A 427,178-nucleotide genomic window follows, 5' to 3' on the forward strand; every position below is an offset into this window, starting at 1 on the left:
AGAACCTTTCCAGAGATTTTTTTTCTTTGCTATCATACTACAAATAAAAAATAGACTTTTATTAGAATAAAAACACCTCTAAATTAAAGTTTGTGAATCACGTGGAGACATACACTTTACATGCCTTGTTAAATCCACCAAGACCTAAAAATTAATTTGGTAATGAGCACGGCCAAGTCAGTTCTCATCTGACAAGTGAGTGACTGGCAGCAATGTTCACATCTGCTCTTCATTTGTGGGATGAGAGACACATGGGAAAAGCTAATGGAACATTGACCAGCCTCCAATTTTCTACTACTAATAATATTTGCCTTCCCTCACCAAACACAGTGTTGTCCTTGTCATTTGTTCTGCCATGCCAGAGTCACCAATATAGAACATATGAGGAGAGGGCTCTGGGGTCAGACACAGAGAACAAACCTCAGCTCCTCTATTTACCCAGCGATGTCACCTTGAATCAACTGCTTCATCTCTCTAAGCTTCGGCTTTTGCACCTGTTAAATAATAAGTGCTAATAGTAACCATCTTCTACAGTAGCTGGAATGGTGGATGATGTAGTAGGGTGTGCTATGGAAGGGTAACAATTGTTACCATTTGCTGAGTGCAAGCATGTACCAGGAACTGCTTTAAGTGCTTTTATGTATCCCCTTAATTACTCCTCATAATTCTATTATTAGCTCCATTTTATAGCTGAAGAAACTGAAGCATAGTATTATTAAAACTGAAGCAAGTTTTATTAAAACTTGTCCAAGATTTAATAAAAATGACGATTCTAGGACTTTAACCCAGGTATCTATCTGGCTTAAGGTCCATACTCTGAGCTACTACATCATATTGCTTCAAGGGGGGAGGTAAAAGTTCTGAGCTTTCTAAGAAGCAAACAACTTTCAGAATATTAGCATGCCTCAAAAGAAATCAATGACCAATTTGTCAGTTATTTCTTTAATGTCCTTACCAGAGACAACAGAAATAGCCAGCTACCAGAAGACATGGTGACAGATGTAATGGTGACATTACTATCCATTAGGAAATATGAGGTGTGTGTGTGTGTGTGTATTAAAGATGTGTGTGTGTGTGTGTGTGTGTGTGTGTGTGTGTATAATGGGCCACCTCACACCCATTAGGGTGGCTACTATTTAAGGAAAAAAAATCCAGAAAATAAATGTTAACAAGGATGTGGACAAATTGAGACCCTTGTGCACTGCTGGTGGGAATATAAAATTGGGCAGCTGCTATGAAAACAGTATGTGGTTCCTCAAAAAATTAAAAATAGAATTACCAAATAATCCAGCATTTCCACTTCTAAGTATATACCCAAAAGATTTGAAAGCAAGGACTGAAACAGATACTTGTCTATCAATGACCATAGCAACATTATTCACAATATCTAAAGGGTAGAAGCAACCCAGATGTTCATCAATAGATTAATGTATAAACAAAATGTGGAGTATATATACAATGGAATATTATTCAGCCTTAAAAAAGCTAAGGAAATTCTGACACATGTAAAGCATGGGTGAACCTGGAAGGCATTATGCTAAAAAAAAGCTGATCACAAAAGGACAAATATTGTATGATTCCACTTATTGAGGTATCCATGGTAGTTGAAGTCGTAGGCAAAAAGTAGAAGAGTGTTTGCCAGGAGCTGGAGGAGATAGGAATGGGCATGGAGTTTCATGGGTATAGAGTTTCAATTTTGCAAGATAAAAATAATTCTGGATATTTAATGCCACTGCACTGTACAGTTATAAAATGGTTAAGATGGTAAATTTTATGTGTTTTACCACAATTAATAAAGAACACTAAAGGGAAAAACCACCTGTTAATAGGAATAACCAAGGATGCAGGAGGCTAATGGAAATGACCTCAGGCAGTCTCCCTCACCTCCAAATTCATCACAGTGTTTACCAAATGGATAAAGAGACTAAGAAACACCACTGTGATGGGTCAGACACCACAAATCCCAGCCTCTCCCAGGGAAGCTCTGCAGACCCCTCAGGGGACTGCCACTTACCCCACCTCCTCCACTTCAGCGGATGTTACCTTCTAGGGACCTTAAGACCTGCCTGCCAGTCACTCCCCACCACTACCCCCAAACCCCAAATTGTAAAATAGAATGAGTTTTCTTTCTTGAAGCATAAGCATGCAATCTGCATGCCAATTTTCTGGTGCTAAAAGTGAAGTTAAAGATCAGGTTTTTCTTTCCCTAAATGAAGGAATCATAACAAAGTCCACACACACTCAACATATAAGATAAACAAAAGTTTAATTTCAGTCACCTGGCCTTACCAGGCCCTGTCGGGAAAGAAAAAAAATGTATGCGCCACTCTGGGCAGGGTATCCCGGCTTGGTGAGGAGAAGAGAAGGGAGCACGGTTTCAGCATCTGGCAGGTCCCAAAGGAACAACTGCTCCCTCTCACGACCAAAGAAGAAACAGCAGTTTCACAAGCAGATTTTGTCTTAACTTGAATTCAGTGGGTCAGGGATTTGGAGAGGACCAAGTGAAGATAGTTTCTCTCTACTCTGTGATATCTGGGACCACAGCCCAGGGTGAATCAACAACTGCGGCCTAGAGCAATCTGGAGGCATCGTCACTTACAGACCCAGCTGTTGATGCTGGTTGTCAGCAGAGACCTCGGCCGGTCTATGGGCTTGAATACCTACATACATTCTTTCCATGTCATTGCTCTATGTTGGTTATTTTGGGCTTTCTCACAGCATGATTCCTGGGTTCTGAGTATAACAAGGTGGAAATGCATTGAATTTTAAAGATATAGCCTCAAAATTCACAGAACATCCTGTCTACCATATTCTACTAGTTGAGGCAATAAAGCTTTGTCCAGGTTCAAGGAGAGGAAATGCAGACCTCACTGTTCAATGAGAGGAATGACAAGGTCACATTGTAAGAAAAGTATGCAGGTTAGTATATATTGCTGGGCACCTTTGGAAAATACAATCCGCCAGATATCTACCTGGTTGTTCAGTGTCTGATCTGTGACAAATACTAGACACGGTAGACCTAGACATGGGACACAAGATCCACACACTTTTGCCACTCCCCAGATTTCTTGCTGTTGAAGTTCAAATATTATCCTCCAGGTCCTCGGCCCACTGAAACATACCATTCACTATTGCTCAAGACTATGTTTATCCTTGCCTCAGATAATTTCTCTCTCTGTTAAAAGGTGATGACTAAACGAGCACCCTGCCGGTCTTCCCACCAGGATTCTCCTCACCACCGTCCTTTAGGGCCCTTCCCTGAGGGGGGCTGCCATGCAGTAATGGCCCATTTTCATCTCCACTGACACACCAATCCTGAACCCATCTAGAACATTTTCCTCCATCATCATCTGCGCCCATAGGTGGGCGCTGAGGAACACAAGAGACGTGGAGATCTGGGCCATCTGTTCACATAACTTACTACTTCTGGACCTGCTTCAATGTGATCTCATGAATACCATTTCTATGTTTCGGTGGATTTTTGCAGTGCACACCCAACCTTACAAAATCCAGGTCCTGAAGGGCAGCTCTGGTCACATAACCATTTGATGTTCCATAGTCAAATGCTCAGTTTCTACTGGAGCTCGGTATCATGACAATAGGTGTTTTCGGAATGGTTCAGCTGCAGAAGGCATGATCTTACTCTACAACCCTAGAAGTTTGTGCAGCAACTCTCCTTTTAGGTCTGTTAGATTCCACACAGCATCATTATCACCGAGTACCTTGCGGTCTATTACATCATCATGAACTGAGTGTAAGAGCAGCTTGTGTCACAGGCTGAGCATGCTGCCAAGCCCTCTCTTCTCTTGACCCTATTCAAAACTGGTAGCCTTTTAACTCACTTGCTAAATGGGTTAGAAAAGTATTTCCAGGTGTGGCCTAGGCTATCTGTCTAATCCAAAGAGGTGCAACAAATACTGCTGCTTTTTTTTAGTGGTAGGAAATGAAAGATTCAGTAATTTTTCCTTTACTTTGAAGGGGACACCAAGGCATGCCTCAGATACCCAGATTCCTAAAAATGTGATCAACATTGCAGGTCCCTGAACATTTGTAATTTTTCACTCCTTTTGAACTATATAATGACAAAAAGCAGGAGAGTTAACCAGCATTAGAAGGTTCATAGGAAAGTATTCACAGCTTTGAGCAAATGTGAACTCAGTATTCCCAAGTGAATGCAAAATGCTCTTGATCTTGTTTCCTGAAAGGAGTTGAGCATGCATAACATACATCTGCCAGATGAAAATCACATAGCAAAGTGCTAGAGGCTGTGTTGATGGGTTCAACCAAAGATACAACACCTACTACAGCCTCCATGATTGAAGATATCATTTAGGTTTACAGTAGCCCACCATCATTTGCCATGTTCCATCTGATTTAGGAAGGACCATACTGGCAAACCAAAACCCCTGCAGCCTCTAAGTCCTTTAGGTTGTCATTAATGCCTGCAGTTCCACTGCAGTGAGATAGTGCTTCTGATTAACCATCTTTGCAATGCAGTGGGGTGGAAGAGGTAGCTTTACAGGCTTCCACTTCGCTCTTCCTACCCTAACGGTCTTTTCTTCATAGGTCAACGGGTCAATGTGATGGTTCTACCAACTGCAAAGCATAGCCATCTCAATTATGCACTCAGCAACTGAAGAGATGACCATATATTGATGGAATCATTGGTGCCGTGAAACAGACTTGGGCCAGGACTCTATCACCTGGCCCCTGTATTCCCTACTCTAACAGGAAGTTATGGTAGCAGCTTAGAGTCCCTGCATCAATGTAGTTCACCCTGTATCCAACATCCCTTGAAAGAACTGGACCTTTTCCCCAGTGTACAATTACTCTGAAAAAATGGTCATAGATTCTGTTGGAAAAGATTTGAGTACATATTGTATATCGGGTGGGGCAAAAGTAGGTATACAGTTGGGAGTATGCAAAACATATTTTATTTGTGTATTATTGTTTACTAATTATTGTTTTTTTCCCATATGAATGACTTTAAACCTACTTTTGCCCCACCCTGTATACAGTGGTGTTGCAGAGAACAGCCTCAGGGGAATTCATATTCCCTTTAAATCCATGGGCTCTGGGTTTGAGAACTGGTTCATTTCTGCAAACAGGTCCACAGGTCATGCTTTTCCATCTGGCAGTTGACATCTGCCTTCTGCCTACCGGTCCATTTCTGATGTTATGGACATAAATCAACCAATGCCCTCATTAGCGTCTGATCTATCTTGTCCCTAGGAACTTCATGGTCTGTGGAACACCACAGACCCTCTACATTTCAAAGATCCCTGACTGGTAATTACATTAACTTTGTGATTAAGTGATGCAAGCTGCCTTTGCTATTCTGGAATCCCAACATACTTATTGACCCTAGGGCATCTCCTACTGTCATCTCCGGCCTGCATAGAACAATCACCACTGAGCCCCCCAACTAAGTCAATACCTACTCATTACTGCAATCTTCTTGCTTTAGTGAAAGGATTGTCCTCTGGGCCCTCCCACAGAACACAGTCAGCTGGCAAATACTCTGGTTTTGCATAACAAATCCATTCTAGGAAGTTCACTACCCTGAGCCTCCTGACCCTTTCCTTAATTATCTGCCAAGATAGTGCTGATGTCTCCACCTCATTTACTGTAGATTACCACTGTGTCCAAGCTTCAAGTTGCTATCCTCAAAGGGTGCTAGGACTTGCTGGGACATCAACTCATCAGCTACTAGAGAGTGTTCCAGTATCAACTTCTTTCCTACTCAGCTCTATACACTGCTGGTCCAATACTCTCAAGATCCATTACCTTCTGAAATTCTTGGTTCCCGTTGACATATCTATTAACTTGTGGTTTTTCTTGTGAATGAAGTATTCTCTCCTGTAGTAAAAACTGTCCTTTCCATTCTGTCTATACTGAGATCTAAGGCTAGCTAATGGTGAAGAAGCAATGAAGGAAGGTAAGGGCATAGACATCCTCTTGTGAGGCAACTGACTGAGGCGAGGTCTTGACCCATCTCCAGGTAATGGGAGTCTGCTTTTTCCCAGCAAGAGGGAAGTGGCCCTTCTGTCAGGCCAGAAGGCTAAGGAATCTGGGGGATCAAGGACCTCAGACATATCTACTTAAATGTCCCCATCTCAGTCCCAGAGTTAGACTTGGATTTAGCATAGAAAACATGTCAGCCTGTGCATTCAATCTCTTTATAGCCCTTCCACCCTTCTGATTAATTTCTGGGCTAAACTGAAAGTACAGTATGGCCTCTGGTTGCAGAAGATAAGGGTTTCTGAATAATGCTATGTTGGTGTGGGTCATTTTTGAGTCAAAGGCTTCTTTCGGAATGTTGTAAAAACCATAGGCAGATGGGAAGCCACCTAGTAGATAGGTGACGAGAGCGATTTACTTCTCTGTGCCTTCGTTTCATCATTTATAAAATGGACAGAGTAATAGTACAAACCTGGAGCAGATGCTTTTTGTACCCCGCCCCCAGGCGGCCTTGGAAGCAGTCCAGCCACAGAGGAAAGTCCTGGCAGCTGCTAGCATCCCACCTCAAGCAGGCAGAGATGTCTGCTCTTCTGACTCAGGGATTTCTCCAACTGCTGCATAACCTTGGAGTAGCTGGAAATTCAAATCCCCTGTGACAATCCTCACCCAATGGCAGATTGCAGTCAGTTGAGTAAATGCCCTAGCCTCCTTCCTCCAGAGGGCAATTCTGAGGCACAGTCTACATTACTTCTCAGAGTCCCCAAGAGGATATAAAAGCCAGTTACTGACCATATCAATAACCAGTTTAATATTCCCTCCACCTTCCTGGCCCCACTCTCCCTGCCTTTATCCCTGTTCCATCACCTCCTCCATCACCTCCCAAATAAACTACATGCATTCATGCCTTGCTACAGGTTCTACTTCTAGGGGGACCCAAACTAAGGCAGGGAAAAAAATGACCACCTTAAACTGGATAATTGAAAATAATGTAGTAAAGGGACTATGAAGATGAGGTTAAGTTAGGGAAACAAGGGATGGTGCAAAACCCCAGGGCTAGTAATAGAACTAATGAAGTAAGTAGGAGCCCTGGCTTTCAGTATTGGCAAGGGCCAGGACTAAGGTAAAGAAAGCAGGTACCTCCAGCACAACATTTAAGGAGGAATGGACTCTCAGATTTGTGGAAGTGCCCCCTGGAGAGTGAGCACTTCCTTAAATTTTGCACCCAAGGTCTTTGCTTGCCTCACCTTGGTCTCAGCCTTGAAGAGAACTCATCATCGGTGCTGTTTCTCTCTCACCCTTTAATTTCTTAGTGATGCCTCCAATCTGCTGAACTCAAATCTGAAACCAAAGTTCCAGGGACATTTACACTAGCCTTCTAGAGCAGTGGTTCCCAACGTTTTCAGCAAGAGGTACCAGTTTCATGAAGACAATTTTTCCACAGATGTGGGGTGGGGGGTGTGGAGCTCAAGCAAGGGGGTGGGAGGTAATTCAAGCGATGGGGAGTGGCATGAAGCTTCCCTATGGAGGTGGGAGGTTGGAGACCCCTGTTATAGAGCATAGAAAGTTAAAGAATGTTAAACAGAAACTATCCGATTCAGCACAGTGCCTCAATGGAGTTACGATGATATATGAATTAAGATATAAAATGCTTAGAGAGGAACCTGAAACATGTTGTTCTTGTTGTTATTATTGTTATTGTCCATATGATGCAAAAATTTGAATATTGGGTTTATGGAGTCCCTGAAGTATATTTATAGACTGGGTTCAAGAACTAAGAATCCCTGCCTTAGATTCTTCTCATTGTATGGTGTGCCTTCACAAACTGGCCTTCAAACATTTTTTTCCCTCCCACCAGTCCAGTCCTTCCTAACCTTTTTACATCATAGTGCCCATAGGAAATGGCAATATTTGTACAACACTGGAATGAAGAGATGAGGTGGCCCTCAACCCGGAGCAAATGGCTCGGGGACTCTGCCTGCCCCAAAGACTGAGGAGGTATCTTAGCACACCCTTGCCAGATGGAAAGCTCTGCTTAAATCTATTTTTTGCCCTGCACAGCAACACCAATTCAGCTTTCCTAAAATAGTACTTCCACACATCCTTTGTATGTAATGAAAATAATACCCAGAATTCTTGGCCTGATGTTCAAGATCTAGGCATGGGGTTGAAAGAGACAGCAGGAGTTACCCAATTTATTATCTTTATTTTACAGATGACAAAGTGAAGCCCAACAAGGTTAAATGACTTGTCCAAAACAACATGCCAATCAAGATCCATTATCATTGTCAAGTTCAAGTACCACTACCTTTAAGAAGGCTTCTCAGTTCACATTAGGAAATGAATGCTTCCTCCTCTAAACTCTCAGAATATGCAATCAGATACTGTTCAGGAAGAGGAAGCAGATCAAGACTTGTTTCAGCCTGAGTTGCTCTGTGTTAGAAAAGGTGATCATTTACTAAGGTGCAGGATTGTTTTATAAATTAGGATGCCAATTCATTGATAAATAGAAGTTAAATGAATGTACAACTTAAATTGACTAGTGACTATAAACTGGGGTCAGCAAACATTTTTCAGTAAAGCAACTGATAGTAAATATATGATGGTCACAATTTTCATTACATATTTTTTTCATATTGTTGTTGGTTGTTTTTTTTTTTTACAATGCTTTGAAAATGTAAAAGTCATTCTTAGTTCACCATAACAAAAGAGGCCATGGGATGCATTTGGCCACCTGCCTTAGTTTGCTGACCCTTAATATCTATTGCCAGAAAGAGAGCTGGCTTCGAAGCACTGAATTATCAGGAAACTTTTTGGTGAGTAAAACAATCAGAATAAAGGGAGTTCAAATTCAGTCAGGCAGTAAATATATTTTGAGAGTCTCCTTTATGCTAGGTACTATCCTGAGTCCTGGGGCCAGAGTAGTGAGTAAGGAAGATGCAATTCCATTCCCTAAGATGATGAGCAGGATGAGAGACGACTGAAGCATTTTAAACAGGGGAGTAACATCATCATTGTCAGTGCTGTTTGGAAGCAAGACGTAGGTGGGACAAGAAAACAACTGGAGCTGGATTAGAAGGCTATTACAGTGGCCCAATAAAGAAATGACTGCCTCAGAGCAAGGTTGTAGTGGTGGAAGTGATAAAAAGGATGGTTGAACAGTTAGATTTAGGATATATTTTGGTGATAGATCCAACCAGACTTACCAATGAATCAAATGAGAATGCAACCAGAAAGATGGTGCTGCTCTCACTGAAACTGAGGTTAGCAGAAGGTGAAAAGGATTTGGACCCTAGGCACAAAGGAAGACTGATCCTGGGATAAGATTAGGGACAGGTGAAAAGCAAACTCACGTGGGGAAGGTAGTAGGGCTGTCTGGCACCTTTGAGTGTCACTTTAGATGTAGGGCCATTAATTGGAAATTTTATTGGGTTCTTAACAAATAGTACCTAATTTAAATCTACTGAAAATAAATTTTTATAAATAGGTCTTTCCCCTATCTTTTAAATTATATAGATTGTTTTTTGATATGACAAATATATATAACTTCTGAGTTAGAAAATTAATAATTATTAAGTGTATATAATTAAATTCATTCTCCCCTTAAATCTTTGTCAAAAATTTATATTTACCTTTGTTCTCCTTCCTAATCCCATCTCCCTGACCACGCCCTTCCCCAGCCCCCACGAATCCATATCCTGAATTTTGGGCTTCCCATTCTCTTATCTTAAAACCACGTATGTTGTTTTTTGTTTTTGGTTTTTTTTTTTGCCTAAACAATTTTTAGTTTTCCTTGTATTTGAGCTTTACAGAATAGCATGCAGAACTTAGTTTTTTAAAACTTATCATTGTTTCCAAAATATATCCATATAACATGTATATTCGTTAACTTATTCTCTTAATCTTATGGCAGTATAATTTAATTATCCATTTTCTATGCAAACATATTTGAGTTTTTCCATTTTTTTTGCTGTTATTAATGGCGTTGCTCTGAATATTCTTTTATAGTTTCCTGGTACATAGATGCAAGAGTTTCCCAAGTGCATATATTGGCTTGGCAAAAAGTATATATAGTTTTTCCATAAAATGAAAGACACATTTTTCATTTTCACCAATAACTTTATTGATTTGGATATTTTGAGTATGTCGGCTGTCTCCTGCTGTTGGCTTCTAGTGGGTAGAGACCAGGGATGCTGCTAAACATCTTAAAATGCAAAAGACAGCCCCACAGCAATGATTATTTGGCCAGAATGTCAATAGTACCAAGAAACTTCACAAACCACTTTTGACATGTTCAATCAGTCACAGCACCTTCTCCATACACTGCAGAAATCTTTTTTTGCATTTCAGTTGCATTTTTACCTTTCTTGAAATAATAAAACATAATACACGGAAAGTGTTATGTATTTTCTTCCATCTTCAATATTAAAATGGCTGCACAAAAATTCACCAATTTTAAAAAAATGCACGCAGATATGACAGCTGTCATAATACAATCTAACAAAATTGTTTCAAATGAAATTAAAGACAACTAAGCACTACTACAGCCATCATTCGGAAAAAAAAATGAACTTTTTGGCCAACCCAATATGCAGGTTCCAGCACATATAATGCCCCCTTTTTATTACAAAATCATAAGCATGTAATTCTGTAATATAACAATACCACACTCAAGCACACCATATGACATTTTAAGTGAAATGTTCAAAACTAAAACTAAAATGTTCAAATTTATAAAACTATAAATTATTACACCCATATTATTACCCTACTAACAAATACTCAAGCAGGCCTTACTTCTGCTGGACCCTGTATATGGGTGGAAATTGCTGGATCATAAGGTGTGTATGTTGACCTTTACAATATTTTGCTAAATTGCTTGTCCAAGTGCTTATATCAAATTATACTCACGACAATAATGTGTAAGAATTCCTACTGATGTACATATGCGCCAGAATTTGGTACCCCTAAGACTAAATTTTGTCAATTTACTGAATTTAAAAAAGCAGTATCTCAATGTAGTCTTTTTTGCATTTCTTGGATTAATGATGAGACAGAGCATTTATTCATATATTTACTAGTCATGGTATTACCTCTTCCACATTGGTATTTCTTATCCAATTTCCCTTTTCAATCATCTATCAACCATAATTTTCTGCCACTTATATTTCCTCATGAAAGACCTCATTAATTTTGGTAATTACAAATTATTTTACATTTGCCACTTCTATAGTTCCTATTTCCCTTTTTAGGGCACTTAGGGCACACCGATAAAGTCTAATCTGTAATGCATTCATAAGCCACCTATTAGTGGGTTTTGGGTAACTGTTCACATAAAACTAATCCTGTTCTCATCGGATTAAGGCCCTCCTCGGTCTTTATTATTTACAAGAATGTATCCTATCGTTAGTTTAGACCTTTATTCTTACAAGTTCTATCTCGTCTACTCGGTGACATTGGAAAGGCAACATCATATCATACACATTTTTAAACCACTATTCCAAGCATAGTGCTAGCACATTGCATGTATTTAATACCTTCTTCTATGATTTTTTACCGATGTGTGCGAAGACCGTCCTGAAAACATCGTCCACGCTTATTTTACAGCCAGCACCAACACTCGGTGCCCATTGGGTTTTCCTTGCCCATCTCTGCCACTTCACGTTGAAAATGAGACAAGAATCACCTGCACGTCTCTTACTTATAATTAGGCGGCAATGGGCTGCCTTCTTGTTTTGTTTTACAAAACCAAGAGGCGGGGCACAACGGAAGGGTCTTTGAGGGAGTAGATTCTCAACTCTCCCTACAACCTTGTCTTTCCGTGCAGGAGCCCTTCCGGACCAATCATTTTCTTTACACATACAGTATAAAGAGAGCAATATCCACATCTACAACAAAGGTCCAAAATTCATGTCCTCAGTTCCTGCGCACGTTTAATAAGAGCAAGCTGCACAAACGCAAGGACGCCCAAACACTAATCCACAAACGAAAACACACCCACGTGCTCTGGTCTGGTCCCGCGGCTCCACAGCTTTGAAAGTGTACAGAGAAAAATTATCTTAGCATCCTATTTCACACTTTCGACAATAACTTTTCAAAAAAAGAAAAATAAAACCTAAAGTTTCAAAATAATGATTAAAAGTATACTCTTTTGTTGTTGTTTATGTGTCTTCTTGTTTTTGTGTTTTTATGAGAATTCGAGACTCCATGCTGAGGCCGCCCCAGGAGCACAGGCTTGGAAACTGCGACGGATTAGGAGCGGCTGAAGGGGAGGCGGAACAGAGGTTGTGACGCTATCGCTGCGGGGCGGAGGCGACACTGTGAGGAGAGGCTCTGAGTGCCGCTACCGCCCGCACCCCCGGCCAAGCGTGGGCGAGGGTTTCTGCCCACGTAAGCTTTTCCCTGGTCGTCAGCCCACGTCGAGTCCCGCGTGAAGATGGCAGACGATCTTGGAGACAATTGGTGGGAGAACCAGCCGGCAGGAGCAGCCAGCAGCGCAGGTACCCACCCTGCCCGCGTTCCTGCGGGGCCTCCCACGAGCACCCCCTCCCCGAGCCCTTCCTTGTGCCTCATCTGGGGCCCGCCTGTGGCAGTCCCGGGCTCAGTCCAGCTGTGGTGCGCACAGCTGTGGGAGCGCGCGAGCATTGCCGAGGAGGTGCGTGCGTGAGACTTAATAACACGTGGGACAGACAAGTATGACATTAACTAAGATCTGCCCGCCAGTCAGGAAGGACCCTTGTCCAACATTTGTTTTTCTTTTCCTTATTTCTTAATGGATAAGACAGATTTCGTGAAGACACACAGTTTGGGGTAGTGATTAAGAATAACTTCTGGATCAGGTTCAGACTGCTTCTGTTCAAACCGCGACTCCATCCCTCTTACACTCTTTACTTTTTTCCTCCTCATCTGTAAAATAAGGGTGATAATAATGCCATTTCATACTGATGTGGTGAGAATTAAATGAAGATAATATGAATGATGCACTTTAGCACAGTGCTTGGCACAGAATATGTGCGTGGTAAAATAAACTATTGTTTTTCTTATCTTGTTGTAATTTGGACTATTAGAGTTTAAAGGAGGCTTAGATGGAGATCGTCCGTTTGAACTCACTCATTTTACAAATGAGGAACATGAGACCCAAAGATGTTAAATAGCTTGACAAGTGCACGTAACTAGTTGGTGTCAGAAACAAGCCTAGAATTGAGTTAACACAATTCAGACAATGTTTACTATGCTATGTGTACCCACTGCCAGTGCAGTGGACATTTTATTCTAGAGTAGATAGCATTAAGTAACTCCTCGCTATAGGTCTGGCTTTGAACTTTTCTTTTCAAGCCCCTTTAGGCTTAGTACACACTTAAGTTCTTTATCTTTCTTCAGAGTCTGCCTGTTCTTTACTAGCTTCTGAGATTTTTTTTTAGGACAAAGCCAAAGTCTGATCCACAGGCCTTGCACATGATTGACGCTTGAAACATACCTGTTAAAAACAACAAAATTCTACCAAAGCATGTTTCCACAAGGGCAGCTTTCAGATACAAACTGAGCAGATGTCATTTTTAAAAAGATAGCCTAGGTAATACTTCCTCCATTAAACTTCTTGATTCTTTTGCAGCTTTGTTTTTAGGAAATTTATCTCAGTGCTTCAAGGCACAAATATTTTTCTTTGTAGGTTGTGGTGTCCCATATTTACTCTAATAACCCTTCTCCCCTTTACTCAGGTGCTAAAAGCTGTATTTTATGGTATGATTTAAGGATAGAGACCATTTAAGAAATCATTGAATTCTTCTCTAGTGGTGAAGTGGATCCTAATTCTTGATTCTAGTCCTTCTTCTTGGCTCCTCACCAGCTATGTTCCTCTGAAGTTAGTTATCCTTTGGAAGGAGGGAAATGAACTTGTATTGAGCATCAGTTATGTTCTAGATGTTTTCATAAATATGAATTTATTTCAGCTTTATAACATCTTTAAAAGGTGTTTTTTTTAATAGATGAAAAACTGAGAAAAGTAGTGTTCTTAGGAACATACAGCAAAGAGAAGGTCTGGGAAGGGTTTAGTCAGGTGTGCCTGACTTTCTAAGTCACAGTTTTCCCACTATTATTACATGGCTTCTGTGGGCCTCAGTACCATGGTCTGTAAAATGAGGGGGTCCCTAGGGATAATCTTTTTAGGGGTTTTACCCACCAACAGTTCTAAACATTAAATCTAGTAGAACTTTAAAGTTCTATATCCTCCTTCATCTAAGTTGCCAGGATCCCCATCAAGATAATATGTTGGAGTCCCCTGGATCACCTTACTTCTTAGATTCCTTCTAGCTGTAAGACTAAGCTTTGAAAATCAGTAGCATTAAATGTTTCAGAGGCCTTTGCTTTGTTAACTACTTCTAAGTAAAGTGAGCATGTAAATTTTCTTGAGATCTGCTTGAGAGATTATTTACTGGTAATTTGCCCAACTAATCTGTATAGTATTTCTAATTCAGAAGAAATCACAGCTGAACCAGGTTAGACTTCCTGATTCTTCCTGCACTAATAGGGAAAGATCAGCCTAAAATGTATAAATTATGTTTTGTTTTGAAGATCAAAGGGGAAATTGGGCCTTAAGTTAGAGAAAAGGAAGATAGTTGTAATGATGCTTTTATTCCTGTTGTGTATTATGCTACTTGCCTATAAAAGTAAACATCTTTTTTGTCACATGTTTACAGTTCACACCTATGGTGACAATACAATGGAGCATTTTAGTTACTTATTCAACAGATATTTGTTGGCTTTACACTGTGTAAAACACCTGTCTAATGTATCCAGCTGTTTATTGTGTGTCTAAGAAAATGTACTACGTTTTTGCTGTCCTCACGACTTCTTAGATGTGGGATATATTTCAGAGACTCTTACTGTAGCTCTTGACCTAAAGATGACCCTTTTTGTATGCATTTTATCGCTCTTCAAGACCTGTCATTTTTATGTTAGAATCTGTATCGCACTGGAGCCCAACATGGAGTCCAACATGGTGTTCAGTAGATATAGCCGAATGAATGCATGAATACACACATACAAGATGCTACAGAGCTCTTGGTGATCATATACATAAGAAGACATGTAATTTCTCATCCAGTCGAGACACTTTTGAGAGTGGAAGGCCATGCTATTAGAGTTTTGCTGGGACTGTCCTGGTCTAACTGGGATAGGTGACAGCATTGGTGGCCTTTGGAGTCACGGCCCAGGATGAGACAGCTAAGAGTCACTTCTGTTGAGGAGCGTGTAATGTAAATCTGCCTCAGGCAGCAGAGCCCAGGAGTCATCTAATGGCATCTAATATTTCATTTTATTTCACTTATTTTCTTATTCCCTGCCTACCTTAAGAAATTATTTGAATTGATTTATAGTAAATAATACATGCAATAGAATGATGATTGCAAAACATTAATGATAAGGTGAGCAGATGTATCTGCCTGAGATTCCATGTAGTTGATTCTTTCAGTGTGAAGCGGAGAACTGAGGAATGTTATAATACTGTGTGAATTTTGTGATTTATGGAGTTGGAGGCAGTCACTTAACCGTCACTAACTGAAGAGAACAGTTTCCCCTCTTTATTCCAGTGATATGCTTATTAAATTACCAAGTCAAGTGTCCAGTAGGAAGCTGGGTTTGGAGTTCCAGGGTCGGGTCAGTGCTGTAGATAGAAATTTAGGAATGACTGGCAAACATGTAGCTTATTTTTAAAGAGAATGGTGTTGACAATCTGCAAAACTCTTAGCCTCCACTTCTTTTAGGAGGGTTTTTCATATGCTTGCTTCCCTAGCTCATTCCGAGTCTCTGATGCCATCTCTTACCAAGCACCTAACTAGAAAACTGAAGTGTGAGGACACTTCTATGTGTAGCGTGGGAGACTGCAGATAATAATACAAACTTAGAATTGTTGAGTGCTTGCCCGTGACAGATTCTGTTTTCATTGCTTTACGTGCATTAGCTCATTTACTCTTCATAAGTACACCATGAGGTAGTTAACTATTGTTGTCCCCATTTTATAGATGAGGAAATTGAGGTACTAAGTGGTTACGTCATTTTCCCAGGGGTTTTTTTTTTGGTAAATGAGGAGACCGTCATTCTTAGGCAGGCAATCTGAAACCAGTCTGTGCATTTATATTTCTCATAGATAAGTATTCTAATTATCAATGGTAAGAGTCTCATTGCTAAAATAACAATCCTTTATCAATTTAAAGAGGCCCATACCTTATAAACCCTTCTGTTTATATGCATCATTCTGATCAAATTGTGTCTATTAACCCCTTATCTGCTTAACTTTACTCTTCTAAAGTACATTGATTACTTGGATACAAATAAGTAGGTTATATTATTGGACTCTGAGAACCATCTCTTTGCCAGGAACTCAAACTTGATGCTGGAGCTCAAGGCTTAAATGCCTGGCTGTCTTCATGAAGTCTTTACTTATTTCATAGGAATGTCAAATGCAGATGAGACCCAGTTATTCCCAAACCTGCTTTTTCTTCAGACTTCCCTATCTCAGTAAATTAAATCACCAACTACCCAATTTCACACAGACCTGGGAAATTCTGACTTATTTATTTCCTTCTCCCCTGACATCTGATCTATCAACTCTTGTGTCTACCTCCAAAATATATTCTAAAACTTTTTTTTTTTCCATTTCCCCTTTCCCCTTTTTTGGTAAATCCATCAGAGCACGTTATCATCCTTCCTTTCCTTAACTGTTGCAGTAAACTAACAGTGTTTCCAGTTTCCAGCTTGCCCCTCTATGGACTGCTCTTCACTCAGCATCCAGAGTAACCCTTTTAAAACAGAAATCAGATCATGTTCCCTCCATTGGCTTCCCCCAACACACAGAATAAAACCTAGACTGCTTATCACGGCCGGCCTCTGCCAGGTCTCCTACTCCTTACTCCCCTCCACTTTACGCTGTCTCAACACACCGGCCTTCGTGCTGTCTTGTCAGCAGGCTGGCCTCATTCTGTTTTATGCTTTTGCAGTAGCTGTTCCTTCTCCTTTCTGGGCTGTCCTTCTGAATTTCAAATGACAAGCCTTTTAATATTAAGATCTCAGTTCAAGTATCACCAAACAATCAGCCAGTCTGGATTAATTCTATTAATTATCACTCTATGGTAATTATCAGCAGAGCACTTATCACCATCTTTTTTCCTTGTTAAATTATTACCGTCTCCTCATACTAGAATGCAAGCTCCATGTGAGCAGGGATTTGTTTATCTTGTTCTTTCCTATATCCTCAGGGCCTAAAGTAGTATCTGGGCACACCAGCACACGTATTTAGTATTTGTTCATTAAATAATTAATTTGTTGATTGAGTAATTAATTGCATAGCTACATCTTGGAGACCTCAACATAGGAATTGCACATCTAAAGAAATTTGGTCCATGAGAAGAGTTGTCAAAATCCTGCCTAGGCTTTTGACAGAATTGGCAGATGCTGTTTTTCTCTTTTAAAAACATGTTAGAAATCCTTGTTGTACAACTGTACAACATTTTATTCTAACCATATTTGGATTTAGTTTTATAAATTATCTCTTGCAAGGGGACAGCAGACATTTGCTTTGTAAATGAGCCAGTAATCCCTACATGTGACAGCTTTTGACACCTAGAATCAATATCATTTTGTTTGCAATTGCTGAAATGATCATTGTAAATTTTTTTGTAATATTTTATAGTGTCTCCTTCAAATCATGTTGCTTTATCTATGCTGAATTCCTTTTCGAAATGATGAAGTAGGGGGATTGTCTACTTCAAACCTGAATCTTTCCTTCTAACCTGAATAACTCAGGTTTTTGGTTTTTTCCCCTTTTTCACACCCAAGTTAGGCCTTTACAATATCAGTTTTGCCTGTAGGCAGATATGCATAGTAGATGTTGTAAAGCAGTGCCTCTGCATATAAAACTCAGACTTGGAATATTTACAGTAGATTTTGATAACATAGAACAGAGAATCAACTCAGGGCATGCATGTCATTTTCAAAATAATTTATTGAGTTCTCACACTTGGCCCTATTTTAGACACTTGTAATCAAATTAGAGGGGAAAAATAATCTTCTTACATTAAGGGATTTATACATTGATATGGTTCAATCAAAATTCAAATAACATTATTTTAAGACACATGTTCAGGGGCAAAAAAAATGGGCAGGATACATTTTAAAAGGAAGATGGTGAATAGAGAGGGGCTGCCACATTATTAGTCATTGTTCTGAACTTGAAGACTATAACATATGGGTCTACAGATAACCTTCATTGTCTAATTTTACTTTACTGTATATGTTAGATAGGACAAGGGTCTCAAGGTCTGGGCCATTCTTACTAAATGCTGTTCTTGCTAACTGTTAAAATGTAGCACAGTATTTTGCAAACCAGCTATAAATAGGATAAGCTTAATAGGAGCCCACCCTGATAAGTATAGCCAACTGCCAAGAAGAAAGCAACATGTAAAATTGACAAAATAGTGTATATATACAACGGCTAAGCCTCACTTCGGGGAGGCAAACGTTTGGATACGAACACCCTGTCTCTTTGTCTCACTGGAAGTAGATAAAACTACCTTGCAACATCCATGTCTCGTTTTTGAATAGAGAGCACCCCCAGTGGCGAACCCCTTGAGTTTGGTAACATAAACAATTTCTATGATTCTTGAAAATGATTAAACAAGTCCTTGACAACAATTATGAATGCTTAAAGGTACAATTTACACAAATTTCTGCAAATCACATGTACAGTGTAGTTGTTATAATTTTGCTAAATGTCTAGGAATCTCTTCAAAAATACCAGGAATTTGGAAGGCCTAGAAATATTTCCATTTCCTTCCTCAGATTCAACAATAACACATTATTTTGTGGCACAAATTTTTTGATCTGTTCTGATGTTTTTTAGTTGAATACTTTAATGTGTTCATAGAATTACATATACATTTGCTAACTATATCACAAACAGCTTGAAATACAGTTTCCCCATTTTCATCAGCTTTCATAGAATTCTTAATTGAATTATTGCTATTTACTAGTATTATTAGCAATTGCTAGGGTTGCTTTTAAAAATTAATTGATTAAATGTTTCTTAAGATCTTGTTCCTGAGTAACTTGTTAGTCTAGGTCACACTAGAGCAGAGGTCAGCAAACATTTTTTTCAAAAGGCCAGATAGTATATATTTTAGGCTTTGCTGGCCAGATGTTTAGTGCTGCATCTACTTGACTCTGCCATTCTAACAAAAATGTAATCACAAACAATAAATATGTTAACAAACAAGTGTGACTATGTTCCCATAGAAATTTATCTATGGGCAATGAAATTTGAATTTCATGTAATTTTCACATTTCAGAAAATTTTCTTCTTTTGAGGATCAGATAGTAGGCCAAATTTGTGCCCTCGACCCAGAGTCTGATGCCAAGTTGCATGGCACATTGTCCTCTGGAAAAGGAGAAATTTAAACATACCACAGAAAGAATTGTGTTGTATGTCAGTTACGCCATTGCTCAGTCCATAATTATCAGTGATATATTGGAACAGTCACATTCCTGTTAAAATCAGATACAGGAACACTTTGGAGATATTGCAGGTTCAGTTGCAGACCATCACAATAAAGCAAGTATTCCAATAAGGTGCGTCTGTTGGAGGAGCTTGCCTTCAATTTGGAAAAATACCCGTCTGTATACCTGTGCTTTATTTCAAACAGTGACCAAGGAAAATAGTTCAGAAATCACTGAACCTAAATATTGAGTTGGCCAAAAAGTCCATTTTGTATTATACATTGCTTCAAATAAGTATGGTTTTGGTTGGTAATCCTTTTGTTAAAATAGACTTTGTGAGTTCAAAGACTTTAAACAAAAAAAAGACTTTTAATGGGATCAGAACTGTATTATCATTTAAAGGTGGATTTCTACTGCTTACTATAGAAGTGTTGCTATTTTCCTACCTTTTTTTAGTACTTTGTACAATATCTTGTCCCTCCTTTCTTTCTTGAGCTTGAACTTGCACCAGCTTGCCGTGAAAATATATTTTAGGGAGTCTCCTGACACAGGAGAAAACAATTTTGGAATCTCCAACATAAAATATATCTTGTGCTCCTCTTCAAGGTAAAATGTCCCCAGGGTATTTGTATTTGCTGATACTGTTATTGGTGCTTGGCTTTTCCTGTTTTATGCTTCTTTTCAGTCTCTTGCTTTCTACTAGCAACCAGCAGGTCCGGCGTTTTTGTTTTTGTTTTTTCTTTCCATTAGTATAACTATCAGTGCTGAATGTTACCCAGCTTTTCCTGACCCCATCATACAACATCGCCATCTCTTAGGACATCTTCTCACTTATGTCTTGACTGAATAGCTCTTCTCTCCTTCTTTACGCATCCTCTGTTCACTTAACATTACCTGATTATGTCAAGCACAGTCCTAAGTTCCCTACACAGTGTTTTCCCACCGCACTGCCCACCTGTTACTGCCCTGCACTTCCCTCTGAATTGTCTTTTGTATTATTTTTGATGTCACAGGTTCATCGCCTTCTTTTGTAGCCCATCTCTTTCCACTATTCTCTTACTGATTTCCTTTATCTTAGACTTCCCACTCTGACTTTTAATTCACCTGGCCTTTCACCCTTTCCCTCTGCCATTTGCCTTCTGGGACTACTGCCCATTATCCCTCTCTCTTGCTTGCATAGCTGAATGCTGCCAATGCTTCCAGTCCTTTTCCTCCTCTAAATAAGAGGCAGGAGAGGCATTAATGCATTGGAGTTGGCTTGACTGGATGAGTGTGGGGAATTGCAGTTTCTTTGCTCCCTGCCCTATTCGCTCCATCTTGTGACAGCGGTGAATTTAGCCATGAGGATTTCTTCCAAGATCATGCCTCCAGTTTTCCATGCAGGATCACAGAGAACATTAGATCATGCTCTTTATATTTTTTTTTTCTGACTGAAGCTTTATAAGATATAACTATCTCTCATATCAAAAATGCTTTGTCTTAAAACATCATTGTATTTCTCTGTACACACTGAATTGCAGACACATCTTTTTTTTTTATTCAATGAGAGAGTTTCCAGTGTGATGAAAAGAATTACTTTAGCTTACTGCCAGGGAACTGAGTTCTACCTTGCAGATGACTGGTTGAATTCAGCATTTGGTACTTGGACATGCTCATGGGTAATCAAAACTGGAAGAAACGTGAAGAATTGTTCAGCTCTTCTGTTTTACATATGAGAAACTCCAAGCCTCAACTAATGAATGCCAAGCTCAGTGTCAAATGAGTGAAAAACTAAGGCTGGAATTTGAGTCTCCTGATGCCAAGTTTTGGTTTAATCAGTTGATTTTTCTATAGCATTGATTCAGAGAAGAGCTGTTGATTAAAGAGTGCCCTATGAAATAATAATTTTTTTTAACACTCAGGACAATGATTCACATCTCCCTAAAATATCTCAATATTATTGAACTTTGACTCTCAAATGTCCTAACTGCTTATACAATAGAAAGGACGAATACCAGTTTAAAATGGTTTGCCTTACAAGCATATGATTGCCTTACAGTATGATTCCATGGCCTGGTATATACAGGGGGAGCAACTTAATGGAAAAACGGGATTAAGTATCAGAAGTCAAGTGTGCACAGTGCACCAGCGATTATCAGGTAGACCACACAAAGGATGTATTCAGCTATTACTTACTTTTGTTGTTCTTTTCCTCCTTGTAACTAAGAATTACCACTTACTTTTTTTCCCCTAAGGCTCGTAAAAAAAATCATTGTTTTAGACCTTACATGTGATTTTAATTGCCCCCTCATTTTGATGGAAATAATATTACTTTCTTGAAGCAGATTAGGAATTCTCACCAGCACATCTTCTTAACAGAATATGATTCAACAAAGTTCTGTGAAAAGAAGGATTACTTCTGGGTTCACCAAAGAACTTTTGAACTATTCTAGTGAATTCAGTCCTATCCCAGTGTAATGTAGATAGTCCCAACTTTGGGTTGGATTACAGTAGGATGAGGATTTGAGGGGCATGTGTAGGCCAGTGATTGTGTGTATATGCACTCGCACATATACATATAAAAATAATTGTAGATGGGCCGCTCTTTCAGTGTGGTGTTCACCAGGTCCAGCCACCTAGGTATAAACTCTCTGTCATTTTGCTGCTTCACCATTTCCTGGAGAGATGGCTTTTCCTCTTTGGCCTTCCATAGTGGTAATTTCAGCTTTCCAGGTGTTTCTGTAGATGAATTTATCCAGGCAGTGCACTGGCACAACTTACCTTTTGCCTCCCATGTGGAGGAAAGTGTTGGAGGTTACCGTCCTTATGATGTGTAGCTTTCCATAACCAGTGTGGTGAACAGGCTTATCCATTGGCCCTGGAGGAGGTTTAGGGGAAAGCTTACTGATGCCTGTAGATCTTGGTTTAGGGATCCGTGTTGGGATTCTCTGCTTGCTTACCTCCTTGATCTTAAATTAAACAGAAGAACAAAAGGTAGTTAATGGTACAGTTGGTGGAGAAGCAGACATTTTCAGGACATGAAGTCAGCTTGGGGGATTTGGCTTCTTTGAAAGCACTGGGTTCTAGGGACACATCAGATTAAAGATTGTCAGGTTGGGGAAAAAAACAGAAAACTTCAGTGAAGCAATTCTGCCAACATGTGTTGAGTGTGTACTATGTGCAAAACACTCAACAGTCTATCTAGTACTAAATACAGAGATAAATAGGTTATTTTTCTTGCTTTTTGGCAACCACTGTATTGTGGGAGGAGACAAACAAGAATAGTGTCCCAAAGGGTCATGAGGTTGCCAGAGGAAGGTTCATTTAACTGAGGGTTCTAAGAGAGCTTCATGAAGAAAATAGCACTACGTGACATGGGCCTCCGAAGGCTTTTGGATTTTTAACAGCAGGAATGGGAGGGCATTTCAGAATAAGGAAATACTTTTGACCATAGGATAAAGGAATGCTCTTGGCAATATCCCTGGGGTAGGAAATTGGACACAGTTGAGAAATGAGGTGACTTCACCTTATGTTTTATCTGAGAAGAGGAATGGGAATGTAGATGGGGGCCAGGTGGGAAAGATTGTACTGACTCTATAGATAGTGGGTAAGTGGTGCCGGGGAGCTGCTGGGCGGTTAATAAGGGCAAAGGTTGGAGGAAGACACATTGTAGAGATAGACTAGTATTAATATTTGTTCACTATTCATGTAATGAGTGAGAGAGGACTCATAGCTAAATGGTCTGGGCTGGAAAAGTAGGTTATGAAGTGTGAAGAGTGAAGACTTGGTGGAGTTCATATTCACTTAGAAATATACTTATTTATTAAGGAAAACTACTCTTGGATAAAAGCACTTATTGTTAAAGAGATAGGAAAAGCTAACTGTAGTTCTTCCATTATAATCCACAGTTGATTGTTATCATTATTTCCCCCTTTGGTTGCATTGTCCTTTCCTTGCTGTGAGCTCAAAAATATAAATCTTTTAAAAATGCATTTTAGTTTTCCTCACAGATTTCTACTACTGTTTTTATGGGAGCCCTTCTTATATTGTTTTTCGTTTTCACATTTTATTGTACTGATAAAGTACAGTAGTGAAGTCCCTTTATCTCTTTATGTAAGCATTCACTTATTTAAAGTGCGACCTAATTTTTATAGGAACCATATTTAGATTTTCCAACAAACTACACAGACTTGGTTAAAAATATGAATCTTGCAATTAAGGATAAACTGTACGGGTACTATGATTTCTGTCAGTACATTAATTAGCATAGCCAATGAGACGTTGATACCCTGATTCAGTCTCCTTATATAAGTAGTATTTGGTATTCCTACCTTTCATCCTGACCTCATGGTCTCATCTTCAGTGCCGAAAAGCTCATTCAGTGTTTTTACCTCTTACAGGCAATGTTTTTTGGGTTTTTTCTTAAAGAATCAAACTCAAAGCCTAGTAATGGTTTGGTGAGATGGGTAGTGTCTTGATGATTAGGCGAGTAGGTTAGTTGCATGTATCAAGATCCCTAAAACTCACATCCACCTTGTGACTCATTTATTTTGTTCCTAGGAATTTTCCCTAGGAAATAATCAGAGATACTCACAAGGCTCATTTTAACATTATAACAATGAAAGATGGATACAGTTTAAGACTCCAACAATCAGGCTGGAATAAATGAATTATGCCATGATCATATGAAAATATTATGCTGTTTTTGAATAAATGATGCTTTTGAAGAAAAACAAAGTATTTTTTCAGAAATGTTAAAAGCAGGATTAAAAACCATATACATGCTTCAAATATGTATGTGTGAAGAAGAAATACTGGGGAACGTCCACCAGCGCCATCAGTGGTTAACTCTGGTTAGTAGTTATAGATTTTTATTTCTCTTACATTTTTTGTATTGTCTATATTTGATATAATAAGTATGTAATTAGAAAAGGCACCACTAAGTTATATTAATAGATAACGAAGGAAGGAAACACTTCAGAGATCAGAACATTTCTGAGAACATCAATCATATTGTTGAAACCATGTGCAGTAGCAGCTGCAGTTGAAATTAGCGGTGGACTAATCAAGTCAGCTGACTTTGTGAGCATAGCATTAAGGATAGCCCTTCTAAGATAGGCTTCTGTGATTTTTTAAATTTTGTCAAGATTATATTAGTTCTGCCTATTTAATATACAAAAATCTATGTTGGGATTCTACTTAAATTGTAAATTGCTGGGTCTTCCTCTTAGAAATTATAATTCGCTTGTCTATGGATATGACTAGTAATCCGCATTTTAATAAACTTCCAGGGTGATTCATCTGATACAGGTGGTCAGCCTGCCACACTTTGAGAAACACTTGCATGGAACCTCCTTTAGACATAAGCTTTAAGTTTTCTTTCACCTAGACCTCTGGCCTACCTGGGATGTGGGATGTGGGAGACTTAACACTGTGAAAGGCCAAGGCTTGCTGGCCCCATGGTTTCCTAGATGCTTATCAGAACCACACATGGGGCCTTCAGAAGACTGCAGATACGCAGACCACATATCAGAACCTACTGACTTGCATTGTCTAGGGGATATGGGCATGTGAACTTGTAATGAGCACCATAGGTTATTCAGGACTGAAATCGGTCTGATAAACCAATTGGCAGGGAACACAGTATCGATGGGATTTGTTTTTTTAAAGCTATACTAACACATGTTAGTGAACACTGCAGCTTACTTGATATAGTGGTCATTGTTAGGGTCAGCTGTCCAAAAGTTATTGGTTTCCCATTGTTTATACACCATTGAAGCTGCAAGTTCATTTTTTTTTTTTGATAACTGATTTCACTACATAGTTTTTACCGTTAGATGGCAGCAGAGGCTGGTTATTTTATTAGAATAACCCTAAATGTCATTCCCAAATCTTAAAAAAAAATGATGCTGGGATTTTTCTGTTTGTTTGTTTTTGTTTTCTTGTTTGAATTTTATACTTGGAAATGTTTCAGTAAATGAGGTATGGACCTTTAAAATATGTCATCTCCTGGACCATTTGTATGGAACATTATGTCAAATAGCTCCAAAAAAGTTTTATCTCAGTTCTTTCAATATGTAGAGAGCATATTGAAAGAGGAATCCATCCATGCGGCTCTTTTAAGACCACACAGTGAATGTTCTACTCAGAGTTGGAGACTCCTGGGTTTCATTAGAAAGCAGATGTCTTGGAGGGGATTAAGGAAGTTGGAAAGCTCATTCACAGAAGAAAAAAAAAATTTTTTTTTAATGTTTAACTCAGTTCAACATGGAAATTGGGATTTGGACTGAATTACATGTCTGAAGGATGCTTAGTTCAATGAGACAGAGGCATTGGTTCTATCCGGAGAGCAGTAGAAAGAAAAGTAGTATATTTGTGGAATGTATTTCTTAAATGCTTAAAATGTTGGCTTATTTGGTCCATAGGTTCTAAAAAGAACTGAGCAACCTACAAGACTTCCTAGTTATAGTAAGTCATTAGATGGCAGTTTTAGTGACCAAAAGAAGTACAGAAAGGTGAAGATATTTTCAGTTTTATTCGAAGTCTTCTCTATCTTGTTTTCTACTTGATCCTTGTACTCTTTCACATTATTATGGAGGGCAAACATCTGAAAATATACTAGAACAAAATCAGCATTTATGAGGAAGGTATCAGATCCTAGTTAAACAGCTGCAGTCAGGATGTTTCCTTTTTTTTCCCTAAATGAAATTAATTTTGTAAGCTCTTTGAACTTTTGGAGATGTATTGGCAACATATTGCGTAAGAAGGCAGCATTCCCTCAGGAGTGTTCCTGACTCCAGGGGCGGCAGGGCCCTCATTACAACTTTAGCTCTAGAGATTGAAAGACTCAAAGACTCCTACAAAGATCAGATAATTTTGATTTGCGGTCATTGGGGTGGTGCAGAGGAGGGGGCAGATTCAGAGCCTCCTGACTCCCTCAGGGACCCTGCTGTGGGACGCTTGGTCGAAGCTGAGTGTTATCAGAATGACAGTCTTTTGTATTTTTGTTTTTGTAAATCTCTGCTTAATGGGGAAGTGCCTAAATAATGATGATGGATATGGTAATGAAAGGAGGAAATGTAAACTAGAAAAAAAAGATCTTTGAAATATTATTTCTTCTTTTGTCTTTTGTATTGTTTAATAAATCACTGCTAATTTGTAAAAAAAAAAAAAAAGGGGTGGGGGGGTGGAATAACAAATAATGAATCTGGCAGATAGCCCAGAATATTATATGCTTTGGCTTTTTTCTCTTGATTTTCTCAGAATTTCTTCATTATACAGTCAAACTTTATCACTAAATACTTTATAGCTTTGTATGGCAAGAGGCCCTTCAAAAGGAAACTGTAGTTTGATTAGCTCAGTCCCATTAACCTCCTGTGAGAGCGCATTTGGTTTTAAATATTGTTACAGTGCTATGATTTATATTTAAGAGTTGTCTGGTTTCTGAGGTGAAGGTTAGAGGAAATTGATTGCTCTGAAAAATAATGTAACATAGTTTGTTATTGTATCTATTCACCTCTCTGTGGTAATTACATCGTGGGCACAGAGAGCAATCCAAGAATAAACATTGAAATACAGTGTTGAGAAATCCTTTCTAACCGCAGTTGTTCCATTTTGTGCCCAGACACATAGCATCACATGTAGAAATAGTATGTTAAAATAAAGTATACTAACCTTGAAATGTCTTCCTTGTTTTCTGCCCTTTTTATCTGTCAGGTTTTTCATCTTAACTTTCTTATTGTATCCTCCCCCTTATTTTTTTTATACCTTCATTTGTACCCATTTACCTTGTAAAAATCATTTGCAGGCTTACCTTTTACAACATCCTCGGGTTAGTGACTAGAGCACAGGCTGCAGAGCCAAATAGACTTCGACCTTCATTCTGGTTCTGGCACCAACTAGCTGTGTGTCCTTGAACAAGTCAGTTAGCCTATGCAGACCTCTGTTTCCTGTCTGTAGTCTGTATCTGGGGATTACAGTACCTATTGGCAAGTTCTTTGGGAAGTAGAGATATTGTTTAGGAAAGTCCCTGGCACATCCAAAGTGCCAGATAAGTGCTAGTCATTAATAATGTTAACATTATCATCTTTGTCTTTTTTCCTTAAATCTCTTTTTAAGTTGCCTGTTTCTTGACCATAATCATAACTTATCTTCTTTAATTATTTTTCCTTTCTTGTTTTCCTGCCTTATCCCTTGTTCTCCTTCTCTTAGATTATTGGAGATACTCTACTAAGCCTAGTAGTTGAGGCTGCTAAACAAGCAGGCTGTGTTTTTAATCACTTCTCGCCCAGAAAAGGATCCCCTCACACACTTTTTTCTCTCCTTACTGTACTTGGTCTGGTCATTGTGACTCTTTCTTCTTAAGAGTTCCCCTGCAGACATTATTTCTTACTCTATTCTGTCTTTTCCTATCCTTTAATTGTTTGAAAAATGAAGCAGTTATACCACATTTAAAGTCCTTTGGCCCTGACATTCTGTCATTATATGAAAAGAACAAATGCTAGTCTGCTGTGGCCACCACGTGTGTTGTTAGCCATGTGCGTCTTTGTAGAGCTGGGTAATGTACGAATGGCTCTAAAATGTTATATGCCCACGAATGACCCAGGCAGCTTGTTCAGATGCAGATTTCCTGCATTGGAAATCAGCGGATTCCTAGGTGATTCTGATAAAGGTGACCAATGGCTGCATTTAGAGAAATATTGATATGAGTTTTAAAAATAAATGATAGCTGATTCTTGCTCTCAAGAAGATAGGATGGAAAGAGTAACAAAGAATTCTAACAGAAGGCAGAATGGAGTGCTTTAATAGAGGCACAGAGAGAAGCATTTTGGAAACTCAGAGGAAGATTGTAAAAAAATAAGGAGTGTTTTCCAGAGTAAATGGCACTTGAGTTAGGAGTAGGATTTCAACATGAGGAACAAAGAGAGAAGAGCATCCCAGCCCTTGGAACAGCATAAGCAAAGGTACTGGGAAAGAAAGCATGATGGCATTTGTGAGGATGGTCAGTACCATGTGCTAGTAAGGGTGTAAGGTATGTGGAGAATTTCAAAGGGAGATGAGGTCGAGATGGAGGCCTGGTAGGTTTGAACTTTGGGCACTTAATAATGTAAGTGCTAAGTAAGTGATGTTTTGGGGGGACTGGAGAATTGCCACAATCAGAACAGTGTTGTAGAAAGATCGCTAACAGCACTACTGAAGGTTGGATTAGAGAAGTGAGGGGTTAAGTGTAGTATATTAACCCTCTTACGGTACTGTGTGTTCTGAGAGCTAGACTTGGGGAGTGGTAGCACAAATAAAAAGGCGAGGACAGAGAAAGAGCGACAGAGCACTGCAGTGCTGGGCACTAGTTCGCTTGAATGTAGCTGGAGCTTCTTTGTGAAACTGTTTGGTAGGCTTTGAAAATTGAATATGTTGCTTTGAAAATCATCGTAGAGAAATTGTTTATACCACTTACTTGTCTGAGACAGCCCATGGAGAAAATGTAATTCCTCCTAATTTACCACTCTTCTCCCACCATGGGTACTTTTCCATCCCTTTCCCAGAGTCTGAGAGTTGAATTTTGTCTGGCCTTCTTCTGTGCCCTCATCCTTTACACAAAGCCATTGATCTTATTATCTGATAAGAGCATAATGAGTTCTGAGAGCAACCCCCAAAGGAGGCATTTCTTTCCAGTATATGAACAATGCACTGCGCTTGAACCATTATCCAGGCACTGATTGGCTCGCTGAGGGAAAGGAAATCCTGACCCTCTCCTCCAGTGACCGGGCTCGCCCCTTGGCCACTGTATCTGCTCTGAGCAGACAGATCACATAAACTTGTACCCTGGGCGGGGGCGGGGGTGGGGGGGACTGCCTCTTCTTGGTTCAGAAGTGTTCAGTTAAGGACAGGATGGCCCTCTCAAAGCACATTTCCTTCCTCATTGGCAGTCTGAGAAAACCTGGAATAGGGCCATAGTTGATAGGTTGGCCTAAAAAAATAGTAATAATTGTCCATTGTTCTCCCTAGTCCTCTCATTACCTTTTTTAGAAGCTAAAAGCAGCAGTCCTGGCAGCATTTATATTTTCCAAAATTTTTGTAACAAATATGTATTATTCTTATAATCAGAAAAAAATGTTTTTTATCAAAAATATTGTGCTGCTTCTGTTATCCTTCTCAGTATGTCCCCTACCCACTGACCCCGTCCTTGTTGCCATGTGGGAATGTCAGGTGTTTACATGTTCCTTATATTATAGACCCTTTAGGAATCTGTTGAAATTGTTAACTCCTTTCTATAACATTGCACTTTCCTGAGGCTTCAAAACTGACCAATACCAATGAATTCAGGCAAAAACACCATTGTAAGGCAAAGAACAGAAAAGGAATAGCTCTATGTTTTTTTAAGAGAAGGGAAAAACCAACCAACTCACTAATTGTGAAGGATAGTAATTCATTCTTATGGAATTTTTTTGAGTTGTTTGAAAAGTGGTAGCATTGAATCAGATTTTTATATGCATTTGATTGTTATGAGAGATACACTGGGGAACAACTTGGAAGATTTGATTCTAAAACAGCAATTTCATTTGGGATGCATCCTTGGTACATAGTTATTTTAGTCCTGAATCAGAAGCAAAATTTGGAGACTGATGAGATTAAACCCTAGCACTTCTCTCCCTGAGCTGGGAAAATACACAATGCTTATTTTTTAAAGTGATTTTTGGATTATTAGTCCTTTTTTAAAAAATAAGTTATGATATTGCTTGAGAAATGGACACTCTAAATTAGGGGTATACCATCTGGGAAAATTTTCTGGGCTTGTACAAAAGCAGCAGTTCTAACATCTCTGGGCTACGCTGATGGTACGTATCTTTATGGTGACTGAACCTGGATCCCTTGATCGCCTTTTCTCGTGGTCTTGGGTCTGTATGAGGACTATAAGGTGGCCACCTACTTACAAACTTTGATATGCCTGGTTGTGATGCTCCTTCTATGCATCATCATTACTCATTTCTATTGCTTTTCTTTCTAGTCAACCTCTGAGGTCCATTAAGTACCTCCTGCCCTGCACATGTTGATAGACTGTCCAAGCTCATTCTTCAGGCCTGACCTTTGTGCCTCGGCTTATAGAATCTTGCTTTAGAATGGAGTGGACTCTGGCTGCCGCACTAGCACTCTGAGCCCCTGACGAGGACGGCTTGCGCTTCTCCTTGGTCATGCTTTCTCCCGTCTCCTACCCACAGCACCATCCCCAGGTCACTCTTCCCCATACCTGCTCATTTGCGTGGAGCTTGGCCTTTCCCGCTGATTGATTATCTCTCGTTACCCTAACCGTGGCCTCCGGGAGATGGGAGGAGTTGGAAGGGTGGCAGATCAGTCTTGACTATGGTAATCATGGAAGGTTTCAGAAGAGGTAAGGCATGAGCCAGGCTTTTCAGTGTGCGTGACTTCATGACAGAAGGGAATTCTATTCATACAGAGCAGTGGGCAGCAGGAAAGGGAAAACGCTGCTTATGTTTAGGGGCATTCCGAGTGTTCTGGTTAACATATTGGACTTGTGAGGCCGAGTGCACAGAGGAAACTTAGGCAGCCTGTCTGCACCCATCAGTGAGAGGATTAAATGCAATTTGTTGTGCTCTTCCCCTCTGCATTAAGGCAGCTTCTCAGTATTTTGCCGTGGAAGGAGAATGGGACAATGAAATTAGACCTGTGTTTATACCTCACTTTTGTCACAGTCTAACAGAATAACTTGGTACAGTTTTCCTTCTCAGAATTTTAATTTCTTCATGTTTAAAAATTGGATAATACTTATTTTATAGAATTGTTGCAGAATGAACTAATGTTGTATGAAGCAGAGGTCTCCCACCTCCAGGCCTTGGACCAGTAATGGTCAGTGGCCTGTTAGGAACCCAGCTGCACAGCAGGAGGTGAGCTTGAATGTAATGCACTTGAATCATCCTGAAACCATCCCCATCCCCTACCCCAGTCTGTGGAAAAATTGTCTTCCATGAAACTGGTCCCTGGTATCAAAAAGGTTGGGGGCCGCTGGTATAAAGGATTAGTTTTCTCCCCTTTGTTATGCGGTCACTGTATCAAGGCCTTCACAGTCTGACAGAACTATGCCCTTCGGGCCTTACCCCAACCCCAGCCACTTCAACTTCAGCCATACCACGCTGCTCATTGTTCTTTGAATGCTGATTTTCCGCTCTCCTGCTTAGCCCTCACACTTCTGTTCTTGTGGGCATCTCCCAGGAATACCTTTATCCTGTCCCAGTCTTCTTCATTCCCTAGCCCCTGATCAAATATCATCTGTTCCTGAAATCTAACCCCCAAACCTTGCCCCCAGAGCAACCTGCTCCAGATTCCTGTAGTATAATATGTAGTAGCTATAGAATTCCTTTTCTGTGTTGTGCTCTAAATTACCTTTTAAGGTTGTCCTCAACTCTCACCTTTGATTCTAAATCTCATACCTGCAAAGCTGCCTAGCATAGCAATGGGTATTATCAGGTACATCATAAATATTTGTCAGCTTAATCTTGTAGGGGACTTGTTGAGGAATGAATAAAACTTGTATCCTAACAGAAGACATTCCTGCCTGTGGTAGTTACAATCTAATACAGAGGGAATTAAAACTCCTCAAAGAGGACTCTTTAGAGAGGTTTAAACAGTAAAGAGAGTTATTTAAGTTCTTGGTAATCCTCCTGAAAATCATTCTTTTTCCTCCAACTCTTTTTTTTTTGCCTCCTTTAAGGCAAATGTGGTTGGTTGTCAAGACTTCTCTGTATTTCACTAAAAGACACGTGAGAATGGAAAGCTCATCTGCAAAGTCCAGTTTACAATATGGTATCTTTGAAAGAGACAAAGGTACAGGGTATTAATACAAATATAAATGTTGAAATATTCATATGCTCTACAGGGTATTAATACAAATATAAATGTTTAAATATTCACATGCTCTGGGCCAGTCTGTCCAATGAATGGAAACAATCTTTATGCAATACACTCTTCAGTACTGATTTTTAAATTTGCTTTGAGGCTTATGTTTTTTGTCAGATCAAGATTCTCATCTCTAAACACCAGACATAAGAGTTTTCAAGAGAGCTGTCAAATTTTTTTCACAGCAAGTAATGTAAAGGAGAAACTGGCTTATAGAGTCAGTTTGTCCATCTCTCTTATGCAGTGGTTCTCAACCAGGGGCAATTTTGCCCCCCAGACATTTGGCTCTGTCAGGAGACATCTTTGTTTGTCGCAGTTGGGGGATGTTATTTGGCATTTAGTGGGTGGAGGCCAAAAATACTTCTAAACATCCTACAATGTACATGACATCCCCTCCACAACAATGAATTGTCAGGACCAAACTGTTAACAGTCCTGAGGTTGAGAAAGTTTGCTCAAATGAAAAAAAGAAGCTAATCTGGTGAAGATTAAAGGATATTAATTTATAGGCTTTTAGAGAAAAAACCATACCTTTAGAGACCATCTAGTAGTGTTAAAACGCTACAATTTGGAAAATAAGGAAGGAGAAATTTAATTTCTGAAAGTAAAGAGGCTCATGCAGGTAATTGGTTTGTTTATTTATGCCCCAACTTTATTTCCCAAAGGAATTTTAAAACTGTTCAAGGAGAGTGGCAAGACTTGGAGACAGTTTAGAAAGCATTGGAAGTTAGAACTAGGTGTGATCTTAGAGATCACCAAGTCCAGTTCTCTTTATTTCACAAAAATTAAACGGTTTGTCCAGGGCCCTGCAGCTGACTGGAAAAGGCACAGACTGGAACTCGTGTTGTGTTTGCTTGCCTCAAACGCTCCCCCACCCTTCCCCGTCACTCCACTTGCCTAAATCTTTCCTTGCCCAGCTTCAAGTCTTAATTGCTCTATGGAGCCTTGTTAATCTACTGTAGTCCCTCTTAATCTCTAGATTTATTGTAGGAAATGTAGTTTGCCACTTGATTAAATATTATCTGATACTCTTATTTCATGTTCCCTTTCCTTGCCCAGATTCTTAAGCTCTTCAAAGATAGTGAATCTTTGTCTCCATAATAATCTGCCCCAGTGTTAGGTAGGAGGTAGGCAATTCAGTATGTCATGCCCAGTGGATTGATCAGTTGTGTCCATGTGATGCTTTGAAGAGAAGATACTGAGTGCCGAGACACTGTGATATCACTGAGACACAAGTGGTCCATCAGTTAGTAAACCCACTCCACCCTTCCAGAGGCCTACGGAATGGCAGGGACTGAGGCAGCCTTGGTAGGACTATAGGGTCTATAATACGTTGTTAGTTATTCAAAGATGAAAACAGAAATAAAACTGAGATTAAAAAAAGAAAATGGTTATCTTGGTAACCTTAAAAAAATGTACAGGAAAAGTACAGATTGGTGGTTACAAAAGAATCACAGGGATGTGAAGTACAGCATAGGAAATATAGTCAGTAATATTGTAATAACTGTATGGTGCCAGGTAGGTACTGAAAATATCAGGGGAACGCTTTGTAAAGCATATGATCCTCTAACCACTATGCTGCACACCTGAAACTAGTACAAAATAATACTGAATATACACTGTAATTGAAAAAAATTTTAAATTTTAAAAATATCATACAGGACCATTTGGTTATAGGGGGAAGGGAACTTACTAACATAAAACTAATTTAAGGCTTTCAAAAAATTGTCTCAAATAATCAGATAAGATTTATTTCTCTTGCCCAATAATTTTGTGGGAAAAAATAAGTGAAATTTTAAAACGAAGACACAAGTAAAGACGATTATCCCCAGGAGAGCTGATTGCAATGCCAAAGTATATTTTTATGGTACCATTCTAAATATAAAACCGTATGTCCTGATGGAATGTTGACAGATTTGTATGTGCTGCCATATAAACAGTGTTAATTCATTATCAAATTATAAAGTACTTAGCAGTGTTGGCCAGTTAACTTGTTGCACTCCCTAAGGATTCCTTATCCTACAGCGGTGCCTTTGGGGGATGCTGTTCTCATATATTTGACTGCACAAAAGCTTTCACCCTTCTTGACTGGGCTTGAAGAAGAGTGGAAGGGTCCATCAGTTGGAAAGGAAAGGACTTGGTGTTCAACCTAAATGAAAATGAATTTTAAAGGGGTTTAAGGTTTGTAGACTTTACTGAACTACTTTATTTTCTTTGCTCTTTCTTGCATTTGCTACACTGTGGCCTGAGGTGAATGGAGTCCTTTGTTTTGGTTCATCCAAACTGCTCTCTTTAATGTGTGTTCTGGACCATTACCAAGAAATGCTGTAGGCTTACTAAGTTGAAGGCCGGGGACCTGAGAAAGAAACAGAGCTTGAAGGTGTCAGACAGCCTGCTACTGCTCTGTTAGGGATTCAGGCAGCTATGCTTTGCTACAGTTACAAAATTGGGAAACTTCCCTCCCAATAAAATGGTAGTTTTTTTTCTTTTTTAATTGAGCTTTTCTTTTGAATAAAAAGCAAACCAAAGACACAAGCCTTCTGTTTGTCATACCCACCACCAGAGGGCAGAGTAGTCACACTTCCTGGGACAGGTATAATTCATTCTGCGTGAGATTACAGTAAGAACACACTTACTAATGTTTATCAGTATAAGGATTTGTAAAAACAGTGGAGTTCCTACGTTAGGGTGCATACTAATCAGCAGAGGACCTTATTAAAAATGTGGTTTCGGCCCTGGCTGGTGTGGCTCAGTGGATTGAGTGCTGGTCTACAAACGAAAAGGTCGCCGGTTTGATTCCCAGTCAGGGCACATCCCTGGGTTGTGGCCAGGTCCCCAGATGGGGGTGTGTGAGATGCAACCAACTGCTTCTGTCACACAACGATGTTCCTCTCCCTCTCTTTCTCCCTCCCTTCCCCCTGTCTGAAAATAAATAAAATCTTAAAAAAAAAAAAAAAAAGGATTCTAGTATCTTTTTTTAAAAATGCATCTTTATGGGCCTCTGCCCTCAGATTCTAATTTGATAGCTTTGGGTGGAGTCCAGGGTTCTCTTACAAGTGTCTTGGGTTTTATTTTCAGAAATACTGATCTTAATATTTTGGGCATGCATTGTTGCCTGATTTTTTTTTCCTCTTAGGTTTCCAAAGCAAAATGATTATTTTGGAGGAAAAACTTAATAGAAAGCGAAGTATAGGGAAACTAGAATGTTAATTTAAAGGTCTTTGTTTAACAAGTTTCGAAGGAGACTGCCTTTGTAAAGATTCAGGATCAAAACAGCTACTAAAAACTTGCTTTTGTGTGGAGTTTTACTTCAATTAATAAAGATCATAGAATCCTTAGACTACAAGTCTGAAAAAATTGAATTAACTATCTCTTTTATAGCCTTCTCACAGTACACCCTAAGGATAAAATTAACCTTTGGGTGTCATGAAGACCTCACATAAAATGTCTTGGTATTGTGAACTGTAGTTGCAGAAACCTTCAGAGTAGAGTTTATGGAATACAGTCATCATCTTGAACAAGTATAGAGACGCTCCTTTATATGTAAAGATCCAACTATAATAATGCACATTGTCTTTCTAGTGAGGGTGATGACTTTATTTTCTCCAGTGCCCCCAGAGAGCAATGCATCCTTGAGGGGAAAGTTTTGCCATTGCTTATAAATGGAAAGAAGAATGTGGTAAAATCATTCAAATCTGTGATAGGATGCCACAGATCAAAAAGTTAAAGAGACAGGGAGACGAGTAAAATGAAACTTGGTTCTGAAGCTGGGCTTTGACCAGTGAAAGGGAAGATATTATTTTTTCAGATGTACATAAAAGTAATCTATCTTCTATGGCCCTCTCCTGGGCCTTCTCTTCTCCAGGAATGGAACCCTCCACCTCTCACATATCTCATACAAAGATTGTTTAGTGTCACTTCCTCTCTCCTTCCTAGTTTTCAAGGTTCTTCTGTGATTATATGTGAGTGAAAAAGAAAGCTCTGTAACCACACACACACACACAGATGTAAAAAAATTATTTTTGAAATTAAAGGCTAAAAATCTAGAATGTCATTTTAGGTATGATGTTATAGAAAAAGGAATGATTTCACTTAGAAATAAGCACTGTCTTTACAACAAGCTTTAATTAGTAGCACTTTGAATAATCTGTGTATGTTATTAATCTGACAGTTGCTCCTAAATTTTGATGCTCATATGAATTACTATACTGAAGTAATCCTCCCAGTAGAGGAATCTCTAAAAGGTTTAGTTCCTTGAAAGTTCGGTAAATCCAATAATGTTAATCACTTGAGAAGCCTGTTTGTAGTTAATATCTGGAACAGATGATAAAATGAGAATCTTAACATTATAATCATGGAGCACAGGACTTTTGGTATTAAGTTTATTGGAGAGAATTGCCCTGGCTCAAATATTATTAAAAAAATTGAATCCTTATAAAACAGACAGACTACTAATAGCCCAGAGCTCCTCAAACTCTCTCAGTTACAGGTATGCCAAGAGTGAATCATACCCTCAGCACTCAGGGCAGCCAGGAGGAACCTGGGGGGGTGACAGGAGTCCTTGGCTGATCATCTCTGCCTCTTCATCCATTTCCCCCCAGTGCCATGGAAACATATTTTCTGTTTGTGCCATTATGTGACAAAGGTTGGGAAGCACTGGAAAGACCTTACCCTTTAATTCTTTTTGGTCTCTGTTAAAAATTGTATGATCAGTCGATCAGTACTCTTCAAAATGTTACTAGTGCCCTCTCTTGATTATTATCTAGAAAAACATCTTACCCAGCAGCATTATCAATGTCTACTTTGTAATTTGTAAAATGAAGTATGCAGTTCCTTTTAAAGTTCTAGCCCAAGGTGACTTAAAAATAAAAATAGTTTTGAAAAACACTTAGGCCATCATGTATTTTGTAATACAGTTGGGTCACGGCCGATTCCCAAGATAAATGTGTTTAAACAGAAGCTTTCTCATTCATCACCAGCCTAAACTTTCATCCAGATTTATTTAATGATGATGCAAGCCCACAGCTTTGGTGTTGTAGTTCATCACCATGGAAGTGTTTCTGTCAACAAATCCTTGCTTTGCTAATATGAAACTGATTTTACAGGGAAATGGAGGATAACTGTGAAAGATTTCTTTTACTTCTAAAGATCTTTATAGTTTGTCTGGGTGTCTAAATGAATTGTGTTTAAAATCAATAACTGGCAATAACATTAACCATATTAAATTAACAGGAGGTTGGAAAAGGGAAAATGGCAATGAGCTACTTTGTCTGAAATCATCTTTTTGGAATGTGACTCGGGGACTAGATTTGTAATTTAAAATGTTCCTCTGAAAGCTGTTCTTTGCTACAGAAGTATGGATTATGCTTGGAGAGTCCCATGAGCTGGGTATGATTTTTTTAGGCTGCCTTGGTTCAGATTTTATCACCTACCTTTTAATTGGCAATAACAATAATCATAGAAGAAACATCCTTCAACATACTTGAAGATCTTTTAAAAACATTCCTTTCCTATAACTTGTGTTTGTAACTTTCTTTGGCTTTTATTTGCTTGCAGTAAAAAAAACAAACACAATTAAGTTGTAAGCTTCTAAAGGCAGCCCACTTACAAGCAAGGTGGGGAGCACCTACCTTAAGTAATCCAAATGATTTGGGGAACCAAATAGGAAAAAGGAACAAAAATTACATTTTTGCTTTGAAACATAATGTTCAAGATGACATATCATAGTGGGTGATTCCAGGTTTGGATGTATGCATATATGTTTTATGGGGATTTTCATCTATGGTAGAAATACAGTCAACTCTTGATTGTCAAGGTAACTTGTATTTCCAAATGTTTTTCTGGCTTCCTAGCACATTTCAAAGCTTTTTACTTTCACCATCAGCTCATGTGCTCACAAAAGCGAAGTATTTAATATTTTATTTCATTGTTATCTGTACATTAAGTTCTTAACACATGTGGAGCACTATGCTGGGCCGCAAAGATACTGAGACACATCTCAAGCATGAAGTTAAGTTTGCTCATGAGAGATCTTATAGTTCATGTCAAAATCAAAGAGACATAAATTTTTATTTATTTAAACCATTTTCTCTTCCTCTGATATATGATCAAAAGTTGACTGTAAATGGGAAGTAGGTTCTGTTTGTTCATTTTTTTTAAAGGAAGAATTAATAGACATTATGAACAGGAAAAAAAATTCTACTGTACATGCAAAAATATAACACAAAATGACCAAAGAAAATTCAGCAAGCAATGGTAAAAACAACAAATTATTTACTGCTTTATAATGTTAGAGTATTTCACCAAAACAAGTTGCAGTCAAATTAATGTGAGTTATGGAAAATGAAATACATAAAGATGTATTTATACAAGTGCAGACTAAATATTTTCCATACAGGTATGTAAATGAAAAGATATACAGTAAGTGCACACTTGATATGACTACACAGGCAACAGTTAGTTTCAGATACTCTTGAACAGTTCATGCACAAACCTTCCCAAAGTACAAGTTCAGTCAGTCTTTGGGGGATGTGGAGGGATAATTAAAAAGGATTGAGTTCCTTGCAATAATATCAGTATAGACTGGATGAGGGTCAGTTATATATATTACTTACTGTAATTTGTGATTGTCGAGGAAGAGGTGTGGCTGTTGGTGTGATAGTAATACTGCTGGTGACTTTATTGGTTGTTTTGTTTAGTGCCCCATTAGTTAGACATTGAGTTCGGTTATCCTGCGGTGGTGTTGAAGGGCTGGCTGGTCTCACGGGGCTGGCTACAGCTTGCATGTAAGGACTTCCTAAGTGAATGTGGATTTTATTATCCTCAGTAGTTATCACACTTGAACTATTACTGTTTGAACGTTGAAACTGCCATGATGACTGCCGGTCTGGGGAGACTCGGAAAATTGCGTGCTTGGCACTGATTTCTATTGGCTCTGGGGAGCGTCCCTGTTCAGGAGAGCTGGCTGAACCAGTCACAGCCAAAACCTGAATAGGTGACATTGTCCTTTCTGGAGTTACGGAACCACTAGACTCTGGGGTCTGTGCTCTGGCAAAGGCTGCCATGGTAATTGGGGACATGCCTTGCTCTAAATTCATGAGGCCTTCAGCAGAGGTTTTGGATTTCACTGGTGTTATGGAGGCATTTTGAAGGATGGTAATCCTTTGCTTTGGGGTGCCACAGTTTGGTATCACTGCAGTGCTTGTGTAAGAGTGAGGACTCTCTGTGGTCGGACTTGTAATTTCAAGAGTGGCTGTGTTTTGGACATGGTCTGGAGTAACTTTTATATGAAGTGGCTGCCCAGGTGTATGGCTTAGGACTAGATCTCCAGGCTGCACGAAATTACCATTGGCTTTAGTTTGTATTTTTCCATTCTGAGGATGGCCCTCCTTAGATTTCATCCAAGGAATCCATAGCTTCCTGTTAACAGGACAAGGAATAGATGAATTGCATTTGAAGGACAACACAGATTCCTCCTCATTAGGATCCTCATCCTGGTCCTCACTCTCCTCATAAAACTGACCATTGATGACTGCTCGCTCCAGAGGAATGAGACTCTTATAATCAGGTGGTTCGTTGTCTACTGCTTCTGTTTGCACTTCTTTAGAAAACACTTGAGGGTCAGAGATTTTTCTTCCATTCAGACTAGGTCGTAGGCTCTTACTGAAATGCCGGTACCTCTCTAACTCTTTAGTGAGGTTTTCAATCTCTCTTCCTAAGTCTCTGTTCCTGTTTTCTTGTTGATTGAGTTTCTTTTGCAGAACTGAATGGTCTCCCTGGAGGTGACATATCAGGTCCTCAGTTGCCATGTATTCATGAATTTTCTCTTTCAGTGCTTCTACTTCTCTTGAGAGATGCCCTGATTTAGCTTCTTCTTCTTGTAGCCTTTTGAAAAGCCATTGTTCGTGGCTGGACTCAGTCTTTTCCGCTAATTGGTACTTGGCAAGTTCCATTTTAACATGTTCCAGCTCTTCAGATAAAAACTGAGCTTTGTCTCGTTCATTAGCATACCTTCGTTCTAGAGTCTCATACTCATCTTCTGTTTTCATGAGGTCATCCTCAATGGCTTTCATATCCTTTAACCTCAGTCTCAGTCTTTCTACTTCCTGAGAGAGCTCTTTAATCTTATTGTTTTCTTGGTGTAATGCTGTTGTGGACTTAGTAGAATCCTGACTTAATTTGTTTTTAAGGAAATCTTTCTCAATTGCTTCCAATGATTGAAGCCTATTCTTCAACGTATTAACTTTAGACAGGAGATCATTTCCTTTCTCTTCTTCTGCTTTCAGTTTGTTTTTTAGATCATCTCTCTCCTTGGTTACACTGTACATTTTTTCTTCCACCTCGGTTTTTGACTTCAGTGCCCTTTTAGTTTCCTCAATTAACTTCTCAGTAACTGTTGTCACTTTATTTTGCTCCACTTGAAGCTGAGAAGCAGCAGCTTGTAACTTATCTTCAGTTTGCTTTAATTTTTCACTCATTGTTTTCCGTTCATCTACCAGCATCACAGTTAATGTTTTCAGTTTAGTTAAATCTTCTTTTAGGGTGAATTCTGTCTTTTCCAGCCGACTTTCAATGGCTTCTAGCTCTTTGATCCTTATTTTTAAACTCTCCAGTTCTTGAGATAACTGCTTTGTGATCATCCTTTCTTTTTCCAAGTTGCATTTTAGAGAGTAACACTCTTGTTTACTTTTGTTGAAAGCATCTTCTAATTTTTCCAGAGCCATAATCCTTTTATTGAGTTTTTCAACTTCAAGTTTAAAGTCTTTACTCTGTGATGTTTCCTTTTCAAGCCTCTTATTGAGATCTCTGCACTGCTCCTCCATTTTTATGAGCTCTTCATCTTTTCCTTCCATTTCTAGCACACGTTTCCTGAGCTCTTCCACCTCAGCCATGATGCCAGAGTTTCCATATTCTCCCTTGTTTATTTTTTCTTTTATATCTTGGAGCTCCTCTTCTGCTTTTCGTAAAGATCTGTTTGTCTCTTCTAACTCATCAATTTGCCGGCTGAGTGCTGCCAGCTTTTGTCGAAGCTGGCGATTTTGGCTGTCCTCATTGGTGAGCTTCGCCATAACTATTTCTTGGTTCTGGTGAAACTTTGTGGTCTGTGTTTGCAGTTCTTTCTCTAATCTGCTTGCCTTCTGCTCTTCTTCGTGAACTCTGGCTTCAGCAAGGGCTAGTTTAGCATGTGTTTCCTTCGTACTTGTGGTTAGGTCTAGGATTTTTTGTCTTTGAAGGGCAAGCTGTGCTGTCAGCCTTTGTTGTTCGTCCACCACCATCAAAGCAAAAGACTTCAGTTTGGTCAACTCCTCTTTCAGGGCGGTGACCCTCTTCTCTTTTTCTTGTTCTTTCTTCTCCTGGAATTCAGTTTCTTGGTCAATCAGCTTCTTTAATCTGAAAAATACAAGAGTGCATTCTGTTTTGTGATAGGTGCTTTAGTAGTTTATCAGCTGAGATTAAACCCTTATGTAATTTTAACTTAGATTGTATCAGCTTTCACAGAATACAGAAAGAAATTCTTGAATTTAATGGGAAAGGAGAATTTTGATAAATAGTTATCTTGCTTTTCTGCTTTCACTACCATCAATCCCTCTACCCCACATTGAATGGTTAACAGTTGCAGTTCACCAGGAGCCTTGTATAGAGGTAAGGGCAAGATCTGGCTGGTGTGGCTCAGTGGATTGAGTGCCAGCCTGCAAACCAAAGTGTCACCAATTGGATTCCCAGTCAGGGCACATGCCTGGGTTGTGGGCCAGGTTCCCAGTAGGGAGTGCGCAAGAGACAACCACACATTGATCTTTCTCTCTCTCTCTCTCTTTCTTTTTCCCTCCTTTTTCTCTAAAAAATAAATAAATACAAAGAAAAGAGCAAGAATATTTGGGTTAAATTGCTTGTGTAGTTTATAATCCATAGGCAGTCTAGCCTGAAATCTGTAAACACAGCACTAGCTTGAGACTCAGTTGGACCTGGCTTCAAGACTGGCCCAGCTCTTACCAGCTAATTCATCTGGACAGTCATTTTAACATTTCTGAGCTTCAATTTCCTCATGAAAAATGAAGTCAATAATTGTATTATCTCAGGGATCATTTGTGAAAATTAAATGAGATAGTTTGTCTAAGATTGTCACAGTACTGGCACATGGTAAGCATATGGTGTTAGTTATTATTACTCTTTTTTATTAATGTGGCTGTTATTATATTTATCAAATGGTTTGTTTGAACCATTACAATATGTGTACATTAATGTTTGGCGCTCAACTTCCTGATTCATTGTTAAGGTAAAATTTTATTCACATTGCTTAGAAGTTAATGTACTTCACTGATGGACTTCTCTGCCAATTAAAATTTGGTTTATACTAGCATGATGTTGTTCCAGGCAGCACTTCCCATACATCTTTATCACCATAGTGGATGGTAGTTGAATGAGGGAGAATTGAGAGGCATCTGAAGGAGTTTACATATGGAAAGAGCACAGTGTTTGATAGGAAAGCTTGCTTGTTTGCTTGCTTATTTATTTATTTATTTATTTATTTTAATCCTCACTTGAGGATATATTTCTTGATTTTAGAGAGAGAGGAAAGGAGACAGAGAAACATTGATCCATTGCCACCTGTAAGCATCTTGACCAGGGACCGAACCTACAACTTTTTGGTGTATGGGATGATTGCTTCAACCAACTGAGCCACCTGGCTAGGGCAGGAAAGAGTTTACTGATGAGAGTCAGATGCTAGAAAAGATGGAGGAAAAACAATTTTATTATCAAGAACATAATGATAGCCTCTTAAAAATGATTCTATTGTGGAAGGGTTTTTTTTGTTTCTTTTGGGGTTTTTTTTTACATTTTAAATTTGTCGGCATAATAGGAGGGCATTTTACATGAAATGTAAACTCTCTCTCTTACACACACTTTTTTTCCTTAGTAGTAAGGTCATAGTTTTAAATTTGTGGTACTCTTAATTACACTGGGAATGGGCTGATTACAGAGAGTATAATTATAGCTTTCAAGTATTGTTATACAGAAGCCAAAATAGAATGGAACCCTTAAAGAATTGAACTGAAAATACTTGTCATGGATGAAAGTTATATTTGTTTTCTGGTCAAGCATGACGAGTGCATAATATTTTAATATATCTTTTCTCTTAGGAATGAGCTAATTATCCAGTGCATGTCTTCAATCTTTGCCATTGCCAAAGAACATTTCTTTTTGAAAGCTGTTTAAGGATCTGAGAGGACATTTTAAAAGGAAACTAATATGGGACAGGCTTTTTGGAAATAAAAGAGTATTTTTTGAGATCCTAATCTGCTCTTCTGTAATTATACTACACAAGAGGAACATGTTTAAAATAATTGTATAATATAAGAATCCCAAAATTTTCTGTGGGGAGCAACCACTTTTAGTTTTGCCTGTTTTGAGAACTTGGCAGGAGGCCAGGCCAAGGGCTGTGGCCTATGAAATTCTGAAGAAGCTGGGCTGGATGCTGGGGTGGGGTTAATGATGATCTCATCCACGGTCTTGGCAAGAGGCTTGCCCATGCTTTTCAGCCCTGTCCCATTCCCTACTTGAGACACCTGGGAGCCTGAGAAGAGAAATACGGCAGCTCCTTCTTGAAGTCCTATGCCTATGAGAAGGTCATAGGACTTCTCAACCCAGGGGCAGAGTCCATGTGTAAACTGCTTTAGTGGTAAAACAGTTACAGAGACTTTGGCAAAGCGCTTTCCTTCTCCAACCTTAGCATTAGAATTGTATGTGTTAAACAATAGGCTGAGCATAACTGCAGCAAAATATTTCTTCCTCTTCTATATCACTGTTCTTAGAGTTTTATTAGAGCACAGCTTCACAAAAGCTTTTCAAGATTTCTTTTCAACTTATTAAAATAATACCATATGTTATTTCATTTTCATGAGAAGGAGGTGTGTTTTCTTAGGAAAAGGCGGGAGAGATTGTTTCACAGTGTAATGAAAAGACCATTAAAATTGAATGGTGATTAGTGAATCTTGGCAGTGCCATGACAAGCAGAAAGGATTTTTTAAAAGTTTAAAATGTTTCCATTGTGTTCAGTGTTTTCAGCAACAAGCATGATGCATGTTTCTCAGCATGGTGCAAACTCACGGATCTCTATGGCTTCTGGAAATTGGCTGGCATCCCCATCTATTCCTAAGCCTTATCTTACAAGGTAGGCACATACAAATGTTGATTTGAATACATTTGCTCTCAGCATTTTCTTACTACTTTCTTCCTAACAACCTGCTATTTCCCTGAACTAGTCTCTTGAGCACACCATTTAACAGTCAACAAACAAGTCTGGTAGAGCCTATCAGGGACGGAAACAGGAGTTTTGTGGAGAAAGAGTTATGCCCCCAGGCATCTTTCAGGGCTGACAACTAGTGATGTAACCCTTTCAGAGCCAGCTGGGTACTTGTAGAGCTATTACACATTGCAGGGTTGTGTACATGTATGAAAGTGAGAAGACAGATAGATGGAAAGGGAGAAAACAAACTAATTATGTTACTGTACTGGAATTAGTACTTCTGGTATGGTGAATGAACTTACCCTAAATTGTTCTCTATTCCTTACTTTATATCCAGAAGCATATGAGGGTTTAAGTTTGAGGTTATAGTCTTGGAAAAAAGTTTCTTTGCAAAATTAGTTGATCTTTATAGAATTTGAAGCTGCAAGCCTGGCCTACTGTGTGCAGTACCCTAATGTAGGGATGTCTATGTGCATGCATATATGTGTCTCTCTGTGTGTGTATATACAAGTATACACACATATTTGACTAGGTGTTTTTTCAAATGTATATATACATATGAATGCTGTCAGCAAATATTTTCTGAGTGTTAACTATATTTTAGTCATTTGAGGTCCACAATCTTTGTCCAAAACTTTTTAATTTACATGTTTTCAAAAATCCTAAAGTTTTCAAATTTTATTTTAATTTATTGGAATAACATTGGGTAATAAAATTATTTAGGTTTCAGGGGCACAGTTCTATAAGACATCATCTGTATATTGTATAGTGTGTTCATGACCCCAAGTCAAGTTTCCTTCCATCATCATTTATCACCCTCTTTATCCTCTCCTGCCTCCCCCTAGCTTTCAAATTTTAGAAAGGCAATAAGGAGCATCCACCATATATTATGTAACAGCTCCAGCAAAGCCTGTGGCACCCCCTTCTAAGCAAACCTCTGAGTATTTTTGTAGTGAACCATGTGAACGTTTACAGTAAGTGGGATAATTAAGATAATAAATAGCCTCATATCTATTCAGGTTTTCCTGCTAAATGAGTTCAGGTAAGAAGCTTTGCTGCCACAATTTAGCAAAAAACTTTGTGTAGTCTTTCGATTTTTGATATTGCAGACAAGGGATTGTATACAATGAAGGTATAGACTATTGGAGTCTTTTGGGTAAGGAGGTTCTAGATGTGAGGTCTAAGTCCACTTCCTTCTTCAGTAGGATTGGGTTTTAAACCAAACAGTAACTTAGTTTTCTGTCTCCGTTATTGTTTCTTCACTTAACAGGTTTTAGGAACCTGTTATATGCTTATACAGGTTATCATTGACTTCGGGTTTGCTAGCAAAAGCAGGTAAGTGGTTTTGTAAGCTTTTAACCAGGGTACCCAAAATATTGAAAGCAGCACAGACCCAGACCTTGAGATGCAGAATGTCCACATATGAAATTCATTCCTGCAGATCTGTGTAGTCAAATTATTGCACTCTTTTCCATGAATATTTTCCCCTATTGACATTTTGGGCCAAATGATTCTTTGTTGTGGGGACTGCCCTGTGCAAACATCAAAGATGTTTGAGCAGCATCCCTAGCCTCTACTCACTATATACCATTAGCAACCCAGTGTGACAACCAAAAATGTCTCCAAACATTGCCCACTGTCTTCTAGGGGATGGGGGTAGAAGAGAGGGCAACTGTCCCCAACTGAGAACCACTGATCTATGTGTATGTGTGTTTGTTTATATGTCAATCTATTATGAGAAATTAGACTCTCTGTGGTTCTGCCTTACTCAGCTTTAATTAAACACAAGTAACAGAAAGTTCCCACCTGAGCTACATATGCACCTGTTGTTTGTATCTTCCCTGGGAAGGGCCTCTTCTTTACCAGTCCTTATCACAGTTTTAGGTGCATTTAAATCACCTGGGAATCTTGTTAAATTTCAGATTCCAGTTCAGTAGGATGGGCCTCAAATTTTGCAGTATATCAAGCTTTTCTTTTGCGGAACAGTGTCCAACCTAGTGAGCCCTACTGGTCAGAGCAAAGTTTTTTTTTTTTAGGTTCCACATATAAGTGGTACTATGCAGTACATACCTGTCTTTCTCTGCCTGGCTGATTTCATTTAGCATAATGTCCTCCAATTATATCCATATTGTCGCAAATGTCAGGATTTCCTTTTTTTTAGTGGGTGAATACTACTACTTTTTATATACAGGGTCCAGCATAAATAATGTCCCTTTTTTGTTACAAAATCCTTTATTACAAAATCATAAGCATGTAATTCTGTAACATAACAATATCACACTCAAGCAGGCCTTATTTCTGCCGGACCCTGTATATACACACATATGGATTCAGGGGTGGGCAAAGTAGGTTTATAGTTGTTCATATAAAAAAGTACAATAATTAATAAGTAATACAAGAATAAATTGTTTTCTGTACTTAAAACTATAAACCTACTTTTTCCCACCTCTGTATGTGTGTGTGTAATATTTTCCTTTATCCATTCATCTGTTGTTGGACATTTGTTTCTATACCTTGACTATTGTGAATAATGGAGCAGTGAACATGGAAGTACAGATATCTCTTCAATACAGCGATTTTACTTCCTTTGGATATATACCCAAAAGTGGGATTGCTGGATCTAATTCTACTATTAATTTCTTGAGGAACTTCCATACTTTTTTCCATATTGACTATACCAGTTTACAGTCCCATCAACCGTGAACAAGAGTGCCCTTGTCCTGGCTAGCATTTGTTGTCTCCTTTTGAGAATAGACATTTCAGCAGGTGGGATTGATATCTCATTGTGGTTTTGATTTGCATTTCCCTGATGATTAATGATGTTGAGCACCTTTTCATGTACCTGTTGGCTATTTGTATGCCTTTGGAAAAATGTCTGTTTAGGTCCTTTGCCATTTTTCATTGGGTTATTTGGTTTTTGCTATTCAGTTGTGTGAGTTCCTTGTATATTTTGGATATTAATTCCTTATCAGATATGTGGTTTGCAAATATTTTCTCCCATTCCATAGGTTACCTTTTTGTTGTTGTTGATAGTTTCCTTTGCTATGTAGAAGCTTTTTTACTTCGGTGTAATCCTAGTTGTTTAATTTGCTTTTGGTATGAGTGCCAAAAAATCACTTCCAAGATCAGTGTCAGGGAGTTTGCCCCTTATGTTTTCTTCTAGGAGTTTTACAGTTTCAGGTCTTAGTTTCAATTCTTTAATCCACTTTGAGTTCATTTTTTATGTAACTTAAGATAGCTTCATCATTTACGATGTAAAGCCCAGTTTCATTCTTTTGCATGTGTGAATATCTAGTTTTCCAGCACCATTCCTTTAAAACACTGTTCTTTCTGCATTATATATCCTTGGCTCCTTTGTTGACACTTAATTGACGATATATGGATAGGTTTATTTCTGGGCTTTCCATTCTGTTCCATTGGTCCATGTGTCTGTTTTTATGCCAATTCTATACTGTTTTTGATTACTATAGCTTTGCACTATGGTTTAAAATCAGGACTATCAGGACATGTGATGCCTCCAGTTTTGTTCTACTTTCTCAAGATTGCTTTGGCTATTAGGGGTCTTTTGTGGTTCCAAATACATTTTAGGATATTTTTAAAAATTTGTGAAAAATGCCAGTGGGCTTTTGATAGGGATTGCACTGAATCTGTAGATCATTTTGGATAGGATGGACATTTTAACAATATTAATTCTTTTGATTCATGAACACTGAATATCTCTCCATTTATTTGTGTCTTCAGTTTATTTCACCAATGTCTTACAGTTTTTATTGTACAGATCATTTACCTCCTTGATTAAATTTATCCCTATGAATTTTATTCTTTTTTATGCTATTGTAAATGGGATTGTTTTTTAAAATTTCTCTTCAATACTTTGTTCTAAAAGAATTTTTAGAAGCCAAGTACCCCTTTCACACATTTTAAAATTGGCATTATGGCATTTTTTATTCAAGGTTACTTTCAAAAGATATATATTAACCTCTGCTATATAATCTGGAGTCATCATTCGCACACCAGTCGCCCAAATACGATATTCAGAAAAAGCTTGACTTTATTTTTTTTAACTTAAGTTAATGTGTAAATACCACTTGACTTCTAAAAAAGATGAGGTATGGGGCTTGCCTGAATTATGCCCAGAAGAAAAATAGACACTCCTCCATCCAGTGGTTGGTTCTGAAACTGCAGCTGTTCTCTCAATGGACCCTCTCAGGAGTCTTTCTATACTTTTCCCTTTGTGCCCCACAGGGGTTTCCAACCCATGAAGATGCATTTGGTAAGATTTTTAAGAAGTAAGATTATTTTAAAAGGGTTGGAAAGGGAGAACTCAGAGCACAAGCACTTTTTCTGGCAGATCAGTTTTGGAAAGCGTATGTGTGTGAACTGCAGATGTAGACATTGATTCCCTTAAAGCTCTCCAATGCTTATACCCCTGGAAAGTCTTTGCTGCCCTCAGGGGTATGTGTACTCCAGTTTGAAGACTACTGTCTTGGAGTACTCATGTTCATGTTGAAGTACTGACACCACAGGATTATAGGAACACTCACTGAATTCTGTCCAATAAAAACAGGTTGTGGAAGCTGGTTTTATGGACACAAATGTGAGGCAGTTAAATCCAAACTGGCTTAAAGCAGTATCTTGTTACAGCTTTTCTTTAGAGTTTCTATTATAGCTTAGAACTGTTATAACTTACTGTGGTTTATCACTATTAATATGCAATACCATTTCCTTGTTTTTTTCAAAATATCACATCATCTTGAATGTTCTTTGGTACTAAATAATACTCATTCTTAATTACAAATTATACATTCTGAGGCTGTTTTCAGTTTCTATTTATACACACGTGTCAGCATGTGTGTGACACGGTGTTAGTAATGTGCATCATATAACACATATGAAACATATGGTGTGCTCAAATGCTATAATGTCAGCCATACACATAATTTATATTATTGAATATAATCCTCACCATTTTTAATTTGGTCTTATTTTTGTGCATTACTATCAACTCTACTAATATATAAGCCTGTTAAAAATAGGACACATGTCTGATTCATTTTTGTCTTCTATGGTGTCTACCACAAAGCCCTTACCTGTAGAGGGCACTAAATGAGTATTTTTTGAATGAATCAAAGAATGAGCAAATATACCTTCCTGTGGAAAATACTGTAACATTGTTTTAAGCAATTTTATTCATCTTTTAAATAAGATGCTCAACTTTTTACCATATGCATGGTTTTAGATATTTAAGAAAATGAGGTGTAAATAGTTTTCTCATTGGTGTTCTCCAAGTACAGTGGCCTCTAGAAAGAACTGAGACTTGGAGCGTCTCTATCTCTTCCTTCTTCAGATGCCTGTGTTAGACCTGTATGTGCTTGCTTGCTGAAGAGAGATGGGCAGTAAAAGTCTATATCCTGGCCCCTCACTCTCCTTTGGTTATTTCATCTCTACAAACAAAGGAGTGGTTCTTTTATTTGTTTTTCTCAAAGTCCAGAACTCTACTGACAAATATGCGTGTTTATTACACAAGCAACATTACATAAACAGTGAATGAAACTGAAATGGAAATATGCATCTATAATCTGACCATCCCAACACATTAATTAAGTTTCTACTTTTCCAGATTCTTTTCCAGTTTTTCAGACAACTGGCCCATATAAACTTAGGATGATTATCTAGCAGTAAAATCAGTTCCATAAGCCATTAATGACATTGTGTTTTTTCTGTTAGCTACAGAAATCAACATGTAAGTAGTGACTAACTTCAGAGTCAGCTTAGCTTCCCAAATAGTCTACTGTATTCATTATGTGGATCGTGAATTTCAAGTTTTGATATTATGAATATGGCAAAACTTTTGTTTATATAATTTGCAAACATTAAATGACTTTAGTTAGTACCGAGGGTGTACTGAGATGAAAAAGGGAGGGTTTCCTGTTCTTAGAGTTTGTAGGCTGTTTGGGAAAGAACGAGTAGATCGTTCCAGTGCAATTCAGTACCAGGTCCAGAGTAGTAGTTCTCAAATTTTTGGTCGCATGACTCTTTCACACTCTTAAAAATTTTGAGGGCTCTAAAGAGCTTTTGATTATGTGGGTCATGTCCACCAATATTTACAGTATTAGAAATTCAAACTAAGGTATTTTTAAAATATGCATGTATTCATTAATAAACCTATTACATGTTAACATAGATAGCATGTTTTTATAAAAAAACCTTTTTAAACTAAAACAGTGGGAAAAGTTGTATTGTTTTATATTTCTGCACACTCTAATGTCTGGCTTAACTGAACACAGCTGGATTCTCAAATCTGTTTCATATATTCCATTAGCTGTCAGAGTCCCGATGTCACCACACGTCATGTAGCCTCTGGAACACTCCTTGTACACTTGTGAGAGAATGAGAGTGAAAAAGATAGCATTATTATGAAAATAGCTTTGACCTTACAGACTTATTGAAAGGGGCCACACTTTGAGAACCATTACTCTCTAGGATAGACAGTTGAAGCCTAAATGGTAAATGTACCTTTCTCGGGAAAAGCCTCTAGTTTAAGCAGTCACCTTCTTCAAGCTGTTACTAAGCAAGCTTTTGCTTTATCCTGATAAAGTCCCCAGATTTACTGGCCTAGTGACTGTTTCAATGTTTCCATCATTAGTAAAACTAGTTGTTTGCTATCTACCATAGATGGAGGACTCTGCTTTCAAATCCCTCTCTCCCAGTTCTTAGAAAAATTTTAAATGACAAAACTGTCTCCATAAGACACTGGGTTTTGTTTGAAACCACTCTTTGAAATACTGGCATGGAAACCATTGAGTTACCTGGCTTTTAAATGGGTCCATCTGCAGTGGTGTGCATGTGGGTCAGGTGACATTTCATTCATTTCAGATTTTTATGAGGCAAATATATTGAGCACCTGCTATGTGCAAGGTACTCATAGTGCTTTTACTTGTCAGTTTACCTTTTTCAGTCTAAACCTGCTTGTATACTTGCATAGATCACTCTGGTCATAAAACTTACAATAGTATATACAACCAAAACAAAACATACAACCAAATAGCATGACATCAAATCTTGTTTGGCCTTTTCTTAAGGTATATGAAATATTATCTCTCTCATTTTAGTCCAAAATTTGTAACTTCCCTTTAACAGAGCTCAATTCCTATATTTGCTTTCATTCTCCCAGAGCTAGTTTAATACATTACTTTTTCTTCCTGATTTACATGTTAATTACTAAGCAGAAAACTATATATATCATTGCTTTATCCAATTTTATATCTGCTCTCACAACTAGACTTTGATAGTCTGGTTATGATTCTATCCCACTATATATCTTAGAGGAATTCTTACCTAATATGTGAATTTAGTTGTTGCACTGCATTGATAGCAGCTATGTTCATGGTTAAATAACCACAGAGTTCTAAGCAGTTTGCAGAGTAATTACATGGAATTTATTGGAAAGCTTCCTTAGGCTGAGATAGGTTCTTGGTAATCCGGCCTATAATTTGTTTCCTTGCACTATTCCCTGCTTTTTCAATGGGACTTTTCACTATTTAGTCTAATTTTTAGGAGCACTCATAAAAATAGATATGACTAGTCTTTGTTTTGTTCTATGTATGTTGCTTCCTTTTATTTCTCTCACAAGTCAAAGGTTTTTTAAAAAATTACAGCTACAGCATACCATAGTCATAATGTAATGCTCAATTCATTTGACTTGGTCAGCAAGATATAGAAGAACAGTAACACTTTTTTTTTGGCATCAGCAAGCTGAATGTGAGTGTATATCTGTGTCTGTTTTATGTCCTCGTTACTGAAAATCCTGTCATCATTATTGAGATCATTTAGAGCGACACCAAAAATGGGTCCAGATCCAGCAAGCCGGACTGCTATTTTCCTGCATTGTGAAATAAGAATTAGGGCACAAAGTGATGGAGGAGTCTTTCGGTGGTATCAGAGGAATAGATGGTAAAAATGGGGCATCATGAGTCAGGACTTTTCATCTTCTAAATAATCTTATTTAGCTTCCCAGAGAATGGGAAAGTGAAATAGTAAGATACAAATAATCAGATGACCTATTAATTATAAGTTACTTGGGAGCTTTTAACAGAGAAATAGGATCTTGAGAGGAGTTCATGAAATCCTCAAATTGAGCAGAGGGACCCCAGACTGGGGCAAATCTCATTCTTTTTTAAAAGCAGAAAAAAGGAACAAAGTATAACTAACTGAGACAAAGACTCTCCTAGAAAGAAAAACTGAAACATGAGGTTTCAGAACCAGAAAAAGACCAGTCTGAGAGCTAATAGGCACAGAGCTTGGGGAGTAAGGCTACAAGGAGACTATTTTCAGTTTGAGACCATGGAATCTGGGTTGGAAAAGACTCTCCACAGCTCAATCAAAGGGCCAAGTAGACTTGAAAAGCTGCTCAGTCTAGGACTGGGAGAGAAAATGGGAAATAACACAGAAGTGACAACAAAGGACAACATGTATAAATATGTACTGGGATGATTACTTCAAGCCTGAATCATGTGTTGTTGCCTCCTCAGTGCTGTTTTGTCACTTACGGAGGTAGGTTTTTAGAAAGAACCTTTGGATGATGGATGTTCATTTAGTACCACTAAGCTGTGCCTCCCTATCCCACATTTTAATTTTTCATGTTAAAAAAATACCTTCTCAGATGGATTTTTTTCATTTTTGCAATTTACTCAGGTAGATTTTTTTTTTTTTGCCTTGTTTTGAGTACAGTATAGTATAGCTATCAAGAGGGAACTTTTTAAAAACTAATTACTGTGAATACACTATTATTCTGAAGAGCCTATTCACTTTTCTTTTTGCATTCTTAAGTATTTGAAAAAGTCCTTAGTCCTGGTTGGGTGGCTCAGTTGGTTGGAGCATCATCCCGTGCACCGAAGTTGCAGATTCAATTCCCAGTAGGAGCACATACCTAGGTTGTGGGTGCAATCCCCTGCTGGGACATGTACAGGCGGCAAACAACCAACTGATGTTTCTCTCTCTCCCTCCCCACCTTCCTCTTTCTCTTCCTAAAATCATAAGTATATCCTTGGGTGAGGATTTAGAGTCCTCAGACAACATAACATTCTTTTCCAGACTTTCCATTTTGATTACTCCTACCACGTCTACCACCACCACCACCACCACCACACACACACACACACACACACACACACACACACACACACGGACACACAACCGAGCCTGTCTCACTAGACTGAGACTCCAGGTCCTTGGCAGACTGAAAGTTTCAGGTCAGTGTCTTCCTGATCTTTCAAGGCCTGGTTAGACCTAATGTAACCATGATGCCTTCCCCGGCTGCCTTGTCTCTCCCTAAGGAGAAGCATTCAAAAAACTACCCAGCATGTGATGCTTTGGTTGTCACAGGGGTGTGTGTGTGGGGGGGGGGGGTGTGCGTGCGCACATTCCTGAACTCCTGAGAGTACCCTGCCTGGTAAATAGTATGCAGAGCTGCCTTTAAGTTTCAGTTGGTGATGTGACGGTGATATAGGGCTTATCCCCAGATTCCTAATACTTGCATTGTTGATCATTGTCCCCATTCCTTCCTGTCGCTTTCTGTGGTTGATTTTGTACTCCTTGTGATCTGTGTTCTTCTGTGTCTTACCTGCTTGCCCAAGGTAGCCTTCTTCTGCCTACTCCCTATTGCCACAGTAAGAAACAATAAACAGTGCAGGTGGCTCAGTAACAAGAGGCGGCCAGGAAGACTGACAGGGAGCAAGTATGCTCACCAACACCGAAGCACCAGTAGGAAAGAGGCAGTGGAATACTATGGGCGGCAGGGTAGTTGCTGGGGGAGATACTCAAATTTTGGAGTTTAGTTTTCAGAGGTGAATCTTGGCTTCTCTACTTCTACCTAGTATGACCGTGCAAGCCATTTGAATGCATTTCTTTTATCTGTAGAATGGGGATAATATTGGATCCTCCCTGATAATAGTGTTGTCCTAAGGATTAAATAAAAGAATCCATACAGAAAAGCTCCTAGCCTACTGCCTGTTACAATACATATCAGTTACCATTAGAAGTAGAAAATTGTGCTAGTGGTGAGAAAACACAGAAGAGCACCTCGGCCACAATGGGGCTGGCCGAAGGAAGAGGCCACCTGGGGGAGAGAGTCAGAATTCACACAAAATGAAAGATATCATTACACAATCTGTTTACTTTTCTCTACCTTCAGGTCATTCATGCATCTTTTCAGCCATGCATATGGTTAGCCACACTGCTTGTCATTTTAGGTCAGGGTTTCTCAGCCTTAGTATGGTAGACATTTTAAAATAATTCTTCGTTATGGGGGTTGTCCTATGAGTTTAGCAGCATCCCTGGCCTCTACCTACTATTGTTGCCAGAAGTAACCCAGCACTCCCAGCTCAGTTGTGGCAACCAAGAAAGGTGTCCCAACACTGTTAAAAACCTGGGACCAAAAGTCACCTCTGGTGGAGGTGACTTTTTAAGGCATGGTTAATAAAATTTTGGAAAATTTCTGCTTGATATTTTTGTGTGAGTTGTCTCTGACATTCATAACTGTTCTTCATTATAACTGCTCAAGTGTATTTGGGACCAGCCAGTATTTTCCATTTTTCATTTGTTTACAGATCTATACCATAGCTCTTCTCCCTTCCTGGAAGTAAATGATGCTTTGAATGTGCATTATCCTTTGAAATGTCAGCAAATCACAGTGGATGCTAATAGCTGACTTTCCAAAGCCTCTCTGATGTTCTGCTCATCTTACCCCATACTTCGTCCCTTGAGTGTGAATATGCACTTTCTTTGCTGGGATCAGATTCTCCTAGACATGTCTACTTGGGAAGTCAAATGGGGTGGGCTGACTGTTTTGGCACAGACCTGAAGAGAACAGTCTTTTTCTGTATGTGCTACTTCTGGGCTTCGTTTCCGCAGTGCAAAATGTGTAGAAAACTATTGAAGACATTTTAAAGTGTTTGAGGGTTTCAGAAAAGATACAAAATAGTAAGATGAGGGGTGCCCAAACTGTCCAAGAAATTGGTCATTTGCAGTTTTCATACTTTGTATAATTAACTTTGTAATTATACGAAGTTTATTTGCTCAGTTTTAACCCTTCAAGCAAGTCTGAATTTTACTCTTAGATTTTTAGATTAGCATTCCTAAATATATTATGTATTTCAAAATACGTATATTAAAAGGTATACTGTAAAGTATCTTCCTCCCATGTCGCTCTTCTATCTGCCCCTTCCCTCCCAACCTATAACCACTGATTAGTTTCTTATGTGTACTTTCAGAATGTCTTTATGAGTAAACAAGCAAATATAAATAAGGATTCTTATTCTCTCCTTTTTTTATACAAAAAAATAGCTTACTATAAACACAGTTCACTTTGATTTTTGCAGTTAAACATTTTCTTGGAAATCTTTCCATTAGATCAGTGTTCTTAAGCAGGGGCAGGAAAGGGGAGTGAAACATGACTGCTAAAGAAATCTTTACTACTTGACGCTAAAAAATTTAATTTATAGGATATTTTATGAAATAATGTAGAGGAATGGGTATCATATACCTTTGTTGTCTTAAAACTTTAAACATTAAGGTAAACTATAAAAGTAATATTATTTTATTATAATTTTAAAGTAGCACTTTGACTATTGTTATATACCTTTCTTTATAAGGTTTGAGTGTAGCATCTGTATTTTCTTAGTTGAGAAACTGAGGCCCAAGAAGACTAAATATAAGGATTTACTTAATCCTTATCTAATTATTATTTTTCCCATTTTACAGAGGAGGCTAGGGAACCAAAACACTAAAATTTAGAGTGGTTAAATAATCACCAAACTGCATAAATAACCAAACCAGAATAAAAACTCACTGACTGCAAAACATGTGTTCTTTCCACTTAACCAGGCTACATGCCAGAAAGCCCAGAGTACTGACTTCAAGAGGGTTTCCTCGTTCTCCCATCCTATGTTTTTAGTGTTCATTTGTTCATGCCTACATTTTGTTCTCACCTTCTTGGCTCCCTGACCCCTCCTACCTTTGCTCACTCTGCTTCAATCACACCAGCTTCCAAATTATTTCTTGAACACAACAGAGCCTGCGGCTTTTGTACTGCCTGCTTCGCCACGGAGCTTCTGAACTCCCTCCCTCATCTCATCCAGTACCATCTGGCATACTACTGTTTTACTTAGTTGATCATTGGCTATCTCTCCTACTATAATGTAAATTTCATGCAAATAGGGGAATTAAGAGTGTGTGTGTTTTATTCAATAACTGGTCAATCATTTGTTTTATTCAATGCTGTGTTTCTAGCTTAAGTATGGTGCTTGGCACTTAATTGGTATTCAATAAATATTGGTTAAATTTTTAACTACACCTATTCTAGTTTTGGATTAGGTACCATTTTAGGCAGTAACTGTAAGCAACAGTCACATAGTAAGTAGTTTCTTCTCTTTACAGTCTGTGAATAATACAATTACCATTTACTGAGCAATTATTATGTGTCATGTAGCATGTTAGTCCTGGAAACAGTCACAGCAGGCAAGTGTTAACTGTCTTTATTTTACAAATAAGCAACTGAGGCTCAGAGATGTTCAATAATATTCCAAAGGTACTGCTAGTATTTGGCAGAACCGCAACGCCAACTCCAAATCCTTTTTCTCTCCACCGTGACACACCTCCGCACCGCCCTATCTCATGTATGTACCATCCTCTGCAGTGAATGTGTGTGTTGCGATATTCTGCCTGTCAAAAGCACAGAAAATCACCACCACTTGGAACCCACTTGTTTTGTCACAGTATTTTCTGTAGGTTCATGGCTACTTTGAGCCTTGATCATGAGACATTAGCAAATATTCTCTTAATCATTGTAATAATAAAGCAAATTTAGTCATTTGGCATAAATACATAATTATTTTTGGATGGTTTAAAAATTTGTGACTTTGCCAGTAATAACATCTCATGTTCCCCAGAGGAGGTGGGTTTGTCATAAATACCATTTCCGTAGAACATTTCAAGGAACTTAAAGTTCTTGGAAAATATTTTTAACAGGCAGCCTTTTCTCAGACAGGCTTCAAGGGCATAGCACTATAAACCCTTAAAAGTGTACTACAAACCCTTAAAAGTGTATGTGTATGTGTTTTATCTTGCTAAGAAAATTCATATGTATTTCTCTTATTCCTCAAAATCCATTTTGTGTCTTTTATCTTAGTAGACTGAGAAAAACAGAAGTTAATTCTTCAGAAGAGTATTCTGATGTACCTGCAGAATTTTGTTTATAATTTCCATTAGTCCTTTTTTTTCTCTCCCCAAATTACAGATTGTTTTCAAACAGATATTGCAAATAGGTATTTTAGAGGATTAGTATAATTCTTTTCTCTTAACACTTATTTATTCTTTGGTAGGTTGCTTTTCTTTCTTCTCTCTTAAAAAGTTTCCAAATCTTATTCTGAGTAAAAAAAAAAAATTTTTTTTTAAGCCTCTAGTTCCTATAAGGTCTTTAAGAAAAAGGGTTTCCTCCTTTATTTGGCTTTCATTCATTAATTCACTGGTGTTCAGTTTGTCAGATTTAACATAAAAGGCCAAAGCAGGGGTCAGTCATGTGCTGAAGTGGATGAGTTCACTGATTTTCTTTCTCCTCCTTGTAGTGTGGCTGCCTGCACAGAGGCAGCGGCTAATGTGGTATGCTTGGGAAACCAAAAGTTTCCTAACTTGTTAGTGGGAAATTCAAACTTCAGAAATTTAGAAACCACAACAACAGAGGCTTAGGTTTTATTGTGACTACTGAAGTCATACAGTTTGCCATGAGAAATGGTAGATAGGAGCCGAAAGAGTGTAAAATATGAAACATTCTGATACCCAGAGAGCTTTCTTTTTATCCCCCAGTTTATTTTAGCTATGGTAAATCAGTAAATAAGGGACAACAGAACCAGGAACATTTAATAGCACTGGATAGTACTTAGAGGTCAGGGCAGTTGCAGGATTAAGGCTGATGCCTGGTTTGGCTTCCTGCTGAGCAATTAGATCATGAACCACAGAGAGTACCCTCCATATACCCTTACCCACCTTTCCTAGTTCTTAAGGGTGACTGGTTTCTGTTCCCTCCGTGATGTTTTAGAGGGCTAGAGTTTGGGCCATATGTAAAATTTAGTTACAGGTAGGTTTTATTCTAGAATCTGTTGAAATGTAAGATCGTTTTTCTTGTGGTCTCTGTTCTACATGTCCTCTTGTGTACACTATAAAATTAAAATTATTTTAGTCATCTGAGCCTTAAGTTTCCCATGACTGACAGTTCAGAGTATTTGCATTACATTTTCCTTTTCTGTCACTTCCAGTCATAGAGAAGACAGAATTCATGAACACAGAGTTTGATCCTATCATCTCTTCTCTAAGTGGGTCCTTTTAAGATGACGGTATTCTAGAGGATAGTAAGCATGTGTAGTGAGGGGCAGTTCGATCGGGATGTTACAGTGGTTAGCAACAGACATACTGGAGAAGAGAGCAATGACTCGATACTTCACTTCCCTTGGCCCTGGGTCTGTTGCTGGTTTTGTACTTGAGCAAGAGAATCACCCATTTAGTTGTATGTCTGTGAGAAACTCTGTTTACAGCAGAATTAAAGAAAAGGCTATAGTGTCTCTCATGTATGTGTTACATGAATACTCATCCATTTTTCCCTGACCATATCTTGTGATTTGAATTCTAAGGGAGGGCAAACTGTTCAGGTTTGCACTACATGTAGTTGGAAAAAAAGTGTTTTTGAAAAAAGTACTGACTTCATTATACTTCTTTTAAAGTTCACTCATTCACAGCTAAAAACAAAGAAAAAAGCAAAACCCCAATTCTTAATAGGAAAGCCACTTTCAGAAGAGCCATGTATTCCAATAGACAGGGAGTATTAGACCAAAATCTGCTCTTAATTCTGTGACCTTGCCTCATTTACCTGTCACCTCAGCTGCAACATGGGGAGAGCAACACAATTTCATCTCTAAGGTTTAAAAAGATATTGACGATACTCAAATATTAGTTCCACAGAACAAAACCCCCCATGAAACTTCTAAAGCCCTTTCCCTTCTTTCCCTTAGCATTGTATACAAATTTGCATGTCAAAAATGTATGTTTCATTCCATAAGAAGAGATTTCATGACTTGTCAGATCTCATGGTTCATAACTATATGAAAACCTTAACTGGAATTTCACAGAATTCAGATTTATTTTTGGTTCTTGATATGTCCAACATTTGTTGTAGTTCAAGGTTATAAGTGTGCTGTAAAAGTAAAAAAGAAAATCTTTCAGTGTCTGACACTAAAGATGTTACGCTAAATTGAAAGTACAATTAATACCTGGGAAGCAGTAGTTAGACTATTAGTTTCTGAACAGGGAATCTTTGTTATCTGTGTCTAGGATATGATATATAGTATCGGGTTGGCCAAAAAGTCCGTTTAGTTTTTTTCTGTAAGATAAAAGACACATTTTTCATTTTCGCCAATAACTTTATTGATTTGGATATTTTGAGTGTGTCAGCTATCTCACGTGTAGTATAATACTGATTGTTCTCAGTTAATGTCTCAGTTTGATCACTGTCAACTTCAACTGGTCTACCCGACCCTGGAGCATCAACCAGTGAGAAATCTCCAGCATGAAACTTCGCAGACCACTTTTGACATATTCGCTCTGTCACAGCACCTTTTTCATACACTACACAAATCTTTTTTGTGTGTTTCAGTTGCATTCCTACCTTTCTTGAAATAATAAAGCATAATATGCTGAACATGTTGTGTATTTTCTTCCATTTTCAATATTAAAATGGCTACACAAAAAATCACTGATTGATTTTTTTTAAATGTATGTTGATGTGACAGCTGTCACAATACAATCTAACAAAATTGTTTCAAATAAAGTTCAAACTAAGCACTACTAGAGCCATTGTACAGAAAAAAACCAAATGAACTTTTGGGCCAACTCAATATTTAGCCCAAGTTGTAAGATTTGCCTTACCCATTTGTTCCTATGTGTGTGCCTCTCAGGCATGGGAGGGCTTTTAAGGTAAAACAGGGAAATTCCAGGCTAGCTTTTAAAACTTTGCTCTCTTTGGTCCTTTAACTAGTCAGTAACTTATTTCTTATCTCAGATGAGTAAGGCATATTTAGGAACACTCATGGCAGTTTCTCATAGGAGGAATTCTTTTCTATCTGAGAAGTCGGGATAAAGGATAACCTTGGTTTTCAGAGCGGTTAGGCGCTAAAGACATGGATTTATTCCAACAAGCATAACCTTTTACTTCACTTTATGTCTGGGTGTAAGAAAACATGAGCTCTTCAGGACTGCATCCTATAAGGCACTTCTTCTTTGGCCCTGAGGCAATGCCTCTTGCAGAAGCCTGTAGCCCCAGATGACGATGGAACCATCTTTGTGGGAGACTGACATAAACTAGAGGGTAATAGGGCACTATTTACTGAATGGCTGCTATGGTTCTACCACTGTGCCAACCGCTTTATCACATTTAGCTGTCACTTTAAGCAGTGAAGTAATTTAAGATGACTTCCTTTCTATGGAAGTCCAGGTTGTTTTAAACATCAGAGTTTGGGTGTTCTGTTCCTGGTTCAAGCTGCCTTTTTCTTTTTATCTCATATTCTCTTTTCACAGTAGACTTCCAAGGAATAAATCTGCCATCCTTTTTGGAATGCTCTGGTCAGTCACCTCCATTTACATTTCAGTTCCCATTTTTTCTGTGAATGTTACCTAACTTGTCTAACTGATTCCCCCTTTCTGATTCCCAACAGCCATTACAGTTTTGTGATGCAAATACTCTATATTGTTTTATAGCGCTTTCTAATTTGTTTTGCTCTTAAACTAACTGTAAGCTCCTTGAAGATTTGATACTCTCTACCCACCTCCATGGGTTTGAGCTCAGTACATATTTGATGACCAAATGATTGTGGGGTAAGAACCATATCAGAGGGGAACATAGCCCCTTCTTAGGCTGAATGTAAACTTCTCAGAATTCCCTTATTATTATTAGAGAAGTAGGGTGATGTTCCCTTTGTTACTGCCAGTGCTCAGAAAGAAGAACCACTCACTGAAATGAGGAAATCACTTGGAAACAAATTTAAATAAAGTTCTGATGAAGGAAATCCAGCCCGAGAATCTTAACTGCAGCCTGTGATTCTTCGTATCTTTGCTCAACCCAATGAATTTTATGGGACTATAAGAAGAATCTTGGGAAGCATAATTTTAGGAGAAATGAATGGAACCCCATCTAGCCTGACATTATTCTCAACTTTATCTGAAATATCTCAGTGTGCCGTAGATAGCCAGTTGCATGAAAGCCTGAAGGATAATATGTAACCTCAAATATAATGTATTTCATTATGAGTTTTTAACCATCTTGATAATAAATTGATTTTTTTTTAAAGAATGGATGATCTTCCCTTGATCAGCAAAGGATTAATTTTCAAAAACTCCACATGAATTACCTCCTCTGCCATTCCCAATTAATAGACTTAACAGGTTAACACCAAGGGACTTGCACAGCATCTCACTGCATAGCCCTTTGTCTTAAGCAAAAAACTGGGAACTTTCTCATGCTCTCCCCAGTCTCCTAAGCCAAGCAGCTCCTTCCTTTTCTTCAACTATAATAGCAGCAGTCACTTAAGTCTTGTCAACTCAAATGTGATAAATGTTTTACATTCCTCTTAGAATTTCTTCTCAGAGGTTTATTTTTGTTTTGATTCACTTTTTTTAAAAAAAGAATTTTAAAGAGAGAGAGAGAGAGAGAAACTTAGTTCACCTTTAAACTTTTGTTCCAAGACTGGTGGGCCATGAGATAAGATAAATCTGGCAGATTTGCTCCTGTCTGAGTGGCCAGTCCTGGAGGGCTGACCTCATCCTTGAGGCTGCTTTTGGATAATAGTTCGCAGTTCTCACAGGCTCATGTACTACAGTTTTATGTTAATGTTTCTTCTGTGCTTAAGTATGGACTTTTCCCCTCACATTCCTCCCATTTTCTTTAGCTGAGTTGTCTTGGTAATGATATGATTAGTAGCTTATATTTTTGTCCTCAGTTACTGCCCACTATTCTGTCTTTCCCAGTACTGAGAGCTAACTTCTGGTGGATGACATTGTTCCCCTTTTATAGGTTTGTGAAAGCCAAGGCTACAGGAAGCTTACCCAGTGAATGGAATGGCAAAGCCAGGAAGAGTAGAGTTTGGATTTATGAACCGTTATTCCTACTCTTTAGTCTTACCATTGAGATGACACTATTTTTCCATGTCAGTTTAGTGTCACTAGTAAGCAAGCTTGGAGACTGACTGTATTCTGTTGAATTTTTTTAAACAGTCCCACACTGTTTATCCTTACTTAATTTTTATGTACAACTGACATGTCTACATCGCTTTATCAGTGCATTAAGAAAGAACAGAAAAGTACTCTAGCTGTAGTCAGAGGTGTGTCAAAAGATCCTGGGCCATGACTGAAGCCTTTGTGCAAGAGCAGCTGGTGATCTTATTAGTCCCCGTCATCAATACAGCGCTAGCCAGTGCAGCCAGTAGGTAAAGCTGTGTTAGTGACATGGTATGGTGTGTAGAGATCTCAGTTGCTGGGTCCATTGTCCTGCCTCGTGCTTAGCACAGGGCTGCTTCTGAGTTACGAACTCTAGGTTGACTTTTTGACATTGGACTTATCTAACTTTGAAAAATTACAGGAAAATCACTTTTTTTCCCCTTGTACAACCTGCTGGATGTACTGGACTACCCACAGGAACTTTGGAAATCCATTGTATGATTGGGAAACGGCAATCTGAAGGTTTCTAGTTCTTGTAAGGACAAACTGTTCGGACGCAGGGACTGCACCTTCCAGGCCTTCAGCTGAGGCAGAGACAATAGGGAAAAACAGAGGACTCTACCCTTCATTAAAGACCAAACCACTATAATCTGCTCCTTCATATGTTGCGTTAAGAGTCCATTCCATGCCCCAGGGTGATTCACCTGGAACTTTTTGACCACCTTTATTCTCATTATTTTGAGAGGAAGTTAGAGTAAGGTAGGTGGAGGTGGGCAGCAGCAGAGAAGCATCTGACTTAGTCTGCCTACACAACAGGCACTGTACAGATTTCCCTTTCTTGACTTTATATAAGCCTAATATGTTTTTGTGTTTATAAGTCAACTCTATGTGGTTATTTCAAATAGTGGCAGAGATTTGTTTTGGGCTTCTGAACAAAATCTAGAAGATGGGGCCCTTCTTAGCCCAATGTTTCCAGAAATACTCTTTTCTTACCAAATAAGAAGCTTCTGGTTGTAATTTATTTGTCTATACCTTTCTATGTGCTAGGGATAAACTGGTTACAAAATTGACCCTCAAGGAATTTATAATCCAGGAGATAGACAATAATCGGATAAGCAATTAATGTGTAATTTGATGTCATCTAGCAGTGCATGGTGTGCAAGCAGGGTAAGCTTCCTCTGCTGTTTTGAGAGGATTGTTTTTAAGGTATTAAGTCACTTTTAAGTTTGAAAGGGAACCTGCTAGTTGGGGAGGTCTTGGGAAAGCAAAATGCTTAATTGGAAGATACAAAAAAGTCATTTTTCAAATCAGTGGTTCAGACATAAATGCCTTTGACTATATAGAGCATAGACTCTTTCCAGGGCACCTCTCAGGTTCAAAGCAGAGAGTGAGCTTTGCCACCCAGAGAACCTCTGTGTACATTCATCATTTGTTTTCCCTGTCCTCTCTTTATCATCCCCCTTCCATTGCTGCAGCCTGGTTGAACTGCATGGACTTCAGCTCCCTCCTTTCCCTCTGTCTTCTTGCTGCCTATACTTATTAACAAGAACTTTGATCCTTTTATTTTCTTTTTTAAATGTTTTTTTTAATATCCAAATTAACACTTACAATGTCAAGCTTTCTGGGGCTTCTGTAATCTTCTCTTCCTACAACTAATTTATGGAGAAACCAAAGGCTGTAACCCCAAAATTCAAGGAGCCCTGGCTCTGCCTCTAAGTAGCTCTGTGTTTGAACTAAGTCACACTGTGGGTATCAGCTGCTTCTGTAAGGTGAAGCACTTGAATCAGATGGCCTCCGAGTCCTCTTAGAACTATACAATTTTCCTGCCAGGTGTGAGTGCGAGTATACATATGTGGAGTTGAGTGTTTGGTATCCTGATGTAATATATGCTCTCTTTTACTGATAGCAACTGTCCTTTAGGCTAGAATCAGTATTATCATAAACAGAAACAAGGAGTTGGGTGTACATTTCTCTGTACTCTTCCCTGCCCCAATAATACACTTACCACTTATTCCTCTACACACCTTACTAGTCCCTGCCAACACAAAAATACCATTCCCCAAGCTTGTTAAAAAAAAAAAAAAAAAGATATCTTTAAGATTTAATCTTATTTTGAAACCAGTGGGGCATAGGAATGTGAGGGATGGTCAGATTGGAGAAAGACTACCAATGTGTTATTCTCTGTTCTTGGACTCAATTAAAAGTGCTGCTGTCCTGTCTTAATCTGCCAAATCATTTGAGAGAACAGCCGTGAAAGAGGAGTGCTTCCCCCATTTCTGAAAAAGAACCAAGGGACTTTCCTTGGCGAGCCTTCCCACTTTTGTTTGCCCAGCTTTCTTTCCCAGTCAGAGATAATGTGAGTGCAGAAGTCCAGGGAGAGATAATACCAACTGTTTTTTAAGAAAAAGAGGGATGTACGAGTGCTTACAACAGTGTTGGTGACCATCGCTAAGAATCTAACATTCGAAGTAGAAACTGACCAGCCAAAGGAGGTTCGAAAAGTCTTTGAAGCACACATCATACTTAAGGATTGGGTTGGTGGCCCAGAAATGCTGTAATGATGGCAGAAGCAGTCATAGAAATATTTCTTTGAAAGTTTGTGATGCTGGCTGTATATGCAGTGTCTCTTCATCTCTAAATCTTTATTTAAACATAATTTACAAAAACTAAATAGTTTAAATTAAAGTTCAGTTCATAGTCAAATACAAATTAAACTCTAAAGACATTTAAAATAAATGATAGGCTCGAGAGGATAGGTAAGATGTTTTAGGTTTTTTTAAGATAATGACTTGCTTTGTGAATAGCAGATTTCAGTTTCTAAAATAGGTTGAAGCCAGTATTTCTTTAAATCCTCTGATTATTATTCCACAATATCCAGTCTTTTGTAAAACAGTTCTCTTCCTGCTCCCCTTCCCTTTTTCCCTTAAATAGGAGGCTATGTTTTTTCCCCCTCTCTTTACCTTATAAAAGCATTCACTTTGCCCTGAAGCATTAGATATAGACAGAACATGACCTAAGAAGAATTAATGGAATTTTATTCTTCCACATTTTATTTTACCTCAAAATACACTTACTACCAAAGGCACTTTGTAGGAGTGGGGGGGAAAGAGTAGCAGAGAGCCCTAAAGCAAAATTTACAGCCTTTTGAGAAAATAAGTTAACGGTAATTGCAAGTGGACTTGAGAATTAGGAAGCTCAAAGCTTAATTTGTGTTTTTATATTGGCTGTTACTAAAGACTCCATCACAGCATTAGGAAAATATCACAAAAATACCAGTGGCTTAACAGTTACTCATAATCACCATAAAAGAGCAAATGAATTTAATTAAGCATAAAATTAATATATGCTTTATTTGAAACTGTAAAAATTCACATTCATTCTGTCACATTTTTCCATCATGTAGATTGTCCCAAGGACTAAGAAATGCTCACTTAGAGAGCTATTGTGGCATTATGTATCCATGATAAATCTTGTTTAACTTTGAGTTTCAAAAGGAGTCTTAACGGGTGATTTTCCTTGAACATGCTTTTAAGTTAATAAAAGGGAAACAAGTATGGAATATTGAAGTGTGTCATTTAAAGGTTTTTTTTTTTCAAAATTGATGCTTGCCTGTTTTAAAAAAATAAAAATGCAGGCTCTGGGAAACACAGCTGTTAGAGCTTTGATAGAGGTTATGATTTTCAACAGTTGAGCTATAGTTTATGGTACAGATGGTACTTTGGGTATAGCTGAAACAATAATTGATGGTTTCTGTTTCCCTGCTCCTCTGTTAGATTCAAAAGAGTGGAATACCTTTTTCCCAAGGCAGAAATTTTTCAGTTTCCAATTACAGCCTATATCAAATAAACAACTTTTCTATTGCATATTCCATACTTCACAGTGACCTGGGCGTTGGTCCCTCTCTCTTCTCATTATGGTAGCCTTCCCTAGATTTGAAAAAATAGTTTTAGGGAAATCCTACTTCTTGGTACTAACCTACAGTTTATACAGCCTGTCTTCAGGACAATAACATATAATTTTTCTTTTAGAATACTAAAACCAAAGTCTTGTATTGCTCTAAACAAAATTAGCAACAAAAACAAAATCCTATGAAGTAAAAATGGTAGGCACCAATGTCCTATACTTTAAAAACTCACACAGGAATTACTAGAAACACAGATACATCCCAAATTTTAAGAATATAAAAATGCGATGTTTCAAATGATAAACAGGCTATTTAAAAAGGGAAATAATTCTTTCACAATTTCTTAAAAGTTTTCTTTTACAATATATGTTCAAACCAAATAAAGTTTGAGTGATAAATCAATTTCCACCTCCTATTCCAGTGGTTTTAACTTGACATAGCATATTTTATATTAATTTCTCTGTTGATTTTTATTCTGAAAAGTAAAGTAAAATATGTAGATTTTCAGCATATACCAAGTGTTCAGTTATCAGACTGCAAGGGTTCATTTTTAGAATAACGTGTTCAGGGTTTAAATGTAACTAATTATGGTTTGAAATGCCACTGATTAGCAAAATTCTCCTATAAGCTTTGTCTTTTAAATTAGTTTTGTACATAACAAACTACTGCCCAAAATATATGCTAGAGAAACTAGTTTATCTTTAATTTTCAGTGCAGTACGTCATTTATCCACTGACTGGAGTGGAAGTAAAAAGTTATAACTCAAAACTGATAGTTGTTACTTCCTTGTGCAAATTGACATTATGCTTTTAAGACAGAATAGCGTTTGTAAGATTTTTTTTTTTTTGTAACTTAAAGACTTACATTTCTCATAATTACAAGATGTATTCCCAACAGGAGTTTTTGAGTCTTTTATATAAAGATCTACAAAAGGCGTGAAGGTGGGTGGGGGGTGTTTCACTAACAAATCCACTACCATGTGGCAGTGTTTCGCACTCTGCTCTCGTAAAGCTTAAGGGAGTTTTAGTCTGAGGGGAGAGATCAGGAGATAGAGTTGTATTACAATATACTCCCCTCCGCCCTTTCCCCAAAGATTTCTTAATACAGGTAGGATTCATTGTGTAGCTCACTTGGAAAGCCTGTGTAATACATAATTATCCCCCACCTCTCAACATTTAAAGTTAAATCCCAATCCGTTTTCTCCATGGAAGAAAACTTCTACTTTCAAATTTTGTGGTAGTTGGAAAAGGTTTTGAACCTAGAGTTCATGGGACGCGCTTTTCGAAACCTGTCTGCAGTTCATGATGGTGATACCTTTAAAATCCACCTACTGACTACCTGGCTCTCTGATAGTTGTGCCCCTTGCTGGAGCGGAGCGGCTCTCCCGGGCTTACCTGAGCTCCCTGCGCCGGGGCCGGGCTGGGGCCGCAGTCGCGCCGCGCTGCAAGCGGGCTGTGCGCGCTCCGGGAGTCGCCCGAACAATGCGAGCTGGGCGCCGAGCGCGCCCGGCCTTTGGGCGTTACGTCACTGTGCTGCCTTATAAGGCGCTCCGCGTGTGCGGCGCGGACGGCAGGGGCGCCGGTGACAGCCAGCCCCGCGGCGGCGGCGGCACAGCTAGCGCCTGGGGCCACGCTCAGACCGTGTGAAAGGACCGTAGGTCCAAGGCTCCCCGCAGAGAATGGGCGGCGGGCCGGGGACGCCGGATCCCTCCTGCAGGACAAACGAAGTGTTTGGGAGTCTTGGTCGATCCGCTTGTAACTTTTCTCCCTCTGCTCTAGGGCTCTAAAGCTTCTGTTACTGCTTCGGATTCTTAAGTACACGTCCTGTTATTATTATTATTTTTTTAATTTTATTTTTCAATTACAGTTTATATTCAGTATTATTTTGAATTAGCTTCAGGTGTACAGCATAGTGGTTACACAATCAAATACTTCACACACACGTCCTGTTATTCTATTTAAACTTTTGTAAATGCATTTTTTTACATTTGTTTTTTGGTTGCTGGGGGGAAGCAAGAAAGGAAAGCCAGAAGCTTTTTTTTTTTTTTTTTTTTTGAGACGTCTCTAGGGGTGATTTAGACTTCAAACCCTCTCTTTCCTCTTTGTAAAGAGTAGGGGTCCTCAGAGGATAGTATTTTATTTCCTGATGATGTAACTACCAAACAATTCTTCAAGTGATGATGGGAAGGCCAGATGAGATCTTATTTTTTCAGTGTTTTTCCTGAAAGAACCTCTTCGTTCCTCATTTATGCTTGCCTGTGTTTTAATGAAAGTAGTTAGAACTAATCTGTTTGGGAGGGAAAATATTTATTAAAGAAATTGTTTCTAAGACAAAGTATAAAAATAACTTTAGAACCAGTTTTAATCCAGTTATTCTTTTCCACCAGCAACAACAAAAAAATAATAATAAAATAAAGACAAGCCGAAAAAGGAAACTGACCAAATATTACTGAATTAAGCCTGTTACCCTCTAGTATGGGCAGATTTATTTATATAAATCCTTTTTCTGATAAATGAAATTTAGCCTCCTAATTACTTTGTACATTAATAAGAGAAGTGATCTCTGAAGTCTTAGCCAAATATATGAATCTGCTAAATAAATTAGATATGTGGCTTCCCTGTGTGAAAGTTTCAAATGAATTGAGTAGTTTTTATTACTTGAGTCTACTTACCTCTTTTTAAATTACATTAAGATAGGATTGCTTCCTATTAGGATATGCATATGTTTATAATACTAGTGTTTCCCTATGTTTTGTCATACAAGAATAATAAAAATAATGCATTTGTTTCTTAGTATGCAGTGGGGAAAGATTGGTTGCAGAGAATGTAAAGTTAGTGAAAATGGTGTGGGAAAAGATGCAGGGCATAAAAGTAAATGTGCGTCGTCATTGCTAAACTGTGGGCTCACATAGACAATTCTAGATCACTCTACCTGTCTACTGAAGAGCCTAAATTAAACTAACCTTTGCTTTTCATGTATACTATTTTAAGAGAGGTGAATTACCATACCCTTCAACTGAATTTAATATTTAATTTGCAGTTTTGTATTAACCTTTTAGATGTTGGTTTGTTAGTCTTACTATTCTACCTATACTTGTAAAGTGCTTTTGAACCATTTTTAGTTTCCTGTGCTTGCCTTGTGCTTACTAAACATCCTTTTTGAGACTTTTATGCTAGATTTGTTTTATTACAAATACCGTCATGAAAGTTGTATGAAGCATAAGCACCTGAATCTCAGCTCCAAACTGGTAACATAAAGTACCTTTACTTCAAGCTAGTATTTGTAACTTGTTTTGCCTCATTTTCCCCATTGATGGGTACAGAAGTTTAACATTTGACACTGTCTTTCTTTCTCACATTTTTGCACTCATGCTTTGCATTTATGTTCATTCTTTTAACTTCCCAGTTCTCCTGTAAAATTTGTCAGTATCATTTCCTCCTTTTTTCAGCCAGGGTAACTGAAAAATGGAGAAGGTAAGTGAAAACAAGAGTTTTCTATGGCTTTTGTAGCAAGAGAAAAATGGATCAGGACTCCTACTCCTTGTGTGCCTTGCTTGGTGCCCTGTAGTACTGGTCTCTGACCCAATTATGACTCAGTATTCCATCTGAGGTTGCCATGTGTGAACATTCTCTTCAGGAGCCAATATTAACTCTCATTTGTTGAGCTTTTAATTCAGATTCATGCCAATCACTGTACTTAGTGATCTACATGTACTCTGTCATTTAATCTGCACAACACATTTTAAGGTGGTATTAATTATACTGTTCAGATGAAGAAACATATTTGGAAAGGTAAAATGATTTGACCAAAGTCACGCCGCTACTAAAGTAACGAACATAGGGATTCGAAACAGACTTAGTCTTGTCTTCTTTTAATGGTTTGTTAAGACTCCTCAAAGGTATTGTTGGTAAAGAATTGTTCTGATTTAAAGGAGAAGTTTGCATCTCTATTTTACAGACTGAATGTTGATCTAGGAAAACCAAGACTCACTCTCTTCCCAGGCCTTACACCAGAGCTTCCCCGATTGTGCGCTGAATAACTCTAGGGAGTGAGTTGTTCACGTTGTATTTGTACATTTACTAAGACAGTCTTCTTGAGGACATTAGCAACATGTCTTGTTCTGATGGAATGTTAAGACAATTTCCCAACTGATGAAAGTCAAGGATCTTAGGGAAGGGGACTCTTTGACACAAAAACACCCGGGGCCTTGGATCACAAACTCTGGCCAGCCATTGGTATTGTGCTCCATTGGCCATATGAATTGATGAGTAGACTTTTATTTTGTTTTCACTTTCTACCACCACTCTCTTTGAGATATAATTTTTATTCTCTTGGCTTCTGACATATGTTTATTATGAAAAGAATAAATAGAGTTATGACCACTGTGCCTCAGCTGTGGCTAAGAAAATTTTACTTCCTTTTACTGAAAAATTTCCTCAACAATTGTTATATAACTCTTATTATTTTATAATCAGGAATTTCTTACAATTAAGCATATGTACAAGTCAAAGTCATTTCTTCAATTAACAATCTGGATTTATGATCTGAACCAGCAATAGGTTTAAGTTGTCATTTGGAAATAGTACAAAGGAATTTTCCTACCTAGCTAATTGCCTTCTAATGTGGAAGAAGGGTTTGTAGGCCACCAAGCTGGAAACTCAGATGCATTGATTCAATTGAACTGTATAAAGTCACTTTTGTTAGATAGTCAAAAACATTGGAACATCAGCAATTTCCCATGGTTCAAACTAACACCAACTTACTACAATGACCACAGCAACTAGTATTAGTAACATCCATGATATTCATGTTATTTAATTGTTTTAAAATACCATTAACATGTTACTAAGCATGTCAAAGTCAGTTCCTCTTTGTGAAGTAACTGTTCTTATTTTCTCATGCCCTGTCTCCCAGCTTTTCTTTCTTCTTTGGACTGGTAAAGTCTTCTAGTCATTCCAAGTAAATGCCAGAGAGGTAGTATTCATAAGCAACTGAACCATTCTTGCAGTTGCCCACAATTTTTATTACTGGTTCTGTCATCACTTAAGGGGTGATATGTGCTGCTCCCTGAAAGCTGTGCTTCAGGATATGGGATGATAATGCTAACTTCAAATGTGACACATTTGCTCTTTTACCTCTGTAAAATAGTTTATGTGGAAACACTACAACATGCAAAGAAAAACGACAGTTCTTAGTATGGGCACAGTCCTGTGTGAGAAACGGAACAGAGTGCGGACAGATCAGGACAGCGTGGGAAGAAGCAGAATTATGTGATCCTTCATTGCCTTAGGCAGCAGTTGATTGGCCAGAGTGTACACTCTTAGTACTAAGGTACCCCATCACTGGGAAGATTCGGACACCTCACTTGCATCTTCTTGCAAAGCAGCTTTGCCTCTGCGCATTGGGCAAACCTGCCATGGATCCAGTGCTGGTTTCTCCTCCACTGCCCCACAATTTAGGAGGAAGCCTGAAGGGACTGAGCGCACAGGTGGGCAATTTTAGAACAGGGAGCCAAAAGGGAAGACTGAGAGGTAAAAAGCATGTTCTTTCAGTGCCAGGTGCAGTTTTCTAACTAACCTCTTCCTTTCACGATTCCTCTATTCTCCAGGTGTAATCTGCTTAGCTCTGTACACATAAATGCCCACGCAAAATATATCCTTAGGCAGCACAGCACTTACACTGAGCGCTGAGAGCCTTTCATCAGCAGTTAATGGCCTGCAGAGAACTTGGATTTACCTATAGACCCTCTCACTTATCTACAGCCCAAGTCTCCTGTCCAAGAGCTGCATAGTTCTTGAAGTTTCTAGAGCTCTTCAGCTCTTCCTATTCATACTCCATCTAACTTTGATTTCAGAACAGGGACTAATACCCTTGAGAGCTAACTTGGGCTGATTATAGCAACAATGTCAGTGGTGATAATAGAGAATGGAAAACCCTTTATTAACATTAAAATGAATGCTATTTTGTGGCTTTAAAAATTAATTTTTTAATTTATTGATTGAGTTTAGAGAGAGAGAGGAAGGGGGTAGAGAGAGAAAAACATTGATTTGTTGCTCTATTTATTTATGCATTCATTGGTTGATTCTTGTAACTGCCCTGGCCAGGATTGAAACCGCAACCTTGGCTTATCAGGACAACGCTCTCACTAACTGAGCTTCCAGGCCAGACTAAAAGTAATTTCAGACTAGCTCAATATCCATGATAATTTGCAAAATGTAAAACACTAGAAGACATTTCACACTTAGTCCTACTTATGAGTACTACCAACCAGTAACAGTTTGTTTTACTGTATTTCTTTTTAGTCTTTCTCTAAACATTTGTAAAACATAATTGTTTTTAGTAATGGGTACACATGTACCCATAAACTCTGGGTACATGTGTGTTTTGTGTCTTACCTTTTACCTTTATTAAATATATTTTAATCATGTTTATGGCTTTTTCTGTAGACATTGGATTATTTAAAAGCACATATTTGTATATTTTCCCTAGAAATGGTAGTCACAAAGCCATTCACTGCCTCCTATCCCCCTGGTATTGCTGGGTTTTTTTTTTTCACCAAGTAAAGCAGGGAAGTCTGTGTTTAATAGAGAATCCTCTGTTGATCATAGATTTTCTGGTCTTGGTTTTACACAGGATGCTATGAGTTGGCTATGGGACCTCTAGTGAGCTGCAAGTAGGTGAGCAAAAATGGCTTGGAGAGAATGAAGAATTGATAATATGATGCCACCATAGATTATTAAATGGGAAGCAGGAAAAGCCTGCTATTTAGGTCCAGTCCATTTGCTTATTTATCCCTGCAAACATTTTGGGTTTCCTTGGTAACTAATAATAGTTTTGAGAAATTGTTGAACTCACAAGTATTACTGCAGAAGTAAAAAAAAAAAAAAAAAAATCCTCAAATCACAGAAATTAGAGACGGAAAAGACCTATTAGATCATCTTTGTCCCTTGCCAGTACAGATTGTTCTCAGTGCTTTGTCCAGTCCATTTTTTAAAGAGACCTTGTCAAATAGTTTGTACACCTTATCTGTCTTAAGTAATGTATTTTTAAAGAAACCACTCTGACAAATTTTCTGTGTAGTTGTGGAGCTTGATTTCAGGGTATTTGTGAAAAAATACCTTTGGGTTTAAAGTACAATTTAATAGGTTTTATTAGTTGGAAGTCATTGGAACTGTTAAGGATATCATTGGAATGGTCTGCCAACTAAGGGTTTAATAAATGGGTAAGTTACATTTAGTATATGTTTTCTTTTGTCATTGGAAACTCAAATATAGGAAAGCATGAGAATTAACTCTTAATCATATAAACTAATTAAAATGGGTCTAGGAGGCCTGAGGAAATAAAGCACCTAAGAAGTAAAGAAAAGTAGGAGTAAAATGGTTCATTCTAACATTAGGTTTATGAAAGAGACATTTTAAAATCTCTTTTCCTGTCCCCAAAATGTTTTGTCCATTATTTTATAATAATTATTGCTTGATATGAAGGTGGCTTTTAACTGTAAGATCCTTTCTTTCAGTTAGGCAACTTCTTCCAAACCCCCACAAGGATAGAATTAAATTGTCTTGTAGAGCAGTCAGTAGTGGTGTTACAGACTGAGCGCTTCAATTCCCTGTACGATGGCTAAAGATGTGTCCACTAGAAAAAATAATAAACAAACTAAAACTAAGAAATTTGCTTTAAGTTTTATTATGTAGAATGACTGTTTCATAAAGTAACATTCTGGAATCAAAAAGTCCTTAGAAAACATCTACTCTATTTATTGCCTCCTGTTGTTCCCCTTTTTAAATAGATGAAATCATTGGAGCTCAAAGAGGCTAAAGGACTAGCCCCAAGGTCAACAGTAAATTGGTGACTCAGCCACTATGTGTTCTGGGTTTGCATGTCTCTGTTGGGAAATGTGAAAAATAAAAAAATGGCTTAATTAAACAATGGGATTAGACTGTCAAAAAGAGTATGTCTGAAATCCTAATTAATATTAGAGTAATTTACCTAGGTTTATACTAACTACAGAACTAATTTGGAGCATTAATGAACTAGTTTTTCACTTTATTGATTAACACTGCAGTCGTTTATTGCATTTCTTTTATATTGGAAATTTATATATTGCTGTAATCAACTCAGGCTATTAAGATTGGACATTTGTTGAAAACTCTTGCCAAAAATTTAATGAAGAGGTCTAAACTTTTAATATTAATTCTGTTTTATTATTTAACACCATTGTCTTGCATGCTTGAAAATTGTTCATTCTCTATGTGAGAAATCCTATTACAATTTATGTCATTATGCATGCTGTCTACATCATAAAATACAGAATTGGAAGGATTTTCGAAAGTCATGTATCCACCCTTATGATACTGGATTTTCTCAAGTGGGAACTTCAACTTTCTTTCCAGGAGTTGGTACATACACATTAATTGTCATTAGTTTCATTAGTTAGTGCTGAACAACATCAGGGAATTTGTTACTTCCACAACAAGTCCATTTTATTCCAAACATAAAACTGGCTATTTCATAAAGTAAATTGTCAAAGTTTAAAACTTTTCAGAATTTTAATCCTCCTCTAAAAAATGTAAGGACTTTAGAATACTTTAACTCTGAGCATACCCTCCCAATTTATATATTGTTACATATTCTAGTTCTTTTTTTAACTCCATGGATGCTATCATCATCTATTATTATTCTTTTAGTCAATGTTGCTTTAGATATACCAATATGTTTACCACTTTCTTTGCTCACCATTCCTTCTTTTGTTACAGACTTCCATCTGGGATCACTTTCCTTCAATCTAAATGCATCCTTTGAAGTTCCTTTACTGGAAGTCGGCTCTTTGCAGATGCTCTCTTTTTATTTATTTGATCATGCTTTTATTTTATACCATTGTTCTTGGGAAGATTTTAATTTTGAGTGTAGGCTTCTAGGTTGACACTTGTTTTCTATCAGCCCATTGAAGATATTATTCAGCTGACTTCTGGCTTCCCAATAGTCATTCCTTTTCTCTCTGGCTGCTTTTATAATTTTCCCTTTGTCTTTGATATTCTGAAGCTTCATTATTAGCCACTTAAGTATAGATTTATTTTATCCTTTCTGGGTTTCATTGAATATGCGGATCAGTGTCTTTTTTTCAGTTCTAGAAAATTCTCAGCCAGTACTGACTCATCAACTATGACTTCTCCAAAATTTTTCCTCTCCTTACTTTTTAAAACAGACACATGTTAGAACTTCTTACTCTGTTCTTCATATCCCTTAACTACTGTTCTAATTGTTCCATCTCATCAGCTCTTCACACTGTATTTTATCATTTATTTCTTCAGCCTTTTCTTCCAATTCGCTAATTCTCATTGCTGATCTGCAATTATATTTTTCATTTTCAAAAGTTCCTTTTTCCCCCTAATTTGTTTGGTCTTTAATAGTCTATTACTCTTTTAACAAGAAATCTTGACCCCCTTTTTATTTTTAATATATTAAGTATGTTTTGCATCCTGTCTGATCATTTAAGTGTCTGAGGTCTTTAAATATCAGCAGCCCTGATTCTATTGCCATTTCTCTGACTTTCAATCATTGTGCATTATTTCCTACTGTGTTTTTGAAATTTTTAATGTGAAGTCATACATCTTAGAACTTTATATGTGGGGATACTTTGAACCCTGGGTTGACAGTATCTTTCTCTAGAGAAGATTCACATTTGTTTTTTGCCAGATGCCAGAATCTCTAGGCCTAGGATTTTTATTTTGTTTTGTTTCATTTGTTTTTGGACCACCTAGTTTGTATGAATTTGTGCTGCAAATTCTCATGTGGCCTATCTTGTTATTATAAATTCTCAGTGGAGTTTATTTCTCCCCTTATTCTCAATGCCATACATAGTTCAAGGAAAGCAGTTTTCCTTAACAGTTCATAGAGCTCTGTTTTGTTGCTAAGTCACCTACCTTTAATTTACACTGAGGGTTTAGCTCTTTGCAATCCCAGCTTTATGTGGGACTCGGAGGACAGTAGGCTTTGTCCTCTGTCCTCCGTGCCCTATTATGCCATAAAAACAAAAGTTTAAGTTCTCAGTTTAAAACGTGTTCTCAAAGCAAAAGCCAGGTTTGGTGCTTTACTTACCTCACTGGGTTTTCACTTTTATTCATTCTTTGACCTTTGAATATTTCTTAATAACTTGCCATCTGAGAGATGTATATTTTATAATATTTTAGGTATTTTATTTAGCTCTTAATTGGGGTTTTTGTTCAATTTGTTTTTAAGACAATAGCTTAGAGTAGCTAATCAATTTAACCATCAGAAATGGACATTAGCACAATATAATCTAATACTAAAAATCAATCTGAAAAATGTAGGAAATATCTAAAAGAAAATATTTCAAATTAATATGTTAGAGCCAATTGGTCTTTGCTAGGTCCACATGTTAATAGAAATATAGAGGTCTGCCACCTAGAATTGCTGTGATCTCCTTCCACTTAGTAGTTACATTTATATTAAATGTAATTATTTTTCTGATTCTTCACTGTTGTTACTCCTTAGTTTAGGCAAACACAAAAAAAGGGAGATGATCTAAAAGAGTTAGAGAAAGCCTCCTCTATACTTTTAATGAACCACTATGAGAAACCAAATATCATTGGAATCTCATTCCAGGTGTTTCAGAGGGAAATTATTCTCATGGGAAGCATGCCACTTTCAGTTAGGCAGCCGCATCTTAAATCCAAGAGCTGTTGACAGAGCTTTATGCACATCTCTAATTTTGTATAGAATATTATGTAATGTAAGATGGCTCCACATTTTGAAAGAGCTCTCAGCATATGGTGTCTCTAACTTGTTTGTCTCCATTGAGAACTGTCCTCCAAGCAGTCTAGAATGTGAGTAACCAGAGGGAAATGACACATTAGCTAGGATGCTTCCAGCTGCAGTCAACAAAAAAGCTGGACTCCCTTTGGCTTGAACAGTGGAGAAATATATCATCTCACAACAAAAAATCCAAACCTGGGCTTCAGGCATAACATGTTGCTTCTGCTTCTCTGGTTTGTTATGGCTCTGGCCTCTTAGCCTGGATGGCTTTATTATTACTTTGGTAGCAGTATGGCCTCAGCAGTTCTAGGCATCACATCCAGACCCAGAGGTAAAAACAAGGACCATCTCTTCTGGAGTCTCCTAAAGAGACAGTAGATCTTTCCCATAATTCTCTGCCTCCCTGCCTCCTGCCCCTCAAAGGTGTTTGCCCATATGCCTTATTGTCTGGAACCGTAGGTGGGAATGAGAGTGACATGATAGGTTTATAGACCAATGAGATTTTATTCCTCACCTGGACATAGGTTCAAACTCAAGTAAATCATATGGGCTCAGTCGATTTTTAGTCTTGTTTCTCTTTTGTATAAATTCTATAAATTCTGAGCATGATATTGGCCTGTAATTTTCTCCAAAATGAGTTTAGAGACCCCCATCGATGCTGATCCCCACAAAGAAACCTGTAGAGATGCTATGCTCAGCGCACTGTAGCAGTGCTCACAGACTGAGTGAACTGAATTATACAAACAAGCTAATTCAGCTGGACTGGACCTTCATATTGATGTCTTTAAATTACCAGATGACTTGTACATAGTTCTGAGTGAGTGACCTGTTGTTTTATGAAGTAAATTTTAAGGCCAAAATAGGAAGTTAGGAAGTAGTCTTATTTGAAATTCTGTTTTGTCCCCACAAATGCATGATTTCCATTTTTTGCCTCTCCTCACCCCAAATTAGATGTGATCAGGGTAAAGCTTTGTGGTATTTAAATCCGTCCATCTTCAAACAAAAACATCACTACAATTTTGGGGAGGAAAAATCCCCACTGATACCTAACTCCCGTCATTGTTTTGGAGACTCTTTCTTGCCCTTAGCCTTTAGTAGCTATGGAATAGAAGCAACGGATGTAATGCTTTATTGGTAAAATCAGAAGTTTGTTTTTTCTTTGAAAAGTGAAATGTTAATATCGCGTCACTTGTTGACCTTTTTCTTTAGACAATATAGCATTTTTCTAAATGAGATTCTGCTTATTCTCGTAGAATATTAAATGCTTGACAAAGTGAATTTAGACCTCTTTACCTCTACTGACACTATAAACACCATGTGTGGAAAATTATGTAGCTCCTGTGAAGAATATCCCATCTCTAACTTTAGGGTTAATCTAATGTGTTACGACGTTTGTGTGGAAATATAGTGTTAGTGCTGCTTAAAGAGTATCAGCTGTAAATAATAATGAAATTGATCCTTGTGCTGACATACTGGCTCATGTTTCTATGTGCTGTACTTCTGACATAGAAAAATCTCAGGTAATAAATTTACTTCCTTTCTCCCCAGATTGTACCCTTTCTCTTAATTCACTGTCATTCTTTTGCCCTTAAAAAAAATGGACACTAGTTTGGAGTAGAAGCAGAGTAGTAACAAAATCAAAGAGGTTCAGTGGATGGAAGTGTATTTGAGGGTTCTGCTGGCAATGTTTTCTGATTTTGCTAAATCCTAAACTTCCTGGTTAGAAGAAACAAGTCACCTGCTAAGGCTGTTTATTGGGATGTTGCTATATATTATTGCCAGATCATTGCTTTATTCGTATGATTTGGTGACTAAATTTGTTTTAAATACCATAGAAACCATTATATCTGTTTGCATATTTTTATTCATTCAGTAGCTTTCTTAAGTAGCTGAATGTGAGTCCATGCACATCTGTGCAAGTGTTTGTTACAGTACCTGCTTGTGTGTGTTTGTATGTTTTCATTATCACTGTATTGTAGTCGCTTTATCCTCAGCTAGGAGTTGGGGGGGATAAGATTCTGAAGGTGATTTTCAGGAGGGAATGACTTGAAGTCCTTACCATTATATTGTAACAATCAAGTGAATAGGTCTGCAGTCCTCACCTCAAGTCAGATCTTCACGTTTGATGGCCCTGGTCAGCCTTCAAAGAACAAAGCCTATGGCTGTTGCCAAAGAAGGGGTGTGGGGCGCCAGTGACGCGTGCGGACCAGGAGCGGCAATGCCTAGCTTAGATGAATGCAGGATGCTCTGTGTGTCTGTTCTTTTAAAGTGTTCCCATGAGGAAATCTGGGAAATCTTTGGACACTTCCTTCTGCATTCAGGTATCTCCATTTCCAGTAACAGCATGTTTAGAATCTAGGTATTTTTGAATGGTAAGCTCAAAAATATTGTTGACTAGTTTGTGGACTTTAAAGTCTTCTCTCCAATCTGAGACTAAATAACAGCTGTTTAAGGTATGAGGTTTATGGATTTTTTTCTATCATTGTGGACATCTAAGAATTATGTAGTTTGTTTGAAAGCAGCAGATAGCTCATTCTTTAAATGTAAGGTATCAGAATTGGCTGTCTTGAATATGGAAGAGGAGATAGGCTAGTTAAAAACTAAGTGAATTATACAGGTACATAAATAAAGTGCCCTTTCCAAGCAGAGGAAGAAGTTCTGCACGTGGGGAGGTATGAGAGAAAGTGGCACTTAGTTCAGGTAGAAAGTTCTGACCCATTTACTTCTTTATTGTGGGTACAGAAGATGAATAGTCACTAAGGAGGAGCTGGTCTGGTGACAGATCTGGCTAGACAGTGGGGATTCACTGACCATGTTACTCCGGTGTGCTAGTCTGCTGGTGTGCTGTTCTCTTTTTTCCATGAACAAACATTTCTTGTTGGTGGGGGTAGGGATGGGGGTGGGTTATGCTTTTAAAGTCTGTGCTGCTTATGGTTTCTTTTGCTTATGGTTTAATACTTAATTTACATAGATCTTAGAGCAATTTGTATTCTCACAGCAAGAAGGAAAGTGAATAATCTTCAAAACATAGGAAGTTACCCATCTTGCAAAAAAGACTCTCAAAGGTTTATTTGTAAGATATTTCCCACTAAATAAACAGTTGATTCTCATACTATGACAAAGAGGCTTACTAAACCCATAATAAGGCTGAAAACCTATAAGGTAGCTGCAATAGAACGGTAATATTCTAGCACACTAACATAGCTCACAAGATTTATACATAATGTGATTATTACATTATGTATATAATGTAATATATACATTACACTGGAGAACACTATTCTTGCAAATGTATAAAATTTAAACTATATTTGGGGTCAGCTAGCTTTTGAGGGGCTAGATGGGAGCCTGTGTTTTACATAAAACATGATATTTATTAGCAAATGTGTTTCATGTTCACACTTTGTATTCCACCTGACTACCTCTCTGCTATAGCCATGAACGCCCCTGGCCAACTAGCCTGAAGAAAAGTAAGTATCTCTGGAAATACATTTCTCCTTCCAGGTGTCATCCTTTCAAGTAGAATGAGGCTGGCTTTTTATATAGAGAGAACATGCAATAGTTAGGTGTTCATAGCCCAGAGAATGCCTGTATGTCTTTTATGTAGCCAGAATCATTAAACTTAATATATTTTATTCCTAGCTCTCCAAGGTTCAAACATGACAGCATGTTCTTTTAGGCAACTTGCAGTCATCCATGATCATGACTGGAAAAGCTGAAACCATGCCCCTTTAAAGGATGAATCACACATAGTTCAACTAGCTTTGCAGTTGGCTTCATATATTTAGTGGACTGTCACTCAGCAGGACTTTTTTTGTTTGTTACCATACCCATTATATATGAATGGTAATATTGGTGGATTTTTCAGGGTACTGTATTTCCTTTCTACTCATGAACAAGAGCTTATTTTTTTGGCCTATCTCCTTTACCAGAAAAGACCAAATTCCTGGTAGTAACAGCCAAACACAGTTTAAGGAACTTAGTTCAACAGTAACCTAACTATTAATTCATGGCAATACTTTTGACCTATAGATTAGTTTCAGTAAACCAAAATAGGACAATCAATAAAGACTAAAATAAATATTCATTTCTTGTTACTGTACATATTATACCAGACTTCCACATTTTTGTCTCCATAAATCCCCTTTACCTTTGGCAGAAAACCCATTCTTCTTTACTAATCTCTATAGTGTTTTCTCCTCTTGACTCAGGGTAATCAATCCCCTAGCAACCTAAACCCATGGAGCAGGTGCCTTATTAAAAGACTGTGGGTAAATGTTGGGTAAACTCTAGCAGAGATTGCTAGAAAAGAAAAGAATGTTGATATTTGGTGATGGTTTGACAAAGGAGCCCTTCACCTATGTTTGATCAAGTGCTGAGCTGTAAAGATAGGCTTTTTGTAGAGGAGGCATGCAGCTCAGTGGAAGAAAGAACCATTTGCTCTACAGGGAATTACTGTGGTTCCATATTCTAAAGCATGAGTCATGGATGTCTTTATGATTACATATCCCTCCAAGCATATGAGGAATAAACTTTAGAGAAAAGGAAGTTAAGAGAAAACAGAGTGTGAATAACTGCTAATGGGGCTCTCTCTGGCTCCGTTCCGTCTGCCATTTCATCATACATAAAGAGGGTAGTTCAGAGATTCCTTTCCTGGCAAATAAGTGGCAACATATGTTTGAAACAGTGAATGGAAACTATAAGGAGAAAATGACAGGCATATGGCAATAGGAAGGCAAGGGAAAATTTGTTGCCCTCATGTTAGCCACATAATTGGTATGCTCCTCCATAGAGGGGCTGTTTGACTTAAAAAGTCTGCATGCCCCATTAGTAGAGCATTTCTGTGTGTGGAATGTATATACTTTCTAGGGTTTTTGTTTTTGTTTTGTTTTCTTTTTTGACAGAACAGTTCTCAAAGGGAGAAAGACAGAACCTAGTTGGGAAATTTGGTTCTTTCTTTTTTTAAATTCTTTTTTAAAGTAGTAAAAACAAAAAATGGGGAAGCACTTAAGAACAGTCACTTTGAAGGGCTGAAAAACAGAGAAATGGGCCCCAAGTTATTGTCTTTAGGCTCTTATTTTAAATGATAATTCTACAGTAACAATATTTATGATATATTTGTTGTCATAGCAACTAAATCTTTGCTCAATAGTTTAAGATTCCACAAGTTACCTTAAGGGGCAGGGTTTGATGTATTTTTGTTCCACAAACTATGCATTAGCCAATATTTACCCTCTATCAAATTGAAAGCACATGATTTACTTTGGAAAAAAATAATTTTCTTAACCAAAAAGAAAAATCAATGTATACTAAGAGAACTGAAGCCCATTTTTAATTGCATGCATGTCATGGATGGCTAATAAATAGGAAATATGTTTCAAGTCTCTAAAATTTAATGACAGCCTATTGTTACATCAGTGAAAAATACTAGAGAGAAACATAATTATTTTCTCAGAGCAAATTATTTTTACGCAGAAATGATTATGACATAGAATGGTATCAGCCTTTAAATTTTTAATATTCAATTAACTGCTTGATAAAACTTTAGTTGTTCAGGTTGTGGGGGAAAAATCAGTTGGTGTTAATTTTTGATTTGGACCTTGATAATGAATAATATTAGCATGAACAAAGGACTTTTAAATATGTATATATCTGTAAATATGGTTTAAATACTTGTCAGTGCTCTAAAATCTAGATATTCTGTAACTTTTTTCCCCACTATCCTGCTTTATTATGATTGGCATGATTTTTTAAATATCTGGTCTTATGCTTTAAAAATAGGTACCTAAGAAGGTAGTCTAAATAAAATGTTTTGTTTGTGGTCAGAAATTTTTATCTGTATTTACATGTATAGCAGAATATGGTAGAGAGAAGACATGATTAAGTTTTACATTCTGCCCACTACCAATTTTTGTACCACCCACAAGCTAAGAATGATTTTTACATTTTAAAATAGTTGGAACCCTGGCCGGTGTGGCTCAGTTAGCTAGGCATTGTCCTGAAAACCAAAAGGTCATAGGTTCGATTCCTAGTCATGGCACATGCCTGTGTTGTGGGTTCGGTCCCCAGTTAGGGCATATGTGCAAGAGACAACCGAACAATGTTTGTCTCTCACATCGATGTCTCTCTCCATCTTTTTCTCCCTCCCTTCCCCTCTCTCTAGAATCAATAAAGGAAAAGAATTTTTTTTTAAATATAGTTGGAAAATATCAAAATAACATTTCATAGTATGTTAACATTACATGAAATTCAAATTGTAGTACCCCTAAAGTTATTTTTGTGGTTGTAACAGCCACACCCATTTGTTTACATATTATCTGTAGCTATTTTCCTGCTGCAACAGCAGAATTGAGTAGTTGCAATAAGATCACCTGTCCTGCAAAGCGTAAAATACTTATCACCTGGTCCTTTACAGAAAAAGTTTGCTGACCCCTGTTCTGTAACTGTAGCAACAAAATATAGTTCAAAACAAAGCAAAAAAAAAAGTGTGGGGTAGGGAGCGGGCTATTCAAAGTTTGGCTTTATGTATATCATCTAATTTGTGTTTATTTGCCTGATACTGATGTTTAAATTTTTGGTGCTGGTTCTTTTTAAAATTTCAAATAGTTTATATTCTCTGAAGGTTAAAATTATTGCCAAGACAATTGATACCTTTTGATGAAGGACTTGGGTGATATGGTGCATTTGAGGGGAAATGTAGAATAGTGAAAGTAGAAAACCAATATTTTGGTTTTGAGACTAATAGAAAGCAATGAGCTTCTGAACTGGTATATTTAGTTTCCTATTTTTCTAAGTCACATCATTTCCTTTCATTTTACGTTGTCCAGAAAGTGGGCATTCAGAATGGGTGATGATTTATAGGGCAATTCTCTAAGAGACCCCACGCCCATAATGTGTCAAAGCTTTCTGCTCAAGTACATATGGCAAACCAACCACCATGAGAGGGTCCAGTGCTCCTGACTAAGTGAAGTTTTTCTTGTCTGTAATCACAATGAACTGAGGACTGACAATGTTAAGAAAAAGATATCTTACCTCCAATTTGGATTCCTCATAAGTATTACATTTAATATTCTAACATTGGTATTTTTATTCTCAAATAAGCCATAAAAATGTATTTCTAAAACATGTATATGTAAAAATAAAAAATGTATTTCTAAATAGACATAATCTAATTTGTCAGACTTTCAAAAAAGAAGAAAATAGTGAAATGAAGCCCTGTATAAAATGTTTATTTGAGAGTTTAGATGTGATACATCATTTTTCCTTTTTGCATATTTTGTTAGGGAAATAAAAGCTGTATTTCCATATTATAGATAGCATTATTATTTGAGGTGTGTTGTGGGTGTGTGGAATAAAAGATATTTTAAATAAATTGGTCTACATGGAATTGCGCAATACCCGGGACCTATGTTTGCTGTGATTCTTTATACTCAATCTCATCCTTTTCAAATCTCGTTAAAAATAAATACCTAAGAAGACTGACTTAACAAAGTTATTTTTGTAAAGACAAATTTCTAACAGATGGGGGTTTTTTTGTTTTTTTTTTTTTACAATTCTATAATACATTATCTATATATTGTATTGTGTGTTCACCACCCCAAGTCAGGTCTCCTTTCATCGCCATTTATCCCATTTATAACCTCTTCTATCTCCCCCATCCCCTTTTCCCTCTGGTTATCACCATACTGGTGTCTGTGTCTGTGAGGTTTTTTTGTTTAATCCCTTTATCTTTTTTTACCCAGCCCTGAAATCCTCTTCCCCTCTGACAGCTGTCAGTCTATTCTTTATGTATGATGCTCTTTCTATTTTGTTAGTCCATTTTGTTCAGTAGATTCCATACACAAGTGAAATCATGTGGTACTTGTCTTTCTCTGACGGGCTTATTTCACTTAGCATAATGCTCTCCAGGTCCATCCATGCTGTCACAAAGGGTAAGATTTCTGTATTTTTTTTATGGCTGAGTAGTATTCCATTGTGTAAATGTACCACAGGGTTTTTTTTTTCACCCACTCATCTACTGATGGACACTTGGGCTGTTTCCAAATCTTGACTGTTGTAAATAACTGCAGGGAACATAGAAATGTGCATATTCTTTTGAATTGGTGTTTCAGGTTTCTTCAGATATATTCTCAGAAGTGGGAGCACTGGGTCATAAGACTGTTTCATTTTTAATTTGTTGAGGTAACTCCATACTGCTTTCCACGATGGTTGCATCATTCTGCATTCTCACCAACAGTACGAGTGTTCCCTTTTCTCCATCCTTGTCAGCACTTGTTATTTTTTGATTTATTGATGGTAGCCACTCTGACAAGTGTGAGGTGATATCTCATCGTGGTTTTAATTTGCATTTCTCTGATAATTAGTGACATTGAGCAACTTTTCATATGTCTATTTGTCATCTGTATGTCCTCTTTGGAGAATTGTCTATTCAGGTCCTTTGCCAGATGGACTTTTGACATATATGTACTCACACATAAAAATGTATAGGTATTTTTCATATCATCCTAGTAGGTTTGTTTTGTTTTGTTGTAATGTGACTGGGCCTATCATACAAGAATATCAGAAGAAGGTGCAATTAAATGAGATACATTCCATGAATACTGAGTCTGAAGCTCTCATAGAAGTTTAAGTAAATTTTAAGTTCCTCTATTATTAGGTGATTACTAATATTAGCACAAATCAGATTTCTGTTGATATTTTAAATCACTGGAAAAATGATGTGGCTAAACACACAAAGAGAAAAAAATGTAATCACTCCATTTTATTTAGAACTTTAGAGACAGCTACAATAGATGTGCTTTGATTGTATTAGGTGGAGATTTTTATGTGTGCATTTATTTAGAGTTTTAAACTAGAAACTCATTCCTTTTCATCTAAAAATATCTTTTTAGAGAAAGTAATTTTTGATTTTTATTGATCTTCATTTTACATCATATAAAAAATCTGTTTAATTTAATTTTGAACAAACATTTGGTTATAGTTTTTAATGTTAGATTGTCAGTTTCCAATGTCAAGCTATATACTTTGCAAGTGTTTTGGCCATTTCTTAACATGATACATTTTTGTAGCCTTAATAAGAATTACTAATGCACCAAGTGAGAAATGGAAATTGCACAGTTTAAAATCATATGGGAAATATTTCACCTAATTCTTTCTACAGAGAAGTTCTCCATGAATTATATTGACTACATAATTGAAATAATCAGAAGTTATTGTATATAAAGGGTTTGGGGTTTTGTGACATCTGTGATTACTACTATTTGTTTTTTCTAGCAGTTTCCTAGCCCCCACTGCATCCTCAACAAAACATATCGAAGACAAAACATGAGGAATAGCATACAAGGTATACTGTCCCCTGAAATTGCGATGACAGATGTTTGGGACTCCCACCTCCGTCTTGATTGTGACTGCACCATGGTCCACCTTCAAGGCATCTTTCTTCAGTGCCCATTAACATGACAGGCATGGACCTGGAAGCAGACTCTCTGCATTTAATCTTGAGTTTTTCATTTATCAGTTATATAACCTCTCTGTACCTTCGTTTCCTCATCTATAAAATGGAGATAATGAGAGTACCTTCCTCATAGGTTTGTTGTATTAAATGAGTCATGGCCTGTAAGTGCTTAGAGTAACACCTACGCGTAGTAAGCAGTCAACTACTTAGTTCTAATTATACATGTCTAAGATGCCGTCTGTGATGTTCTGGTTGTATTGGGTCTTGGAAACCCTATAATTCTAAGGCCAGAAGCAGTGTGGCAGTACTTCAGAATGAAGTAAATATAAATGTACATGCATGCTTTCTGAAAAGTTAGAATGTAACATACATCTAGAATAGTGTTAGGAACATAGTACTTAGTCAGTATTTATAGAATAAATCAATTAAAAATTAAAAATATACACACGTAACTGTGATGTCATTTTTAAAAGTCGTAATGACTAAATTTCGGAAATCAATGCCATTCAAGTCTCTTATGTTTAGGAGAGATCATTCAACTCTTATGGATATTAATGAGATATGAATAGCAATGATAGTGATGGAGGATATTAGTAACACATATGGGGTGCTTACTCTGTATAAAATACTATTCTAAACACTTTTATATAGATTAGTTCCTTTAATCTTTACAGCAACCTGTAAGGTAGATACCGTCATTGTCCTTTTGAATAGATGAAGAAACTGTCTGAGAGGTTATAAATTTCCAGGATTTAGATCCAGGAAGTTTGGCTTCAGAATCCATGCTCTTAACTCTATGTGATAAATAAGCAATAATTTAACAACAGCTATCAACATTTAGTACACCCATTTTTTCCCTCTACTTAATGTTCATCAGAACAACCATATAGTACCAAAGGTGCTTGATCATTGCCTAGCCCTGCCTCTTTCTGCTCACCCATGCAAATCTAAAGCACTGATACTCAAACTGTGCTGCACATACAATTACAGGTGCTTTGAGCACTACTGATGCTTTGATCTCAGAGATTGTGGCTTAATTGGCAGATTTTTAAAAGCTCCTCTGGTGATTGTAGCATCTAGCAAAATTTTAGGTCCACTGGACTAAAGGAGAAAGAAACTGGTGTAGGCCCTAGGCAGGGGTGTCCAAACTGTGGCCCACAGGCCGCATGTGGCTCAGGATGGCTATGAATGGGGCCCCACACAAAATCGTAAATTTACTTAAAACATTATGAGATTATTTTTGTGATTACATGTTGCAGTGTATTTAATCTGTGGCCCAAGACAACTCTTCTTCAGGTGTGGCCCAGAGATGCTAAAAGGTTGGACACCCCTGCTAGAGCATGCCTGAGGAGGACATGGAGGTATTCGGTTGGCCAAAAAGTTTGTTTTTTCCATAAAATGGCTCTAGTAGCACTTAGTTGTTTTGAACTTCATTTGAAACAATTTTGTTAGATTGTATTGTAACAGCTGTCATTTCAGCATGCATTTAAAAAAAGACATCAAAATTGGTGAATTTTTGTGTAACCATTTTAATATTGAATGTGGAAGAAAATATGCAACATTTTCAGCATATTATGCTTTATTATTTCAAGGTAAAAATGCAACTGAAACACACAAAAAAAGGTTTGTGCAGCATATGGAGAAGGTGCTGTGACTGATCGAACATGTCAAAAGTGGTTTGCAAAGTTTCGTGCTAGAGATTTCTCACTGGGCGATGCCCCAGGGTTTGGTAGACCAGTTGAAGTTGATAGCAATCAAATTGAGACATTAATTGCGAACAATCAATGTTATAACATATGGGAGATAGCTGACATACTCAAGATATCTTAATCAGTAACGTTATTGGTGAAAATGAAAAATGTCTTTTATTTTATGGAAAAAACCATATGGACTTTTTGGCCAACCCAGTAGTAAGACCTGGTAGTAGGGCCTTTGCACACAAAGACGGCTGAATGGAAATGCTAGGTGAAAAATGGGTTTGGATTTTACTCAGGGATTAAGTTATATATACTGTTCTTTTTATTTCTTATAAAAGAAGCACGTAAGCTTTAGCATTCCTTTTATCATAGGGCCTTACGTGGCCACTGAAAATGTTCAGGAAACTTATTTGAAAAAAACAAAATGACTATAAATGGGAACAAGATAGTGCCTTCCTTTAGGGTTACTGCTTATTGCTCTAATGAGAAGAGTAGCTTGACTTTACTAAACTGTTTAGGAAAATTGATATTTATTTCAATTGTTTATGGTTTATCGTCTCAGAAGATTAATGCCAAATCCTCAAAAATGTTGTGACGAGCAATGACTCATTTTAGCTCATGTCAAAACAATGCGCTTTTGTAATTTTCCTGTCCCTGGGGAAGCTATTAAACACTAAACAAAATGCCTCAGAGTGAAACTGATTGAGTGTTTTAAATTATGTACTTTTGCTTGGCTATTAGCCAGACATTCTTTGTGAAAGCTCATTGCACATCAGGACTTGTGATTTATGCTGACAATGATACTACACAGTTTATGCTGCTTAAATATCAGTGGTGTGTATTCTAAAGCTAAATAGTCAAACACAGCACAGTCTTTTTGTATAAACAATTTGTGTAACTCTACTCTTAGCCAAACTCTTTGTTAAACTCTGGACAGGATATACCTAATGGATAAGGTATTTTTCTTTGCATTATCTTGTTGATAAATAACATAGACTCCAATAAGCTTAAGAAGTTATATATATATATATATCTTTTTCTTTAAGATTTATATATTTGTTTCTGTGTAAGAAGTACCACATAACTCATCCCCACAAGAGCTCAATATACTGTTTTGCATGTAATAGGTACATAAAATACATGTGTTCCTGAAAATAATACCAATAAAAGAGTGGCTTTTTCACTTATTTCCTATGGTCTGTCTGCCAGTACTATATGAAGCCTTTTAAGAATCAGTGTTAAGCTAACCACATTTTATATTCTAAGAGCAAAATATTTAAATGATTGACTTGCTTTCACCAACCTCCTAAGTAATGAGGATATTTACAGTATCAAATGAGTCATTTTTTAAAAAACCACTTCATAATTGGCTCTTAATATTAGTAATCAAAACATTTGAGTAGCTATTTGGGGGCATTGTTTCCTGACAACCAAAAGTGTGGGGTAACTCAGACGATTTCTGTTATACCCAGTACCTAGGAAAGAGTAAGTGCTTAACAGATATTTGTTGAATTGAACAGATGTTCTACTCATACCGATTTCTTATTCAGTAAGAATTAATTTCTCAAATGCAGTTCCATGAGAGGGCATGGAAAAGGTAGTGAAAATTAAATACCTTTGGGGTGATTCTATAACATGGTAATAAACTATCATTCCTAAGGTGGTTATTCTGATGCATAAGAGTACCTAGCTATCAGCCCATTCTAAGTTGACACATGATATGAAGAGGGATGATTCAAGCTGCATCTGAAACTATAGTTTTGATCTAGGGAAGAAGAAACCTTGGATTACAGTCAGTTGTTACCAATAGACTCTGGTCAGCCAGAAGGGTTAACAAGTCAATAAAATACTTATTAGGAGGGATTCACATTAAATCAATAGCATGATGTTTTTCATTTAAAATGTAGCATATTCACAAGTTATACTTCCTGCCATTTTAGTTACCTGTCCTGGAAAAGGTATAGCCAGAGTTGGAGGTTTCACTGAAGTGCAAACAATTTGGTAATGAGGTAACATCCACTTGAAGGTAGTGAAAAATTTAGATTGTATCACCTGACTGGTGTTGCTCAGTGGATTGAGCACCGGCCTACAAACTTAAAGGTCACTGGTTCAGTTCCTGGTCAGGCTATAGTGGGGTGTAGAGCGAGGCGGGATATGAAAATAGCAAAGCATATTCCCCACAGTGCATGGTTGGAGGATGGGGGAAGGGAATGATACAGCAGTTAAGATACTTTTCATAAAAATGATAAGTTGATAGCTGGGCTTCCACTCTGGGACTCAGACTCATGGCACAACCGGGGGAACTTATACCCTACCTACATGAGAGGCTGGGAGGCAGAGACTCCCATGTCACAGGGTACTCTTGCCCTGATTAAAAATGGTAGCCAAAAGAAGGTAAAAGATACAGGGGAGCTGGTAAAAGTAGCACATTGTAGGTTGGCCGGATATGAGGTCACATAGGAAGCTCCAAGTCAGCGTTAAAATAAGGGTGGGCAGAGAGAGAGCAAGAGGGATTCTGCCATGCTATGTGTAGTGAAAGAGAAGCTACTTCTGCTTCTCTGGAAATTCTGCCATGAGGGCCAAAAAAGTAGGGTAGCAGCCCTGCGGTTTGAAAGGGTGTAGAAGGGCCGCCCTTTCAGCCGTGGGGTCAGTAGTAGGTGGCAGCCATGAGGAAGGAATCATGAAGTAGGGGAATTTGTCCATAACGTTTGTAATAGGTAAATGCTATGCGGTTTTGAATTAAAAGCTGGAGTAAGAAAGAGAAGACCTGCTGGGAAACCTGCCCGAAGAACATGGTAGCAGAGCTAATGGAGCTGGGAATTGCAGGAACCTGCCTAACCAAGCATGGATTCATTGGAAATGCCTAGAATGGTGAACTGTGAGTGGAGAATGCTGACATCTGCTTCTCTGAAGAACATACGGAGAGGCCACTCTCTATGTGTGCCTTCCTGGACTCCACCATGATCCAGCGTAACATGGCGCATGTTTTCCTGGACTACTACATAAAGGCTGAGGACAGTGTACCCCAGGTCCTGAAGGAGAGAGCTGCTGCAAAAGAATAGCAGTTCTGAAACCCACAAATGTGCCTGCCAGAGGGGATGGAGAACTGTAGGAACAGCTGGCTTAAGAACAGATAAGGATATGGGGAACTTCTGGGCGTGGTGGAGGCACACAGCCTGGTGGGGAGCAAGAGAACTGCTGCGTCTCATGGATGAACAGGGCTCTGAGCAGAAGTGTTGCCAGCTCCCTCAAGGTTGGGATCCTGTAAGTAAAAACCTGTTTCTCTCAACACTAGTTGTTGGGTCATGCATCTAGGCACAACATGCACAAGCCACGGTTTGCTCGGTCACAAGACCACATGCCTGTGTTGCAAGCCAGGTCCCAAGTTGGGGACGTGCAAGAGCCAACTGATCAATGTTTCTCTCACACATTGATGTTTCTCTCCCTCTCTTGCCTCTCTCTAAAAAATAAAATTAAAAAATCTTTTTAAAAATTTAGATTACAAATTGCAAAGATTAAAGTGAAAAGAGGAGGTAATTAAAATCTATAAAATCATAAGCATGGTGGCAAGGCAAACATACCCTTGTTCACCCAAAGCTAGAACTGTTAGAATCAGTCTGGAAGAAGGTGTCTTTACTCAAAGAGCAGTGCGCTAAAGGCAATACAGACAAATGACCTAAGAGTAGGGTTCAGTTGACATCCCTGCCCATTTCTAGCTCTGTGTCCTTAGGCACCTTATTTATTTTCTCAGGCGTCAGTTTCTTCATCTGTAAAATGCTGCTAATGATAGTACTTATCTTGAATGGTGGTTATGAGTATTAAGGGTTAAGTGAGAAGTACTTAAAAACAATGGCTGGCATAGAGTAAGTTGTGTGTACACATGTGCTTGTTTTAAAGCATTTGCCATATTGGTTGGGTGGGCTAAAAAAGAAGTTAGTTTAAAGGAATTTGATAGGATTATGGATGAAATTAAAAATTGGCTATTAGGAGTAATTCATCTATTAAGGTTGCATCTTCACTAGCCCCTACATGGCTTCTGTGGCAGACACTATCGGACACCAGGACCCTGGGCTAGTTGATTCAGTGACATGATCCAAACAAGTATTTGTTTCTGTTTTTACTAAGATGCTTCACACAGGAAACTATGCAGTGCTTCTCTTTTATTTCCTAAGCTCAAATGATAAAGTTGTTGTCCCCTGCTGCTTCATTTATTTGTACTAATTTGTCCTAAATGAAAAACTCGTCATTTGGTATGGTTTCAACTAATAGAAACAAGCCCAAGCTAATTGAGTTAAGCAAAATCTTTGGCCTGGAAAAGTAACTATTGAGATATGCATCTTGTTTTTCCAAGAAAATACTCCTACTTCAGATTCTGAGTGGGCCTTAATCCGTTTACCTGGCGGAGTTGCCCAGTTTTCAGACAACACTTTACATTTCTGACAGCAACGAGTGTGATGAATGCTTTTGTTATTGTTGCTAATAATGATAATTGTGTGGTTTTTATTCTCACTGTAAACAAAGGTTTGTAAGGACCATGGGTCAAGTTGTTTCTCTGTTAGAATGTGCTTATTTTGTTATTTCCATCATTTGCTAGTATTTTGGTCCCTAATCTTGGAATAGATCTTTCAGTAGCGAGAGAATAACATTGCTTTCCTATCAAGTATTTATAATCATTTTAACTAGTAGAACCTGCCTGGTAAAAATTTATCAGTTTCTATCAAGGCAGTTTTCTTGGCACTGGTTTTTTTAATAACCAAATTAAAATAAGACCTTTTATACTCCTTTAAAATAGAATAGTCCATTAAAATGAGGCCAGAGCCTTCTAAACATTAATTTTTGTTAGTTTGACATCTTCCCATTCCAAACTTACGAAGCATAGAGGTTTTCTTACATTTCTTTGCCCCCCCGCCTTTTTTTAATGACTGCTAGTTGCTTCTCAGTCAGCCTGAGATTCATGCTTATTTCATCTTCCTGTCACTGTTCGAAGTGACTCATCTGCCCACATGTCTTCTTTGGTACTTGACTCTGTTTGTCCTCTTATTCCAGGATGTTCAGCCTCAGTTGGCTCTTTTCCCTAACCTTATTGTTCATACAGGTAACTAGCCCCTCTTTTCCCTTCTAGTCTCTGACTAGATTTCTTGAAAGAAATCAAATTTCTTGAAAGAATATTACCACACTCAATGTGTCTACATCCTTACTGCCCTCTTTGGATCCCTGAAATCTGGTTTCAGCACCTGCCATTTTGATTAAATTGTTCTCCTAGAGGTCATTGATGACTTCATCATCAGATGCAGCAGGCTTCATTCTTTGGCTTCATGCTTTGCTACTTCTCCATGCCAGTTACCACAGTTGACTTTCTATCCACTCCTTGAAACTCTCCCTTTGGCTTCCAAGGCTCTAAGCTCTCCAAATTCTCTTTCTGTATCTTTTCTATCTTCGTTTGTAGCTTATCCCCCTCTGAATATAACCATTTGCTTGGACAGTCCAGTCCTAGGTTTCCCCTGCTTCCCCTTGGTAATTTCATCTACTCCTACTGCTTCAGCATTTCCCTCTATGCTACAATTCCCACATCTTTATCTTTAGCCACTGTTTGCCTAGTTCTTTCAAGTCCCATTCGTGCAGTTACTCCTAAATGTCTCACCAGTTTCTCAAGCACAACAGTCCAAAGCCAAAAACTCATCTGCCTCTCCCAGTCTTCCATTTGCTGTCATTAGGACCAATCTTCCTGTCAACAAGTCTCACTAACAGTTGCTGCAAGTCCAGTCATTTCTATCTTTTGCATCTTCAGAATGTGTAACATACCCCATCCCGCAATCTATGATCTAAGCATTATTTTTCCATTTTTCTCTTTTTTTGAGGTATAGTTTATATTTAGTAATGTGTACAAATTTAAACATACAGAATGATGATTTTTTACATATGTATGTACCTGTGCAAATCCTATCCAGTTCAAAATATGGAATGTTTCCAACTCTGTGGCAGACATCTTTTATGCCACTTTCCAGGTTATATCTACTGTTTTTTTCCCCAGGAGGTAACCACCATTTTGACATCTCTTACCATAGATTAATTTTGTCTGTTTTGAACTTCATGTAAACGGACTCTCATATTAATGGCAATTCAACATCATATAAATGGAACTTGCATTACCACCAGAAATGCATGCAAGTTGCAGTTGTCCCACTTACTCATCTATACTTGATGTTGTCTTTTTAATTTTAGCCTTTCTGGCAGATATCTCATTATAGTTTAATTCACATTTCTCTATTGATTAATAATGTTAAAATTCTTTTTTACATGCTTATTGGATAACCTCTTTCATGAAGTATTTCTTAAGTCTTTACCTTTTTTATATTGGGTTGTCTTTTATTGATTTGTAGAAGTTCTTTATATATTCTGGATATTTGTTGGTTATACATATACAGATATCTTAATGTAGCTTGCCTTTTCATTCAGTTGTATTTCAGTTAACAAGTTATTAATTTTATTAATTGTAATAAAGTCCAACTTACTAATCTTTTATGATTGGTGCTTTTTGTGTTTTTTTTCAAGATCATAAAGATAAATTGAAGCACAGAGAAGTTAATTCACTTGCACTAAGATTGTGTCAGGCTATTAGTTTTCTTTAAAATATAATCATCTGTTTCCTCTTGGTCATACAGCTACCCAGCCAGACCTTTTTTTTCTTTTTTTTCTTTAATTGATTTGAGAGAGAGAGAGAGAGAGAGGAACTTTGATCTTGTTGTTTCACTTATTCTTTTATGTGCCCTGGCCTGGGATTGAACATGCAACTTTGCATAGCGGGATAGTGCTCTCAACAACTGAGCTACCAAGCCAGGGCCCAACCAGGTATTTCTAGCTTTTCCTGTATTGAGAAGTATCTCTGTGAGTTCGAATTGGATCAGTGGGATGTGTACAGAAGAGATGGTCATCTCCAACTTGAAAGCAAGATCCTTGTATTTTACCCTTCTCACCTACCCCTTCTACTCCCCATGCACTGTGATATAGACATAGTAGGGTTCAGCTTTGATCGTCTAGATGAAGGCAACACTCTGACTGATCTCAATGAGCAGAGTTCATTTATTTAAATAATAGTTGAAATTATTTAAATAATAAAGGTAGCTCAAATGCTGCCTTTTTCATGAAGGTGTTCCTGATCCCCTAATTAGTATTTACCTTTTTTCCTACTGCCTAATGCTTTTCTGCTCCTGAAGACAGGGATCATGAGTTTGGACAAGTGCCTTGCACATGCTAGGCATTCAGTAACTATTTTCAAATGAATGAATTAATGAACTAGAGATAAGTGAATTTTTCCAGGAGTTAGCACTGTATATTTAATACTAAGAAATGTTAATCAGTCATGCAATGACTGTAACCTAGCTGGGAACTTAGGCTCTCTTCGCATTGGTTCTGTGCCTTCTGTGTGGTGAGGTTTTGACTCAGCAGCTCTGAATCAGCAGATTTGCTATGCTGTATCACTTTCATCTTCCATAACACAGCCCGTCCAGCTGGGTGTCTTGATACTAATTGCTGACATAGTGTGACCATAACCTCATTTGGCCTTTCAGCAAATAAGACCTTTCTGACTGCTGTATATAGTGAGAAAAGGTTCGTGTGGACAAAGAGATGCTGTTTTCTATTTGAGGCAAATGACTTGAGTGAGACAACTATGTGACAACTAGCTTCACTTGGGTTCTCTTGGCATCTTAAAAGAACATTTAAACCATATTGAGATGCCATTGTGTTCCTACCTCCAGATACCACAGTTGGAGATTCTGATTCAGTATTTTGGGACTGGGCCCAGAAATCTACACTTTTACATAGTTCCCCTGGCAACTCTGATGACTACTTACTTAGCTTGGGGAATCACTGGCAGAGAAGGGTTAGAAGCCCAAAATCAGGACTCAGAGAGACCTACATCCTAATTCTTCTATACAATTACTATTAGTGTAACTTGAGAAAAGTTCAGTGTCTTAAAGTTTAAGTTTGATTATCTGAATATTATGCAGCCAATAGCAATGCCTACTTTAAAAGATTATTGTGAGGGTTAAATGAGATAATCCATCTCAGATGCTTATCACAATTCCTGACAGTAAACATTTATTCAGTAAACTGTTAACTATTACCATTACTGTAATTAATTATCAACTTATTTTAAGGGATCTTTCTTTGTATTGTTTTAGAATATAATGTATAAAATAGAACCTACTGTCTACAAAAAAAGGATTTATGTTGTGGGTAGATGTGTGTGGTCTTTCTCTAAATTGGGTTCTTAGTTTAATTAAAGCTTTATGTGGGATTATTCTGACCTGAGTTCCTCTTCATGAAAAGTTTACCAATTAGCCACTCTTTAAAAAAAAATTATTGAGGAATTACTTCTCTCCCTCCTTCTCTCTCTCTCTCTCCGCGCCCCCCCCATGTGTGTGTGTGTGTGTGTGTGTGTGTGTGTGAGAGAGAGAGAGAGAGAGAGAGAGAGAGAGAGAGAATAAATTACAAAGTGCTACCTGGAAAATTTAAGAGCTGAATGTTCTGCAACATTTCTCAAATAAGTAGATAGTTAACATGTCATAATTTGGGGGCTGGAAGTTGAGGCTGTGAGTAAAAAAAAATAATTAGAGAGCCAGCTCTCTCAATTTGTGGTCTCTGGTCTCTCTTTATGTAATTCTCTATCTGGTGCAACATCAGAGAATGGAGCAGAGGTATTCTGAGCTAGGGTTTCGTGGTACTATCTACAAAATAAACTTGAAGTTTTGATCTGCGTATATGAGGTTCGTGTATACAGGGAGAAGTGATATGGAATCCTTGGGGCAGGAGGGAGGAACACAGAGTAGGGAGATTTGCATTATCAAAAGGTTTTAGAGCCACGCCCTTGCACCTTAGTTTATTTGTTGTGAATGTACTCCCAGCCTTAACAACAAATAATGAAAAGTTAAATTTTGGAACAGAAACACTCTTTCGTGGCAGGGACAAGATTTCTGTTAGATTAAAGCAGAAGCTCCAGGGCAAAAAAGTGAGTGGATTCTTGTGAAGTGTCTTTACAGAAAGAAGTAATACTGTCTCTAAGAATAGGGTGTCAGAAGAGGAATATATAATCTTTGGGTCTATGTGTTATATGCCTTTCAACTACATGGAATAAAAAGTCTATCACATTGCATACTTTAATTACTCTTATAATAACTTAAAGTTGCTATCAGTTCTACTTAATTTAGGTAACTTGGGACAGGTTTTGCCACGTTTGATTCCATTTGCACTCTGCTGCATATTGAATTCTCAGATTTCCTGAAGAATAGGTGATGAGAGTCATAGTCTACAACTCTTTCACTTTAGTGAACACTTCACAGAGTTAATTTAGCATCAACAAAAAGATGTCATCATTAACTAGAATAGAGAGAAATTTCAGTTTTGGGGGCAAGAAGTATATTGAGAACTGAAATTTTAATTAAAAATAAGGTAGATTAATTAACAGTTAAGGAATTCATTTTGAGGTCAGATTACCCTCATTGCTCTTTAAACTATTAGACATTCTTAGTTATTCAGAACCCATGGAATTCATAATAGTTGGCTTACATATAATTTCTACTCTTTGACTCATATGAACTTAAATCTTGTCTAAAAACCTGTATGGATTTCAGAGACTTAGTGAGGATTAAAAGCCTGTAAAATTTTAAATAACTTCATCTAGGGAGCATGTTTACCTAAATGTGTCATCAAAGTTCTCAGTTTTCTGGTTAGAAAACCGGTTTGGGACAGGCTGACTCACGCTGTTGACTGATAGAATGCAAACACATTCAGAATTCTCCTGGCAAGACAAATTCCACAAAAACAGAGTTCTGTGAGATTTTAGAGGTAAAGTGTTCCATTTTTCTAATAAATCTTCCTATCACTAAGAGCTTTCAAAATAAACAAGTCTTCACGGTTGTTAGGTGCTGGGTTAGGTGGCATAGGCATGCTAATGTATTTAATGCCTCCCCCAACCCTTGCCACTCTTACAGGAAATAATTTTTAAAGGTAATCTGGGAAATAGTAGTAGTTAGCCCTTGGATTGATAAAGCTAATACTTTGTAATTCTAGATATTACCTTTATATGTAAATAAACATTTCACAGGGTTTATATTTCACTTTTGATGCATAGATCAAAGTCTTTGCCCAAATAATTACCCATATTCTTCTCTATAGCCTTTGTGCAAGGAAAGTACATAGCAAAAATATTTCTGCCCATTTTGCAGATGGAAACCTCAGCACAGAACTAATTATTTTTTATATTCTCTAAGTAAGGTTAGCTGAGTAGCTCTTTTTAAGGACGGAGGGATAGAGGTTGGTATGTTGTCTTGGCAGAGGTCAGGATACAGTGAAAACAGATAGACGTTCCTGTTCCTTTCTCCTTTCCATGTAGTTATATCTCATTGCCATGTGTTCACACACTTACAGTAATCAGTCAGTTTAAGGCCAGACAAAATGACTTTGGTAGCGCGTTACACACCCACACCTCCCTTTTCGAGATTTAGAATGGAATGAGATTTTCTTTTCTATTTGCTTTAGCCAAGTGGACAAATTCTTCAATCCCATTTTGTCCTAAAGTAATTCTTTTATCAAGAAGTTGTACAGTAATACATAACATGGAAGCCATTCCCAAAGAGCCTTGACCTGTTCGGTGTTTTGCTTATATTAATTATTTTCTGGATATTGTTGTTAATAATATTGTTATTGATATGCTCTTTCCCAATTTGACTCTGGAACACCTAACATGTATACTGTGGGTTCTCTGACAAATTAACAATGGTGGGTTGAGATTTTCTGCATGACAAATTTCTCTTGGGCTGAGGATAAAGGGGAAACCTGGGCTAATAGCACACAGGGTTTGTACAACATGGTCCTCAGCCACTCACACTTAACAGACTTAATTCCACATAGTCATCTTTTCTTATTACTTTGTACCTGTGGGTGTTTTTTTCTGTCTGGAATACCTCTTCCCTCTTTCCTGCCAGAAAAGAATATACTCAGTCTTCAACTTATTTGCTCCTTGCTGTGATGTCTTCCCAGTCTTTCCATGCAGAACTAATCCACCCCCAAATGGGATCCTCGAGCACTCTGTACATGCCTTCATTAATTACCTTATACTAATGTATGTTCTGGGTCCTCAAAGAGAGGATCCATATCTTATTCTTCACTTTTTTCCTGGATCCTACTTTCGTGCATAGTGTTAGGTTGAATGTCAAATGGGTGAATGAATAGATGAGAGATATCCTCATTTTCCATGTCTTCAATACAGTGAATAAAAATGCTCTTTTTTCTTTTTTTCCCAGCAAATATGGTAGTCCCCCATTATCTGGATCATACGGTAATTATATTTAGCTGTTTGAGGAACTTTCAAACTGTTTTCCAGAGAAGCTGCATCATTTTACATTCCTTCACAGCAGTGTATAAGGATTCCAATTTCCCCACATCCTCACCAACTCTTATGATCAGTCTTTTTGTTGTAGTCATCCTCGTGGGTTTGAAGTAATAATAGCTCATTGTGGTTTTGATTTGCATTTTCCTGATGGCTAATAATATTGAGAGCTTTTTCATGTACTTATTGCCCATTTATATTATATGCATAATTTTTGAGAACTGTCTATATAGATTCTTTTCCAATTTTTAATTGTATTTTTGTCTTTTTTATTATCAAGTTGTAAGAGACCTTCACTACGCCCCCATAGAAATGCCTTATCAGATAAAAGATTAGCAAAGATTTTCAATCATTCTATGGCCTGACTTTCAACTTTCTTGATGTTTGTCTTCTGAAGCACAAATGTTTTTATTTTGAAGATGTTCATCCAGTTTATTTATTTTTGTTGCTTGTGTTTTTGGTGTTATATCTAAATATCTTTGCCTAATTAAGGTCATGAAAATTTATGCCTATGTTTTCTCCTAAGAATTTTATAATTTAGGCCTTTGATATATTTTGAATTAAATTTTGGCTGTGGTATGAGGTATAGGGGTCCAGCTTTATTCTTTTGCCCATGAATATCAAGTTGTCCCAGCAACATTTATTTAAAAAACTGTTCTTTTCCTCCACTGAACTGTCTTGGCCCACATTTAAAATCAATTGACCATCAACATGACAGTTTATTTCTGGACTCTGAGTTCTGTTCCATTGTTTGATTTGTGTGTCCTTTTGCCAGTACCATACCACCTTGATTACTGTAGCTTGGTAGTAAGTTTTGGAATTGGGAAGGGTCAATCATCTAGCATGGATTTTCTTTTTCAAGGCTTTTGGTTATTCCTGGGTTCCTTTAATTTCCATATGAATTAGGGTCAGCAGATCAGTTCCTGCAAAGAATTCATCTGGGATTTTGAAAGGTCAGGTCTCATGTTAAATCTCTAGATCATCTAATTTGGGGAGTATGACTATATTAAAAATATTAAGACTTCTGATCCATGAACATGTGATGCCTTGCCATTTATTTAGGCCTTTAATTCTATCAACATTGTTTTGTAGTTTTTTTAGTATAAATCTTATACTCTTGTTTAATTTATTCCCAGGTGTTTTATTTCTTATTGATGCTGTTATAAGTAGAATTTTCTTATTTTTATATTTTGGTTTGCTCATTGCTACTGTATAGAAATATAATTGATTTTTGTATAATGATCTTGCAACCTTGCTGATAGCTTTAGTTTTTTAGTGGATTTCTTCGGATCTAATTATTATCACTATTATCATCATCATTTTAGTTAACTTCCAAAGTAAAAATGTTCTGAGACTGCTCATCTTTCATAAAAGGGAAAACATTAGTTTTATTCATTTTGTAGAATTGTACATTATATACTTTATCTCTGTCTAGATCTAAATTTTTATGATGAATATCACTTCTTATTTTTTTATTTTGAAGAGAAACTTTATTTCACCTATAAGCAGTGTTTGCATATATTTGAAACTATTCTCTGTGGAGATTTTTAATCTTATTGTAAAACCTAGAGTAGTTTAGAAAAAAATTATTATCTTGTATATCATTTTCTCTGAAAGAGGAAAGTGGTCATACATGGCAGTGAATCACAGATTCATAATAGTTTTACCTTCTTATTTGGCTTAATTTCTGATTCTCCAGGAAAACCTAGGACAATTTCTTCATGAATTACCTTGTATTTACCTCAGTGGCAGTATTCTGGCCACATAAGCAGCATCCTTTGTATTTGAAAACATAAAGAAAACTTTGGAGGAGGACAAACTTTCCTTTACCCCCTAGGTTCTTCTGGCTAGTCTAATTAAATAGGAGACAGATTAGCAAGGGAGTGTAATCAAATTTAATACAAAACGTATGTGTGGGGATGCCACTTACAGAGGAGAGAGAACTCACACAAGAGGTTCAGAGATTCAAAGGGAACATGGGTACGTAACACATCATGAGCGAGGAATGAGGTAAGGTGCCTTGGGGGCTTCAAAGGGTCATTGCAGGATGATGAGAAGACCAGACCTGTAGTATACAAACGTTTGCACTGTCCTATAGATAGGTCAAGAGAAGTTATCTCCCATAGTAGCTTATTATGGGAAAGACCTCTGATTCGAGTTCTTCTAGGTAGGTAGAGGGAGGAGCGGTAGTTTCTCTTGTGCCTGAGGCTAAAGTTGCCTTTAGCTCAGAGTAATCTGCATGCCAGTGAGTCATATCTTGGGGTAGCTCCTTCTAAAGCTCCACAAAGCTTTTGTGGGCTTTGCTTTTATAAGTCTTTGTTTCTTCTGTACTACCCGACTGGCAAGTAGCAGAGTATGCCACCCCAAAATATGCCTCTTTGGCATAAGGGCTATTTTGGGTTGATCATTTTGAGAAACAGCAGATGCAGAAGTTCTAAAAACAAAAGTAGAATTACCCTTTTTGCGAAGGAAATTTACATTTTTGAAGGAAATATTTGTGAGAGTGTCTCACTTTCAGTACCTGGAAGAGAAAAATGACTAAATCACAAGAGAATCTTTATCAGCAGAAAAGGCAGCAATTTCTCTATAATGCCCTGGTTGGAATATCATCCTGATAGCCAGGGTTTTGTGTTCACTCCCTCTCAGGGCACATACAGAAAGCAATCAATGAGTGCATGATATAGATGGTACAACAAATTGATGTTTTTCCCTCTCTCTCTCTTTCTCTCAAAATTAATAAATAGGATTTTTTGAAAGTTACTAAATCTGCATAATAAACTTTTGTTTTCCTGATATCTTCCTATAACTAGCTGCCTCTGCCCCCTACTGCATCTTTTCTTTTGTCTTTAGCTGAAGATGGTATTTAAGATGGTGGCTTAGGTCATCTTTGCAGTTACTTATTTTCCCTGGGTATATCCTATGTATGTATATATGAGGTATTATGCATGTTAATAAACCTCAGGTTTTTTTCAGATATATTTCAGATGAAAATAATTATTAATACAGTATCTGTGAGAAAGTTTTGAATAGGGTATTACATTTGATAAAACCAGAACTTGAACCCCGTGAAACGTTTTGGAATGTGGTTTCATCCGAATTGTCTGTGTGGGCAAAAAAGGGTTCTAAAGAAAGTAACCTCAAAGGGTAACCTGATCACAAATTCCTAACTGGGCAGATCATGGTTGATAGTCACTCCCCAGGCATGTAACTTCTTTAGTTAAAGGCTTATCTTTGTCTTCAGCCAGCCCTGTCCATTGTTTGAGTATATAGGTTAACACATCTTTGAAATGCCTCTTTCTAGACCCTTCCTTCTAAAGTCTGACCACCCTCAAGAGCACCCAATCTTAACTACCCTGTAATCCAATCTGCCTTGATTTCTCCAACCTCCTTCTAATCTTCCCTCATTAATTCCAAATGCATAAAAGCTACAAACTGTCATTTTTTGGAAGCATTTATCTCAGTCTGTTGAGGTCTTTTTTCCAGAAGTATCCTCTATGTATAGCTCAAATAACTTTTGATAAAAATTCTCTATATGATTGGATCTTTTTATGTCAACATTTGTATGTTTGTACTATTTTTCTCCCCTAACCTCTAACCTTGTATGGTATATCTGAAGTCTAAAGAAATGAACCAACTTTCTTTGGGTCCTTTGTATGATTTGGGCAGTTGTGAGGGCCCAGCCATGGTGCAAGAAAAATCTGTTTTGAAATCACAAATCTCCGTGGATCCTTAAGGTTTCTGTCTGGAGCTGGAACTGAGAGCTAAGTGACTGCCCCCCCCCCCCCCACCACCATATGTTTCCCTAACTAACAAAGGAGGAGTATAATCAGTCTAAAATTAGAGTACAACCTATTCAGAGGAGACAGGAAGGCATGTTTCAAGATTAAACTTTCAGTCTAGAAGAGAATTCTCTTCTTGCCATCCAGAGGTTATTTGGGGTGAAGTTTTATCTGATTTGCTCTGTTTTGTTATTATTGAGACATGCCTCACTTAGACTTGAACACAGATGAAGATTAAGGAGTGATTTTTTTCCCCTTCCAACATTTTTGTTATTCTGTGCCTCTTACTTTGTTTATTGATAAAAAGCTTAGCCATCAAAGAAATGGTGAGAATAAGCCACTGAATTCTTCTGCATGAAGAGACCAGGAGAATTCTCTATCTGAATCTCCACAAATAAACACATAAAATGACCATCCATTTAATCTAAATGCTGTCCTAATGGCTTAATGTTATCATGTTTGAAAGTATGGCTTGTAGAACAGCTGGAGTATTCTTGTGTAGATTATTTGCTGGAGTTTTGATTAATCAACAAATCTGTGTAGAGTAATAAGTAAATTGACATAAAGCAAATGACAGATGTGCCCCACAGGGAAATGTCTTGTCCCTTCCTTCCTTCCTTCCTTCCTCTTTATTTCTTCCTTTCCAGCTTCTAAATAATAGGAAATTATATTTAATAATTTATCTTTTAAAACATGCAGGCATTTATATATATTTTCTTTTTTCATATTTGTTTTTCAATTACTGTTGATGTACAATATTATAATAGTTTCAGGTATACAACCTAGTGGTTAGACATTTATGTATATAAGTTATAAAGTGATCGCCCTGATAAATCTAGTACCCACCTGACACCATACACAGTTATTACAATATTAGCTATGTTCCCTATGCTATACTTTACATCCCCATGAGTAATCTGTAACTACCAATTTGTGCTTCTTAAGGGATTAACCTTCTCCTTTTTCACCAATTCCCCCAGACCCCTCTCATCTGACAACCATCAAAATGTTCTCTCTATATATGAGTCTGTTTCTGTTCTGCTTGTTTGTTTATCTTGCTGTTTAGATTCATATTTAAGTGAAATCATCTGGCATCTATCCTTCTCTGTCTGACTTACTTCACTCAGCACAATACCCTCTAAGTCACTACATGTTGTTGCCGATGGCAAGATTTCATTCTCTTTCTATGGCTAAGTCATATTCCATTGTATATATGCATTTCTTTATTCATTCATCTGTTGATAGACACTTAGATTGCTTCCATATTTTGGCTATTGTAGATAATGCTGCAATGAACATATGGAAGATATATTTATTGTCATTTTATTATTTATATTTTTATCTTTTTTTTCTTTTTTATCTTCACCCAAGGACATTTTTTTTCCATTGCTTTTAGAGAGAGAGAAAGGGAAAGAGGAAGGGAGAGAGAGAAACATTAAAAAACATATGGTTGAGATATTTATTATTCATATTTTTTATCTTTTTTTTCTTTTTCTTTTACTTTTTAAAATTCTCACCTGAGGACATTTTTTCATTGCTTTTAGAGAGAGAGAAAGGAAGAGAAGGAAGCATCGATTGGTTTCCTCCCATATGCAGCCTGACCAGGGGTCGTACATGCCTGGATCAGAGATCAAACCCGCAACCCAGGCATGTGCTTTGGCCAGGAATCAAACCTGCAGACCTTTCAGTTACGGGAGATGCTCCAACCAGTTGACCCATACCCAGCCAACTTAAAGAACCTTCTTCTTTAAGAAGACCCTTAGCATTTCTTATAATACTGGTTTGGGGGTGACTAACTCCTTTACCTTTTTCTTCCTTGAGAAGCTGTTTATGTCTCCTTTGATTCTAAATGATAGGTTGGCTGGGGAGAGTAATCCTGGTTGAAGGTCTTTGCTCTTCATCACTTTGAATATTCCTTACCAATCCCTTCTATCCTGCTGTTTCTATTTAGACTGTCATTTAGAAATCTGCTGACAGTCTTATAGGAGCTCCCTTGTAGGTAATTAATTGCTTTTCTCTTGCTGCTTTTAAGATTCTCTATTTATCTTTAACCTTTTGCATTTTAAGTATGATGTGCCTCAGTGTGGGTCTCTTTGTGTTCGTGTTGTTTGGGTCACTCTGCACTTCCTGGACTTGTGTGTCTGTTTCCTTCACCAGGTTAAAAAAGTTTTCAGTCATTATTTTTTCCAAATAGGTTTTCAATTTCTTGCTCTCACTCTGCTTGTCTGGATATCCCCATGATGTTAATGTTGGTACACCTGAAATTGTCCCAGAGGCTCCTTAACCTGTCCTCATTTTTTTAAATTCATTTTCTTTTTGATGTTCTGATTGGGTGTTTTCTGCTTCTCTATCTGCCAAATTGCGGACTTGATCCTCTGCTTCATCTCCTCTACTGTTGATTTCCTGTAATGTATTCTTCATTTTTAACTTGTTCTTTTTAATGTTTTCTAGCTTCATTTTTATGTTTCATATCCCTTTGTTGAAGTTCTCAGTATGATCACTGAGCATCATATAACCAGAGGTTCATTGCTTGCTTAGTTCTCTTCCTGGAGTTTTGTTATGTTCTGTCATTTGGGACATGTTTCTTGGTCACCTCATGTCGGCAGCCTCTTTGTGTTTGTTTCTGTGTATTAGGTAGAGCTGCTATGTCTCCCAGTCTTGGTAAAGTTCCCTTATGTCATAACTGTCCAGTAGGGCTCAGAAGCACATCCTCCCTGATCACCCAAGCTGGGCACTCCAGGTGCACTCCTTATGTCGACTATGTGTGCCCTCTTGTTGTAGTTCAGCCTTGATCGCCATCAATGGAAAAGATTTACCTACAGGCTAACTGGCTGAAAGGACTGGCAGTGACCACAGCAGCGGTTCTGCTGTGCAGGAGTCAATTACAGAGTAGGATTTGCTTCAGCAGGGCTCTGGTGCCCACTGAGTCCAGCCCTTGAATGTGTCGCTTGTGGCAGTGGTTGGGTGTTGCCTCGTCACAAGTTGAAGCTGTCCACTGGGTATATTGGCTCTGGAGACTCCCAGGAGGTGCAGGCAAAGGTTAGTCGCCACCTGTGCCCTACCTGGGGCCCCCTGGCATGAGCTACAATGTGATCTGCAGATGGCTGCTACCTGTGCTGGGCTTGGAGGTGTCCAAGTGAGGCCAAGCTATGAACCAACACTTGCTGCCAGGCCTGGGGCCACTTAGCAGGAGGTAGGAGGCACGTCGAGACCACATTCTGCTTGTTCGAGAAATTTTAGGAAAGTTAGCAGCATGAGCCAAGACAGGATATTTGTATGGAGAAAACACTGGAAAGGGCTTGGGTGGGCCCAGATGTTGGATGGGGCAGGGTTTCAGGGTATCACAGGGGAGCGAGCGGTTGGGGGTGAGGGGGGATAGTGTTAGCCAGGTTGATGGAGACTCAAATGTGGCATCCTACCTGAAGGATCTGGGGGTGGGGGATGATGGCACAGCAAAAGAGCAAATGGCCTCTGCCAGTACCTTCTGTCTGGGGGAAAATAACCCCACCATCCCTCATCCTGTAGCCCGAAAATTCAGTTTCTTCCCACATGTCCCTGAAGCTCAGAGCAAGTAAGTTCTGAGTCCAAGTAAGTTCGTGTGCAAGCCCTTTAAATAGAGTGGACTCCAGAGTCCTTCATTCTCACTCAGCCCACAATCCCCACTGGTTTTCACAACCATAAGTTTTGGGGACCTCTCTTCCTGGCACCCTAGGCTAGGGGTTCATTCGGGTGTGGGGCTCGGAAACTTTAGTCCTCAGCAGGTACCTCTGCAGCCAGTATCTCTCTCCAGATTTTTAAACACCACTCGTAGGTGTGGAACCAACCTGTTGGTGTCTCCACCCCTCCTATCAGTCTCAGTGTGGTGGCTTCTTTATATCCTTCGTTATAGGACTTCTGTTCAGCTAGATTCAGAGATTTTCAATGATGGCTCTTCTTTAGCTTACTGTAATTGTCATTTCAATGTGGGTGTTAGAGGTTTTGAGCACCGTGTTTACCTATGCTCTCATCTCGACTGGAAGCCTGACTTGTTTTTCTTTTTAATTGCACACATATTTGGTCCTTGCTGTTGACACAGATGGTAAATATTCCATTTTGAGTTCTCTGTGCTATCTTTGAAGGAAATGTTTACTAAACAGTGTTTTGATGGCCACGTGAGATACTCTTTTTTCTACATTTTCCTTTTATATATATTCCAGTTTTTATTATGGCATGAAATGTCTTTAATGTCATACTTACTCAGAAAAAAAGAGTCATGATATGAAGTGACAAAGCTGTGAGTTAGAAATTACTTATTTTTAAGAAAACATGTACTCAGCCTCATAAATCCTGCTAATATGTTTCTTCTGAAACATCTTCTTAAGGTATAAATTACTTGTTCTCAAGGCACCTCAGATATTCCATGCTGTTACTAGAAAATAAATGGAAAATGCTATGGGCATAAATCTATGTCCATGATAAATAGGGAGGAAATGAGAGTTGGTGAGTATAAATTGAGTTAAATGGGAGAAATTGGTATGGAATTCTTACACACTTCAAACCAACTGAATTATTAGAGAGGGAATTTGACAAAGTGAAGATTGGATTCTGCAATGTTAAACAAACTTAAACTTGTCAGTACCATGTAAGACCAGTGCTGTAAGAATTGAGAACTATTGCCGAATCCCTCCTGTGGTGGGAAAGGTGGGCCAGGATCCTGAACTGGAATTCTGAGGCTTGGCATGGGATCGTACTGAGGGAGGAGGTTTCAGACCATTTAGAGGAGTTACAGAAGCAATGTTTGTAAGCCTAGTGATGCTAGACTCTCAAAACCTGACTTTGATGGGGAAAAGGAAATATATTGAAATTATATTGATAATGGCATAATACTCTTTCAAGAAAATGTTGTGTTTAAGAACAAACTGACATGACCGGAGGGGAGGGGGCAGGGGGATGACAGGGGAAAGAAGGGGAAGGGGCGAGCCAAGGAACAAGAACAGGACTCCTGGGCACGGACAGTGAGGGGGGCAGGCTGTGGGAGTGGGGGCAGACGGGGCAGGGGAGAGCAGTGGGGGAAAAGTTGGGACCGCTGTAACTGAACAACAGTTTTTAAAAAAAGAGGCAATAAAAAAATGTATTTATGTATGGTTTTGATGCTGTGTGTTAGAATTTTTTTCCAGAAGTAACACATCTCTAAAATCAAAGTCCAAGTCAGGTGAAAGTCTGATACATGTAAGTAACATTCACTTTACATACTTTTAAACATCATATCATGTAAAAAATTTGGTCATATTCAAGATTAGTCCCAAAGTTATAAAGTAAGACATGGGTACTCTCCTTTATTGCTAGTGATAATACAAAGTCTATTTAATGAGCACTGTTTAGCTACAGTTTTCAAATCCTTCAAAGGTTCATAACTTTGACCCAGCAATTCCACATCTAAGAATTTATTCTAAGGCAACGATCAGGAAGGTGTAAAAATTAATTGGAGTCTGAGGCTTTTCATCATAGTGTTCTTTAAAGAAGTAAAAAAGTGGAAGGAATCTAAATACCCACAATAGGGAATCTGTTGAATAAATTACATCTGTATGAAGCAGTGTTATTCATGTACTTAAAAATTATATATAAGTGATGGTATAGATAAGTTGGTGGTGGTTTAGGAAAATGTCATGGTGTCTTCGTTAGTGAAAAAAAATAGGATACCAAAACCGTGCAAGGTACAAATGGAAAGAGTTGTTTTTAGCCTTTTGTAGTTAATGCTTCTGATGTTGTTTAACTTTAAAACCCTTTATAGAATTATTTTTTTCTGCCTGCCTGCCCCCTTTGGGACAGTCACAAAGATCTCAAGCTTGTTTGGCTTCTCCTATCAAAATTGATTTGTTTTTTATACTACTATTCTCCAAAGCTGAATTAACGGAGAGAGCTAATCCATAAGCTAATTTATGATATGATATTAATGAAAATAGTAGATTAAAATGTAACAACTTTTTCTACATTTCTGTCACTTATTCAACAAATTGTGTTTCCATGCTCTTGGCCCTGCAGAAAAAACTGTGAAATTAAGCCCACTTGCCATAGAGAAGGAATATTTGATTTTTCACAATCGCTTTAGGCAAGTCAGTGTGATTAGTGTAGAGATCAGTGGCAGGCCAGAGAGCAAGCGGAGTCTTTCTGTGCACAAAAATCCACCCCGTGGACTTCTCCCTCCTGGTAGCAAGCCCCTGCCTTTCTCTTCCTCCTCTTCCCCCAGGCACTTTATTGTTTCCTTTCTCTCCCCTTAGCTCCGCCCTTCTTTTGCTTCTGTAACTGGTTTCCTGAGTCTACCCAGCTCAGTTGGCTCACTTCTACTATCTTTGTAACTTTCTAAATCAACTTTCACTTATAATTTGAAAAGAAAACAAAAACAAAAACCAACAATCTACCATATTGGGTGAGTTTTAATTTTGTATATATTGTAGATTATGCTCTTCATAATACTATCATATTAACATTTCTCTTTATTTAGGTAGAATGATTTCCAAATTTCCAATTTCATTACCAATGAAATTTTTAAAACATTTTGTTGAGCACTATAGTGCCCAGCTCAATGTTATAGTGTTAGATCATTTGAACATTCAGTAATAGCCCTACTCTAAAGGAAATAAGATACAACCATGCCTGAAGAATGATCTCTCACTTTTGCCTTCTCTGGATTTTCTGTTATTATCATTCCTGTAACATGACATTTCATTTGCTTTTGTGTATGCACCATACTGAAGGGTATGCCCCTTGAAAACTCTTACTCATCATCACATCCTTAGCACCTTGCACAGGGTCTAGTTAAACGCCACCTTGGCAATCCTAAAAATGCCCAGTGGTATGACACAGAATATATAAATAACCTACTTTGAAAAAAGGCAAATTTGTGCCGTGGCTGGCGTGGCTCAGAGGGTTAGCCTGAGAACCAAAGGGTCATCTGTTAAATTCCCAGTCTAGGGCACATGCCTGGGTTGCGGGCCAAGTCCCCAGTAGGGGGTGCATGAGAGGCAGCGACACCTTGGTGTTCTTCCTCCCTTCTCCTCTCTCTAAAAATAAATAAAAAAATCTTTTTTTAAAAAAAGCAAATTTGAAGAAAGTTGCAAATGTTTACTGAGTACTTCCTATGTTGCAGACACCATATTTAGCACTTCCTGTACATTATTTAATTTAGTTTAGTAGGACCAGGAGCCTGACATTCATATTTTTTTTTTAACAGATAGGGAAACTGAGACTTACAGAGATAAAATTCAAGGTTAGATAGGTAGTGGAACCAGATGAGAAGGTGGAAACATAGTTCAAGCTCTTGTTTTATGAGTCTGTGCCTTTAACTCCAATATCCTACACTCTTCCAAGGAAAGTCCTTTCTGGTAGGTGGTATTCCTTCTTTATGCCAGGCATCTCCATCCTCATAGCTGGCTGAGGCTGTTTGGCTTCAACTTCTCATGAGGGGAAAAATATGCTTGCCAGGAAAGTTTACCTGCAAGTTGCAAATTCAGGATACAGTCTAATTGTGTTCCACCTTGATTTCCATTTATGAGGCAAAAATTTCCTCTTTGATATGGTTTAATGACTTTTTTCCTCTTTATATTTTATAATCAGATAGGACAGAAGTTTGAGGTTGCCTTTCCACATTCAGTTTTTGCTTTCCGTTTTAAAGGGCTGGTAAATTAGTAGCTTTGAGCTGGTTAGATGTACTTACCCAATGTTTAATGTACAATATGTCCTGCATTCTCTTAGGACTGTGCTGGTTGGGATAATTACAGTTGTTAATATTCTTTTTGCCCAACCTCCCATAGTGTTGAATCAGTGGTATCAGTACCATAGAATGAATACCTGAATCCTCATTGAATCATCTACAGATTATTTTATAAGGGTCTTGTCTCTTTGACTATATAATATCAATAATTATGTCTTACATTGCTTTTGGACCTCCCAACAGCAAGAACAAAGCTTGAACCTGTTAATGTTTCTAGGGAGAATAGCACCAAGTATGTTATCAGGAAGACTCTATTACTATTTAGTAGCAAGATTTGGGGATTTCTTAGCTGAGACTTGATGGCCCTTGTTTTTTGTAATCAAAAATGAAAGGATTGGTCTAGATTGCCTGATCTTTTCCAGTTTACATTTGGGATACAGAAATCTCCGTAGTTTTTTATGATTAGCTGATAGTCCGATTCATTGTGGTGGCATTAACAGGAATAGAAACATTGTAAATTGACCTAGGTTTGCGAAGATGATATTAAGTTCAGTTTGAATATGTGGCATTTGAGAATGCCTTTTGGTGTACCTAAATCTAGATATCCTTTAAAAGTGAAAATACAGATTGAATTTTAAGTTGATGATAGAGGTGCTGTCATTCTTACTGTGACCTCTTTAAAAAAAAAAATTAACCATTGTCACCCCACTGAATTCAAGAGAAAGAAAAAAATATTTGAGAAAAGCTAAGGATATATTAGTAAAGAAAAACTGAGGAAACCAAATCTCAAAGAATTTGTTACTTGCCCCATATCAGACCAGACAGTAAGATTAAACATGAAATTAAAGCCAGGTCTGTCTGACACCATTAAGAAATTCTGGCTACTCTGATAGCTTGTAATGTGAAATCATATTTTGATTATATTAATACCAAGTTTGTCTTAGTAAGAAATTTGGCAATGCTGGATATTCCTTATTCGTTCCTTCCTGAAATCTCAATTTCCCCTGTTGTGTTTTTTTTTTCTTTGTTTTGATAGGTGGGTGTTTGTCTTCCCTTCTTTCTGTCAGTACCTTTCTCTCTTATATATTGGTATTTCACCACTTACCCTCTTTGAGGTCTTTTTATGCATCTGGGCAGGGATTTCTTTGGATTTATCCTATATGAGGTTTCTGATCTTCTTAAGCATATAGGAGCGTCTTATCAAATTTGGAAAATATTAAGACGTAATATCTTTAAAAAATTTTTTGCACTACCTTTTTTTCTATTCTTCTGTTACTCTGATGACATAAATGTTAGATCTTTTAGTATTATTTCATAGATGTCTGAGTCTTTGTTCATTTTTTGAAAACAAGTTTTGTCCCTGTTGTCCAGACTTCACTGACTTCTTTTGATAGTGTGGATTAGAATTATAGGCTTGAAGTAAAAGGTACTTATCCATAACAATCATATAATCAAAGCACAGATTTTTAGATCTGAAAGAGATGTACAAATAATATAACCTATCTCATTTGTCGTAATATAAGATTGGAGAAATGGAATTTGCCCAAAGTTACGCACTAGGCTAGCTACAGATGTTCTGCTGACCTCAGTCCCCTATCTCTAAGTTCCTGGTTCATACCTCACTGTGCTTATGTTTCCTTTAGGCCATTTTTTAACATTTGTAGTATTCTTTGAAAGCAATAAATTCACTAATCATTGTGTATCCAAATACACACCCAAAATTATTTGTAAAATTTAGCTCAGCTTTCTGGGAAGGAAAAGCAGTCAAATAGCATCATCACTGTATCTGAATTTTGATCTCTATAATTAAATGGTGTTGTAAGGAAATGGCTGAATTATGCAGTTACAAGGGTATGGTTTTATGACATTTGTTGAAAGTTAAGTCATGGTGCACAGTCCTAAATGGATTTTTGGTATTCTCACGAGATATTAATCTCTCTGCATCTCTGCCCAGATCCTGTATTAGGTCTGGGGTATATGAAGTATAGGCTGATCATGTTGTGATTCTTTATAGAATTATGATACCAAAATATGTGTTTGTGGTGGGTCTCCATTTTTTTTCTGACAAAGAAGTATATATCCATGACAAAGGTCAAATGGAGATCTGGCATCCATTTCTCTACTTGCAAGACATAATCTCAGGAATATGTAATACACATAACTCTTTGCCAGAAAACTGACAGGAAATGATTGCATTTAAGTACAATGTATTCTACAACAATAGTTTAGTGTGCATGAAATTTAAAACTGCTCATTTTCCAAGTATGATTTTTAGAAAGTAGGCTTATTTATTTTTTAAAATATTACATCCACTGTGTTATGTTTTGTGGAATGTTCTTAAAAGCTGAGATTTAAGACTAAAGAAACTAAAAATCCTAATGGTGGTAATAGTTTGCAAGATATTGAATTCTCTAGTACTCTAGTTTAATGTGTTTACCGATTTCTCCTGAATGTTCTTTGTCCATGAGCATTGCATGTTATTATGTTATAATACCATAATACTGCCTTTTTTTAAATGCTACCCATCATGATCACAAAGAGCTTTGGAAGAATTAGTATTAAGTCTTAAAGTCTGCAGTTGTGTCTCTGTTTCACATATACAAAAACTAGTTGGGATTTTATGTTGGTAGAGACCAAATCTACCTCCTTCATCTAGTTATCTAGCACAGCACCTGACATACAGCAGGCATTTAATTAATTGGGTTTTGGGTTTCGGTTTGGAGTTTTTTTGTTTTGTTTTGTTTTTTGAGAAACTGAATGAATGAATGGCAAGCTGCACTAACTAGCTAAATAGTCATTCAAACTAACTTAAAAAAATAAATAATACACTCATTCACAAGTATATAGTTCAAGTGAGTATATGGAGCTATGTCTTTGAAAGTAATCCAATATACATCGACTCCTGAACAATACAGGTTTGAAATGCTCAGGTCTACTTTTATGCGAATTCTTTCAATATATCCCTGGTTTTGCAACTACAAATTCAACCATGGATTGAAAACAGTATTTTCGTCTGTGGTTGGGAAGCCAATTGTATGCATTTTTCTATGCCATTTTTAAAATTCATATTGTATTTATTATTTATGCTATTACAGTTGTGCCAATTTTTCCCCCTTTGCCCCTTCCACCCAGACCCCACCACTCCCTTAGGTAATCCCCACACCATTTTTCCAAGTCCATGGGTCATGCATATGATTATTCAGCTACTATATTCCCTATGCTGTTTTTTTACATCCCCAGGACTATTCCATAATAACTAACTCATACTTCTTAATCCCTCACCTTTTCTGCCCATCCCCTCGACCCCCTTCTTATCTGGCAACCATCAATACATTCTCTGCATCCATGATCCTGTTTCTGTTCTGCTTGTTTATTTTTTTGTGTGTGTGTTCAATTATTGATAAATATGTATTTATTGCCATTTTATTGTTCATATTTTTGATTTCTTCGTCTTCTTAAAGACCCTGTAACATTTCATATAATGCTGGTTTGGTGGTGATGAACCCTTTTAGCTTTTTCTTGTCTGGGTAACTCTTTATCTGTCCTCTAATTCTAAATGATAGCTTTGCTGGAGAGAGTAATCTTGGTTGTAGGTCATAGCTTTTCATCACTTAGAATATTACTTGCCATTCCCTTCTAGCCTGCAGAGGTTCTTTTGAGAAATCAGCTGACAGTCTTAGGGGATCTCCCCTGTACGTAACTAACTGCTTTCCCTTGCTTCTTTTAAGATTCTCTGTGTCTTTAACCTCTGGCATTTTAATATGATGTGTCTTGATGTGGACCTTTTTGGGTTCATCTTATTTGGGACTCTCTGTGTTTCCTAGACTTCTGTGTCTATTTCCTTCACCACGTTAGGGAAGTTTTCAGTCATTATTTTTTCCAAATAGCTTTTCAGTTTCTCTTTCTCTTCTTCTTCCAGCACCCCCATGATGTTAATGTTGATATGCTTGAAGTTGTCCCAAAAGCTCCTTACAATATCCTCTTTTTTAAAAATACTTTTTAAAATATACTTTTTTTTTCTTGCTCTTCTGTTTAGGTATTTTTGCTTCCTTACATTTCAAATCAGTGATTTGATTCTCAACTTCATCCACTCTACTGTTGATTACCTGCAAATTTTCCTTCATTTAAGTTAGTGTATCCTTCTTCTCTGACTGTTTTCTTTTTGTAGTTTATATGTCCTTTTCTGTATGTTGAACCTCTCTGTGCTCTGGTTCATCTACTCTTTCCATAATTTTATCAAACATCCTTACAACCAGTGTTTTGAACTCAGCATCTAGTAGATTGCTTGGCTCCATTTTGTTTAGTTCTTTTTCTGGAGTTTTGATCTTTTCTTTCATTTGGGCCATGTTTCTTTGTCTCCTCATAATGGCAGCCTCCTTGTGTTTGTTTCTATGTATTAGAGCTGCTGTGACTCCATTTCTTGGTAGAGTGGCCTAATGTAGGAGGTGTCCTGTAGGGTCCAGTGGGACAGCCTCCCCTGTCACCCAAGCTGAGTACTTGAGATATGCCCATGATGTGGCTGTGTATACCCTTCTCTTGTAGTTGAGCCTGAATTGCTGTTGATATGTCTATGGGAAGGATTTACCCAGGCCAACCAGCTGCAGGGACTGGCTGTAACCTCTAATCATCATGGAGGAGCAGCTATCTATTCCACAGAGCAGAACTTACTTCAGCAGGTCTCTGGTGCTTGCTGAGTCCTCCCCTTGAGGGTGTTGCTTATGGAGGTTGTTGGGTAATGGTGCTCTGATGTGGTCTGTAGCTGTCCACTGGGTGGGCAGGCTCTGGGACCTTCTGGGAGGTGCAGGCCAAGGTAGCCACTGCCTGTTTTCTGTCCAGGTCACATAGCATAAGCTACAAAGTGATCTGTAGGTGGCTGCAACTTGGGCTGGGCTAGGAAGTGCCCAAGTGAGGCCAAGCTATGAACCAATGCTGGCTGCTGCTAATGACAGTCCTTGGGACATTTTGCAAGAGGTGCCGGGCTTATTGAGACCATGCTGCCTATTTGAGAGAATTTAGAACAACCTGAAGCATAAGCCAAGACAAGCCTTTGGTACAGAAAAGTCAGTGGAAACAGTTTGGGTGGGCCCAAAAGTTGGGTGAGGCAGAACTTCAAGGAATCACCAGGGTGAGACAAAGAGTGTGAGCTAGGTTGATGGAGTCTCAAATGTTGCCCGCCTGCCAGATCTGTGAGTAGAGGGCTCAGAAAAGGAACAATGGCCTCTGCCAGTACTTCTTCTGGGAGAAAACTGCCCCCCAAAACTCATCCTGATGCCAGACACTTCAGTTCCTCCCAGTATGTCCCTGGTACCTTTCTAGCTGCTGCCCCAGTACTGGAGCTCAGAGGGAGTGAGTCCAAGTAAGGCTATGTGCAGGCCCTTTAAGAGGAACACCCTGGGGCTCCAGTAGTTTCTGAGGTTCTGTGAACCTCAATCCCCACTGTTTTTTACCCCTAAAAGTTATGGGGGCTTATCTCCTGGCACAGGAGACCTAGACTGGGGGGATGGGTGTGAGGCAGGGAACCTTTGCTCCTGAGATATCCCTCCCTATATGGGACCACCCCATTCCAGCTGTCTGCCCTCCACCATTGGTCTCAATGTGGTTTCTTCTTTAATTCCATAGTTGTAGGACTTCCATTCAGCTCAATTTCTGGTGATTCTGAATAATGGGTTGTTTAGTAGTTGTAATTTTGATGTGGTTGTACAAGGAGGTGAGCTGTGTTCACCTATGCTGCCATCGTGCTGGAAGTCCTCTGTGCCATTTTATATAAAGGATTTGACCATCTGCAGATTTTGGTATCTGTCAGGCAAGGTGGGGGGTGGGGTTTCCTGGAACCAATCCCCCATGGATACCAAGGGACAACTGTTTCTTAAGTTTTGAGGAAATCAAAAGTTATGTACAGATTTTTGACTGCACAGGGGTGGGTGCCCCTAACCCCTTCATTATTCAAGGCTCAACTGTACTCATCAACAGCGGGGTCAAATATGGTTCAGTGTTTCAGTCACTTGTCTGAAATCAGTCTGGAAAACAGGCTTGTCATAGCAGAGAAGGGTTGATAATGGAAATCTTTTTTACCAAGCTGTTTCAGCTCATGGAAAAGATAGAAGTGCTTGTTTTGTTTGTTTTTTGGGTTTTTTAAAAAGTTTTTATTGATTTTGAGAGAGAGAAAGAGAGAAACATCAATTTATTGTTCCACTTATATATGCATTCATTGGTTGCTTCCTGTATGTGCCCTGACTGGGGATCAAATCTGCAACCTGTTGTATTGGGACAGTGCTCTAACCAAATGAGCTCCCCAGCCAGGGCAGAAGTGCTTTGTTCCTTACTCAAACCTGAATAGCATAGGACTTAGCCTAAGGTGTGGTAAAGCCAACAACCCTTGAAGCTAGGTCCCTGGTGACTTTCCTCTAAAGACCCCCCTGCCCCCTGAGCCAGTGCTCTCTCTAGTCACACCTAGGCAGGAGAGGAACAAGCAATTAATTCTGCCTGTGATTCCTACCTCATTATGTGGCTTTTGAAAAGCTACCATTTGAACTCCTGCTTTGTAAAATAGTGCTATCAGTACTAACCTACTTGGCCAAGATGTTATGAAAAGTAATTTAAGGCCTTAAAAGAATCCATGTTTGAAGCCACATTTTTATACAGAGTTGCCATAACAATACTTGTTTCTCACTTTAGTGAATACTTCAAGACCAGAAATGCAGTAATATACTTGGTTAGTATACATGGTTTTAGTATTTTTTTTTAAAGAATGGTTTCAAAAAAAGGGAAAAAAAATTTTTTTTTGGTCTTCACAGCCTTTTACACCATTGAACTGAAAAAGGAAAAAAAATTTGCAAACTTTATGAAAGTACAGAAAAATTGGCATTTCACTTATGGGAAAATTTTGCAAAATTGCACTGACTAAAAGTGATTTCTGTTTTGGCTTTCCTGTGAAGCCATCCAGAAAGGCCAAAAATTACTGGCATTGCTTTTGTATAAAACCTTTCACATAGACTCCACTTGTAATTCAGCCAAGTACATAATTCAAGTCATTGGTGACACACATATCCACACATTGGGGCTGGTCAGTGAACAGAAAGCTGTCATGAAATGTGGATATAATATTATCTTATGGACAGACCAAACCACATAGATTACAGTGAAGGAAACCGCATTAACATGCTTAAGAACAGGGTTTCCTGAGCTGATCCCTGTCCTGCAGTCCCTCAGTGGGAAAGCCAATTGTTTACTGATTACAACAAAGACATCACTTGGCAAACATTTTGGCTTAAACTCAATGTGTGACATCAGTCTCCTTTAGGATTTTCCACATAAAACAAATCCTCCAAAGAAAATACAGAAATTGAGCTTTAATTTGAATCTAAGATTTCAAATTAACTATCTCAATCATATATTTCTTAATTTTTATTTTATTTCCAAGTAAATATTATCTGACACTTAAAATATGAGCACTAAACTTTCACAGTGTTTTGCAGAGCTTCCATCAGGTAATTCTTTATAGCTATTGTCACCCAACCCCCCTTTACGGGGGTGGTATCTTTCTTTGTTTCTCAGCACAGGTCACTGATTTGGGAGTGGTTTTCCATCACTTTGAGGAAGGAAGCAAACCTTACTCTTTGACCCCTTAGGACAAATTAGTCTTGCTTTTGTGAGGGGTGGCTATGTGTTTTACAAGTGCTTTCACTAAAGTTAGAGGGACTCAGTAATGATGCATGTTCTGTCATCTGTTGTTCAAAAATGAGACATGTGAATGGTATTTTGCTCTATTGTGTAAACACCTCTTCTGTGTATATTTACCTGAAATTATTAGTTTGCCCGACTTCCTGTTTTATTAGGTGGTGTTCACTTAATACCTTGATCCACATGGCCTTAATGCAGGTAGAAGTGAGTTGTGCTTTATAGGCTCATAGTTTCCTATTAAAGGTAGAGAAGCTGGAAGGACCAATTCACCAGTGGTGCCAAGGTAAGGGAATTATGATGTTATACAGATGGGGAAGGGAAATAATTATCTCTGTATTAATAGGTTTAATGTAATCATGCCCAAAGAGTTTGTCTGTAAGCTGTTCCTTAGCAAACAGAAATAGATGAATATTCTCCCATCTTATGGAATGGCTAAACAGAGAATGAGAGTCACTCCAGCCATTTTTTCCTATTTTTTTGTAATAGTATGTTCACTTTCATTATTCTTCAAGACAAAGTCACTTTGTGTCCTTTAAGAAATAAGATCTTTTATATTTTTCCTCTTAAACCCCTTAGATGCATGTCGTAATACCATTCTTAACATATTGATTTCACGGTGTGCAATTTACTTTCACCTCACTATTTTTCTTTTCTTTTAATCTGTGGCCTTTATTCCCACGGATATTTTGTTCCCATTTCTCAGTGTTCTTCTCTGCTCTCTCTCTTGGTTTAAATAATCATCATCTGCCTCCCATGGTTACAATTTTACTTCTGTATAGCACTTTTCAGCCTTTCTCCAGAAGATAGCAGAGATACAACGGCAAATATTAGAACTATACCACCAGCCGCCCTCCACATTCCTACCCTAAATATGTATATTTGGAGTCTCCATTAATGTAGTAAGCCCTCTGGTTAGGGACAACCAGTACCTCTCTGTTCTATGTTAGGCAGCACTCTGAGCATGGTCAGTAAATGTCCATAATAATGAGAGATGAACAGAAGTGTTGGCATTCAGCAAGTTAGTACCAAATAAGTGTGGAGGCCAAACAAGGCCACAGGTGCCAGACCACAGGGGTTTGAAATAATATTTAATATGACATTGTCTCATTGAATAACAAATCTTATATTGTAATGTTTGGGCCGAATCTTCCTTTGGCGGCAGACTTATGCTCCTTTAATCCTCCCCTGAAGATACTGCAAGTTCATATGGGGAAAAGTACAATAACAAGGTCCCATTCTGTGTAGTCAGTAGACAACAAGGCGTCTGATGAATGTGTGAAATGAAACCGGGTATGAGGACCATGGATTCTTTAGCACTCTTACCAAGTGTCTACCGTGAAATACATTGAAAAGAAATATAGTATGCCTTTAACCTAGCTTTATGTAACATCGGTTACCTATCTAAAATATGAATTGTAAGTAGTTAAATAAAGCAATTAAGACTACTGGTATTTTTGTTAAAGGGGCTCACAAGTATTTTTCCCCCCATTTTTCTATAACTGTTAGAAATGAGTGTCATTAGCTCTGTAACTCATAAAAGAAGCATACATGGAATAATAAGTGAAATGACGCTCCAGTAAAAATTTGTCATTGCAAAGATAGGTTATTTTCTATCTTTGTAGTATCAACAGAGGGTCAATTGTCCTTTCAATTAATATGCATGCTTATACTTTCTACATTGTTTCAAAACAGGGAAGTCAAAGTGAAGCAAAATAACCTGCCCTTCATATGGTTATAAAATGTTTTCCAACCAATCTCCCCATTTTTGCACAAAGCTTCTCAAAATATTAGTTTATATTTTAAGCTTCTTATCCCTTTCTGTATTATTTGCTGTTATTTGACCACTTAGTTTTTCTTGAAAGTCCTTCCTTGCTTGATTTCTTTACTTTATTTCTCTTCTGGTTCTTCTAACCCATCACCATCTCTCTTAGCTTCTTTTCTTGACCTATCTACCTTCAGAAAGCCACCAAACAGCAATGTTTTCTAGAGTTCTTTTCTCGGAATTCTCTTCACCACACCAAAACTCATAGCTTTGGATGTCTCTAGTCACAAATTCACATCACCAAGCCCATCTTTTTCCAGATGTATATTTTCAACTGTGGATTGTCTTTAGACATGCTTTTCTCTCCTCTCTCTGGTCTTTGGCATACACTAAGTACCTCACACTCAACAATTCTAAAACAGAACTCTTCTGCTACTCCCCGCCTCCACCTTTTAAACCATCCTCCCCCCGCAAAATACTTCAGCAACAAAAAGCTCTGTCCCATTCTATATTCTCTACTTAGGTGAATAGCTAGTACTTCTCAATAACTTCCCGTTTTCCTTGTTCTGCTTTCCACTCTCATTAGCCATTAATTCAAATTAACTATACATTGTAAATACTTCTTGTTTATATTTCACCCTCTCTAACCCCATTGCCATTGAAAAACATATGCTCCTCCTGTCTTTCCTCCATGTTGCTTTAGTGGTTCTTTAAGAAAACATACCTGATCAATTCATTCCCCTTCTCACAGTGTGTCATTTGCTCCTTGCTAACAGTGTAAAACCCAATAGCTTGTAGCTGGCCTTTCCTTTTCTCATCTTCCAGTAACACCCTGTGCTGTAGCTATGTGGAAAGCTTGAGTTCCCTCAGGATCCATACTGTTTTCTAACCTCTGATGTGACACTTATTTCTGCCCGTGCTTTGTATATTGTTTCTGTTCTTGTTTGTATAAAGACTAAACCCATCACCTCCTCGGTGCAGCTTTTGCAGGGCAATCCTTTGAAGAATTGGGTGCCCAACATTCATACTTCCACAGTCCTTATTATACCTGGTTATTCTTGTATTGTACTGATATGTCTTTTAACATGTCTTTTTCATCACTCTTGACCATGAGATCTTTTAGAGCAGAAGCTGTGTCATATTCATCTTTGTATCACTGTATCCCTCATACAGTACCTAGCCTATACTGAGAGGTTAGTAAGAGTTCAATATGGTTCATTGTCTTGTACAAAGTAGACTTACCTTTCACATTCCTGTTCTAGTAAGTTTATGAATTCATCACTCTTCTCCATGTATTCTTTATGTTTTCTCTTTTCTTCCTCCAACTCCAGTATGGTTTGCCTATGAGATTTTTCTACCATTAAAAGCTGTTCCAGGATTCTTTTGTGAGATTCTCTGTGTTTCTCCACAACTTTGTCCAGCTACAAGAGAAAATAAATTTAAAGTCTGTTAACTACAAATCATTCATAATACTGCCATCTGTCACTCTTAGAAATGTCCAGGTTTTGACTAATTAATTCAGCAATGGGTTCTGATCTCCTCGGTTAGTTTTTGACATTCCTCTTGTTCATTGGTACTTTTTGATGCTTTTCAACATAAATGTAATCTTTTTACTGTCATTTTTTTTCCAGAGAGAGTAATTGGTGCCTCTGTAGATATCAAAACAGTTCCCTTATGCCCTCTTTCTGACACTTCCTTCTCTCTCTAGAGAAACTGTATCAGAGGAATGATATGCTCAGTGTTCGATTCTGCAGCTGCCCTAGTAGCCTCTCCTGCCCAGCCCTCCCTATAGTACTCTACCAGTGTATGCCTCTTGGATTCCATGGTCTGACCTTCTTTGTATTATGTATCAAGGTTTTTGAGTATTTAAACATTTGTTAATTCTGTGTTGTTAGTAGTGTGAATGTGTAATATATAATATAAACATCAAATTATTTCTTGCTTTCATGGCCTCCTTATCTGTCCATTATAAAACTATCACTCTGTGCCTGATTTATGTATTTGTCTCCCCTAACTTGACTGTGGACTCCTGAAGGCAGGGCCTACATTCTATATTTCTTAGGCTCTTAGTCTCTTACAGAGTGACTCACATGTATATGTGCCCAGTATGTGTTCACAGATTGAAAACAAAATAAGCAATGAATCAAGAAAGGAAAGCGGGAAAGAGATTGATTGAAACAGATGTAGCTCAGAATCTTTGGCCAGTGATAAATTGATACTCAATTAAGAACATAGTTTTGAAAGACTGTAACTTCCTAGTTTGTTAAGTATTACTTCAGCGCTCTGATACTATTGGTTGATTTTACCCTTTGTCTTTATCATAAAAGATAAAAAAATTGTGACTCTGAATTAGAAGACAGTTTAAATTGTACAGACTTAAAAAGCACGTACTTGACAAGGAATCCAAGGCACAAAATAGCCAAGCCATTTCAGAAAAAGAATAGAACAAAAAAGTGTGCCAGCGTATAGAGCCTAATGACTTCTCACAGACCTCTAAAGCCTAGGCTGATTGTCTAGATTTCTACTATTGGTTTATAATCGTGCTTTAACACACAGAAAATGTTTCATTATACCATGTGGGTGTTGGTAATTTTTAATAAATATAACCAATCCTTTTGTGGAAGCTGAAATTGCTAAACTGTATTTGCCTGCTGGCAAGGTCACTGTTAACTAATGACCATATTCTGAGAGGAAGGTTGTAGTGTTAAATTGTCCTGGGTCTCAAACCTAAACCTTAGAGTGAAGTGTAAAGGAAATTCAAACAAACTGGTTTTGGAATTTGAGAGTGAAATAGTGACAGGATCAGCCATCATTTAGGAAAGTTGTTAGTTGACTTAGGAAAATATTTAGTTTAATTTGCATAAGATCAACCCTAGAATTAATGAGTAAATGAATGACTAAGGGAAGTTTCCTAAGTACAAGAAAAATGTCTTTCTTTAGATAGCTTCTTGTATGAACATGTGTATTAAATTTTATTTGGCTTAGAGAAAGTAGAAGACTTATTTAATACACTGTTGTTTTTCTGTTGCAATTTTTGCTCCTTACATTGTTTGTTTGTTTGTTTGTATAAAGGGACAAGGAAAGAAGGTCGGAAAAATCATTGCCCTTCATTTACTTCGTGATCTGTTAACTGGTCTCCCTTCCTTCAGCCCCATCCCCTTCCTGCCTGTCCTCATCAGTGACAGCACGTTCTTTTCACCAATGGGATTACACCACTCTCCAGTCCAGAGCCAAGAGGTGTTGCACCACTGGTCTCCCGACACTTCTTCCCCATTCTTACTGCATATCTTCACATTTTCTCACCCACTGAACTTCGGGAAGTTCTGAGAACATACCATGGTGATTCAAGACTGCTTTTTCCAGTGCTGAAACCTAGACACATTTTTACCCTTCTACCCAAGACTTTCCTGTTCTTTTTTTGTAGCTTTCTCTGATTATTCCTGGGTAGAATTGTTTGTTCCTTCATATCAGTAAAATGCCTGATTCTCTGAGTTTCCCTTCTTTCACATTCCATGACGCTTTAGAGGATGACTTTAACTTACTTCATGCTGTTTGGTGCATGCAACAACAGTAATTGCAAAGCTGTCAAATAGTTCCTGGCAGAGGGAAAGCACCCAAAGAATTACTGATTCTGGAGATGTTTTAGCATATACCTGAAGTTTTCATCTGTGCCTTCATTTCTCCATGCCTAGAATGCCTTTTAGAAAATATGTCAGTGGTTCTCAGTTTGGTCTCCTCATTCTGACAGATCGAATGATGGACTGGAGCCTCCCTGAACTCATTTCAATTCTCACCACCTGTAGGTGTGTGAGCTTGACCAAGCCACCTAACCACTCTGTATTTCAGGTTTCTCATTTATAAATTAAGTGGTTGGACTTGATTTTTAAGATCACTTCGAACATCACAGTTCTCCCAAGACAACAAGTATTTATTGTGTCTGTTATGCCCTATGGACTTAGTGCTGTGATAGTTGCCATGGGGAATAGAAGAGAAGTTTGAAGTCTCAGTGCTTATACTTTCATTAGGAAGATAAGACACACAATTAGGAACAGTGTAAGGCGGTATATCATTAAGCACTATGGGACTATCAGAGAACCACTGTCCTCCTTTTATCTCTCCCCATGTACAGACTGAATGAAGCCTGGGAAAGAAAACAGGAAGAATGATCAGTCATTTCAGGGGATGTCAGGGGCAGAAAGATTGAAAAGATGGCTCCTTAATATTTGCTATTCAGTGACAAGCTTCTGAATTATCATTTTAACCTCTCTGGTATTCTGTCTTATTCCCAGCCCCTAATACAAGTTACCTCCGTGCCTAGGAAGAAAGAAGCACAATGTGTTTCATTAGGTTGGATTTCTGGTGATTCTTCTATGGTTGGACATAATGAAGGACAGAGAGGTTTTCTATCTTTTTGCTTTAAGTTACTTATATATGTTTTAAAATGAATAATGACCTTTGTTTTAATACCTCCAGAGTCACAGACCACCCTGATTTTAGGTTTGAAGTTTGTCTGTGCTATGGCGTTGGTTCTATTTGTTCTTTTTCATCAGCTCTTTGAAGATTGTCCTTTTCCATAAAGCTAATTCACAGAGCAGAGAAATTGTCTGGCCATTTTAGTAGATCATAGGTAACCAAATATAGTGTTTATAAAATATCCTTTTTTCCTTGTCTTTATTGAAACCTGCTTTTCATGGATAACACTGGAATCTTTATTTTATAGAGGCAGCTCAGTCTCTCATTGTCTCAATATCTCAGAATCTGGAAATGGCATCTTGATTCTCATGGCTCTCCTCTGCCACTGCCAGATCTTTCTGAAAGCTCTTCCTTGTTTTCATTGTCACTCTTAACGGTGATAGTCTTCTCTCAGTCTTATCTTGGTCATCTACTGAGCCGCAGGTCACTCCCTCTACAATTTACCTTTCCACCTTCGATCTTGGTAGCATTGTGGGCAATTTTCGGATTTAGCTGGACCTTCCCTGTGACTCTGTCCCTATGCCTGGTCAACAACAGCCTTTCTCTTTCTTCAAGGCACCTCTGAAGCCCATGTTATTTTCTCTAAATACTAGAGTTGAGCACATCATTACCTTCTTAATTTTATCTCCTACTTGACTGAATAGAGTCTATCAAGCCTGATGTCCTTTTTTCTTCTAGTTCTGCTTCTCTTAACTTACCTATGTTCTTCTATATTCTTAATCACCTCACTTGTATGAACTTCTTTGCCACATCCCTTTTTCATCTTCTTCCAGCACTTTTGTTTTTGACCTGTTATGTCTTTGACCCCAATTCTGTCTCTTCAAAGCATGTCTACAAACATAGTCAAGTCTTTGTTTCTAAAAATGTACACATATGCTCACACATAAAGAGAGAGGAGGAGAATTTACCATGCAGCTTAAATTTTAATGTCCCTCACTTGCACAGGGATTTTCCAAGGCCCTGCCAGGGCCCCAGCAGAGTGTTCACCTAATCTTATATTTAGTAAAATTTCAAAAGTAATACATTTTAATTGTAATCAGTTAAGACATCTGTATTTTTTTTTATTATTATTTTGACTTACCCATCATCATATTTACTCTCATTTCAGGTAGTTTTGGAGAGGCTATGAACATTTGTGGGGTCCTGCTAAGGGAAGCTCAGTCAGTCTCACGGTAACTTCTATGTATAGGCAAGTTATTGCTAACAATCTCAGTGTACAAAAGGCTTCCAGAAATGCTTTAACTGGCCACTGTGCCAGCTCACTCAGCCATTGTTAAATAAAGGTGGAAGGACAGAGATTATATCCCAGAATGAATGTGTCCTTTGATTCCCAGCAATGGAAGTGTGGGGATTGAGAGGAGAGGGATTCAAAATATATGGAGCCAGAAGCTAGTCTATATAAATTTCCCTTTTAGTCCCTAGCTTCAGAACTTCTCTTGCTTCTGTGTAAGCTCATACATACATTCAAGAGTATGTTAGGTAGTTTATCTGTTGTTTTTGTTTTTATGTATATTTTTAGCAATATAATTTCACTGGATATTCAGTCCACAATGTTGCTGCAAATGGAATTCCTTTATATGTTCTACCTGATTAACGCCTATTCATTCTCTGGGTCTTGGCTTTCCTGATTCTTCTATCAAACTTGGATCCCCCATTATACTCTTTCATAGCGCTTCATGGTTTTGACCATAGAAATTAATGGATGTGTAATTGTTCAATTGTGTGATCATGTTGTTTGTCACTCTTGCAGGCATTAAACACCCTGAGTACAGGAACCACAGCTATTTATATACATCAGCTCTTTAAGAAATATTAAATAAATGAATAAAATGACATTTAAAAATCTGAATTATTTTTTGTTTAAAATAAGTATTCTCAAGATTGCCATAGGTAATGCTAATAAGGTATACAGTTACCTTTATGTTCTGATATTTTTCTTAATATCTTTTCTTGAGAACTAAGACTATGTTAGGCCATTAACTCAAGTATTTTTTTAAAGGTAAGTTCTCGTATAGAACCTAAGGTTGGAAAGCTATAGGAGGTTAAAGCTGCTGTGAACTCTGAGTTCTTGCGTCTCCCTCCCTCTTGACAACCCAGCTACCCCCTTCCCCATTCTCATCCTTTGTTCTAGCTCCCCCGCCTCCATCAGTTTTTTTAGCTTAAGTCAGTGTTTCTATCAAGTGATGTAACTGAGAACAGTTTGTTCTTTTTTTTTTTTTACCTTAAGAATAGATAAATTCATTTTAGTTTACCCTAGACATGTTTGAGATTTTCCAAAAGAACATTATGAAGAAAATAAAAGGTGGGAGAAATTTATACCCCATAATGAAAGAAAGAAAAAGATTTTTTTTTTTTTTTTTTTTTTTTAGCATGTAGATCCTTATTCTGATGTAACTAGGGTATAGTCTTAGTGGAAACACTGCCTGTTTTCTTCAGCCCTGTCTAGGGAATTTCCCTTAGCTGTTTATTCTTTGGATATCTTCCTCTCACCTGTTACTTCCCATTAGATACAGGAAGAGGGTAGACAACTGGGTGGTTGGGTTGTTGGGTAGATAGAGTTATATGGGCATCTAAGAATTGGATAAACTGACAGCTGAGGAGAGATAAATTTATAAGGGGAAAGAACAAGGCAAGAGAAGAAAGTGGTCAAATCATGGAGGCAGGAATGTGAGGGGGGTGTGTGTGTGTGTATGCGTGTGTGTGTGTGTGTGTGTGTGTGTGTTTGTTTGTGTGTAGGGGTATCTGTTGAGGGAGTAATCAAAGAGGGTTAGATTTGTAAAGTAGGGCTAAATTATGGATAACTTTCAGGGAAAAGCATTTGTAGAGGGTCAGGCTGTTTCCAATTTTGCATGTGTGCAGAATTATTGTGTAACAACTTTTTCCTACCGATTTCAGCATAAGTTTGGAAACATTTTGTTTCATTTCACATTGAAGTGTTGAGGGGTTGTGTCATTCGTGGAGTTTTGTCAGGATGTGTTCAGTATCATTAATTTGCATTTGTGCTCATACGAGTTGGGGAATTTGTGCCTAATGCTGCTTCACAGTCACTATGTTGGGAGCCAGGATAGAGTTTCAACACTATTGACTTGCAGCTTCAATTCCTCTTGTTTAAAATTTGGATTAAAGCACAAGTTAACAGACTTTGGGTGGTCTCATGCTCACAACTCAGAAGCAGATCCATATGACCAAACTCCTTCACAATTTGGCAAGACAGTAGTCTTCTCTCATGAGACACCCAAGACGAGAATAGCAAGGACATTGGAGGTCAGTCCTGAGGTGGGTTGCCAGAGCTTATGTGGGGGAACTTTGTCCAAAACTTGCTTTCATTCTCTCCAGCCTTAACTCATGCTCCTGGTTGTTTCCTTTTTATAAAAATGAAAAATTATGAAATTTTCCATTGAGGTCTCAGAGGAAAATAGAATAAAAGAAGGATGCCAAAGAGTTTTAGAAATGTCAGCAAATAAAAGAGCAAGCAGTACAGCAACTTTGTGCAGTGGTGGCCATTTTGAGGCTGCTCATCTTTGCCATTGTCATTGCTGAACACATGTGGTAGTGGAGAGGTCTTTGTTGTCGTTAAACTTTTGAAGGAAAAGGAAGATACGCACTCATCTAAAATACATGCTTTCTGAAACTCTATTTCTTGGACAGATCCTCATATCATTTCCATTCATGCTCAGAATTTGTATGACATAATACTTCAGTGTTTTTAAAGAAATTAACCTTTATGGTTGAACTTTATCTGTTTTTTACTGTAAGCTGAATAGCATTCAAGTCGCCCAAAACAAGTTCAGAAGTTCAGGCGTGTGTGTGTGTGTGTGTGTGTGTGTGTGTGTGTGTGTAGAGAGAGAGAGAGGTGACAGAGACAGAGACAGAAGGAGAGAGATTCTCTTGCATCTGTTAGGTTTTAGTCTGATGTCAAGAAGCAGACCTAGGGAAAACACCCTGTTTGTGATTTATTCTCTTTTTCTTTTCTGTAGAACATGATATTTATCTACCTTGGGTAGATTTTAAATGTCTTAAAATGTAAAACTTTAATCAAAAAGGAGTTATATGTCATGTTCAACTGCCAGGCCTAGTGCTTGGCTAGCTGGTGAACTTCTACCTCCCAGGTGTACAGCCCTGACGTGGTACATACCTCGTTCATTGGTTTCTCATAGATGTCCTCCTGCCAAGGTGCAGATTTAGCTTGAAAGGCATCTCGCTGAAGAGCCTCTAACACCTTTTTTGGAGTGACAAATCCATACTGAGCTTCCAGCAGAGCCAAGTCCATTTTTTCAGCCTTTAAAATGCCTATGACTTCATCTCGAGCCTGTAGCAACAAAAGGCATTTCAGAAAGCCGCTTTATCTACCAGCAGTCTCTGAAAGTGATTTCTTATTAGAGTTTGTTGTTTTTTAAAATTTCAAATATAAACAAATTATGTTTAGTTATAGCACCTTTTAGAAAAGGTAGCAAAAATCATGTCCCTTCATCCCCTTCTTACAATATAATTGCACATTAATAATGTTTTAAAAATTGATCACTATACAACATTGAGAAACTCTACATTTTTTATTGTATTTGACAAGCAGATAACATGATACCCCTCAATGGACTGGCATTTGTGTTTTTAAGGGATAGGAAATAAGAGTCTCCTGTATGTGTAGCAGCTGTTTTTAGTGTTTTATGTAGGTTAACAATGCCAGGGCAAGTCCTAAGAGCCAGTTCACCTGGGGTGCAAATGCACCTATTGTTATTTAAACCAGTCCAGAAGTCATCTGGTATTATTGTTACACGTACATGCCTCCGCACTGAAGCTTGTGAGCGGCATCGGCAGAGGATATGACCTTTCACAACATGCATGCCAATTGCATGTCATACAACAACCCTTTTAGATGTGATTAATTGCCCTTCAAGTTGGCAGAAAAGAATTCTGTGTATGTGTACTTACACTTTCTTTCATGTATAGACAAGTATGAACCATAGATATATATTTCTGTGGCAACATACACACCAAATTCACAAGCAGCCTTCCCCTTGTAGCATGACGGGGATAATTTGAACTCAGCTGACCTGCAGTTCTCCCTCCAAAATGCTTAGAAGAAATAATAGGTCATCTCTTGAGAGGTCTTCTCCTTGGTGGCCATTACCACTGTGTGACGTGGGATGTAGAATTGCATCCGCATCACTGGTGGGGTCTTTGTCTTGCTGCCTCTGCTTCATGTCTTCAGGCCCTTGGAAACTGTGCTCTTTACTATGTCTTGGAAATTGCTTTAGGGCTGAGCCCTCTGTGTCACTGCTTCTGGAACGCATTCTTTAAGGACTGGAAAGAAGGAAGACAATCTGTGACTTTTAATGAAAGTGGAATTTTTAATAAGGGCACCTATTACTGCTTTAATACAAGTCTGCACTCTTGTATTTACAGCAGAGAACAGTATTGTCAGACCCATACATCACAGTCTCATTTACACCTTTGTTTTTAAAGTCAACATTTAAAAAAATGTGTTCTGCTTTGATTAAGTCCACCATGTCCATGGGTAAACAGTATTTGAAGTTCATCTGCCAAACATTCAACCTCAGGGTTCCGTTAAGATAGAAGTATCAGAATTACTGCTACCAAATACCTTGGGTTATTTTCTTGTGACGACAAAGTATAATATTAAAGGAATGAAGGCTTGATCCCTGGCTATATCTCTGAACTTCTGCTACAATTTCACATCTATCCTTGGACAAGCCAAAAAGCTATATTTAGGACCCTCATCTCCAAAATATGGACACTGCTGCCTGTAGTAGTTGATCATTAAAGAAACAATATGAAATAAGTTACTATTTGAGGAACACATTAGCCCCAGATCTGATTGTATAATTATCCAAATTAATTTATAACAGCAAGGAAAATTGGCCTACTTTGAGGTATCTAATGAAAAGAGATATCAATTGAGCTTATAGTCTGCTTCAATAATGTACTGACTATTTATTTTACTAATCCCTACAAATCATGAAACTAACCATCATTAATGCTTTGCCTTTAGTTTTTAATAATATTTCTTTAAAAGTCTGAAAAAACTCAAGCATACAGAAAAGTATGGAAAATATAATGAACCAATACATGCCACCATACAAATTTATAAAATCTTCCTTTACTATATATACTGGAAAACATTTTTAAGTAAAATATTAGAGATACAGTGAAGCCCTTTATGTATCTCTTCCTTAACCCACTCTTTACCCTTCCCACCCCAGAAATAACCATCTTTATTTGGCATGTATCAACCCTATGCATGTTTTATACTTTTTAAAATATTTATATATGTTACTGAACAATATATAGTATTGCTTTGCATATTTCTACACCTTGTATAAATAACATATTGAACATATCTTTCTAAAGCATTCTTTTACATCCTATATTCTTCCTTGTTCCACTTTATTTGATAGCTGTATAGTATTTCATTATATGACTAGTCCACCATTTACTTATTCATTTTACTGTTGATGGAAATTTAAGTAGTTTACAGTTTTTCAGTATTAGAAAAACTGTTGCTATGAACATTCTTGTACATATTTTTTCTTGTGTACATTCATTTCTCTAGGGAATACTTTTTGGACATAGGAGTAGAATTTCTGGAATGTGGAGTGTGTGTGTTCTCCATATTACTATGGATTTATTGCTCTCCTAAATGGAGTGCCCATTTATAGCAGAGTAAGAGAGTTCTCATTGCTCCATATCTTCATAAACACCTTCTATTAATGAATTTATATTTTTTCCAGTCTAATAAGTGAAATTTTTAATATTTACCCTGTAATTATTAGTAAGATGGACATCCTTTTCTGTGTTGAGAGGCCATTTGGGTTTCTTTATAAATTGCTTGTTTTCATGGTGTTTGCCCCTTTTTCTTTTGTATTGATTGTCTTTTTCTTATGGAGTTGTAAGAATTAATTACATATTCTATAAATTACTGTTTCGTTGATTAAATGTTTTGCTATTATCTTTTCTAGTCTGCGTCTTGCATTTTCACTTCACTGTGTCTTTTATGGTATAGAAGTTTTCATTTATTTTTTTAAATCCTCACTGAGGATATATATATATTGCTTCCAGAGGGAGAGAGACATTGGTGTGAGAGAAACATCGATTGGTTGCCTTCTGTATGTGCCTGGACCAGGAACCACGCCTGCAACCTGGGCATGTGCCCTGACCGGGAATCTCACCTGCAATCTTTCGGTTTATGGAGCAACACTCCAGCCAACTGAGCCACATTGACTGGGGCAGTATAGAAGTTTTAAATTTTAATTGAGTCAAATGTATCAATTTTTAATATTTTTTAATTATAATTTGTACTGGAAACCAAAACTTGAAGAGCAACACTATAAAAGAGTGGTTAAAACCATGCACTTGGGAACCATACTGCCTGAGTTCAAATACTTACCCCATTAGTTACTGGCCATAAAACTTCAGGCAAGTTAGTTAGTCTTATGTGCTTCAGTTTTCTCATGTGAAAAATGAAGATGATAACAGTGTAGTACATTTGTAAATTAAAGTTGCTGTGAGAATTAAATGTCAACACGTGTCAAAAGTTTGCAGCATGGCTGGTACACAAAATTGGCACTCAACAAACAGTATCAATTATGAATATTATTAATTTATTCTTAAAAAATTTAGCGTGAATCTATATTACCTTATAGTTCAAGGAAAAATTCAAGAAGAGAAGCCAGTTTATTTGATTATCTCTTTTATTAAGTGAGATATGAGGCATGATTACAGGGGGAAATGATTTTGTGTTTTTGCTCGGTTCTCTCTTTAAGAAGCGGCCCTTCTCACCAGCCTCGGCTTGCTGGCACCACTTGAGAGACCTGAGTTCAGGCCTTGAGGCCTTCACAGCCAGCCAGCTAGGCCTCTGTTCATCCCTCTACTCATCCTTCAACAAGCATTTGTGGAACCCACTGTGCGTCATGCACTAAGATGGTTATTTATGGTATGGCTTTCTTATTTCTCTTAAACACACTTTTACTCTAAAGGTTTATGGAAATAGTTTCTAAAACTGGGATCATGAGAAGAGCACTGAACTTGACAGTAGTCAAAGGAAAATTATCAGCTGTGGGACTTAGTTAAGACACTGACCCTCTCTGGTCCCAGCATCCTAATCTGTGAAGTGAGGGGGAAGGGGATATCTGTGACCCCTTTCCCTATGATATATAACAATTTTTGCCACTGTGCCTTTCTTCTAGCATAGGTTATCGGTAGTATATTTAGAAGAGATGGATTTGTGAGTCTGCATCTTGTAAGAAATCCACAAAAATCAAAATACTACATGTAGATATGCTGTAAACCTGTGTCTGATGATTTCCACTAGCGGAGAGATTACAGTTAAAAAAAAAAAAATGCTTAAGGAAAAAATCCCAATAATAATTTTCAGCTGAGAATTTCTTTATAGCCTCACCTTATCAAGGCTGTAAAAGCAGAACTCAAAGGTTTTTATTGTTTCATATTCTAATTATTTACGTTTTATTTGTCAGTAACTCACCAACTGTCAGCTGATGCTAGTGAGCCACTTTGCCTTCAAGTTATATTATCCTGCTATGAAATTATGAAAGAATTATGAAATTTGAAACAGTCACTTTCAAAATTTTAACACATCACATAATGTATTTGTTCTACAACACATGCCCTTCTCACTTCCCTCCACCTAACATTTACTCTGTTAGACATTGGAGTAAATGTCTAATAGAAAAATGGTGGTAGTAGTGATGCTGGCAGGGGGTGGTAATGTTCATGATAGCTAATGCTTATGAGTACTTACTATGGTGCTGGGCATTCTTCTAAGCATTTGACATGTATTAACTCATTCTAGTCTCACAACAGCTCTGTGAGATAGGGAATATTATCTCCATTTATAGCAAAGAAGTGGAAGCACAGATAACTTACTAGCTGCACAGCTAATAAGTGGTAAAACTGGGATTTGGATCCAGGCAACCTGGCTGCAGAACCTGCTCTCTTAAAAATCATGCCATAATGCCATTATGCTATACTGCCGAAGACAAATGGTTGCAGATAACCTTGTCTGAAAAGAGTATATAGCCTGTTGAAGTGGCTATTCATCGATAACAATATAGATGAACAATGATCTGTGACAGTAGCTATCACTGATCCTTCCCTAGGTAGCTATGGAAGGATTCATCTGTCTGAGAAAAGTGAAGGCATAGGAGAGGTATAGGTCTGTGATGGGTGGAGAGTCGAGGATGTGTGTGAGATGCACAGTGCCTGTCCAGTAAGTGTCCAGCCATGCCCTATGGAAAAGATAGATGTTTATTAAAGAAGATACAAGAATCAAGAAACATTGTTCATAGGACAATGATGCCTCCGTCCCCTTCACAGTAGGCACCCTGGGACCTCACACAGTTCTCCCAATTGCCATCAGCTGCCCCATCGTATTTTCCTGAATCTCACCAGTGGTCTGAAATGTCTTCCCTTTCAAAGGTGATTTTGGTCTTGGGAAAAGCCCAGAGGCACAGGGCACCAAATCTGGGCTGTCGTGGGGCTGAGTCACCTGGGTGATTTGATGTTTTGCCAAAAAACTGCTGCACAAGACATGATGCATGCGTGGGCACATTGTCATGATGAAGCAGCCAGTCACCAATTGCCCATAGCTGTGGCCTTCTGAATCATCCAAATGGTTTTGCAGAGAAATGTTCATGCTTAACACAAAATTTGATGAAGATTCATGGCTCTACTCGTTCAGTCATTTTGAATGTGATGACCACACATTACACAAGCTCGTTTTGATATCTACCGCCTCCACTGACTAGTACAGTGAAGTTGTCATTGTTCACACATGCACATTCCCATCCACTCTCCTTGGCTGCCAGGTTACATCGAAGTGGTGCAAACCATTCTTGTTATACAACAATGGTTGGACTTTTTCCAGACAGACCTTGTAAGTAAAAAACCCTATAATGTATATATTTATGTATTTATGAATAATGTTCATATACTATCATATGTAGTATATGCTGTGTACTATATGAAACCATATATATAATGTACCTTATGAAAACATTTGAAGAATCAAAGGGAAAAATATTAGTTAAAAATAATGTTATTTGATTATTTTTCTCTAACCTCACTGGATTGTTTCTGAACACTCCAGAAAGCCCCTTGCTTTGGCCTGTAGGAATAACGGAAGGTTGTTAACTTAGATTAGATTTATTTAAAACAAATGAGTATTGCATGCCATTCTAGTTGTAGATGTGTTTGCATATGAAGGACAGGTTTACTGATGTCTTCTAGTCAATATTGATCTTCATTTATGTCTCTTACAAGGTATCTGACCTGGTGCTTCTTATATCATGGGTATTCAGCAAGGTGAATGGTTACCCCAGAACTTAGGTAGAGCCTAAACAACAGTGACTCAAAATTCTGAGTCACTCTGCAGCTTCAGTCATCTGGCGGCTCAGCCGGACCGGTTGGTCTAAGACGGGCTCTCTCACATATCTGTCAGCTTCTTGGACTAGAAGACTTCAGCTGGATCACCTTATCTCTGCTCTGCAAGGGTTCTGAACCTCCAGTAGGCTAGACCAGGCTTCCCCACCTGGTGATCTCAGGGCAGCATTCCAAAAATGTGAAAGCCAAAACTCCAGGGTCTCATTTTTATTGGTGAAAGAATATTTCAAGGTCAGCCCCGATTCAAGAAGTGGGAAAATAAATTTTACCTCTTGATGGAAGAAGCTGCAAAGTCACATTGCAGAAGAATGGGAAGGTTACCTGCAGCCATTTTTGGGAAAACTGTAGTTTTACCACACCTACAGTTTCATGTTTCTATAAAAATCCAATAAAAATCTAGTTTAAAAGAGATAAAGTATTTACTTCTTTCAGTATCCTAGGATTACATGTTTATTTTTGTTACTGATATTGTGCATTCCTGTATTTTCTTCTTGCCTACATATTCATTTTCCAAATGTGCAAGAACCATCTTGTGTTCTGCTGCTAATCAATTAGTATTTCCCTGCCATCATCAATTTTAACCATGGTATTCCTTCCAGAATTTCAAGGTAATGTTTACTCTATTTAGCGGGGTTTGCTAAGCTTTGCTCATGCATCATGCCCTTTGAGTTCAAGACAACCTTGAACTGCTGCAGAAAACTGAATAGAATTCCAAAAATCCTAGCTTCCCTTGCCCATTCTTAAAGGGGGTTAGGTGAAATCTGCTTGGACAGCACAAGTCATTTGCCAATAATGATACGTATAAGTAATTTAAAAAGTAATGACCTGAAACATTTTTATACTGTGCTTATTCTTTTTAAGCCAATTAGAGTTCTGAGACCACCAGTCCTTTTGGGGAGCTAAGATACTAATATGAACACTCTTGCTGGCATGCATGTTGGATTTGTGAACAGACCTATCATGTGCAGACCTCTGAGCTACTGAGTAGTGTGTGTCTCTGCATGTTTACAGTGGTGGAGTTTCCTGGCCCTTCTGCCAACAACCACAAAATGATCAGTGATGAGAAGTAATTATGTATCTAGAGGAAGAAAACAAAGACATGAATTTCATGATACTCTTATACCTTGTATTATCAGTTACTTCATTGTTTCTCTTGGCAAATTTTTAATGCATCTGCGGTTGGCCCAGAGGTGCATACTGAGGAAAAGAAAAATTTTGTAATAGCAACAGTGGTTTGAGATTTTCAGGTTATCCTCCACCCCCCCAAAAAAAGGAATGGAAAGTTGCTTTTGTTTAAACCAAATATTAATGCCTTACTCTTTTCATAAAGTGCCGGCAGTGACATAATGCCTGATGGTTTTGCAAGGAGAAAAACTGCTTATTAGCTTTACACAACCTAATGTTTTTTTTTTGTTTGTTTGTTTTTTTACCAATGTCTAGCATAGCCATAGAATGACAGCCTTCACGAGTGTAAAAGAGTGATAAACTGAGAATCAGGAAACCTGGCTTCTGATCCCCGCTCTTCATTTAATTAGCCAGGCTCCAGGTTGTCACTTACAAAATGAGGATATTAGGTAGGTTAACCCCACGAGGTCATTTATAATTGAACAAAGATCAGGGTTCTTTCCACTGACCTCTACCCTCTTCCTCATCCCTTAACAGATCCCCTGACTGCAGGATTTGGACCTGGGACTGGATGATCTCTGAGGTCCTGGTACTTGCCACTTTAGAATTCTGTGATTCTCTGTTGTCTAGTCTCTATGGATACAAATACAGGGCAGTTGGCCCTGAGAAGCAGATTCTGCTTTGTTTTTCTGTGTGGTGACCTCAGTCAGTTTTTCTTGAGTTTAAGCTGATTGAAATTGTGGTGGATATTGGTAAGGATGTGTCGATGCTGGAGAAGGACTAGTAGAGAAATTGCAATTATTTGCCTAATTTCGTTAACAGGAATTTGCCAAATGTAAATAGCAGCCTATTCTACCTACTGCCTTTCCCCAACACCCCATCCCCCACAGCCAACTCCTTACTATAAAAGTTTTCTTAGTCATTTTTTTATCAGTCTCACGTATCAAACATTGCTTATTCTACATAATTGGGTGCTGTTCAGACATCATTTAGTCTCCTTGTACCTGTTTATTTTCCTGTTTGAATGGTGGAAAGGATACTTTGTTTATATAAAGGAACTTCAAAAGACCCCAAAGAAAAAAACTGTCTTTGGTCTTAATCATTTACTATATGATATTGAGGTAGCCCATCAAAATTACTCGGATTCAAGAAGAAAATAATAATAATAATAGTAATAATAGTAATACTAACAATAGCAGCAGCAGCAGCTTTCATTTATTCAGTACTTACTTAGTTCTTCCAAATGCTTTCCTTTGATTGACTCATTTAGTCTTCAGAACCACTGTTATTTATCCCCATTTTGCAAAGAAGGAAGCTGAGCCTTATAGCTATTAAGTAACTCGATGAAGGTCATACTGCTAGAAAATGGCAAAGCCAGGTCCTTACTTGTGCTGTCTGCCTCCAGAGTCCAGCAAATCATTATGCCATATCTACTTAGGGTCTTACAAGAAGGTAAACATAGTAAAGGAAAAGTCCTGATTCACTGTCATTAACAAACACATATGAATCACCATCTATGTCAAGTATAGTGCTAGATAATTTATACTAGCTCATTTTCATATCTGGACTAATGTCCCATGTATTGATATGGGTACAGTTAATTCTGAGTCCCCAGAATTACGCAGAAATCTGAACAACATGAATTCACAACTCACTGGCTCTTTCAGCAATTGGTCCATTCAATGAAGATGTTTTGTTTTTATATATTATTTATGTAGAGAAACTTATTTGAATGGATTGTCATTCCCTAATATGATTTTCTCCACTACTTTGCTGGCATCTTGGGAGTGCCAAGAGGTATAGCATAATGGAAAGAGTATGAGATTTTGAAATCAGATGGAACTGCATATAAATAGGGGTTCCAGTATGTTAGCTCTGTGGCCTTGGACAAGTTCCTAAACCTCCCTGAGCCTTCGAATGTAAAAGGGAGATAATAGTACCTGGTAATAGATTTTGTGTTCACTCTCCATGAGCACAGGGCCCTGTTGTTCATATTTATATCCACAGCATCTGTCAGAGTTGGACCTCAGCAGGAATTCATTGAATGACTGAATCATGCAGTCCTTAGCAGAGCTGGTTGGCTCTGAGTAGGAACTGCCTCATGGTCAAAATGATTCATCTGTGAACCACTGACTAGAAATTTAGAAAAACGGTGCTAAGAATCTAATAATAAAAGTAGCTACTTCTCTTACCATATGCCAGACACTGTTTGAAGTGCTTTGTGTGTATTATCTTAATTAATATTAAAAGTTTAGACTAAAAGAGCTTACCAAAGGTAAATTAAGGGTGGTGACTCTGATAAGGAGATATCAAAGGCAAAGGAATTAATATCAACATCAGGGTGGTAGTGCTGGTGCCTACACCAAATTCAAAGAGAGCAGGAGTGAGAGAGAGCCCATATACATCTGCCAGTGGGAAGTGAGACTAGATCTCCAAAACTTAATATAAATCTCCAGTTATTGTCGCTGAATTTTGAAAACCTTTGATCATATGCCCTGACCTTCTGTTCTTCCTCATCACAACCTCCCCACACATACCCTCACATGCATAACATGCATGAACACCCACTACACTTCTCCTTTTTATTTGACAACACCTTTAACAATCATTAGTCCTGTTTTTTAATCGGTGTGAGATTTTATAAAGCAGTGTTGTTTAAACTTGGTTTGGTAGGAGATTTAGGGGTGAATTGTTTTAACGGGAAGATGGCTACATTATGCAGAACCAGTCTGTGCTAACTGTAGGTCACTCATCACCGAGGAACAGAACTGGGAGGGACTCAAGGCCTTAAGTTGAATGTGTTTAACATCCCATACTCTGCTCAATTTAGGGAGCAGGCTGTCTGCTAGCACTACATTTCCATTTGGATTTCCCTGTCTCTCTTTGTGGAACCATTAAGCTATAACCTAGTTCCCTAGAAGGGGAATGGAAAGAGATGTAGTAAGATCATTGGGTTCTCAGCAGAGCTCGTTGAGCCCTTAATATTAACTGTCTCATGGTAAATGTGATTCATCTATGAAAATACTGACTATAAATAGATGTTAACAGTGCTCAGTTGCAAACCAGCCAGGTTGTGCTTGCATGGCCACATTTGGGAAAAAATCCTGTGGAGTATTTTATTTGGTTCCACTTAAAATAAAAAAAAGTCAAAAATTTGTTTCCTTTTATTGCCCTAGTCACCCAAATTTGAAGACACTAAATTCAGCCAGTTGCAGTAAAGCTATCTAGTGGCTAAAAAAAGATGCACGGACAACCAGATAACCTAATTTAGCAATGGCAACCTTTATCTTCTTCCATTTTCAGTAAAAATCATTGAAATGTTCTTTTAATGGTGTTTTTCCTTGTAGGGAAGGCATGGATAGGTCTTCATAGAAGGTAATGAAACTTGAGAATGTGTGATTTGGAATTGTATTCCGAAGTACTCTGAGTCCTAAGAGAATGTCAAAGTTACAGAAAGAGAAAAATCAAATAATGAGGTGTAGAGGACAGTGTAGTAGTCATCTCCTCCATCCCCCACCTACCAGACATTCAGCATTTTCTGTGATCACCTGCTCAATTGTGACACAGCTCTAAGTGTCTGAAAGTACTTCCTTATAAACCAAATCCAGCCCCCAGGAACTTCATTCATTTATCCTGCTTCTGCTTCCAGAACTTAATCAACCAAGTCGACTCCTCTTGCCACACTGTAGTCTTTCAATGGGAAGGGCTCTATTTTTTACTTTTCCAGATGAAACTCAGCTTCTCCAACCACTCCTCACACTGTCTAGTTTAGACTGTCTCACCCAACACACAGTGTCACACACACATTTGATTATACCCCATTAGACCTATTCTTCATTAGGCCTGGTGTTTCTTAAAGAATACATGGAGTTAGACAAAATTTTCCAGATATTAAACACAAGAAAAGGAGTAAAGTGGTCACAGTATTTTCTTCAGGAGATCAGAGTAGCTCTTCTGATGTTCGATCACAGTTGGAATTTTAAGTACAAATCTAGAAATTTGAAAGTAAGCATTTAATGACGATTTATTCCAGCTTATCAGGTGAGTGCTTACAATACCTTTCATGTGTATTTTGCTTGATACGTCAGTAGGTAGGTAATTATTTGTCCTGTGTTCAAGATAAACTTGAGGTTCAGAAAGCTTAAATAACTTTGGCTAATAAACCTTGAGGCAGAGATGAAAAATTAGGTAGTCTGATGCCTGTTGCTTTCTAGGTCCATGCTAATCAAAAACGTGTGTGTGTGTGTGTGTGTGTGTGTGTGTGTGTGTGTGGCTTGAATGTTTTCTTTGGTTATTTATCCACTAAGTGCTGTACTGTAGGTCAAAGAAGCTGGTAGGCTTGTAGATACAGAATAAACAGCCTGCTGATGAGGTCTAATAGAGCACACTTACATCATGGCTTTTCTTAGCTGTGTGTTCTGAAGAAAGGACAAAAAGAAATGTAAAAATCTCAGAATATAAATAGTTGATTTATCCAAGTTTTCCATTACAAATCAGTGGCTCTTTAAAGATTCTTTTCTCATCTAAGGTTGACACAGGGCTGGGAATGTTTTCCAGATCTTTGTGGAATACAACAGAAAAAGAAAATTATTTTCATATAGTCCAAGTTAGCTTTAAATTCATTTTTAAATGCCGTATTCCCAGCACTAGATCAGAGCTCTCGAAAATCATGTGATTCTTTTAACAGTTTTCAAACTACATCACTTTTCATATTTCTTCCAATTCTGCTCTCTGGTTTTTCTTAGAAGTATGGTGATACTGAGCCAGTCACTTAACCTTCCTATTCTCTTTGAATTTTTGTCCCTTCAGCTCTTGGAACCAGTTTTGTTCAGTCTCCTTATTCTGCAACTGAGGCCCAGCACAATTAACTGATGTGCCCACGGTCATACCCTGAACCAGCTCCAGAACTCAGATCTCTTGCCTACAACTCTGTTGCTATTTTCCAGAGCAACACTGCCTGTTCATAGACCAACCCATTTCTTCCAGCTCTAGGAAGATGTGAATCCTGAAAGACAGAATGCACCTTTCAGAGTACCCAAAGTCTTCCACAAAATTTTCTTAGCTTTCTCGATCTCTTCCTCACCCACTAGTCACCCTGAGCATTTTTAGGACTTCTGTAGACCCAACATAATAAAGAGCTCAGAGGTGAATAAGAGATTCAGAGATCAAGAGTTTCCATCTATAAATTACAACATGACATCTTTCCTTTCTCTTTTACCTAAGGACCTGAGAGGAGAATAAAGAGATGTGTGTTACAGAGAAAACATTGCAACTGGTGAAGTCCCTGGGCTGTGCTAGACCTTGTAGCCGTTTCAGTCCTTTCCCAGTGTCTCTGGTGTACTTCATTTATACTCAGTTTAACTTGGGAAAATTTAACTCCTTGCCTCCAGACATGTAAGCCTAGTCTGACACATTTATACTTTCTCATATTATGGGAAAAGAAGGAAACTAACTTTAGGAAAGCTTCCATTATCTTTCAGATAATATGATCCATAATTTCTGTTCTTTATATCTTTTTTTAAACTCAGACATATGGAGTTGGTATTATTATCCTTATTTTGCAGGTGAAATACTGAGGTGTTGAGAAACTCACAACTTAGTGTGGTAGATATACCAGTTCATGAATAAATACAAAGTACCAGTAAATACTGTAAAAAATGTCCAGTGAACAAAGTGTTTCGGGAACATATGAAGTGAAATGACTAACTTCACCAAAGAGATTAGTGTAAGCACTTGAGGAATAAGTTGGGCTTTGGAGGATAAGAAAAAGTACAGGTAGTACAGTTTTTTTTTTTAGCTGTTCATCACAGAGTTGTTTATACTAGTGAAGATGAAACAACCAAGTGTCCAATAATGGAAAATAGTTAAAGAAATTATGGAATATCTCTAAGTTAGCCAATTGGGCAGCAAGTAAGAGTCAAGTATTTAAAGAATATTTAATAATATAAGGAAATATCCTCAATATATAAATAAAAAAAGAAAAGATTAAGCTAATTTATTCAGTGATACTGCTTTCATGTTTTGGGGCCCTTTGCAGTGGAGAGAAAATGAAAAGTGAGATAAAGCCTTTAAAGTCTTCAACAAGGCAGTCGAAAGTTGCCTTGGTGTTAGCTGTTGATTGTTTATGGAGTGTGAGAAAAGAAGACCAACAAAATTTGAATGTAGATTATATATTAGATGATAGCAAGAAATTATTGTTAATTTTGTTAAATGTGTTAATAGCATTGTATTTATGTTAGAGAAAGTCCTTTTTATTTTTCTAGGTATATAAAAAAGTGTCTAAGTTTAAAATGACGTGATGTCTCGAGATTTACTTTAAATATTCCAGAAAAAATAAAGGCAGAGGGTAGAAGAGAAACAAGTATTAAGGATTGTTGAAGATGGGTGATGGGCACATGAGCTTTGTTATATTATTTTTTCTACTTTCTGTATAGTTAGAAATGGTGATCATAAAAGATTTAAAATGGAAGTACCAGGGACATAATATTGGTTTGTAAACATAGTTCTCTTTATTTAAAAAAAAGGAGGGGGGTGGTGGGAGGTAGAGAAAAGGAGGAAGGCCACCAATGCTTGAGTGTCTGGCAGAGACATAGAAGCAGAAGACGGAGCTATGCCCCAGGAGCCAAGGAGGAGAAGGATTGCAAGGAGCAGAGAGCTGCTTTGACCTCATTTTAACAACATTGCCACTAAGAACAACTTTGGAATTCCACTTTTGGGGTTTTCTGTTTTGGAATATCCCTCAGCCATGGCAAAAATCTGGTCCATTGAAGGTGAATTGGACTCCTCGCAACAAGGAAAAGTTCCTTGGAACCAAGTCTAGTGAATCAAATTAGATTGGGTCAGCTAATATGGTTTTGGTCAAAGAACCAATTGTGACCTTAAAATAATGGCAGTGGCTTTTGTATGTGGCCTTGAAGGGGTTTTGAAGACATTTACAAAATCTGTCAGCCAGGACACATTTTCAAAATAAGCTTCATAAGAGAAAACTTTCGATAAAACGACACATTTGGATTTATAACTTAGGGTTTTTGTTTCGTTTTTAATATTTCATTTACATTAATTACATGACAAAATTCTGGTATCCTGAAGCTTCTGATTGTTTTCTAGAATCCCAACGTGAACAAAATTAAGAGGAAACAGCATGGTATATGGCAGGGTTGAAAGAGCTTAGGCTCCAGAGCTGGCCAGACCAAGTTACAGCCCTGCCTCCATCACTACATGCTTGTCCAATTTGGGACAAGTTACTTCATTTCTTCAGGACTCAACGTCTTTCCGGGTTGTTGGGAAGCTTCAAGATCTTATGTATAAATGCTATGCTCAGTGCCTGGCAAATGACAGGAATGCGTAACTTACCTGGTAGAGATATAATGATAATATTTTATCTCTTGGTTCATCAGACATGCCATCCCTCTTGCGGCATCAAATGAGATAAGAAAATAACTAATGCATTTTCCCTTTCAGCATGATGAGGAGAGCGTACCACTCAGCCTTACACCGCTGAAGTGGGGAGCTCTTTTAGTCAGTGCTAAACCTGTATTTTCAGAGTGTAATTTTTGTGCCTTGCCAAGATGGAGACTGGCAAGCTGAAAACATTGGAATTTAGCCAGGAGTTGGTGCCTGTTGTTTAGCAGAGAGGTGATAGGGAACTATGATCTTGCCAGTTTGGAGGGACTTAACATGAAGTGACTGACCTCTTGGTCCAAACTGGCCATAACTGTTCTGAACAAGATGACTAAGTCTGGTGGTTCAAATGGCTTTACTCACACAGGCTGTAGCTGGCGTGCCTCTCCCACCAACCAACACTTTTAAAGTCTTCTCTAACACAACAGTGGCACACAGCTTACTGTCTTCCTGGCCAGACACCGTGTGCTAAGGCACATTATGTGCACTATTCCATTTGTTACTGAAAACAGCTTTATCAGGCAAATATTATTAATTTGCACTTTATGGAAAATCGGTATCAGAAGAGTTTCGGCCCATCTGGCATAAGCCACAGAACCAGTAAGTGACAGAGCAGGAGTTCCTGCTGGCTCCAGAGCCCACCCAGACTTCACAAGCCTACATTCTGTTGCCTGAGTTCTTCTCATTAGGAATAATGATTTGTTTAAAGATGGGAGAGACATATTCTTGACACTCATGGTACAGCTTTGACTACATCAGAATTGAAAAAGCCAGTGTCCTTTCACCAAAGGCCTGCATTCTGGAGTGGTAAGAGAAGAGAGCATAGAGAGCACCAGGGAGGAGGAAAGAATATGTAGGCTTGATCAAATCTGAAATTAGGGCACAGTGTAAATTAAAGTCAAGCTTTCACTGCTCTCCACTGTTCAACTCATTCTAGGAGGTAGGGAGGGGGTTATTGTAAAGCAGGAGATCTGCTTAATTCAAAGTGCATCAAGAAGCATCATAAAGCATCAAGAAAACCACATGCAGCAGGGTAAATGCTTGTCCTAGGTAGTGTGACTCTGGCTAGACCCTTCGAGTTTGGGCCAAACTGTATCACAGTTCTTCAAACTGATTATCAGGGCTCTCCTTGTAACCTCCTCTGAGAAGGGTGTACCAAGCCCTTTCCAAAGCCCTTACCCCATTGAGCTCTGTGAAGGAGTGTAATTCCAGACTTTTCAATTAGGGGAGACCCCTTCCCAGTCCTGTTGAACAGATCTGGACCTCCAGAGTCCATGGGACTGGGGTAGATTGAACTAGGGTGTTCTACCCACTGTGTGTGGTTCCACATAGCCCTTTGTTAGAAAGCGCCCAAGGCAGCCAAGAGTGTGTGTTGACCAAGGAGGGTGGTGACTGCTGCTAGGAGCTATAAGTAAATAAATGGATGTCAGAAGCTTACAATTAAGGGAGTTGGGGGAAGGGAACAAAGAATCATTACCCTCCCTTGAGCATGTTGCTTTGGATGTTTTGTTAATGATTGTGAAGCATTTACACACAGACTAAACTAAGCTCTTTGTGTTCTTTGCAAGGTGGAGAGCTTGCCAAGTCAATTTTAGCATGCAAAGCTCAGAAAATTATTCTTTTGGCATTTAGGGGCCACCCTTGTTTTTGCTGGTTGGGAACGGGCAGCCTGTTGACACAGGAAGGTTTTATAAGGGAAAAAAAGGGGGCAACTTTACCCCTTACTTTATAGGGGAAAAAAAACTCATCAGATTTCCCATGTCCCTACCTCCCATGCTAAACCTCTGTTACAGAGCCAGCAGAAGAAAGCCCCAGGCTCACAAGTGCCTCACACACTTTAGTGTCCACAGCATGTGACTACTTCATGGATGTTTTCATTTCCTCTGTCTAGCACTTCACCGTGAAATTGTGTATTTCTTTCAGGAGTGTGTGCACGCAGATGGTTGATAGCTATATTTCTATTGATAACCATTAGAGAGAAAACATTCTTGAAATTGTGACCTTTGCCCTTTACATAAGACACGCTTTGCAGTCATTGTTCTCAACCTGTGAATGGGAACACCTGGTAGCTATCATCGTTGTCAGTGGGCCTTCCCATCCTTATTCCAAAAGCAGTATAAGAAACTGCCCTGGCTGGCTTGGCTCAGTGGGTTGCGCATCATCCTGCAAAGCCAAAGCTCACTGGTTCAATTCTCAGTCAGGACACATGCCTGGATGTCAGGTCTCATTCCCTGCTGGGGTGCTTGCAAGAGGCAACCAATTGATGTTTCTCTCACACATCGATGTTTCTCTCCCTCTCTTTTCCCCTCACTTCCCCTCTCTCTAAAATAAATAAAATCTTTTTTTCTTTTTTTAAAGAAACTAAGGATGTAAGATGTCTCCAGAATAGTTATGGATAGTATTGTGATTGATAACATACAAGGCATTTACATGATTTCTCCGATCCACGTACTAACCAGGCCTGACCCTACTTAGCTTCTGAGATCAGACGAGATACTGGGTGCATTCAGGGTGGTATGGCAGTAGACCATTTACATGATTTCTGAGTTTGTTTTAGGCTTTTGTGGTTATCTTTTTTCAAGTCCGGCTGGATAGGAAAATCTACAACTACCATCAGTGGGGAATTAGGAAACTTTTTGTTATGGAAAAGGAGTTCTCATCCTGGAAAGGATGGATAAACAGTGTCTGAAGGTCTTTGTTGTAGTAGCTAAACACAAGACTCCTGTTCCCTTGTTATTGAACTTTTCAGTGCTGTTTCCTGATCCACATGGTTTCATGTCTGGATCAAAATTCCCTAATGGTTGCAGTTGCAGCTGAGGAGTGGGCTGAAGACATTTGGCCTTGCAGACTGTTCATTTTAAAAACTAAGGATGCATTTTTTTTTAACTAATATCATAAAAGACCTCATGTATCCATCCTACCCTCTTCAATACAAGTTATCATACACTCCCTAATTAAAGGTGAAAAATGGTTGCAGTTTTACTTGGTAGTGGCTACATGTTGAAGTCTGGATCCAGAATATTCTTATTTTTAGCCCTTAGTAAAGTCCGCTTCTTCCAGCACGTTGGCTATAATTTTTAAAATAGAAGTTGGCTGGCTCTATAACATAAAGCACCAAATTGCCAAGCATATACACTTTCTCCATCAGAGGGGAGCAAGCGCGTTCATTGCACAGGTGCTAACACTTGCCTGCCTTCTGCTCTGAGTGTTGTGTTGTTACTGGGCTGTTTTCTTTCCACATTTCCCTTTTTAAAGAAGAAAAATTCCTAATTAAGGAATAATGTGTTAAGCACTAAAAAATGAGAAAGCAAGCATAAAGAATTTAAAAAATTATTTTTAATCCAACCATGCTGAGATTTCTATTCTTTTATCTTTTTTGTATAGTTTCTTCCAGACTTTCTTCTCTTCTGTGTCTATTATAATGTGTATTCTGTTTTGGAAACATATCCATTGTCATTATTCCTCTATACCACAATTTTTCAATGGCTGCATATTTCATTGTATAACATTATAACCATTATTAATATAATTATTTTCTTACTTCTGGGTGTTTACCATCTTCTTTTGCATCCATTTTTTACCCCTCCCTTCATTTTCACTCTAGAGGCCTGTACATTGTGGATTCAGAAGTGATACGGACCTAATAAGGAACTTTGATCACTTATCTGGACTTTATGAAACTAGCTGGAGTCCTTGAGAACTGTCTTGGCTCAGAAAAATACCTATTTGTTGTTTTAAAGTCATGATTTTGGCCTTTGCATGATTTCATCATAACTCAGAATCATTATTCTACCTCCCTTCTAAATTCTTTCCCCTTTACCAAATTAAAAATACGAAATATTTTGAATACTTTTAAGAAGTCAAAAATATAAATATAGCTGCAATCACTTTAGACCACTGTTACACCTTTACACTGTTTACACTGTTACACTGTTAGACCAGTGTAGCACCTTTTTTAGGCCCTGAAAGTTGAGAATTTGGAAATGAAATAAGAATTGGAATATGTGTCCAAGTAATCCATCTTGAACAGTGGAAGGATGTTTATTTTCACAAATGTTTTCCTTTCGTGGAAGAGGCTGCTATTATATTTACAGATTACTTCATTATGTAGACTTGAATTCAAAAGATGAGAATCAGACCTGGGGAGGATATTTTTAAAAAAGTAAAAGCAAAGCTGTATCGAAGTTGCTGGTGGTAAGATAAATACTTTTTCTTTTAAAGCAACAACATTGTTTCTTATCTCTAGAGTGAGTGTGTCACCATTATAATAGTCCTTTGTTACCAAAAGACAGTACTTTGTGTATAAAACATGGTTACTAAGCAACATACCAAATATTAAATTGTTATGTGACTTAGGACGTGCAGAAAAGGACTAAATTGGCTTAGAAAAGAGTTTCAGCATCATAAAACATCATCAGAGTTGGAAGAGCTTGGAGATGGGTTTGCCCAGCTCCTTCTGGGCAAATGCTGGGAAGGGGGCTGGGGAGCACCCTCTCTGTACAGCCTCTCTCTAAGTGCTCATTTTTAATAACCGCATGCTTTTTAAAAGTGTGGCCAATTCTTTCAAGGTGAGTTCAGAATTCTTTGGCCATTTTATTTCCCACAACACTGTTGTTAGTTGAACGCTACCTGATAATACAAGTTACGGTGAGTAAATTTCAAAGAATTAGAAGAAAGATTTTCTAAATGTGAAAGCAGGGAAGAAGTTATCTCAAACTGAGCAAATGACCAGAGTGATTTATCATTAAGGATATAATGTAAGAAAATTTTGTCATTGTAAGCTCCTGGTTCTAAAAATGTTGAGGCTAGCCTTGATTGGTGTGACTCAGTAGGTTGGGTGTCGTCCCACAAACCAAAATGTCGCCAGTTCAGTTCCTGGTCAGGGCACATGTGTGGGTTGCTAGCCAGGTCCCCAGGTTGGAGGCGTGTGAGAGGCAACCAGTCAATGTTTCTCGTGCACATGGATGTTTCTCTCCCTCTCTTTCTCCCTCTCTTCCCCTCTCTCTAAAAATAAAAAAATAAAATCTTTAATAAATAAATACATAAAAATATTGACGCTAAGGCCTATGAAGAAACCTTAGGCTGTTTCCTCATATTCTATTTTGATGTATCAGTACTACTCAAGTGTGTTTGTTTTTAATAAAATGACTTTAAATAAAACTTTCCATAATCGGCAACTGTCTTCTGGCTTATATATTTAAAATGCTTTAGATTGTTGTCCTTCAACTTTATCTAAATGCCCAGTTGTATAGCGTGGTTCAGTTCTTCATTTCGGGAAACCAGGAATCGATGACTGTGTATGCTTCCATCTATAATACCACCTTAACAAGCTCACTTCACTCTCAGTGCCTTTTATCAGTTGAAAGAAGCAAAAGCAAATAATCCAACTGCAACCTTGGGCTCCTTCTCAGAACATTAACCTGGCTTCATTTCAAAGTACTTAATGTTTTCCTAAAAGATATAAAGAAGAATATAGTGTTTACTTTAGCATTTCCTAATCAAAAAGGTATAACATACTTAAAAGATGATTAGAGTTGCACAATAAAATATTTGTAGTGCTTCTTTAAGTCATCTATGTCTAAGTATAACTTTTATTTTTTAGTTCTGTGTTTTGAGAGTCAGAGTAAGGCTGCTTTCATATGTAAAAATAATTATTTCCATTGATATTGCTAATCTTTACATTAAAGCCAATCACAGTGATTCCCAAGGGCATTTTTAGCGGCCAGATGTGCAGCACATGCAGGCATGTTGAGAAGAATGGGAACTTAGAAATATTCTTGAATATATCATTAAATATTATCCAAATGCCTTTCAATTCCATAATCAAAAGTACATCTCCACCTTTGAATTTATGTATCTTTGTTACCTGCTTACAAGAACTGGAGACAAGGTCATTTGAAGGTGTTAGTCATTTTGAGTCATTAGGTTAGAGAACAAAAGTCTGTAAATTTTACTATAACCACCATAATCCAACAAGGATCCACCTACTATAATTGCAGATAAGACTTTTCCACCTTTACTTCCTTATCTGTACCTTCTATTGCTACTTGCGGGAGTCTGTATACATCAGAAATGGAAGAAAACAATGATCAGATCTCCTACTAGATGTTAGAAACTTTTTACGTTATCTTACTTAATCCCCTTAAGGATCCTGGGATGGACACCTGATTATACTCATTTTTACAAATGAGAAAACCATTGTGAGGGAATTTAACGCTAAGTCAATCTAAAGAAGAGTGATTCTCCACCCCTTTAGATGAAATTTGTTCACAAAGTTATTATTTATTCCAGTGGGATACGTGTAACTGTGTAAGACCTAGGGCCAACTTTGAAGCTGTTAAATAGAAGATACAAATGTGACACAGGCACCACTGTAGACTATGAGAACCATGATGTTACACAGACCACAGTCTCCTGTAGATGTGATGTCTTCATTGATTTAATAAGGGGAGTAAGGGGCCGTTGCTATTGAAGATCTGATATAGTCTCTGATCACAAAGTTTGTGTCCTTAAATCTAACTAGGGCAATTTCAGTGGAATTATTTTTGGCTTTAGCTAGATGTCTGAAGTATTTTTGCAAAGAGCAAATTACAGTTTTGCACTGCAGTATTCAAACATTTTCCTCACCTGTTCTTCACAGTCATTTTCTCTGTTCAAATCCGACTCCCTTTCGCCCCTGCCCCCACAAAAAAAATAATAAAGAACTTTCTGGCTGATCCTACCCTAGCCAAGAAAGTCCCAAGTCTTAGAACCCATGTAAAAGAATTCAGGATCTGTGTGAAGTTCATTCATGGTTGGTTTAGTCATTGTGGAAGAGAAGTCACATGGAACAGATCATTTATATCCTCAGTTTATTAAGCTTTCCATTCTATGAAACACTGCGCTACAATCCTTGTAGAAATAACACAGCTTTTAAACATCTATACATGCCTAGAGAGAGCTATAGAGGAAGCACAAATTTTCTTTTCCCACCCCAGATTTTCAGGGTTTTTTTAAACTTTATTTTCACTGTTAACACTGTTACAGATGTCCCTATTTTTCCTCTCAGCTCCTCCCCTCCCTCCCCTCTGGTCATCACCTGGATCTCCTTATAACGTCTTATTTACTACTTTGAGTGAAGAAGGAAGAAAACAAACACTTAGCTTCTTTAATTAAATTGCTCGTTAATTAAGTTGCTCATTCCTAAGGGGATATTTAAGAAATGTTTTCTCGTGTATTTAATTTGAATCAGTTGAGGTGGTTAAGGATGTTAATCTTTATATTTTGAGTTGTTTTTCTGCTGCATGGTGACAAAGTGAACACTATAAAAGTGTATCCCTAAAATGGGCAATAGAATTGTAGGTATGTTTGGAAAGAATACAGAGTAACATGTTATTGAGTTTGTTTTTGGTATTGAACTAGGTTGTCTGTGAAGGCAAATTTTCCAACAACTGTTTCCCTATGAAGAGCCAGAACTTTTTTTTAAGAAATAAGGTTTAATGTTTGGATATTTTTAAAGGTAAATTCATATTTCCCTGCTTAAAGGTTAGTGTTATTTCTATGGACAACATTTGGAGTACTAAATAATATCTTTTTATATTTTGTTTTCTCCCTCCTCTGTGCCAAATTATAGCCAACCATTTGTTTGCTCTTCATCTGCTTTACCTTCTACCTTGTTTCTAGTTTTTGCTTCAAGATCTTCTGTGGGCTGAGAGAGCAGGTAACCAACAAGGTTCTAAGGTATGAAATAGTGTTTTTGCTGCAGAGATTTTGAGAGAGTTATTTGAGGTACAGATGCCTTACATCCTTTTGTCTGGATTGGAGTAATATGAAAATTATGTCCCAGTCTCCTATCTCTATTTCATGATACAATGGACCATTTTACCTTTGAACAGAGTCCTAAATCTCTACATTTAAAATGAATAAATCACATCTAACCAGTCTCTTCTAAGGTGACTTTATTAGTATCTTTTTAAGACCTGTCCCCATTCTTCTGCATATAGGAAGAAGCTATAAATATCTTTGAAACACTTTTTACTCATCATTCCTACTGGAAGGAGCTTTTCCTAGATATGAAACTACAGAGATAGGCTTCCTAGGAATTCAGTTAATAGTGATAGAGAACGTCATCAAGCAATCAGTATGAGCAGTTAGCTAGCTTGTTGATTTATACCCTTTTATGGTAACTCCTTTCTTTTCCTAGGAAGCAACAAGGCATATCTGCCACACTGACCTGCTCTGTGATTAACCAGTGCCTCCTTTTTTCATATAGCAGTTCTCTTAAACCTCCCCTGCAATCTTTTAAGAAGTGACTTTCCTTATTTTTGTTGTTCTCTTCAGAGAGCTACCATGTGGTCCTCAAAGAAGAAAAAGAGATGGTGCCTTGGTTTGTAGCAGCCTTAGTCTTTCTAAGGAATCCTCTCATTTAATCCTTCAATAACTCTGAGAGCTGTAGGTATTGGTCTTATTTTATAGGTGAGGAAATTGAAGCTCAGAGTGGTGAAGTACATGCCCAGTGTCACAACTAACAAGTAGCAGAGCTGGGCTTTGAGCCCAGGTCATTTGATTCCACAACCCAAGTTCTTTCTTGTACCTGCTGTACCTCGAAGAAGGAAAAGCAGATTTATGGCAGGTGAGCTTTGGGCCAGTATCTCACATAGTCTTTCCACTGACTTCGTGAGGTAGATACTGTAATTGTTCCCAGTTTACACAAAGGCATGTGGGTCTATGTAACCTAATGATAGTTACTCATCAGTAAATGTTAAAATCAGAACAGGAACTCAAGCTCTACTTGGCTCTCAGCTTCTCTAAGCCTCGATTTTCTCATTGTAAAATAATAATAATGTCACCAGTCTCTTAGGATTATTGTAAATCGAAAAGGAGATAATCCTTGTAAAGTACTTAGCACAATGCTTGGCATGTAATAAGCCCTCAATAAATATTAACTATAGCTAGTATAGAACAGAAAAGGCAAAGTTGTTTTGAGTAGCAAAATCCTGCTCTTCCACTGTCTTTCACTATTATAAAGATTCTGTGATATCAATAGTAAAAAGGAAAGAGTGTCTGCTCTTACTTAAAACAAAAAGTTAAATCAAATATGCCCTCCATCACCTAAATGATTACACAAGTGGTTTCAAGATCCCTTCCAAGTCTCTGACTGTACTTTCTAGTGATGGAGTGTTTTTCCCATTAAAAAATCTTAGTACAGAGGACAGAACAGGGCCCATTAGCAAGCTTAAGGCAGACTTCAGTTTTCAAAGTTGTAAATGGCAAGGAGTATACACAGTGAGGCCTTTGAAATATTTGTTTCTTGTGGAAAGATAAGCTACCTATAGCATTTTTAAGATGGGAACAAAGCCCATAAAATTAATTTTTTTTTTTAAGTAAAAGCATTTAAGAAAATACTTGTTTTGTACTTGGTGCTGGATGATATTAAAATACAAGTAATAATTAAACTGGAATTTAGAGGCCCAAGGTGAATCAGGAAACTGGTTCCCCAGAAGATTTCACACCAATGCCAGAGGACTTGAACAAGATATTTACCACAGCCAGACACTTTGTTGCCTGTGAAAAGATCATGGAATTTTTTCGTATCGTATTCCTGTGGAACTCTGTCTTGCCTAACTCATTGGTGATCATGAGAACTACACCCTCATGCATTGATGGTCAAGATCCCTCAGTACTGATATGTAGAATTACTTGATTTCACATGGAATGTGGTTAAATACCTTTCTCATTAGTGCATCCTAGAGGGTAATAGGATGGAGTTCCAATGGCCTATTCTCTATTCTCACAGTTTACAGACAGGACTATGTTAATAATTTAAGCAACTCCTCCTGTAGGAAATGATATCCTTCCTCACCCCTGGATTAAATGCATCTTATCTCTTTTCCCATGTGCCCTATGTATACCTCTAACATAGAGTTGGCTACTTGGCCTTATGGTCCTTCACTTTCCTGACATCCTGATGGAATCCAGTGTTCACTGAGCAACTGACTGACCTACTTAAAGAACATGTTTTTAAACTTCCAACTTCAAATGGGCCCTTACTGTCGGTAATAGTTTTATTCATTCCATGTTGCTGGAATTCATTCCTCATTGCTGGAATGAGACATTCCTTGTCTCATTCCTAAACCATGATTTAAACCTTTTCCATTCATCTCACTCCCTCTCTTAACCACTCTGGCCCTTAACAGATAACCATTCTTTCCTCTTCCCTTGCTCCAACCCCAAACTTTTCCTCTTCTTCACAAATTTTTTTTTCTCTTACTATCTTAAACGAATGTTCCTCTTGGTTTCCAAGTCTGTCCCCTCATCTGATGTATCAGAGGCATCTCTGGAATGTTGCCCCATCAGAAACCTCCTTTTCTTTGTATACCTATAGGGTTTTTTTCCTCTCACTGCCGATTTTTTTGTTTAACTGCATAACATGTCCAGTCGTTCTTTTTTTTCTAATAAAATCTCCTCTCCCGCATTCATACCTTTCATTGTCAATTTCTCTCCCATCTTCTGTTAGTCTGTACCTTCCCACCCTCACACACACACTTGTAGTCCAGCTTCTGCCTTCACCAGTGGCTTCATAATACCCAAATCCACAAACCTCTTCTTAGTCTTCGTATTTCTGCGTGCGCTTCTAGCTGAATGTAATAATCCTGTCTTTTCTCCAGATAGCCAGGCTAGAAATCTTGGTGTTGCTTTCCACTCCCCTCTCCCTCCCTTAACATATTTCCTTCTATAAGAATAAAAGTACTTGTGTTTCTGTGTATAATTTTACTGGTTATGTCATATGCAACAAAAGATATTATGTAAAGTAGAAGAATGACTTGAAAACATTCATCAGGGTGTTCTGATTTGGCAGTACAATATTGGTACAAGCAAAAGACCAGGCCAGTAAGAAAGTATGGAAAACAATAAAAGTAGCGAATGAACCACATGCATTGTGTGCATAGAAGACTATTCTTAAAAATATTCTAAGCACTAACAAAAAGTATCTAGTTGAAGAAAGGCCAACCCAACTAAGACTTGGAGCCAGAATGTTCTGGTTTTTCACAAATACGACATTTTTAAAAAAATACTAACACAAATTTTATGTATTTACATATATACACAAGTTCCTCATTATGTTTTTATATGATAATATCAAAAGTCTCTTAAAGAACAAAACAGTGCTTTTAGTCACTTTATATGTAATTGGAATTTCTTACCTTTTGGGCCTTCTGGAACATCTGTAGAGCAGTTCAGTCCTCAGACTGGAAGTTAAGCTACTACAGTAGTCAGCATGCCTCTCACTCTTCCTTTTTCACAGCACTGAGCCATCTGCCCCTTAATCTGCTGTGCTCCTATACTCTGAGTTTGGCTTTTCTATTGTTTGTTTGTTTGTTTTAAGTAGAATGAAGAAGGTTTAATTTGAATTTAAGAGAATAGAAACAGAAGGGGGAAATAATCAACTATCCAGTGCCTGTTTTTACTGCCCCCATATGGTCAGAGCCAAGAAGGTACAGACTAGGGCTTGTCACTCGCCCATGAAGCAGTGTGTTCCTGAGGCCCAGCAGGAAAGGTGTTTACATAGAACTCGGTCCCACCTTTTAAGAACTCATAGAGAAGAAAGACATTTGCGAACCAAGAAAGAACTGTGCTATATTGTTTGTGCCACCAAAGGCTAGAAGGGTCTGCAGGAGGTATTGGTCACAGGGGGTCCACAATTAGCAGACTAAGGTAATATTTCAGAATATACTTGAAGTGAAGCTAGGTTTAAATCTCAGTGTTCATGCAGGGGAAGAAGATAGCTGAGGGCAGAAAGGGCATGGTGAGGCATAGAGGCATGAACCAGCAGAGCTTGTTCAGGGAACTGCAGAGCAGATCACCAAGCTAGAACTTGAAGTGGGGAGGCTTGTGATATGGTGGTGGGAGGGAGGAGAGACCTGGGAGATGTCAGAATGAATTGGGGAGGGAGCCATATTGGCACTCATCCAGCACCTTAAGTTATTTTTACTTTATGCTTAAGGCATTGGAGAGCCATCAGCTGTTTCTAAGCAAGTCTTTTTTTATCTGTAAAGGCAGGGATAATGAGCTCTGCAACACTGAGGTCTTATGAGTAATAGCATACTAAATGGTCATGGCTTGATAAACATTTGCTCTTTTACTTTTTTTCATCAGATAAATTGTTGAAGTATGTTGTAAATCTAATAAAATTTAAAAAGCATGTTAGGATATAATCATAATTTTTAAAAAATATTATTGTATAAATGTTCAGGCCATTGCCATTTTCTCCACTTTAAATATTCTAGTTTCTGTATAAATATAAAAAAGATGAAGACAAATTGGGTTATTTAATTTTTGTCTGGTTCTAATTCATTTTATGTCTTGCATCAATTCTCTGGACTTCCTTGAGCCTTCATTTTCTATGTGTAAAATTTCTTTTGCAAACTGAATTGAATTAGTAATCCATAGAACAAAATGCTACAGCCCATAAAGAGGCTTTAGTGATGTAAAAACATTAGTCACAATAAGCACACTTTATTTCTGACAGACTCCAAAGATAGAGCAATAGCGAGTCTCCAGTGAACTATCAAGTTAGCTCCCAGAGGATATGGGATAATTGTGTAAAGAACAATTAAAGGAAAGAATTTTATTAGTATGGGTTTTTTTAAATTACCTAACAGTGAGATTATGAGCATGGCTCTCTGGCTGAGACGCCCAGCTCATTCGTGTGGTTGGACTAAGACTCAGACTCCCCGCAGGAGGTGCAGGGGAATGGCGTTGAGGGAGCATGTCTGTCTCTCTCACAAAAACAAAGGTCAGGATTTTACCTACTACTTTCACACTTCATCTTTTCCTGCTTTCCTCCTTCCTTCATACATTAATTGTCGACAGTGTATATAGCATCAGACCTCTTAACATCATACTGATAGACTGCACCATAATCTGGGCTAAGTTCAGCATTGGAAAAATAGTGGCAGCTCAACCAGCTGAGCACCAGAGAGGGCAGCAGTTCTTTTCTCTCTGAACAGACAGAATCTTTGAGAGATTCTGTGTGTTTTTCCAGCTATTTTAGTCACCTTTGTACACATGGTTTTAACAATGCTATGAAGGTGGTTTTAGGATCCCCATTTTACAGATGAGGAAACCAGGGCTTAGAAAAGTTTAAGTAGCAGAAAGCAGATGACAATAATAATAATGTTAATCCAAAGACTGTTCATCCCAGCACAGCCCCCTTCCCACAGCTGCTCCTCAGTTACACAGCCCAAATATTTAAGATCTTGAACACTTGTTGATACAGCATTTCTGGTGAAGAATACAGGGCGGGGGGGAAAATAACTTCATAGTTGTGAGTACATAAAATACAGAGTTTATTCTTGTATTATTATTTATTAATTATTATACTGTTTTCCATGCAAACAACAATAAACCGACATTTGCCCCGCCCTCTATAAAAGCCCACAGGGCTTCCTGAGGTTGCAGCGTGAGAGGAGATTGCCTCCCTCCGACTCCCTCTCTCCTGCAGGTCTTGCCCAAGTCATTCTTAGGGCTTCTTCCTCAATCCCTTCCTCTTTCAACCATTTGCCTCCCTCCTGGTCTGATCATTACCTTGCCTTCTGGCAGCGGTGTTGGTGTATTGGGATAGGGGTGGAGAAGATCACTTTCAGAGTTATATCGTTCATGCTTACTTTTGTATGATGTAGTAGTTTCTCTTACTCATTTTATATTTACTTACTGTCTGAATCTGTGTCAATTTATGTGCCCTTGGCTCTGAACCACATTTATATAATTTTGTGTTGTTAATATTTTTAATTGGTGTTTTTAAAGTAGATGTACTCTGCGTGTTTGGCAGACCAACAAAGTGGAATGTAAAAAAGGTCGATTTTTTTTTTTAACCATATAAGGTGAAAAGTCCCTTTCTGTGTGGGTTCATATGTGCACATTTCAGGTTTTATCAGCACAATATTCGTTAATGTTTATTGTAACATTTACAGTGTGTCCCCTTGAGTCCCTCTGGATTCTATGTGTAGTCCAAATGACGTAACTTTGGAAAATGCAATAAATTTAAAGTTGAAACCGCTTCTAATGGGAAGTTTCTTGAAAGTTGTAAAGCTAAATTGCCTCCTCCTGGATGGAGGAGGTGGTGTGAAGAATGTCCCAGGAGGCCCAGGTTTGTCTCTGACCAGCCTTCTCCCCTGGGTTGGAATGCTCGGTTTGGGTTTGGATTCCTTTGTTGGTTTGATTTAAAATCCTCTGACTGTTTTTTTGTCCCACGTACTCCAAGGTATGGCAGACCCATGGTGACGTTAATACATAACCTTTGATCTTCTCTTTTATGTATTCAGGGCGATTCTTATCTTACATATGCACACCCAGGTGCCCAGAAGTAGAATTTTATGAGTCATAGAATCTAACTTTGTAAGGAGACTAGGCATCACTAAGCTCATTTTTGCCAGCCCCTATGTGAACTCCAGTTATATGTAGCTGAATACTGGCCAAAGTATCCTATGCTCTACATTTTAGAAAGTTCTTTGCTGTATCATTTTGGAATATGGCTCCCCAGAGCCTACCTGCATCGTTGGTCCTGGTGTCTCTTTCTGAAACCATATAGAATACATCTTCTTCTGTGATATTTGTAGAGGTTTAAAGACATTGACAATGACCTTGCCTTTTCCCCTTTTTAGGTGTCAAACATCTCTAGGTCTGTCAAACTATTTTGTTATGTTATAGTGCATTTGTTCATTTGTAGAGTATAAACTGTGTTAGACACAGCTAGAAACTAGGTAAGCAGAGGGACAAAGTAGGCTGTGATCCCTGCCCTTCGGGAATTCTAGTCTGATTAATAAAAGAGTGTGGTAAGAGCTATAGAAGGTGTGCCAGATTCTTGGTGATTGGAGGTTGAGGGTGTCCAGGAAAGTTTTCTGGAGGGTGTATGATGTAATGGAAGTCCAGAAGAATACAACGATTGACCCAAAGGAGCAGGATAAGTGAGGAGGGAAAAATTGTTCAGGTACAAGGGTTGGTTTGTTGGAAAAGCTGAAGGTGAGACAGTGCGTGAGGAGTTCAGGGAAGTGAGGATGGTTCAGTCTGAATGAGCATTAAGTGAGGAGGTGGTGGGTGGGGAAAAAGATGCAGAAGTGCTGGAACAGAAAGCAGGGCTGACCGGTGGTGGTAGGGTGGGAAGATGGGGTCAGACACAGGAAGATAAAGAATGATGGATAGATAGTGCTGATGGATAATTCTGAGGAAGGATATTTGTTATTCTCTAAGTTACACAATATCTCTGGGAAACATAACAGGTTCTGTATGAGGTCATACAGGTTTGGAAATATTTTGCATATTCTGTTTTGTTGTTAGAGAAAATGTATTCAGTCATTAGAGTTAGTCATTTACGGCTCATTCAGTGTCAAAGACCACTTCTCCATCAACAGTGTATTTGGACAAATAACAGAAAGAAAGAGATAATACAGTTTTAATGTTTATGATTGTGAGAAAATTTGGGTGTGTTCTATACATAGGACAACAACGACAATAATAATAGCAAACACATATATCACTATGGTTTTGGCCCTGTTATACTAACAGATTTAATGCCCACAGTAACTCTGTGAGTAGATATTGTCCCCAGAGTTTAAATAACTTACTACAGGTTAGAGAGCTAAATGGCAGAGCTAGGATTTGATTCTGGGCCCTAAGAACTCTGTTTTAAGGCCCAAATTTAAGTTTTAGATGAAGGAACTGAACTGAACCTGCAAAGTTAAGGACATCTTTGTACATGGCTCCTGTCTGCTCTTGATGGTCACAGCAACACCCTCATTGTCCTGGTCATGACCAGCATAAATAAAGCAAGTATTGACAAATCCGCGTTTCATACCTTATTCACAGGCATTACTACATGGATGGAGCGGATCACTCTCCGGATGGCTTTTGGGAATTGGCCTAGGTTTTGCTAGCAGTTGTGGCCACCTGCAGCTTCAATTGATCTCCCTGCTTCCTCCCACTATCAGAGAGGGTCCAGCCTGCTTAGAGAGCATAAGATAATTAGGGTAACAGTCAACTAAGGAAGGTTTGGAATACCCTGCTTTCTATGGAAACATAATTACCTAGCAGCTTTTCTAGGCCAGGCCAGTTAATGCTGGCAACCATGATGAATATACAGTTGCCCCAGTATCAAACGTGTTTTTTCTCTAAGGTTAATTGCCTCTGTGTTGTGTGTGTACAGACAAGTGCTTCTTGGGGACAGAAAAGATGAAGATGAGGGAGAGGTTGCGGTGATGATCTTTGGAGCCTATATGTTGGATAGGAAAAGAAGTGAAAATAGAAGCAGGCTGATGAGTAAGGATTTAGAAGAGAAGTAAAGGGATTAGGTTCTCTCTGGGTCCAAAAAACAAGGTGGGAACAATTGCTTGAAAGGATTAGAAAAATAGCAAAGAATGTTGACTGAGTGGTATATTTGAATTCTTTTTTAGGAGAGGACTCTTAGCACTCCTTGCCTTAGTCAGTGTTATCTGAACATACATCAGTTTGGCAATGACTTAATTAAAATGTATCATAATGAAAATGTTAAATTTGCCAGGCCTGAGCTCCTAGGTACAATCAAGGTGCAGCTTATCTCTTCAGATCACATGACTTTATCATCTTCGAGCACATGTTTGAATATCTGAATATGATAGTTATTCTGTTGCATGGTTAATAAAAGTGGAGGTCATTAAGTAGTTCTGTGATGCACATTTACACTATAAATATATAGGTCCTGTAGGAAGTGCCATTGAGGTACCATAAGCAATGATAATTTTCAGTCCTCCAAACTCACTGTAATTCAATTAGATTTTATATTTATTCACTGTTTGTCTTTATTCATGATCTTTCCTCTAGCTGGATTACAGGTTCTTTGAGCATAGGGGCAGTGTCTGCATCAACTCCAGTGTCCCCTACAGCCTGTAGAAGTAGGGGTGTCTATTAGATGAGCCCTTAGAGAAGATCAAAGCCAATCAGTGTGTTACATCTAAGGCAGTTGAGGTCCTGACACATTAAGTGATCAGATCAGGGTTCAGGGCTAGGTAGTGGAAAAGCCTGAGCCATGACCCAAATCTTATTCCCACTTCTGCTTTTTGCACCATATAAAACCAACTCAGCTCAATCAGTCAAGTTTTTACAGTGATGTGTGTGTCTGTGTAGTCAAAAGAAAGTTGGTATTCCCTAAACTAGTGCTTCCCAGCCAGTGTTTTCCAATATGGCTCACTGAGAAAATAGTGATGTTTGTTTAGGACATTCGGGCAAATAGAGGAAGCTTTTGGAGGGAAACTGAAGCAAGTTGCTGGTTTTTTGTTTTGCTTTTTAACAAAGAAAATTGTTGTTTCCTTATTTTCTTCCTCTCTTCTTTATTTTCTTCACTTTCTTATTCTCTTTCCCCTTCTTTTCAGCCTAAGGCTTGCATCCCTCCAGATAACTGTAATTTTTTGGGGGGGGGATATGTAAAGTTTTAAAATATAGAGCTAGATATAATTCAGTCTAGCAGATTTCTACTTCTCTATAAATGATTGCTGTTGTGCAGGGTTTATCAAAATAGTTTGGAGACTTAGTCAGTATCATCCTAATAAATGTAGTGTATCAGACTTGAAAAACTATATGGAGAGTAGGATTTCTGTTATGTGGGCCACCTGTATGAGATGTAACCAAAGAGAATGAATTCAGTGGAGCATGCCATACTTGGATAACAGAGATTTACTCAAACTGAATGAACTCAAGCTGGCAGAGATTGGAGCTACCTTGATTGAGAGCTCCGGATAAAAGTTAGATGGAGTATGACTGAACTGCTGTACCCCAGATGCTGCACAGATGGGGCAATGCATGGCTCCTAGGTGACCATTGCATTCTCTTTTTGTTCCCTTTGGAGAACAAAAAGTTGATAAGAGGGAAAGAGGAATGGGGCACCAAAAAGAAAAGGATAAAATTCTTAGAGTCTCTTCTCACCCTAAGACTTTTTGAAAAGCTTGTATTAGGTCTGGCAATGGATTCAAGTACAGGACTCTTGGAGTGTGTTCTTGGCTCTTATCACTACCTCTGACTTTGAGCAAATCAGCTGACTTCTCTGCCTGTAAAATAATATTCCCTCTGACATTAATACTTACCTCATGAGGTTAACTAGAGGATAATGTTAGTAATAATGTCTTGTGTTTACATCAGTCCTTTCACAGAGAGCTCAAAGCATTTTATATACATTGAGAGTGAAGCTTCTTGTGAGAAATGAATATAAGTACTCAAATTTTGGAAATGAGCTTAGACTATAAGGGCCTGATTTTAACACACTGCAGGAGGACATATGGTACATAGTGATCCAGTGAGTCAATTGAATTTTTTATACCACTAATAGTCCCATCTCTCCTGCTTGTTCTATGAATTGAGAGAACACAGCGAGCCCATATACATACATAGGAGATCCCACATACGCAATCAGAGTGGTCTCTCATGATACATCTAGATCTTGAAGAACAGTCAGAACATCTTTGATACCACTCTTTGGAACCTAGGTTGTGGCAGAAAGACACTTGGAAAATCTTAGCCCTGAATTATACAACACCACTAAATGACCAATGATAGAACATCTAAAGACAGGAGTATTTTCTCTGTTCATATCAACTCAATTCAACCAATATATCTTGAGTGCCTATTGTATACATGATGTTGAGGAATGTGGAGAATGAAAGAAGCACAGCGTGCTCAAGAAAATTAAACTGGCATTAGAGAGAGGAATGAGATTTACAAGTATATATATACAGCAGCACTAAGGAGAATAAGAAAACCACCACAACATTTTGAGTGTTTAAAGAGGGGAAAGATTACATCTCGCTGAGTAATCCCAACCATTTACTACCAAGCTACCTGCTGCTTTTGGTGAGACATAATTACTGCCCTAGAGATTCAGTGGGGAAGATATGTGGAAATAGTTAGTTTTAGCACATCCTAGGCAATGCAGTGATCGAGGCCACTTAGCCTAACATGGGAATTTAAGAGAACCCTTCTCGGAAGGCAAGACTTCTCCTAAAGTCTTAAAAACTGGAAAGAACACAGAAAGGAATTCCATACTGAAAGATTGTCATGTACAAAGCTCCCCTGCCCTAGTGCTTAGTCTTCTTTCAACAGAAAATGGCAAACTACATAAAATTTGGTATTATTGTAGCCTAAAGTTTAACTTGAGATAGTAGTAAGAAACAATGCTTACGATAAAGGGGCCTATCTTGCTGTCTTGTTTACCGCTGAGTACCAGTAATTCTATAGGAATTCTGTAAGATCAGTCCCACTTGATCATCAATACCAGGGTATGACCTTGATGTGTGTGACTCTGAAGGTGAAGAAGTTGAGTAATTAGATGGGTTGTCTAGGTAGCATATGGAAGTCATCCAGGATGGTGAGAGGGCAGGGGATATGTTAAAGAATGTAGCCAAATGCCCTAGTGTTGTAAAGGAACCAGATTAGTAAGAGGACATCAATGAGAAAAGACCATTGGGTGATATGAACCTTAACAAATAACTGTTACATCAGAGGCATTCGGGACTAATGGCTTAGAAGCATCTATGAGAAGAAATAATAACACTTTTTGAGTGTGCTATTCGGTAGACATTGTTTTAAATGTTCAGTTGAATCCCTTTGACCCATAGAAATGGTAATTTCATATACTTTAGCCTCCTACTTCGTATGTGCTAACTCATTCATTCTCACAACTATCTTCTGAAGTAGATTACCATGTAGCAGCTAAGGAAGCAGAAACACAGAAATAATAAGTAACTGGCCCAAGGCCACCTGCTAAGCAGTGGAGCCTGCTTTCAGACCTTGGCAGCTTGGCTCCGGAGCCTGCAGTCTTGTTCTGAGAAGGGAATGCCCACCCCAGCCATACTGCCCTTTCAGCCTTATGGTGTGCAAGGTGTGTGAGACTGAATTCCTCTCGACTGTATAATAAACAGATAAATGCCATAAAGGAAATGAACATGGTTCTCTCAGTATTCCTGAAGCCTCATACCTCTGGGTATTAGGTTCTCCTTCACTCCCAAACTTTCTATGGCAAAATATAGGCATATCTCAGAGATATTGTGGGTTAGGTTCCAGAGCACCACAGTAAAGCTAGTATTGCAGTAAAGCAAGTTGTAATCTTTTTGCTGGTAGAGGATATTGCCTTCAGCTTGTGAAAAACACATCTATGAAGCACAATAAAACAAGGTATGCCTCTACCTTTCTTTTCCTCTTTGTCCAACTTAAACCTACTGTGTTCCTGGTTTCCTTATAGGAGTTCACTAGCAGAGAAGCAGGAAAAGGAATTACCAGCATTGCACATACATGGCTCTAGGAGTTCAAAACAGCAAGAACACAGTTCGTTCAGAAGATAACAAGACATTCTATGTATGGGACATGAATCAGCATAGTGGGAGATGTATAGTTTGTAAAAGAGAGTGATAGAGGCTTTTTAAGTCAGAAGCTGGGGTTGATCTTGAAGGACTTTTTACCATTTTAAAGAACTTAAACATTATCCTCATGTTACAGCCAGCCAATGAAAGATTCTAAGGAGCAAACTGCCATGAACAAAGCATGTTCAAGTGTCTGTATGGATGCAATTAAGAGGGGAAAGACTAGAGGCAAGAAGATGAGTTAGGAAGCTTTTGCAATCAGTCATCCATATGAAAGGATGGGGCTTGGCAAAGATCCTATCTATGTGACTGAAGAGTAATTTCCTAGCATAAATGAATGAAAGAATAATCACTTGGGGCCTCTGGATTTAGATCATCCTAAAAAGCCACCTGTACACTTTTGGTGGGACTTGTACAGGTAGAATTATATAGACCTAGTTCCTGACCTAAATGTATTTAATGTAGATAGAAAATGTGGACTAGGCATATAATTAGCACACTGACAAGGAGAATAGTCAATAAATGGATAAATTGGTTAGACCTGGCTAAGCAGTAAGTGAATCAGTGTGAATATCATCATTGAGAGAGACCTGGTTCTGATAGGAACAGGATAATATTGCAGGACTAAAAAAAGTATTGACAAATATGCAAAAATGGGAAAAGAACATGGAAAAGGATGTTATTCAAATGATCCTTTTCATGAGCTTAATAAATTTCATAAAAAAGACAACCAGTTTTGCCTTCCTGTAGGTTGAAATAAACATGAGTGACCCACTGGAATAACCTACTCCTGTTCATTTGCCAAATTGACGTAGAATCCAGGGATTTGCATGTGGAAAACTAATGCCATGGCAGGATTACCAGACTGTAAATTCATCAAGAAGTCTGATGATACCATAGACGGTGAGAACCCAGCATCCTACAGCAGTGTCAGAAACTTCCCCATTTGCTCAGCGCTAGTAATCCATTTTATTCCTCTCCATTAGTTATTACAGTAATAACAGATTGGCCACACAGCCCCATTTTCTGCTGCTAGAGTCGTCTACTGCTGGGCACAGCTGCTCCCAGTCATTCTTTCCAGTGTAAATAATGGTTCGTGTTTCCAGGGCTGTAAGGCTGTTGTGAGATGTTTCTGTGCTTGTGAAAAGAGCCCATGTCACCACCCTGTTGGGGGAGATTGAAGATATGGGTGAAGCCAAAGAACTGAATAAGAAAGCCCGAACAGTCCCCGTCCCTAGGAGAAGGTTTTTTGCTCTTAAGGACTTTTAGGTTGACTGGATGTTGATGATGTGAATTTTCACGAGTGTGGGGCAAGAAAATTCAAATGCATATGTCTGATGCAGGCCTTTTACTTGGGAACTTTTTCTTTAATGTTAGATGTAAATAATGAAATCCTTCTTTGTGAGATGGTAAGTTACCGGCAGTAAACACTTGAGCAAAGAGCGTCTTTTGATCTTCACGCCTTTGGCAATAAAAGCTGAGAGCCAGAAACAGGCCAGAGGACTTGGGGCAGAGACCACTAAAAGCTTCCCTTTTATCTATTCACAAAATTAGGTACAGAACTATAGGAGTAATGGATGGAATGACAATTATTAAGAAAGATGAAGGGTAAAAGACCACCTGAATGATAAAAGCTTAAGTTTGGATTTTAAGATCTGTTTTAGAACTCAGTGAATTCTGTGAGAAATTAGGGCGTTATGTAGACACAGCATAAAGGAAATGAGTAAAAATGTTTCTCTCTCTTCCTGTGGTCTCTAAAAGGACTTAGTGGGTGTGTTAAAAAATTTTAAATATGCATTTGAGAATTTGTCAATAGGTAAACACTCAATTTTGGTTTTTTGCATGTGTGGGCAAACTTATAAATTTTAAAAACTGGTCTGTTTTAATGTCCTAGTTCTGCAAATCCTATTTCAATATGATTATTAATTCAATCTCCTTCTAAATATTAAACTACATATTCAAATAAAAGAGAAATTTAAACTATACAGATGCAACTTTTTTTTATCTTATTTTGACATTTTAAATTGTATTGCCAGATGTTATTGGTACAGACCTAATGTCTGCTTTGTTATATGAAACTTACCAGTATTTCCACCTAAGATCTTACAGAATTCATACTTGCATCCTGCAGGTAAATAATGGACTGAAAATTAAAACCCCCACCATAGTAAGGGAAATAACAAATACCGTACACACTTGATGACAGATAAACAGACTTGCACTTCAACTCCTATTTGAGTAGACATCTTTCCCCAATTTCTGTAGCAGTAAGGAAGACCGAGATTTGAGATGCAAGTATCCTGTCAGATGTTCAGTACCTCTTTTCCTAGGCCTGACGTTTGTGATCTGGGTGGGGAGGTAGGGTATGGGGCAGATTGGCTATAAAGTTTCACTATCCTTGACTGATAGTATATAATTGATAAATAACTTTTAAAAGATCCTGCCTAATTTTCCATTTTATTTTTATTCCACATTTTCCTATAGTCTACAGTTTCAAATAGCCGGCGGAGCTGCTCTGTGATAAAAGGAAATCTGAGACTATGTACCCTATTTCTTCCAAGTTTTAAGACCGAGAAGGTTCTCTGAATATTTTTCAGAGACAAATTGGGGGAACTGTACTCCATTTTAATGGCCTTTTAATTTGAAAGTTAAACTCAATCCTTCTAATTGCTTGTAGGTATTGGACAATATGAATATTTCCATTGGATAATATGGAGGGGACAATTTTTCATTAAAGGACTTGTCATTTTTATCTTAGCTGAATTGGGTGCCAGTATATACAGTTTGTGCTTTCAAGCACAGGTTGATTTATTATGGTGTGGAACTGCAGTTTTTAGAGGACTTTATAAAACTGGATTTTTTTGTAACTTAGTAAAGCCCACATTTTGCCTTGTTGACTTGAAAGCTATCATTATGGGGTCACACAAGTCAGAAAGCAAGAATAAAAATCCAAATATGGAGGGAAGCGCCTGTCATTTTATGGCATATAATAAAAATTCATTCAATTGTATTCAATTAAAGATAATAATTTAGTCAAGATGAAGTAATGATGAGGGCATGGAAAAAGCTTCCAGGACATAGGCAGTGAGCATTTCAGCGTTCTGTTTCGTACCTCTGGGCACAGGCTCCTGTGTCTCCCGTACCTGGGTAGATTCACCTTCACCATGTCCTAACTCTGTAATCATGGGTGTATTGTTTGACCTTTTTGAATTTGCACAACTGAAAGTGGTAGCATCCTCACAGGTTTATTAAGATGAGTTTAACAACAATGAATAATTACAAATAATAATATTGAGTGTCTGCTAATGTTCTAGGGACATTGCTGAACACCTCAGATGGTCACAGTTAAACCAGTTAAGCACCTTTCACACAGGCATTTAACTTCTACGTGCTTCTGTTCTTTCCCGCCCCAAGTTTACCAAATTCCTTAGGTGAAATGGATTTCTCTTATTTGTTCATATATTGACCCATTCATTTGTGCATTTATTCACTAAATATCTAATGAACGCCTTCTAGTTCCAATAACTATTCTAAGTGCTAGAAATATAACAATTAGTGACCAAGAGAGAAAAAGTCCCTATCGTCATACATTCTCATGCAAGAGACTAACAATGGATAGACGGATAAATTAAAAATATGACACTTTATGTAGTAACAAGTGCTATAAAAAAATTAACTAGGCAAGTAAATAGAAAGAGACCACAGTACCAGGAGACATGGAAAGAGAGTGCTATTTTATATAGAACAGCCGAGGGCAGTGATTTTCAACCTGTGAGCTGCAAGAATTTTTAAAATATGCAATACCTGACTATTTAGTCAGGGACACTGACCTCTTTTCTCTTAGATTGTCAAAAAAAATTAATAATAATAATAACAAGAGCCAATACAATAATAGCCGTCCGGTGTGAATGAATCAAAATTATACCTACTTCATCAGATTGGCAAAAAATATATCTTTGGTGTCACAAAATTTTAGTATTACTTTATATGTGCCATGAGATAAAAAAGGTTGAAAATCACTGGTCTAGGGAAAGAGAGATTTCAATAGTCCTGAGTATACTCATGTTAAGGTCTTTCCAAAAGTAATATTCTTACTCAGATGTAGAAGTCAAACATGCAATGAGTTGTAGATAGAAAGTGTAGGAAAATCAGCAGCATACATCATTGATATTTTCCTTGGGGTAGCAAGCAAACAGTAACATAGTGTTTCTTTTAATACATATAAAGCACTTAGAAAGTATAGTATAACAAGACTATATAGATATGTGAGATTATTCGTCTATTTGAGGAGAATAAAAAGATACTGTGACCTTCATACACTGCTCATTCCTGCTTGTAACTAAACAGCATATAGAAATCACACATATAGAATAGAATTGATGGTAAATGCACTGATGTCTGTTTATTGGATGTTTTAGGTAAATTATTAAGCCATGACCAAAACAGATACAATATATAAGCACCGTGAGCTTGGGAATAGGCATTCCACCAGGAAACAGCAGCCAGATTAGTATTAGTAGGACTCTTGGTGGGTCTAGGCTTTACTCCAAGAATTAAGTCTTAAGTCCAGCAGTTTTCTTTCAGCTCTTAAAGATGTCACTTCATTGTCTTCTGGCTTGCATAGTTAATGGCAAGAAGTTTGCTACAATTCTTTGTTCCTCTCTACATAATGTCTTTTCTTTTTCCGGCTGCCTTATTTTTAATTTTCAAGTAGTTTGAGTATGATAGAATTTGTTGTTGTTAATGATGACCCTACTTAGGATTCTCTGTATTTCTCAGACCTATGGTTTGATGTCTTCAGTTATTTTTTGGAAAATTTTTGACTGTTGTCCCTTCCAGCATTTCTTCTGTCTTGTTATCTCTGGTGGAAAGGTTTTCTCTGGTTTCCCACCCAGCTTCCATATTTCTCATGAGCATCCAGTGGACGCCCTGGGATAGTCTGGGAGTGGATTTGAACATCCCTGTGATTACAGTTCCCAGGAGTCCTGTACTCTTACTGTAGCCTATAATTGCCCTTTAGGGATTCCTTAAATATTTAGCTGAATTCTTTTAAACTACTTACAGTGCCACATGTCTCTTGCTCTATGTTCTGCCACAGGTGAGCCAGTCTACAGGTTCCAAATTTCCTTGGAGGAGCCTGTCCATTCTTGGATGTTAGGATATTTGCCCTGTGACTTCAGTTCTCTGGGCTCAAGTAATGTTTTTATATTTTATTCAGCTTTTCTTTTTAGGGTGAATCTGATACTCTTTTCAGCTTTCTGTACACTAGGTGGAATCAAAATTCAAGTTCAGTGGTTTTTAAATAGTTCTACAGACATACTTCAAGAGTTCCACAGACATGTAATTTAAATTTTATTTTAACTGTGTAAAAATTGTAATAAAATAAATCACACTAAAATGTTTTATATACTACAGTCATCACATTGGAGAACTACCAGTTTAAATAATTGTGTTGCTCTGTTAACTTGTTTGGTTTAGTTTTTTTTTGTTTGTTTGTTTTCTTTTCTTTAGACCTTATGAGTCTCCTGCCACCCCTTCACATAATCTTTAAACTTCTGTCACGTATGGCATTGATTAGGATGGGTGTGTCTCTGCATCCCAAATTCAGCCTTGTGTGCGTCCACACATGTCAAATTGCAAAAGCAGGGCATACTGCAAGCACATACACACAGCAGTCAGTTAAAGGCCAGACAGTGTCAGTGATGCCAACCGTCACTGCACACAGTTAGTTATGCAGCAACAAGTAAATGGAGAGCATGCTGCATCATGACATTATGTTCTTAGCATGTATTGTTCTTTTCCTGATTTAAATTATCATTAAGGATGTAAACAGTTCTTAAATATTTCTAATAATTCTTTCAAAAGCCCTAGCTGATGTGGCTCAGTGGATTGAGCGCCAGCCTACAAACCAAAGGGTCGCCAGTTTGATTCCTGTGTAGAGCACATGCGTGGGTTGCGGGCTAGGTCTCCAGGAGGGGGCACATGAGAGGCAACCACATATTGATGTTCCTCTCCCTCTCTTTCTCCTTCCTTTTCCCTCTCTAAAAATAAATAAATAAAATCTTTAAAACAATAATAATTCTTTTAAACAAATCTTGCTCTTCTTATTTCAACTCTTTGAATCAATTTCATTGAAGGCCTTTTTTTTTAAGCTTTTGACACTCTGTAAATCAAAATTTTCTTGAAACTGCAAAAAAAATGAAATCCAGGAATAAGGAAGATAGAGGTTAAGGGTAATTGAAGCATATGACTATCATCTCCCAAATTATATTTTTTTATGTGAAAACATCCTGTTAACTGATTAACTTAAAACTACATCATATATTTAAATGTATGATATAATTTTTTTTTTAGATAAAACTTCTTTTATCTGTTTATTTATTAGGGTCCTGCATAATGTTTTGTTTGTTTTTAAATATTTTATTGATTTATCTCTAGAGGGTAGGGAAGGGAGGGAGAGAAACATCAGTATGCGGGAGACACATCAATCGGATGCCTCTCACACTCCCCCAAATGGGGTCCTGGCCCGCAACCCAGGCATGTGTCCTGACTGGGAATCGAACCAGCAATCTTTTGGTTCACAGGCCAGCACTCAATCCACCAGCCAAGGCATGTTTGGTTTTCAAGAAAGAATTCCACTGCCAAAATATGCTTGCCCTCATTCTAGCTCTCAAAATTAACTTATTGTATTTTGCCATGTATAATGTGCACTTTTTGCCCAAGTTTTTGCGGAAAAAGTAAGGATATGCATCATACATGGGTAGTCCTAATTCCATATCTATATAAATGTTTTGAATTATTTATGCTTATGCATTAAAGGTGTAATTCTAGAAAGCAATAACAATATCTGTATGCAAAACAATACCATGGAATATGATAACCGGCTTGTTTCTAAATATAAATAAATAAATAATTGGATTTAAAAATAGAAATGGAAGATTTTTTTTTTCCTGAAAGTTTGGGCCAAAAACATGGGAGCGCATTATACATGGTGAAATATGGTAATTTTCACTGGTGTTTTGGAAAGAGTAATAATCATGGTGACCACTTAAATAGAACTTATAATAAGTTAGAGTTTTCTATGCATTTTACGTATATTATTTAATACGTATATCAACCCTGTGAAGTAGGTACATATCATCCCCATTAATCAGGTAAGGGGCATAGACATATGGTGTATGTGAGATCACACAGGTAATAAATAACAGACCCAGGATTCAAACCTAGGCAGTCTGGTTCCAGAGTGTGAATTTCTAACCATGGACTGAGAACTATACTGGTAGGTAGATTGTTAAAATGGATATCCAAGTTCATTGTGAAATTTTGTTACTCTTTCCTATACAAAGCATCTCTCTCTCTCTCTCTCTCTCTCTCTCTCTCTCTGTTTCTCTCTCCCCCTTTACTTTCATGTTTCCACTTGTGGATCATGGGGCAGATGTGTTATTTTTCCTTTGGGAGGCAATGAGACAATAAGTTAAATGCTTTTAAAAGTACTATAAGACCCCTGGCTTGTGTGGCTCAGGAGATTGAGGGCCAGCCTGTGAACCAAAAGATTGCCGGTTCAATTCCCAGTTAGGGCACATGCCAGGTTGCAGGCCAGGTCCTTAGTAGGGGGTGCATGAGAAGCAGCCACACATTGACATTTCTCTCCCTCTCTTTCTCTCTCCCTTCCCCTCTCTCTAAAAATAAATAAATAAAATCTTTCTTTTTTTTAAAGAAAAGTTACTATACATATCCAAAAGTAAAGAGCAAACAAATGCCACATAATTGTTGAAGGTAGCTAGGTTTTGGTCTGTTCCTCTTTTCTTTTTTGAGTGAATTTAAGATCCTGTATATAGCAACAGAATTGTGTTCATTCCACTACCTTCACTTGCTATGGTGGACATTTTTATTCATTCTTCATTAAACAGATTCTCATTGAATACTCACTAGGTGCCAGAAGCACTGAGTAGCAAGGACTGGAAAAATTAAGTAGCTTAAGACATGGCCTATTGCTTGGAAGCATTCCCTCCTTAGGTCACAGGTCCTGGTGCTCACAGTTAAGGCACTAGGTGTGCTTATTAAGTGATATTCAAAATCTTTGCTATGGAATAAAGGTCCCTAAGGAATAGTATTTAATTTTAATGGTTATAGTTTTGGGGTGGGGCTTTTTTTAATGGAAAAATATTTCTAGGGTGAAGAAATTAAGCAAAATTTTATTTATTTATTTGTTTGTTTATTTATTTAAAGCAGCCTTTCAGCAAAAGTCATTAAAAATCATATTAAATCAAGTCCTAGATGGCCGGATTTGAAAGGACTTTTATTTTTGCTAAACATGGTGGAATGGAAAGGAGGGAAAACCACATTGCTTCTCATGCTGCCATGTATTCTCTCTGTACTTCCAGATATCTTCATTCTGAAATTCAACTGCAGCATATTCTGGGTATAAAACATCACAAAGTAGTCAAAATAGATACTTTGCTAGGAAGCTATATTTTGCATAGACACATTTGAAATTTTCACATCTTAGGAGACTGGATTGATATGCTTGAAATTCATAAGGATTAATGGTAATATTAAACATGAATATATACTTAAAGAAATCATATTTCTTTCAGAGACAGACTCATTATTTGGTATATACAGCATGTATATTTTGGTATATACAGAAGACATTCTCTACACATTTTAAAGAAACTTCCTTTCATTCATAATTTGACAATTTCTTTCCTCTGTAGAGTATGCCTTCATTGGCTAACATTTTTTGTAGTAAATTTTTGCTGAAATTGTTTTTTCCAAATAATGATAAACATAGCTACATTCTGCAACCTTGTTAAATGAATGAAAAAATTAATATTTTTATGATGTGATTTGTTACTGGGGAGCAATTCAGACTTACTTAGTGCTAAATACTAAAACCTGAGTAGTTTTAGGTAAGAGCAGTGCATATAGGATCTATAATTTCTGGTGCACTTCTCCTAAAAGTTATTTTCTAATTAAATATCTGGCTTGAGAGCACTAATAAAGATGATCCTGATGAATTTGCAGATGCAGTTGGGACCAATAGAAGTTGCCATGAAAACCTGAGTCCAGGGAAGCCAGAGATTTTAGTTGAAATTGAATGTTTATTGGAGGCCCAACACCTTATCCCAACCAACAGATGTCAAGAGAGACAGTTATATTTGAGATTTGCTGCTATTTCTTGTCTTCTGGATGGAGAGAACAGCATGGGCACCAGCATGGAGGAATGAAGCAACCTGGCATGAACTGTACACAGTTCCACTGTAAAGAGCATAGAGCCAGACGACCAGGCAAGCAGTGTAGCATGGAAAGAGAGTCAGCCACACTATGCAGCTGATCATTCCAGAAATATGGAAGTCAGGAGAGAGATTTAAACCAGAAAATCATATTTATGGTTTTACATTTTAGGAAATTCATTCTGGTAGCCGAGTTGAGGGCAAATTTGGAGGCTAGAGGAATCTGAGGCAGGGGAAGCAAATTAAAGGTATGTTGCAGTGGATCAGCATGATATGATGAGGGCCTATAGGCAACAGAAGTGGATTCAAAGAGGAGCTGGATGAATTGTGAGATGTTAAAGAAGACGGGAAATATACCTAAATGATTTTTTTCATGCGTTTTTGCCTTTAAAAGAAATAAAATTCTTCTTTGGTGTTTCCATAAAATACATTCCAACAGCAACAACCACCACCACAACAAAATACTTTATTTTAGCATAGAAACCTGGAAATGTGTAGTACAAATAATATAATATCTTCAGCAATCTTTTATAACTTCCAGAAAATAATAGAATGAAGTCTTTTGAATAGCACATGATACTGCTAAGATAAGGCTGTTGGGTGGGTTTATGGACCAATTAATTTACTTTGTTTGATGGCCTAATTCTAGCCAGTTATTTACAAAAGTGGGTGCAGTTGGCGAATCCATTACCATTACTGGAAAGCCAATTCAAAACACATAATATGTATATATCCATCATTAATCCAAAATAAAAAGCTGTAAGAAAAACAGAAATAGGCCAGAATTTCCATTTCCAAATTATTATATTAGCTGGTCCTCCTTTATATTAATATTCTTTTTAAAAGTCCCTCATAATTCCACCGCAAATCATCCTTTACATGAAATAAAAATGGACATTTCAAAAGAAAGCACCTTTTTAAGCCCAACTGCTGGAAAATATTAGAAATGAATTCTTAATAGTAAAACACTTAGGATTTTTATATCCTGAATAGTACATAAATATAAAATGTTATCTTCAGTAATTCCCTCATGGAAACAAAATTCAAATTCTCAAACCCAATTATTTCCTAGAAACTATATAATACTAAAAAAATGAGAAATACTACCTAAAATTTCACAGTGTTCTCTCTTTATCACCAACTTTTGGGGCAACACTAAAAAATAGAAAAAGCTTATCTGGATATATGGTTCGATTAAAATATGCTAACCAAATTTGTGCTAATGGAAAATTTCTAAAGATGTTATATTCACTTTTCTAAGGATAATTTTGGGGTAGGAACTAAAAGTCAAGGTGATGAGCCAGCACTGGAGTCTAGATGTTTGTGAGTAAAAATGGTTTATTTTTCTTTCCCTGTGTTTTAAGGCTCTGTTTCATGAGAAATAGGGAAAAACATCTTTTTTTAATGAAAATTCCCCTTGAAAATGCTAATGTTTTAAAAAGGAAAAGACTAAACCTGTCATTGTGTAAGTGTTAAATATCACCTATATATATATTAATACAAAATGATTCATTAAAGTTAGCTTTTTATTCTTGTAACCAACATGTATAGAACAATGAAGATAAGCATGGCTCTGGTCTAGCACTGTGGGGATATAAAGATGAATGGTACATGGTCCCTTGCAGCCCTGAAAGGTGTCACAATTTAGTTGGGAGACAAATTACAACTATCTATCACATGAGGCTGAATTTCTCTAGTCCCCTTAAAAAAAAAAAAAAAAAAAAAAAAAAAAGAGAGCTACAAGGTACTTTAAAGAGTGTGGTGGAAAACTCATTTGTGGTTGAGGGAATCCAGAACATTATCTGGAAATTCTTGACATTTAAGTTGAGCCTGAAAGGACAGGTAGAAATTGTTAAAGAAGTGTTGAAGAAACTCTGAGCAAAGATAACTTAGGGGTTTGGAAAGCAGAGGATATGTCTCACAAGTGATGAGAAGCCTTCTTCAATGGAAGCAATAAGGATAATAAAGTGGGACTCACAGTACCTTAGAGCTAGCTGTCTTTGGTGGTCTTTGGGGTTTATTGGACAGTCAGAGCAAGTTTAGTTTAATTCTTAAGAGTCTAGGAGCTAAAGCCAGAATGCTTAGGTTTGAGATCTGGGTCTACAAAATCTTAGCTGTTGGAGTTGAACAAGTTACTCAACCTTTGTGTCTCAGCTTGCTCATATCTGAAACTCTTGCATCAGATGTTCTGAAATTCAGAATTTTTCAGTTTTTAGCAAGATTATATTATATAGTAATCAGATGTGTTAGATAACCTCTCCATCAATATTGAGGCAGTACCTCATAACCAACACATTTGTATTACCACAGCAGGCAATATTAGGAGTTTATAATAGGTGAAATAAAAATGACTCATGCCCTTTTATACATTCAGTTCAGATCTTATTCAAATGAGTTTGTTAGAAACTTAGAAAAAGCTACTGGGTTTCATTACTTTTTAGATCTTGGAATTGTGGATAAGGAATTGGGGACCTATATTAGTACCATTCTTACGTTGCGAGAATCAAATGGGACCGTAGATCTGCAGGGCTTGCACCCTGTCTGGCACTTGGTAAGTGTTCATTGTTAATTCTTCTGCATTATTAGTAACGTGAGAGAGTGAGCGGCGTTTCTGAAATCTCTAGCCACTCAGCAGTAGACTAGAGCAGGAGCTGCCCAGGCCAGTGCTTCTTCCAGCCAAGCCAGGCTGGAGCCAAATCATTGAAAGCATTCACTGCTTGTGGAGTATGATGTTTGCTGAACAGTTGGAACCCTTCCAACAAAATGAGGTATAATGAAGGCATGAACTTTAGTAGAATAGTGAGACCAAGACATAATGGCCTTGCTAATGAGATATAGAGGTGATGAGGTGGCAAAGATGACCTCCAGGTTTTGGGAACAAATGACCTTGCATTTGTGTGAGTACATACTCCCCGCTCTGTGGGAGAATTGTCTCTTGCATGGCTTCAGCGAGCCTCACACTTTCACACCTCCCTACAGGTATGTAACCTTGCTGCCTCCACTGCCCAGACCCAACTCTGCCCCAGCCCCTGGCACACTCCTATTTAATCCCCAGAACTAAGCTTGAATGTTACCTTGTCAGTGAAGCCTTTCTCAAGTGACTTACGAAGAGTCAAACCCTCCATCCTCCAGGCTTCCGTGGCACCCACACCCTCACAGCGTTTGGCATGTTGCTGCAGTTCCTCATCTCTCTGTTCTCTCAGTCATTCTCCTTACTCTTCCCAGCACCCTCAGTGGTACATAATCAGCATTTAATACAATGTATGAACCCACACTTTATGTAAACTCTACAAGTGGAAAATTTATAGAGTGTTTCAATAACTTTTCCAGCATTGGGCAGTTCCGTTGGAAATGGGGTGTAAACCAAGGGTTGCCTGTTTCTAAAGTCTATGTTATTTTTTCATCTTTATCCAAAGGAGGAAAATATGTGTATAGATGTTTATTCACACATGTACAGGTGTAAATACTAGTGCATGAGAGGTGATTATAAAAGCCAAGCATAATGATTTTTGTATTGTAATTTTCTGGCAAATACCATATGCTCTTTTAGTCATTTTTACATAAATAGAAACTTACACTTTTGTGATAGTTGTTTAAAAGTCTTAACTGTTTCTACAAATCTAGTATGATCTTTAGTTTAAAAGAGGAAAACAATATAGTAAAATGGAAAGAAGTTGGTAAACTCCCAAGATCCACTGCCTGGAAATAACCTTCATAAGATGTTAATGAGCATCATTCTAGACATTTCTCCATACACTATAGACCTGTTTGGGATTTACATAAATGGAAATATGATGGTATATAGAAATAGAGATAAATTTTTACGTTCAATATATTTTTAGTGTAATACTCTTAGCTTAAAAAACCTTCGATTTGCCCTGGCTGGTGTGGCTCAGTGGATTGAGTGCCGGCCTGCAAATCAAAACATAGCGGGTTTAATTCATAGTGAGGGCACACGCCTGGGTTGTGGGCCAGGCCCTGGGTTAGGGGCATGTGAGAGGCAACCAATGGATGTATGTCTTGCACATCTCCCCCTCTTTCTCCCTCCTTACCCCTATAAACAAACAAACAAGCAAACAAATAAATAAAATCTTCAAATCTAAAAAAAAGAAAAGAAAAGTTGTTTAAAAAACAAAACAAAAAAAACCTCCGCCATGCCAGGTCTAGCCCCACTTTCAAGTCTCTTGACCAACTGCTCGCCACTCTGCTTAGAATACTGTTCCCTAGAACTACTTGGCTAATATTTTGGACTCCTTCCAGCTTTGCTCAGAGCTGGGCTTTTCAGCGATGTCCACCTGGCCACTTCATCCCCGCATTTTCAGTCCTTTCTCATACTGTTCTTTTTATACAACACTCAACACCTTCTAACCTGTAATATCATTAGTTGCTTATTATCGAGTTTGCCAAAAATGTCTGTATGGGTTTTTCCATAAAATAAAAGACACATTTTTTATTTTCACCAGTTACTTTGTTGATTTGGATATTTTCTGTATGTCAGCTATTACCCACGTGCTATAATGTTGTTTGTTCTCAGTTTGTCTCGATTTGATTGCTATCAACTTTAACTGGCCTACCCATCTGTTAAGCATTGTCCAGTGAGAAATCTCCAGCACAGAACTTCACAGACTACTTTTGACACGTTCAATCAGTCACAGCACCTTCTCCATACACTGCATAAATCTTTTTTGTGTGTTTCAGTTGCATTTTACCTTTCTTGAAATGATAAAGGATAATATGCCAAAAATGTTATGTATTTTCTTCTTTCTTCAATATTAAAATGGCTATGCAAAAAGTCGCCAATTTTGATAATTTAAAAATTCAAGTTGATATGACAGCTGTCACAATACAATCTAACGAAATAGTTTTGAATGAAGTTAAAGACAACTGAGCACTACTAGAGCCATCTTACGGAAAAAAAAAACAAAAAAAAACCTTTTTGGCCAACCCAGTATTTATTGTGTTTCTCCCTAGACTGTCAATTCCACAGAGGTTTTATCTTTTGTGTTCACTGAAATAGCTCTTTTGTTTCTTGTACATGTTATTCATGATGCACATGAAGATGTATATGAAGTACTTAGAGAAGCACCCAGCACATAGGCATTCAGTCAGTACCAGGGTGGACAAAAGTAGGTTTCCAGTTGTTTGTATGGCAAGTAGTACAACAATTAATAAATAATAATCCATGAATAAACTATATTTCTTGTACTCACAACTGTAAATCTACTTTTTCCCACCTATATTTGTCAAATGAATGAAAATGTTACAGAACAGAGTTCTGAATACAGTTTCATAGCTGGTTAGTTGAGGCTCTGTCATCCCCCTATTTAGTAAATTTATATGAGTTAATGAATTTTTTAGTACTTAGTGAACTCAACAGTAAATTAGAGATGCAAATATCTTCCATTTTTACTGGAGACAAGTGACTAGTTCTAGCTATTCAGGTAAGTTCTTGAACCCAATACTATTAGGAAATTCTTACTTATAAACTAAAGAGTTTTGGCTGAGAATGTATGAACTGCATTTCATATCTTGAACATATACTATTCTATACTAAAGTGCCTCATAGATAATTAAGGCTTTTATTCTGTGGACACTTCATTCTTTGTAGAATCTAGAACACTTCATACTTTATGAGATTTCAGAGATGTGCTCAGGCTGATGGTATTTAAGAGCAATTCATTCTCTGTTTTATTCTAGTTCTACTTAATAATACTTGTTGTGTAGTTGGACAGATTAGTTCCTATGTAGAAATTTAGGGTAGAATTCCATAGAAGTATTTTGATATATGTCCTTTATTGTATGTCCTTTAATAATATTATGTATGGTTCCATTTTTCAATTTCTTTGTTGCATCATGGTCTCTTATGACAGTCATGCATATTATATATTTCCACCAATTTAATCTGAGGCTGTGTGTTTATGAGCAAATGCAAATATTCTTTCAGGTAATTGTGAAATTGTTGTTTCAATCATTGAATTGTTTGTTCATGGAAGTAACCAGACCAGCATTCATTTACATGCATCTGTTAATGCCTTATGTAGTATTTCATAGAATGATCTTTTCTCATTTTTCAAAAATGTGCTTATAAAATGTGTGATGACAATTGAACAGCCCAGCCCTATGAAATTGTAATTTATGTAGCAATAAAAAATAAATAAATCCATGTAATGTGGGCTTACAGCTGAAGGCAGCTGTGTTAAGCCTGTTTTTAAGTCTCTTACATCAAAGTAATACATACACTGCTGTATGAGAATGTATAGGGCAGACATCTTTGAAGTACCCCCTATTATTCATCCTCTTGTGCCCACTCCATGAATATGAGAGAAGCTATTGTCCTATGTCTGTCAGGAATGATATACACAATAATGAACAGATCAGAAATGCTTTTCATTCAGAGGGTTCAAAGCATTTCAGCCATTCTCCCATTTGTCTTCGGTGCCTTTTGAAAACAATTTCTCAAAGACATTGTTCTTTAACTTATCTGAATTATCGAAGTAGCCAAGAAAGAGACCTTCAGCATTGATGCAGAGAAATTAAAGTGTCATATTGTTCACCTAGAATCTTCATTCCCATCTGTTCAAACTAATATTCCATATGACTATGCAGTAGTTACTGAGGAAAGTAAAATCAGAGGACAAAAGCAAAGGAGGATAGATCATCGGATGGAATAAGTTCAGAATGTAGAATAACTTGCCAAAAGTAGCAGGAACATAGGTTTGGTCTGAAAACAGGCTGAAGAACAGCCAAGAGGGGAAAAAATCTTATATTACATGATAAAAATCAGTTACTTAATAGATTTTCTTTTATTGTTTTCTTGGTCTTAACTTCTGTGATATGTTAATTAGCATGAAAAAGAGGTGTGTGTGTGTGCATGAGTGTAAAACAGAGGGTAAAATACAACTGAGTTCTACCAAATGTTCAGGTGTGAAATAATTGATCCATATTTCCGGAAGTACATCACAATTGGCTTAAGCAGACTTTTTTAAAAGTAAAATTGGAATGTGATTGTTGGGAGCCACAAAATGCATTATTTGAGTACAATTTTACCAGTAGAAGTTCCTTTTTTATAATGCAGGATGTCTTGTCAAAACAAACGAAAGGTTATATTTTGTTTTCTCCGTAAGTAATCTAGAGCCTAGAATGAAAACCCCACAGTATATTTTTAGGATTTAACCATTTATTATGACAGATAATGGCAGAACAGAAACAGAAGGTACCAGTTAGTCTGCATTAGCTCATGAGCCCTGGATAGCTTTCTTATGACCTCTGAAGGTTTGTGAAATTCTATCACTTGCATTAGCTTTCTGATGTGGTCTGTTTTCCTCTATCCCTGGTCATTACAAGTCATTCTGCACACCACCATGGAGCTTCTATCCTCAGTAAATTTTGCCAAGAATTTCCTCTTCAGATGCTTTTTAGAAAAAATGAGCACCCTTGCCAAACAAACTAAGCCTCCTCTCTGGCCAAACACTTTAAGCTCTATGGGAGAAGGATCCCAGCATGTAGAAGGGAAAGAGTTGTGTAGTAGTAATAGGAAAACCTATTTTTTATTTAGAATCCTCCCTGATTGAGAAGCTAAATATATGATAAAAATCAAGAAACATATGTACAACTAATATTTACTGAGGACATTCTTTGTTGCCAAATACCAGCCACAAACAATGTATATACAGTAAAACCTGAAGTGGTCCTATAATTCTGGCATGTATGAAATAATGCATTCAGATCTGTGTGCCATACTTTTAAAGTATTAACAAATAGATGACCATAGTGATAAGGAATTTGGGCAACTGGAATTCCAGATTTAAATAAACTGAGGATATTGCTCTTGGAAGAAAAGACTTAGTGGGAACAAGATAAATCTTGTTAAATATAATTATGTAAAGGGTGTACCATGAGAAAAATATAGCAGTGGGGGTGCAGGACATACAGAGGTCTGTCCAGAGATAGTCCAACCATCATTAATATAACAAGAATGGTTTGCATAACATGGATGAAACCTGGCAGCCAAAGAGAGTGGACTGAAATGCACAAGCATGAACAATGGCCACTTGGCTGTACTAGTCAGTGGAGGCAGTAGACGCCAGTGAGTGAGCATGTGTATGGTGCAGCCGTCATATTTAAAATGGCTGAGCAAGTAGAACAACAGATATGCACCAAATTTTGCATTAAGCTTGAACATTCCTCCATGGAAACCATTTGGATGATTCAGAAGGCTGCAGCTATGGGCAACTGGTGATCGGCAACTTCATCATGACAACACACCATGCATGTGTCATGTCTCATGCAGAGTTTTTTGACGAAACATCACATCACCCAGGTGACTCAGCCCCTCAACATCCTGATTTAGTGCCCTGCAACATCTGGCTTTTTCCAAAACTAAAATCACCTTTGAAAGTGAAGAGAATTCAGACCATCGATGAGATTCAGGAAAATACAACGGGGCAGCTGCTGGTGATTGGGAGACCAGTGTGAGGTCCCAAGGTGCCTGCTTTGAAGGGGACTGAGGCGTCATTGTCCTATGCACAATGTTTCTTGTACCATCTTCAATAAATGTCTCCATATTTCTATTACATGGTTGGATACTTTCTGGACAGACCTCATATGTAGTTAGAGCATATTTAATATGTCTTTTTCCTTATAAAATATATACTACCAGAAGTAAAGCTTAGAAGAACTTGGATTAATTGGAGTAGAGAGAGGATTGAATGACAAATCATCCTGGGGGAGGTCATAGTTTGTTTGTTTTTTTTAAATGTTGGGGAACACAGCTTTAGAACGTTTAGAGTTCCAGAAATGGAATGGTTGTCTGGGAAGATAATAATTCTCAAGAAAGTGAGCTAACCAAACTCTACTTGTTAAAATAAATCTGAAATTTCTCTTCAACCTACTGAATTTCTCATATAATCATAAGAACATCTTGGTGTCAAAGGTCATTTCTAAAGTCCTATTGCATATATCCTTAAAGCACAAGGAAGGCTAAAGCTACTGTGACCATAGAACACATTTATATTTCAGTGCTTTCATACTAATATGACCTCATGAGATACAATTTTCACCTTTACCTAAGTCAATAACAAGAAATGTATTCACAGATGCATCAGTTGCTATGAGATAATAAAATTTATTTCGTATGTGTTTTTACATTTATAAGAAGACACGAGGTAGACTATTTAATCATTTTTATTTTAATAAGAACTAAATATCCCAAATGTACTAAAACTATAAGACATGATCATAGCTTACATCAACAGGGTCGTTGATGGATGGTGCTGTACATCAATGTGTAATTTGATTGTGATATATCTTTGAATCAGAGGGTCTTTCATGAAGCTTGCTTCATTAAATATATGGCCCTCCATTCCATGGCTATAAAGACAAACCATTTTATAAAATAAAGAGAGTAATGATATGTGATCTTTTTGAGTTTTATACCTTTAAAAAATAAAATTATCTCACCGCATAGATTATTTTTAACAACACAATTTGGGAAGTACAGGTAAAGGTTAGTCTTTGTAAAAGTTTCTAGTGAAAGAAAACAGAGGACTATAACTACATAGTTGCAGAACTTGAGGTTGGTTGATTAATATGTCTGTATTATTTGGGGAAGAATCGAGATCTTAGTTTGTTAAAGGGAGGAATCACAGATTGCAAATGGGGGAGGGAAGAAAGAGAGAGATTGACTGACTGAGATAAAATGAAGTGGTGATGAGTATGGGCCAAAGAACTTAAGTAGAGGGAAGAGAATGTTCCTTTTTCTAATTAAGTGGTTGTCAGTGAAGGACAGCTCAGCCTTCTAGAGCACTTTTGACAATGTCTGGTGACAGTTTTGGTTATCACAGCTGGGGTTGTGTGGTGCTGTGGCATCTAGTAAGTACAGGCCAGGGATGCTGCTAAACACCCTACAATGTACAGGGCAGCCCCCATGACAAAGCATCATCCAGTCCAAAATGTCTGTAGTGCCAAAATTGAGAAACTCGGCTAGTTGGGAGATTAAGAACATATTGGGGGACTGTACAAAGAAATATTGCTGTGCTAGAGATTTAAACTAAAAAAGCTTGAACCCTATGTCCTTAATCTTATTAAAATAGAAAGCCACATGTCTGACAAGACTTAAGAGTTCTGTTATTAACATGAACCAAGAGTCAGAATTAGTTTAGGATAGTCTTAAGACCTCAGTTATTTTCTTCATGAGTGTATGTAATAAAAAGTATTTTGAAATTCCATTTTAAATTGTATACATATGTTCCAATGAGCAAGTCAGCAAAAAATGCTTTTGTTAACTTAAAATAACACTCTAGCAGTAAACATTTCTTTAACTTTATCTGGAAATCAATAATATACCTAGTTTTAAAACAGAGCCGGAGATCTCTTATCCTGTTGGATTCCTAAAAGATTCCTAGGGTAGCATTCTTCTAGGCCATTACTCTGTTTCCGAGGAATAGCTATATTTTGCCAATCAAACCAAAGTTTTAAAAAACCTAATATACCAGATTGCAAAGATGAGCTTTATTTTCATTGTTTCTCAATGCATGCTTCATAAAATTCTTGTTTTTACCTTTGTTCTATTTCAAAAACTTTTAAATTTTATCATAAATTAATAAAAACTGAAAGAATTGTTAAGAAGTCTTTTATTTCATTCCAAACCATTTCTTTAGAAAGTCTGAAATTTTAATTTTCTGAGTTTCTCTTAATAAGAAAATCTTTGTTTTAAAAGTCATTTCTAAAGTCCTGTTTCATAATTTTTAGTTGAGTCCTGACCGACAGCTAGATGGTACAAACAAACAAACAAAAAATGAATCCCTTCTATTTGCTTCCTCCAAACTTGCAAAAGTGAGAATTGTCAGGATTGCCTCTCTACATTTTACAGAAACACTTCCTAGGGTAACACTTTAACTCCCACCATTGGCCAGTTCTTGGGATCAGTTCTTCCATTTTTCAGCCTGTGCCTTGATCCTGAATCTGGCAGGTGCCTTTACTGTGCTGGCTTCTGTCTTGGTTTCTGTTGAAACCTGTTTCGAGTAGCAAGTGACTGGGGACTTTCTGAGTTTCCAAGTTTTTGTATGCAGTTGTTAGGAATGTGGTATAGCTGTTTATACCTTTAGGGCCAGGTATGTTTTCTTATGGATGTCAAAGGAGAAATTAGGGGTGATTTTGTTTTCTCAACAAATTCTTCCATCTAAAATAACATTTATCTAGTGATTCACAGTTCATAGAGCACTTTCTTATATATTATCTTGTTTGGATCTAGCAACAACTGTATGAAGTGAATATTATCCTCTCCTTGGAGCTAAATCAACTGTCAATTTAAGTGAGGCTTTTGACTCACAAAGTCCAAAATGAGCCTCTGGAAATTAACAGCCCAGTGTTCTGATTCCTGCTTTATGCGCTCCAGTCCTGAGTTCTGCTGTGCTTTCTCAGGGATTCCTGGCCACATTTCTAGGACTCTAGGTAATAAAATGGGATGGGAGAAGGGCCAGGGGAGGAAATGGGGAAATTCCCTAGAGAAGTCCATCTCTTCCTATCTAAAACCCATTTATCGCGTCCGCCAACCCCCATCCCATTCTTCTGGAGCCCCACTACCGCAGAAATCTGTTTTGGCCAGTTTCTCCAGTTTCCTCCAGCTCTCGGACTCACTCCTCGGTCTAAGCTGGGACCCTGTTCTTTTAGTCCTCCGCTTGCTGCATTTCACTGCTCCTGCAAGCTACTCTGTCTTTATAATGATACATGTTTAAATTGCGGAAGCACTTTTTAAAAATTACTCATCAGTTCGGTCTCCTTAATAACTTCTGCAGAAAAGCACTAAGGTGTAAGGAGTAAGGTAATCATGTTTTAATATGCTAGTATGTTATCAGTATGTTAATATTAAAAGTTAGACATTAATGTGATTGGAAGGAAAGTGGAAGTAACAATCCTTTACTTACTCAAACTGATTTCAACAAAACTTATTACTATATATAGTCAATATTAAGATCTCAGGTGGATAAAGAAAGTGAAGTAGTCCTTCAGTTCTAAAGTACTTTGTACCTTCGTACTTGTGAATTATACCCAGCAAGATTAATAATGCGCTTTCTGAATGTAAATTAAGAAAGCTGAGTCTTAAAATCCCATAAATGGATTATTTTTGCAATTCTCTATTTGTGTTTGTGTGTGAAAGAGAAAAATAAACATATTAAACTCATATTTACTGAGTAGTTATTATATGCCAGATATTGTTTAAAGCCTGAAACTACTGTCCTGAACAAAATAGAAAGTGCCAGCCCTAACAGCATTTTCACTGGGCGGTAGGGAAGGTGGTCAGGAGAGGAAAGACAAAGACATAAATATACAACAGATATATATATATATATATATATGTATATATATATCGTCCATTGTGTTTCCATATCAGGACCTGAACTAGCAACCACAGCTGAATGACGCACATCAGAGAACTTCTACTTACCCACCTGCTCACTGTCCCCCCAGACTTAACACTGAGAGCCTTGCACAAGGTTAACATTGAGGGTTCAAACCCCTGATCCCAGCCACAACTCCTCTCAAGTTAAAATCAAATTAACAGATATTTATCAAATACCTATTATGTGCTCCAACAGGTTTCAGTCCTAACTACAATTAGAATTAATGGACAGACAGCCTTTTTAAAATGCCCATGTTTATGCTCCACTTAAAACCAATTGAATCAGAATCTCAAGGATGATGTCCTGACATCAATATTTTTCCAAAGCTCCCCAGTGTGATTCTGATAAACAGCCAGAGTTGGAAACACATTTCCCATCAGTGTCCAAAGGGAGAAAAAAAAAGAAAAAAGTAAGGAGAAAAATCCACCCATGTTTGTCAAAAAGACAATATCTTTCTGGAATTCCATAAAGAAGCCAGGGGTAAGGGGTAGAAGAGCAAGCACTTAATTTCCCTTCATATTTTTATCTAACAAATATTTGTTGACTTCTGTGAGCAAGGAGGAGTTGGAAAAAGTACAAAGCATGTCCTTCCCTCAAGGCACTTAAATTATTGTTAGATATAAAAGTCAGACAGTCTAGAGAATTAAAAATACAAGAGTGCTCAAGTAACCCCAAATGACTGAAGACATACATAATCTGGTCTCTGAATTTCCTTAATGGCAAAGGACACTTGTGGGTCAGGATCTTTTCTGATGCAAAACCAATAAAGTACACACCACATGAACTGTAAAATAATTAATTTACTCAGTTTTGCAGCAGAAAATTCCTGCTCATTTACAAATAGGCAACCCATGTCTTATTTAAAGAGAGATGTTTTCATTAGGAATGTGTAGGCATTTCAAATGGCTGATCCAGCTATTTGTGAATGTGATACCTACTTGCAGAGGCATACACCTTCCAAAAGCTTTAGAGCAGTCAATGTCCACAGTGAGGTTTTTAGGAATAAATAAGATTTTTCAGGAATATAATAATATACAGGAATAAATTCAGGAAATAATTGTTCAAGAACTATTCCCATTGCTAAAAATATATGAAGTGATTTCTTTTTTTAAGTTTTATTTATTCTTAGAGAGAAGGGAGGGGAGGGGAGGGGAAAAAGAGAGGGACAGAAACATCAATTGGTTCTCACATATGCCCCAACCTGTGTCCAGCCCAGCAACCCAGGCCTGTGCCCTGACCAGGAATCAAACCAGTGGCCTTTCACTTTGTGGGCCCGACACCCAACCAACTGAGCTGCACGGGTCCATGCTGAAGTAATTTCATTTATCTTATGTAATCCTCACAAGTGTGTTATTGAGAAAACAAATAACATGTCACTATTAAGTGATAAATCCAGATTTTGAGTTTCAACCTTTCTAGTTCATTGTCTTATACCCCAGTGGTTCTCATCCTTAACTACACATCTGAATACATAGGGAAGTTTTTCGAAATTGTCAGGCCCCAATTCACCAGTAGTTCTTACAATAGGTGGATGATGAAAAGATAAAATAAGAAAAGCATGAGGTAGGAGAGTTTTGATACACAATAAACACCAAATATCTGGCAACCTAACTTCTCAATTGCTCAAACTTTTTAAAATGTAAATTAAATATAATGTCTTCTAAATAAAATTGCTTTGAAAAAGTGGTCAGGTTTTCCATGTCAAGAATCAAGATCAAATTGAATAAAATTTTTCGAAAGAGTTATTTCAGTCTCTTGCTAGACCATAGAGTTGAAACCAGCTAGTCTTGTATAGAAATTCACAGTCATACTGCATTACTGAATGAGTATTTAATCTAAGCAAGATCTGTTGCTATCTGAAAATTTACATAGTTCCATAAAACGGTACATACTTGTTAAGGATAAATCTACCCTAGATATCCCTATTTTAGATCTAAAAGTATTTTCTTATAATGTTTCAGTGGTAGCCCATTGAAAACACTTTTAAATAGGATGAGTTTTAATCCATTTTGCCCATGTTTAAATGTTTGTGTATCAGCACATTCTATGAATGGAGAGAAGGAGATTATATATACCATATTCAAAGAATGCATTTTGGAATTAGGCACTTACTGAACACACTTTGCAAGGGAAGTAGGATTTTGGGGTGATAATACTTTTCTAGGAGAGCAATGCACCCTATTCACAATTTTATAGAGCACAGTTATCTTGTAGCTTGTGTAGACTTTTGATCATCCCCTTGTTCCTTTTATCTCCTGGATACCTTTTGATCACATAATGTTGGGAAATGCCCAACCTGGTTCAGGGACTGTAGCCTCAGCCAACAGGCAAGAGGGCCCCAAGGCTGGAGCTAATCAAGGAGGCCTTGGGAAAGCAGGCCACTGAGGAGACGAAACCTGTCCCCCTGGCAGGGGCGCAACCTCTGCCTCCCTCACATCACCCTGCTTGGCCCTGTGATGGTTGCTTATTGATGATGGATAAGTTCTCTCAAGAGGAGAGACAACCTAAGCCAGACATCAGCCGGTATGGGCAGCAAGACAAGGACTTGGGGGACACAGAGAAAGGGCAAAAAGGCCCACGCTCCTCGGCTCCGCTTGGACACGGCCAGAGTCCTCATTCTATCTGAAAGAAGTCTCCTTATCTCTTGATGGCTCTGCCCCACCCTGCCTGGCTCAGGCTTGAAACAATACTAAAGGCAGGTACAGCCCTAAACTGGATCAGGCAGTTCCCAGGGACAATTAGGCCTAGAAGTAAGTTCCTCTAAACATGCTTGTTCCCTCAAAGGCTAGATAATCGGCTCATACTGGGAAGGAAATTTACATTATTCATAGACCATGACCTGAGTCAGGTCTCTGGTGTTCCTTCAGTTGTTGTCCATGATCTCTGTCTGTTTTCTGTAAACATAGTCTTTTGACATTGATTGATGAGCTTTGTTGCATACCTCTGAGCATATGGTTCTTAATAAAAGCCTTTGGACATGGGGGTTCGGGGCCTTCTCTTCCCTAGAGGAAAGAGCCATAACCTGTCTCCTTGCAAACAGAGAAGTGTTTGCAACGACTTGTATTTATTCCCCCCATCCGTGACAACCCCGGGACGGGCTCTTCAGGAATCAGAGCCCCGCTCCCTCCTCAGCTGGCTCCAGCTGCTAACCCTCGGATCCAGGAGCACCCGTGCCCCGCATTCCCTGCAATACGTCGCCCCCTGCGACAACATAACTTACTAAGATTTCTTCAGGCTAATTAAAGAAAGATGAAACTCAAAGTTTTACTCTTCCTACTAATCACTTGGTATCCATTTCCAGGGAAAGAAGAGTTCCTTCTCTTATCCAAGGTAAATTCACTTTATAATCTATGTTCTTAATTCCATTATCGCTGATTTACTCTACAATGGGAACCTTCCCGTTGTACATAAGAGAGTTGGCCCCCTCTCTTATGTATCTTCAGCCTCCCTTTTTTTTCCCACCATCTTCTTCCCCTCAACCTAAAAACATGCTCAGACTTTTTCATTCTAACTGTGGGGGTGAAGAGAAAGCTTCCTTGACCTCCTTTATCTCCTCGTACCCAATTTCTCCTACAGCTCCTTCCCTTCCTCCAATTCAATTTGCTCCCTCTCTACCTCCCCTTCATTCCTCAGTCCACACTTGGGCTTTCACCTCCAAGGTCACTCAAACATCCCTGTAGTCACACCCAGTGGATTTTTCTACCCTCATGTATCTTATCTTATATCAACAACATTTAACACTGTAGACCACTCTGTCTTATTTCTTCCCTTACCATCTGTGACCTCTTTTGCTCTGTTTTTTCCCTGCTCGTATGACTGCTATTTCACAAGCCCCCTTTGCTGGCTCATCTTCTGTTCATCTCTTAAATACCCATACTTCTCAGGATTTTATTCTTGCTCTTCATTTTGTCCCTGGATAAATTTGTTCATCCTTGGCTTCTGCCAATGCTATGTTGCAGCCACCTTCTAAGAACCAGTTGTGCACATCTTTCTCACCTCGTTGTTCTATCACTGTCATGTTGGAAGCTTTAAATTGGCCAAGGGGGCAGTACTTGTGCCATGGAAATGGACAAATGCTACAAATGGGGGTGGGGTCTATGAGAGCTATTTCAACAGCACACCAATGGCTTCAACAATGACATATATGCTGCCAATTCCCAAACCTGTGGCTCACACTTTCTGAGCTCTAGTCATTATTTCCAGCTGATTTTTATCCAGCTCCACTTGAATGACCAAATGGAACTCATTTCAGTAGTCTTTCCTTATCCATGGTTTCACTTTCCATGGTTTAAGTTACCTGCAATTAACCGTGGTCTGGAAATATTAAATGGAAAATTACAGAAATAAACAATTTATAAGTTTAAAGTTGTGCACAGTTGTGAGTAGTATGATGAAATCTCACACCACCCCACTCCATCCCATGAATCATCCCTTTGTCCAGCACGTACGCCCTGTATATGCGTTCTTCCTGTTAGTTACTTAGTCGTCATCTCAGTTACCAGATCAGCTGTCACAGTATCACGGTGCTGTGTTCAAGTTGGCCTTGCTTTGCTTAACAATGGCCCCAAAGTGCAAGAGCAGTGATGCTGGCCATTTGTGTATGCCAAAGAAAAGCTGTAAAGTGCTTCTTTTAAGTGAAAAGGTGAACATGATACAATGAGATAATTTAAGAGAGAGGCCTAATTCACATAACTTTTATTGCAGTATATTGTTATAACTGTTCTATATATTATTTATTGTTGTTACTCTCTTACTGTGTCTAATTTATAAATTAAACTTTACATAGGTATGTACAGGAAGAAAACAGTAAATGTAGGTTTCAATACTATATGAAATTTCAGGCATCGACTGGGGCCTTGGGACATATTTCCCGCAGATAAAGAGGTACAACTACTGTGTCTCCCTCCAAGTAGCCCTCTCCTACACTAGTCCATATTTTGGCTAATGCCCCCCCCCAATTAATTCTCCTGTTATCCTCGTAGAAAACCTGCATTTCTCTTTTCCTTGACCATTGTATCTAATTGATTGCTATATATGTATCTCCACCTTGTTTCACAAAAGACTTAAGTTAGCTTACATATATATATATTCGGACAGGACAGAATAATTTCTCTCACAGTGATAGTAAAGGAAGGAATCTGGGCAAAAGAGAAATAAGCACACAAAAAAAAAGAGCAACTGAGATGGGTACCCAAAACACGTGCCATGAAGTCCAGATAGCTATATCCTGCCAATTAATTGAACATCCTGAATTGCACTGGATCCATCTTTGCTAACAACTGTTAACAGCCTGATTATTCACTACCCCTGCCCCCAGACCTATTGCTTTCCCACCCTCCCATTCACTTTCCCCAATGCTTCCGGAGAATGATTCTTAAACACTAATCTCATTCTATCATACCACCTTATCTTCAGCTTAGAAACTTTTAATAGCTCCCCACTGCTTTGGGGTCAAAGTCCAAACAAACACCCAGAGGAAACATCCTCCAGAAGACTTTTGGATCATCCTTTAAGAGTCATCTCAGATATCACCCTTCTATGAAGACTTCCCTGGCTCCCATTGGCACGTCTTCCACTGTTCATCTATATCTCTCATATATATCTGTTATCTGACTCAATTTACAGTTGTGGAATGCCTGCTCTATGCCATGAATTGTATTTGGCATTAAAGATACAGAGTAAGACAGTCTTTGTTTTTTAAGGACCTCTAGTTGAGAAAACATTTAAGCAAATTGTGGAAAGTGTGATAAGTGTAGAAGAGGGTGCAAGGTACAGAGATAACAAGGAAGAAGAGGAGCACTGTCTCAATGCACATATCACATTCTGTTGTGACCATTACTTGTGTTTCTCTCCCATTGAAATGGGAGGGGTATATATATTCCATACACCACAGTGCAAAGTACAGAGTAGGTGTGCAATGGTAGGTTATATGTTAAATGGATGGGTGAATGAAAGGACATCACAAGAATTGTCTGAAATTATTTAGAATAGTATCAACAAATTCCAGTGATACCTTCTTTCCTTGTCACCTCTTACCACCTTTATTTAGAGTTGGGTGAGTGAGGATGTATAGATATGAGAACATTTATATTCTTATACTGTATAGGCTAAATCCTCGCCTTTTGAACTTCTCTTTGTGGTTCAGCAAGTTTTGAATCTGTTAGCCTTCAAGGAGGAGGAGCTCAGGGCCTTTTCAGTCAGCCCTTTGCTGAACACATCAAAGAAATCTGTCCCTTGATGGTTCATTTGCTTTACAGCTTGCCAGAGGCTCAGGCAAAAGGTCCCAATTAAAAGATCTGTGTGTTTCTGTGGTCTCTTACTCAATAGTAAGGGAAGAATTCCCAGGGCTTCAACACATCATCAAACAATGCATCCACTTAATCTTACTGGATTAAAACAAAAAAAGCCCCACACCATTCTAAAACTTTATAGTTCAGTTTCACCCATAGTCCAATTCCCTCTAATCTCTGAAGGCTTCTGTTCATGCTGATATAAAAATGTCTAGACTCTAGAACATTGTTTCTCAGTCCTTGTCTTTAAAAAAAAAAAAAAGAAGAAGAAGAGGAAGAAGAAGAAGAGGAAGAGGAAGAAGAAGAAGAGAGAGGGAGGGAGGGAGGGAGGGAGGGAGGAAGAACAGGAGGGAAGGAGGGAAAAGAAAAAAATAAGAAAAGCAATATCAGACTCCACCTCCAGAGAGTTGCTGGCCTGAATTAAGGGCCCAGGCATCAGAATTTTTAAGGGTACCCGAGTTGACTTTAATGTGTAACCAGATTTGAAGACACTGGCTTAGAGTCAAGACCAGAACACTTAGCCTGGATCTTACTTCAAAAGACTGCCACCTTCTTACCCTCAGGCCTCTACCTGAATGTCAACTTCTCAGTAGGGCCTCCTCCATGACCTAATCACTCAGAATATTTACCACAGTCTGAAAATAATTTGTATATTAATTTTTTTTCTTGTTTCTTCCTTATCCCTCCTTCTAGCTTACAAACTTTCTAACATATTTATTGTCATCTCCTGTTCAGCAAATGTGAGCTATAGATTTAGGAATATGTGACTGCTGCTAGACTGAATCAGTAGAGCGGAAAAGTTGCTGGAAGAAAGTATGAAAGTTTAAAGGCAAGAAACTCTGTACTTACAAGAGAGTCACAGAATGCCTTCAGTGTTTGATTCAAGTTAAGAAATAGTACTAAATTGCAGTGCTAAGATTGCCTCCCCTACCACGTCTTTACAAATAAAAATAAAACACCTTTTTATTCACAAAGTAATATATATTTGTAAAAAATTCAAATAATACTGTTAAAAGTGAAACTTCTGACCCCCATTCTCTAGGAGTAGCCATTGTTTATAGTTTGGTGTTTATCATTTAAAGTAATTTATAATGTATACACAAGTAATATACACTCTGGTTAATATAGAATTGAACACTTTCAAAGTTTATTACTCAGTAAGTGTGTTGTATGTAAACATATAATTAAAGCGTAGAGTTGTCCTGTGGTAAGTCACCTGTAAGGATAACTTGATGGATTAGTACAAACTACATTTTTATAAGATAACCTAGTTACTGAGTGATAGATTCTTGAAAGTGTTCAATTTCTTTTGAATTACCCTGTATTTTACACACAGACACACTTCCCAAAGATGGGTTCTTAACATACCCATTATTAATGAAGTTTAGTTATTTTAGAAGTTAGTTCTGCCAGCTCCTGCTAGTGTGGCTTAGTGGACTGAGTGCCAGCCTGAAATCTAGAGGATCACCAGTTCAATTCCCGGTCAGGGTACATGCCTGGGTTGCAGGCCAGGTCTCCACTAGAGGGAGCGTGAGAGGCAACCACACATTGATGTTTCTCTCCCTCTCTTTCCTGCTCCCTTCCCCTCTCTCTAAAGATAAATAAATAAAATCTTTTTTCTAAAAAAAGGGAAGAAGTTAGTTCTACTCCCCAAATTTAAATCTAAATGAAAAATTAAATTGTTTTAAACAATTTAATTTTTTAAATTGAATAATTTGGTTGTACCTTCTCACTTTATCACAGTTCAGCTATTTGGAAACACATTAACTAGTTCAGGGATCAGCAAACCATGCCTATCAAATCCAACCCTTACCTCATTTTTATAAATAAAGTTTTAATGCAAAAAAGCTATGCTCATGCACTTACATATTGTGTGTTGTAATGGTAGAGATGAGTAGTTGTGACAGAGACCATATTGCCTATAAAATCTTAAATTATTACTATCTGGTTCTTTAGGGAAAAATTTGGCTGACTTCTGCCATAGTTAATCAAAAAGATTATACCATCAGTAAACTATCAGAACAAACCAACTGAGCCCAGTATATGAGCATATGGACATGTGTTGGTGGTTCTGAGTTTTTATATTCTAGCTCTAGAAAGAGTGGACTGTACACATATGATTGTTTTTCATAGGAACAAGTCTGCCAGGGCATTGGTAAGTGATGGGGTGGGGAAGGAGCAAGAAGTCATGCTCCATCTAACTGGGTCCTGTCTTGTAAGGCAGGTCACATCTTTTTTATTCTCTTCCCTCCCAAGGGAAGCAGTGCTCGTAGACGTGGCCACAGTTTTCAGAACACCTGTAGGTTGGATCCTTTAAATTTAGACCAGTCTGTCCTGTCTTTGCTGCCAAGCTTCATAAATCATTTGGTTGAACAATTAAAGAGCTAGGTACCTTTTTGAATCCTGCTCCAGGTGCAGTGGGATCGCCCCTTCCCCCTCCACAGCTGCTCAGCATGCAAGGTAGGAGACCCCACACAGTGTTAGCTGTGAGGAAAACACTACAAGACATTTAGTTTTCATCTCCACTGGGCTTATCTATTTCCCCTCAATCCCAAATTTGCTGGAAATGCCCCTCTAGAGATTACACTGCAAATCTTCCAGTGATGGGTCTTTAAGTCTTTGCATTGACCAGCTTAGGAAAGGTGTTAGTTCCATGACTGGTGGGGAAGCATTATGGCAGTACAGGCTTGCCAGGCTGACCACTTCCTCTTTGCTCTGTGTTGGTCCCTAATGAGTGTTTCCTTCCTGTGGAGCTTGTGGTGTGTGAGCTCACAAGCTGCTATCTCTTGGGTAAATCCTGTACAGACAGGCCCTGAATTTGATTTAGGGGGCCAACATCTGTCTTAAGTTATGAATTATTTGGAGGTTGGTCTAGCCTCTTCCTTCTCCCTTTTCCCCTCCTTTTCTTTTTTATTTTTTTTCTTTTTTTGTATCCCTTGCAACTCTTTGTTCAAACATTGCCCCTACAGAACATGCATGTTAATACATTATGTTCCCTGAAGAGTATTTGCTTTTAAGGTTCTGTGATTTAGAGTATCCCTATAATTTTTGGTGTGAACATTCACATTTTCTAGAACTATCAATTCCTACCTTCCATTTTTTCCCTTGCTTTCACAAACTTCATACACAGATACACACTCCTAGTAATTCAAAGAAGGGATAAAATAGCCAAAAATTTGATGATCTATATAGCTGAGAATAAATAAAGCTGATTTTGTGCATGGCTTGTATAACTAAATGTTTATATCCATTGTATAGGTGTGATTGGCCTGCGTTTTTAGTGGTGAAATTGCAGAACTCAAGGGGACCTTGAATATCATGTAAATTGTACCTATGTGGAAAGGGCCTATGGACCTGAAGCGACTTGTCCAAAATGATGAATCCTCATCCTTTAGGCCTTTAGACCAGATGGCTTAATCTATAGTTACACATTCCATCCATAAAGCTTCCCCTCTAAAGCATGATTTAAACAAAAGCAAATACCAGAAACCTCGCTTTGGGTTTATATTGCTTTCTCTGATGAGTATGTGTGTGATCTGAGACTCTCTCTGCTGTCTGCAAATCAGACATTCTTGCTGGATTGCATCAGAGTCCAGGCGACATGATTGATGAAGAAAGGGCAGAGGAGGGATGACGTAATGGCTCATGCAACGTTTACCTGCGAATTATCTCTAGCTGTGTACTGTTCGGTGTCTGTGTGACTCATGCACTGAGGCACTGCCATCCCTGTTATTCAGCACTGTAGTCTCACACTTACCTCACCCTATGCTTCTCTCCTTTTCTTGCCAAATCTGATTAGAAGCACTTTTGTTTTAAGCCATGTTTATGAAGCCATAAGAGGACTTTGTACCAATGACCATGTGGAGAAAATAAAAGACTGTTAGAACAAGCAAATTTACCTACTGACTTGGTCAAATCAGTTTGATGTCTCCCTCAGTTTAGTTCAGTAAATACTTACATAGCACCTAGTGTGTGCCTTGTAGTATTAATGTTGATAGTTTTTTTTTTCTTACATGGCTGTTTTGTCTCTCAGCTTCGGTTTCATAAATTGACAGCAAACAAATCAGTACCATCTCAGTGATGGGGTACATGACTTCACGTATACTTTTTCTTGTAAATCTCAAAGCAAAGCAGTTCAATTTGTACCCATTTTAGAAGTGAGGCCACTGACTCAATTCACATAGCAAATATATATCATAATTTGAATTGGAATCCTAGTCTCTTGACACCAAGTTCCACTGCATCACAAGTGTCTTTGCTTTATACACCCAAGGAATTTTTGCAAGAAAAATGCTCATTTCTCTCAAGTTGATCTTCATACTTGAAATAGTCTCTGCCTCTGTTCTTTGTTTAAACTTCGTATACTACAAGTCAAGAGAATAGGGGCACACACACACACACACAGTCTCTCTAGAAAGTATCCAGCCATGTAATAGGAAAAATAGAGACATTTATTGAAAAAGATACAAGAGACAGGAAACATTGTACATAGGACAATGATGCCTCAGTCCCCTTCAAAGTAGGCACCTTGGGACCTCACACAGTTCTTCCAATTGCCATCAGCTGCCCTGTCTTATTTTCCTGAATCTCATTGACAGTCTGAAATCTCCTCCCTTTCAAAGGTGATTTTAGTTTTGGGGAAAAGCAAGAAGTCACAGGGCACCAAATCTGGGCTGTAGAGGGGCTGAGTGATTTGATCACCTGGGTGATTTTATGTTTTGCCAAAAAACTCTGCACAAGACATGATGCATGAGCAGGCATGTTGTTGTGATGAAGCTGCCAGTCTCCAGTTGCCCATAGCTGAGGCCTTCTGAATCATCCAAATAGTTTCCACGGAGGAATGTTCAAGCTGAATACAAAATTTAATGCAGATTCATCGCTTTACTCGTTCAGTGATTTTGAATGGGATAACCACACAGTACACATGCTCACTCACTGGCGTCTATCGCTCCCACCGTCTAGTACAGTAAAGTTGTCATTGTTCATGCATGTGCATTCCAGTCCACTCCTTGGCTGCCAGGTTACATCAGTGTCATGCAAACCTTTCTCATTATATTAACAATGGCTTGGCTTTTCCTGGACAGACCTACTCTATATGTATATCTAAATACACACACACACACCCATACATATATGCATATATATTATATATTCTGTGGTGGATTTGTATTATATGAACACTAAGTTCATTGTATATATTGATGGCTAAATATATCTTCCATTTTCTGTTTGTTGGCCCAGGTTGGAAGGATTAATACCAAGCAGATAAAATATTCATTGTGTTCATAAAAGACTTGTGTTATCACTGAAACCAAGGAAGGAGAGCCAACAGAAGAAAAGTGTGATGCAGTCACCCAACAGAGCAGTGGAGAGGGCAGAGGAAAGGGCATTAAGTTTTCTTAAGAAAATGCCAATGAATTTAGCCACTGTTGATCTTTGAGAAAATAGTTGTGATTCATTGTAAGGTCAGAAACAAAATACAAGATATTTAGCATCATCTAATCTCAGATTGGGGTAGTCAGGAGGATATCATGAATCCATAAAAGAGGCAACAGGAAGAGAGGGCACAGGATTGGGAATTAAGGTCTGGGAACCAGGGCTGGGTGATGTTAGTACCTAAAAGGTAAAATTTGGAGGTTAAAAGCAGAAGCAAATGGTGTCATCAAGAAGAATTCTGGCTTCTGAGTTTGCCCCTATGGTTCTAGTGAGCCATGGCTCTGAGGGAGTAGAGCCAGGAAAATCATTAGTGTCTATTGGCAAGCAGCATCTCACAGCCTTACACCCCTTGCATAGTGGATTTCTTGTGGTTATTACTTTTCTAAGTACTTAGGTATTTTGCTTGCAATTTGGGAAATCAAGGCTGGCTGTGCAAAGATGTCATTGGGTTGGAGAAGAGAGTGCCAAAATTCAGCATAAGTAAGTGGGGGGCCAGTAAAGGTTCAACTCTCATAAATAGAAAAACCAACTCGTTCATAATATCAAACCCTCACCATATTCAAGGAAGTGGGGTTAAAGGGGCACCTCCCTTTCTTTCCTGTATTTGTGTAGCTAATCGCACTTTGCATTCTTAAAAGTCAAATCCTGTTCATGATCATTTTCTTTCTCTCAGATTGCTTACTTTGTATTTTTGACTCACTATTCAGTGTTTACTATAGGAGATTGCCCCTTGGGTGCTTATTAAAAATGTAGATTTCATGTCCTGACTGGTTTGGCTCAGTTGGTTGGGCATTGTCCCGCAAAGCAAAGGGTTGCTGGTTGGATTCCCAATCAGGGCATAGGCCTAGGTCGTGGGTTTGGTCCCCATTGGGGAAGCATGTGAGAGGCAACCACTCGATGTTCCCTTCTTGCATTGATGTTTCTCTCCATCTCTCTCTCTCTCTCTCCCCCTTCTCCTCACTCTAAAAAAATAAATAAATAATTCTTTTAAAATGTAGATTCCAGATCCCCACTCTAGGCCAACTAGATATAAATCCACAATCAGATGTGGCTCAAGAATATGCATATTAATAAGCTCCCCTCAGAAGCATCATGAAGCCTAAAATTTAAGAACCACTAGTTTAGGAAATGTGTATGGGCTGTAATAAGCCATATTCTAGGAAAGTAACCTCTTTTACAAACCAAATTCTTATTCTAAAGTTAAACTTATTAATATATAATATGGTCAGGCATATTTGCTTTAATGAAAATTTATAGTCCTCTTTGAAACTCTTAGGAGAAAAGTTTAAATGCAAAATACATGCAAAATGTTAGCAGTAATAATAAATAAAATGAACACTTGGGTATGAGAAAAAGACATTTTTATGAATTCTGAAAGGCTGTATGTTTTGTGAAATTTCTATCATTTCCCATGAAGAGGTAAAAGGAGGAAAGAACACAGGGGAAAGCTTTCCTCGGCTTTGAAGATCCAAATCCTTTCTTCCGCTTACTTCCAAAATGCAGCTGCTTCCTACTCACAGTCCTTTTGCCACAGGCCAGCTGTGTCTCATTTATTCCCATATCCACCACTGCTACTCAACCCTTATACACCCAAACTAGAATGTAGAATAGCAGAAATGAGAAGCAGTTTGATAGAAAATGGAATTGAAGTTTTTATGGAAAAGAGGGAGTCAGTGATCCTGGGTTCTGAAAAGACCTAAGCCTTAGACCAGAAAGCCCTTAGCCGTAGACCTCTGGGTAAAACCGTTGGTTGTAGTTACAAACTGTAGGGGGTATAGTCATATTTGGGGAGTGCTAGTGGTAGGGGCAGGAGAGACTGGTTCCAGTTCCACTGTCCCAGCTGAGATAACCTCAGAAACGAACTCAGACTAAATCTATTCCCAGCCCTCATCTGATCTTTGGCTCTTAATTAAATTTTGCTTTTGTTGTCTTTAAATTGTTAATTTTGTATAACTCATTTCCCTAAATAATCTCTAAATTTCTTTATGATAAGAACTGTTAGGTACTTCTTTTGAGTATATTCACCAACACACCTCTTTCTTCTTTTCCCGTAACGATCATTACTACTACCCACAGATGGGTAAATTTGAGTTTCATCTTTTACTTCTTTTCATCAAATTATGATCTGTAATTTTCTGCTGTAAAGGCCCCTTTAAGAAAAAAATCTTCTACATAGTGATTGAAGCCATCATTCAAATCCTGGAAGTTTTAGTCTTCCTCTTCTTATTTTATATTATTAAAACTCAGCTTTGGAATGATAAGAATCTAGCTTGTTTATCTTACATCTTCTCTTCTCGTAAGAAAGTTCCAATTTGGGATGCACTCAACCCTAAGCATAGTGACTTCTAGAATTTGCTACTTACTTAAGAGGTTAATGCTAAGAGCAAATGTTTCTGGCATCATTTTAAATCAGATAACCAAATTAATAATTGCAGTATGTCAGCCAAAGCAAGCACTCTTGATAGGTAGAAAACCATGATGCATTGTCTTCAGTTGTTTGATTACTAAACCACTGCAAGCTCTTAAAATTGAGCTTTTTTTTTTTTAGAAAAAAATTTATTTATTTATTTTTAGAGAGAGAGGAAGGAAGGGAGAAAGAGGGGCAGAGAAACATCAATGTATGGCTGCCTCTCACATGCCCCAACTAGGGACCTTGCCTACAACCCAGGCATGTGCCCTGACTGGGAATCAAACCAGTGACCCTTTGGTTCGCAGGCTGGCACTCAATACACTGAGCCACACTGTCCAGGGCAAAATTGACCTATTATTAATATGCATTGTGAGGGATTTAAAATTTGCTTTTCAAGTATTTTTGAACGGTCTCATTTTATGTACTCTTTGTTCAAAATTTGACCATATTCATCTTCATAACTCTTCCAGTATTGCTGACCTTCTTAGTGTTTTATTTACCTGGTACTTTTTGGATGAAATCTATCCCATCTCCTGGCCTCTAATATTTCCTGATTTGCTGTTTATTGTATTCTTGGCATTCACTAGCCTATTGACAGATGTTTGAAATGGGAAGAAAAGCAGAAATCACCTGTTTTAAAGGCCTTTATTACTTTTCCTATTTTCTCTTCATGAGCATGAAAATCAACGATTTGAGTGTCTTAGATTTAGTATTTTTATCTTTTATTTATTGAGATCAACATATCTTCTTGCATAAAATGTTTATTTGACTAGAAAACCATGTAGAGCAGAACCTTAGTAACATGTTCATAAAACTGATATTTTAATATTCACTGATCCATTTTGTATGAAATACCAAATTCTAAAAATCCGTGCTTGTACATCTCCCACCACAAAAAGGTGGTGCAGTAAGAGGAACCAAATCATGAAGGATGCGAAAGTCCAGTCAGGGGAATCCATAAGAGATACATCACACAATGAAGAACAGAGGCAGAGACAGAGGGGAGGCCTAGAAGTGGCCCAGAATGTATAGAGACTTTGCTCTGGTTGCAATTAAGGCCATCCTACAAAATGCTTTAAGTTAAACAAGTGCTTCACTAATGGAAATTAGAGTGTTGTATAAGCAAAATTGGCCTTGCTGCTTTCAGTACCATCGTTATTAATTGTAATATGGGACTGACAGGAATCATTGGGAAAGATATATTAGTAATCTGGTGGCAAGAGGGAGTTGGCAAGAGCTGGCCACTGAGGGAGTAGAGGCAGGTGTCTGTTGGTATTTGTTGGCGAGCAGATTATCATGGCCTCCCACTCATCGATTATTGCAGAGCATGGGGCCATTAGTTTTCTAAGTAGTTAGGTTCTAATTTTCTTGCAGTCTGAGAAACTGAAGCCTCCCTTGGGATTAGGGGTAGGGTCTCCCCAGCACAACCTTACCATGAGATCTGTGTATAGGGTGTTGCCCTTCTCATCTATCAAGTTGTTACAGTATTTTCCACCTTCCTGATCTTTGTACTATCATAATTACAATAAATCACCACTGCCCTTGGAGATAATCTCTTTTCTCACATTTGGGTTTCAGTCTTTCAGTAAAGCTGCTTAAAGCAGTGGGGAGGAAAGAGCCTTTCCCTAAAGTTGAAGTTTTTCCTGATAAAGGTAACTCCTCCACCCCTCCTTCCCAATTAGTTAGTTCCCTGCCAGCAATAGCATAGACTTGAGCCAGTGCCATATGTTTTAATACCATAAGGACTCACTTGATAAAGACTGTGCATGGCAAAGGGGAAAAACAGCCAAAGTTTCTAAGCTAAAATTTTCCAAGATTTCCACATGAGATGCAGCCAGGGCACCCTTCATCTAAGTGTTACCATGTGTTTGCTGTAGTCATTGGTACCCTGCAATTCTCATTCTCCAGCACTTCTAAAGATTAGACATTACAGGAAGTGCAAGCCATGTCACGATGGAAATCTACTCTAGCTACAGAGAATTTGGTCTTTGACAGAATGAAGCACAGTGGCAAAGACAGGGAACAACTGTGGGATTAATTCTGTAATCTTTCCAAATAATTACTAAGTAATTATTGGTCTGTTAGGAGCATTCAGTATTGTATTTCATTGTTCTATTAATATTTTGCATGTGTTTGTTAGCTTTATTTTGCTTTTTTTTAATATACTCTAAATAGGAAAAAGATTATTGTTTTGCTTTGGCCCTTGTATTTTGCATGGAGCACTACACAGCACAGGGAGTGCCAACACTGAGGAGTTGTGAGTAGTTGAAGCAAAATTATTTCTTAGATTGGACATGGGAAAGCTTAATTAAGGATAATAATTGCAAAATACTCAGACAATTCAGAAACCTGTATACCTATAAGAAAGAACTTTTTCTCTTTGTGTCTAATAGTGACTTTCAGATCTCACATAATGATAATTTTAGCCTCAGCATCTACCAAACTTTATCAAAGTTGCTAATTAATAATAAAATTGACTGACTTGTGGTAGACTCAAACAGAAAAATAAAAGATCGATGACCATTAAATAGTAGAATGTCCCTGAATGAGCATTCAATTTGCCCATTCAATTATTTGCCTCCTGTTTGAAGAAATTAATGGATTTTAACCAAGCCTGCAATACTACTAAAGAACATAAGATTCACTTTCAGTTCTGTTTATTTTCCTATTGTTCTGAAACAAAGTAATGGCTAATATAAATTTCCACGTAATTTCTCCGAGCAACTTAGAGCTCACACTAGTGGTAGTAATAATGGTAGCTTTACCAGCAAGAACAAGATTGCCTGCCCCTGTTAGCAACCGAAGCAGTCAAAAGGCATTAATGGACCATGAAAACTGGAGAGCTGGGGTGACCGTGGGTCAGAGCTAAGGTACATAGGCAAGCACAGTATAGGGGAAACTTTCATCACCTCCACTACACTGAGTCTTTTCTCTTGATAGAGTAAGCTCTTAATTTCCCCAGGTTGTTAATCTGGCACCTTTCATGAACATCAGTGTTCACTTTGGAAAATAAAAAAGGAAACAGCCAAAACATCTAAGTGTTAAGGTGGAAAGAAAATCAACAGAGGAAATTACAGTAGCACTTGATACAGTGGCACCTTTTTCTTGAGTCATATGAGGTGAAGATATTTGAAAGTTTGCAGCTTTGACAGTCTCTCTTTAAGACAGTAACCAAAGGTCTTGGGAGGGAATGTGGCATGCATATACTGCCACAGTTTAGCTATGGCCTTTAATGCACATGTGCCCACGTTTTCAAAATTGGCCTCTTAAAATATATGTGAGAATCAAGTGATTTGAAAGTAAATACCACTTCCTTTCCCCTTTGCTTTTGCTCCCTGTTTGCCATTTCCTCTCTAAGGTTAATTACCGTTTCTAAAGGAATTGGTGTTTCCTGGCCTGGTATAGTTTCTGTTTGTTTTGGATAGTTGGTATACCTGCCATGTCTTACGGAATCTAGTATACCGAGGGTTTGATTATGATACCAAGTTTTTACTTTATTCTCTTTTGTTTTCAGGTAAGTCATCGGATCAGAACAACATTTCATTTAATGGAATTTTCCATTTGGTAATGTATTACTATTTTTGTCAAATGATGTAAACTTTCAGTTTTGTGATTTCTCAATCTGTATTTTCCCACACAGATGACCTCTGTAGTATACTCTGTATGGAAGGTAAAGAGGGTGGGAGGTGGCTGAGAAACAAGGGAAAAGGCGTAGAACTAAACAAGTCAAACAAACACTGTGGAAAGAAACCTACCTCTTCATAGCTATTTCCATCAAATTTGGCTTTTAGAAAATGGAAATACAAGGGTTGTTATATTTAATTATATTTAGAAAAAAAAATGGGCTTGCTTTAGACTTCACCAAGTTTAGAACAGTGGCTTTCCGTTTGTTTTGGTGAAGATCTGGCATTCCTCAAAATGTTGCTCTGCATCTTGGGAAAAGTATTTTATATTATCAAAGAGCTTTTCTTCTGAATCATAGTTTTGAGTCTTCAGATATTTTGTTTATTTTAAAACACAGTTATTGAATAGAAGAAACAAAACACATGCTTTGAGAAGTATAAAACCAGGATTCTGTGGCACACAGATGGCACCAGTGCTCATGGTCCATAATAATAGAAAGTTAAAGTCTCCAAGAGTGAAGATTGGTAGTGAGTGTAATGAGAGGGACAAGGGGACACAGCATAACATCAGATGGCTTCTCCCTGATGTTCTAATCTTTTCACTAGCAAGAAGGATGTATATATATGGTACACTTTCTGCACAAGTACTTGGGTAACTCATGAATCCTAACAATTCTTTTCCCTCAGGGAAATGTTTCTCTTTCTATAGAATTAGGCACATATAATCTATTGAGTAATAAGCAGCCAAAGCCTAAAAATCCTACTCCCAACATCACGCCTTTCCCAGTATTTTTTGACTGGGAATTTTTTGCATGTTTTATTTTAGAGATTAACCTTATAAAAAGATAAAACTTAAAATACCCTGAGAATCAGTCGGATGCCATATTCCTTCAGTTCTACTATTCTGTTAGCTCTTCCCTTTCACTATTCTGTTAGCTTTAATTTTTTTAACTAAATATCTGGTAATTAGTAGTTATAAATCCTATTGAGACCATGAAGTATTGGCATTATCGATGCTGATTGAGAAGAGTCACAGTTCTTGTACATTGGATGAAACAGTGATAGGATGACATTGACATTTTATTTTAAAATTATAGTGGTTGAAGCAAACTTCCTACTACATCAGTAGGCTTCCCCTTCTTTACTCAGATAGAGGCCTCATCCCGCAGGTTCAAGAGCATATTGGGTGGGGACCATTTCTACTCTGCAAAGCACTCTGCTTTTAATTGAATGAATAAATAGGCAGATGAGTGAATGAATGGATGAATATATGTACATTCATACTAGACTTTTGAGTTTTAATTTTTAATATTAGAAACTTTAAAAAAGATAACTTCCCATTTTAGTCACAGTTGCCTTGTGTTTGGCAACGTGATATTGTGTGGATGATTTTTCATACTGATAATTCCCATATCAATAGTCATGTACCTATTTTAAATTTCTTTTGAATATCTTTGTGAGGAGAATGATAGGTGGCAAAAAAGGCTTAAATAGTATCCTTTAACTCAAAATATTCAAAATCAATTTAGAAAAAACAAATGTTGACTGATTCTATATTTGAGGTGTATTTTTACACCTTCCTCTGTCTTTTATGTTCCCAAAGTATAAAATATCTAAAAATTATTTCTGGTTCTTTTATATTTTTACTTAGAAAGGATATTGGTAGAATGACTATCTTGTCAACTGTTCATAAAATCTGCTAAATTTGAGTTGTATAAAAATAAATTAATTTTAATGCTGTTACTCCTTTTTCTTTCCTGCGAATCTCTCTAGTTTTCCTACTAATATTAAAAGCCCAAAACCAAACAAAGTATTCTTTGTATTTCCTGAGAAATTGTTTATCCAGAGAAAACTCCAGCATTCTAGTATAGTATTTTAGAATTTGGGAGAAAATTAGGAGCCCTCTGAAGAATACATACCATCTAGTAAAAGGCAGGAATACCTGGGAGTAAGAATTCTTCCAAATACTGTGAGAACTGGGAGACATTTTGAGGTTTAAGGAGGAATTCAGATTCTCCCCACCCTGTGCCAAACTAAGTATTTTATGCAGTTCAGCTAAGCTGCAATCAGAAAAGGCAGAGACATGTGGGTTCCTCAGTTATAAAATGAGTTGATAACAAAACTAAGTCACCAGTAATGGATTTATTTCTAAATCTAAGCATATTCTGATAGCAGTCTTATTTCAAGGCCACAATACATTGTATTCGGTAAAATATGCAGAAACTGCTTAAAATTAAATTTAATAGAAAATGGAATGACCAAATTTTTTGTTACTTTTCTAAAATAAGCTTCTTCTAAACAGTTGAATAATTCTTTTAAATACTCTCAATTTCAAGTTCATTGTTTCTAGAATTCTGATGACTCCTGAAACTGAGTACTGAGATTATTAAAGTTGCTACAGCTGTAACTGACATTACAGAAAAGAAATTGGCTCTTAAATTCTGTATGCCTCAGTTTCCTTAATCAGTTTGCCTTCACTGGGATGAAAGCCCCAGTTAGGGACTGGGTATACTTTTGCTTCTTTTTGTTCTTGGAACTCTTGCCACACTGCCTAGTACACAGTAGGCACTCACTGAGTATCTGATAAATGAGGAGAGATATCAAATATAAAATAATCTCCACCATGTAAGAGAGCTATGAGAAATGGGGTGTGTGTGTGTGTGTGTGTGTGTGTGTGTGTCCATCCCAAAAGTAAGTGCTCAAAAATAGTTTTTTGAAAAAAATACTATGCGTGCTAATCTAATTCACACACACAAGACTCCTGATTGGAGAGCTAGACTTGCTTAGATTCTAGTTGTTTATGTAGTCTCCCTGATATAGAATAGATCTATATAAGATAATTAATTACAACTCAAATTATTTGAATATGACATGAGAATAAAGGGAATACATTAAAACAGGCTGATAGTTTCCTTTTTTATTCTAAGATTTCTATTTGAAATTCAGACCATACCTCCTTTTGAGTAGCACTAGATAAACTGACAAGGTTTTATAACCCAGTATGTTTATTTTTTTTAATCTGTGAGAGCCCCATTACTGCAGGCCAGTCAATTGATTTTTTAAACATATTTATTTTCCTCCAAACATATCACACTGATCACCTTCATTAGATTAGGAAGTACCACCTGTACTCATTTTTAATACATCGACCACTTTCTGGCTGCTATAGGTTCGATTGGTAACCTTTTTCTGATCTTGTTCCCTGTTTTGATCTTGAAATCTACCTTGCACCTTCCTTCCATGTGTCTTGTATTATGGAAAATAGTGATCAGGCAAAACCAATTATAAGAGCTAATTTTATACTTTTTGTAACATCAGAGCTTTGTAACATCAGTGATCAGAAAAAAACCAATTATAAGAGCTAATTTTATACTTTTTCAAATAATGTCTGTTTCAACAAATACATATTAAATGTCAGTAGTGTGGGCATCCTGGAATGTGATTCAACAACAGGTAGCATAAATCATTTGTGAATTGTAAAACTGAAAGCATAGGTTTTCCCTGTGTTCTAGATCTCAGTTCCCAGAATAAGAAGGATGCCATGATGTCCAGCAGTGTTTCCCAAAGGGTGTTCTATGGAACACCAGTCCTATAGCATGTACTAACAAAAGCCAAGTAAATTTAAGAAAAATAGCAATCAGTACTCTTGAAGAGTCATGGTACAAATATGATAAATTTGGTAAAAGCTCTAAAATGTTATATACAAAGAAACAAATTTAGTTTTGCCGAATTAATTTAATTGGGAATATACTTGGAAGAAAACTAAGAATAGTAATGATAGATTTAGAAACTTATAATTCACTCATTCTATTTTTATTTTGATTCTTGTAACAATGGAAAATGATTACCTGAGAAGGTGTTTTCTATATATAATTAATGGAGTTAAAATCTATATTGGAAGGACTTTTCTTTTTCACTTTAAATTTATATATATATATATATATATGTATATATATATATATACATATATATATATTACTATTGTTTCTACCATGTTTTTACCATAGATTATTAAGTTTAAAAGTTTAAATGCTACACCCAGAAAAATAAGTGATGAAGATATTTGTACTATAGAAAAACTACCACTCTAGAATCTTTGGTGATTTCTTGGATAATAAAAATTTCTATTCTTGTAGGAACCTCTCCCAACACCACCATTAACTCCAAAACTTTAAAAGTATATTTTACTTTAACTGATTTAGATGAAAATTTTTCTAAAATATTTCCACTAATTTGCCTTAAAAGGACATATATGCTGACCATAAGTTAAACTTTTTTGATGACCCAACCTAGTTCACTTTGCATTTCAGCAAATGTTTATTTAGTACCTCCTGTGTGTGATGATCCTCTCAGGCCTTTTTGTTTGCTTAAGTCTGTTTACCACCATAAGACAGCTTCTGAGTGCTGTGCTTTGAAACTGTTAGGTCAACTTTTATAGCATTTCTGATTTCCTTGCTGTGAAGACTGGAAGACACCTGTGAAGTTACCTCACTGAAGCTCACCTTCTAATGTGATGCTGCTATTTTTCTATGAGTATGAAGCTAAAATGACCAACTATATGAACATTCATATAAAATAAAAACACACTAGGAAGTTCTTCGTGTGTAAAGGCCATGAAATCTGTAGACTTTGACTGCTCGAGTCCTTTTGCTTATTCCTCGAAACTCTGAAATTGTTCAAACACTTTAAATACATGAAATATTGCTATAAATTTATGATGCAGACATTTCCTTGATCCCCTTCCTTAATAGTGTTTCTACAAACAGATTCAAATTTTATATCACCTCTATCTGTGTTATCTTATGACCAAGTGAGAATTAGTTGTGTCTAAAATATTAATCAGCATTATTTTCATCTAATTATAGTTCACAACTTTCTTATGAACCATTTCACAGTTGCCTGAAACTTAGTTTAATTTTGAACTGTAATGGAGACCTTTAAATGCATTGTTATTAGTTTTTCAAATTCACAGTTTGTGAACATATACCTACATATATAAATGTATATTTTGTTATGTTACATATACACACATATGCCATAGAATTCTTAATAAAGTCTTCTATACCTGGATCATTTTGACATTCTCCTTTGTCAAATTGATTTGTTCCAAGAACATCTATCATTAAAAATCAATATTTACAAAATATTTGTTAAATTATGTGGCTCTAATTACCAATTAAGCTGAAAGTGACTTGAGTACTGGAGTGAAGGCCAACCTTGTGTATACATTATATAGAGCTGAAAGAACTGGCTTGTTAGGTCAGGAAAGGTTTCTAGGGCTCTAATGCAGATTGGAGCAGTAATGCCAGATGAGGTTTTTAGCACCTCCCGGTGACCATCTTAATCATACCTGTTATGCAATTATCTCTTTCATTATTAGTCACTGTTAGTTAGCTTATCACATCCTTCAACATCTTTTTACCTCCTTAACCCTCTGTTTTACTTATATGTCCAAATCTACCTGGCACCCATATTACTGACTGAAAACAAACAAAAAGCACTATAATAACAGAATGAAATTCTTCTGTGTATGCTTTGTATTATGAGCAACACATATACTGAGATTTTTTTTTAAAGTCAGTTAAAGAAGAGATGTAAGAATCTTGGGTTATCTGCCATTTAAAGTTAAATTGTGGTTTTTTGGTCTACTTAAAAGTTGTAGCAGATTCTTTTTTTTTTTCCTCTAAAATTATTTCTAGACTTCTTGAGTACAGCTATTGATTATCTTTCCATTCCTTTTCTACTTAAAAGTCTTCCATTTTTAAACCATATAAATGTAAGCCAATGCTTGTTTGTATAAGAGTGTGATTTGTGTTTGTATAAAAGTGTGATTCACATTCTATAGGACTGTAATCTTCCCTTCAAGCTGTTATCACAACATTAAGAAGTAAGAGAATTTTCATCATACTTTCATCAAGCTTTATGTCTTATTTTCATTTGATTTTTTTTTTTTATTCACTTGGAATGTATGGGAGAGAATTCCAGAAAGCTACAGTTGTTCTTTTCCCCTTATTTTTCCCCCTTCAGTTAGAGGAGGTGGCTAGTGTGAGATTGAGGGCTGGGAGAGTGTGGCACAAGGAAACCGGCTTAAAACCTCTACATGTTAAATGCAATTTTATTTTCTGAGTAATATCTCTGATTGAATAATCACCCTGGGCAGTAGCCATAGAAGTTTTATTCCTTGGAAAGTCTTACTATAATTGAGAAGTTTGCTAGCATATCATGTACCATGTAATTTTATGTTCTAAAATTATGTGGCATTTAATGTCTTCATTTCTCCATGCAACCTTTTAAAACCCTTGTATCTTCATTTATTTTATTGCTCCAACACCCTTTTTCTATTTCATCTAATTTTTTGCAATTCACTTAGCTATTTTGCATATAAACCATTTGCAGATTTTCTATTTCTAAAAGCTGGATTATCTCACTATGGTCTGGTGCTGTGGTTTCATAGTAGAAGACAAGTTTACAACGGGAAGCTGTAAGTTTCCTAAGTTCAAAATCTGCACAAGTTTACATTAGAAAGCCAAAATATTTCCTCTGTAATCACTGAAATTCCAAAAGAAGGCAGATACCATTGACACAGAAACCAAGTTGATTTCTTAAGCTTCTGGGTATTTTGAAAGCCCGAGATAGAGCATATGAGACCCAGCATTGTTTTGGTCTTTTTTTTTTTTTTTTTCTGAGAGCTGCAGATGGGGTGGTATCTTTTGCCAAGACCTAAAAGACATAAAAATATAAATTGGCAGGAAAGTGGCCTCTCTTTTACCCAGTTCTTATTTTTTAAAAAACAGGTTAAAAATAAAATAATATTTTTTCAAATAATCTTAAAAGTGTTTTTATTGTTTATTTTAATGATTTATTTTAAAATTTACCAAGTCAGTATATAAGTTGCTATTTTCTAAGAGATAAATTAGAAGGTAGCAAGTAATTTTGAATTCTCTTTGTATTAGTGTGTTCTACTTTTTAAGGCCTATTGGTTGCCTAGACCTCACATCCCCATACAGAATTCCTCGGGTTACTGTTCTCACCTAGAAAGTTGGAGAACAAAGTCATGCCTATGTCCCTGCTGTTCTAGGCATTAAACAAAACTTAAAAGTACTTGGGTTTCTGTTGACACTCTCTAGAACTCTCGGCTTCTATATAATAAGTTCATTCTTCTTTGGAATTGCTAAGAAAATGAGACTAAGTTTTTGTGTCCTCAGATATACCCCTCTTAGTTTATTGTTTTCTTCCTAGTTATGCATCTTTAGCACCATTACTTCCAGAAATAAGCTAATGGTGCACAGGATTAGGCAAGAAGCTTCAGGAAAGAATGAACCTTCCCAGAATTTCAGAAATGCCTCATTGAGAGAACATTCCTATAACATTGTGTTTTCTCCAGAGAATCTAAGTTTCAGAAAGAACAAAAAAGCAAGCGAGGGGCTACCTTGAACTTTTGAATTTGAAGCAAGATCTGTATTATGACTCAATTTTAGAAAAGTACTGGTTCTGTATAAAGTGATGCTTTTAACAAATTATTGAATTATATATCGGGTGTCTTCGTTGTTCATATTTTTTAAATCTTGGAATATGCAAAAGGAAATCCAATAGAAAGAATGATTTGCTGGTTAAGGAAAGAATATCTAATACTTTATGAAACTGATTTTTTAATGGAGAAAGAAGAATAGCTTGGGTGCGAGGTCTCAGCTCACAGGTGTGCGTGTGTATGCACGTGTGCTAGTGAGAGAGAGAGGAGACAAGAGGCAGTACTAGTTACACTCATCTTTTTTCTACAAGCATTTGCAGTAGCTTGGAAACAAAACATACAATAAAATTCACATATGAATTTTAAATAAGAATTGAGAGGGAAGGCTAGGAAAAGAATGGTACTAGAATAACTCTGGGTCTCTCAGGAATCCTCTAGATCTTATGATTCAGATGCAGTCAGTAGCAGTAGCATTAGCAGGGGAGTCAAAGCACAATCCTCTTCTGAAGAAAATAGCAGACCTTCCAGTGGTCCTCCCATCCATGCTAGCCCATGTTGAACCAGTGTCAAGTCCACTATCAGCCCATAGGTTTTACCTGGCCTGTGCATTCATTCTAGCTCCTCTGGCTTTGCCTGCACACTTGTTACGGCTTGGATGTGCCAGAGTGTTCATAACATTGCTTTGGAAAGGCCTAAATTTTCAACAATCGCACATCCCATTCAGGAACAGCATTGAGCATGATTTTGGAAAAAATTGCACGTGCATTTTATATTGAGATTGGGTATTTAAGGGGCCTTCAAAACATCACTCTCAGTTTATTATTCTGTTGGCCTCACAGGTGCTTCCATAGGACTGACATAGGTAAGGGGCTCCCAGAAACTGGCCAAGAACAGGGGAAAGGAAAGTGAGATTCCATTCAGCCTGCCTCAGCTGTAATAGATAGAAAATGAAAACCTGAGGATATTTTTCTTCAGTGATCACCATTCCATCATTTGTTCCCATGGTTATTTTTTGCTACCCAGTTGTTATTTGTATTTGTTTTGCAACATCAGTGAGAAGCCTTAAGATGCAAAGAGAATTGAGATGCGACACCAGAGTCTGAGAAAACTCAGACTTTCAGATTGAGGTCCCCACCTCTGAACTCTTTTTTATTTGTATGCTTTTTTATTACACTGTTTGTCTGAAGATCTTGAGACTAGATGCACTATAACCATTGTAAAGGTAGTGCAGTCTCTTGCTTCCTAGATTTCTACCAGCATTTTTGCCTGTTGTTAGAGTAAGCACACCTTTCCATGAATTTCAGGTGTTTTAGCCATTTTGGAAAAAGAGAGAAGGGGAAAAGAAAAGAATTGGTGGTAAAGAGATGGCACCTGAAAATGGAAACGTCATGGATGAAAGCGGAGTACGTGTTACCTTCTGGCACAGGCCAGGTGGTTGGGTGTGGATGTCGTGTGTGTCCCTAGTGCAGTCACCCTTGCAGTGGTAATTCTCCCAGTTTAGCCACCACGGAGTATTGTTCCTTGTTTTTCTATAGTGCTTGTCAAAATGCTATGACAACTGGCTGGTTTTATACAAACAGAGCCTGGCTCTCAAGAGACAGTGTGTCTGAAAGTCAAACATGGATGGCAGCCATTGGCAAGCAAAGGAGTCAGAAACCAGATTGTTTTCTCGTTGGATGAACAGCTTAAAGCAACGTAAAGTTAATTGAAGAATTCCTTGAAAGTGAAGTCAGACTAAAAGAAATGTTCTGAGTCTATAATTTACTAAATGTGAAAGATCTGTAAGTGGTAGTGAGACTAAAAGAGTTTAGTGGGGGGAAAGAACATTTTTGTAAACAGATCTGGCTTGTGTTATTGCCTAAGCAGTTTTAATTATTTGCTCTAATAATGTAAATCTGCAGAAGAATCTCTAATTAGGTAAAGTTTGATTTATAGAGTTGGCCTCAAATAAACCCATGATGTCATGGTTTGCTACAAGAAATTACAGGCCTGGTCTTGCCATTGAAAACTGTTATTCCTACCTAGGACTGCTCTCGCTCTGCATGTCTTACTCTGACAAAACCAAAGCATCCTGTGTTCTCACTCTCAATGCCCATTGTCCAGGTATATTCAAAGTACATTATTACTCATTAAGTAGTTTATCAAATGTGTAATTTAAAAACTGAGGAGGCAGGGGCAGAGTTTAACTACTAACTATAGTAGTTAAAGAAATCGTCTTGGGGACTTAGTAAAGACCAGCCTAGGATCCTCTGCAGAGTAGATTCATTCTCCCTTTAAATGACAGACTCGCAAGGACATGCCATACTGTCAAATACCGTATCTGTGGACCTGTCCACCCTTCCCTGTTACAACACTAAACCCGGCCTCCACTTTTCCTCTCCCTCCCTAGTCACTTCCTAGGAAATTGTTTCAGTGCCATCATTGCCTGTTTCACCTGGTTTTAAATAAGAGCATGGGCTTCTGTAATACCTCACCGTGGTCCTTCTTTTTGTCATTACAGTAGAGCCTTGATGTGGGGCCAAGGCCTATTCTTTGATTATAGGTCTGCTGATTGTAATTTCCTAACATTTCTTGCATTAATTACACCTTAATGATTACATTTTCTGTGCCTTCCCATTTCAGTTTTGTTACAGTAGAAAAGACTTTAGAAGGAATCCTTCTAGATTTTATGCAATTTCTTTTTCATCAGAGAATTCTCTTTTAAGTGATTTTCCTTTATCAGGTATTTTCAAACTATTCCATGTGCTTTGCATAGAGAACAATTCTTGCCTTTCACTGTCATATTTCATCAGTTTACATAATATGTGATTAAATTATGTAATTGTAATAACAAGCCCAACAGGCATTAACAGGTTTGGAAACAAACACAACTCTTTAAATAGTTGAAAGAAGTGCATGGGATGTACTAGAGAATTGTCTTTTAGCCTCCAGCATTCAGTATGTGTGGGCTGAGCTCTGAGTTAAACAAAGGGATAAAATTGGGTAAATGGAGCTCAGTTATGAGAACTTCTGAATCTGCGCACTCCACATTCTCTTCATTTTACAGATGCAACCTGGTGGTACAGGAATTTCCCAAGATTGTGTAACTCGTTGGTAGCCAACCTGGTGTCTTGCCTCCCAAGCCAGGATTTTCCCATGGGACCAGAGGAGAGCTGACTGATATGCTGGCCCTTTTTTGTGCTTTTCTGGCTGCTGGCTGAATACCGGTTTACAGAGTATAGTTTGATTTATTACCAAAAATATCTGTCTTAGTGCTCCCTTTACCCATTGTTTTTGTCTTAGTGATGAACATACATTTTTCTTTCAGTTCTTCTTGATATCAAAACTGATCCTTCTTTATTATTGGGAGTTAATCCAGGTCACTTCTGTCTCTAAATGACCATAACCAGATAAGAAAGAGAGAGGCTTCATGGAAATTTCCTAGCAGGGCTTATTCTTCTCACCAATCTATATCACCATTCTGTTCACGGCTGCTTTTTGTCATCTAAAGGCAGCTTTTGAAGGCATAGGTCTCTGAGACAAAGCCACTTTGGGGGTACAGCAGAGCTCTAAGGTTTATATGTATTTGATATCTTTCACAAACCATATACATTATCTTCATGTTTCTAATATAAGCTTGGAAAGATTTTTTTTATGTCACTTTCCTTTTTCCCACTCCTTCCTTCCAGTGCTTCCCTTCTGCTCCCCTTCTTTTCATAAAATATTTGATATTGCCTAGAATCAAAATGTACATACAACCAGACAGTTAAAAATAAAGTCAAAACCATTCAGATGAATATGAAGGAAGGGGGGAAATGGTGTACTCAAATCCCTGAGGTAAAATGGTTTTGTTGTTATCAAGCTTTGCATTTAGCTCTGAGCTTCCTAGTAGACAAAGCAAAGCAAGGTATTTGGGTTCACATTATTTTTATTTGCTGAAGGAAAGCATTATCGGGTTTCCCACCGAGATATTGTTACCAAGCACTTTACTCTAAGCCAAGGGCCCTTATGTAAATGAAGCTGAATAACCATCTAGAGCAGGGTATTCTCACACACATTAGAGTTTAAGAATCCCTATGGTAGTCCATCTCCATTCTTTGCTGATGAGGAACAGGTGCCCAGAGAATATAAGTAATTTACCAGTCACCAGGCTTGTTGGTATTAGCACCAACCTGGAACCAATATTCCTCACCAACTTGGGACTCAGAACACCCTTGTTTAGAAATCACAGGTCTAGTAAGATGTGCTACTGAACCTGGTATGGTCCAGCACCATACCTCACTGCAGGGCACTGCAGACATAGACTGTCAGGTGAGTGGGATTTAGACTTTACGATATGCGGGAAAGTCATTTCTTCATGGAGCCTCTCTTTTCACTGAGAAGAGAGACAGAGAATGGACCTCTGTCCCAGGTTACTGTCAACTCACTATGGAGAGAAAAATGTATAATAATAGGTGCCCTTCTTAATACCCTCTTTTAAAATAAATACTTTGTCAAAACTACCCTTTCTTTAGTCAAAGTTATGGGCAAGGTTATGTTCTATTTTATGACAATAAGTTCATGAGGAAAACTTTGGGTAGGGGTCCCAAACTCAACTGCAGCAGTCAGACAGATACAAACAGCTGTTTACTACCCAGAAGGCCAGGTGTAAGACACCTGGGAGCAAGACTTATAGTGCAGCAGAGGGCCAGTGTCCTGTCTCCTGCTTCAAAGCTCCAGCTGATTTTTGTCTTTTGAATAATGTAGATATACCGTTGACCACATCTCCTAGAGTTTTCAGAGTAGCTGGAAGTCTGGATCATTAAATCCGGTTTTAAATGTTGGCAACTCCTTTTGCCACTTGCTCAAGCCAAAAAACTTGGAGTTGTGCTTGATTCCTCTCTTCCTTTCAAAACCCACGTGTAATCCATCCGGAAATCTTGTTGCCTCCACTGTCAAAATATATTCAGAATCTGATCACTTCTTACGGATCTCTGGTGCGCTACTGCAGCCCAGATCACCATCACCTCACTCCAGGGTTACTGCAGGGGCCTCCCAACTGGCCTCCCTTCTATGCCTTCTCCCCAGCGGTCAGAGAGATCTTACTGCTCCTCTGCTGACAACCCTTCAAAGGCTGACCTCATCATTGCAGCCACGGAGGCCTCCTACCTGTTCCCCAAATACACCAGCTCATTTTCTTATCATGACCTTTGCCCTTGCTGTCCCCTAGCCTGAATGCTCTTTCCCCAGGTATCTCTACAACCCATTCAGTCCCTCCAACGCTTTGCTCTAACATTATCTCCTATGAGGCCTTCCTTAGCCTCACTATCTAAACTTGTAGCCAAACATACACATCTTACCTCTCCCCTTCTTGGCTGTTTTCTCTTTAGAACATATCATGATCTAGGCACTACATGTTTTTCTTGTTTATTACCTATATGCCATATTAGGCTATAGTTTCCAAAACTATAGTTTGTATGTTTTTGTATATTTGTTCACTGCTATATACTTAGCATCTAGAAATGTCCCTCACATGCAGTATGTACTCGATAAGTTTTTTAAATTATATTTTATTGATTATGCTGTTACAGTTGTCCTGAATTTTCCCCCTTTGCCCCCCTCTACCTAACACCCCCTGCTCCCTCAGGCAATCCCCCTACCATTGTTTATGGCCATAGGTCACGAGTAAGTTCTTTGGCTACTCCATTTCCTATACTGTACTTTACATCCCCAAAGGCTATTCTGTATCTACCTATATGTACTTCTTAATCCCCTTTTCTCTTCACCTGTTCTCCCCCTCCCTCCTCCCATCTGGTAACTGACTTCTTTTCTCTTGCTGCTTTTTTAGAGTCTCTCTTTATCTTTAACCTTTGGCCTTTTAATTATTTTGTGTCTTGGAGTGGGCCTCTTTGCATCCATCTTGTTTGGGACTCTCTGTGCTTCCTGGACTTGCATGTCTATTTCCCTCACCAAATTAGGGGAGTTTTTTTTTTTTCACTATTTTTTCAAATAAATTTCCAACTTCTTACTCTTTCTCCTTCGCACCCCTATGATGGAAATGTTGGACCTCTTGAACTTGTCCCAGAGACTACTTATACTATCTTCATTTTTTTTGGATTTTTTTTTAAACTATGCTCATTTTGGGGGTTTTGTTTGTTTGTTTGTTTTTTGGGGTTTTTTTGCTTTCCTATGTTCCAAAATGTGGATTTGATTTTGGGCTTCATCTACTCTACTGTTGTTTTCCTGTAAATCATTCTTTATTTCAATTAGTGTATCCTATGTTTCTGACTGGGTCTTTTTTATGCTGCTGAGGTCCTTACTAAGTTCTATGACCATCCTTATCAACCGTATTTAGACTCTTCATCTGATAGATTGCCCGTCTCCATTTTGTTTGGCTCTTTTTCTGGAGTTTTGATCTCTTCCTTTATTTGGGCCATGTTTCTTTGTCTCGTCATTTTGGCAGCCTCCCTTCCTGTGTTTGTTTCTAGGTGTCAGGTAGGACTACTTTGACTCTGTGTCTTGGCAGTGTGGCCTAATGTAGTAGGTGTCCTGTAGGGCCCAGTGGCACAGCCTCCCCTATCACCCAAGCCGGGCACCCAAAATGTGCCCTTTGTGTGGGCTGAGTACACCCTCCTCTTGTAATAGAGCCTTGGTTGCTCTTGGCAAATCAGTGGGAGGAATCCACCCAGGCCAGTCAGCTGCAAGGACTGGCTAGGACCACTGATCACCAATCACCGCCATCCATGGAGGATCAGCTAGCTATGCAGGGGCTGGGTGGTGGTGCTGTGATATGGTCTGAAGCTGTCCAGTGGGTGCACTGGCCCTAGGGTTTCCAGAGTGGTGCAGGCCAAGGTCAGCACCCACCTGTATTTTGCCTGGAGCACCCTGCCTGAGCTATAGAGCTCTCTTAGATGGCTGCTCCTTATGCTAGGATTGGAGATTCCCAGGGGAAGCCAAGCTGTGAATCTAATCTGGCTGCCCACTAGGGCTCACTGAAGCCAGCAGTTGCTTGTTTGATAGGATTTAGGAGCCAAAATGAGCCATTCTTATGGAAAAGCAGCTTGGGTGGGCCTGTAAGTTGGGTGGAGCAGAGCCTCTGGGGATCTCCAAAGCAGGTCAAACAGTGTTAGCCAGGTTGATGGAGTCTCAGATATGGCACCAGCTTACTGGCTCTGAGTGGGGAAGGTTCAGCAAAGGGATAATGGCCTCTGCCTGCCTTGATGCCAGACACTTCACTTTCTCCCTGTGCACCTCTGGTGACTTTCAGGCTGCTACCCTGATGCTGGAGCTCAAAAGGATTGAGTTTGAGTAGGTGAGTCCATGTGTGGATTCTTTAAAAAGAACTGCTTGGGACTCCAGAAGTCTCCTCCACCAACTCAATCCCCACTGGTTTTTGCAACCAGAAGTTGTGGGGACTCACCTTTCTGGTGCTGGAATCCTAGGCTGTGGGCCTGGTGTAGGTGTGGGAATCCTCACTCCCAAGATACCCCTCCTGAATTTTTATCCACCGCATGTGGCTGTTGGACCAACCCATTCCGCATCTGCACCCCCTTCTACCAAGCCAGGATAGATGTGGTTTCTTTAATTCCATGTTGTCAGATTTTCATTCAGCTCATTTTCATAGTTGTCAGACTTCCATTCAGCTTGATTTCTGACATTCCTGAGAGATAGTTGTTTCATATTTTAGTTGTAATTTTGATGTGGTTGTGTGAAGAGGCAAGTCATATCTGCCTATGCCGCCATTTTGACTGGAAGTGCTCAATAAATGTTTGATGAAAAAATGAATCTTTAAAAAAAACAATTTTTTTTCTTCTTTGGGCCAAACAAAACTCTCTAGTGGATCAAACCCAGCCTACACCAACTTTGAGCTAGGGTCAAAAAGAAGAGTGACCAGTTCTCTAGCTGCACATAGTATCTTGGAGGCAGAGTTCATGACAGCTTCCTGATACTTCCCTGCTCTGGAAACCTTAGAAGAATTCTTCCACTCCACTCCTATACATTGTATCCTTCTGCTCCCACCCTTCTGAACTTTAATGCATGCTTTTTATTTTATGTCTCATTGCTATCTTTCCCAGTGCATTGCTGTGTAGAATATAGAGAATGTTCTGTGAATTAGTTCAACCTCCTGAGTGAATTTTCAAACTTCTGAAGGTAGGAAACATTTGAATAATTTGACCTGCTTTCCACAAAACGGAGTTTAGAGCTAGACAAACAATGAGGAAGAGGAAGAGCACTACAAACAGAGGGAAGAGCATATGTAAAGATAAAACTCAGGTAGAAAAAACCTTGATGCTCTGGAAGACAGCAAGTGAAACTATAGCCGGGAGTAAAGTGGAAGAGTAGGTTGGAAAGGTAGGCAGGACCAAATCCTGTAAGCCATGGTAAAAAAAATTGGATTTTATCATTAAGTCCAACTGGGAGACCAGAACTTATGAACTATTTATAGTGGTAATTGTTTTAAATACAGCTTTTTACTGAAGTATGGCATATGTACATCCTGTGATGTTTTTCAAGCAAGTCAGTCATTTCAGCACTTAGACTCCATTCCGTTGGTTTAAAAAAATTTTTGGATTTAATTGGCTGGAAAAAATATTGTTTATTTTCACATTTATAACTAAAATATTTAAATTTATTTTAAAATATATTACTAAAATAAGTAAATGTATTTGTACAGAAAATAAGCTTTATTTTAGTTACATAACACCATAGAGTTGGATTATCATGATTGTTTAATAAAGTAAGGTTCTACAGGCACATTCAGTCTTTTTAATTGTATCCACTTTAGTTACATAAATAAAATGATAGTCATTCATTTTACTGTTGTATTCCCAACCTTTTTCAAGTTACTATCTCTTTAAAACATATAACATTTTTCCTTCTAAACATATAATTTTATTGAGTTGACCAAAAAGTTTGTTCAGTTTTTTTTCCCCTAAGATGGCTCTAATAGCACTTAGTTGTCTTCAACTTCATTCAAAACAATTTTGTTAGATTTCATTGTGACAACTGTCATATCAGTGTGCATTTTAAAATAATTTATCAAAATTGGTGAATGTTTGTGTAGCCATTTTAATATTGAAGATGGAAGAAAATAAGCAACACTTTTGGCCTATTATGTTTTATTATTTCAAGAAAGATAAAAGTGCAACTGAAACAAAAAAGATTTGTGCAGTATATGGGCAAGATGCTGTGTCTGATCAAATATGTCAAAAGTGCTTTGCAAAGTTTCATGCTGGAGATTTGTCGTTGGATGATGCTCTGTGGTTAGGCAGACCAGTTGAACTTGAAAGCAGTCAAATCAAGGCATTAATTGAAAACAATCAACATTTTACCACACTGGGGGGAGGGGGTAGCCAACATACTCAAAAGGTAGAGCTTTTATAAAAGACAAAGCTCAAGGTTTATTCCATCCTACTTGTTTCAATCATAAAATAGAATCATCTATTGGGCAGTTTACTAACATTCCATAGAAGATAGAAAAAGACTTTTTTAGTTAAGTGTATGAAAACAATAGAACATTACTCATGTGTTGTTGTTGTTGTTATTGTTTTAACTTTAGAATTCTACAGGCCAAACTGAGCCACTTGGAGGGATTTTGTAGGTTAACTTTGGCTGGCTGGTTGCTAAAAGGGTAGATTCTGAGTCATGATAACATTTAAGACATCAGCAGTCAAATCAAACTATAGATAAACTGGAAGGCTGAGATGAAGACATAATATTAGGCTGAAGTTTAGAAAGTCTTACAACATTCAGAGGCAGCCCAGGTGTGATGTGAAAACTATAAAAAGAAAGCGACTTCTGGCCACGCTGGAGGTGTAGATAGATATGCTTCGTCTCCTCGCACAACCATAAGAAGGATAACAACCAATCTAAAAACAAAAAACAACCATAACTGCCAGAAAATCAAATTGCATAGAAGTCCAACAACCAAGGAGTTAAAGAAGAAACATTAATCCAGACAGGTAGGAGGGGTGGAGATGGGCAGCTGGGGTGGAGGATGTGTGGCACCAAGGCCAGCGGAACAGGTGGTCCCACATTCGAGTGTGGATAAAAGCCGGGAGGGACAACTGAGGAGCGAGCAATTCCAAACCCAGGACAGATCATGCAATCCAGGGTTCCAATGCCAGGGATAAAGCCTCACAATCTCTGGCTGTAAAAACCTGTGGGGGTTGCGGCAGTGAAAGAAAGTGCTGGTGTCTCAGGAAAGCCTGTTTGAGGGGACTATGGAGTCCTAGAGTATACACAAGCCCACCCACTCAACAAATCAGCACTAAGGCAGCAGCTGGAAGGGTGCCAGTTGCTTGCAAGAAGTGGGGGAAATGACTGAAAGAGAGGCAACAGCTAAGCAAGTGGCATTGTTCCCTCTCTGACCCCCCCCCACGTACATCACCACAACGCAATGAAGTGGATTGCCCTGCCTTAGTGAATACCTAAGGTTCTGCCCTTTACAACATAACAGGTGTGCTGACAAATTGAGGAAACAAAGAAACATGGCCTATATGAAAGAACAGATCAAAACTCCAGAAAAAAACTAAGCAACAAGGAGATAGCCAGCCTATCAGATGCAGAGTTCAAAACACTGGTAATTAGGATGCTCAGAGAAATGATGGAGTACACACACAAAATAAAGGATGAAGTGAAGACTATACAAAGTGAAATAAAGGAAAATATATAGGGAACTTACAGTGAAGGGAAGGAAGCTGGGACTCAACGATTTGGAACAAAAGGAAGAAATAAACATTCAAATGGAACAAAATGAAGAAACAAGAATTTTATAAGATAAGAAGAAGCTTAGGAACCTCTGGGACAACCAACATCCAAATTATGGGTGTGCCAGAGGAGAGGAGGAAGAGCAAGAAATTGAAAATGTATTTTAAAAATTAATGAAAGAAAACTTTCCCAATCTGGCAAAGGAAATAGACACACGAGTCCAGAAAGCTCAGAGAATCTCAAACAAGTTGGACCCAAAGAGGGCCACACCAAGACACATCATAATTGAACTGCCAAAGGTTAAGGATAAAGAGAATCTTAAAAGCAGCAAGAGAAAAGAAAGTAACCTACAAAGGACTTCCCATAAGACTATCAACTGATTCCTCAAAAAAAAAAAAAAACCTTGCAGGCAAGAAGGGGCTGGAAACAAGTATTCAAAGTCATGAATGGCATGGACCTACATCCAAAACTATTCTATGTAGCAAAGCTGTCCTTTAGAATGGAAAGACAGGTACAGTACTTCCCAGACAAGGTAAAGCTAAAGGAGTTCATTATCACCAAGCCCTTATTATATGAAATGTTAAAGGGACTTATCTAAGAAAAAGAAGATCAAAACTATGAACAATAAAGTGATTAGAAACTCATAACTATCAACAACTGAACCCAGGGGCGGAAAAATGCTAAGTAAACAACTAGAACAGGAACAAAATCATAGAAGAAAATCACATAGAGGGTAATCAGCGGGGAGGGGGTGGGGAGAGAATAGGGGGAAAGGTACAGGGAATAAGAAGTATAATTGGTAGGTACAAAATAGACAGGGACTGGTTAAGAATAGTAGCCCTAGCTGGTGTGGCTCAGGTATTGAGTGTGGCATGAAAACCAAAGGGTCACCAGTTCAATTCCCAGTCAGGGCACATGCCTGGATTCCAGGCCATGACCCCAGTAAAGGGCGCGTGAGACGCAACCACACATTGATCATTTTTTCCCTCTCTCCCTCCCTTCCCCTCTCTCTAGAAATAAGTAAATAAAATCTTCTTTTTAAAAAATTAGAGAAAATAATTTTTGTCAACAATTAACATAAAAAACAATAGACAGGGGCTGGTTAAGAATAGTATAGGAAATGGAGAAGCCAAAGAGCTTATATGTACAACTCATGGGCATGAACTCAGGGGAGGGGGGTTATTGCTGGAGGGAATGGGGGTACCAGCCAGAGGGGGATAAAGGGGAAAAAATGGGACTATAATAGCACACTCAATAAAATATACTTTAAAAAATAAAGATCAATATTTTTGAAAAGAGCTATAGGAAGAAAAAACTTCACAGATCTTCATTGCTTTCTCACAACTGATTTTTGTTTCAGTAGCATAAAATGGATATTAAAGAAGTAGAGAAATTTAAAACTGCAAAGGATCATGAGAGACTCTATTTTACAGATGAGGAAAGTGAGTCCCAGAAAGCACCAAAGACTTGCTCGGTGTTACACAACTAAAGTTAATGTAGGAACTGAACTTGGAATTTGGAACTCCTATTTTCTAGCTCCCTATTCTTTTCTCTACTTTTCTGGGGGGTTTTTTTTGTTTGTTTGTTTTTTGTTTTTTTTTTACTCTGTCATCATTCGAGTTATACCAAAATGGAATGAGCTGTCTTGTGTGAGGAAGGGAGGAGCTCTCTGCCACCAGAAGTAAGTTATTGGGCAAAAGCTGAACTATGGCTACTAGATATGCATGTTGGAAATGGATTTTTCCATGAAGGAAATGGATTTAGAATCCTTTAAAAGCTGTTCCAACTCTTATTTTAATGAGTTTAGATAATTTTCATCATATTTGTAATTAGGTAATTATTTGATCTTTCTACTTACAGCAGTTATTGTTCATTCTCATTCATGCATGTCTTACCCACTCTAGCCTTTTCACAAAACCTGTTTTCTCTTTGAGGGCACCTGTTCCAAAGTTGCTTACCAATGCAGTATGACAAAAAAAAAATTGGCCAAGACTCCAAGCTCTGTTCACCATTTGGAATAATAAGTAATCATTTTACCCATAATTAATTTAACCTCGTACATTAGATGAGTATCCAATAACTGCTGATTTTCTTTTATTACCCAAATACAAAATTAGCTATGTATTAGCAAAAGGGAGATCCATGACAATCAGCTTTCCTACTCTACAACAAGGCCTTGGAATGGTAAAAGTTTTGGTGATTTCATAACCCAATAAGGTATAAATGATTTTTAAAGTAGATCATGGTAAAATTTCTTTACTGTGCAGCCATATAGCCTTTTCTTGGCTTAGAAATGAAAATGTATAGTTTTGTATTACAATATAAAATGCAGGAGATAGGAACTCTGATTAGAAATGTATTTGCCAACTGATGTCTATGTCAATAGGAAATCTCTACATATTGGTCTAGTTTGAATAGGTTATCTTTGGCCATCGCATCGCCATCCCTTTGTCCAGCTTTGGACCCTGTTTTTTCCGCTGTAATTTAGGAAGTATTTTCCCAGACACTGACATTTCTGCACTGTGTGCTTAGCAGTCATATTCCTAATAGAGAATTTCCGGAAAACAAGTGATTCAGTCTCACATGCCCTAAGTATCCCTGTTCTCCAGTGGAGACCATAGTGAATTGTTCACTGTAGTAAATATGTGGACACATTGGGACACATCTCCATGGATTCAAAACTGTGTTTTAAAAGTTCATCCTGCAATCTTGTGGGAAGATTACTATCTTTATTCCTTTCACTTCCCCTGACCCTGAATTTGGGAAGTGGGATGAGAGAAAAGATGGTAGGGTTTCACATATTATCATGGTGATTCAGTAAAGCAGTGATAGACTGATTCTCTTTTTTCAAACACAAAGGAAACTGAGAGACCAAGAAAGGGGAAGCCATCCTAAAGGACTAGAGAAGTTGAGTACTTAGTTGTCCAGAAGGAGAATAAAAACAAAACCTGAGACCCGCATGTCCAGGCTCCTGTGTCAGTTCCTTTTTTTTCCCCCCACAATCCCTTTTCACCCCTACCAATAAGTAAAGCTAGTCTCTATTTCCTTTCCAAAGCTAAGGTCAGGCCCTGTATCTTATGTGTGTTTGCCTCACTTTCTCCCAAGAGGAAGACCCTCGAGGGCAGTGTTGACAAACTTCTGTAAACTGTCAGATATTAAATATTTTAGGCATTTAATATCTGTGTTCTCTATAGCAACTATAGCCCTATGAGAACATAGCCCTATGTTCTCTATAGCAACTACTCAACTCTGTCATAGCTCACAAGTAGCCACAGATGACAATGTGAACAAGTGAGCATGGCTGTGTGCCAGTAAAACTTTATTTATGGTCACTGAAATTTCAATTTTGTGTATTTCTCATGTGTCATGAAAAATTATTCTAATTTTGATTTTTTCCCAACCATTTAAAAATGTAAAAATTACCCTCATGGGCTATGCAAAAACAGATTGTGATTGAAATTTTGGCTCACTATCCATAGTTTGTTAAGCCCTGCACTAGAGGGAATAAATCATGAAATATGAGGAAGACTATAGGTGTTAAACACAAAGGGACAAAATATGATGCCTGAAGGACAGATGATTTAAGTATCATAGGGGAAATGACTGATGGGTGTGCGTATGCCCAGAGAAGCAGATGGGTGCCCTGACCCTTGATTCTATTTTAGATAATCTTGGTTGGTTCTCTATCAAATTCCGGATGGGTTATTTTGATTTACTCTCCTAAGATTTACAAAAGGCAGGTTTTAGCTGGCCTTAGAGGAGAAAAACAGATATGAGAAGAGGACATGTGATTGAGAGTTTGCTATAAGGTATGTAGAGCCAACAGAAAAGTTTATTAAGAATGGCAGCTGGTGGTTTTTGTTAGCAGTGAATCATTGTGAAGTCTGTCTGAGGCAAGGAGGAGGCAGTTAGCTGTATTCCTTAGGAAAAATTAGTTCGTAACATTGTAACATTCTTCTAGACTATGTCTTCTGCCACTCTGAAAGAATCCATAATAATCTCTATTTTTATGACATAAAAGCTATATTGATAAACTTTAAATTAAAAGAAACCTGTAAACTTCAAAACCATTAAGGACCATTTTCAAAAATAGCATGGTGTTTACATGCAGTTGAATATAGCTTTGTTGTTCTGCAGGTCAAATCACCTATAGCAATTGCATAAATGGTAGCTTGGTTATTTATAACAAAACACCATTAGTTATGATAATGATAATATAATTACCATTTTTTGAGCAGCTATATGCTGCTGCCTAACGTACATTATCTCATTATTCTCACAACAACCCAGTAAGGTAGGTGTGACGCCCCTGTTGAAGATGAAATAGAGGCCTGTTCACACACACTAAGTAACAAGGCCAAATCTTTATCTTCCTGACTAGAAAGTTTGTGCTGTTTCGACTCTACCAGTACTGTGATGAGAAATAGTGATTTAAAAAAAAAAAACCAATTTGGAAAAACCATCCTCAGCTACATTTCTGGCTATTATTACTTTATGCTAATCTTACTCTGCATGGTTATTATATAGTAATAAAAGAATTTCAGCCCTTTAAAACCTTGAAAAATCAAACCAGTTGTGTCTTTTAACATTTGTGGTTTGTGTGTCCATTCATTGCTGGCAGTTTCGAAGCAAGCTGCAGCCTTGAACTATTCACTGTCTGAACTTGCCCTCAAAGAATTCCTCCTCCTGCTCTGCCTCTATCAAGTGACAACCAATGAAAAACCCACAAGCTCAGCAGCTGCAGCTCTGGAAAACTTCCATCAAAACGCTTATTCACATATTCCTTTTGAAAATCACAGCTCCTAGAACTTGCTGTTATCTTCTTGAGTGTCATAACTAATGCTTTTAACTTTGTAAAACTTCCGTTACAAACACTTATCTGCAAGACCCAGATTCCTGAACTTGAGCTCTGTGTTAACTTACCTATACCAAGACATTTACTGACCCTCAACTACTCTATCCTAAAATCTTACCTAGTGACCAGGAAAACAAATATTAGGATATGAGTGTTTTAAATAGTCAACAGGAAAACTAGAAAGCTTAATGAATTTCAGAAAGTGCTTCTTTGACAGATCAGAATTGAATTAAAATCCCTGTCATATTGAGAATCTGAGGTGATTCAGCCCTGTTCTTGTTCCTCTAAATTTTTTTATTTCCATGAATTGTTTTTAGGATGCAGAGATCAAGTATCCAGTATACCTGTCTCAGAGGAAACAATTTTATTTTTCTTAAATGTGGAAATGTAGTGCAAAAGTGGCTGTTTTATGTATGTCTGAGTGATACCAAAATCCAGTTTCTAACAGCCTTTTCATATGTGAATCATGTTATTTAATCCAGATTTTTTTTAAACCACAACCAGACACGCAGCATGGATATTTGATTGAAGAAATATGGTTGCTATTATTCACTCTGCCATGCTTTAATTTGCTTACATTAATGACCTAATATACTTAAGAAAAAAGTAAGTTTGCATCATCAGCCATTGAAATTAACAAGACTGGATGCTAGTGATTACCCACACAAGACTCCATCAAGAGATAACTTCCTGATCTGTTTGTATCACAACACTGATTTTTCTAGACTGTCCCACAAATATGTCCAGAAACTTAAGGAGAAAAAAATGCTGCAGCCAGAAGACAAATATGTGCTAATACACCACTTATTGTCTGAATAAAATATATGTTCATGGCAGCAGTAAGAAATTATTTGGTCTGTATTTATTTACTCTGTGCAGGCTGCCGATTGTTAGCATTCTGAATATGCCCAGACATTTTGAAAAGATCTCTCTAGAACCCTCTCACTAGCTTTAGTATGGAATGTACCTTTTGAATCAATATTGGTTAAAAGGTTGTCATTAAGTTCTAATAATCTCAAAGGGGTTGTTGTTTTTTTTTTCTGTTGCCTAAACAATGGAGAAAATGATTTGGGGTTTTAAATCCCATCTGAATTGACTGCTCTAGGTCACTTAAGCATATTTCTTTATCAGTAAAACTGAGCAAGCATATTTTTCAAAATTCGACAGAAAAATAGATACTATTTAGGTAAGACAGTGAGCTGAGATTTATAGTGGGGAAACCCTCATAATTCAAAAGAGATGGTCTGGAAATCATTGATAGAGAATATCTATGTCAATTTTCTTTATGGAAAGGAGCCAAGATTTTCTGTTAAATAAGCAGCCTCAGGAGAATGTCCCCTCACATCAGTGAGCAGTATATACATATAGATATATTTGTTTAAGATTCTCCGCCCCACCCAGAGTAGGATGTTTCAGTGTAATTTCCTACTTTCCTGTTTAGCATTTTGACTATTGGTTAAATTTTAAGTGTCAGAGAACAATTTGAAATGTCAAAAAAAAGGCTTTGTATGTTTCTTCAGTAAAATACTGGAGTTTGTCCAGTTAGCTCTAAGTCCTATTTGTCATACTTTATTGTATTTTTAGGGGTTGATATCATAAATGCACAGGGTCCGGCGCAAATAATGCCCCTATTTTATTACAAAATCTTTTATTACAAAATCATAAGCATGTAATTCTGTGACATAAAAATATCACACTCAAGCACACCATTTTAGTGAAATGTTCAAATTAAAACTATACATTATTACACGCATATTATTACCCTACCAACCACACTCAGTCAGGCGTTACTTCTGCCAGACCCTGTGTATTCAGAATGACTATCCAAATTATTTGTGTTTCAAGTTGGTGCTTTCCAAGATGAACTGACTAGTGTTTTGACAGAGAAAATCATAGATGTTTTCAAGTCCCTTAGACAAAATATATTGAAAAGTTACATTCACAAATGAGTGAGCCTTCTATAAGTATTTTTTTTTCTTAAATGTTAAATGAAGAGGCATCCACTTTAACCTTATACTACTCTCTGGTTCCTGGTAATCCCACACCTTGGGTTTTTTTCATTTAGGTAAGGGAGTATTTATATCTTGGCTGACTTTAAATTATTTCATTACTATGCAAAATTTCTTTTCAAACGAAGAACCCCTGTGACAGCTGCAGCAGCCTCCTGGCCACCTTTGTTATTTCTCCCACATTGCATTCCTTTCCCCCACACTGCATTCTTGGGGAGCAAGTCCCAGGCATCATATAATTTCTGTGGATTGTCTATCATGTGATATGAACTTTTTTGGGCATTGATTTTTTAAAAATGAATGAGACATGGTTCTTGTTCTTAGAGATCTCATGAAATCCATCTGTAATCCAATGCAATTATAATGTCAGTCCATGGTAACATAGACAAAACACTAAAACCCTCAAGCCAGCTCTCAACCTAGCAAAACTTTATATAAGAGGAATATTTTTATGAGTTCCTGGAACCAAATTTACAAAAATCTTTTAAAGCATGCATGAAAGTTTTCCTGGTTCAATTTGCTACAAGGGCCTTGAAGTAATGGCACCCAGTAGCAATGAGCACACATAGCACCTAGATTTTTGATTCTAAATCCCCTTTCCCACTGAAAGGAACCAGTGCTCCTTGGAGAAATGGCTGACTCCAGGGTTGATGGAGAAAAAAGTCAAGATGAGCCTTGGGATATCTTTTCATGCCAGGATGTTAGGAAGTATTAAAAAAAAAAATTATGGGGACATGTCAAAAGGACCAAGGAACCAGCTTTAAAAGGCTCTCGCTGGCCAAATCTGGAACAACTTGAGCAACTCAGTAACTAATAATAATAATGGAATACAGCTCATTGAATGCAATAAGGATCCATGAGTGAGTTCTTAGTGATAATAAATAAATGGATGCTGTGTGAATAAGAAAAGCTTTCTGTACAGTGGAATACCAATTAATGAATGTGAAATGAATGATAGAATAGAAAATTATTTTGCAACCATCATATTACAAGAAGTATCAATGGATGTTAAAATTTGGAAGTAAAAGTGAGGAACAAGACACTTACATACTTCAAATAATACACAAATTACTTAATTACTAGCCATGGGAAATAGTAGCTTTAGAGTGGAGAGGTCTGACAGTGAAGTCTTAACCAAGTGATCAAAAGTATATTCACTGGTAATGGAAGAAACTGACATCATGTACCTCTTGCTGTTATGCATTGAGAAAGACATCAGTGATATTCTCACCCACAAAAAGGCATGCATGATTAATATAATATTAAGGAAATAGGCAAGTCCAAACTAAAAGATACTGTTGAAAATATCAGTGTCCTGAAATATAAAGAAAAACTCAGGAGCTCTTTCAGATTAAAGGAAACCAAAGAGATATGAAAACTAAATGTTATGTGTGATCCTGGATTGGATCCTAGACTAGGAAAAGAAATACAGGAAGAACATTATTGGGACAGTGTATAAAATTTGAATAAGGTCTGTAGATTAAATAATAATATTATTACTATGTACGTTTCCTGATTTTGACCACTATGCTATCATTAGGCAAGTGGTTATCTTTGTTCCTAGGAAATATTCATTGAAATGTTTAGGAGCAAAGGGACATGATGTCTGCAACATAATCAGATGGTTTAGAAAAACAAATAATGTGCATATATGGAAAAAATAGAATACAAAAGGAGCAAATTCTAACAATTGGTGAAAATCAGTGGAGTATAGAATTTATTGTGCTGTTCTTGCAACTTTTAAGTTTGAAGTTATTACAAAATAAAAAAAATCTAAATGCTAAAATAAAGCACATACACAGACCTGAATACATACACCATACACACACACAGCTATCTTAACTTTAAATAAAGCCAACTCAAAATGTAGAAATCTGAAAGTTACACCCAAAGAGAAACTGAGGAAGTTTATTTTCATTCTTAAAAAAAAATGGCTACAGAAATTTTTTAAATAACATCCTTTATCCAAAAATTATGAAGTCTATAAAAATTTAATAAATATAGAAACACAGTTTTCTGTTGGCAAATGCCCCGTCTGGTTTCAGGAACTATAACCCCACCGCCAGGCAAGAGGGTCCCAAGGCTAGAAATAATCAAGGAGGCCTTGGGAAAACAGGCCACTGAGTGGTAAAAACCTGTCCCCCTGGCAGGGGCTGCGCCCTCACATCACCCTGGTTGGCCCTGTGACAGTAGGTTGTTCATGATGGGTAAGTTTTCTCACGAGGAGAAACAACCTAAGACAGACATCGGCCGGTATGGGCAGCAGACATAGACTCGGGGGACAAGGAGAAAGGGCAAAAAGGCTCGGCTTGGACATGGCCAGAGTCCTCATTCTGTCTGAAAGCAGTCTCCTTGTCTCTTGGCAGCTCCCTCCTCCCACCTGGCTCAGGCTCAAAACAGAAGTGGAGACAGTCCTAAACTGGATCCAACGGTTCCCAGGGGAAATCAGGCCTAAAAGTAAATCCTTTAAAGTATGCTTTGTTTTTCCCTCAAAAGCTATAGACAGCCCATGCTGGGAAGGAAATTTACATTATTCACAGACCCTAACCCTGTACCCTTTGGTGCTCTTATGTTTACTACACTCTCATGTTTACTCATCTCTCTTGTTAACTAGTCTCCTTTCGGACCCCTGTAATTCTGTGTGTTCCTGCCATTTTTTTTCTTGAAAACATCACCCATTCTCTGTGAACATTAACATACTGATGTATGAGATAACCTGTGCATTCCTGTTACCTGGCCCCACTGATAACCCTTTCAGTAATAGCCTTTGAACAAAGAGGCTGAGGGCCTTCCCCACTAGAGGGAAGTGCCATGTCCCCTCTCCTGGCAAACAGAGAAGTGTTTGCCACAACTTGTGTTTATTCCTCGCATCCATGACAACCCCGGGATGGGCTCTGCGGGATTCAGATTCCGCGCTCCCATCTCAGCTGGCCCCGCATGGTAACCCTCGGGTCCTGGAAAGCCGCACTCATCCCGACGTGTTCCGTCCCCCATGGCAGTTGTCGCCCAGACCAGGGAAGAGCGGCAACCAGCGCATCACTCCCGCACGACAGTTTTCCAAACCCCCATCTGTTAAGTGAGACACACCTGCTTTTGTTTTTTCTTTGTCATGATACAGTAATAGTTGCTATATGCACCTGGTTTGCTTTGGAAAGCTCCTTGCATAGAGCTGTGTATGAGCGCATGCTTACATGCCTTTGAGAAAAATCATGGGGATGGTATCCTGCCCCAAAATACAGATTAAGTAGAACTGAGGCTCTACTTCAGATTTCTCTTTTCCGGTTATCTGAGAGTTTTTGAGGTAAATTGAAGACAAGTTTCAGGAGACCTCCTTCCAGAAACTATCTCTGCACATCTTGGATTTCCCCTTTTATCTCTTTTCTTCTCATTAAAATGTAACTTTTAAAGAATGAGAATAGAAATAAAATTATGAATTTGTTATTTTGAGCCTATCAAAATATGTATAGATTTACTACTCACAAAAAAAGGGTAAGATCTTCAATTTTCCAAAAACTGATTAGCCAAGAACTCGTTTTATCCTCTTTTATTATTATTATTATTATTATTTTTTGCTATTTTGCCACTCAGAGAATTAAAGTAGGAAATGGAAACAAGCAAAATTAGTCAAATGTAGTTTCTTATAAACAGCTTGTTTTAATTTTAAAATTACAAACGTTATCTGTACTAGCAAAAGATTGGAAATAATCTAAAATGTACTTTTGTAGGGACTGGTTAATACTGGTGGAATATTATGCTTCCCTAAACAAAGACTGGAAAGGTCTTTGTGTATTGATATGAAAAGGTCTCCAACATGTAATATGAACTCCAAAAAGTACAGTACAAATCAGTCTATATTGAATGCTACCTTTTGAATATAATAAAAGAAAGAATATATATACTGAATATGTATGTGTGTGTCTTTATGCTAACATGTATAAAATATCTCCAGAAAGATACACACACATAAAATTGTATGCCTAAGGAGATGAGAATTTGGCAATGGGGCAAAGGTTCATTAATTTCAGCATTAATAGATGTTGAAGAACTCCTAAATTGAATGCTTATAGGAAAAAATTGGAAATTGCACTTTTCACTGCTGTTTTATTGCTATAGAAATTACTGTGCTATAATGATAATTCAAAAGCATAGCAACACTCCAGACCTTTCACTGTAGTGATGAAAACCATTATACATTTTATTCAATCCAGTCAGTCTAGTTCACTTACTAACTTGATTTCAAAAAACTGATTAACATTTTCTTCTTATGTGTCCTTAGTCACAGGAGTACATTTGACGAATGAAGACAAGACTCGCAGGTTTCAGGACCATTAAAATCCTGAAGAGCATGAAGCCGATTTCAGTAGAGCTCTAGCAAAACATCATTACAGTTTAATATCCCATGGGAAGTAGAAGAGTTACACTTATTTTAAATTAATTCAGGTAATATTCAGTGTTCTTATAATATGTGGAATACCAGGAGTGCTCAGAAAATCCAGAAACCAAATAAGACCTAAGAAATACGTAGGAATCCAAGAGAATCTAGAAGAGCATTTTCCTGGAATTGAAACGTTAATATATCATCAATTTCTTTTCAGCCAGGTTCTTAAACAGGATATTAAATGGCTTGTAGTAATTTTTTCCCTTAATGGTTATCTTTGTAGTTTAACAGCCTTCTTTTTTAGTCCACCTGTATTTTATAAGTCGTTTAATAGAATCACTCCAGGTTGTATGAATACTCCTTTTCTTCCTGTATCTGCCAGAGTTGATCAAAAGTAGGAACCTAAAACAGTCTCTGGAACAGGGAACAGTATTGCCACTTAGCAACATAAAATTAAGCAAAGAGAAACTTTTGTGCCTTATTTGCATAGTTCTTGGTTCTTGTGTTTAACTCCTTCTTTACAAAAATGTATTATCATTCAAGTAAAGACTACTCATCCAGCCCATACATATGGTATATTGAAACTCTCTGCTGAGACTTATTTGTATAGTTCCACTGCATTTTAATAGGGAAAAGTACACAGTTGTGACAGCAGTTTTGGAAACAACTTAGGTAGCATCAAGAAACATCTGCACATTTGTTTCCATCAGCCTTAGTAACACCGTAGTGTTCTGTACATCCTTCTCTACATCTACTCTTTCCCTCCTTCCTTATTCCAGCACATCTAGATGATTAATAAACTGAATAGTTTGTATATGCATTCTAGCCACAAAGACTGTCAGGGTTGATGATACACACATCACCCAGTGTTGTTAGGAAACACCTGTTTGGGTGCCCTGTTCCAGGGGGCTGTGGCATTTTGAGAGGGTGATCCTGAGAGCTGTACAAGACTCTTTTCACCTTAGTCCAGTGCAGTTTTCTCAGGTCATGGAGTCAGTGGCTGGGCTGGTGTTCCCATGAGACTGGATTATGCATTTAAAGAAATGGTTTCTTTGCCTCAGAGAAGACAGTATAGTCTCATCATCTTAAAAAGTAAAGCCTCTTTATCTTAAAAAGTAAAAAAAAAAATTTTTTAAATAAGTATTTCATTCATTATGCAAAATCTGTTATAAAGCATGTCTCTGCTGCCACGTCCCAAGTTTAGCAGTTACCAAAGTTGACTGTACGACCTTTTTCATTTTCCATAGGTTGGATGTGATTACAGAAAAGTGATTGCCAAGGTTTTATTTCAATTCAGATATAACTAAATGCACCTTTATTCTGCCTGCCCCACCCTACATCACCATTTTGAGAAAAAGTTATAGGATCTACAAAATTGTCTGCCTGTGTTCCAAGTTAATTTTAAGAATTACTGTTTATGTCTGGTTTAGAGTTTCTTTAGAAAAGCAGAACTATGATGGAAACACTGTGACATCCTAAGCTGTAACAAATAAGCTGTTCTTGAAGATAAAGGTAACTTCATGTCTATGAAGCTATATGTTTAAGATGATTTAGTATATCTTTGTTCCTTTCCACACTAAGCTTACTCTTTTTGTGCATCCCTTCATCTCCAAGCTACTTTTTTGTAGCCCTGTTATATCAGTGTTTTGTGATGTTACAAAAAAGCAAAGAGTGTGAGGTCAAATTTTCCATTACATACCTCAACAAGAATGCTAGGGAACCTAGCCAAACTAAGTCTACAAAAAATAAAAATTACAGGAAAGATGATTCATTAATCAACAATCGCCCTAAAAAAGAAATAGAATCAGTTGCATTTGGTTTTGTGGATCAGGGAGTTAGTTTGTGCAGACAGACCAGCTATGGGGTGAAATGGGGTATTTTATGCCTACATGGCATGGATTTAATCTATTAGAGATTTTTTTTTTTTAACTGCAAAGTCCAGGAAAATAATAACTCACTTTGTGCCTTAATTTCTCTCAACTTTTTCTTCTTTCAGAGTGAAAGTATATCATATACTGACTCCAACTACAAATTTATTTTTTAAAATAATAATAGCAGCTGAAATATACAAAAGAAAGGCATAGACTGCAGCTCACGAGCTATGAGAATATGAGCTGTCCCTTCCTCTCCCTTTTCTATCCCATGGTCTTTGTCCTTCCTCTTCCTAGAGCATCCCACTTCTCTGTTTCCCTTTCTTTTGCCATAAATTCAGGATCTGGGTCTCTCCTTAAAACATTGTCCGATGAATAGAAATGCTAGACTTTTGGTTTTTGAAATTATTCCTAATTACTAAAGGAGCTGAAAAGGGTAAAAATTCTGACACCGGAGGAAAAAAATTAGTCACTGAAATTTAAAAAAAAAAAAAAACCCTAAACAAGCTCCTAAACAAACAGGTTTATCTGATCACAGAACTATCACCATAAATTTCAAGCTCAATGTGAAGCTTCATTTTTTGGTATGCTACTGAGAAAACTACCCAGTAACAAATACAGTTGCCTCTATGACCACAAGTAATAGATACTGTGAACTGTGTTACCTAATGTTTTATTAGCCAGCCCCTAAGCACTATCATGCAGTAAAATGCTCAAAATAGTCACCCAGAGTGCTACAGGATCTTTTGTGCACCTTCTGACTCATCAAACAAAGGTCATGTTAGGGTCCTGTATCATTTTATTACTAAATGTATTTCATTTTAATTCCTTGAGAATTTTTATGCAATGTGTGGTTTAGACACTATTAACTATACTATGTAATTAGAACAATTCCAAACATGTTGAATAATACTGAATTTACTGAAGAGTTTTGTTGCCTTTTATGGAGAACGTGATGGTAGAATGAAGAACAGGATTTTTTATTCTTTTGTCAAAAAGCTGATCACCCATTTATTATCATTTCATTCACACAGAGGCACAGCAATACAAGAAAGAAACTTTTTAAATGTCCTAATAATTGAGGGTTTCTGGTGAGAAGCTGGGGGACAGTTCAAGAAAAGGAGTAGAGCAAAACCAGTGTTCCCAGACTTTGATAACTAGGGCAAATGCAAAGGAACTTCACATTCCTTGTGGAAAATGTAGTCTCACATTTTTAGAACCCTTGACTGCATGAACAAACCTGGGGCTACAGGGCCTGCTGTGGCCTATGCTGGTCAGACCCTTCTGTGCTCATGTCTCCTCGCCTCCATTCAAGGGTCAATGACAGACCACCCAGCAAAGAATGTCTTTAGAATAGTACTGATGGAGGCAAACATCCTAGGTCTCGTATAGAAAAGAACAACTTCCCAGTCCTCAAAGCTCAGAGAAGCTTTTTTCAAGCATTCCCTATAGTTTTTTCTTGACTCCATTCTGCCTTATCTGCAATGCCCCCTCCATACACACACACTTAGCAAGGAGAGAAGAAAAGATACATGTAATAAGTTTTCTCCCCCCTTATAGGATTATATTTTGTCTTTCCAGAATATCTCTGCCTTCACCCTTCGGATTTATGAAAGACTTGTTTCCTTGGTGTTTGAATCTCATTTCGTTCCTCCTTATAGCAGCTCAGCAATCTGTAACGATGCCTTTCTCTCATCCATGCTCTCCTTTCTGTGTTATGACTACTCATGCAGGCCAGTATGATGCTGCTTATGTCACATATACTCTGGGAGACAGGTTTTGCCCCATCCCAGCACACTCCCAGACCCCATTCCTTTCAACCATCTAACCTTCCATCCATCTATCCCTCCATTTAATTGAGTCAGAAGGACTTGGAAACTTGGAAAATTGAAATCCCTGAAAATAAGTATGATATGTTGAATAGGTAAGGAACTGTTTTCTGTTTTGAAAAATTTTTAAAGAGAATGTACTTTACAATAAGACAGATCTGAGTTCAAATACTGTGTTACCTTGAGCAACTTTCTTGCCCCTTTCATTTAACAAATACTCATTGAGAATTTCTAAGTGCCAGGCATTGTGATAGACATGATGGATAGTTATTTACAAGACAATCATGGTCATTTACCTTAGTGAGTTTATGTCCCAGTTGGGGAAACTAAGGAGAAACAAACTTTTAAATAAATTTTTCATTTGTAGTAAATGTAATGAAGAAACATGGGGGAAGTCTCACTGAGACAGAGGAGCAGGGAAGACTATTTTCGTGAAATAATATTTAAGCTGAGGATCAAAGGATAGGTAGGAGTTAGCCCATCAAAGAGGGAGTGTAAGAGCATTACCAGCTGAAGAGCAGCTTGTTCCAAGACCCAAAGTCAGGAGGGAACTTTGGCACAAAAAAGGCATGAGAGAAGATGGGCTAGACAGAAACTTGGTGAATAAGAGGAAAGTAGAAAGAGATAGAAGCAGGGCCTTGTAGTTATTGACAAGAATTTTGGTCTTTTCTAATAGCAATGAGTAGCCATTGGAAGGGCTTTTTGAGGGGGGTCGGGGGGAAGCATAATCACATTATGTTTGGATCACTGTGTTGTATCTGATCACAAAGTGGGTTACAAGAGTATAGACTAATGTCATTTTCCAGATGAGAGATGATGGTGTCAGTCAATGGAGAAATGGATGGATTCAAGGCAGATATAGAAGGTAGAATTTACAGGGCTTTAGTTCCCTGGATTGGTGGCATTGCAGAAGAGGAGAGTGTTACTGATGACTTCCAGTTTTCTGACATGAGGTACTGTTTCCTGACATGAAAATTTTTTGGAGGAGAGCTAAGCCTAGGGGTGGAGTGAGGAAGGGGGTACGAGTAGATCCCAAGTTTAGTTTTAGAAATGTTTGATCTGAGATGCTTGTGATTCATCCAAGTGGAGATGTTGTGTAAGTAACTGTAAAATCAGGCTTGAAGCTCAGAGTCGGGAGATATAAGTTGGCCAACAGCTGATGGACGATATTTAAAGCCTTGAGTATAGACAAGATCCCTAGGAAGAGGTCCCAGGATACCTCTTTGAGCCTCAGTTGCCTCATCTAGAACATGGAAGTAGTGATTTGTCTGAGCAAGGAGGTTGCAAAGCATTCATACAGTATGTAGCCCTGTGTCCAGTTCATGGTAGGCACTTAGTAGATTGTAGTTGCTCTTATGATTATGTCTGATAAAACCTCACAGCCCCATTCACTGTAATGAGTTGGCACTAATTCACAGAGAGGAGATGGGAGAAGCGTGAATGAATGCATGAAGAAATGAACATGAATCTATAGGGATATGCCTGTAAAAATTGAGATGAAATCATTAGCTTTTCTTATGACATTGTGTTAAAAAAATTTTTTCTAACTTTTATTTTCTAGGCAGCCATCCTTTTGCAAACAAGTTCCTATAATTCTTCCCCTGAAAAAATCAGGGGTCTCCATATTTTCTAAAATAGGACTTTTGTACCCAAATGAGGCTACCACCAAGTTCACCATCTTGGTGGGCTCTCATCATTGTTACTCCAGCCACTGATGAGTTTGTTAAGAAACATCTAAATGTTCTTTTGGTAACATTATTTTTAGGAAGGCAAAACCTTCGCATTTGCAGACAGCAACTTCTTTGTGAATGTGGGGAGACCACAGAGCTATAACACGTTGCACATGTCGACACGGCCGTCTGGGCCTCTTGGCATTGCTAATGATGATAATGATCCCACTTGGTGGAGGCAGACCCTCCCTGCAGCTGGTGTCCTTTCTGCGCAAGTATGAGGTCACTTGGTGGGGAGGGGAAAAGACGGAGCTCTGGAGGATGAGAGGAGAAGGGGAAGAAGCTGTCACATCTGCATGCTTGGTGGAAAAATAGAAGCATATTTACCACATGCTTGATTTATTTATTCATTCATTTATTTTTAAGAAAAAGGAACGGAAAGGCATGTGGATAGTGAGGAATTATCGGATGGTGACAGATCAGTTTTCCCCCAAAACTGCAACAGCTATCAGTCTATCAGCATTTACAGGAACAAACTAATGAAATCTCCAGGATACTGATAACCCTATGAATCTGATCTCTAGAATTTTTGAAACTGCTTATATGGTCTAACAGTTTAGATCCTAGTAATTCTTTAGAGTTGTATAAAAGCCTAATTCTAGATAGTGCACTTTTCATTCTGCCCCAAATGTACATAAAAAAGAGAAATTTAGGTATACTTTTTGGCAATATAGTTAAAGGCATCAAATTGTTTTTCATCTACTTCTCAATGCCATCACCAAAAAGAAATAAACTGTTTTTTTAGTTTACCAGTAATTGTCTAACCGGTGAAGCATAGGTTCATTTCTAGAGCTTATATACACAACAACTGTATGTCCCCGAGGTTTGTGGTTATTATTACAGTTGGTTGTTGCTGAGGGTTTTTTAAGAAGAGCAGTTAGTGAAAGAGTGGTCACTTTGACATCCCAGGGAAGGACCCTGTCCTGGGCACAACCAGCCAGTCACAATCAACCATTTGGCCCTAGCCACCCAAGGTTGTAGCAGTGGGTCAACACTGATTGAAAAGAAGAAAATACTAAGGATGCTCTCAACATGTATCTGAACCCTTCAAAGGTAAGGCCAGGTCTGATTAGCCTCTGTGTCCTCAGTGCTTCGGCCAGGGCCTGACACAAAGTCAGTGCTCAGTGAGTAGTAAGCGTGCACGTGACCCTGTGTGCCCAACTCCCTTGGCTCAGGACTGTTGCTTTTAGCAAGTACAAATGACCATGAGTGATTATGTGGAGGGAAAAAAATAGTGCTTTGTACTAACCACTGGAGAAAGAGGCTGAATTATTTCAGTGTTAACTGTTGACTCTCAATAGTGCTTCTGACAAGTTTTCAAAATATAATGTAGAGAATACTGGACTATACGTTCGAAACCTGCTCCTGCAGAAAGCCATTAAAATTACTTAACCTAAATTTCCTTGTAAATAAAATGGGGATTATAATACTTTTTCTGCCTACCTCTTAGGGTTATTTTTAGGATTAAATCCTATCAAGGAAGTGAAACTAACAATTATAAGAGATAGGGTGCTGCTTTTGGCTTCTTTTGAGAATACTGTTTCTTTAAATATTTGTAGAAAAAAATTTCTTGAAGAAAAGATTTTTGAACAGTATGTTTATTGGTGTTATTGTTAATTGTTACTAATTTCTCTTTAAACTTTATTTACTTATTTATTTTTAAAAATGACAACTCTTCTCTCCCTCTCTGGAAATATTCTATGATTTAACTCCAAATTTTATGTGCTTAAAAATCGAAGTATTAGATTCTCCTTGAGAAATACCATTATTGTTATTAATAACCTCTGAAACCAGCAAGGGTTATCAAGCTGCTGACTGCATATGATTAAGGGGTCACAATAAAACACAGGTGTTTTCACATGTCAGTTCTTTACCTGCAGTTTTAGCCTCTACAGCAGTGATTCAACTATGGGTGTTTGTTGGGGACTAGTAGAATTTTGTCCCAGAAAGAGCATTGTGGATGATGTTAAGAACAATGCCTCAGCCACCTTCTAGCTATGGCTTTAATGAAATCACTTAACCTCTCTCAGCTTCAGCTTCCTTATTTCGTAACTGATAGAGCACCTGGAGGCTCTGCATCAGGGCTTTACTGCTTTCCCCAGAAAGCCTTTAAGAAGAGGGAGGGCATTTGGGGTTGTCGAAATGATAGGGTGGAGGCAAGCTGCTGGCATTTAATGGGCAGAAGTTAAGTCTGCTAAATTTTCTACAGTAAGCACAGCAGTCTCATGAAAGGAAGAATTCTTCCCTTCCCCTATATTATAAATGTGCCCTCCTAAGAAACATTGGACCAGAGCTTTTAAGAGGGAAAGGAGACACAATGGTTAATATAGGACTGTCTCAGGCAAACTGGAATATAGAGACCACCTAGCCACAGTTCAAGGCCACTTTTGCTTGCATTGTCCTCTTACATTCTTGCCCTGTCCTCCTCCCAAATGGCAAGATCCCAGGCAACGCCGAAGAGACCCTACGTGCAAGAGGACAGACAAGTCTGGACCACATACCTCCTATGATTTCTGTTTTACCATGAAAACTGGAAGTAGAGTTCGTCAGCTCACTTATTCATCCCTCAATTTTGTTATGCTTTAGAAATGAGTCCCTCTTAGTTCTCCTCTCCTCTCAGCCTCAGAGCCTGGGGCTGCCAGGGCTCATGTGTGGCAGCCGCCCGAAGCATTTGTTTGGGGTGGGTGGGGAAAGAGGGAGGAGAGTGGAGCCAGCTCTTCCCTGCAGCTGCAGCTAACCAAAGCAAGCTGCCGACACCGACAGCTCACTCCATTGCAGGGCCACCCTGAAGCCATATTTGTGGGTGCAAAGTTGTTGTGACACATTTCACCACGGGGTGTGAGGGGAGAAACTGCACATGGCAATAAACGTGCCAGATGATTTTTAACACTACTTTTTTGGACTGAAATGTAGAGAGGGAAAACAAAACCAGAATCAGGAATCCCACATTGTTGACACCTAAGCTGCAAGAAGCAGTCATGTCTAGGTGGGCTTTATGCTTCCCAGCTCCTGTACGTGGATAAAGACGGGGATTCCAGAATTTTCTGTGCAGCCCCAGGTTTTTCTCCTAGTTAAATTTATTTTTGGCTTTTTAAATTGTATTTTACTCTTTAAAGAAAATCTGTTGTGCAGAATCGTATAAGGCTTGACATGATGGTCCAGACTAATTGCTTAAATATGGACTTGGAAAATTACTGAGAAGTAATTTTGTGTCATTGAAAGAAAGTTACCACATACACAATAGTCTCTTTTCAAACCTAAATTAATTACCTCTTAAAGTGAATAAAAGAGCATGGCAAAAATAAATAAATAAATAAATCAGGAATAAATTTGTTAGGCCAAAAACAAAGTTGATGTTTAAATTCAGCTGGAAAGAACTGTAGAAATTTGCCTCTGACGTTGACAGACAGGTCTCGTTCCTCTTTTGTATTTGAAGTCAAGTCTTTGGGAATATGTGACTTCTCTACATTATGGAAAAGTGACAAGTATAAGCCATGGTAGCAAACAGACCAATTCTTGTTTTATTTAACACTACTTCAAAGGAATATCACCTTTTTTGAGGGACATTCCTTTGAACGAAGATCAGAGGTTAGGCCATTGCTTTCCTAACTTTCTCATGAAACTCTAGGATTTTCCAGAACTTACCAAAGGTAGAAGGGTTAATTTGGGGAGAGGTTTTTTTTTAAATCACAATGTTATACGGAAGTTAAGAGATACTAGAGTTTCATGTTTTTAAAAGGGATTCTTCTTTTTATTTATTAACCTATTGATACTTCCCATCCAAAGTACAATGCAGTACAGAAGAATAAAATAATTAGTTAAGGGAATTCAGGTAATTTGAACATAAAGCCAGAGATAAAAGTGAGAAACAGAAATAAATATTATCTGGTCCTTTTTCGTGGTTAGAAGTAAATCACAAATTTAGCTTTAAGCTTCCTAGTGGCCTCAGTAAAAAGGAACATCCTATTTTAATCGCCCAGACTCATCCTGTGGAATAAATTTATTAAGGGGATCATGTGGCATTGCTCCAGGGAAAATGGTTTCTTTATTTGTTCATTTACCAACATTTCTTGAGCACCTCTTAATGTGCTTATATTAACAGCCAGCTTGGATAATATCTGAGAAAGGCAGATCTTTATTAGATTTGTGTGAAATGCTCTCTGTGGAAGTGTAGAATCTCTAAAATTTACTTTAACCATGGTTTAACAGTAAAATAGAATGTTGGTTCATTTATGGACAAATCCAGATTAGATCAGACATTTTTGCTACTTCCTTTTTTAGAGAAACCTCTGTAAACTCCCCCCTGCCACCAGGTCATGATAAATTACCATCTTTGACCCCGAAAAATGCCACGTCTCTGTGAGACATGCTCCTTGGAGCCCATTGGGTGAAAGTCTTCAGAATCAGAATTTGGTCAAAAGGCAGCTCTGGATTGCCCTATACTAAACTCATTTTCAAATGTTTTAGGCAGTAACATTCCTTCTTGCAAACAATGGTATGCCCACTCTCAATATAGGAAACACATATATAAGTGATATTTTATTGATGTAAATTTATTTTTTAAGTTGTTACATATCTACCTATTATTAAAACACTTGCTAAGACCAGTGAAATGCTTTCCATAAATCAGAAATTTGAATCCATGATAACTGTTCTGTCAGTCCCAGCATCTTATTTTTACCCCACATCCTGTTTTGTTGCAATTTTTTAAAACTTGTTTTGATACCTCAATATGTGCTATGAATTAGACTCATCCAGAATCTTTAAGAAAGAGTAGTAATTTTATTGCAGTTAACTAACTAATAAAAACCAACTACTCACATTCCTAAAAACATATATATTATAAATGTGTAATTTAATATATTATATATTATCTTATAAGTAAATTTTATGTTAAATCATAATATGAAATATATTAAATATCTTATATATTATATAAATATAGATTATGAATATATAATATATACAAAACGTGTTAACGGGAAGAACACAAAACTTATCAGTACACCATGAAATGATCTGTAAATACATGGTGATGCAAAAGGAGGTTTACAGTTGTGAGTGCACGAAACATGTTTATTCTTGTATTATTATTAGTTATTGTATTACAATATTTTCCAAACAACTGTAAACCTACTTTTACCCCACCCTGTATTATCATGACCTATGTGCCTATCATGTTATTTAGGCTATCAATGGGCATAATTTCTCATCTGAGAATTCAACTCTCATGGAGCTGACCAGGACCCTGTGATACAGAATTATAATAAACAGATGTGTTCAAGCTTTTCTTGACATGTAATTAAGCATGACACACATTTGCTATAGTAATATATTCCGTTAGAGTTTTACATGAGCAGACATCCACAATCCATAAATCAACCAGATTGATACAGAGCAATACCCTTCCTAATGAATGGCACATTTAAAATAGATTCATTTGTGTGCACCAAAATTTCAAGGGGAGCTTTGGGTCCAAGATGTGGTGGTGGTTGTGGTGTTAGTAATGGCGGTTGGCAGTGATAAAATGGACATATGTTATTAATCCTATTAGAACTAAGTGCCTCCAATTGGAGGATGGGCTTTATGGCATTGTTTGTGTTATTGTGGCTTTGTTAACTCAACATCATAAGTAAGACTCATGAAGCCTTTACTCCCTTTTTCTGGGCTTAGATGAGAAATTCCAGGCTAGTATGGGAAAGTGGGTATGAGACCCCCATGTGGATAGAAAAAACCAAAGACGAAGTATTGACACTGAGGATCCATGGATAAATCAATATTTTTGTATCTATATTTTTAAGTGGTATATCACTTTTCAATCTTTAGGCTAAGATCAAGTGCAATTTTAAATGGTACAAAAGCAAAATGAAAGGCATCCCTCTACCAATCGTGTAAACTTGTTGTTTGAGTGTATATTGTATAAGGAAAACTTCCTGCATAGGGGACAAAGTTATAAGTAAATTAATACATACTTAATCTTGTTCTTTACATACATAAAGAAAATAAAATACCTGTAGTTATTTTCTTGGTGTGTCACAGAAACTTAAGTTGCACAAACACAGGATGACTACAGTTGTTTGTTTTTTTTTAATTTGTAATGTGTAAGTTCCCCTGAATTAATTAAATTTAGTTCAGCCCTGGAATAAATGTTATATATAACACCACTGAAGTTTGAGTTCTCCTGCTCTCCATTTGGTTACCAGTCACTATTTCTCATTTCCATTCTCTCCAAAAACAAGGGTTTTTATGCTCTGTTGACAGTATGCTTCCTGTGCCTTTATCTCTTATACCCTGCATATTGCTCCAATTTGGGGCATAATTGTAATTCATTGTACAATTCACCATAGCAAATCTTCCATCCCAGAAGTGGCTTGAAAATACATAGTTTCATAGGGCTGCCATAACAAATTACCACAAACTGGGTGGCTTAGAACAATAGAAATTTGCTCTCTCACTGTTCTGGAGGTAGAAGGCTGAAAGCAAAGAGCCAGCTGGGCTTTGCTTTCTCCAAAGGCTCCTGGGGAGCATCATTCCGTTCCTGTAGCATCTGGTTGTTGCCAGTAATCCTTGGCACTTTGGGGGGCCCAGGGACGGTGCATAACTCCAAAATGCCTCTGTCTTCACATGATTGTCTTCCTTCAATGTGTGTCTGTGTCTAAATTCCATCTTATAAGGACACCAATCATTTGATTAGAGCCCACCCTTATCCCATATGAGCTCATCTTAACTTGTTTACATCTGCAAAGACTGAATTTCAAATAGATTCACCTTCACAGGTTCCCAGTGAATATGAATTGGGGGGATTGCGGGGGGGCGGGGCGGGGGGGGGGGTGACAAATTATTCAACCTAGTACAGGTAATGAGAATCTTGTTAAATTCTCTTACTTCTCTGAGTACTTAGGGGTCTACACTTGAGCACTTTTATTTTTCTAGTATCAAACAAAGCATCTTTGAGCTTACCACCCACTGGGATGTGGATATTTGTTTTCAATATAATATCTCTTTTACTTGGGAATATACCCAAAGCCTCAGAAACTCTAACTAATCAATTCTCTAGTCACTGGCGTAGCACATGCTGAGTCTATCATTTCTATATCATTTTTAAAAATTACTCCTGGGGGCCAGGTTTTGTTCTCCAGTATTCATATGCAACTTCCTACTGGAATCAAAGTAAATTGCGTGCAAGTGTTTTCAAGCTTTAAGTCTGGTCCACACTTAACTCCTTCCCAATTCTGTACTTTGTTCTTTTTACATCTGGACATTAGGCTCCCTTAAACTTGTATAATAATCTCCCCAAGGGCATTAGCTGTGAAGAGCTACATTATCCCAGATTCTTTTACCACTTTGAGCTTTCCTAGCGTTCTAAAGGCTGGCCAAAGGTCAAATATTTGTGTGCTTTTAAGATTGCATGTAGTGTTTAAGCCCCTCCCTTAACCAGAGTTGCAATTGTACTGAGGAGCAGGGGTCCAGAGAAAAGATTACAAACTAGCTCAGACCCAACATTCCTCCCCAGATATATTTTCTTTGATCTGCGTAATGTGTTTTGTTTGGTTTTTAAGAAATTGAATCACTTACTAACAATAGTAGATTTCACAAAGAAATCCAGATATCTGTCTTCTGAAAACTTAGATTTGACAACCCTGGGCCCTTATTTCCACAGCTGTCCCTTCAGACAGCACATGGACTCTCACCTGCGCTGCGGCCACTCTGAGCTGGACCACGCATTTGTTTATGGTACCTGTCTGGCCCTTTCTGGCATCAGAGCTGTCCACCCCTGGCCCAAAACGTAGGAATTCAACCTTCATTTTCTTTTGAATGTAGTTTGAAGAAACTATATTGAACACACTGGGGCAAAAGAGGGCATATCATTGGTTTACCCTTCCCTCAGTTTTACACTGTCTTTTGGCAGATTGCCACCAATACCTCCAGGCTCAGGGTGAAATGCACACCTTCAGTCACAGTGCCTCTGGATTCCGTAGCCTTCCAACCCTTTTCCCTACCATCTCTGGTGTTACCATTGCGTTCAAGTACAAGAACTGACATTTTGAGAAGTGAGAGATAATTTCAAGTTCTGTCTCATGTTTCTTAAGCTTGGATTTCATCAATCACAGTGCAGGCCCTTCCAGAAATTTTTCAGTTCCCTTTTGTGACTTGTGGAGCCTCTTTTGGCCCTTGTGCTTCCGTCATGTCTGCTTCTCTGATCCACCCTTTACCTTTTGGTCCACAGTGTTTTGACTTCAGGTTACAGTTGTCTTTGGAAGTCTCTTTTCTCAGACTCTCCCTATGGACATTTGTCTTGCCCTATAGATCATCTCTGGGTAGCCCCTAGCCTTGGTTTAGGGTCTGCTAGTTCTCCCTGTTGTGGTTTCATACAATTTCTTCTTGTCCCCGTAGTGTACCCATAGAGGGCTGTCACTTCAAGTTCTAACCTCAGGATCCTGAATAACACCTCTTTAGCTTTCCTCAGATTCAGTACACTAAAATACCCTCTTAGTTCTTCATTATCCCCAACCCCATTGGCATGTTTGTGCCATTCAGCCTATGGAAAATCATATTCACTATACAATTCAAGAGGCCACATGCTGTTCTTGGGAATTCACAAACATGTTATCATATCATGGCACTCACCATCTGATGCTAGAAACACCCTGATTGGTCCTTCCTCAAATATTTGTAAATTCTAGAGACCTTATATTTATTTTAAAGCTTCGAAGAGTTTCTCTCTGATTTTAAGAGTAATATGTTCATTGTAGAGAATGTGGGAAATATACAAAGATGCAAAGATAAAAACAATATTATCCATAACTGCACCACCTAGAGATAACCACTGTTAGCATATTGATATGTTTATTTTCACATTTACATTTTAATCTCTTCCATTCCCAGTTCCTTAGTCCTCAAACACTCTTGCCGGAAGGGTAATCTTTGTGGTTATCCAAAAAATTTAGGAAAAAAGAGTTATGTAACTCAAGAAAATTCTAACCTTAACATTTCAGAATCTAATTAGTATTGTACACATTCTTGCGTGTTTTATGTTAAATTATTTTACCCTTTCACAACATAATGAATATTAGGTTTTTTATAACTACCTTTGAGGAGTCCAAAGAGTGTCTTTACAGTCCCTTCATTTTTCTGATAGGATGATTTATATCATGGACAACCCATGGATGCAAAAGCCGTGGCTTAGTTTTAGGCATGTGTTGCAGTTTGAATTGCGTCCTCTTTTGCCCCAGACTCTTTTGTTGGAACCCTCCCTAATGCCCGGAATGTGATGGTATTAGGAGGGGGTTCCTTTAGGAGGTAATTAGGATTAGATGAGATCATGAGGGCAGAGTTCTCATGAATGAGATTAGTGTCCTTACAAGAATCAGGAGAGACTGCTTTCCTCTTTGCTCTCCACCATGTGAGGATATGAAAAGTTGGCACCCTACAGTCCAGAAGCATGCCCTCACAAGGCTTGACCATGCTGATGCCCTGATCTCAGACTTCCAGTCTCCAGAATGTGAGAAAAAAATTTCTGTTGTTTATAAGACACTTGGTCTATGATATTGTTACAGCAGCCTGAATTAACACAGTCTGGCTGTGGACATAAGATACAGATATAAGAAAATACATACTTGCCCAAAGTAGCATGTGGGTACCAGGTTAATGGTAGTTCATGAGTGACAACTAGGGTGGATCATGATCTTAAGCTAGGGTTTGAAGAGAGTAAAAGACTGGGCAGAGAAAAGCTACTTAGGTACATTTTATAATAGAAAAATGTTAGGGTATCAATAATTATTATTGGTTGAGAGCGTGGCAAGACCCTGGCTAGGAACCAAGTCCGACTCTTGGCTCTGGGATTCCCTCACAATATTTCCAGCTGATGAACTGACAGATCTCCAATATATCATTCCATAAATACTACTAAGATTTCTAAACGTCACATCTACTTTTTAAAATTTTATGTGAGAGTTTTTAGGAAGTTTTTAGTCAATACCACAGAAATCTATTTTAAACAAAAAACTCAGTATTAAATACATCGCAATTCTGACTGCTTACTAGCTGGTGATACAAAGTTCAGGAAAGTTCATAATATATTCTAGTTGGGCTAAATAGAAATATCATTCCACCATTTTAGCATCTAGGGAGAATTGCTGCTAGCCCTTCTGGGCTTCTGTGCTAGGGATTAACAAGTATGTCATTATAATTAACATAGCTAATGTTGGGTTATAGGCAGATGTAAACAAATGTCTCATTGCTTTGGACATCCATACAACCCGCTGTCAGCTCCAGACTATAAAAACTATGAAGAAGTCATTTGTTCCACAACTTCTGGGTAGCCCTGTGAGAGAAATTGAGGATTCGGTGGCTCAGGGCAGCAGATTGCAGTGGGACGCCTGGACCTGGAGTCAGGGAGACTCTGGTGTTGGCAGAGCAACACTTAGCTCTATAATGTTTGCTTGTCACATGGTTTCTTTACTCCTCAGTGGACTAGATAAACTCGAAAGACTTTTCTAGCTCTAATATTCTGCAACTCTATATTCTTCAAGTGTCTTTCTTTAAAAAACCGAGAATGCAGTGGGATGTTGCTTTAAGGAAAGATGACGTGATCTCTAGTTCTGAGCTTCATCCAGCCTTAGGCATGTCAATTTCAGGTACTCATTACATCATCAGGGAAAGAAGCCAATAAAAAACCAATACCTCTCAGGCTGTAGAATCTGCTTATAAATTAGAGTGGACAGAGTAGCTGTGGTTTTTCCAAACTCTGAAACATTACATGTTCTTGGGTATTACTAAAATGCATTTTGTGTTCTGCATCTTGTTAAGTTTTTGTGACGTGTCCCTGTAAAGGTCTGCTGAACTCCTGCAAGCAGGAACCATGCCTTTGGTTATCTGTTACCAGTTAGCTCAGCTGGATAAAACCCAAGGCTGTGGGACCCGGCTCCAAATGGGAGAGTTGGCTTCATGGACAGCAGCCCCCTCTTGCCCGACTGATTCAGAAATGCTTGCATTTGATCACTGAGGGCAGACGTGTGAGCATGGCTGGCTCAGCCTACTGGAAAAATCACTCAGAGCCCATGTTCTTCTGACAGGGGCTATTGACCTCAACCTTGTTTAGAATTACCAACTGTGAGCAAAATGCCAAGCCAGCTTATATATGCCTCAAAGATCTTGATGACCTTTCACCCAACTGACCATCTAAATCTTTCTACATTGTGAGAAACTCCGATGAAAATAGCCTGTTATTGGAGCTCGACTCTCTGCAGGGTGCTGTGCTAAGTAGTCTGCATGCATTTTCTCACTCACACCTCAGAGTAACTCCATACAATAGGCACTATTTTTATCCTCCTTTTGTAGGTGAGAAAACTGTGGCTGCAAGAAGTTGTCTGACTTTCCTAAGGCCCCACATCCACTGCATGGCACACCCAGGACCCCGAGCTGTCTTGTCTGACCCCAGAGCCCATACTGTTACTCACTGCACTCTAATGCCTCTCTCAGGGCACTGAACAGTTTGAGATTTTAGAAATTGTGATAAGCCCCTACTTATGGAATGAAACTTTCCACAGTCAGATGCTTATCAGTGGTAATGGGTTTTAAGTTGTAATTTCTTGAAATGAAATGGGTCACCTCTGCAGGCAGACAAAAAAAGCTTGACAGATAGTCAAGCAAGGCAGCTATCTGTTCCTGGATGCTTCTGTAGGTTTTCATTAGTGACCTCCTCTCTGTCCCAGCAGCTTGAGATATATCTCAAACATAAAGCTTTACTCAACATTATTTCTTCAAACTTCTAGTTCAAAACACAAACTCTCATAGTGGACACATTGAAAAGTCTTCCCACTCTTCTGAATTCCCCAGCACTCACCACCAGCTCAACTCACCTTCTACCCTCAAACCCAGGCATCAACAGATCAGTGAGACAGATTTTTCCTGACTCCTGCTCAGCAGTAAAATTACAGCGGCTTTTCAATAGAAGGGGGAAGCTGTAAAACCTTCCATGTTAGAACATTGAATTAAGCCCTGACTTCTCTGAAGCTACAGTTTCATGATGTTTAACCTAACGTTTAGTCATTAGGTGATGTGTTCAGTATTCTGGAACGCTGTTCTTCCTGACCTTCTGAACTTCGCTCGCATTTGAGTGGCAAGGGAGAGCTTGTAGGGCACACAGAAGCATTTGGTGCAAGTTCAGGAAAAGGACCAACATGCATCTCTTACAGTATTTCTTTTGAGATTTTATAAGTAGACATGAAACAAAGACAACCTTTAGAGTAATTTCTCTTTTACCTAGTCAGCAGTACAAAGTAAGGCATAAAGCTTTGTGGTTTTCCTTTTAAAAAGAACAGGCTGACTCACTTCACTATTGACACAGTAAAGTATACTCAGAGTTGAAGAGCCTCATTAGATAATCTGAGTTGTTCCTCTTGTCTAGCTTCTAGGAAGTTATTCTAAAAATGAAATACCTTTTTTAATTTTCTAAAAGAGCATTATACATCACTGCTATTTGAAACTATAAAAAACAAGGTCTTCCATTTCACATTCTTTTTGAGGCACCGGAAAACACTTCACTCCTGTGTCCTTACCTTTGCCCTCCGTTTATCTTCATCTCCCTGGCCCTCACTTTCACCTGCTTCACTTCCTCTGGCCTTTCTTCCTTCTATTCAGGAAATCGTTTTTAGCACCTGGTATGTAAATATCAGTGGACTAGGCACTGAGGAAGTGAGGAGATGAAGACACAGGCAGTGTCCTCCAAAGACTTGAAAGTGTCAGAGGTTGCAAGTTTAAAGGGCTGCAGGGGACAGTGAGTTCTGTGAGGGAGCAGAAGGGGCCAGGCACAGGACAAAGGAGGGATTGGGACTATGCCCAAGTGGAAAGGACACATCACTTCTGAAGGGATTACCATCACGCAGCTCCAGCTGATTGAAATCCCCGAGGAATGCTGATCCAGCCTTGTCAGAGCTTTCAGTTTGTCGAGTAGAGTCAGAAATCCAGACTTTTATTATGTGCCATCTCCTGATTTTTTAAAAATGCTGGCAACTAATTCAAATTCTTCAAAAACATTGTGTGGGCCAAACAAAACATGTATGTGGGCTGAATTCAACCCATGGGCCTCCAATTTGGGGAGTTCTGGTCTGGTTAGTGAGGTAAATCACACATGTATGAAATCATTCACTTAAAATGTGGCCCATATGACTAAGAGTCCTAATGAATGACACAGACAGTTCCTACAGAGGAGTTCAGAGGAAGGAGAAGAAAGAGAAGGAGGATGGGGGAGACAAGAGAAAGACGAGCTCCGTGTGCTGTAGCCTCAGCTCTGCCAGGCACACTGAGGGGATGTAAGGAAACTGAAGCGTATCCATCAGGAATTTGAGAGACCCGCTGAGGCCATGTGGTGGAGTCTCCAACAGTAGGCTGAAGAGGTTGGGCTTTATCTTCTATGTCATGGGAAGCCACGAAATATTTGTTGATTTGCTATTTTAGAAAATAAAAGTTGTTGGTGGGTGGAGGGTTACAGTAGCATGCAAGGAAAAACCATCAGGAAACTCTTGCCGTAGTACTTTCTCATTTTCCACCCCAGCTCTCTATAGCACATCCCCAAACCTTCCACCTAATGCAGTTCTAAAAGAAGAAGCCTCCCTCTAGCAAGGTAGCTTTAAAGTATGTCAATGCCCTAAGCCAGAAAAGGAAAATGAAATCAGACCAAATTAGAATGGCACCCCTACCAAAAAAGTAAATAAGTAAAACCTAGCCACCACCTTTCGCTGAGTAAAACCCACTGTTTAAAAAAGACATAGGGCATCTCTTTGAGCTATACAGATGTATCTGATAAGCAAGGCCTGTGTGGCTCTATCTAGAATGAGGATGGAAAGGTGCAGAACCACATTCTCATTAGGTACACATTGATCAGGATTAGCTCAGCAATAGCCACAATCAGAAACCACACACTTTGGCCTAACATTGATTAGCAAAATTTTCTTACTTAGGTGACTGATAGAAGTGCACATAGAAAATACAGAAAGGTACTGTTAGGAAAAAAAAATATTTTTAAGGAAGAAAAGGCACAAATTTTTAGGTATTAGAATATATAGCAATTTTCCAGATAAACCTAAAGTAACAAAAATGAGTTATCCCTAAGAATACAGTGAGTGTGTTTGCAAGGTGGTAGGCCGCCCTTGTATATCATTGGACAGTTAGTTACCTGGGCCCCGCCTCTGGCCAATCAAAACCGGTTAATGTGAGGTAGGACCAAGCATGTGGACTTTTGAAAAATCCTCACAGGTGATTCAGGACCCTACACAGTTTTGCTTAGAGATTGGAATTTAAATGTTTGGCTGATGAAGGCAATTCTTGGTTATTCCAGTCCTGTTTGTGCAGGTTGTAAATTTTCTAGGGCCCTTGTTTTACTTACTCTTTTTACCCACATTTTCCCCCATTATATTTTTTTATGGGTACTTTAATAGAGAATGAGAAGAGAAAGAGAAAGAAGCCAGAACTTTTATCATTTTACCTCATAATAAGAGCAAAAATAATAGTTACAACACCAACAAGAACAGCTAGCATTTCTTAAGCATTTATTATGTCAGGCATTGTTCTACATGCTTCATACATATTAATTCATTTCATTCTCACCAAGTCTATGAGGTACATACCATTATCCTTCTCATTTTGAGGTCAGGAAACTGAAGCACAGAGAGATTATTACATTGACCCAAGGTTTCACAGTTAAGAAGTCTTGGAGGCAAAATTTGAATGGGACAGACTCTGTATCCTTAACTTTTTTTTATTGTGATAAAATATATGTAACAAAATCTGTCATTTTAACTGCTTTTAACTGTACAATTCAGTGGCATTAAGTCCATTCACAACATTTTCCCAAATTGAGAGCCTACACCTTTACTGCCTCCCCAGTAGTACTAAGAAATCTAGAAATGTTCACTATCTGTGGCAATCGTATCTTCTCCTAACACAAAAGGGTTAATACCTTTACATTCGTAGCATCATTATACTCCACGTGTCGTCCATGCCGTGGCGTGCATTGCAGCCAGCCCCTCACACAGCCCCACCAGCCCCTCCATGCTTCAGAATGCTACCCCCTCTTCCCAGAGATTGGTTTTCTAGCCATGACAGCTACATCACCTCATCTGCTTCTCTTTTGACATTTATTCTAAGCTGCATCCTCATATCAGAAATCTTTAATAAAAGTTTCAAAGCCACGTTTCTTAAGCTTGAGGAAATCCAGTGTTCTTCCAGGCTGAGCTGTCACTGTGAAGCAGCTTTGTCCCGGGTCCTCAACATCCACCCCACCCCCGCTGATTCAAGCCTCATCCCGTCTGGCCTAGAGAACTGTCTTAACTGGCCTCCCGGTTCTCAGTTGCTTGGATAAACGGGACAGCACGAAACCTAGTTCTAGTCCTGTAACCTTGAGCGGTGCGTTCCCTAAGCCAGTAGACATTTTGTCCTGCAGGAGTGGAGCACAGAAGTAGGTGTTTCCTTTTGATTCAGGAGACCAAGATTCCAGTTCTCAGGTATCCTCAAGAGGGGATTTGGAGGTCATTGCTGCCATCATCAAAAGAACTTCAATCTAGATTAAATGTTTCTTTGTCATTATTTTACTACATGGTACCCTGTTTTCTTTAATGCTGAGGTAGCAGTGCCCTTATCTGCTACCTTTTGGCCATCTAAAACCTTTTTACCCCAAGAATTCATCTCTTTTCTGCTTGTTCCCAAATAATCCCTGATATTTCTTCCCCTTTTTTTCCTATTTTTCCATTTAAAAAAAATGTGCCTTATCATTAATAATGATTTCAGCCAACCATTAAGGATCTGTATGCCTTATTATTATGTACTTGAATAGCTATATCATTACCATGAGTGCAGTTATTATTACTGTATCATTATTGTACAGGGTCTGGCAGAAGTCAGGCTTGCTTGAGTATGCTTGGTTAGGGTACGTGAATATCTCGCACAAGGTGGACAGCAATTTGAACATTTCACCTAAAATGTCATATGGTGTGCTTGAGTGTGATACTGTTATGTTACAGAATTACATACTTATGATTTTGTAATTAAAAAACAAGAGTATTAATTGTGCCGGACCCTGTAATATCTGAATAGCTTGTTACTGTAATTCAAAGAATAACAGTAATTATTAATTCTCTCTGGGTGAAATTTTATATATATAAAATTTTGAAGGAACTCTATAAATCAAATTTACAGGCTTTTGAACTACACCACCCTGAACAATTAGCAGCTAATGTTCAGAGATGAGTATTTCTTGTCCAGAGTTTGACAGTCTATATTTTAAGGATTATTTGAATTTGGGGACTTGACTTTTCAGTTAAAAAAAGCTTGATTTTGTTGGTTTGTTTTTCAGTTTACAAGAGTACCTGCATAACACCTCACCAAAACCCTGGACTTTAGAGCGCAGTGGATAACTAATTTTTAAAAGCATTTCATTTCTTCTCCCTGTAAAGAGGGCTCTAGCTAAAGAGATGAACTGATTCGTCCTGTTCTTTGAAGTAGGCTTCAGGCCTAGTCACATGTTAAAATCTCTTGACATGTCTCCCACCAAGACTATTACAAATAAGTACTGTCAACCATATCCGTTGCCAGTGCTGAACGCTCACCCCTGAGGTTAGAAAAGTTGCTTCTAGTCCTTCTCTCAAAGCTCAACTTTCCGGACCTTATAAAAAGCAGGTGGAAGAGCCCTTGTTTTATTCTGTTTTGGTTTTTGTTTCACTGCTTCTGATTCAGAAATCCCAGAAGAAGAGATTTTAAAAGTGAATTTGATTCTCTGTAAACCTCCAAGGGCTCTCTTTCCTTCAAGAGTTACTGGATTTTCTTCTGAGAACGTATTTGGGATGTGGTGGATTGGGAAGACAGAGGATGTATCAAAGTAAACATTATTTGAGCTTGTACTTCGTAGTTTAATTTACTAAGTAGACAAAACCTCTGAGTATTTCCTGTGTATCTTAAAGGATAAATTTGTCACCTGCTCCCTGACCCCACTGACTTTTTCCAGCTACCCTCTCCCCATTCCCAACACACATTTTTTTTTTTTTTTTAACATTAAAGCCACTTATCAGATGTGGTAGTGGTGTGTGTGTTTGCCAGAACCATGCTAGATTGTGTACTGTAACTTAATGGAATTTATGGTATAAACCAGTTTTAATTCTTTTTTTTAAAAGATTTTATTTATTTTTAGAAAGGGGAAGTGAGGGTGAAAGAGAGGGAGAGAAATATCAGTGTGTGGTTGCCTCTCATGCACCCCCCTCTAGGGACCTGGCCTACAACTCAGGCATGTGCCCTGACAGGGAATCGAACCAGTGACCCTTTGATTCGCAGGCCGGCACTCAATCCACTGAGCCACACCAGCCAGTGTTTAATTCTTTATCTTTTAAAAAATGCAGCCCAGTATTCAATGCAGAGAACTTAAAGACCCTGTAGCTCTATAGGGGACAAAAGGCCCTGGAGTGGAGGGAGAGAAGCTCTGGCAGAGGGCTTGGAAAATGTTTACAGGCCTAATGGAACTCGTGATTTTTCACTTGCTGACTTCCTTTAGCCTCAGATTCATTGAGGGCATGTTGACAAATCATACTCATATGTAGGAGCACTTTTAATAAGTTCTGCATTGCCGTCTACCATATAAAACTGATTTTGCCAAGCAGTTGATTTTTAAAGAAATTCAGCAGTTTGATTTACTCACAGTGAAGAGATGGATAGAGGACAGATTTGAGCAAAAAGAAACCTAAATAAACAAACAAATATGTATTCATGTTTTTGCCCATATATGTTGTATATATCAAGCCACCAACATATGTTATACACCCACACACACATACACACACATGTGCTAGGCATTATGTGTGATATAAGGAAAAACAAGACAGTTCTTGCTTTAGGGTTAGTCTGATAGTGATGAAAACCATGAGCTGAAGTAACATAAGATAAAATATGGAAAGTGATGTAATTGAGGTATACATTGAGAAATTTACGTGGTGTGATGTCGGTGGCAGCTGGAAGTGCTTCACAAAGTGTAGTCCGAAAACTGGCTGCATAAGCATCAGAAACGCAGATTCTCAGGCTCTATCCCAGACCTACTGATTCTGAATCCCTTGGGGATGGACCCAGCATTCTATATTTTAAAAGGTGTTTATGTTTTAACCAGAATCACAAGTAATTCTTAAGCCCAACAAAGTTTGAGAACCATTGTTCTAAACCGCAGTTTCCACGGCACTCCAGTCCTCATGGTAGGTATTATCATTCAAGTCACAGGCAAAGGAATGGAGAGTCAGAGATTCAAGTAATTTTGTCAAAAGTCATACTGCTAACATTATGGCAATCTAAATTCAATCCCAGTTCTGTTGAACCATATCATATAAGCTATACTCTTTCTCTCCCCTGTTGTCTCATCCTAGAAATTATTGTCAACCATGAAGACCATTTTCCTAAAGATTCCTTTCTTGGTTTGCTACTCTTCATGTTACTCTTTCTGCCTATCTAAAAAGGTACTCACTGTAATAATTTTCCCACTGCTGTAGTACCCCAGAGCTGTCACCGTTGTGATGCTAAGGTACAGAAGACACTTTTAGTTTGTTTTCCTTGCCTTGTCATCATCACATGGTCAGTTGACATCACCAATAACTACGTTCTTGTGCTTGGGCCCCCACCCTCCTCTGCTGGGTCAAAAGACACTCTCTATAATTCTGTCTGTCTATCCATCACCCATTTGGGTTTATGATAACATTGCAAAATTGCCTTAAAGGTAATTTACGCTCCCAACAGCAGTGTGCAAGAGCACTTACCTCCCTGCACCTTTGTCCATGCCAGGTATGATCGTTAACAGAATTTGCCAATTTGATATGTTAAAAATGGAATTTATTCAATTAAACATGCATTTCCCTGTCTGGATTTCGACAGGCTCCATGTAATCTTCCACAATTTTATGAAGCAGTTATTTCTAATTCCCATGATTGGGGTAGATCCAGGTCTGAATTCAGAGCTTATCCTCCTTCAGGACCCCCTGTGACACTTTGTCTTATGGAGGAGCTTGAAATGGTCTTTGGAAGTGTCTTGGGTCTTTGAAAAATGACCCAAGGCACAAAAGCACAGAATGAGTCATGGGGTATGGGGGCAGCTTTTACTGTATCTGTTTATTATATTATGTTTCTATACAGCGCTTCTCTATTATACTTAACCTAGAGGCCTCCAAGGTGGCCAACAAAGCCTCTTTGAAATAGTAGCCCACATAGCTTAAGGCATGAGTAGAGAGCACAGGGATTATATTTTAAATTATTATTCATCACCTACTCAGAGCACAACACACAGTTTATTACCAAAACCAGTGCAATACCGACTGGGATAGCCTAGGCCATCTGAATTCTAGGTGTTCTTCCTTCCCTATAAGGACTTACGTTGACATTAAATAAACCTTACTTGAATACATATCTGCAAAATTCAGATGACCTGACAGCATTTCAACTAAGTGACGTTAGGTCAGACTTCACCTGCAAATCACTCACTTTTCTCAGTCATAAATACCAATGGAGGAACAGGACAAATCAGACCCAGGGATTCAACAGACATTCCTAAATTCACCTTGCTTATTTATACATAAAACCTTCTGCGGAGTGTTTAGGTCCTAGTTTTCCAAGGTATGAGTGTCACATTCTTTCTATACTGTCATTGGCCAAAGGAGAGGCCCAAGTAACTCGTGAAAATGCTGAGAAAAAGCAAGAGAGAGAGAGGGTCAGTATAATTCAGTCTGAATAGGGATTCCCTAATTTTAGTCAACTGTGAGCACTAGAAATTTCCCTATTTTATAAATAAGATTTGAAAATGTAGGCAGGGCCACCAAAGTGCAAAGCTCCTGTATTTTATGTGACTGGTGTGCCAGGATTGTGAATCTCGGTGACTCTGTGGCGGGCAGCCTAATCCCAGCCCAGGCTGGCTCTGTATAAGCAAAACACACATGAGCAGGAAATCTGTGTGGCATGCACATTTTCAGATGTCTCTCTGAAGAAGGCAAACAGCTTTTTCTTGAAACAAAATATCCTGAGAGAAAAAAAAAAAAGGAAAGAATGGCTATAAATATAGTCACACAAAAATCTTTAAACTATGACCCAGGACTTCAGGAGTTCGTCTGGTCCTGGGTTGTGTAAGAAGCACAGCAGCCTGCATTATCCTTGCTTTAATCATCACCATCCATGACATCACCATGCAAACCGCTTATTTAGTCCATTTTCAAGCTCACCACATGGCAAATGACTGCCTACATAAACAAAACAATTCAGGTCCTATAAGAATTCTTTGCAATTGAGACTCCTGGAGAGAGTAAAAAGTGTAATTGCCATCTAAAACATACTGAAATTTCTGTAAGTGGTTTTACAAATGAGTGACTGACTCTCCTGAAAAGAGGAGGAAGAAACAAAACCCACCAAGAGCTGCAGGAGGCATTTCTAATTTTTGCAGACATAGTAAAGAGAAATCATTAATACCCCTATCAGCAGTTAGCCGTCAGAAACGTCCGTTTGAATTTAGCCACTGACAGGTGGGCAAGGTAAAATGATAAAATCTTTTAGAGTAATTGCGAGTAAATCCTATGTCTCTAACTTCTCATATCTCTCACAGCAGAGGCTCTCAAACTTTAGTATGCATCAGGGTCACCTGGGAGACTTAAAAACAGGCACTGGGTCCCCACCCACCTGTACTGGGGACCCAGTATAAGAAACCATAAGAGATGTAATATAAAGACCAGGCCGTTTATCACACTATTGTTTATAATATTGAAAAACTAGAAGTAATTAACACAGGGCTATAACTTTGTCTATATTGGATGATAACATCCCCTCCCACCTACTTCTTAACCCCATCCACTGTCCTGCTACCACTATTCCCACCCCAATGCAAGAAGTAAGAAAACAAGGATTAAAAATGTTAAGTATCTTCCTCAAAATCCCAAAACCAAGATAACCACCAGTGTTCCAGCCATCTAAGGAAACCTGTGCTGATCACCCACTGATTTGCCTCTTTTTCATTAAAAATCAAGACTGATTTGTTCAGGCTCATAATCAATTATCCTCAATTCTAAAACCCCAAAATGCCCCCCAAACACAAATTTGTTAAGAAGTTTCATATAGACTTCTCTGACAACAAGACCTGATCTGAACTGCCACACGTCCATTTAGATTCTTTACCCATTTAGTGTGACTATAAATTACTGCAAGAATATTAATGTTTGGATTACCGGGTACTGCTTAAGAACCCACTAGAAGTTTTATGTAATACATATACTATTTTACATTTCTAAAACCTGAAAAAATCTGAAAGACTTTCAGCCTAAGAGTTTCTGATGAAGGATTTTGGGCCTTTAACTGCTCCAATAAGGAGAAATCAACATATCTATCTATTCAAGGTTAAATGAACAATTCTTAGGATATGACCTAATTTCTTTTTAACATTCCCAGCATGGAACCGAATGCTTTATGTGACTGTGAATCTTTCTTTAGCCATACTTTTTTTTTTTTTTTTTTTTTTAGCTGCCAAGAGTTCAGGTATTTATTATGTTGGGGCTGGATATTAAATGTTTTCCTGAAGAGGGTTAATTATGGGACTAGGATTAACTTCATCTAGAAGGGACACTTACGTTGCTCTCTGCTCTCGTAAAGATAATGAGAAAACCATTCAGCTTTTAAAGGTTATGATTCAGATGACCTATCTGTTAAGATGAGCATGTAGCTGTTCAGCATGCAAGGCCCGTATTTTATGGTCTTGGTTTTAATGCTCCTATTTCCTGTTTGGACATTGCAAAGGAAATACTCATCACTGGGCTGTGGATGGCGAGAATAGTGGCAGAGATGAGTAGGGCCATCTTCTTCTTTGTGAACTTGGCCATCACAGAGAGCACTGTTTTGGGTATGGTGGGAAGAGTGAAGACATTTCTCCTGTCTTTGTATTTGTAGGTTATGTATCAAGGCAGGAAACAAAGTTCAGCTCTTTCCACTCTCCCCCAGCAGGTGGTGCTGTGAAGTAGAGGGACATGACATTGCTTCGAGCTAGCTGCCTTTCTGCTCCACAAATCCAGTCATAACCTAGCAAATATCCACATGATTTTGGCACTTAATAACATATCAGTTGAAAGTACCCTAAAGGTCCAGTGCCTCAAACAAGTTTTGTTTAATTTAGTTTCCAGTCTTCTGTAAAGCTCCGGCTTCAGGATCAGCTGTGTCAAGTGCTCACAGTGTGACTCTAGCATTAGCAGAATCACTGAGGTCCTTTAAAAAGGTGTAATTCTGCTTCTGCACCTGGACGTGAGAATAGATCCTTTCTTCCTATTTGTGGGGGAAGCCACGTTCTCCTCTTCCAGGTGTAGGCCTTTTTTACCCCTCCTCCTTAGGAAAGAATCTATTAACTACTTGAATGAATTAACTGATTTGTGGAACAGCCTCAGCTGAGCCAGCCATCAACTACCCGCTCAGCTACTCTACTCTGGGCAAGAAAGTGATCAAGCAAAAGGAAAGAAAATCTCTGTTGTGTCTCCCAGACCTTTCTTTTTGGAAATACATTTTCCTTCTCTCCGCTGATAGTGGGATTTTGGAGCTGTGATGTAGCAGCCAGTTGAATAAAGTGTCCCTGTCTAAAGACCAGTGGTTCCTTCAGGCTGCAGTCTCCTGGGGCACTGGACAGTTTATGCTCATAAGAACTTTCACTTCTTTTTCACAGACATTAATAGTTTCCTGGCACTGCCTTTCAGGAAATGTCGTCATGATCTGGAGGAACCAATAAAAATACAAGTAACCTGTTTTGACAGATCTTTTTTACTTCCAGAAATTTCAGAATTAGGGGGGTGGAGGGAGGGAGAAAGAGTGGCGAACCAGTCCATTTGTGAGAACATAAGGAGAAATGGTGGACATTAGACAGGGGGGTGATACCTGCCCTAGGTGTGGCATAGAGAGGGCTCTAAAGCTAGAAAAGAATTCCAGCTCATTTTGGCAAACTTAAAAAAAAAAACAAAACAGTCTGATTTGGCAAGGCAGTTCAAGTCTATGGTACATTAGGAGATTTATCTCATTTTTTTTTTCCTTTTCACTTCAAGCACAATTTTTAACTATTTTGATCTTCAAATAAAAAAAATGCATGCATTAAAATAACAGCATTCGATAATGGATGCACACATGGCATTGCCATAAGGTATGCAGAAAAGAGGCCATGGCTCTGGATAATTATTACCAAATGGCTAACACTAGATGCTCTTTGCTCAGCCCTGTTATGGCCAGAGCATGAATCTGAATCCCATTTGTGAGAAACATTGAATGTTGCTCTAGGACATTGATTGAAATTAGTGTGGTTTTATTTTGTAGGGGAGGCGCAGGGGTGTTCAATTGTTACTCCCTTGAAAGTTTTTGAGGAAAGTTGTCATCATAATACTAAAAGAATGTGCTAAGAGTAAAACTGATGAGACATCAGATATGATCGTGTCCTCTTTTCTACCCTCTGAATTAAAAATATATTTTCACACTAGTGCTGAATTTTTTTAATACTCTGGGTTTTTTTAGGACTAGAGTTTTAAATATTACTTTACTCTCCAAATCAGTTTAAGCTTCAACCTAAATACAATACAAGATGTATAACTTAAAGATTAACCTTGTGCCAATTTAACAGAATGTTTGGGATTGTAAGAAGATGCTGCCCCAAACCCGTCAAAAGTTGCCTATGAGTAGAGATTTAGTACCAGCAATATTGTGGTTTTCTCTGTGTGTGGCTTTCCTTATTAAACTCTCTCCTATGTAATGCCCCCCCTTTTTTTAATTAAAAGAAACTTTTGTTTTTCTATTTGATTTTAAAGAGAAGGTACTCCTCTTATTGATTGGACTAGCATTTCCAATCTTCCTTTTTGTGTCAAGTCCTTATAAATGCCCCTATTTCATACATATCACTACCAATTTATATTGGGGAGGTAAGGGAAAAATAGATTTTATATTGATTTTCTCTCCCCTACTCTGTCTTTTAATTAAAAGCCTGCATTTGCTACACAACTAGCTGGATATAATAGAGAAATTTAGAGGTCGAGAAGAAAGTCAAGAACAGTGGCTATGACCTCCCGTTCCCTGGGGTAGAATTGCCTCAGTAGATGTTTAGTCAGTGCTAAGATTGTCAGCTTCTTCCATCTTGCTGTTGCCTGGACCCTGCCTGAGAAAAACAATCAGAGTGGATAATTTTTCCTTGCCAAGCTCTCCCAGATTTCAAAGCATTCACTAAAATAGCCCTGGCTGGTGAGACTCAGTGGATTGAGCGCTGGCCTGCGAACCAAAGGGTCACCATTTCTATTCCCAGTCAGGGCACACGCCTGGGTTGCAGGCCAGGTCCACAGTAGGGGGCACGCAAGAGGCAACCACACATTGATGTTTCTCTATCTCCCTCCCTTCCGCTCTCTAAATATAAATAAATAAAATTTTTTTAAAAAACAAAGACCTTACTTTGAGGAAGTTCAGAAAAGCCCAGGTGTGTGAGTTCATACTCCTGATTCCAGCCAGAACCAAGCCCCATCTTGAATGCACTGGGGCCAGCGGCCTGGAGGCCGATGTTGGACAGATCTTCCTTGGTCTGTGCTTAGGCCTTTCACCCTGCTTCCCAACTGCCCTATCCTGTCCAAGAGTACTCCTACCCAAATGATCCACATTTAGCTTCCCCTCTTGCCTTCAACTGTTGCCATTCTCTTCCTGCCCTGGTGTCTTTTCCTCTTATTGCCACTGGCTCTTTCTTGGTTTCCACCTGAAGAGAGAGTCTCTGAGACAACTTTCAACCTGGAGAGGTGATAAAACTCTCAAGCTTCACGCTCACTGGGAGCCCAACTGCATTATTTCCCAGGTGTGAACCAATGACCTATCATTAGGTGTCTTTAGGAGGGCTTTGCCACATCAACTAATTAATTACATTTTTATAATTTAATATCTTGATCCACAGCTTGAAACTGAAATATAGAGAATTTACCTACAGAAATCCATAGGACCATTCCTCCCAAAACATGAGAAAGGTAACTAGCACTTTAGGATAAAAGTCATGGTCTTAGGACTGTCATACTCCCAGGTGAGCAGTTGGACTTACCACTCTCTTGAGTATTCCATGGACCGTATTTTAGGACAAAGCATGAGGCACTAAGCTCTGAATTAAAGGTCCACTAGTCTTAGTCATTTTAAATCCTATTTGCCACGTTCTCTCTAGCTTTTATTTCCCCAGACCCGTGGATTATTCAGTTGAGAAGGGGATGTGCCTAGAATTAATGGGAGACAATTTTATCAATGACCACCCACCCTAACTGGTTCTCTGAATGTTCAGATCTAGACTCAAACTTGAGCAAAATCCTGGGCTCCCTTTGACTTGAGCTTGGGACCCAGATATGACTTGTCTCTGACCAGTTTTCTGATATCTCCTCTAACAGCAGTCCTAACTGACTGGTTTTTACTTTTTCTTGTGACTGAATTTGTAAATTCAGTGTTGTAAAGGATGCAGAAAAAGTTTGCTCATCTCCAGCTGATAGCAAAATGAAACAAGCTTTCACATCACTAAAGTACACATTTAAATATAAATAATGTAGGCTTTATCTTCAGCTTCCTGGAAAATATTGGGATATGGGAGGAAAGAGGAGAAACTTGTAGGCCTAGGTTAAGAAAACAAATCTTGAGATTTTTTCCTTTTGACCTTTAGTCCAAAACTAAATAAGGAATTCAGGCCCAGGGTGCAAGAAAGTGAATTCTATAAGCAAATATCTTCATTTGGCACATGTTGTTAGGGCTTCTCGAAGGCCAGGAAATGTTCAGGGCCAAGCACTGACCTCAAGGGATCCTGGGAAATAGCCTACTGGTCTCACTACTAGCTTGACAGCTGGAATTCACTTTAACTTTCAAAGTGAAGAACAGGGCACATGGCGGGCAAGACCTGCCATTTGATGCCTTTATGGATTGTGGCACCATGAAGACATTATTAAGAGCCTTTCCTATTCATTTATTCTCCTGAAGCTTGTACCCTTTTTCTTTTAAAACCCTAGAGTTCAGCATTACCTTTCTCCCTTTGATTACCCACACACAGAGGAAGTAATGTTTTTCCTGTTTCCTTTCTGGCGACATTTAGCATACTGTGGTTCTACTCTCCTTTTTTCAGTCTTGCATGTGAGTCAAAGCAAGTCGTCTTCCACAATTAACTGCAGGAAAAGGTTTGTGGGAGCCTTTTTCCTTGCCTTCCCTCCTCCACAACTGGAAAATATGAGGCAGATCCTGTTTATGTATGCTCTAACCTCAAACGAACGAGCCGATATGCTGTTGTCATTAAAGTGGAATCCGGAGCTGTTTATCCTGCAGAGGAGCAGCAGAGCTCTAAATCAGAAAGCCCCCCTGGGCCCTTCAGGCAAACTATGGAGAGCTCTTTGCCACTCTCCCAAAGCTGCTTCAAAATGAAAGGCAACATTTCTGCTACTGAATCTGCTTCCTGCTCTCTGGGAATAGCCAAGATGTCAAGAGTTGTGCCTTTATAAGAAATAAGAGGCCTTCTTCCTTTGTATTAACTTGTTCTTTGAAATCTGTTTTCCAGAGGACTTTTGCACTCCAAAATGTAACCTGAATGCACAATCTTCCTTCCACTATTTTCTCTATGGATCTTTAATCATGTTCCAGAAATCATTTTGTAAGTCAATTCTATAGCCAATAAATTTGGCAAATTGTAATAAAATGAGCTTTTTCCTGAAAACTAGTAAAACTGCTTTGGGAATATATCTTTCTTTTGAAGTTTAGTTTCCAATTTCTTTTTCTGTTTTTTAATCATCTAATTTCCTATGTATGTCTAGAAACATACTCTTTTATAATAATGAATTTTATTATAAAGCTATATTTATATAAGGCTAATTTCACCTGTTAGAATTTTTAATAATTTACTTTACTGATCCATGTTAGTTCTCTTTTGTTTTGGTTTGCCTTGGGGGCAAACCCAGATTCCCATTACAAGATTAGAAATTGTCCAACCGGTAATAGCCAACCTGAGACATTCCCTGGCCAACTCTTGCTAAGAGTGCATTTTGGTGCAACATGATTGCTTTTCAAATAGCAGACCCCTAATGAGATGGGAGAGCTCTCCAGAACATGCTGATTGCTGCATCTATTCCACAGAAATAGTGACAGACATAAGCCACAATCTGGTTCCCATCCTAATGTCCTTCACCCTATAGGCTTGTGATAACAAGGCAGAGATTTTACATTTTTTAGGAAGCTAGGATGTTAGGAATGACCAAAATTTATTCTTTGAACTTCTCTTCCTTTTTCATGTTCTTTTGTGTATGGAAGCTTTATTATCCTTTTAAAAATGATTTATTTTTCTAATAGTCAAAGTAAAAGAAGACAGAAGTTAAAATCCATTATAAATGAGGGAGTCTAAAAGGTGCTAGAATTCTAAAACTGTCACACAATTATAGGAACAAGGAATATGAGAGGTTTGGTTTAATTTCTTTAAAGTCCTGGAGGGCAGTTTTGGAGTTGTTGAAACAATGAGTCTGTGAGAGTTGAGAAACTACAAGGAAAATCTTTGAGTACAGGACGTTGTGTGGCTCTGTCCTTCGCTGCTTTACATAGCACCCTGTATTTAAAAGTAATTTAGCATTTGGGAGTGGACCCTCAGAGTGCCGTCCCTGTGTGGGGGCCCAGAGGGACACTTTCATTTACCCACCGCTTCCAAGATGGCAGATTCAGGGGCCAGACCAAGGGGAGGCACAGCCATTCCTAAAATCACTTGGCCCCTCTTTCAAGACGAACTTACACAAGGCCTATGGGATTAAGCCAAACCTACTTATTAACCTCAGGGTCCTTTTAGAGCCAATTTCTCTCCATTTTTTTTCCTCTAAGTGTATGTTTGGCTGATGGCGGGGAGGGAAAAGGAGTACAGAAGGACTAAAGGCTTTCCTGTTCTCATTTTAACTTCATGCATTTAAATATTCTGTTACCTTAATCAGAGGCTAGTAAGTCATTTCTGACTAGCTGAGTTTTTTCTATTTCCCACCCCTATCTTTGTTCTTTATTTTCTTTCATCTCCCCTCCCTTATTACCCAAGTATTAAATGAAACAACATCTAGAATATGGATTAAATTCTCAGAAAATTACATAATACATAATAAATAAAGGCAATTTATAGATGTGGGGAGAGTTTCAACCCAGAGTGGTGGTAACGACCTTGGACCAGGAATCAGGCTTACAAGTTATACCTGACCCTGCACAACTTACCTCCCTGGGCCTTGGTTTACTTTCAGTAGAAAGAAGTCTTTAAACTCTGCAAGCTTCTCAGGCCAGTCCACCTTGCATATTAGGGTCCAGGATGGCTGAGTAGCAGCTGAGAAGGCTTCATTTTTAACAAGTTCTCCAGTCAAGTTCTGTTAGGTGGCCTGCAGACCTCACTTGGAGGGCACCGAACTAGATCATCTCTAAGATTCCATGGTCATGAGACTTCTTACTTTTTTTTTTTTAAGATTTTATTTATTTATTTTTAGAGAAAGGGAGAGAAACTTCGTTCAATTACCTCTCCTACATTCCCCAACTGAGGACCTGGCCCACAACCCAGGCATGTGCCCTGACCAGGAATCAAACAGGTGACATTTCAGTTCACAAGACGAAACCCAACCAGCTGAGCCACACCAGTCCGGCGAGACTTCTTTCAATTACATGGTTTTGTGGCTGATGCTTCCTGTAGATTCACTGTTTCATCTGCCATATGTATAACTAAAAAATATATTTGTTAATTGTCTTGCCTGGAAAATGCTTAAATGTAAACAGTAATTTGATGAGAGTTAAATACCTCTTTTTGTCATTGCTCAGCAGAGTTTTTTGTTTCATTCTTTTAATCTCTCATCATATGCCTATTTCTGTATAAAATGTGCCCTCAAAAGGTCTCTCAGGTGTTTTTAATCTTCCTGAAAAAGGTTTAAATCCAAAGTAGAAGTCCAGGTGTCCACACCCTTGGACCCAAGAACTGAGTTGTTTTTACTCACCTTTTTTTTTTCTTTTAACCTCCATCAGCATTTTCTGAGGCTCTCTGATGGACAGCCTGAGATAGACTTTCTGTTTTGCTGTTTCTGTTATATTGCAAAATCCTCTGTTTCATAGGTTACAATATCCATCCAGTTGCTTTTCACATGTTTTTGAGGTTTTATCCCCCTTGTCTCCCCTCCAGTGAATATCAGCCTTCTGAGTTAGTTTTTCTTGGATGTTTGTACTTCATTGCACTTTGCCACACTGAACTCATGGTGTACTTACTTTACTGCCTGTGTTTGTAATCTCCGTGGATTCATTAATATTTGGCCTCACCTGTCTTTCCCACTATCTCCATGTTTATTGCTATCTGAGGAACTGACTAATGGAATGTCCACTCAAGTTTTCATGCCATTAATAAAGTTGTTTAATGAGACCATTATGCAACCTGGACATTATGCAGACTTAATTTTTGTATAGCTCTGCTATTGTTTCCTGTCTAGCATTGTATCCTATATAGTTACAGATACAATACAGACAAAGGATACTTTTAAAATTATGGTTCAGAAAGGAGATGCCTCTTCCCAGAAGACCCTTTGCTGTTCCACATGAGAAATCAAAACTCTCATTTACTTAGGCTTTTTAGTACAAGGCTGGCCAGGGTATGCTTACATAAGCTTGTTTGCAAATTCCGGTTAGGTTTCCCAAGGTCACAGACAGCTGTGTTATGAAATTTGCATCCTTTGAAAGAAGAGTAGATGCTGGAATAGCTACTATTTGATATGTAAATACTTAGGGAATACCAGAGATTCACACATTGTTCATAGGTTTATAGGTTAATAGGAGCAAATGGCAACACACCATCACGCAGAGACTCTTTCTGTCATTATTCTTGTGATTTCCCACACAGTGATGTATTTTTAAGGAGTAGGCTCTGAGGAAACGACCATAGGAAAAAAATAAAAGGACCATGGTTGTCCCTGTTTTAGACTCTCAGAAGCAGAAGTGTTTGCACCTTGCATATGTTTCAGGGCAGCAACCAGATTCAAAATATGAAAGCAGTTAAACAACAAGTAGGTATTTAGCTACTAGACCATGGCTAGATTCAGCCTTTAGGGAGTTTATAGCATAAGAAGTTAATTCAAGTTAATGTGTATTTAAGGTTACAAAGATTTAGGCAAATGGAGAGGGGAGAAGAATATCATTCCAGGTAGAAGAATTACAAAATGACCTTCATCCCTGAAAGTTAACTTGGAATGTAAATAACCTAGAATGAAATAAGTTCATTAAGAATAATAAGAAATTGTTAAAATAGAGAATGGCCAGATAAACAATTATTAATTATTATACTAAGAGTATTGAATTATTCTATTTATAACTTAGAATGGGACTTTTTAAAAGATAATAGTACTTACTGAGATGATAACAGTTTCATCTCAGCATTTGAAATAAACATTATATTGATGGAAATATATTTAGTTCCACTTCTCAACTGGAACAGCTAAACAAAGAGAAAATAAATGAACTCCTCAAAGTCTCAAAGTATATTGAAGAGAAAATAACTTTTTATTGAAATGAAATGCCCATCAGAAATACACTCTTTAATATTAACCTATTTGTATTTTAGTCAGCAGTTGACTAATCCAGAGCAAATATAAAAACTTCATATTGTTCTCTGTTTTAATTTTAAGACTTAGACCAGTGACTAATATAATACATGGTTGTTTTGGATTCTTATTGATGCAAAGCAAACCACCCCAAGATGTAGTGATTTAAAACAACAATTTATTTATTGACTGGGCTCAACTAAGTGCCTCTTCTCTTCCGCATGGTATGGCCAAGCTCTCTTGCAGCAGCATTCATCTGAGAGTCCAGCTGAGGCTGGAACATGCAAAATTAGCCCCTCCTCTTCCAAGGCCTCTCTCCCACGGTCTTCTCAGCACCCAGCAGTCTAGAGCAGACTTCTTTACAGCATGGTGACTGGCTTGCAAAAGTGAAAGCTGCCAGGCCACTTTAAGGCTAACTTACAGTCCAGTAGTGGCAGGGGGGTCATTTTTTACACGTCCTGTTGGTCAAAGGAGTTACAAGGCCAGCCTAAATCCAAAGAGAGAGGAAGTAGCCAGCATCTCTCATTCTGGACAGGACAAATGGCAAAGAGTTAGTGACCGTCTTTACTCTACTGTCTAGTTACTTAGTATTTGTTGACTGATTGAATGGATATTGCATTTGAAGTTCCTTATGTCCTTGGTTGCATCTGAAGTGATGTTTATGTTGTCACTTTGCAGGATTATTTTGTAGTTCATGAAAAATCAAAAAATATTTTATCATGTCAGCAAAAAAAAAAAACAGATACTTTTTATTTTTGATAGGTATGGTAAATATTACTTCTGGTTATTGAAACTCTTTGTAAGGGTATACAATGAGAAGTCTCTCAAATCCTGATTTTCTCTTCATTGTGGGCTTGTATTATTGTATATGAGATTGTAAATTCCCAAAATATTAGGTATCTATATTTACATTTCAGAAGAAAAGTTAATCTTATGATAAAACCCTAGTTGGGGAAGTTACTGCCATTTCACAATCTGTATGGCTCATTACTCTTATGGTAACTGAAAAAAAATCCAATTTTGATGTCTTCATTATTTAAAAGAACTCACACAGAATAAAATAAATATGAATGTATTTTTATTTATTTTATTAAATATAATGAACTTATAAATGGTGTAATGTAATCTCTATCAAAGGTTCCTGTGGCATGTTGAGAAACAGGGTAGAAGCTTGAAGGAGATAGATCAAGCAACTCAGAATTCACCATGTGAGAAATTAAATACATCAAAAACTTAGTCTCAACCTTGGTCTTCCACAGTCTCTTTTAACATTTACTTCATCCTTCTGCTGAAATGAGCTAGCCTCTCTTCTTAAACCTCTCATAAGCTAGCTTAGAGGGGGAAATACAACTCTAGGGTTCTAATTCTCCGAGAACAAACTATCTCTCTACCAAGAGTTTCATCAAAAAATACCCAGAGAATATTTTAAAATGCAGATTTCTGGACCTATATCTGGACAATTCCAATAGTATTGTGAGAGATGGAACACAGGAATCTAAATTTAGTACCAGTGGTGATATTGATAGAGGTAATCTGTAGGCCAAATTTTGAGAATTCCAGCTTAGATCCTCTACCAACCCTAGAAAGATTAAAACCAGTAAAGTTTGAAAAGTAGATGCCTTGTCCTGTGCCTCCACTGGCAAGAAGCAGTTGAGGTGCCAGGAAGACAATATACGGGTTCAGGAATAATTAGAACTGATGTCATTTCTTGGGCAATATCAGCTAATCCTTTATTTGTGTTGGATAGGGAAGGCCTATGAAAATAGATATGGAATGTTACATTTTTCACCAGTTATTACCCAAATAAGGCATTGGACTGAATTTTCATGCTTGGTCCTATTTTGAGATACATATGTATGCTTTCCTACCATAGTTACCAAAACAGCCCATTTGAAACTGGCTCTTACTAGTGTCCTAAAGTATGAGTTCAACATACAAATTGGTTTTAGGTCTGTATTTGCAAAAGATGGAATCATGTCTGTCATTCTTCGTTTATTTATTAAAGAAGCGTCTATTGAACATGTGTCATGAGGAAGATACTGTTCAGGCACCGTCAACAGCCAGTGTTATCTCCGTTAGTCTTGCTGACACGCTAGCCCTCCAGTCGGTGCATCCTACTTTTAGAAAAAAAAGATTGTGGGACCTCAAATCCCTTCCATTGTCTATAATCCTCTCTCATGAAATGGAGCTTCACCTAAGCGACCCAAGAGTCCTTTTTCTGGTCTCAACATTTTCAAGATTCCTTAGTACAATTTATAGTCTGACATTTTTCACAATCTGCTTGTCTTCTACCTAATCTTAATCCATACTGTTGTAATTAAAGAAGACTTTTTTTTGTCAGCAACAAAGATGAAGGACAATGGATCACCTTTCATATAAAGCAGATTATATGCCACCATTTATTATTATTCAGCAGACATACTGATGGTTCATATATGTCCTTGGAAACCTAACAATATTCTTGGAAAGCCCAGTGTCATTCTCTTGGGCAGACTTTACCCTTATCTCTCAATGCCGGCCTCTTAAAAGAGTCTGATTGTGCTTGGTACCCCTTATCTTCCTTGATTATTTGTATAGAAAGATCTCTCTAAATAGCTTAGGGATTAACAAGTTATGAAGATTCTTTGGTTTGGGGCTGATATCTTCATGTAGCTTGGCCTCTGCACCTAATTTTTGCATCCTAAAGCCCCCATGCCAGTATAGTTTGATTTTATTCATGTGACTGTCTCAAAAAGTTCCCAAGAAAGTGAATTTTTTATATACAGTAACACAAGAAAATAGAATGTTTATCAGGATGGTCAAGCTGGCTATGTTACTATTTATATCATGTCTTTTCATTATTAATATGTTCTCTTAGTTGTTTTAAGAGGAGGATTTTTCAGCTGCAGCACTATGTACCTTTTGTGCTGGGGTAGATCCTAGTTTTGAGGGGTTGTCCTATGCATTGTAGGAGCTTTAGCAGCATCCTTGGCCTCTGCCCACCAGATGTGAGTAGCATCCTTCCACCATGACAATTAAAAATGTCTCCTAACATTCCCAAATGTCTCCCAGGGACAGAATTGCCTCAGTTTCAAAACCACTGTTATAGAATATGAGCCATGTCATATTTAGACCTAAGGCTATCTGTAAAAGAACTGTGCCAATATCTTGTAATATTCCCTCTCCATCTTTGAAAAACTACTACATAATGTTCTGAAAGTATCATTACACAAAGACATTTTAAGTTCCACTGAATCTTTGGAATGGAGTTGCAAAATACAAGAGCCTCTTGATTCTTCATTACGTTACTTATAACAAACCAAGAACATTATTAAACTAAGGAGTCCTATAGTGACAGAATAAAGTACGCTATGTAACATTCATAGAATAGAATCTATTCTGTTTAACATACTAAAACTGCACATGTAAAAGTAAACACTACTTAGTACTTATAACTCATAGGCACAAATTTACAATTACAACGTAGCAAAAACTTCAAAGAGCTCTTCTATACTGTTAGGGAGAAGAAATGTTATTACAGATTAGAAAGTTCATTCATAAAACTTACAGCTTAATTAGTTAATTAAATGGTAATTATTTAATAGTTTTTATCCTCTTTTATCAGTGAGATATCATTCATTTACAGAAATATCTTGGAGAAAGTGGCAGATGATATCTGGGTGGGGCATGAGCCACCCACGAAGGGCCTTGGCAGCATGGCATCTGTATTTCTGGTCAGAAGAATGCAGATCTGGAAAACAGCCTCCAGGGTAGCCACTTTTTACTTATAGTCAAACTCTAACAACTTTTCTGTAGCAAAACTTTATATGCCCCACACAAACACACCCATTTTTTATACTGTTGTCTAAATTTAGACTTATTGTTATATGTTTATGCTTCTGAGAAATCCATAAATGTCACAAAATCTGCTTCTCAGCATGATAGTCAAAGACTTGCTCTTACTGATTTACGATGCCACCTATTTTGAAGAGATATAATTCACTCTTGGGATTTATTTTGTGAGAATGGCTTATTGTACATCTTACAGTCTGTAGAATTAGCTTGCCTGTGGTTTTGAAATAAGAATAAACGGAGAACTCTTGCCCTTGTGGTTTTATTTAATATTTAGAAAAGTTCAAGTTTAATCTAGTAATTTAGAATGTGTATGTTTGACTGCCTATATTTATGAAATTATAGTTCTTTAGCAGTAGTTTAAAACTCTTAAAAACTTGTGTGGGTTTTATTGTTCAGGGTCACGCATGTTGGCAGCAGTACCTGACAGAGTCAAAGTTGTCTAGAAAATGATTCAAAGAAAGGATTTTTACCCAATCTGAAGAGTAGTTGCACCTGTAGCAGCTGCTGCTGCTACTGCTGCTGCTGCTGCTTCTCCTTCTCCTCCTGCTCCTTGTTCCTCTTCTTCATCTTTTTTTAAATCTTTACCAACTAGTTAATTGCCAAAGAGTTTTTTTTATAGGCAGTTCTCAAAGTATGTTGCCTGGGAACAGCAGCATTAGCATTACCCGGGAACTTGTTAGAAATGTGCATTTCTGTCTCTGACCGGTGTGGCTCAGTTGGTTGGGCATCATTGTGCAAAGCAAAAGGTCACTGGTTCGATCCTGGTCAGGGCACATGGCTAAATTGCCAGTTCGGCCCCTGGTTGTCTGGGGTGCATACAAGAGGCATAGATGTTTCACTCCCTCTCTTTCTCCCTCCCTTCCTCTTGCTCTAAAAATAAGTAAATAAAAGCTTTAAAAAAAATAAATGTACATTTCTGGGCCCCATCCCCAGAGCCAGTATTTCAACTATCTCTCCCGGTTATTCTGATATACAACAAAATTTGAGAACCATTGTTTTAGACTATCATACTCATTGTGATTTTTTTTTTCTGCCTGATTTGATGGTTGTTTTCTCTGATACCGTAAAAAGCAGATGATTTTTACTAAGAAGAAAATATTATTTGCTTAGAAGCATACTTCTTTACTTCCTTTATAATATAAGGTCTACATTTACTGTCACATTAAAAAAGATACTAGGATAATCAGTCTTAACTGAGTTCTGTTCAACTTTATGAAAAATTTTTAAACATCACCATTTCTTTACTTCTTACTATAGATATTCTACAGTGGCTTTTAAACTGAAGTATTAAGATTGTGAGCGTAATTATCACAATAAAAATTGTGTATCCTGAAATTGACAACTGGTTTACAAAGAACATTTCACTAAGTCACGAGTAATTTGTGTTATTTCTCCCTTTCACAAAATAATAATAATACTTTCGTTAAGATTCTAGTTACCCTGCTACCTTCATGCCAGCAGAAAAGTGCTCGGTTTTTAAGAAAAAGTGGATGGTGAGTCCCATCTCTCTTGCTGCATGTCTGGGCTTGTAGTGCATGTGTACCCCAGTTAAGTTATTAGATGAGTTAATCATACATATGTATAGTTTAATTGCCATACTTCTTTTTGTTGTTGTTTTTATTTAATTTTATTTATGTTTGTTTATTTATTTTTGTTCAAATACATTTGTCTCCATTTTCCCACCAACACTTTCCCCTGCCCCAACCTCAATCCTTCCCCACTTTAGCTCTCCATGGGTCCTTTGTACATGTTCCTTGACTTGACTCTTCCCCTTCTTTTCCCGTTACCTCCCTTTTTCTTCCCCTCTAGTTTTTTCTTTCAGTGTTGCTGGTTATGTTTTTCTTGCTTGTTTGTTTTGTTGATTAGGTTCCAATTGTAGGTGAGATCACATGGTATTCGTCTTCTACTGCCTGGCTTATTTCACTTAGCATAATGCTCTCCAGTTCGATCCATACTGTCGTGAAGGGTAGGAGCTCCTTCTTTCTTTCTGCTGAGTAGTATTTCACTGTATAAATGTACCATAGTTTTTAGATCTACTCCTTTACTGATGGGCACTAAGGTTGCTCCCAGCATTTGGCTATTGCAAATTGTGCTGCTATGAACATTGGGGTGCACAGGGTCTATGAATTGGTATTTTGGGGTTCTTAGGATATGATCCCAGCAGGGGAATTACTAGATCAAAATGCAGTTCCATTTTTAGCTTTTTGAGGAAATTCCAAACTGTTTTCCCCAGTGGTTGCATCAGTCTACATTCCCACCAACAGTGCATTAGGGTTCCCTTTTCCCTACAACCTCACCAGCACTTGTTGTTTTTTGATTTGTTTATGATGGCCATTCTGACCGGTATGAAGTGGTACCGCATTATGGTTTTAATTTGCATCTCTCTGATGGCTAGTGATGCTGAGCATCCTTTCGTATGTCTCTGGGCCCTCTGTATGTCCTCCTTGGAGAAATGTCTGTTCAGGTCTTTGCCCATTTTTTAATTGGCTTGTTTGTTTTCTTGGAGTGGAGTCATGTGAGTTTTTTATATATTTTAGAGCTCAAACCCTTGTCCAAGGTATCATTGGCAAATATATTTTCCCCTACAGTTGGTTCCCTTTTCATTTTGCTGATGTATTCTTTAGCCATGCAGAAGTTTCTTATTTTGATGGAGTCCCAATTATATATTCTTTCCTTTATGTCCCTTGCTCTTAGGGGACATATCGGTGAAAATATTGCTGTGTAGAATATCTGAGAGTTTCCTGCCTATGTTCTCCTCTAGGACTTTTATGGTGTCATGACTTATATTTAAATCTTTTATCCATCTTGAGTTTATTTTTGTGTATGGTGTAAGTTGGTGGTTGAATTTCAATTTCTTGCATGTAGCTGTTCAGATCTCCCAACACCATTTGTTGAAGAGGCTATTTTTACTCCATTTTATGCTTCTTCCTCCTTTGTCGAATATTAATTGACCATAGAGACATGGGTTTATTTCTGGGCTCTCTATTCTGTTCCATTGATCTATGTGTCTGTTCTTATGCCAATACCAAACTGATTTGATTACAGTGGCCTTGTAATACATAGTTTGATGTCAGGTACTGTGATTCCTCCTACTTTGTTCTTCTTTCTCAAAATTGCTGCAGCTATTTGGGGTTGTTTATGGTTCCAAATAAATTTTCAAAATGTTTGTTCTGTACCTGTGAAATATGTCATTGGTATTTTAATAGGGATTGCATTAAATCTGTACATTGCTTTGGGTAGTATGGACATTCTGATAACATTAATTCTTCCAATCACTGAACACAGTTAAATGCTTCCATTTATTTGCATCTTCCTTAATTTCTTCAGCGTTGTGTGAATGCCAACCTTTTGAATGGCTCATTTTATAAGGCCCTGTTACTCTCCCAAATCATAGTTTTTACTAACCCATAGGGAAGAGATTTTTTTTTTAATACCACCCTCTTAAAAGTATGCAAGTATAAGCTTGGGTCAACCTAACTGGTTAACTTGGTCCTAAATATGAATTCTGATCAAAGTTGCTTATAAATTCACATTTTGGGCTCACTTCAAGATACATAAAAATATTAAAAGAAAATTCATAAAGCTATTCAAAAATTTGTTTAAAGGAAACATCCACTAAAAACTAGAAGACAATATATTATGAGAAATAAGAACTTTGTGGTGCCTGTGTCTATTCAGGGGAGCTTTATAATCAGGAACTGCTATGGTTTTATTCTATATATCCAAGGGATTTTACCATAAAAATTATAAGTTAGAGAAATTATTACTTATATATAAGCACCAGCATATGAATATACAGGTGGACCTCACTTTTTCCACTTAGATGAGTTTTTAAAATGTCAGATGAAAAGAGAGTATTTATCAATCAAATCATAGTTTTCAGTTGACCCATATTATCTAAGAGGTTCTATATCTTCTCTTCCACTAACCTAGGTGTAATATGGCTGCCAAAGACCTACCTATCCCCGGTTAACCTGAGCTTAGCATCAAGTGAGTAAATTATAAAGTAGCCACTATTTAAAGAATGAATCAAGAAAATTAATGTAGAAATTCATTCTACATTATGGTCCATCTCTTTAGCTTCAGATTTTTCTGTAAAGTTTGTTGAATTATGGCACACTTATGTATATACATACACTTACGTATATGTATATATGTATTATATACAAATATGTATATATGATTGAAAATCTTAGCTGATCCTCCTAACCAAACCGTATCCTCAAAGCACTAGTTCACAGCCCTGGCTACTCAATAGAATCACAAGAGGAACTTTTAAAACTATTGATGCCTGGTCACAGCACTAATCAATGGAATTAGAATCACTGGGGATGGAATTATTTTAAAAGTATTTAAGGCGATTCTACTGTGCAGGCAGAGTTCATAACCATGTACCTGAAGAGAATATTGATATTTTGGGACAGGTATGTCATGTGTCATGTCAAATGAGAGTATTTCATACCAAGTCAGTTGGTGCTTTTGTGTCTTCCCTCCTTTAAACATTCATGTCTTATTATGTTTTCTCATTTATGGAAAAATAACTAGGTTTTACTATTTTATACATTCGTTGCCCATCTGGGACTATGTTTTCTTTCCCTAAGCACTTGTAATTTCTTAAAACTCAATGTCAACCCAAATTTCCTTTCCCCTTTTGTCTCAGAAGCAAAAATGTTCCTATTCCTTCCTCTCTCATCACCAAAACCCTTCTATGATCCTCTTCCATCATGCATGTCAGCAGCACGGCCTTAAGGTGTGGACACATAACACCCTCAAATACAAGCTTCCCAGCTCTAATGAGGGAAGTAAGTGCCTGTCCTCTACCTGAAATGTTTCTCAAGTATTCTTCAGCCACCTAAGTGTTCTGTCATCTTTGTTTGTCACCTGAGGTCTTCCATAGTAGCCAAATAGAAGAAATTATGTGTCTTTTATTCATTCAGTGTTCCTCTGGAGACCTCCACTAGCAGGAACAGAGGTGGTTACTTTTTTGTGAAAGTAACATACCCCCATGTTGGACTGTAATGGATAACTTAGCTCCTGGTCAGATTCTTTGGCAAAAAGGTCACTACATTTAATGTGGAACATCATGAGTTTAGTCATTGGATGAGTTAATAAAATGGTTGCAGTTCAAAAGTACCCTTCTGCACATGGATAAAATATGATTCACGTTAGAGAGCTAAACCTGACATTTGGTTTCCCCCAGGTAATAAAACAACTTTTAATGAAATAAACATGTACCTTTCTGCAGCAGACCTGCATAAAGCACGTAGCATTAGTTGCATTTCCTCACTGGCTGTGGTGGGAAATCTTTGACCTGCAGCAGGCTGCTTCATTTTATTTAGCCTCAAGTAGTTAACCTGGAGAGCTGATTAGCAGAGCCAGTGTCAGCACCAGGGATGAAAGAAAGAGAAAAGTCACAAAGTCACTTGTATCTATTTAGACATCAGAATCACTGATTATTTTAAGTGCCCCTACTGAGAAAACAGTTTCCCCATGTGCACAGCCCCGTATAGCTCTACCACTGTTCAGGGTCAAAATCAAGTACCCTTGTCTGTATTTCATCACTTATAACAGTACCTGACCCCTAATGGCACACTTAATACTTTTTTAAATTTAAATAATTAAAATTTTGTAAATTTTTTATCCACCAAGCTACAGTCCAAAATATAGTGTCTATTTCTATGGATAATTACAACCATTTAATGTAGAACCTCTTAAAATTTTTTATTGAATTTATTGGGATGACATTGGTTAATAAAATTATATGTTTCAGGTGTACAATTCTGTAATACATCATCTGTATATTGTCTTGTGTGTTTACCACCCCAAGTCAAGTCTCCTATTACCATTTACCTCTTAACATTTTTTTACAAAGATTTTATTTACTTAGAGGGGAAAGGAAGGAGAAAGCCAGGAAGAGAAACATTGATATGTGCGAGAAATACTCATGCGTTGCTCCTCACATGCCCCAACCAGGGACCTGTCCCACAACCCAGGCATGTGCCCTGACCAGGAATTGAATGGCGACCATTTGTGGGACAACACCCAACCCACTGAGCCACACCAGTCAGGGCTGTCCCCTTAAAATTTTTAATAAAATCCCTGGAGAACTGGGAACAACGACTAACATTTTCCACTTTTTAAAAATTTACATACATTAAATTTTACTTTTTGTGTATAGTTCTGTGATTTAGACAGATGCATACAGTGATGTAACTACCACCACAATCAAAACACAAAACACTTTCATCACTCCTAAAAATTCCCTCATGCTGGCTTTTTTAATCGACCCCTCACCCTACCCTCAACCACTGGCAATCACTTGGTTTTCTTTTCTAATTTCACCTTTTCCTGAAAGTCATCTAAACAGAATCATAGCATTTTAAATTTTGTTTCCTTTGCTTAACATAACATACTTGAGATTCACCCAAATTTTTGTGTATTCCAGTAGTTTGTTGCTTTTTACTGCTGTGTGATACTCCATGATACAGATGTGTCCTAGTTTAGTCACCAGTTGGAAGACAGTTGAGTTGTTACCTATTTGTTGCAGTTATGAATAAAGTGTAAGTGTTCATGGACAGGTTTTTATGTGAATGTGACTTTTTGTTTTTATGAGATGTTTCTGTGGATGTGAGATTACTATGTTTTACTCTAAAGGTATATTTAGCATTTTATAAAGAACTGCCAAACTGTTTTACACAGCGGCTGTACTACCCAGCCGCAGACAGTGTATGAGAATTCCAGTTGCTCCCAGTCTTCACTAGCACTTGGTGTTGTCAGTGCTGCCTTTTTTTTTTTTTTTTTTTTTTGGTTGATTGGTTGGTTTTTGTTTGTTTTCTTTTGTTTTTTAGCCATTACCTTTTAGCTGTTCTTATCTTTGCTCCTTATGATTTTAATTTGCATTTCTCTAATGACTAATGATGCAGAGCATCTTTTCATGTACTTATGTATCCATGCATATTCTTTAATTAAACATTTATTCACATCTTTTGCCTATTTTTTAAGTTGCTTGTTTGTCTTACTGAGTTTTGAGATTTATTTAGATATTCTGAAGTCTTTTTCAGATAAATGATTTGCCAAGATTTTTCCCCAGTCTGTATTGACTTTTCCTAAACAGTGTCTTTCACAGAAATTATTACTTTTGATGAAGTCCAGTTTATCAATGTTTTCTGTTATAGATTTTGGTATCATACCTAAGGAATCTTTATTGAACCCAAAGTCACAAAGATTTTCTTCTGTTTTCAACTGAAAAAATTTTAAAGTATTCCTATAGGTTTTTAAAGTTAAATTGGAGAGCAGATTGGGCAGGAGGAGGCAGTACAGAAAAGAGGTTCTCATTATGTGTGTTCCCTGAACATCTCTCAACTAACTCAAAAGCTTAATTTGATATGAAAAAAAAAGTTTCATATTTGAAACTAATATAGGTTTCCATATTGCCTTTAGATATTATGGAATGAATGCATCTCATTATGGAACGAGAGCTTCCCAAATTAAAAATAATTCCAAGGAGAAAATTCTTATTATCAAAGAAAATATATCAGGCATAACTCATATACAGGCAGCTTCCTTTGTGGTTTCAAAATAAGTTTCTCAAACCTAAATTATTCCCTTCTACATATCCAACATATTAACATTTGTGGAAAATATTTTATGCACAAATAATCCGTAATAAATTACTGAGAAAATGGTTACATTTTCAAAACTGTTCGAACAATGAAAAACCTTGAAGAGGAGATAGCGATATGAAGATTTTTTTTGCATTCATCTATAGGTCAAAGCCTTATGTCAAGCAAAAAGCATATGAAACAGGAAAGAGTTTTAAAATAATCGTGCTTTAGTTAAACAGAGTGGAATGAAGCATTCTTTATTATAGTTATTTGTATGGTATTCTATGACCAAATCGGTTTTTTTATCTTACCTTTGAATGATACCTCTCTACAGAAGTAATATAATATAAATAACAACTTCATTAAACATTTGTATAAAGTAAGAAATCCCTGTTCCTTAGTAATCTAGAAGAGGAGACGCCAAGTGTATAACTAAGGAAGATTTGGACAGGCTTTTTAAGTAGCACGTAAAGTAGAGACAGTTGGGTTCTAGTCTCCATTTTGCTACCTCCTAACTAGCTGGCTAGCTGACCTAGAGCAAGTTCGCTTGTCTTTGATTTTCCATTACTTCAACTGAAATGTAGGAATTAAATTAGATGATCTCTAAGGTCTCTTAGTTCTAAACAGAATTCCAGGCGGGTGAAATTCACACACTTATGTTCCATACCCTACCCCACCCCAAAGCCAGCCAGTGTTTCTCATAATAGACGTAGTGGTGCCTGTAGCCACAGAAAACCTCATTCAGATTTTCTCAAAGCTCTTTCGTTCACTGTTCCGTCCTTGTGGTTGCCCTAGTTCAGTCCAGGGCAGTTGCTCCCTGGACTCGAAAGCACTCTGTGACCACCCCTTCTAGTAAAGCCCCAGGCATCTTTGTTTGCCTAGGTCCACAGTGCAGCTGTTTGCTATTGTTTTCTTCAAGATTCAAATTTAATTGCCCTGCTCTTCTAAGTCTTTAAGATAGCCAAGGGAACATTAGCTCACTGAAAATAATTGAAAACACCTTTTGGAAAAGTGCAGCTGGGAATGCAAGCATGAGATTCAGTCATGCTGATCGTGGTTTTCAGGGAAGAGGTTATTTCTCTACCGTGTAACATTTTCTAATAAATTTCGAGAAGCAGTTTCACCTCAGATTTTCTGAGTCATAGACTTTCAGAGCAAGAAAGGCCATAGAGATGTGTGACTTAGCCGGGGCCTCCAGATGGTAGGTCATAAAGCTCTTCCAGGACCTGCTCCCTGGGCTTTCTCCGCATCACCAGCCTGCCTTTCCAAGCCAGGCAGACCATCCTGGTGTTACAGTCAGTCATATGGACTCTAGCGTTTCCCTCCCCTGACCCAGTCAGAGCATGAGTTTCATCAGAAGGAGAAACAGGATTTACATAACTAGGCCACCTGAATGCGAAGGAAAACGACTCCAAAGAACTGCACAAATTGCCTCACCATTTCTCCCTGAGGAGCAATCTGCAGGTGCGCCAGTGCTGACAGGCCAGGCTCACCCCGGGAGTGTGGCGTCTCTAGTCCTCCCCAGAGCTTGCCTGCTTCATTCCATCCCCTGTAGTCTAAAGTATATTTTAAGAACACTTGAAATTAGTGTAGAGGTTAAACTTTTGCAAAGCAACCTAGGCTTACAAGTCATTTTAACACAAGGTCATTTAGAAAATGTCATTCTTGTAACCTTACCCTACCTTTGGGGGGAAGGTGCGAGCGTGTTTGTGCGCGCGCACGCTCGTGCAAGTGTGTGGTGTGTGTGTGTGTGTGTGTGTGTGTGTGTGTGTGTGTGTGTTATGTGTGCTCTTCTCCCCAAACAAAATGCTTTCATAAATGAATTTTGTGGAATTTGATTAGGAAGACTTATTGTTATGTAAGAGAAGAAGTGCAGTGTGGGGAAAGTATGTAACATGGAAAGAGCATTCAGTTTCAAAGACACTTAGCAGTAAGAGGCTCCTACCATATTCCTAAGTAACAAGCATCATAAGTTACTTTGTCACTGAAAATAAAAACACATTCTGATGTATGTGCCCAACTTATTTTTAAAAAAATATAATGGGTCCTCGATTTTCCAGATAATCTTTGTATTTGAACCTACTGGAGCATCTCACATTCCTGTTTCTGCCATCGCTGGAAGAGAATGAAAATAATATTGGAAAGCTAACAATTTTCTACCAGAATCAAGCTAAACTTGTCTTTGTGGACAGTTTACAATATTTTCTTAAGACAGAATTTTTTTTTTCAGTATTTCCTGTCATGAATCATAGGTACATTTTTCTGATTTTGTGACAGGACTAAGTTGAAATTTGGAAGACAATATAGTATGTGTTAGGCAGTGGTTAAGAACTCAGGCTCTGGGGCTAGATTTCTCAGGTTAGAATCTTAATTCTGACCTTTAACAGCTGTGTATTTCAAGGCAAATTGCTTAACTTCTCTGAGCCTCATTTGTGCAACATCTGTAAAATGGAAATGAAGATATTAATGTCTCCCTATAGGGTTGTTAGGAACAGTGGTCTTTAAAAATGTACTTTCAAAATAATTCAGAAAAACAGTACACTTTCTCAAAAATTTTTAAGTTAAAATATAAAACTTTTCATCATAGGCTTTAGTTTATTTTTTATAATAAGAGGTAGAAAGGAATAAGTATTACATAACATGAACTAAGATGAGAATTGGTTGTGGCTAAAATAGTTGACATGACTTGAAAAAATAAGTTTTACCTGCTTTGTCGAATGACTCAAAGGGAATTGGAATGAAATCATGAATAAAGTTATCCATATGTTTTAGGTATGTGTTTTAAGTAATTTAGCATTCTCAGAAGACCTACATATAACATGTAAAAGAGTCAACATCCTTAACGTATTTCACTCAACTCTGGTTATAAAATCAGTAGTATTTCTAACCATAACATTTGTTGGATTCCAGGAAGTTTGTATACCCCAAGAAAATGAACTACAATAAGATTCATCTTTGATGAGGACTTCACCTTTTAGTAAAATGAAAGGGCTGATATGAATGGTAGGTTCTCAGGCAGTTAAAAAGTAAAGTACAAAGGAAAATTAAGAGAATTAAAAGGTCTAGAGACTAATTTCCTTAAAATACCCTTGCATGTGCATATCTTGCAACATATTTGCATACCCAGCACACATATCCCAGTTCGACGACTACTAGTGATGATGATTAAATGAGTCAAATGAGCTCTCAGAAAAATTCCTGTTATCTAATAAGCACTGAGCAAAAGTAAGTTATTATTACTATTATTATTTTTAGTCTCCACTTCAGCAAGAATTTTGCATCCTTATTTCAAGTTCTTACCTTGTCCTCAGGACTTCGCTGCCCTGCATTCAGTATTTGTTAGCATTAAGTGACTAAGTATCAGAAAAATCTGTTACCTCAGTATTTGAATCACAGTTCCATTCTTCTCATGAGACAAACTCATTCCAAGTATAAGGTATGGAACTTTCTGGTCAGGTTCCATTTAGTTTGGCTATCCATAAATGTGCTATTCTCCTGGATACATGTAACTTTCTCTATGAATGGATCTAGCCTGATGCTAAGGTCCTGTAAACTGGGAATCTGATTTTGTAAGTACCTCAAGAGATTAGAAATTATTGGGTAACTGAAGAAACAGAATACAGAGTGAGAAAAAATTGAAATGCTAAATTTAAAAAGGAAAGGACAACTCATTTTAAACATTCTATGCAAGGCACTGGACCCCTTAAAAGTCTCAAAATCAAGACAGGGACTGGCCTAACATATTAGTAATAATTCTGAGTTTGACTGCTTAGATCATTAGAACTTAGGTCTGTTGTTACAGCTGATGTCTTTCTTAACTTTTTAATTACCAAAACAATCTATGTTCATTGTAGAAGAAAATAAAAGTCACGAATTCACTTCTACCCAGGGGTAAAGATTGATCTATGTCTACATATTCTTTTTCTTACGTAAAAACCAAAACATATACTTTTGATATTTTTAATTGAACATTTTACTTTGAGATACTTGTAGTGGCATGCAGTTGTAAGAAATCATATGGAGAGAACCCATGTATTCTTTATTCAGTTTTCTCTAATGGTAATATCTTGCAAAACCGCAGTATAGTATCACAACAAAGATAGGAACATTGATGCGGTCAAGATATACAACATGCCCATCACCCCAAGGATGATAACCTTTTATGGCCACAACCATTTCCCTCACACCTCCGCCATCTCATTAAACCCCTGCAACCACTATTCTGTTCTCTGTTTCTGTAAATGGAATCATGTAAGATACAACCTTTGGGATTGATTTTTTCCACTCAGAATAGTTCTCTGGAGATTCATCTAGGTTGTTATGTGAATCAATAGTTTGTTCCTTTTATTTGTTGGGTAATAATCTACAGTATGGGTATAATCATAGCATTTATCATTAAAGAACATCTAGGTTGTTTCCAGTTTGGGAACATTAAAATAAAGCTGCCATAAACTTTTGTGTACAGGCTGCTGTGTGAACATAAGTTTTCATTTCTCTGGGATCAATGCCCAGAACTTCAATTGCTGGGTCATATTTTAGGTTTTTAAGAAACTATCAAATTGTTTTCCAGGGTGACTGTACCAATTTACATTCCCACCAGCTATGTATGAGTAATCTAGTTCTTCCAGATCCTCACCAACAGTTGGTATTGTCACTAATTTTTTAATTTTAGCCATTCTGATAAGTGTGTGGTAACATCTCATTTTGACTTCAATTTGCATTTTCCTAATGGCTAATGATGTCGAATATCTTTTCATATGCCTATTTGCCATCTCTGTATCTCTTTGGTAGAATGTCTGTTTATGTCATTTGCCCATTTTCTAATTGGATTGTTTGTCTTCTACTATTAAATCTTGAGGGTTCTTTATGTGTTCTAGATGTATGTCCTCTGTCAGATACGTGGTTTGCAAGTTGTTTCTCCCAATCTCAAGATTCTATTTTCATCCTCTTAGTAAGGGTCTTTTGCAGAGCAAAAAGTTTGACATTTGGTTAAATCTAATTTTTTTTTTTATGGATTGTACTTTTAGTGTCAAGTGAAGCAACACTTTACATAGCCTTAAATTCCAAAGATTTTTCTCTTACTTTTTTTCTCAGTGTTTTACAGTTTTATATTTTACATTTAAGTCCATGATCTATTTTCAGTTACTTTTTTGTGTAAGGTGATAGACTGAGATTGTGGTTCTTTTTCTTTTCTGTGAATGTTCAGTTGTTCTAACACCATTTGTTGAAAAGACTTAATCTTTTTTCTTTTTTTGGTTGAGTTGCATTTGCACCATTTTCAAAAATTAGTTAGGCATATTTGCATGAGTCTATTCTGAGTCCTCAGTTCTGTTCCATCAAAACACGTGTCTGTCTCTCCACCAATATGCACAGTCTTGATTAGTGTGCCCATATAAATTTTGAAGTTAGGTATATTGTTTCATCCCACTTTTTTCTTATCTTTCAACATTGTTTTAGCTATTCTAGTTCCTTTGCCTTACCATATAAATTTTAGAATTATCTTGTCTATAAATACAAAAAATTGTAATTTTTATTGGAATTTCATTAAACCCTGTATATCAATTTGGGCAAACGGACATATTTGCTATGCCGTGTTCCAATTCAAGAACATAGTGTGTCCCTCCATTCATTTTTTAAACACCTTTTTAAAGATTTTTATGTATTTATTTTTAGAGATAGGGGAAGAGAGGGAGAAAGAGAGGGAGAGAAACATCAATGTGCAGGAGAAACATCCATCAGTTGCCTCTTGCACATCCCCAGCCAGGGATCTGGCCCACAACCCAGGCTTGTGCCCTGACTGGAAATTGAGCCAGTAACCTTTTGGTTTGCAGGATGACGCCCAGCCCACTAAGCCTCACTAGTCAGGGTTAGTATGTCTCCCCATTTATATCTTTGATGACTTTCATTAGCATTTTATAGTTTTCAACATACAAGGGCTGTACATGTTTTATTGGGTTCATATGTAAAAAATGGGATCGCACTCTGTTTAAAACTCCGTTTGTTATGAGCTTGTATATCATAAACTTTTTCCACATCATTTTTCATTGACACTAATAATTAATTCTGGATTTGAATATTGGTTATTCAGCTAATGTCACAAAGATTTATTCCTTGGTTTTAAAATTTTCCTCAACCCAAGATTGGGCCTCCATTCCAACAAAATATTCAGCTAGGATATTTGCTACCCTCTTAAGTTGCAATAGCTTTATTACATTTTTTTCTGAATAGCTTTGTGATTTTTTTTTTTTTACTCAGTAAAAACCTTTATCAGTTAATTTGTTGTTTTTTTAAAAATTCTACCAACAATGGAATCCCTTATCATGGAATAATAATTTTGAGTGTTTAGCTAGGCCTAGTAATGGTACATGCTACATTGCTACTTGAAAAACCTAGTAAAATCAAAATAGCAACAGGACCGTGGTTCAGTGACTACTTTGACTCCTGGCTGTGTTGTAATTTGTTATTGCCAAACCACTGGCCTCTTCTGGGCTGACTGCAGCACAGCCAGCTGCAAGACCATCTGTGTGTCCTTCGTCAGTTAGCAGATTCACACTGACAATAGGTAAGAAAAATAAAGTAATATTTGTGTTGGTGATTAGATGCTTCAGTAGGAGATAAGGAGATGGAATGGAGTAACCACTGTGTTTTAGTCCCAGTTGTACCATTTAACCAGTTCTTTGACTTTAGGCAAGTTACTGAATCTCTCAGGCTAAGGTTCTTCATCTGGAACATGGTGATTGTAATACCTACCTCATAACATTCTTAGAATTGAATAGGTTACTGTATTAGAGTATTCAGCATAGTACTTGGCATATAGCAAGCTCTTAGATGTTAGCTATTACTGTCATTTATTTTTATTAATAATAATTTAACTTTGGCTCTTGCTGCCAATAGATATCAATACATGCCAAGGAAACTTGCTTGTAGTATGGATATGTTTGTGCATATCTTTCTTTACTACTGGAGTGTAAGTCCCTATAACCTGAAAACTTTCTTATCCCTTAGAATCTAACAGCAGTACCTTCCTAAAGAATGTTGAATTTCACAAAAATCATTGCCATATCAGGGGTGGAAATATAACGTTAAAATAAACCACTAACTATAATCCCCCCCTTTTAAAAATGGCTTCCTTTAACTAGGAAAATATGTTAAAGATCACAAATGCCTCAGATAAAAAAGAATTTTCATTCACTCCTGAAACTAGATACTTCGCAGTTTGGGACTATAAATCAGATTCCAGTTAAGAATTTAGGATTCAGCCATGTATGGGATGTTGCATAGACTGGTTCAGCGGGCAGTTTTTGCTTTGCCAATTGCAGAGCTCCTTTTTATTTATTAAAAGGGAGTTTTCAAATTATTGCCAATGATCATGTTTCATCGATAACCTGGAGTTTTGCATTGTCATTTTGTGGGCTTTTTCAGAAAGCTTAAATCCAGGATTAAATTAAATCAAAGAACACAAGATTGGATTTCTGCATTTTCCAGTTTTGCAATCTACCTAATGTGGGTAATAGACTGAACATTTATCATGTTGGTGTTCACACAGGGGGCAATGAAATATAACATTACATGATTCTTTTAAGAAGATCCTGAGAGTTTAATGTACAATCTGATGGCAGGAGACCCTTGGGAGCACAGAGATGCACAATCCTCTCAGAACTATTCATATGTACATAAGATGAATAAGCTATCATCTTTCCAATTTTTCTTTTTCATTTTCACAAAAAAAGCAAGTATACAAGGGTAAGGAAGGTAAAGGAAGGAGAGAGCTATTTTTGTATCTGGGATGGTAGGAAAAACCCCAGCTGGCACTTAGGTGGTTCTTGTAGACATACCATGTAACCTTGAGTAAGTCACTTAATTTTTCTGAGCCACAATTCCATGTTTACAGAAGGGAGTTGTAATACTGCTTCTACCTTCCTAAAGCAATAATCAGAGGAGATAATAGAGAAGCATATTGTAAACTGAAAAAGAAGTAAAAATGTACCATGTTATTCATTCCATAAATACTTATTAAACACCCACTGTGGACCAGACTCTGTCTAGGAATAAGGGTAAAAGTCAAATAATATATGGTACTAGCGGTGAGGAACTGAAGTTCACAAAGGGTACGCAGACTTGTGAACCACTTAAGTACAGTCAAGTAACATAGGTAGACAAAGGTAGAACATTCCAGGTGTAGCTGTGAAACGGGATTGCAGAGGTGGAGTGCGCACAGGGTTTTAGAGTCAAGAAACTCTAAAGATCATCCCTGTTCAAGAAGTTGAGGCTACCCACAATGGGGAGGGAATTAGGAAGGAAAAGTTTGACCCAGTTGCCGGTCCTAAGTAGGTGGAATGATGAGGAGAGGTCAGTGGGCAGAACTGGGGACTGGACAAACATGATGTGGGTTGATGGCATATGTCTTGAGAGAGGCTGTGTTTTGATGTGGAAAGGAAGGGCCTGGGAGCAGCACCGTGGGGCCTGGAGCATGGCGCTACCCTGCACTCGGTGCGTGGGCTATGGGAGCATGAAGTCTTCTCTTGAGAGACTGAGATGTTGTATATCCTGGAGGAAGGGTTGGACAAGAGATGGAATAAGAGGAGGGAAGAAAAGTCTGTGAGAAGGGTGAGCATGTGGAGATTCCAATAACAGCATTATCTGTCATTTATTAAGTACCTAGGATAAGCCAGGCACTGTGCTTAACTGTTTTATGCATTTAATTCTCACAGGACCCTACAGACTAATTACTGTCATCTGGACTTCACTGGTGAGGGCATAAGGTGCAGAGAGGCTATGTGCCTCATTTAGAGTCACACAGAAAGTCTATATTAGAATTAATGAACCCAGATCTGCCCGACTGCAAAGCTCTGCTTTTGCACTATTCCACACGTCTTGAAAGAGATTCAGTCAGCACCATGGGAAGAATTTGAAGGGAAGTCAGAGAGGAAGGGAAGAACCTGAGGGAGAAAGCAGAGTTTTATGGGAATGAAAATACAATAGAAGAAGAAGATTAGCCGACTAAAGATGCCTGCATTTTGCTGCTGTTGAGAATGCAGGCTGTGCGGCCTCCTGGAGAACCTGGGGCCTGGTGAAGCTAGCGGTTGCTTTGCTGCAGGTTCAGGTGGAGTGCCACTGTGAAGGTGTCCTAGGCAGTCAATGAAGAGGGCCTCCCTTTCCTGACTCCTCCATTCTGGTGGAGGGGTCCAAAGAGGGTTACTTAGCTTCTGAGGTGTCAGGAGTCAGTCCTTTAGCCCAGGTAATGGAGAGCAGAGAAGGAAGTTTGGGATGATGCTGGCATGTAGGGAGGCAATCATACTTTGGGGTACCTCAGCCACTTTGAACTTGGGGACCTCTGAAGCTGTGTGGTGCAAATTAGAATTCTCATAGACTATGGTGAAAAGCAGACACATGCATCAGCTTCTCCTGAGTGTCGGTTACCAATAACTGTCTGAGGCAGCTTTATACATAGACTGGGGAAGGAAATGTTTTTTCTTCCTCACCATCCAGGTACAGCTGCTGTCCTACTTTCCTTTACTGAGGTACAATCAATGCTACAGCTGAAATGGCAACTCCTCACTGTCCACAAAAAGCGGTGGTATGTTGACCGTAGGCATAAATCAAGACCAGAGACTTTTCTGGAAGCAAGCTTTGCTACTTGTGAGGGAGTGGGGGAGTGGTCCAGCTCTGCAGCTGCATAAGAATGGCCTCAGGCAGGGGGGTCAGTTTAGAAAAAGCAGAGAAAAGGTAGAGGGTGAGCAACTGAAGAAAAGTTACAACCTTGCTTTCAGTAAAGTGCCTCCATTGGAATTCCTGATTGTAGTGAAAATAAATATGCCCTTCAAAGTAACTCATGTGCCATCTGATCCACTCCATGACGGGGGGGGGGGGGGGGATTGGGGTGGTGAGAGAATAGATAAATGTCCTCAGAAAGGGGATAATAAGGAGAGCAGAAGAAGTAACCTTAAAAGCCTTCCCTCTGCATAGGGTGCTTGTGGAAGAAATTAGATCCATGTTGTAAACGTGATTTCTGTTTCTCCACAGATGGGGGTTCTCTTTTTCCTTTGAATCACCCCAGCACTTTATCTTTCTAGTGACACTTTTCATATTCTATACTGTTTTATAGTTTTGATGTTCTTCCTAGTTCTCCTACTAAACTTACGGTTCCTCAAGGGCAAGGATAGTGCTGGATTCCATCTGTCTCTCCCACAATGCTTTGCATTCAGTAGCTATTCAGTGATTGACTGAAAGAGAAAGCCCAAGGACACTGTAAGTCCTCTGAATTTGTTAGCTCTTTACTTGGCTACCAAAGACAATGCCTTGTAAAGCCAACTTCCTCCTTTTCCTGGGATCAGAGACTAAATTATATTTTTAAAGAGTTCTATAATACGGAGTATATAGGAAAGATATTTTCTGTTTAGAGAATGTTGCTAAGCCCTGTCATCAAAAATAGCCTTTCCTTCTACCTTTAGGCTTTGCCAAGGCAGAGCAGATTGGCACAGGCAGTTTAAAGGAAAAGGCAATGTAATACCTTCTGCTCTATAGCCGTGCAGGTGCCAGTGGAGGAGAAAAATGTTTGCAGTTGAGGCTTGGGATGCTAAATGCTATAAAAATGAAGACGACCAACTGAGTAGGGGGCGCATAGATCTATACTTTGTGAAAGACCTTCTCCAGCTTTTGTGTATTCCTGTGTACTCCGTGATCCTAAGCCAGGAGTCTTTAAAAGGCAACTAGTGATTAGAAGTCTCGCCACATAAACAGAGTGTCTCTTTAAGAGGAGCCCAATCAGACCATGGAGAAGACAGCAGCTCAGAATGACAACCAGAGCTGACCAGAAAGACAAGCAGGGAACCCGGAGTCCTGAGCAGGACAGCTCATTCTGAAGGCTCTTCTTGCCCCTTTAGAGATGCCACACGGGTATTGGTATGGAACCGAACAAGTGACAGGAGAAGCATTTTAATTTTTCCAAAATATACTCTAAGCATGAGCCCTTTATGTACCTAAAGATCTAGAGTCTTTAGGGGCTTGTTTCCCAAATCTTGAATCAGGTTTTTCTAGGAAAGTTGGAAGCATTGTTTTGGCAGGTGACAGCAGCCGTTCTGAGTGTTGAGCCAACGGAGGTACGGGCAGTGAAGGGCCAGAGCAGGGGTGTGGAGATGCGTGCTGGCTGCTGGCCTCGCCTGAACGAGAAGCCCTGGAATAGATACTTCCAGTGGCTACTGCAAACTGTCCTCTGGGAAATTGAAACAGGAAAACATGTGGGTGTGGCCTGACTGGCTTTACCATAAGCAGGTTTGTTCAAATAGATTGTTGCATTAAAATGGATCTGTCTCTTTGCCCTAAAGAAAAAAGTCTTTGTACCCTGAATGCTGGCGACATTATTAATGAACAGCTGATCTTTATATAAAGATAAACCCCCCATTAATCAGAACCATGAGCATGGCTGTGCCAAGATTCTTAATAGCTTGTTTAATCAGCTGCATTAATGCAGAGATTTTTCTATTATTAGAAGTGTCCATTTGTACCCCTTATTTGCTTGTAGGCCCAAAGGCCAGGCAACCAGACTGGGGCTTCTAGTCACCCTCCGAGGAGAGGTTGCCTCTTATTTCCCTAAAGTGAAGATAGCTACTGTCTGTGTGCATTTGGGTTGGGGAGGGTAGGCTGTAGTGAAGATAGCCCTGTCCAGCCACCCCCCACTCCCACAGTCATGCCAAGTTGCAGGGCGGGGGCTGCAGAGAAACTGGCTCTGGCCGAGTACCCAGACGGACTGGTTGGTGGCCCCTTCACTGAATGACGCACTCTGACCTCTGCCCAAGCAAGTAACAGAAGACCAAGGTGCCATAGCTGTGGGCACACCAAGACTGTTAACTGCATCAGTTGTCTTTATGTGTTTGTTTAAGAACTCTGACCTTCTTTCTTCTTTTTAACAAGAAATTTGAACCACATTCTGTTTGAGATACCCCAGAGAGATTTAGCAATGTGGTTACCATTCTTACAAACTTTTAAACAAAACTGTTAGCAGTTCACAACTTGTTTAAAGGACAATGGCTTGGAGCACAAGCTTGTCTTCTAAAGACAAAGAAGACAGTGACCAAGGCAGAGAAGAATCCAGTGCAGTGACCAAGGCCTGCTTTTGTAAAACCTAGGAATCCAAAGTTTAGGGTTGAGAGCCTCTTCCCATTTTGGAGGAGTGGCAGAAAGTGCTGCTTTAGTGATTTACCCCAAGTGCCCTTACCTTGTTAATTCCTCAAGTAGAAAAGAAATTCAGGAAAAGTGGGGATGAAAGCAGTCACCCCTGTTGTCTTCCCTTACCCTGGAGAATGGCTGAGAACAACTGTTTTTATTGGTGGTAGGCTCAGTGTCCTACCGTTATGATCCTTGTTTTTTTCCTTTCATATTTTTTACATCTATAGCCACTTCTGTCTGTAACAGCCAAAGCTTCACCTGTGCTTTCATTCTAATCTCTCTATTAAAATATTTACTTTTATCTAACTCTGTCCTCATGATATGATTTATATTTATAGGAAACTTGGTGTATGATTTGTTTCTTCTACTATATTTAACTATAGCTATTGTCTTGGACAGAGGGTTCACTAGAACACTTAACAAGTATCATTTAAGCCTCGTGATTATTCCTCAAGCAGCATACAAATGTTCATGCCTATATCACTTTTTCTAGCCTGTTTACAAAGCTGATTTAGTAGATAATGTATTTCCCTACCAAAAGTTAAAATTGATAGAGGCTATAATTGAACCTGATCAATAATATTGATTTGGGGATAGCAACGTGCAATGTCCAAGTACATGAAACACATACAAATTTTAGGAATTTAGACAAGTAACATCCTTTTTGACACATTTTTGAAAATTCAGTTTACATCCAAGAATTTTTCTTTTTTTGATCAATTACAGTTCCTATCTAACAACTTCATAGCCTACAAGTAAGACTGAAATCAAAATGTTAGTGAATCCTGAGGCAAAAGGGAATTCCAGGGAGACTCAGTAATCACTGAAAGGGGTAGTTAAATGGCTGTTGAGCTTAACCATTTTTAACCTAACACGCAGCATTTCTCATGTGTCCTTTAAGCAGCACCAACAAGGTATTTCCTGGATTGACAGTCTGGGTTAATGGGCTGAGGGGAGGACACTAATCCTTGCACAAAGGTAGTTTGGAAAGTAGAAATGAAAAACAACTGCTCGGTCAAAATGATGCCATCCCAGAAGGTGTTTCACAAGATTAGTCCCCTATCAGAAGCCCACACTTGCTACTGTTCTCACCTTTCCTTCTCCACATGGCATACCTTAGGCTCAGGTTTGCAACCTACTGTGGTGCAATTAAGCTTCTTGTAATCACTCCTTTTTAATCAATGAGCTACCTCATCTCACTCTTTCTTACTTAAAACCCATCTTGGAAATCATTCATTCTACATAGCTTTTCACCATCAGACTTATTTTATTTGTTTAGGCAGAATTGTGCTTGGGAATCTAGAAACCAGGTCAGTTTTGAAAAGAAAACATCTACGTGTGCTTTGCATAAGATATGCAGAAAATATGAAATTTCTGTCAGTGGTAGACTGGGACTGAGGAACAATCAGACCTGGACTCTTCAGTAAATCAGAAGAGGTTGGCTCCTCAAAGGGACACAGCAACGGTTGGAATAGTCAGGATAGCATTATAAGCAGAAGTACGACCTTCCTGACTGTGGAATACCCCAGAGACATATGTTTGTAGGTGATGATGTCAGACTTCGTGGAAGCTCAGTCCTCCTCCAGGCCAGCCTAGGCTGCACCCATTCTGCATGTTGGCTAATCCGTATCCTTTCCAGTGACCCTCCCATCTGACCAGATTTATTAATCTCAGGATTACGTAAGATACAGTATGACTTCTGGAGCAAGAAGGACTCTTGTAGAGAGAGCAGGAAATGGTGGCAAAGGATCTGGAGCCACTTGGTGAAGGACTGTCTTAAAAAGCCACACTCTATTTACCCAAAGAATGGTTGAGAGCCGAAGAATGAGTCCTTAGTTGAAAAATGAGATCTCCTTTTGTGCATGGGCAACATCCTCTGTAACTCTATTTCCCTAACAAAGGTCTTAGGATCCAGAAGCTTGCACCTATGCCTGTCCTAGGGCATGTTGCTCACCTTGTGCTGAGAATGTAAACTTCCTTTGGAATCCTTCAGATGAGTTAAATCTCATCTGATTCATTTTTGGCATGTCTGACTAGTTGTTCCACTAATCCCATGCCTATACTCTGATCCTCATAGTATATTTTCACATTTGGAAAATTTTAAACATCAGAGTCTCTTTTGCTGCTTAAAAAACCCCGCAGTTGACCCTCTGTAACCACAGGTCCCTCACCCACCAATTCAATCAACCATGGATAGAAAACATTGGAAGAAAAACAGTAAGTTACATTGTTGCTGATGTGTGCTATTATAGTTAGGTCTATGATGGTTACATCTGTGCTGAATGCGTAGACTTTTTTTTCTTGTCATTATTCCCTAAACAATACAGTATAACAACTATTTACATAGCATTTACATTTTTCAGGTATTATAAGTAATCTTGGGATGATTTAAAGTATACGAGGGTTATATACAAATACTGTGCCATTTTATATGAGGGACTTGAGCATCCACAGATTTTGGTATCTTCAGTGGTCCTGGAAACAATCCCCTGTGGATACTAAGGTATGAATTTACTGAAAATTAGTGATACAGCCAAAATATGCTAAAGGAAACTCTTTAAAAAAATATTTTCTGGTCATTGGGGCAAAGGGTAGAAATGCAAAAGCCACATTAATGCGGTGACTGGCATTTTGCCCCTAGCATGTATCTGATCTAACTCTGAACTCATTAAATACCTGTATATTTTGTAACAGCCAGGAGATGTTACAAAAACATCTCATGTGGGGCTACCAGTTCAAGCTGAACTACTGTTTTAGAGTTACAAGTACAAGTGAAAATCTTTATGTTCTTCCCTAAATTCTTTTTTTTAGACAGATTAGTTCCACTAGACCTAGATGGACCTTTCAAATTCTCTTTTCAACTGAAGTTGCCTTGTACAAATGAACTATCCAGATGTACATAGGAATATAATAATAGAATTCTCGTTGAAATAACTATATTACTTAGGTCATGATTGCAGTTTTATGATACCATCTGGGAAAATTACCAAGTGCATATGAATTTGAGGCAAACTTAAGAGGCATTATGGCCTCTTTCAACACTTTGCTCGGAGTCGAACTTCCTGGTCACTTTGCTTACTTTAAGGATATCCATCTCACCGTTGCTGAAAAGAGAGAGAGACAAGAGACTGGAGGCCAAACAGAGCAGTGGGGGAAATGATCTCGAGGGGAAGTGATCGCTAGGCGACACGATTAGAAGAGTCTTCGTTCTTAAAGATAATATAGCATGGAAAAAGAAAGTGATGGATCTACAGCTCTGTCATAGTTTGAGCTAGACCCTCCCTTCCACACACGGGGCAGGAATTAAATGCATCAGTACAGTCTTTCAGAAACCTGACCTAACCATTTAACAATAGGGTAGTAAAAATTGCTATTTTGTGTGTACAGTTGCTGTCTTTCCAAATTAGGAAAGAACAAGTAAAACCCTGAGGAAGTGCCTTGTTTTAAAAGGAGTAATTTAATGATTTCCCATTAACATTCTCCCAAGATAGTGTTATATAAATAATTACTGCTACACAGGAAGAGTCATTTCCCATTCTGAAATAATTTGCACACATTTAGGAATTCCATTGTCTCCTCAGAATCCTCTGGGCTGTGAGCCCATAAATTATCACATTGGGAGTGTGGAACTTTAATTACCTGATTTAAATTTTATGGCAGGAGAGAGCAAGATAATTGTAAAAAAATTAGTTACTTGATTATGGCTAGAGAATCTCAGGGAAAAGAAAAGAATACTTCTACTTCTTTAACATAGATCAAGAAAATTTATGGTTTGCGTTCAATAATAAGCTTCCTGGGGGTTTTTAAAATGTCAAAACCACAAAATTTGGCATTTTAAATTCATACCTATGTGTGGGTACGTGGTGTTTAGAGCACTGCTTCTTAGGGTCCCAAAGAAAACACGTCATTTAAATGCCAGGTCCCTTGGTTTCTAGATGATATTTCTAGCCCAGTCTTCTTAATTTGGTCCAAGGGATCCAAAATTTTGTATCTGTGTGTATTCTGGGCCTCATGGCATTATTTGGTTTTCAGAAGGGCCTTGCATGCTACATTTTCAAGACTGAATTTTGTTAGACCCAATCTCTACCACCATGATGGGAGTTTCCTGTCTTGACAGTAATAGTTCTCAATTGTTGAACACTAATATGCCATCAACTGTGCTTATTATTTCACATGTATTGCTCCAAACAGGCAAGTACATTATTATCACCATTTTATGATTGAGGAAAGAAGGCTTTGAGAGGTTAAGTAACTGGAAGGTCACACAGAACTGGAATTAGAACTCATGATGCCACCTGAGAAAACCCATGTTCTTAGGCATTATGTATTATAGTAAACATATTCATTTCTTGGTTTAGTTCTGACTGGGATTTTTTTCTGATAATGCTGTATTCAAACAGCCCTTACTACATTCTAGAGGTGAGCATTGCTCCTTATCTAGATGCTACTATGTTGTAATTCCAAGATCAACACTGGATTGTAGGACCCAGAAAGTGGCTGGCATTTGTTTGTTACACAAATAAGGAAACAAATGAGTAAATGTTTGCCCCTCCCAAATATGACCAGGGTCATCTTTTCTGATACCCTCCCATAGTGAGTGCAGGCTGTAGTAGTAGTGGTTGCAGGGTGGTGACTATTGTTTTTGATAGATACCATGCATATAATAATGCCTACCAACTACTAAAATCAGCTGATTTTCCCTCATAATTGTGTATTTGTCATAAGCCAGCAGTCTTTGGCCAATTTCTCAACACAACATTTGGAAGACAGCTACCTAGAGTTTTTTGCATAATTTTGCCCATTACTTTTTTCATCAGACTTACGCAGTTATGACCGCCGTTGTCACTCAAGAGTAGTTAGAGAATTGAATTTCCATAGCTTGATCATTTTTAACTATCTTTAGAAAAACCAATATCTTTAGTCCTGAGACTTTGGGAAAACTCCCACAGGTCTTAATTCTTTTTCTTTAAAATGAGGGGTAGGAGTGGACTATATCAGTTATTTGCCACAGATTGTTTTTCCTTTGTTTATTTTAATACTCTGAAAGTATGTTTTATTTTTTCCCCACTGAAAACCTCTGCAAGAACTCCATACATCAACACAAAAAGCTGGTTAACGTTTTCCGTGGAAGGCTTTTAATGTAGAGCAACAAGATAGTGATTCTTAACATCTTTTTTGCATTTATTTTATTAAGGTACAATTTACATGCAGGGAAGACCTATATAAATTTTAAAAAAATTTGCAAATACTTAGCTTACATTTTAAAAGAATGATTTTTTTTTGTATTGCATTTATTTTTGCATGAACTCTATATAGCTTCAGTGAGTGCATCTTTGTCTCTAATTGTTGAAGTTTAAGACAGAAACTGTAGCAGAATCAAAGATGGTAGAGGAGTAAATGGAAACTACACTAACCTCCTCCAGGACCAATCAGAAATTACAACTAGATTGTAGAGAAATCATCCTAAATAACCAAATGAACACTAGCTGGACAGAAGCCTAATAAACAAGGACAGACAGAAGAAACCACTTCACCACAACTAGACTGGTAGGGAATGTGGAGGAGGCCTGAGAGGGCTGGCTGGGTCCCCACGGGCAGCAGCTGAAGTGCAGGAGGGATATTTTAGGAGCTAGGGGGTTCCCCTAAGAAGTGTGGCATCCAGAACCAACCTGTGCTCCCCAGCGTACAGCACCAGAGCTGGAAAGGAACCCACATAACATCCAGCTGTGAAAAGCAGCAGGGTTTCTGTCTGACAGGGAGAGACAGAAGGAGATGCAGAGAACCTCTTAAAGGACCAATGCACAAAACTTTGTTTATAGGCACTTACCCTGGGCTCCAGCAGAGGGAGAGCAGAGTGGACCAGACATGCTTGAGAACAGTCAGGGGTTGGTGGCTCTGTGGAGAGAACTGAAGAAAGAGCCACCAGGATCCCTGTGTGAGTCATTCCCTATACCACAGAAACCATCTTTCTCAGGCAGAGCACTCCTTTTCAAGTGGCATCAGCCTGAGGGGAAGCAATAACCCCATCCACAAGAAATACTCTGCCCCACTCTGTGGTGTTTAAGCTGGGCTGCAGATTACAGCTTGAGGCTATATGACTGATACATTTAACTAATGATGGGGGAGGTGGAGGGGTAGGAGAGGAGGATACAAAGAAGCTGCCAAAATGGGAAGACAAAGAAACAGACCCCAAATAAGAAAACAAGAGAATTCTCCAGAAGAAGAGCTAGAATAAATGGAGGAAAGCAATTTATCAGATGGTTTAGAGTAATGATTATAAGGATACTCAACAGCATGAAAAATGACCTAGAAACCATAAGGAAGAAGGAGTCAGAAATATTGCAATATCTGAAACAAATAATACACTAGAAGGAATAAACAGTAGGTTAGATGAAGCAGAGGATCGAATCAGTGATTTTTAAGACAAGCCCCCCCAAAAAAACCCAGACAGAGCAGCAAAAAGAAAAAAGAATTTTTTAAAAATGAGTAGAACGTAAAAAACATTTTGGGCAACATGAAGTGAAACAACACCCTCATCATGGGAATACCACAAGGAGAGGAGAGTGAGCAAGGGATCAAGAACATATTTGAAGAAATAATGACCGAAAACTCCCCTGATCTGGTGAAGGGAAATGACACACAAGTCCAGGAAGCTCAGAGAGTCTCAAACTAGTTGGACCCAAACAGGCCTACTCCAAGAAACATCATAATTAAAATGACAATGTTAAAGACAAGGAGAGAAACCTAAAAATAGCAAGAGAAAAGCAGGTGGTTACCTATAAAGCAGCACCCATTACACTGTCCTCTGATTTCTCAAACATTTCAGGCCAGAGGGGAGTGACATGAAATATTCAAGGTGATGAAAAGCAAAGACCTACAACCAAGGCGACTTACCCACAACAAGGATACCATTTAAAATCAAAGGAGAATTAAGGAGTTTCCCAGACAAGAAAAAGGTAAATGGGTTTGTTAACACCAAACCAGTACTGCAAGAAATCTTAAAGGGTTTGCTTTAAGAAGATGATGAGAAAGAAAGAAAGAAAACAGAGGAAAATAGTCTAACAATAAAATGGCACTAGATACATATCTATCAATAATCACCTTTAAATGTAAATAGACTAAATGCTCCAATGAAGAGACATAGGGTAGCTTAATGATAAGAAAATAAGACCCATACATATGCTGCCTCCAAGAAACCTATCTCAGATTGAAAAATATACACAGAATAAAAGTAAATGGATAGGAAAATATATTTCATACAAATGGAAAGTGGGGCTAGAAATATGTGTATCCAAAAAAAATAGGTTTTTAAGACCAAGGCTATAGTAAGAGACAAAGAAGGACACTACATAATAATAAAGGGAACAATCCAACAAGAGGATATAACTATAGTAAACATATGCACATTTAACTTAGGTGTACCTAAATATGTGAAGCAAATCTTGATGGACATAAGTGGAGAGATCGACAGAATACAGTGATAGTCAGGAATTTTAACACCCCATTGACTTCAATGGATAAATCTTCCTGACAGAAAATCAACAAGGAGACAGCAGCCTTAAAGGACAACCTAGATCAAATGGATTTAATTGACACCTTCAGAGCATTTCATTCCAAAGCAGCAGAATATACATACTTTTCAAGTGCACATGGAACGTTTTCTAGGATAGACCACATGTTAGGACACAAAACAAGTCTCAATAAATTTAAGAACATTGAAATCATATCAAGCATCTTCTCTGACCACGATGCTATGAAACTAGAAATCAGTCACAAGAAGAACACTGAAAAACTTGCAAACACATGGAAGTTAAATAACATGTTATTAAACAATGAATGGGTCAACAATGAGATGAAGGAAGAAACCAAAAGATACTTTGAAACAAATGAAAATGAGGACACAGCAATCCAAAATCTGTGGGACACTGGGAAAGCAGTCCTAAAAGGGAAATTCAGAGCCTCACCAGGCCTATCTCAGAAAAACAAAAAATAAGCCATCTAACTTTACACTTAAAGGAACTTCAAAAAGAACAACAGACAAAGCCCAAAGTGTGTACAAAGAGGGAAATAATAAAGATCAGAGCAGAAATAAACAATAGAAGAGTCTTTAAAAAATGGTACAAAACATCAGTGAACCCAAGAGCTGGTTCTTTGAAAAGGTAAACAAGATTGACAAACCTTTAACCACACCCAGCAAGAAAAAAAAAAAGGATGGGAACCAAATAAATAAAGTCAGAAACGAAAGGAGAAATAACAACTGACATGAAAAAAAATACAAGGGGTTATAAGAAAATACTATAAACAATTATATGCCAACAAACTGGGCAACCTGGATGAAATGGGTAAATACCTAGAAACATACAATAGTCCAAAACTAAATCAGGAAGAATCAGAGAATCTGAATAAACAGGTTACGCCATTTGAAATTGAAACTAATCAAAAAACTCCCAACAAACAAGAGCCCTGGACCAGATGTCTTCACAGGAGAATTTTACGAAACATTTCAAGAACAAACACGTCTCCTTCTCAAACTATTTCATAAAATTCAAGAGGATAAACAGCTCCCTAACTCATCTTATGAGGCAAGTATTATCCTAATTCCAAAACCAGAAAAAGACACTACAAAAAAAGAAAACTGTAAGCCTATATCTCTGATGAACATAGATGCTAAAATCCTCAACAAAATATTGGCAAACCGAATACAGCAAGGCATCAAAAGAATCATACACCATGATCTAGTGGGATTTATTTTGGGATTGCAAAGTTGGTACAATGTTTGCAAATCAGTAAATGTGATTCACTACATCAACAAAATAAAGGATAAAAACCACATGATCGTATCAATAAATGCAGAAAAAGCATTTGATAAAATGCAGTACCATTTATGATAAAAAGTCTCAGCAAACTGGGAATATAGGGAACATAACTAAACATAATAAAGGTCATATATGAGAAACCGACAGCCAGCATCCTATTCAATGGCCAAAATCTACAAGTGTTCCCCTTAAGATCAGAAAGAAGACAGGGATGTCTGCTTTCACCTCTCTTATTAAACATAGTACTGGAAGTCTTAGCCACAGCAATCAGACAAGAAGAAGGAATAAAAGGCATTCAAAGTAGAAAGGAAGAAGTAAAACTGCCTTAATTTGCAGGTGACATGATACTGTATACATAGAGAACCCCAAAGATTCCATCAAGAAACTACTAAAACTGATAAGTGAATTCAGCAGAGTAGCAGCATACAAAATTAATATCAGAAATCAGTTGCATTTTTATATGCCAATAACAAACTAACAGTAAGGGAAATTAAGAAAACAATCCCATTCACAATTGCTACAAAAAGAACAGCAATTCTTTAGGAATACTAGGAATAAACCTAATGAAGGATGTAAAAGACCTGTAGCTGGAAAATTGTAAGACACTGAAGAAAGAAATTGAAGAAAATATAAATGAGTGGGAGCACATACTGTATTCATGGATAGGAAGAATTAACATCATTAAAATGCCTATACTACTAAATCAATCTGTAGATTCAACACAATTTCTATCGAGATTCCAGTGATGTATTTCACAAAAATAGAACAAATATTTCAAAAATGTATATGGTACGACAAAAGGCCCCAAACAGCAACAGTGATCTTGAAAAAGAAGATTAAAGTTGGAAGAATCACACTACCTAGTATCAATCCATACTATAAGGCCATAGTCATAAAAATAGCATAGTACTGGCATAAAAACAGACACATAGATCAATGGAACAGCATAGAGAACCCAGAAATAAACACACACCTTTATTATCAAGTAATATTCAACAAAGGAAGCAAACACATAAAATGGGCTAAAGATAGTTTATTCAGTAAATGGTGTTGGGAAACTTGGACAAATACATGCAGAAAAATGAAACTAGACCTCCTTCTTATACTACACATGAAGTAAATTCAAAATGTATTAAAGGCTTAAATGTTAGACCCCCAAACCATAAAAATCATAGAAGAAAGCATAAGCAGCAAAATCTGGTATATTGCTCGTGGATATATTTTATTGGCTATGTCTCCCTAGGCAAGGGAAACAAAAGAAAAAATAAACAAATGGGACCACATGGAACTACAAAGTTTTTGCACAGCCAAGGAAATCATCAACAAAGTAAACAGACAACCCACAGGATGGGAGAACATGGCTGCTGATACATCTGATAAGGGTTAATTTCCAAAATGTATAAAGTACTTACAAATGTCAACACCAAAAAAACAAACAACCCAATTTAAAAATGGGCAAATGACCTGAAAAGACAATTCTCCGAAGAGGACATCCAGATGGCCAACAGACATATGAAAAGATGCTCAATGTCACTAATCATCAGAGAAATGTAAATTAAAACCACAATGAGATATCATCTCACACCTGTCAGAATGGCTATCATTAATAAATCAACAAACAACAAGTGCTGGGGATGATGTGGAGAAAGGGAAACCCTTCAGCACTGTTGGTGGGAATGCAGACTGGTGCAGCCACTGTGGAAAGCTGTATGGAGATTCCTCAAAAAATTAAAATGGATCTGCCTTTTGATCCAGCGATCCCACTTCTGGGAATATATTCGAAGGAACCCAAAACACATTCGAAAGAGCATAGGCATCCCAATGTTCATTGCTGCATTACTTAAAATCACTAAGATATGGAAACAGCCCAAATGTTGATCAGTGGATGAATGGATAAAACAACTATGAACATTTACAGAATGGAATACTACTCAGTCTAAAAAAAAGAATAAAATTTTAGCCTTTGCAACAGTTATGGATGGACCTGGAGAACATTATGCTAAGTGACATATGTCAGTCAGAGAAAGACAAATACAACATGATTTCACTCATATGTGGAATCTAATAAACAAACTGAACTAACAAGGAAAATGAGGACAGGCTCATAGAAGGAAATCACAGTGACAGTTGGAGGTAAGGGGATAGAGGGATTGAGCAAAAAGGAAAAATGACTCATGGACATGGACAACAGTGTAGTGATTGCTGGAGTGAAGAGGTATAAGAGGACTATGGTACTGGAAAAAAATATAATAAAGATTAAATCAAAAAATAAAGTAGACATTGGCAAACAAACAAACAAAAAGATGTAAATCACAGTTTGATATTGTCAGACAATCCTAAATGTCCATAATATTCAGTGGTGTCCTTGTTAGCAGTATTTTAACCATAATAAGTAGAACATTATGGGCCTGAGCACAAATAGTTATATATTGTCCTAACTCTAGCCAAATGTTTTTCTTAAATATTTTTAACCAAAGTTCTCCAAACAAAAGTTATGATGGAAAATATCAATGATTTTTTAATTCAACTCCTAAAAACTTTTAGTTTTATTTAAGAAACAAGTGCCATCTCCATAGCGTACTTTTCCTCTCTAATATAATGTTATTTTTGCATTAGTTGGGGTGATATACAATAGTAATTTTTAAAATTCTGAACTACTAACTGCACCTGCTTAGGATCTAAAACTGAAATGGAAAACACAAGGCTTAACCCCACATGCTCCCTGATCAAATGCAAAGGTTCTTAAAATAGCTTCGTGTGAAGATGTTCAAAGCAGCTGAAAACCAAGATGTTGGTGTCCCTAGTCACAACCTGGTAGTTTAATACCATGGCTCTACGGCAGCTGCCTCTGTCTCTTTGTTTGCAGGCCAAGAGCAGCAACGCAAAGAAGCACAGAAGCAGCCTCTGCTTGGTCCACCTTGCTCTTCTCCCCTGAAGTCTACTTTTCTGGTCAAGGGATTATCCCTAGACCCATTATGAAGACCTAAGACATTCATGTTAAGCCACCAACACAAGATGAAAAAAAGCTTAAAATCTCCAATTACAGCAAACTTTAAGTAAATACTCAATAAATTCCAGGGAAAATGCAAGGAAGAAATGAAGTCTTGTGTGTTTGATTAGTCATTTCTAGTGACATAGTACTATGTCTGATATCCTACACACTGTTACTCTCACTATCTTAGTTACCAGATGATCAGTGTACTCTCTCAAAATCTATCAAAAAGGCCTCCTTCATCCACTTAAGACTGCTCTGTTCAGCTCTGCCTATCTTGATATTGCTCTTGGTTAACCATGCTTACCATTTTTCCACATAGAGAATTGTTTTTCCTATGCTCTTCTCTCTTGCCCATGATGCACTGCTCTCTGACCCAAGGACCCACTTATGCTTCCACCAGAAGCAGGATCAAAACTGGGTGACAGCTGGTCTGATCTGATGAAACAGTGTTTTATGTTGCCATGCCAGTGGTAGCACTAACCAGCAATTTAGAATTGCATTTGCATTCACATACAGGTGAATATACTAACATACTATATCATTTCTGTGCCCTCTCCCCACCAACCAAAAAAAAGGAAAAGGCAGTAGCTTTTATCTGTTTTAATGGCTAACCTGATTTTTTAAGGGCCAGTGGAATGAACTATAGGATGAGTACCTAGAAGGGAAATGGAGACAGGAAGAAGATGGGGTGTGGGGGGAGGCCTGAAACATTCCTCTTATGGCACAGTTTCCAGTATCTGCCACCTTCAAGCAGCTGGTGGGAGCCGTGAGTACTCATGTTGAAAACTCAGAATTTTTCTAGTCTTTCATTTGAGGAATTACTTAATGAGACTGTGCATCAGAAAGAAAGTAACTGGGCTAGTCTCTTAAACATGTAAAACCTAGTTTTTCCACCTGCTGAACATGGAATAATACCTGCCTTCCTTCTGTGCAGGGTCACCGTAGGATCAGGTGAGTGACTGATACTGAAATTTATAAACAATGTAAAACACTTCATAGGTATAAAATGGCATTGTTGTTGTGATTAATGCCATCATAAAGAAGTATCCTCAACCAAATACTGCCACTCTTTCAGATGTAGCCTCCAGTGACTAATTTTGTCAGACAGATTAGACAGAAACATCTTGAATTTCTGTCACATTTGAACCCCAGGTAGCTATGAGATTATAGTGCAAATTTTATTCTAATGTCTTCTTTAGGGACTTCCTGTCTGGCCCAATTCTAAAAGAACAACCAATCAGTATGTGAGCCTTTGTGTAGTTTAGATCAGCAGAAATGTCAACATCCTTCAAAGAAGGCTCAGGTACTTGCACTAAAATGTGTATTTGAACTTAATTGTTTCATTATTTGGTCTGTAACATTGTCTCCATATCTCTTGCCTTCAAGAATCTTCCCTTCAGTTTAAAAAACTGAATATACTAAATAACCTTAATAAAGTAGGAAAAATAATTTTGGGGGATGAACTTAACTTTTCTTTTAATCAGAAATGAGGGAGAAAACACTTAAATGGTAAACAATAGAAATAATATATAAGTTCAAATCACTAGTAATTTGCACCTCTGTAAAGATTCCTACACTTGGCATATAGAAACCATATTTGTCTCATTCATTGCACATGCTAGGCACTCTCAAACATTTGCTGAATGAATAAACAAATGAGAAAACAAATTAAGCCCTTTACTGTAAAAGTGCTTCCCTATATTATAATGAAACAGAAAAAAAACCTATTCTGTGCTCATCATAAAGGGTTGGTTATTAAATGCTGGATGGTCAGTAGTTCCTATCCTAAAGCAAATAGAAGCGACTTACATTTTAAAAAATGTTTTGTAATGCAGCATTTTAGAGAAGCAAGGTATGAATGTCATTGGTAATGAAAATTTTGTTTTAAGTTAAAACAAAGAATAATGTGGACTCTATTCTGAAGAGAGAATACAGGGCTCTTTACTTTTAGTCTTTTCCCATCCTTTGAACTCTTTTTAAAAATTATACTTCTTTGTTTATAATCAATACTTTGCTTTGCCCCAGAATTTTTACAAGGTATCTAATGCATTGGTTATCGTAAAAACCCAAACCCACGTTGCCTTGGGAAATTACTTGGAAAACTCTCATCAAGACTAGACCTGTCTTAGTTGCCCTACATATTTGTTTTAAAGAAGTGGGAATAACCTGTGAACATTATCTGCCTTTAGAAATTTTTAAAAGCAAACACCTCTTAAAGTATTTATGCTAATTTTTAATTAAGTATAATGAGAGTTTCCTAATAGTATCAGTTGGTACTGTAGAGGTATATTTACTTGGAATATTTGTTTTGGAGGGATAATTGATCAACTCAGAGATATTGAGTTCAAGATCAGACCACTGCATTAAAGCGAGTATCACACTAAAGTGAGTCTTAGTCTTTTTGCTGGTGGAGAATCTTGCCTTCAGTTTAAAAAACAAAACAAAACAAAAACAAAAACCATAGTATCTGTGAAGTGCAATAGAGCAGAGCACAATCAAATGAGGTATGCCTGTATACTGGAACGTGCCATCACAGGAAAAGCATTTTTTTTTTGTCGGACCTAGAGGAGCATTGCCTTAACTTAGAGAGCTCTCCAGTAGTACCATACTCTGCACGCTCCTTTATACAAACTTAATGCACACATAGAACATGATGAATGTATGGTATATGTATTGCACCTTTTGAAATCTTTGAAAACTTGCACAGATACTGAAAAAAAAAGATATGTGATCATCTGTCATTATAAAAGAAATAATAATTATGTCAAGCTTTTTAGCTGATATATTTATATTCTCTGTCAATTGGTGCTCCAGTATTCAAAACTATTCAGTAGCCCTAAACATTGACTAATACTCCCATTGAGCAAGTACAGTGAGCAGAACTTTTTCTGGTATTATTTGGCAGCAATTCAGCATCGTTTCCTATTGACCTTGAGATGTGATGTGCAATGGAGATCCAATTATGTTCTTTGAGGTGGTAGGTAACCCCCGAAGACCTTCCAAAATCCCTACCTCAAAAATGTGCTACTGTTTTCTGGCTCCAATTCATCACATCTTAGTATCAAAGAAGTATGAACAAAAGTAAAGAAAAAAGAATGCAATCTAGTTGCCATTTTAAGATGTTAGTTTCTTCTGTCTTTCCATGAAAAGAGAATTCTTCCTCTCCAATCTAGCCTATCTAGTATAATTCTCTTATTTTCATCACATCATGATGGTTTTGAAATTATATATTGATCATTCACATCAGCTTATAAAATCCAGCTATTAACAAGGAAAGATATTTGCCTGAACCATTTTTTAAATTTTTAACCGTTTGTCTTACTCTTTAAGAGGATAATAATTTAAATTTTCATTCTGTTTTACTTTCATGGCTACCATTTTAGCAAAACTTATTGTCTGAATAGTCCTATTTTGCAAGCAGCTCTTACTCATATTAGTCTAAAAGTCATCATCATTATAAGCTCTTAATTGTACCTAAGATAACCACATCCCTTTGCATAATATCCAGAATATCATGGTGTTGGCAATTCCCAGATGTTGGATTACACAGAAACATCCCCAAAGCCCCTCCTCAGCAGCAATAGGGGCACTTACCTTACCGTACAGGCACCTTTGCTTGACCACGCCTGGCAGTCCTCTCTTCTCATTCCCACCAAAATCCAGCAGTGGAATCCAAGACCAACACCAATGTTTTCTTCTCTTCTTTTTGGACACTCTCTCGGTTTTTGTCCTGTGAACTTCAAAGCCACTGAAAATTTGCAACCAGGGGCCACTGACAGTTCTATAAAGGACAGGCAGTGGGGAGCCCAACACTGTTTGGGCCCAAACTCTAAATATAACCCTCTTCACTCGCTGGGCAGCGCCCTTCATACTCTGAAGACAGGCAACCTTGCAGAGTCTCTCACCCCCCGGCTTGCCAGTCTCCACCGAAGAAAGGGTCTCACTGGACTGTGCTTCAGAATGAGGCGACCCAAAAGCCAGGAGCCATCTGTTCAGCACAGACAAGTAGAGGCAGGTATAGGCTCTGTGAGTATGTCTGTGTGTGTGTGTTTGCATGCCTGGGCCCAGCAGCTGTTCTCCAGTTTAGAAGACACCACTCTTTGGCAGGGAGCTCTGAAACACCCTCTTGGGTAATTTCAAATTCATGTGCACATCTTGGCTGAGAGCAGAAACTTCCCAGTCACAACCTGGGTCTCCTCTGCCCTGTCACTGCCCCAAATACACTGTGAGCCACAAACCCAGCATCTTAGGAACGGATGCCCTGATGGACATTAAATCGCACCTCATTTTGTACCCTGCAACCATGAACCGATGCAAGCCTTGTTTGAGATTGAAGTAACAAGGGCATGACCTCTTCTTTGACAGTCATAACCCAAGGCACTGTAGAGATTCGCTATTATTAACACTGTGTTGAACTTTCACTTGAATGCCTGCCTGTTCCATTCAGTGTCACATGAGACGTGAGTACAAAGTGCTGAGCAAACTTTGGAGCAACAGCCAAATGTGTGGTGGTATTTTTTATTATTCAAGTTTTTGTTTTATATTATTCAGTTGTTAAGAGAAATTTCACACATACATTGCTAAAATTTGAATAGTGTACTTTTTGCTAAGTGGTATTGGTCCAGTTGGAGCGGAAGGGGCAGGAATAAGGAACTTGTTCATTTTTTCAGCAAGTATGTATTGCGTCATTCATTGGATATCACGTCCTCTACCAGATAAACCTACACTGACCAGTGCTCAATCTATGCATTATCTTATTTAATCCTCACAGCATTCCTTTAAATTAGTCCTATATTGGTGATGAAATAAGGAAACCGGAGCTCAGAATAATTAAGTGATTTCCCTGGGGTCTCATGGATAATAAATATTAGACTGAGAATTCAAAATTGGATCTGAATCACACCAAAACCCATGCTCATTATTTTCAACTCTTACCACTGAAATAATTTAAAACTTACAGAAAATATATAAAAATAGCACAGAATTCCCATATACTCTTCACTCAGGTTCTCCAATTTTTAACATTTTTACCACATTTACTTTCTCCTTTTCTTCCATCCCTTCCCCTCCCTCTCTTCTCCACTTGCTCTCCCACTTACCCCTGCCCCCTTGTGAGTGTGCATGTGTATGTGTGTGTGTTTATATTTTCCTGAATCAATTTATTTATTTTAGGGTTACTATTCTAAAATATAAGTGCAGTCTTCTACATAACCACAGTCAAATTCAGTAAATTAACACTGATAGAACATTAACTTCCAATGCATGGTTCCCATCCAACTTTTTGCCAACATAATAATAATAGTATCTTTTATATTATACTGGTATATTGGTCAATAATAATATCTTTTATAGGGGAAAAATTATTTTTTCCTTTGGTCCTGGATTATATGTTACATTTAGTTGTCATGGGGCTCCTTGAATCTTAAACAGTTCTGCAGCTTTTCTGTGTCTTTTGTGACTTCACATTTTTGAAGAGTAAAATGTTCCTCAGTTTAGGGTCATGTGATGTCTCCTCATAATGAGACAGAGTTTATGCATTTTTTTTTTTGGCAGGAATACTATAGAAGCAATGCTATGTTTTTCATAGTTAATCATATCAGGAGACACATAAATGGAGATGGTCCATACCAACTCTACTTGGTTAAGGTGGTATCTGCCATATTTCTCCATTATAAAGTTAGTTTTTCCCTTTACAGTTAACGTTTTGTGGAAAGATACTTTGAGACTGTAAATATGGTTCTCCTAAATGAATTGTCTACTGCAAGGAAGAGCTTTCCCTTCTCTATTTATTTTTGGACTTATTTATATCGATGTGCACTTATGGATTCCTATTTTAATCAATGGGTTATAATCAGTTAATACCATTATTTATTTTGATGCCCAAATGAGCTCAGATTTGTTCAGTGGGAGCCCCTTCAAGCTGTATTCTTTTGACAAGTCCTCATCATTTCCTGAGTGCTTTCTTGCTTTCTAGCAAAAGAAAATATTCTATTTGCATCTTGCGCTTTCTCTACCCAGTCTTGGAATCAACTACATCTTCAAGAAGACCTGGGTCCATTATGGAAAATAGTATATGGAAATCAAGATCTGGGCATTGAATGTGCTCACTGAACTAGAATGTGCCCATTGCTTACAGGCCCTCTCAACCAAAAGAACTAGGAAATAGACACCCACATACACACACAGCCATGTATATTACTCTCTATCTGTATTAAATACAATGATTAATGCATATCGATAGCTCCAGTTCCAATCTAACACTATAGGAGCAGTCTAGCTGTTTACCCTTTCCGTGTTGGTAACTCTCCTACCCAACAGTGGTTTCTGTTATCCTCGGACTCTTACTTGCTCATTGCCCCTGTGTATAACCGGTCATCCCATCCTGCCATCTACTTTCCAGTCCTGACAATTTTCAGCTCCATTAGCCCTAATCCCTCAAGGAAAAGGAACAGATTCTCTAAAGGCTCATATTCCTGCCTACTCATGGGCAGCCAAGCAACCAAGAAGGGAAATATAAAGAAAAAAATATTCCTACTCCTTTAGTGGTCATTTTTTCATCGACTCTGAGCTTCTCCTCTGTGAAAGTTTTGCACTGAAGAAAGATCATATCTTAGTGCTGTTTGGGTACTAACATTCTGTGAGTCTTTCAACTGATTACTTGAAAATGATCCAGGAAAACCTAACCCTGTGTTTTTTGCTCGACACTTACTAACAGTTATTACTGCAGATGTCTGGAAAGAGATAAATAGTACTAGTTCTCGAAAATATTGTAAAGTTTATACTAATTTGTCCTTTTTGTTTGTTTTGATGAATTGTAAAAAGAAACGTGGGATTCTTGATAGCAGAGCTGGACCTCAGGACATCAAAGACAGTGCTGTCTAGACTTGCCTCACTTTTTCTTGACCCATATTCCAGATCCCATCCTTCCCAGTGCACTCCCCCCACCCAAGGTGGGTTATGTTCCTCCAGAGTATTCCCAAGGCACCCAGAGCTTAACCATGCCATACCCTCAGTCTCACTTTGTTGCATTTGCTTAACATACTGACCTCTCCCCTAATGGACTGGGAGCTCCCGGAGCGCAGAGTGCACTTGCCAACACTGTGGCCCCAGCCCCTAGCACAGCCAGTGCACAATAAACGTGTAATGACTAGAGGAAGCATCACTGGTCACTTTAACCAAGGAGGACAAAGGAAAGAAGCGACCCTAGAGGAAAACAGTTTTGGAACAGCATCTCAGTCTGTTCCAAAAAGGTAAAGAAATAAGAAAAACGCACATATTAAACCAATCAGTCATTTTTAAATTCCAGGCTTTTAAACTTTTTTCCTAACAGACATTTTACCAGCAGCAAAATTGACAGATTTAAATGTCACATATTATCCTCTCCTTCACATTCCCTAAGGATGGGATTAATGACCTATACATAAAAGGTCTAGATAATCCACAAAATAGAAAAGTATCTCCAAATAAACAAGTATGTTTAGGAAAACCTGGTGTGATTAGGCGTGCCGCTCTCTTCCTTCAAAACCAACCTGTACACAATTGTTTTGGAATTTTACATACTTTGGGATTTCATATTTTTCTCAAATGAAAATGACACTAACAGTTTAACTTTAAGGGAGAGAAAGAGAGATAGAGATAGATGAAGAAAACATATTTTTGACCTTGGAATCTGGTTGTTGCAAATAATTTGTACTCTTCAGTTTCCAGGGGCTATTTCTTCATATACTTCAAGAATGCCAAAATACCAGGTGACAGCTGTTTAAGCTCTGAGACAGTCCTCAAGTGTCCTATTTTGATGTCATTATGTAATGCTTTTCTCTTGGCATAGCTATCATCACTCAATAGCTTTGTTAATATATATCATTGCATGACTTTCTTCATTTTTGTGTGTATATTACTTTTCCAAATGGGCACTGGTTCTCTGAAAACTTGAGAAAAAAAAGAGAGAAGGAATGATTCCAGCAACATCTCAAAATGGACCAACATTTTCTCCTTGGCTAGATGTTCCTTTGTGAACAGGAAAATATGAGTTAGAAGTCTTTCCCCCTTCTCAGCCCTACTTCTCTTAAAAATGTTAGTCCATTCTTGTCTTTTTCTTTCTAACTGCTTATCTTACCAAGAGATATTATATTTGCCTGACCCATGTGGCTCAGTTGGTTGGAGCATCATCCTGTGGACCAAAAGGTCATGGGTTCGATTACCAGTTGGGGCACATACAAGAAGGGAACCAATCAATGTTGCTGTCTTATACTGATGTCTCTCTCTACCCCCATCTCTCCCCTCACCTCTCTCTCTGTCTCTCTAAAAAAAAAAAAGGCTATGAAAAAATATCCTCTGGTGAGAATCTTTGAAGAGATATTTTATCAGCAAAGAAACTAATTTTTCAGCTCAAGCTTGCCTTAGTAACTATTGTCTCTGAGAGCCTAAAGGACAGATATATACATCCATAGGTACACAATTTTCAGTTCACTTCAACAGATATTTACTGAGTAACCTCAATATCCCACATGCTATGCAAGGTCTTGGTGCTACACAGATAAAATGTTACATCGTCCGTGCTCCTCAAAAACAGTCTAGTAGGATATCACAATTCTGTTTGTAATGGGCTGGTGATATAACATAAGGCCAAACGTAATTCTGTCTGAGTGTACCTGAGCTGAGCAGAGCGGGGAAGCTGCACAGGGTGCACAGGGTGGGGGTGGGGTCGAAATATTTAAACTGGACACCTTGGGGGAGGAATAGTGATTTCTGCCCTGGAAAGGGTACAGAGGACATTCTGACAGAAGACCTGATGTAAGCACGTGGCAGGAGAGCACATGATGTGTTCAGCAGCGGCAAGCACTCCTGTGCCAGAAGGTCAGGGATGTGGTGTCCAGCTTTGTACTAGGTAAAGTGCAATTTTTATTTGCTCCCAGAATGTTAAAGACCTTAGGTGCTTTGATGCTAGAAGTTGTAACTATACTCCATGGACAGTCGGGAACCACCAGAGGCATCTGGGCAGGAAATTATAGTCAAGGAGGTAAAGTGGGAAACGCATAACATTGGAACCCAATGACTTTTTGTGGGACACTGGAATGTTACACCTGAAAAGACAGTCAGGGCTCATCTAATATTAGCCTCTTGTTTTACTCATGAAAACTGTGTGACCTGGCTTTAAATTTCACACCTCTGGGTGCCCTGTACTTAACATAAGCCTTGGAGAAGCCACTATGTCACAGCTTCCCCAGACTAATTGCTGGGTTTAAGCAAGGCTATCCTGTGCACTGAAGGGGCCACTAGTGTCTCCTCTATGCACTTTCGCTGACGAAGCATGCTGGGACCTCAGAGGCCAGCTGAGAAGCGGAGATGAAAAATGGGTGAGCCTGCCCCAGCATCGGGATGAGTAGCATAGATTACAAGTGGGGTATTTTAACCCTGCAGGGAGAATGTGAGCAGGTGGCTGCGGTATCATTCCAGGTGAGCTGCCTGAGTTGGAGCCAGATCCCAAGCACCGGCTAAGGAATGGGTAGCAGGTGATTGACATGGAAAAACAAGAGTTGTGCAAGGAAGCTGAACCCCATCCAAATAAACTAGGTGCTGAGCAACTGTAGTCCTAGCAGAGAAATTAAATACACTGAGGAGACCAAGGAGAAAGAGTGATCCCAAGGGCTGAGCAAACCAGGAGGTTAGTGAAGAAAGGCTGCTGTTCGCCTGGTAGACAAGCACCCAGGGCCCTGTCCAGGCTCTCCAGAGGGCATCCCTAAGCAGGGAAACAATTCTGGGCCTCCTGCTGCGGGGTAGCCAGACTCCTAGAAACCTGCCAGACTTGGTCCTTGCTGACCAAAGAACCAGGTGGGACACAGTCTGAAGACTGAAAATTTTTCTTTTTAGCTATTGGGCAGGGTTGGGGAGGCGGGGACAGGTACCCAGAGTAATTCTGAGTTTCTACAACTCCATGGTCTGTGATCCCAGACTAAGGCTAAATGGCAGGTGAACAAGGTGCTCCACTCAGACCAGTTTCACAACAGCTTCCCGGGAAAACATTGTGCTGTCTTCATTCATAAGTGTTCTGGTGCTTGACTTTGAGGTGCTTTTGTGATTTTTCTTAAGTTAAGGAACAACACGATACATACATAAGAGCAATTCTGCTTTCAACGACACGTGAAATGAGAAAGAGCTAATCCTCCCCTATTCAAAATGCATTATGTGCCAAACCTGGTGGTTTCAAGCAATTACTTTGAAACTTTCTAATTGCAGACATAAGTTAGGCCTCCGTTCTCCCAGCCTCTCAAATTCAGTCGGGGTGGTCCTGGTTAAATGAATACATGAAAAACTTCCAGAAGAATTTGAAGCTTTACTTTAGTATAATAGCATTTATGGTAGCAAAAACATAAAATAACATAAAAAGATGGCCCTCTTATATTGTTTTTTGTAATTTATTATTTGCAATATTATTCACTTCACTCATCTTTTCAAGATGATTTATTGCAACTCTGCTCTGTCAGGGGCAGTGTCCTGCACACTAGGGATATATATGGCAGTAAAAAAGTAGATATTATTGGTTCCAGCTGTTTTATAGTTTTAAAGTCTATGGGAAGAATCAAATAAAAACAAGTTAACAAATAAGTCAGATAATTACAACTTGTAGCAGCACCATGATAAAAAAAAAAAAATGTAGGAGAAATCATGGCCTACTTTTGATGACAGAGGAAACCCGAGTAATGCGAAGGAGCAAGGCCAGGATCAGTCCAGGTGTGGGAACAATAAGCATAAGGGCTCTAAGGTAAGAAAGGATTTGGCATGTTCTAGGAACCCCAGGAGATCAGTGGGGCTTGGGGTGTCGTGGGGCAAGTAGGAGAACAGGGTGAGACTGAGGGGCAAGTAGCAGCCCAGTGAGGGCAGGGCCTTGTGGTTTGTGGTAGGGAATATGGGTGTTATTCAAGTATAAAGTCAAACTGCTGTGGAGTTTTAACCGGGAAGGTTACATAATCCTATTTACATTTTTAAAAGATCTTTCTGGCTCTCACGTGGAGAATAGAAGGGGTCAGAGTGGTTACCGGGGGATCAAACGCTGCCTGAGCAGGGTGCTACCGCGTCGTGCTCTGGGGTTTTCCTGAGGTTGGTGACATTAGAATTCTTGGACTCCAGGAAACCTGTCATTAATTTTTCTTCGCACCGCTTTTCCTCTCAATGCCCAAATCATTTCTCTTTTTGCCTGATGGATAATGGAAGAAAAGATGCCCGAGGCACTGTCTTTCAGGTGAGCCGCTCAGGCAGGGTGCCGGCCCTAACACTTTTTACAGGAATCCTGCATGTCATTTTCACTTTGCAAGTCGGTTGTATTCATGCCAACTACTAACTGTTCGTCAGCTTCGCTCTTGGTACACAGAAAGTATTCAGTGCATGTTTGTTGACTTGATTTGACTTGGATTCCCAGTGGTATGAGTAGAGGGGGAGACTTAGAAAGGCTGATGGGATCCTCCTTTGTCTTCTCTGGAGACTGTATGTGTCAGTGGGTTACCGTCACTCTTAAAAGAATTAGTGTTTTCGGTCTATGGTAGATGCAGTTCGGGGGTGAATAAAATGACTCTCTGCTAGAATGAAAGGTGCTGTGTACATGTGAAAAGTTTTTAAAGAGCATCTGGTTAGAGTTTAATGTGGCCGAAAACATCTCTATTTTTTTCATGTTTCAATTACGCAAATATGGCTAAAGTGTGCTTTGGAGATTTTCCAAAATAAAAACACTTGAGGTGAGAGAAATTTCAGCCCCAACAATAACTTGAAAATTGGAAGTTGGAATAGCAACTATTTTTTCAACTGTCTTAAGTCTGTCACCAACACTCTGATGATGTGATTACATGTGACAGGTCTGGTTTCTGGCCACTAAACTGCACACTTCAGCTATGGGCATCAGTCTTTCCCTTCTTTTCTCTAACCAGGAGTCAATTTGGGGGCAGAAATAAGAAGGATGGGAGAAAGCAAGAGGTTGTGGAGCCTTCCTTGGCATCCAGGTCAAAGCTGGTGACCCGGACCTTCTCAGTAGCCTCATGTGATTCAGAGCCTGTGGCAAACCAGTCACAGGGTACCACTGTTCCCTTCCTCACAGTACTCAGCATCCCCGTTGTTACTCATGTGCCTTTAGCTTGCTTGAACTTCAGGGACATCCCAGAAAGGGAATTTCTTCCCCAGATGGCAGAGGGCCACCTGAGATCAGTGTGGGAAGGGAAGAGATGGCACTCCTCAGTGAGGTCATGGACATGAAGCTCTTGGTGCAGTGCCTGGCGCAAAGCAGTCACTCAATGTATGGTGACAGCAGCTGCTGCCAGTGTCGTTTCAATTATTAATGAATGGTTTATAAATTGGTAATGGTGTATATGCGTCGTCTCACATTGTCAAGATACCAGCTTTCAGATCCACTGTTTCCACTGTTTCTCACTCTTGCCCATCCCTTGGGCATTCCTTAATGCCCTCTTTAAGTAAGGGGGCTGTTGTCCTAATTTATTCCTTGTGTTTTTGAGTCATTCCTGTTCACAGCACTCTCATTATTCCAACATCTCCCTCTGGAAATTGGCGTTTCTTCTTATTACCACTCTGAATGTCTTTGTTGGGGGAAGATAAGGCTTCAGAAGTTCAAAGGTACTCACCTTTACCACTCTAGCCACACTGTTCATGCCCTGGCTTCTTCCTCTTTCTCATACAATGGGTTGTTTTGTTACCATCTCACCGCTGTGCCTCTCATGATAGGACATAACTCAATTAATTTCTTCAGTCATCTTTTGCACTTTGCTAAAGAACTCTGAGATCTTGTTTCTCTGGAAAAGGAGGAGCTTGATACATCTGATCCCCCACTTAAAGAGGCAGGAAGTCATTTCACTTATGGGCCTGGGAGATGTATCTATTTATAGAAGAGAGGGGTTGCTATTACTCTGGCTGTTTGCTTCCTTCTATCTGTCCCCAAGCCCACCCTTGGAAGTCATGGCTGGGCATCTCTGTCAATGAAATAAATATTGTAATGGGTCAAGTAATTAGCAAGCAGAATTATGTTTAGGCTGTAACCTGACTCTAATTGCTGACCTCAGAGAATTAATTTCATATGACATAGCACCTTAGCAGTGTGCTGGCTTAGAAGTTTCCACCCGTCTCTCCCTTTCAGCCAGATTGCTTTTTCTATTTCTGGGCTTGTGTCGATGAGTCAGATGGCCCCAGACTCTTCCTGGGGATGGAAGAGGCATACCTGACTTGGATGTGTTTTCTGCATATATAAATTATAAAGAGGAAAAACTCTGTGTCTGTTCCTTGGCATAAAAGTAAGGGAAACTAGAGGGTTGAGTGAGGAAAGTATAAAATAGCCAATGTAAATAGAGCCTGGCCATGTGGCCCGAATGCAGCAAGATGTATAGCACAGAAAATGGCATTTGGGAATAATGGCCTTCTCTACTAAACAGTCATCAGGAACATAACATGTATATGGTCCTGTTAATTTTTGCCACCACATCCTAATCATGAAGTTAAAACATGTTACAAAGTGAGATAAAACATCTCTATGAAGACCTGTTTATTTCTGCAGCACGGTGGGTAGATTTTTGTCTCTCCCCCTTCAAGGGTGGAAGCAAGTGTGGAAATAGTCACCAGTCCCATCTCCCTGGGTTCTGAAACTATTTCAACAACTAATGAGTTCATTGGGGTCTAACCTGCTTTGATTTCCGTAAATGGAATTTGCTACAGGAGCTTGGAGACTGTTGTATACTGACAAAACTGTGAAAACCAGAATCACCTTCTCCCACCTCCCCACCCTCACCCCCAGCCCCCACCCCACCCCACCCCACCCGCAGAGTTCAGCTTTTTATTGAATGTTACAAAAGATGTTTCATCAAAAAGACGGAAACCCATGTCATCATCGGACTCCTCACTTTCTTCTTAGCTTCCACTTTCTTCTCAGCTGGGGCAGCAATGGTGGAAAGTACGGGACCTCCTCCTGGAGCCACACCAGCTGCTGGGCAGGTCCGCCAGCCCCTACCTTGCAGAGGAGGCTCCCCATATTGACATTGGCCAGAGCCTTTGCAAACAAACCTGGCCAGAAAGGTTCAACATTTACACCAGCTGCTTTAATGAAAGCATTGATCTTATCCTCAGTCACCGTCACCTCATCATCAAGCAGGATAAGGGCTGAGTAGGTGCAGGCAAGCTCCGAGAATCAGACGCCATGGTGTGAGCGAGTGCCAAGGCAAGCGCTGCCACGTCCAGTGCTAGTCCCCAGATGAAGCGAGGTTTTCACCCCAACGCAGCCTTAGCTTCCTCTGAAGGACCAGCACCTGACAAGCACCTGAGAAAAGGGGCCAGAGTCACCCTTTAGGCCTAGTTCAGAGCTGTTAAATTATCAAAGGGAGTTACTGTGTATCACGACCTGTGTTGTATTTATCAAAACCTTAAACTATTGTATTTCTGAGAAATTGATTGTTTAGTTGTTGTTTAAGCCTATAGCTACTCTGAATAGTGACAAGTTTTCTTTTTCACAGTGGCCACTGGAAACTTAGAATCAAGTTTGTACCTTGTCAATTACAAATATGTGTATATATATATATGGCATTATAACATCTTCATTGGAATTCTTTGATTGGTGTCCAGTCTAATTCTTAAGTTTCTTTCATATTTGCTCCCAATTTTACTTTGTGCTCTCTTTTGTTTATTTTTTGTAACCTTGTAAGCGAACTTAAATCCTTTCTAGAATAAGATGACCCATAGTTAACTAAGAGCTAGGTATTTTTAAAAACTGGAAGAAGAAAGTTGGACAGAGAGGGAGGGAAGGAACTAAGAAAACAAAGCCGGCAGGTGGGCTAAGTAAGAAAGGGTCAGTAAGTCAACCTCCCTAAGCCTCAGGGAGTTAACCTTCCTTGTCTGTAAAATGCTTGACCTCCAGCAATTTTGTGGAGCTCAGTATTATCTTTAGGTCATGAATATGAATACATTTTATAAATATCAGCTCTGTGCAGCTTTGTTGTGATTGTTTTTCTTTTTCTGAAATTTTTTATTGTATTTTTTTTCCTTTACCACTTAGTTCCCTTATACTCCCCAACCTACCCCACCTCCTGCAATTGCCACACTGTTATCCATGGCCATGAGTGTTTTTTCCTTTTTGCTCAATCCATTCACCACCTACCCTATCCCCTCTTAGCTATCATCCTGCTCTCTGTCTATGTGTCCATCTCTATCTTGCTTGTTAGTTGAGTTTGTTCATCAGATTCCACATGTGAGTGAAATCACATGGTATTTGTGTTTCTCTACTGGCTTATGTCACTTAGCATAATTTTCTCCCTGTCCATCCATACTGTCACAAATGGTAAAACTTTTTTCTTTTTTATGGCAGAGTAGTATTCCATTGTGTAAATGTCCCATAGTAGTTTTACCCACTCATCTACTGATGGACCCTTGGGCTGCTTCCACATCTTGGTGATTGTTAGTAAGCCTGCAATGAACATAGGGGTGCTTATGTTCTTTCAGATTAGTGTTTTGGGTGCCTTCAAATATATTCCCAGAAGTATGATCACTGGGTCAAAAGGCATATCCATTTTTAATTTTTTATGGTATCTCCATACTGCTTTCCACAGTGGCTGTACCAATTTGCATTTCCACCAACAGTGCAAAAGGGTTCCCTTTTCTCCACATCATTGCCAGCAGTTGTTTGTTGATTTATTGACAATAGGCAATCTGACAGATGTGAGGTGATATATCATTGAGGTGATAATCTCATTGTGAGCTAGTTTGCATTTCTCTGATGATTATTGATGCTGAGCATTTTTTCATATGCCTAATGGCCATCTGGATGTCCTCCTTGGAGAAGTGTCTGTTTAGGTCCTTTGCCCATTTTTTAATTGGGTTGTTTGTTTTTTTGGTGTTGATTTTTGTAAGTCATTTGTAAATTTTGGGTATTAAACCCTCATCCGATACATTGACAAACATGTTCTCCCATTACATGGGTTGTCTTTTTATTTTGTTGATGATTTCCTTTGCTGTGCAAAAACTTTTTAATTCAATGTAGTCTCATTTGTTTTTCTTTTGTTTCCCTTGCCTGGGGAGATATATCCATTGAAATATTGCTACGAGCAATGTACCAGATTTTGCTCCCTATGTTTTCATCTACGATTTTTATGGTTTAGGGTCTAACATTTAAGTCTTTAATCCATTTCACATTTATTCTCATGTGTGATGTAAGAAGGTGGTCTAGTTTCATTTTTCTGCACATATCTGTCCAATTTTCCCAACACCATTTATTGAATAAACTATCTTTAGCCTGTCATTCTCACTTGTTAGCTTTGAAATAAGGACCATATCTTTCTTATTCATCTCACTTCCTCTGGGCTTAGCATAGTACCAGGTACATAGCAGGTGCTCATTAAATATTTGAAGGATGAATGAATTAACATCCATCTCACCACATAATGAGTCCTTTCATAATTCTTAGGAAGGAAGGGGAAATAGGAAACTAAAGGAAACCAACATTTTGTTCTTTTTAAGAAAATCTCAGGTCCTTTTTTCACAATAATGATTTTAGGATTTGAAAGATTCCTGTAGAGTGCTGCCTGGTAATTGCCACTTGAGAGAATATGTTGAGTCACACAAAATGAGTAATCTCCCATAAGAGGAGTTCAGCAAATGTTTAATTATACTAAATATATTACCGCTGGTTAAGTTTGAACATGGAAATTAAAAGGAAGAAGTTTAACATGGTTCTTTGTCTACTACCTATTTTTAAGTATATTTCAAAACTCTAAAATTCTCCTCCAGAGTCTTCACTGTATTTCCCAGGCATTCTTAGCTCCATAAGGATCCTCTATACTATATATTGAGAAACTCAATATTCACACTGTTACTTTTGAATGACATTTTGGTTTCCATATGTTCTCCTAAACTAGTGTCATCTTTATCTAAAATTTATTTTAATAAATCCATTATTATTGCAAGTGATACTTGGTTCTTGTCGTTAGTGCCTTCCCTGGGGCATATTGAGTTCTTTTCAGCTTCAACTTTTCTTTTTTTCCCTTCAGTGTTTATTGGTGTTTCTTTTTTCATTAATCACAATGCTGAAATGACTATGTATATATCCCTTTTATCCTCTTAATTTCACCCACCAGGACATTATCTCTTATAAACTGAGTCCTTTGTCAACTCTATGTCACATTTCTTTAAGCAAATAAATTTTCTCCATATGTTTAGCATATACCCCTGAGCCCTGTAGCCTATTTCCTTTTTTAAAACAGAAATTGGGAAACAGCTGTTTCTCAATTCCTATAAAGTGTGTCCTGTTTTATAGATCACGCTGGACAGCTCTATTTTGATGTCTGCAATATTACTTGGTCCTTGAAATTGTGAATTTCCTGGACCTGAATTTCCCTCTCACATTTGGAGAAGAAAGATTAATTCTACTAGATGTTTCAATGTGTTTCACAGGCCATGAGGTCTTCTCTGTAGTTTGTTTTGGTAGCTACTGAAGGGCTCACATGAAAGAAATTCCTTCTTCCTTGTAGCACAACAAAGTTTTTAACTGTTAAGATTGATATTTTGTGGTCATCTTATTCTGCATTTCAGGAGATGTTGTTTGACCATATCCGCCAGATGCTCTGCTACCCGCAGAGCATACAGGTAGGAAAAGACACCCTGCTCTCTGATAGCCCACAGTCCAGTAGGGAGAACTGATACAATATGATGAGTGGTCTAATTAAGTGATATCTGAGCTTTAACAACTACCTAGAGGAGGAGCTGGCAAACTGTGGCCCATGGACTGGCTGCCTATTTTGTATATAAAGTTTTGTTGTAATATAACCCTGCCCACTCAGTATATATTTTCAATGGATGGTTTTATGATTCAGTGTGTAGAGATCATGTGGCCCACAAGCCTAAAGTATTAACTATTCAGTTCTCCAGTAAAAAATTGGCCAACTTCTGGCTTAGAAGAAGGAACATCAAGAAAGAGTATGGTCATCAAAGAATAAGGTAGGGGAGGACCCCTTGGAGAATGCCAGCATTTTTAGGGATAGGTAAAAGAAGACAGTGTGAGAAGTGATATATAAGAATCAAACCATAGTATGCCAGAAAACAAAGGAATGTCAAAAAGTTGAGGGTCAACAATGTTGTCGAATATCCAGAGTAAGCAACTAAGATGATGGTCATGATGGCCGTTTCCTGAGAATTTACTTGTGTGCCAGACTGTGTGCCAAGGAATTTACATTCATATCAGGACTCTATGTAACAACTTTATAAGGTATGAACTATTAATATCCCCATTTTATAAATGAGGAAATTAAGGCACAGAATGAGCAAGTAACTTTTCCAAGGTCACACAGCTTGTAAATGGCAGAAAAGGCATTTTAATGCAGGCAGCCTGATTCTAGAGAGCCTGTAATTTTAATCCTCATGCTATGTTGATATGACATTCAGGGAATCACTGAAGTCCTTTGCAAGAGTAATTTCAGTAGGATGATGAAGGTGGAAGATAGCTTCAAATAAGTGATAATGATGTTTACCATGGGCTATGCATTGGTCTAGGAGTTATAAACTAACTCATTTTATCCTCTCAACAAGCATATTATATAAGGAAACCACAGCACAGGAAGGTAGATTTACTTATCCTAAGCCAAAGAGCTAGTGAGTGACAGAGGTATAATGTGAAATTCCGGAGCAAAACAGCTTACCCTCCACACCTACATCCTTACTGACCTTCATCCCACTTCCTGGCACTATCCCAGCTCTTTCAAAGGTCATGGCCTGAATCTGGAGCTCCCTCTGTAGCTACTTCCTGCAACCTAATATGATAGACATGTAAGAATACAAAAAAGAAGAAAGCTCAATATATTTTTATAATAATATTATAGTATAGTGCCCATAGAAGACTCAGAGGCACGTCGGTGAAACCAGATCCTAATATGTGTATGCTTTATGGTTTTGTTTGTTTATTTTAAAGAGTTTATTGAATTTTTTTTTAAGAGAGAGAAACATCAATATTTTGTTCCACTTACATGCTCATTGGTTGATTCTTTTATATGCCCTAACTGGGGATATAAAAGATGCCCTAACTTGGCATGTCAGATGACACTCCATCTGAGTTACCCACCAGGGCATGTGCTTTACGTTTTGATTAAATGAAAGTGTCATAACCAGAGAGAGAGGAAGGGAAGCATTCAGGAAGATGTTAGGACAATTGATTAAATATTTGGAAAAATAATGTTAGAGCTTTACTTCACACCATACAACAAAATAGACTCCATAGGATTGAAGTTAAATGTTTAAAAAAAAAGATTAACACATTTTTTAAAAACTAAAATTTAACCATTACTTAAGAGTTGAATCATTAATGTGGACATTGTTTACTATACTAAAATGTCATTGTCCAAACTGCTTTGCTACCTTGAGTTCTTGTATCCATTTATTTTTATAGTTTCCTCTTCTCTCCCTAGGTTTTAAGATATACTTACCACTTTTTGCTTCCCTCAAATCTCTGTCTGTCAAAACTTGTGTTCCCTCTTATAATTTACTGCCTTTAATATCAAGAGTTTCTGGTAATAAAACAATAATATTTGTGAAAATCATTGTAAAAAATCTAGATAAAAGTATCTGAGAATGGGGAGAACTTTTCTAAGCATAATTGCAATGAAAAACTAGGATATATTTAATCTCATTACAATTTAAAACATCTGTAGATCAAAAATAATTTTAAAAATTAACCTTAACATGAAAAGACTCATATAAATTGATAAGGAAAACATTAAAACCCTTTTTGATAGATGAACAAAGGTTATGTACATTCTATTCATAAAAGGAATAAACATGGCCAATAAAAACAGTAAAACATTTACCTTCAGTCATAATCAAATGAATACAAATTAAAATACAATATCATTTTAACCTCTTAGCAATGTTTAAAAATTCAGTGTTTGCTGGAGGGTGTAGTAACAGGTATTTTTTTCACATGCTGATGACTTAAAAATTGATCCAGAACCTTTTGTAAAACAGTTTATAAGTTGTTAAGACCCTTAAAAACATGCATAAAATTTCACAATGCAATTTCCCTTCTAGAGATCTATTCCAGTCAGAAATACATAAAATGTTACAAAGATACCTATTACAATACATTTGCAAAGGCAAAATTTTGGAAATAACCTAAGCAGTAATAAAAGAACAAATAAGTGTAGTGTAGGCAAACGTTTTATTATAGAGCCATTGAAAATGTTTTCAAGACTAGTGAACATGGGAAAATGCTCATGATAGAATATTAAAGTATTTGTTTATGGTATGTAATTCCAGATATGTAAAGTTGTGTGCATATGTGCATATGTACATACATATACTTATATACACACAGAGACAGAAAAATGTAGAAGTAAATTTGTCAAAATTATAATAGATTTCTTATTATAGTGGAACCATCGTTTTAAAGTAGCACCAAATTTTTGTTTCTTTTTACTTTATTTTCTCAATCTCTGCAATTAGTATGTGCTACCTTTATAGCAGGGAGAAGGGTAAAAAAAGATTTTATGATGACCCCATCAAATTGGTAGTATAATACTGACAATTCAAATCTTATTTTAGTCTCTCTTATTTATCTCATTAGACTGTTACATCTCAGCTTTATCCTACATCATCATGTAAGACCTCACAGTTGTGGTTCTTTAAGATCATTCCACATACAAATCCCTCTCTGTATATTTCCTATGTAGTGGGTAATTGGTTGGTAGGTTACTACTATCTCTAAGCCTAGTTTGCCAGTAAGAAACTCTAAGGATGAAGTAATAAGGTACCTTGTCCTAAGCCACACAAAAAGGCAGTTAAGATCATGCTTTTTCCATTGAGAAGCTAGGTAAGAAAGTTGAGTATTCTAAAGCAGGGCATGTGAACATTACCCCACTTTTAACAATTCACAAAGTGTACATTAAGGGCATACATTAAGTAATGTAATAGGTAGTTGAAGTCTCTGTGAAGGCTGTAGGGCAGACTTAATAGAAACTGTGTGGTTTTTCCATTGCAACATTTCTCTTCTTTGGGGTCACACTTTATAGTGAGGGTGAATATGTAGCAGCTCTAAATGCAGCCTCATAGGCTTTTCCCTTATGAAATTTCTGTTCAGGGGACATGATGTAACTCACCCATATAACAGGCCATGTTCACCTATATATATATTTTTAATTTTACCCTATGCCTCTGTACTTCAGCATTCCACCTCACTCTGGAAATTTTGACTTGTCCAGGGATACAACATTTTTAATAGAAGTTGGCCCGAACCAGAAGAGAATCATAAATCACAGCAGTATGACTTCAGTTCACAAATGGGAAAACACAAAAGTTGGAACTAGAATTTAAGCTTTCTAGGGCCTCCATCACTCCTCTCCACTGGTACTTCCAAAATGTGTACACAGAGTACTATTCTGGGAGTGTTAACAGTCGTGCTGCACAGAGCAGAGGTCAGGGGTCAAAAAAGGCTGAGGATGACCTCATTTGCGTTCCCATACTTGGATACTAATGCATATTAATATATTGAAGAATCTTTGAAATAAGATAGATACTAAACCAGAAATGATGTGGGAATGATAGGTATAAATCAGGACTAGTCTAGGCAAATCAGAATATATTTTCACCCCTGCTAAAATATAGGATGGACGTGGAGTAGTCTGGGGAGAATTACTAACACATATCTGGACAAATTGGGTGGGTTTGTTTGCTTTAAGGGAGCGGAGTTTAGCACTTGCAGCAGCTTCTGCCCCAGTTAGATAAGTGTTATTCAAATATAAGACATACATTATTATGGTAACCTGAGCTCTACCCACAAAGCCTCATGAATTCCAATACAATGCTTAGAGACCAGTACCACTGGTGAGCTACTTAGTTTGCTTTTCTAAAGTTAGAGAGGCAGCATTGCATAGCGATTAAGAGGAGACTCTGAATCAAGACTGCCTAGATCTAAATCCTGGCACTCCTTATTAACCTTGGGCAAGTGCCTCAGGTTTCCACCTCTGAAAAACATTAAAACAGTACCCATCTCATAAGATTGATACAAGAATTAAATGTCAGTGTATGTAGAGCATTTAGAACAGTGTCTTGCACAAAGTAAAGACTACGTAAATTATTATAATTATTATTAGTTTATTCCAGGAACAGAGAATTTACATAGCACTGCTTGCAAATGTATCAGGTGTGCTCATCCAATAAACACAACAGTTCTATTAACACCCAAAATGCCACTGCTGGCATTCATGGCTCTTTAACTCCAACTACAAAAGGTGACCAGAAAAGGTTACATTGAAATTACTCATAGTTTGAAAACTGCCCTCAAATACAGGAGTCCCCCTGCCTTATCTGAGAGGGTGTAGTCTAAGGTTCCCAATGGATGCCTGAAACCTCAAATAGTACTGAACCCTATATATACTATGTGTTCCTATACACACCTTTTCACTTAAAGGCTTCTTTTTGTCATATTCAAATTGCCAGCACTACTTTTGCGGTTTGGGGCCATTATTAAATAAAGTAAAGGTGACTTGAACACAAGCACTGCAATACCTAGACAGTGAATCTAATCATGAAGGACAACTGCTAAGTGACTATTGGGTGGATGGAAAATGCAGTGTGGATACACAGGACAAAGGGACAGTTCCTGTCCTGGGAAGGACAGAGCAAGATTTCATAGCACTACTCAGAACGGCACACAATTTAAAGCCTGAATTATTTATTTTTGGAATTTTCCATTTAATATTTTTGGACCAGAGCTGACCCTAGGTAACTGAAACTTCAGAAATGAAACCATGGACAAGGAGGGACTACTGTATGTACATGTTTCAACATTTAAAACAAACTAGAAAGGAAGAAGGGTGGAGCTCTAATACTCAAGACTAAAGTTGAGGTCCTGGTGCTTAAACTGACTTATCTAATTTCTTTCCTTAAGCTAAAATTAAATAGGATAAGCGAAAAAGTGCCTTATTGCAGGACAGACAGCATGCAGATAGCTATTCTTCCTGCAAAGTTGTCCTCTGAGAGCTGCATGATCTCTGCTGCATTATTGTATCTTAAAGATAAGACAGGTCCCGCAGCAGCCTGATATTTGGCACCAAAGGCCCCCTCCACTGCCACTGCAGCCAGGCTCCGCGGAAGCCTTCACTCAAGGGGCCGGACTCCTGTAACTCTGGGTGCTTTGTCCTGATGAGGGCTGGTGACTCCTAAGGACGCCGTCCTATGTACATTTTTAGAAATTAGTAAATGTACTATTACTAACCCAGAGGAGTCAAAATTTTGAAAAACAACACTCAAGATTTAGTTCTGCTAACGTGCAACTGATGACACAAATCTTGTAGCATTTAAGCTCCCCACAGAAAGGAGGTGAAACATTTTTCTTCAGTCATGTATTTTGGAGATGATCTTATTGGTGTTAGTATTTTATCTTCTTTCAGAGTTTTAGGAACCATAGAGTAACTCAAGTTCAGAGCTTTGCCATCTTATTCCAGATTTTCTAACTTAAAAGTTTTCTGTGGAAACTGGCAACATATTTTGTAAGCAAAGTCTGGATCCATTGCTAGGAACTTCTTCAGCTATGAAAAAAAACAAAACAAAAAAAAAACAAAAAAAAGAAAAAACCTTATTGGAAGGTAGATGAAGCTGTAGCAGTTTCCACTGGAAATGGCAAAATTAAAGGTGGAAATAGATTCCCTCATTCCCCATTCCAGTTCAGAATGACAAAATTTCTGATGGAGAGAACCAACTCAGAAGAATTTATTTTCAGAAATATTTGTTTTGTCAAATCTTCTGGAGAGAGAGAAGGCATCTTAAAGAGCCTGAGAGATAGAAGACGTAGATCATGCCCAGTTTCTTGCTGGATATGAGAGTATAAAAGCAAAAAGGACAAGATGGTAGCTAGGAAAAACAAAACCGGAGAGGTTTTGCTAGTGTAAAACCTGATGAATGACCACAGCCTGCAAAAGACTAAGTGGTCCGGTGCTCTCACACCTGGACCCGGGACTGCATGGCCAGAAAAGGCCATGAGACGGACGACTGAGACTGCCCAAGCTTCTCTGAACAGCCTCTCCAGAGTAACCAGAGGCCCTGCTTTAGGCACCACAAACTTGCCCTTGGGTTTCCACTCTTCCTGCCACCTATCCCTGAATTCTTCATTTGTACACTAGATCCTAGTCTTTTCTCCACAGTTTCCTTTCTCAGTGAAAACTGTGACTACTTGCTAGGTTATAGCTCTTAAGATAGTCTTGTTTTGAAACTTTCACGTCTTTACAAAGGAGGTGAAACTTGAGCTGAATTTGGGAGGAAAGGGTAAGATTTTGATAGGAAAGCAGAAATGACAAGGATAAAGGGAGAGGTGGCATACTGAACAGTTAGAGTAAATGAGATACATTTACAGACAGTACGACTGTTTGCAGGTTTGGACTAATTGATTATAAGCCCTTATCCTTTGGTCATGGCATAGCTGTAGTAATTATTTTGAAAAGTGTACAGAAGCAGTAAAGGATGGAACATGACCACAGTTCCTCCCATCCACTCCTTTCCCCTCTTCTCCCCTCCACTGCCCTGTGTTCTGTTTTGCTGGCTTGGCCTTAGGACCTTGACTAAAGTTCACTCTTCACAGAGCCCTGTTCTTTGGAATGTGAGAGTTGTGTTCTTTCTCAGTGATGCTGGTGGGAGTCCCTTAATGAGCTGGGAACATGGTTCTTAAAGAGTAGTTCCCAGCCCTGCCACTCCTGGCCAAATAAAACATTCTGACTCCGAGGGATGAGTAATTTTAGCAATACACTTTAGACTGTTGAAGTACAGCTGTGTCTCCAGCATTCGTTCTCAGTGAGTATAGTTAGATTTCTCAGAGAACAGCTGCCCACCTCTAGAAATATAGAATGCCCCCCCAATAAGTGAAACTGAACTAAATTAAAGAAGGATTTTTAAAAACTGGGTCATAACATAATAATAAAAGGAACAATTCAATCAACAGAAAGCTTAAACAATTCTCATTTTACATGCACCTAATATACCTTAATGCTTATTACATCAGAAAATGGAAAACTTAGTGGACTAAATACCCAACTTCAAAGATTATAAAATCAATAAAGTAAACCTAAAGAAAGTAAAAAACATGAATTAGTGTAATAGAAATCAAAGATGTAACACAAAGTATCTGTAAACAGAGAACCTGTTTTTTCTTAAAGTTTTCTCCAAGGTTGAACAAGAAAGAAAATTCAATTTTAAAAATGGGAGAAAAGAAAGGGAGACATAGCTACACGTAATGATCTGTTGGGGAACGCCCCGCCTGGCGTCAAGAACTGCAGCCTTGCCGACAGGCAAGAGGACCCAAGGCTGGAGCTAATCAAGGAGGCCTTGGGAGAGCAGGCCACTGAGGAGACAAAACCTGTCCCCCTGGCAGGGGCACAGCCCCTGCCCCCCTGGCGTCCCCCTGCTTGACCCTGTGATGGTCACTTGTTGATGACTGGCAAGTTCTCTCAAGAGGAGAGACAACCTAAGCCAGACATCAGCCATTATGGGCAACAGACAAGGACTTGGGGGGCACCAAGAAAGGGCAAAAAGGCCCGCACACCTCAGCTTGGCTTGGACACGGCCAGAGTCCTCATTCTCCCTGAAAGAAGTCTCCTTATCGCTAAAGAACTTACATGCACAACCCATGAACGTGAACTAAGGAGGGGCATTGCTGGAGGGAAGGGGCATACCAGGCAGAGGGGGGCAGAGGGAGAAGTACTAGGACAACTGTAATAACATAATAAATAAAAAATATTTTTTTGAAAATACTCTGCTTGTTTTACTGACAGATTTTACCAAATTGCACAGAACAGATTAATCTCAACTATATGTGCTATTTCAGAGGATAGAAAGCAAGGAGATATTTCCCAATTCTAATATAACCTCAAAACTTAAACTAGAAAAATAGTACTAGAAAGGAAAACTATATCATCCTCACTTTTGAACATTGATGAAAAATAGTCTAAATAAAATGTTCACCCCCCCCAAAAAAATTATTAAAAAGGAAATATGCAATGACCAATGGGATTTATCCTAGGAAAAACAACCTATTTTTATAATTCATCACATTAACAGAGTATAGGAAAAACCCTGTATGATCATCTCAATAAATGTAAAAACAAAAATCATTGCATTAAATTTAACATATAGGTATGATTTAAAGGAAAAAAATGAATATCTTAGCAAACAAGGAATAAAAGGAAACATCATTACACCTGGATAAAGAAGATGTGGTACATACAGGGTGAGGCAAAAGTAGGTTTATGGTTCTTCATATGGAAATTAATACAATAATTAATAAATAATAATACAAGAGTAAGCTGTTTTGCACACTAACAACAATAAATCTAGTTTTGCCCCATCCTGCATATACAATGGAATATTACTTGGCCATAAAAAATGAAATCTTACCATTTGCGACATGTATGGACCAAGAGGGTTTTATGTTAAGGGAAATAAGTCAGACAGAGAAAGACAAATACCACATGGTTTCACTTATTTGTGGAATCTAACACGTAAAATAAATGAACAAACAAAACAAAAACAGACTCATAGATACAGAGAAAAAAACTGATGGTTGCCAGATGGGAGGGAATTTGGGAAGGCTGGGTAAAATGTGAAGGGATTAAGTATAAATAGGCAGTTACAAAATAGTCACGGGAATGTAAAGTACAGCATAGGGAATATAGTCAATAATATTGTAATAATTATGTATGGTGCCGGGATCACTTCATAAGTTCTATAAATGTCTAACCATTGTGATGTACACGTGAATCTAATGTAATATTGAATGTCAACTATAATTGAAAAAAATCAAAATTAAAATAAAAAAGGAAATGTTGCTAAGCTGTAAGAGGTATCTTTTTCATGGAAGATTGTGGACTCTAGTATACTTGGGATTCAAATCCTACCCCTGCCAGTTATTAGTTGCATTATTTTGTGCATTACAAATTGTTTATGAAAATTAGCTCCTATTATTTTTTAAGTCAGGTTTGTTAATGAGTAATTTACATATAGTAAAATTAACCCTTTTCCGTGTACAGTTTTATAAATGTTGATTAATGCATACAGTTGTGCAGCCACCACAACAGTTCAGAGAACACTCCATCACCAACCCACCAGAGAGCTCCCACCTCCAGTGCTCAGAGGCTATCGATCTGTTTTTTGCCCTTACAGTTTTAAATAAACTAGAGTGTTAAACAAATGGAATCACACATTATGTGGCCTCGAATCAATCTTCTTTTGCCTAGCATTAGGCTTTTTAAACTTATTCATGTTGTTGTGGGTTTTAGTAATTTGTTTTGTTGAGAAACCGTGAAAACAAATAGGGAGGGTTTAGCAGGTTGCTCGCCAGGGCAGATCTAGGTCTTTGTGAATCTTGAAGCTTATACGATTAGGGGGACCCTCTCTTAGAAAAAGAATATAAAATTACTGATAGAAAATTCGGTGTGAGAGAAGCCATGTTACATAAGTAATCACAACTGTATTGTTAAAAACACAGGAATTCTGAAAATTTTTATTTTACTCACCTCATCAAATAAAAAATGAAAAATACGGCTTCTTTAAAACTATGTAAAATGCACCACTAGTCTATTTCTACAGGAAAGACCTTCCATTTTGAATAGACAAAATGGGAATGTAATTCTCTGCTTAGTTTCACATTTTCGATGACTGGAAGAATTTTTCACTGACTAGTTTCTGGTTCTCTGCATGCCAAACCTGGCTTCTCTTCCACTTCCCACATAGTTCTAGGAATGAGCGCTACAGGCACATTTCTTCATGATCCACAACATCTGGCCCCTCTCACTTTGTAGCAGGGTGTCTGGTTAGCACAGGGTAGAAGGATTACTTATTCCTTGAAGCAGTCGTACCCTACGACAGCTAGCAAGAATTTAACTATAAACTATATGATTGTGAACCACATAATATCCCATTACACTCACACTAAATGTATGTTCAACCAACTTCCTCTAATGGTATCCCCAAAAGGCTCACGCCCACTCCTACGCCACTCACTAGGAGAATTCTGACTGGAAATAGACAGTGGTCTTAACATTTTGTGGTTTAAATACCTTTCTTTTGCAAACTTTTAAAGAAAATTTGACTCTATGATCTATTGCCAGGGCTCCTCCCAGAGCCTAGAAAGGGTTCCTGCAAGCGAGTACTTGGAACCTTAAGGAAATTGGACTTCTGATATTTCTCAAAAAGAGGACAAGACATGGATTGAGGGAAAGGAACCTTTCAGACTGGTCCTTTTGCCATATATTTTGCCATATATTTTAAAAGAACAGTGTAGTTGAGTCCTCTCTTGGAAGAATTGAACAAATTTTTATCTTTTTAAATTTGTTTTGAAGTAGGCTCAGCAATTTGGAGACTAGGTGGCACCGTCTGGGTGGCCCCATTGCATGGGCTGTGTCAGCCGCTGGGACTGACTGGTACGGGTCCGGTGTAGCCTCCTCAAACGCCAGCGCTCTAGGGCACCCCTGGGGCAGGACCCAGGCCGGGCAGGTGGGGTCTCCATACTTTTCTTTCAGGATTCTCTTAATGGAAATCACAGAACTAGCAACCGTATTTCAGAAAAGCACTTTACTCTTTTGGAACTAAAAGACAACGAATATATTCAACCTATGGTGATATGAAATGATGTCATTTTATATATTAAAAGGTTTCAGATGAAATAATTTTTTGGAACAAGAAGTAACTCAGATTTAGAGCATTTGATTAGCAAGGTATTTTAAATATTTCCCATGGGTTTTCATTGTGTAAGAGTCATACACTTTTAAAAATATACTATTTTCAGCTAGATTGCTTAAATACAGACTGTGTACGATTCAGTTTTCAGACTCTGGGCAGTGGAGAAATACAGAATTCAAATTTTTTTTAAAGAACACTACTTGATTTTTAAATATTTATGGGTTTGATACGGACAGTTATCTATTTGTATTTCATCCTTTTTGTCTTAAAGTTTTTCTAAAGCTAATAAAGGTAGAGAAGCTTTAAGTAAGGGGTTTAATGTTTTACGCAGAGAATACATATTACTTTTATAATAGAAATATAAATAAAGCATTAGAGTGGAGTGCTTTTTACTTGTAATCAACACTGGGTTAAGTACCTGAGGTACTCACAGGTAACCCTCAAACTGTTTACAGTTGAGGTGGAGAAAAAGTCTATCATTTATGCAAAACCAGCACACACTGTGAGGAAGGATAAAATTATATGCTGATTTATAAGGTATGGTAATTACATACAAGTACAGAGGCAAAAGGAAAAAGGGCTATGCAGTTCTAGCAAAGGCTTACCTGAATGATTCCAGATGAAGACGGGTTGGAGGGTGTTAAGAGAAAGGGGATACCATGAACAGAAGCCAATATAAGAAATTTCACGGGACTGAAGGTGGTCATTTCTGGGGAAGGATATTCCCCAAGTAGGACTGCCAGATATAACAAGTAAAAACACGCAACAGCCCATTAAATTTGAATTTCAGATAAACAGTAATTTAGATATTCCCCATGCAATATTTGAGACTTACCTATACTAAAAAATCATTCAGTGTTTATATAAAATTCAAATGTAATGGGGAATCCTATATTTTATCTCACCCTAGCCCTCAGGGGGGTTTTTTGGTTTCTTTTGAGGGGGGTGGTTTTTTTGGTTTTTTGGGGGTTTTTTTTGAAGACTCTGCGCGGCCTTTACTGCAGTTCCCCGAACCCAGCTGCCCCCCAGTCTGAGTCAGGACGGCAGCAGGGTGGTGCTGTAGTCCGGTCCGCAGCCAACCACACACTTAGCTTTTCCAGCATAATAATTCGGGGCTTCCTGAAGAAGAAGATGGATTTCCTTTAGAGATTTTTTTTCAATTAAACTTTTTATTTTGAAATCATTGTAGATTCACATGCAGTTGTTAAAAACAATACAGAGAGGTCACATGTCCCCTTTCCGAGATTCCCTCAGTGATAACAACTTGCCAAACTGTAGGACAATATCAAAACAAGGATGTGGACATGGATACAGTTAGGATACAGAACATTTCCATTCCAGCAAGAATCTTTCTTGTTCCTCTTCTATAGTCACACCCACTTCCCTCCCTACCCCACCCCCTTAACTCATTGTAACCCCTATTCTGTTCTCCATTTCTATAATTTTGTCATTTTAGTAATGTTATATTTGAGGGGGGACCCAAAACAGAATTATCTTCTGGAGGGTGGACCCCTTGTATTACAGACTTCTGCCATTAGGTGAGTGTTCTAGGATCCCCTCTGTATTAGTGTGCCAGCTCGTGGTGTTGTGAGAGGCTGCATTTAGCTTCAGTGAATTTTTTTTGAAGACTCTTTCAACACATTTGCCCATTTCACGATGGGGGGTTTACAAGTGCATCTGCCTACACCACACTGAGTGTTCAGCCGTTTTTGACCAAAAACGGCATGAACTCCATGTCCCACCCTCCCTGTTCTCACCTCCAATCTCATCCTCAGCAACTGTTTTTTTGTTTCTCCGGGTGAAAAAAAGTCCTCAAAGGGAAACGTTTTGCTGTTGTGGAAGAGGTGAAACAAAAAACAGCAGAAGCACTAAAAGGCATCCAAATCAATGAATTCAAACACTGTTTTGAGCAGTGGTAAAAATGTCTCAATTGGTGTATTGCATCAGATGGAGAGTGCTTGGAAGGTGACTTAAGTTTAAACATGTAAGAAAAAAGTATACACCTTTTTTTAATAAATAAATTCTGGCTTTTTGGGGTTCCCCTCTCACAGATGAAATCTCACAGTATGTAACTTACTGTGATTGGGTTTTTTTTGCGCTCAGCCTAATTCTCTGGAGATTAATTTCTGTGTGTATCAGTAGTTCATTTCTTTTTATTGTTGATTCATAGTCCATGGTATGGATGTACCATAGTTTTCTTAACCATTCACCCATTGAAGGACATCTGGGTTGTTACCAGTTTTTTGGCTATTGTAAATAATAAATAAAGCTATACAGGATATTGTATAAATATGTTTTCATTTCTCTGGGATAAATGCCCAAGGAGTACAATTGCTGTGTTATATAGTAGTTGCAGGTTTAGTTTGTTTTTAAGAAACTGCTAAAATATTTTCCATTTGTGTAAACGAAGTGGCTCTGCCATTTTACATTTCCACTGCAATGTTTGAGTAATCCAGGCTCTCTGCACCAACGCTTACCAGCTTTTGGTGTTCGTGCTCTTTTTTTTTTAATGTCAGCCATTTATAGGTTTGTACTAATATCTCATAGTTTTAATTTGCATTTTCCTAGTGCTTAATGATCTGGAACATATTTTAATGTACTTATTTTCCATGGTATACCTACCTCAGTGAAATATCTGTTCATGTCTTTTGCCATTTCCTAATTTCATTGTCTGGTTTTTTAGTTTGAATCTTGAGAATTTTTTATGCTGTCTAGATACCAGCCTGTCCTTTGTTGTATATGTAGTTTGTAACTATTTTTCCCATCCTGTATCTTGTTTTTTCACCCTCTTAACAGGATCTTTGCAGAGCAAAAGTTTCCAATTTGGCAAAAATCTAACATTAATTATTCCTTTTACTGACTGTACTTTTAGTGTCAAAATTAAGAAGTCTTAATTCTAGCCCCAGCTGGTGTGGCTCAGTGGATTGAGTGCCAGCCTGCAAACCAAATAGTTGACAGTTTGATTCCCAGTCAGGACACATGCCAGGGACACATGGTTGCAGGCCAGGTCCCCAGTGGGGGGCGCACCAGAGGCAACCACACATTGATGTTTCTCTCCCTCTCTTTCTCCCTTCCTTCCCCTCTCTCTGAAAATAAATAAAATAAAAAATCTAAAATATTAAAAAGATGTCTTAACTCTAGATCCTAAAAGAATGTATATTTTTTCCCATCATTTTGCTTTCGACTTGCCTATCTAGTTATATTAGAGATAAGTTTTCACCAATATATAGTTAGGTTATTTCTTTTGACCCATTTTATCAATCTCTGTCTGTAAATTGATGTGTTTAAACCATTTACATTATAATTTTAGATATGTTGGGGGTTTAAATCTGTCATTTATTTTGTTTTTTTAATTTGTTTGCTGTGTTTTGTTTTTCTATTTTCTCTTTCCTGGTTTCCTATGGGTTACTTGAACGTAATTAGAATTCTGTTTTGTTTTATATTTATGTTTTTTTAGTATATCTCTTTGTATAGCTTTTTTAGTGGTTGCTAAAACTAGTGTGGATGTGACCTTGCTAACAATGGGCAGCATGGAAAGGCCTGGCTCTCTGATAGGACTCCTCTAATACTGTCCTAGTGGGGAGGGAGAGGTGAACTTCACTACTGCCAGGAGGAGGCAGACGTCCAGGCTCACCCTGTGCTCTCCATTTATAGTACAGTAGCAGTGGGGAATGAGAGGAGGGAACACGGGCTTGAAACCGCTCTTTAGGGTTGCACGTCCCTTCAGAGGTTCAATCCCACCAGGTGGGAGTTGTGGATGAAGAGTTGGGGTGCCTCATTACAACCTTACAAGGGTGAAAATCTAGCTCCCCACTCAGCCTTTGCTAGAGGGGAGTAGACCATAGCTTTTCCGTGGTATCAGCTGGATTCAGTGATTACCGACAAAGTTTTCAGCCTTGCTAGGCTACCCCTTTCCTGGTGATTGTTTTAAATAGAGAAGACATTTTCAGGGACCTATATTGGTCTGGTCCCAGATTGGCATTTTCAAGTTACTGCTTCCTCAGCTCCAAATCTTGAAATAATGAGACCAAAAAAGAGAACCCAAGGAGCTTGTTCATGTGTTGTTTATTGGGACCCAAAGTTCCTAGCGGGCCTGCCTTCTTCTCTCCACCTTTCAGAGACTTCCTGTTTTGTTTTATATATTGAGTTGGCCAAAAAGTTCATGTGGTTTTTTTAATGTAAGGTGGCTCTAGTAGTGCTTAGTTGTCTCTACCTTCATTCAAAACAGTTGTGTTAGATTATGTTGTGATGGCTGTCATATAAGAGTTCATTTTTTAAAAATATATCAAAATCGGTGAATTTTTGTGTAGCCATTTTAATATTGAAGGTGGACGAAAATAAGCAACATTTTCCACATATTATGCTTTATTGTTTCAAGAAAGGTAAAAACGCAATTGAAATGGAAAAAAAGATTTGTGCAGTGTATGGAGAGGTTGTTGATCAAACGTGTCAACAGTAGTTTGCAAAGTTTCGTGCTGGAGGTTTATTGCTGGATGATGCTCACAATCGGGTAGACCAGTTGAAGTTGATAGCAATCAAATCAAGATATTAATTGAGAACAATCAACATTATACCACGTGGGAGATAGTCAACATACTCAAAATATCCAAATCAATAAAATTATTGGTGAAAATGAGAAATGTGTCTAATTTTACAGGAAAAAAGATACAGATTTTTTGGCCAACCCATATAATGCCCAGAATTTTTAGCTGTACTTAGCAGGAAGAATAGGGGAAAATATGATTACTAACACTATCTCCCCAAAAGGAGAAATTCTGTAAGTACTTTTTAATGTGAACTTAAATCACTCATTGAAAACTCCCTGTTAACCCTCTACCTGCTACTACTCCACTGGGGAGAGTTCTTTCTTTTTCATGCTACACAGTTGAAAGTATATGTATTAATCAGGGTTCTCCAGAAAAACAGAACCCAGAGGAGACAGATATCTATATATCTATCTGTATCTATATATTATTATAGATATATATAGATATAAACTAAGGAATTAGTTCATGTAGTTGTGGAGGCTGACAGGTCCTAAAATCTTCAGGGTGAATTGGCAAGCTGGCGACCCAGGAGAGCGGATGGTGAAGTTCCAGTCTGAGGTCTGGTCTGACATACTCCAGATCAAGGAAGAGCCCATGTTTCAGTTCAAGTCCAAAAGCAGGAAATATTCTCTTGCTCAGAGGAAGGTCAGCCTCTTCAGGCTTTCATCTGATGCTTTATTCAGTATACCCATTTAAATGTTAATCTCATTGAGAAACACCCTCACAGAAACACCCAGAATAAAGTTTGACCAAATATGTAGGCATCCTATGACTCAATCAGGTTGACACAAAATTGATCACTATGGTATGCAGACATTTAAAAACTCAAGACTACCAAATGGGTTAATTTGGATCTAAATATGAATTTTGACCAAGGTTTACTCACCAAATAATCTTTTGGTCTGACTTTGAGATAAATAGAGAAACTCAAAGGGAATGAGTAAAGCCTTTCGAAGTTTCAAAAATGTGTTTACAGAGAGCAGTCGCTATAATCTGGAAGGCAGCGTGACATTATGGAAAGTAAGAAATTTGTGATTGCCATGTTTCTTCAAGAGAATTTTATAAACAGGAAAACCATTACAACTTTTATTTTTTGCAATTCTTTGAGTAAAAATTTATCTTTTTGTTGAAAGATTTAAAAAATTTATAATAAGAATTTCTTATGACCCATAATCCTCTATAAGCAGCAGCTTTCTTATCTGAAAAGGAGTTTTATATCTGTAAAATCGGTGTGGATGTGAGATAATTATACATTCTCTAATGTTAGACATCTGGATAATCTTCAGTTTTGCAGCTTTATAAATAAGAGGCCATGTTGATGCTGAAATCCCTATCTTCATTTTGAATCATTTCCTTAACTGCATCTTCCTAGAGGTAGAATTGCTAAGGAAAAGAACCTTCCAGACAGGTGGTATACCAAGATTGTGCTAGCAGTGATAGCAATTGTGGGGGGGAGGGGAGAGGCTTTTCTAATTTTTAAAATTTATATCTTCCAGAAGCATCAGATGGTGAAGAAGGAGGAGACATAGAAATGACACAGCCGGAGACAGCTCCAGATATCCTATCAAAGAAAACCAAACAGGTGAGTCACTGTGGGAAAGTCACAGCTGTTAGATTCTGCAGTCATTCTATTCTTCCCTCTACAGTATTTCCTGTGCCTTAGCATCTGTTGTTGGTCAGATTTCAGGGAAACTTTTGCCTTCTCTGCCTTTAAAAAAGCCATGTTTCATCCATTGTAAACAAACAAGGTCTGTTTTTTCCCCTACCACGTTTTTTCACAATATAAATGGTATTTTTACGATAATGGTATCTTAGATTTCTGTATTACATTTTCACCAAATATCCAGCCTTATTCTTTTAGGTACAGTTCCTAAAAGGTGACAGATTTCATAAAGATATTCAAGATTATCCCTCTCCCTACTACACACACACCAGTGCGTGATTGCAGCACCAGGCCCTGCTGCCAGCAGGCTCCCAGGGCCACATGCCAACCAGCATTATGGTCCATTGTATGGATTCTTAGCACAGGATTTGTCGCCTTCACAGAACCGCAAGAGACCATTTGATAAACTTTATTTCTTGGACCAATGACCTTTTATTTCCTTTTAATCTTCCTACTGCCCATTCACATCCATTTGCAACTTTTTCACATGTGTCCCTCAAACCTGATGGATTACCATGTGTGATTTTTCTTTTCTGGAAATTTCCTTTTGTTTTTAACATTTTTTATTCTTAAATTACAGTTGACGTACAATATTAGTTTGAATTGTACAATCCCATGATTAGACATTAAAGTTACATAACTTACAAAGTGATGATCACGCCAAAAAATCCAGTACTCATCTGACATCATATATAGTTATTATAATATTATTGACTATATTCCCTATGCTATATTTTACATCCCCATAATTATTCTGTAACTACCAATTTGTACTTAATCCCTTCACTGTTTTCACTCAGTCCCTTAACATCCCTCCCATCTGGCAACCATCAGAATGTTCTCTGTATCTATGAGTCTGTTTCTGTTCTGCTTGTTTGTTTATTTTGTTTTTTAGATTCCACATATAAGGGAAATCATATGGCGTTTGTTTTTCTCTGTCTGACTTGCTTCACTCAGCACAGTACCCTCTAGGTCCATCATGTTGCAGATGGCAAGATTTCATTCTCTTTTATGGCTGAATCATATTCCATTGTGTATATGCACCACTATTTTATCATTTCATCTACTGATGGACACTTAGATTGCTTTCAGGTCTTGGCTATTGTAATAATGCTGCAATAAACATATAGATGTGTATGTCTTTTTGATTTATTATTTTAGGTTTCTTTGGATAAATGCCCAGAAGTGGAATCACTGGATCCTCCTTTGTCTCTTGTTATAGCCTTTGTGTATAGCCTTTGTCTTGTATAAATATTGCTACACCAGCTTTGTTTGCTTCCATTTTCATGAAATATCTTTTTTCCATCCTGTTACTTTCAGTCTGTGTGTGTCTTTCTGTCTAAAGTGAGTCTGTTGTAGACAACATATGTACGGGTGTTGTTTTGTTACGCATTCAGCCACTGTATATCTTTTTTTTTTTTTCTTTTTAATCCTCAACCAAGGATATGTTCATTGATTTTAGAGAGAGAGGAAGGGAGAGAGATGTCAATGTGAGAGAGAAACATTGATGGGTTGCCTCCCCATACGTGTCCTGACCAAGGATGGAACCTGCAACCTTTTGAAGTACAGGATGACATTCTGTTTAATGTACAGGATGACATTCCAACCAACTGGACCACCTTGCCAGGGCACCACCATGTCTTTTGATTAGAGCATTTAATTCATTTGCATTTAAAGTAATTGTTGATAGATAGGTATTTATTGCCATTGTATTGTTCCTATTTTAAATTTATCTTTTTTCTTCTTTAAGAAGACCCTTTAACAATTGCATGTAATGCTGGTTTGGTGGTGAAGAACTCTTTTAGCTTTTTCTTGTCTGGGAAACCCTTTATCTGTCCTTCAATTCTAAATAATAACTTTGCAAGATAGAGTAATCTTGGGTGTAAGTCCTTGCTTTCCATCACTTTGAATATTTCTTTCCAATTCCTTCTTGCCTGCAAAGTTTCTGTTGAGAAATCAGCTACAATCTTACGGGAGTTCTGCTGTAGGTAACTGCTTTTCTCAATGCTGCTTATAAGATTCACTCTTTTTCTTTAACCTTTGGCATTTTAATTATGATATGTCTTGGTGTGGGTCTCTTTAGATTCGTCTTATTTGGGAGTCTGTGCCTCCTGGAGATGTGTGTCTTTTTCCTTCACTAGGTTTGGGAAGTTTTTCATCATATTGTTTCAAGTACTTTTTTAAAAATATATAATCTTTATTATATTTTTTCCATTGCCATTGTGTAGATGTCCCATAGTTGTTATATCCACTCATCTATTGATGGACACTTGAGGAAGTCCATCTATTGATGGACACTTGAGGAATACATTGTACTTCCATATCTTGGCAAATGTAGATTATGCTGCAATGAACATAGGCGTGCATATGTTCTTTCAAATTAGTGTTTTGGGTTCCTTTGGATATATTCCGAGAAGTGGGATCACTGGATCAAAAGGAAGATCCGTTTTTAATTTTTCGAGGAATCTCCATACTGCTCTCCACAGTGGCTGCACCAGTCTGCATTCCCACCAACAGTGCAAAAGTGTTCCCCTTTCTCCACATCCTCACCAGCACTTGTTTTTCAATTTATTGATGATAACCATTCTGACAGGCGTGAGATGGTATCTCATTGTGGTTTTAATTTGCATTCCTGTGATGATTAGTAACACTGAGCATCTTTTCATATGTCTATTGGCCATTTATATGTCCTCTTTGGAGAAGTGTCCGTTCAGGTCCTTTGCCCATTTTTTAATTGGGTTTTTTTTTAATATTGAGTTTTGTAAGTACTTTATAAATTTTGGGTATTAACTCCTTATCAGATGTATTGGCAAATATGTTCTGTGGGTTGTCTTTTTATTTTGTTGATGATTTCCTTTGCCGTGCAAAAACTTTTTATTTTGATGTAGTTCCATTTGTTTATTTTTTCTTTTGTTTCCCTTGCCTGGGGAGATATATCCAATAAAAAATTTCTATGAGTAATGTCCAAGATTTTGCTGCCTATATTTTCTTCTAGGGTTTTTATGGTTTGGGATCTCATATTTAAGTCTTTGATCCATTTTGAATTAATTCTATTTCTTGCTCTCTCTCTCTTCTCCTTCCAGAACCCCCATGATGCAAATGTTGGTATGCTTGAAGTTGTCCCAGAGGGTCCTTACACTAACCTCATTTTTTAAATTTTTTTTATTTTTGCTGTTCTGGTTGGGTGTTTTCTTCTTCCATATTTTCCAAATTATTAATTTGATCCTCTGCTTAATCTACACTACTGTTGATTTCCTGTAATGTATTCTTTATTTCAGTTAGTGTGTTCTTCATTTCTGACTGGTTCTTTTTTATGTTTTTTATCTCCATTTTTGTGTTTCCTATCTCTTTGTTGAAGTTCTCACTAAGTTCCTGTACTCCTTCACTAAGATCATTGAGCATTCTTATAACCAGTCTTTTGAACTCTGCATCTGTTAGATTGCTTATCTCCATTTTGTTTAGTTCTTTTTCTGGAGTTTTGTTTTGATCTTTCATTTGTCTGCTCATTTTGGCTGCCTCACTATGTTCATTTCTCAGTATTAGGTAGAGTTGCTACATCTCCCAGTCCTGGTTGAGTGGCTTATGCACTAGGTGTGCTGTAGGTTCCAGTGATGCAGCCATCTAAGATGGGCGTTCCAAATGTGTCCCCAATATGGGCTATGTGCACCCTGTTGTAGTTGAGCCTGGATTTCTGTTGGCATATCAGTGGGAGGAATTTATCCCCAGGCTGATGGGTTTCGAGGACTGGCTGAGACCACCATGGAGGATCTGCTGTGCAGGAGCTGCCCCCACAGAGCAGAACTCACTTTAATAGGGCTCCGGTACCCTGCCAAGTTCACTCCTTGGGTGTGTCACTCGTGGAGGTGGTTGCATGGTGCCTTGGCATGTTCTGAAGATGTCCACAGGGTGCACTCTCTGGGACCTCCTAGGAGTTTCAGGCCAAGGTAAGCTGCTGCCTATACCCTGCCAGGGGCCACCTGGCATGAGTTACAAAGCAATCTTCAGGTGGCTGCTACGTGTGTTGGGCTTGGAGGTACCTAGGAGAGGCCAAGCTGTGAGCCAAGGTTGGCTGCTGCTAGTGCTGGGCCTGGAGCCATTTAGGAAGAAGTACAGAGTACACAGAGGCCAGATGCTTCTTATTTGAGAAGTTTTAGAAAAGTCAGCAACATGAACCAAAACATGGAAAAGCCACTGGAAACGGCTTGGGTGGGCCCGAACACTGGGTGGGGTGGAGTCACAGGGAATCACCAGGGCAGGTCAACAGTGTTAACCAGGTTGACGGAGACTCAGATATGGCGTCCATATGCAAGCCCTGTGTAGGGAGGGCTCAGCAAAAGAACCAAGGCCTCTGCCCAGGCTTCTTTCTCCTTCAGCCCTTCAGCTGCTCCTTCAGCTCTTGTCCTGAAGGCAAACAATTCAGCTCCTTGCCATATGTCCTGGCACCTTTCAAGTTGCTGCCCTTGCACTGGAGCTCAGAACAAGTGAGTCTGAGTAAGTCCATGCTGGAATAACTTCTAGGACTTCAGAAACCTTCTGTCTCACTCAGCTACAATCCCTGTTGGTTTTCACAGCCAGAAGTTATGAGGACTTCTCTTCCCAGCACTGGAATCCTAGGCTGGGGTTTCAGGTGTGGGGCTGGAGCTTTTGGCTTCTCAGGGGACCTCTGCAGCGAAGATATCCCTCCCAATTTTTAACTGCCTCACGTAGGTGTAGGACCAGCCTGTTGGCATCTCTGCCTCTCCTATCACTCTCAGTGTCTTCTTTTTTATGTCTGTCGGACTTCTGTTTAGCTAGATTTTGAGCAGCTCTGAATGATGGTTGTTCTGTAGTTTAGTTATAATTTTGATGTGGTTGTAGAAGGAAGCCAGTACCACATTTACTTACACTGTCATCTTAACCAGAAACTCCCCATTCTTTTATTTTTAAGGGACTATCTACTGCCAATCCAAAGTTATCATCTTTGTAATAATGATTTGTGGTCTTATTTTAAGTGGCCCTAAATTCTCTCCACAAGAGTGTGACTCTACCCAAAGTTTGTGACCAGTTTGTGAAGCAGGTGGCATAGTGGTTACCTACTTATAAGGTTCAAGGCCTTAAAGAAGTTAAACTCTCTGTGCCTCAGTCTCCTTACTGGTAAAATGATGATATTAATTGTATTTCCCTCACAAAGTTCCAGTGGGTGCTAAATGATTAATACTCGTAAAGCACTTTCAATAATAGTTGGCAAAAAGAGGAAATATTGGAATATTAACAATTACAGTGCAATACTTTTATTCATTACTTTTTTCTCTGTGGGAGGAGAAAGGCAGAAGGGCATTTTATATATAGTCGTCTTGGTTTTCTCTCCAGCCATCAAATTTTTTGCTCAAAGACCCTATATCAGTTTTAGTTTAATCATTCTTTCAAAGACCTACAGGTTAACATCCTTAGCTTTCAGCAAGATGGAGTTTGATTTTTCCCTCACATCCCACTGACCCTGCCATAGTCATGACCTACCTGCAGAACTTGTTTCCAAATAATCTGCTTCACACCTCATTGGCTTTCTTTTTCCTTACTTTCTCCTTTGATATCCTTCTTGCTTGCTGGTCACATTATTTGAACTCACCACTGAAAGAAGTTTGCATTGAAAATCTTGCCCAAGGCTGCATCTTTCCCGTCTTTTCATTGGTGGGGCCATCCGTGTTTCTAAATTTCCTGTGTTTAGTTGCTTCTTTTTTAGCTCTTCTTTTCCCACATCTGTCATATTAAGATAAATGGCAGGGAACCATGGGAAAAAGAGAGCAAAATAGGAGAGTAAAAAGTTAAATATGTTCTTCATTTCTGCGAGCATTCACTTACATTTCAGCGACCCAGTTTTCAACAATAAAGGCCACTTATTAACACTTAATGTGCACAGGCAATGTGCAAGGCACTCTGACTCACATAATTGTCACAGCTACCCTATAAAGCACAGGGTATCCCATTCGACAAATTACCTGAAGCTCAGAGAGATGGATTCTGGGGGTCATGGCCCACTTGGGTAGCCATGAGCCAGGCACTGAAGATGCTGCTACTTCCACTTCCCTTTTCACCTGTCCTTCCTTTTTCAACTTTGAAACATTGGATTTATCAAGTACTCATGGGCTTCACTGATCACATGGCATTGCTATTTACTGCAAAAAAAAAAAAATTACCAAGACTTGTTTTATGGCCCATTTTATCTACCTTTCTCTTGCTTTAATTTTTTTCACTATCAAATTGCTTTAAAGAATTTAACTCCTATGTAGACAAAATGCCCTAACCCCTTCCTTAAAACCTCTTCTCATTTCCCTTGCCAGAAAATTTGCAAGGGAATCTCCTGTGTCCCTCTGCCTCATGAGTGTTAACCATTTAGCCCCCTGGCCTCCCCGACCTGGTTCCACATCTCAAGGAAGTGTAGCTCCATCTCCACAGCACCTAGCACAGACTCTCACCCCAGACTGGCGCTCATTATCTGTGAATGAAGGAATGAATGACCATAGCAGTAATCTAGTTTTCTCTCCACTCTTTCCATCTCGACCCTTTGTGTCCCAGCTTGTGAGTCATCAGCTCCCTGACACTGCGGACTGCAGAGGTCTTTCAGACCTGGGAGATCCAGTGTCCCACCTCTGTCCACCTCCTTGAAAGGTTTCCCCGCCCTTGAGCATTCAGAACTGGATGTCTCTTCCTCTACCATGACTGCCCTTTGGCTCCTCAGTGGGCTCCCTACTTTCTTCCTCTGGGTTTCATCTTACCACCCCCAAGGACAACCTTCATGCCAGATAGACTGTCCTTTCTTGAATCTTCCTTTAAATGTTTATGCACAAAGAGCTTAAGCGTCCAACTAGTTAGTAAGCACCTTGGGGTCAGGGGTTTTTTGTGCTCATTACAGTACCTAGCACAGTGCTAGGCAATTAACTTATTTGGTAGATATGACTGGATTTTTTTTATAGTAATTACATTTTTTTCCTGGATCAAAAAAAAGTATGCTCTATTTAAATTTTTATTTTCTCAAAAATGTGCTTAGTTGCTTTGCTCTTCTTTATATTTGGGGGGGTGGTTTATGCTTGCATAGGAACTGCCTGGCATATGCTGCCAGCTGTAATATACACTTAGGCTTTAATTTCGCCAGGTGCATGTCTCTCAGATTAGATAGTGTTTCCTCCTGTGCCATAGCTGGCCTCACATTTTCATTTCTGAGTCCATGCCTCTCATCTGTCCAATCTTTCAAGCCCTAGATTTATAACTTTTAAAAGTTTTTTATCCATGCAACTACATCATCTCTAGCAACTATTTCACATCTAAATAATCATCCTTGGCCTCCTTAATAATGTAAGTATAAAGATTTGCCAACGGTTCTTGTTTTTCCAGATATTGCTTCCAAAATAAATGATGAATTCTCCTACTCCTAGAGATTGCATCACCCTCTTCCTTCCTCAACATCAGCCATTTCAGAGCCAGCCCTAGTGACTTTGTAATTATGGTTCCCTTAAGGAATATAATCTCTTAGGAGGGGTTTCATGGCTTTTCATTGATGCCTCCATGATGTCAATGTCCTTTCACGGTTCCATGACCCATCCTTTCCCCATCAGAGACCACAGTGTACTTCTTTTTTCTTAAGCTAGCCTTTTATTTATCTCCCTGGGTTATAAAGGGATCTTCAGCAAGAGTACTTATCCCTTTTCCTCCTTACTCACCTTTCTCTACTGTTGTAGTTTCTTACTATTTCCTATTTCAACACTGATCATTTTGTATCTCTCCCACTCTTTAATATGACTCCTGGTGATTTCAAGTGAAAAGACTATATCCTGTCCACTCTCTTATTTACCTTTTTCCTTTCCATGCTAGTGTCTCCATTCTGTCCCTCTTTATATCAATCTATTGTTGTATAACAAATTGACCCAAAAGTTAGTAGCTTAAAACATAAAAAATTCTTTACCTCACAGTTGCTGTTATCTCACAGACATGGCTCTGCATCTCTCATCACATGCCAATCAAGTTGTGTGCGGGGACTGGGGGGCTCAACCTCATCGTAGGCAGGCCTCAGTCCCTCACCATGTGAGCCTACCCACAGGGACGCCTCACAGCATCGCCACTGGCACAACCACAAATCTCCAGATAAACTCTTCTCTACCCATCAAGGCAATTGAGGAACAATACCACTTAAGCTTCCTAGAGACATGTTTGAGAAAATCTATGTGGCAAAACTTTAATTTCTTTACTGAGCTCTTCTAAATAGCACTCTGAGGTCTTCCTGAGGTCTTAACAAATGGATTTGCAGCCGTATCCTTGACTTCTTTGATAATCCTTCTCCCAAATGAACTCTCTCTTTTTGCCTGTATACTCTAAGCTGCAAGAAGTCAGGTGACACCGTCAACAATATTTGAATCTTCCTCACTAGATAACCCATAGCATTTGAGACTTTACTACTTTTCATGCAAGTGCAGAGACCAGTATTGCTAAACTTTCTACCACTACATAACAAAGGTTCTTCTTCAGTTTTCAGTAATATTTTCCTCAGTTTCTATAAGTCATCACCCTCAGTGTCTTCAAAGTTCAGAAAATTGCAAAATCAGTACACTTCTCCCAGACACTTCACCACGTATATCATTAACACATTTCAGTAAAGATTTTTTTGTCCTTTTGAGGTAAACTTAACATACAATAAAATGCACAAACATCAAATTTACCATTCAATGAGGTTTGTCAAATTTATGCAATTCCTTAACATAAACCCCTGCAGGGTAGTGAGCATTGCCATCACCCCACAGCTCTTTCAGGCCACCGCCCAGTCAGTCACCGTTCCGAACCTCTTGTCCCAGAGGCAGCCACTGTTCTGATACCATCACCTCCCTCATCAGTCTCTCCTGTTTTAGAATTTCATGAAAGTGAAAGTATATAGGATATGGTCTTTGTTGAAGGCTTCTTTTATTCACCACAATGTTGATGTGTAGTGGCTCTTTTTTTAACTGGGTGGCTTTTTAAAAATTTTTGTTGAATTTATTAGGCAACATTGGCTAATAAAATTTTGTAGGTTTCAAATGTACAATTCTATAATACATCATCTGTATACTATATTGTATGTTCACCACCCAAAATCAAGTCTCCTTCCATCACCATTTATCTCCCCTTTACCCTCTTCTACCTCACCCTCCCTTCCTTTACTTCAGGTAATCAATATACTGTTGTCTGTGTCTATGAGGGGTTTTTGTTTTAACTTAATCCCTTCACCTTTTTCACCCAGGCCCCCCAACGCCCCTCTAACTGCTGCCGGTCTGTTCTCTGTATCAATGAGTCTGTTTCTATTTTGTTACTTTATTTTGTTCCTTAAACTCTACATCTAACTAAAATGATATATTTGTCTTTCCTTGACTGGCTTATTTCATTTAGCATAATAATCTCCAGGTCCATCCATGCTGTTGCAAAGGGCAAGATTTCCTTCTTTTTTATGGCCAAGCAATATTCCACTGTGTAAATGTACCATAGCTGTTTTATCCACTCATCTACTGATGGGCACTTCCATTGCTTCTAAATCTTAACTATGGTAATAACACTGCCATGAATATAGGGGCACATATAGTCTTTCAAATCAGTGTTTCAGGTTTCTGCTTCCTTTTTTTTTACCAAATTTAATTTTAATATTATTAAAATAACAATAAAATGAGACTATGAATATACAGTGCAAAGTCACAAGTTTGGGGTGTTGTTTTTTTTTTAAGTCCAAATAGTGATTCTGATTTAGAACTAGTGATATGGACTATTCTAAGGATAACTAGATATTATAAATTTATAATTCTATATTTAAAAAAACTCTCAGCTGCAGAATCTGGAAAATCTTAAAATTAGTTTTTCAGATACTAGCAAAGGGGAAATAGATTTTTAATTTGAGGGCAGAGTAGAGATGGGAGTACCGATGAGACAAAATGGATCCATTCACTGTCACACTCTTCGGTTACAAGTGAAGGAATTTGAGAGGATACAGTAAGAAGGTTACGGAATGACTACCCATTCTACATCATTCTACAGCTTTGGAGAACTTGATTCTTAAGTATGTTTTTTCAAAATTTACCCCCAAGCCCTAGAATTTACCAAAAGAAAAGAGTCGACTTAAATATAAAGAAGCAGCAGCAAATCAATTCACCTTTAACATCTCCTAGTCAGGGACATTAAATGGCAGTGTGCTGATGACCTCTCCAGATTTGGTGACAGTGGCATCATACACCTGCTTCCAGCTACAGTGGCACCCAGGCCCACACTGTTGGAGTTGCGCTTGGGGCAGGACTAGAAGCAGCCCAGGAAGTTCTCCAGGCAGCGGCACAGGTCAGCATCATTATAGATTACCTGCCACTTTTATCATTCTTCTTCATAAGTTTGTATTTTGTGGAAAACACTCATTTATCTTTGACATGCATGCTTTCTTTTTCTGCTGTCGTGTTTCAGGATTAAAATCTGCTACCTGTGGCCCAGGGTTTTGAAATGTCAAGCATCTTAACTGTCGTTCTATCTGTTTCAGTTGCTTTTAACCAGTTTGACAATTTTTCTCAGGAGAACTTTGACCTCTGTGTCCCTCTTCACTGGAATTGTTTTTCTCGGATTGTTCACTAATTTCTAACCACTAAAAAAAATAACTGAGTTGGTTATTAAGCCACTCTTGGTTCGAAATCCAGCTTTATGTTTTCCCTGTTTCAGGTTTCTTCTCATATTTCCCCGAAAATGGAATTGCCAGGTCATAAAGCAGTTCCATTATTTATTTTTTGAGGTGACTCCATACTGTTTTCCACAGTGGCTACACCAATCTGCATTCTTAGCAACAGTGCATAAGGGTTCCCTTTTCTCCACATCCTCACCAGCAATTGTTGTTTGCTGATTTATTGATGATAGCCATTCTGACAGGTGTGAGATAATATTTCATTGTGGTTTTAATTTGCATTTCTCTGATTATTAATAACATTGAGTACCTTTTTATATGTCTGTATTTCTTACAGTTCTAGAGGCTAGAAGTTACAAATCAAAGTGTGGACAGATTTGGTTTCTTGTGAGGGCTCTCTCCTTGGCTTGTAGATGGCCTCCTTGCTGTATCCTCACATGGTCTTTCCTCTGTGAGTGTACATACCTGGTTTCTCATCCTTCTTGTAAAAAGACATAAGTCCTATTGGATTAGGAGTCCATTCTTATGACCTCATTTAACCCTAATTACCTCTTTAAAGGCTCTGTCTACAAATAAGTCCTACAGGAGAGTTAGGACATTAACATACTAATTGGGAGTGGCAAAATTCAGTCCATGACACCAAGTAATACTCAATTATATGAATATACTACAGTTTGTTTATCCATTTTTCTATGATGGATATCTGGTGCTATTTCCTGTTTGGGACTATTATGAATAAATTTTCCATGAAGAGTCATCTACAAGTGTTTTAGTGAGCGTATAAATACACACACACACACACACACACACACACACACACACACACACAGAATGAATATATATATTTTTTTTATCCTTACCCGAGGACATTTTCTCATTGCTTTTAAAGAGAGGAATACCCTGGATGCTGTGGCTCAGTGGATTGAGTGCCGTCCTGCAAACTGAAAAATCACTGGTTTGATTCCCAGTCAGGGCACATGCCTGGGCTGCAGGCCAGGTCTCCATTTTGGGCACATATGAGAGGCATCCAATCAATGTATCTCTCACACATTGATGTTTCTCTCCCACTCTTTCTCCCTCCCTTCCCCTCTCTCTAAAAAAGTAAATAAATATAATCTTTTTTAAAAAATAGAGAGGAAGGAACAAAGACAGAAAGAGAAACATCAATATGAAAGAGAAACATTGATTGTTGCCTTCTCGTACATGTCTCAACCGGGAATCAAACCCTCAACCCTTCTTTTTATGGGTGGACACTGCAACCAACTGAGCCACACCAGCTATATCTCTTTAGAAGAAACCTAGAAATGGAATTACTGGGTCATGTTCAGGTATAAAAACTGCTAGACTTTTTTCCCAAAATAATTTTTGTTGCTTTATATCCTTATCAATAGAGTTATCAGTCTTTTAATGTTACAGGTTTTGATGGGTGTGTTTTGAATAACTTTTGACCAAACTCAAAAGAGACTAAAAAGGCACTTCTAAATTGTCTCTTTTTCCCCCAGACATTTCTTTTTACAATGAACATTCTTGTTTTTGTTATGAAATGGCAATTTAAAGTTTTGGGTTTTTTTTTTTTTTAACAAAGTAATACTCTGTTAAAGAGTATTATCAAAGTAAGACACTATTAAAGTTTTTAATCAAAAAACAGCAGTCCCTTTCCCTGTTGTTACCTTAGGTTTTTTCAGAGGCAACCACCCTCAACTTTTAGTTGTTTTTTTTTATTTGCCACCTTATACTTTTTACTGCTCTTTCTTGATTTATCAATTTCTGACATAGTATGTTAACTTCTCAAGGTAGCATATGAGGACATAGCTCTCCCATCTATCCTGTAATCCCTCTCCAACTGCTATATCCCCCACCAACACAATATCACGTTTTGGTTAAAACGGTTGTCATTATTTCATATTATGACCATGGAAATACTGTTTGATCTTGGGAAAAAAGAGAGAGAGAAGCTATAATCATCTCTCCTTTCTTATGCAACTCTTTTAATGACATTAATAATTACTTCATTTCTTCATTTGTGTAGCTTGCTATGTTCCTATTTTTAATTGTTCCCATATGTTTCAACATCTCTTCTACATGCCCATTAATAATACTTCCCACATGCCCAAATAGATTGTTGTTCTTTTCTGCAGACTCCCATGCTCCTGTTCCACTCGGAATTGGTTATTTTCTAGGCCTGCTGAGCAATTGAGACTTTTCTTCACTGCCCCTTCAACACTTTTCTCGGTTAGTCTCCCTGTCTGCTGAATCCCGTATCTTTCTTTGTATCGGTTTAAACCTTTATTTTGCTGGGCTACAAACTTCAGTATCTTTGAGTGGAAAGTAAATTTTTTGAGAACTTAATTTACTATTAACTTGATTGATAGTTTGGGTATAAAAGTATAATTTGAAAATAACTTTTCCTCATAATTCTGAAGGCGTTGTTCTAATGAGTTCTAGCATCCAGTAATGCTAGTACAAGATCTGGAACCATTCTTTTCTCTGACCCTTTTTTATTTTATATGTTATTATTTTTTTCTTTGGAAATTTTTAGGATCTCTTACGTGTCCATAATGTTTTCAAATTTTACAGTGATGCTCCTTGGTGTAGGTATTTTCTTATTTATTATATTCTATACCTAATGGGCCTTCAATTTTGAGTTTCATGTTCTAGAAAGTTTTCTTCATTCCTACATAATTTTCTTGTATTATTTCTTTCATCATTCCTTTCTCACTATTATATATGACCTCTTTTTATGTAATACCTCATATTGGAATATTGACTCTCTGAGGCTAATGTGATAATTTTCTTACCATTTTAAAAATCTTTCTGGGAGATTTCCTCTACTTTATCTTTAAAACTTCCTCCTACATTTTTATTCCAACTTTTTAATTTGCTTTAATGTTTACATGTTTTCTGATTGTATTTTTTATAGCATCTTGGTTTTTCTTTTATGGATGCAAATTCCTCCCTTATCTGTCTGAGAATATTAATTGTAATTATTTTGAAGAAATGATCCTTATCCTCAGGATTCTTTTATTTATTTGCTCTTAGGGTGGAGACTTTCCTTAGCTATCTGATAAACTGTCACTGTCTATTCATATTAAAAAGAGATACACTAAACAATTGATAGAATATTTTAGTACATAGTAAGGCTTGTTGATTAGCAATCTTTATGGTAAGGTGCTAGGATAATTAGCTAGATTTTTAGTATGGTACCCCCAAATGTCACTCTCTGTGGCATTTCTCTTAAGACATTTCATTTCTCCAGAGAAGAATTTAGTGGTCTCCTGCCTGTAATATATAAGCATGACTTGAGACATTCTACAAGAGGGACAGGAAAATGAAGTTAGCCTCAACCTCTGTCCCATCTTCCCTGTGCCGGACTTCTTGGTCCTCTGGTCCTCTTCAAAGAACAAATCTCCAGTCTACAGCCAGGAAGAGCACAGTAGCAGTAATAGCTACTACTACTGAGAGAAGCAGTAATAAGAGAGTTGCTTGGCTGCCTCAACAGTGATACAGCTCTGTGGGAGGTGTAAAGGAGGATAACCTATCTAAACAATAAACTTTCAAAAAACGTCTTTTCTAAAAAAAAAACAAAAAACTTCATTCTCTATAGCACCTTGTTCCTCCAACCACTAAGCCTTTTCAGAGTCCAACAGAACAAACAGACTCACTTATTATTAGCTTCCATCTCTCCAGAAATCCAGGTGCTAGCTTTCTCTTTCTGTTAAATCACTGTGATCCAGTCTTAATCACTTTCTGTTTTCCAAAAAGTTGTTGAAATCTCTCCACTGTTGTTAACCTCTCTCCTTGTTTCTTGGTTCTTATAGGTTTGTACCTTTCTACTTTTCTTTACTTTCAGTATATTGCTATTTGGCACTTTATTTGCCATATTTAACCAGGAGAAGTTTTTTTATTGGTTTGAGAGAGGGGGGCATCAATTTGTTGTTCCACTTATTTATGCACTCATTGGTTGATTCTTGTATGTACCCTGACTGGGGATCAAACCCACAGTCTTGCAGTATTGGGACAATGCTCTAACTAACTGAGATACACAGCCAGGACTCAGCAGAATTATTATTAAAGAATATAATTTTTCTAAAGATTTATTTGTCTGTTTATTTATAGAGAGAAAGGAAGGGAGAGAAGTAGAGAGGGAGAAACACATCTATGTGAGAGAGAAACATCAATTGATTTCCTATCATATGTGCCTCAACTGGGGACCAAACCCACAACCCATGCATGTGCCAAGACCTGGAATGGACCAATGACCCCTTGCTTTACCACTAACTGAGCCACACTGGTCATGGCAAGAATATAATTTTTGACACTTTAAGGAATCGAGTAAATGCCCTGGTCACTTCATGTAGAAGTTTAATTTTTTAAATATATTTTGGGGAAGTGTGATTTCTGTAATATTTAAACTACATAGGAGAGATCCAAGATGGCAGAGGAGTAAGTGGAGGCTACACTAACCTCCTCCAGGGCCAATCAGGAATTACAACTAAATTGTAGAGAAATCATCCTGAATAACCGACTGAACACTGGCTGGAGAGAAGCCTTACAACTAAGGACATACAGAAGAAACCACTTCACCACAATGAGACTGGTAGGGAGTGTGGAGGAGACACGAGAGGACTGGCTGGGCTTTCACAGGTGACAGCGGAAGTGCAAGAGGGATATTTCAGCAGCCAAGGGGTTCCCCTAAGAAGTGTGGCACCCAGGACCCCAAACTGGGCTCCCCAGCCTATAGCACCAGAGCCAGAAAGGAACCCAAATAACATCCCAATGTAAAAGCAACAGGGTTCCTGTCTGCCAGGGAGAGATGGCTAGAGACCCAGAGAGCTTCTTGAAATTTCTTAAAGAAGACTGCTTTTTAAACCCAAACTGGACTAGAGACCCAGACAGCTTCTTAAAGGACGAATGCACCAAATATATTTTATGGATATTTACCCTGGGTTCCAGCAGAGGGAGGGCAGAGTGGACTAGAAATGCTTGAGGAGAGTCTGGGGTTGGTGGCTCTGGAGAGAGAACTAAAGGAATAGTTGCCATGATCCCTGTGCTAAGTCATTCCCCATACTGCAGAAGCCATCTTTCTCAGTCAAAACACTCCTCCCCAAGTGACATCAGTCTGAGGGGAAGCAGTAGTCTCACTTGCAGGAATTATTCTGCCACAGTCTATGAAGCTTAAGATGGACTGCTGATTACAGCTGGATTTGCTTAATAACTGATTAGTTTTTTCATCTAAGGTGGAAAATGCAAAGAAGCATCTAAATGGGAAGACAAAGAAACAGACCGTAGGTGAAAGAACAAGAGATTCTCCAGAAGAAGAACTAGATGAAATGGAGGCAAGAAATTTATCAGACAGTTGAGAGTAATGATTATAAGGATACTCAGCAGCATGAAAAAAGACATAGAAACAATAAAAAAAGGACCAGTCAGAAATAAAAAATGCAGTATCTGAGATAAATAATATACTCAAAGGAATAAACAGTAGGTTAAATGAAGCAGAGGATCGAATCAGTGATTTTGAAGACAAGGTAAAAAATAAAAATAAAACAAGGAGAGCAGCAAAAAGAAAAAAAGAATTTTAAAAAATGAGAAGAGCTTAAGACACATTTTGGACAACATGAAGCATAACAACATCTGCATCATGGGCATACCAGAGGGAGAATATAGCAAGCAATGGATCGAGGACCTATTTGAAAAAATAATGACCAAAAACTTCCCTAATCTGCTGAAGGAAAAAGACACCCAAGTCCAGGAAGCTCAGAGACTCCCAAACAAATTGGACCCAAACAGGCCTACACTGAGACCATAATTAAAATGACAAGGCATAAAGACAAGGAGAGAGTCCTAAAAGCTGCAAGAGAGAAGCATGTAGTCACCTACAAGACACCACTCATTACACTGTCATCTGATTTCTCAACAAAACATTTCAGACCAGAAGGGAGTGTCGTGAAATATTCGAGGTGATGAAAAGCAAGGACCTACAACCAAGGCTACTTTACCCAACAAGGCTATCATTTAAAATTGAAGGAGAAATAAGGAGCTGCCCAGACAAGAAAAAACTAAAGGTTTTTCTTTAGTTTTCTGAAGTATTTTTCTGAAATACTGGTTTGGAGTTTGTTACCACCAAACCAGTACCTCAACAAATGTTAAAGGGCTTGGAGGAGGAGGAGGAGGAGGAGGAAGGAGGGGAAGAGGGATAAATAAGAAAAGAAAAGGAAAAGGAAAACAGTCTTACAATAGAATAGCACCGCATGCATATCTATCAATAACCACCTTAACTGTAAATGGCTTAAATGCTCCAACCAAAAGACATAGGGTAGCTGAATGGATAAAAAGGTGAAGGGATGAAAAAAGATATTTCATGCAAACAGAAATTTTTTAAAAACCTGGGCTAGCAGTATTTATATCCAACAAAATATACTTTAAATCCAAGGCTATAGTAAGAGGCAAAGAAGGACACTACATAATGATAAAGGGAACAATTCAACAAGAGGATATAACCCTAGTAAATATTTATGCACCCAACATAGGAGCGCATAATATGTAAAGCAAATCTTGATCAACATAAAGGGAGAGATCAACTAGAATACAGTCACAGTTGGGGATTTTAACATCCCATTGGCTTAAAGGGATAGATCTTCCAGACAGAAAATCAACAAGGATACAGCAGCTGTAAATGACACACTAGATCAAATGGACTTAATTGACATCTTCAGAGCATTTCACCCCAAAGCAGAAAAATATAAATACTTTTCAAGTGCACAGGGAACATTCTCTAGGATAGACCACATGTTAGGACACAAAACAAGTCTCAATAAATTTGAGAAGATTGAAATCATTTGCATCTTCTCTAACCACAATGCTGTGATTCCAGAAATCAATCACAAGAACACTGAAAAACATGCAAAGACATGGAAGCTAAATAACATGTTATTAAACAATGAATGGATCAACAATGAGATCAAGGAAAAAAATCAAAAGATACCTTGATACAAATGATTATGAGGACACAACATTCCAAAAACGTGGGACACGGGGAAAGCAATCCTAAAAGGGAACTTCAGAGCATCACAGGCCTATCTCCCAAAAAAAAAAAGAAGAAGAAGAAGAAAAAGAAAAAGAAAAGGCTCAAATGAATAATCTAACTTTACACTTAAAGGAACTTGAAAAAGAACAACAAACAAAGCCAAAGTGATAAGAAGGAAGAAATAATAAAGATCAGAGCAGGAAAAAAATGAAGTAGAGCTTTAAAAAAATTATACAAAAGATCAATGAACTAAGAGATGATTCTTTGAAAAGATAAACAAGATTGACAAACCTTTAACCAGACTCATCAAGGAAAAAAGAGAAAGAACCAAAATAAATAAAATCAGAAATGAAAGAGGAGAAATAACAACTGACACCAGAGAAATACAAAGGATTGTAAGGAAATACTATGTGCCAACAAACTGGACAACCTGGATGAAATGGATACTCCAGGAAATATACAATCTTCTAAAACTAAATCAGGAAGAATCAGAGAACCTGAATAGACAGATTATACTTACTGAAATTGAAGCAGTAATTTAAAAGATCACCCAACAAACCAAAGCCCTTGACCACATGGCTTCACAGGTGATTTTAATCAAGCATTCTGTGAAGAATTAACACCTCTCCTTCTCAAACTATTTCATAAAATTCAACAGGAGGGAAGGCTCCCAAACTTATTTTATGAGGCCAGCATTATCCTAATTCCAAAGCCAGATAAAGACACTACAAAGAACAAAAATGATAAGCCAATATCTCTCATGTGCTAAAATCCTCAACAAAATATTAGCAAACCGAATACAGTGATGCATCAAAAAGATCCTACACCATGATCAAGTGGGATTTATTCCAGGGATGAAATGTTGGTACAATATTTGCAAATCAATAAATGTGATTCACTACATAAAATAAAAGATAAAAAAAGATCGTATCAATAGATGCAGAAAAAGTATTTGATATCCAGTACCCATTTATGATTTAAAAAGTGGGAATAGAGGGAAAATACCTACACATGAAATAAAGGACATACATGACAATCCCACTGCCAGCGTCATACTCAATGGGCAAAAACTACAGGCGTCCCCCTAAGATCGGGAGCAAGACAGAGATGTCTGCTTTCAGCTCTCTCATTAAACGTAGTACTCATAGTCCTAGCCACAACAATCAAACAAGAAGAAGAAATAAAAAGCATTGAAATTGTAAAGAAAGAAATAAAACTGTCCTTATTTGCAGATGTCATGATACTGTACATAGAGAGCCCCAAAGATTCCACCAAGAAACTACTAGAACTGATAAATGAATTCAGCAAAGTAGCAGAAAACAAAATTGATATCCAGAAATCACTTGCACTTTCATATGCCAATAACAAACTAACAGAAAGGGGAATTAAGAAAGCAATTCCATTCACAACTGCTTCAAAAAGAATAAAATACCTAGGAATAAACCTAACCAAGGATGTCAAAGACCTGTAGCTGGAAAATTACAAGACACTGAAAGAAATTGAAGAAGAAAAAAATGAGTGGAAGCACATATGGTGGTCAGGGATAGGAAAAATTGACATCATTAAAGTGTCCATAATATCCAAAGCAATCTGTAGATTCAATGCAATTCCTATAAAGATTCCAAAGACATATTTCACAGAGCTAGAATATTTCAAAAATGTATATGGAATCACAAAAGACCCCCAAACAGCAACAGCAATTCTGAGAAAGAACAAAGTTGGAGGAATCACCCTACCTAATATCAAACTATGCTATAAGGCCACAGAAATAAAAATAGCATGATACTGGCATAAAAACAGACACAAAGACCAATGGAACAGAAGAGAACCCAGAAATAAACTCACACCTTTATGGTCAATTAATATTCAACAGAGGAAGCAAGCACAAACAATGGGCTAAAGATAGTTTATTCAGTAAATGGTGTTGGGAAAACTGGACAGTTACATACAAAAAAATGAAACTAGACCACCATCTAACACCACACACAAGAATAAATTCAAAATGGATCAAAGGCTTAAATGTTAGACCCAAAACCATAAAAATCATAGAAGAAAACACAGGCATCAATATCTTGGACATTGCTTGTAGCAAATACATATGCAATATATCTCCCCAGGCAAGGGAAACAAAAGAAAAAATAAGCAAATGGGACTATATCAAACTAAAAAGTTTTGCACAGCAAAGGAAATCATCAACAAAATAAAAAGACATCCCAAGAATGGGAAAACATATTCACCAATACATCTGCTCAAAGGGTTAATATCCAAAATTTATAAAGAATTTACAAAACTCAACACCAAAAAAAGCCCAGACAACCCAATAAAATATGGGCAAAGGATCTGAAGAGACACTTCTCCAAGGAGGACATATAAATGACCAATGGACATATGAAGAGATACTCAAAATCACTAATCATCAGAGAAATGCAAATTAAAACCACAATGAGATACCATCTCACACCTGTCAAAATGGCTATCATCAATAAATTGAAAAACAAGTGCTGGTGAAGATGTGAAGAAAAGGGAACACTTTTGCACTGTTTGTGGGAATGTGGATTGGTGCAGCCACTGTGGAAAAGAGTATGGAGATTCCTCAAAAAATTAAAAATGGACCTGCCTTTTGACCCAGTGGTCCTACTTCTAGTAATATATCCGAAGGAGCCCAAAACACTAATTTGAAAGAACATAAGCTCCCCATGTTCATTGGAGCATTATTTACAATCATCAAGATGTAGAATCAACCCAAATGTCCATCAATAGATGAGTGGCTGTAACAACTAGGGGACATTTGCACAATGGAATACTACTCAGCCATAAAAATAAAAGATAAAGAAAATTTTATCCAACAATATGGATGGACCTGAAGGAAATTATGCTAAGTGAAATAAGCCAGTCAAAGAAAGACAAATAACATATGATTCCACTCATGTGGAATCTAATGAAGAAACTGAACTAACTGGCAAAATGAGGACAGACTCATAGATGGAAAGCGGGATGATAGCTAGTAGGAGGGAGGAAGTGAGGGGGAGGAGGGACTGAGCAAAAAGGAAAACGGACTCATGGACGTGGACAACAGTGTGATGATTGCTGGGGGAAGGTGGATACCAGGGGACAGACTAGTAATGGGAAAAAACTACAATAGAGATTATTTTAAAAATTTTTAAATAACTACATATTTTGCTATATATTGAAAATACTATATTTTGTATAATGACATTACTTATCAACTATCAAAAACATATACTGTTGGAATTGGTTAACCTAAATGGTTAGTTAGCCTGGCTTGTGTCTTCCATATCTTCTAGTCTCTCTGAGGGTAAATAGCAGCATTCATAAGACAGCTAATTTAGGCATTTTCAATACTGTGGATTTGTAGTTTCTCATAAAGCCATCTCACCATTATGGAGACTGACCCAATAAACTTGGCTTCTTCATTAGCACCCTACCTCAACCAGCTGGAGTAACTGCTTCCAGAAAACATATATTATACTGCATTTTCTTTAGTATGATCTAAGAATTTGAACCTAACATGTAACCTGATCCTATATCTTGACTAGAGCAATTCATCAAATATGTTTGTTCTTTCCTATGCATGATTCAGAATTACATTTTTATTTTTCTTCCATAATCTGTATCCTTATAACTGAGTTCATTTCCAGGTTTGTGTCATGTTGAGTTGATTGGCTTTGTAAAATCTTTCATAAATGCAACCCAGCACATTGAACATACCTTAAAAAGCACCACCATTTGCTAAGTAAGAAAATGGAACAAGTTTCTACCTACATCTGCTTCCCAAACAAGTTGATACTGGTGACAAGATATTGCAGTATGCCTTGAGGGATTGCTAATCATATCCAGGCCTTTGCCTTAGGAGCATGAGTTGAATGTTGGCCTGGTGTATAATTGGACTCTTACGACCATCTGGCAGCTTCTGTGACATATTAGTGGCCTTGGCCCAGTTTCTAACTGGCATGTATCTGCTGCATCCACAAGACAGCTTAACTTTCTAAGTAAGAAAGGTCGTAATATCTTTTTATTCTTTAGCTATGATGCAATTGCTTTCTGTAGTTTGTTTGTTTGTTTTAACTGTGAAGAAGCTAAAATTTCAAGATTCCATATTACTTTCATCCTGAGCCTTTTGAATCTTCTTCTGTACTAACTGAAATAGAGTCTAGAAGCTGCGGATCCCAGCCCTGTGTCTTGAAGAAATTATGTAGCATTATGTATCTCTTCTCTGGCTTCAGGCCATAGGCGTTCTTAATCTGCAGACTGTCTGCAAACTTGGAGAGAAAGCTTTGTCTGTAATCATTTTAAACAGAACCAGTGGAGACAAAATTGCTTTAGTTAGTAGTTTACCAGCTTAAACTGAGTACTCTCTAGTTGGAATGGAAACTTAAGGAAAAATTCAGAATAAGTTTTCACTTACATTTTACATCTTACTTGGCAACTTGTTTGAAAATGTTGCATAAAATATCCAGCACAGGAAACATTTTATATTCCTGCTTATGATTAATAAATATGGAATCTGAGGCATTCTATTTTATAAATCGAAGCCTTAGTCCAGATTTCCTGTTTTTCTACATTTAAAAAAAAGACAGGGTAAAAATAGCACTGAACTGTATAGGGTGCTCACCCAGGGGTCAAGACAACAGGCAAAACGGATCAAGATGCCGTGATGCTGAGGTTTCTCAGACCATCAGTAGAAACATTCATTTTGTAGTCACTGTAGATAGCTAAGACATTGGTTGCAGGTTTTATAAAAATATAATTAAATATATTCTACTTCAGATTTTCTATGCTTATTGAGAAAAGGAAAGAATAACAAAGTAATAAACAAAATAATAAACGAGTGACTTGAAAATATAGGCTCACACATTGATAGCTCATGGAAAACGCCAGTCAAACTAGTCAAACCTGCTTGTCACATCTTCTTTTTAATCACATCTCTATCTGCCTGTATTCACAGACCTGGCTGTTGTCTTTAATCTTTAAGACCCTGCACCACCACCCCAAACACACATGCACTCACACATTCTGACCTTTGTTCAAAGATTTTCCAGGCCGTGTAATATCCTACAGTGGATCTTCCAGCATCCCTCTGTCTGTAGAATATTACCAAGATACTTTGAAAAGTGTATTTCTGGCAGTAGGTACTTTGGGATTGGTACCATTAGTTGACAACTCATCATGCTAAGAGGAAAGTTTTCTCATTTGTATTTTTTGCAGCCTAAGGAATGTTTCTTGGTACAACCAAAGGAAACAAATGAAGATTCCACCAAGACCAAGAAGAGGAAAAAGGTAATATTACTAATTCCTTACAATAGCATGGCCCTACATCGTTTTCATCACCTTTATGTATAGTGTACTTTGATGAAACAATTATTGTAATCACCACTTTAGAGATGCAAAAATTGTAAGATTCATTGAGGTTTGGTGACTTTCCAAAGATCGCTTGTAATAAGTGTTTCTATTGGAGTTAAAAATAAATCCTCCTGATTCCTGTTTCAGTTTTGTGGAGCACTAAACATCTTTCTTCCCCGCCCTGTGTTTTCACTGTGGTTAGCAGTCAGACATGGGTTTCTAATTCTAGAAGGGGCCCAGAGCTGTCCTGCCCGCTGGCCCCTCTAACTCTGTCCAAGGAAAGAAATATACTAATGTCCTTTTCTTAACCATTTCAATTTCTAAAACCTTTTATCTTAGAGTATTAACAGAGAAAATGATAAGCAGACGAAGGTAGTATAAGGCATTTCTGACTCTCATTTAGAACCATAATTTGAAGCAAAATGATCCCCTTGCATTTTAATACTTGCCTGTGAGCATATGGAAGGAAGACTCTGTTGCTCCTATACAAACTTTCTTATGGCTCAGACTTGGAGAAAGTGTGGTTAGCTTTGACCTTCCACCACAGTTGTGAAAACAGGAGTGTAATTCTCTCCCTGCCAGGAAGGGTCTACTGCTGAAGTCAGCAGAGGAAATATGATTGAGATTAGAGGAAAGAAGATGGACTCAAACCAATTACTTAACAGCAAGCTTTTAGAAAACTGTAGTGTGTGTGCATATGTTTTCTTTGCTTGCAAATGGCCAAGTAGGAAGATAGGAGATGCCAAATTGGCTGAGGTTTGGCAAGTCCTTAAAGAAGTAACTTTAACTTCTCTTTGATAGTTTGTGCATTAATGGCCTTCAGGAGTGTTAAGTTCTTGGTGGCTTAAGGTCAGAGCCTAGCTAGATAGGTTAGCCTTGGATGAGGTCATGCTAATATGTGCCCACTGATGACATCTTTTTAAAAGTTACTTCATTTGACAGGACTTTGACCATTCTTGGCAGTAGTGTAAAAATTAGGATATTGTGGAAGGAGGAAAAAAAGCTGGGGACTAGGGGTGGATGGGGAATGGCTCTTTCTAGATCTTTGGTGAAACAGTAGAAGGAAATGAGAAGAGAAGTTTGTGATGAAAGATTGTGTGTTCCTAGTACATTGCAGGCATTCAGTACGTGCTGCACAAACAAATCCAGATCAAAATAGATGTTGTACAATATTTCCTGTTCTGAGTTCCCAAGGACAACTTTAAGACTGTCTCCCAAGACTTGAGAATTGAGGGTCTAAAAGTTCCTTTTTTCAGTGTGTCTTATGCTCAAATGGCTTCTGCAGCTTTAACTTTAACCCCAGAAATCCAAAGTGAGAGTCAGTGCCTTAAAAATGTCAGTTTTCCTAGAAGTCTTTGTAACTAAGACTTACAAGGAATCTTTGAGGTCACCCATTCATTTTTCAAAGCAGTAATGTCCAAGAAGTATCTGTCCAGTTTTCTCAAATGTGTTTATTCCCATTCATCCTCAACCATGACCAAAAACTGTGTGCAGTTTAAAATGCAAGAGGAATCAATATCTCCTAAGCCAAATGCCATTCTAAAATCTTTCCTCCCTCTTTTTCTTTCCTCTTGCATCTTAGAAGAAAATTACTGACATTCTTGCAAAATCAGAGCCAAAACCAGGGACACCTGAAGACCTGCAGAAACTACTGAAGGACTATTACAGCAGCAATCGCTCAGTGATTGAATTAGAAGAACTTAAGCTACCAGGTACAGCCAGGCTTCTTGGTTGTTTTGTTTTTGTTTCCTTTTTTCCCCTTACTATTCTGAGATTAGTCATTCAGAAGGACCAATTGTTATTTGCTAGCAATTTTCCTGATGAAGAGGAGCAAAACAGATTCACCTTTATACTATGGCAAAGTATCTCAGTCAGACATCATATACAGGGTCTGGCAGAAGTTAAGGCCTGCTTGAGTGTGGCTGGTAGGGTAATAATATGGGTGTAATAATGTATAGTTTTAATTTGAACATTTAATCTAAAATGTCATATGGTGTGCTTGAGCATGATAGTGTTATGTTACAGAATTACTTGCTTATGATTTTGTAATAAATGCTTTTTTTAATAGAAAAAAGCGACATTATTTGTGCCGGGCCCTGTATATTCCCCATGTGGATACTCCTTTCCTCAGCCTCATAGTTTTAATTCTTAGATGAATTCTTTACTAAGGTGCTAAATAATGTTTGTTTGATCTAATAGAGGGATTTTAATTATATTTTTATTCAAAGGGCTAATTGTTGGGCATGCATTGTTTTAGCAGATTCTTCAAGGAGTAAGAGTCCCTAAGGAAAATAGATGTTAAATAAAAATAAAGTTAAATCACTCATTTAAAAGTACAGATATAAAACATGAAATTATTCATTCTTTATAGACAAGAATGTTAGCTTTAATTAGAAGCTTAGTTGTTGCTCTTATCATGGATTTCTAACTATGCTTTTGTTTTTAGGATAGTTTTTGGGTCCCAGTCTAGAGCTTTCCAAGCAAGCTACCTAAAGATAGGGACAGAATTCTGCATTTTTAGCAAGACCTCATACTCGGTGATTCTTCAGACTAGTATTGTTTGGAATCAACTGTGTTAGAGTATTTATAATTAAGTTAAAAGATATGGCAAAATTCTTAAAACAACTTATTTTAATTAATTTCAAATTTATGAAACATCCTGTAACTCTTGGGCAGAGATTGAGGAGCTGTTGTTATAAATTCAAACCACAGTTTGGGTACCATGCCTGAGATGAGCTATTTATAGACTATGAGGGATATCTAATACTGATTTTAGAAAACGTGAAGGGTAGTTTGATTTCCTTTTTCCATTTCAACTTTATGCTTTCTAGAGGCTTGAGAAGCTGAAAAACAGCCCATTCCCTGAATTTTTATAATTCCTTCGTGATACACTTTTTTTAAAAATGCACATTGGATTAGAGACACGAGTGCCCTGTCTGTTTCCTTTCCAAAAGGGACGCCTTTAGGGAATTGAAGGAGTGCATTTCCACATGAGCGAGATCCAGAGGTTTTGACTTGCTGAGCCCAGGCAGTCCAACGGCAGTTAGAAACCACTCTTCCCAGCACAGCAGTTCCTCTGGAGGAGAGCGAGGCCCTGACTGTTCTTTCTCAGGGAGCAAGTGTTACAACAAAGCCTCTGTGCAAGGTTTAACTGAAAAGTGTGGTTTTACTATGGCTCAGTGGTCAATTTTTCTTTCTAGTGTTTTGTTAGGGTATGTAAACCTCCTACTTCGGAAGGACTCGTGAGATAATGGGACCACTGCAGCTCTGTAACCTCATGGAACATCATCAACCTTAATTTCCTAGAACTGTAGAGAGGTGAAGGTCAGGAGATACCTTTAAGGAGTCACTTGAGTTCCATTGTGAGTTTACATTATATTATTGCTGAATTAGAGTTTAGTAATACAATAGGCAAGAATGTGTGGTCATGTGTTGGTTTAGAAAGAAAGGGAAAAAATGGTAAATATGTCTCAAATACCATTACAGTTAAAAAGGACAGGTTCTCATTTTCAGTTAAGACATTAGGCCATTCTGATTCACAGTGATCAAAAGCATCATAGGAAGGTCTTGGAGAAAAGTCCCGTCACTACACTGATGGGACCACGGACACAGAAGAAGTCTATGCTAGGTGACGGCGGGGACACACCGGGGGACACACCATACGTTACTTGGTGCAGGCTCAGGAAGGGGAATGAATATAAGGGCGCAAAAAATAATAAAGTATTTTTTCTGTTTAGTTTGCCGTGTGTGTAACTTGGTTTTGATTTGAGGTTTTTTGTGTCTGTAGGGCAGGAACATGTCTTTTCAATTAATATCGTGCACTGTACATTGTTAATGTCATGCACATGGGTACTTAATTAGAGTTTCAAGGCAGGAGTCACTTGGAGCGAATCTCGCTGTCCTCCTGAGAGCTGCACTGCGGTTTAGATCAGTGCTACATGCCCCAGGGCTAGCTGCAGCGAATCCAGCCGGCAACTTAAAAGGCAAACTCCCAGGCTCGCCCCCAAGGAATTCCAAATCACTATGAAAAAAGGGGTCCATCCCAGGGATTTGTATCTTTTGTAAAGCTCTCCAGGTGAATCTCATCATATCCAGACTTGGGAAACTATAGTTTTAAAGACCATCCAAGGCTCTTCAGCAGTACAGGAGGCAACGTCTTTGAAGTGTGTTACTCACATAATATGTTATAAATGCTAGGTTATAATGTAAATGTCATTTTATTTAGTAATAATTTACTCCCTAGCACTCTGCTGTGGTTATAGAAAAACTTTTCCTTGTGGAAAGAATTAGGACAATAACATGATGCTGCTTTTTTACCCATCTCAGTTACAGAGTTAATAACACTACATAATAGCTAGACCATGATTGTCATTGGTTGAGCAAGTCCCATGTTTTAGTGTTACATTGCCTTTTACTGTGGTGCTGTGTTGTGTTTTGATGTATTAGTTCCACTCTTCCCTAACATGCTCCAATTTCCTTTCTCTATAGGCATTCACTCTGTGTTGTTTTTAAATGTATATGTCTTTGTAAAATATGTCATGTTGCTGTATGTGTGTACATTTTACAGTTTATCTAAATGATGTTGTGGTGGACCATTCATTCTGTGTCTTCCCAACTTAACACTTTTTTGATATATGCCTATACGGCTTTATGTACATCTAGTTAAGTGCTTCTAAATACTACATAGTATTCCGCTGATTTCATCTCTCACCTATTACTCACTGATGGTCTCAGATGTGGACACCCAGGTTGCTTCCTGTTCCCCACGATCACAAATAATGCTGGAGTTACTATACTTGTGTATGTCCTTTCACAGGCCACACAAGAATTTCTTTCCATTATTTACTCAGAAATGTAATCATACGGTCATAAGGTGGTATAGATCCTATTTTTACTATTTTCCAGAATAGCTCTACCAGTTTACACCTTCCCCTACAGTTCATAAGAGTTTCCATCACCCTACATTCTAGACAATGCTTGGTATTTTACATCTAACAGTGGCCCTTCTACTGTGTGCGTAAAAGTTATCTCATCATGTATTAATTTGCATGCTTATGTTGACTAGTGAGTTGGAACACCTCTACATCGATTTGTTAGCTGACTCAGCTTTTCCTTTGTATACTGTCTGTTCTGTGGATGTCAAAAAAAGATGCTTCATTAATCCATTGAAAAATATGATAGCTTTTATTTCACGACTCTAAGAAACTAGAGATAGTTGAAGTTTACTTGTTGTTGCTGTTGCTATTGTTTTAATTACTAGACAACACTTTATATAGTGAGCCTCCAAATCACTAATGTTTTACAACCTTGTTCAAGTAAACACTATTCACATTTAATCTATTTTTATTATGTGTGTGTTTGCAAAATTCTCTACAAAGCATGTTTCTCCTGTTTTTAGACTCCTGTTTCCTCAAGGCCAATGATTTGACTCATAGTCTTTCATCATACTTAAAAGAAAGTAAGTAAACTCTCATTTAAAAAAAGTCATTCACCAAGTTGTTATTACATTAAAACAGAAGTTCAATCTCTTTAAAATAAAAACTTTCAAGACTACATTTAAAATAAAAAGATTCCACCTTTTAAAAAAAATGTTTCCACCTTAAGTGGATTTTAAATGGAGGGTTTTTTAGGTCCCTCTTGATATTAATTGTTATTTATTTAAGTTTATTCTTGTTTTGCTCTGGCTTTAGTAATTTGGAATTTGGTCTCATTTTGTTTTATAATACACTCAAAGTATCGGTCAAGGAATCAAGATACTAACTAGTGGTCTAGTCTCACTAATTTCCTGTTTGACCTGGAACAAGTCACTAAGTACTCTCTGGGACTAGATTTTCTTAACTGAAAGATAAGGAAGTAGACTGTCGGACCTCTGTCCCAGCTAGGAGATTCTGAAATTCTGTTCACATCTGACAGACTTTGGGCATTACATAGTCAATCTACTTTGATCTTTTCGGTATATATTGTGTCATAGTCAGTAATAACTAGATTATTCACACAAGCTAGTCATTTATTTGTAACCAACAATGAAATCGTTTAGAAGTAGAGACTTAGCAGTCTTCTTTCAAACTCTAAGCAATTCTGATGACACTCAACTTGAGTTCATAAACCTTTCTCAGCCTCAAATTCAGCAAATGTAAATGAAGATAATCAAGTCAACCTCACTATGTTAGAATCAAACAAGAGAATGTGTGTAAAGTGCCTAGCACAATGTCACTCTTTAACAAATGTTTGCTATGATTTTAATGTCATTTTCATTTTGTATTTTACGCCCAGTGCCCCTTTAAATGTTAACATTATTGAATCAGATTTCTTTTCCTAGTCAACCTTGCCTTCAAGCGTCAAACACATTAAAATATTGCAAATGCATCATTCCAAACTTTTCTTACTTAGTCCTGAAACTAGTCACATTTAGCTACTTGGCATAATATATATTCTGTGTTGTAAGTTAATGATATTTCATTTTAATCTAATGCCTAGACTAACCAAAGAATGGAATCTAAACAGTGTCCATTGTATTTTATTTTACTTAAACACTAACAAAAAAGTAATTGGAGAACACTCAACTTTGGGGGCCCTATTTTTCCATATTTAGAATAATATTTTTCTTATGGTCTTTTTTTCAGTCTGCCCTAAGTGGGCAAAACTTCGGAAAAACCATACTGAGAAGAAATCAGTCCTAATGCTGATCATCTGCAGCTCTGCCGTCCGCTCCCTGGAGCTCATTAGGTTGGAAGTTTCACCTATTATTTCATAAATGTTTTCTGAATAACTGACATGTGCCAGGTTGATACATTCTGTATGCTGGAGAGGGACTACGTAGCATGAACCAAACAGAGTCCGCCCTCTCTTAGAACTTTCAATCAGGAACACAGACCATAAACAAATCAATATGCATTGTAACGTCAGGTGGTGATAAGTTATACAAGAATAAATACAGCATGACAAAGGGATAGAAGTGGATGGGGGCTTCTCCTAAAAGGGTGGTCCCAGAAAGCTTCTCCAAGGAGAGGACATTTGAGCAGAGACTTGAACAAAGTAAAGAAAAAAGCCAAGCAGATATCTAGGAGCACTCTAGGCAGAAGGTACAGTTAGAATGATCTGAATAATCATTCTAAAGAATCACTTTGGCTGCTTTGTGGGGAACACACTTTGTAGAGGGCAGGGGTGAAAACAGGGAGAACATAGGAGCAATAACCAGTTAGAAGAAAAAATAGAAGAAAGATCTAATTTAAAATAAGAAAAGAAAAAACACCAAGTAGTAAACTTACCAAAGCCTGTATAAAGAAAATACTATACGGACAATGCAGAAGACCTTGCATAAACAAACAGGCATACTAGACTCTTCAATAATCAGACTCAATGTTGTAAAGATGCTGTTTTATCTAGGATAATCTATAAGTTTCACAGATTCCCAAAGAAACTCCAAAAGAATTGTTTTTATACTAAACTGGTTCTGAGTTCACATGAGAAGAAATAGATCCTCAGGAAAATTCAGCAAAAGATACTATGCCTATAATACCAGATTTTTAAGCAAACATATTACAAAGTCTCAAAATTAAAACAGTATGGGACTAGCACATGCATGACAGACAGATCAGTGGAACAGAATGAAAGTTAAGAAATAGGCCCATATCTGTGAAAATGTGGCATATGGCAAAGGTGACAAATCAGTAGGGAAAGATGGATTATTTAATAAATGGTGTTGGAACAAGTAGGTAGCCATGTGGAAAAATAGAGTTGGATTCATATCTCACTACTTATACCAAGATAAATTCCAAGTGGACCAAAATTTAAATGTAAAAATTATGTTTTAAAGATAATTTGTCAGTGCTTTCCTAAGTGCTTTCACATACTTTTTTCATTTACTGTAGTTACTGTAGACTACGCGGAAAGGCTCCTACTGGGTCTAGGGTAACAGTCAGCCTTCAGGGAAGAGCCATCAGAGTGAAAGGGGATTCACTGAGACGTGCCCTCTCCCAGAGGCAGGGTCTGTGCCAGGTTTTGACACAAGACAAAGTAAAGGAAGAATTTAAGTTATACGAGTTAAGCTATACTAAAGAAAGAGGAACTTTATCAAGTAGGTGCAAATGTAGACACTTGGTAGCTATTTAGAATCTATTTTTCTAAATGAACTAATCTGATCATAAATTTAGAAAAGTAGTTGTTATTAAGCTTTGTTAATAGTCCTTCAAACTCTCCTTTCCCCATTAGGCACACACAAAAGTGATCTTTCAACTACTTCTGTTCTAAACATAATTGATGTTCAAGACTTCATCTGCTCCTGGGAAGCTGTATTTGAAACCATAGGGTTTACATTGACTTTTCAGTGTTTTAAAATCTACAACCACATAACTTACTTCATATTCAAACGCTAATGGCAAAGAGGTTGGCCTCAAGGTGGCCTCTTAAAAACATGTTGTCAAATTGATTTGAGTGTTTTCTGTGCATAAATGCCTTTCTGAGGGGCATAAAAGCACTATGTTGTCGCACTTGACTTACCAATTCTCAGTGTTTTTCCGTGTCCCCAAGCAAATACTAGGATCCATTTCTATGTTAGGTGATTTGCAAAAGGTAATTTTTGAGCAGGCACAATGAGCCCTATTCACAGAGATTAATGGGGAATAATTCTAACCTTTGTAAGAATATCTGCTCCCTTGAAAACCATGAGTTATGTTAAATATGTCCCCTAAATTGTCTTCCTACTTAACCTTGCCATGGAGAAAGCGTATGTGTAAGTAAAAGATCAAGTGCAATGAACTCATATAATGTGATTTACTATTTACAAAATAGTAGATTCCTATTGGTCAATAATATTTCCCAAAACATAATAATGATATATAAATGAAAGTAATATTCTCCAGCAGTTTTTCCATGTTCGTTCTTGCCCCAAACATCAACTAAAAGATTTTGTTATTTTATACCCATTTATATCCAAAGCATTTCTGCATATAAAATTTTATGGAAAAAGTTCACTCTGCAAAGTAAATAAAAGTGGGGCTGCTCTAATGAAGGACATGAGCCCTCTTGCTACTCCCGGTCAGGTCACCCCCCGCCTCCCCCAAACCACAGACAACTTTTTGTCGATGCCCTTGGGCTCCACAGAGCACGGGCTGGCACCACTGCTGTAAGATACTGGGCTGGCCAAAAAGTTCATTTAGTTTTTCCCGTACAATGGCTCTAGTAGTGTTTAGTTGTCTTTAACTTCATTCAAAACAATTTTCTTAGAGTACCTTCAGCAAGCATTTTTTTAAAAAACATCAAAATTGATGAGTTTTTGTGCAGCCAATTTAACATTGAAATGGAAGAAGATACACAACAGTTTCGGCATGTATGCTTTATTATTTCAAGAAAGGTAAAAACACAACTAAAATGCAAAAAAAAAAAAAGATTTCTGCAGTGTATGGAGAAGGTGCTGTGACTGATCAAATGTGTCAAAAGTGGTTTGCGAAGTATTTTGGTACTATTGACATTCTGGCCAAGTACTTCTTTGCTGCGGGGCTGTCTTATGCACGGGAAGATGTTTAGCAGCACCCCTGGCCTCTACCCACTAGAAGCCAATAGCAGGAGACAGCCGACATGATCAAAATATCCAAATCAGTAAAGCTATTGGTGAAAATGAAAAATGTGTCTTTTATTTTACAAAAAACTGAACAGACTTTTTGGCCAACCCAGTCACTCTCACAACCAAATACTGTATGAGAAGTATACTGCAGAGCTTGAAGATAAGTTTGCTGCCAGCGACCTGAAACACAGAAATTCTGTTTTGCAAGTAGAGCGCAGATCCATGTTTCAATAATCAAGAGAACCTAATTGAAGCTGACCTTACATGTGAGAGTTATAAGCCTGATTAAAAGGCTACCCCACTTTCATTTCAGAGATGGCTAACCTGAAAACCTCAGGACTTTTATGTGTGTGTACACATAGAATACACATACACATGCACATATATACATACATAGATGCACATATCCTTTTGAATAAAGTAAGACTTAATACTTAAGTTGCCAACAAAGCCAGAATGAGTGACTTTTATATGGATTAATGTATTCCTTTTCATTAGATCGATGACATCATTCAGAGGAGACAGCAAAGTCATAAAATTATTTGCAAAGCACATAAAGGTAAGCAAAGGGCCTGTGGTAATATCTCCTGACAGGAGATATTAGTGATCCTTCAGGGCCACTCCTAGAGCTCAGCTTTTCCCTCCAGTCTCCGCTTATCTCCTTGTCAAGCATTTTTTTTGGTGCCTCCTTAAATAACAAACTTAAAACGATTCTGGTTTTCTTTGCCTTCTGCCTCTGCATCCCCCCTCTCCCCGCAGCAGTCGCTGCTCTGCTCCTCCGCGCTCCGAGATTCCTCTATAGAACCTGAGGTTTGACCCCCGGATTCTTTGAAGATTTACCGGTTTTCTTCTATCTTGATGTTAACCTTCTTTGCCCTAGAAGTTGACCCTAGACAAGGGTAGACCCTAGACAAGGGTAGACCCATTTGCTTTTTAACTTTCTTAGCTTTAAGATAAAATGCTATAAATTGGCCTATGAGTGATTGCACTTTCTAATGACTCTCTGAAACATGCGGGAAGGGTACTTCCTCACATATCCAAGAAATTGCTGTCCTACAATGCAATTCAATTCTGATGTTATCTACCTAGAGGTCCATCAGATTTCACTGGTTAAGGGTTCAGCACTTCAAGACTGCATATGCATCCCAACCCCCAACATCACACACCAGTCACAAGCTCAGGCTGTTACCTGTACTTCTGACCAACAGGTTATAAAACAGAGGTTCCCACCACCCCCTCCTCCAAATTCAAGTAATTTGCTAGAGCAGCTCACAAAACTCAGACAACATTTTCCTTTCTAGATCACGGGTTTGTTATAAAAGCATGGAATTCAGGAACATTCCGAGGGAAGGGATGCATAGGGCAGGGTACGGGGAAGGGTACGAGCTTCCGTGCCCTCTCCTGGCACAACGCTCTCCCCAGTCTCCACGTGTTCACCGACCCAGACGTTCTTCAGACCCCTTCCTCTCCAGTATTTTTTGGAGGTTTCAAGACATAGACATAATTGATTAAATCATTGGCTATTGGCAATTGATACCGCTTTCAGCCCCTCTCCTCTCTCTGGAGGTTGGAGGTGGGACTGAAAGTTCCAATTGTCAAATTATATGTTTGGTTCTCCTGGAACCAGTCCTCATCCACAGGTGCTTCCAAAAGTCACCTCATTCAAATTAACGAAAGACAGCTTTATCACTCTCAACACTTAGGAAATTGCAAGGGCTTGGGAAGTTGGGAGTTAGGAACTGTGGACGAAGGCCACATTTATATGAGAATAAATGGTAGTCTGCCTCAATATCACACTTCTCTTTATTCTCTTCCATCTTGGAATAGGTCCAGGAGCAGGTAAAGTTGCTGGAGAAGCGTGCCATGCACCTGGGTGTAGGAACTCCAGGGAGGATTAAAGAACTCGTTAAACAAGGTATGAAAAGAGCCAGTGATACTCTTCCGAGCTGGGAGTTTGCCTTACCCCCATGTGAGTTTTCGGATACCACATGTGTGACGGAGTGAAACCAGATCTCTGTGTTAACTCAGGAGTTGGAAACTCAGCCATTAGTCTCTCAAGTCGGCCAGCAGGTGTAACGGAGCAGGGAATGATAAGGACTGGGGCAAACTGCAGTGCATGTGCCCACCCAAATACCTTATTTCAATTGCTGTAGGCACATTAGTGGATCTACAATTAATCCCATCAGTTTGTACCCTCTGGAATTTGTAGAACTGGATGTGTTGAGCATTTCCCTCTCACTTAATTGAGTCTTTGTTCCCCAAGACTCCCATTCCACTTGAGAGCTGGTATAAAAAAATATGTTGAAACAAAAATTCAGTTTCTGTGGATGAAATACTGGTATTCTAGAATATTTCTCTCAAATGCATTTTTTTAGCGTTTTGCCCAGAAAGTATTCCAGACAACGTCCGCTTGCTAACCTGCTAATGATCTAATAACCTGTTATACCTGCCAGAGAGATTACAGATTTCTTGTCAATACTCATTTCCAAATTATTTATTTAATATAGTAATAGAACATTGTTTTATAACCGACAGGGGCTATTCCGGTTTGTGTTTTTTTTAAATACCTAACAGTTATGTGTTCCAGTATAGTAGTGCTTCTCTCCAGATAAAAGGTATTCAGAGTTAAATGAACTCACTGTATGCAGAACTCTGTGCAATTACAAGTAACAAACTGGAGGCCCCAGATGAGGAAGGGAAACAAATATTTTTTGGTTCCTCTTTGTACTTAGTGGTCCACTTGACATGCTTTCATTGATCCCATTTAGCACCCACATCATCCTTGCAGGCTGGCATTCTTATTTCTTGTGAGAGAAAACTAAAGTTCACAAGAGTTAAGTGGCCCTCCCTCAGTGTAAGCCTTCCTGGATCCCAAGCCTTTCCCAGCCAGGGAGCTTTTGATCCCGTTAAAGAGAGAAGTGCACGTAGAATTAGACTGACAAGACAGTAAGGGCCAAGGGCCTAATGAGCCCTTTCAAGTCTAAAGGAGTTGAAATGAGGGAGAGACTGATGTGGTACCTGAATTTACAGAGGAAAGAGTTTCTAACTGATATTTAAAGTATGAGGAGGATTAAAATAGGACTTTTGAAGTATGCAGATGTGAGAAGAGCATTCAAGGAAGGGAGAATAGCTGAATCCAGGAGGGCAGGGAGAGATCCATGTGTGTATCTGGAGGAGGTGATAAGTAAGCCATATTGTGTTGGGTTTAAGAGCTCCTATTAGGGACGCAGACGTCCAGATCTAGGTCCTAGGTCCAACAACTTAACCATATCAGCTCTGTGACCTTGGCAAGTAACTTTACCTTGCTAAACCTGTTTCTCTGTCCAAGTGACAGAAATAAAAATGGTACCTTTTTCAAAGAATTATTATGAAAATTGAATGCCAATTAAGAGCTTAGCACAGTGAGTGTTATACCTTAAGAATGCAACAAATATTAGTTGTTATTTATTTTAAAGAGACCACCTTTCTTACTTGGAGACTTCGTGGGCTATAGTAGCCAGTGATTCAACTGGAAAGAAAGTCAGATTGTGGAGGAAGGACCTGCAACAGTAAGCTAAGGAGTTTGGATTTTTTTTTAATAGGTATGAGAATTCAGTTCATATCTTTATTTATTTATTTATTTATTATTATTTTTAGAGAGACGGGAAAGGAGGGAAAAAGAGAGGGAGAGAAACATCAATGTGCAAAAGAAGCATCGGTTGCCTCTCACATGTCCCTGACTGGGGACCTGGCCCGCAAGCCAGGCATATGCCCTAACTGGGAATTGAACTGGTGAGCTTTTGGTCTGCAGGCCAGCACTCAGTCCACTGAGCCACACCCATCAGGGCAGGAGTTTGGATTTTTTGTCTTGTGAACATAAAAGTCGATGAAAGTGAAGGAACAGATGAGAGGTGCTCACAGTCCATCTGTGAGACACAGAGTTGGCAGAGCTTGGCTGGGCAGCAGGAAAGGCCAGGAATGGACACCCCGTCTCCCACAGCCCCTGTAGCCAAAGGTTCCTCTTCCTTCCCTGGAGTACACATGGTTTTCTGTGTGTCACCAGGCCCCCATGCGGCGGGGCCCCTCTTTGTATTTAAAAAAGAGGGAGAAAATAAAGGCTGCACAGATTATTGAAATTAGATTTATACAGACTTCTGAGAATTCAGTATGAAAGATTATTTCATTTGAGAAGTGGGAAAACCATTTAGAATACTAAAAAAAAATAACTTTTACTTCTGATTCTGGTTGAATGAATGGTTTAATATTTATTAACCACAGGTGATAGGCTACATACAAAGTGTTTAAAGAGAACAATTCTAGCACTCTACAAACTGAAAATCTAACAAAGCAAGACAAACAGCATATAACACACTGTATGTAGCTGTTATGACTTAAGATGTTTATATGTATTGTATATGAAGGAGAGTTTCCAGATGTCAAATATCTCATGACATTGAGATCCGTACAATTACAGACAGAATGGCATTGTTTTAATTTAATAATGAAGGGATTTTTTTACTATAAGAGCCTTTGAAAATGCAAAAAGATACAGATAAGAAAATAATTCACTTTAGAGATAATCTCTTGTTAGTTAATATTGAACATAGTTCCACTTAGTCTTTTTACTAGGCATTTTATATATTTTTATAAGTAGAGCTCATACTGTATATCATAACTTTATGACCTACCTTTGCCACATATCTCATGAGGACTTTCCTTGTCATGAAATAATTTTAATTTTTTTATTTTTAATGCCTATATAATATTCTATTGTAAAGTAATAGTTTTTTTCCAGTTTGAGCTATAATTGACATATAACATTGTATTAGTCTGAGATGTACAACATAGTGATTCAATATATGTGTATGTTGCAAAATGATTACCACAACAAGTTTAGTTAACATCAGTCACCTCACATTGTTACATTTCTTTTCTTGTGATGAGAATTGTTAAGATCTACTCTTAATAACTTCCAAATAGGCAGTTCACTATAACCACCATGCTATACATTACATCCCAAGGCTTATGTATCTTATCACTGGAAATTTTTGGTTTTTGACCACCTTCACCTATTTCTCCCAGCCTCACCTCCAGCAACCGCCAATCTGTCTCTGTATCTATAAGTTTGGTTTTTCTGGACTCCACATATAAATGAGATCATACAATATTTGTCTTTTTCTGTCTGATTTATTTCATTTAGTATAATGCCCGTAAGGTTCATCCATGTTGTTGCAAATGAGGGGATTTCCTTCTTTTTTATGGTTGAATAATATTCAATTGTCTATATGTGTCACTTTTTTTTAATATCATTCATTCATTGGATAGTTCGATGGTTTTTATGTCTTGGCAATTGTAATAATGCTGCAGTGAAAGTAAGGGTGCAGATATCTTTTTAAGATAGTGATTACATTTCCTTTGGCTATATACCCAGAAATGATATTGCCAGATCATATGGTAGTAATCTTTTCAATGTTTTGAGGAACTTCCATACTGTTTTCTATAGTGGCTGTGCCAATTTACATTCCCACTAACTGTGTACAAGGGTATCCTGTTCTCCACATCCTTGCCAACAGTTATCTTTTGTCTTTTTGATAACGGGTGGGAGGTGATGTCTCATTGTGGTACTGATTCATATTTCCCTGATTATTAGTGATGTTGAGCATCTTTTCTTATACTTGGCCATTTGGATGTCATCTTGGAAAAATATCTATTCAGTTCCTCTGCCTATTTTTAAATCAGATTTTTTTTTTTTTTTTTTTTGCTATTGAGTTATACAAGTTCTTTTTATATTTTGTATGTTAAAACCAAGTTAGATTGGTTTTTAAGTATTCTATTATGGTAGACTATTTGGATTGTTTCTGATTTTTTGCTATGATAAATAATAGTGCAGCAATCATCTTTGCAAGTAACTGTGATTAAATTTCTGATGTTTTTATTGGGATGTATCATAGAAGGAAAATTATTCTATCAAACAGGGAGCATTTTAAAGCTTCTATTCTGTAAGGCCCAGTTGCCTTTTTGAAAGGTTGTATCTGTTTCCTCTGCCACCAGCAGTGAGTTATTTTTAAGGGAAAACTGTCAACCCATTGTCATTCTTTATCATTTTCAATTTTCCAGAGAGTTTTATAGGAGGGCTTTGTAATTATAAGAAGCATGAAAAATTCTTGTGGACAGAGAGAACAATATTGAAATAATCACAGAGAAAAAGTTGAAGGGAAGTGCCGCAGCAGTGTATGGGAGGGCTTCGGTTATGTTTCCACGTGAAACGTGAACAGCTTGGGGCAGCGGGAAGGGCACGGGGAGTTAACTGTGCCCAACTCGGAGGCCTCTGGGACTCAGACAATCACTGTGGTCCCCTGGAGCCCACATTCCATTATTTTCTCTAGATAGAGAGGAAGACAGTGGGAATGGAGTCCTTAAGAGGGTTAGCAGTCTCCTCAGAGAATAGCAGCCTTTGCATAGGGCCCATTAACCTTAACATCCTTTTCTGCCTAAAAATCACCTCCCAGCCCTGTCCTCATCTTTTTGTCCACTCAGCTCCTCAGTCACGCGGACTCCAGTAGACTCAACTCCTCTGAAAGGCCTCTATCCCAAACTGCAGAACATTATCAGATACCTGTCAGGAATGAAACCTAACCCTCTGGGGCTTCCTGGAGGCTTGGGGTTGATTCTTTGCCAGAACTTGAGCATTTGACAAGCTTAGCAAGAGCAGATTCTTTGCTTCTCTCATCTTCAGTGATAAGGAGAGTAAGTCTCAGAGCCACATTTCTTTTCCATCAGGCAAGGGCAAGGTATGAGTAAAGGTTATTTACTGGGGGGAGAGGACAGCAAATGAAGCAAACAGAAACCAGGAGAACAAAAAGTCATTTTTTAATTTTATTTCATTTTTTTATTGTTCAAATACAGTTGTCTCCATTTCCCCGCTACCACTTTCCCCTGCCCCACCCACCCCCACCTCCCATCCTCATCCTTCCCCACTTTGGCTTTGTCCGTGGGTCCTTTTTACATGTTCCTTGATTTGACCCTTCCCCTTCTTTTCACCATTACCCCCCCCCTCCTTCCCTCTCGTTACTGTTGGTTTGTTTTTTCTTTCAATGTTGCTGGTTAAATTTTGCATGCTTGTTTGTTTTGTTGATTAGGTTCCACTTACAGGTGAGATCATATGGTATTTGACTTTCACACCATGACTTATTTTGCTTAGAAAAGTGCTCTCCAGTTCCATCCACACTGTCACAAAGGGTAATAGCTCTTTCTTTCTTTCTGCTGCATAGTATTCCATTGTGTAAATGTACCATAGTTTTTTGATCCACTCACTTATTGATGAGCACTTAGGTTGCTTCCAGCACTTGGCTATTGTAAATTGTGCTGCTATGAACATTGGGGTGCATAGGTTCTTTTGACTTGGTGTTTTGGGATTCTTAGGGTATAATCCCAGCAGCCGAATCACTGGGTCAGTAGGCAGTTCCCTTTTTAGCTTTTTGAGGAAATTCTGAACTGTTTTCCGCAGTGGCTACACCAGTCTTCATTCCCAAAAACAGAGTACTAGGGTTCCCTTTTCTCCACAACCTCACCAGCACTTGTTTGTTGATTTGTTTAAGGTGGCCCTTCTCACTGATGTGAAGTGGCATCTCACTGTGGTTTTAATTTGCACCCCTCTGATGGCTAGTGATGCTGAGCATCCTTTCATATGTCTCTGGGCCCTGTGTGTGTCCTCCTTGGAGAAGCGTCTGTTCAGGTCCTTTGCCCATTTTTCAATTGGATTGTTTGTCTTCCTGGAGTCTTATGAGTTCTTTATATATTTTGCAGTTCAAACCCTTGTCCAAGGTATCATTGGCAAATATATTTTCCCATAAATCCATGTCCCTATGGTCAATTAATATTTGACAAAGGGGGCAGAAGCTTAAAATGGAGTAAAAATAGCCTCTTCAATGAATGGTATTGGGAGAGCTGGACAGCTACATTCAAAAAATTGAAATTCAACCACTAACTTATACCATACACAAAAATAAACTCAAGATGGATAAAAGACTTAAATATAAGTCACGACACCATAAAAGTCCTAAGAGGAGAACATAGGCAGGAAACTCAGATATTCCACGCAGCAGTATTTTCACCGATATGTCCCCTAGAATAAGGGACATAAAGGAAAGAATAAACAAGTGGGACTTCATCAAAATAAGAAGCTTCTGCATGGCTAAAGAAAACATCAGCAAAATGAAAAGGGAGCCAAAAAGTCTTTTTAATTAGCTTGTGTCATGAGGTCTTTACTGCAGTAATTCTCTCCCTGTCTCTTTCAGGTGGCCTTAATTTGAACCCCTTAAAGTTTCTGGTGTTTGACTGGAATTGGAGAGATCAGAAGTTGAGGAGGATGATGGACATTCCCGAGGTACCTTGTAACAAGCAATTGCCTTTAATCTCTTTTTTCAATTTGAACTTTGAAATTTGAGTTCAAACACAGTAATAAAGTCTTTGACATGAGGAGCCAGCATATTCTGGCCTTTGACAGTTACTCTAAAGTAACAATTAGAGAGGCCATCTCACCCCTTACACATAATTCTCTCCCTTCCATGTGTTTTGTAGGAATCAGCTTTATTTCTTCATTAAATGACCGATGGCTTCTGCCGCCTAGGGATCATATCTGTACTGTGCCTTTCAGGGACAGGAAGATCTGGAGAACGGGCACTTTTCCCTGTGTCTTGCTTCAGCGTCACGATCACCTTTGCTTTTCACCCTTTTAAGTGTATTTGGAGATGGGGACACATATTTGCCTCATTGCCCACATCTCTACATTCCCTTAAAACCCACTTACTGAATTTAGAGGGCTGTTTGGTTTTGGAGGATAAGGGAAACATTTTCAGCAGATTAAAACTGAATGCCTTTGTGGGCACAGCGTTAACTCATATTTATGAAACTAATTCATTATCATGATAATGTGAAAAAATTGATTTGCCACCAACCATGTTATCATAGGGCTAATTTTTCAGTCTAACGGGTTGTTTACAAGTAGCCGTTGGAGAGAAAAGGATCCGTGCAGCCGTCGACGTGGCAGCCGGTCACCAGCTGGGAACGAATCACAGCAACAACCGAAGAAGAGCCTTAGAGTCACTCGTCCAGCTGAGCCAAATGAAGTCCTTCACCGCATAAAACCACAATCCCCAAATGAGCACACCTGATTCTAATTGATCAGTGAATTATACCAGATATCAGTTCAACAGACAATTTTCTCAGTTTCCTACCCACACATGCGCACGCACACACACTGTCCCCTGCACCAACTGGTTTTTTAAAACTTGTTTAATCAGCTTGATGTCCAGCACATGAGGCCATATTTGATTATTTCAGTTTTAATGTTAAATCTGAGTATTCCACCACTAGTTTTCTAATTTCAATAAAAAGGAGAAATAGTAACAAAACAAAAAAAAAGAACCCTTGTTATCCATAGCTTTTTTTATTATGTTGATGTTGTTATTATCAGTTATCCTGTATTGAGATATTGTGCATAATCTGGGCACACTGTGGCTATCACTGCATGAGATTTTCTTGTATGAGATTTTGGTTTGAGTGGCCGCAAACAAAAGGGCACTTTAATGAGACTGATGATTTCTATAATACCTCCTCCTTTATCTGTGTAAATAATCCAGCTCTGAGTAAAACATGGGTTAGGATTTTTTGCCATCCCGGACACTGGCCATAACAGCTGCATAAATACCAGGGAGTCCAGATGGTTGAATTTATCCACCAAGACCATCTTTTCTTGATCTTAACCTTTTTTTTCTTCTCTCTCATTTAGATAAAAAAGGGGGTTTTTGAACTTCTGGAAACGGGAGTCATCAGTCTGTGCAAGTCAGAATCTTTGAAGCTGGGCCTTTTCTAAATCTGCGTCCTAATGAGAATTCCAGTTTTCACTGTGGGATTTGCATCTCGTTTAATGGTTCTGGCGCACTGTGTCCACTCAGTACACATCAGCGGCTGCGTTCCTGTGTTAGCTGCCTCACCAGGTGGCTCGCTGGGAACATTTGATGGGGATCCTTTGACCAAAATGAGTGTGTCTTTTGCCAATTTCCTGTACAATAAAGTATCACCAGCATATTTTCCTCTCACCAACTGGCCTCTGATGTGACTGCACAAGAGAAGGGAAAGAGCAAAATGTTTTCCTCTCTGAGCCTCAGTTTCAGCAGCTGCAAAATGGGAATAGTATCTCGCAGGATTGTTGAGGATCCCCCATGATGGTATTTGTGGAACAGATCTGTCAGCTGTGAAGCCTGGTCCCAGCATGAAGGAGGCAGTAGTAGTGTAGTAGAAAGAGCTGTGAGTGTGTGTGGCGCTTTGTAAACATAAAAGACAACACTGAAACTACAACGGTCTTACTCATTTATTATTTAACTTGTTATTTTGAAATAATTTCAAACTTACAGAAAAGTTACAAAAATAGTATAGAGAATTTCCATATGCCCTTCCATATGCTTCTCCCAATGTTAACATTATGTCTAGCCACGGTACAGTTATCAAAACTAAGAAATCAGTGTTGGTAAAATATCGTACAATTAATAAAACTACAGAATTTATTTGATTTCACCAGTTTTTCCTCTGATGTCCATTTTCTATTTTATATTCCAAGGTCCAATCAAGGATCTCACATTGCACATAGTTGTCACATCTCCTTAGCTTCCTCAGATCGGTGACTGTTCTTCAGTCTTTTCCTTTGTTTCATGACCTTGGCACTTGAAGAGTACCGATCAGGTATTTTGTAGAATGTTCCTCAGTCTGAGCTTGTCTGTTGTTTTCTGCATTTTTTGGCCAGAATACCACAGACTTGATCTGTTCTTTCTGACGCATCACAGCCGGGGGGCAGAGTGTTGACCAGTCTTATTACTGGTGGTGTCAACCCTATCCACCTGGTTGGAGAGGTGTCTGCCAAATGTCCCCCCATGAGGTCACTGTTTGTAATATCTATCTTGGGAAAAATACTTTGAGGCTACGCAAATACCCTGTTTTCCCTCATACTTTGCCTACTGACTTTAGCAACATTGGTAGTTCTTGTCTGAAATCGTTATAACATAGTGATTTTTTCTTTCCCTCATTGCTTCAACTTTATTCATTAGAATCCTTCTGTAAAAGAAAGAGCTATCCCTTTTCTCCCATTTACTTGTTTGTTCACTTATTTATTTACATCAGTACAGGTTCATGAATGTCTAGTTTGTTCTATGGGTTATAACCCAATACTATTGGTTTTTATTTTGTTGCTCAAATTTACTTACCTTTTTATTCACTTAAATAATGTTTATTGATTACCCATCTGTGCCAAGCATTGTTTAGGGCTTTCACTTACACATAGTCTGTCGTGTTTAATCATTGACACAGTCTTGAAGAAAAAACGTTATTATTCACATTTTTTGATGTTGAAACAGACTCTCAGAAAACACACAGGAGTTTTAAGTAGTAGAGCCAGAAGTCCCCAGATCTCCCATTTTCACTTTGGGACACTATGCTTGCCTGCTTAGGGATTCAGGCATAGAAGTCAAATAAGAGATTTTTTTTTTTTTTTGAAGGCAAACAGATGCCACTAGTGGCCTATAAAATTCCACATTTGAATACTGTGAAATTTTAAGCGAGCCTGGCAGTCTAGCAAATCAGATTCCAGCAAACACACACTTCTGCACACCAGTGACTTGCTGCTGATGCACTTCTGTTGTCTGGAAGACACATGCAGGATCTCAAGAAAAGAAAAGCAAGTTCTATTCTGCAAGACCCTGACTCAGGCCTAATGAGTTAGAGGAAAAAGAAAGAAGCCACCACAATATGAAAATTTATTTAGCTATGGCTAAACTTAGCCCTATTATTTTCATCCCTTTAATCCTAACATGTGAGGTGTTCTTGGCCAATGGTAAGGAAAAAAATAGTGAACCACATGCCTTCCCAATACAGGCATTTAACTTCCTGTCAATTAACCTGTCTTAGATTAATCTGGAAGGAAATATCAAGCATGATTGTATAAGAGGAGAGATTTGCAAATTGAGGCACGTAGTCTGTGCATTTCAAAATTCAGACCAATCCACTAAGCCACTATGATATACCAAAACCAAAAAATGAGACTGTCATGATTATTATGTTTGCATATAAGTATGTGTGGGCGTGACTGTACCACACACATATATAACCACTTCCTGATTCTACAGTCATATTTAGTGCATTTGCATCGCAGCAGTTAATAGGAAAAGACAATGAAATACGAGGCAACTCCATGTATACAAAATGACTGGCAATCCCTAAAGACGCAATCTGCACAAAGGGTAAAGAGAATTGAAAGCAAGGACTTAAAAAGTCACTCTGCTCTGGCTGGTGTGGCTCAGTGAGTTGAGTGCCAGCCTGTGAACCCAAGGGTCACTGGTTCGATTCCCAGTCAGCATACGCCTCAGTTTTGGGCCAGGTCCCCATTTGGGAGTGTGTGAGAGGCAACCACACAATGATGTTTCTCTCCCCTTCCTCTCCTTCCTCCCCCCTCTCTCTAAAAATAAATAAATAAAAGGTTTTTAAAAATCCACTCTCTGGCATTTCTAATGATATAACACAACAGCTGCTAACAGATTGTCATATCCATATCAGTTTGGAGCCGTGGTTCTTTTGTCCCCCAGGTGATTTTGTCCCCCAGGTGCCATTTGCCAAGTCTGGAGACATATTTGGTTGTCACAACCGGGGGGGCACAGCTCCTGGCACCTAGTGGGGGGTCGTGACTGGCATTAGGCGGGTAGAGGCCAGGGATACTACTCAACAGTCTGCAGTGCTACCAGGCAGCCCCTCGCAACAAAGACATCCAGCCCAAAATGTCAATGTTGCTGAAACTGAGGAACCCTGTTCTAGAAATCGGAAAAGCAGAGCATGTGAAATATAATTGTATGCTTGAAATAGGTTTATTTAGAAGCAAGAAATATATAAATACAAAAATATTTATAAAAATGTGTATCTGGCTATCGCTCAAAAATGTTGCCCAGAATTATTTTTCTTACCACCTGGGATGGTTAATTTTATGTGTCAACTGGCCTGGGCCACAGGGTGCCCAGATAGTTGCTCAAATATTCTGGCTGTTTCTGTGACCATGCTTTTGGATGAGGTTAATATTTAAATGGGTGGACTTGAGTGAAGCAGACTGCCCTCCATAATGTGGGTGAGCCCCATTCTGTCAGTTGAAGGCTTAACTAGAACAAAGGTCAAGTGCTCCCTCTCCCATCCCCCCACCAAGTAGGAAAGAATTCTGCCTTCCAACTGAAACATCAGCTCTTCCTGGCTGATGGCCTTCAAACCGGGACATCGGCTCTGCAGATTTTGGACTTGCCAGCCTCTTTAACCATGTGAGCCAATTCTTAAAATTCTCTCTCTCTCTCTCCCCCCCCCCTCGCTCTCTCGCTCTCTCTCTCTCCCCCCTGCTATCTCCCCCCCCAACCTCCTTTAGTTTGGGATTTTGATTAGTATGGCTTTGTTATTTTATAAAAAGCCTAAAAGATACTGTTCTTACTGGTTTGTTACTATAGTGACCCTTTTGCTAGGCATTTAACTATGTAGTAGAATCCCAACCAATGTTGGATCAAGTACCTAGATTGCAAACATGCCTGATATTTTGTGGGCCAACCTTGTGCATATAACCTAATCTTATAGGCTGTTACAGGCTTTTAAACCCAAGCTTTTGACCATATTTATTTATTAAAACAAACAGTAGATGTAAACTAGAAGTGTTCACTGCCGTCGTCTTACGCAAGGCCGCCTGATATCAATAGCCACACCACACGTCACCACCTCCAAGCCAGATTGAAATGACATACTGAAAAATCATTTCCACAGCTGGTGTGCTCTTTCCCCCCCAGATTTGTAAGTGGGAAGCTTTGACTCTGAATTGGAAACCTCCTAGTGTAAGTATTTGCATTTATTTTGTATTCTTTTAAACTAGGTACATTTCTCAAAGTCATTACCTTCCTTAATACAAAAATTGTCCAGTGTGGCTTCCCCGCTTAATGTAAATAAAAGAGGATTAGAAATTCACCTAATCTTTTAAAAATCCTAATTCTACATCTTAAATACATCCTAAAGAAAAGGAAGTAATTAACAACCTAATGAAAATAGTGTTAGTGGATTTCTAATATGTAAGAAAAAAACAATAATACCATATTATATGTTGAACATTTAATCATTATCTTTCTTTTGCCTCATTTGGGCTACTCCAAAGCATACACTTGGGAAAATGTTAGGAGAGAGATTTTAATCTACCTTTTTTTTTTTTTTTTTCTATAGCCTTTCTTGTGGATGGAAAAAAAGGGAAGCTGTTGAGACTAGATATCTGTAGTCTACAATCCCTGTTTGCATCTCTCTTTCTTGTTATCACAAATAGAAAAGTTAGCTGTAATCTGAAGGCATTTTCCAACTTAATTTATATTCATGTTATGGAATAGCCACATTTGGAAAAAGCTGACAACACTAACTTATTTTTTGTATTAATTTCCAAGGCCTTATGCAGGTTTTTAAAGATAAATTCATTTTCCCTCTTTCAGGAAGGTCTTGCCTTGAATTAGTTACCACACCCTAGAAGCTGCTTTGGAACTACTTCCCAGTGTCACCAGATGTTGCTTTACCCAGACCCTGCTGCTGAGTATTCCTCCTCAGGATGGCACCTGGCACAAGATTTTTGAGCCTATAAGTAAAATATACCACATAGTGGCTGATTGAAGAAAGCTGCTCTCCTGCTAAATGTCAAGTCTGGTTAAGAAATAGTTCAGGAAGTCAAAAGACTGTCACTACAAAGGGGGGTTCACAACATTCTTAAGTTAATATTACCATTTTGTGGAATTACTACGAGTAGTAATGTTATAAATGACTTAAAAGTGTATCTCGGTCACCTGCAGAACCAAAATGGACAGGACATCCCAGAGTTGCCGGTCCAGATTGCCAGACAGCACTGCCTTGAAGCAGCAGCGATTACCTGCCTACCGGCTGCAGCTCTCGGCCACCAAAGTCCTCTCTGGCTTTTTTGCCACAGGAGCATTCTGCCTTGGCATTGGCATCGTCCTTATATTGTCTGCAAAGAGCATCAAGGAGATAGAGGTCTGTCTCCCCTTACATGTTTAATGCAATTTTTAAGAAGTTTCTGCTTTGGGACTACAGATGAGTGTTCCATTTGAGTGCACAGCCCCTCAACAGGGAACTAAATGAGACTAGACCATCCCTGCTTCAGCTGGCAGGTGCTGGCGGTGCCAGAGCCTCTGTGTGGGAGCTTCACTCGTCCGTGTTCCCTCTTTAGGGCAGTTCCTCTCACTGGTCAGCCCAGCCATGCTTGGATAACAGGGGTCTGCGAAGGTCAGAAGGTTTTTTTGTTGGCAGAGGACTAAGCAAGCAATTGATAGAGGTGGGAGGAGGAGAGGCAAGGCCAAATGACTGCCAGGTGCCCATGAAAAATGCTAATAAAAACAGCAAAGAGCCAAAGATAGAGGTCTTCAATTTTGCCACTTTCAAGCATAGTGACTATGTGTTTGCAAATGAACTCTCTCTGAGATCATCACTTTAATCTAGGGAAGGCAAGAAACCAAATCTTTCTGACCTCTTTAAGGACACTTAGCAAAATAAGACAAGCTCTACTCGGTGAGAAAAGCTGAAGCGAAGGGCATACACCTCAGTCACAAGCCTTTTGCCAATATGATTAACAAGCTCCTGGAGGATGAAACCCCTCTTCCCCGGAAGCTGGGCTGGGGAGGGGAAGAAGAGCTGGTCTAAGGCTAAATCGGCCATGCCCATATTCAGTCAAATGAAGTAGATGAATGTCTTATTTAAATCAGCTCTGAGCAGATTACCAGACATCCCAAACTGTGTGACCTTCACTCCAAAGGCAGTCATGGAAAGCTGACCTGTTCCATCTCCCCACGTGGCTAGCGGCAAAATTATGAAGGCCAAGCATGTCAACACTGACTTAATATTCGTGATTATGTGATGGTGCAAAGAGTGCTGTTGGGTATGCAGATGAGTCAGATAAGTAAAAGTTGATTTCTGCCCTCAGTGAGCTAATAATGATAGAGTAGGTAAGACTGTGTGGTAAGAATAGAGAGCTCAGCCACGGCTGGCTTGTACCCAGTATCCACAATCCCTCCCTCGTACATTGCCCAGCGCGTAATAGGCGCAAATGTATGAAAAGAATGAATTATTGCAAATAGTGAAGACTTCAAAAAGGAGAATATCGGTTCTGATCCTATTCCTCCTATTGCCTTTCTACTTATATTTTCTGCTGCCCTCTTTCAGCTGCCAGCATCTTATCTCTCCAGGAATCAAGTGCCCCTAAATCTTTTGAGTCCTCCAGTGTGATTTGTAAACCAGCAGGCTCCACCAGGTGGCAGAGGCAAAATGGCAGAAAGAAATTAAACTTGCCTTGTGGAAGGGGATAACAAAGTAATTGGCTTACAAGGTTAATATTCATTTCTACAAACAGCTCCTCCTGTTAACTGTTCTGTTTTCTTCTTCACCAGCCCCTTTCCTTGTTGTCATCGCCCCTCTTCCTTTACCCTCCCTGCTTCCTTCCCTCTGACGGCCCGCCCCACCCACTGTGAAGTGCAGCCTTCATGAAGAGGCAGCTGATGCCGAAAGATGTCACCTCCTGCATGTGAGGAGGACCTCACTCCATGCTTCTCGAAGGCCCCTCTGCAAAACTTTCAACAGAATGCTTTTATCATAATGTGAAGGGGGTTTTCCCACTGACTTTTTCCTTTCAGTCACTTCAGACAGAATGGTTTCTAACACTTTGCTTTTATACAAGAAAACCAGAAACCACCCAGAGAGCGGGCTCCCCTCTTGCACATGGAAGTGTTTCACTACATTGGGTGATAAGACGAAGCACATACCCCAGGCCAGCGTGATCAAGCACAGACCTAGTTGAAAAAAGTTCTGCGTGGGCTTTGCTCTTCTCACTTAGCCCTGGGGCACAACGGGAAGTGCCCTTTTTGGAGAATTTTGGCGGGGCAAGAACAACCATTTCTGCTCCTCCAAAATTCCATGTGGAACCGACTAGAATCTTTGCTGTCATATTAGAGCTATAGGCTTACAAGTCCATCTGAGCACCAAAGTAGACAATAGATAAGAGTTATGTTTTCCTCATAAAATATTTCGAGCTAGAAAGCACCTTAGGTATCGTCTACTCAAGAATCATTTGGCCATGAAACACATTTTTTTCCTAATTCTGCATTGACAGAATCCATGGAGTAGATGTGTACTACTACAATGACCTGTCAACATGAGAAACATTCAAACCTGTAGAGAATTTTTGGTTGAGCAACTGATAACAATTGCCAGGAAGCAAAATCTCAAAAGACTGAGAAATGCTCTGGAGAATGGCAGTTTAGTACCTTTTTTTACCATTACAATCAAAAGAGGAGGCAAGGGAGTTACAAGAAATCCATTGGTGATAGATTAAGGAGGTGGGGGAAAGCAAAGGTGGGGGGAACCATTGGGATTGGATAAAAAGTAAAATGATAGACACAACTTTTACATAGGTGTGTACAGGATAGTTAGCAGTTGACTATTAACATGATGACAATAACAATGGGGAGATCTATGGTCTCCCCTTGGTGCATGGCCTGTCCTTTGAGGGTATGGAAAAAGGAAATTGGACATTCCAAAGGTATGTTATCGTAGATGCAAAAAAGACAAAAGACAGGTTCAGTTAAGGTAAAGACTGGCCATTGTTAGGGAAAAATACCAGCCTAGGACATGACGACCTACCATGAATTGCTTCTATTTAAAAAGTTTTAATTTCAGACCATCCTATGTGGTCAGGTCTCTGAGTTTGTAAGGCTGCCACATAGGCCTCCCCTGAGCTTGTCAGGTTTTGCATGTGGCCCCTTTTCTTCCACAGACCTCGCAGACCAATCAATTGCTAGATGAAATGATGCTGATGAACAGAGTGTGGTCCCTAGAGTTTAAGTATTTAACTCAGGTCAGGGACTGGCTGAACTAGGATCCCAGTTTCCTTGGTCACGGTTCAGTGTGCCAGCTCTCAACTGCAATAACAGTGTTATTCTTTAAAGCTTTCTAAAAATTAGAATGCAGCTTCACCAACAGAAAAGGCATCGATATTTTACAAAATAATAGTTCAAACCCTCTGTAAAGGAACAAACTGGGTCTCATCCACGTGGTGCCTTGATGCATGACCCAACAATTAGTATTGAAGGAAATTGGTTTTTATCTACAGGATTCCATTCTTGGGGGGCTGAGAGCACGCCTCCCCCGAGCCCTGCTCTCCCATGAGACCCAGCACTTCCCCTACTCCCTGCCAGGCTATAAGCAAAAACCATGCACGGAAGTTCCCCATATCCTTATCTGTTCTTAAGCTGGCTACGCAAACCATTCTCCATTCCCTCTGGAATGTGCACACGTGGGTTTCAAAGTCCCCGTCCCCTCTCACAGCAGCTCGCTCCTTCAGGATCTGAGGCACGTTGTCCTCAGCCTCCATGTAGTGCTTCAGGGAACCGTGTGCCGTGTTACACTGGAGCAGGGTGGAGTGCAGGGAGGCACATGCCCAAGAGAGTGGCTTCTCTGTATGTTCTTCAGAGAAGCAGAAGTCTGCATTCCCGGTCACAGTTCAGTCCGTGCCCCAGGCATCTCCCACAAACCTGTGCTGTCTGGTTAGGCAGGTCCCAGACAGCTCCATCAGCTCTTCTTACACCCTTTCATGGCTTCTACTACTTCACTACAGACCGCATGGCTCCTTCTTCCTCCCTACACCAGGCTGCATGGTGCAATTTCCTTCTCTTTCAGCCCAGCCTTATTTTAAATGCTTGTCTTGGAACTTCCTATGTGACCTCATATCCAGCCTCTCCTATGATGTGCTGCTTTTGCTAGTTCTCCCATATCTTTTACCTCCTTTTGGCTGCCCTCTTTAGTCAGGGAAAGAGTTCCCTCTGACACAGGAGCATCTGCCTCCCCTGGCTATCTCAGAGTCACGATAGGTCTTAAAGTCATTTACTCCATTTGTCCCGGGAGGCAGCATAGCTATTAACTTGCCATGGTTATGCAAAGTACCTTAAATGTCAGCCATACCGTCTTCTCCCCCTTCTCCCAATCCAGGTTTGCGGGGAATATGCTTTGCTATTTTCGGGGACCCCCAGTCCACGCCCCGTTATATTGCTGTCTGTTAAAAGAATGATTTCCATTAATATAAGCATCTAAATACAATTAAGTAGCCTTTTGGCTAATCTTTAATTTAGTATTAACACTTTATCTATTTGGCTTCAAAACGCCAAGTGGTTTTGCAAGGAGTTAAAATTACTTCTGTCTTGTAATTTTCTCTTGCAAAGAATCCTAAATCCCACTGGCAGTTTACCAAGGAGAAAGTCACTCCCTTGTTTCCTAGCTCCTCCCCCATTCCCATAATCTTCTTTTTTCTCCACCAAATATGTTCTTTGTTACTTTGTCAGTTCTAAAATAACATCTTCCTTTTAAAAATTTTAAGACTGAAACAACAGTTAAAAATACTGCAAATTCATCAGCGGAGTTAAGTATCAATATATTTTTCTTTAAGTTTGAACACATAAGGGAGAAATAAGACAGTAAACCTCATTTGACCTGATCTTATAAAAAGTCATTCCAGCTGCCTCCAGTCCTGCTGTCTCCAGACAGATTTCCAGGATGAGTTTGTGTCACTTGGTGTATCCACAAAAGGTTGGACAGGATAGTCCATAGTAACAGCCAGGCCACCACCTTTCATCCCGGACTACTTGACGGGTACTTGGCTTTACGTTCTGAGAGTACCTCCCTGGTGGATGGTCCTTTCCAGGGGACTGGCAGGGTTATGGCTTCTAATAAGCATTCTGAGTCTGTGAAAATTTTCTGACTAACTGCTGCAAATCCTGGGTCTGCCTGTGGAAATGCTGAGAAGGTGTCAGGTAACCTTGGGTCCAATGTATGTTATTCCTACACCCTTGGATAACAGACTTATTAGTGATGTGACTGGTTCCATCATATACATTGAGTATTCAAAACCACTTGGTCTGGATACACTGGGATCCATTTCCTTTCTGAAGGTAACATTCTGAAGGTCTTCAGTGTCGTCTTCTAAGTGCTTTCCAACACACTGAGGGAAAGCAGAAGCCCACAGCAGCACCCACAACAACCCCTGGGCACCTGAGAGGAGCATTTCCGGCCTCTTCCTCCAGCTGCACCTTCACATAACTGAGTCCCTCAGCCAGAGCTCACAGGGTTCGCTCATTCGAGACATACTACCCTTTTTTTATAGCGTCCACTCTACTTTTAAAAAACAGATGTAACAATATTTTAAAATCAGAATGATTCCACACATGTCAATAAGCCTACATTTTGGAAACAGTTCTTTTTCTACGTTTGGTCATTTTTAATAACTTCCTCTATATGCCATGTAGAAGAATTCATTAGTATAAATATTTTCCATACAATAAAATGGAAAAACAGTGAAGTGACTTCCCCATAAAGCTGATTAGACACAGGCCATAGGCCCAGTTCTTATGAGACGTTGACTAATACTTTCCTAATGACACCTCTTTATGATCCAGGCATAAGGCTTCATCACAACAGGTTACATAAATATGCAATAAAAACACTGAATTCCAGTCAGTGGCAAAATGCTGCAGGTCCCAAAATGAAAGACAGCAGGAAGACCCACTCCTCTAGAGCGTCTGCAGAAATACACATCCCGCACAGTGGGCTGCCCTGTATTCACGGCCAGACAACATGCCCTTGACCCACACAGCTTGAAGGCTTTGGTGAACTCAGGGCTTGAATTTTAAGACATACAGTCATGTAATTTCTTTTTTTTAAGTAAAGTTATTAGTGTAACAATGGTTAGTAAGATTATATAGGTTTCAAGTGTACAGTTCTCTGATACATCATCTGTATATTGCATAGTGTGTCCACCACCCAAAGTCAATTCTTTTTTAATTAAGGAATTTCTTCTTTTATTTCTTTTTAAAATTTTACTTATTGATTTTAGAGAGAGAGGAAAAGGGGGGAAGAGAGAGGGGCATCGATTTGTTGGTCCAGTTATTTAGGCATTCATTGGTTGATTTTTATATGTGCCCTGACCGAAAATACACTAGAACCCGCAACCGTGGTGTATCAGAATGACGCTCTAAGCAACTGAGCTGCCTGACCAGGACCCAAAGTCAAGTCTTCTTAATTTTTCTTTTTCCTACCTGACAGATTAATTACACAAATATATGTGCAAATTGTGCAGAACTGCGGGAAAACGCCATTAATTTTGACAAAGAATGCACCTGCTCCATTCCTTTTTACCTGCCAGACCCAATGCAAGTAAGTGAAATTCAAGAGACTTCAGCTGGCTATATGCTGATTTCTTCCTATTCCAGAAGTTCATGATTTCCACCGAATGCTTCTCAAAACCAAAAATACAAAAAATAATGCAGGGTGGGTGTAGGGGGATCTTATAGAGTTTTGAGTTCATGTATGACTCTTCCTCCCTTTTTTCTCCTTTGGAATTTTGTTCTCCTTTGTTTTTAAGTTTCCAGATTCTTTACTTACCCAACTTTGTAACATAATCCTTAATATCAATCAAACAGGTTTTACTCCAATGTCAGCACAAGAGGGAATTGTAGAGATCGTGGCATCTAACCACTCATTTTATAGTGAGAAAATCAATGGGCTGAGAGGTTAAGTGACTTGACCAAGGTCACACAGTGAGTTAGTGTCAGGGGTCACACCTCGTGGGACTCTCCTTGGGTTCCCCCAAGTCATTGTGCATCTGCAATTGCCTAATCCCTAAGGCCAGTCTTGGCCTGGCTGTCAGGCACTGAAAGAGATGCCAAAGAAATAGTAAGAGTCTCAACTCTTGGGATGATTAAAGTCATGTGTTAGTTAGCCCAGGTCCTCTGAGAAGCTGACGCCAAGACAGGATTAGACATGCAAGAGATTTACTGTGGGAACTGCTCATAAGGGAAAATGGGGAGAGGGCCGGAGGAGGCTGAGGGAGCTGTCAGACCACAACACAGCTCTGACCCCTGTAAAGGGGAAGGAAGCGGGGAGGGAAGGGAAAAGAAGGAGGGAAGCTAGATCTTAGACAGTAGTGTATTCTTAAGAAAGTTTCAGCAAGGCTCAGTGAAATTGCAAGGTTACTGATGACTTCCATGTGGACAAATGCAACAGCGAGGCCTTGGTGCTTTGGCAGCCCACCGGGCACAGGTGGTGGATCACTCCCTTGTCCTTGACACACTTTCTTCTCTTGGCTTTCAGGACACCACACTCTCCTGGACTTCCTCCTAGCTCTCTGGCTGCCCTCCTGTGGTTTCTTTGCTGCTCCTCGTGTTTTCCTCAAACTCTGTGTTGAGAGCTGCAGAGTTTTAGTCTTAGTCTTCGGTCACCCCGTCTGTATGTGCACTCACTCCTTGGAAACATCATCAACCTCCTGGCTTTGAATGCCATCTATTGCCAACACTCTTTTATATCTCTAGCCCAAACTTCTCTTCCAATATCCACACTTGTGTTTCCAATCACCTTCCTGATGTCTAAATTTGGATGACTAACAGATATATGAAGCTCAACATTTCCAAAACTGAACTCCTGACACCCATATCTCCCCTGGGTGGGGAAAAAAACCCCTATTCCACCCATAGACTTCTCAGCCTCAGCTGATAGCAGCTCCATCCTTCTGGCACCCAGGCCAAGGACCCAGGAGTCATTCTTGACTCCTTCCATTCTCTGACACCGCACACCCAATCCTTCCTGTTTACCTTCAAAATACAGGGTCCGGCAGAAGTAAAGCCTGCTTGCCTGGGGTTGGTAGGGTAATAATATGGTTGTAATAATTTAAAGATTTGATTTGAACATTTCACCTAAAATGTCATATGGTGTGCCTGACTGTGATGTTGTTACGTTACAGAATTACATGTTTATGGTTTTGTAATTAAAAAAGGGAGGGGGCTGTTATTTGTGCCGAACCCTGTATATCCAGAGTCCGCCCACTTCTCCACACCTCTGCTGCTACTACCTAGCTCCGTGCCACATTCTACTCACACCTGAATTTCTGCAATAATCTCCTAACAGGTCTTCCTGCTTATATCAGTGTGTCAATAGAGCAGCTAGAGTAAGCTTTTTAAAGCATAAGTCATGTTATGTTATTCCTTTGCTTACAAATTCTTGCAATAGCCCCTCTTTCCACTAAGTGAAAAAGCCTAAGGCTTTACAAGGCCCTACATGATTTCATTTTGTATTTCCTCTCTGACCTGACCCCTCCATTCTATTCCACCCACCTCCGCACCAACCACACTGACTCCTCATTCTTCAGACAAGCGGGACATACTCTTGCCTTGTGCCTGATATCCACTCGGTGAACTCCCCTGCCTCCTGCAGGTCTTGGCTCGGTTCTCACTTTAGCAAGGCCTACGCTGGCCAACCTGTCTCACACTATGGCTTGTCTACTCCCTCCCCTCTTGCACTCCTGATCCTTGTTACTTTGCTGTGATTTCTGTTTTTTCCATAGTACTTACTGCCTTCTAATATGCTGTAGAAATTAACAGTTTATTATAAACATGTATTGTTTTTTGTCGATCACTATTGTATCGTGAGCACCCATAACAGTGCCTGGCACACTGTTGGTACTCAATTAATGTTTATTGAATGATCATATGAATCTTCTCTTCCTCCACAGCACATAGCGCAATATATTTCACATGATAGATGTGCAGAAAATGTTTGCTAAAATATTAAGTGAATGGAGGAAAGGTAAAGTGCTAAAGTACATGGCTTTATGCTCTAGTAAGCTTTGGTTTTTATGTGTCTCTTTTTTATTCCCCCCTTAAACCCAGAAGAAAGTATGTTGCTGTCAGTAATATTTCAAATATATCTGTATTGATTATGGGTAGCTCTAATCATTTTTGTAAGTCAGATATAAATTATAAGGAAATTACTGAGTTGTTCTTGAGTTATAACTGAAATCTATATAAAGCCAGTGGGGGGAAGCTTTACAAATTTTTATTATTCTTTTATTATAGGTCAAAATTCTAGTTCTCTACAGCTATACCCTTTCTTGTCTTCCTCGGTTCCTCATGCTGCCTCCAAAGTAAAAGTGACTGTCACTTACTTTGGGGGAGGATAGATAGATGGAAATAAAATAGAAATTTATTCTCTCACAGTATGGAAGTCAGGAAGCTGAAGTCAATATGTCAAGCAGTGTTGTTCCTTCTTGGGGGCTCAGAGTTCTTAAATTTTTGAAGAAAAAGATCCGAAGGACTTCAGTTCCCATCTGTCTGTAGTCTTTGAAACCCTAAAGGCCAATGAAGCATTACCAGCTGCTAACCATTCCTTTCAGGCAATGGCTTTCCCGTAAAAATCCAACCCACTACTTAGGGCAATGACAAGGCTTTCCACTCCACAGTTAGCACACGAGGCGTGTGCTCGGCGATGACTCCACGTAAGACTCTCGGCCCTAAACTCAGGATCCTGCACCAAGTGCCACTGTTGTAAAGAGGGGATACTCCTTAATAAAGTGTGTGCCTCCAGAACTAATCAAAAAGATGATCTTTGAGGCCTTGTTAAACCAAATCTTGGGCCAAGAATCATTGAAAAGAGATTATAAAAACACTCCTGTCCATAGTGTGCTGAGTGTTCTCTGCCTATTTATTTTATCATTTATATGAATATATAGCTTTGGGTAAGTAGGATTCTCTTTTTAGCTTCCAAGAAAATGTACGGTAAATTCCTTTCTGTGGATTTCATGTTTTTTTACAGTTAAGGGTCAACAACAGCGGTTTCCTCTTTGGGCGAGGAAATGTGATCAGCCATTCCCGCCACGCCTGGCTTGTTCACCTTCACGTCCCTGCTCTCTGTCTAGCGTGTGGCAGGCTGCCTCTTTGTCATGACCCAGCATCTCCCCTTCTCAGTGTTCCACGGGTTTTTCTCTTACAAGTGACTAAGCTCGCCGGTTTTTGCTGTTTTCTGTAACTGGCCACACTTACCGTTACCTTTATTTCCAGCCTGCCTTGGGTACCAGCTTCCATTTTCCATGCTCAGCTTCCTAAAGGTCTTAAGGGCGGGGCCAAAACCTTTCCAAGTGCTGTGTTTGTATAGTGTAAGAAAACCAATTGACTTGGGGGATCGCGAAGAATTACTTTTGTATTTCTGGCACTGAATATAGCATGTAACATATGGAAGGCACTTAAAATAAATGTTATGCTGTCATATATTTTTGGATATAGGCCTTATTATTTTGGAGGTAGCTCCTATATTAATTATAAACAGCTACACTGGCTATTTCTTTTGCATTATATATGCTATTAGTAAAACCTCTATCAAGTCTGAGCCTAGAGAATTTCCAGAGCCTTGGTGCGTGACAGTACAGGTAGAAGCATGATAGCAGCCGACGACTGGGCAGCCTCATACAGCAGTGGGCATGAAAAGACATGTCTCTCATAGCAACAAGTTGACTTATAGCTAAGGTGAAAATCACCCTTTTGGGGGTAAATGAATTATTCCTTCTTTTTGTCCATAACAAGCGGTTCACCTTTTTTGGGGCAAGTACTGTGTGCCAGGTACTGTGCTAGATCCTAAGGATAAAAAAACAAAAACAACAGGAACTAGGCCACAAAGAGCCAGCACGCATATGTACCAAAATATGTTCAGTGGCTCCAATTTTGAATTACACTTCATGGGTTTGCTTTGAAATCACATGACTTTGTCACCTACTACAACAACCCCTAGACAAAACATTTTTTTCTAGCATACTGGGAAATGACAATATTTGTCAAGTCAGATTTTATATATTGAGAATACAAAGCCTGGTTATAAAAAAATTTTTTCAAGGCAGGGGTGCAGTAGGCTTATAAAAACTAGAAGTAAGTTATTTAATCATTTTAATAATTCTTTATTGACCAGGATTTTCCAACATTCATTTTTATGTTTCTATTTTAATTTTTTTCCATTCCAATTGGCATTCAATATTATATCCAGTGTTGCTTTTTAAAAATTATTTCTTGGGTTTCTGTTTGATATAAAGAAACTCAGTTCCCATCATTTTTTTCTTTACTACTTTTCATATTTTGAAAATTCTGTCCATGTTTATTAATATTTCAGTTTATTTTTCTTACTCTGTTACTTTTTGCTTTTCTCCTTTACAGGGTAATGTTTACATGTACTACAAATTGTATGGCTTCCATCAGAACCTCTATCGATATAGTCTCTCTAGAAGTAATATCCAGCTGATGGGTAAAGATGTAAAGGTAAGTAAGGCTTCATTAACTTTGGCATAATGCAATACTCCTTTTGTTAAAACCAGATGGATCTTTCAGTCTAAAAGAGAGTATGAAAAATAAATTTGAGAGCTGTGGTTTTACAAGACAGAAATGCTCATTTCATTCTTGCATAAATTGAAGCGGCTGGATAGTCAGGATAACTGCCATTGATAAAAGGAGAACTTTTCCTCTTCAGAGCGGTGATATGAATCTTGTCCCATTAAATGATTATCCTTTCATGTACCGACCTTTTTTTTATTTGACAGCATTTTATATTAAAATTGGATACATATTGGATTGTTCAAATCTTTGTAATAATGAATGTGTAAGAAGGGCAAATCTTGAAGTACCTTTCAACCACAATTCAGGCTTTTATGTTTCTGTTCATAACGTTGATGGTATATAGTCAATGGACCCATTGACTTCAATGTTATTCCTTCACACTTAATATCTGTAGTTATCTTTAAAGTTGCCCATTTTAGTTGATGAATTCACCATCCATTTCGAAGGTAACTTTGAGCAGTTTGTCTTGTCTGGGTCACATTACATCTAGCATTGCCTTTCCTATAATTGGGGCCTTCAATCCAGCCAACTTTAATAAATTTGGCTCTACTTGAATAAAAGCCTTTGGTTTAATTGACTACCCTTATAAACCTAGGACTGCAAAATTTTATTTTTGATAGGTGATATTCAGCATGCTGGCAAGAAAAGCTAGAAGGAAACCCTTTTTCCACACTGACGTTATTATATGAAAGTAATAAACAAATGATTTTTCCCAACCATTCTTTTAAAAATATATTCTGGTTTTTAGGTAGATAGATTCCCTATGACAAGTCATCCAGCAATGGACTCATGATTTTTATACCTTTTGGAATATAAATCACACTTCAATAAAAACAAGTTTTAAAGTGTATTCCATTGTAGACTTAAGGCAATATTTAACATAGCCAGCAAGGTAAAGTTCCTTCCTGCAGATATATTGGGTGTGCCATGTATTGTAAAAGAGAAAAATATTACACACACACTCCCCCTCTCTAAAACACAAAAATTTCCTAGTCTAAGTGAGCTGGAAGGCTGGGGAAAATCAGTTAGTAGTCCATAACCTTTGTGTCAATAAATTAGTGTGCGTTGATTTACATTACCAGTGTTCTCATTTTCAACATTCTAAAGGGGTTTACCAAAAGCACTTCTCAATCATGTATCATCGTGCTTTCAGAATGTCGGAAACTGTGATTCATTCAGAAACACCCGCAATGGGACCCCCATCTGTCCTTGTGGAGCTATTGCCAATAGCATATTCAATGGTAGGTGATTTGTTCTTTCTCCATGGTGCGCCCTTTCATAAGCGTGAAACCTAAATGTCCAGAAAATCCCCTCTGCAGGAGTGAGGCAGTGTTTTTTTTAAATATTTTGTATCCATTATCCACTGACTTACGGTATTTTATTTGCAAGTAAGGTCTTCCTTACCAGAGATTCAAAGTCGTTCAGACATGAGTTAAATGGAGTTTAAGAGTATTTTTCAATAATTGGGACCTTAGCAAGAAATTTCAAATAAAAAGTAGTATTGTAATTCCAGCATCTATGGCATGAAGGCATGTGGAGTCTGCTAAAACCCTGGTTTATTTTTCATGTCCAGTTTTGCATGTCAAAGGTGGCAAAAATGCTTGCATCTCTAACACAATTTTTAATTTTCTTACAGACACCATTATTCTTTTGTACAACCTTAATTCATCTATATATATCAAAGTCCCAATGTTATCAAGTGGAATTACATGGTGGACCGATAAGTTCATCAAGTTCCAGAATCCATATTCCAATAATCTTCCTAGTGCATTTGCAGGTAAGATCCGTACATTAACTTAATATTTTTTATTTCTTTTTAGAAACTTCGGTTTTCATGTGTGAGGAGATATTTAGGACCGCTCCATCCTCCTTCTTTGTTGACTGCCTTTCGGTTCTGACTTTCCCGCCCCGTGAGCACTTCTCTCACGCCCCTGCCGGGAACGCGAGACGGCTGGGGCCCTTCTGCCTCCCTCCCGGTTTACCGTTGTTAGTAACGAGGCAATGCTTTAAGGAACTTGCTGCTTCGTCTACAATTAGGGTGGCCATGTTATTCATGCTCTGAGCTGGTGCACTTTTGAGAATGAAAGCGGGTGTAGAATAACTAAAGTTATATATTTATTTGAAATGTGTATTTATTGATCAATAAATTGACATGATCATTTGGTAGACCTGTAATTCTATTACGAACTACTTTAAAAATGATGCTATTTAAAATATTAAAGCATGCCTGTGTACATTACACCAGCTTCTTAAAAAGCTACTTTATTACCTAAGCATTAAAAGATAGCATAAGCGCCCTGACTGGTGTGGCTCAGTGGGTTGGAATGTCATCCTGCAAACAGAAAGTTCACTGGTTCAATTCCCAGTCAGGGCACATGCCTGGGTTACAGGCAGGTCCCCAGTTGGGGGTACATGCGAAAGGCAACTGATAGATGTATCACCCCCTCTCTTTCTGCCTCCCTTCCCCTCTCTGTAAAAATAATAAATAAACTCTTTTAAAAAAAGATAACACAAAATAATAATTCTGGATGCATAATCACAAACTTTATCAGTTTCTTAGCCATAATCTGTCTTCATCACACACCCCTGTACTTGTCAAATGAATTTTTCTTTAAAAAATATTTTATTAAAATATTCTTTTTAATTTTTTTTACAAAGTTATCTATAATCTTTTTCAAGTTTCATTTTATAGTTAATCCATTTGTATTTGTTAATACCTTAAACTGATTCTTCTCTTTTGACCCTAATTTTTTTTAATTGAAAAAATACCTATAGGTGCTGAGATACCTATTATGCTCACAACCAATTTTACTAAATGGAGGATATTCTCAGTTTCAGGTTTTTGTATTGAAATATGTTGGTATTGTAACCCAAATATTTTCATGGGGACTATCTTTTTGACCTCACATTCTTTTCTATTCATGATTCTTTTGAATGTATTATTAAATTTAGATGCTACAAGATCTTAGACCTCCTTGATATTATCTAATTCCAGCAGAGAAGAAAATTTATTTAGTTAAAAACAGGAGCTCCATCAAAATATACATTGAGATATTCCAAAGCACAATTATATAATTTAAACTTAAATCTTATATGCATTTTACACTCTCATCATATAATATGTTAAATTATTCCCTTGCTTTTAGAGGGGTAAATTTCAATATCTTTTTCTTTGCAGTTTATTAAATCTTCAAAAACTAAAGTTTTTTTGGCATTCTGTATTGCAGGTAGTTTAAACATTTTTTTCAACTATTTTGAACAGAAGTCAATAAAAATTATATGGCTCATTTACTAAACAAAGTTCACAATCATCATAGGATGCACCCTTAGATATACAAATTAGTTCTTCAGGAGCTCACACATTTCTAAAACTCCGGTTGATGGTGTGTAGAAAGGCAGACCGCACTTACTACCATGCTGAAGCATTTCTTTCATTTAGCATACATGTCATTGGAAAAACTTTGCAGTTCAGTTTCTCTAAATGTGGACATATAAAAATATTCATATTTGCACAATGACAGCTCTTATTCTGATTAATAAAATACTGTGGCTTGTTTAGGTGTATTTGTGAATTGTGTATATACTTCAAATGATTTTAAGTACCTTTCTTTTTGAATTTCTCAACTAACCAAGAAAATTATCCACTCGGGTGTTGTGCTCCACTGAATTTTCATTTATTTTATCACTACAAAACCAAAAAATTTACATTTGATTGTTGAATTTTTAAACTGACTTTATAGTCATATTTGTTATAGTACTGAGGTTTTATTTTCCAAATTTGAATATCAGAAAACTTTGCTCTGATTCCATGAAGAACCAAATCAAAATAAAATAAATAAACAAGCCATTATTATAATTAATTTATTCTGATATTTCTGTGAAGCATCTGAAGACAGTGATGTAAAGCTGGCCTCATTTAGCCGTTTACAAAGTTCTTTTGTGCTACTGGAGCCAACACATCAGAGGTTTCCTTTGATTACAGAAAAAAAAATTCTAATAAAAAAGTGAAACTACATGGAGACTCATTTGATCTAAATGAAAAGTCATGCCTACATAGTGCTATAAGTGGACCTTCTATAGCTACCTGAGGTAAAGCAGTGTCCTTGGATACACTCTTAAAAATAAGCACAAACTTTTGAAGTAGATTCCGATGTCCTGCAGTAGATTTATGTCTTGATTGTCATTGACATAACCCACATATGATTTTTTAATGTCACCAATATGCCCCTCCCACATTTCCTTCGAGTCTCTATAACCATTATTTTTAATGATTGCATACTCAGGCGACTTATATACACACATGTTTTTTTTTAAAAAGACTAATTTCTATTTCTCCCTCCTCAAGAACCCAAAAGTTATTTCATTCTCTACATTGTAAGGAAAACTGAAGGCAGTAGATGATTTTTCTCCACCACATCCATTATTCTCTTCCTGCAGGAACTGCAAAGCCCCCCTACTGGCCCAAGCCTATCTATGAGCTGGATGAAGAGGATTCTGGAAACAACGGCTTCATTAATGAGGACTTCATTGTGTGGATGCGGACAGCAGCCTTTCCCACCTTCAAAAAACTGCACCGTCGACTCAATCGAATACAGCATTTCACTGAAGGCTTGCCTGCTGGTAATTACAGTTTCCACATAACCTACAGTATCCTTTCATACTACTTCTTTTTGCAGTGCAGGAAAATCAGTGTCCATCTAGGTACTAGTTGTTGAATTATTTCATCCTATGGTTTTCTATTCTTCATTCAGATCTATCTATGTAAAGAAATACATAGACAATACTGTCTTTCCTTCATAGAGCCATTTGTCCCCATTTTATATAATCAAATGTGTACTGTCTTAAGAGCTAATAGTTAATACCAGTATCGAGTAAGTAGATGCAGACAAGTAGGGAAGGACTATTTCTGTCCCCCAAGAAAGATTCAGCACTTGGCCTAGAGATCTAACACCGTGAGGAGAAGCCTGCTGTACAGGACGGGGTGAGACGGAGGACGTGGAAATGAAGGAGAGTGGGGTGCTAAACAGTAAATCTGGAATATGGACTAAAACTAACTAAAACCGAGAGACACTATAGAACCTTTTATTCGAGACAAAAGCACCATAGACCAAAGGAGCCCTGGAGTCGAGGGGCAGCCCCAGCTCACCCAACCCACTTGGGGAGCCCCCGAGCTCTGCACTGAAGGAGCCGCGCCCCACCCCCCACCTTGGAGGCGTGAGCCAGCTTGCCGGGGCCTGTGCCTTTTGGTTATGGACAGTCCAAGTTGGAGACATACGCTTTAAAATGAGGCTCTGAATTTTTCCACTTAATTCAAAAATATAAAGGTAACCCTTGACTTTAAAACAAAAAAAGACTTAACTTCAAAATGACACCAAACACTATCTTTAAAAAAGCTATATACTAAAACACAATTTACACTAACTCTGGTCTTCAGACTTACAGCGTCTTCCTGATTCTCCCTGAGGCAGAACTCTCTGGGAGGCAGGATGTTCCCAGGGCTTGTCCACAGCTTTGAGACATCAGCCGGGGCATCTCAGGGCCACTGTTAGGAGTGGCTCGCAGGAGCCCAGCGAGACAGAAGACCTTAGCACCAAATGCCTCCTCCGTTTCTTTACACCTTGGGAAGCATGAATGAGAAATTCTTGGGGATAGTGAATGGCTGCTTGTGCTGCAGTTCCCTGCTACATCTTTTCTGTTCAAGAGTAGAGTGAGGGCACTTCCATCCTGACAAGGGGGTGGGGACATTCCTCAGTCCAAGATATCCCCACCGATGTGACACCATCTACCTGTCAGTTTGCTGCCTTCTTTTGTTTCCTGACCAGGACCGTTTGCCTTCAGTTCTTTCCTTTAGCAAGGCCTCCAGTTTGTAAAAATGAAAGCCATAAATGGCTCTCTCTTTTGCAGCCTTATATATACAAATCAAAGGGTAAGCCATAGAATGCTATCTTTTAAATAAGATTTTTACAAATCCCCCCTTACCCCCCCCCCCAAAAAAATATTGACAATGAGTTAGAATCAGAAGGAGTTGGACCTTCTAATCCCCTCATCTTTATCTGCGATGGCCTTACCAGTAAAGCAGTTTTAGTTGCAATCAATAAACAGGATTGGGGAGAAGGTACAACCATCAGGAACTGCTGTCCTCACAGTGCATGACAGAGCTTGGGTTGAGGGGAAGAGGAAGGGAGTCTGTGTTCCAAACAAAGGAGACACTCTATTTCTCCTGGTGGGTGACTTCATTCACAGTCATATTTTAAAGCTGGTGTCTCTCAGATCTAAATCTTCCATGGAGAACCTCAGCCTTGAGCTTCAGTCCTATCTCTGTTCTACCTGGGTTGAGCCCTCGTGTGAGTATTACTCAGCCAGCCTCATGGGCTGCCTGATTCACACAGAGAACTAAGCCTGAGCTGCAGAAAATGCCTACCACTTCTAACAGAGAAAAGATGTTCTCTGTGTGAGGAAAAGACCTCTCACAGAGCTGAAGGAGTGAGAAAACAGGCAGATGAGTGGAGGTGGCACCCAAGGACCTGGTGACAATGAGGAATTTTGATGTGAAGTAGAGAGACCTGGTTTCCTAACAAGTTTACTTGTGCTTTAATAAATAGTGTGCTGCCAAGGGATTTGAGGCCTCTTAAGCCCTTTGCTGGGAAATGCTGCTGCCCTGTGCCGTTGCTATGAGAAGCCTTTATTTGTTTATTAGTTGGTTTACAAAAGGCACCAGATGTTTAAAAACCCCAGACCACATGCATAATCAAAATGACATCATTAAAATGCTAACGATAGCAAACCCACTTCAAACTGTTTCCACCCAGCAGTGAGGGATGCTGGTCTTTAAAACCCAGACCAATGCCCCACGTTTGGTTTGCACATCGAAAATGTTTTGCCGTTCAGCTCACTATTTTTTGTTCTTCATTCCTCTTGAAGAATTTTCCCTGACGTAGGAATTCAAACCTTACTTAGTCTATGAAGGACTTTAGCCTGCCCTGGGTCTCCTGATTCATAAAACAAAAATTTAGGTTTGCTGTAAAACTATCTGTATTCTTTTCATTTTCTTGGGTTTAAATATATTTGTTCATTTCTTTTGTCCGTAAGTCATTCAGATCTATCTGTGTCGGAATCTCTTTCATGCATTACAACTATGTAGAGGCAAGGCTTCTTTTTACTTAATTTCATTCCAGTAAGATACAACGTACTATTTGGTAAATACTAGACCATATGAAATTGAATCATCAACCTTGTTTTTACCTACAAGAACAGCAATTGTATATGGTTCAACCAAATGTACTTAGCTTACGCAGTGGTACAGCTGAGAAGTGTGAAGACAGATCCTTAACAGATCTTTTCTTAGACTTTCCTGTAACCGGGTTCCACGGAGAAAAATCAGTTGTTCTTTCCACCCTGACGTGGAGTGGAGGCAGCAGCCTGTTCTTAGGTCTTGCTTACACAGTGACAGGAGCCATGACATGGTTGGCCTCCTTTTCAATGATGGCCATTCACCTGATGCAGAAAGAAAGGAAAACGTTCTTCCCCAGCTGTCAAGTCAAGCTTTAAAAAGCAAAGCAGAAATCACAGAAATGGATGGTGAAGTAATGGAGCCGAAGACTTCTGACAAGGCTTGAAATGACTGGGACATTTTTCTTCACGGGGAACTGCACTGATGAACCAAGTACAATCCCGGGTGGATAAATGAGGATGTCAGAGTGAAGAAGAGAAGGAGGTGGGGGAGGAAGAGGAAAAAGCATAATTATGGATAATAAAATGTCCTTGGGGAATAGAAATCATCCTTGAGTTCTAAACCAAGTCTCTGACATTTATTTAAAGCCCTGTGCCTAAAGGCAGGTGAGTGCCTAAGAGCTCACCAGGCAAGAGTGAGTAGGCGCGGGGTCCCCAAGATTAGGCGAACCCTTTCAACCGTCAGTCAGGCTCAGGCCATGAGTCTTTATTGGCTGTTTGAAATTTTTATAGACTACCCTATAACAATGCTGACCACTGATGGGAATGATCAGGATGATTTTGAAAACTGATTTAGTCAATGTTCTCTCCTTTCTCTGGAGTCAAAACTAAGTTTCCTCTGCTAAAAATAAACAAGGCAAAGGTTATGGCAGTGCCTCAAGCACAAAAAACGCAGCGGCCCACCATGCAGTTCAGAGGAAAGCACTGAAAGTGATTGATATCCTCAAAAACGGTCCTCCACACTAAATAATTCCACACTTTTTAAAAGTGTTTTATTTTTAAATCATATTTAATCTATTAGAGTTGTCTCCATTTTTCCCCCTTTGCCCCCCTCTACCCACCCCACCGCGCCCCCCTCTCCCACAGTCAATTCCCACTCTGTTGTCCATGTCCATGGGCCATTCCTACATGTTCTTTGTCCAGTCCCTTCTCCTTCTTTCCACCATTGTCCTCCTTCTCTGACCCCTCTGGTCACGTTCAGTCTGCTCCGTGTTTCCATGCCTGTGGTTTATTTCATTCATTAGTTTATTTTGTTGAATAGATTCCACTTAGAGGTGAGATCATATGGTGTTTGTCTTTCACTGACTGGCTTATTTCACTTAGAATAATATTCTCCAGTTCCATCCATGTTGTCACAAAAGGTGGGACCTCCTTTCTTCTTTCTTTCTTTCTTTCTTTTTTTAAATGCAGATTGATTTTATTTATTTATTTTTTAAATGCCAAAATCCATTACAAAATATTAAAAAACTTAAATCCATTATAAAGTCTCAGCAATTAAAACAACATGACACCAGCACAGAAATAATCAAGTAGATCAATGAAATAAAATGAGCAATCTAGAAACAAACCTATATATCTAACAATGTAATATATCATTAAATTGATACTTCAAGTCAATGGGGACAATAAGGCTTATTCAACAAATAAGGTGTGTGGATCATTATTACTTGAAATAAAGTAAATATAGAGCCCTATTTCACACATTATACAAAAAATATTCAGGTGAGTTAAAAAGCAATATGTAAAATCTGAGGAGTTTTAGAAGAAAATATAAAATAGTATTTTTCTTACCCTGAAGTAAAATATTCAAATCCAGAAGCTATAAAGTAGAAGATTGACAATATGACTATATTAAACATTTAAGACTATATAGTAATATACATATAAAAAAGTTAGAGGACAAGTAATAGAATAGGAAAGTATTTGCAACACATCTGAAAAAGGTTTAAAAATTTTTTAAGGGAAAAATTACTGAGATAACATGTTCTAGTATGCAAATTGTGACATGGATTTAGGACACTTGAATTATACTTTTGTTGAGGGAGCTCTCAAAGTCTACCTTAAAAGGTTTGAATTCCTGCTAAAAGTCACTTATAGGAGATTCAACAAAGTACTTGGTAAGGCTGCGAGGTCAACAGGTACATATATTTGCACCACTTGGGTCCACACGCACAGTGCTGACTGTAAAGAAGACATTAAGCCCACTGTTACATCCCAACTTTGTTAGTTAGCTTATGGGATACTGTATTAGGGTTCTGCAGAGAAACGGAGCCAGTAGTGTGTTAGTGTTGATGTGTGTGTGTTTATTTAATCTTCATTGTATTTTTTCCCATTACCATTAGTTTCCTTATAGCCCCCTCCCACCAGCACTCCCCACATTGTTATCCATGTCCATGAGTCCTTTTTCCTTTTTGCTCCGTCTCTCTCCCACCTACCGTATACTCCCCACTAGCTGTTATCCTGTTCTCCATCTGACATATGAGTCTGTCCCTATTGTTCTCATTCAGTTTGTTCATTATATTATATAACATGGTAAAATCATATGGTATTTGTCTTTGACTGGCTTATTTCTCTTAGCACAATGTTCTCCAGGTCCATCAATACTGTCATAAAGGGTAAAATTTTCTTTCTTTCTTTCTTTCTTTTTTTTTTTTTACAGCTGAGTAGTATTCCACTGTGTAAAAGTCTCATAGTTGTTTTATCCACTCATCTAATAGACACTTGGGCTGCTTCCGTATCTTGATGATTGTAAATAACACTGCAGTGAACATAGGGGTACTTATGTTATTTTTGAATTAGTGTTTTGGGTTTCTTCAGATATATTCCTAGAAGTGGGATGGCTGGGTCAAAAGGTAGATCCATTTTTAATTTTTTGAGGTATCTCCATACTCGTTTCCACAGTGGCTGCACCAGTCTGCATTCCCACTAACAATGCAAAAGGGTTCCCCTTTCTCCACATTATCGCCAGCACTTGTTGTTTGTTGATTTATTGATGACAGCCATTATGACAAGTGTGAGATAGTATCTCATTATGGTTTTAGTTTGCATTTCTCTGATGATTAGTGATATTTAGCATCTTTTCATATGTCTATTGGCTGTCTGTATGTCTCTTTAGATATGTATCTATTCAGGTCCTGTGCAAAAACTTTCTAGTTTGATGCAGTCACATTTGTTTTGTTTTGTTTTGTTTGTTTCCCTAGCCAGGAGTGATATATCCAATAAAACATTGCTATGAGCGAAGTCTGAGATTTTGTTGCCTATGTTTTCTTCTATGATTTGTATGGCTTCAGGTCTAACATTGAAGTCTTTGATTCACTTTGAATTTATTCTTGTGTGTGCTGTTAGAAAGTGGTCTAGTTTCATTTTTCTGCATGTATCTGTCCAATTTTCCCAATACCATTTATTGAATAAACTATCTTTAGCCCATTGTATATGTTTGCTTCCTCTGTTGAATGTTCATTGATCATAAAGGTATGGGTTAATTTCTGGGCACTCTATTCAGTTCTACTGATCTACATGTCTGTTTTTATGGTGGTTTTGATGACTGTGGCTTTATAGTGTAGTTTGATATTAGGTAGGGTGATTCCTCCAATTTTGTTCTTCATTCTCTGGGTCACTGTTGGTATGCAGGGCCTTTTGTGGTTCCATATAAATTTTTGAAATCTTTATTCTAGTTCTGTGAAATACACCATCAGAATCTTGATAGGAATTGCATTGAATATATAGGTTGCTTTGGGTAGTATGGACATTTTAATAATGTTAATTCTTCCTGTCCATGAACATGGTATGTGCTTCCACTTACTTGTATCTTCTTCAATTTCTTCTTAAGTGTCTTGTAATTTTCTGAGTACAGATCTTTTACATCCTTGATTAGGTTTATTCCTAGGTATTTTATTCTTTTTGTAGCAATTGTAAATGGAATTGTTTTCTTAATTTCCCTTTCTGTTAGTCTGTTATAGGCATATGAAAATGCAACTGATTTCTGGATATTAATTTTGTATCCTGCTACTTTGCTGAATTCATTTATTAGTTCTAGTAGTCTCTTGGTGGAATCTTTGGGGTTCTCTATGTAGAATATCATGTCATCTGCAAATAAAGACTGTTTTACTTCTTCCTTTTCAATTTGGATGCATTTTATTTCCTCTTTTCGTCTGACTGCTATGAGTAAGACATCCAGTACTATGATGAATAAGAAAGGTGAAGGCAAACATCCCTATCTTGTTCCCAATCTTAAGGAGAATGTTTGCAGTTTTTGCCCATTGAGTATAGTGTTAACCATGGGTTTGTCATATGTGGGCTTTATTATGTTTAGGTGTGTTCCCTCTAATCTCACTCTGCTAAGAGTTTTTATCATAAATGAATGCTGGTTTTTTTCAAATGCTTTTTCGGCTTCTATTGATATGATCATGTGGTTTTATCCTTCATTTTGTTTTTGTGTTGTATCATATTTATTGACTTGCAAACACATACCAACATTGCATTCCCAAAATAAATCTCACTTGATCACGATGTATGGTCTTTTTGATGCATTGCTATATTCAATTTGCTAATATTTTGTTGAGGATTTTAGCATCTATATTCATCAGGGATATTGGCCTCTAATTTTCTTTCTTTGTAGTGCCTTTATCTGGCTTTGGAATTAGGATAATGATGGCCTTTGTAAAATGAGTTGGGGTGCCTTCCCTCCTCTTGAATGTTATAAAATAGTTTGAGAGGGAGTGGTGTTAGTTCTTTTCACAGTGTTTGGTAAAATTCGCTATGAAGACATCCAGTCCAGGGCTTTGGTGTGTACTGCTTCAATTTCATTAGGTGTAATCTGTCTGTTCAGATTTTCTGATTCTTCTTGATTTAGTTTTGGAAGTTTGTATGTTCCTAAGAATTTATCTATTTCATCCAGGTTGTCCAGTTTTTTGGCATATAGTTGTTCATAATATTTTCTTACAATCCTTTGTATTTCCTTGGTGTCAGTTGCTATTTCTTCTCTTTCATTTCTGATCCTTTATTTGGGTCCTATCTCTTTCTCTTGATGAGTCTGGTTAAAGGTTTGTCGAATTTGTTTATCTTTTCAAAGAACCAGCTCTTGTTTCATTGATCTTTTGTATCTTTTTTCAGACTCTATTGTGTTTATTTCTGCTCTGATCTTTATTTCCTTCCTTCTTCTCATTTTGCGCTGTGTTTGTTGTTCTTTTTCAAGTTCCCTTAAGTGTGAAGTTAGATTGTTTATTTGAACTTTTTCTTGTTTGTTTGAGATATGCCTGTACTGCTATGAATTCCCCTCTTAGGATTGCTTTCCCACTGTCCCACAGATTTTGGATTGTTGTGTCCTCATTTCCATTTGTTTTAAGGTATCTTTTGATTTCTTTCTTGATCTTGTCACTGGCCCATTCATTGTTTAATAACATGTTATTTAGCTTCCATGTCTTTGCATGTTTTCCAGTTTTCTCGTGATTGTTTTCTAGTGTCATAGCATTATGGTCAGAGATGATGCTTGATATGATTTCAGTCTTCTTAAATTTATTGCGATTTGTTTTGTGTCCTAACATGTGCTCTATCTTAGGAACTGTTTTATGTGCCCTTGAAAAGTATCTATGTTCTGCTGCTTTGGGATGAAATGCTCTGAAGATATCAATTAAATCCATTTGATCTAGTGTGTCTTTTAAGGTCGCTGTCTCCTTGTTGATTTTCCATCTGGAAGATCTATCCATTGAAGTCAATGTGCTGTTAAAATCCCCAATTATAACTGTATTTCTGTCAATTTCTCCCTTTATGTCCATCAAGATTTGCTTCACATATTTAGGTGCCCCTATGTTGGGTGGATAAATGTTTACTAGGGTTACATACTCTTCATACTCTTGTTGGATTGTTCCCTTTATCATTAGGTAGGGTCCTTCTTTGCCTCTTGCTGTGGCCTTGGTTTAAAAACCTATTTTGTCAGATATAAGTACTGCTACCCCAGCCTTTATTCCTCTTCCATTTGCATGAAATATCTTTTTCCATCCCTTTACTTTTGGTCGGTGTGTATCTTTCTATCTGAGGTGGGTCTCTTGGAAGCAGCATATATATGGGTCTTGTTTTCTTATCCATTCAGCTACCCTATGTCTTTTGGTTGGAGCATTTAAGCCATTTACATTTAAGGTGATTATTGATAAATATGTATTTAGTGCCATTTTAGACAATTGTTCTCTGGTATTTTTTCTTCTTCTTCTTCTTCCTCTTAAAGCAAGCCCTTTAACATTGGTTGCAGTACTGCTTTGGTGTTAACAAACTCTTTTGGCTTTTTCTTGTCTGGGAAGCTCCTTATTTCTCCTTCAATTTTAAATGATAGCCTTTCTGGGTAAAGTAACCTTGGTTGTAGGCCCTTTCTTTTCATCACCTTGAATATTTCATGCCACTCCCTTCTGGCCTGAAATGATTCTAATTAGTAATCAGAACACAGTCTAATTGGTGTTGCTTTGTAGGCAACTACCTGCTGTTCTCTTGAGGCTTTTAGGATTCTCTCCTTAGCTTTAAGTCTTGTTAATTTAATTATGATGTGCCTCGGTGTAGGCCTCTTTGGGTCCAACTTGTCTGGGACTCTTTAACTTCCTGGACTTGTGTGTCTTTTCCCTTCATCAAAAGGGATTTTTCAGTCTTTATTTCTTCAAAGAGGTTCTCGATCCCTTGATCACTCTTTTCTCTTGTTGGTATTCCTATGATGAGCATGTTGTTATACTTCATGCTGTCCAAAATGTTTATTAAGCTCTCCTCATTTTTTTAAAATTCTTTTTTCTTTTTGCTACTCTGCCTTGGCATTTTTTCCAACTTTGTCTTCAAAATCACTGACTTGATCCTCTGCTTCATCTAACCTACTGTTTATTCCTTCCTGTGTAATATTTATTTCAGATCTTGTGTTCTTTATTTCTAAATAGTGCTTTTTATGGTTTCTATGTCTTTTTTCATGCTGTTGAGTATCCCTATAATTATCACTCTAAATTCTCTCTCTGATAAATTGCTTGCCTCCATTTCATCTTGTTCTCTTTGGAGAATTCTCTTGTTCTTTCAACAAAACTTGGGGTCTGTTTCATTGTCTTTCCATTTTGACTGATTTTTGTATTTTCTGCCTTAGTTAAACTGATCAGCAACACAGCCTCAGGCTGTAATCAGCAGCCACAGGGTGGGGAAGACTAAGTCCTATGGGTGGAACTACGTTTTCCCCTCAGGCTGATGCCACTGGGAGAGGAATGCTCTGCCTGAGAAAGATAGCTCTGCACTATGGGGAATGACTCAGCATAGGGATCCTGGCAGCTGTTCCTTCAGTTCTCTCCCCAGAGCCACTATCCCCAGAGTCTTCTCAAGAATTTCTACTTCACTCTGCTCTCCCTCTGCCAAAGCTCAGGTTAAGTGGCTGCAAACAAAATTTTGTGCATTGGCCCCTTAGGAAGTTCTCTGCTTCTCCCCCTTCCCGCTGTCCCTCCCTGGCAGATAGAAACCTTGCTGCTTTTTACAGCTGGATGTTATGTGAGTTCCTTTCTGTCTCTGGTGCTGTAGGCTGGGGAGCCCAGTTGGGGTTTAGACCCACACTTCTCAGGGGGAACCCCCTGGCCACTGAAATATCCTTCTGGCACTTCAGCTGCCACCTGTGGGAGCCCAGCCAGCCCTCTCATGCTGCCTCTACACTCCCTACCAGTCTCGTTGTGGTGAAGTAGCTTCTTCTATCTGTCCTTGATTATAAGGCTTCTCTCCCGTAGTGTTCAGTTGGTTATTCAGGATGATTTCTCTATAATTTAGATTGGTCCTGGAGGAGGTTAGTGTAGCTCCCACTCACTCCTCCACCATCTTGGATCTTCCCCTGTGTGTGTGCTTTTAAAGGATTTATTTTAAGGTATTTGCTTACATGATTGTGGAGGCATGGCAAGTGCAAATTCCGATTGGGGAGGATGGAGACTCAAGAAGAAGTTGCATTTCAAGCCAAAAGGCAGCCTGATGGAAATCCAGGAAGAGTTGATGTTGCAGATGAAGTCTGAAGTCTGCCTTCTGGGGAATTCCCTCTTGCGCAGGGGAGGTCAGCCTTTTGTTTAGTCAGTCCTTTGATTGATTGGATGAGACCCATCCATGTGATGGAGGACAATCTGCTTTACTCGGTCTACCCATTTAAATGTAAATCTTATCTGAGAACGTTCTTACAGAAACATTGAGAATAGTGATTGACCCAAGAATCCTGGGCATCATGGCCCAATCAAGTTAACATGTAAAATTAATCATCACAGAAGGTATCTACATTCACCAAGTAATCAAGACTTTTGAGAAAAGTACTCTTCGTTTCACTTTGTGCTGGAATTGACTCTATGAAAAGGACCTATACAAAGTATAAGTCTATCCACAAGATACAAATGAATAAAGCATAGAATTGACCTTTAAATGAAATTTATCAGTTGATTTCCTATTTTGTGTGACAAATTCACAATGCTGAGGAAACCAAAATGAGCCAGCTGGCGCTTCTGCTCTCTGGGACTTATATCATACCCATCTTCGTGTCCTTCTGAACCCACCTGCACTTGCCCCACACACTTGTACATGAATTCCGCAGTCACCTTAGGTTTCTCTCAGTTTCCTGACTATCAGTCTGGCGGCCTCTGAGGAACACAGAATGCGCTCCTGCAGGGCGGCACCAGGCTTCCCACTCCCTCTGTGTGATCCCAAAGCATGTAAGTCTCTGCTGGGCACAGACAGGTCTTCAAGTTGATTTTTTTTTTTTTTAAATGCAAAAAGAAAAAAACCTCCTGACTTGGACACAACAACCTAATCTCTCCCAGCCTGCAAGCCCTTCCTCATGAAGTCTGGCTTTCCATCTGGTTTGTTTCATGGTAGAGACTTTATTAACCAAATGTTAATAAAGAGCCCCACTTCAGACAGCTGCGGGTGGTTTTCCTTTGCAGTATGTCCAACAGAATCCCATTAGGCCACAGCCTGCAATTGTCAACATAGTTTGTCTCTGAATGTTCGTACATGAAAGGACTGCTGAGCAGATTTCTTCTGGCTTCTCCAGCAGGTGTGACAGAGGGGAGCCACTCAGGGGCTCAGCCCGAGGTCCCTCTCACCAGGACTGGGTCAGGGTCCATTGCTAAACCAGCCTTGCTTTGGCAAACAGAACACGGCCCTTTGAAGTCCGTATCACAACTAACCAGGTTTCTAAAATCATCATTCTCCTTTTACATATTTACAGTGTCCGTATTTCACTGGCACTTCTGAGTTAAGTATGTTTTAGGTAAGCCATGGCCGCCTTTTTTATCTCTACCCCCACTCCCGCCCTGTTAAAATGGCTATCTGGTTAAATGATTAGAAGAGGAGGTAAAATGATGAGATTTAGACTGCAATGACTCAGAGAGCAGCAAGAAGAGCTCAGTTAATAAAAAAATCTTTTCTGCGAAGGGTCTGGCTTGTACAATATCACCGTTCTAATCCTGTGGCAGTCCTTGAAATGAGTCAGAGCCACTCTGACAAATCTAGGAACTCTTCAAAGTCTGGAGTGTGAAATATTGTCTTACAATGAAGCTTCCTTTTTTGATTAGTGCAGAGCCTGTATCCTGCTTCCAGAGGCAGGATCCAGTCTTTTTATTCATTTTCACCACAGTTGGAGTGGAAAAACTGAAGTCATTCCCCTGATGGGAAGAAACATCTTGTGGTGCTTACAGAGCCAGCAGCCGGTACAGACAGTCGTGGGGGTGCTTTTTGCTCCTTTTTTATATGAAAAGAGCTCCACTCCACTGAAACAGATGGTTTTAAGTACAGGTTAACATTGTAAAAATAACTTATATTCTGTCGATTTTTTCTTTTTTTGTTTATAAAGATTTCTCAGTTTCTTATTTATAACTCACATCCAGGGACTGACTATAAAAATGTATTCTTCAGTCTGAAGTCAGGAACTTTCTAGACAGGTCAGGGGATACCAAATGGTTTGTAGAAACTAGTGCTGCAGAACTCTAAAAAGCAGGTTGGGGTAGAAGAGAGAAGCAGTGCTTTTGTTTAGGGAAGGGGAGAAAATTTTTGGATTTCCATTTTTCTTCTAGACCTCAAAAATGAGGAAGGAAAGCTGAAGGAGAGAATGGGAGAAACGAAGTAAAGAAATGAGGAGTGAGCCCTTCAGGTGCCAAGCCCAGAGGAATGTGCCTTATCACATACTCTGTTTAATCCTCCGCAATAGGGTAAGGCAGGTCTGTTATCCTCGCAGGAGTCATTTCTCTTGCCCTTCTTCCCTCCTATCAAAGCCCACTTCATGTCAATATAAAAATGCTAGATATGCACTTTGCCTTTAGGTACAAATGACTTATGGACCCATTTCTGATTATGGAACATAGGGGAAAGGCTGTCGGGGGGATTTGGGAAAAGGTTTTCTTCCAAGACAAAAAACAAACAAACAAACAAAAGCACACATGAGAAGAGCTTTTTTGTCACTTTATCTGCCCCCTGCTTCCTAAACAGGAATGTGGCTGTATGAGAAGAACATGATGCCTGGGGCTGTAGCATCCATATTGCAACCAAGAGGTGAAAAATCTGAGGACCAAAAGCTTTCATACTGAGGGTAATGGGATGGAAGATGGAAAGATCTGGATTCTTCATCACACTGTTGAGACCATTGACTCAGCCTTAGAACCAACAACTTCTAGAGACATTTTTATGTGAATAAGAAACTCTCCTATTGTATCAGCCCCTTTTAGCTGGGTATTCTGTTACTTGCAGCCAAAAGCATCCTAATAGATTCAATATGACTATCTCTATTTTACTCTACTAGATGTGTTTCCTCTAACAGACCAGAAAATTAACTCACTGGTCACTGTAGTGGAAATAAAGCAATTGCTTTATGATCTGTTGGAAATCATCTCTTATGTAGTCCTATAGTTTTCAGCTTAAAAGATTTCCTCCTCACTGTCCTTTACTTGTGGGTGATAACACATAGCAGTCCACGGAATTATCATGTACCAAAGATGGTAACCTCACTTCCTGTTATTCCTTGTGACCCAGTTGCTAAAGGTTTGGTCCCAACCTTCAACCATTAATCTTATATTTTGGCTAACAGTCTTCCCAGCAGACGAACAGACATTTGGAGACTGAGGCTCTGAGGCCAAAACAACATATGAGTTCATAATTATGGTCTCCTGCCATGTTGATGATATCAAGTTAATGATTTAGGACAGTTCTGTTGCTCAAAATTGTTACTAGAAAAGTTATCAGTCACACTTAGGCTTCTATTCACAGACATAATATGTTATACAGCGTATGACATTCTCAAAAAGACAAATTGTAGTGATGAAGATTAGTGGTTACCAGGAATTCAAGGCTGGGGGAGAATGTGACAGTATAGGAGGAAAATCCAGGAGTTGTTTTCAGGGGAATGGAACTTTTCTGTATACTGATTGTGGTGGTTGATACCTGAATCTATACATGTGTTTATTCATAGACCTATATACCCCCTAAAAGTCAATTTTACTATGTGATAATTTAAAAATTAAATTATTTTAGCCCTAGTCGGTGCGTCTCAGTTGGTTGGGTGTCAGCTCACAAGGCCAAGGATGGTTATTTCAATTCCTGGTCAGGGCACTTGCCTGGGTAGTGGGTTCGTCCCTAGCCAGGGTATGTATGAGAGGCAACCGATCAATGTTTCTCTCTCTCTCTTTCTCCCTCCCTTCCCCTCCCTCTGAAAATTGTTTTTTAAATAAAAATAAATGAATAAAATTTTAAAAATTAAATTCTTTTCATAAAAATGGTTCCTGGACAATCATTTGTTGGTAAGTCCAAATTGATTTACTTTTTCTTCCAATTGTTAGCAAGAAAGAAGGGGATGCTATTATTAGCTATTTCCTGGCTTAAGAAAACAGTAGCCAGGTCACAGAAGGGGAATATCTAGATCCAGCTGCTGCAATTGACAGCAGTGGTTGGCTTCTCCAACAGGTACAGAAGAGGACAGGATTTCATGAAATAAAACAGTAACTTCTTAATTTTGACTTTCCCAATACCTTTTGAGCTAGGAATTAGAACCATTTCCCTGGTTACAGAATTTCAGGGTACATAACCTCAACTGATGCAGAAAATGCATTTGACAAAATTAAACACCTTTCAAAATAAAAACACTCAACCAACTAAGAATAGGAACAAATTATCTCAACATAATAAAGGCCATATATTAAAAAAAAACAAAAACCCACAGCTAACATCATACTCCATTGTGAAAGACTGCAAGCTTTTCCTTCAAGATCAAAAACAACACAGGAATGTCCACTCTCACCACTTCTATTCAACATAGTACTAGAAGTTCTAGCCAGAGGAATTAGGCAAGAAAGAAGAACAAAAGGCATCTTATTTGGAAAGGAAGAAGTAAATCATCTCTTTTCATAAGTGACAAGATCTTATATATAGGAAACCCTAAAGATTTCACACACACACACATGCACACAAACATGTTAGGACTAGTAAGAAATTTCAGCAAAGTTGCAAGATACAAAATCACACAAAAATTACTTGCAACTCTATAAAATAACAACAAATAATCCTAAAGGAGATTAAGAAAACAATTTAATTTACAAGAGCAGCAAAAGAATAAAATGCTTGGGAATAAACTTAACCAAAAAGATGAAAAACATATACACTGCAAACTACAAAACATTGCTGAATGAAATTAAAGACACCAATCAATGGAAAGATATTCCATGTTTATGGGTTAGAAAGCTTAATATTGTTAAGCTGTAAATACTACCCAAAGTGATCTACAGATCTAATGCAATCCTTATCAGCATCTCAACATATTTTGCAGAAATATATAATCCATTCTAAAATTCGTGTGGAATCTCAAGGGACCCTGAGTAGTCAAAACAATCTGGAAAAAGAAGAACAACATAGGAGGTATCACATTCCTGATTTCAAAGCTTACTACAATGCTATGGCAATCCAAACAGTGTAGTTCTGGCATAAAAACAAACATAGACCAGTGGAATAGAATAAAGAACCAAGAAATAAACCTTCATGACTTTCAGTAAGTGTGCCAATACTATTCAATGGGGAGAGGACTGTCTTTTCAACAAATATTATTGGGAAAACCAGATCTCCACATGCAAAAAGTGAAGTTGGATACTTATATCACATACAAAAATCAACTCAAAATGAATCAAAGACTTAGATATTAGAGCTGAAACTATAAAACTCTTAGAAGAAAACATAGGCGAAAAGAAAGCTTTGTAACATTGCATTTGACAGTTATTTCTTGGGTATGACACCAAAAGCACAGGCATAGACTTCATCAAAATTAAAAACTTTTGTGCATCAAAAGACTACTAACAGAGTGAAAAGGTAACCTCCAGAATGGGAGAAAATACTCACAAGTCATATATCTAATAAGGGACTAATTTTAAGAATATATTTTTTAAAACCACCACAACAAAAAATTTAATTTAAAATGGGTGAAGAATTTGAATAGGCCTCTCCAAAGAAGATCTACAAAAGGCCACTAAGTACATGAAAAGATGCTCAATATGCAATCTTTACAGGAATTCAAATCAAAACCACAATGAGACACCACTTCACATCTATTAGGATGGCTATCATTAAACAAGAAAATAAAGAAAATGTGTGGACAGGATGTGAAGAAAGTAGAACCTATTGCTAATGGGAAGTTAAAACGGTGCAGCCATTGGGGGAAACGGTATGGTGATTTTTCACAAAATAAAAATAGAGATACACTATGATCCAGCAATTTCACTTCTGGAGATACACATATACCCAAAAGCACTGAAGTGGGACCTTGGGAAGATATTTGCATAATCATGTTCATAGCAGCATTATTCATAATAGTGAAAAGATAGAAGCAACTCAAATATTCATCAACAGATGAATGGATAAACAAATTGTGATTGAGGTATCTATATATGTATATTATTGAGACTTAAAAAGCAACAAACTTTGAACACATGCTACAACATGGATGAACGTAGAAGACATTATGCTACATGAAATAAGCCAGTCACAAAAGAACAAATATTGTATGATTCTACCATATGAGATACCTAGAGTAGTCAAACTTATAAAGACAAAGAGTAGAATGGTGGGTGCCAAAGTCTGGGGGAAGCTTTATTTAATGAATACAGAGTTTTAATTTTGTGCAGATGGATGGTGATCATGGTTGTACAACAATATGAAAATACTTAATTCTAAACTGTACACTTCAAAATGGTTAAACAGGTAAGTTTTATGTTGTGTATATTTTACCACCACAACAAACAAACAAACAAATCTCAGAGTCAGTGTGCCATGCTTAGAACTTAGAATGACAGATACCAAAAAGCCTTTCTGAGTTGCTTTTATACATGTGTGAAGGACTTGAACAAGCCAAATATCAGCGAAGAGCATGGAGTGATGATGGCTGTGGCTTGCAGCTGCAGTATCTCCTGACGAGCTAGGGCAGCGTGCTTGTTGTGTGCGGTTCCTGCCTTGCCAGTTTCATTGAAAATGAATAGTCTCCACATCAATGGGGATTTTTATTAACTAGGGTTTATTGGGTTCAATAAATCAGTCCCATTATTTAACCACTCAAAAAGTTCTTCAGCCACAGACATCTTGTGTCACTACATCACCGAATAGAACTCCGAGATGCTCTGTAGATAGCTTGTTAGCACAAGGAATGCATTCTCCTGGGAAAACACTGGAGCCTCCACACGGCCCTTAAGAAGACACTGACCTTTTTGAAACTAGGACTCAAGATCCAGGGGAGTGGGGGTGACTTCCAGTTGCACAGATTCTTCTGAACTCTGGTTCTCAAGAAAGATTAAATGAAGGACTAATAGAAGACCCAAAATAGAATCTGTCACATACTGATCCTATGAGGTAATGCATGATCTTACAAAGGCATTAAGAAGAAGGAAGATGGATAATCTGGGCCTCTTTTAATGTGATTTATTGGCTTCTAGAGACTTAAAGACTGGAAAAATTCTCCTATAAGAATATATTAAAATATATAGATTTAAACGGAAAATAATAGTTAAATCCTAGGATCAGGACTAGCACCAGCACAAGAAAGAAGGAATTTCTGACTTCCCAACCTCCTTCCTGCCAATTCAGACACCATCCGTCTCTTAGCCAAGGTAGAAACAGAATCTGTATTTCAAGATTTTCATCTTTGACCTTTCTGTCTACAACATGAAATAGCATTGTCAGGGGTTTTAGATAGCCTAGAGCTTCATGCAAGCTTCTCTGGTTCATACCAGTGAGTTTCCCATATGGACTGAGGTCAATTCTTGACCTCTGGAATCCTCCATATGTTATCCTCTAGACAGCTGCCTTCATCCTTATAAATTAGCTGTGTATTTTCTGGGATCAACCACATCCTTGGAAAACTGACTGCAGCTCATCCAAGAAACTTGGCTTCTATTCTGTACTCTCCAGAGACAGCTGTGTGAACGTTTCAGGAGGAATAACTCAGGCAGAGGGTCCCTTATGGTCAGGAGAGCCCCAAATTTGGATAAGATTTCACTTGAATATTCATCGGCTTGAGCAGTTTGGCAAAAGAAGGCAAGGACTCCTAATTTCATGGGGTCAAGTATCCTCCCTGAAACTAAAATGGAAAAGATGAACTGACTCATGGAAAGGATTTTATGATAAACCTAATGTCCTGAGGCCACTCTTATAATAGTACCTCCTCTTCGCACACACACTTCCCTTGTGTGTCTCTTGAATCATATTATTTTCTAGGATTTAGTAAAGATTTCTTTGTCCGCAGTCCGAGTCAAATCTTCTAGAGAAACTGGTATATTGTTTGAAAGGTCCAGGGCACACAGTTCCAGTGAAGTGTAGGAATAAAGAGGATGTAATGAGCAAGATTTCAGACAACCTGAGGCCAAGCACCCTGGGATCAGAAAGAATGAAAAGACATCAGCCCAATGGAGATGTTTAAACAGACTGGAGTTAGATATTAACAATTACATATACAGATAGCAAATAAGCATATGAAAGGACACGCAACATTTAATTTGCAATTAGGGAGTTGCAAATTAAAACAACAGTGAGATGCCAGTACCTACCTCTTAGAATAGCTAAAATCCAAACACTGGCCACACCAAATGCTGACAGTAAAAAATGTGGCAGTTGCCAAGGGTTTGGGGAAAGCCAGAAGGGATGAATTGGTAGAGCACAGGAAATTTTTAAGGAATCTATGGGACCTTCCTCTACTTTCTGCTCAACTTTTCTATACATCTAAAACTTCCCCCCAAAACTAAGTCTATTAATTAAAGGAAAAAAAGGCTGTTGCTAGGAGGGCTGGTAATACCTGTCTGAATGATGACGGGTCGGCAAATACTCTCAATCACATAGAGTATTTGTGTGGTTGTTAAATGGGGTTTCTCAAAATGAGGTCCAAGGACCACCTCTGTCAGAATCAACTGGGCTTATTGTTAAATGCAGGCTCCTGGGCCCTGAGCCACATGACTGAATCAAAGTCTCTTGGCGTGGGGCTTGGAAATCTGCATTTAGAACACTCCAGTGATTCCTGTACCAATCTACTAAATTGTGGGTGTTCTGTTTTATTTTATTTTTGTACATATGGGGAAATAAAGTGAAAATGTCCATTAAATTGTTATCAAATATATGTAACAAGCCTATGAAGAGAGAGGCTGGAGCTGGAAAGCACGGGCAGGGAAGGAGAAGCTTCTGAGCCTGTGTCAGTCCGCTGACCAAGGGGAAGCTAACTCACGAGCCTGCGTCAAGGAGTCATAGGTGATTCCCAGGAGAACTATGAAAGCACACCAAAGCAACAACAACAACAACAAAACCCACACAGAAACATACAAAAGAAAGAAAAGAAAAGCAAACCCAAAACACCCAAAACAAAGAAACAAGAATATGAAAAATGAGCATTTTCCCTCAGAGATGTTACATTCGTGTGTTTGCCAAATTGTGGTTTTCTTTCTACTTGGAATAAATTACTATAATTGTAGCCTGAGGCTGAAGTCACAAAATAAATAAAAATGCCATAAAAGGGAGAATAAAACATCTTTTCATTTCTCCAGCATCCACTTGTGTAACAAACTAAGGTCCTTCTATGTTTACATAATGGTTTGTTATTACTGTTTTAGCACTTATAGCCAGATGTATACCTATGTGTCTCCCTTTCTAGTCTGTGAACCCTTTTAAGGCTCTTATTTACCTCTGGGTTCTCAGTGTCAGCCACATAGAAGGTATTTTGTAAATACGGGTTTTGTTAATTTGAACACCTCAGGGTAGAGTCACACTCTCCTCTGGAAGTTGGGTTACATAAATAAGAGGAACAGCAAAACTTCACTGATTAGCCAAGTAGCAGGGGGTGGAGAATGAGGCAGTAAGGAAGGTTAGGAGTCAACAATGGCAAAAAAGGAAGATGGCAGTAGGGTTTTAGAGCTCCCAGCGCTCTAGAATTTCTGTCAGATCACGGACTAGACCCACAGATGTGCTTGGTTAACAATCGCCAATGTTGAATGCAGTCTTTCCCCTTCTCCTCTATCCAACATTTATCATGTTATAAAATAAAATAAAACAAAAGAAACAAAATAAACCTCATAGAACTACCCAAAGTCAGACGAAGAGGAGTCAGGTAGTGGGCATAAAAGAATTGGATGAATTTTGTTCTTAGTGTTTTGGTTACTAGCTTTCCATAGAAAATTAGATTTGCATCTCAAGTGCGTGCATTTTAGTGTGTGCTAAATTTTCCTGGCCTGTGGTATCCAGGTTTTACAAATTGGGAGAAATTAGCCTCTGTTGTCTATACAACATAATTAGCGTGAGGAACACCCAAGGAAAATTAGGAAAAGTTAATTCATTTTGGTTGTTTGGCTTACTTTTATTTGGACTAACAAAGGCTGGCCCAGAGGCACTAACAGTCTGAAGAGAACCTGTAAGTAGTGAAGTGGCATTCACAGTGTTATTTTTGAGTCATGTTACATTTCTTAGGAACAAGTCAAATAAACTAGTACAATAAAATTGGGAAATACCTTGTCTTTGAAGGACAGTTGTGGTTTATGAAATCATTGTATGTATATTAAATCCCAACACAGACTATAACAAGGGTTGGCAAAGATGCGTAGCAACCAGATGGATCACATGAGTGGGGAGCCAAAAAAGCTGGAATTTATTTATTAAAAACTGTGTATTTATTCTTACATGTTCAAACTTCAGTCACCTTCAAAGTGCTCTCCATGTGATGCACCACACCTCTCAAAAGGGAATACGGGTGGAGTCAATAATATTGTAATAACCACTGTGTAGTGCCAGGTGAGGGCTAGAGACATCAGGGGAGACCCTTTGTGAAGTATATGATTGTCTAACCACTGTGCTGTGCACCTGATGCAAGTGTAATTGATAATACAAAATAGAACTGAACGCCAACTGCAATAAATAAATAAATAAATAAAATAAGAGCAAAAAAATAAAATTATTCACTAGTAAATTTTTATTCTAAATAAAACCAAATAAACCAAACCAAAAATCAGTCATGGCTTTGGGTATAATTAATATTTTACATACAAAGCTATATACCTAATATTCTCATTTTCTATGAGAGGAAACCTGAGTAGGAGATAAGCTAAAATATCTTTAAAAATATCTTAAAGTGGAATTAACTACCAGGGCTAACCCTAATATAAAGCAAAAGAAAAGATGATTTTCTCCACAACCAGGCTTAGAATAAATCAAGTCAAAGTTTACAATTATACATCATTAAAAGGAAAAGAGAAAGTGGTAAAAATGGCCATAAAAGCCAACAGTCTGAATGCTGTCACAAGCACTGTGAAGTTAAAGTAAAATCTTAATTTGAAAGTGGATTTAGAATTATAAACAAACTCCCAAAGATGAGATTAAGTTTATCTTTTGTTAGTTTTAATCCTTAAAATTATCACATGACAGAGTTTATGCAATTTTTTTTTCTTTAAAATCTCTTCTCTTACTGAAAAGCCAATAAATAAGTAAAATCACAAAGTGTTATGGAAAAACTTTAAACAACTAAAATTTTGCATTTTAGCACAATAACAATTTTTGTGTTATCTTCCAGGTGACTAACGGTAATTCTAAGGTTTGCCCTTTTTATGACATTTCTTTTTAAATGAAAATAGCAATATTATCCATGCTCCCTGAAATATTCTCAAGTAATAGAAGTATATAAAGTAAAAGAAAAATTCCTACACCTTTCCACTCCCATTCAGGAGGGAGCACCGTGAACACATCCACCTTTTTCCTTGCGTACTCACGCAGACTCTCCTCCCATCTTGTCTTTGGTGACTACTGGCTAACATTTTCCCATGTTTCCACATAATTGCTATTTTTAAGGCTCCATAGCACTCCTTTCTGTGTATGTAGTAAGCAGGGCTCTTAACTGTAAGTGACAGAAACCCAACTTAATTTAGCTTAAGAAAAACAGAGGCTTAATGGCCAGTGCAGCGGAGTGAGCATGGGTGGAAGAGATGTTAGGTGTGACTGGATCCAGGGCTCAAACGACGTTTTTGGGAATGTGCCAGCTCAGTCTCTGTCTCTCTTCACCTTTTGCCTCTGCTTTCCTACTGGTCTTACTTGGTTTTACTGCAGCTATGCTTTCTCCATGTAGCTTGCAACGACAGGATTATATTTTTCCAGTCCTTCACCATAAAAGCAAGATGAGGTCTCCTAATTAATTCTAAAGGAAAAATCCTAGGAAAGGACTTTCACTGGCTCATCTCTAAACCAATCACTGTGGGCTGTGGAGATGGGACAATCCAATCGGTCACCCTGGGTCACGTGCCTACCCCTATGTTTAAGAGGGATGAAGGGACCAGTGGAGAAGAAACATGCTAGGCAGGCAGAAATAGTACCTTTCGCAGGTACAAAATGTAGGCCTTTGAGATTGTTTTAGTACTTTAGCTGTGATTGATAACCTTCGGAAAATCTTCAAGGATGTTACTCCTATAGGATTTTTTCTTTATGAAAAATTCTTTAAAGTGGAGTTCTTGAATCAAAGAGCATCACACAGAGACATTCCTATGATTCTTGTTATATATTGCCTTATTGTTTTCCAGAAGAATTGTGTCAAAGACATAGCTTGTAAAAAAATGAAGTCCTATTAAAATTTTAAAGTTGATTTATTAATTCAACAAATATTTGTTAGGTTGTATATCAGGCGTTATGTCCGTCCAACATGTCACACAGGAGTCAGCAGTGTCTAAGTCCCGAATGATCTGCCTATGTCACCGCAAGAGGAGTACACGTCTAGAGACTTTAAGTTCTGTTTAGAAGTCATTGTGGATCTCTGTGGGTAAGCAAATGGTCTTGAAATGGATCTATCAATTATCAACTTCTTTAGAAAGGTTGTAGCCATTTTCAGTTACCCAAATGATTCCTTTCCATTCAAAAACTTTATTCAAATTAACTTTGCAGACACAAACTAAATGTAATCTGAGATATCATCATCCACCACCTAGTTTTTTCTTTCTTCTGTGCTTCGGTTGGGTCATCTCTGAATGAGAATATCTGCCAAGTTCCCTCCTCAGGGCCACTGAGGGGAGCGAAGGTGGAGAATGAGGGACAAGGAGACGAGGTGCTTCAGGAGTGATGAGAAGTGGTTTAGAAGAGCCAATGCGGTGAATGTGATAGGAAATTTTAAAACTGACAAGATAAATTTGTTAAACTGTAAAGCATGGTATAAATGCAAGATATAATGATGAGAAGTGCTGCAATAGCAGTTTCTATTTTTCATAGAAACGTGACACAAAATTATTACTGTAGAATTTAAAGCTGGGTTTTGAAATTCTGTCACTGCCTTTGCAAAAACATAAGGAAAAAACATTTCTGAAAATGCCTCTTCTTTAATTTCTTAGGTTATGACCATTTTATTAAACTTGTAGATGGAATGATGAGTTAATAAAAATAAATGGATAACTCACATAGAGTTGCTAACTTTGAGTTTCATTAATGGGCAAGAATTTATCATGTAAGGCATGGATAACAGGGCATGTGAATTGTATTCAGGTTCTTGCATTGGCTAAACTTTTTCAGAGTTAGAGCCATAGATTTTATTTCTCCATGACTGAAAGCAACCTTAGCCATCACTTAGCTCAATTCCCTCATTTTACAGACTATTTCGGTTCCATCGCTTTAGCAGAAACTTTCAATATATGCTTCCATTTGGTTAATACCCTCTATTTCAAAAAGACATGTTTGTTTAATTCTCCTTGGCAATATTGTGGCTATTTTTGAAAGGGACATACATAGGGAAACCATTAGAATCATTATGGAGC

General features: G+C 38.2%; 3 protein-coding genes and 1 pseudogene across 8 annotated transcripts; 2 read left to right on the forward strand and 2 right to left on the reverse strand.

Moving 5' to 3' along the window:
• Positions 1–12,251: 12,251 nt before the first annotated feature.
• Positions 12,252–382,740, forward strand: CMSS1 (cms1 ribosomal small subunit homolog). 5 transcript variants are annotated; one of them, XM_054577359.1, is made up of 10 exons: positions 12,252–12,458; positions 339,660–339,745; positions 362,725–362,796; positions 364,442–364,571; positions 368,258–368,317; positions 369,483–369,585; positions 372,920–372,980; positions 374,249–374,336; positions 380,698–380,786; positions 381,408–381,941. In XM_054577359.1, the coding sequence occupies exons 1-10, from the start codon at positions 12,395–12,397 to the stop codon at positions 381,498–381,500; spliced, it is 846 nt and encodes a 281-aa protein (XP_054433334.1). In that variant the 5' UTR covers positions 12,252–12,394; the 3' UTR covers positions 381,501–381,941. The 5 variants fall into 5 exon arrangements, with proteins under 5 accessions (XP_054433334.1, XP_054433333.1, XP_054433336.1 ...); XM_054577358.1 differs by lacking the exons at positions 12,252–12,458; positions 381,408–381,941 and adding exons at positions 44,052–44,502; positions 382,191–382,740; XM_054577361.1 differs by lacking the exon at positions 12,252–12,458 and adding an exon at positions 313,683–313,823.
• On the reverse strand, positions 17,652–309,277 carry FILIP1L (filamin A interacting protein 1 like). 2 transcript variants are annotated; one of them, XM_054577353.1, is made up of 6 exons: positions 308,531–309,277; positions 130,488–130,737; positions 129,572–129,745; positions 122,206–122,384; positions 38,948–41,723; positions 17,652–22,394 (listed from the first exon to the last, which is right to left on the reverse strand). In XM_054577353.1, exons 2-6 carry the CDS (start codon positions 130,725–130,727, stop codon positions 22,203–22,205), a joined length of 3,561 nt encoding a protein of 1,186 aa, XP_054433328.1. In that variant the 5' UTR covers positions 130,728–130,737; positions 308,531–309,277; the 3' UTR covers positions 17,652–22,202. The 2 variants fall into 2 exon arrangements, with proteins under 2 accessions (XP_054433328.1, XP_054433330.1); XM_054577355.1 differs by lacking the exons at positions 122,206–122,384; positions 129,572–129,745; positions 130,488–130,737; positions 308,531–309,277 and adding an exon at positions 68,131–68,365.
• LOC129073614 (ARL14 effector protein-like) lies at positions 349,977–350,948 on the reverse strand (annotated as a pseudogene).
• A 4,555-nt stretch (positions 382,741–387,295) lies between the features above and the next one.
• On the forward strand, positions 387,296–406,245 carry LOC129073599 (cell cycle control protein 50C-like). The gene is made up of 7 exons (XM_054577245.1): positions 387,296–387,487; positions 393,596–393,706; positions 398,521–398,622; positions 399,851–399,938; positions 400,334–400,474; positions 403,135–403,344; positions 406,043–406,245. Exons 1-7 carry the CDS (start codon positions 387,296–387,298, stop codon positions 406,243–406,245), a joined length of 1,047 nt encoding a protein of 348 aa, XP_054433220.1.
• The last annotated feature ends 20,933 nt before the right edge of the window (positions 406,246–427,178 follow it).

Source organism: Pteronotus mesoamericanus, unplaced genomic scaffold (genome assembly GCF_021234165.1).
Source record: "Pteronotus mesoamericanus isolate MK-2021 breed Mesoamerican mustached bat unplaced genomic scaffold, CSHL_Meso_final contig_42, whole genome shotgun sequence".
NCBI classification, from domain to species: Eukaryota; Metazoa; Chordata; class Mammalia; order Chiroptera; family Mormoopidae; genus Pteronotus; species Pteronotus mesoamericanus.

Coding starts and splice junctions, on each gene's coding strand:
- CMSS1 (XM_054577358.1), top strand. CDS start 44,412: ATGTTTCTCAGCATGGTGCAAACTCACGGATCTCTATGGCTTCTGGAA. Junction 339,746..362,724: donor TATCAAAGAAAACCAAACAG/GTGAGTCACTGT, acceptor TATTTTTTGCAG/CCTAAGGAATGTTTCTTGGT. Junction 368,318..369,482: donor TTCATCATACTTAAAAGAAA/GTAAGTAAACTC, acceptor TCTTTTTTTCAG/TCTGCCCTAAGTGGGCAAAA.
- FILIP1L (XM_054577353.1), bottom strand. CDS start 130,727: ATGCGTTCCAGAAGCAGTGACACAGAGGGCTCAGCCCTAAAGCAATTT. Junction 129,746..130,487: donor TTTTGGAGGGAGAACTGCAG/GTCAGCTGAGTT, acceptor TTGTTGCTACAG/GCTCGAGATGAAGTCATAGG. Junction 22,395..38,947: donor CTCGACAATCACAAATTACA/GTAAGTAATATA, acceptor GTTTAATTTAAG/ATCAAGGAGGTAAGCAAGCA.
- LOC129073599 (XM_054577245.1), top strand. CDS start 387,296: ATGGACAGGACATCCCAGAGTTGCCGGTCCAGATTGCCAGACAGCACT. Junction 398,623..399,850: donor TGATGGGTAAAGATGTAAAG/GTAAGTAAGGCT, acceptor TCGTGCTTTCAG/AATGTCGGAAACTGTGATTC. Junction 400,475..403,134: donor TCTTCCTAGTGCATTTGCAG/GTAAGATCCGTA, acceptor CTCTTCCTGCAG/GAACTGCAAAGCCCCCCTAC.